General features: G+C 41.6%; 2 protein-coding genes across 4 annotated transcripts; one reads left to right on the top strand and one right to left on the bottom strand.

The window, feature by feature from the left end:
- Positions 1 to 6,462: 6,462 nt before the first annotated feature.
- On the top strand, positions 6,463 to 85,219 carry cds1 (CDP-diacylglycerol synthase (phosphatidate cytidylyltransferase) 1). Its single transcript, XM_078411097.1, has 13 exons — positions 6,463 to 6,553; positions 36,141 to 36,280; positions 45,691 to 45,787; positions 46,941 to 47,038; positions 56,136 to 56,275; positions 59,001 to 59,059; positions 64,700 to 64,782; positions 65,214 to 65,301; positions 72,930 to 72,998; positions 75,664 to 75,816; positions 77,632 to 77,751; positions 80,355 to 80,458; positions 83,624 to 85,219. Exons 1-13 carry the CDS (start codon positions 6,497 to 6,499, stop codon positions 83,739 to 83,741), a joined length of 1,326 nt encoding a protein of 441 aa, XP_078267223.1. The 5' UTR covers positions 6,463 to 6,496; the 3' UTR covers positions 83,742 to 85,219.
- Positions 85,220 to 110,991: 25,772 nt separating this feature from the next.
- wdfy3 (WD repeat and FYVE domain containing 3) lies at positions 110,992 to 382,495 on the bottom strand. Of its 3 annotated transcripts, none has more exons than XM_078402045.1 (65): positions 382,177 to 382,495; positions 339,914 to 340,124; positions 312,646 to 312,769; positions 303,735 to 303,844; positions 301,287 to 301,448; positions 297,553 to 297,745; positions 295,961 to 296,147; positions 292,319 to 292,485; positions 290,993 to 291,460; positions 284,477 to 284,575; positions 282,555 to 282,748; positions 281,741 to 282,195; positions 278,397 to 278,480; positions 274,209 to 274,386; positions 270,095 to 270,309; positions 268,596 to 268,708; positions 263,471 to 263,696; positions 262,126 to 262,229; positions 257,449 to 257,667; positions 252,617 to 252,798; positions 247,489 to 247,720; positions 243,117 to 243,277; positions 239,518 to 239,629; positions 236,474 to 236,664; positions 235,363 to 235,515; positions 233,340 to 233,413; positions 233,082 to 233,243; positions 230,331 to 230,422; positions 224,078 to 224,198; positions 223,326 to 223,543; positions 221,548 to 221,738; positions 217,238 to 217,372; positions 214,728 to 214,907; positions 211,858 to 212,091; positions 208,461 to 208,560; positions 206,891 to 207,051; positions 203,571 to 203,800; positions 200,493 to 200,602; positions 192,307 to 192,489; positions 188,593 to 188,753; positions 183,071 to 183,148; positions 180,735 to 180,965; positions 174,322 to 174,490; positions 171,201 to 171,364; positions 164,149 to 164,297; positions 162,578 to 162,698; positions 160,312 to 160,397; positions 157,463 to 157,543; positions 155,566 to 155,620; positions 155,020 to 155,139; positions 154,377 to 154,494; positions 153,726 to 153,832; positions 152,129 to 152,282; positions 149,648 to 149,739; positions 148,529 to 148,741; positions 139,295 to 139,442; positions 138,458 to 138,612; positions 136,024 to 136,182; positions 134,071 to 134,250; positions 132,651 to 132,833; positions 130,033 to 130,135; positions 127,528 to 127,860; positions 121,890 to 122,001; positions 117,719 to 117,916; positions 110,992 to 113,719 (listed from the first exon to the last, which is right to left on the bottom strand). In XM_078402045.1, exons 2-65 carry the CDS (start codon positions 340,091 to 340,093, stop codon positions 113,599 to 113,601), a joined length of 10,491 nt encoding a protein of 3,496 aa, XP_078258171.1. In that variant the 5' UTR covers positions 340,094 to 340,124; positions 382,177 to 382,495; the 3' UTR covers positions 110,992 to 113,598. The 3 variants fall into 3 exon arrangements, with proteins under 3 accessions (XP_078258171.1, XP_078258180.1, XP_078258189.1); XM_078402054.1 differs by having other exon boundaries at positions 339,914 to 340,106; XM_078402063.1 differs by lacking the exon at positions 278,397 to 278,480 and having other exon boundaries at positions 110,993 to 113,719.
- Positions 382,496 to 529,956: the final 147,461 nt, after the last annotated feature.

Here is a 529,956-nt window from a genome sequence, read left to right as displayed (position 1 = left end):
GATGCCTCGTGTTTTCAGTGTGCAAAAGTTGATTTAGTACTTGCTGCAGGAATTTATTGGATCCCTTGGGCTTATTCTCTCTACAAGAACAAAAATGATTTGGCTGTGGTGTATAAATACTTAAATTAAGGTCATAAGGTCATAACGTTCAGAATCAAAGGACGTTCTTTTAGGAAGGAGATGAGGAGAAATTTCTTTAGTCAGAGGGTGACAAATCTGTGGAATTCTTTGCCACAGGCTGTGGAGGCCGCCAGTGGATATTTTTAAGGCAGAGATAGATTATTGATTAGTACAGGTGTCAGAGGTTATGGGGAGAAGGCAGGTGACTGGAGTTAGGAGGGAGAGATAGATCAGCCATGATTGAATGGTGGAGTAGACTTGATGGGCCGAATGGCCTCATTCTACTATTCCTTATGACCTTAAATGAAGAGTAATTTCAGGTAAGTCCATTGCTCTACTAGCTCAGTGTTGTGTTATAAATGTAGGAAAAAAACCCATGATAATGCATAATGTTCATTATTATTATGGTTCTCTTTGATATATATTTCAGGCATAATTTGTACCAGGGAATATGCGAATTAGGCAAAATCACAGTTTCTCAATATTATCTGAGCATCTTGCAGCTAGACAGCAATTTAAATTATTCAGACGAACAGGGAAAATGGCATACTTTGGTTAAATCCAGCTGCAATGTGTACTTAAAAAATAGCAATATGGTCATAGATCATTCACTTCTTTTAGTCATTATCTTTGACATGTAATCCTGTGCATATGGGAGCCAGGCAGTATTTCCTTTTCTCCTGTAGTTTTAGAAGCAAACCCAAATCTCCTCATTTTAATGAACCAGGAACCTGTCATCATTTTGAATAGTTCAATTGTCCATTTTCACTTTCAGATTAGATTCTGAACATAATTTTAAGGTAGACACAAAATGCTGGAGTAACTCAGTGGGACAGGCAGCATCTCTGGAGCGAAGGAATGGGTGACATTGGTTGATAGGTTAAACGTCACCCATTCCTTCTCTCCAGAGATGCTGCCTGTCCCATTGAGTTACTCCAGGATTTTGTATCTACCTTCGACTTAAACCAGCATCTGCAGTTCTTTCCCTCACATAATTTTCTTTACATGTGTTTTTATTAAGCAATACTCATAGGGCAGCATTTATTGCCTCTGATTTTCTCCAAAGACATTAAAAAAAAACCATCTGACATAAAACTGGAATTACATAAAGACTAACTGAGTGGGAAGCAACATTAATAAATTATTTGAGTGTTTTATTTATCTTGCATTTGTAACATTTCTCTCTTTTTTTCTAATTCTAGCACAAACTATTGAACTATGTTTTGTATATCATAGTTAGATTAAGATACTTAAGAGCAGATTGTCTGGTATGCCTCATGGATTCTGTATCAAATTATTTGCATTTTTAAAATTCTATCATAAATGCTTGATGAATTTATATGATTTGCTTGAGTATTTTTGCATTATTTATATGCAAAAGAAACCTTAATTTCTGGAAATTATTCCTTCCCTAAGAATGGCAATATCCCTTAATTTTTGTTTAACATAGGTCAGGCCCAGTGGCAGCTATTATTTCTTTCTCTTGTGCCATCACTGGATTTTCGTTCTGTTCCCCCCCCCCCTTTGTCACCTAACCAGACATAACTTTTACTTGTGAATTCTATCAGCCTGGCTTTGGTGGAGCGGTAAATGGTCTATTCCTGCTTCTAAGTTTCAGCAACCTGTTTCGAGCCGAACCTCTGACAATGTGTGTAAAGAGTTTGCACATTCTCTCTGTAACTATGTGTTTGGTTGATAGGTTAACTGGTGACTATAAATTATCCCTTTGGTGGATGGGAAAAAATGGAGAGAAAGTTGATGCCATGTATCAGGGAATAGATTGCAAAAAAATTGGGGGGAGGGAGAGGGGAATGGGATTGATAGGATTGCTCTAAGAGTTAGCGTACACATACTGGGCTGAGTGGTCTCCTTCTATGTTGCAAGAAAATAGGTCTTGGCATTACTTATAATCAAAGCATGCATCACATCAAATCATATCATTTCATTTTAATATTGGTACTAACAGCGGGAGCCTCGAGTAAGAGAGTTGAGGAAGATGAAATGGCACTCGGTGGAAACAGAATGAACCTGGGCTGCCAATCGAAAATCCAAATATTAATTCCTCCTGTGACAATTCTCACTGGATATATTTAAAATTGAGCATTTAAGAGCATTAATATTGTTTAAAATTAATAAGAATAACCAAAATTCCACATTGAAAATTGAATTTTCTCCAACAGGTTCTCCAACAAGTATTTAGATTCAGCGTGAAATTTGACACAAATGATTTACTTGTTTACAACATGTCCACTTATCATTTTATCAAGTCTCTGCTTAAAAATTATGATGTATTATTAGTTTAGTTTAGAGGAAAGGACCCACTGAGTCCTCATCTACCATCCATCACCCATCCATACTGATCTATGTTATCCCACTTTCTTGACCACTCCCCACACACGAGGGTCAATTTACAGCAGCCAATTAACCTACAAACCCGCACATCTTTAGGATGTGGGAAGGTACAGGAGCACCTAAAGGAAACCTACATGGTCACAGGGAGAATGTGCAAACTGTTTTGTTCAGGAGCATTTAGGGAGCCCACAAGGAAGTTGATTTTTCAAGAATTTAAAGGGTTATAGGCCCATCCAGGGTTACGAGCGTGCGACTTCTGGGCATCTGTACATATGAACAAGCCATAACAACTGGGGATTGGGTTGAATCAAGCAGAGATGAGAGCACTGAACAGACTCACTTGCTCATTGAGTCGGTGAAGCTAGATGGCGACCACTCTTCTCGTGTCAACTCACTCTCCTGATCAGCAGTTTCTGTGATCCTCTCCAGCACATTTTATTCATTTTTGTTTATTTCTGAATGGAAAAAATTTGAGTTGCAAAATTCTCAGGAATTATACCCTTTCCTAATCTGAGGAATGCCGGTCTTGTATTTAGTTGAGCATTATGCTGGAAGTAGAAGATTCTGAAGCAACCTTCATTTACTTATTATTTCCATACAATGGGCACTTCTGTAGCTGTTATGTTTGGGACACAAAAAAGGCAATAGAGACACGGTAGATCGCACAGGAGGAGGGTAAGAAGGTATATTGGAGCAAATGTTTAGAAACAAATAGTTTTTAGAGGATGCTATGCTTCTCTCTCTAGTCCTGTAAAGAACATTGGGGTTAGATGGTGAAACAGCAGTTGTTTCTGAATTAGGCCTGAGGCCTGAATCCATCATCCTGCGTATAATCCCAAACTTAAATTTATATTAACTCTGGAATTTTTTAAAAACAGTCATTTTCGAATGATGATCATGAAAAACTAATAGACTATTGCAAAAAAGTTTATTTGGTACATAAAGGCCAATCAGGGAAAGAAATTTGCCATCCTTACCAAGGCCAAACTGCATGTGACTTCACAGCCATCAATACAGTTAATTAAATTTCTTCTGAAACAACCTGGCACCAGGATCAAGGATGATTAGGATTGGCCTGTCAGTGATATCCATATCTTGAAAAACAAATGAACAATAAAAATCCAGAGATTTAAATTGTAAATAAGTGGCAACTAAGATCTGTAGGGGGAGCTACAGTCATACATCTAGATGTGGCTTCTCTATACATAGAATCTGGGTTACTGTAACTCTGAACATCCTGCCCCCAGATCATTCTAGTGATGGCTGTAGCTGTAGCTGTAGCTGTGGGTGTGACTGTGGCTGTGGGTGTGGCTGTGGCTGTGGGTGTGGGACAAACAGAGAATCAATCGAAACAAGCTTACAAATTTGAGAAGCTTGTGGGCTTCCTAAGGTGCAATATACTGCATTTGTAGTGCTTTGGGCTTCCTTTGAAACCCTGAGATGTACAAGAAGTCTATTATTTCCTGAACATTAGTTCATGCAAGAAAACACTTATTTTCTTTCAAGGTCAATGCCATGTATCTGGGGAACTCTCACAACTCTTTATTTGAGCATGTCTGCTGTTCTTGCTGTATTTAGCTGCCACACCACGCAGAGGGCAAGCTGTTAGGGGACAGGGGGGCAATCCCTCCTTCCTTGGCTCGTGACACATGTCATTGCTTTTGATACTGTAGCTGATTGGTGCTTCGATGACTGTTAGGCAACCCCCAGAATTCCAAGAGTCCCATCAGGCTCCCTTGGAATTATTTCGGCATCTGCACATCCTGGGACAACCTGCAGTGCACTACAGTTAGGAAGTTAGGCATTTCATCATTATCTGCTGCATGCACAGCAACCGTGACATTAGAAAGGCTCAGGCTTTTCCCAAAAGTTCTTCCTTAGAAGGAGGAGGAGGTTGAGCAGCCAAATGGATAAGACGTGGACCTTCTCTTTTGGACAAGAGCATGAACTCAAGTCTCTCTTGGGTGAACGGTCCGTGAGAGTTTTTAGAGGAACCACAACCATGCAATGAAGCAGTGGTGGAGGAAATGACTTTCATGGCTGCACATGCCATTGGCATTCCATAACCAACGTTTATTAACTGAAGGCAGTCTTTCATTATATTTAGCTTTTGAGTATTTCAAGAAAATTGTTGTTGCTATAGTGGGATTTGCAGGTCTGTGAAAGTTCACTCATGACATTCCTTTTAGACTCTCTGACAGGCCAGGAAATATGTCAAGTGTATCAACATGCGTATAGATACTATCATCAAGCTTACCAGCAGAACTGCTGGGTGAACGTCCTCTGACAGACTGGCATAACCTCTTCCAGGATCCTTTAAACAAAGTGCAGCCCACTGGTGTGAAATGTCTGCTCTGTGAGACACGACCCTTTAATTTAAGCTTCTCTTCCTCTCGATCCCAACCTTTGCACTGGTGTTTAGTGCATGCAGCACAATCATTGGCGCTGGGTGTGGCGCTGAAACAATCAAATGTTTGTATAATGGAGGCTTGTACATTATTACCATAGATATATGAGCAAGAACATCTTGAACATTGACCCTAACAAAACAGTTGAATTTATGGAACCTCTCTCTCTTGCTCCCTATTTCGTGGACATTGGCACCTGGCTATGATTTCATTGAGGAAAGCTATTTAATTTATGCCCTGCTGCTGCTCCTGTGATACTTGGACCACAGAACCTTCCTCATCCTCCTCTCCACGTGGTCTGCCTCTCTAATGCCAGTGGCATGAATGAACCCTCTCAGGATGCAGTCCCTTGAAGCCGTTATCATTGAGTATAGGAATCTACTTCCAACACTGTGGTGAGGGAATGTCCTTTAATACCTGTGGCACTGATGATAAATGTACTTCCAGATGCTCACTTGTAATCAACGAGATTGGCACAAAACACAAAATTAAAACGTTGGTCCTTCAAAAGTCATTACTGCAGTTGAACACCGTGCAAGGTACAGTGTACACCGTCACCAGTTTAATACTATTTTCTCAATGCTGAAGTATAAGAATGGCCAACATCTTGCCATTGCAGGCCAACATCTCATGCAATACGACCTTAGCACTGTAGTTTCCTCGATAAGGGATTGTGTTTTATGTATGCCTTTTCCGATTGAGAAGCTGACAAAGTCAAAATCTGCATTTGCAAAGCAGATTTGCAAACAAATGCTTATATGTTGCAAGACATACAAGGAATACACAGTAAACTGATGACAATTTATCCTTGTCTTAACTTTTATTTATAATGAATGATCTCTTGCTATCCACTTTGCTGCCTTAACACTGTAAATTTCCCCGGTGGGGGCAAATAAAAGGAATATATATATGACGTCAAATGAGGTACAGCAATGAAAGATGACCTCAATGTGATCTGAAAAGCCCTGCTTTTCAAAAAGTTATTTGAAGATTTAGACAATTTCCACACTGAGATGTAATTTGCTCACTTCTGAAAGCCCTGCCTTTTAGAAGTGAGCAAATTACATCTCTTAGTGTGAAAATTATCTAAATCTTCAAATAACTTTTTAAAGAAATAAACACAGAAAAAGACAAAAAATGCCCCCATTACGTACAAGAGGGGCATGTTTTTGTTTGGTCACGAGATGCGATCATCAATTTATCAACGGCATTGAATAAGACCTCTGCTACAAACTGGGAAGAGTGAATGCTGAAAGAAGTCTCGCCGCTGCCGGGGACGCGCGCACGCGGCAAGGGCGGAGCCGGGTTACCAGGCGACTGCGTCATCACGGGGAGGATCGTGCCCGCGCCGCGCGGAGGGGCGGTTGAGAACCGAGGCCCCACGCCACGCCGTGCCGCGTGCTGCGTCTCAGGCTGGGGTCGGGCGGGCAGGCGGTTGACACCGAAGTGTCGGGGAGAGGGAAGGAGGGAGAGTCGGCGAGGGCGAGGGGGAGGAGGAGGAGGAGGAGGAGGAGGAGGCGGCGGCGGCGGCGAGGAGGAGGAGGAGGAGGAGGCGGCGGCGGCGGCGGCGGCGCACCGAGGGGCGAACCCACTCCAGGGAAAAGAGACAGCGAGCAATGACGGAACCCAGGAGGAGGAAGGCAGCGAAGGAGCCGGAGAACCTTAGCGACAAGGTAGTGTAGGATTACAAGCGTAGACTGAGATTATTGCCTGCTGTGACCAGGTATGAAACGCGATATAACGCTGGAGTTTGAAACCTGCCCAGCGTTACTGATAAAGTGAAAGTGAGAAAATGCTTTCAAAGCAAATAGTGGTGTGTAACTCCAGTGATGCACGCAATTACTGAAGCAGAAAACACCGGCATTAACAGTGTAATGTGCTTAGAGATCCCCTGTCAATACAATACTAGGCGTGCTGATTATTGAGCACACGTCTGTAAACTGGTTTAACTTGCTGAATAAGGCAACTAACCTGCTAGTTCAGTATTGTGCAACGAATTCCGCGATATAAATTAGTGTAATATCGCTGTTTGTAACTCTTGTATCATTTCAAATGCCAACGTTGACTACCGTGGACCTTTTAAAACATTTTCTAGATCAAAATGAATTATCTGTGCGGTTCTTTATGGTTCCAGGTACTCATGGCCGCTTGGTTCAAATTCATGAGATCTATTACATTTTATTTTATTTTATATTTTATTGAAAGTTGATTTCATAATAGAATTGGAAATAACTTTTTAAACGTGGAGAAAATTATCACTATAATTATCACTATCCTTTTCTCAAGTAATCCTAATCATTGGAAGTCTCTCATCATTGTATTTGAAACTTCGATTTAATTTGCATTTCTAATAAAACAAATGTTTTAAGTGATAAATCATCTCATTGTACACTGCTCATCTTCCCTGATGTGTCAGAAAAGAAACAAGCAATAAAACATAACTGAAATCCAAATGAGGGATGATATAATTTGTGATTTTAAAGATCTGGATTAGGATTGTTTTGTACTTGATTAACTTGGAGTAAGACCATCTATATTAAAACAACATGTGTTTTAATGGTTCAATGGTGCTTTATTGTCACATGTGCAAATTGCAAACGCATAGTGAAATTCTTTTCTAACAAACAGTTCAGTAGAGTATTGCCATTCCAAAGCACCCCCCCCCCCCATGAGGATATTGTACAGAAATAGTCTACTGATCCTGCATGCAAGTGTGCCAGTCCATGCTTCAGTTGTAAGCGGTGCCTAATTATTGGCAGACCCCGCTACTGTGGGCCTCTGGCTGCTCCATCTTTGGTCGACTGGCAACCGAAGTCCTCACCTCGCTCTTTAACTTTTGTTTCCTGGAAGTGCCTTCTCTGGCCTACTGTGACCTCAAAGATGCTATTGGCCAGACCTCAGTTCCCTCCTCTCCTACTGGTCTCTCTCTTCTCCCGTCACGTTCGTCATCATCGCCGGCTGCATCCTCCCAGTCTCTGGTCTTTTGGGGGGCGAGCAGCAGTGACTCCGTGGTCCAGCGGGTCCTCGTAGCGTGGGCCGGGCTTGGTGGCTGCCCCTTGCAGGCGCACGGTCCGCTGGGCCAGCTCAGCGGCTTACCCTGTAGGCCGTGGGGAACCTTCAGCCGCATTCAGAATGAGAACTTTCGCATTATACAATGACAGTATATTAAGATGTTCCATAATTAGTAAGGAAATAATCAGTAAGAGGACATTTTAATATTAGCTCTGAGCCTTTACCATTAATCCTAAGAGTTCTATTCCAATTATAAAAAAAATTCTATTGTTTATTTTAAGTGTGAAAGATAATTTAATATACCACACTTTGGGTGCATTGATGCTTGCTTTGTAGAAAATACTCACCTTGAAAACATTAGTTTAGATTAAGCTGCAGCCAGCCAGCTGCCCAGATTGGCTTACCCATCTGAGCTTGCCATTTGTGAAGATGCACAGTTAAGCAACCTTGCCCTCTGCACACGAGGTGTTTTGAGAGACGGAGAGGCTCAGTGGTGACTAACCTGTACATATCTCAGATGTTTAACAATAGTATTTAACAATTTGAATAAAAAGTATTCAATATAAAGATTGGAATCTACTAAAAAAAATTAAAATGCAATAATTTAAACACATCTTTTTTTTTACAGGATTGGCCAATCAGTCCTGGCATGAAATTGAGGGGCTGGGTGAGAAGTTCCCTTCTGTTGTACGTTAGTGCTCTGCTGAACAAGTCGGTGCACTAACATCTGGCTGCCAGCTTGTTGCAGACTTCCACATTTGGGCAGGCATGTGTGGAATTCTGCAATGTGTTAAGTAACAAATGGCAATTAGCTGTCGAGCTGTCAGTGAGATTGATTCGGTTCACTGTTGGGGTTATAAAAATGAATGGCTTGAGTGGCAGGTGTGTGAAGTTTAGCTTCTTGAAATTTATAGTTTTTAAATAAAGTGAAATGGGTAATATTAAAATTAGGCTCTTCATAGAAATAATAACTATATTGTGTCCACACGGCAAAGATATCTAACTTTGAAAATATTGATTGCTCCAATAACCACTGATAAAGTTTTGGAGATTTTCAGGAGGCAAATTTGTTTTTAAAGCAGATTCTGTCAGCTTTGTGTTTAAAATTGGTTCTGCATATGTGCCATAATTAATTGTTTTATATATTATTTGCTGTTGTGTCAGCATCACTGATTTTTGACATGCACATTGCACAAAATTTTAAATTCTGTTTTTGGCACCAAAATGAACTGATTCATCATTGGTTGGTGCTGTGTTGTTTATATCATTCAAATAGCAGCAAATATCTGTCATTAGTGCTCCTCTCATGTTGAACAACATCCGGAAGAAGCACTGAAGGGACCAAAGGCACAGAATGTTTCAGGGTAAGGCTTTGATGTCCACCAAGTAGAACCACCATTTGGTGTCCACCTGAGTAGAACCACCATTAGAGTCATACAACATGGAAACAGGCACTTCGACCCAACTTGCCCATGCTGATGAAGAGATCCCATCTATACTAGTCCCACCTAACTGCTTTTGTCTGATATGCTTTTAAACTTTTCATTTCTTTGTACCTGTCCTAATATCTTTTAAATGTTGTGATAGTGCCTGCCACATGCACCTTGTCTTGCAGCTTGTTCCATATACCCACCATCCTCAGTGTGAAAAACTTGCCTCCCTGGTTCCTACTAAATCTTTCCCCCTCTCACCTTAAACCAATGTCCTCTGGCTCTTGATTTCCCTACTCTAGGTAAAGGACAGCATTTACCCTATCTATTCCTCTCATGATCTTGTATACCTCTATAAGATCACCCCTCCTCTGCCTGCGCTCCAAGGAATAAAGTCCTAGCTTGCTTAACCTCTCCCAATAGCTCAGGGCCTCGAGTGCTGGCAACAACCTCATAAATCACCCTTTCCAGCGTAACAACATTTTTTCTGAAACCGAGTGAGCAAAGCTGAAAACAATACACCAAGTACAGCTTCACCAATGTCTTGTACAACTGTAACATAACATCCCAAATTCGATACTCAATATTCTGAATAATGAAGGCCAATGTGCTGAAAACCTTCTTGACCATCTGTGATGCTACTCTCAAGGAGCTATGTACCTGCACTCCTAGATTCCTCTGCTCTACAAAATTCCCCAGAGTCCTACTGTTTCTCACTCTCACTGAGCATTAACTAACTTGGCTGACCCCTGAAGGACATGGGTGTCAGATTGAGTTTGTAGCAGTCGTGAATGAACTGACGTAAGCAATCTTTTCCTCAGCAATCTATCCTTGGCAGATGAAAACATCTTGATATTTTGATAGAAATTGCAAATTTTTAAATTGCCCCTTTGTTGCTTTATTGTGGTAGAAGTGTAAACTCAAATTACTGAACAAAGCAGGGTGGGGGTAAATTTACTTTTGAAAAGCTGCCTGGGGTAAACAGGACGAAAAAGGTTGGGAACCCCTGCAGTGTGTAGGTAAGAGCTCTATCTTCACATACAAGACATCCTCTATTGTGTTGTGTAGCACTACAACCTTGCGAAATGGGATAGAAGGAGCAGTTCTTGTAGATCAAAACTAGCTTTCTATAAATGCTGTAGATCATCAGTAGCAGCTGAAATATACACTGCCACAATCTATATATTTATAGGCCAACATACCCCTTGCTATACTATTACTATTCTGCTGGGGGTCAACTAAGTTTATTAAGAGATCAAAGAAGAGCACACCAGGACCAATAACACGCTTAGAAATGATGAGGTGCCATCCTAATGAAGCAGTATTAAATAATAAAAAACAGCATGCAGACAGAATTTGAAGATCTCTCAACCAGTGGATCAGAGCGAGCCTCCTACCATATCTAGACTTAAACAAAAGTAGACAATTAACCAGCTGATGGGGAGAATACAACGATGTCCCCATCCTCCATCGCAGGACCAAATATGTGAATGTTGGAGTCTTTTTCCTGTGACCTCTGCTATTCATGTGATATTAAGAAACGGCTAAGGACATTGGATACAGAAATGAAATGAGACCAACAGTTTCAAGTTGTACTGAAGATTGCAATCCAGGCTTAGTTGTACCTCAAGCAAGATGCTCCAATATAGTTGCAATATTGGCCTCGACGTATAAAATTGCCCAAGTATGTCCAGTTTACAAAAAGCAAGGCAAATCCCAACTTGCTAATTACTACCCAACAAATGTATTCTCAATCATGAGCAAAGTAATGGAAGGTTTTATTAACAGCACTTTCAAGTAGCTTGAACTCAATAACCTTCTCGCCAATGCCCATTTTGAGTTTTCCTGGCTCAAGTTCTTCACTGCTCATCAATATAGATCAAAGAGCTAAATTACAAATGCAAGGGAGAGTGACTTCCTTTGATTTTATGGATTCGATGAGTGTGGCATCAAGGAATCTAAGGCGCAAGTGGTCAGTCATAATCTGTGACTTTTGGAATTTTGTTACAGTGATCATAGGTTAATCATAATAGTTCTGGGACATCATTACATTAGTTTCTCAGTACAATGCCATGGGTCCAACCAACTTCAACAGCTTCATCAAGGATTTCCTTCCATCATAAAGTCAGAAGTGATGTACTGGTTATGCAAAGTACATTTCAGTTTGCAAGTCCTCAAGTTGGGCAGTCTATGCTTGGATACTCATCAATAGCACCTCCCAAACCGGCAACATCATGAACTGATAAGTGGCAAGCAACATTCACACCACTAATATGGCAGTTAAAGGCCATCTGCAACAAGAGAGAGTCTAACCACCTAGACGCAGCAGTAGAGTTGCAGCCTTACAGCGCTTTCAGCACCAGAGACCTGGGTTCAATCCTGACTACGGGTGCTGTCTGTATGGAGTTTGTCCGTTCTTCCCGTGACCGCGTGGGTTTTCGCCAAGATTTTCGGTTTCCTCCCACACGCAAGACGTACAGGTTTGTAGGTTAATTGGCTTGGTACAAATGTAAAAATTGTCCCTAGTGTGTGTAGGGTAGTGTTAATATGCGGGGATTACTGATCAACGTGGACTCGGTGGGCCGAAGGGCCTGTTTCCGTGCTGTATCTCTAAACTAAACTAAAATCTAAACTTGATATTCATTGTCATGACTTTGGGTCACATTGCCCAGAAGCTTAACCAGACACACTGGCGGCAAGAGTGAGTCAGGGTCTGGATATGCTTTAATCAAGTGTTTTGCCTCCATTATCCACCAGACACACATTAGGAATGTGTTTGAATACTCTACGATTCCTTGGATGAGTGCAGCTCCCAACATCTCGCGAGAGGTTCAACACTACACGGGGCAAAGAAGGCTCCTTATCCTGGCATCCTAGCCACTGTCTTAAATATTCGTTATCATTGTCACTGATGCACATTAGCTGCAATATGTGCCATCCATATAATGCACTGCAGTTACTCACCAAGGCTATTCCAACAGCAACCCCCTCCCCAAACCGGCAATGTCAACCACCAAGAAGAATGAAGGCAGCAGGTGCATGGGATCACTACCACCGTCAAGTGGCATACCATTCTTATTTGGGACTGTTTCCCATGTTTTGGTGCTCTCTCTAATTACTGGAACTCCATCTCTAACAGTATTCTGGAAGAACCCTTACAAATAAATTGCAGTAGCTGAAAAATGGAATTTAAAAAAAGTAAAATTATTGGGTATGAGGCAAGGAGAATACGATTATGATACCGATGTAAACTGATTCTATCTTGAAGTAAAAGGTCATTACACAAAGGTTTTGAGTTGTCGCTGGGGTATCATTTATTTGGCAGATAAATACAACTACATATTCAGCTTTTTTTTATTATCCTGCTGTCAGATAATACTGTAGAGCTTAGTTCACACTTTTTTAGTAAAATCTAAAACAGTGAAACTGATTGATTAGTAGGACTAGATGTTACAATCCCTAAGGTTTGCACTACAATTGACTGGTGTTGTTCTTGGGGGTGACCACTAGGTGATGTTGCTACCATTCCGACACATCTTCAGTTGTGCACCTCAACGTCACTGGGTGTTTCGGCCTTTTATCACAAGACACCCTCAGTTGAGGCAGGCCCACCACAGGGTGATCAGACCCGGGCGTGTGTCTTATGGTTAGCCTCAAGATGATCACGTGGCAGCCCAGACAGTATCTTTTCTTTTCAGCCACAGCCAGTGACTGCTCCGTTCGGCGACATTTGCAAGTTATTTGATTGCCCTCCTTTGGGCCTGCCCTCTGATTCCAGCTTCCCTCAGGAGCCTTACAGTGGAACTGGCTACAAAGCCCCTGCACCCCACCTCCACTGGACGCACTCTTACACTCCAACCTCGCTCCTCTGCCTCTACTGCAAGGTTGGAATATCTCAGCCTTTTCCTTTCAAATGCTTCGTCCACAGCCTCCTCCCAGGGCACCGTCAGCTCAATGATGTAAACACGCTGACAGGAGTTGGACCAGAGGACGAGGTCTGGTCGCAGGTTGGTAGCTGCGATTTCAACTGGGAAGGAAAGCCTCTGGCCTAGGTCAACCCGCATTTCCCAGTCTCTGGCTGCGCTCAGTGGGCATGAGTTGAGAGGCGAGGTGGTAGTCTTCCGTTTCTCTCCTTCCCGGATGAACGATTGGATTTGCGGGAATGTTAGCTGGGCATTGGTAGGCATGGCGTTGGTGGTAACTCTCTTGCACTCGAGTGCAGCTGCCAAACACCTCAGCACCTGGTTGTGTCGCCAGGTGTATCTGCCTTGTGTTAGGCTGGTCTTACAACCGACCAGGATGTGCTTGAGGTTTGCTGGAACTGCACACAGGGGGCAGGCTGGATCCTCTCCCAGCCAAAGATTTAAGTTTGTGGGAGAGGGAAGGACGTCATATGTGGCTCTGATAATAAAGCTCAACATACTTGACTCCATGTGATCTTCCTCCTCTCAATGCTATCCCACCTCATCCAGCGGCCTTGCTTGGCTTGAGATATAGCTTTGGCACATCTGGCTGCTTCTTCTTGGTGGCGCACCTCCTCCACCACCAGGTGCCAACGTTCAGCTGGAATAGCCTTTTGCCAGGTAGGTTTCATTACTCCCAGGCCAAAGCCCCCTCGGCCCACTATGTCCCGGTGTCGGAGGGCAGATTTTGCGTCCTGTACCACTGCTGCTGGAGTCCATTTCTTCCCTGTTGCTAGGGTTGGAGTAACACCTCTAACTATTGGGTCCCGGGATTCTGTTAGTGTCATGTCCAGCCTTGCTTTGGCGCATTTGAATTCCTCCACCAGGCTTGAGACTGGCAGTGAGAGGGCTCCATTCCCAAAGAGTCCTATGCTGCTGAGGCATCTCAGTAGCCCAAGCCACTTCCTCACTTGTGAGTTCACAAGTCTCTCCAGCTGGTTGACATGGGATAAAGTGACCTCATAGATGGTAATTGGCCACATGAGTCAGGGCAGCAGACCGAATTGAAGGCACCAAAGCGTCAGCTTCCCTGGGAGAGCAGTGTTGTTGATTTGCTTGAGGCCACTGATTGTATCCTGCCTGAGTTGTTCCACCTGCTATGCGTCCTTGAGGTGTGCGGTGTACCATCGCCCGAGGCTTTTGACAGGCTTCTCCAGAACAGTTGGTATTGTCTCGTTGTTAATGCGGAACCTTTCATCAGTGAGCCGGCTTTTGACGATGGAACTACTACAGGACTTGCTGGGTTTAATCTCCATTCGTGCCCACTTGATGTTTTCCTGGAGTTTATCCAGCAGGTGCATGCTTTTGTTGTTATAGTGGTCATGTCATCCATGTACGCCCTGATTGGAGGAAGACGCAGTCCACTCTTCAAGCGTTCCCCTCCAACTACCCATCGTGATGCTCGAATGATTAGCTCCATTGCCATGATAAACATCAGAGGAGAAACTTGGAGAAGTTACATTTAATTCCTTCGTCTAAATTGTTAATATATATTGTAAATCGCAGGGGTCCCAGCACTGAGCTTTGCGGTACCCCATGAGTCACTGCCTGTCATTCTGAAAAGGACCCGTTAATTCCTACTCTTTGCTTCCTGTCTGCCAACCAGTTCTCTATCTGTTAATACCCTACTCCCAATACGATGTGCTCTAATTTTGCGCACTAATCTCTTGTGTGGGACCTTGTCGAAGGCTTTTTGAAAGTCCAGATACATCACATCCACTGGCTCTCCCTTATCCATTCTACTTGTTATATCCTCAATCTACTGCATCTGTGAGTTTCTTTTTTTTAACAATCAGGTTGGTTAAGATAGACTAAGCGGAGGTCTTCAGCAAATCGATCACCGAACTTGCGCTTGTTCTGTGCAGATGTCAACTTCTCTACATCGGTGAGATCAAACGCAGGCTGAACACCTTTCGTCGTTTTGCTGAACACCTCCGCTAAGTCTGTCTTAACCAACCTGATTTCCCGATGGCTCAGCACTTCAACTCCCATTCCCAATCTGACCTTTCCATCCTGGGCCTCCTCCATTGCCAGAATGAGGCCCAGCGCAAATTGGAGGAACAGCACCTCATATTTCGCTTGGGTAGTTTACACCCCAGCGGTATCAACATTGACTTCTCTAACTTCGGATAGTCCCTGCTTTCCCTCTCTTTCCAACTACATCCTATCTTTGTCCCGCCTCCTTCCCCTGACATCAGTCTGAAGAAGGGTCTCGGCCCGAAATGTCACCCATTCCTTCTCTCCAGAGATGCTGCCTGACCTGCTGAGTTACTCCAGCATTTTGTGATACCTTCGATTTAAACCAGCATCTGCAGTTTTTTTTCCTACACACTATACAGATGGATTGGACCTAATAGCTTCTAGCAATGAATGTGTGATTTTTGTTGTTGTTGTTTTTTCCATTCCTTGATTATTTTGATATTGAGGTTGGCATTTGGAATAATTTTCCATCATTCAGTAGAAACACAACCTTAAGTTGAAACATTTCAACTTGTTTAAATCTGAAATCAAATAGAATGCAACCTTTATGAACTATCTATGCTTTATCTTTTAATTATGGAGCTGCAACATTTCTAAAGTTTGAATGGCTGAATAAGAAAGTTGTTGGCAATATTGCTTGCTTTTGGCATCTATATTTGCAATCTGTGTAGGATTGCAATCAGTCTGAACAAGGGTCTCGATCCTTCTCTCCCGAGATGCTGCCTGACCCGCTGAGTTACTCCAGCATTTTGTGTCTACCTTGTATTTGCAATCTGATTGGTCATACAAAACTGAAAACTCTTGTAAATTGGATGCTTTGATATCTGAAATCATACCTTCCAATTCCTCTTGTCTGCTTTGCCCTTTTTTAGGTAATGTGATTATTTATTTGCATCTTTTGATCATTGAGATCTTATCCTAGGATGTCAGGCAAAATTATCCTGTTAATAACACACAAATTTGAAATGTTCATGGTCCTTCAGTTTAATATCAAACGCAATGTGTCTTTTCCAATTTGTCATTGTTTTGCCCGTCAAATTTTAATTCCTTCAGCTTTGTTTTGCCGCACTATTTCTCAAGTTGTGCATTGCTGTCCTTACCCATTCGATCTTCTTACTGCAGTACAATTACAGGCATTGATTGCACTAGATCTTCAACATATAATTAATCCATAATGACCCACATTTAATATAATACCTTATCATCAAACAAATTTGCAAAAGTCCTATTCTAATTTGAGTGAAAGAAGTAAAGATGTAAATCCTTGGTTTGATTATTTTATGTTGGCAAGATTTCTCATGAAATATTGCACTCAATTTTGAGAGTTTTACCTTTCTAATGATGGAAGATTCATTTAAATTTTAATTGGAGAATGATCTTGGATGAAAAGATCTGACGTCCGAGTGACTTGATGAAATCATTCTTTGTAGATTTTTGTCATTTTTTAAGGAGATGATGGGAGTTAAATTGGATAACTTTTAAAAATGGGAGTCGCAGTATGCAATGAACCTAGTTAGTTTTAACTCCATTGTTATTCCAAAGTTAGTTCGCCTGTTATTATGTTTATTCCTAGAGTGTTCATTAAATCGTTAAACTTTCTGTGCTGTTATTCAATTCTCTTTAACTTTTGGCATTTCCCCCACGTTCCCCTTCTCCCCATACTCCTGGTGGACCTGCTTATCCTTTACTGGTTTAGTTTTTTCTATAATAGTGAATATCCTTTTCTACAAGTTCTTGTCGGAGCCTGATTCAGTTCTGGTGCTGGTGTCCCTTGGAAAGGAACACTTCATAACTCAGCGGGTCAGGCAACATCTCTGGAGGACACGAATCAGTAACGTTTTTGGTTGGGACCCTTCTTCAGACTAAGTTGAGCCTGATGTATTTTGTATCTGGCCTCTAGGTTTTCCACCATGCTTGACTGGTGGACAAATGGAGATGCTGAACCAGAGACAAGTATTGTACTTGAGCATATTAATTTTAAAACATCAAAATATTTGTGTTTTTAATATTTTCTTTTGATATGTTTCAACGAATTTTAAATGCACCTATCAGATCAAAATCTGCAAAAGCAATAAGCTTTCAAAAGTTAAGTAGGACAGGGTGCCAGTGGTGCAGTACATAAGTCCTGATTGCCTCTTCACCTTACTGATCAAGTTGCCAGCTCTCTCATCTAAAAAAGCCAAGTGTGCTCAAAGGAAGTATTGCTAATGGTGAGTTGGTCTTGTGATATTTTGCATTGGAACTATATCCAGCCAATTGTGTTAAAAATGTAGAATAATTATCAAGATCCAGCCTTTGGTTGCACTAAAGACTTTGTGCTTTTTTTGCACAAGTATTAGGATTATAAATTGAATTGTATTTATTATATATATATATATTTGTGGATATTGTGTTTACAGGCCTGTTATGCGACTGCAAGTAAGAATTTCATTGTTCTGTTGGTCGTCGTGGCTATCCCTCGAGGTTGAGGATGATGGTCTACGTTCTGTTCTTTGGCATTCAGGGCAGGTAATTCCAGATGTCAGATCGGGCATTGGTTGTTGCTGCCTCTCTTTCTGTTTACTTCTCTTTTCTTCTAATTCTGTGCATCTGTTGGCTTTGAAGGTAGCTGTTCCTTTTTGGATGATGGTTGCCAGAGTTTCCTGTCCTTGGCATTGGTTTCCCAATTTTCAATGTCGATTTCACATTTCATGCTGGCTTTTAAGGCGTCTTTGAATCTCTTCTTTTGTCCGCCTCTTTTAGGTTTGCCTTCTTTAAGTTGGGAATAGAAGGCTTGCTTGGGTAGACGCTCGTCTTCCATCTGAACAACATGACCGCTCCATCTTAGTTGGTTCTTGATGACGAAGGCTTCGATGCTTGATGTTTTTGCTTCATTCAGCATGCTGATGTTGGTTCTTCTGTCTTCCCGGCTGACATTTAAGCTGCTTCGAAGACATCGTTGATAGAACTTTTCAAGTGTTTTCAGATGGCGTCGATATGCTGTCCAGGTTTCTAATGCATACAGGAGCGTTGGAATCACCACTGCTTTGTACACTAACATTTTGGTGTCTGTTCGGACGTCACGATTTTGAAAGACTCTTATTTGAAGACGTCCAAAAGCTGTTCCAGCACACTTAAGACAATGTTGGATCTCGGCATCAAGGTCGACATTGGAGGAGAGGTGACTTCCAAGGTACGGAAAGTGATCCACATTTTCCAGGGTTGTTTCACCAAGTTGAATTGACGGTTCTTTCCAATTTGTCTCAGTTGGTGACGATTGATAGATAACCTGAGTCTTCTTGGAGTTGATGGTAAATCCAAGTTTCGTGTATGCACTGTTGAGAGAGCTGCAACACAGTTGTCGTCTGCGTATTGGAACTCGATGAGGGAGCTCGTAGATGTCTTAGTCTTGGATTTGAGACGGGTAAGATTGAAAAGTCTGCCATCTATTCTGTAGATTATCGATCCCTGGGGGTAGATTGTCCTTGATGTGGATGGTTGTTGCAATGAAGATGGTGAACATTGTTGGGGCAATCACGCATCCCTTTTTCACTCGTGATCTGACTTGAAATGGCTCACACTTTTTGTTGCTGGCCATGACTGTTGCAAGCATGTCATCGTGGAGGAGTCTCAGGATTCAAATGTACTTTTCAGGACATCCATAGGTGGATAGGACGTCCCATAAGAGTTCCCTTGATACCGAGTCAAAGGCCTTAGTGAGGTTGATGAATGCCATGTACAAAGGTTGAAGTTGTTCACGACATTTTTCTTGTAGTTGACGCATTATGAAGATCATGTCGGCTGTTCCACGTGAAGGTCTAAAACCGGCTTGTGTCTCCGTAAGGATCTTCTCGGCTAAAGGCTTGAGTCGGTTGTTCACGATGCGGTCGAGGACCTTGCCTGCTGTTGCTAACAGGAAAATTCCACAATAGTTTCCGCAGTCAGATCGATCGCCTTTCCTTTTGTAGATGATAATAATTGCTGAGTCTCTAAAGTGTCCTGGTATGTTTTTATTTATCCAGGTCTTGAGAAGTTGATGCAGTTGGTAATGGTGCAGGTTACCTCCAATTTTGTAGACCTCGGCTGGTATTCCATCGAGTCCAGCTGCCTTGTTATTTTTCAAGGTTTTGATGGCTTCCTTGACTTCTTCAAGTGATGGTATTCTGCTTAGGGAGTCGTCAGCGGGCTGCTTTGGAATATTGTTGATCACATTCCTATCAAATGAGGCGGTTTGATTTAGAAGATCTTCAAAGTGCTCCCTCCATCTATTATTGATGTCAGCATTGCTCTTCAGGATGGTGGACCCATCTTTGCTTTTGAGAGGGGCTTGACTGAGTGGATGGGCCAAAAATGGCTTTAGTTGCGTTGAAAAAGCTTCGAGTGTCCTTGGCGTCTGCTAGTTGTTGGATTTCCTAAGCTTTCTCCCTCCACCATTGGTTTTGCAGGTTTCAGGTGCTCTTCTGGACTGCAGCCTTGCATTCCTGATAGCACTTCCTTTTGGTAGCCGACTGATGGTCATTTTGTGAGGTGATGAAAGCTTTTCTCTTTTCATCGATGTGTTGTTGGAGGTGTTTGTCATTATCATCGAACCAATCCTGATGTTTTTTTTACTTGAACCCAATTGTTTCCTTGCAGGAGGCGATGATAGCATTCTTCAATAGATTCCAGTGTTCTTCGACAGATGGTGGGATTTGTTGGGGCAGTTGTTCTTGAAGTTTTTGTTGAAACTTCTGTAGATGTTATGTGGCTGCAGGTAAGAATTTCATTGTACAAGAATTTCGTTGGTACAAATAATTAAACACTCGACTCTACATATGGCAGCAAACTCTGGGTCAGCGACAGGAGACATAAAAAAAAAAGCAAAATACTTTACGCATCTGTTACCTTCGATTTATTCTAAATATCAAATAGTGAGATAAAGATTTTGATAAAGTACCGGACGGAGGAAGCTAAATGAAAAATAAAAATGCATATATTGAAAATCTTAAATTAACACAGAAAATGCTGGAGACGTTAAGCTGGCCTGGCAACGTCTGAAAAGAGCAACAAAGTTAATGTTACTGGATAGAAATGTTAACAATGTTTCTCTTTACATGGCACTAACTCACCTGTTTGTGTTTCCAGCATTTTCTATTTTTACTACTTGAAGCTTGTTGAAATACATAGAAAATATTTTTGAAAATAATGGGGTGTTCGGCCATTTATGTTTGGAGTAACAATGCCCTATGTGAAGCATTTGCAGTTGCTTTAAAGCTACTGGACTGGCCAAGGCTTGGGTCAGGTTTCCCAGTCTGAAAATCAATCAATCTTATTGAAAGGTATGAGCTTTTATTATTTTTCCAAACTCCATTGAGTACAGGACAGTTTTGAGTGAATGACTTCAATCGCAGGAGTCATTCTAGTGAACCTGTGCTGCACTGTATCAATATTTCCTTGGAAGGTAGACACAAAATGCTGAAGTAACTCGGGCAACATCTCTGGGGAGAAGAATGAGTGACATTTCTGGTCGAGTTCCTTCAGCCTGATGTCAGGGGAGTGGGTGGGACAGAGATAGAATGTAGACGGAGACAGTAAGACTGGTGGGAGAACTGGGGAGGGGATGGAGAGAGAGGGAAAGCAAGGGCTATTTAAAGTTAGAAGTCAATGTTCATACCTCTGGGGTGTCAGGCACTCAAGCGGAATATGTGGTGCTGTTCCTCCAATTTGCGCTGGGCCTCACTCTGACACTGGAGGAGGCCCAGGACAAATGTCAGATTGGGAATGGGATGGGGAGTTAAAGTGCTGAGCAACCACGGTAGATCAGCTAGGTTAAGAAAGACTGAGCGGAGGTGTTCAGCGAAATGATCGCCGAGCCTGTGCTAGGTCTAGCCGATGTACAGGAGTTGACACCTGGAACAGTGGATACAGTAGATGAGGTTGGAGGAGGTGCAAGTGAACCTCTGCCTCACCTGGAAAGACTGCCGGGGTCCTTGGATGGAGTTGAGAGGGGGGGGGGGGGGGGAAGGGGAGGTAAAGGGACAGATGTTGCATCTCCTGTGGTTGCAGGGGAAAGTACCTGGGGAAGGGGTGGTTCGGATGAGAAGGGACGAGTTGACCAGGGAGTTGCGGAGGGAACGTTCTCTGCGGAAAGCAGAAAGGGGTAGAGATGTGAAGATGTGGCCAGTGGTGAGATCCCGTTGGAGGTGGCAAAAATGTTGGAAGATTATAATTCCTTGGATTTGGAGGTATCACAAAATGCTGGAGCATCAGCGGGTCAGGCAGCTTCTAAGGAGAGAAGGAATGGGTGACGTTTCGGGTCGAGACCCTTCTTCAGACAGCTGGTCCTTGGATTTGGAGATCAAAGCTGCACACAAACTCCTGCCTTAAATAATTATAGGTCGATTTCATTTTAATAGGATAGATTTGTCTCTGTACTCTGAAAGATATCTTAAGTTGTGAAAATGGTTGCCCATGAGGTTAGAATAACTCATGAGAATCGTTGGTGTTCTTTAAAGGACAAAGGAAAAATAAATATCATTTTCTGAAAGACAAGGCTGTTACTTATTTGATGCCACAGGAATCTGCAGCCATTCTCATTTTCAAATTGTCTTGTTATCTAAATCATTATAAATGTCCAGATATGCTGGTGTGAATCTTTGATATAAAAAGATTTGAAAGATTGAAAAGCCAAGTATTTTCTAAAATAAAAAAATATTTATATGTGTGTTTAAAAGGATGTTGATGTGATTTTTTTTTAAATGCAGAAAGTAAACTTTTAGGTGCTCTGAGCAATTTCAGAGTGTAATTGCTGTGTTCAACAGAATGACTCGTGGGAATGTAGGCATTCCTTGAGGAGTTTGTAAGACTATCCTACACTTACTGGAGTCTGGAAGAGTGTTTTAATCTTGTATGTTTCAAATAGACTGTTTGAGAGGGATTGACAGTGTAGCCATCAAGAAGCTCTTTATTTAGATTGGGAATCATGCCATGAGCGGACATGATAAAGAATTGCTCATCTATATCTATATTATTATATTACTAAAACTCAGATCTTGTGTGTATATATATATATATTTTTTTTTTCTGAGATTTGGTTGTGGACATGTGGACCTACAGCCAAAACGGTAAACGATAGCACCACAATTTTAGCACCACCTTAATCACCATTGTCCTGGTGACTGTTTATGATAAGTTTTATTTAAATTTGTCTTATTTTTAAGGTTGGAGAGATTTTAAAGTTTAAAAATCACCTTTTAACCCGACTTCTTAAAGGTACTCAGCGTGTGACGTCACAAGGGGGACAAGTACGACTTTAATAGCGCTTCCCGCTCCCCCAAACAAGATAGCTGCTGGCAGGAGAGCCGCCCAGGGTCAGTGGCTCCCTCTCCCCTTTCCTCTCCCCCCTCGCCCGCACCTGGCCCCGGGGGTGGGGTGGGTGAGTGGGGGTGGGGTGGAGTTGGGGGTGGGGAAGGGGGTTGGGAGTGGGGGAGGGGAGAGTGGGTGTGGAGGGAGAAGGTGGGGGGAGTAGGCGTGAGGGGAGGGGGGTAGGGGGATGGAGTGGGTCAGTGAGGGGAGGATAAGGGGGATTGAGTGGGGGGGGATGAGGGTGCTAGACCAATACTGGAGAGCCTTTGGGTCCACGGCTCGCTCTGGCTGCAGCGCTGCCGCCACGGGGCCCAGGTCAGTGACACCCTCTCCCCTTCCCTGTCCCCCCCTGTATGAGGAATGGGCCCAACGGGTCCACTTGGTCTAGTATATTACTTAAACTTTCATCTTGTATGTATGCATGTATCTTCCAGAAATACAGCCAAAACGGTACACGATAGCGCAACAGTTTTAGGGGCACCTTACTCCCCATTCGCCTGTGGTGTGCAGTATCAAGTTTCATTACATTTTAAAAGTAATTCACTTTAAAAACTTTAATAAACTTTATACTGTGAATGGGACCGGCAGCCGCGCCTGTGCAGTTGGGGGAGGGTTGCTGGGCTGGGTATCTGCGCATGCACTGTTGAGGGAGGGTTGCCGGGCCCGACACCCCGTGCCTGACCCTTCTCCCATGGTGCAGCTTGGCGGCGGAGAGAAGGTCGAAGAAGATGGCCGCCAGCTGGACGAACATGGGCAGCACCTTGCGGCTGCTCTCTTGCTGCTGGTCGCCACGATGGCCGCCTGGGGCTGGGTGATTGGCTCCCTCTCCCCTTTCCTGTTCACCACCCTCGCCTGACCACGGGGCTGTCACAACAGGAACCCAACGGGTCCACGGGTTGTTTTTGTTTGGCTGCTTTCTGCCCAACCAATTGTTCAAATGCTTTTGATTGCAACATGCGCCTTAATTTAGTTCAACAAAGAAACTGACAAGTTACTAAAGAACCTTTAGTAACAACGGGAACCCAATGGGTCCATGGGTCATCTAGTTTTGGATAAAAATGCGAATTTCTCTCAAGGACAGTGGATGTTTGAGTGGTTGAATATATCCTAAGCTGTGTATGGTGGAATTCTGAGTGCTGAGGGAATCAAGGAAACAGTTGGACAGAGTACAGGATCAGCCATGGTCTTATAGAATGGAAGAATAGCCTCGTATGGCTCACTGCTGCTTTTACTTATGTCCTTAAGAAATGATCCTTGTATGTGCTGTCCAGATGTTTAAACTTCCAGCAAGCAGTCAGAACTTATCCAGCTGCCTGCTGTCCACTTATGATGCTGGTTCTTTAGATTTCATTTTCTCCGCTACTATTTCTTCAATTCTCTGTCCATGATGGTTGATGGTTGAAGCTCTGTCCATAGCTTCCTCTGGCAACTCATTTCAGAAACAAACTACCTCTGAGTGAAAAGGTTGCCTTAAATCTCTCACCTTAAGCTTGGACTTCCAGTTTTTGTATCCTCTTAAAAGGAAAAATGGTGAACATTCAGTCAAATCCAGCTCCTGGCATCACAATGCAACTGTCCCGTTTAATGAGGAATAGTTAACAAATAGCAATAGACCTATCCCCAGAATACCATGATGTTTCAACAGTGTGATGAATAGAAATAATTAAAGACAACTGAATTAGATTGAAATAACTACATTGAAATTACTTTTACATAAATAGTGAATGGTAATTAGAAACATTAGGATTAAATAAAATTGTAATGATCTTTTTAATCCAGACCAGAGGTGATTCATTTGAATGGGTTGCACTAAATGCACAGCAGAGTGGCAGGCACAAGGTTTTGCTGGCCATTTGATGTTTAAAATTGTTTTGCTCCTGAATTTGGGAGTGTTGCAATGCTGAAACGTGGAAGTTAGAATCTAGCTGACCCACGCATTGCAGCTAGCATTATCCACAGAACTGCCAACTAGCCATCAGCAAGATCTTGCACAATAGCTGTAAAACATTTGGGGGACTGGAAACACTGGTCATTCAGATTTTATTTATTTTTCTGAATTGTATTATGAACCTGTCCTTGTTGCAAGATAATACTTTGAGTGCAATGCACTAATCAACAAACATCCTATTTTAGGGGGTTTACTAAAATGAAATAGCAGGATATACATGTTAGAGGCTATAAGATCCTTGCTATTCAGTTGGGATATGGGCTAAATAAAGCTTTTAATTGGGAGTTAATACACAACCACTTAATTAAGACTGTTCATGATGAAGAATGAAAATATTTCAGTCCATTTTTCATGTTTGATTATGTAAAGTAATGCATTTACCAAACTAAACATAGATTTTACAGTGTGCTGTAGCTTCATTTGGATAGAATGGAGGAGTTGTGGCGAGTCTGGAAGCGGATGGCTGTTGCAGACAGAGTTTATTGCATGGGCAAAAACCTCCGTGACAATCGCAACACTCAAAACTGTAGACAACCAACAAAACGTCTTCTCTAGACGGAGTTCAACACTAGACTGCTTGTCCCTCCCGCGCTAGCACACCTGGTGACATCGCTAGCCAATCCGAGGGTTCGAACTCTTCCAGCCAATCCCTATGTCCCTACATGACCCCCCCCAGAACCCTCGGTAACGTACCTAACGGGCACCCGGACCGCCCGCCCTGAACGAATATATAATTGCATGTATATTTGAATAATGTCACTAGTTCTGTTGCTCATCAATTAAAATAAAAATTAATGAAAAACTAGGAAAGCAAATATGAGAAAAAGTAGACCTACACAGGGAATGTCTGTACTTGGTGCACTGTAGGTTTAGGTTTATTGTCACGTGTTCTGAGGTACGATGAAAAACGTTTTGCAAGCTATCCTATCAAATCAGATAATACTCTATATAAGTACAATCAAGACAAACTTAAGTAAATGGGTCAAGAGGGAGGGCATTTTTGGAATTTTCAAGTACTTAATCTTATGCTACTTGTAATTATAATGTTTTTAGATTTAGATTTTAGATTTAGAGATACAGCACGGAAACAGGCCCTTCGGCCCACCGAGTCCGTGCCGCCCAGCGATCCCGGCACATTAACACTATCCTACACACACTAGGGACAATTTTTACATTTACCCAGTCAATTAACCTACATACCTGTACATCTTTGGAGTGTGGGAGGAAACCGAAGATCTCGGAGAAAACCCACGCAGGTCACGGGGAGAACGTACAAACTCCGTACAGACGGCGCCCGTAGTCGGGATCGAACCTGAGTCTCGCGCTGCATTCGCTGTAAGGCAGCAACTCTACCGCTGCGCCACTGTGCCACCTTTTCAGGGTTGGTTTGAGTTAAAAGGGGGCACCTGGAGGAAACACGTGGATACAGGGAGAACGTACAAGCTCCTCAGACAGCATCCGAGGATTGAAACTGGTCTCTGCATGTTAAATGTTCTGTGAGGCAGCAGCTCTACCTGTTGCAGGAAAGAATACATCAGAATTTATACATGCTCAATTTTATGTTGTGCCAAATAGTGTCCTAATTCCAGAGGCTGGAATTGTCACCCACTTTTATTTTTTGCCTAGTCAGCTGCACTCTATCTCGCTGGCCCTTTGTGCCTCAGTCGAGTGACATGATCTGGAGGGTGACAGGGCATCAGTTAGTGCTCTGCGTTTCCCAAATGCCCTGATTGCCTTTGACAGCAGACAATGCTGGAGGTGGGGTTCTGCCAGCTGTAAAAGTTGTCTTGATTTTAAAGTTTAAATGTCTTAACATGCAGGTACGTTTACATGTAAACTCAAAATAAATAATATAATTGTTTTTAATGAATACTTATTTAAATGTCGAGACAAGGCAAATTACTTTATTTTTAAAGAAATAAAGGCCATTGTAATGCAAGTGAATTCCAGCTCCCCCTCTGGATTTGGAGAGATACAATCTTCCAAATCCTGGGCTTCCATATTTCACAGCAATATGCAGAAATAGGATGAGTTTAAGTAGCTGAATGCAGGCACTTCCACCCAGAATGGGGATTTTACAAGGATGTTGTCAGGATGTCAGGGCCTAAGTTATAGGGAGAGGTTGGGCAGGCTAGTACTTTATTCCTTGGAGCGCAGGAGGATGAGGGGTGATCTTATAGCAGTGTAGAAGATCATGAGGGGGATAGATATGGTGAATGCACAGTCTTTTTCTCCGGGTAGGGGAATCAAGAAGGTTTAAGGTAAGGAGAAAGATTTAATAGGAACCTGAGGGGCAACTTTTTCACGCAGAGGGTGATGGTGATGGGTATATGGAATGAGCTGCTAGGGGAGGTAGTTGAGGTAGGTACTTCAACAACATTTAAAAGACATTTGGATAGATACATGGGTAGGAAAGGTTTGGGGGGATATGGGCTAAATGTAGGCAGTTGGAACTAGTATAAATGGGGCAGATTGGTCGGTGTGGGAAAGTTGGGCCGAAGGACCTGTTTCCATGCTATATGACTCTATGATACTAACTGCTGGGTGAAGACAGCAGAGTACTGCCTGTTGTCATTTTGGTGCATTGTTTTCATTTGTCAATTTGTCAGATTGCGGATGACACAAAGCTGGGTGGCAGTGTTAGCTGCGAGGAGGATGCTAGGAGGCTGCAGAGTGACTTGGATAGATTAGGCGAGTGGGCAAATGCATGGCAGATGCAATATAATGTGGATAAATGTGAGGTTATCCACTTTGGCGGCAAGAACAGGGAAGCAGAGTATTACCTGAATGGTGGCCAATTAGGAAAAGGGGAGATGCAACGTGGCCTGGGTGTCATGGTGCACCAGGCAGTGGCAAGCGTGCAGGTGCAGCAGGCAGTGAAGAAAGCGAATGGTATGTTAACATTCATAGCAAGAGGATTTGAGTATAGGAGCAGGGAGGTTCTGCTGCAGTTGTACAGGGCCTTGGTGAGACCGCACCTGGAGTATTGTGTCTCCTAACAGTTTTGGTCTCCTAATCTGAGGAAAGACATTCTAGCCTTAGAGGGAGTACAGAGAAGGTTCACCAGATTGATCCCTGGGATGGCAGGACTTTCATATGAAGAAAGACTGGATAGACTAGGCTTATACTCGCTGGAATTTAGAAGACTGAGGGGGGATCTTATAGAAACATATAAAATTCTTAAGGGGTTGGAGAGGCTAGATGCGGGAAGATTGTTCCCGATGTTGGGGAAGTCCAGAACCAGGGGTCACAGCTTAAGGATAAGGGGGAAGTCTTTTAGGACCGAGATGAGAAAACATTTCTTCACACAGAGAGTGGTGAGTCTGTGGAATTCTCTGCCACAGAAGGTAGTTGAGGCCAGTTCATTGGCTATATTTAAGAGGGAGTTAGATGTGGCCCTGGTCGCTAAAGGGATCAGGGGGTATGGAGAGAAGGCAGGTACAGGTTACTGAGCTGGATGATCAGCCATGATCATATTGAATGGCGGTGCAGGCTCGAAAGGCCGAATGGCCTACTCCTGCACCTATTTTCTATGTTTCTATGTCAACAGATTTGTAATTTATTACATTGACCGTACCCAGGTGTTGTCAGTTGATAAAGGATTCTTGAAGTATGTTACCTTATTTACAGTCAATCCTACAAATAGCTGTGAGAAATGACATTAACTTTCTTCTTACTCAGCGGGTTGGACTTCCATTAGCATTTAAAACCAAGTAAACCTAAGTAAAGAGGAGACACAAGGATCTGTAGATGCTCATCTTGTGGAAAAACTCAAGTGCTGGAGTAACTGAGTAGGTCTGGAGCATTTCTGGAGGACATGAACAGGTGATGTTTTGGGTCGGGATCCTTCATTTTGTGTCGGGACAAAGAAGGGTGCCACCCTGAAACAATGCCTATCCATGTCCTCAAGTTACTGCTTGACCTGCTCAGTTAGTCCAGAATTTGTGTTCTGAAGTTATTTAAATGTAAGTTGAAGAAAAACCACCATATTTCCCTGTAACATCTTACATAAGGACTGAAGATGTAAAGGGTCATGTTTGCAGTTGCCTCATTTTGCTCCTGCAAGAGGTCAATAATTTGTTGTTTTCATATACATATTGGTATTACCCATTCCACCGGTGGCGCCGTGATGGCCGCCTTGCCTACAGTCTGTCCTTTTCCTTTTTTTTGTTATTTTTGGTGAGTTTTTAAAGTTTGTGTTCTCTGGTTTGTTTTATGTGGGGGAGGGGGTCAGGGGAAACTTTTTTTCAATCTCTCACCTTACTGGAGATGCTATTGTTTTCCGGATAGTATCTCCAGTCACTCTGCGGCCTAACATCGTGGAGCTGGAGGCCTTGCCCAGGACTGACTTTGAGCCCCACCGCGGGGCGTGGATTTACCATTGGAGCGGATTCCTTGCCTGGGATCGACACTCCAACCGCGGCTTGCAGATTTTAACATCAGGAGCTCGCAGTCTTGGGTTGAGACCAAGGGAGCTCCAAGCTGCACGAGGTTCAACAAGCCCCGACCCTGGGTAGATCGCTGGATGCGGGGGAGCTGAGAATCTACCCCCCCCCCCCCCCCCCGATGCTGGAGCGTGATCGCCCAGACGAGGAAGGCCCGGCTACGGGAGTCAAGATCGTCCCGTCAACGGAAGGTTAGAGGCCCCTGACTGCTGGAGGACAAAGGAGGGAGAGATTGAACTTCTTTTCGCCTTCCATCACCGTGAGGAATGCGGAGGAGTCACTGTGGCGGATGTTCATGTTAAAATATATTTTGTGTGACCCGTTGGTTTTTATTGTTATGACTGTATGGCAAATGAAAATCCTCGTATTATTGTGATTATGCATAGATTTTGTTATGAATTTACTGTGGCTGTCATAGTTTTGTTTCTGTCCTTCAAAATGTCTATGTATTTAGTAGCCAGCTCCTTGTAGGTAATTCACTTTGGAAAGTTTTCCTTTTGGTGTGAGCAAGCCTCTTGCTGAATTGGCTTTGTTTATTTGTAGAATCTGCTTTTTAATAATGTTCACTTTTAAAAACTTTAAATGTAGCAATTGTTTTCTCAAAGTGCTTGGTTCATTGATAATTTAACTGCACAAAGATTAAATGGTTTCACTGGATACAACAGGTAGCCTGGAAGGATTCAGTTGCACTCTGTTATTTCACCCTATACCTTTGAGTGTGCTCAGTTTGCACATGACCCAATTTACTTAGTACCTGTACATGCGTCAGAATTCTTGACATAAAATGATATCCTTTGATGAACATTAACAGATCCCTTTATTTTGCATGAGCATCATGATTAAAATAATCCATAAATATCATTATAGAATCTACAAAAGTAATTTTACAATCTAAATCAATTAACTATGAACAAAGCACTGTGTAACAGTGTGGTACATTGGGGCACATCTGCAGCAGCAAAAGTGAAAAGTCTCCAGAATACAAGGTGCATTGTCACCTGGCCAATCATGGATCAGACTGGAATTTCAACACATGGTTTTGAGCATTTTGAAAGAAGGTTCTAGAGGCTGGGACGGAAGTTCCAATCCGCTTGTGCAGATGGTGGAATGACTGGAAAACTATAACTTGAGGAGATTAAAAACTTGAAATATACAGTGCCCTCCATAATCTTTGGGACAAAGACCCATCATTTATTTATTTGTCTCTGTACTCCACAGTTTGAGATTTGTAATTTAAAAAAAATCACGTGGTTAAAGTGCACATTGTCAGATTTTATTAAAGGTTTTTTTTCATTTAGGTTTTACCATGTAGAAATTACAGCTGCGTTTATACATAGTCCTCCCATTTCAGGGAACCATAATGTTTGGGACAGATGGCTTCACAGGCATTTGTAATTGCTCAAGTATGTTTAATTGCCTTAATGCAGGTGTAAGAGAGCTCTCGGCACCTAGTCTTTCCTCCAGTCTTTCCATCACCTTTGGAAACTTTTATTGCTGTTTATCAACATGAGGATCAAAGTTGTGCCCATGAAAGTCAAAGAAGCCATTATGAGACTGAGAAACAAGAATAAAACTGTTAGCGACATCAGCCAAACCTTAGGCTTACCAAAATCAACTGTATGGAACATCATTAAGAAGAAAGAGCACTGGTATCTGAGCTTACTAATCGCAAAGGGACTGGCAGGCCAAGGAAGACAGACGATGACAGACAAATTCTCTCTAATGATAAAGTAAAGTTCCCAAACACGTGTCCGATAGATCAGAAACACTCTTCAGGATTCAGGTGTGGATTTGTCAATGACCACTGTCCGCAGAAGGCTTCATGAACAGAAATACAGAGGCTACAGTGCAAGATGCAAACAACTGGTTAGCCGCAAAAATAGGATGGCCGGGTTACAGTTTGCCAAGTAGTACTTAAAAGAGCAACCACAGTTCTGGAAAAAAGGTCTTGTGGACAGATGAGACGAAGATTAACTTCTATCAGAGTGATGGCAAGAGCAAAGTATGGAGGAGAGAAGGATCTGCCCAAGATCCAAAGCATACCACCTCATCTGTGAAACACGGTGGTAGGGGTGTTATGACCTGGGCATGTATGGCTGCTGAAGATACTGGCTCACTTATCTTTAATGATACACCTGCTGATGGTAGTAACATAATTAATTCCGAAGTGTATAGACGCATCCTATCTGCTCAAGTTCAAACAAATGACTTAAAACTCATTGGCCAGCGGTTCATTCTACAGCAAGACAATGATTCCAACCATACTGCTAAAGCAAAAAAGGAGTTTTTCAAAGCTTAAAAAATGGTCAATTCTTGAGTGGCCAAGTCAATTACCTGATCTGAACCCAATTGAGCATGCCTTTTATAGGCTGAAGAGAAAACTGAAGGGGAGTCGGCTCCAAAAACAAGCATAAGCTAAAGATGGCTGCAATACAGGCCTGGCAGAGCATCACCAGAGAAGACACCCAGCAACTGGTGATGTTCATGAATCGCAGACTTCAAAGCGTTATTGCGTAATATGCAATAAAATACTAAACATGACTACTTTCATTTACATGACATTGCTGTGTCTCAAACATTATGGTGCCCTGAAATGGGGGGACTATGTATAAACACTACTGTAATTTTTACACGGTGAAACCAAAATGTATAAAAATGGCCTTCATTAAAATCTGACATTGTGCACTTTAACCACATGTGCCTAAAGAGAATGCTGTTGTAATTGCTCAACAGGTCTGGATTGTATTACACAATAATATTGAAATAGATTTGTTCTGATTTCTTCCTTAATCTGTGAGATATTATTACAGATTAAAACTTCTGCATTGCCTTTGTTCTGTCTACAGATTTAACAGTTCACCCAGCAAGGATCTCTGGCTCAGCTCCCTATTATGCTCCCTATTATACTCCCTAGATCAGATTCTGCTCTAATGTGTATGAAGGAACTGCAGATGCTGGTTTAAATCGAAGATAGACACAAAATGCTGGAGTAACTCACCGAGACAGGCAGCATAGAAGGAATGGGTGACGCTTCAGGTCAAGACCCTTCTTCAGACTGGAAGTCTTCTATTCAGAGATGCTGCCTGTCCTGCTGAGTTACTCCAGCATTTTGTGTCTGTCTTCTGCTCTAACTTCATCTATAAGTTTGCAGATGACGCCATTGGATCATGCACAATGATGGGTTAGAGTACAAGAAGGGGACGGCAAGCTCAGTAATGTTGGTATCAGGACAACAAGCATCCCCATGAAGTTGAAGGAGCTAGTTATTGACTTCAGGAAGTACATGTCCCAATCAGCATCAATGGTACTGAAATGGAAATGGTTTGCAGTTTCAGGTTCCCAGGTGTAGATATCACCAGGAATCTGTCTCGGACCAACCACGTTGAAGCTATGACGATTAAGTACACCAAGATCATGAAACTGCCAATTCACTATATTTCCAACAACTTTTACCAACTTCTGTAGATGCAATACAGAAAGCATACTGTTGGCTTACATCACAGCTTGATTTGGAAAACAGCTCTGCATTTCACAGACTGGACTCCCCACTGTTGACTCCATCTGCACTTCACTGCCCTGGAAAAACAGCCAACATAGTCAAGTACCTTTCCCACTGCGGTCATTCCCTCTTCTCCCTACTCCCATAGGGCAGAAGCCTGAAAACATGTACCACCGGATTCAAGAACAGCTTCACCCCCGATGTTTTAGATTTTTGAGCAGTTCTTCCATAAGCTAGGGTATTTTCTTAATTTTCCAACCTATCTTATTGTGGACATTGGACTTTTTTTTTCTCTGGACGTATTCTGCTACAATGATGAGGAATTATATTCTGCACACTGGTATTGTTCTCTTCGCACTATCTGTTGCACTTATGAATGGCTTGATTGCAAAGAGTAGGAATAAACGGGTCCTTTTCAGAATGGCAGGCAGTAACTAGTGGGGTACCGCAAGGCTCAGTGCTGGGCCCCCAGCTATTTACAATATATATTAATGATTTGGACGAGGGAATTGAATGCAACATCTCCAAGTTTGCGGATGACACGAAGCTGGGGGGCAGTGTTAGCTGTGAGGAGGCTGCAAGGTGACTTGGATAGGTTAGGTGAGTGGGCGAATGCATGGCAGATGCAGTATAATGTGAATAAATGTGAGGTTATCCAGTTTGGTGGCAAGAACAGGAAAGCAGACTATTATCTGAATGGTGGCCGATTAGGAAAAAGGGAGATGCAACGAGACCTGGATGTCGTGGTACACCAGTCATTGAAAGTAGGCATGCAGGTGCAGCAGGTAGTGAAGAAAGCGCATGGTATGTTGGCATTCATAGCAAGGGGATTTGAGTATAGGAGCAGGGAGGTTCTGCTGCAGTTGTACAGGGCATTGGTGAGAACACACCTGGAGTATTGCGTACAGTTTTGGTCTCCTAATCTGAGGAAAGACATTCTTGCCATAGAGGGAGTACAGAAAAGGTTCAACAGATTGATTCCTGGGATGGCAGGACTTTCATATGAAGAAAGACTGGATAGACTCGGCTTGTACTCGCTGGAATTTAGAAGATTGATGGGGGATCTTATAGAAACTTACAAAATTCTTAAGCGGTTGGACAGGCTAGATGCAGGAAGATTGTTCCCGATGTTGGGGAAGTCCAGAACAAGGGGTCACAGTTTAAGGATAAGGGGGAAGTCTTTTAAGACCGAGATGAGAATGTTTTTTTTCACACAGAGAGTGGTGAATCTGTGGAATTCTCTGCCACAGAAGGTAATTGAGGCCAGTTCATTGGCTATATTTAAGAGGGAGTTAGATGTGGCCCTTGTGGCTAAAGGGATCAGGGGGTATGGAGAGAAGGCAGGTACAGGATACTGAGTTGGATGATCAGCCATGATCATATTGAATGGCGGTGCAGTCTTGAAGGGCCGAATGGCCTACTCCTGCACCTATTTTCTATGTATTCATGTATTAATATGATTTAATTGGATAGCATGCAAACAGGTTTTTCACTATCATGGAGCACATGACAATAATAAACCAATGCCAATAATGCGGAAAATCATTTGCAACAAGTATGTCACTTTGTTCTGAGGTGGAAGGGTACCTTAATTTCATAAAGTCAGTGTGAATAAGGAAGAGAAGGGATTGAGGATTTTGTTGTGGATGACATTGAAATAATCAAGTGTTGTCCTCTTTTGAATTCATGACCTTTTCAGTTTGGCTGTTTACGATTCTGTATGCACTAGACTTCATAAAATACTTCCTCTGATCTTTGTGCATGTATACTTGATGCTGGGATACTCTTAGAAGACAGGGTTGTGGTGCAACTCTGTAACCGGTTGAGTTTCGCATGGGGACCTCTGTGATTGCATAGAAAATGATTTGGATGTAAATGTTGATAGGTTGATTAGTAAATTTGTAGACAACACCAAAATATGTGGACTTGTAGACAATGAGATATAGATCAACTGCAGAAATGGCAAATGAAGTTTAGTCTGAACAAGTGTGAAGTGCTGCACTTTTGGAAATCAAATGTATGGGGTAAGTATACAGTTAATGTCAAGACCTTTAACAGCATTGATGTACATAGGGACCTTGGGGTTGAAGTCCACAATTCCTGAGAGTGGCAAAACAAGTAGAGAGAGTGATAAAAAAGGTATATAGCAGGCTTGCCTTCATTGGTCAGGGCATTTAGCACAAGAGTCAGGATGTAGCATCTTTATTGGACTATGGTTTTATGGTTAGGCTGCTTTTGGAGTATTATGTCCAGTTCTGGTTGCCCCATTACATGAAGGATGTGGAGGTTTTGGAGAAGATGCAGAAGATTTTTCTCAGGAAGATCAGAGGTTGAGGGGAAACCTCATAGAAGCATATAAAAAGCCGAGAGCCGTAGATAGGGTAGATATTCAGAACCCTTTTCCCAGGGTGGAAATGTCAAGGGCTAGAGGGCACAGCTTTAAGGTGAGAGGAGAAAAGTTTAAAGGAGGTGTGTGGAGCAAATGTTTTCACACAGAGAATGGTGCCAGAGTTGGTGGTGGAGGAGATAAGATAATGGCATTTAAGTGGCTTTTAGATATGCACATGGATATGTAGAGGGTATGAAGGGATATGAATTATATGCAGGAATAGGAGATTAGTTTCAAGGCATCATATTTGGCATGGACATTGTGGGCTTGTCTGTGTGCAGTACTGTTATATTAAAAATTTAATAGTTGTTTGGGGGGCGTACAACGTAGCACACCACGTGACTGCTTGTATGATAATGCCAATGTTAATGCAAGAGTGAAAAAGTTCTTTTTCCACACCGTCCATTTTTACAATGAAGAGAGAAAGGAATAGTTTTGCTAATAATATGATGCTAGAATTGTACAGTGTGTGTTGATTGTTATTGCATTTCTAAAAAGATTTTCCTTCATCAAATGAATAGCTTTTTACTTTGGGATAGTTCAAATTGGTGGTGTTCTCTCACATACACCCGATTTACCTGAAAAAGGGTCTCGACCCGAATCGTCACCCATTCCTTCTCTCTAGAGATGTTGCCTGTCCTGAGTTACTCCAGCATTTTGTGTCTACACCTGATTTACCTTCCGATTCCATCTCTATCTGCCTACCATGTTTTAGTAATATACTATTTTTCCTTATTTATTCACTGTTTGCAATTGGACTGTCTTAATGCAGCCAAGGATACTGCTTTTGGTTTACCCAAACCATATACCCAGAATCTTGTATCCTTTCCTTCCACAATTTTTAATGCTTTCAACTTTACTTTGATTTTGAATGTTTTATTAGTCATATGCATTCATCTCAGTCTAGACTCAGTCTACCACTTCAGTTTTGAAATGCTGAACTTTATTGTCATCCTTAAATTTCATCTCTCGTCTTGACAAGCATCATTACTTACAGAGTTTACCCTCTCCTGAATTTTCTTATTGCCGAATCATCTGCTTCAGTTCTAGTAATGATGCTGCTTTGGATGCTGCACAGGATACCTTTTAATCTCGCACATAAAATATTTGTGAGTGATTCACACGAAATGTAAAGAACGTCACAGAACTAACTCCCAAGTAGTCTCCAACATTTTTAATAATTCTGAATTGATTTCCATGAACATTTTATTTCAATGGCTGAATCCTTGTGTAAAATTCTCAGTTAACTTTTTATTTTGTTTTGTGATTCAGGAGATTGATGGGGATGATGGAGCAGGTCTGGAAGTTGGTGATCCAGACGTAAAAAGCGATTTGGATATTCCTGATGTTCCGCCCTCGAATGACAGCACTCCAGAAGTATTCAATAAGGCGTTATCAGGGTTATCGTCAAGGTGACCATTTTGGTTTGTGGTGTATGAAATGTATTAATATTTAGTCAATCTACTGTCTTTTCTCCACTCTCTCTTCACAAACCATTCTATCTTGTGTAAGGTGAATATGCAATATTCAATGTTTTGTTTAGAGATTCAACATGGAAACAGGCTCTGCGGCCCACCGAGTCTGTGCCGACTGTGATCCCCGCACATTAACACTATCCTACACACACTAGGGACAATTTACAAATTTACCAAGCCAATTAACATATAAAAACCTATATGTCTTTGGAATGTGGGAGGAAACCGGAGCTCCCAGGGAAAACCCACGCAGGTCATATGGAGAACATACAAAACTCCGTACAGACAAGCACCCAAAGTCAGAATCGAATCTGGGTCTCTTACACTGTAAGGCAGCAACTCTACCGCTTCATCATCATGCCGCCCATATTTATTAACATCACCATTACAGTTATTAAAGCAAAGATATTTCTTGCAATAGAAGGAAAATTGAACAATTCACTCTCAGATATCTGTTTTCATCTCTGACAAAATTAGAAAGAGCTAGTGATTATCTCCGACAATTCCACCTGGCTGTAGCCTCCAACTTCTCTTGATGCATGATACTGCTTTGATCAGTGCTTCTGTGAATTTGGCATTTTTGCTGCTTTTTAAGTACATTGTGCTTTTTTCCATTTCCAGCATCCTATGTAAACTTTTAATGATACTTTTTATTTTAGCTTTTATTTCTTGAATGTGTCAGATATCACAGTAGCACAGCTCTTAGCATCACTGCCACACAACCACAGCATCCCATCGTAGCGGCACGGTAGCGCAGCGGTAGAGTTGCTGCTTTACAGCGAATGCAGCGCCGGAGACTCAGGTTCGATCCTGACTACGGGTGCTGCACTGTAAGGAGTTTGTACGTTCTCCCCGTGACCTGTGTGGGTTTTCTCCGAGATCTTCGGTTTCCTACCACACTCCAAAGACGTACAGGTTTGTAGGTTAATTGGCTGGGTAAATGTAAAAATTGTCCCTAGTGGGTGTAGGATAGTGTTAATGTACGGGGATCGCTGGGCGGCACGGACTTGGTGGGCCGAAAAGGCCTGTTTCCGGCTGTATATATATGATATGATATGATATGAGATCCTAAAAGGAGTTGTCTATGTGGAGTTTGTACATTCTTCATGTGAATGCTTGGGTTTCTCCAGGTACCTCAGTTTGCTTGTGCACAGGTTAAATGACCACTCTAAATTGCCCCTGTAGTGTAAGTAAGTAGTAGGGTTTGAGAGGAGCTGTAGGTGAGTGGTAGGATTTGGAATAGCTGGAAAAATCAAATTGAGTTGCCGATAGTTAGCGTGGGCTTGGTGGGCTGAAGGGCCTGTTTCTGTGCTCTGAATCTATAACTGTGACAACTAAAGTTTGGCATAACTGATCAGTCTTGTTTTACAATTCTCTGTGGTGTCTATGGATTATCCATGACTTGTCTTAATTTTATTAATTCAAAATGTAATCAAATGTGGACAAATGTAACCCAGCTTTCTGTGCATGAGCATAAAATATTTGGCTTATAAATTCATAAGATTTACTAGGGGAAACCAAGTGAAGTGGGTATAGGAACTAAAGAAAAGATTGTCTAAAGTTAAAGGTTTACAGTTGATGGCTGATGTTGAGATGATGTGGGTTTTTGATTAACAGATTGGGGCAGATGTGATCTGTACAAAAGGGATGAGGTGCACCTGACCTTCAAGGAACCATGCACCTGCACTCCTAGATCCCTCGGCTCTACAACACTCCCCAGAGGCCTACCATTCACTGTGTAGGTCCTGCCCTAGTTAGAAGTCCCAAAATGCAACACCTTACACTTCTCTGTATTAAATTCCATCAACCATTTCTCAGCCCATATGGCCAATTGATCCAGATCCTGCTGCAATCTTTCACAACCATCTTCACTATCTGCAAAACCACCCACTTTTGCATCATCAGCAAACTTGCTAATTTTGCCCAATATGTTCTCATCCAAATCATTGATGTAGATGACAACCAGTAACGGGCCCAGCACCAAACGCCGAGGCACGCCACGAGTTACAAGCCAGTCCGAGAAGCAATCTTCCACCATCACCCTCTGCTTCTTTCCATGGAGCCAATTTGCTATCCAGCCAATTTGCTATTCAGCTATCTCTCCTTGGATCCTATAGAATCTAACCTTCCAGATCAGCCTACCAGGTGGAATCTTGTCAAATGCTTTACGAGATCCATGTACACACCTACAGCTCTGCCCTCATCAACCATTTTGGTCACGTCTTCAAAAATTCAATCCGATTTGTGAGACATGACCTCCCATGTACAAAACCATGCTGACTATCCCTAATTAGCCCTTGCCCATCCAAATGCCTGTATAACCTATCCCTCCGAATACTCTCTAGTAACTTTCCAACTACAGATGTTAAGCTCACTGGCCTATAGTTCCCAGCATTTTCCCTGCAGCCCTTCTTGAAAAGAGGCACAATATTTGCCACCCTCCAGTCTTCCGGCACCTCTCCTGTATTTAAGGACAACTCGTAAATTTCAACCAGGACTCCTGGTTGAGAGGAACCAATTTCCTCTCTGGTTTCCCACAAAGTCCTCAGGTATATCTGATCAGGCCCAGGAGATTTGTCTACCTTCATACACGATAGTATCTTCAGTATATTATAGCAGGACCGTAATCATCCAGGTAAGTTGGAGGAGCAAGGGCAAATTGTGTTCAATTCAGCTAAATGAGGTCTTGCATATTTTGAGGTAAAACTAGGGCAGGACTTTTACAGTGAATAGATTTGTAGAAGCGAGCGAATTAAGAGTACACACCCGATTTCTTGAAAGTGGCATTACTGATGGACAAGTGGTGAAAAAGGAATTCAGCATGTTGGTCATCATCAATCAGGGCAACCTGATATGGGAAAGATATTCAGGTTGAAAGATTGAAAAGATGATTGATGAGAATATTGCCAGGACTCGAGGGCCTGAGTGAAAGGGAGAAGTTTGGCAGGCTTTGTTCATTGGAGCATGAGGAGTGACTTGTAAAGATGTATAAAATCATGAAGGGCATAAATAAGGTGAATAGCCACAGTCTCCTTTCCAGTGAAGGAGTCAAAACTTAGAGGGTATAGGTATAAGGAATGAGAAGAAAGATTTAAAAAGGACTTGAGAGGCAACTGTCAAACACAAGCGAATGGTGCATTTATGGAACATGCTGCTAGAGAAAGTGGTTGAGGCAGGTACAATAACAATATTTTAAAAGCTATTTGGACAGGTGCCTGGATAGGAAAGATTTGGAGGGATATGGACGAAATGCAGCCTAATGGGATTAGCTTTGATGGGCTTGGTTTGTGTGGATGGGTTTGGCCCAAAGGCCAGGCTTCATATTCTATGAATTTGCATTGAATAGATTTTCTAAAAAAGCTTTTAAATAAACAAGAATAATTGTTCATCAGGTGTGAGGACAATGGTGTTTTGTTAAACAATTATTTAGTGTATACAGTATGTTCAATGATTGCAGGAATAAAATGTTTATTATTCTCTGGTGATATCGGATGGCAGAAAACCATATCAGAAAAAAATTGGGAGAGTCTCGGATCTTTCCTTGTAATACTTGTACAAGATGTTAATGGTAATTCTTGTCATGTCTATCTAGCCTCCAGGACCCTAAAAGTTATGTACAATTATCACAGAGATTTTAAATATGTGAATTGTGGAACTGCAAGATGTGCAAATGTTGCTCTGGCTTGAGTATTTAAAACAGATTGTATGAGATGGAGTTGCACCAACATAACTGGCCAGAAGAACGCAAGATATTTAGCCTGTCAATCAGGCCTGGAGACCGCATTGCAGCAATGATGAGGATTGATTTCTGCACTTGGAATTTGCTGATGAAATCACCCTGCCTTTATTGTAGGTCATTTTCTACTGCTTCTGTTCATCTTGAGTATGATCAGTACTGCAGTGCATTGTTGTAATAGCCTATTTAAATAACTAAGTTTCAGCATGCCTCATTGGTTTTCAAGGTGATATCAATTGCTATTGTTAAACTCTAGACTTTTCCCTTGTCTATTCCAGAAAATCTGTTCACACAGTTTAAGAAATTTCTCAAGTCAGAGGAAACTTCATAACATTAGTAGGCCATTCAGCTTCTTAAAACTCCTCCGTCTCTCAACACAACTGCCTTTTACCCATATCTCTTATTACCTTCAGTTAACAAAAGATCATTCAATCTGATGTTAAATTTTAATGATCTGGCATCAATTGTCATTTGCTTGCATTTCTTAGCAATGGAAATGCATTCCTCTAGTTGTTTATGGGTTAACACAGTCCAGGTATAATTAAATGAGTCAAGATTCTTTATGCAGAATAGATGGGATGCTTCAAGGCTTTGTATAAACGAAAGATATTTGTGTTGAATGGGACAACCAAATATGGTTTAAAAGATATATTGGCATTGCCAGACAATGTTGGAGCAATACTTATTCAATAATATTGTCTGAAATATAATTTCAGGCTTGCAGCATGTTGAAGCACTTTTTTCTAGGTTTAATGCGAATTGGAATCCTTCCTTATCAGGTAGGCAGCAAAGTTCACTACTCGGTTTAGGTAATAAGTTCAGCCAAGATACAGTGCTAATCCTCTCCAGCTGTTAATATTGGAGGTAGTGCCCAAATTGGGATTTTTGAGCATCAGTAAATTTCAGAAACCATGTACGCTTATCATGCTTGCTTTCATACTCAATTGGCTTTTTAACATCCAAGCCCACATATGTATTGGGCTCACTACTCCGTTTTCATTACTTAATGTATTATTAAAGTAATATCTCCACCTATCAGTAACAGAAGACACGTTGTACTTGCTCTTCCCCTCAAGCCATCTTCAGAAAGTATGTGTTATATAATGTAGCATATAAATATGCAAGAATTGTAAAACCAGTTTGTGGAGGCAAATTCCTATGTGTTACTATTTATGGCTTGATAGTAATCGCACAGAAAAGTGTTGTACGGAGAGACAATTGCAATGCCTATATTTTTTTAATGTTGCCAGTTGAGCAGTTACAAGGCAGTTAGTTCATCTTTGATAAGGAAAATGTTATGTTCTTTGGAATGAAAGAACTCCATTTAGATAAAAGTTAGAAGCAGCAACACATTTCAAAAGTGGGATCATGCTTGATTTTCTTCTGGATTTTTTAAGCTGTATTTAACTATGTAATTGATGCTGTATATCTGAAAAATAATATTAATGGAGTGGAGGAAAAAAAATGGTTTGAATTCAGTTTGAGTAAATGTGATTTGCTATATTTTTAAAATGAGCATTAGTTATACTCTTTTTAATTGCATTACCTCTGGTGTGGTTCTTTTTCAAGAAATTGAATTTTAGGTTCTGTCTGAAAGGGTATAAAAGTTAGTACTGCAAACTTGCTGACCACAAATTCTGAAGTGAAACAACAACACTTACCAATGACCTTAACAAAAAAAGTTCAAGGATGTAATAATATCCAAGCTGAAGGCTTCCCATTTTCCAATGTTTTCTGCTGCAGGGTGTTTTTTAGTTGGTATTACGGCCACCACGTCTTTCTTATCAAGCTCTAAAGCTTCCGTTGACGTAGGATAGGTGGAATGATATTTTCTTACACGCAACCAATCAACAACAGAGATCTCCATAACGTTTGAATTAGTTAGTCATTTATTTGAAGATGCAATATAACATATTGGCATATCTCTTGTCATCGACTTGTTATTGATTAGCTTGGTAAAAATCTAATGTCCTACCGTACCCTACGTGACTTCTATGCACTGCCAGATCTTATCTCCAGCAGAGATTTCTTACTGATCGGTAAGCTCTTTAGCCGATTTATATCAGCCGCTTCTTCCGTGAACTGAAGAAATACGTCGGAGCTGGATGCTCTCTGGCTCTGCCCAGCCCATACGTAAGCATAGTATTAACCTCTTAGTCCAAAAATACGGCAGGATACAAAGTAATATAATAATGTACTAAAATAACTAATAAACGCAAAATGGCTCCTACAGTTGCATTCTTAACACCTACTGATGATGAGCAGTCCATTACATTAAACAATTCTCAATCAAATTTTGATTTTGATTAATGTTTGAAGTATTAAAATGTTAAAGATGGAAACAAACTTATTAAGCAGAGGCTGAAATATTGTTGGTTTAACTGTATAATCCCATATTTTAAGATATTGTGAAGAAAATAGGATACATAATCTTAAAATTCCATTTTATTTTTAAGCACCATTTTGTTTGCTGAGCTTGTAACTATGGCTTAGTACACTAACTAAAGCTCACCTGGACCATGCACCTCATTATAACCTCGAGTAATATTGAGTAAGATTAAAGGTTATCAGAGTTAAAGGTTATAGAAAGCAAAGGGTAATATTTAATTGATAGGAAACCTTGAGCCTCTGACTATTATTGCAGCATAAAGCTCTGAGAGATATTGAAGCTTTAGATGGGTGCGATAATTTTGATACAGTTCTACTTGATCTGATGAAAAACAGTGCAAGGTGTGGCTTTAGAATTTTTTATTGTAGGTTTAATATTGATTGTTTAAATGATGAAAGGATAGCATAGCGTGCAGAGAAATGGTCTAATTCTGCTTTGACTCAATTGAGGGAACAAGGTTATAAAGGTCAGGCGAGGATTTTGAAAAACAGTCGACTACTTGCCTGATGACTTCCTTGGGCTTACCTCTCGTATTGGGTTGAGGCTAAAAATAAAGTTCATTAGGTTTGATACAATTGTGGATGTAAGGAGAGAACTTGAAGGTTTGGAAATAAGGCAAAGAAGTAAAACCTTTGTCACATGACGATAAATACCAACATGTTGTCCAAATGTCTTCTATTCCCTTTTGTGTTTGAAAATCTCACTCTTACAAATGGGTGAAATGTTTAAGAAGTATAAGAAAATAACTGCAGATGCTGGTACAAATCGATTTATTCACAAAATGCTGGAGTAACTCAGCAGGTCAGGCAGCATCTCGGGAGAGAAGGAATGGGTGACGTTTCAGGTCGAGACCCTTCTTCAGACTGATGTCAGGGGGGCGGGACAAAGGAAGGATATAGGTGGAGACAGGAAGATAGAGGGAGATCTGGGAAGGAGGAGGGGAAGGGAGGGCCAGAGGAACTATCTAAAGTTGGAGAAGTCGATGTTCATACCACTGGGCTGCAAACTGCCCAGGCGAAATATGAGGTGCTGTTCCTCCAATTTCCGGAGGGCGTCACTATGGCACTGGAGGAGGCCCATTACACAAAGGTCAGACTGGGAATGGGAGGGGGAGTTGAAGTGCTCGGCCACCGGGAGATCAGTTTGGTTAATGCGGACCGAGCGCAGGTGTTCAGCGAAGCGCTCGCCGAGCCTGCGCTTGGTTTCGCCGATGTAAATAAGTTGACATCTAGAGCAGCGGATGCAATAGATGAGGTTGGGGGAGGTGCAGGTGAACCTTTGTCTCACCTGGAAAGGCTGTTTGGGTCCTTGGATGGAGTTGAGGGGGGAGGTAAAGGGACAGGTGTTGCATCTCGTGCGGTTGCAGGGGAAAGTGCCCAGGGTTGGGGTGGTTTGGGTAGGAAGGGACGAGTGGACCAGGGAGTTACGAAGGGAACGGTCTCTGCGGAACGCAGAGAGGGGAGGGGATGGGAAGATATGGCCAGTGGTGGGGTCCCGTTGTAAGTGACGGAAATGTTGGTGGATGATATGTTGGATCCGCTGGCTGGTGTGGTGGAAGGTGAGAACGAGGGGGATTCTGTCCTTGTTGCGAGTGGGGGGAGGGGGAGCAAGAGCGGAGCTGCGGGATGTAGAAGAGACCCTAGTAAGAGCCTCATCTATAATGGAGGAGGGGAAGCCCCGTTTCCTGAAGAACGAGGACATCTCGGAAGCCCTAGTGTGAAACACCTCATCCTGGGCGCAGATGCGGCGTAGACAGAGGAATTGGGAGTAGGGGATAGACTTTTTGCAGGGGTGGGAAGAAGTGTAGTCCAGATAGCTGTGCGAGTCAGTGGGTTTATAGTAAATTCAGAGTATTACCTGAATGGTGACCGATTAGGAGAGGGGGAGATGCAACGTGACCTGGGTGTCATGGTGCACCAGTCATTGAAGGCAAGCGTGCAGGTGCAGCAGGCAGTGAAGAAGGTGAATGGTATGTTGGCATTCATAGCAAGAAGATTTGAGTTTAGGAGCAGGGAGGTTCTACTGCAGTTGTACAGGGCATTGGTGAGACCGCACCTGGAGTATTGTGTGCAGTTTTGGTCTCCTAATCTGAGGAAAGACGTTCTTGCCTTAGAGGGAGTACAGAGAAGGTTCACCAGATTGATCCCTGGGATGGCGGGACTTTCATATGAAGATAGACTGGATAGATTAGGCTTGTACTCGCTGGAATTTAGAAGACTGAGGGGGGATCTTATAGAAACATATAAAATTTTTAAGGGGTTGGAGAGGCTAGATGTGGGAAGATTGTTCCCGATGTTGGGGGAGTCCAGAACCAGGGGTCACAGCTTAAGGATAAGGGGAAAGTCTTTTAGGACCGAGATGAGAAAACATTTCTTCACACAGAGAGTGGTGAGTCTGTGGAATTCTCTGCCACAGAAGGTAGTTGAGGCCAGTTCATTGGCTATATTTAAGAGGGAGTTAGATGTGGCCCTTGTGGCTAAAGGGATCAGGGGGTATGGAGAGAAGGCAGGTACAGGTTACTGAGCTGGATGATCAGCCATGATCATATTAAATGACGGTGCAGGCTCGAAGGGCCGAATGGCCTACTCCTGCACCTATTTTCTATGTTTCTATATAAATGTCCGTCATTAGTCTGTCTCCTGTGATGGAGATGGTGAGGTCCAGAAACGGGAGGGAGACGTCGGAGATAGTCCAGGTATATTTAAGGGCAGGATGGAAATTGGAGGTGAAGTGTATATTGGGGGTGAAATGTTTTACTGTTCTATTATCACAAAATGCGGAAGTAACTCGGCAGGTCAGGCAGCATCTCAGGAGAGAAGGAATGGGTGACGTTTCAGTCTGAAGAAGGGTCTCGACCCGAAACGTCACCCATTCCTTCTCTCCTGAGATGCTGCCTGACATGCTGAGTTACTCCAGCATTTTGTGATACCTGATTTGTACTAGCATCTGCAGTTATTTTCCAACACTACTGTTCTATTATTCTCATGTTTCCTTAGGCCTCTGTACCACAGTCTCTATTCCAATCTATTTTTGTTATGAAAATTAGTTTTTTAGTTCGATAACTTTCTTTATGAAATTATGCTTTTAACAATTTTGTTACGAGGAAGACTTTACTGCAAAGTAGAAACTTGTAAAATCTTTTTTGCAAGATTTTTTATTTTGTGAAATTAGGTCTACTTCAATTCAATTACTGATAAGTCATGATCTTGTTTTGTTTTGCAGATGGAAGAACTGGTGGATTCGAGGGATCTTGTCACTTGCCATGATTTCATTTTTCTTTCTCATCATCTACTTGGGACCCATTGTACTCATGCTTGTGGTTAGTAAATAATTTTAGAACACTTATTTTTATTTATTAGTAATATTAAATACTTTTTAATTGAAAGAAAGTGTTTGACTTGAATGGTAAAGAAACTTGCAGTAATACCTTCGTGTTTGACGTCTCAATGGGAACCCAACATGTCCGCGCCTGCGCAGTTGGGGCCCGTCGATCTAATACTTACGTGAGATGGTCGCCGGATCCGCGCATGCGCTCAAAGCACGCTGGTTGGCCGCCTGGGCTTTTGTGTTCCATCCCTAATGCTGTTGAGAAGATGGTGATGAGGTACTGTCTAGAACTGCTGCAGTCCTTCTGATGAATCTTTTGGGTGGTGGGTGCCCCATGACAGTGAAGGATACTGTCCTGGATACATTTCCAGGTTAAGATAGCGTGTGACGTAGAGGAAAATCTGCAGATGATGATATTCTCATGCACCTGCTGGCTTTGTTCTTGATGGTAAAGGCATAACGTATGAGGAGTACTGTCAGAGTAGCCTGGAAAATACCTGCAGTGTGCTTTTGTAAATAGTGCACACTGCAGCCTCTGTCAGTGGCAGAGGGAATGTATGTTTAAGGCGGTTTCTGGTCAAATCGAGCAGGGTTGACTGATTTGTGACAATGTATATCATGACATGTGGAAGGATATGACTCCAATTCTTTTGTTGTTCTTTGATGTTCATTGATTGAAGTTATAACTCGGCATCTTGATTTCACACATGGTCAAGTGTGGTCACATCTGATCCATGTTTGAACCAAGGCTTTGATGTGGTCTGGAGTTTAGTTGTCTGAGCAAATCCCTAACTGGTTATCAGTGATCAAGTGTTGGTTCATAGCATCGTTGATGACTGCTGATGACTGCTGTAAATTTCCACAAATAAATGTTTTTTCTATATTGTCAATTTGATGAATTGTCAGCTTTGAGTTCAGCACCAACTTGACAGTATAAATTCAGGAACAGTTTATTTCGGATTAACATCACTGATTTACCTTTTTTCCAACAACCTCTCCTTATTGTCTCCATAACTCCCTTGTGGAATGTTAAGGTTTTCTAAATAAAGGATATTTTTTGCAGCAATTCTAACAGCAATTACAGCAATACAAGCATGTGTTTGCTTTATTGTATTTTGGGCAGTAACATAATCTATTTTTTTCAGGTTCTCTATGTTCAAATCAAGTGTTTTCATGAGATCATCACAATTGGTTACAGAGTTTATCGTTCTTATGAATTACCGTGGTTCAGAACCTTGAGTTGGTGAGTTTGAGTTAAAACTATTTTTAATTTTAAACTGAATAGTGATGCGGGGTAAAAGGGGGGGATCTTTATTTAAACATCCTCAGGAAATGGGAAGAAAGCCTAATTTGATCAATTAACATTCAAATAATATGTATGCAGTCCAGTATGTGGATCTCTTGTATCAGTGTGCAGTACATTTCCAGGAAAAACGTTGTTCTCGTTTACTTTGGAGCTCCACTGTAGATTTGGGTAAAATCTCAGCCTTGCAATAGGAGTTGGTTTGAATAGACAAATGTAGTTATTTTGCAATCAGCAGGATTTTTTAAAATTGCAGTTTCCGTTCAAATTTTAATCCTTTCTTGGTGACCATCGATTTGCACCAATACAAAGTCCTTTTTTTGAATGGATAAATATAAAATCCTCTCCATGCAGGTGTCAGAATATGTAAAGCCATAAATCAATTTCAAGCTTTTCAAAAAAATCATCAAAAGCAAATTATGCTTTTTGATTTTAGTACTTGCATATTCTTGACTTGCTCTTGAATAAAGCTAAAAGTTGCAGGGTGATTTGAGATCATGTAGTCAGTTGGGAGGTAAAATGGCAAATGGAAGTTAATGTTGACAAATGTGAGATCATACATTTGGAGAGGTACAATGTGATAGGAAAATGCGCAATAAATGGGAGGTGTGGTGGAACAAAAAAACTTAAAAATACATGTCCACTTTACTTTTTAAAAGTAGCATAATGGTCAGTGAGGTGGTTAAGAACGGTCCCCTTTATTTGTGAAGGCATAGAATAGATAGGTAATTTTACTACTGGCAACATTGTTCGTCAATGACTGCTGGAGTACATCATTCCGTTTTGGTTGTCGCATAACAAAAGTTTTCTTTGCACCAATGAAGAGTTATGAAGACATTGCCAGCACCAAAAAAATTGCAGCAAGCGGGGAAGATGGAATAAGCTAGGTTTTCTGTGGAACAGGAGACTAAGAGGAGACTTTTTTAAACATCTTAAGAGATGCTTTCATAACAAAAATAAGAGGGACCTATTTCTTGAATAACTAAGGATTGTGGATTTAAAGTAATTATTAGAAGTATTGTAGGGGAGAGGAAATGGTTTCTGTGAGGAGGATAGTAGGAGTTTGGAACTCCCTGCTTGAGAGGCTGATAGAGGCAGAACTTGACCTGCAGAGTACAGACTCAGAGATAGAAGGTGAGGCCAGGCTGGGTAACTTTCTTTTCAAATGACACTGGTAAGATGGACCAAGCACTCTTTCAAGTTGTAAACTTTCTGTGCTTCTGTTATTTTTACAAATACAACACAGAAACAAGCTCTTCAGCCTACCTTGTCCATGCTGACGGTTCCCACAGTTGTATTTGACACAAAGCCCTCTAAACCCTTCCTGTCCATATATATGTCCAAATGTATTTTTAAAAGTCTGAATTGCATCGGCCTCTATAGCTTCCTTTGGCAGGCCATTCCAAATAAGGGTTAGCCAAAATGGTGACCCTGAAGTTCTCTTAACTTCTTCCCCTCTACCAAAATGGTTATGCCTTCCATTTTTAGATTCCTCTACCCTGGCAAAAAGACTGGTGAGCATTCACTTTATCCATGCCCCTCGTGATTCTGCCTACCTCAATAAAGTCAAACCTCAGCTTTCTATGATCCTAAGAAAAAAAGTCTCAGTTTGTCCAATATCTCAAGCCCAGGTAACATCCTTATGCACCCTTTCCGACTTAATGACATCCTTCCTGTAGCTTGGCGACTAGAATTACATATAGTATTCCCAAGTGTAGAAGTGTGGTCTTGCCAACAACTTGGAACAGCTGCATCATGATGTCCCAGCTTTTATACTCTATGAAGTCAAATGAACCAAAGTCCTTTTTATCACATTGTCCACCTGACGCTACCAGGGAACTGAACACCATTACTCCCAGATCCCCTGTTCTGCAATACTCTCCAGAGCTCTAAAATTTACTATGTAAATCCATCCCTGGGTTGACATATCAAAGTGCAACAACTCGCACTTGTCAGAAATAAATTCTATTTGCCATTCATTGACCTACCTTCCCAACTGATCCACATTCTGTTGTAAACTTGGATATCCTTCCTCACTGTCCACAGTGTCCCCAATTTTGGTTTAATCTGCAATTTACAAAGGTGTGGTGCATACCGAATTGTTTATTTGCCAGTGCTGTTTTTTATGCAGTTTATTTGTGATCTATTAACTCTAGATCTATTAACTCTAGATACTCTTTGCATAAATGATTAAAATAGAGTTCATCAATTTTATTTGGAATATTACGTTGAAGTATTTAAGTTTAAATTACCTCTTAACTGGGACCCCATTCTTACTAAACTGACCATTGAATGTTCTCAACTACTACATTAAAGGTTCTCTCTTCAAATGCTACCATCCTCTTCTTGAAATACTTCAACCTCTATTCCTATCCTTCTATGATAATTGATCTCTCTTGAACATTCTTTGGTCTTTAACATTGTTTACTACATCATTCTTTAATCCTTACCAACATTATCCAGCTGGGTTTGATTACACCCACCTAATTCTATTCTCATGAACTTAGCTGAATCCAGGGGATCACATGTAATTGATTTTCTTTCTCTGCACTAAGACTTCATCCACCATTGATTCCATCTACACTGAGAGCTCCGTCGGTAAAACAGTCAACATAATCAGATACAAAAGCGAAACGTGCTACCAGGTTCAGTAGCTATTTCTACAGTTAGAAGACAACTGAATCTCTGATAAGCGAAGGGCGTAGTCCTGATATTCCAACCTATCTCTACAGCCGTTGCACTTTTATATGGGTGTTTCCATAAATAAGGGTACCAACCAGTGACATGGGTGGCAAATTTGAAAGTTATTAAATCATAATGAAATACCACAGCATTAAAAATGAGCCTACTTATGACGCTTTTGAGCTAATTTGTGATCAAAATTGACCAAAATCTGACCAGAATTTAATATTTTCAAAATTTGAAAAATAAAACGAGAAAAAAAAATATTTACAAGACATATGGGGCACTTACTGATTTCTAAGCTTACTTACAAAATGTCGGCACCTAACCCACCACGAGGCCCGTAGTTCACATCACGGTTATTACAATTGCGGTGTTTGAATTTAAAAAAAATCGTGATGAGTACAAAAAAAACCCTGTTATAGCGCTATAAATAGCATTGACAACGTTACTTAATGGGAGGGACCACAGAATGAGACATCGCTAAAATAGGTGAGCAAACTAGATTTTTATTTCATGATTTTAAGTTCTATTCATTATTTAATATTTCAATGGAAAGCTTAAACACAAAATATAAACAATTTAAAAAAGAAACAATAAATATAAAAACGGTTACTCTACTTTTAATTCACACATTTCACACGTGACCAAATGGACACTGCTACTCACGTTCTGCTTCAAAAACTTGGGGCGTCAGAAAACCATCTTATCAGGTGATAAATGATAAAAATCATAAGTTGTAGATCAGTGCATGTTCCTTTAACATAGTGACCTCACCACTACTAACCACTCCCCATTGTCTCTTGTATAATTGTAGCTTCCCCACCTCCAGCTCGCTCTCTAGTTCCAGTGATGACCACGGACAGCTAGGGCACAACATGTGTGTAGTGAAATTAATAAACAATATCCAGTAAAAGACTCTGTGTGCAAAGGACGTCTCCTTACATGGTGTCAGAACGGTAGACTTGCGTCTCCTGTTTATCGGGTTTTTATTTTTAGCATTTGTTCGTCCCAGTTGTGTCCCATCCTTCCACTTTGCCATGGCTCCCTCGTGTCGTCGTCCGGACACGCTTGTTTTTGATGAGGACATAGTGCACCGCTGGACTGTCTTCCAGCGGGACTACGAGCACTATATAGCGATTGCCCATCCTGATGCAACTGCTGCGATAAAAGCTCACCTGCTCCTCAACCTGGCTGGTCCGGAGGCAATGGAACGCTATGCGTCGTTCGAATTCGTCCCTCCGGAGGACCGCAACGACCCGGTATGTCTCATGGCTAAGTTCACTGCCCTGTGCGATATACCCACCAATAACATTATCGAACGTTTCAACTTTTTCTCGCGGCGTCAGACTCCAGGGGAGCACGTTGACGCCTTCATTGCATCCTTAAGACATATGGCTCGGCGGTGCCGCCTTCAAACGATTACACCCGACGAGATGATCAGGGACGTCCTGGTCAACGGTCTCCTAAACTCTAAGCTGCGGGATGAGCTCCTGATGAAGCCTGACCTGTCGCTAACGGACGCCATACATGCCGCACGCATGGCCTCTGCTGTTGGCTCAGTATCTCGGCCGGCGCCCCAGGACATAAATTTCACCGGCCGCCGGCGATTGAATGACCCGCAGACCAGGGTCACCCCCTCCGCGCCCACTATGGTCACCCCTCGCAGATGCCCAAACTGCAACTTCTCGTCACACAGGTATAACGTTTGCCCAGCGCAGGGCAAAACTTGTAATTCCTGCGGGAGGCAGAACCATTTTTCTGCAGCTTGTCGTTCTCGTGGGAGACCTGTCCCTGCTCCTAGAAGGAGTCTAAACAACCTTGCGACCGATGATAGCGCAACCGGTTCCCGGTACCAACATGAGGAACTCCATGGCTCAGATACGACTTCCTCCCATGGAGACTCTATGCTGTTTTCGCTTTTGGGTGCACCTGCATTGATAACGGATCCATCCGTGCATGTTACAGTCAATGGACACTCCTTCCCTGCCAAGGTCGATACTGGGGCTTTTGCAAATGTTATGTCTGTGGGCCTCTTCGAGCAGATAAGCTCGGGGGAGAGGGTTACTCCTGACAACTCCCGCCTCCATGCCTATGGGGGAGGCGTTCTGATTGCCGTGGGAAAGGCAACGGTTATCTGTACTGTTCTGGAGACCTCTCGGCCCCTCACGTTCCTCCTGCTAGCATCCGACAACGTCACCCTGCTGGGCGCCCGTGCATGCCAGGACTTTGGTTTGGTCTCATTCCACCGCGACATCCACCTGGTGCAGGCCCCCATGGACCCCCTGATCGAGTACCCTGACCGATTTGATGACGTCCTGGGGAAGCTGCCCTGTGCCTACAAGATCGTTGTGGACCCGGGGGTCGACCCAGTGGTCAGACCGGCCCACCGTGTGTCTTTTGCCATGAAGGGCCGCGTGGAGTCCACACTACGTGGCATAGTGGACATGGGCATCCTCAAGGAGGTGAGTGCCCCCACCCAGTGGGTCTCCACCATGGTGGTCGCTGCCAAGAAGGACGCGAGCGAGATCAGGATCTGCATCAACCCCAAGGACCTGAACCTGGCTATTAAACGCCCGCACTACCCCATGCGGACGGTGGAGGACGTCGCGGCACAGGTCGGTCCAGCCACAGTTTTCTCGGTCCTGGATGCCAAGAGCTCCTTTTGGCAGATCCCGCTGGATGCACGTTCCTCCTTCCTGACCACCTTCAGCACACCGTTCGGCAGGTTCCGTTTCCTCCGCATGCCTTTTGGGATCAACTCGGCAAGCGAGGTTTTTCAGCGTACGATGGAGCAGCTGTTTGCTGGGTTGCCGTGCGCCATCATTGTGGATGACATCCTGGTGTACGGGAGGGACGTCGCTGAGCATGACCGACACCTCCGCCAAGTCCTGGACAAGGCTCGTGAGATCAACCTCAAGCTTAATCGAAGGAAGTGTCGGTTCCGCGTTGAGGAAGTCACCTACGTCGGCCACGTTTTCACGGCGGGGGGCCTGAAGCCAGACCCCGAGAAGACGGCGGCGATCACCAAAATGCCCGCTCCCACTGACGTGCCCGGCCTGCAGCGCTTCCTGGGCATGGTCAACTACTTGGGTAAGTTCATACCCGACCTCAGCGAACTGAGTGCCCCCCTGAGGGAGCTGACCAAGAAGGACAATGCCTGGGTCTGGCTCCCGCACCACCAATCGGCCTTCGTGGCCCTGAGGTCCAGACTCGCACGGACCCCCACTTTGCAGTTCTTCGACCTGAACAGGCCAATCGTCCTCACCTGCGATGCATCTCGGTTCGGCCTTGGTGCTGCCTGCCTGCAGCTCTACGACGACCGACAGCTGCCCGTCTCCTATGCCTCTCGCACAATGACCCCTGCTGAACAGCGCTACGCCCAGATAGAAAAGGAGCTCCTTGCCGTGGTGTTCGCGTGCTCCAAATTCAGAGACTACGTTCTTGGAAAAACTTTCACCATCGAAACTGACCACCAGCCGCTGGTCTCTATTTTAAACAAGCCCATCCACGCAGCCTCGTCCCGCTTGCAGCGAATGATGCTGCAGCTGCAGCGTTTCACATTCAAAATCGTGTACCGCAAAGGCAAGGAGATGTTCGTGGCAGACACTTTGTCCCGTGCCCCACTACCTTCCACTTCCCGCCATCCGTACGAATCGGCTGACCTGATGGTGTTGAACGTCAACATCGTTCCATCTTGGCAGATGCAGTCACTGGTCACACACACTGCCGCTGATCCGAACCTTCAACAGCTTGAGGGCGTCATCCGCCGTGGCTGGCCTGAACGACGGTCTTCCCTGCCGGCTGGTGCCGTGCCCTACTTCCTGGTTCGGGATGAACTGGTGCTGCACGCGGGCGTGGTGGTGAAGGGTCACAAGGTTGTGGTGCCGGCTGCGCTGCGAGATCACTACTTCCAGACTGCCCACAACGGACACCCAGGGGTGGAGGCCACGTTATCCCAGGCCCAAGCACAGTTTTACTGGCCTGGCATGGTCAAGGACATCCGCGACAGGGTCTCCGCCTGCGCTGCCTGCAACAGCCTATTACCTCATCAGCAGCGCCAGCCTCTCCTGCAGCAGCCGGCTCCCGAGTTGCCGTGGATGGCTGTTGCCGCTGATATTTTCGAGTGGCGTGGCAAACACTACCTGGTCCTGGTGGACTCCTACTCCAGCTGGTTCGAGGTGGACCTGCTGCCGTCCCTCACGTCTGCTGCCGTCATCGGGAAGCTTCGCCGCCACTTCTCTACCTTTGGTTCCCCGGCATCCCTCCAGTCCGACAACGGCAGCCAGTTTACCAGCGCGGAGTTTGCTGCTTTCGCCACCCGGTGGAACTTTCGCCACATCACCAGCAGCCCCGAGTACCCGCAAAGCAATGGACTTGCAGAGCGCGCTGTCCGCAGCGCTAAGGAACTGATGGAACGTTGCCGGCTTGACAGTTCGGACTTGTACCTTGCCCTCCTCAACCTCCGCAACATCTCCCGGGACCCCGCGCTCGGTTCCCCTGCCCAGCGCCTCATGTCCCGCACCACTAGACCCCCTATCCCCGTCTCCCAGCAATCCCTGCAACCCACGGCTCGGAGCCCTGCCGCTGTCAGGGAGCGCTTCACTGAAAAGCAGCTCATTCAGAAGCGCTCCTTTGACAAATCGTCCCGTCCCCTTCCACCTCTGTTCGCTGGCCAGGTTGTCCGGATGGAGTCCACCTCCGGTCACCACCGGCTGGCCGTGGTCGTCGGCAATGCTGACTCTCCACGGTCGTACCTGGTCAATTACGAGGGCACCGTGTATCGTCGTACCCGCCAGCACCTGATGCTGGTAAACGAGCCTGCACCGCCTCCCGCGGTCCCGTATTCACCTCCCGTCCAGTCCCCGGTGCCTGATGTGCCTCCTGCTCCGGTACATCCGCAGTCGCCCCAGCCCCCTTCCCCTCCCTCGCCTGCGCGTGTATCGCTTCCCAGTCCTCCTCCTTCCCCTGGTTCCCCAGCCTCTGTACCCGCACCCGTCCATGCTGTTCCTTCGACCGGAGGGGATGGTGCGTTGCGCACCCGCTCTGGGAGAGTGGTCAGGCCGCCTGTCCGGTACGGTGTGTACGAGTAGTCTGTGTTGTGCTGCATTCTATCTGCTCCCTGCTTGTAGTTTGAGCCTAGCGCATGAGCCGTGGTCACTTTTGTTTCCAAGAGGAAGGATGTAGATCAGTGCATGTTCCTTTAACATAGTGACCTCACCACTACTAACCACTCCCCATTGTCTCTTGTATAATTGTAGCTTCCCCACCTCCAGCTCGCTCTCTAGTTCCAGTGATGACCACGGACAGCTAGGGCACAACATGTGTGTAGTGAAATTAATAAACAATATCCAGTAAAAGACTCTGTGTGCAAAGGACGTCTCCTTACATAAGTATAATCAGAATTTGGCTTATATTGAATTATTTAATTGCAAAATAAATGTGATCGTTCTGGTTTCAATTAGCTTAAGGATTTGATTAAATCCTGCTTGAAAAATGTCACAAAAAATGGCAAGGCCAGATTTATTTATTTATTTTTGCTTTGGCTCATTATTTTAGCGAAACACCATGGTTTACACTATTTAAAATACAGGATGTGAAACAATGGGAATATTACATAAAAAAACAGGAAAATAACCTGGAAGTTTGGAGACCTTCAGTTTCACTACTAAGTGCTATATTTACGAAAACACCCATATACACTATTTAACCTTGCCTTCGGCCAGCTTCATTCAAAATTATAGTTCAATTCCACCATCATGGTTATGCCTAAGGCTACTAAGCCCTATGCTCTATATTTCCCTCCAGGTCTCTTCTCCATATCTTTCCATAACTGCTTCTTTTGGGCTCTGTAGAATGCATCTATATGACCATTGCTATTATTATCATCTGGTGTGAAATGTCAACAATATTTATTTGATAATATTCCTGTGAAGTACACTGGAAGCACATAGTTTTACCTTTCTACCAATTCTCCTGATCTCTCTCAATTTTAGATTCGTTTTCCAACAATAATAGTAGATGAACAAAAATGTTCTCCATTTAGCACTGTCATTATCAGAAATTCCACACTCTTGTCCCTGGCAACTTTCTGAAATGCATTTTGATGGTTGGAAAACTTTGTCAAACTTTTTTAAATTTTGCTCGGTCACATTAGATGGGAGAGTTTCTGCCCAAAATACACATGTTATACTATACATTGCACTAGTTTAAATTTTTTTTTAAAGATACATGAAATTATACAAAATGAAAGTTGATAATATTGCCATACTGAAAATTATCAAATGCCACTTTGATTTTTCTTTTGAGCATTTTAGTTGCAGGTCTGATGCCTATTGTAAATTCTTTCTGGCAGGTACATTCTACTATGTGTAAATTATTTCTTTTACGGGGAAACTGTTGCTGATCACTTTGGTAGTCTAGTGCGAAAGGAAGTGCCTCTTCAATTCCTAGCCCGTTATCATCGCTTCATCTCTTTTGCCATGTACCTAGCAGGTGAGTAAATGTTCAGCATGTATTTACGAACAGATTTTAGGTTTTTAATTTACTTATTTTATTGCTGGATCTGGTCCTTGTGATGCAAGTCTGAGGTGTTACCACAGTTGAAAGTTTTATTTACTTCGAATTATCCAAATGCTTGCAGTCATCTATCAACACTCAAATGACACAGGCGGAGAATATGTTGCTCATTCAAGTTTTTCACATCTAGAAGAGCAATCCATTAGTCATTTTCCTTTGTGAATCCATGTATCTCTGTAATTTTTTTTCACTCAAAAATGATTATCTACTGCCTTTCTGTTCCTATTTGCCAAGAACCTATACTAGACAATTAGACAATAGTCAAATTTGCAATAGACAATTAACAAACTTGCACATCTTTGGAATGTGTATTATAGACTGTGCAAAAATGCAACATTGTTCGGCAGCCTTTTGGTGTTTTTCATGTACATCGATTACACTATATCAAAAATGGCAATAATACACTGGATTGCTGAAATATATAGCAAGTTGCAAATACAGAGAGAATTTTGAATTGTGCTGTGCACAATAATCTTTCTTCCAATTCAATATTTTTATGCTTGAAGCAGCTCTGCTCGAAAGAATGGACATTTACATGGTTCCATGATTTAGTTGATATTCATGTTAATAACAAAGAAATCCATGGACATGGAAAGGAAAATTCATGAGGCTTTTGGTCTTTTGATAGTGACTTGTGTTAAAATACAAATAGAAGCCATGTTCCCTACTGTGTCTGTATCAGATCCTTGCTGCAGCAAAGCAGAACTAATCCTGATAGCATTTACTCCAAGATAAGTCCATGTATTTTCTCATACCATTGTTTTTATGCCGTTTTTTAAATGGATGCAATAGTATCAACTACATCCCATAGAAAATCATGTACAAATGTAATTTAAGAATAAAAATATCAGAATGCTGCTCTTGAAATGGTACATGTTAAAAGAATAGCATGTCCCTGCATTTCCAGATTATTTTAATTATGGTGTTACTAATTTGCACTATTATGTTACAGAAAAGGAAGATAATCCTTTTTGTTTGAGCATTTTGGGAATAAAAACAATTTATTCAAAACATGAATTAATTGGATAGCACTCTATTTTTATTTTATTTGATATTTTCAAAATACATAGCATTGCAACAGTGAAAATCACAACTAAGTTGCTTTGCCTATTTGTCAAAATACATATTTGGTTTAAATATGGGAACTTGGAATATGCTTATGATGTGATTACTTGTAATATTATGCAAAAATTAGAAGTTTGTTACTCAAAGTAATTGATAACAGCAAATACAATCTAGAATATGCAATTAGCATTTTCTTTGATGTAATATTTTATGCTTAATTTGCTTATTTTTGGACCAGTTCAATGATTTTGTTCAATCTTGAATTAAATCAATCAACTGAAATTAATCTACCTAGGTGTTTGGCATGTATGCATGTACATCTGATTATCAAGTAATGTATTTTTGTTTGTTTTTGTTAATATATTTAAAGATGGTATTTTGATGTAATTGATAAATTTGGTAAAAAAATTATGTCATTTGTGTTGAAATTAGTGTGCATATGTTTGTGATTGAAATGTCAATGGTACCGAAAATTTGAATTTACGCTAACCTCTCTGTGAAATTCTAAAATGGTACACTGATTTAATTTGTGATTTTACCCAATGCTGCAAATGTTTAAAAGTTTAAGACACAATACGTTTGTACATTTTCCAGAAGGTAAATGTAAGAGGAGATTGGAATAAACATTGTAAATCCATATGATCATTAAAGTGACACAAATGATAACTAATGGATTTCTTCTGAATCTCCAATCATTTCACTTTATTTGGGACACCTTTATACTTGTGTTTATTATTACCATTGGCTGTTTTAAAATGAGTTTTCAAAATACTTACAGTATTTGAACAGTATTCAAAAAGATAAATATTGTGCAGCAAGGGAGAGCTATAATTTAATTTGAAGGTAACTTTGAAGGAGAAAGTTAAATAAACTTCCAGTGTTTGATTGACCTTTTTACAATGGGCAGCTAAATGAGCCGTTTTGCTTTAGAGTTGCTTTCTGAAAGTTTATTTTTCTTCTTCCCTACCTCCTTCACTGTAAAGAATGCAGCAAGCCCCTTATGAGCACCTTCACATGAAGGCACACCTGAGAATGTAAGGAATTACAGGCATGAATTCCTGAACTGACGTGACAGTCCAGAAATAAAGATTTTAAAATACATTTACAAATTCAGTTATTTTGGTTGTATTTCTCTATGATATTTGAACATTGAATCGCTTTGCTGGAACAACAATTTGTTCCTCCATATATAATTTTTTTAAAAGATTGATTCTAGAATTTCTGGGGCAGAGAGAAGAGAGCTTTCCTAATTTTGATCAAAAATGAACACATAATCTTTCCTCCCTTAATATTCAAATGTGTGTGATACGGGAGACTGCCGTTAGTCAGCATATATTATGCTGCAGTATGTTCTGTAAGATATATGATATTGCCAAGTTATTAGTTTAAATTGGAAAACTTTCCAGTCAGCTGTCTCATCATTGTATGGCAATTGCTTATAATAACTACTAAAGTTATGGAATTTTGCAAGTTTGCAGGGAGGATGCATGAGCCAGTACATTAGAATGGCTTTCACCATAACTCATTTGTATTTTGTGTTAAGAAGGCTAATAAACTTCCTGCTGTCACTTTTCAGGCTTCTGCATGTTTGTACTGAGTTTAGTGAAGAAACATTACCGACTGCAGTTTTACATGGTGTGTATTCATATTTCCTTTGTAGTTATTAATGTAAGTGGAGAGACTTTCCACATTTCAACCAGTTTTATAAATTTCTTGCAGTAAATGATAGACCATATTTAGATTTAGTGTTTTGTGGTGTCAGATTGGTTCTGTTGCTGGACTATCAGTTCTGAATAAAATAAATGAACAAATAAATGAGACATTCAAATCTCAGTAACTGGAATTTAATTCCAGTAAGTAAGAATTAAAGGACTATTATCAGTAATGGTGGCAATTAAACTACTGGAAAGCTGGAACGGGGTACTGATTTTAAATGATCAGCCATGATCATATTGAATGGCGGTGCTGGCTCGAAGAGCCACATGGCCTACTCCTGCACCTATTTTCTATGTTCTATGTTTCTATGACCAAAGGCAATTTCTGTGACGAGCTAAAATAATGTAGCCAGGAACATTGGATCGTTTTGCTGTGAAATGTTCCTATGCTGTGGAATTTGTTGCTTGTGTTATGACGAGTTGAACCGGCACTTGGATCTGTCTTCACTAAGGAAGATACAAACAATCTCCCAGATGTTCTAATGGCCAGAGATCCTAGGGTGACGGAGGAGCTGAAGGAAATTCACATTAGGCAGGAAATGGCGTTGGGTAGACTGATGGGACTGAAGGCTGATAAATCCCCAGGGCCTGATGGTCTGCATCCCAGGGTACTTAAGGAGGTGGCTCTAGAAATCGTGGACGCATTGGTGATCATTTTCCAGTGTTCTATAGATTCAGGATCAGTTCCTGTGGATTGGAGGGTAGCTAATGTTATCCCACTTTTTAAGAAAGGAGGGAGAGAGAAAACGGGAAATTATAGACCAGTTAGTCTGACATCAGTGGTGGGAAAGACGCAATTGCGGAGCATTTGGATCGCAGTAACAGGATCATTCCGAGACAGCATGGATTTATGATGGGGAAATCATGCTTGACTAATCTTCTGGGCTTTTTTGAGGATGTAACTAGGAAAATTGACAGGGGAGAGCCGGTGGATGTAGTGTACCTTGACTTTCAGAAATCCTTCGACAAGGTCCCACATAGGAGATTAGAGGGCAAAACTAGAGCACATGGTATTTGGGGGTAGGGTACTGACATGGATAGAAAATTGGTTGGCAGACAGAAAGCAAAGAGTGGGGATAAATGGGTCCCTTTCAGAATGGCAGGCAGTGACTAGTGGGGTGCTGCAAGGCTCGGTGCTGGGACCGCAGCTATTTACAATATACATTAATGATTTGGATGAAGGGATTAAAAGTACCATTAGTAAATTTGCAGATGATATAAAGCTGGGTGGTAGTGTGAACTGTGAGGAAGATACTATGAGGTTGCAGGGTGACTTGGACAGGTTGTGTGAGTGGGCGGGTGCATGGCAGATGCAGTTTAATGTGGATAAGTGTGAGGTTATCCACTTTGGTGGTAAGAATAGGAAGGTAGATTATTATCTGAATGGTGTCAAGTTAGGAAAAGGGGGGACGTACAACGAGATCGGGGTGTCCTAGTGCATCAGTCACTGAAAGGAAGCATGCAGGTACAGCAGGCAGTGAAGAAAGTCAATGGAATGTTGGCCTTCATAACAAGAGGAATTGAGTATAGGAGCAAAGAGGTACTTTTGCAGTTGTACATGGCCTTAGTGAGACCGCACCTGGAGTACTGTGTGCAGTTTTGGTCTCCAAATTTGAGGAAGGATATTCTTGCTATTGAGGGCGTGCAGCGTAGGTTTACTAGGTTAATCCCGGAATGGCAGGACTGTCATATGTTGAAAGACTGGAGCGACTAGGCTTGTATACACTGGAATTTAGAAGGATGAGAGGGGATCTTATCGAAACATATAAGATTATTAAGGGGTTGGACACGTTAGAGGCAGGAAACATGTTCCCAATGTTGGGGGAGTCCAGAACCAGGGGCCACAGTTTAAGAATAAGGGGTAGGCCATTTAGAACGGAGATGAGGAAAAACCTTTTCAGTCAGAGAGTTGTAAATCTGTGGAATTCTCTGCCTCAGAAAGCAGTGGAGGCCAATTCTCTGAATGCATTCAAGAGAGAGCTAGATAGAGCTCTTAAGGATAGCGGAGTCAGGGGGTATGGGGAGAAGGCAGGAACGGGGTACTGATTGAGAATGATCAGCCATGATCACATTGAATGGTGGTGCTGGCTCAGGGCCGAATGGCCTTCTCCTGCACCTATTGTCTATTGTCGCCTAAATAATGTAATATTGTCTGGCTAACTGGGCTGTGCCCAGCAGACCAGAATGTCGAAATGAAAAGGTAAGGGAGGAAGCAAAAATAGCCAGTCCTGATACAAAGAGAAAGAAAACAAGTTATCTATGCCTGGCGAGTTCAATATTGCACTCTGTAACATGCCTAGATGAAAAATGAGGTGTTGTTTCTTGAAGTTGTGTTGGGCCTCAAGTAACAATGTGGGAAGCCACTGACAGAGGTATGAGTAGGTTGGGGAATTAAAGTAGCAGAGAGCCAATTGCTTAGTTACATAATTATAGGGCTACCAGAACGACAGAAGTCATAATTTTTCCAAAACAATTATCACTTGCATCTTACAATTTGATGCATCTGGCACTAAATATTTATTTAGTAAAAAGTGTGTTATAGTACCATAATTTTCAGTAGGTAGTGTGGTTCAGTATGTGTAAGTCATGTTTGTTAGATGTATTGTTTATCTATTATGATTTGTATTTTCTAGTAGAGAAAAACAGAAGTAAAGTTATCACACATTCTGCATTTTAATATATTTTCTGTAATTGTTTGGTGTGCGTAGTGAGGTTGCTTCAATAAGGAAATAAGTCAGAAATATCAGAAAGTGATTATTTTGTATGTGCTTCTTCTAGCTAATTTAATTAATTTGCTTATCTTCTCTTACTCTATTTGAATACATTTTTTCTGTTCTCCATTTTTCTGAAATTGGTACCTTGAGATTCTGAAGACTGATCTTGTGCTGTAGACTGTCAGAACTGAGTAGCTGCTGGGTCTCAGCAAAGTAAAGGGTGACGTAGATGAGTTAGATTAAGGTCTATCCTCAAAACACCTCGGGGAAATCTTTTCCTTATATCAACACTCTGTGGTGTTCGGAATGTTATAAAAACATAAAATAAAATTAACATTAATTATTAAACATAAATACAATTCTTAAATCCAAAACAAAATGCTGAATCAAAAGACAAATATTTTTCTTTACACTCCTACAATCACCAATCAAACCTATGGACGTGCAGATGCACTCGGCAAAAGAGCGGAAGAATCTCATCAAACCACTCCAATGGAGAATCCAAACATAGAGTGGAGCTGAGAAAACTATCAATGGAACTGATAGTCTTGCTCAGTAAGTTTGGGACCCCTGGATGAGAGTCTTGCAACTTAATGAAGAAAAACAATGTGCTGGAGGAACTTGGCAGGCCAGGCAGCATCTGTGGAGGAAAATGGACAGACGCTTTGGGTTGGGATCAGTCTGATGAAGGATCCCGACCTGAAATGTTTGTGTATTTTCCTATATAGATGCCTGACACACTGAATTCCTTCAACGCTTGGCAGATAGTGGAGTTTTGCGCAAATAAAATGTAATGCTATTTTTACTGAGAAATGCTCGCACTTTTTTTGTTTGTTTAAAGTTGTCATCAAAACTTAGTAAAATCGAGGCCAGGCATTTATGGTCTTCCTTGCCAAACTATTTTTACACACTGCCACTGAATTATCATGCTATCTGCTTCAGTGAAAATAGTTCTAATTCTACAACACGCGTCATTACATTGATTCTACGTTATACTTTTTCGTAACGTGAGTATCTATCCAACTGCTGACGCTCTTAACGTCTTGGGACTGTTGTCCATTACTCTTGGATTTGTGCACTATGGCCTACTTTTAACATGTGTAAACTTGCATTTAGAAATTAAATCATCTGCAATATTAGATCCTCCTCTCTCCATGAGAATTTTTTTTTAATGGCAAGTATCTCCAAATAACCGGTCACTGTGAATTGTACAATTGATTACAAACAAACAAATATATTTCAGACATTAGCAACTTTTTGCTTCATCTCTCTAAATTTCTATCTCAGTCGAACACCTTGCGTATTTTGCTGTACCTTAATCACCTTGTTAAAAGGCTACATTTTCCTCCCAAAGAATTGGTGAACCAACTTTAGAAATTTAACACTAAAGACTTAAATTTGATATTTATTGGGTCAGTTATCTATCTATCATGATTGTTTCTCCAGTGATTTTTACTTTAACCTGGATGCAGCTATCTAGATAAAACCTATGACAGTCCATGTATGTGGATGAACTGTTTTCTTAGTTTTAGATCATCTTTGTAATGCATTGAAGTGCGTTCAATATTTAATGGACTTTTATCTAATCAAAAAATGAAGGAAAACATCCTTTATTTACACGAAGAGACTAAATTAATATTCTTATTTAACATGAATAATTAAATACGGGGATAAGACCATGAAGTGCCAGCGGAGGAACTCCGCTAAGGCTATGGAAATGTAAAGAATAGGAAAATTATTTAAATGGATTTTTTTTTTGTTGTCTTGGAGAAAATAAACGTTCAGTCCCTTTTATGGGTGGTGGTAAGGCTGCAAGCTAAAGCGATTCGTATTTTGGGTTTAAAGGCATTTTTAGAGACTGGAATTTAGGCAATTAAAAATACATTTCCCCATTATGGAGTAAAAGTTGTTGCAGAAGAGGCTGGATCAAACAAATGGTTATCACGGGAGAAAGATTGGTGGAAGTAATGCAGTGATTTTAAATTGGGTTGAATGAATTTCAAATTTGAGGTCTTGATTTATACAGCTAGGAAATGAACAACATTTGGATGATCTCTTTCATAGAAGACAATGAAATGCAAAACATATTATACAGAATACTGGAACAATTCTCTTTACAGTTGAGAAAGATGTATGAGTACTATTTCAACTGGGTAATCATGATTTGTACAATGCTGGAGATGGATGTTGGTGGTTCTTACATTGAGGATATGGAATTGGAAATTCTACGTAGTTCAACAGAATATTTTACTTAATCTTGCAACTGACTGGGGAGGTAGAAGGGAATCATTGGTAAAAAGGCGAACGTTTATGACAGGCTTTGGAGGCAGATGATGGCTAACTTAGAAATCTAATCTGTTTTTCTTAAAATATATACCTTTTTCGACTAAACTATATCTAGCTGAACTTCACATGTTCACTCTCCTTTGAATATGTTGGAAACTGTCAGAGTATATGTGGAGAGAGAATTGCAATATCTCAGATTAGTTACCTTTCTTTCATCAGGAAGAACTTGTGCCATATTCAGTTTTCCATGCCCTCAATATTGTAGACTTTGGGGATGATCTCTACTTATTTCTATATCACTTTCCTTATCAAAACAAAGGGCACGTAACTTGGCTTTGAGTAAGAAACATGAAACTAAATAGAAAAATATTTTTAGTAGAGATAAATGAGTTTCTAAATTATAAATTAAAATGTTACGAGATTATGTGGTAAATTGTTGCCTTCCATGTGAATTGGGTTAAGCAATCCATTGGAAACAAATGTGATTACTAAACTGAAATATGGTTGATTAAAGGTATAATTTACAAAATAAGTAATTGTGGTTTGATTATACTTAACAGTTTGGCTGGACTCATGTAACGCTACTAATCATTGTTACTCAGTCTCATCTGGTGATCCAAAATTTATTTGAAGGCATGATTTGGTAAGTGAATTGTGTTGATTTTGTTCTTTTTGGTTTCCTGAAGAAATTATGCTATTTTTGTAGAAAACAATATTGGTTTGTGTTCAATTTTTTTTCCTTCCTGACTACCATCCATTCCTTTCACTGCACCCATCTTCCTCCCACTACCCCCGTAATTTATTGAATCATTGAATTCACCTGATCTTATGGCAGGTAAGGTTGTCTATTTTTACTGTCTTTTCCAAATAGTTCATGAAATAGTTGATTGGTTTTCAAAATGTAGCTTGAGCAATATAATAGAGGTTGTCTGGAAAATGGACATTTCCCTCTTGTGTCCTAGACCTGTTAAATAAATTGTAGAAAAATTTGCTATCGTTGATTAAATGAAAATTGTAAAGACTTTCAAGTTGCATCACATTCAATGAATTAATCCATTAAAAAATTATTTTCAGGTTTATAGTACCAATTTCAATTGTAATTTGCAATGACATAATGGCATACCTATTTGGTTTCTTCTTTGGAAGAACTCCATTAATTAAGGTAAGTTATACTTTTAATCACCCAATATAATCTGATAATTTTATGACTGCCTGATTGCATGCTCGACTAAAGTATTAGCAGAGGGTGTTATTTATGCAAGTCTACATTGTTTAACATGATTTTTGTAATCTTGGGTTGAGGATAAGGCAATATGCCTGGAAGCATTTATACTTGAAATTGTGGCTTTTTGTGATTTTACATCAAATATACAATTCAAGTTTGGCTCAAATACAAAATAAAGGCTAAAGTTCAAATCTTTCTGGAGGGCATTGATAGATATTTCAATTTAAAATATATTAAATCATGGTTAACTATTAGGTAATAAGATTAATGACCATGTTACCACTGGGGAACCATGATTTTTAATATCACTGTCAACCAAGTATATTTGTCGACATTTACCTCAAAAACAAACAGTGCTTGAATATCAAGGTATTGTGTGAACTATTATCTACCTCTTTGGTGACAGTCGGACTATGCTTGATTGGACTTTGCTGGCTTTACCTTGCACTAAACATTATTCCCTTATGTATCTATACACTGCAAATGGATCAATTGTAATCATGTATTGTCTTTCTGCTGACTGATTAGCACGCAACAAGCTTTTCACATGACAATAAACTAAGCATGCTATGGACACAGAAATATAGTTTCGCATCCTGGTGATCATACATGGTGCATTTGTAAGAACAAATTGTTTCCTATTTGCCAGGAAATTCATGTCTCAATCCCCCCACCCCACTATCTACCCAAAGGCTCCTGTCCCTGCCTGTGATTTAGTGCCAATTAAAAAAATAATGACTAACAACAGCCTAATCAACTGTGATTTAAAATAACCTATCCCACTTTCTCCCTTCCAACCTGACGAGGTTGAGCTGACCACACTCCCCCGAAGCCTTGTTGCACTCAGCTGAGTAGAATGATATGATACGATACAATAGAACTTTATTTATCCCAGGAGGGAAATTGGTCTGCCAACAGTCATAAAACACAACAAGAATACATGAAACATGAAATTAAAGTGCCGAGTGGAAAGGATTGGGGATGTGCAAAAATTGGGGGGGGGGGGGGGGGGGGGGGAGGGGAGGGGAGGGAAGAGAGAGAGTCAGTCTACTCCATGACAGAATGGGAAAGAGTTGTACAGTTTGATAGCCACAGGGGAAAAGGATCACTGCATCAAAGTGGTCAAGGAGGGGAGGATGTTCCTCAAACTGCAGAGCATCCTGGACAATACAGCTCAACCCCTCCAAGGCACACTGGTCAACCTGTGGAGTACATTCATGAATCCATATCTGCCCCCAGGATGGAGCCAGCCTACTTGATGAGCTTGTTAATCCTGTTGGCATCCACGGCCTTCACCCTGCTGCCCCAGCACACAACAGCGAAGAGGATGGCACTGGCCACCACTGATTGGTAAAATTTATTCACAAAATGCTGGAGTAACTCAGCAGGTCAGGCAGCATCTCGGGAGAGAAGGAATGGGTGACGTTTCGGGTCGAGACCCTTCTTCAGACTGACGTTTCGGGTCGAGACCCTTCTTCAGACCACACTCCCCCTTTGGACACCTGGTTCACATTCTGGTAAAACATCTGCAGCATCTTACTGCAGATTTTGAAGGAGCGGAACCTTCTCAAAAAGTACAGCCGACTCTGTCCCTTCTTGTACAGTGCCTCAGCGTTCCTGGACCAGTCCAGTTTACTGTCCAGGTGGACTCCAAGATACTTGTATTCCTTGGTATACTGCACATCCACACCATTGATGGAGCCAGGGGTGTTCCTCTCCTCCTAAAGTCCATCACTAACTCCTTAGTCTTGTCGGCGTTGAGCTGCAGATGACTCGGCTCACACCACTCAACAAAGTCATTGACTACACCTCTATTCAGCTTCCCTCCCTCACTGATGCAGGCCACAATTGTAGAGTCATCCAAAAACTTCTGCAGGTGGCAAGATTCCGAGTTGTATCTGAAGTCTGAGATGTAGATGGTGAACAGGGAGAGAACACTGTCCCCTGTGTTGCTCATTACCATGTCCGAGACACATTCTTGTAGCTTGACATACTGTGGTCGTCCAGAGGAGAACCACACTTTCTGATGTTCTGGACTCCAATTCCAGCATGATCTTGCTTCATGCTCACACTTTGGACACCTGGTTCACATTCTGGACTAATGAGTGAACCAGATGCCAGATTACCTGGATTTCTGAACAATTGGATGCCAAGATTATTCGAGTTTTACTGTAATTATTATTAGACTGTCTAACACTTTAAAATAAATGTTACTTGCCACCTACCAGTGCACACCTGAATGTTGTGAGGTTTTTGCTGCTTGCAGGCATGGCTGCCTCGTTTGCTATGTAGTGAATGAAACATAGAAATTGTGCAGTGATTGGCAAATATCCCACTTTTGACCATCGATGAAAGCAGCTGAACAGGGTCGCTCATGGGATGCTGATCTAAGAATGTTGCAGCATTGAATTGAATAAGTTTATTGGCCAAGTATGTACACATACAAGGAATTTGCCTTGGTGCTTCGCTCTCAAGTAACAACACAACAGACAGTAAACAATTAAGAATAAAACGTAAAACATGAAAACGTTAAGAATAAAACATTATAGTTTAAACATGTGAATGAAATAAAATACCAGTACAAAAGGAGGCTATGGACTTTTGGTTATTGAGTAGAACTACTGCTCATGGAAAAAAAGCTGTTTTTATGTCTGGCTGTGGCGGCTTTGACAGTCCGGAATTGCCTTCCAGAGGGAAGTGCTTAAAAGTACCCTGTGGCCAGGGTGAGAGGGGTCAGAGATGATCTTGCCCGCTCGCTTCCTGGCCCTTGCAATGTACAGTTCGTCAGTGGAGGGAAGGTTGCAGCCAACAACCTTCTCAGCTGATCGAACGATTTGCTGCAGCCTACGGATGTCATGCTTGGTGGCGGAGCCAAACCAGACCATGATGGAGAAAGTGAGTACAGACTCTATGATGGCAGTACATAATTGGACCATCATTGCCTGTGGCAGATTGTGTTTCCTTAGCTGCTGCAGGAGGTACATCCTCTGTTGGGCCTTTTTGACTGTGGAGTCGATGGTGGCCCCCCCCATTTAAGGTCCTTGGAGATGATGGTTCCAAGGAACTTAAATGACTCCACAGATGTGACTGGTGTTGTTGATAGTGGGTGGGGGAGGGGAGATGGAGCTCTCCTAAAGTCTACTATCAATTCCTGGTTCTGGAGCGAGGCTGAATGAGCAACAACTATGAAGATTTTCTTTGTAGTCAGTCATGCAGCACAGAAACGAGCCCATCAAGTCCTTGTTGACCTTCAAATATCTGTCTGAACTAATCCTATCTACCAACATTTGGTATGTAGCCTTCTATGTTTTAGCAGTTCCAATGTTAGTCTCAGTTCTTGAATGTGGTGAAAGTATCTGCCTCCACTGGCACTTCAGGTAACATGTTTCAGATTCCTATTATTGTGTGAGAAACTTCCCCCCTTACATCCCCTCTGAACCTCCTGTCTTTGGCAAATACCTATCCCCTCATTTTAGATACTCCCACCAAGGGAAAAAAGATTATTATAATATACCCATTCAATCATGCTCATAATTTGTATACCTCTATCAGTTGCCTACCCCTCCCTCAACCTCTGCCAGGAAAAGAAAACTCAACCCATCCAATCTCTGTTTATTACTAAATATTGCAAACAAGGCAATGTCCCAGTAGATCTCTGCTCCAGTGCTGTCACATCTGATAGTGTGGCAGCCAGAACTGTGCACACTATTCTATGTGTGTTGTCTAACCAATGTTTTATAAAATTGTATCATATCATCCCAATTCGTATTCTATTCCCAGTTGATGAAGCAAGCATTGCATATACCTTCACCACCCTATCTACTGTGCTGCCACTTTCAGGGATCCTTGGACTTGCACCTCTACTCATAACACTCCCTGGGGGCCTGTCATTTACTGTACATGCCCAAACCTTATTTGATCTTTCATAAAGCATGACTTCACATTTTGCAAGATCCATTCTTCTGCCCTACTCTCCAGCTGATCAATATTAGGTATAGTCAAAGGCAATCCTTCTCGCTATTGAGGACACCACAATTTGTGTGTTATCTTCAAACTTATTATTTATACCTCCTACATCGATACATTGTACATTGATGGTGCCAAGGTAGAGTTGGCTGAAAGTTTCAAGTTCCAAGGAATAAATATCACCAGCAATTTGTCTTGAACCAGCCACATCGAAGCTATGGCTATGGCCAAGAATGCACAGCAACGCCTTTACTTCAGATGACAGTTTGGCAAGTACGGCATATCCCCAACAACCCTCTCTACTACAGATGCGTCACAGCCTGGTTTAGGAACAGCTCCATCCAGCACTGCAAGAAATTGTAGAGAGTTGTGGGCGTGGCCCAGAGCACCATGCAAACCAACCTCCCTTCCATTGACTCCATCTACACTTTAGGCTCAGTACGCCCAAACCTACCTGATCTTCCGGTTGCTAAACACTTTAACTCCCCCTCCAACTCCCACACTGACCTTTCTGTCCTAGGCCTCCATTGTCATTGTCAGAGTGAGGCCCAGTGCAAATTGAAGGAACAGTACCTCATATTTTGATTGGGCAGCTTACACCCCAGCGGTATGAACATTAACTTCTCTAACTTCAAGCAATCCTTGCTTTCCCCCTTTTTTCACCCCTCCCCCTTCCCAGTTCTCTGACCAGTCTGACTGTTTCCCACTACATTTTATCTCTATTTGCTTTGTTGTTACCTTCTCCCAGCTAACAATGATCTAGTCATGTTCCTTGATCTCCATCCCATTTGCCCTGTTTTTACACCTTAAACTTCCTTATCTATGCTTCTCCCTCTCCCATGACATCAGTCTGAAGAAGGGTCTCAACCCGAAATGTCACCCATTCCTTCTCTCCAGAGATACTGTGCTGCCTGTCCTGCTGAGTCACTCCAGCATTTTGTGTGTATCTACACTTTACACTACCTCGGTAAGGCTACCAGCATAATTAAGGACCAATCTCACCCTAGTCACTCCTTCTTCTCCCCTCTCCCATCAGGCAAGAGGTACAGAAGTTTCAAAACGCATACTTCCAGATTCTGGGACAGTTTTGTCTTCGGTGCTATCTGGCAACTGAACAATCCTCTTATCAGCTAGAGTGCGGTCCTGACCTATCTACCTCATTGGAGACCTTTGAACTATATTTTATCAGACTTTACCTTGCAATAAATGTTGTACCCTTTATCCGTGCACTGTGGATGGCTTGATTGTAATCGTGTTTAGTCTTTTTGACTGGAGAGCATGCAAACAAAAGAATTTCACTGAGTCAGGCAATGAGGCTCTCCCCTGACTCAATCTGAAGAAGGGTCTCGACCCAAAACGTCACCTATTCCCATTTCTCCAGAGATGCTGCCTGACCCACTGATTTCAGCATTTTGTATCTACAGTAAAAATTAGCATCTGCAATTCCTTCCTACTAACTAAACATCGAAGTCTTCAATGCATATCACAAACATCAGGGGTTCTAGCTCTGGCATTAATTGTGCTCAACTGCTCACAGGCTTCGGAACAGAGAAAAAAACTTTCACCATCACCATTGGAACATTGAATTAGCCAATTTTAAGTGATACCCTCCTCCTATCCACTCCCCCCTCTCTTTCCTTGCCTCCCCTCTCTCATCCTGGTGCACACTTATTTCTCCCACTATGTCCCATCATTCACTTGCCCTGCTCTTTTCCCTTGCTCCATACATGTCTCCCATCCCTGTCCCTTGTTCCCCCTTTTTCTCTCCCCCCCCCCCCCCCCTTCTCCCTGTAGGTTTAGATTTCACTCCTTTTCTCTCCTGATCTGACACCCTTTCGTCCCCTATCGCTTGCCAGGCTTTGCCCACCTTTTCTTTTCCAGATTTCTCACTCCCAACCCCCGCAACTGCAGTCGGACTGAATTAAGGTTCCAATCCGAAATATCATCTGTCCATTTCCCTCCACAAATGCTGCATGACCTGCTGAATTCCTCTAGCACTAATTATTGTCGTGTGTACAGAGATACAGTGAAAAGCTTTTGTTTTTGTGCGATCCAGTCAAAAAGACTATACATGAATAAAATCAAGCCATCCATTGTGCACAGTTTAAGGTAAAGGATAAAGGGCACAACATATAGTGCAAAGATATAACATTGAAATCCTATAAAGCCCAATTAGAGAAAGTCCAACGGCTTCCAATGAGGTTGATGGGACGTCGGGATCACACTCTAGCTGATTGACGATCATTCAGTTGTCTTATAACAGCTGGGATGAAACACGTGTTATTTTAAGGATGTGGCTAATAGGATAGATAAAATGGAACCAGTGAATGTTGTCTATTTGGATTATTGGAAGGCCTTTAAGTTCCCACAGAAGAGATTGGACAACAAGTGTAGAGAACATTGAATTAGAAATAATATGCTGACGTGGTTAGAGAATTTAGTTTAGTTGGTTCAATATTGTCACGTGTACTGACATACAGTGAGAAGCTTTTTTGCTATCTAGTCAAAAAAAAGACTATACATGAGTATGATCAAGCTGTCCACAATGCAAACTTAAAGGATAAATGGTACAATGTTTAGTGCAAAGATAGAATATTGAAGTCTGATAAAGTCCAATTAAAGAAAGTTAAATGCTTCCAATGGTTCAGTTGCCTATTAACAGCTGGGAGCTCTTCCTGAATCTTGATGCATAGGTTTTCAAACTTCTGTATCTCCTGCCTGATGGGAGAGGGTAGAAGAGGGAGTGAGCAGAATGAGACTGGTTCGTGATTATGCTGGTGGCCATACTGAGGCAGCGTGAAGTGTGGATGATGGGGTCAATGAATTGGAGGCTAGTTTGTGTGATGGTCTGGGCTATGTCCACAACTGCAATTTCATGCAGTCTTGGATCGAGCTGTTCCAAACCCGGCTGCGATGCATCCAAATATGATGCTTTCCAGAGCGCATCTGTAGAAGTTAGTGAGGATTTAGTTTAGAGATACAGCGGGGAAACAAGCCTTTTGGCCTGTTCGAATCCATGCCAACCATCGATCACCCATACACTAGTTCTATGACCCGACACACTCGGGGCAATTTTACAGAAACCATTTAACCTTCAAACCTGCATATCTTTGGGAACCAGAGCACCTGGAGAAAACCCAAGTGGTCACAGGGATAAAATGTAAACCACACAGGCAGCGCCTGTAGGTCGAACCCAGGTTTCTGAGGCTATGAGGCAACAACTCTACTCTACCCCTATGCCACACTTGTGAGGGTTGTCAGAGAGATGCCAAATGTCCTAAGCTTCTCAGGAAGTAGAGGTGTGCGTGTGCTTTCTTGGCCATAGCTTCAATTTGGCTGGTCCAGGACAATTTGTTGGTGATAATTTATTCCTAGGAACTTGTTCCTTGGCACTTGTGGCCGAATATATGGCTGCAAGTGCTTCCATCCCGTCTTTGATGTTCATATCTGACTCAATAATGATTAAGGATGGGGATGCTCTTGGAGCCATGTGCCGCTCTTGGTTGTTTAATTTACAACATCATTCATAATTAGATTTGACAGGACAAAAGATTTTTTAATCTCATTCGCCTAATATCTTAATTTACTCTGCTTTACAGCTGTCTCCAAAGAAGACCTGGGAGGGTTTCATTGGTGGTTTCTTCGCAACTGTTGTGTTTGGATTTCTGGTAGGTTGAATATATTTTAATTTATGACCAGAAAGAGTTCACATAAATTCTGTAAACTTGATTTTCCCTTGACCACTAGCTTGTTTCCTTTCTTATATTAAAAAATGTCTTATTAATCAATATTTGAAGCATTAGCATTCTATCACCTGTTTAATAGTTGATTGGGAAGATCCAAGAATTGCATCAGAGAATCTCCTATGTTATCAGTTTTTCAAAATACCCGGATGACCGTAAAATATTTTATGTGGAAAAGCCCAATAAGGGTGTTCTAGTGCACCTATTAGCAGCTTTGCATGCCTATTGACTGATGTTTCGTCACTAAATGTCAGTGTATGCTTTTCACTGAGATAGTGTTGATCTGCAAACTGATCAAAATCATTACTAGAAGAATTCCAGTTTGTTCCTTGCTTTTATCTAAATGGAACTATAAACACTAATATGGATGAGCATAATACCGCTGATCATTATCATACCTATATAAAATTTGAAGAATTTATGATCATTCAGGCAGCTTTTGAATTCAGCAATTTACTTATAATCTATGCTTCCCATTTAATGATGATTCTTCAGCTCAACAGCCAAATCTGGGGGTTTCTTTATTCGGTTTTAGCAGTATAGTCTGTGTTGATTTTCTTTTGTCCCTACTTCCCTTTAGGTAAATAATGTGACTGGTATTTTTGCAAGCAAAAGAAGATTAAAGATTTAGTGATTTGACAGACAGTTTATTGCTCACCAACTCATTTTATCGTAAAAGAAAGTAGTTGTCTGATAATATTTTTGTTTTGTTTCTCTCACACAAATGCCTTTTGACTTTTTGCGACTCTGTACAAGTTTGCCACAGATTTTATTTAGGGATAAGTTTATCTCTCAAATTGATTTTTAAAAATAATTCTAAAGAGGAAATTTGAAACAATTCTTGCCAACATCTGGCTAAATGCATTTAAAATTTGAATAGAGATAGATTTGTTGCAAGGCAGTTTTACGCAAGAAGGGAGCAAAGCAGAAGAGTGTAAACTATAGGCCGGTTAGCCTGACTTCAGTGGTTGGTAAAATTTCAGTCCATTCAGAGGCGGCACGGTAGCGCAGCGGTAGAGTTGCTGCTTTATAGCGAATGCAGCGCCGGAGACTCAGGTTCGATCCTGACTACGGGCGCCGTCTGTAAGGAGTTTGTACGTTCTCCCCGTGACCTGCGTGGGTTTTCTCCGAGATCTTCGGTTTCCTCCCACACTCCAAAGACGTACAGGTATGTAGGTTCATTGACTGGGTAAATGTAAAAATTGTCCCTAGTGTGTGTAGGATAGTGTTAGTGTGCGGGGATCGCTGGGCGGTGCGGACTTGGTGGGCCGAAAAGGCCTGTTTCCGCGCTGTATCTGAAATATAAAAATATAATATAAAATAAAATAAATTATAAAGAATGAGGTTTCTGGGTACTTTGATGTTCACGATATAATTGGCCAAAGCCAATTCTGGAGGACAAAGGAGATTTACCTAGATTTTCAGAAAGCCTTTGATAAGGTGTCACATGTGAGACTGCTAAAGAAGATGAGAGCCCATGGTATCAAAGGGAAGATTCTAGTGTGGATAAGCAGGTTGGCTGGAGGCAAAGAGTGGCAAAAGTGTTTTTTTCTGGTTGACTGCAGTGACTAGCAGGGGTTGGTGCTGGGGCCGCAACTCTGCACATTATATATTAATGATTTTAGATGAGGGGGTTGAAGGTTTTGTGACAAAGTTTGCAGATGATACGAAGATAGGTGGATGAGCAGGTAGTTTAGAGAAAGGACTTGGGCAGGTTGGGAGAGTGGGCAGAGAAGTGTCAGGTGGAATACAGCATAGTAAAGTGTGGAGTCATACATTTTGGTAGTAGGAATAAAGGTGTAGACTATTTTTGAAATGGGGAGAGAATTCAAAACTCAGAGGTGCAAAGGGACTTGGGAGTGCTGGTGCAGAATCCCCAAAAAGTTCATTTGAAAGTCGAATCAGTAGTAAGGAAGGCAAATGCAATGCTTACTTTGATTTTGGGAGGACTAGAATACAAAAACGGTAATGCTGAGGCTTTATAAGGTGCTGGTCAGACTGCATTTGGAGTACTGTGAACAATATTGGGCCCCATATCTGAGGAAGGATGTGCTAGTGTTGGAGGGGGTCCAGAGGAGGTTTACGAGAATGATACCAGGAATGAGTGGGTAAACATATGATGAGCGTTTGCTGGCGCTGGACCTCTACTCACTGGAGTTTAGACGAATGAGGGGGGGACCTCATTAAAACTTTCCGAATAGTGAAAAGCTTGGATAGAGTGGATGTGGAGAAGATGTTTTCACTAGTGGGAGACTCTATGACCAGAGGCCATAGCCAGACTAAAAGGATATTCCTTTAGGAAGGAGATGAGGAGGAATTTCTTTAGTCAGATGGTGGTGAATCTGTAGAATTAATTGCCAAGTCAATGGATATTTTAAAGGCAGAGATTGATGGATTCTTGATTAGTATGAGTGTTAGGGGATATGGGGAGAAGGCAGGAGAATGGGGTTAAGGGGGAAGAGTTAGATCAGCCATGATTGAATGGCAGAGTAGACAATGGGCCGAATGGATTAATTCTGCTCCGATCACTTATGAACATGCACATTTAAAAAGATTTTGTTATTTCAAGTTCATATTTATCTTTTTCTAGTTTGCCTACGCATTATCGAACTACAATTACTTTGTCTGTCCAGTCGATTACAGCAGTGAAACCAATAGCTTCATTATTGACTGTGAGCCTTCGCTCCTATTCCACCTCCGGGAATATACACTTCCATCTTTATTACAATCTATCCTTGGATGGGTAAGATGATGTGTTTTTCTTAAACATTAGTCAAGTCAAAAGTGTTTATAGTTACATAACTGAAACAAAACAATGACATTTTTACTTGCGGCAGCACAACAGATATGTAAACATATGTATATACACACACGCATACACAAACAAATGAAATTTTACAGCTTTGCTATTAAAAAATTGCAGACTCCTTCACAACGAGGTGTAATTAAAGTACTTTTAAAAGAACTGAAGGCAAGAAATGTGGGCATTCAAGTTAAGTTTATACTGCAACTCCCTATACACTGGGATCAGCCAATCATCCCTGTCCCGCCTGCAATTGGTCCAAAACGCCGCAGCGAGACTCCTGATGGGTACCTGTGAAAGGGACCACATCACCCCGATTCTGGCCTCTCTCCACTGGCTCCCAGTACGGTACAGAATCAACTTCAAGCTCCTCTTCTTCACATACAAAGCCCTAAACGGGCTTCCCCCCCCCCCCCCCCCATATCAAAAATCTTCTAACCCACCACTCTATCTCCAGGTCCCTCAGGTCGGCCGATTTGGGGCTACTCACTATCCCGTGGTTTAGGCTTAAGCTCAAGGGTGACCGCGCTTTTGCGGTTGCAGCCCGAGACTGTGGAACAGCATCCCTCTCCCCAACAGAACTGCCCCCTCCATCGACTCCTTTTAAGTCCAGGCTCAAAACCTATTTCTACTCCCTAGCGTTTGAGGCCCTCTGAGGGGGCGCTGTGAACTGTTTATGTATGTGCTGTTATGTTTGTGTGCCATTGTATGTTCGTTTCTTAGTACCTGAACTGATGTACAGCACTTTGGTCAACGTGGGTTGTTTTTAAATGTGCTATACAAATAAAATTGACTTGACTTGACTTGACTTACATTAGTTTAATATACACAGGGTGCGATGAAATTCCTTGTTTGCATGAAGCTCATAGAGTTTACAGTATACACGATAATGATAGGTACAACAATAAATACAACAACTGCAAAAACAGCAGAATGGTGCAAAGATCATAGTGCGATCTGAAATAGTGCAAGCTAAAGTGCAATAAAGGAATAACCGTATGAGATCGAGTTGAGAGTGAGGGTACATGGCAGCATCCCCAGGAAAAGATAGTGAGAAAGAGGTGAGGAGTCTTGATATCAGTGGGGAAGATGTTCTTAAGTCCAGCTTTTAAGCACCTGTATTTTCTCCCAGAAATGAGAAGAGAGAAAAGGGAATGGCCAAGATAGCAGTCATCCTTAATGATAATACCGTCTTTTCTGATACATCCACTATGAAAATGGACCGGATGGAAGGAAGTGATGAGCTTATGAAGGATCCTGTGTAGGAAAATAACTGCAGATGCTTGTACAAATCGAAGGTATCACAAAAAGCTGGAGTAACTCAGCGGGTCAGGCAGCATCTCAGGAGAGAAGGAATGGGTGACGTTTCGGGTCAAGACCCTTCTTCAGTCTGAACCCAAAACGTCACCCATTCCTTCTCTCCTGAAATGCTGCCTGACCCGCTGAGTTACTCCAGCTTTTTATGAAGGATCCTGATCCAAATCATCACCAAATCATCTCCAGGGTGGCTGCCTGCTGAGTTAATCCAGCACTTTGTATCTTTTTTTTGTGTAAACCAACAGCTGCTGTTCCTTGTTACTATCGGATGGAGTGGGCTGTGTTCACCACTCTCTACAGTTTCAGGCAGTCGTGAAAGCAGGAACTAAAGAGGATACTTCTATTGAGCGGGAAGAAATTTTAATCGTAATCAAGATTCAAAGTTAAAAAGCATGTTGTTCTTAAAAAACCTAATTGTTCTTACCTTATTTCACACAGAAAACAGTGCACTTATTCCCATTCCAGATACACAGCATTGCTCTCTCCACATTTGCATCTTTAATAGGGCCTTTTGGAGGCTTTTTTGCTAGTGGATTTAAGAGGGCTTTCAAAATTAAAGTAAGTATTAGAATTAGATTTGTAGTTTGCTTGGCTCATGAATAATGTACATTTTACAACTAATAATTGGATGAGCAGAAGTGAAGTATCAACTGCTCAGAAGTAAAGTATCGAGTATCAACTGCTCTTTTATGTGCACAAGTCATTTACAGACACAGTGCCCTCCATAATGTTTGGGATAAAGACCCATCATTTATTTGCCTCTGTACTCCACAGTTTGAGATTTGTAATAGAAAAAGTCACATGTGGTTAAAGTGCACATTGTCAGATTTTATTAAAGGTCATTTTTATACACTTTGGTTTCACCATGTAGAAATTACAGCTGTGTTTATACATAGCCCCCCCATTTCAGGGCACCATAATGTTTGGGACACATGGCCTCACAGGCGTCTGTAATTGCTCAGGTGTGTTTAATTGCCTCCTTAATGCCGGTGCAAGAGAGGTTCTCAGCACCTAGTCTTTCCTCCACTCTTTCCATCACCTGTGGAAACTTTTATTGCTGTTTATCAACATGAGGACCAAAGTTGTGTCAAAGAAAGTCAAAGAAGCCATTATGAGACTGGGAAACAAGAATAAATCTGTTAGAGACATCAGCCACACCTTAGGCTTACCAAAATGGACTGTTTGGAACTTCATTAAGAAGAAAGAGAGCACTGGTGTGCTTACTAATCGCAAAGGGATTGGCAGGCCAAGGAAGACCTCCACAGCTGATGACAGACGAATTCTCTCTATAATAAAGAAAAATCCCCAAACACCTGTCCAACAGATCAGAAACACTTCAGGAATCAGGTGTGGATTAGTCAATGACCACTGTCCGCAGAAGACTTCATGAACAGAAATACAGAGCCTACACTGCAAGATGCAAACCACTGGTTAGCCGCAAAAATAGGATGGGCAGGTTACAGTTTGCCAAGAAGTACTTCAAAAGAGCAACCACAGTTCTGGAAAAAGGTCTTGTGGACAGATGAGAGCAAGAACAAAGTATAGAGGAGAAAAGGAATTGCCCAAGATCCAAAGCATACCACCTCATCTGTGAAACACGGCGGTGGGGGTGTTATGGCCTGGACATGTACGGCTGCTGAAGGTACTGGCTCACTTATCTTCATTGATGATACAACTGCTAATGGTAGTAGCATAATGGATTCTGAAGTGTATAGACACATCCTATCTGCTCAAGTTCAAACAAATGCCTCAAAACTCATTGGTCGGCGATTCATTCTACAGCAAGACAACGATCCCAACCACACTGCTAAAGCAACAAAGAGTTTTTCAAAGCAAAAAAAAGGTAAATTCTTGAGTGGTCAAGTCAATCACCTGATCTGAACCCAATTTGTATGCTGAAGAGAAAACTGAAGGGGACTAGCCCCCAAAACAAGCGTAAGCTAAAGATGGCTGTAATACAGGCCTGGCAGAGCATCAGCAGAGAAGACACCCAGCAACTGGTGATGTCCATGAATCGCAGATTTCAAGCAGTCATTGCATGCAAAGGATATGCATCAAAATACTAAACATGACTACTTTCATTTACTTGACATTGCTGTGTTTCAAACATTATGGTGCTCTGAAATGGGAGGACAATGTCTAAAAAACACTGCTGTATTTTCTACATGGTGAAACCAAAATGTATAAAAATGGCCTTTATTAAAATCTGACAATGTGCACTTTAACTACATGTGATTTTTTTTCTATTATACAAATCTCAAATTGTGGAGTATAGAGGCAAATAAATAAATGATTGGTCTTTGTCCTAAACATTATGGAGGGTACTGTAATTACATTGAAGATTGAAGTAATTTAGTTAACTCTGCATATTCAATTAATCAATCTGCAAAGTTTTATTATTTGGGCAGCAGTATATCTCACTTCACCAGTTCTTCATAAAGTCCAGTGTGGTGTTGATATTTTGTGGCTATCAGCAATTCAAGATTCAAGATTCAAGATAGCTTTATTTGTCATCCAATATTGGACGAAATTCAGTCACCCACAGTCCAACAATAAAAGCATTAAATAGGCATTAAAATTACACAACCCCCAAAACACACAAAAAAGAAACATCCATCAAAGAAACATCCATCACAGTGAGTCTCCTCCAGTCCTCTCCTCACTGTGATGGAAGGCCACAATGTCTTCTGGCCACCTATCCTGACTAAAATCCCTTTGGCTGGTTGTCTTTATTTTCTTATGTTTTAAAAAAAATGTATAACTGTTCATTTATTTTAAAAATGTCTTAAGTTGGGTTTGCAGATTTTAGTAATGGTGGTGTCTTAATGTGTATTGATTAACTGCAAAGTTCCAATAAACTTGCTCCTGTGATAGAATTCTGAATTAAGAGAAATAAAGGAACACTGTAGCTAGTTTGTGCACACAATTGAAAGAAGCTTTGTGCCTGTGCATTTCCCTCTTTAATCTCAACATGTTGTTTGACATGGGGGATGGTGGGGAATGCAGAGAAGGTGTTGGGTAAATAGGACAGAGGAGCATGGTCTATAAAAGTTGGTATAATTTTTTAAGAGATATACATTTTTAGACTTTACTGACAAATTTGAAAACTTAAAACATTACCTATCTCTGCCTGATAAATACAATTCTTGTATCTCCAAAAGGATTTTGCTGATACAATTCCAGGACATGGTGGGATTATGGACCGCTTTGACTGTCAATACCTCATGGCTACCTTTGTGCATGTTTATATCACCAGTTTTATCAGGTAAATCTATCTTTTCAGTCATAATGGTGTTATCTACAATAGCTAAGTGTGATAATTATGTCCTTGAACAAAAATTACTTTGGCACTTACGTTAAATTTAACCCAGTTTGATCATTTTGGCCAAGGGTTTGACTAAATGTATGACTACTCTCTTGAAGCACTTTAACAAAAGCTGTTGGGATTATCAGAATGTCAGATAGAGCAGGAGTATTGTGTGGGAAGGGAGAGATTCCTGCAGTAAAGCTGCAGGTTTAGATTCCAAATCATACTGAGAATATTTATAATTTGGAATGATCAAATTAAATTAGAATCTACCTTTTTGTTTTAGGACCATTTGTGTCCAATGCGTTTTCATTGTCTGCAGGGAAATGTGTTGTGGTTGAAAAGTCACTTGGATCCTGGAGGATTGATATAACTCAGTACAGGCAAACAAGTGGAAAAATCACTCAAAAATTCGAATACATCAAGTTTGTTCCTTGTAGGTATAATGACAGGTGATTAACAGCCATTAGATATGACCATGACCAAGTTTGATATGACCAGGTGGGAAATAAGGCAGCGTGGAACATCCCGTTAACGTTGTCCATGCTTGAGTCAGAGACACAACTTTTTCATCTCTTGTTTTTCCCTTTATTTCATTGGTGGACAATGCCTCCGCTCCAAGATATCAAATGTTAATGCCTGAAGCAATGGTACAAAACACCTTTACATTAAATAATTTATGTTTCTAATGGTCATCCATCCATGGTTTTCCTACACCAATGACTGTTAACAACTAACTAGTACCATTCACCTGTCAATATGGTACATTGATATCTAATGAAAGGGCTCCAACTTGTAATGTTAACTCTGTTTTTCTTTCTGCAGATGCCGCCTGAACTCTTGAGTGTTTCAAACATTTCTGTATTTTTTATTTCAGATTTACAACACCAATGTTTTTTTGTGTTCTCTCCCTCATCCTGATCGTGTATTGTAGCTTGGAGGTTTAATGTCTCTCAAATTCACAAGTTATAGGAGTAGAATTAGGCCATTCGGCCCATCGAGTCTACTCCACCATTCAGTCACGGCTGATCTCTGCTTCCTAATCCAATTTTCCTGCCTTCTCCCCAAAACTCATGACACCTGTTTTAATCAAGAATTTGTCTATCTCTGCCTTAAAAATATCCACTGACTTTGCCTCCACAGCCCTCTGTGACAATGAGTTTCACAGATTAACTTCCCTCTGACTAAAGAAGTTCTTCCTTACTTCCTTTTTAAAAGAGTGGCCTTTAATTCTGAGGCTATGACCTCTGGTCCTAATCGAAGGTATCACAAAATGCTGGAGTAACTCAGCAGGTCAGGCAGCATCTCAGGAGAGAAGGAATGGATGAAGTTTCGGGTCGAGACCCTTCCTCAGTCTGAAGAAGGGTCTCGACCCAAAACGTCACCCATTCCTTCTTTCCTGAGATGCTGCCTGACCTGCTGAGTTACTCCAGCATTTTGTGATATTTTCGATTTGTACCAGCATCTGCAGTTATTTTCCTACACATCTGGTCCTAGGCTCTTCCACCAGTGGAACCACCAGCAATCCTCCAGTCCTCGCCTTTCACCCTCCCCCCCAGCCTCTGCATCCGACACATCATCCTCCGACGCTTCCATCACCTCCAATGTTATTGCACCATCTGTCACATCTTCCCATCTCCTCCCCTTTCCGCCATCCGGAGAGACCACTCCTCAGCAACTCCTTGGTTCCCTTCCCACCAAATCCACTCCCTCCCCAGGTACTTTCCCCTGCACTTTCCCCTGCAACAGCAGGAGATGTAACACCACTCCCTATATCTTCTCCCTCACCTCCGTCCAGGGACTACAGTAGTCCTTCCAGATGAAACAGAAGTCACGTGCAATTCTAGCTCCTTTAAGGTGGTAATGCTGATGAGATGGTTAGAAGGTATCTGGGATTCTGGCTGTCATTATGCTGGGAAATTAATACAACAGCAGGGGCATTATGCACTAACTTTATAAAATCTACATCGGACCACAGTGACAGTGCTGTGTGCATTTCTGGTCACAGCTTGGGGATATAGTCATGCTGAAATGAATATGGAGGCAATTCACCAAGTGTTGCCTGAGATGGAGTAGGTCAGTTGCGTAAAGAGACTGGAGAAGCTCGGTCTGTTCTCCATAGAGTGGAGGAGGTTACGAGGCGACATGATTGAAATATTTAAATGAAAGAGGTATGATAGACTGCCGGAAACTTTCCCCCCATATTAGTGGGAGATAAAACTAGAGGACAAATATTTAAGGCAAGGCGGAAGAGATTTTTAGGGGATATAAGGGGGGTCCAACACCCAGAGAGTGTCAAGCACCTGAAAAACCTTAAGTACAACTGTGCAAAGAGAAAATTACCTGGGTGTCGAACGTTATAGCATTTTAGTTTTCCAATTACAGAGAGTGCAGATATTTTTAAAAAGTGTAAAGACTGCAATGAGGTAGGTTGATAAATCAGGATTACATCCAAGCTTTAGGGGGGACTATTCAGTAGTCTAATATTAGCGGAAGAGGCAGTGCATGCTTTTGTATCCGTGTACTACTGCAAAGCAGCAGTATGATGAGAAGATTATAGTGCAGTCTGAAGATGTACTAAAGTACCATAACCTCGGGGTAGATGGGGCAGAAACTATTCTTAATTCTGGCTGTCAGGACTTTCACGCTTCCGATTCTCCTCCCAAACGGTAGAAGAGAAAGAATGGTATGGCCAGAAATGCAGACATCTTTGACAATACTTTCAGCCTTTCTAATGCAACACATTGTGAAGATGGATTGGATGGAAGGAAGTGACAAGTCTGTGATGAATTGGCATGTTCACCACCCTGTGGGTTCAAGCAGTCCGGAGCAGAACAGTTAAGAGCAGGGCAGTTGCCATACCAGGCTGAGATGCATCTAGGGTGAGATGCATCCAGTCAGAATATTCTTTATAGCACATCTGTAGAAAATTAAGAGAATCCTTATGGACGTGCGGATCTTCTCGCATGTCTAAGAAGGTAAATATGCTAATGTGCTTTCTTGATCAGTGCCGAGGAACCTGAAGTTGTCAACTACCTGTGCATTTTTTGAAATCTATAATCTAATTGTAAATGTAGCAGTATCCATCTAATGTATTTTTTGTTTCATTCTGATCTTTTGCAGAGGACCAAATCCAAGTAAAGTCTTGCAGCAACTCTTAGTACTTCAACCAGAACAACAGCTTTATATCTACAACATGCTGAAATCTCATCTAGAAGAGAAAGGAGCATTTGAGCAATAAATGGACTTGCACTTGAACAACTTTCCTCCATCAGAGTGGCGAAAGCTTCCTGAAACCAAGTTGGGACACTTTAAGGTTGTTCATTACTAATCCCATTGCCCAGCACTTTGTAGTTGACACTATTTAATACTCTGAAATACTTTAATATTTCAACAGGAAAGCGGGTATTGTCGTATGATTGGCAGTCTTTTGATTTCGATATTCCATATATGTGAACTAAATTAAATATTATTTTAAATATCAGGATCCAAGGTAAACTCTTTTATTGTTAAAGGAATATTGTTGAATCTATAATCTTTGTTTTACACCAGGGTTGAACTAAAATGCATTGATGTAGATATATACTAATTTCAAGATTACATGATGCAGATATTTACACTCCCTTTTTAAGCATGAATTCTACTGTGAAGGGTGTAAATAATCTATGGGTCTGGTAATGTAACTGCATCGGATTTGTATATGAAATGGAATTGACATTGGTTAATTTTAGAATATGATTTTAATGGCTGCAAAATAGAGTATTTTTTAATCTCTAGTTTGTTCTGCTGCAAAATGTGAGGAATCTGTTATTTGTGTTTTAGAATGAGTACTGCTTTTGTATATACAAAAACGTATTAATTTGCAACATTGTGAGCTTAGTGAAGCTCTGAGGATTAACCTTGTGGTAGATGGCATGCACAAAATGTATATAATATGTAAGTATGTAAATGCAAGAAGATAACAATTTATAATCATTTATAAGCTTGAATGTCCTAAGTAATTGAAGATCAATTTAAATTTAGATTGTGCTTTAAAAATGAGGATTTTTAGTTTTATATTGCATGTATATAATGAATTATTCTGTAATGGGTGTAACCACAGGAGAAACTGTGCTTACAGGGTACATGTGTTACAGAAAGAGCTTCAGGAAAATAGTCTTATTTCTGATTTCTGAATACCCATTGGCTGCATGGAACCACAGTCACCCTATAGTGAACTGCGGAAATAATACCGATAGAACTGTTTTGCCTCTATTAAAATTTACGGCAGAATAGGCTGTGAAATTATATTTGGAGCATCATTGACTGTTTGGTTTATATACTTTAACAAGGCAATATAATTTTTCATTGATCTATCGACTGCATAATAAAAGTGCAGAATACGTTCATTGTATAATGTAAAATTCCTGTTAATTACTAATCCTGTTTGAATTATGAAGGCAACTGTTTTTCGAAAGTTCCTTTTTATAGTTTTATAGTGTTGTGTAGTGGGCCAAGTAGGCCAAAAGAACGCCACAGTTGCATCATTGCAGATTTTCTCAATTGTTTGCTTCATCTGTGTAATCTGTTGCATTTTGCAGGTTTTCTATATTGTGTGCATAGTATTAAGGTTATTACTGCAAGCAGAAATGCAAGTTTCTATCATTAAGACACTCAGCTTGGACCCAACCACTCATCTGTCTGATGAGAAACGAATGCTGTATTGCAAATCTCATGATTTCAGATCTCATTTTCAAAATAAAGAAAAAAATTATTATTTTTGTATGAGTGTGTAATTATCCAGAATAATTTAAGACATTTTCATACCACTTTTAAAAAGATTGAAACACTATAATCAGCACTTGAAGTTGCTGCTTAAGAGAGGATCTAACTGACAGTGTGCATTTCCACTAATATACATTAACAGGGGCCAGTTCACATTTAGGAACGTGGGCCATAGAACCCTGATGATTAATTAGAATCAATCTGTATTTTAATTTCGCTATTGCATTTTTTTTCTCCAATGGTTTGTCCAATGAACCATAATATTTGACTTGACTTGAATTTCTCTGTTGGAATCAGAGTTGCATAGCACAGAAACAGGCTCTTTGGACTAACTTGTGAAGTGTATCTATGGTAATCATACTTATTGATTTAGTGCTGCAACGCTATTCTAGTTTCCTATTGTTTTAAACATGAATGTATTTGCAATGATTTCTTTGCAATACATCTTTATCATCATATCATATATATACAGCCGGAAACAGGCCTTTTCGGCCCTCCAAGTCCGTGCAGCCCAGCGATCCCCGTACATTAACACTATCCTACACCCACTAGGGACAATTTTTACATTTACCCAGCCAATTAACCTACATACCTGTACGTCTTTGGAGACGTCAATTTTTTATCTTTGAAACTCCAGTTATGTCTACTTCTAGAGGCTTATGCCAACAAAACCATTTGCATTCTTCCTCATGTTAAATTTCCTAGAAACATGGAACTGCAGATGCTGGCTATCAAAATGACAAAGTGCTGGAGTAACTTAGGGAGTCAGGCAGCATTTCTGGAGAACATGGAGAGGCGACTTTTCAGGTTGGGACCCTTCACATTGATTTTGGCGGGGGGTGGGGGAGAAAGCTGGAAGAGAGGAGGGGCAGGAAAAATTGTGGCAATAGGTGGATATAGGTGAGGGGGAGGGTTAATATGCAGATGGTTGGACAAAGGCCAGAGATTAAATGACAGAAGGTGTAAGACTGAAGAATTTGAATTGTGAATTGAGAAGCAGGAGGAAGGAGAGAAATAAGTGACAGCCCATGTAGGGCACAGGAGAAGAGGGGGGGCGGGGGAGGGGGGGGAGTTTTTGGTAGTTAACTAAAATTGGAGAATTCATTGTTCATACCAATGGGTTGTAAGCTACTTAGTGGAATGAGATGCTGTTCCTCCACCTTTGTGTGTGGCCTTAATCTGGCATTGAAGGATGCCCAGGAAAGAGAGGACAGTGTGGGGGTGCGAAGAGTTAAAAAGCTTAGCAACTGGGAAATCCAGTAGGCCATAGCAGACTGAGCGCAGGTGTTCCGCGAAATGGTCGACGAGTCTACATTTACTCTCGCTGATGTACAGAAGTTAGACTGAAGAAGGGTCTCGAACCAAAACGGCACCCATTCCTGCTGTCCCGCTGAGTTATCCAGCATTTTGTGCTTGTCTTCGGTGTAAACCAGCAATTGCAGTTCCTACAATAGATAATAGGTGCAGGAATAGGCCATTCGGCTCTTCAAGCCAGCACCGCCATTCACTGTGATCATGGCTGATCATCCACAATCAGTACCCCATTCCTGCCTTCTCCTCATGTCCCTTGACTCTGCTATCTTTAGGAGCTCTATCTAACTCTCTCTTGAAAGCATCCAGAGAATTGGCCTTCACTGCCTTCTGAGGCAGAAAATTCCACAGATTCACAACTCTCTGTGTGAAAGTTTTTTCATCATCTCTGTTCTAATTAGACTACCCCTTATTCTTAAACTGTGGTCCCTGGTTCTGGACTCCCCAACATCCGGAACATGTTTTATGCCTCTAGCGTGTACAATCCCTTAATAATATGTTTCAATGAGATCCCCTCTCATCCGTCTAAATTCCAGTGTATACAAGCCCAGTCGCTCCATTCTTTCAACATATGACAGTCCCGCCATCCCGGGAATTAACCTCGTGAACCTATGCTGCACTCCCTAAATAGCAAGAATGTCCTTCCTCAAATTTGGAGACCAAAACTGCACACAATGCTCCAGGTATGGTCTCACCAGGGCCCTGTACAACTGCAGATGGACCTCTTTGCTCCTATACTCAACTCCTCTTGTTATGAAGGCCAATATGCCATTAGCTTTCTTCACTGCCTGCAGTACCTACATGTTTACTTTCAGTGACTGATGAACAAGGACACCCAGATCTCATTGCACTTCCCCTTTTCCTAACTTGACACCATTTGGATAATAATCTGCCTTCCTGTTCTTGCCACCAAAGTGGATAACCACATTTATCCATATTAAACTGTAACAGCCATGCTTCTGCCCATTTACCCAACTTGTCCAAGTGACCCTGCATCCTCATAGCATCCTCCTCACAGTTCACCACCCAGCTTTGTGTCATTTGCAAATTTGCTAATGTTACTTTTAATCCCTTCCTCTAAGTCATTAATATATATTGTAAATAGCTGCGGCCCCAGCACCGAGCCTTGCGGTACCCCACTAGTCACTGTCTGCCATTCTGAAAGGGACCTGTTAATCCCTACTCTTTGTTTCCTGTCCGCCAACCAATTTTCTATCCATGTCTGTACCCTACCTCCAATACCATGTGCTCTAATTTACCCACTAATCTCCTATGTGGGGCCTTATCAAAGGCTTTCTGAAAGTCCAGGTACACTACATCCACTGGCTCTCCCTTGTCCATTTTCCTAGTTACATTCTCAAAAAATTCCAGAAGATTAGTCAAGCAAATGTGCCACTATTTCATGTTTTATAATTGACTCCAACATCTTCCCCACCACTGATGTCAGGCTAACTGGTCTATAATTCCCTGTTTTCTCTCTCCCTCCTTTCTTAAAAAGTGGGATATACAGAAGGCAAAAGTTCACATACACCCCATCTACTGCATGTTAGAATCTCATCTACTGTATCTGTTGTTCCCGACGTGCTTCCTGTCCATCAGCCACAACAAGTGTAGACTCGACAACCATTTTGCCGAATCAGTCTGCGAAGGTCTTCTGAATCTCTTGGTTGCTGACCAAAGCACATAGTAAAGAGGCAGCCCCAATGCAGTCAATTTAGCAGAGAAAGAGTTGGCTGGCCTGGAATTCATTGAGGTGAGGTGTAGAAGTACAAAGGTAAAGCCTCTGAGGACTGACCATTCTGCATCGGAAAGGGGTTGGTTAGGCCGGGCAAGGGCTGGGGTCAGAGAGCACGGAGAGAGGTTTGGGCGAAGTATTGTTGGGGATCATGGGGATTCAGAGAGGGGGGGGGGGGGAGGTGGTACAAGAAATAGTGTCATCTGAAGAGGGAAGAACAGCAGAATTAAAATAATTAACAATTTAATTTTAATTAATCATTCTCAAAATTAAGTCCTTGTTTGCAACACACTGCCACCAACTCCTCTGCTATATCGACAACTGCATTAGGGCTGCATCCTGCACCCATGCTGAACTTGTTGATTTCATTAGCTTCACCACTAACTTCCACCCAGCCCTCAAATTCACCTGGACTATCTCTGACACCTCTCTCCCCTTTCTTGATCTGCTCCATCATGGGACAAACTATCGATTGATGTCTGCTCAGTTCACTGAACTACACTACCTCCCACCTTGCCTTTTGCAAAGACACTATCCCCTACTCTCAATTCCTGTCTCTGTCATATCTTAATATGAGGCTCTCTATACGAAGACATCCTAAGATGTAGAGGGAGGGGAGACAGCAGTGCAAGGTCTGCAAAGTTTCGGGGGGGGGGGGGGCGAAGGAAAGAAAGGAATGGGAAGGGGACAAAGAATGTGGGTGAGTGATCCATCTGAAACAACCAGGGGAAACCTCGTTCACTAAGGAATAAGGACATCTGGGTGGGAGTCCTCGGTGCAACGATTTGCCCGTTACTGGCACCTGCGGCGAGTTCACTGCTGTCATCCTGAAGCGTCGAGAGCCCTAACACTCCCTGGTGTCCACGCATTTCTCCCACCCACCGAGTCACCCTGCTCCTTTCCCCTGTTCCCCCATATTTGTGATGATTTCTCTCTTATCCCCCCCCATTCCATCCCTGTCACCACCAATATCCCTTCTTCTGTCTCAACCTTCTGCCGTTTCCTTCTAACGCACTTGTAACCTCCAGTCTTTGTCACTTACTCCACATCTACCAATGTCTCCCCTCACCTGTAACCACTTAGTCTCTCTCCCACTTCCTTTCCAGCTTTCTTTCCCCATGTCTTTAGAAGGGTCCCGATTCAAAACATCGCCTGTTAATTATTTCCACCTGCCTGACTGCCTTGAATTCCCTGCTGTCTGACCCGGGAAGTTACTCCAGCAATTCGGCTTTTGCTGATCTGCAGTTTCTGCGTCCTCGTGTTTCTCACAACTTGGATAAACTGTCCATCATCACCACGGACTAACAGCCGAAGCATTTACTTATTTATTTTTTCCAACGTTACTGAGTGCACTTCGTGCATTCACGTTAATAGCAGCATCACTGGGAATTGACCCGACAGTTTATTTTTCTTTAGGCTGAAGAAGAGTCCGAACCGAAACATCACTAATCCATGTTCTCCAGGGATGCTGCCTGAGCCGCTGAGCTGTTCCACCACTTTGTGTATTTTTGTTGTGAACCAGCACCTGCAGTTTCTTGTTTCTAGCCTTATTTTTAATATAAGGTCTGGGCATTACATCTGTTTGACTTGCTTCAATTAAACATGATGGACTTTAGGAGAAAGAGATGTCTCTCGCGTTGGAACTCGGGATCGAAGAGGACCCCATGTGTGGTCAGGTCTCACAGTCTGCCGAATCCAATGTGAGTGATGTGATTCTGGTTTTATTTTAATGTTCTTTTTGTTAGATTGAACTTTATTGCCTTCCATCACAGTGAGGAATGTGGAATCCACTGTGGTGGATGTTTATGTTAACTTTTATGTGGTTGTGTGTCTTGTTGCTTTTCACTTAGTGTGGCTGTATGGTAACTCACATTTCACCACACCTTAATTGGTATATGTGACAATAAACTGACCTTGAAACCTTAACGTGAAAATGTTGATATTCTTTTGTTTTAATCAGTTTTGTTGCGCTTTAGATTTAGAATCTGAAGTATTTTGTTTCTCAACATGAGTACTGTTTGTATTTTGGGTCCTGGTAATTTAAATAAAAATATATATTTATGTGAATGCATGTATGTGTACGTATATATTATTCTTTATTTATAGAAGTAGTTTGGAGAAGTTTCACTAAAATGATCCTGAATATGGAGGGTTTGTTTTATGAGCAAAAGTTGGGTCTGTGCTCATTAAACTTGGCTCATAGTCTCAGATTGAGAGTGAATTGAGGCAGAGCCACTTCTCTCATATGGTTGACTCATTGTAATTCCTTGCCCCAAAAAGCTGTGGAGTTGATTCCTTCAACATGTTAAAGGTGGAAGAAATTTTAATTAGTAAAGGAATTGAAGGCTATGGGGTTCGGATGGGAAAGTGGATTTAAAGGGATTTGGGTCAGCAGACTACAGGGGCTGAATGGCCTACTGCTCCGCTATCTGGCTGCGATTTTGATGTTGGCTGATCTAACTCCATTACGTAACTTTTATTACTTTCCTATTCACATATCTAACTTCTCCAAATGGCATACTTCGAGTATTTTGTATCGTCTTGTGGGTATCACCAAAAGTGGCGCAATTGCAAAAGAAATTTCTACGGCCCTGACGGAGGGAAGCAAATAAAACTGGCACTGGAGCAATGACACCGGCGAACTGGTTGACCCAGTGGCAGGAAGCAAAGGGAAGGGATTAATGGATGTGTTTGAAACTTGAGAGGCATACCAGTGTGGTTTTTCAGGGTTCAACCTTTGGTCTCTTTCTTTTTGTAATTTGTATTCATGGTTTAAATTTAAATGTAAGGGGTATGTGGTTGATAGTGGGGAAGAAAACAAAAAGACATGTGCAGAACAGTGCCATAAGCAGAGAAGTGTGAGGGACAGTGCAACAAGGCAAGGAAGAAAGCTGGAATATATAATGGAATATTATGTATGTGAAGAAACAAAGGGACTTTGGTCTGTATATCCACCAATCTTCACACAGTGCAGTAAGGGTTAATCAGCTGATTAAATTACCCATGAGATCCTGTGCTTTGTCGCTGAAAGAATAAGAGTATGGAGGTTATTCTAAACTATGCTACATATTAACTAGTCCTTGCCTTGGACACTGCTGATATTTGTAGTTGTCACATTACGGGAAAGGAGGATGTATAGGGGAGATTTGTGAGGATGTTGCCATGGCTAGGACACTAGCTATGAGGGGGGGGGGGGGGAATTAGTTGGCCCGAGTTATCTTTGGAGTCAAGGGAATACTTATCCTAAGTTATATAATTTTATGAAGGGCCTTGATGGAATAGTTAGGAATGACCCATTTTTCCCTAGCGAAGGAGTTAGACTCCCTTACATTATTAATAAATAGACGAGATGGGAGATGAGGAAAGATCTTTTCATCCACAGCATGATAAGAATCTGGAGCTCTCTGCTAGAAAGTGTGATAGTGGCAGCAATTCTCATGGCATTCCTGAGTTACTGAATGTGGACTTGAGCAACTGTGGGTTGCAGGGGTCCAGACCAAGTGTTGAAAGGTGGGATTGGGTCAACGTTTCAACCAACACAGACACAATGGTCCAAATAGCTTCTTCTGTGCCATGAATTTTCAATAATTTGGTATACAGCAAGCAGTTGTAAAGATAAAAAGTGTGTTAATCTTTTATTACAAAGGAGTTCAAGTATAAATTGACAGTAAGTTTTGATTGCACTGTACAAGGTGCTAGTGAAGGTGGGAATCAGTATATAGAAGGGTTCCAACCTGAAACCTCTCTATTCCCTTGCCAGATGCTGCCTGACCTCCTGTTCCTCCAGCACTTTGCGTTTCACTTAAGGTGTTAGTGAGGCTGCACCTTCAGTATTGTGTGTTACTTCAGTCTTCGTATCGAAGGCGGGTGGAATTTGCCCTGCATTGGAGATGGTTCAGCATAGGTTCACTAGATTTATTCCCGCATTGATAGGATTTATACAATTAAAGGGTTGGGTCAATGCTCATGGGAATTTAGAAGAATGAAATGTGATATAATTGATGCATGTGATTAACGGCGGTGAATGCTGAAATAATGCCTTCACTTGCGGGAGAATCTAGAATTGAGGTTGATAATAAAGGATCATGCATTTAACACCATGATGAAGAGCAATTTCTTCACGGAGAATTCCAAACATTCATGATCCTCAATTCCAGAGAGTTGTGGAGGTTGAATCATTAAATGTATTTAAGACTGAGGGTTAATAAAAAGTCTTGGTCAGTCGAGGTTAATAAGTTACAAGAAACAGGAAAGCCGGGCTGAGACCAAAGTTGATCATGGATAATCCTTGGTGGGGCATGGAGAGATTATGTGGTCTACTCCACTCCTGTTGCTTTTGTTCATTCATCATATTCATACCAACTTGGTTGCATTTTCCATCTGCTAGCTACTCAACTGGCTAAAGAGGTGCAAATATCTTCCCTGTCACTACCTTTTCAACCTCTTCTTAGGTGTTAAGATCACTTTTGGATCAAGCCAAAAAATCATTTCTGGAGAAAGGTTCAATATTTCCTGAGCCATAGAACCTTTAATTGTGATGCTTTTTTTTGCAATTTTTTTTTAACAATGTCTCCTTATCTCTGCTAAATGCAGATTGTGCACTAGATTAATAATTTCTCTATAAGATTTCAATATCTTCAAACCTCCAATTCCTTTAAAATAAAATTTGTTCCAGTTACTCGAGTTGAGTTATATTGGTTCTTCAACAAATTGGTCTGTAGTGGAATACAGTTGGTCCTCTAAATAATTTATTGTCATTTTTATTTCATTATTTTAGTGACAATAAATCAAGTCTTATTAATATAGGAAGCAATCACTGGAACCTTAAATCAGACATCTTTGCACCTAGAACGCACCATCCTAGAGCGGGGAGGTGGTTTCTAAGCACATTAATGCATGTACAACAAATGACAATGGTGTTTTATAATAACCATTAGAAACTTTGGTATTTTGTATACGCAAGAGTGAATACTAATGACTAGCAATCCTGGTCTCCAGCTTCATTGCTTCACAGCTAGAATTCCCGACCTTGCTTTCTTTTCAATTTGTGATGCAAGAATAAATTGGTTTGACCTATGCCCCAGACTTGCCTGAACTGCAATAAAAAGCAATGGCTTTATGGGCAATATTCTATTCTGCGATGATAAAATGGAATTGTTCAACCAATGTATAATAAAATTGCTAAATAGTACAAAGCAATGCTAAGTTTGACAAATCTGAATTCCATGCCCTTCCCTTTTACAATATTCGTGTGCGACAATATCAGTGTTGCAAGATTGTTCGGTTCAAATTTTAATCATTGCTTAAGTTTATCCACATATTTAAGTTGAAGTCCCAGCAGTAAGAGCCATGTCTGCAAGCTACTCCGATGCTAACTGTATGAGAGCTTCACCGTTTTCATTTATTTACTGGCTGTAAGTATCAGCAATGTGACTAGCATTTATTGACCATCCCTAACTGACTAAGAATGTGGCTTGCTTCCTCCCTTGAACCACCACAGAGCTTCCGATGAAAGGTTTATTGAGTAGAGTGTTCCAGGATCTAGGACTTGACAGTAATGAGAGAATAGCAATAGGATTGGTGTGCAATGTGAAGTGGGACTTGCAGGTGATGGCACTTGCATGCACCTGCAAACTCAGCCACTCTAAATGATTAACATTATGGACTTTGAGAAAGTAGTCAGAGGACTTGGTGAAATGTTTCTAAGAGGTACATACTACAGCAATGGTTCATCAGTGGAGGAGAGTTAATGTTCAGAGACTGGTCGCCAATAAAGTGGTGGCTTTGTACCAGATGATGTTGAGCTGTAATCTGCAGGAAAGTGTTCCATCATACTTCTGATGTGCCTTTGCAGATCATGAATAGTTTTGGGGTGCACTGAGTGTCTCATCTGGACTTGTTTTTGAGGGAGAAAGCTATGATTATAAAAATTATGAGAGGCATGGATAAGAAACGGTCAGAACCTTTTGCCCAGGGTAGAATTGTCAAAGATTAGAGGGCATGGCTTTTAACGTGAGAGGGGCAAAGTTTAAAGGAGATGTGTGGGAAAAGTTTTATTTTGTGGGAATGTTGATGTTTGATGTTGTGGGAATCACTGAGACATGGCTACAAGAGGACCAGGGCTGGGAGCTGAATATTCAGGGGTACACAACGTACAAAAAAAACAGGCAGGTGGGGAGAGGGGGCGGGGTAGCTCTGTTGGTAGGGAATGATATTCACTCCCTTGCAAGGAGTGACAGAATCAGGAGATGTAGAATCAGTATAGATAGAGATGAGGAATTGTAAGGGTAAAAAGACCCTAATGGGAGTCATCTACAGGCCCCCAAACAGTAGCCTCGACATAGGGTGCAAGTTGAATCAGGAGCTAAAATTGGCATGTCACAAATGTAATGCTATGGTGGTCATGGGAGATTTCAACATGCAGGTAGACTGGGAAAATCAGGTTGGTAATGGACCCCAGGAAAGAGAGTTTGTGGAGTGTCTCCGGGATGGATTCTTAGAGCAGCTTGTACTGGAGCCGACCAGGGAGAAGGCAATTCTGGATTTAGTGTTATGTGATGAGCCTGACCTAATAAGGGGACTCGAGGTAAAAGAGCCATTAGGAGGCAGTGACCACAATATGATAAGTTTTACTCTACAAATTGAGAGGGAGAAGGGAAAATCAGAGGTGTCAGCATTATAGTATAGCAAAGGGGATTACAGAGGAATGATGCAGGAGCTGGCCAAAATTGACTGGAAGGAGACCCTAGCAGGGAAGACAGTGGAACAGCAATGGCAGGTATTCCTGGGAATAATGCAGAAGTTGCAGGATCAATTTATCCCAAAGAGGAGGAAAGATTCTAAGGGGAGTAAGAGGCACCGGTGGCTGACAAGGGAAGTCAAGGACAGCATAAAAATAAAAGGGAAGAAGTATAACAGCAAAGAAGAGTGGGAAGCCAGAGGATTGGGACTCCTTTAAAGAGCAACAGAAGATAACTAAAAAGGCAATACGGGGAGAAAAGATGAGGTACAAGGGTAAACTAGCCAATAATATAAAGGAGGATAGTAAAAGCTTTTTTAGGTATGTAAAGAGGAAAAAAATAGTCAAGGCAAATGTGGGTCCCTTGAAGACAGAAGCAGGGAAATTTATTATGGGGAACAAGGAAATGGCAGACGAGTTGAACCGGTACTTTGGATCTGTCTTCATTAAGGAGGATACAAACAATCTCCCAGATGTTCTAGTGGCAAGAGATCCTAGGGTGACAGGAACTGTAGGAAATCCACATTAGGCAGGAAAAAGTTTTGGGTAGACTGATGGGACTCAAGGCTGATAAATCCCCAGGGCCTGATGGTATGCATCCCAGGGTGCTTAAGGAGGTGGCTCTAGAAATTGTGGACGCATTAGTGATTATTTTCCAATGTTCTATAGATTCCGGGTCAGTTCCTGTGGATTGGAGGGTAGCTAATGTTATCCCACTTTTTAAGAAAGGAGGGAGAGAGAAAACGGAAATTATAGACCAGTTAGTCTGACATCAGTGGTGGGGAAGATGCTGGAGTCAATTATAAAAGACGAAATTGCGGAGCATTTGGATAGCAGTAACAGGATCGTTCCGAGTCAGCATGGATTTACGAAGGGGAAATCATGCTTGACTAATCTACTGGAATTTTTTGAGGATGTAACTAGGAAAATTGACAGGGGAGAGCCGGTGGATGTGGTGTACCTCGACTTTCAGAAAGCCTTCGACAAGGTCCCACATAGGAGATTGATGGGCAAAATTAGAGCACATGGTATTGGAGGTAGGGTACTGACATGGATAAAAAGTTGGTTGACAAACATAAAGCAAAGAGTGGGGATAAATGGGTCCCTTTCAGAATGGCAGGCAGTGACTAGTGGGGTACCGCAAGGCTCGGTGTTGGGACCGCAGCTATTTACAATATACATCAATGACTTGGATGAAGGGATTAAAAGTACCATTAGCAAATTTGCAGATGATACAAAGCCGGGTGGCAGTGTGAACTGTGAGGAAGATGCTATGAGGTTGCAGGGTGACTTGGACAGGTTGTGTGAGTGGGCGGATGCTTGGCAGATGCAGTTTAATGTGGATAAGTGTGAGGTTATCCACTTTGGTGGTAAGAATAGGAAGGCAGATTATTATTTGAATGGTGTCAAGTTAGGAAAAGGGGACGTACAATGAGATCTGGGTGTCCTAGTGCATCAGTCACTGAAAGGAAGCATGCAGGTACAGCAGGCAGTGAAGAAAGCCAATGGAATATTGGCCTTCATAACAAGGGGAGTTGAGTATAGGAGCAAAGAGGTCATTCTGCAGTTGTACAGGGCCCTAGTGAGACCGCACCTGAAGTACTGTGCAGTTTTGGTCTCCAAATTTGAGGAAGGATATTCTTGCTATTGAGGGCGTGCAGCGTAGGATTACTAGGTTAATTCCCGGAATGGCGGGACTGTCATATGTTGAAAGACTGGAGCGACTAGGCTTGTATACACTGGAATTTAGAAGGATGAGAGGGGATCTTATCGAAACGTATAAGATTATTAAGGGGTTGGACACATTAGAGGCAGGAAACATGTTCCCAATGTTGGGGGAGTCCAGAACCAGGGGCCACAGTTTGAGAATAAGGGGTAGGCCATTTAGAACAGAGATGAGGAAAAACTTTTTCAGTCAGAGAGTTGTGAATCTGTGGAATTCTCTGCCTCAGAGGGCAGTGGAGGCCAATTCTCTGAATACATTCAAGAGAGAGCTAGATAGAGCTCTTAAGGATAGCGGAGTCAGGGGGTATGGGGAGAAGGCAGGAACGGGGTACTGATTGAGAATGATCAGCCATGATCACATTGAATGGCGGTGCTGGCTCGAAGGGCCGAATGGCCTACTCCTGCACCTATTGTCTATTGTCTATTGGCATTGCCAGGAATTGTAGGAGGGGCAGCAGATATGATAGTGGTGTTTAAGAGGCATTTAGATAGGCATATGGATATGCAGAGAATGGGGGGATGTGGATCACATGCAGGCAGAGGCATCATGTTTAGCATGGATATGGTGGGCCAAATGACCTGTTCCTAAGCTGTACAGTTCAATTATTTAAGGATTTGGTGAATTAAGGTGTCTTTGAATTCAAACAAAATGTTGTTTTGATTCTGGTTGATTTTAAGATTTGGTTTGCTTGGGAAACAGCAAATACAACTCCCCTGGTTCAGAAGGGAGAAAGACAGAAAGTGAGAAATGACAGGCCATTTTGTTTGACATCTGGTGGTAGACAAGAAGTCAATAATAAAACAAATAGCTGATTATTTAGAAAAGCTTAACATAATCAAACCAAAATATGTTTTAATGAATGGTAAATAATGTTTGACAAAGTTCTTTGAGGACCTAACTAGCAATAAGGGGAACCTGCAGACATATCTGAGGAAGGATGTGCTGGCTCTGGAGAGGTTCCAGAGGAGGTTTACAAGAATGATCCCATGAATAAGAAGGTTAACATATGATGTATCTATCTATAGTTTCCTAAATGTATAATCGTTATTATACCTTGCCTCATAAGAAAATGGTCTCCCTTTAATGTATATTTAGTTTTAAGAATATTGTCAATATTTCAAAAGTTTTTCTAATATTTGGATTTGGATTTGATATTAATTATCCCCAAATTTTGAACAAAACAATGATCATCAGTTGACAAAGTTTGAAAACAGTTTTGCAACCAGTGTATGTGATCACCTAAATAATTACCCCCGTTTGGTTTATTATTGTCCCGTGCACTAAAGAACACTGAAAATCTTTGTTTTACATGCTATACAATCTAATCAGATAGCATTATACATAATACAGTCAAGCCAATCTCAAATACCGTAGGTGAAGCAAAGGAAAGATAGAGTACAGAATATAGTTCTTTGCATTGTAGCGCACCAATTCTAGGGACCAAGTCCAATGTCCCCAATGGTGTAGAGGTGAACTGGATAGTGCCCTAGCTTATGGAAGGACTGATAATAGAGGGGAAGAAGATGTTTTTGAGTCTGGTAGTGGGTCTCCTCTGATGGGGGCAAGGAAAAGGAGGAATGGACATGGTGGGAAAGTTTTTTGATTACGTTGACTACTTTCCTGAGGTAGCAGCTAGGGAGTCTGGTCTGTGTGATAGACCAGTCTACATCTTTTGTCAGAGGGTAGTGCATCTGTGGAATTCTTTGCCACAGAAGTTTGTGGATGCAAAGTCAGTGAATATATTTAAGGCAGAGATAGATAGATTCTTGATTAGTACGGGTCTCGGAGGTCATGGGGGAAGGCAGGAGAATGGGGTTAGGAGGGAGAGATAGATCAGCCATGATAAAATGGCGGAGTAGACTTGATGGGCCGCATGGCCTAATTCTACTATCACTTATGATCTTATGATATCCATAACTCTGAACTTTTTTGCGGTCTTTTGTGGTAGGGCTGTTCATAAACCAAGCTGGGACGCAATCCGACACAATGCTATCGATTGTGCATTTGTAGAAGTTTCCAAGAGTAGTTGAAAATATGCCAGATGTCCACAGTCTCCCAAGGAAGTAGAGGCATTGGTGTGCTGCCTTGGCTGTCACTTCAATGTAGTTGGTCATGACAGATGGTAATATTATGCCAAGGCACTTGAAGCTCTCAACCATTTCCACTTCACCACCAATGAAGGGGATTGGGGCCTGTACTTCATGCTTCCTGAAGTCAGTAACTGGTTTCTTAATTTTGCTGCTATTGAGGGAGAGGTTGTTGTCCTGGCACTGCTACTAAATTCTCTATCTCCTTCCTGTACTCCGACTTGTCATTGTTCATGATCCAGCCCAGCACAGTGATGTCATCTGCAAACTTGTAGATGGAGTTAGAGCAGAATTTGGCCGCACAGTCGTGGGTGTATAAGTATAGTAGCATACTGAGAATGCATCCTTGTGCGGAACCGCTGTTGGGAATTATTGTGGAGGAGTTGTTGTTAGCTATCCTCGCTGATTGTTGTCTGTGCACCAGAAAGTTAAGGATCCATTCGCAGAGGAGGATGCTGACTCCTAGGTCCAGAAATTTGGATGGGATTATAATAATAATAATAATGCATTACATTTATATAGCGCTTTTCAAACACTCAAAGACGCTTTACAGGGATTACTAGAAAATAAATAGATAAATAAATAAGCGAACAGAAAAAGGAGACAGAAGGTGAGGTGACGGTCAGTGGTTGAAGGCAGTGCTGAACAGGTGAGACTTCAGTGATGTTTTGAATGTGGTGAGTGAGGAGGAGTCTCTGACGGTTTGGGGTAGTGAGTTCCAGAGGGTGGGAGCAGCGATGGAGAAAGCCCTGTCCCCCCAGGATCTGAGTTTGGTCCGGATGGGGGGGGGGGGGACAGAAGGTTGGCAGCAGCAGAACGGAGCGTGCAGGTGGGAGTGTGCCTGTGGAGGAGGTCAGTCAGGTAGGATGGGGCCAGGTTATGGAGGGCTTTGTAGGTCATGAGGAGGATTTTGTACTGGATTCTCTGGGGGATGGGGAGCCAGTGGAGCTTGTAAAGGACGGGGGTGATATGGTCACAGATCGGGGAGTGGGTGAGTAGACGGGCAGCGGAGTTTTGAATGTATTGAAGTTTACTGATGATTTTTGAGGGTGAGCCATAGTGTAAATATGAGTCTAACATAGGTCTTTTTGTTGTCTAGATGTTCCAGAGAGGAGGTTCGGGCCAGGGATAAGGTGTCTGCTATGGACCAGTTGTGGCAATAGGCAAACTGCAGTGGATCTAGGCTGTCTGGGAGGCTGGAGTTAATGTGCGCCATCCCCAGTCTTTCAGTGCATGTCATGCTATTATAATGCTTGTGCTTTAAACTTCTTGGTCACTCTTGAGATCATACTTGTGGTTATTTTTAATGATGCCATTTTAATGTACTGTCTTCCAAGACACTGGCAGAATATTTCAACTGGTGGAGACCATGCATGTACCCTGGAGATTATGCTGGTACTCTACATAATACAGCAGTTGTTTAAAATACACCACCCCTCTGGAGGCCCTGGTGAACCAAGTCTAATTAACAGCAAAGAAATCATGGCAGCGTGATGTGTCCCCCAGGATGTATAACAAGCTGCTGGCTCCAATGCACATTCGTGCCATTGTGATATCAGAGAACTTTGCTATCTACTGTAAAATAACTAAACTTGGGAAATCAGCATTTTTTGTTTTTGCAGATTGCCTTTTTTTTTTGCTCCTTCCACAGACGCATCCAAGAACTTTCTGGAACAATGTAAATAAACCTCTTCATGTGATCTCATAAAACACTGCAATGGTAATAGTGATGTCATAGATCTCTTAATGTTTTATCACCTTGAGCTTTATTTTGTTTTAAGATCACTTTTACTAAAACATACAATACCTTAACGTTGTCCTCAGTATACAGGATGTTCTCCAATCCTCATGGTATCCTAGAGAAGGTCTCTCGCAAGCTGGTGGACACCTCCATGGGCACCTGGGGATGAATGTAACCTCAGAAGAGGGGCAGGCAATTGGCTCAGATGGACCCCCAATAACCTAATGCCTGGACCTGTGTGGCCACCATGGGCTCAGACCAGATTGATGAGGCGTTCTGATGACTAATTTAATCCCTCCATGCTGGGCACCCAAATATCAGGAGCTTTTAGTTGAATTATAAACAATCGAGGAGTAGCAACCTCTCACATTCTTTATAGATCTGGAACTCCAACTGGGTTGTGATAGGTCGTTATTTGGTTCTGCTGAATGCTGGATAGTGATGAGATGTTCCTCTTGCATCCCCTCCAGCTCTAGGGTCATGGCATGATTAATGTCATTCAAGTACTTGGGGTCTTGGGCCTGAGCTGATTCTCAAGTTCTTTAGTCGCTTTTCAAGTAGACTTGGACCAAGTGAGGAGTGTCTTCTCTCCGTCTGTGCTTGGTTCAGTGTTGGAGCCTCCATTCTGCCTTGCCACCCGAGTAGAACTCATCCTGCATGATATCCAGGGACTGTTGGGTTGGACATTTTCCATTGTGGCCCAGCTCTCTGCCGTAGGTGTGTTGGAGGCAGGACACTTTAGAGGGAGCTTTAGTCAGGCTCTTCCCTGTCTTTTTAACATTGGTTGAGATACGTAGATGCAAACCGACGGAGCAAATAGGAGACAAAAGAACTAGGTGGCCAGTCTGTGCAGCACCTGTGGCGTGGGGGAGAGTGTTTCTAAGTTATGGAACTCGACTTAACTCAGGGTGAATGTGCTATGACCTGAAGAGTGTGATATCGAATCTGATGGCCATACTGCTAACCCGGGGCAGTCTGTAGTTCTCTATCATCAGCCCAAGTCTGGCAGCACAGTCCTTTGCCAGGCATCCTGCATATCTCTGAGGCACAGACTACCATTAGGAGGCTGAAGAGGAATCCATAAATGCCTGTCTTAATTAAAATTTAAGCTAATTCCATTTTGTTTAATTAGTATGATTTTTAACTGTTTATGTATTTCATATTAGATTTTTTTTTCAACATGAATTTTTAAAAGTTTGATTTTTTTAATTACCAGACATTTTAGAAATATCCAGTTCTTGATAACTCTGGTTTTAGTTGTCAGCATCACAGGCAAAGGCCAATATTTGGTCATGAGTGGCTGCTGAGTTACTTCCTTGAACTGCCACCATGATGTTGCCCGAGTGTTTCCATGGTTTACACTCCGCATCTGTGAAGGATCAGTGATATAATTGAAAGTTGGGATGGTGTTTGACCTGGAGGAATTTGTATTGTGGTAGTGCTCTCGGGTGTTTGTAACTGCTGTTTGGTGGCAAAGGTTGGAAGTGTTGCTTTAGTGACCATGGTGAATGATTGTAGTGCATTTTGTATTTGTATGACATGGCTGCCAGTATGTGTCATTAGTGGGTACAATGAACGTTTAAAGTGGTAGAAAGGAATGCCAGTCATACAGGGTGCTTTGTTCTGTATGGTGTCGTGCATTATCAGAGTTATATTCAGTGAGGCAATGGATTCTGACACTTGTCCAAGTGTCTTTTAAATGCTGTTATAGTAACCACCTCCCCTGGCAGCTCGTTCCATATACCCACTACCCTCTGAGTGAAGAAGTTGCCCCTCTGGTTCCTATTAAATCTTGACCCTTTCACCTTACATGTATCTTCTTGTTATTGATTCTCCTATCCTGGCTAAAAGACTGCATTTACTGTATTCCCCACATGATTTTATACACCTCTATTAGATCATCACTCAGCCTCTTGCACTCCAAGGATTAAATCCTATCCTGCTAAACCTCTCCCTATAGCTCAGCCCCTCAAGTCTTACTATATCCTCGTGAATCTTCTCTGCACTCTTTCCAGTTTAAAGACATCCTTCCTATAGCAGGGTGACCAAAACCAAACACAGTTAATCTCAGATAGCTCTCTGACCAAAGGTTTCAAAGGTCTGTTTATTGCCACTGTACCAATTGAGGTACAGTGAAACTCAATTTACCATACAGTCATACTAAAAAAAGCAACAGGACACACAACCACATAAAAATTAACATAAACATCCTCAACAGCGGATTCCCCACATTCCTCACTGTGATGGAAGGCAATAAAGTCTAAACTTCTTCCCTCTTTATTCTCCCGCGGTCGGGGCAGTCGAGCCATCCACAATCCACGATTGATGCTCCTGTGGCCTGGAGCTCCCATAGTGGGTCCCTAGCCAGGGACCGCGAGCTCCACGATATTAAGTCCTGCAGGCTCCCGTGGTTGGAGCACCCGAAGTCGGTCCCCAGCAAGAGGCCGCCAACTCCACGATGTTAGGCCGCAGTGCGGACGGAGATAAGTTGCGGAAAAAGTTGCATCTCCGTCAAGGTAAGAGATTTTTTAAAAATCCCCCCACCCCCCCCCCACATAAAACAAGCTGAAGAACACTAAAAAATACATTCAACATACATTTGACACATACTATAAAACAACAAAGAAGGAAGGGACGAGACAGACTATTGGCGAGACAGCCACAGGCCAGATTGTTCACATTCCTGACATGTTTGTAGTGTGTAAGAATGAACTGCAGATGCTGGTTTGAACTGAAGATAGACACAAAAAGCTGGAGTAACTCAGCGGGACAGGCAGCATCTCTGGAGAGAAGGAATGGGTGACGTTTCGGGTCGAGACCCTTGTTCAGTATTGTTGTGGGAGGAGACGTAACAGGCAGACAGAGAATGATATTGAAGGATGTGTTCAAAATTCCCTTCAAGTACAACGTCCTAACTGGCTCCTTACAACATGTGGAGGAGCACACTACATCACAAACCAGCTGCCTGCCCTGTTTATAGGAGGGGCTGTCGTTCCCACATTGGCCGTAGCTACCTCAGAACTCTTAAAGCAAGAGTAGAAGCCAGTCATAGTCTATCCAAAGGGATTGGCAGAAGAAAATTTGTTGTCATAAATGGGTAACATTCCCAATGTTAAGACCTAATTACATTTGCTAGGTTCTGTTGATCAGTGCCCGTTTGTTGCAAGACTGACACCAGATGGCCTACACAGATGCTCTAGACTGAACTCTGTCCTAGGAAGAGATAACCAAGCATGTATAAGACATTCAAGCATGTGCTGAAATACACCTGGATAAAATGAGGTTGTCAGTGACTCTTGGGATACATGAGCCATGGGCATTAGAAGTCAAGGACGGTCTAAAAACCTCCAGTCCAGACATTGGGATTACACAAGACTTCATGCTGATGGCAGTTGTTGTTCAAACTATTCTCCCCTTGGCCTCGTCAGGCATCTGGTGCCCCAGCTATGGAAGAATATGCAGTTTCCACAGATTGGTCACAACAGCAGTTATAAAGTAAATTATCCTCCATTGCAAGGGCCTATCCATTTCAGCTGCAAGGTCTTTAAAAAGAGGCAGATGAAACAAGACTCTTCCTTAATTTTAAGCATTTGTACTCAATGGATAAATTAGATTGGCTATTTTAATTTCCCCTAAATGAATCGTTCCTGATGTTGCAAAGGTAATCATTGCATTTGTGGGGATTTTACTAGAGTTCCTTAACAACGGCAGTTATTTATGAAGCCAACTTTGAATGTAGTTTTGAAAATCATGAGGTCATTGAAGGATATAACTAAGATTTTATTTTTAACTAACTGCAAGATATTAACCCAGAGATGAAATGGCACCATGAGAACTTGCAGATGACATTCTCATAAACTTGCTGCACCTATGGCACTATAACATGTAGATAATGCAACCACTGAGTGGTGGGGAAGAGTAATGACACATTAAGCATAGTACTCCATTCCCATAATTTCCCTCAGCAGGGTGGTAATGTTCAATAAGTCCTGACCTATCACACATGAATAGGACAGAAACATGCTCTTCATTTTTCCATTGTTCAGCAGGTTGGCGTTAAAGCTGATTTAACTTGGCACCAGTGTTGAGACTCAGAGCAAAATTAAACAAGCTACTGGTGGCATCTCGCAGGTCAAGCAGCACCTGTGGAAGGAAAGGAATGGTCAACTTTTCGAGCCGCTGAGTTCCAAAAGCAGCTCAAGTTTTTTCTCCAGATTCCAGCATCTGCATTCTCTTGTGCCTTGAGACTCTCACAACTTGGGGTCAATTTAATGGGCTGAGAACGTATTAAACTTTTTTTTTTGAAAATGCAAGTTTGAGGCTCAGACCTCTGCAGTTTCTCCACAGATGCCACTGACTTGAGCTAAAGCTGACTGGACTCAAATGCTGCAATAGTCTTACAATACTAGAACACAGGACAATTGTTGGTGTGACCTTTCGATCCGAAAGCAATGAATGGACAGCCCTGTTCCAGGAGTTTTTACTGTTTCAGACATCAATGGGCTCATTATTGGCCCCATTGCAACCTCTTGCAGTGTAAAGAATGTACAAGCATGGTCAGCATTAAGATTAGTATTTTGCAGATCAAGTGAAAAGATACCAATATATCACAGTATAAATCAGCATGCATTGTTGAAAATAAATGCTTCTGTAGTTAATATTATATTTTTCAGATTAATATTTCAGATTGAAGAACTGAAAACAATTGGAGATGACATGCATTTTAAGATTTGGTGGATGGAAGAGGGGGGAGAGTAAATTTCCCCTGGGTAGAAATGTCAAAGACCAGAGGGCATAGGTTTAAGGTGAGAGGGGCAAAGTTTAAAGGAGATATGCCAAGTTTTTTAACAGAGTGGTGGGTGCCTGGAACACGCTGCCAGGGTGGTATGGAGGCAGATATGACAGCGGTGTTTAAAAGGGTTTTAGATAGGGACGTGGATCACATGCAGGCCAAGATGATTAGTTTAGCCTGGCATATTCCTGTGTAAATGATAAATGATTTCTGTTCCTGTGTAAATGATAAAAATGGTGATATGACAGGGTGAAGTAGTAAGCAGATTAATGAATAATTGAAAGTAGCTGAAGTGCTGTAAATAATTTTGATTTTTTTCCCCTATATAAGTTATTTTAAAAGTTAATAGTATCCATGAACAACCTTGCAGGTTCTACATTTGTGCTTAATTCCTGTAAAGCAATGCAATTCAGACTGAGTCAATTGTTGTTTACTTTTTCTCCATTGTCACAATCAGAAGGAAAATATTTGTCCCTTCCCATATGTTACCCTATCCTCAAGTTATATTGGCACTTTTCCAGTCACGGGACACTTATACTCCTAACCATACTTGGGTGTACGTATGAAAATTTGCAAGTAACTGCACATAAACATTTGGTGTCAACTACAATCTGCTGATTGTGCCCCCTCATTGAAACACTATACTCCAGTTAATAATAAATAATCCTTTTGCTAAATTTACAATGGATATAGATACTCCACATCAATGAACATTCATTTAAAAAATATATTTAGTGAAAATAGTGAACAATTTCTATAAAAATTATCTTCAAAAATACTTCACTGTATTAAACTAAAATGCCACATTTAACTATTTTAAATGGTTATAATTAGGACACAAAAATTCTAATATACATAGGATGTTGAGAAATATTGTACATAATTGGACATTTTGCGTCTAATCAGTGATCAGTTGTAATGAATTTCATATTGTAGACTCTTCACTGTTGTCAGAGATGAAGCTGATTTTCAGCAGTGTTGTTCTATATGATTGGATATAGTGCATTCAGTGAACTTGTCCTCCAGCTTATTCTTGCCAAATTGATTCAACATTATCTTAGTTACAAGTTTTTGTTATTTGATTATTTTAGCCAATAGTTTGTACATGAGATCTATTAACTATTCACAGTGGCATTTTCTACCCCTTGCTGTTTCTCATTCTCCTCCATTCCGATTCTATTTATCAACCCTGATAATTGCCTTCATCCCTTTTTTCTACTCATGTTTTCAAAATATCTTGAGATATTTAGTGATCATCCTTGCTAAATAACTATGCCTCTGCTACTAAATTGTGGATAGAATGAGAATGTGCATTTAATTATGATAATTCTTGAACTCTTTGCTTGTACTATTTCTTAGTCATGGTCATGATCTGCACTTGACATTTCTTCTTGGATCATTTTCAATCCCTTTAACCCATCACTATCCATAAATCCATCATACATTTTGAGAAATGTTTAAACTGATTAAATAGAACGGAACTTCCCAGCATGAATAGAGCACATCCTAATAAAACAGCTCCCTCTTTCCCAATACTAGTAGTCCATAAAATAAAATCCCTGTCTCCCACACCTAGCATTCAAGTGTCTGATCGATTGTTCTCTATGCCAGTTTGTGTGTTGCTCAAATAACAGTCCAGAAATAATGACCTCTTTTGAGGTTCTTTTTAAATCTGGTCCATTGGTGCTCAAATTCCTTTGAAACCTCATTCTTGGGAACCGACAGTCATGGCAGAAGCATGTGGACTCTGGCAAATGCATCCTTTTCTATTTTCTTTCCTCTCCAGCAGCAAGGATATAATTAGCGCCAGCACCAGGAAGACTATAGTCTTTGGGATATCTTCTGGAGAAAAGAGTGCAATTCAGTTGTGTCCCTGGTGATTTAAGATTACAGCAGGGTCTAGATGAACTGGGGAAGTGGGCACAGGAATGTCAAATGGAATTTAGTTCCGACAAATGTAAAGTAATATATTTTGAGAAGCTAATCCAGGGCAGGACTTGCAGTGTAAATAGAAGGGCCCTAGATTGTTCTAGAACAGGAACCTGAAGGTACAGAATTCCCTGAAAGTAGTAACACAGGGTGGTGAGAGGATATTTGGCATTTTTCCCTCCGTTGGTCAGGGCAGAGGGCAGGAGTTGGGATGTCATGTTGCAACTGGACAAGTGGCTGGCAAGACCAAACGTGGTGGTATTGTGCACTGTTCTGGTCACCCAGCTTTAGGAAAGGTGGAGAAAAGATTCAAGTATGTTACTGGGGCAAGGGTTGAGTTATATGGATAGACAGGGACTTTTCCCTGGAGAATAAGAGTCTGAGGAGTGACCTTTAAGAATATTTTTAAATAATCAGGAAAAGATAAAATGGATGGTCACGGTCTTTTAAATCTGGAGAGCATGAATTTAAAGTGAGGTGAGGGATTTTAAAAGGGACCTAATGGGTATCCTTTATACACAGAGTAGAAGGTATATCAAATGAACTGCCAGGGAAAGCTGTAGCGATGAGCACTATTACAATGTTTAAAAGACACTGCAAAAGGTCCACCGATAGAAAAGGTTGAAAGATAAGGGCCAAATACAAGTAAATGTAATTAGCCCGGGTAGGCATACAGGGCAGTGTGGACAAAACAGCCTGTTTTCCTATTGTTACTACATTATTTTTCAATTTTCTGAATGGTTCCTGTGCTCGACATCAAAATGAAGCTGCCCATCCACCCATCTGCTTTCTGTATTATCTTGAACCAAACTCTCTAATTTTCCCATTCCACAATGCGAGGCTGGAGCTTGGAATTGGACTCCTTTTTGCAAATGTGGTTTCTGGGAATTGGTTGTCCCTACCAATTCCCACATGCTTGCTTTATATTCCTAATATAAGTGTGATTGATTATAAACCTTGTCTTAATTGCCTTCTGTAGCAGGGATGAAAATGAAATGCCAGCTTCCAGGTTTTGTTGACTTTTTTCATGAAAAGAACATTGTTTTATCAGTTTTACTCCAAAGCAGCACCCATTCCCACATACACCTCTTCAAACTTTTCTACTGCATTGAGTGCTCACAATGTGCCCTCCTTTACATCAAGCATGGACTCGGTGACTGTTTCGACAAACATATGCACATAGTCCGCCAAGGGCTGCTGGATTTCCCAGCTGCTAACTATTTTAACTCTTCCTTCTATTCTCTTAATGACCTTTTTGCCCTTGGCCGCCTCCATTCCCAGAGTCTGACAATTCTCCATCCGCTCATCAGTCGCTCCTTTTAAAAAAAAATTAATGACCTTAGCCTAAGGAAACTTCCTCCCTACCTACACCCAGCCTGAAAAAATTCAATAAGATCTCTGTTATTCTTCACTCCAGCAGCCTAGTTGATTCCAGTTTGCCCCAGGAGGCAAATCTGCTGTTTCTGGAACCAGTCCAGTAAATCTTTCCTGAACAGTCTGGAAACAATCTGTGCACACTACTCCAATAACATTTCCTTGCTTCTGTTGTAGACCAAATTACTATTTGCTTTTCTAACCTCTGATAGCTTCCAATTGTGTACATGGACACCCCTGCTATTATGCATTTAAATAGCGTAACTGCCCAATCTGTTAATTAAAAGAACACGTTGCTTTTTGCCTACGTACATTAGTGGATGATCTGCAGCTTTGCGCACCTCTTTCCATCTAACATTCTTGCATGCCTGTGCAACTGGTCTATATTGCCTTTAATTTCTTTACAACTTTGGTATCATCAGTAAACTTGGAAATGTGACATTTGATTTCCTCACCCATGTTGGCAAGTATTGTCAAACAAACCATTTATTAACAGTAATGAAAAACTGTCCCTTGCCTCCCAGGAATAAAAGATCGCCTTCACTGACAGAATGCTCTGCATCAATGCAAGAAGTAAGTCGATGCTCCATAATTCACCAGAGAGACTCTCTTCAAATTGGAAACAGTAATCTTACCTACAAGTCTTTGTATATTCAGAACTGAATGTAGAAAATGAATACCTTGTTTTCATGGTGTGAATCTTGCTTTTGGTACGATTCTTATTAGAATAGAACACATGGTACCAGACTTTTCTATTGCTTGTTTTCATAGAAATATAGCTGCTTTTATATACAAAGTGTAAAGATCAATATATTGAATCCAAGTGAGCTAGCCAATTGGATTCAAAATTGGCTTGGAGGAATGAGTTGTAGGCTAGTTATGGAGGGTTATTTTTTCTGATCGGAGGCCTGTGACCAGGTCACTGCTTGTCATTCAAATCATTAATGGAGATAATAATGTAGTTAACACTAGTAGATTTGTACATGACACATGGACTCCACAGTCAAAAAGGCCCAACAGAGGATGTACTTCCTGTGGCAACTGAAGAAACACAATCTGCCACAGGCAATGATGGTCCAATTCTATACTGCTATCATTGAGTCCGTCCTCGCCTTCTCCATCATGGCCTGGTTTGGCTCAGCCACCAAGCACGACATCCGGAGGCTGCAACGGATCGATCGCACAGCTGAGAAGGTTGTTGGCTGCAACCTTCCCCCCATTGACGAACTGTACACTGCAAAGGCCAGGAAGCGAGCGGGCAAGATCATCTCTGACCCCTCTCACCCTGGGCACAAACTCTTCGAAGCACTTCCCTCTGGAAGGCGACTCCGGACCGTCAAAGCAGCCACAGCCAGACATAAAAACAGCTTTTTTTCCACGAGTGATAGTTCTACTCAATAACCAAAGTCTGTAGTCTCTTTTTTGCTCTGGTTTATTTTCACCCACATGTTTAGACCGTAATGTTGTTTTGATGTGGTTATGCTTTATTCTTAATTGTTAACTGTATGTTTGTGTTGTCATTTGTGAGCAGAGCACCAAGGCACATTCCTTGTATATGCATACTTGGCCAATAAACGTATTCATTCATTCATTGGTGATATAGTGTACAAGGAAGAAAGGATATTTAAATTTACAACATGATCGAGATCAGTTGCCAAGGTGAACCAATGAATGGGAAATGGAATTTAACTCCCAAGTGTAAGGTGTTGCACTTTGGAATGTCAAACCAAGGCAGGACTTGCACAGTAAATTGTAGAGTCCTGGAGAATTTACAGAATAGAGATCTGGAAGTACAGGGGCATGCTTCCCTGAAAGTGGAGAATTAAGTGGACTGTAGCGAAGGTGCTATTTGGCATGCTTGCCTCCATTGGGGGTGTTGAGAACAAAAGTTGGGACATCATAATGTACAAAGGTCATTGGCAAGACTACACATGTCATTCTGGTTGCCCAGCGACAAGAAATATGATATTAAGTTGGAAAAAGTGCAGAAGAGATTGACCAGGATGACTTTTACCAGCATGCCTTCCATGTCTGAGTTATAGGGAGATGTTGGATAAAGCATTGAAGTGTACAAAGTGGGGAGTGGGCTCAGCTTCTTTTTCCTGGGATAGAGAATTTCATCTTCAGATTTAAGTGGAACCCGAGAAGCAGCTTTCTCACTGAGAGTAGTCCATATCTGGAATGAACTGCCATGGTAAGCTATGGATGCCAATATAATTACAACTTTTATAAGACATTTGGACAGATTGTGGAGAGGAAGGATTTAAAGAGCTATGTTGTCTCCTGTTGCATAGCTCTGACACTAAAACAATTGTTACTAAATACAGCGGGTGAATAAGATTCTTTTTAAACCAAATATATAATAAAAAACAAGCAATTAATTACCGACCCTTTATGTGAAACCAGTAAAAGCTGGGTTTGGTGGTAAATAGCAGGTATTTATTTAAATGGAAAAAAAGTAGTCCCAGGACTTGTTGCTATTGCATTAGTTACATATGTATTGTGTGACTGTAGCTCTTTCATTAAAGACAAATATACATTGAACATTCAGATACCACAGTTTACACCCCAATATAATGCGTCAGTCTAGCACAGGAACCACCAAAACACGGATTTCAATTCTCATATACAGTAGAAAAATCCCACTCCAGTTTAGCCTGTATCTTTTCAGATTCATTACTGTACAGATTATGGTACTTTTGGGAAGGGGTACAAATAATTGGTTAATATATTAAACACAACAAAAGTGGAAAACAATTTTTACATTTTACTGACACAAAAAGTCAGCTGTGTTAATCATGCAACAAGTAACAAAACTTGCTGAAATTAAAAATACTTTCAAAAAGAGTATAATTGCATAAATATTATACAGTTCATTTACTGCAAAGAAATGCTATTTTTAAAATGATAGAGAAATGTATATGATAAAATGATTCCTACCAGTTTTATACACAATAGCAAGGTGCAAAATTTTCTGTAACTTTTAGTATTGGTGTAGACAACTGCTGCCCTTTAGCATCAGGTTCTACCATTAAGCATAACGGTACAAATTGCACAATACATTATACAGATACGTACACATGAATGTGTTTTACAACAAGAGGAAAGGGAAAGATGAGTATGTTAGTTACACACGAATATACTTACTACAACATGGATTGCTCAAGTGCTTTCTACAGATTATATTATGTATTGATATGCCCATCACAATTTTAATAAAGGTCAATTTTAAATAAACAATTATACGAAGAGGTGATCCTTGCACTGGTAGCAGCATTTTACGCAAAAGATTTTCTGCCCACTGTATTACTGCAATAAGGGTCTTAAACAGCCAATTAATCTACAATAATGATTCTGAGACACCCTCACTTAACACATTAACAACTACCAGTAGTTGCTTCATTGCCTCAATCAATGTACTTTCAGAATATAACTGTTTACTAACAGCAATATTCTTTTGACAGCTAATATTAAATACTGAGGTCCTTTACAAATATGCTCATTGGTACTATCTTGCATTTTTATATGTTGTTTCCTTTCGAGAAATAATTACTTGGGGCAGTCTAACACTGGAGCAACACGCTAGCTGCCAAAGCCCACAATTGATGAATTGACGGATGCAATAAAATTCATTAGCAATTTTAATCAATCTAGACGCCTGGAGGCCATTTTGTAAAATTTACTTCATGGCTATTGAATGAGCTGAATGAGCTAGATTATTACAGTAATGCTTTGGAGTAATTTTAATAAATGATGATGCAAGAACCCCAAAAAGGTGGCACTTCAAATCTGCATTAAAGGTTCAGTCAACAACCAGAGCCTCCTTGTCCCTTCACTCTCACCATATTCTAGCACAGCATAAAATTGTTTTAAATTAAGACAACTCACTGTATTGATGAAAGGAAAAAATACTGTGTAAAATAATCTACTTTTGTGAACTGGTTGGATAAAGGAGAAAATAATCTCAAATTACAGTGACAGTTAAAATAAATGTAAGGGGCCTCTTCTTTGCTTCTCTTCCTTTACCACACACCCAAAGTTCTGCATTGTGGTGGTGCAGGGCTGAAAGTATTACTTGCATTCACTGGCACCACAAGTGCCCCATTGCTCCTAAAATAGTGTAGCATTAAATAAATGTTTGCTAGAATAGAGATAATGTTGTTATAGCACATCTGCGGGTAAATATTAATATTTCTATGATGTTATGAATATCAGGGAAGCTATTACTGTGGGTACAGCAGTGATTAATTTGAAACTTGTGCCCGTTTTCTTTGATACTGTGCCTATGTAGTAGAGTAAACAAATAAACCTGATATCTATACATTTTGATTCAAACAATAATTAAAATGAAAAAATACAATGCAAGGTATTAATGCAATTGAAAATAACGGTTCTGGTTAGCATTTGCACATTTTTAATCTCTTAAAATAGTTACTAAAAGATGCTAGACACACTACTATTGATTTCTAAAATCACACATTTAGTGGTTAGTAGGACATCTTGTTACAGGCATTTCAGACATTTCTCTTGTTTAAAAAGGCCATTACAACTATTTACACTATAAACAAATAGGATTCTTGCAGAGAATGTAGATTTACATCTAAAATCTGACAAGCCACTGGTTCAATGAGTAAGAGTGACATTACCAAGATGTTTGAGAGATGATTTTCGGTCCAGAACTACTCTCAGCAAATATAAGCAGAGAGAAGAGCACATTAACTGCAAGGCAAATGATCCCTTTCTATTCAGTATATTACAGTGCTTCAAGACAGTACAAATTTATGTAAACTCTTCCCACCCCACCCTCAAATTGACTTTTCCTTTTGCATAAAATCATTTGAAATAGCTGGGGGTAATAATTAATATTCTTGGCTGACCACTGATACAGTTCAGTGACCTGCTAGTTCCTGGAGCACTCATCAGCTCCTTTCTCCTGTTGCAAGTTGTAGTAACAATTTTGACAAACACGGACAGGTGAGGAGATTTTCAAACGCCTGACCTCGGATTGAAATCGACTACACCTGAAATATGAACAGAAAGTGCATCAAATGAAGTGTTGTAAACATTTAAAGATTATATTCAGAGTCCATGAAGCAACGATGCAATTTGTGTCAGATCTGGACCATATTTAAACTTGGAGATGTGAAACTCAAATACAGTATACAAACCCAACCAATTTGCTCTCAATCGCCAGGACTGACGGAAGACATCATTAGCAATGCTAGTAAGCAGGTTGTGCTTGTTTGCTTGACCATTTTAGCCTTGACCCAAACGTGGATCACATCTAAATGAACTTAAAAAAAGGAGACGTTGAAGGTATGAAGGCTCGGATAGACTGGCAAATTATACTTAAAGGGTTGATGGTGGTGATGCAATGGCAAAGATTTAAAGACCGCATGGATGAACTCCAAAAATTGTTCATCCCTGTCTGGCGAAAAAATAAAACTGGGAAGGCGGCTCAACTGTGGCAAATCAAGGGTAGTGTTAAATCCAAAGAAGAGGCATATAAATTGGCCAGAGGAAGCAGCAAACCGGAGGACTGGGAAAAATTTATAACTCAACAGAGGAGGACAATGGGGTTAATTAAGAGGGGGAAAAAAGAGCATGAAAGAAAGCTTGCGAGGAATATAAAAAATGACTGTAAAAGCTTCTTTAGATATGTAAAAAGGAAAAGATTAGTGAAGACAAATGCAGGTTCCTTACAATCAGAGATAGGTGAATTTATAATGGGAAACAAGGAAATGGCAGAACAGTTAAATGAATACTTTGGTTCTGTCTTCACAATTTCCCAGAAATACTAGGAGACTGAGGATCTAGTGGGAGTGAGGAACTGAAGGGAATCCATATTAGTCAGGATATTGTGTTAGGTAAACAGTGGGACTGAAGTCAGATAAATCCCCAGGGCCTGATGGTCTACATCCCAGAGGACTCAAGGAGGTGGCCCTAGAAATCGTGGATGCATTGGTGATTATTTTCCAATGTTCTCTGACTCTGGATCAGTTCCTGTGGACTGGAGGGTAGCTAATGTAACTCCACTTTTTAAGAAAGGAGGGAGGGAGAAAACAGGGAATTATAGACCAGTTAGCCTTACATCGGTAGTGGGGAAGATGCTTGAGTCGATTATTAAAGATGTTATAACAGCGCATTTGGAAAGCAGTGACAGGATCGGTCAAAGTCAGCATGGATTTATGAAGGGGAAATCATGCTTGACTAATCTTCTGGAATCTTTTGAGGATGTAACAAGTAGAATGGATAAGGGAGAGCCAGTGGATGTGGTGTATCTGGACTTTCAAAAAGCCTTTGACAAGGTCCCACACAAGAGATTAGAGTGCAAAATTAGAGTACATGGTATTGGGATTAGGGTATTGACAGATAGAGAACTGGTTGGCAGACAGGAAGCAAAGAGCAGGAATTAACAGGTCCTTTTCAGAATGGCAGGCAGTGACTAGCGGGGTGCCGCACGGCTCGCTGCTGGGACCCCAGTTATTTACAATATATATTAACGATTTAAACGAGGGAATTAAATGTGGCATCTCCAAGTTTGTGGATGACACAAAGCTGGGTGGCAGCATGAGCTGCGATGAGAATGCTATGAGGCTGCAGGGTGACTTGGATAGGTTGGGTGAGTGGACAGATGCAGTATAATGTTGATAAATGTGAGGTTATCCACTTTGGTGGCAAGAACAGGAAGGCAGATTATTATCTGAATGGTGTCAGATTAGGAAAGGGGGAGGTGCAACGAGACCTGGGTGTGCTTGTACATCAGTCACTGAAAGTAAACATGCAGGTACAGCAGGCAGTGAAAAAAGGTAATGGCACATTGGCCTTCATTGTGAGGATTTGAGTTTAGGAGCAAGGAGGTCCTTCTGCAGTTGTACAGGGCCATTGTGAGATCGCACCTGAAGTATTGTGTGCAATTTTGTTCTCCTAATCCGAGGAAGGATATTATTGCTATTGAGGGAGTGCAGCGTAGGTTCACCAGGTTCATTCCCGGGGTGGCGGGACTGACATACGATGAGAGAATGGGTCGACTGGGCTTGTATTAGGGGGTATGGGGAGAAGGCAGGAACGGGGTACTGATTGAGAGTGATCAGCCATGATCGCATTGAATGGCGGTGCTGGCTCGAAGGGCTGAATGGCCTACTCCTGCACCTATTGTCTATTGTCTATTGTCTATTGTCTATTGTATTCACTGGAATTTAGAAGAATGAGAGGGGATCTTATAGAAACATATAAAATTCTTAAAGGATTGGACAGGCTAGATGCAGGAAAAATGTTCCCGATGTCGGGGGAGTCCAGAACCTGGGGTCACAGTTTAAGAATAAGGGGTAGGTCATTTATAGACAATAGACAATAGGTGCAGGAGTAGGCCATTCGGCCCTTCAAGTCAGCACCGCCATTCAATGTGATCATGGCTGATCATTCTTAATCAGTACCCCGTTCCTGCCTTCTCCCCATACCCCCTGACTCCGCTATCCTTAAGAGCTCGATCTAGCTCTCTCTTGAATGCTTTCAGAGAATTAGCCTCCACTGCCTTCTGAGGCAGAGAATTCCACTGATTCACAACTCTCTGACTGAAAAGGTTTTTCCTCATCTCTGTTCTAAATGGCCTACCCCTTATTCTTAAACTGTGGCCCCTGGTTCTGGACTCCCCCAACATTGGGAACATGGTTCCTGCCTCTAACGTGTCCAACCCCTTAATAATCATACGTTTCAATAAGATCCCCTCTCATCCTTCTAAATTCCAGTGTATACAAGCCTAGTCGCTCCAGTCTTTCAACATATGACAGTCCCGCCATTCCGGGAATTAACCTAGTAAACCTACGTTGCACGCCCTCAATAGCAAGAATATCCTTCCTCAAATTTGGAGACCAAAACTGCACACAGTACTCCAGGTGTGGTCTCACTAGGGCCCTGTACAATTGCAGAAGGACCTCTTTGCTCCTATACTCAACTCCTCTTGTTATGAAGGCCAACATTCCATTGGCTTTCTTCACTGCCTGCTGTATCTGCATGCTTACTTTCAGTGACTGAAAACTTACTTTAGGACTGAGATGAGGAAAAACTTCTTCACCCACAGAGCTGTGAATCTGTGGAATTTGCTGCCACAGAAGGCGGAGGCCAATTCACTGGATGTTTTCAAGAGAGAGTTAGATTTAGCTCTTGGGGCTAAGGAATCAAAGGATGTGGGGAAAAAGCAGGAATGGGGTACTGATTTTGGATGATCAGCCATGATCATATGGAATGGCGGTGCTGGCTCGAAGGGCCAAATGGCTTACTCCTGCACCTATTTTTCTATGTTTCTAAATCCCAGAGGTGAAATGAGAGCCACTGCTCTTGCTATTAAACCATGTGGCAGAGAATCAGTCATGTAGAACAAAAACAGGTTGTGTGGCCCTATTTGTCCAAGATGCCCATCTAAGCTCGTCCCATTTCCCAGGGGCCACAGTTTTAGAATAAAGGGGAAGCCATTTAAAATTGAGGTGAGAAAAAACTTTTTCACCCAGAGAGTTGTGAATTTGTGGAATTCTCTGCCACAGAGGGCAGTGGAGGCAAAATCACTGGATGGATTTAAGAGAGTTAGATAGAGCTCTAGGGGCTAGCGAAAACAAGAGATATGGGGAGAAGGCAGGCACAGGTTATTGATTGGGGACGATCAGCCATGATCACAATGAATAGTGGTGCTGGTTCGAAGGGCCGAATGGCCTCCTCCTGCACCTATTTTCTATGTTTTCTATGTTTCTATTACCACTTAAACGTATCCTGCCTAGCACATTTCTATTAGCCTGCTTGGAGGCAAAAGATAAAGCTTTACTGTTGCGATTCTATTACAAAGTAAGCAGTAATATTATTCAAATTTCTTTCAGCAATTAAGTCAAGATCTAATATTAAGATCGAAATAAATTAAAAGTAAACTCCAGCTGAATATTACCAACAGTAAATATAACAAAAGTTTAATTGTGGATTGCACCAAAAAGAACATTCCAAATGTATATAAAACTTAATTTATGTTCTCTTACTTTTGACAGAAGAGCTGTCCACAGTTCCTGCAGTGATGCCGTCTCTCAGTCAGGGAGAAGCGCACTGAACATCCCGAGCAACAGTCGCCTCCATCATCTTTAATCCAATGATCAGCAGCTGTCCTCCCAGGTTGGTCGCTCACTGACCAGCTGAATACGCGACCTCGTGCATCACCCACCAGGATTTTACTGTGATCCCTGCAGAGGAAGGTGAAAAAAGAGACTCCAATCACATTGAATTGATACGCCCAACAGCAGACCCACCACCTGTGTTCACATCCATATTTATCTGGTCTAGATTTGCAAAATTTATCTTGCTGGTCCAGTCTCATAAATGCCTGATTTCAAACTGTGCACTGAAGAAGTCCGACCTCTAAAAACGTTGTCAGCAAACAAAGCCCTGCCTACATGTATGCTGCCTTTCAAAGTTGCATTTGTTTTAATGTCTAAATGGGAAAAAAAACTGGAAAATAAAATGATTATAATTAGCTTAATGTATACATAATTCAAAATGTTAAAAACTGAAATAATCAAAAATAAATTTGTCTTCCATTTTGCTTTGCTCCACATCTCTGTAATACCCAATGCGAATAATAGGCTTTTGTATCATATTCTAGATCCAAGAGCTAATTCCACAGTGTAAGTGTTGGGAATCTAAACAAGATGGAACTTTCTCAATGGACTATATATGGAAACGAGCAATGGAGCAAGTTAATAAATTATGTGTTTTAGGACCATCAGTTCTAACTGTACATGCATGAAAATCCTGGACATTGGTCCACTTTAACAGCTATTTAATGGTGTTTCTGCATTTACCCAGAGCAATGGTAGGATTCGGATGATTGCATTATTTTACATACCACATTGGGAAAAGTACTTTCAGATTAAAAATGTAGCATTTTAAATTCAGCACATTTCAAGATATTCCTAAAAGGTTTTCTTTTGAGTTTTCCTTGGGGCACAGGAGGCTGAGGGATGATCTTAATGAGGTTACCAAAATCAAGAGGGGGGGATAGGGTGTGTCTTTTTCCCCAGGGTATAGAGGAATAGATTGGGTAGATGCACAGAGTCTCTTGCCCAGAGTAGATTTAAGGTGAAGGGGAAAATATTTAATAGGAATCTGAGGGGTAACTTTTTCACACAAAGGATGGTGGGTGTATGGACAAGCTGCCAGAGTTGAGGCAGGGACTATCCCAAAATTTAAGAAACAGTTTGACAGGTACATGGATGGGACAGGTTTGAAAGAATGTGGACCAAACACGGGAAGGTGGGACTAGAGTAGCTGGAACATGTTGACCTGTGTAAGCAAGTTGGGCCGAGGGCCCTGTTTCCACACTGTATCACTCTATGACTATGTGTGGGATCAACAACTAGAGGGTATAGGTTTAAGGTGAGGGAGATAAGACCCGAGAAGCAACTTTTCAGAGACGGTGGTGGACACATGGAATAAGATGCCAGAGGAAGTAGTTGAGGCAGGTACAATAACAACATTCAAAAGAGATTTGTACAGGTACATGGATAGGAAAAATGTAGAGGTATATAGGTCAGCCGTGGGCAAATGGGACTAAGTTCAGGCATCTTGGTCAGCATGGACGAGATGCTCCAAAGAGCATGTTTCCACACTGTGACTCATTTTAAGACCCTTAATAATTATCAATTACAATTTGATAAAAAGCTGAAAGCTGCACGATTCAAGTGAGTTAGGAAGGGATTAATATGGCTAATGGGCTGGTTGCTTTGCTCACTTTGTCCAAAGAAACCATAACTCTCAAAAATGCTTTTAAGGATCGAGGGGCTGATATTCCCAAAAAGTGTCAGTGGCTGCACCAGGGTTTACCCATATATTACCACAGACTAGGTTTGCCATAGTAGCAGGGCCTAAGCTGCTGCCAATATCTGCCTTCGCAAACCCTTCCTGAACTCATTAGGTTTAACAAGGCTCTGCAATTTCTTCAAGCTTTCTTCAATAGTTCACAGACAGAATTCTGCCAGTCAAGTCCTTCCCTCTCAAATGTTTGGGAAAAATAAATTGCAAGGAGGAAAGCTATTATTTATTCTGAAGACAGACACAAAACACTGGGGTAACTCAGCAGGTCAGGCATGCTGGCTCCGGAGAAAAGAATAGGTGACGTTTTGGTTTGACATGATTCTTCAGAATTTATTCTTATTTTATAATTTATTCTTATTTATCTACATTAGCTTTAATGATTTATATTGGGGGTTTTTTGTGCTCATGTCTTTTAGTGCAATGTTTGGGACAAAGACATTTATTTATTTGCCTCTTTAATCCACAATTTGAGATTTGTAATTGGAAAAAAATCGCATGTGGTTAAAGAGCACATTGTCAGATTTTATTAAAGGGTATTTTTATACATTTTGGTTTCACCATGTAGATATTACAGCTGTTTATACATAGTCCCCCCATTTCAGAGCACCATAATGTTTGGGACACAAGGCTTCACAGGTGTTTGTAATTGCCCAGGGGTGTTTAAATGCCTGCTTAATGCAGGTATAAGAGAGTTCTCAGCACCTAGTCTTTCCTCCAGTCTTTCCATCACCTTTGGAAACTTTTATTGCTGTTTATCATCATGAGGACCAAAGTTGTGCCAATGAAAGTCAAAGAAGCCATTATGAGACTGAGAAACAAGAATAAAACTGTTAGAGACATCAGCCAAACCTTAGGCTTACCAAAATGGACTGTTTGGAACATCATTAAGAAGAAAGAGAGCACTGGTGTGCTTACTAATCGCAAAGGGATTGGCTCATATTCTGCTTGGGTAACTTATATCCCAACAGTATGAACATTGAATTCTCCAATTTTGATAACTACAAAACTCCCCCTTCTCTTCCCCATCCCACCCCCCCCCCTTCCATGTGCCCCACCTGGACTTGCACCTATTTTTCCCATCCCTCATTTCTGGCCTTTGTCCACAATTTGCCTACCATTGCCAGACAACCCCCCCCTCATCTGAACCAACCAATAACTGGCAGGCTGTTTCCTTGTCCCTTCATTCATCTAGCTTTCTTCCCCCCCCCCACCACAATAATCACTGAAGAAGGGTCCCAACCCGAAACATCACCTATCCATGTTCTCCACAGATACTGTCTGACCGGTTGAGATACTCCACCATTTTTGTCCTTTCTTTGTAAACCAGCATCTCTAGTTCCTTATATCCAAACTAAAAAAAGTCTCTTCTGAATTCCTCCTCTTCCACATTCTGGAATTTTCAATACCTTTCATCCTCTCCCTTCACTCAGGGAAGGCCCATTTTGGAGGATACATTTAAATCTTCTTTTTGGTCGAATAATAATGTGTTTCACCTTTTGTCCTATTTAAAAGATGGCGTAGTAAGATTTGATTACTATTTCAGCATGACAGCTTGGATAGGTTTATGTGCAATTCAGCAAATTCGACAGTCAAAACTGCAGGACTAGCATCTTTGTTTGTTAGCAATGCAGATCACCATTTTACTTCTCAAACAGATTTTAGTAAAATAAGAAAAAACCTTCAGTTACTACATTAAGTTTAGCCATAATGGGAACATATTGGTAACGCAAGAACAGTTGCACAAATGCACCAGATTTGTAAGCTACGTCAACGAGGGAGGCTGGAGGAAGAGGGTAGAAACAAAGAAATCTAAACTTCAATGTAAGCAAAGCCCAGCAAGTCAGGCCATGCTAGTGGAGGTGTAAAATCTAACCTGATATTACAGATGGATAATGTACAACATATCAGCCCGTTCTGGTACCTACAAACTGAGATACCTGAAGCCGTTGAAGTTGATGCTCAGGTATTAAGTCAGCAACATTCCCAGATGGAACACAAGGTTATTCATGTTTACGTTGGGTCTCATTTAAACAATGCAGGAGGACAAAGACAGATAAGTCTGAGTGGGAGCTGGAGTGGGTTGGGGAATTACAGAGGAAACAAAAAATAAGTTCAAGGTTGCTCTTGTGGACAGAATACAACTGGACACAGTATCTGCCTATCTGAACTTACCCAGAGTAGGTTTGGACAGTGAATCTCAATAGCCCTCCACATCTACAGAGGCTTCAGTGGCGAGAAACCCATGGGTGGTATAGATCTAAAGTCTTGCTCATGGAACATTTTGGAATACTATCTTTAAAAGATATTTCCTTTAAATAGATTCGATTCACTAACAGCACTCACTTTGAAATGCCTAATGCAGTGACTTCTGAAGGATGACAGTTGTCTTTTCGATCAAATGCAGTATGCATAGTTAACTTGCTTCGGAACACCAACTGTCGCTCCCATCTGTATCCTGGAATCAAAAAGAAAACCACTTGCATGATTTGAAAATTAAAAATAAGCTATGTATCATAGCATGGACTATGTGCTTTATTTATAATTATTAAATGAGTTGCAGATATCTACTGCAATATCTATTGCAGTACATTTACTGCACTACTGAAGATAATAAATATATAAGCAAATAACATCATTTGGCTAAGATTGTCTATAGTGGCCCTTTTAAAAATAAAAAAAAAGATCAATTTAGTCTCACACATCCCATCTTTTTTCACAAATTGTAATACCACACATTATTTCTCTTCAGGCATTGTTCAATTCCTTTTTAAGAAAAATACTGTAGAATTTACTTCCTCTACCGTCTTGTGCAATGTATTCCAAATCTCAATCTTGGTCATTGAAAAAACCTGACCAGTGCCTTGGCAAATTATTTTAACATTTGCGATACCCAGTTACTGATCCACAGGGTAGACAAAAGATCATCAAAACATTCATTCTACCTACATCTATCTATATACTAAAACTCTTGTTTGTTTGTTTGTTTGTTCCTGAACTACAACCAAAATGGTACACGATAGCGCGACAATTTTCGGCCAACCTTACTCACCGTCGTCCTTTTGGTGCTAATGGAAGAAGTTTCATTGAAATTGGTGTTATATTTTTTAAGATATTCACATTTTAAAGTTTAAATCTATCTCCTAGGGAGGGATGGGGGGGGGGGGATGGGGAGGATAGGGGGGGGTTGAGGGGGATGGAGTGGGGGGGAGGGAAGGGGGGAGAGGGGAATGGGGAGGGGAGACGGTGGGGGGGGGGGGGGGGGGGAAGGAGAGGGTGCTGCACCAATACAGGGGAGGTTTAGGCCCAACGGGTCCACTTGGTCCAGTAGGTTCTATAAAACACCCCTTCAATTACTCAGCTTCAAGGAAATCCACCCAGCGTCTTCCGCCTCTTCACATAATGCAAAACCAAGGGTAGGCGGTTTAGATTCTGCATTTTAAATGAACAAATTTGCACCAATGGAGCTCCAAATCTTTATCAGTATTTTGAGATTTTTTCACACAAAATGTTGCTGAGATTTGGAATGCATTGCTCAAGATATTGAAGGAAGCAAATTCCATCGTATTTGTTAAATAGCTGCATTTCTTAATTTATAAAATACTCCGCTCTAAGTTTCATATGATCTTCCCTCAATTCTTTAATCAATGGAAATAATTTTACTCTATGTACTTTACCAACATGAAGAGATGTTATTTCATCTTGAATAAAAAATCCAGAGTAGAGCATCCTGTATAATGTTCTGAAAAGAATGTAACCCCTGCTTCACATTTGACATTGTTTTGCTTCAATACGAGACATTTGGTCCATTACTAATTAAAAACTTCAGTGTCAGATGATGGGTAATTTTCTATTCTGGAAACCACCCCAATGATTCTTAACATAAATAGAGAAATGGTAAGGCTGGATTTGATTCAAACTTAGACTCCACTCATAAAATAACTTTCAGTTCCATTATGCTTACTGTGCTGTCATTTCTATTTCTTCCTTCAATATCACCTCATCAGCAAAGTTCTGACAATAAGGTTCAAAACATATATAAATAACATCTTTCCTTTTGTGAAACACCATATCTTGCCACAAAGGATTTATTGCATTACACTAGCGTGGGTGTACTATGTATACTGTGCAGTTAGGTAGACATTACAGAGATTGTTATGGGTTTGGCAAAGATAATTTGATCTTTAAGAATTTCGAGAAGAAAAAGCAACTCACTTAACACTCCAAATTTAAATGAGACAACAGTTAATTAAAATACTGTACTCTATGGTAGCCATAAAATAAGACCTTTTGCAAAATAGAACAGAAGGTAACGTATGAAGAAATGTGTCAAAATGTCCCCCTTTAAGCCAGTCATAAATGTTCTGATAGAAATAGTAAATCAAGAAAAATCTCAAGTTCGCCAGTAAGCAAATCAAATTACATGATTTTGTTACAGCACAGATTTATTGAACAGCTGAGATTTCCATTGAAAGATGTTAGTTTAAGTTGCCAAATAGGTTTTACTAGTTATTTTCTTTGCATTCTTACAGTAGAATTTTTTGTTGAAGTGACCTGGAACTCTTATTTTCCAAAGTTTCAGATTAATACTTCGAACCCTTGGTGAGGATGGCATTTGCTATAACACGAAACTTAACTGGACTAGATGCATAAATACCAGGACAACAAGAACAAGTCACAAGCTGTGTATCCAGCAGTAAGTGACATAATTCCATACAGCCCAAATAATAGTCCAAATTTCATGTGAGGAAGACTCTCTGTTTAGGAAGAACCATATCCACTATCCTAACATTCCTTCCATCATCAGTGCACAGTGACTGCAGTGTGAACCATTCACAAAATGTGTGGATGCTTGCCTAATGTGCAATCATTACCAAGGAGGACAACAGTTTCAGGAGCATGGGAATACCATTTGCACATATATATTCTTCGATGTCAATGGGACTAAATTCCAAAGTTCCTATCCACATGCATAATGCGATTACTTCCTCAGAGAGACTGCAGTAGTTCAAGAAGATGGCTCATCACCACTTCTCACGGTCTGTTAGGAATGGGCGAAAGTGCGGGCTTTGCTAGTGACATCAACGATTCCGAAAAGTGAATACATTACATTTAAAAAAATCAAATATTCACTATCCCAAAGGCAAAGTCCAAAAATAGTGTTCTTCTGATGTGTAATCATCAAACCTTGTATAATATAAGCAAGACAGCCTCAAGAAAGCTTGCACGTAATAAAGAGGGTGAAACCTCTTGCTTTCTAAAGTATTTGGTGTATCTGCATCTTTACTTTGTTTCTCATCATCCAACATTCATTGATTTCTCAGTATTTCTAGTGTTTTTATGTTCTTCTACTAAAGTGCAAAACCTCACGTTTTCCCACATAGGTCATTAATGCAGCCTGTCTTATCCTTTCATGAACTTGTTACACCCTTCCTAATGTTCAATTTGCACCTCACTCTGTACCATTTTTAAATATTTTATAGCAGGTATCACATCATTAGTAAGATTAACAATCAAAATTAAGAATGCACATAATGTATTTGAAAATACACGTTAGTGCCATTCATTTCATGTTTGACTACACAATTCCAAAACTGCATCATCTGCATTTTGAATATTTGCATCAACACTAATTCAAACTTTGGTACTATGTACTCTTTTATGCGGATAATATTTTATGCTTCCCACTAAGATCTGAAATAGCAAGACAAAGTATCCATTTTATAGTTTTTCACTTGGTTCACTGATAAGAATGCTAAAATAATATTGATATTTATTAGCTGAATCATACTTTGACTGTCACTGAGAAGCCTCGCTCCCCTGATTCCTGCTCTCCCTCTCCCCCCCCCAACTCCCCTTCCTTTAACCCTGGCTAATCTTGCATCAGTTTCTCCCCTCCACAACTTTTCTATCTCCGCGCTTAACTATTCACAACTCTTTATCCTTTTCAGGGTTACACTTAGTGCCCACCATAATGATTGGGAGAAAGACCCATCATTTATTTATTTGCCTCTTTAATCCACAATTTGAGATTTGTAATTGGAAAAAAATCACATGTGGTTAAAGAGCACATTGTCAGATTTTATTAAAGGGTATTTTTTATACATTTTGGTTTCACCATGTAGAAATAACCGCTGTGTTTATCCAATAGTCCCCCCAATTTCAGGGCCCCATAATGTTTGGGACACATGACTTCACAGGTGTTTATAATTGCTCAGGTGTGTTTAATTGCCTCCTTAATGCAGGTGTAAGAGAGCTCTCAGCACCTCGTCTTTCCTCCAGTCTTTCCATCACCTTTGGAAACATTTATTGCTGTTTATCAACATGAGGACCAAAGTTGTGCCAATGAAATTCAAAGAAGCCATTATGAGACTGAGAAACAAGAATAAAACTGTTAGAGACATCAGCCAAACCTTAGGCTTACCAAAATCAACCGTTTGGAACATCATTAAGAAGAGAGCACTGGTGAGCTAATTGCAAAGGGACTGGCAGGCCAAGGAAGACCTCCACAGCTGATGACAGAATTCTTTCTATATTAAGGAAAAATCCCCAAACAACTGTCCGATAGATCAGAAACAATTTTCAGGAGTTGGGTGTGGATTTGTCAATGACCACTGTCTGCAGAAGACTTCATGAACAGAAATACAGAGGCTACACTGCAAGATGCAAACACTGGTTAGCTGCAAAAATAGGATGGCCAGGTTACAGCTGCCAAAAAGTACTTAAAAGAGCAACCACGGTTCTGGAAAAAGGTCTTGTGGATAGATGAGACGAAGATGAATTTATATTAGAGTGATGGCAAGAGCAAAGTATGGAGGAGAGAAGGAACTGCCCAAGATCCAAAGCATACCACCTCATCTGTGAAACACGGTGGTGGGGGTATAATGGCTGCTGAATGTACTGGCTCACTTATCTTCATTGATGATACAACTGCTGATGGTAGTAGCATAATTAATTCTGAAGTGTACAGACACATCCCATCTACTCAAGTTCAACAAATACCTCAAAACTCATTGGCCGACGGTTCATTCTACAGCAAGCCAATGATCCCAAACATACTGCTAAAGCAACAAAGGATTTTTTCAAAGCTAAAAAATGGTCAATTTTTGAGTGGCCGTTAATCACCCAATCTGAACTCAATTGAGCATGCCTTTTATATGCTGAAGAGAAAACTGAAGAGGACTAGCCCCCAAAACAAGCATAAGCTAAAGATGGCTGCAATACAGGCCTGGCAGAGAAGATACCCAGTAACTGGTGACGTCCATGAATCGCAGACTTCAAGCAGTCATTGCATGCAAAGGATATGCAACAAAATACTAAACATGACTACTTTCATTTACATGACATTGCTGTGTCCCAAACATTATGGTGCCCTGAAATGGGAGGACTATGGGTTAACACTGCATAATTTGAACATGGTGAAACCAAAATGTATAAAAATGGCCTTTATTAAAATCTGACAACGTGCACATGATTTTTTTTCTATTACAAATCTCAAATTGTGAAGTATAGAGGCAAATAAATAAATGATGGGTCTTTGTCCCAAACATTATGGAGGGCACTGTATCGTTTCATCCGTGGCCTTGGTCTAACAATCTGCCAGTCACCCCAGTCCCCCCCGCGAACAGTCTGAAGAAACAAAGAAAATAGCTGCAGGGGTAGGCCATTCGGCCCCTCATCCAAAATCAGTACCATGTTCCTGCTTTCTCCCCATATCCCTTGAATCCATTAGCCATAAGAGCTAAGGTTCCTGACCTGAAATGTCACCTATCCACATTCTCCAGAGATGCTGCCTGACCTGCTCAGTTACTCCAGCACATTATGCCTTTCTTTGTGTTGGTAAATAATGAGATCAATTTTTTTTTAAACATTAAGACGAAAACAATAGTTTGCAAAACAAGTGGTATAGGTGAAACAGAAATTATGACTAGCAATTTAGTGAAATCAGCTTATTTTTAAATGGAGTATACTGCAAACCAGTTACCTTGTCTTAGCTGGTTATGACGTCTTATTTCATTCTGCAATGACTGGTGATGGGGTTGTTGCATATGACTTTGAACTTGAGGCTGCTGTTGAGATTGTGAATGAAGTTTATGCTGGCCTTCTGAATAATTTACAAAGACAAACCCATCTTTCTCATCCAGGCTAAGTTGATCTGCCCAACGTTTAGATTCTTCGCCTTCTACACACCAGGCTACTCGTGTGCTCTTTGTTCTGTGTGCTGTAGATCCAGATAAACTTTGCTTCGGTTTTAGATCTTGGATGCTCTGGTCCTCCAAGTCAGAATCACTGCTATCTTCATCCTGGGCATCCCCATCTAAATTACAAAAATAAATCGAACATTCAATATTGCTCTCAATGTCACTGTGGTGGAAAGAAATTAGGCACTTGCTTTCTAATTTGTCCAGCTGCATTTTTTTTTTAAGCCTTATTTCCAACGAATTAGGTTGATTGCACCTAAAATTGTAATTTACTTTCAAATACACCATTGAGCCAAAACATTACGACCACTGACAGGTGAAGTGAATAACGTTACCTGTTACAATGGCACCTGTCAAGGGATGGGATATATTAGGCAGCAAGTGAACTGTCAGTTCTTGAAAGTTGATGTGTTGGATGCAGGAGCAATGGGCAGGTGTAAAGACCTGAGCGACTTTGACAAGGGCCAAATTGTTTTGGCTAGATGACTGGGTCAAAGCATCTCTGAAACGGCAAGGCTTTTGGGGCGCTCCCGGTCAGCAGTGGTGAGTACCTACCGACAGGGGTCCGAGGAGGGACAACCCACAAACCGGCGACAGGGTGTTGGGCGCCCAAGGCTCATCGATGCGCGAGGGCAACAAAGGCTATCCCGTCTGGTCCGAACCGACAGAAGGTCTACTGTGGCACAAGTTATAGAAAAATTTAATGGTGGTCACGGGAGGAATGTGTCACAACACACAGTGCATCGCACCCTGCTGCGTATGGGGCTGCGTAGCCACAGCCCAGTCAGAGTGCCCATGATGAGCCCTGTCCACCATTGAAAGCGCCTACATTGGGCATGCGAGCGTCGGAACTGGACCTTGGAGCAGTGGAAGGTCGCCTGGTCCGATGAGTTCCGTTTTCTTTTAGATCACTTGGATGGCCGTGTACGTGTGCGCTATTTACCTGGGGAAGTGATGGCACCAGGATGCTCTGGGCAATATTCTGCTGGGAAACCCTGGGTCTGGCCATTCATGTGGACATCAATTTGACACGTGTCACCTACCTAAACATCGTTGCAGACCAGGTATACCCCTTCATGGCAATGGTATTCCCTGATGGCAGTGGCCTCTTTCAGCAGGATAATGCGCCCTGCCACACTGCACACATTGTTCGGGAATGGTTTGAGGAACATGATGAAGTGTTCAGGGTGTTGCCCTGGCCTCCAAATTCTCCAGATCTCAATCCGATTGAGCATCTGTGGGATGTGCTGGATCGACCAGTCCGATCCAGGGCGGCTCCACCTCGCAACTTACAGGACTTGAAGGATCTGCTGCTAACATTTTGGTGCCAGATACCACAGGACACCTTCAGGGGTCTTGTAGAGTCCATGCCTCGGCGGGTCGGCGCTGTTTTGGCAGCACACGGAGGACCAACAGCATGTTAAGCAGGTGGTCATAATGTTTTGGGTCATCAGTGTATATTATTACAGACTATTAGGACTCAAAACCATTTCCTCTGATTTTGGCTAATGATATCAATCCAGTAATGTTTTCCATGCAATAATTCTCCATCTTTGAACTCTGCTGGTTAATCTGGTATACAGCTTGTTGGATTCTATCAAATCTTCATAATAGGAACAGTTCTACACTGTGTAGGAAGGAAGGAACTGCAGATGCTGGTTTATACCAAAGATAGACACAAAATGCTGGAGTTACTCAGCGGGTCAGGCAGCATCTCTGGAGAAAAGGAATAGGTGATGTTTCAGATTGGAACCCTTCTTCAGACTGAAAGATAGGGGAGAAGGGGACTGGAGTTAAGGCCAGAACAAAACAGGGCCGGCAACAGATGACCTCAGGAGTCCACACTGTTCCATGGGTGTTCCAGTTTCCTCTCACATCTCCAAGATGTGTGGGTTTGTAAATGAATTGCCCTCCATAAATTACCCCTAATGTATAGGGATTGGATGAGAAAGACAGATAACATAGAACTTGTGTGAATGGGTGATCAGCAGTCAGGGTGGACTCGGTAGGCCGAAGGGCCTGTTTCCATGCTCTCTCTCTAAACTAAACTCAAAGTTATTTTACAAAACTAAAAGCAGATCAGGCTCACTATAGAATTAATAAATGTATTTTAAAGTGTTTCATAATAAATCACTCATTCAAAACAAAACATTTGTGCATAGACCAAAAACTGAGGATTCAAAGATCTCCAGAAAACTGGTATCATCAGTTTACTATACAAGTGGGAGTTGGTGTTGTGTTTATCATTTACAGGGGTATTCATAATGTATAACATTATGTACTCTCACCTATCTGTGCATTGTCAGAGGGTTCTTGCACGTTTTCTGCAAGTTTGCTGGTCTCCTCAGGAACTGGAGTTTCTGGAACCTGCAGAAACTCCATTCTCCAAAACTGAGAAAATAAGAATGTTCAGATTAACAAAATTTAATTGATAAAGATTGATAATATAAAAACAAACTGTATTAAACATTTCATTGAGATCATCATAACATTCTTGCATGCTGAGTCATAAACAGTCATTTTGCAATTTTTAATATCAAATAAATTATTAATTATCATACAACATGTACTATTTAAGTAATTTGCCAGATAAAGTGTTTACTCAAACTGTAGCCAAGCAATCTTGGAAATTAGAATCCTGGATTGATGGACCAGATTTAATGTGTTGTAAAATTATTTTGTACCAATGATTTCAATATTCCTTTTCATCAATTAATTGAAAATTGATGCTGTCAAAATGAACTTGTTTGGTATATATCCATAACTTCTATGTGCTGGAGCAACCTATAATGAATGATATCCCCCCTAGAATCTGCTGTGGAAATTAAACGACTTACACAGGTAATCAGTGAGAGAATTGTTAATATAAAGATAAATGTAAAAATCTCAAACATAAAATGGAAATCTAAATTGTATGGCAATGCTTCAGGTGCAGAAGAGGATAATGAGATTTAGGGGAGGCAAATTTAAAGAGCATGGATTCAGGGAGAAAGAAACTTCAATGGAGCAAATAGAAATTCAAAACCTCTGATTTCTCTTTGGGGACAACCTGCATATTAGACCCACAAATGCAGTTCTCAAATGTTTACTTTAACAATATCAACATGTCTCAAATTTTACACCAAGTCATATTGGAAAAAAAGTCAAATTTAAACAATTTTTTATCAGTTTAACTTTTAGAATCATAGCAAATAAAATGAACAAACATTATAGTCATAGTGAAAACAGGTCCTTCGACCCAACTTGCCACATTGACCAACATGTTCCATCTACATTAGTCCCAACTAGTGCCACCCATCGGTATCTCTCTAAACCTATCCTTTATGGTCTAAATGTTTTGTAAGTGTTGTGATAGTACCTGCGATAGTATAATATATTTCTCATTTAATTATGACAATTAAAGTTTTAACTAATTAAAAAAATATTCCCACACAATACTCCAATAGACAATAGGTGCAGGAGGAGGCCATTCCACCCTTCGAGCCAGCACCGCCATTCAATGTGATCATGGCTGATGTTTTGGAATTGCAATTAAAGAATCTTCTGGATGTTTCAAATTTAAACTTTTGTTGTAAAAGTCTATTCACAGCAACAGTAAGTGCAAACCATGTCTCAGTAAGGATAAACTATTTAAAGTTACAATTACTCACAAAAATGGCTTCTTGGTTGCAACTGAAAAATTGTTGACATTGATAATGCACCTTCTAAACAAGTGCAGATAGACAACGTTTTGTGATTTGTTCACATGAAAGAAATTGTGGATGAATGTAAAGATCAAGGTAACTTGAACAACTGATGCCATGACTGGAACTCACTTACTCAAACATTTTTTTAAAGGCTTGTATCCAGATTGTCTTTTTTTTTGTGAAAACATTTGGGGGAAGTCCAGGCCTAGGTTTGATCCATTGAGGCATTAAATGTAAAATAATTTCCATGAGACCTTAATTGGTATTTATCACTAGTTGTGAGTGCTGTTTTGGTGACAGCTGAGCCTTTGAGCAAGATTTGAACAGAGATGTAATAAACTAATTATGGTGAAAAACTTTTTAAAACTAGCACTGTATTTAGCATGCAGACGGTCACAGAGAAGATTAATGAAGTGTACATAAAATCATGAAATTATGTAAGTTTGTGAATTAGTAACAAGCAAACATCAATATATTGTCAGCACTAAAAGGGTACAGTAGATGATAGGAAGACTTGACTCAGGCAGTGTACTAAAATACAGAATCATTATGGAAAATGTGAGAGTTGGAAGAGTTCAATATATTCTTGTATTATAAACAATTTTGAATGGAAGGAATCAAAAGAGAAAATGCTGTGAACACTAGTAGATCAGGCAACAAATGTGACAAGAGAAACTATATTAACATTTCAACTCAAAGATCCTTTGTCAGAACTTCTTCCAGGTTCTGATCTTCAACGTGAAACTGTAACTCTATTGCTCTTTCTGCAGGTGCTGTCTGACCTGTCCTTCCAGCATTTTCCAATCATATTTCCGTTTCCTAGCATGTGTAGTTTTATCCCATCTGACCTCTGATGGCAACAGCTGCAGATGACCCTTACTCCATTTAAAGGTGGCAAACAAAAAACATGTGAAGAATATTCTTGACTGGGTAGATATTGCTGGCTATGGCTTTTCTCGGTGGAACGTACAAAGGGAAAAAAACATTCAAGAAATAGTAAAGGGAGAAAATGTAATGGAAGATTTGAAAGCTGAAAGGGAGGTACGGAGTGAGAAGCTGAGGTAAAGAAAAATATAAACATGCATAAGGTTATAGTAGGATAGAGTGCCCGTGGAGAACCGGGAGGTAGATAGTTCCAAATGTCATAGATGTAAAGAAACCTATGCAATTTTAAATTTAGGAGAAAAAGCATTTGAACTGAAACACAACAGATTACCTACCCTGACCACACCATCTGAATGTCCTGTGATTATAACGTTCTGTGTGTCCCATTCATTCATCTCAGATACACAGCAACATAGAATCTGCTGACTGCGTCCTGTAAACGTATTCACGTTTACCACTGGATTCCCATTGATGTTCCACACTTGAATGTATGTCCCAGCACAAGAAACAATATCTCCCTATTTAAAATTAAGTAGAATCAGAACGATTTTTACTGAAAGGGAAAATATTACAATCACATATTACAATTATTTTACTTTAAAAGCAGATCTTCAAATTCCTTTAAATAACATAAAAAGGCACAACTATTATTAATTAATCTATTCCAGAACAATTAAGGATGAACAGCCATCAATTTACCAAACATCTGCACTCTACCATTGCTATCTGGAGCTCCCGGTTGCTTGCCATTTTAATTCCTCCTCTCATTCCCACACTTGACGGTCTGTGGAGAAGCTATCACCTTCTCCACTGCCAGGATGGGGTCACGCAGCAGCTCATCTTTCACCCTTGTCGTCTACAAGCCAACGACAAGGACGCTGAATTTGAGTAAATTGTAAACCCCTCTGCCGCTTTCACTCTCCTTCTGATCTACCCTAATTGTCTCACACTCACCCTTACTTCTAACTGGCATAATTTCACCTTTTATTCTCCCTCCCCCACCCACTCCACAATCCATCAGCCACACACTCCTTGTACTGCATCCCTCCCACCAACTGTTCCCATCTTCTCACCTTACTTCCCGTATTTGGATCCATGCTTCACCTTCCCTTCCAATCAGATTCCATCGTCTGCAGCCCTTTGTTACCTCCACATAACACCTCCCAGCCTGTCACTATCTCCACCCTTCCCTCCCCCACCTAACTCCATCTGCCGATCAACGAGTCCCCACCTTCCACTTACCAGCTCTTGCTCCACCCTTCCCTCTTTATACTGACTTTCTCCCTCTTTCAGTTTTGATGAAGGATCCTAACCCAAAACTTCAACTGTTCATTTCACTCCATTGATGATGATCGATCCACAGAGTTCCTTCAGATCCCACTATATGCAGTCTCCTATATCCATGAACAATAAATGCTGGCCTTCTCAATAATACCGTATCCCAAGAAAGAATTATTAAAATTTCAGATAAAAGCATTTAAATCTTTAAAAACCCAATAAAGATCCTTTAACAATGCATGCAGATTTCAGTTATAGCAGCGTAATACTTTGAATATAAATTACAATTCTTCTAGCATTTCAAATAAATGCATTTTTATTGATTTATCTTTGCTTCTAAAAGTGAAGATATCCATTTTATAACACAATGGGAAAAGAATGCACAAAGACAGCAACTTAAATTAATCTTGAAGGTGTTGACTACTTACCACTGTTTACAATATTTTAACAAGATGGGGATAGTGTTCTAGTACTTACCGTTAATTCATTAATACACAAAGCAGACACTGGTGCCCTGTGGCCTCGCAGCTGGGTGACAAAGGACAGCTTATTCAAATCCCAAATAATACATGTTCGATCTCGTGATCCACTGACAATTATGTGATAGGCTGATGAAGCGGTTAAACAAGTGACTGCATCAGTGTGCCCGTGGAGTGCCTAAAGTAAAATTAGATATTATTGGTTTTACATTGTGTTAGAATTTGCAGCAATTTAACTGAATTAACCATTTCTCTTTCCTCAGAAATTAATCAGTCAGTTCAAAAGCTCATCAGCTTGGAATATAGACAATAGGTGCAGGAGGAGGCCATTCGGCCCTTCGAGCCAGCACCGCCATTCAACGTGATCATGGCTGATCATTCTCAATCAGTACCCCATTCCTGCCTTCTCCCCATACCCCCTGACTCCGCTATCCTTAAGAGCACTATCTAGCTCTCTCTTGAATGCATGGTACTTCTCTCTACAGATGGTGTAGCTGAATATTTTCTTAAATTTTTTACCAACAAAGGTTCACAAATTACTTGGACTTTTAAATAGTTTTTCCTTCTGTCTGCCTTTTTTGTTCCTCTGTGAAACTAATTTATATGAACCCATTTTCAAATAGAGTTTGTTGACATAAAAGTTATGTATGCACTTTGTATAAAGTCACTGAAACTATTGGTATAATTTGCGTTAATTGAGTTAGCTGATTAGAGATCGTCAACATGAAATGATACAATTATTTTGAGGTGCTGACAAATGACATATAAAAGTAGGTCGATGATACAATGGATACAAGTTTAATATAGAACATTGTCTTGTTAAGAAGAAACAAAGATTAAAAAGAAAATGCAAGTACTAGTGGCTGGTACCCTGGTCACCTTTATCCAACTATCACTTGCCAGGTTTCATTCCAGCCACCCCTCTCTTTACCAGCAATCTGAATGAATGATAATTTAATGATAATTTAATGTCACATGTACCTAGTACAGTGGAAAACTTTATTTTGCATACAACCTCGGCAGTACACAAGTGTAATCACATGTTGGCACCGACAAAGTTACAAAGGTATTTTCTATGGAGGTCTGCATACATTTACATTTGGAGTGACCCTAACTAAAGGTCTCCATGTTCTTTATCATAATATGATACAGGTCCACCACCAATTTTCGGCAACTGGTGGTCTGGCACCTCCTTTAATCTGGTCAAAATTACGAGAATGCACTTGAAATCCCCCTCGGAAGTCCCCCCGAAAATGTGGGGCCTAGGCCGGGTGAGGCAGACCATCTCAATCTCATCGAGACCGCCAAGGCCGTTTGGCAGTTCTAATTTGACCCTTGCGACCGGGGCACTGGTACTCAGGCATGGCTGAAGCCAGTTGATCTGTACCCAAGGCTGACTATCGCAGCCAACTTTGCAGGCCGGTATCTCGGCTCCCCAAGGCCGTGACCTCATTGGTCCGGCAAAACAGATAATACGGCAAGGCTCTGGAACCTAGGGAGCCAGAAAATCAATGGTGGCCCTGTACTATCAACTGGATTTTAAAGACCCACTGTGAAGCTGTTCAATTTTCCTTCAGTTTTCAGTGAGGATGAGGCAATATTGAGTGGTTGTTGATAAATACATAGAGACGATGAATACCAATCCAATTTCTGAGAAGAGAATTCATTGGGAAGCAATTTCCACTCTGCAATACTCCATCTACGACTTGAAGTAAGACATTTATGCACAATATTTTCAAAGGCAGCATAATTGTCTCTGCGTCACGTGTTAAGTCAAAAAATTGTGGGTCTTGTCTCATTCCAGAGACTAACATTCCTGTGAGTAATATTCAGCATCAGTTGCTTGTTAGAGATGCTGTCCGTTGGAAAAGATGTTAGAGATGTATAAAATACTAGTCTTTTTTTTCTATTTACCTACAGATATTTTCACTTTTCATGAACTCAAACGCACCTGTTTCAGAGTCAGAGTCTTGGCTTTTTCCTTGGAGGTACCCATTTCCCAAACGCAGATTGCAGTACTTGTTCCTCCTGTGACAACCAATTTGGGGTTTGGACAAATTGCGCAGAAAATCTGTCCCCATTCACTTAAGCATTCATACACTATGAAGGCCTATGAAAAAGAAAGAAATTATCTCACAGTCTATTGCTTTAAACATGAAACAAAGACAAATGTAAATTAAATTATTCAAATCAAATGTTTTTGCATATTAAAAGACCATTAGTACTCCAGCATTAATATAGCAGGAAGGGGAGTGCTGGAATCAGGGGAGAATTGATGGCTACATGAAGCCAAAAATGGGATTAGATGGTTGATGTTCAGCACATACTTGGTGGGCCGAAGAACCTATTTCCGTGATGTATGACTCTCTGACAAACCAAGGACAAATTGATGTGTGGTTCCATATAAATGCTGATGAAAATTCATTATGTTTTTCCTTCCTCAGTTGCTGCCTAATCTGTTGACTGTCTCCAAGGTGTTCTGTTTAACTACATAATGCAAATTCATTCTTTTAAAGAAGACACTTTTGAAAGTATGCTTATATCATTTTAACCAACAATTAATATTCCCTGTACAGGTAGTTCTCCTATAATGCATAACACAACATGGATATGAGCAAGAGATAAATTAGGGAACACTATTTGAATTACATTCGCCCAATTGATTACATAGCAATTTCAATTGGGAACTATAGAGAACCACTTGAAAGTTACTATGAAAATTGACAAGCAGAAATAAAAACCCTCTTGTATTTAAACACTGTGGGCAAAAAAACCCTGTTTACATGTCATTTCCCCAGAGTAATTAGACACCATTGTCTCTTTAGAATACAGCTGGTACTTCAACTGCGGGTGGCCACTTAAATTCACAAGCAATCGCTTCCATTCACAGTTATGCAACAATATTCAATTAAACAATGTAACATATAGCCTTCAGTATTTTTAGCTTGTCGTAAAAAAATAATTATAAAGAATATAATTATATAATTATATAAATTATATAAAAAATTTAAAAATCCTGTAGGAAAAATAACTTTAGAAAATCCTGTAGGAAAAATAACTTAGTTATTCCAAGTTTTAAGCTCTCCAGTCTCTAAACCCTATCCCCCATTGACACAATTGTGTTTTTCAATTGTGTTTATAATGCAATTTTCTATAATGTAGGGTTTCTTAGGAATGCAACTATCATGTTGTACTCTTTCTTGGGAGTTAAAAAAAAATTACTGTAAAACAGTTAAAGACAAAAAGTGCTGGAGTAACCCAGCGGGTCAGGCAGCATCTCTGAAGAATATGGTGACAGGAACCTTCAGACTGTTCAAAGAGCAGGACAGCAGCAATAATCACAGAGGGCAAACCGTGAGAAAGGGTCAGAGGGAGGAGGATAAACTATTCAAAGTAGGGAAACCTTGAGGAGGTTTTGCAGTGGAGCAGTAAAATGCAGACACAAGGAAATGCAGATGCTGGTTCACGAAAACAAACACAAAGTGCTGGAGTAACTCAGCCGGTCAGGCAGCATCTCTGGAGAACATGGATAGGCGATGTTTTGGGTCGGGACCCATCTTCAGACTGAGTCTATGCCGACCACCAATTCGCAATAGATCAGTGTAATCCCTAGTTCGCATCCAGTCCCTACACTGTGGGCAAAAAAAACCCTGTTTACATGACATTTCCCCAGAGTAATTAGACACCATTGTCTCTTTAGAATACAGCTGGCACTTCTGTATATGATGTGGGAGAAATGTGGAATTCTCTGCCACAGTAGGCAGTCAAAGCCAATTCACTGGATGTTTTCAAGAGAATTTATTGTCTATTGAGTCAGATATAGCTCTTAGGGTTAATGGAATCAAGGGATATGGGAAGAAAGCAGGAACAGGGTACTGACTTTGGATGATCAGCCATGATTATATTGAATGGCAGTGCTGGCTCGAAGGGCCGAATGGTCTACGCCTGCACCTATTTTCTATGTTTCTATGTTTAAAACTGAAGAACCCAGAGGAAACCCACGTAGTCACAGTGAGAATGTGCAAACTTGACACAGACAACGCCTGAAGTTGGGATCATACCCATATCACTGGCATTGTGAAGCAGTCTCTTCCAGTTGTGCCATTGTGTCATCTTAAAATGTAAAAATAAACTGTACAGAAATTAAGTATTGGAGTGAAAAATTAATTTTTAAAATGCATTTGATGTAAATCTGAAGTAAAAGCAGAAAATATTGGAAACACTCAGCAAGTCAGGAACTATATGTGGACTGAATTACAAAATGTTTTGGAGACGCTTTTTGAATCTGAAATGTTAATATTTGGAAAATAATAACCAAGTTTTTACTTTACTGTGGAAACTGCTTATGAGAGAGCATCAAATTTAATAAAGATCTTGACACATACCTTATCAGATTCATAATTTGCAACTCTGCAACTAAGATCTGCATATCCCCAGGCAAATGTTTTGTTCCAAACGGGAGGAATCAGGACTTTGTTTTGTTCTACTGCTAGAATGCCTTTTTCTGTAAAAATGATCTGTCCCACTGGTTCCTTAAGTTCTGGAGCGAGAGAGAGAGAGAGAGAGAGAAAAAAGCCTATTTAAACAATGCCAGCCAAGCATACTTCTGCAGACCAGTGGAGAGATTCAGCAAAGTAAATTGAAAAAAGAAAAAAACACTATAAAAAAAGATAAAGGACTCATGGTTGAAAGATGTGTAGTCATTATAAAATTTAATATTCTAATATTTAAACGCAGTCTTATTTAATTGAATAAGTTTCATTCCACTGCACCTCTTATTGAATATAACTAGAAGCAAAATGAGAGTCAATGAACAAACTGGGACCAAGACCAATTTGTAAAAGGTCTCCACCTGCTGGCACTCAAAGCCCTTTGAGCAGCAGGTTTTAGGCAGTTTTAATACAGATTTCATCACTATAAATCTCACTTAGATATTGCAGAATAAATAAAAACACCAGTACAGCAGGGGCCAAACAATCAGAAATACCAGTATATTTGCCAGGACAATGCTGGGCACTATTTTGGATAAAACAACTTAAGTAATAAGCAAAACATTTTAAGAGAAACATACATCTTGCCAAAAATGCAGAAAATGGTGATAAGTAGGAATGTGAATCACATTTATCAGTGGTCATCTTCAAATACGCTTAATCTAGAAATTCTTTCTTAATAAAAAAATCTTACAAAATATGAGGAGTTTTGAATATGCAAATAACTGGTACCTTTGACAGGTGCCAATGATGGTCTAAGATTATCCAAATGATGAAAGAAGACCTTATCCATGGCACAGCTCAGAGAGGATGGTGCAACGGATGTGTCTCCATTAATCCTGCTCCTTGTTCTTTTTGGCGGATGCGGCTTTTTAAATAACTGTTAGGAGGGAAAAGAAAGCGATTAAATACATTTTCATTTCAGTGAACTTCACTTTACATGTCCTTCTCTTTATAAAGCTTCCAGTATCAAATGTAAGATAATATCATGGCCAAGCATAACATATATCTACTGTGTTGAGAACTAGGAATGTTTTCAATAGACAATAGACAATAGACAATAGACAATAGGTGCAGGAGTAGGCCATTCAGCCCTTCGAGCCAGCACCGCCATTCAATGCGATCATGGCTGATCACTATCAATCAGTACCCCGTTCCTGCCTTCTCCCCATACCCCCTCACTCCGCTATCCTTAAGAGCTCTATCCAGCTCTCTCTTGAAAGCATCCAACGAACTGGCCTCCACTGCCTTCTGAGGCAGAGAATTCCACACCTTCACCACCCTCTGACTGAAAAAGTTCTTCCTCATCTCCGTTCTAAATGGCCTACCCCTTATTCTCAAACTGTGGCCCCTTGTTCTGGACTCCCCCAACATTGGGAACATGTTATCTGCCTCTAATGTGTCCAATCCCCTAATTATCTTATATGTTTCAATAAGATCCCCCCTCATCCTTCTAAATTCCAGTGTATACAAGCCCAATCGCTCCAGCCTTTCAACATACGACAGTCCCGCCATTCCGGGAATTAATCTAGTGAACCTACGCTGCACGCCCTCCATAGCAAGAATATCCTTCCTCAAATTTGGAGACCAAAACTGCACACAGTACTCCAGGTGCGGTCTCACCAGGGCCCGGTACAACTGTAGAAGGACCTCTTTGCTCCTATACTCAACTCCTCTTGTTACGAAGGCCAACATTCCATTGGCTTTCTTCACTGCCTGCTGAACCTGCATGCTTCCTTTCATTGACTGATGCACTAGGACACCCAGATCTCGTTGAACTCCCCCTCCTCCTAACTTGACACCATTCAGATAATAATCTGCCTTTCTATTCTTACTTCCAAAGTGAATAACCTCACACTTATCTACATTAAACTGCATCTGCCATGTATCCGCCCACTCACACAACCTGTCCAGGTCACCCTGCAGCCTTATTGCATCTTCCTCACAATTCACACTACCCCCCAACTTAGTATCATCTGCAAATTTGCTAATGGTACTTTTAATCCCTTCGTCTAAGTCATTAATGTATATCGTAAATAGCTGGGGTCCCAGCACCGAACCTTGCGGTACCCCACTGGTCACTGCCTGCCATTCCGAAAGGGACCCATTTATCCCCACTCTTTGCTTTCTGTCTGTTAACCAATTTTCTATCCATGTCAGTACCCTACCCCCAATACCATGTGCCCTAATTTTGCCCACTAATCTCCTATGTGGGACCTTGTCGAAGGCTTTCTGAAAGTCGAGGTACACCACATCCACTGACTCTCCCTTGTCAATTTTCCTAGTTACATCCTCAAAAAATTCCAGTAGATTTGTCAAGCATGATTTCCCCTTCGTAAATCCATGCTGACTCGGAACGATCCCGTTACTGCTATCCAAATGCTCAGCAATTTCGTCTTTTATAATTGACTCCAGCATTTTCCCCACCACTGATGTCAGACTAACTGGTCTATAATTACCCGTTTTCTCTCTCCCTCCTTTCTTAAAAAGTGGGATAACATTTGCTATTCTCCAATCCACAGGAACTGATCCTGAATCTATAGAACATTGAAAAATGATCTCCAATGCTTCCACTATTTCTAGAGCCACCTCCTTAAGTACTCTGGGATGCAGACCATCAGGCCCTGGGGATTTATCAGCCTTCAGTCCCATCAGTCTACCCAAAACCATTTCCTGCCTAATGTGGATTTCCTTCAGTTCCTCCATCACCCTAGGTTCTCCAGCCCCTAGAACATTTGGGAGATTGTGTGTATCTTCCTCAGTGAAGACAGATCCAAAGTAACGGTTTAACTCGTCTGCCATTTCTTTGTTCCCCATAATAAATTCCCCTGCTTCTGTCTTCAAGGGACCCACATTTGCCTTGACTATTTTTTTCCTCTTCACGTACCTAAAAAAACTTTTGCTATCCTCCTTTATATTATTGGCTAGTTTACCCTCGTACCTCATCTTTTCTCCTCGTATTGCCTTTTTAGTTAACTTTTGTTGCTCTTTAAAAGAGTCCCAATCCTCTGTCTTCCCACTCTTCTTTGCTATGTTATACTTCCTCTCCTTAATTTTTATGCTGTCCCTGACTTCCCTTGTCAGCCACAGGTGTCTCTTACTCCCCTTAGAGTCTTTCCACCTCTTTGGAATAAATTGATCCTGCAACCTCTGCATTATTCCCAGGAATACCTGCCATTGCTGTTCTACCGTCTTCCCTGCTAGGGCCTCCTTCCAATCAATTTTGGCCAGCTCCCGCCTCATGCCTCTGTAATCCCCTTTGCTATACTGCAATACCGACACTTCCGATTTTCCCTTCTGCCTTTCCATTTGCAGAGTAAAACTTATCATGTTGTGATCACTGCCTCCTAATGGCTCTTTTACCTCTAGTCCCCTTACCAGATCAGGATCATTACACAACACTAAATCCAGAATTGCCTTCTCCCTGGTAGGCTCCAGTACAAGCTGTTCTAAGAATCCATCTCGAAGGCACTCTACAAACTCTCTTTCCTGGGGTCCATTTCCAACCTGATTTTCCCAGTCTACCTGCATGTTGAAATCTCCCATAACCACCGTAGCATTACATTTTTGACACGCCAATTTTATCTCCTGATTTAACTTGCACCCTAAGTCGAGGCTACTGTTTGGGGGCCTATAGATAACTCCCATTAGGGTCTTTTTACCCTTACAATTTCTCATTTCTATCCATACTGATTCAACATCTCCTGATTCTATGTCACCCCTTGCAAGGGAATGAATATCATTCCTTACCATCAGAGCAACCCCACCCCCTCTGCCCACCTGTCTGTCTTTTCTATACGTTGTGTACCCCTGAATATTCAGTTCCCAGCCCTGGTCCTCTTGTAGCCATGTCTCAGTGATCCCTACAACATCATACTTGCCCATGACTAACTGAGCCTCAAGCTCATCCACTTTATTTTTTATACTACGCGCATTTAAGTACAACACTTTAACTTCTGTATTTACCTCCCCTCTCACATCGTTCACAATTGGCCCTGCCCTTAATTTCTTTTCCGCTCTGGAACTTCTGTTCCCATTCTTCCTAGAGTCTTTTGCAATATCTCCTGTATTCCCTTTTACCTCATCTTCATATTCACAATTTGTTAACCCCTCCCCCCCACTACTTAGTTTAAAGCCACAGGTGTCACACTAGCAAACCTGCCTGCCAGAATGTTTGTCCCCCTGCTGTTAAGATGCAACCCGTCCCTTTTGTACAAGTCACCCCTAGCCCAGAAGAGATCCCAGTGGTCCAGAAATCTAAATCCCTGCTCTCTGCACCAGTCCCTCAGCCATAATAGATCAGTAACATTTTTAATTCATCATAGAAGTCTCAACTAAAATACTTGGAAGATTTCTTAACTTTATTAAAATAGAATCAGTAATCAAATAAACCAACAATACTTTTAATAGAAATTCTTTCTTTCTTCTTAGTAAGTGGAAAATAATAATCTCACTAAAATAGAATGCAAAATTTTTCAATTGAAACATAGAACCATAGAAAATAGGTGTAGGTGGAGGCCATTCGGCCCTTTGAGCCAGCACCGCCATTCATTGTGATCATGGCTGATCGTCCCCAATCAATACCCTGTGCCTGCCTTCTCCCCATATCCCTTGATTCCACTAGCCCCTAGAGCTCTATCTAACTCTCTCTTAAATCCATCCAGTGATTTGGCTTCCACTGCCCTCTGTGGCAGAGAATTCCACAAATTCACAACTTTCTGGGTGAAAGTTTTTTCTCACCTCAGTTTTAAATGGCCTCCCCTTTATTCTAAGACTGTGGCCCCTGGTTCTGGACTCGCCCAACATTGGGAACATTTTTCCTGCAAGTTGCTTGTCCAGTCCTTTTATAATTTTATATGTTTCTATAAGATCCCCTCTCATCCTTCTAAACTCCAGTGAATACAAGCCTAGTCTTTTCAATCTTGCCTCATATGTCAGTCCCACCATCCCAGGGATCAATCTCGTATGCTCAATTGAGTATGCTCTATTCTTAAGGACCAAAAATGTGAAAAATTGTGGAATACATCTCTTCTAATTCTGAAAGTATTACAGGTATATTGTTTTGTACTGTATATATGACTTCAAGTGAAATTATTCTGTGTTATGCTGACAATATTTGTGTAGTATTAGAGAACAAATATGACTGGTCACGTGGCATTTACACACTGGAAATAGGGAAGGTAATCATGTTATTTTTTAAATATTCAACTTTGGCTTGAAGTTATTTGTTCATGTTTCTTTTCTTTTTAAATGTGAATAGCATTTAAATGTTTGAAGTCCCAAATATTTAAAGAAAAATCTTCACATATGTGATGTGGAAAGGAATGGATATGGTGAGGATATTTCCACTATTGAGAGAGTCCAGAACCAGAGGTCATAGCCTCAGAATAAAAGGATGTTCCTTTAGAAAGGAGATAAGGAGGGCGGTGAATCTGTAGAGTTCATTGACACAGAAGGCTGTGGAGGCCATCAATGGATATTTTCAAGGCAGAAATAGGTAGATTATTCATTAGTATGGGTTTCAAGGGTTATGGAGAGAAGGCAGGAAAATGGGGTTGAGAGGGAGAGATAGATCAGCCATGATTGAATGGTGTAGACTTGATAAGCCGAATGGCCTAATTCTGGTCCTAATACTTATGAACATGAATTCAACAGGACAGAATTCTGTCCCCTTTCTATCAAAGGCTGTCAATTAATTCCAGGGTTGTGCCTCGGCAGAGAGCCTTCCTATGTCTATTTGTTGCCAAAGTCTTGTTGCATCATGCTCGAAGTTTCCCATCCAGGCAAAGTGCCATTTGTATTCAGTCTAAGTAACTATGAACAGGCCGGATTTAACAGATGAGTTAGTGCTCAGCCATTGTGGTAAACACTGACTGTAATTCAGGTGAACTCCATGGAAAAAGACAAAAAATACTTGTAGTGTCAGATTCCAGTTTTTTAAAAAACTAGTATCAAGGACCTCAGCTCTTGGCTCCAAATTGGCCATGTGCAAATTATGAAGTGATGCTCACCTGGGATTCCAGTTAAGAGAAAAGATCTATAACTCAGGAAACAAGATATGATCTTGTCTTGAGAAAAAGGTAAAAGAAAACAGTAACTTGCTACTGAAATAATAGAACATGTCCCTACGTAATACAGGGACTGGTGCTGGGATCTTTGCGTGCACCATAAAGACAGGTGCTAGGATCTTTGTTGTAGTGTACTTAAATGTCTTGGGTGAGAATGTAGTTGACCTGATTAGTAAGTTTGCAAACAAGATGCAATGTGCTGGAGTTGTGGATAGCAAAGAACATTGTCTCAGGATACAAAGGGGCATAGATGATCTGGAAGGTTGAGCAGGGCAGTGGCAGATGGAATTAATCTAGATAGGCAGGATATAATGCACTTTGGGAAGTCTCAGGCAAAAGGTATAGAAGTGTGAAAACACACACCTCCAGATTAAGGGACAGTTTCTTCCCAGCTGTTATCTGGCAACTGAATCATCCTACAAAAACAAGAGAGCAGTGCTGAACTACTATCTACCTCTTTGGTGACTCTCTGACTATCCTTGATTGGACCTTGCTGGCTCTACCTTGCACTAAACGTTATCCCCTTATCATGTATCTATACACTGTAAATGGCTCAATTGTAATCATGTGTTGTCTTTCTGCTGACTGGACAGCGTGCAAAAAAAGCTTTTCACTGTACCTCTGTACTCCTGACAATAAACTAAACTGAGGTTAAACTTAAATGCTGATAAGACATATACAAGTGAATGACAGTGAATTTAACAGCGTTTATGTGGAGGGGAACCTGGGGATGCAAGCGCACAGCTCACTGAATCTGGTGATGGATGTGAACAGAGTGGTTAAGAAGACATTTGTTATGCTTGCATTCATTGACTGGAATATTGAGTGTAAGAGTTGGAAGGTCATGCTGCAGTTGTAGACCTCATTTGGAATATTGTCTAGTTCTGGTCACCACATTATAGGAAGAATGAAGTAGCAGTGGACAGAATGCAAAAGAGATTCACCAAGATGTTACCTGAAATGTAGGGCTGCGATTATTGGAAGAGATTGAATAGTCTAGATTTATTCTCATTGGAACATATGAAGGTGAATGGTGATCTTATAGAGATTTATAAAATTACTAGCCAGGCATGGACCCGTTGGGCCCAAATCTCTCCAGCGAGCCCGGCAACCCTCCGTCCAAACCTCTCCTGCGGGCCCAACAACCCTCCCCCAGCTGAAGACACACACCCACCATCCCCCCTCAACCCCCCTTAAAACACTCCCGGGGCCGGGGGCCGGTGAGGGGGGAGAGAAAAGGGGAGAGGGAGCCATTCACTCTCCAACCCCGTGCGCAGGAGAACTCTCCCCCCCCCCCCCCCATTGGCCGCCACTGCTGTCACTCGGGCGGGTCCCGTCCCCCTCCGAGCGGCAACCCTCCCTCAACTGTGCACGCGCGGATCCGGCGGCCATCTTACATAAGTATTAGATCAATGGGCCCCAATTGCGCATGCGTGGACCCGTTGGGTTCCTATTGTGACGTCAAACACGGAGGTAGCCAATCAGGACACGCCAGACTCCATGTGGGGGGGGGGGGGGGGGGAGGTGGTAGAGGCAATCAAATTTATTAAAGTTTAAAAAGTGTTTTATTAAAGTTTAAAAAGTGAAAATTAAAAAATATATAACAACCACTTGAACCGCAGGCCAATGGTGAGTAAGGTGGGCCTAAAATTGTCACACTATTGTGTACCATTTCGGCTGTACCTCGGGAACAAATACGTATATTAACAAGATGAGAGTTTTAGCAATATACTAGCGAAGAGGGCCCGTTGGGCCCATTCCCACCCCCCCCCCCATTCTCTCCTCCCCCAAGCCCAATTTTACTCTCCCCACACCCCCCCTTTCCCCAAGACCTCCCCTTTTCCCAGTATCCCCATTTCCCCCACCACCAAGCCCCCTCCGGACGACCCCTGTTGTCCCCCTCCCCAGTCCCCATTCTCAGACCCTGCCACCATTCTCTCTCCCCCAGACACACTCTTACTCTCCCCCCTTTCCCCAGCACACCCCTTTCCCCTACTCTCTCTTGCCCCCAGCACCAACAGGTCCCGGGGGGGGGGGGGGGAAGCGCATCAGTGAAAGTTCCGGGGGGGGGGGGGGGTGCGCATTAGTGAAAGGTCCGTGGGGGGGGGGGGGATAGTGGGGAGAGGGTCTCCCGGGTGTGGGAGAGAGGAGAGAAGGGGAGAGAGGAGAGGAGAGCCCATACGCACAGACGCACAGCAGCGCCACGCTGAAAGCCTTCAATAAATCAGTAGGAGGGGGGTTGCGCGAGCTTTTTGACGTCACACGCTGAAGGCAATTGAAAAAACGGCTGTTTTTTAATTTATTTTTACTAAAACCTCTGTAACTTAAAAAATACGCGACCGAATCAAATAAAAATATCATTTTCCAGCAGCATTCAGCGCGGTGATGAAGGCGGTGCAAAAATCGTGGCACTACGGTTCACCGTTTTTTCCGAAATCAGCCGAAATAACTGAGAAAAAAAAGTATTGACTTTTAAATCTCTGTAACTTAACAAATATACGACCGAATTAAATAAAAACATCATTTTCGGCAAGCGTCCAGCGGTGTGATTAAGGCGGTGCAGAAATCGTGGCGCTATGGCTTACCGTTTTCCCGAAATCAGCCGAAATCGCAGACATACACACGCTGAAAACTAAATCCGCACCACAGCGCCCCCCTTCTTTAAAACCGATAAATCAGGGGGGGCAGCACTTTAAAACCTCTGTAACTTAAAAAATATGCGACCGAATTAAATAAAAATATCATTTTCCAGCAGCTGTCCGCGTGGTGATTAAGGCTGTGCAAAATCGTGGCGCTACGGTTCACCGTTTTTGAGAAATCAGCTAAATCAAATATATATACATATATATTAACAAGATCTGACTTTTAATAAGATAGATGTACATATAGATGGGGGGCATCAATTGGATAGACAGACAGAGTACCTTTAGCCCCAGGGCAGGGGAGCATTAGAGTAGATCTGAGGGGCAAGCTTTTCCCATAGAGGGAGGTGATTATCTGGGTTGAGCTGCCAGGAGAGATGGTAGAAGTAGATACAATTACAGTGTTTAAAGATTATTTGGATAGGTACTTAGACAGGGAAGTCATAGAGGGACACAGGCCTAATGCAGGGAAATGGGATTAGCATAGACAAGCATTATGATTGTCGTGGGTAAGACGAGTCGAATTTTAGAATTAGTAGATTACAACACTTGGATGGTATTTCAGACAAGTGAAGTTTAGGGGTTAACTATACTTTGCTCCCTTGATTAGCAAGTAACTGTTATTCAGTGTTCACAGGATAGAGGAGAGATAGGAAAAAATTACACTCTTGTAGGATTATAAAAGTTCGAGCAAGATGGAGGGCTAATCCAAAAAGAGATTTCAATACAAGAAGATGACATTTTTAAACTAATATTCAACGACCGGGGAAACAGTTAATTCAACACGTGACAATGAATGTAATTATACTTGATATGGACTAGCTGCAGAATTTTAGATGAATTTATGTTTGTCGAGTCTGGATGGAAAGTATGTCAGGAAAGTGTTGGATTGGCCGAGCCTGACCGTAAACAAAGCATGGTTGAGGGTCAGGGTTCGGTGTTTAGCAATTTATTCACTGTCTAATATGTGATGGGGACAAGATTGTGCTTATACTCTCAATATACTCAACCATCCATCTTCAGTATGCTGACATGATGTAATACCAGTGCAGACCCAAAACCTCAACCACAACAGGAGGGTATTTCAGAGTAACACCAGAAAAGTTCAATTAAGATCTCATCAAGACAGAATATACATGGGAAGAAAGGAAACTCATATATACTCGTATATACCCTCATTTGGAACATAAAATCCAGTATCTTCTGAACATGTTTTCAGCACATGAGCAACGTAAAATGCAGAATACAGTGCTTACTTGTTTGGGAATCTGTCCAAAATTATTGATGAACCCAATAGTTGCGGTTTCTTTGAGAGGATCATTGATATTATAAATGTCGACCTGTCCTTCATAAAAGAGATGATGGAAAGCATTGACTGCTTCTACTGCAGGTACACCTTGTTGTTTATATCCAAAGATCAAGTCGATCCACTCGTGCAGATGTGAACTGACATAGTCACATTCCAGTGCCTGAAACAAAAGGATAAATCTAAATTACAGTATGAAATCTAATTAATCCAGTCGGGTAAAGTCTGCATATTTTAAAATATCTATAGTCATTTGTCATAACTAAAGAAAGTCAGTAAATTTAGGGAACATATTGTTATATTGTAATTTTTTAATGTGCTTGTTCCAATTGCCTATTCTTTGGATTAGGAAATTACTCACATAGGCTACAATAACTGAGGCTGTAATGGCCACGTCAATAAACAAGAGAATTCCATGCAAGATGCATTAGGTTTCCTCAAGCAAATTAATCAGAACCACTGGAGCAAAACTGATTATATAGAGAGGCTGAACAGAGCTGTTCTCCAGAACTAGAATTAGAACACCAGTTTCCTTGAATTTATATTGAAAGTAATTTCAATCAGCATCCTAGATTAAAACAGGCAAAATTACCAAACATAGCACATTGGTTGGGGACCAGTATAATGTGATAAAGAAAGCCAACATGGAATAATTTGCTCTCCATTATTTCCTTTTATTTCCTGTAATAGTATTTGACCAAAAAATGCACGTCCGTCGATTGTTTCAAAATGAGGTACAGATTTAAATGTAAACAAGATAAACCATGTAAATACTCTGAAACAAACAACTTCAGTGTGAAAACAGACACAAAAAGAAGGAGTAATTCAACGTGTCAGGCAGCATCTTTGGAGAAAAAGAATAGATGACGTTTCAGGTTGAGATCCATCTGAAGGGTCTTGACCAGAAACGTCACCTGTTCCTTTTTTCCAGAGATGCTGCCTGGTCTGCTGAGTTACTCCAGGTTTTTGTGTCTACCTTCGGTGTAAACCAGCATCTGCAGTTCCTTCCTACACACATCAGTGTGAAGTTGTATGTCCTAGATATTAAATAGAAACATCAATACTTTACCTGACGGTGAACTCTGATGAATTCTCTTGGGTCTCCTTTTGCCCATGGTGGTAGCAACACACTTCCCAATTTTGTGCCATTCTGCTTAAAACCTAGATGTGGAAAATCATAAATGTTGAGGAAATCTATTATTTGTAAATGAAAAATTCCACTACCTGCATTTACTCATATTATACAACTAGACAACCCGTGGACTCGTTGGGTCCCATTGTTACTAAGGGTTCTTTAGTAACTGAGCAGCAGGTGGAGCGGGCTGTGCGGCGGCCGGTTGCGGCCTCCACCCACCAGGCTGCCGCGGGCCAGCTTCTGCAGCTCCACCTGCAACACGGCGTTGGCAGTGTTTCTCCATGTACTCCTGGAAGCCCTGCACGCCCATGGCAGCCGCCTCAACCCGCTTGCCGCAGGCCGGGCGGTACGGCAACAAGCGGACGCGGGCACCGGGCAGTGAGGAGCGGGAGGGGAGAGGAAAGGGGCGAGGGAACCACTCACCCCGGCCCCGGGTGGCCATCGCTGCGGCCAACAGCAGGAGAGCAGCCGCAAGGCGCCGCCGCATGTTCGTCCTGCAGGCGGCCATCTTCTTTGACCTTCTCTCTGATGCCGCGCTGCACTACGGGAGGAAGGTCAGGCATGGGGCATGCCGGGACGTGCGCCGGTCCTCCCCGGCAACCCTCCCACAACTGCGCACGCGTGGATCTGGCCGCCATCTTACCATTGTGACGCCAGATGAACACGTAAGTATTAGATCAATGGGCCCCAACTGCGCAGGCGTGGCTGCCGGGGCAATTCACAGTATAAAGTTTAAAAAGTGAATAACTTTTAAAATATAACAACAATTTGAACGAAACTTTCTGCTGCACGCCGCAGGCCAATGGTGAGTAAGGTGGCCCTAAACCCGTTGCGCTATCGTGTACCGTTTTTGTTGTATTTCGGGAACATGCATACACACACACATATATATATATATATACATACATATATATACATATACACACACACACACACACATATATATATATACACACACACAGCTAAAACATTATGACCACTGCAGGCGAAGTGAATAACATTGGTTATCTTGTTACAATGGCACCTGTCAAGGGGTGGGATATATTAGGCAGCAAATGAACACTCAGTTCTTGAAGTTAATGGTTTGGATGCAGGAGAAATGGGCAGGAGTAAAGACCTGAGCTACTTTGACAAGGGCCAGAAGACTGTGTCAGAGCATCTCTGAAACGGCAAGGCTTGTGGGGTGCTCCCGGTCAGCAGTGGTGAGTACCTACCGACAGGGGTCCGAGGAGGGACAACCCACAAACCGGCGACAGGATGTTGGGGGCCCAAGGCTCATTGATGCCGGAGGGCAACGAAGGCTATCCAGTCTGGTCCGAACCGACAGAAGGTCTACTGTTGCACGTCACAGAAAATTTTAATGGTGGTCACGGGAGGAATGCGTCGCAATACACAGTGCATTGTACCCTGCTGCGTATGGGGCTGCACACGCGGACCAACAGCATATTAGGCAGGTGGTCATAATGTTTTGCCTCATCAGGTCATAATATTTTGGCTGATCGGTGCATGTACATAGATAAATGCAAGATTAGAGTTTTAGAAATATATATATATATATATATATATAGATAACAACAGAAGCATCTCTATGATCAATGGCTGCAGTATGGAGTGGTTTATAAGGACCTTCTGAAATTCAGGATATACTTGTAACGATTTACTGTCTGTTGTGAATGGAAACTCAAAGCCTGCAATCTCCATCAAAACCCTCAGCTCATTAGAACTGTCAGATTGTGGAATATTCGCTCAGGGCTCTGCTGATAGAGGTGAAACGCAGGCAATGTCAGGCATTATCAACTTGAAATCCATTGGAAAGATTTGTACTCCTTTACTATGGAACATGCTTACGTTTACACCCTAAAATACAGCCCATCATAACCAGCATGAGGCTAAAAAGATGTTGAAACTTTGTGAAAAATTAATGGGTTCTCTAACACTAATGACACTTCACAACCTTGTCCAAGATCTTATGCAACCGTACAATTTCCTTAAACAATACAACTGCTTTCTAATTATGCTGAAAGCTTACAATTATATTTGCAGTTCTAACAGAAAGAATGGCGTAACAGTCACTGAAATCAGTTAGCCTTCCTGCTAGAGTTTGGTCTCAGCAGGATCCCTCTTTCCCGGGAATAAAAACTAACTATAAAATTAAGATTAGCTGGTTATTTGGTCCTTGCTGTGTATAATAGGAACATTTTTATAAATTTCAACTGTGATGACTTCTAAAACTACTTAATTAGTACAACACCTTATTTATTCATGGTATGGTATGATTATTTATAAATGGCAAATTCATTCATTTTGCAACCTTTTTAAGAAGTTCTGCTCAGATGGACTGGAGGCTTGAAAACTCTAAAAAAGTATAGAGTTGATTAATCCTGTAATCTTTATGAACTGTTCCAACAGTCTTACCTAGATCAAAGTTGTTGGAATTTAGGAGAAACTCTGGAAGGTAAAAGAATTCTGGAATGAGTTCTTTCACATCTGCCATATTGTGTTTGGATGCTGAGTACCAGGCCTCCCGAACACTGTGAAACATTCGATCAGCTAGATCAAAATGACCACCCTGAGAGAAGAAGACACAAGTAAGAAACATGACAAAAATTCAGGAATTCAAAAGAAGTTATTCTCCCTCATTTATTGAAACCCAGATACATTCACCTAATGGTGGCAGCTTTAATTGTTACCGTAATTTTATACAGTGCTGATAACACATCACCTATATGCAGGTTTGATCTTCCTAGTTGCAATAGAGACATAGTGCACTGAAGGTTTGCCGGATTGATTCTTGGTGTGGGGGTCTGTCTAATGAGGCAACATGAAGAATATTGCCTGTGAGAAGAAAGAGGTTGTTCTCACTGAAACACACAAAATGCTCATAGAGCATGACAGGAATATGCAGATATGTTTCCCCTGTTTGGAGGGGTTGGGGTGAGAAATCTGAGTCACTGCTTCAAGATAATGGAACAGCCATTCACAACTGAGATAAGAAGAAATTTCCTCGTCCAGAGAATAATGAATCTGTAAAATGGTGGAAGTTCAATCTCCGACTACATTCAAGATTGATGGACTTTTTAGGATGTTATAAGATCCAAAAAAGTTACTAACGGAAAGTGGAACCGAGATGAAAGATCAGTCATGATCTAAAATCTTTTGAAAACCGTAGAAATTAGAGTTGTATTCTTTGCAATTTAGGTAATCTTATTGAAACATACAGGACCCTTAAGAGGCAAGGCAGGAAAGATGTCGAGATGCTTCCACTGCTAGGAGAATCTCAAATGGGGGGAACATAGTTATAAGATTAGGGGACAGTCATTTTAAACAGTGTGTATCGGAACATCTTTTCACAGAGGGCGGTGAATGTCTGGAATTCTCTACCCCAAAGCATAGTGGAGCTTGACTGTTGGAGGTGTTTAAAGAGGAAGTAAATACAATTTTGAAAGATTTGGGAATAACCGGCAAAGGAGAACAGTTATAGAAGAGATGAGGCCTGGGGCAGATCAGAGTGAATGGCGGGGAGGTTTGAAGCAGCTGTTGCCTACTCCTGCTCTTACTTTCTTATGTCCATAATGAATGGTACAGCAAACACAAATAGCTAAATAGTTTACTCCTGCTGCTATTTCTTAGGTTCTTAATTACTTGATAAATGCTTGACATTTATAGACAATGAGCCAGCACCACCATTCAATGTGATCACGGCTGATCATTCTCAATCAGTACCCCGTTCCTGCCTTCTCCCCATACCCCCTGACTCTGCTATCCTTAAGAGCTCTATCTAGCTCTCTCTTGAATGCATTCAGAGAATTGGCCTCCACTGCCTTCTGAGGCAGAGAATTCCACAGATTCACAACTCTCTGACTGAAAATGTTTTTCCTCATCTCCGTTCTAAATGGCCTACCCCTTATTCTTAAACTGTGGCCCCTGGTTCTGGACTCCCTCAACATTGGGAACATGTTTCCTGCCTCTAACGTGTCCAACCCCTTAATAATCTTAATAATCTTATAATTACCTGGAGTCGGAGAAATATTTGAGTGAATGGCTCCATTCTTACTAGATAAGAAGCTACAATCATGGCAGAAGAATAATGTGTACCATAGTGATATGCTGGTGTCTCACCTATAAACAGAATACAAATTACACACCAAATCACCAGCAAACATTGTCCATAAAATGCATCCCCATTCCATCAAATTCAAACTTACAAACCACTAGTATTTTAAAATATTTTATTTGATGACAGCAACAGATGTGGAACAGAATGCCACAGGAGATCCTTTTTCCCTGTGGCTATCAAACTGCATAACTCCTCCACCGTCTGTCGTGGGGTAGACTGGCACCCCTTCCCCCTCCCCCACCCCCACACCCACTCCCCAATCTTTGCACATCCACATTCCTGGATTTTCCACTTGTCATTTTAATTTCATGTTTCATGTATCTTGTTGTGTTTTATGACTGTTGGCAGACCAATTTCCCTCCTGGAATAAAGTTCCATTGCATCGTAGTTCATTCAATTTAATATTTATTTACTCCATATCAAAAAAGTTAAAGGAGTTAATGAAAATCTAAGTTTGACAACAAATTGAGTATTTAGACACGCACAGAAAATGTTTCACTTATATTGCATGCACATGTAATTATAATTCTATTGTGTAAAATTTACCATTTGGATCTTCCCAATCTTTATAGCGTTTCTTATACTGAGCTAACCTATCTTCAGTCTGAGCTCCCATTGGTTTAGCCAGGTTCCTGAATGTTTTGGAATTTGTAAGATCAAGTTCCTAGATGAAGAAAAGGAAATACTCATCAATAATGTTTTACATTTTTTTGTGAAGTATATTAGTTAACATTGTTTTGGTGGGCTGAATGAAAAATGAAAAAGTTTAAAACTATTCGCCAGTCTTCAATTAAACTCAATCTCACGGACTCTTTCCTTGTGCAATCTGACTCTAACCAATTGAATATTGATAAAATAATACTGGTCGATGAGGTCTGCATTTAAATTATATTCCAAAATAGACATGAAATGCTAAAACAGGGAAGTTATTTTGAAATATTTATTTCAATAATTATTTCAAAATAAGTTACTAAATTGGGGAATAATGCTTTCCCTCCAATATAGTTTATGCTCAACTAATATTGAAGTGGCCTCGAAAACCCAGCTGCATTAAATAGAACAAGTCAGAGACACCCACATATTTTAAATAAAATTAAAAATATGAAATAATTTACAGAAGCTCAAAAAGGTACAACTTATTTTACTATCATGAACAATACAGGGACAGTGATGTAAATAGCCTCCATACCTCAGAATCATAGTCTGCCAGGATCCACGGGAATACTGGATATTGCATTAAATCATTGTAGGATCTGCCAGCTAATGTGTTTAGATGCATAAGATATTGGAAGTTACTGATTTCTCCCCTCTAAATGAAAGACAAAAAAACAATGACTTTCGTACCTTTGTTGCATGCACAGATCAGCATGCATAGCAATATTTTACAGATTTGACTCAAAATATGTTGTTTAGCCTTGAAATGAGAAACTGCCTATTCTGTACATACAAATGATTATATTTGGCAAGTGATCTTTTTATTTAATAATAAAATATATTTACATACAATTATGTGAAAATATAAGACCTTCATACAAATATGATATATTTAATGTCAAATATAAATAGTATGTGTTCAATACTATCTACCTTTATAATAATAGTCCAATTAAATATTTTTTTGCATGTTTAGCTTTCGTTATATTGACATGCAGAGTAGATGGTGCAATGTAATCATTGCATTTGTTGGGCAATTTTGCAAAGATTTCTATCCTGCTACTATTTTCTTTTTACTTGCCTCCCATCTTTGTGTTACAGACTTCTCTCCAACCAATGTACTTAGCAAACCAGACCTGCGAACAAACATAAAAATGTTTACATGTAGATTTTGTTACAGAACGCGGTAGACATTGTCCAGTCCATCGTGGGTATTGACCTCCCTACCATTAAAGGGATCTATAAGAAGCACTATCTCAAATATTTAGTTCAGTTTTATGTTTTATTCTTAATGTTTTAATGTTTTATGTTTTATTCTTAACTGTTTACTGTATGTCGTGTTGTTACTTGCGAGCAAAGCTCCAAGACAAATTCCTTGTTTGTATACATACTTGGCTAAAAGAATTTATTCAATTCAATTCAATTCAATATATGAAAGACCATACCACCCTGGCCAAGCTTCCATCTTGTTACTGCCATTGGGAAGAAGCTACAGGAGACTGGGAACTATGACTTTCTCAGCTTCTTCCAAACAACCATCAGGCCACAGTGTGACCACTAATCACAACCTTGCCTCAGCATAAATCTACTAGGTACTTTGTTTTGGCTGCACTATAGACTATTATGGTTCGATTACCTTGCATTAGTGATTATTAATTTATTGTAATATGTATTATTGTATACTTACTTGTTGTGTTATTGTGTTGTAAAGTTACATCAAGCAAAAAAAATCAATGTTCTGTTCCTGGTACAGATGACAATTAAACACTCTTGAGTGTCGACTCTTTAACGTCCTTTTTTTGACATTCTAAATGATTCCTTTCCTTGGCCAAATAACATGAATTATATCGTATCCTACTCAACAGTGAGTCACAGGACTGCTCCTCTAGCGCTCAAGAAACCTTTAAGACCTCCTTACTCTGAATGTTCTCCCCCATCTTCCTGGTTACTTGCATCACCATTTATTTGTACAAGGAGTATTCCATTGGATCCCATGTCTGAAATATTACTCTTGCCTCCTGAGCAGCTTGCCGTTTTTTTGTGACTTGGGGGTGTGGTGAGGTGGAGGGTGGTAGAGGCAAGGGGAGATGTATTTGTGACAGGAAAATGATGGAGTATGTGAAAATGAAACCAAATTAAATTCTTCCGAGCTTGATGATACCATACAGCTTTATCACTATTTTTTTCAGTCCCACCAAGAAGCTACAACTGTGACTTTTTGTTTACATTTGATTAATACTGATGAATTATAAAATCTCCTTGTTTATTCTTTTTTATCCTTTTAGTAATTATGAATATTTCTTTCAGGTGTTTCCTTAATCTCTGCTTTTGTGCCATGTAAATAATTACAAGGCAAATTTCCCAGCCTCTTAAAAATGTTCTAAAGTGCTTTTAACAGCATGACACAGCACTTTTTTAGAGTATTAATGCAAACATGGCAGCACTAAGAAGTGGGATAGTTCCCCTTGCATGCTATCGCCTTAATAAATTTAAGCTGCATTTATTGTCAGCTTAAATATCGTAGCCAATATTGCTCATGGTACACTCATTATGAGGTGTCTATCTGAAGTGTCCAAGAGTACTCCAGTGACCACCTTAGTAATTATTTACATAGTGCTGTTCAATGTTAAAAAGCAAACAGAGTCATCCTCCAGTAGCAATGAGTATTTCTAAAATTTCAACGAGCTCATGAAAATTAGAGAATAGATCTATTACTTTCATATAAATGAATATTTACTGAAATCCTAACAGAGATAGATAAATTAAAAAGGCTTGCACCACCTTTTCAAGGGCAACCTGGGTCAGGCATTGATAACTTTGTTTGCAAAGCCCAAATTCCCAGAATAAACAGAAGAATTATATGTTGAAATCTGAATTATTTCTACTCCATTGATTTAAGGCATAATCTCAAAAAACATTGAAAAAGCATTCAGCAAAAAATGAAATGGTTTCCTGGCATTTTGGTAAGCTTCACTTACCCTTGTTCCACACTCGTATTGGGCCGTTGGCCAGATACAGACTCAGAACTATCAGTCAAAGAGGGAACCACACCTAAAAACCTGTAGCACAAATATTATTCAGATTGCTATTTAACTTTAATGAAAAATGTAATAGTTAAGTATTAGTCGGGATAAAGTTTACGAAAATCATAGTAAAAATAAACTATAGATAGTAATTTGTTATTACAAATTATTGCAAACATGGAACAAATTATTTAAAATGTATTATGTAAACACTTATTGTTTTCTTAATAGAAATTCAAAGCCAGTAAGTTTTTGAACCAAAAGGATTTCACGTTCTCTTTTTTTTTAACAAACATATTTTCATTTGATGGACTTTATAAATACACAAATCAAATCGTGAGCTTTGACAGAGACTGATGGTACAGCAATGAAAAGTAGCCTTCTGATTGCAAGGTTTTCTGTACCAAGACAAGGTTAAAGTTATGAAATGTTATACTTTATGCAAGAGTAAAATGAGATATCACCTTATACCTTTGGTATACTGTAAACCCTCATTTATCACGGATCATAGGGGGGGGAATGGTGTCCGTAATAACCGAATAAGGGATTATCCAGTAATAGGGCATCATTGGAAAGTGGTAGAAACAAAGAACTGCAGGTGCTGGGTGCAAAGTGCTGGAATAAAAAAGCAGGCCAGGCAACATCTCTGGTGACGTTTTGGGTCGAGACCATTCTTCAGACTCTTGGTCTGGAACTGGGCCTGGTATCCAGGTGAGTTGTGGTTCGAGGAGAGGCAAGGATCGGTGGAGTCATTGGTGTGGCCCGAGGGCGGCCGGATTGCAAGTAAAGGTCGGCGGTGGTGGCAGTGGCACGTATATCCTGGAAGTGGCCATGAAACACGTGTGGGCCAGAGGTGGCGGCAATAGGTCCAACCTGGAATCAGCCAAGGGTGGCGGTGCAGGCGCGAGACGGCAACCAGGCCTGGAAGCGGCTGGAGAGGTGGTGCGGGGTGGGGGTGGCATAGGCAGCCCAGCCTGGAAGGCAGTGTGGGTTGGGGGTAACGTCGGCGGCGAAGGCCGCTGCAAACAAAACCCGTTACAAAGAGATTAGTAATAAAGAGGGTTTACTGTACTCCATATTACCTTGTGCATTAAATAAATAAATGATGCCTGCTTACAGTAATTGGACATACAGCAAGCAGTAAAGCTAATAATCAAAAAAGTATTAATTTACTTAGTTAATAAAACTGGATAGAAGCTGTTGTATCAAGGGAAAGCAGTCTTTTATTGTACAGGTAGTTTTACAATAATGCAACAGTAGCTTTCAAAGGAAATCTTGTGTTATAGAAAATTGCATTATAACGACAATAAGCGAGTTCAGTATTTCGACTGAGCAGGCGCAGGTCATAGGTCGCAGGGGCAAAACATTCTCGCCGGCTGATCTGCTGCGTGTAAACAAACCTTCGTTTCATCCGTATTTTCCAGTTTTGCTTTGTAGAGGTAAGAAAATACTGCTTTCAAAACTGTTAATTAGGTGTGTATATGGTTAATTTGTACAAAATTACGATGATTTTGTGGGTTTTATTGCTTTATGCTTCAGTGAGTGAGCAAGATTGTTGACAGAATAACAAGCATTTTCTATTGCTCTTTGTTTTGGAGGGGGGTGGTGAATGAAATGAAATGTATGATTTCTAACTTTCAAGAGACTTCTGAATGAGTCACAGTTCATCTTTGAGGCTAGAATATTTGTCGTGGTTAAAGTTTGATGCAAGTTAAGGACAGCGTTTTCTATTTCAACCTGTTTCAGTGCTGCACCGAACGTGCTCTCTTACCCGATCGCAGACATGCTCGCTGCTTTTTGTCTGAAATATTGGAATTAACGAAAATGTTGCAGTTAATTTGCACTTCAGAATTAAGTTGGGAAGCTGGGCGATCCCATGACGCAGATATGTTTTCATTTTTACTTGTTTATTTAAAATAAATTATATTTCAGACATACTGAGTTGTTGATACCACACCTAGAGTCTGAAGACGGGTCTGGACCCGACACGCCACCTTTTCCTTTTCTTCAGAGATGTTGTCTGACCGAACTACTTCATAGTTTTGTACAAATTAACCATATATACACCTAATTAACAGTTTTGAAAGCAGTATTTTCTTACCTCTACGAAGCAAAACTGGAAAATACGGATGAAACGAAGGTTTGTTTACACGCAGATCAGCCAGCGAGAATGTTTTGCCCCTGTGACCTATGACCTGCGCATGCTCAGTCGAAATACCGAACTCGCTTATTGCATCAATGAGGAAAAAGGGGTTGGGGGTAGAGTGTTTTAGACTCTCAATAATAGTTATGTTCCCCCACAGGATTTTCAAAATATATAGGTCTTTTCAATAGCAATATGTTTAATTTTGTTACTGCAAACTAAAAATACTCAAGGCTCTATGTTACATTGTTTCATAGAGATTGTTGCACAAGTATCAATAGAAGTGATAGCTTATCAATTTCTATAGCCATTGGCGGTTAAGGTAGCAGCTGCGTTCAAGCAAACAAATTATTTTTCTTGTCTAGTTTCAAATTCAAGACAGCTTGTTTTCTGCTTGCCAATTTCCAAAATAGCTATTAAGTGGTTCTCCAGTTTCTGAACAAAACTGCATTAGAACCAATCAGCCTGCATAATGCAGATGGTGTCCTCCCATTCATCACTCATGTTATATCAAATTCATGTTATGGAAACATGCATTATAGCAGAACTACTTACAGCAAATCTAGTCTGAACCAACTTCACTAATCAAATTTTCATTTGAATTCAACCTTAACTATATAATTTTACATAGTAAATTTCGAACAAAAACATTTCTTCATACCTTTGATACACTTTATTTCGAATTCCTTTTTGGAAGGCCAAGAGATAGTTTCGTCCATCACCAGAAAAAACCTCAACTGCAATAGGCTGAAAGAGATTTGAGAGAATTAACATTAATTTGTACAGTTGTACAGACATTGGGGTGGCCACATTTGGAGTATTGTGTTCAGCTGTGGTCACCCTGTTATAACAAAGGTGTTGTTAAGCTGGAACGGATGCAGAGAAGATATACGAGGAAGTTGCCAGGACTCAAGGGGTTCAGTTCTAGGGAGAGGTTGAGCAGGCTAGGACTTTATGTCTTGGAGTGCAGGAGGATGAAGGGTGATCTTCATAAGATCATAAGTGATAGCAGCGTTAGGCCATTCGGCCCATAAAGGATCTTATAGAAACTTAAGGGATTGGACAAGCTAGATGCAGGAAAAACGTTCCCAATGTTGGGGGAGTCCAGAACCAGGGGTCACAGTTTATGAATAAGGGGTAGGCCATTTAGAACTGAGATGAGGAAAACCTTTTCAGCCAGAGAGATGTGAATCTGTGGAATTCTCTGCAGCAGAAGGCAGTGGAGGCCAATTCACTGGATGTTTTCAAGAGAGAGTTAGATATAGCTGAGGGCTAACGGAATCAAGGAATATGGGGAGAAAGCAGGAACGGGGTACTGATTTTGGATGATCATCCATGATCATATTGAATGGCGGCACTGGCATCGAAATGCCGAATGGCCTACTCCTGCACCTATTTTCTATGTTTATTCTGCCATTCAATCATGGCTGATCTATCTCTCTCTTCTAATCCCATTCTCCTGCCTCCCCATAACCTCTGACACCCGTACTAATGAAGAATCCATCTATCTCTGCCTTAAAAATATCCACTGACTTGGCCTCTACAGCCGTCTGTGGCAAAGAATTCCACAGATTCATCAACCTTTAACTAAAGAAATTCATCCTCATCGTTCTAAAAGAGAGTCCTTTAATTCTGAGGCTTTGTCCTCTAGTCCTAGACTGTCCCACGAGTGGAAACATCCTCTCTGCATCTACTCCATCCAAGCCTTTCACTATTCTGAAGGTTTCAATGAGGTCCCCCCTCATTCTTCTAAACTCCAGCAAGTACAGGCCCAGTGCGTCCAATGCTCATCATATGTTAACCTGCTCATCCATGAGATCATTCTTGTAAACCTCTGAACCCTCTCCAGAACCGGGAAATCCTTCCTCAGATATGGTGCCCAAAATTGCTCACAATATTCCAAATGCAGCCTGACTAGTGCCTTATAGAGCCTCAGCATTACATCCCTGTTTTTGTATAAAAGCCCTCTCGAAATAAATGCTAGCACTGGATTTGCTTTCTTTACTATCGATTCGACTTGCAGATTAACTTTTTGGGAATACTGCACCAGCAATTCCAAGTGCCTTTGCACCTCCAATTTCTGGATTCTCTCCCCATTTAGAAAATGATCTATGCCTTTATTCCTGCTACCAAAATGCATGACTCCACACTTTGCTACACCATATTCCATGTACCACTTCTCTGCCCACTCTCCCAACCTATCCAAATCCATTCGCAGAGTCCCTGCTTTCTCTACACTACCTGCCCTTCTACCTATTTTAGTATCATCCACAAACTTGGCCACAGAGCCTTCAATCCCCTCACCCAAATCATTAATATACAACATGAAGAGCAGCGGCCCCAACACCGAGCCCTGCGGAGCTCAGCTAGTCACTGGCAGCCAACCAGAAAAAGCCCCCTTTATTGGCACTCTTTGCCTTCTGCCATCCAGCCAACCTGGTATCCGTGCTAGTATCTGCCCTCTGATTCCATGGGCTATCATCATCTTATAGAGGTGTATAAGATCATGCGGGGAAAACATAGGGTGAATGCACAGAGCCTTTTACCCAGATTATGGCAATCAAGAACCAGAGGATACACGTTTATGGTGAGGGGAAAAGGATTTAATGGAAACCTGAGGAACTACTTTTTTTACACAAAGAATGGAGTATATATGGAACAGGCTGCAAGAGAAAGTAGTTGAGGCAGGTACTAGCACAACATTTAAAAGACATTTGGACAGGTACATGGATAGGATAGGTTTAGAAGGATTATGGGCTAAATGCAGGCAGGTGGGACTAGTATAGATGGGGCATCTTGGTCGGTTTGGGCAAGTTGGGCTGAAGGCCTGTTTTCACAAAGTATGACTCTATAAGAATAAACAGAAAATTTAATTAATAGTAGTAACCTTGATAGTTTTAACAAGATGAGTAAAATACTATCCCTACCTGCAGCAGATACCGTCTCTTATGTACTTCCTTGATGTCCTCATAGGCAAATTTACTGCAAGTCCTCTTTAGCTGACTCTGCCCTTGCCGTGCACCTCTGGGAATAATAGGCTCATGCATGCTAAAAAAAACCAGAGGAGAAATGTGCCAATACCATAATATAACTGAATTTATAAATTATAGATTTTTTTCTCCATTTAGACCTGTATTATTAAAAACTAATAACACCAGCAAATGTAACACTTCATAAATATTTTATTGTGCTGTAGATGATGATTCCTAAAAGCTTTGTTCTGTCAATTAATTTAGATTCTACTAATATTCCTCCTCAACCCCCCTTATCCTTCCTCTTCCCCTCCCTCCCTCCAGGCGAGTAAGGTGGACCTAAAATTGTTGCACTATCGTGTACTGTTTTGGCTGTAGTTCAGGAACAAACAAACGAGAGTTTTAGTATATAGATATCACTTCTAAAATCTTATTAATGGTGGTATTTTTCTTTTCCTTTCTGTAATATTCTCTCTACAGAAATTGCTATGGTCCGAAAAGTCTCCTTTACATCAATGGTGAATAACTATGTATAGACAGATAATTCTGCTATAACATGATAGTTGCTTTCATAGAATATTTGTTAAAGAAAATTGTGTGGTAGATAATTGTGTCAATGGAGGAATGGAAAAATAGCACAATTTTTCCTGCAGGATTTTCAAAAGTAAAAGTCTTTACTGGCATTAAGTTTATTTTATTACCACAAGTGAAAAATACTAAAGGCTGTGTGCTGCATTGATTAATAGAGTGTCATTGCACAAGTGTCAACAGAAGTGATTGCTTGTCAATTTCCAATAGTCACTGTGGTGAAACTGACAAGACTGTGCTCCTACTGTGGGAAAGTGACATGTAAACAATTTTTTCTTCTGACACAGATTTCTTTTCCCAAAACATTTTTTTTTGTTTGTCAATTTCCAAAGTAACTCATATGGTTCTTCTATTCAATCACAACTGCATTATAATCAATTCGGCCCACATAATGCAAATTGTCTTCCCTAATTCATCATTCATGTTACATTCAATGTGTATGACAGAAACATGCGTTACAGCAGAACTATCTGTAGTTTTATGATAAATAGAATATTGATCCTATAGTGCTCTAAATGAGCAATGACATTAAAAAAAGTAAACTTGTCAATACTCCAAGATGGTCCTGTAGTTTCCAGTAATTAAAAAATAATCTCCCAGTTACTGCAATGAAAATTCAAAACTAAATCATTAAGTTTTTTAGGGATGAGGTATAAAATGCTTTTCTGGATGAAGCAGTTATCAGTCACACATTAAAACCTTCAGGAATACTCAGGAAACACAATTCCAGCAGGCGGCACTGTGTTCAACAAGTAACCGAATTTTTATGGGAGCCACAGATGAGAAATGCTAAATAACATTACCATGTCAAAGAGAGTTAAAATGGGCATTATCCATTTGAGAGGTGTTTCCACAGTGAGGTGGATGAAACTATTTTTACGATTACTGTACAATGTTTTCACAGAAGATTGAATTAACAAACAAAGCAGAATACTCACTTTGGAGTCAGTGTCTCAATGTCACGGATTTCTCTGGTGGCAGTCATTGTGAAACCATCAATCACGTAGAAATGTTCTTTCCCAAACAAGAGGAGCCCTTCACTGGTGTCCAGCCCTTGTACTCGAGCACATCGATACATATGTTGAATCTAAAACAAACCAGAAACTTAGTCATCTAATGACATTATTGTTTGGCTCTTGATAAATGCACACTGGCAACATTGGAATATTATTGGTATACTGAAGCTTTAAAAAGTGGTATTTATCTAATCATTATGCACAATTTCCATCTTTCCACAAATTATTCCTACTTCCGGAAAGATTCCAGATTTTTCAGCACTGGCAGTAATTTACAATTAACAATATAATGCTTTACACAGATAAAATGGGAACGTTAATTTAACAAACAAAAATGTGCTTGAACAGGGTCAGGAAATCTTGGTTCTCAGGTAATGAAACAATAATATATGAATCATTGAAGCAATGTGCTGTTCCAGGCTTTTCAACTACCATTGGTAAATTTTTTAGTTCTCTGGTCGAACTATCCATCCGATTAATATGCATAAATTAATTACATACATACCATATTCAAAAGCAAACACTCGTTGTAAGCTTCAGGTGTCACATGGGAGAATATTTCCAGAGATGGAAATGGAATTTCACATGTTCCATATAACCATATTGAAAGAATGACAGCTAGTGCTACAGTGTGGCATACTTTCACTGAGAGTTCACTACAGAACCTATCCTGTTTACAACAGAAACAAAGTGAAATGTGCTAAAAATTTAAAATATGTTGATCATCGGGAAATATCTTTTTAATTTCTATTAGTTTGGACAGTATATAAGATCTTTTTGAGTGTTGTTTATATTGACCTCCTATATTTCAAGGTATCACAAAATGCTGGAGTAACTCAGCGGGTCAGGCAGCATCTCAGGAGAGAAGGAATGGATGACATTTCGGGTCGAGACCCTTCTTCAGACTGATGTCAGGTGGGGCGGGTCAAAGAAAGTTTATAGGCGGAGACAGGAAGACAGAGGGAGAACTGGGAAGGGGAGGGGAAGAGAGGGGCAGAGGAACTATCTAAAGTTGGAGAAGTCAATGTTCATACCGCTGGGCTGCAAGCTGCCCAAGCGAAATATGAGGTGCTGTTCCTCCAATTTCCGGTGGGCCTCACTATGGCACTGGAGGAGGCCCATGACAGAAAGGTCAGACTGGGAGTGGGAGTGCTCAGCCACCGGGAGATCAGGTTGGTTAAGGCAGACTGAGCGAAGGTGTTGAGCGAAACGATCGCCGAGCCTGCGTTTAATCTCACCGATGTAAAGAAGTTGACATCTAGAGCAGCGGATACAATAGATGAGGTTGGAGGAGGTGCAGGTGAACCCCTGTCTCACCTGGAAAGACTGTTTCGGTCCTTGGATGGAGTTGAAGGGGGAGGTAAAGGGACAGGTGTTGCATCCCCTGCGGTTGCAGGGGAAAGGGCCCGGGGAGGGGGTGGTTTGCGTAGGACGGGATGAGTGGACCAGGGAGTTACGGAGGGAATGGTCTCTGCGGAACGCAGAAAGGGGAGGAGATGGGAAGATGTGGCCAGTAGTGGGGTCCCTTTGGAGGTGACGGAAATGTTGGAGGATGATTTGTTGGATACGCTGGCTGATGGGGTGGAAGGTGAGGACATGGGGGATTCTGTCCTTGTTACGAATGGGGGGAGGGGGAGGAAGAGCGGAGCTGCGTGATATAGAGGAGGCCCTAGTGAGAGCCTCATCTATAATGGAAGAGGGGAAGCCCCGTTTCCTGAAGAATGAGGACATCTCTGATGCCCTAGTGAGAAACACCTCATCCCGGGCACAGATGCGGCGTAGATGGAGGAATTGGGAGTAGGGGATAGACTTTTTGCAGGAGACAGGGTGGGAAGAAGTGTGGTCCAGATAGCTGTGGGAGTCAGTGGGTTTATAGTAAATGTCCGTCACTAGTCTGTCTCCTGTGATGGAGATGGTGAGATCCAGAAACGGTAGGGAGATGTCAGAGATAGTCCAAGTGTAATTAAGAGCAGGATGGAAATTGGTAGTGAAATGTATGAAGTTAGTGAGTTCTGCATGGGTACAAGAGGTAGCACCAATGCAGTCGTCAATGTAGCGGAGGTAGAGTTCGGGGATGGGGCCGGTGAATGTCTGGAACAGGGATTGTTCAACGTACCCGACAAAGAGGCAGGCATAGCTAGGGCCCATGCGAGTGCCCATAGCTACGCCTCTGGTTTGGAGGAAGTGGGAGGAGTCAAAGGAGAAGCTGTTGAGGGTAAGAACCAGCTCTGCTAGGCAGAGGAGAGTGTTAGTAGATGGGGATTGGCTGGTTCTACGGTCGAGGAAGAAACGGAGGGCTTCGAGATCATCCTTGTGGGGGATAGAAGTGCAGTGACTGGACATCCATGATAAAGATGAGGGAGTGGAGGCCTGCAAAGTGGAAGTTATCGAAGAGACGGAGAGCATGTGAGGTGTCTTGGACGTAGGTGGGGAGGGATTTTACCAGGGGGGGATAGGATGGAGTCGAGGTAGGTGGAAATAAGTTCAGTGGGACATGAACAGGCAGAAACAATGGGTCTGCCAGGACAGTTCTGTTTATGGCTATATGAACCTATATTTCAAGGTTCATTTAGCCATTCTTTTCTTATCTTTAGCTCTAACATTTGATGATCAATTCCCTTTCACTCCCTTTAGTCAGTGCTCCCGAAACAGTCATATTTCTCTGATGGAAACTATCTGAAAGATTTATGTATTTTCCTTTCAGATGATGACTAATTTGCAGAACCCGCCCTATATGCAAGTATGCTTGTTTTCCTATCTTTACAATTCTGTTGAAGGATCACTGACCAGAATTGTTACCTCCATTTCTCTATGCACACAAGGTGGTTGATCTGCTAAGTATATCTTTCCGTTTCTAATCCAAACTCTCTGTACTTGTATGAAAAATAGTCACCTCCAGGATGTTAACGGTGGGAAACTTGACAATAATAATGCCATTAAATGTCAAGGATAAGTAATTAGGAAAAAAACTGCAGATGCTGGTTTAAATCGAAGGTAGACACAAAATGCTGGAGTAACTCAGCGGGTCGGACAGTATCTCAGGAGAGAAGGAATGGGTGATGTTTCGGGTTGAGACCCTTCCTTTAAGTGGTTGGACTCTTTATCATTGGAGATAGCCATTGCATTGAACTTCAATGGTACTTTATTGCCTCACCAACAGCCTGTCTGTCCTTTCCTTCTTTGTTGTTTGTTTGTATGTGTTAAATGTATGTTTTTAGTGTTCTTTAGCTTTTGATGTGAGGAGTTGGGGGGGTTAGGGGAACCATTTTCTAATCTCTTACCTCGACGGAGATGTAATGTTTTTCCGTATTGTATCTCCGTCCGCAATAGAGCAGTTGGCAGCCTTTGCTGGAGACTGACTTCGAGACTCCACTGCGGGAGCCTGCGGACTTTAACATCGTGGAGCTCGCAGTCTCTGGTTAGAGACCGACTTCGGGAACTCCAAGCTGCAGGAGCTTCATCCGCCCCGATGCGGGAGCTGCGACCGCTGGCTGCGACAGCTTTGATAGCCCCGACTGCAGATGGTTCGACTGCCCCGACCGCAGGAGAATAAAAGAGGAAGAAGGTTGGACTTTATTGCCTTCCATCACAGTGAGGAACGTGGGGAATCCGTTGTGGTGGATGTTTATGTTAACTTTTATGTAGTTGCGTGCCTTGGTTTTTTTTAGTATGGCTGTGTGGTAATTCGAATTTCACTGAACTTTAATTGGTACATGTGAGAAAAAACTAACCTTGAAACCTTGTCACGTGTACCGAGGGTACAGTGAAATTTGATTTGCCATACAGTCATACAAAAAAGCAACAAGTTACATAACTATAAAAAGATTAAACATAAACTTAAACAGCCACCACAGCGGCGTGTGAGAATCCTTAGGGCACACATCATAAGCGGAGACCCACAGCCATCAGTTCAATGTCCGGGCCACACACTCGCTCTTTCACCGTGATGTGACCAGAGTTGTACTGACCGCTGTCACTCTCTCTGCAGTCCCTGTTCGCCCGAAGTGTCAGAAAGCCGTCCACACTCGCATTAGACTCCGGGATATCCTCATGGAGCCATGTTCCTGCAAACACTGAGATCACTGCACTCACGGAACTCCCTCCGAGTCCTCACCAGTGCAGGTAGCACGTCTATTATGTTTTTTCGGCGACCTCACATTCCCCACTGTGATGGAAGGCAGATAACTTGTACCTTCTTTCCTCCTTTTACTTTGCAAACTTACTTTGCAACCTGTCTGCAAAGGCCTCGCGATTTGAAACACAGTCATCAGTCACAAGACTGGAAAGTTGAAGGCAGATCACCAACAATCGTTTGCAGAAGAGCAATACTGTCTTAAATATTTTGTTGCATTCCATGTGTTTAAAGCAGCAACATGTTTCCTTGTTTATAAAGGAGTCATTAAATAAAGCTTCATTCCAAAGCAGTATACAGATTGTGGTACTGCTAATAATTCATCTATTATTCAATTCAAAATGATACAAAAGGTTTTATTTTACAGACACTCATGGCGGCATGGAGGGTAATTTACACATTGACCTTGCAAGAAATGATTTGCATCTTGGATTCGACCTTCAATCAGTTAATATCATTTTTCCGCAATTAGAATTTTTTGAAATTCCCAGGTTTCTCTGTGTGTTTTATGGCAATCTACATAAAATACTCCTACATACAATTTCGAATTTTGACACAAGGTGTATTCTGGTTAATTTAACTTAGTTTAAATATGCAGTTAAAAGACAAAAACATTTATTTCAATCTTCAACAGTAGAATTTGCTAGGACCAAACTGCTGCAATTGCTTAACCCACTCTTACTCTGGGCATTTATGGTTATGAATCCTAGAATTGTTCATCCTATTCTATTACTTATCTTTGCAATCAATTCAACTACAAGGGCCTATGGAGATGATAATTAGGAAAATATTGCTAACTTCATAACCACCCTACTCACCTGTGCATGTGCTACAGGACAATTAAATGTGAGATGAAAGTGAGGGAAAGGGTGACAAATTCAGAGAATATAATGTTAAAAGTGGGGTGAAAATATTGTTACGGGTTGAGAAAAGACGGTTACATGGTGAATCATGTAGAATTATCACGGTGAGTAAATCCAGATCACGGCACAGATTTCTAACTACATTTTAAAATATCGGGCCACATCTTGACAACTGGGTCCTCCCACTTAGAAATGTCATTCTACCACTGACCCGAGACCAATATGAGAATATCCTCACTGACCCGAAGCATCCAGGATTAATGAGAGCCAGACCAGAAATCTCCCTTTGACAACCTGCAAAGTCCTCCAGCACATTTGCCAACCACAGAAGCTTCTAACTGATCTGATTTCCCTATCTACTCTTTATCCACAGCTCTACTTTACTTACTGATGTCAGAGGATGATTCCTTGATGTAATCATGGGAATCTCAACAAAACATCAGTTTCAAAGCAAATGAGCAGATTCTACCTTTGACCACATTTCAGTGCAGTCCCAGACGTTGTTTAAACTACTATCTCCATTCAGAACCACAACCTTTAGCCAGCAATAACTGTTCCAGCATATAGAATTCAAAATAAGGATTGGAACATATGATTAGGGGAGAACCTGAACTATCAGGACAGCTCTAAAAGATATTTTTCATTTGAAAACCACTTGCATGCTGCAATATTTGCATGGATTATTATACACATTGTCCTTCAAAGACACACCATTTAAAAACACATTTAAACCTCAACTAATTTGCAAAAAAATCAAGGTATTTTACAGCATTTGGATTGCAAATGAATTCAAACAAGTCGCTATCATTTGGCTGAATAGGGTTACCAACAACAGTCTGTCTGTGGAGTATAGCCAAATCACTGACAGTTCAGAATCTGTGCATGTCCAGAAATCCCAAAGTCACTTTCAGATGTAGAGTAATAATGATAAATGTTAGGAGATTCAAAATTATTACCACTGCAAAATTTAGGGTACTGCATAATCAAGGATGAGTCTCACCCCAGTCGCTCCTTTCTCCCCTCTCAAGAGGCAAGAGGTACAGAAGTGTGAAAACGCATGCCTTCAGATTCAGTGATAGTTTCTTCCAAGCTGTTATCAGGCAACTGAATCACCCTGTCACCAACTAGAGAGTGGTCTTGATCTACTATCTATCTCATTGGAGACCCTCAGACAATGTTTAATCAGATTTTACCTTGCACCAAACATTATTCCCTTTATCCTGTATTTGTACACTGTGGACGCCTTGATTATAATCACAAATCGTCCTTTTGCTTTCTGGAGAGCACTTAGTAAAACAAATTTCACTGTACCTCAGTACATGTGACAATAAACTAAACTACTAATTTAAAAAACGTTAAAGTGATTTCTTCATATCATATGGTCGAAGGAAAATTCTCTTGCAAATTTACATCACTGATATTAAACCTGTAATTTGAAATATATTTGCTCAATTATCAGTGGATCTATTTTGCTGGGGACTCAAAGGTGATCTGTAATTTGGCAGTGGTACTCTCACTTTGATCCAAATCATCTTCCATAACATTAAACAGCAGTTATATTAATCTGGAGCACACAGGATTCAAGTTTTACTCTTCAGTTACCAAACTTTCAATTTACTCAAAAAGAGACACAAAGTTTGGAGTAATTCAGGCAGTCAAGCAGCAAACCTGGAGAAAATAAATAGGCGACATTTGGGATCAGGATCTTCTTCAGACATGAAACGTCGCCTATCCATGTTCTCTGGGGATGGGGATGGGGATGGGGATGCTGAGTTACTCTGGCCTTTCTGTATTTCAATTTACTATTTAATTTTCTATTTTATCCACAACTCTGGAATATTGAGCAGCCTTTCAGACAATGTTTTTGTTATTTAAAAAAAAGGAAAATATATCTCTTCTAGCTTAACCAGTTTCATTAAAATTCAGTTAGTTCAAGCTCTTTCCCCGTAAAAAAAAAAGATAATAATGAGTTTATTTACCTTTTCTCCTTCTTCTAGTAATCGCAGCAGTGTTTGGTTATCAGTCTTCTCCTCCTCTTCCACTGAACTTGCTTCTGAAGCTTGGTCAAGGAAAGGTTCTGTGCTGTCGTCGTCTCCGCCATCAGGGGCAGAACGTGAACGCTTTAAAGGTGGCTTCACGATCCCTATACATGTTAATTTTCAAAATTAATTAAAATACACACATCTTACGAGATTGCCTCAAGAAAGAATTATACTAATTTAATTTTTTTAATTACAACCACCAAAGTGGATATAATTAGTACACTGTGGTAATAACGCTTGATTATTTCCAACACACTTAATCACCTTGCTGCATGGGGTCACTAATTTCCTAGCTACATTCAGATATTTTATCTAATTCATTTTTCCTGAAAACATTTCTGGGTCACCTTTTTGCTGCAGGTTATGACAGTAATGTATGTGAAGCTGTCCAGATTGCTATGCTCTATTATCTCATGCTGAGGATACCAACTGCATGTTTTAAAGAAGCGACTGAAATAGTGAACAGGGAATTGTACTTGATGTTATTTTATTCGCCTTCAAATCCGACAAAAGGATTTTTAACAAAAGCTGAAACTCACACAATTTAAGGGAAATTATCGACCCAGCTTGGGAAAAGGCTGAGCTGCATTGGACGTAAAAGGTTAGATACTTGCATTGGCAAATATAACGGTAATCTAGTCTGCATTGGCAGAATGCTTGCATTGGCAGAATTACTTGCATTGGCAGAATGCAATGGCATTGGAGTCTGTGTTGAGCCTGCAACCATTCATCCTATTAATCAAATACTTAGAGAGTGATGGAAGGCCACATTTCCAGCTTTGTTGATGGTACAAAGATAACCAGCCTTGCATTCAGTATCGATGAAAGTATTAATATAAGATTACTGGTTCAAATGAATAGAAAACAAAATAATAATGGCTTTCAGTAAAGGTGAAGGTAGTTAGCCATTTTAGCCCAACAAAAGATAGAAATTGTTGAAATCTAGAAGCAACAAGAGGTTTAAAAGGATTGGGGTCCTTAAATAGTGATTATTAACATCATGAGCAGAAAATAATCTGCAGGGATAATGGAATGCTGATGGACACAAGCACAACGAATCAAGTTCTACTGACCACGTTTGCAGTACTAAAGACCGTTCTGTGCAATACGCCAAAAATGTTACATAGAAACATAGAAAACAGGTGCAGGAGGAGGCCATTTGGCCCTTCGAGCCAGCACCACCATTCATTGTGATCATGGCTGATCATCTACAAACAGTAACCTGTGCCTGCCTTCTCCCCATATCCCTTGATCCCACTAGCCCCATGAGCTCTCTCTAACTTTCTTTTAAATTCATCCAGTGAACTGGCTTCCATTGCCTTCTGTGGCAGAGAATTCCACAAATTTACAACTCTCCGGGTGAAAAAGTTTCTTCTCACTTTAATTTTAAATGGCCTCCCCTTTATTCTTAGACTGTGTCCCCTGGTTCTGGACTCCCCCAACATTGGGAACATTTTTCCTGCATCTAGCTTGTCTAGTCTTTTTATAATTTTATATGTCTCTATAAGATCCCCTCTCATCCTTCTAACCTCCAAGCTTAGTCTTTCCAATCTTTCCAAATATGACAGTCCCTCCATCCCAGGGATTAACCTCGTGAACCTACATTGCACTGCCTCAATAGCAAGGACTTCCTTCCTCAAATTAGGAGACCAAAACTACCAGATGTGGTCTCACCAAGGTCCTATACAACTGCAGAAGGACGTTTTTGCTCCTGTACTCAAATCCTCTCGTTATGAAGGTCAACATGCCATTAATTTTCTTCACTGTCTCATGTAGCTGCACACTTACTTTCAGTGACTGGTGTACAAGGACACCAAGGTCTCATTGCACTTCCCCTTTACCTAATCTGACACCATTGAGATAATAATCTGCCTCCTTATTTTTGTCGCCAAAGTGGATAACCTCACATTTATCTATATTAAACTTCATCTGCCATGTATCTGTCCACTCACTCAACCTGTCCAAGTCACCCTGCAACCTCCTAACATCCTCTTCGCAGTTCACCTTGCCACCCAGCTTTGTGTCATCCACAAACTTGCTAGTGTCACTTCTAATTCCATCATCCAAATCATTAATATATATTGTAAAGAAGTCCACAATAAGGTATACTGTAGTTTCATATAAAACTTGCCGAGTAGGCGTTTTATTTCAGTGTTAGAGCTATTGGTAACAATAATCTAAATTAAAATACATTCTAGATCTCTGCATTAATAAAATATTATATACCCTGTTTAATTTATGGGGGGGATACATAGACCTTGTCTGTATCCTAAAATTTATAAGGTTAAGAGTGATCTAATAAATGTCCGTAAATTGATAAAATGATTCAATAAACTATTTCCTTTTGCAAAGGAATGCAAAATAAGGGACTATAAAATCAGAGTGTCAGCTTAAGTATGGACCTTCTTCTAACTCCACAAATGGCTGATGCTAGGTCAACTAAGTCAAAGGACTGAAATCAAAGATAATTAGTAGTTAGGCTTACAGGGTGCAATAATTTTTGGAAGCTAGCAACTGTTATTGTGAAAATCAAATCAAAATTAGATTGACAGGATATGTCATAAGATTTCACATTCCCTCTCACATAGAAGAGGGCCATTCAAACCATTTAATCTACACGAGTTCTTAGAGCCATTCTATTAATCCCATTCCCCAATTAATTTCCTTTCTGTCTGTAAGTGGGGGAACAGGATTGATGGGATTGTTTTGAGAGTTGACATTGACTGAATACCATTAACCTACTATCCACATACACGGGGATAATTTACAACACTAATGAACCTACTACCCAACATAGGATGTTGGAGGAAACCTTTGCACTCAAGGGAAACCCATGTGGTTACAGTCTAACAGAAGGCACCAACAATCTGGAGTGAAATAACTGGTGGAGCTGTGGGAAAGTAATACAAACCGTTGTGTCTTCATGCTACCCTTAAAAAGAAAATTCTGAAATTACAACATCTAAAAGATGTTAATTTACAATTACTGGAACTAGAGTCAAGATGCATATCAGTTGCTAGACAATAAAGCAGCTTTAGATAATATAAAATTATTTAACCTTTGACTCTTGCAATAGTGTCCTCTCCATGCTCTGGTTCATGGTGGGTGGTTTCACCTTCTGAACTCTCTTCGATTGTATCTGGACACATGGTTTGATTTCCAGCAGACAGGCGTATGTAATATTCTTTACTGTCATAGCTTATAGCTCTACGGTAGCGAGTAGGTTTCTGAAAAAGCAAGACACAGAGTTTGTTTCCGTGTAACACCCGATTGTCTACCTGGTCCTGAGCTTACTTATGAGATATCATGAGATAGCATATGACAAACATAAAAGCTGTTTTCAGAGGCCAGGCATGTTTATTATGTGCGCAATAGAAAATCATCTGCAAAATCACATAGCCATAACCACTATGTGTTGAAGTCTTCTTTGATAAACATGCTTTAAAAAAATATGCTTTACTTTGTGAAACGACAATCAACAATGAAGTTTAAAAGGTATGATTATGAAATTGGTAAATATGTAGCTTTTTAAAAAGAATGTTTAGATCTAAAATTTTATGTTTTTTCAGGGGCTGGATGAAGAAAAAGAGGAAGAGAGATTACCGAAATCAAATTACAGATCCACACTTAGCTTGAAACAATGTAGCTTAAATCATAAGCCCACAAAAACAGCAGTGATGTTACTTCCAGTGCTAGGGTGAGACAGCCCAAGAAAGCCTGTTAGTGTGCAGTTTCGAACAGTCTACAAAGATCTATTTTGGTGACAGGTGTAAAAGAAACAAATCCTGGCGTGAAGGGTGAATCATCAACTTGTAGCTCAAAAAATGTACCACAAGAAGCCAATCATATAGATGTGCTTTAGTGCCCATCATGCAGGTCCATTCAATGTCAATTTTCAAAGGCAAAGCAACCACTGTTCCATTGTTATTCTCCTTTACCTTTTCAGAAACTATTCTGCCATCATCAAACCAAGGCATCTCGGATACTTTAATAGTAGTGACATACTAAAATAAGGTGTTGAGAATACAGGAAACACTCATCAGATTTTCAGCACCACAAAGCAGCATTGAAGTAATTACCATTAGGTAGATTATGCATAATGTCGACACAGCAAGTAGGTGGCAGCAAAGTTTTAAATATCCCTTGAAAATTAATTAGATGACTTCAAATGTAGCAATTGACATCTACAGAGAAGTAGCTGAAAATCTAACATGTTGAGCATGAAATATTTTAAATGATGGCCCAGATAGCTTTGCTATATAAACCTCAGCTTTCACCACCTTTGCTGCCAAATTCCTTCCAGCTCTCACTTTCACGGACCATAACTGACTCATTTCCTCTTTTTTTGTTTTCTGTTTCCATCTCACAGCATAGGTCAGCAACCAACATAAAAATCCACAGATTACCTGCCATCTTGACTACACCTTTTGTTTCCTCAAATGACTTCATTCTCTTCTCAGTTCTCTGTATTTGTATATGTGTGCCGATGACAATATTTTTTCACAGTGCTTAAGATGTCTTGCTTTTTTCTTCACTGTGTTTTCCCTCCATTTTAGTTAATAGGATTGTCAACCACGCTTCTTCTCCTCCCAGCCCGAACAAGGATGTGCTTCCCCTAATCCTCATCTTTCAAATCATCAGCCTCCCCATTCAAAAGATCATCTTCCATCATCTCTGCAACCCTCAACAGCATACCATCACTAAATACATCTTCCCTTCCTCTCAGCACACTGAAGAAACTGTTCCTTCCAATCACTTCCATCTCTAGCAACAACCACTCCCCTTTACACATAGCGCACGTGTGGGTTTCTTTATGCTGGAGAAACCAAAAGTCAATTGGGTGACAATAGATAATAGACAATAGGTGCAGGAATAGGCCATTCGGCCCTTCGAGCCAGCGCCACCATTCCATGTGATCATGGCTGATCATTCTCAATCAGTACCCCATTCCTGCCTTCTTCCCATACCCCCTGACTCCACTATCCTTAAGAGCTCTATCTAGCTCTCTCTTGAATGCATTCAGAGAATTGGCCTCCACTACCTTCTGAGGCAGAGAATTCCACAGATTTACAACTCTCTGACTGAAAAAGTTTTTCTTCATCTCCGTTCTAAATGGCCTACCCCTTATTCTTAAACTGTAGCCCCTGGTTCTGGACTCCCCCAACATTGGGAACATGTTTCCTGCCTCTAACGTGTCCAACCCCTTAATAATCTTATATGTTTCGATAAAATCCCCTCTCATCCTTCTAAATTCCAGTGTATACAAGCCTAGTCACTCCAGTCTTTCAACATATGACAGTCCCGCCATTCCGGGATTTAACCTAGTAAACCGACGCTGCATGCCCTCAATAGCAAGAATATCCTTCCTCAAATTTGGAGACCAAAACTGCACACAGTACTCCAGGTGCGGTCTCACTAAGGCCCTGTACAACTGCAGAAGGACCTCTTTGCTCCTATACTCAACTCCTCTTGTTATGAAGGCCAACATCCCATTGGCTTTCTTCACTGCCTGCTGTACCTGCATGCTTCCTTTTAGTGACTGATGCACTAGGACACCCAGATCTCGTTGTATGTCCCCTTTTCCTAACTTGACACCATTCAGATAATAATCTGCCTTCCTATTCTTACGACCAAAGTGGATAACCTCACACTTATCCACATTAAACTGCATCTGCCAAGCATCCGCCTATTCACACAACCTGTCCAAGTCACCCTGCAACCTCATAGCATCTTCCTCACAGTTCACACTACCACCCAGCTTTGTATCATCTGCAAATTTGCTAATGGTACTTTTAATCCCTTCATTAATGTATATTGTAAATAGCTGCAGTCCCAGCACCGAGCCTTGCGGTACCCCACTAGTCACTGCCTGCCATTCTGAAAGGGACCCATTTATCCCCACTCTTGGCTTTCTGTCTGTCAACCAATTTTCTATCCATGTCAGTACCCTACCCCCAATACCATGTGCTCTAATTTTGCCCACTAATCTCCTATGTGGGACCTTGTCAAAGGCTTTCTGAAAGTCGAGGTACACCACATCCATCGGCTCTCCCCTGTCAATTTTCCTAGTTACATCCTCAAAAAATCCAGAAGACTAGTCAAGCATGGTTTCCCCTTTGTAAATCCACGCTGACTCGGAACGATCCTGTTACTGCTATCCAAATGCTCCGCAATTTTGTCTTTTATAATTGACTCCAGCATCTTCCCCACCAATGATGTCAGACTAACTGGTCTATAATTTCCCGTTTTCTCTCTCCCTCCTTTCTTAAAAAGTGGGATAACATTAGCTACCCTCCAATCCACAGGAACTGATCCTGAATCTATAGAACATTGGAAAATGAGCACCAATGCGTCCACAATTTCTAGAGCCACATCCTTGTTCCCTGGGATGAAGACCATCAGGCCCTGGTGATTTATCAGCCTTCAGTCCCATCAGTCTACCCAACACCATTTCCTGCTTAATGTGAATTTCCTTCAGTTTCTCCGTCACCCTAGGATCTCTGGCCACTAGAACATCTGGGAGATTGTTTGTGAAGCCGGATCCAAAGTACCGGTTCAACTCGTCTGCCATTTCCTTGTTCCCCATAATAAATTCCCCCGCTTCTGTCTTCAAGGGACCTACATTTGCCTTGACTATTTTTTTCCTCTTCACATACCTAAAAAAGCTTTTACTATCCTCCTTTATATTATTGTCTATTACCCTCGTACCTCATCTTTTCTCCCCGTATTGCCTTTTTAGTTATCTTCTGTTGCTCTTTAAAAGAGTCCCAGTCCTCTGGCTTCCCACTCTTCTTTGCTATGTTATACTTCTTCGCTTTTATTTTTATGCTGTCCTTGACTTCCCTTGTCAGCCACGGGTGCCTCTTACTCCCCTTAGAATCTTTCCTCTTCTTTGGGATAAATTGATCCTGCAACTTCTGCATTATTCCCAGAAATACCTGCCATTGCTGTACCACCGTCTTCCCAGCTAGGGCCTCCTTCCACTCAAATCTGGCCAGCTCCTGCCTCATGCCTCTGGTATCCCCTTTGCTATACTGTAATACCAACACTTCCGATTTTCCCTTCTCCCTCTCAATTTGTAGAGTAAAACTTATCATATTGTGATCACTGCCTCCTAATGGCTCTTTTACCTTGAGTTCCCTTATCAGATCAGGTTCATTACACAACACTAAATCCAGAATTGCCTTCTCCCTGGTAGGCTCCAGTACAACTGTTCTAAGAATCCATCTCAGAGGCATTCCACAAACTCCCTTTCCTGGGGTCCATTACCAACCTGATTTTCCCAGTCTACCTTCATGTTGAAATCTCGCATAACCACCGTAGCATTACATTTGCGACATGCCAATTTTAGCTCTTGATTCAACTTGCACCCTATGTCAAGACTACTGTTTGGGGACCTATAGACAACTCCCATTAGGGTCTTTTTACCCTTACAATTCCTCATTTATATCCATACTGATTCTACATCTCCTGATTCTATGTCACCCCTTGCAAGGGAGTGAATATTATTCCTTACCAACAGAGCGACCCCACCCCCTCTGCCCACCTGTCTGTCTCTTCTATACGTTGTGTACCCCTGAATATTCAGTTCACAGCCCTGGTCCTCTTGTAGCCATGTCTCTGTAATTCCCACAACATCATACTTGCCAATGTCTAACTGAGCCTCAAGCTCATCCACTTTATTTTTTATCTTCTTCCTAACTCTCTAAACTCACGTTGCAGTATCTCCTTCCTCTTCCTCCCGACGTCGTTCGTGCCCACGTGCACAACTACTTCCGGTTGATCGCCTTCCCTCGCTAGGATGTTCTGAAGCTGGTCCGTGATGTCTTGAACCCTGGCACCAGGGAGGCAACAGACCATCCTCAAGTCCCGCCTTCCGCCACAGAATCTACTGTCCGTACCTCAGACAATGGAGTCACCCACTACTATGGTTCTTCCTGACTTTGGTCTCCCCGGTCGAGTCTCCTTGCCTGGATTAGAGCCACCAACCTGTCCGCCGCTCGGACTGGAAGCGTCTTCTGCCCCGACAGCTCCCAAGAGGGTGTACCTGTTTGCAATAGGCACAGCCACCGGGGCTTCCTGTAGTCCACGTTCACTCCCCTTTGAAACGGTCTCCCACCTTTGCTCAACCTGGACCCTTGGCGTGACAGCCTCACAGTAGGTCCTGTCCAGGAAACTCTCGCATTCCCGGATGGCCCTGAGGTCATCCAGCTGTTTTTCCAACTCCCTTTCAGGAGCTGCACCTGGACACAGTTCTTGCAGGTGTAGCTCCCAGAAGCTCCAGCGTTGTCCCTACCTTCCCACATCCTGCAGGAAACACACTGCACCAACCTATCTGCCATTACTTTAGTGTCTAAAAACAAATCAAGCTCAAAAACAAGTGTAACCTCCTCGCCTCAGCCTCCTCGCCGAAGACTCGCAGCTCTACATGACCTAAATTCAGTGCAAGTTCAACCCATAATCTTCTGATGCGAGTTATCAACTGAGCTACAACTGACATCTTTAAGCACATCACTTACATAAATTCACGTACAAAAGAACTTTATTTTAACTTGGTAAAGTTTCAAGTGAGTCAATAATATTTCTGAAAGCCTTGGAAAAATAAACAAAATGTATTCTGTATAAAACTGCATGGACTCAATTTTAATAGCAAGATCATGAAAAATCAAATTGATTACTATGTATCTTGTTTTTCTATTTTCCCTTTCCTAGAATAAGCTATTGATTTAGAGAGTTAGAGATATTTATTATTCCACTGCAAAGTACAATGAGGAAAAAACACAACGATTCTTCTACATAAACACAGATTTCCATTTTATTGCCACCAATACAGCATAAGAAACTACGAAGACCACAAAAAGTATCTGCACAATTATCCATCCTGAAGGTATTTATTCTTCTTCAGACTGATGAAGGGTTTCGACCCAAAACGTCACCCATTCCTTCTCTCCTGAGATGCTGCCTGACCCGCTGAGTTACTCCAGCATTTTGTGAATAAATACCTTCGATTTGTACCAGCATCTGCAGTTATTTTCTTACATTATCCATCCTGACCTCAGCCAGAGTTTAAAAAAGTGCACATTCTTCCAAATTGTAATTTAAATATCGTAATTAGTTGATTATTTTGTCAATAAAGTATATAATCCCACAAAACTAAAATCAGTTGCAGAGCAAAGTAACTTGAATAATTTATTTTAAAAATAATATAAATATAAAAATATATTTACATAATGTGATCATATTTAGGAAATTAGGATATTTTATCAGACACTTTATTTTAATGACTTTGATGCAATACAAGACAAAAGGTTTAAACATTTTTTTGATCACTATATAAATTTCTTAATTATTCATGTCTTGAAAATAGTAAACCAAAGTAATGCACTGCATAAAACTAGATTTTCAGCGTCATGTTATCTCACACGACTTTACACACAGTTTTACATTAGCAACAGTTTCTGCAACACTTACCAGGTGACTGGTGGATTCCTGCTCGTTTTCTGGTACATAGGGATAATGTATATAAAACATGTCATTTCGCACCATCTTCTTTCTCATTCGGCAGGGACCTTCTGGCATTTCCAACATCCATTTATCAAGATGTGATCCAATTGGAGGCCCCCATAAGCCTCTCTCTCGTAATAGCTCATACTCTATCTGAGCCCATTCTTCAGTCACGTACTTGAGGACATTTTGCTGTCGCTGCAAAGTCACAAATGTAATTATTTAATTGTTAATTATTGTTGGTAGGGGGAAGCAGGAAACTAAGAGATACATGTATGTTCCAACAAACCGATGGATATCAGTATGCTAAAATATAAAATGTTAGCCCAATACCAAATAAATGTTAAAAAATGCATCTACTGCCTGCTGTGATAATCTAGATTTAACAGCATAATTTTTTTTAAATCTGAAGAATTTCAGATGATCCAAAGGTGATTGTAATGCTTAAATAACTTGGTATAAACAATTAATGTTGACTAATTCAAACAGAGCAAGTCCTAAACCAATTTAGCTGTCTGCACTACAGATATATATCAGCTGTATTTTGTAATCACAAATAAAACCTGTTGTAGCAAATTCCTTTTCTGTCATATATGATGAATGCAGTTATTAATTGTTTATGTCTCTGCCCTGTGCATTAAAATTAACAAACCAGGCTGTGATGCAACCAGTTGGTATGCTTTCTACTATACACCTGCAGAAGATTGATAGAGTATTCAACGACACACCAAAACCTCTCCATATTCTAAGGAAGTAGAGGAGTTAATGAACTTTCTTTGTGGTCTGTGATCTTCAGAGGTATGCACGTCAAGGAATCATTGACCGTCTCCACAGCTGTCTCATTGATGAAGACAGGTTAGTGGATCCCTAGCTTTCCCCTCCTGAAGTCAACAAGTGGCTCCTTAGTTTTGTTGATGTAGAGAGTACGATTATTGTTCTGGCACCGTTGAATGAGATCATCGATCTCCCTCCCTGACTCATTACAACCTGTTTCTCGTCCAACAATGATGGCAGCATTGACAAATTTATAGATGGCATTGGAACTGTGTGTGGGAATAGAATGAGTAGATCACACAGCCCCGAGATGCTCCTGCATTGACGATTATCGAGAAGAAACTTGCCAAATTGTACTGATTGTGGTCTGTTGATGAGGATGCCGAAGATCTAATTACTTCGGGGTGAGCAGAGACCCAGTTTTCAGAGTATGATGATAAGGCTTAAGAGGGGTTAATAGTGTTGAATGCCGAGCTGCAGTCAATGAACAACAGACTGGTGTTCTGTTATTGTAAAAGTGATCCAGTGTAGAGTGAAAAGTCAGCGAGATTGCATACTCTGTTGATCTGTTAATGGTAGGCGTTTGTAGTGGCCCCCAAGGATTAATTATTAGGTCATCTAGATTTTGTTTATCTCTTTGAACATTTGTAAATATGCTTAACAAAGTTGAATTATCTTTTAGAGTTGACTAAATCAAGATGATCAAAAGTTATTCCTGACATTTAGACACATTAAAAAACTATTAAACCATTAAAATAATTAAACTTTTTTAAAACTTTGGGCCTTAGCTATTATGTAGAGCCATACTTATGTGGGATCAATTATCAAGAAGGGAGAGAAGCAGAAGAGTGGAAACTATAGCCCAGTTAGCCTGACTTCAGTGGTTGGTAAGATTTTAAAGTTCAGTATAAAGGACGAGGTTTCTGAGAACTTAGAAGCACATGATAAATTAGGCCGAAGTCAGCATGGTTTTGTGAAAGGGAGATCTTGCCTGACAAACCTGTTGGAATTCTTTCAGGAAGTAAATAGCAGGATAGACAAAGGAGAGTCAGTGGGTGTGGTCTACCTGGATTTTCATAAAGCCTTTGGTTTTGGGCCCCATATCTGAGGAAGAATGTGCTGGCATTGGAGAGAGTCCAGAGGCGGTTTACAAGAATGATCCCAGGAGTGATTAAGTTAACATATGATGAGCGTTTGATGCCACTCGGCTTGTACCCATTGGGGTTTAGAAGGATGAGGGAATTGAAACTTACTGAAAAGTGAAAGGCCTGGATAGAGTGAATATGGAGAGAATGTATTGTATAATGCTTGAAGATATTGTATAATGCTGTAGCAAAATAGATTTTGATGTTTACCTATTCTGCATTATACCATACAATGATCGAGATACCATTGTTCACCAATCTTTGAATTCCAACTTGGATTAGATATGACAAACATCTAAGACTTTGAATATCAATATACAGGATAGAATCAGATAATAGAAGCACAGAGAAAAAAGTAGTAAAGGAAATAATTTTGCCCTTTACCTCCTGATATTCTTTATATTGCATATCCACCAAATCTCGCACAACAGCAATATGAGTAAACATCCACTGAGATATTTCCTAAATGAAAGAGAAATATTCATGTTTATGAGGGGAAAAAAAAGACATTTTGATAAGACCACAGAAGCAGTTCTGAAAAACTATTCTTTACAACTGGGTAAAACATTGTAGCTCAGAGTGTCTGTCCTGTGTATTTATTTCACGAGGAAGATGATGCCTTGCAGAAAAGCCAAATTATCGGACATTGAATGACTAAACTCATCCATCATCAGCATGATAATGCTATATTGTTTAGTGTATGAAATTTATGCAGGCGAATGAGCAATATGCTGGAGAGCTCCAGTGTAAATGGTTTAATATATTTATTAAAAAATGAATGAGAAAATAGATAGATTAGCAAGGTTTATGGTTCACTGAGAATGTAATTTTGGTATCCATATAATTTCGAATAAAACCACCTGTATCAGGATAAGCCTGTTTTTAAATTAAATTGAAAGATTCAACACAGAAACAGGCCCTTCGGTCCACCAAGTCTATGTTGACCATCCATCACCTGTCCGCACTAGTTCTATGTTATCTCACTTTCACAACCGCTCCTTACACACTAGGGGCAATTTTACAGATGCCAATTAACCCATAAACCTGCACATCTTTAAGATTTGGGAGGAAATTGGAGCACCTGGAGGAAACCCAGTGAGAACGTGTAAACTCCATACTCAGCACCCAAGGTCAGGATCGAATCGAGTCTCTGACACTATGAAGCAACAGCTCTACATCTACCAGCTGCACCACAATGCTGTTTATATTATAAACAGAGTAAACAAGTTGATGCCAACATAATGTAGACCAGAGACCTCCCACATACAAAACCATGCTGACGATCCCAAATCTGCCCTTGTCCGTCTAAATGCCTATATCCTATCCCTTAGAATACCCTCTGGTAACTTTCCAACTACAGATGTTAAGCTCACTGTCCTATAATTCCCAGCATTTTCCCTGCAGCTCTTCGTGAATAAAGGCACAACATTTGCCACCCTCCACCCTTCCGACACCTCTCCTGTATTTAAAGACGACTCGTAAATTTCAACCAGGGTTGCCGCAATTATCTCCTGGTTGCAGCAGCGAGAACGACCGTTGGCTGGACTTGGTGAGTCACAGGTAGAGCAGGTATAAAAAGGGTGCAAACTCAACAGTCTTTGAGTGCAGGTCGGGCAAAGCACATACCTTCAAGCTCAGAGGAAGGAAGGTTAGGAGTGAGTGTGGGGATTGGCTGAACAATTAGATTGGAAGATCGGTAAATTGGACATTTAGTTAATTTAGCATCTGGTATAAGCAAGGCTTGCTAAAGTGCCCTGTGAGAAAAGTGTGAGTCTTTGTCGAGGAGGCCACACCAAATGTTGGAGAGGGTGAGACGCAAGAAGGAAATGCCAAGCAAGCTGATTCAATGAGATGCTTGCAGGATGTTGGAGGTCAAGGACACTGCTGGTGCCTCTGACTGCTACAAGTGTGAGAAGTGTATCCAGGTACAGCTCCTGAAGGACCATGTTGGGGAACTGGAGAAGCAAGCGGATGACCTCAGGTTCGTCTGAGAAACGGAGTCATTCCTGGACGTCCTACAGTGAGATTGTTACACCGAAGGTACTGGAAGAGAGAAGGTGGGTGACGGTGAGAAATGGAAGGAAACATGGAGTGCGAAGGTCCCCGGGTGTTGTTCCTCTTGAGAACAGGTTCACTCACTTGGAAGCTGTCGGGGAAGAAGATGTTACCACACTGAGCGGCAGACAGGCTTGCGAAGCAAAAAGTGCTGTTGAGCCAAAACCAAAGAGGCCGACATCAGGCAATGCCGTGGTAGTAAGAGACTCCATTGTGAGAGGTAGGGGACAGGGGTTTCTGCGGCAACAGACGGGATTCAAGGATGGTGTGCTGCCTCCCTGGTGCCAGGATTCAGGATGTCACGGACAGAGTGCAGGAAATCCTCAAGGACGAAGGTGAACAGCCGGAAGTGGTAGTGCATGTTGGCACAAACGATGTCGGAAAGAAGGGGATGGATATTCTGCAGCGTGACTTTAGAGAGCTCGGAAAAATGCTGAAAAGCAGTTCCTCCGGGGTGGTTATCTCCGGTTTGCTTCCAGTTCCACGTGCTAGCGAGAGCAGGAACAGGGAGATACAGGACCTGAATGTGTGGCTGAGGAAATGGTGCAGGGGGCAGGGATTTAGATTCTTGGATCACTGGGATCTGTTTTGGGGTAAGGGGGAATTGTACAAAAGGGATGGATTGCACCTTAACAGATGGGGGACCAGCATTCTGGCAGGCAGGTTTGCCACTGTTTCACGGGTGGTTTTAAACTAAATAAGGGGGGGGGTTGTCAAATGGGATAGTCAAGGATGGAGTTAAAAGGAAAGAGAGTAAAGGGATAGTTAATGACCCCAGAATTAACGGGAAAGAAAGCTCACAAAGGGATAGGCGAGTATGGCCAAGTGTAATAGGGATCGATGTGCAGGGTGAGATGAGTAAGGAATTAAAAGTATTGTATATGAATGCGCGAAGTATAAGAAGTAAAGTAGATGAGCTTGAGGCTCAGTTAGAGGTTGGTAGAGATGACATTGTGGGGATTACAGAGACGTGGCTGCAGGCGGATCGGGCTTGGGAACTTAATATTCAGGGTTATACATCCTATAGAAAGGACAGGCAGGTGGGCAGAGGCAGTGGGGTAGCTCTGCTGGTGAGGGATGAAATTCAGTCCCTTGCGAGGGAGGACATAGGGACTGACGAGGTAGAGTCACTGTGAATTGAGTTGAGGAATTGTAAAGGCAAGAAGACACTAATTGGTGTTATCTACAGACCCCCAAATAGTAGCCCGGATATAGGGTGTAAAATACAGCAGGAGTTAAAACTGGCATGTAAGAAAGGTAATGCCACTGTGGTGATGGCCGATTTCAATATGCAGGTAGACTGGGAAAATCAGGTTGGTTCTGGACCCCAAGAAAGAGAGTTTGTGGAGTGCCTCTGAGATGGATTCTTAGAGCAGCTTGTAATGGTGCCTACCAGAGAAAAGGCAATTCTGGATTTAGTGGTGTCCAAAGAACCAGATTTGACGAGCACTCGAGGTAAAGGAACCGCTTGGAGGTAGTGATCGTAATATGATTAGTTTTAATCTGCAATTTGAGAACGAGAAGGTTAAATCAGAAGTGTCAGTGTTGCAGTTGAACAAGGGACTATGAAGGCATGAGAGAGGATCTGGCCAAGGTAGACTGGAAAGGGATCCTAGCAGGATGGACGGTCGAACAGCAATGGCAGGAATTTCTGGGCATAATCCGGAAGACGCAGGATCATTGCATTCCAAAAAGGAAGAAAGATTCTAAGGGGAGTAGGAGGCAACTGTGGCTGACAAGGAAAGTTAGGGATGGAATAACACTAAAAGAAAAGATGTATAACACAGCAAAGAGTAGCCGGAAGCCAGAGGATTGGGAAACTTTCATAGGACAACAGAAGGTAACAAAACGGGCAATACGGGCTGAAAAGATGAAGTATGAGGGGAAGCTGGCCAAGAATATAAAGGACATAAAAGCTTCTTTAGATATGTTAAGAGAAAAAGAGTAGCAAAGTCAAATGTGGGTCCCTTGAAGGCAGACATGGGTGAAATTATTATGGTTAACAAGGAAATGGCAGAAGAGTTGAACAGGTACTTCAGATGTCGTCACTAAGGAAGACACAAACAATCTCCCAGATGTACTGGAGGACAGAGGATCTAGGGGGGTAGAGAAACTGAAAGAAATTTGGGTAGACTAATGGGACTGAAGGATGAGAAATGCCCTGGACCTGATGGTCTGCATCCCAGGGTCCTCAGGGAGGTGGCTCTAGAAATAGTGGACGCATTGGTGATCATTTTCCAATGTTCAATAGATTCAGGATCAGTTCCTGGGGATTGGAGGATAGCAAATGTTATCCCACTTTTCAAGAAAGGAGCGAGAGAGAAAACGGGGAATTACAGACCAGTTACCCTGACCGGTGGTGGGAAAGATGCTGGAGTCAATTATTAAAGAGGTAATAACGGTGCATTTGGATAGCAGTAAAAGGATAAGTCCAAGTCAGCATGGATTTATGAAAGGGAAATCATGCTTGACTAATCTTCTGGAATTTTTTGAGAACGTGACAAGTAACATGGATGAAGGGGAGCCAGTGGATGTAGTGTATCTAGACTTCCAAAAAGCCTTTGATAAGGTCCCGCACGGGAGATTGGTGACCAAAATTAGAGCACATGGTATTGGGGGTAGGGTGTTGACATGGATAGAAAATTGGTTGGCAGACAGGAAGCAAAGAGTAGGAGTAAACGGGTCCTTTTCAGAATGGCAGGCAGTGGCGAGTGGAGTGCCATAAGGCTCGGTGTTGGGGCCACAACTGTTTACCATATATATTAATGATTTGGAAGAGGGAATTAGAAGCAACACTAGCAAGTTTGCGGATGACACAAAGCTGGGTGGCAGTGTAAACTGTGAAGAGGATGTTAGAAGGTTGCAGGGTGACCTGGACAGGTTGAGTGAGTGGGCAGATACGTGGCAGATGCAGTATAATATAGATAAATGTGAGGTTATCCACTTTGGCAGCAGAAACAAGGAGGCAGATTATTATCTCAATGGAGTTAGGTTAGGTAAGGGGGAGGTCCAGCGAGACCTGGGTGTCCTTGTACACCAGTCACTGAAAGTTGGCGTGCAGGTACGGCAGGCAGTGAAGAAAGCTAATGGAATGTTGGCTTTCATAACAAGAGGATTTCAGTATAGGAGTAAAGAGGTTCTTCTGCAGTTGTATAGGGCCCTGGTAAGACCACACTGGAGTATTGTATACAGTTTTGGTCTCCTAATTTGAGGAAGGACATCCTTGTAATTGAGGCAGTGCAGCGTAGGTTCACGAGATTGATCCCTGGGATGGCGTGACTGACATATGAGGAAAGATTGAAAAGACTAGGCTTGTATTCACTGGAGTTTAGAAGGATGAGAGGAGATCTTATAGAAACATATAAAATTATAAAAGGACTGGACAAGCTAGATACAGGAAAAATGTTCCCAATGTTGGGCGAGTCCAGAACCAGGGGCCACAGTCTTGGAATAAAGGGGAGGCCATTTAAAACTGAGGTGAGAAAAAACTTTTTCACCCAGAGAGTTGTGAATTTGTGGAATTCTCTGCCACAGAGGGCAGTGGAAGCCAAATCTGGATGGATTTAAGAGAGAGTTAGATAGAGCTCTAGGTGCTAGTGGAATCAAGGGATATGGGGAGAAAGCAGGCACGGGGTATTGATTGGGGACGATCAGCCATGATCACATTGAATGGCGGTGCTGGCTCGAAGGGCCGAATGGCCTCCTCCTGCACCTATTTTCTATGTTTCTATGTTTCCCACAACTGGCATTGTCCCACACTACACAATATTTAAATAAATTAAAATTTTCAACAAATGACACTATTTTAATTAGAGACAAGACAAATAATCAAATTTAAAAAAAAATCCAACCTGAGATGTGAGGTTATTTTTACTGATTCCACTTTCCTTTTTGTTCCGTCTGGATCCAGTCAACTTCGACAGGCCAAATCCACTGCTTACTCGTGACAGTTTAGACTGTGTCACAGGACCTATAGTTGCATCTCCTCGACTCATATATTTTTTCTCATGGGCTATCAAATAAATAAATACATTTTAGATCACCTAACGTCTTTCCAGGATTTTTTTAAACAATTTTGGCAAGCATGCAATTGTGCATTAGAATTTTTGGTCACCATGGATGTCAAATGTGGTAATGATATAGTTCTGAATAGAAACAAGATTCATTTTTGAAACTACAAAGTTAATTCAGTACCCATCCCCATTATCACAGCGAATTAAAACATTTAGTTATTATTTAAAATTACTCTTTTATAATTCATTACATGTTAATCAATTTACGCATTGTCTGGCATCATTCAGATAAAGATGATTAGTAAAAACACACCCCCTATGTTTGCACTTAGTGTGCAAGTAGTGACTGTGCATTGTTCTCTACTTCTGAGTTTTGTTTCCACTTATTTTAGTTTCAGAAGTGGAATATATAGCCTCTCCACCATCATGCCTTTAGAACATTCCATTGAGTAAGAATTTCTATCCTGATCTCTTTCCACTGGCTTCAAATACTCCAGAATAAAATTATTCTCGAAGGTCCAAATTGGCAAAGCCCAAAACTATATGTAATATGATAATTTCATTCAGGGAGTTCAGTTGTCTAGTGAAGGAACTAGAAACATTAAATCAATGAGATGTTACACAATCTAGGAGTCTGAACTTCAATGGTGGACCTAGAGAATCTAAGCATTCGATAAAATCCATGGAATGTGATGGAAATCTCTTCACTTGCCAGAGTGAGTGTTTTTTCTAACAGCAATCAAGCTACTTAACATTATCAAGGACAATGTTTCTACTTGACTGGCACAGCAACCGTAACCCTAAACATTCACCTCCTCCACTGGGAGAGTGTTACTGCAGAGTCCAGCATTAACAACATGCACTGTGGTTGCCCAACAAGGTTACTTCAACTGCATCTCAAAAACATCAACTTGTCAGCTAGAAAGATAGGCAGCATCACCATATAAATACCAGCACTGCAAGTTCCTTCCTGGGTCCAGAAAATTAAAACAAAAATTGCAGAAGCTGAAAATCTGAAATAAACCCAGAAAATGCTGGAGGGGGGAGGGGGGAAATCAGCAGCTCACAGCATCAGTGAAAAGAGAAATGGTCAACATTTCAGGTCAAAGACCTTCATCAGAACTGAGAAAGAGAGAAAGCAAATTAGTCTAAGTGGCAGAGCAGGCAGGGAGGGCAATGGATGGAACTAAGGAATTGTCTGTAATAGACTGAAATGATGTGGTCATTGAATGGACATTAATGTTCTGAAGTCAGGGTATGGTTAGGACAACTGGGATGTGCTGAGCAGGCAAGAATATACAAATGAAAGAAAAAAATAGCTGCTGGAGGAAGAATGGTAAACACAAATAGCCAGTCCTGATGAAACAGAAAGAGCAAGTTATCTGAAGTTAGAGAATTAAATACACACCAGACGCTATGTGCCCAGATGGAAAATGAGCTGTTGTTCCTTGTGCTTACATTGGGCTTCACTGTAACAATGCAGGGGACTACAGACAGCAAAGTCAGAGTAGGGATAGGATGGTGAATTCAAATGCAGACAAGGGATACTCCTGAGGACTGAGTGGAATCTCGTTGGGTATGGCAGAAATAGCAAAAGATGATCTGTCGAACGTGCAGGTAGTGGGGAGTGGGGGTGGGGAGCTGATGACCAGGGGAACTTCGCCCTGGCTCTGTTCAAGAGAAATGGTGAGAACAGAGCTGTAGAAATAGATGAGTCCAACCTGGGAAGATATTACCATTCCTTCATCATCCTCGACAATATTGCAAACCAAGGTTCAAAGCAGCAGTTTGCTGCGATCAGAAGAGGTCAATAAAATACTTGCCTGCCAAGCATTACCCATATCTCGTATAAAGGGTATGCGGTATAGTTACAGGTTTTATTTGAATAAGAATATAAAAATAGTAGCCATATTTAACAAATCACCTGCAAATGTCACGTGTAAGTTATCTGCTTAGTAGAATAGTTACTTCTGGCATACTGAAATTTATTACATTAGGAATTAAATCAATAATAAGATAAAACAGCCAAGAAGTCTTCCTCCATGATTCCTGGACCATGAAGATTAATTGAGGTTAGGGTCAGGACATGAGAGCAGTCAACCAAACATAGAGAATTAGAGGTGTCGTTTGTCCTCCTGATGACAAAGGTTTACCCTTACTGCAAACTGCTCTTGAGTTGATGTTATATACCATGATTAATGCGTAATTTAATCATGATAACCTGGAATCCCACATGATAAAAAAACTACCACCTAGGTAGTTGCATCTCCTGTGGGATAACATTTCAACCAAATTTATCACTTTCAAGATATGAAGGAAGAAAATGAGGAAAATAAATTCTATATCACATTTTATGATATAAGGAGAATTTACTTTTAAAGCTGATTAAAATCGAAACCAGTTTACTGCAATTTCAAATGCAGGTACATGAATTTGGCATAAAAACGTGATGGGGAATGGTTTACATTCCCTGAACAGCAATAGTAAACAGGAGTGGTGACCTAAAATTCTTCCTGACATTGTGACAATGTAATAGTAAAAAGCAAAATTTTAAAGACATGACACAATGGATCAAAAATCTCACAATTTCAAAAGAATTAACATATCTTTGGTCATTTTTGTTACTTATCCTCAACTAATAAAGAGATACTTCCAGTCAACTCTTACTGATATCCACACAAGATGAAAAATATGCCTAAAGGAGGATAGTCAACATAACAAATAAAAAGCTGGTTGTGTTTGGCATAACCACAGTTAATTGTTCTATTGCTAGATTTCACCAGAGATCAACAGTGACAAAGTTACCTCCTGAAAGTACCAAGTTAACCTTGATTCTTCCTCAATATCGTATGCAAGTAAAATGCATTATGCAAGGTTTTAAAGGTTCACAAAGTTACATTTGATGCATAAGCATTGTAAAAACCCAACAGTAAGGTGTTTTTATATCGAAGCGATACATTTAATCTTGGCAGAGAATGGGACAATGTACATAATGCAGAACATTTTAGCACATTTCCAAGATGAATACTGGACAACCCTCAATATATTTAACCGTTTTTTTGCATTAAACTTTCAAATATTGATATAAAGCTATTGATCTACTACATTTTTGTTCTACTGATAGCTATCAGTGGCAAGGTTTTAGAATCTCTTGCAAATATAACTGGTCAATTTCTCAATACAAAAAATCCCATGTAATTTATTTCACTGGTGGCATCAAATTCAAAATTGTTTAAGAAATGAAATGAAATTTTAAAATAAATTCACCTTTACCAACTAATAAACTTTTCATGTAATTTCAACGTTACTCAACATAAATAATTTTTGAAATTAACAGTATCTTTCTTTCACCTTGCCAATCGCACCCCAACCCATCTCCCTGAACTTCCAGCCTAATCTAAACAGCAGAAACAGATAAGTCAAAATTATTGATGCCTTTTAGTGCTATTCCCAACAATTTTTGCTGTGACAAAATAAAATTGCTTACATAAAATAAGTCATCAGTTGTCCATTTGTGACTATTTAACTTCAACATTAATTTACATCTCTCACCCATATGATTCTGCCAGCACTTTAAAGCTGCATCTTCAATGAGTGGACGAGCAGTGAACAAGTCCACCAGTCCACGCTCATTTGTAGGTAGCGTTACTTTGAAAATCTCCTCCAAAGCTTGTTTTTTGCTGACAATCAGTTCAGTCCAAACCCTATTCACAGCTTTGAGAAGAAGCTGTCGACCTAAAATTAGAAATAATAAATTTAAAATAGTTTTAAATGCAATTTAAAATTTGAAGTTTACAGAAATACAGTGCCTTTAATACAAAATCAGTTAAAATACAAGTTTGCTTCGAGTCATAGTGTGGAAACAGGTGCTTCGGCCCAATTTACTCACACCGACCAAAATGTCCCATCTACATTAGTCACTCCTGCCTGTGTTTGGCCCATCTATATACTAAAACTCTCGTTTGTTTGTTCCTGAACTCCAGCCAACATGGTACATGATAGCGTGATAATTTTAGGTCCACCTTACTCACTGTATTCCCTTTGGTGCTAATGGAAGAAGTTTCATTGAAATTAGTGTTATATTTTTTAAGTTATTCACATTTTAAAGTTTAAATCTATCTCCTAGGGAGGAAGGGGGGTATGGAGAGAGAGAGGGGGAGGGAGGAAGGGAGGGGGGAGGAGGAGGGAGGGATAAGGGGGGTTGAGGGGGATGGAGTGGAGGGAGGGGAAGGGGGGGAGGTGGAGGGAGGTGGAGGAGGGTGGGGGGAGGGAGGGAGGGGGGGATAATGGGGTTTGGGGGGAGGGCGGCGGCAGTGCTGGGAGGGGGAAAAGGGAGGGAGGGAGAGAGAGGGGAGAGGGGGAAGTGGGGGAGGAGAGGATGCTGCACCATTGCAGGAGAGGTTTGGGCCCAACGGGTCCACTTGGTCTAGTATCCCTCCAAACCTGTCCTACCCATGTCTGTCTAATTGCTTCGTAAATGTTGTGATGGTCCCTGCCTCAACAACCTCATCCGGCAGCTCGTCCCATACATCCACCACTCTTTGTGTGAAAACGTTACCCCTCTGACTCCTATATAATCTTTCCCCCTTCACCTTAAATCTATGCCCTCTGGGTTCTCGATTCCCCCACTCAGGACAAGAGACTGTGCGTCGACCCGATCGTTTCTTCTCATAATTTTATGCACGTCTATAAGATCACACCTCAGGCTCCAGCGCTCCGGGGAATTCTGGAGAGAATTCGATTTAGCTCTTAGGGCTAAAGGAATCAAGGGATATGGGGGAAAAGCAGGAACGGGGTACATATGTTAGATGATTTTCATGATAATATTGAATGGTGGTGCTGGCTCGAAGGCCGAATGGCCTATTCCTGCATCTATTTTTCTATGTTTCTATGGAATAGAGTCCCAGCCTGCTCAACCTCTCCCTAAAGCTCAAACCTGCAAGTCCTGGTAATATCCTTGTAAATCCTCTCTGCATCCTTTCCAACTTAGCAACATCTTTCCTATAACATGCACCGAACTGAACACAATACTCTACACGCAACCTCGCTCTACATTCTGGCATCACCAGAATGGAGAGAAGAGTCATCGAGCACCACAGAGGCAGCGAAGAAAGCCTCGAGATGGCTCTGGATCAGGAGAGGAGGTCCATGGGGAGGAGCGAATGCCACCTGAACCCAAGTCGTGGTCTGATCAACAGGCATGTGAGTGAGGTAAAAAAAGAGGAAAAGAGCCGAGCACTTATGCGAGGCGTACAGGGGGGGTCAATTTTTTTTTGAATATTTACACGCTAAATGACCAGTTTTAAGCCTCTTTTAGTGCATTTCAAAGTAAAAACGGATATTACAAAATAATGTAAATAAGTCACGGTATACTAATAACATTTATTATTTTTATTGACTTTCAAAATGTTTATACTTAGTGATTTGTCAATTTATTATTTTCCTTCTCCATGCCTTTTTGTTACCTTAATGGTGTGTTTGTATTTTGCTTTGGCTGCTGCTGATAACAAGTCCTTCTTGGACTGGGCTTTAGAGGTGGGGGCTGAATTTGGGGGCTTTGTAATCCCAACAACTTTTTGTTTATTTCACTACTACAGCTTTTTCCTTTTCCTTCTCTGCCTGGTATTCTTTGTATGAAGCGCACGCTTACCGAGTCTAGAGCAAATGTACGACTAGACTCGTTTACCAGCGTTTTACATGTGCTTTGTCTAGTGCATATGATAGGTTATGCATTGCAAGAGAAAGAGTCATAAGAAAACGGTCATTACAAGTCTATAAGTTTTCTTCATTTCTTTTCTTTTTTTTCCTTTCTTTTTTTCGATCCGATTTCTCCGTTGGTAAACGCGATTTTGGCAAAGTGAAAAACGCAGAAATCATGCAAAATACGCGGAAAATGGATTTTAAAAATGCGGAAATCCGCGTTTGTGCCCCTGTCACTCGATAGCGCGACAATTTGTGGACCACTTTAGTTACCTTTGTCCCGAGGACCCTTTCATCCAAGTTTCATTCAAATTGGTGATATATTTTAAAAGTTATAGATATATTAACGTTTAAAAATTACCTAAAAACCCCCCGATTTCTTGCCATGTTCCGTGTGTGACATCACAATGGGACCCGCCCGACTGATGGCCAATCGGGGGGGGGGGGGGCTCACAATGACCACTGGTGGCGGGACCCTCCAGAGTGACGTCCCACGTGGGGGGAGCGTCGCCCATTAAAAAAAAAAAAACTTTAACATTTTACTTCCATCCAGCTCGACGCCCGATTGGTTCGGGTCCCACATGGGGGAATCGCCGCCCATTTAAAAAAGAATGTCCTTCCATCCAGCTTGACGCCCGATTGGTCCAGATCCCACGTGGGGGAAGCGCCGCCATTAAAAAAAATCCTTCGATCCAGCTCGACGCCCGATTGGTCCAGGTCCCATATGAGTCAAGTCAAGTCAATTTTATTTGTATAGCACATTTAAAAACAACCCACGTTGACCAAAGTGCTGTACATCTGATTAGGTTCCAATGGAAAAAAAAATGAAACATACAGTAGCACGCAAACAGTTCACAGTGCCTCCTCAATGAGCCTCAAATGCTAGGGAGTAGAAATAGGTTTTGAGCCTGGACTTAAAGGAGTCGATGGAGGGGGCAGTTCTGATGGGGAGAGGGATGCTGTTCCACAGTCTAGGAGCTGCAACGGTAAAAGCGCGGTCACCCCTGAGCTTAAGCCTAGACCGCGGGATAGTGAGTAGCCCCAAGTCGGCCGACCTGAGGGACCTGGAGTTAGAGAGGGGGGTTAGAAGATTTTTGATGTAGGGGGGGGGGAGTGTCCATTTAGGGCTTTATACGTGAATAGGAGGAGCTTGAAGTTGATTCTGTACCGTACAGGGAGCCAGTGGAGGCCAGAATCGGGGTGATGTGGTCCCTTTTACGGGTACCCGTCAGGAATCTCGCTGCGGCGTTTTGGACCAGTTGCAGGCGGGACAGGGAAGATTGGCTGATCCCAGTGTATAGGGAGTTGCAGTAGTCTAGGCGGGAGGAAATGAAAGCGTGAATGATTTTTTCTGTGTCGTCGAATTGGAGGAAAGGTTTGATTTTAGCTATGGTTCGAAGTTGGAAGAAGCTGGCTTTTACCACAGCGTTGACTTGCTTATCAAATTTTAATGCAGAGTCAAATATCATGCCGAGGTTTTTGACATGCGGTTTGACTAGGCAGGATAGACTTCCAAGACTGCCTGTTATCAATTTGATGGAGTCGGGGTGGCCGAATAGGATGACCTCAGACTTGCTCTCATTTAATTGGAGGAAGTTCTGTGCCATCCAACATTTTATGTCCTCAAGGCAGTGTAAGAGGCTGTTTAAATTTGACTGGTTGTTGGGTTTCAGGGGGAGGTAAAGATGAGTGTCATCGGCATAGCAGTGGAAAGAAATGCCGTGCCTTTGAATGATTTGGCCAAGGGGGAGCATGTATAGAGAGAAGAGAATGGGGCCTAGGATGGAGCCTTGTGGAACTCCGCAGGAGAGGCTAGCTGGAGCAGAGGAATAACTGCCTATGTTGATGGCGAAACTCCTATCTTTGAGGTACGAAGCGAACCAGCTCAGGGCAGTGCCATCAATGCCAACCGCGTACCGGAGACGGTCAATAAGGATGGTGTGGTCCACTGTATCGAACGCTGCGCTGAGGTCGAGAAGGAGCAGGATTGCACAGTCGCCGGTGTCGATGGCGAGAAGGTCGTTGTGTACCTTCAACAACGCAGACTCTGTGCTGTGGTGGGCTCTGAAACCTGACTGGAAACTTTCCAGGATGGTGTTTTGGTGCAGGTAGGGCACTAATTGGTTTAGAATTGCCTTTTCAAGGACTTTTGACAGGAATGGCAGTTTGGAAATGGGTCTGTAGTTGCTAGGCACGGTGGGGTCTAGGTTAGGTTTTTTCAGTAGGGGCTGGACCACCGCGTGCTTGAAACTGGTTGGAACAGTGCCAGTGGCCAGAGAACTGTTGATAATAGAGAGGATGCTGGGACCGGCTATTGCAATGACATCCTTCAGAAGGGCAGTGGGGGCAGGATCAAGGGGGCAGGTTGCAGGTTTCATAGCGGAGACAAGCTTTGCAAGGGAGGATAGAGTGACGGGTTGGAAGCAGTCCAATTTAGATGAACAGATTAGTGAGACAGCTAGGTCACGGGTGGGAGGGGAAATGTTCATTCTAATGTTCTCAACTTTGTTGGTGAAAAATTTCGCGAATTCTTCGCACTTAGCAGGGGACCCAATTAAGCTGGTACTGGGGGCGGGACATATGACAGAGGTAATTGTTCTAAATAGGACCTATTTAGAACAATATGAGGGGGGGGGGGGGCACCTCTGCTCTTCCCGCTGATATAAACTGCCGTTTCCTTCCAGCTTCCTGTTACTGAGCCTGAGCCGTCCAGCTCCCGCTTGTGCTGCCGCTGCTGTTGAACCCTTAAGGGCCTGTCCCACTTAGGCGATTTTATGGCGACTGCCGGCGACTAGGCTGTCGCCGACAGTTCACTGGGGTGTCGCGGGCAAGATCGCGAGGAGTCTTCCAAAAATTGTAGTGGATCTCAGCGCGTCGCTGAGAAATCATCCGGAGTGAAATTTCTCGGTGACAGCTGGCTTGTCGGCAAGTATCGTTGCATATTGCGGGCGCTGTCGCCTGCTGTCCCCATGTTTGATAGGTTCTCTTAGATGCATTTAGAAGCACATCATATTAAAATAAGTAAAGTTATTTCAAAATACCATAAAATGCTTGTATTTAACCAATTTATTTACCGTCAGGACATTTGACAGGTAGATTGGAGGCGACAGTTTGACGGTCAGATAAGCGTGGGAATTTTCACGATGTTTATGGCCATCAGCCATTACATTTAAAGTGGGCTCCCAACCCAGATATGCAACCCAGAAACCAGATATGCATCTCCCGGACATTTTCATTGAATGCCCACACGCTTTTCACAAAAGTCCACTTAACCACTTTAAAAAATTAAAAAATTAATACAGCTATTAGTAAACTGGAAGTAAATCCAGTTTATGGCTTGTTACAGTGAAGCTTGGTTTTTAATTAACCCATACAATATGTTATAGTTCAAAACTCTCAAGTACTTACTGACTTGTCAGTGATTTCAGCAAAAATTAGGACGCCGGAGAAGCATTGACAGTGTGGGAATTTCGCGATGTTTCCGAAGACGGTGTAATCTCGACCTGACTCAGCATTGTCGTGGTCATTGTCATGGGGTAAAAGAAAATTTCAGCGATCTGCTACGACTTTGACAGTCGCCAAAAAAAACGCCTAAGTGGGACATTCCCTTTATGACAGATGTTTTTTTCATTTCCTTTGAAAAAAACGTTTTTTGATTTAAAGAAAGAATGATAAGTTTGATTTAAAGAAAAAACGATAAGTTTATTTGATTTTTTTTTCAAAACAGCACCCGCTTGGGCTGCCACTGTTGAACCGTTACAGATAAGGTTTTTCTATTTCCTTTGAAAAAATCGTGTTTTGATTTAAAGAAAGAACTATTTATTTTACAGATAAGCTATATTTGATTTAGAAAAAAACTTTTTCATTTAAAAAAAAGACGTTAAAAAACCCGTTAGTTTTACAGAGTAGATGCTTTCTAGCGGGTGAGTGTATGAACCCGGAATAAGGCGAGGAGCCAGGTGAATTCCGCAAGGGTTGTTTAATAGACTCAAAACCACTACCGTTCGCTTCAGTGGGAGACTGAAGACTAAAACCCCTGTAGGAAACCCCGTAGCAAAAAAAACCCTGTAGGAAACCCCGTAGCCTGGGCCGTCGCAGGACCTTGTCATCACAGTGCTGAGGGGTTCGATCAGTAGCCTAACCTTTGGGAGCTGCCACAGCTTTATTTTAAAAGAAATCTTTTTCATTTAGATTTTTCTCAATAAAAAAAAAAGTTTGGCTTAAATAAGAAAAAAAAGGTTTACTTTACTTTATTTTACAGAAAAGGTTTATTTGATTATTTTAAAAAGTTGTCTCATTTAAAAAAAAAGTTTAGCTTAAATAAGAAAAAAATGTATCTTAAACATTCTTTGAAAGAATACGCTCGCCGCCCAATTGGTCCGGCTCCCACATGGGGGGAGCACCGCCCATTTAAAAAAAAACCTCCTTTCATCCAGCTCGATTCCTGATTGGTCCGGGTCCCACATGGGGTGGGGGGCGTCCCCGCTCTTCCCGCTGAAATAAACTGCCGTCTCCGAGCTGCCTTTTACTGAGCCTGAGCTGTCCAGCTCCCGCTTGTTTTGCCTCTGCTGAACCGTTACCGATAAGGGGAGTGGGGGGAGGTGGATGGGGAGTGGGGGATGGTGTGGGGAGTGGGGGTGTGGAAGGGGAGGTGGGGGGAGGGGTGAGTGGGGGTGGTGGGGTTAGGGGAGGGGGTAGGGGACGGGAGGAGGGGTTAGAGAGTGGGGGAGGGCAGGGGGAGTGGGAGGGTGCCAGACCAATGCAGGAGTGGTTTGGGGGAGTTTTAATGGGGGTTGAGGGGGGGTTGGAGTGGGTGCGTGTGGGGGGGAGTGGGGGAGGGGTGGGTGCTAGACCAATGCAGAGGAGGCTTTGGGTCCACGGCTCGCTCTGGCTGCAGTGCTGGCGGTACGGGGCTGAGGGGAGTGGCTTCCTCTCCCCTTCCCTGTCCCCCCTCGCCCCCCGGGGGACTGCGAGACACACCCCGCCCGGCAACGGACTTTGTCAGTTGGAGAGGATTGCCGGACCCGCAGGATCGTCCGTTGGGGTGGGTTGCCACAGGAGAGGCCCGCAGGAGAGATTTGTACCCAACGGGCCTACCTCAGTCTAGTTACTTTTAAAATTAACTTTAGTTTAGTTTAGAGATACAGCGTGGAAACAGGCCCTTTAGCCCACCAAGCCAACAAGCGATCCCCACAAACCTGTACGTCTTTGGAGAAAATCATGCAGGTCACGGAGAGAACGGACAAACTCCGTACAGACAGCACCCGTAGTCAGGATCGAACCTGGGTCTCTGGCCATGTAAGGCAGCAACATTCTGCCACCCCATATAGCCCCTAATTCAATTCCTACTGAAATACTGAATGCTGAAATATTCTACATGCTCCAATTTCTTACAAACTGAAGCAAATTCCATATCCGTCTTCAGAGGCCAATTTTTCAACTTCTTCCTGCTACTGATTTCAGACCACCACCAGATTTCAAACCTCCTCCAATTCACAATTCAATTTAAATCTCCATTTCAGAACCTTCCTAATTTCAAATACTATTTGAATGCAGATTCCAGATTCTCTGATTTCTATTGCCAGTTTTAGCACACATCTCAAGTCGCTCTCATGCTGATTGGGAGAAGTCATTGTTGAAGCAGAGGATTTTGAAATGAGCTGATGTTTTTGAATGAATGCACTGGAAACAGGTTCTCACAAAAATAAATCAAGAATATTTCCAAGTGTTTGAATCTAATCGTCTATTTCATTGTTCCCCATTTTGAAATTAATGTGATTTTTTAGAGGAAATAACCTCTAAGTTATAAAGGAACTAAAAGTCACAAATAAAAAGGAAGAGCATATTAATCACATACATAATAGGCATGTCAGAATTATTTAATACATTGCTTTTAATTATTCTTGTGATTTTCCAACAACTAATTCTTTCAAAATTTACTTGACTATGGTAAACATAGAGCAGCAAGTGAGAAAAGGTCTGGGAAGGTCACCACCTAAAAAGTTTATTATATTTGAATATTTTAATTCCTAATTTACCTTCACTAATATCTTGGCTGTGACTTCCATCTGGTTCTAGGTCAGAAGGTATCATGATGTGCCATGTTGTCATTCTGGCTTCTGCTTCTAGACCAAACCCTTCAAGGCTACTGCAAGATTTTAAAAAAATCACAATAACAATGCAAATGCAGAAACAGTTCCTGTGAAATACATTACAATATATCCAATAATCAATATATATCACAACATTGCAAAAAGACACGTGGCCATTTCAATCATAAAAATGAACAAACCTGCAAGACCCACATAATATTTTCACCATTCATTCAATGTCAAAATTTAACCATGCCAAATTGTAACATTACAAAATGTAACACCACCCCCAAGCAGCCCTTGTCACCAAGCATACAAGCAAATTTATCAAAATCAAAATCTGATATTTCATTTAAAGTTATCATAATATTTGAGAAAGTGAAAGAATGAAAGAGAAGGTGAGCAGAACAGTACATATGAGAAGGTATTTATTCACAAAATGCTGGAGTAACTCAGCAGGTCAGGCAGCATCTCAGGAGAGAAAGAATGGGTGACGTTTCGGGTCGAGACCCTTCTTCAGACAGTACATATTAGAACATTGGCTGTTTTGCATGAGCTGTTTGAAGGTGAAGGTGACAATTAGTCACGGGAGCATTGAAATAACTGACCCCTAGAGATAACAAAAGCAAAAGAAGGCTTCAGCAGAAAAAAGTGAATGCAGGATAGATGCAGGTGATATTATAGAGAAAGAGTATTCAGCTTTGCTGGCAGGATAACATTTAATGTATTCCCCCGATAGCATTTAAGCAAGTGAGGTCAAGCCACTGCAAACTACTGCAGTCCTCATGAAGAATATTTGGTACACATTTGCAAAATTCTAATTCCGCAACAAAGGAATGATGACATAATCACAACTCGAAAAGTTGCATGACATGGAGGGGGTCTTAGAAATGGCGACATTCTCACAAGCCTGATGCCATTGCACTTTTAAATGGTTCAGGTGATGAGTTTGGAAAGATCTGCAGAAGCTCATTTGATTTGCTGCACATCATCAATGGGACCATCCATATGCACAATATCAGGTTGGCCATCAGTGCTTCATAGGATATCATAACACGTGAAATGGTGTATGGAAAAAAATAAGCCCAGAGTGTATGCACAATTTCCTGTATTGTAAATGTAAAACTTGCCATTTTACACACTGTCAAGATGACAAATGAGATTGAGTTTGATAAGACAGAGTAAGATGATGTGGAAGAGATATTCATATCTCATGGTGAAGCGCCAAAAATGATTGAAAGCTCAAGTATCAGAAGTCACAATAAGCCACGTTTCCAAGTAATATAATCTCTCTATTCTTCTTACCAAAGCGCACTACTTAATCAATTGTGTTGGAATTAATTCACCTATTCTGCAAGTATATTTGTGTGTAAATTGTGGTAATTGTACTCAGTATTGACAATCGGCCCAAATTGATGTCATCTGCAAATTTACAAATTCCAGAGTGTAAATCTTGACGCAAACAGTGAACAGCAGTATTTCCAACGATAATACTTGGGGATCATTAATACCCACCTTCTGTGGATACTCTGCTTTCTGTTCGGAAGCCACCTAGCATTGCACTTTGCTATTGACATCACATTCTGACTTTGTTCATTAGTCGATTATGAGGTAATATGAGGTGGTCCAGTTCAGTTTATTGTCATGTGTACCGAGGTACAGTGAAAAGCTTTTTGTTGCGTCAAAAGGTTTGATAAACTGCATAGATATTGGTTAGTGACTCTATAACTTACACAAGAAGTTGATATGGCAGGATTGTCAGAGGTTCTGGGGAGAAGGCAGGAGAATGGGGTTAGAGGGAGGGAGATATACATCAGCCATGATGGAATGGCGGAGTAGACTTGATGTGCGGAAGGGACTAATTCTACTCCTATCACTTCTGACCTTATGATCTTATTTAGGACTTCATATTTTATTCCATACACCATTTCACAAGTGTTATGTCATCCTAAGTAGCACAGATGGCCATCTTGATATGGTTGAACTCAAACCAGCAAATAAAAAAATCAACGTCATAGATTCAACTGCTCATGTCAAAAAAAAATGAGACATATATGTCCTATATGTACATAAATTCTAATAGTGATCTGACAATTAATCACACAGAAATCAGAAAATAATATGCAGGGCGCAGAGGTGGTGGCTATCTAAAATGAGCTGCCGCAGGTGGTGGGAGAGGCACCACTTGCGGTGTTATGTTTATAATGCACTTAGACAGGTACTTAGATAGGAAAGACAGAGGGATCCAGGAAAATATAATTAGTTTACATAGGCATCAAGGTCAACGTGGATAAAGTGGGAAGAAATGAACCATTTCTGTGCCAAATGATTCTATTATCAATTTTAATAGTTTTCAATTATTTTGAATGATGGAATCAAAACTGCATTTCAAGCTATGTCATCTGTCAAATTCTGCCTTGGATGATCTGGACCCAGGGCTCAGTGCAACACTACTAGAGTCCTATTGCTGCTCAGCTCAAGGGTGTGCAAGACCAGCAGGATCAATCTTTCCAATCCAACCCAGTTAAGTGCAGATCAGCTCAATTAAACTTTGGTCCAACATGTTTGTTGCAAAACACCAGTAAAAGATTTTGTTTAGACATACAGCACGGAAACAGGCCCTTTGGCCCACCGAGTCCGCACCGACCAGCAATCCCTGCACATTACTACGATCCTACACACACTAGGGACAATTTTACATTTATACCAAGCCAATTAACCTACAAATCTATACATCTTTGGAGTGTGGAAGGAAACCAAAGATATCGGAGAAAACCCATGCGGTCACGGGGAGAACGTACAAACTCCATACAGACAGCACACCGTAGTCAGGATCGAATCTGGGTCTCTAGCGCTGTAAGTGCTTTAAGGCAGCAACTACGACTGTGCCACTAATTAATTTCTCATCAATGATCAAAGCTTAAAGATTTTTTGCAAAATATTTGAATTAATGTTGGAGCAATATTAAATTTTTGAATTGTCATATTGCGAGTAAGCCATGAAAATTCATTTCTAAAGACATACCTTCCAGTGTAGAGGCTAAGTAAGCTGTGAGCCAGGCAGCCAATGAATTCTTGATCATGATTGCCAGGTCCTAGAATAAGAGTACGGTTTACTGTCAGGATTCTTAAAGAGTCTAAAAGGGCAACTTGCTGTGGAACAGTCTTATGCGGTCTTGATAGTTGACATAGTATGGCTCGATTAAGGCAGTGATAAATAGGATCCAGAGACAGTCCTTGGGACCTTCGTTTCGACTAGATGGAAACAAAGACCAATATCAGTGAATAAAAAATAAATATTTAAATTCCAAAACTTTCATTGCTTCATAAGCTGTTTTGCTCTAAATTATATTAGCCAATTTTTTCAGGTCTTTATGTTTGGTATTTTCTTCAGAAACATTGTAATAAATCTGCACAACAGCTTTTGATAATGTGAAGGCCAATACTACTCAGAATACTCCACTGAAAATCCTACGGCTTCCCATTGAATCACTTCATTTTTATATTCTGTACTGCCTCAAATAAACCTAGAATTCTATCAGATTTTTCTTAGAGCATTAAAGAAGAGTTACTTCCTTTAATGCCTGTTCCATCAGTTCCAATCAGTCTGAAAAAGTATCTCAACACGAAACATCGCATATTCATGTTCTTCAGAGATACTGCCTGACCTGCTGAGTTACTCCAGCACTTTGTGTGTAATTCCACAGAGCCAGACATTCTTTCATTCACACTATAATTACTGAAGTTTTAATAACCAAAATATATGATCTCACCTTAAATGACAATGAATCCCACCTGCCAATTCACTAGTTTCTCAATGTCTTTACTTTCTAAGGAAAACTAATTTTTCATCACCTGCAAATTTCAACATTATGCAAACTGGACCAATACCCAATTTTGAACATTACTTTGAACTGATACGTTGAACTGATTCGGTGCACACCCCAAGTGCACTATGGTGTAGAAATATTTTTCTTCATTTCGTATTTAGTTCTTAAACCATTCAACTTTACCTGTGTGTTACCTGCATTTCCCTCATTGATCCTTTCTATCAAAAAATGCTCAACAAGTTAGACACGATTTGTCTTTAATAAATCTATGCTAGGTTTCTCTAAACAATGCACTCCTCTCAAAGTGACAAGTAATTCTGCCCCAGCCCCAGGTTATTCTTTTTAGAACTTTCTCCATCACCAGGGTTAAATTGACTCGTCTGCAGTTACTGGATTTTTATCTTTCACGCCTTTTTTAACACAATTTTTCAGTTTTTGGGCTCTATCTCTGACCCATGAATGTTTGGAAGATGGAGCCACCATGGATTGCAGATGCTGGAATCTTGTGCAAAAAAACTGCTGGAGAAACTCAGTGAGTCAGGCAGCATCTGCAGGTTTTGGGTTGGGACCCTTCTTCAGACTGAAGCAGTTTGTTTTTTGATATTTGGAAGATATGGCCAGGGTTTCTACAATTTCCCCCCTATACCTCTCTGTTACCTAGGTGGTTCTCATCTGGATGAGGTGGTTTACCAGTTAAATTTCAGCTGGGACCTCCTTAACATTACCAATGTTAATCTCGGATCTCAATTCCATTTTCTTTTGTTCCAGCAGTAACATTCAGAGTTGAGAAGATTAAAGTAAAGTACTTATTTGGTGCTTCATCCATAAACTTCCCCTTCGGTCTCTATGTGGTTCCATTTCTCCACTTACAGCACTTTCCTTTTTTAGATGTTTGTAGGATAATTGTAAAGTTTGCTGCTAGTCTTTTCTCCTGATCTCATTTTGTCCCTTATATTTCCAGTTTTGCTTCCCCTCTGAATCTTCTGTAATCAGCCTAGTTCCCACTCACTTGAGGTGTTGAGATTATTCACCTACCAGAGGATAGCCAGCCATCGTCCTGCTCTTATCACAAATCTTTAAGTGGCTAGTCCACTTGAATTCCTGAATAATTGTGACTGGTCTGATGTTGAGACTGGAAGATTTGACTGATAACTTTGGTAAATATTAAATGTAGGGCAGCTCTCTGTAGTTGGAGGCGTAATTGGCGGGCAGTTTTGTGCGTAAATGTTACTTGTCATTTATCAGACTACCATCAAATACGATCTAGGTTGTTAATCTTCGTGAAATTTGCCAAATAATGCAAATAGTTTGAAGTGAAATTAAATCTCATTTTTAGCATTTATAAAGCACCTCTAAAACGCCGTACCACTTCAAGTTCAAGATGTTCTCATTTCCCATTGAAAGAAGAAACAAGCTTTATTTTGATTGCTGCCTCAGTCATTTAAACAGTAGGAACATTTCAGTAATAGAATAATGACAGCAGTGAAATAATTTAAGATGATTAACTTTAAATGTAGAACTGAGAAAGGAAAATAACAAATGCTGGGAATGTACAGCAATGATATCAGCTTCTGAGAGAATATTGCACAATTTGTTTGCAAAATAATGTTGAATTAAAAAGTCATAGAAATGGTGACCAAAATGCCAAATACAAAGACAAAAAATAAAATTAAAGGGAATATTCAGTACCCACGGAGAGAGAAGCAGAGTTGACTATTAACAGTTTTAATGGAAAGTTATCAACCTGAAATGTTAACTCTTTCTCTCTCCACAAGTCTGACCAGCCGAATATTTCCAGTGTTTGTTTTAATTACATATTTCAAGCATTTGGACTTTTTAAAAAATACTTTGGGAACAAATATGACAATATTTCTTTCTCATGTTAAGAGTTCAAGTATGATCCTTTCATTGGAACTCATATTTTGAAGTTGCTTTGAAACGTCTTTTCAAAACTATTAACCCTACTTCAGATTATGGGCACCATGCAATAAGCTTCATGCATTTTGTTCTTCGCTAACCTGCTTCATCTATTCTTGCACTGCAAACTGCTGGAAGTATGAGATGATACTTTGGTTTAACAGAACGAATGGAAACTAGGTAACGTTAGGACCAACAATCTATTTCCTTAACCAATGAAATTTAATGATTTAATGGTTAAACATCTGAAATCTGCTTAGACACTTGCATCAAAGGCACTCTTGCTTGAGGAGATCTTCAATATGCTCCTTGCCCACTTGCTATTGTTGCTGAATTACTTGTGGGAAAATGTGTGGTTCTATATTAATACAAAAATATAAGATTTTCTGTATGTACAGACTGATTAATGGCATGAATCTTCATTACAGTATTTTGCAAGCAAATTATGTGCTGTTATCTAATAACAGAAGTCGACAGTATCACTTGTGCATTGTCAGCATCTGTTAGTTTTCCTTTTAATTTCCACATTTAAATTAGCTTAATCCTAATGTACTGAAAAATAAAATTAATTTGAGGTTAATGGATAATATCCACTTACTTGTCCTATCAACTGAATAATGAAGTCAACAACAAGCTTGGATTCTTTGCTGAAGATGCCTTGCCAGAGTTTATCCACAAGTCGTTGTGTTAAGTAAAATACATTGTTCACTAATATACTGTAACTTCCTCCACTAGCAATGCGCAATGTCGAATCTTCACCTGAAATAGTTATGACAATACCAATAGTAATGTTAATTTGTAGAATTGACATATTAAAAAAAAGTTATTTAGCTTGTAGTGATAACAGATGCTTTAACTTTAGCATTATTTCTTGCAGATTTTAACTTAGTTGCATCAATTATTCATTAAAAAATAACAAATAATTTGTTTATAACAGTTTATTGAGAGAATTTTGCTCGTAATTACCAGATTTTATTGAATCTCCTAACTGTAAAACTACATTGTGATATGATCACAAATCGAATGCCCAGGAACGTAGGAGATTACAAAAAGTGGTGAACACTACCATCACAGGTTCTGACCTTCCCCCCCGTCAAAAAGATCTATTGGAGGCAATGCCTCAAAAAGGCAGCCAGCATCATCAAAGACCCACACACCACCCTGTTCACACTCTCATATATTTTTGTTCTATTGTTATCTATTGAGTATTGTTTTTAAAGACTTGTCATGCTGCTGCAAGTAAGAATTTCATTGTTCCATTTTGGAACATATGACAATTAAGCACTCTTGACTCTATATCATGACATTCTGGGATAAAAGCATCTGCTCCATAATAAGGACATTAACACTGCTGGATATTAACCTTTGTTCATTTTTAATCAAATGGGCACCACTTTATGTTAATTGGAAATTTCAGAACAGTGTTTGACTATAATTATCATGATGATGGAAAAAAGAATTTCTAGCAACAGTAGAATAATTACTTTGAGAGATCTTCTAAATTTGTCATTTAAATAATTTTGCAGTACCACGGAGTCATTAATGTCAAAAGCAGAGTCTGATTGTCCTAACTCACCATAAAATGAAAATCAGCTTGCTCCAAATTAAAAATTATGTATAAAGAACTACCAACTGTATTTCTTCCTAGAGTTTAAAATGATTACAAACTTCAGAAAATTGTGCAAGAACTGTTTGCTGAAAATTGTCCTTCCTATGCTGTGTGTTAATAGTTCTTTAGCTAGATGCCTAAACATGCTGTGGGAAATCATTCAATACTATTAAAAAAATCTATATAAATTAACCAATATGCTGCTAACACAGGTTAAATGAGCAACTATTTTGCTTTCAACATTTTTAAATTACATTCAGCAACAGAATCTTTGGAATCATTTAACATCAGATCCCCATGTTGGTTTTAATCTTGTTACTAACATCTATTGGTTGGAACTATTGATTCAAAACAGGAAGCTACATTTTGTTCAAGATGTAATTGGCAAACAATTACATAATTTGCCATTCTAATTTATAATATGAAAGAATCATATCAAATAGCCCAAATCACAGTAATTCATATTTTAGACTTTCACTGTGTATTTTAATTAGAACTCACAAAATTTAGAAAATTACTCCTCCACAGATTCTGGCAAAAAGAACTATACTTAACCTACCTAACAAAACATCCGCTGCCAATAAATGGTCCATTACACTGTCCAAGATGCAAGTTTGAAATTCTTTTTGCTGAGCTCGTGTTGATCTATCAGGCGATGCCTTGTAAAGAAAAAGATACCAAAAACATGATCCATTGTTATCTTGCCGAAAGACACATTCGTGTGATATAATTTTTATTTTCTAACACATGTTGCAGTCATGGCCAAGAATAAAAACATGGCACCTACTGTACAATCCTAGGTAATTGCACATTAATTGGAAAGTTAAAAAGCAATTCTAAAGTTGTGGTTGGTTAGAAACAAAAGTAATCATTCATTTTTTGATCCAATAATGCAGCCAAGCAATTTATGAAAACAAATGAAAGCTATTGATCCCAATCAGTTTCTTTCATCGCCAATGCTACCTAACCTTCTGAGCAGTTCCCGAATTTTCAGTTTTATTTCACCTGCAGTTCCATCATTTTCTTCCTGTTTATCTTTTGTGCTAGCCAAAGATTCTGTGGGTGTTTCTGAATCATAAACTGCATAGATATGTCTTAATAGTTGGCAACTGAAGCAAGCAAATAAATATAAACAACTGTTTTACTTTTATAATCTTCATGATTAAAGGGAATTTTCTTTAAAACTGATCTTTGGAAAGATCTTCAAAATAAATTTAACAATACTAATCCACTGGAGAAATTATTTGAAAAAATAACTGGATTCTGAAGCACATCATTCATGAGCAAAACTCACAGCACTAGAAATGTACTAATATGACTGAAATATGAAACACAAATTTACATTAGTTATTAAATTAAGATTAACGAGCTGCACTGAAACTTGATTTACTTGTGCATGTGTTTCTATACCAACCGAATCCTTTGGCAACCTTCCTCTCTCTCCACAACTACATAAACGTTTATGCATTCTGCAAACATACCAACTAACCTACTTAATTATTTGCCCAAATCACTTATATGTACAGTGCCCTCCATAATGTTTGGGACTAAGACCATCAATTATTTATTTGCCTCTGTACTCCACTTGAGATTTGTAATAGAAAAAAATCACATGTGGTTAAAGTGCACATTGTCAGATTTTAATTAAGGCCATTTTTATACATTTTGGTTTCACCCTGTAGAAATTACAGCAGTGTTTATACATAGTCTCCCCATTTCAGGGCACCATAATGTTTGGGACACAGCAATGTCATGTAAATGAAAGTACGCATGTTTAGTATTTTGTTGCATATCCTTTGCATGCAATGACGGCTTGAAGTCTGTGATTCATGGACATCACCAGTTACTGGGTATCTTCTCTGGCGATGCTCTGCCAGGCCTATATTGTCGCCATCTTTAGCTTATGCTTGTTTTGGGGGCTAGTCCCCTTGAGTTTTCTCTTCAGCATATAAAAGGCATGCTCAATTGGGTTCAGATTGGATGATTGACTTGGCCACTCAAGATTTGATCATTTTTTAGCTTTGAAAAACTCCTTTGTTGCTTTAGCAATATGTTTGGGATCATTGTCTTACTGTAGAATGAACCACCGGCCAATGTGTTTTGAGGCATTTGTTTGAATTTGAGCAGATAGGATGTGTCTATACACTTCAGAATTCATTATGCTACTACCATCACCAATTGTATCATCAATGAAGATAAGTGAGCCAGGCATACATGCCCAGACCATAACACCCCCACCACCGTGTTTCACAGATGAGATGGTATGCTTTGGATCTTGGGCAGTTCCTTCTCTCCTCCATAATTTGCTCTTGCCATCACTCTGATATGTTAATCTTCATCTCATCTGTCCACAAGACCTTTTCCAGAACTGTGGTTGCACTTTTAAATACTTCTTGGCAAACTGTAACCTGTCCATCCTATTTTTGCCCCTAACCAGTGGTTTGCATCTTGCAGTGTAGCCTCTGTATTTCTGTTCATTACGTCTTCTGCGGACAGTGGTCATTGACAAATCCACACCTGACTCCTGAAGAGTGTTTCTGATCTGACGGACAGGTGTTTGGGAGTTTTTCTTTACTATAGAGAGAATTCTTCTGTCATCAGTTGTGGAGGTCTTCCTTGGCCTGCCAGTCCCATTGTGATTCGTAAGCCCACCAGCGTTCTCTTTCTTCTTAGTGATGTTCCAAACAGTTGATTTTGGTAAGCCTAAGGTTTGGCTGATGTCTCTAACAATTTCATTCTTGTTTCTCAGTCTCATGATGGCTTCTTTGACTTTCATTGGCACAACTTTGGTCCACATGTTGATAAACAGCAATAAAAGTTTCCAAAGGTGATGGAAAGACTGGAGGAAAGACTGGGTGCTGAGAGCTCTCTTACACCTGTGTTAAGGAGGCAATTAAACACACCTGTGCAATTACAAATGCCTGTGAAGCCATGTGTCCCAAACATTATGGTGCCCTGAAATGGTGGGACTATGTATAGACACAACTGTAATTTTGACATGGGGAAACCAAAATGTATAAAAATACCCTTTAATAAAATCTGACAATGTGCACTTTAACCACTATGATTTTTTTTAATTACAAATCTCAAATTGTGGAGTACAGAGGCAAATAAATATATGATGGATCTTTGTCCCAAACATTATGGAGGGCACTGTATCACAAACAAGAGATCCTGGCACTGATCCTAAGAAACAACACTGGTCCCAGATCTCAGCGAATAATTCCCCTCAACAACCCTAACTTTTATGATTGCTAAATTGGCTTGGCCAATCTAATAAATCTGAGGATTCCATGTGCCTTAATCTTCTTGATCAGCCTAATATGAGAGACTTTGTTGAATACTTTACGAAAGTTCATGTATACAATGTCCACCACCACTGATCCTCATCTGTGATCTTCGTCACCTCCTCAAAAAACTCCTCAAATTGCCCCAATTATATATGTGTCATAGAGTCACAATCACGCAGCGCAGAAACAGGTTCTTCGGCCCAACTCATCCATGTCGACCAAGATGCCCCATCTAAGCTTGTTCCATTGAGCTGTATGTTGTCATTCTGTAGTTCCGTAACTTTCTGAATAAAATTGGTTTGTGTAGGATTTGTGTGAATGTGTGCTTGCTGGTTAGCTGCTCTGGTCAACTCTGCAAAAAACCTTTTAAATAACAGCATGGGACTAGTGCCAACAAGTGCCGTCCCTCAAATTAGTAAGACTTCAGAATCATATTCCCAGGTTCTTTACTCTCAAATAGGATATACTTCACCAGGAGCTCCGTTAACCTGTTTGTAGTCAAAGCTTTATACATAAATACTCAATTTTTGTCTGCACTCATTTTGAGTGAATAATTTTCACTTTAATTCAGAACATGATGAAAAGAGTGAGTTTCTTACAATTAAGAAAACAAATGGGGAAAAGGTTTATTTATACATTTATTATTTTTGATTCACGAACACTTACCTCTAAAAGCATATCTATAAGAGTAGTCTGTTTACTTGCAGGTGCAAGGCATAGATTTTCAATCACAAGGACACGCATGAAATCAAATACAAGCTTTCTGGCAGGATGATTAGTGAGGAAAGTTTTAGCCCCCACATTACAATATTCTGACTGGCTCCTGTTCATGCCAGTATCACCAGCAAATGCCTTGAATTCTTCAGCAGGAGAGCCCATTTCATCATCAAGATCACTCACCTGGATAAAGACCAGAGGAAATTTATATCATTTTACAAATGTATGCATCCCAAGCACTTTGCCTTTAAAAATTTACTGTGTCTTTGCTAATGATCACATTCACTGCAAAGTTTATATCCCTAAAGTAGTAAAATCAAAATGGCAGTTAATTATCTTAATTCTAGCGTACTCCATTTTTGTTTAACAGGATATTTATTACAATAATTACACACAGTGCATAATTATAAGCAATTAAAGTTTCACCAAACATAATCTCATTCAGATCAATGATAATTGACAAACTGGGCCACAGATACTATCTGTGAATCCAAAGAAGGAAATCTCTTCAGGATTAATTAACTAGAATGTAATCAGACATCAGGGTCCAGTGAAAAGAACGTGAGCAACCGAATGATAGTCACTGTCCCACCATTTTCTCCCACCAATTATCAAACCATTCCTAGTACTTAATTAAATGCCAATAAGTTTAAATCAAGTGAAAGAGGAGGAGGCTGTCATTATTAAAGTTCTGCTTTTGTCAAAGTACATTTTAATTTTGTTATTTTTATAATCCCTCATTCGTATGTTTTTTTCTCCCCTACATCATGCTACCAATTACAGAATAACAACTGTAATGTATCAAATGAAAACTAACAACAGGGTGGAGGTGCTTGGCATGCTTCATTGGGAAGGGTATTGAGTACAAAAATAGGGACATCATGATATAACTGTACAAGTCATTAGTGAGACCACATTTGGAGTACTGTGTACAGTTTTGGTCTTCAGGCTATAAGAACGATGTCATTAAGATGGAAAGGATGCAGAAAATATTAACCGGGATGTTTCCAACACTTGTGATGGAGGACTTGTGATGGAGGTGCTGGGCACGCTTCATTGGGAAGGGTATGAGTACAAAAATTGGGACATCATGATATAACAATACAAGTCATTTGTGAGACCACATATGGAGGACTGTGAAAAGTTCTAGTCTTCATGCAATAAGAATAGTCATTAAGTTGGAAAATATGCAGAAAAGTTTAAACGGGATGTTACCAGGATTTGACGTCTCGGGATAGGTTGAGTAGATTCGTTGGAATATAGGAGGCTGACCTTATTGCCTGTCCCAGGTTTGATCCTGGCCTCCGGCACTGTCTGTGCGGAGGTTTTCCCCGTGACCGTTTGGGTTTCCCCAAGGAACTCCGACATCATAAAGGCTTGTGGGTCAGAGATTAAATGGCCATTGTAAAGTACCCCAAGTGTGTTGGATGCATTTGGGATCTTCGGGGAGTTGATATCAATATACGATGGAGAAATGAATGGGGGAAAGATGGGATGACCCTACAGAGACTGCATGGACCAAAATGGCTCCTACTAGATTGTGAACGATACAGTGATGCAGCTGGTAGAGCTGCTGCCTCATAGCACCAGAGACTCGGGTTCCATTCTGATCTTGGCTGCTGTCTGTCTGGAGTTTGCACTTTCTCCCTGTGACCATGACTGTTTCCTCCTAGTGCTCCGGTTTCTCCCACATCTCAAAGGCATGTGGGTTTATTGATTAATTGGCCCCTGTAAATTGCCCGTAATATATAAGGAGTGGGTGAGAAAGTGAGATAACATGGGGTGGCGTGGTGACACAGCGGTACAGTTGCTGATTTACAGCCTTGGAGACCCGGGTTCAATCCTGACTACGGGTGGTTTGTATGGAGTTTGTACATTCTCCCCGTAACCGCGTGGGTTTCCTCCGAGATCTTTGGTTTCCTCCCAAACTCCAAAGACGTACAGGTTTGTAGGTTGTGTAGGAAAGAATTGCAGATGCTGGTTTAAATCGAAGGTAGACAGAAAGTGCTGGAGTAACACAGCATCTCTGGAAAGAAGGAATGGGTGACGTTTCGGGTCGAGACCCTTCTTCAGACTGATTCTCCAGAGATGTTGCCTGTCCCGCTGAACAGAGATGTTGCCTGTCCCGCTGAATTACTCCAGCATTTTGTGTCTATCAGGTTTGTAGGTTAATTGGCTTGTTATAAGTGTAAAAAAATGTCCTTAGTGTGTGTAGGATAGTGTTAATGTGTGTGGATCGCTGGTCGGTGCGGACTCGGTTGGTTGATGAGCCTGTTTCCGCGCTGTATCTCTAAACATGGAACTAGTGTGAACAGTGAACGATGGTTTTCATGGACTCAATAGTCCATGGCTGAAGGGCGTATTTCCACGCTGTATTTTTAAACGAACTATACAAAATCATAAAGTGTATGCTCAGTCTTTTTCCCACGGTAGAGGATTCTAAAACTAGATGGCATAGGTTTAATGTGAGAAGGAGAGATTTAAGAGTGACCTCAGGGGCTACTCTTTCACTCAGATATCTAGAAGGAGCTGCCTCAGGAAGCTGTGAAGCAGATACAGTTATGACCTTCATGACATTTAGATACTTATATAAATAGGAAGTATTTGGACAGATATGGCAAATCGCAGGCAAATTGGACTAGCCCAGAGTGACATCTTGGTCTGCATGGACAGGTTGGGCCAAAAGGCTACTTTCCCCAGCCCTACAGATCTACGGTTCTGTATAAAGTACTATTCTGAATGCACCAACCCATCGTTTCTTATTTTGCAGAATTTTGAAAGAAAAATTATTATTTTTCAAACAAATTAAAGACACACACCATTTCTGAATATGGCCTGATGTTAAAGGGAAAGACAGTTGCTGCAAATGCACAAAGGAATTCAGGGCTTGTCCAAAGTGGTGCTAGATCTGGAACATTATGATACAGGTAGCGGAAAAACTGCATCAAAGTAACTGGATATTCTCTAAGCCAGGAGCCTTCCTCTTCAGATTGCCAGGGCTGTAGGAAGAAATAAAAGATTTAATGCACAAGGAAAAGTAACTTTTCTTCAAAATGCATCTTTCCTATCACAATTCCCTATACATATTAAACAGCTGTAATTGGATTTTTTTTTAGATACAGATTTAAGATCTATTCAAATGGGAACTTGCTGCTTACACTTATTTTTCTGGCTAGCTCAGTTATCCATTGCAAGGGTACATACCTGTGCAAACACAAAGTATATCAGCAATGGAATAGAATTAGAAAGCAATGTATGATCAGCGTTAAAAAAATTGTGTAGGAAAATAACTGCAGATGCTGGTACAAATCGAAGCTATCACAAAATGCTGGAGTGACTCAGCAGGTCAGGCAGCATCTTGGAGAGAAGGAATGGGTGACGTTTCGGGTCGAGTCTGAAGAAGGGTCTCGACCCGAAACGTCACCCATTCCTTCTCTCCAAGATGCTGCCTGACCTGCTGAGTTATTCCAGCATTTTGTGATACCAGCGTTAAAAAATTCTGCTGCTTCAGCAGACATTCAAACTCATTTGCACTTTTGTGGCTGGTAGAGTTGAAGCAAAAGGAAATTTCAGCTAATTAATTGTTTCTGATGTGGAACCGGGATCCATTTTAATTCTTCTTCCCATTCCCACACCATCCTATCTATCCTCCATTTCCCCCTTTGCCTAACATAAAGCAAAGCAATAGCATCTCATATTCTGCCTGGGCATGTATACTGAATTCACCAATTTCAGATAATCCACTCTCCTTTCGTTCCTTGCACTCTCCTTCCAAACTATCCAGGTCCTCCCACGCATTCTCTTCATTCCAATCCCACCCGAGCCCCGTCACCCAGTTTATTTCCCATCCTGCCTACCCCACCTGCCCATCAAGGACACACTCCTCTCAATGGGTCCCCTATCCCCACTGTTCCCATTTCTTGCTTATTTGATTTCACTCTTCCTTTCTCATCAGATACCATAATCTGCAGTCCTTTACCGTCTCCACTTATCTCCGCCTACTTTCTGCTCACTCTCTTAATCTATCAACATCACTTGGTCCACCTCAAAATTTTCAAACCTATCTTTTGTCATAAGCAAACTTGGTGACCGTTCCTATAAAGTCACTGTTAGACAGTAAACAGTTAAAGCCCCAGTACCGATATACCACCCTATGAATTACAGATCAGAAAATGATCCATTTATCCCTATTTTCTGTACATTGAAGTCATCGTTTAAGTCACTATGCAGTTTGATCATTGGCTTGATAGGTTCTAAATCAACAAAATATTTAAAAGCTCATATTTACAAGGTCTTACCAATAGGCTCCAAGGATAATTTGATTTATTATGCAGCATATGATTAGCACAATGACTTTCATATGGAGCTTGTGCTCTTTTGGAATGCCAGGAAAATATATCCAAATTTACAGATATATTTGGTTATGCACAACAACTAGGAATGTTGGTTATATTTAGAGTGCATCTAGATACATGGCTGAACTGTCATTCATTTATTTTCGAAGTGTAATTAAGTTCACTGTCCCAGTGTCCTTTGAAAAGAGGATCCCTTGCTTGATTCATATTTCTGTAAATGAATGCAGGTAGACAAGTATCTTTTACATGACCAAATCGGATTTACATGGGTCGGTAGAACTTTCATATAATTTAGATTATAAGATGAATTCATTTCTGGAAAAAAAAATCATTAGAATCGAGCACATGAGCTGTAAGATAAACTTCCAAAGGTATTTGAGGAATGGTTGAAATATGGAAGCACAAATATATTTACCCGGAACCTTTAAATACATATTAAATATATATTGAAGTTGAATCTCAAATATTGATGATCTCTATTTCAAATGAAGATATGTTAGAAATTTCATCTGATCAGAGTACTGAGGAAAGCAAAACGACATCGCATGAAATGAATATGTACCTGAATCTCCTCACTTTTACATCTCAAACAACGCAACAATTTAAAGTGGACGGCGGTCTAGCTGAGACTGAATCCAATTTATTTTCAGCTGTTAGCCACTATTTTTGACTCACAGAAATAGAAAATCGAGACTAAACTTTCCTGGATAAATTATGATCATAGAATCAGAATCTTATTTCATCAACATACATCTCAGTTGGGACTATAATTAAATAGTTTTGTCTCCAAATTTCGGGTGTTTTCTGATGCAAATGGATGAAGCTTCACCTATATTTTGCATTGCAGGAAAGCTAAATCAATCAAACTAGACTGTGTAAAATCCAGTATTGCAGGATGCAAGAGGAAACCCGGCTAAAATACGAAGCAAAAAAAATAAAATCAGTGAAGCTGAATTTGGATTTCATATACTTACAAGATTGAGCATACTCCTCAGCATTCCCAACAATAACAAGGCAGACTCTGAACACACGGTGTGAATAGATGCAACCACTGTCCCACTTGAAGCAAGAACACCAAAGATAAACGACCAAATGGAATCCAGATCAAACTGCATTAAGAAAACACAGGCCCATAGATTTTGTTAATAAATGTAACTCTGGCTTTTTAAATCTATAATTAATAAATGTGAGGTGCTGCACTTTGGGAAGTTGAATGTACGGGGAAAGTGTAGTTAATGGCAAGACCATTAACAACATTGATGTACAGAAGGATCTGGGGGTCCAAGTCCATCACACACAGAAAATGGTAACACAAGTAGATAGTGGTAAAGAAGGCTTATGGTATGCTTGCCTTTGTCGATCAGGGCTTTGAGTATAACAGAAAGTCATGCTGCAGCCTTATGAAACTTTGGTTAGGACACATTTGGAGTATTGTGTGCAATTCTGGTCACCACATTACAGGGCAGAAGTGGACACTTTGGAGACGGAGCAGAAATGGTATACCACAAAGCTGCCTGGATTAGAAGGCACCGGCTACAAGGCGAGGTTGGATTAAACTTGGATTTTTTTTCTGGAGTATTGGAGGCTGAGAGGAGACCTGGTAGAAGTATTTACAATTAAGCAAGGTATAGATTGGGGAGACAGTCGGACCTTTCTCCTAGACTGGAAATGTCAACAACTACAGGACATAGTTTTAGCATCGGTGAGAGGGACAAAATTTAAAGGAGATGTGCAGGGTAAGGACATGTGTGGTGCTAGCGGTGGTGGTGGAGACAGATACGATAGAGACATTTAAAAGGTTTTCCGATACGCATGAGGATAAATGGAGGGATATGGATTACTTTCATCAGAGGAGATTAGTTTAACTTGCCACCGTGTTTGGCATGGACACTGTGGGCCGAAGGGCTTGTTCCTGTGCTTTCTGTATCTATGTGTCTCATGTTCCATGTAGTTAAAGGAAATCTTACTGCATTTATATGGGATCTTGGTGTGAATGTATATGGAGTTTTGTAGATGTATATGCAATTTTTGTGTCTCATTACCCAAGAAAAGATAACCCAGCAAATATTCTACCAATGATAGGTTTCCAGCATGAGGAAGGATTGAAAACTGCAGAGGTTATAGTTATGACGAATCAGGAAACTTACAGGGCTTGAGAGACATAGATACAGAAAGCATGAGGAGTGTTGACCAGGGATCAGTCTTAAAATAGACTGGGATAGGTTACTTTGGATTGAGATGAAGGGGTAACGAGAATTCTCTACCCCAGACATTTGGAGGTTCAATCACTTGCGTTATTTAAAGCAGAAATCAATATATTTCAGGACACAAAGGATTTGGGATAGTGCAGGAAAATGGTTTTGAGGTGGATGAGCCATGGTTTGGATGAATGGCAGAGCACGCTATAAGGACTGGATGGCCTTCTCCTGATCCAGTTTCTCAAGGTCTATGTTCTTAAAATGATTCTATTTTTTTTCATGCATTTGTATAATGCAGAGGCTGCTTAGCTCACCAGAGTCAATAATAGAGAATGTAGGAGTTTGCAGAGAATTGATAGGGTTAGTTTATTTTAAGAAACGTTAACTGCATTAACTTTTAAACTCATGTTATTTTATTACAGGGAAGAAGTTGGCTGAAGATGCTATTTTGGATACATTGGTGATGACACATGCTGGAATTCTGAAGAAAGAACAAATAGCTGTGGGTCAGTCAGCGCCTGTGGAGGAAATTGAACAGTCGACATTTTGTGGTGAGTGTGTGTGCGCGCGCGCTTATGTCTGTGTGCGCATGTTTATATGTGTGCGTGGGGAGATCGTGGTAGATGGGGCAAGAACTGGCAAACAATAGATGGATCCAGGTAAGGAGGGGCTGTTTGGTAATTGGAGTTAGATGGCGGAAGGGTGATAGCAACAGAGATGATATGTGGAGCCACCAAAAAGCAGCAGGTGATAGGATCTTGTAGGAAAAGAAGATTAAGCAAGGAACCAAATAAGGAAGGTAGGATGGGCATATGGAAACTGTAATGGTGGGAGAGAGGAAAGAAACACGGTGGCAGGGAACTGCTGAGGTGATGAGGATGTGTAAGAAGGAACTGCAGATGCTTGTTTAAACCGAAGATAGAAACAAAAAGCTGGAGTAACTCAGCGGGACAGGCAGTATCTCTGGAGAGAAGGAATGGGTGACGTTTCGGGTCGAGATCCTTCTTCAGACTGCGATGAGGATTTGCGGGTAGAACAGAAGGAGGGAGAAAGGCACAAAGGGAGGGCAGGTTCCCGAGAATTGGAGAATTCAATGTTTGTGCAGTTGGGTTGGAGACTACCCAGGCAAAATATGAGGTGCTGTTCCTCTAGTTCATATTTGGCCTCACCCTGACAGTGCAGGAGGCTGATCGAGGACAGGTCGGTGTGGGAATGGAAAAATAAATTAAAATGGTTTGTAACTGGGTGCTCCTGATGGTCATCATGTATAGAGCACAAGTGCTCAACAAAGATGTTGCTTAGTCTGCTTTTGGTCTCACTGATGTAGAGATGGCTACATTGAAAGCACCAAATGCAATGGACACAGTTTGAGGAGGTGCATGTGAACCTCTTCTTCACTTAGAATGGATATTCATATCCCCCTAGATGGAGGTGAGACAGGTAGGTAGAGACTGGTACTACATCTCCTATCGTTGCAGTGCAAAAAGCCAGGGGTGAGGAATGGATAGGGATGTGTGAGCAGTGAATCACCGAGTGCGTGGTCTCTGTGGAAAGTATAAAGAGTGGGGATAGGAAGATGGGCTTTAACCAGAGCAAGCCTTTACCGTGTGCAGCACTCGAAAATGGGAATACTTGTGCTCCAGTAATAGGTAGGATAAAGTTATGTGATTATTTTGGGTGGTTGACGGTGACAATAGTTTGTTGCGATTTTTTCCCAAGTGCGAAAAATAATGTGCCACATTACCAACCCGGCAAATAAAAGCAACACTGAAAATCAGCAACTTCCCAGTGAAAGTGTTCACTCAACTTGTACTTATCATTAAAATATTTCTGAGTTTCAGAATCTTATTCAGAAAATGCCAACTATATTTGGTAGGCCAGTATTTCTCTAATATAACAGCACCAACTGACCAATTCTAATCTGTTCTTCCCACAGAACGTGTGAAATCAACACAATAAAGCACTATGAAGCAAACAAAATTACAGATCTAACACTCCATTTATAGTAATGACATAAACAATTTATTTTTGTTCTGATATCATGTATACACCAGCAGCCCTGAAACTGTAAGCTTCTTGCTGACTCCATTTAGACTAGACCTCCGTTGCAGCTTGTTATCACATTATTTCTCCATGTGGGTTTCCAAGGTGCGAGGATTCATAAATGCTTTTCCCTAATTAATGGAAAAGGTGTCTCTCCTGGGCTTAAAGAAACCAATCAGGAAAAGGTTTATGGCAACGTTTCAGATTCTGTTAAAGACATGAGAATGTTTGTTTAGCAGCAAAACAGGCTGCTGCAAGCCTTTACTGTTGAAAATGTAACATTCAAAAATGCGAGAAATACATGTGCTCCAGTAACATGTAGCATAAAAAAATTGTGATCTAGGTCGCCTATTACAAATATCTGTTAAAATTAGGATCTGACCACTGTAGCATCAGTGAACTTGCATCATAATAAGCTATAAAAGTATCCATTCAGGTTACAAAATTAAATATCAAAAATGTTAAATACTGGGCGGCACGATGCTATAGAGGTATAGCTACTGCCTCACAGCGCCAGAGCTCGGGTTCGATCCTGACTACGTATGCTGTATGGAGTTTGTATATTCTCCCCGTGACCTGCATTGGTTTTCTCCGAGATCTTCGGTTTCCTCCCACACTCCAAAGACGTGCAGGTTTGTAGGTTAATTGGCTTGGTATAAATGTAAATTGTCCCTAGTGTGTGTAGGATAGTGGTAGTGTGCGAGGATCACTGGTCGATGCGGAGTGGGTGGGCCAAAGGGCCTGTTTCAGCGCTGTATCTCTGAACTAAACTAAATTAAACTAAACAGTACCAGCTAATTCCTTTGGATTGAAAAATAATTTGCTGCTTCGATCATTTGTCTTGTGAAATCCATCCAATTAGTCAAATAAAAGTATTTGTAGAGATTTGTGAAATCCTCATCCCATCAAGTTAGGGCAAAATAGAGTAGGTAACATATTATTCCATGTTACCCTTGAAACACATCCAAAGCATTTTAATAGTGGAAAAGACAATTATTCAAAAAGTAAACAACCAGCAGGTTAAAATCATAAGGATTACAGACCTGCAGTTTGTCTGGAAGTTCAGTAACTGGCTGCTGGAGGAAAAGGGCCATCAACAGAAAATATAGCTCGGGCACATTCGTATGTTTGGGTAGGAATGACTGCAGAATAGAGAAACCAGGGATATGACAAGCATCACGGTTTATTTCACGCACTGTTGATCTACCACCAGCAATTCTGCCAACGTTGAAACCTAAAAAACACAAAATCATAAGTTATTTTTACATTAAAATTTAGTGTAAAATGACTTTGTGTGACAAGCATGCAGTTTCTACTCAATACTACATGACAGATAATGGCAATTGGACAATTCAAATATATTATAAATAAGAGCTGTAATTTTTTTTAATCTGTGTGCAATTCTTGTCCATACCAAAGAAATATAACTAGATTTGCAATAATATCAGACGTGGCTGGTGCAATATATATTTATTTAAAAAAAATAAAAAAAATTGAGTTAATAGCTATTGGAAAGTACAAAAATGAGATACTGACTGTGGCTGTATTGTAATAAATGCAGACATTGGAGAAATGTACATAATGAGACTCATCTTGTAGATTTTTCATTCACTGTCCTACCATCATCAATCATCTTTGTCACCTCTTCAAAAAAATATCAGTCTATTTTATATGATTAAAACAATATTCTGCTGATTAAATTATTGCAAACCTACCACCATTGTACCTGGACACATTATAAACATAAAACATACTAAATCTTGACTAAAGAAGGTGTTATGTGCTAAGGTCACTTGTGTTATAATTCAATTTGTCACAACGGATTTCTAGGAAAACAGCACTTTGTTGCTTTTCGTAAATGTATAGATGCAGATAATTGTAATTGTACATTAAAATAATACTAATTGAGTAGGTTTCCATGAGTAAACGCATCACACTTCAAAGTCTTAATCATGAATGGTTAAGACACACATAATAAAACACACTGGTCAGGATATATCACTGTGCCTCCAGTGAAAATAATCTAATCAGAATGTCAGTTTGTGGATAAATCCATTTTAGATGTCCAACAAGTTATTTGTTTACTTTTAAAGGGTGCAATGGTTTTTGGTAAGGCATGCACAATCTGTTATTCTCCAGAAACGAGTTTGGGACATCAAGAATCAAACTGTCAAGTCAAAACTTTCAGGCCAGTTTTGTTATTTGGTTTTTAATAACAAGAAAGCAGTTTTATGCTTATTTTTTATTGATTTCACTACTTGTTCCAAAACCCACATGAACTGACTTCAAATTCTTAAATTGCCTTGGTGGAATTATTTGGAGAGACATTGTTCTTTCTCCCTGACTGGAAAATCTAAAATTGTAGACATGATACTAAGAATAATATCTAGGAATGAAACAATTTAAAAAACATAACATTTACCAACCCTCAAAATAACAAATGCTCTAGTCAAACCCCTGCCGATCCTCAGTCAATTGAGTACCTTCAGTGCTAAAGTCAGAATATTTTAAATCCAGAAATATTGCGACCATACAGAAAAATGGATGAGGCAGAGGACTGATGATGAACTTGTTGAGGAGTGTGTGATCCACATCTGTGTGAATTTCTCACTTTATGAACTACAAATATTTGGATTAACAATTAATAATCAAAGCTTCCAGACATCTAATCCAGTTACATAACTACTATACAGCAGTACACTACCTTTCACACATTCTGAGCAAAATTGTACACCAAATAAAATACATACTAAGCAATTCGGAAAAGCAAACGAACATTGCAGATGTACCAGCTATACTTTGCATAAGATTTCACACATACCTAATACAGTGCCAATTTTATTTGTGAGAACAGAGTCCGTCTGGTCGAGCCAACCTCCTCCAGAAAGCCCTTCTTTAAATTTGGCAAGGATCGATTGGTTGCTCAGTAGTATAACAAGAATTCTCATTGCTGCAGTGACAGTTGTGGGATGCAAGTGTTCTTCCATGAAAGTTAGAAGCCAGTCAAAACCCAAAACCTTCACCAATTCTTCACAAGCTCTATATTTTTTGAAAATGTGAGTGGATTTTAAAAGTAAAAAAGTAAAAGACAAAGTAAGCCTAAACCAATAACTTGAAAGTGCACAGAAAATGGGTAACAAGTGATTTAACTAGAATTATGCAAGGTCAACTTTACATTCTGCATTTAGAAATAAATACTAAACAATATAGAGGCTTTTCAGTCATGCACCACGGACTCATAGAAGAAAGGATGCCGCGCTGAAAACACTCTGGATTAAGTTGGTATTTACATGCGGTCAGAATGAATTATTCCTGATGTCACAGCCAGCCAATATAAATATCTGATAGGAATATTGAGGCAAATATATCATTTACACAGACACATTAAGCTAATTTGAATGTTACAAAATGACCAGAAAATATAACTGAAAGAATTTTTAATTTTTTTATTTCTCACACCACTATTCAATTCCCCCCAGAGATCTCATAATTCTAAATGTGGAATCCTGAAGGTACTGAATAAATAACTTAAAAACTACCGCAAAATGGTAACATGATTTAAGTAAAACCTACTGCAGATTAACATTGTTTTTTTCCTTTGAAGTATGCAGTAGCTTTAGCAAGACGTCCAAGAGTCTATTTCTCAGTAGAATAGTATTGGCTGATACAAGGCCACCAAAATCATCATCGACACCTGGCAAACATATAAAATAAGATTTTTCAAGACTAGACTGCAGTGCGGCCTTTTATTTAGCATTATTTTTACGTTCATAGAAGCATCAAAAGGCTGAACAACTCTTGGTTGCCTCTACAACAAATGGTAAAAAAGAAATTCAATCTCAATAAACATTAATTTGGGTGCTCACATTCAATCTCAAATACATCGCTATAAAGGAGACAGAGGAGAGCATAAGAAAATTAGCTGGTGACAGATAGAAATGCTAAAGGCATGGAGAGATTGAAGGATAAAGTTTAAAAGGCTAAACAAAGCAGGAAATGTTTGCTTCACTAGTGATGACATGATGAAGGATCACAGATTTTACAAAAGAATAGTTTACATATTGGCAATTTATCTTCGGTACAAGATTTCAAACAAATTATTGCTTCCCTCTCTCCACTCTTATCCCGAATATCAAATGCCTTATTTTGAGTCTGCGATACCTGGTTGTGGACACCAATAATATCAAATAACTCAAAAGTTTTCATGGTCTCTGGCCAGCCAACATTTTTCATCATTGTCCACCTTTTTTTCAATCCTGAACTTCCTTAGTTAATTATGGACGATTCATCCTTCTCAGAGTTTTTAGTCTCGATTGATCTCAGCAAGTTGTTCAGCAAAGTTCCATCCAGCCCATGGGATCCAAGGAGATGTGACAAGTTGAATCCAAAATTGCCTTAATGTCAAATGCAAGGTGCAATGATTTTTCAGGCTTTTATTGACCGGGAGCCGATGTCTATCACTCTGCAGGACTCAGCATCATGTCCATGTGCTTATTGTGATACATATTAATGATTTTGATTAAATGAATAAACAATGATTATGTTTGCACATAATACCAAAAATTATAGCATAGTTATCAGTGAGGAAGTATGTTATAGAGTGCTAGAAGATATAAACTGACATGCATTGTTAGCTCAGCGCAAATGAAAATTATAATTAAATTTGGAGAAATGCGAGGTACTACATTCAAAGAAGGCAAACAAGATCAGGATATATACTATGCGGTAGAATATTTAACAGTCCTAAGCAATAGAAGGATGTTGAAGATCTTGATCCATGATAGCAGAAGAACATAAATAAGATGGCTGGGAACGCATATAGGCCACATGCTTCTTATGGTCAAGGCAAAAAATGAAAGAGGGAGGAAATTGTGATGGAATGGTATAAAATACTAATTATACCAGAGCACGAAAACTGTCTACAGTTCTGGTAAATGTGATGAACAAGATCCACCCCAATTCTCTTGGCAGTGAGAACAGTAATTAGAGGTGCAATTTGAGGAGAGTTGAAGAAAATGTTTACATGTACAACATTGGGGTCTGGAACTCATTGACTTGGATCTTGGAAGGAAAAATGCTCCCACTATACCCACAGCCCTTCTTGGAAACTCCATATTTTTAACTCAAACTAGTTTTACAAAATAAGAAACTTGCCAAGTTCAATATTTATTTAATTCTAACATAGAATTTATTTATATTGCAATAAAAATGTGTATATTGGTACAACCTCTACATCATGAACAACGGATACAGTAGATTGGGTTGGAGGAGGTGCAAGTGAACCTCTGCCTAACCTGAAAGGACTGTCGGGGTCCCTGGACAGAGTTGAGGGAGGAGGTAAAGGGACAGGTGTTGCATCTCCTGCGGTTGCAGGGGAAGGTACCTGGAGAGGGGGTGGTTTGGACGGGAAGGGATGAGTTATAACCATATAACCATATAACAACTACAGCACGGAAACAGGCCCGTTCGGCCCTTCCAGTCCACGCCGACCACTCTCCCTGACCTAGTCTCATCTACCTGCACTCAGACCATAACCCTCTAATCCCCTCTTATCCATATACCTATCCAATTTACTCTTAAATAATAAAATCGAGCCAGCCTCCACCACTTCCACCGGAAGCCCATTCCATACAGCCACCACCCTCTGAGTAAAGAAGTTACCCCTCATGTTACCCCTAAACTTTTGCCCCTCAAATCTGAAGCTATGTCCCCTTGTTGGAATCTTCCCCATTCTCAAAGGGAAAAGCCTACCCACGTCAACTCTGTCCGTCCCTCTCAAAATTTAAAAAACCTCTATCAAGTCCCCCCTCAACCTTCTACGCTCCAAAGAATAAAGACCCAACCTGTTCAACCTCTCTCTGTAGCTTAAGTGCTGAAACCCAGGCAACATTCTAGTAAATCTCCTCTGTACCCTCTCCATTTTGTCGACATCTTTCCTATAATTTGGCGACCAGAACTGCACACCATACTCCAGATTCGGCCTCACCAATGCCCTGTACAATTTTAACATTACATCCCAACTTCTATACTCGATGCTCTGATTTATAAAGGCAAGCATACCAAACGCCTTCTTCACCACCCTATCCACATGAGATTCCACCTTCAGGGAACAATGCACAGTTATTCCCAGATCCCTCTGTTCCACTGCATTCCTCAATTCCCTACCATTTACCCTGTACGTCCTATTTTGATTTGTCCTACCAAAATGCAGCACCTAACACTTATCAGCATTAAACTCCATCTGCCATCTTTCAGCCCACCCTTCCAAAAGGCCCAAGTCTCTCTGTAGACTTTGAAACTCTACTTCATTACTAACTACACCACCTATCTTAGTATCATCTGCATATTTACTAATCCAATTTGCCACACCATCATCCAGATCATTAATGTAAATGACAAACAACAGTGGACCCAACACAGATCCCTGGGGCACTCCACTAGACACTGGCCTCCAACCTGACATACAATTGTTAACCATTACCCTCTGGTATCTCCCATTCAGCCATTGTTGAATCCATCTTGCAACCTCACTATTAATACCCAACGATTTAACCTTCTTAATCAACCTTCCATGTGGAACCTTGTCAAATGCCTTACTGAAGTCCATATAGACAACATCCACAGCCTTGCCCTTATCAATTTCCCTGGTAACCTCTTCAAAAAATTCAAGAAGATTAGTCAAACATGACCTTCCAGGCACAAATCCATGTTGACTGTTTCTAATCAGGCCTTGTTTGTCCAAATAATTATATATATTGTCCCTAAGTATCTTTTCCATTAATTTCCCACCACAGACGTCAAACTAATAGGTCTATAATTGCTAGGTTTACTTTTAGAACCTTTTTTAAACAAAGGCACAACATGCGCAATGCGCCAATCTTCCGGCACCATCCCCGTTTCTAATGACGTTTGAAATATTTCCGTCATAGCCCCTGCTATTTCTGCACTAACTTCCCTCAATGTCCTAGGGAATATCCTATCAGGACCTGGAGACTTATCCACTTTTATATTTTTCAAAAGTGTCCGTACCTCCTCTTCTTTAATCCTCATAATTTCCATCACTACTCTACTTGTTTCGCTTACCTCACATAATTCAATATCCTTCTCCTCGGTGAATACCGAAGAAAATAAATTGTTTAATATCTCCCCCATTTCTTCCGGCTCAGCACATAGCTGTCCACTCTGACTCTCTAATGGACCAATTTTATCCCTCACTATCCTTTTGCTATTGACATATCTGTAGACCCCCTTGGGGTTTACTTTTACATTACTTGCCAAAGCAGCCTCATATCTTTTTTTCGCTTTTCTAATTTCCTTCTTAAGATTCCTTTTACATTCTTTATATTCCTCAAGAACCTTATTTACTCCCTGCCGCTTATATTTATTGTATATCTCCCTCTTTTTCCGAACCAAGTGTCCAATTTCCCTGGAAAACCACGGCTCTTTCAAATTATTATTCTTTCCTTTCCACCGAACAGGGACATAAAGACTCTGTACTCTCAAAATTTCACCTTTAAATATCCTCCATTTCTCTATTATATCCTTTTCATAAAACAAAAAGTTCAATTTCACTCCTTTTAAATCCTTTCTCATCTCCTCAAAATTAGCCTTTCTCCAATCCAAAATCTCAACCCTTGGTCCAGATTTGACCTTCTCCATAATGATATTGAAACTAATGGCATTGTGATCACTAGACCCAAAGTGCTCCTCAACACATACCTCCGTCACCTGACCCGTCTCATTTCCTAACAGGAGGTCCAACACTGCCCCTTCTCTGGTAGGCACCTCTACGTATTGCTGCAAAAAACTATCCTGCACACATTTTACAAACTCCAAACCATCCAGCCCTTTAACAGAATGTGATTCCCAGTCTATATACGGAAAATTGAAATCACCCACAATCACTACTCTGTGCTTACTACTAATATCTGCTATCTCCTTACATATTTGCTCTTCCAATTCTCGTTCCCTATTTGGCGGTCTATAATACACCCCTATAAGTGTGCTAAACCTTTCTCATTTCTGAGTTCCACCCAAACAGCCTCCCTAATCGAGCCTTCTAGTCTGTCCTGCCAAAGCACTGCTGTGATATCCTCCCTGACAAGCAATGCCACACCCCCACCTCTTGCCCCTCCGATTCTATCACATCTGAAACAATGAAATCCTGGAATATTTAATTGCCAATCGCAACCCTCCTGCAACCATGTTTCACTAATCGCCACAACATCATACTTCCAGATGTCAATCCAGGCTCTAAGCTCATCCACCTTTCTTACAATGCTCCTAGCATTAAAATATACACATTTAAGGGACCCATCATTTCTTATTCTCAGTTTATTTCTTTTCCCTTCTTTCTCTCCTACATATTGGGTCTGAGTGTTTCCCTTTTCTGCCTCCTGCCTCGCACACTGCCTATTAGCTATCTGTGTTTGAGTCCCTCCCCCCAGGGAGGGGCTCCCCAGGGAGTTGAGGAAGGAACGATCTCTGTGGAAGGCGGAAAGGGGTGGAGATGGGAAGATGTGACTAGTGGTGGGATCCTGTTGGAGGTGGCAAAAATGTTGGAGGATTATTTGTGTATGCATCGGCTGATGGCATGAAAGGTAAGGACTAGGGGGACTTTGTCTCTGTTGCGACTATGGGGAGGGGAACCCCCGTTCCCTAAAGAATGAGGACATCTCTGATGTCCTGGTATGGAACACATCATCTTGGGCGCAGATGCGGCATAGGAGGAGGAATTGGGAGTCGGGGATAGAGTCTTTGCAGGAAGCAGGGTGGGAAGAAGTGCAGTTGAGATAGTTGTGGGAGTCAGTGTGTTTGTAATAGACGTCAGTCGATAGTCTGTGATGGAGACTGTGAGATCAAGAAAGGGGAGGGTGGTGTTGGAGATGGTCTAAGTGAACTTGAGTGCAGGATGGAAATTGGTGGTGAAGTTAATAAAGTCCATGAGTTCTGCATGGGTGCAGGGGATAGCACCGATGCAGTCGTTAATGTAATGGAGATAAAGTTTGGGAATAGGGCCAGTGTACATCTGGAACAGGGATTGTTCAATGTACCCAACAAAGAGGCAGGCATCGCATAGATTGTGAGTGCCCATAGCTATGCCTTTGATTAGGAGCTCAATATACCCTATTAAGAGGCAGGCATAACTGGGGCCAATGCAGGTTTAAACCAGCATCTGCAGTTCCTTCCTACACAGGTGACAAGACATGTCATTTATCAATTTGATGAATGTAGAATGTTGTCATCTGATTTTGTATTTCTTATAGGACAGTTATCTTATACTTTTTATGGTGATTCTGATTTCACATTCCTGTACTGTTGTGTTATTGTGGTTGATGTCAAGTGACATAGCCAAAGGTTCATTGAAAAGGTATAAGCTAGCCTCCCACTTTGGAGACCAGTAAACATTGGTACAATTGGTCAGCATGGACATGCTAGGTTGAAGACCTTTTTCTGTGCTGTATGACCCTTCTCTCTGATTTTTGAATGCTAGTCAAAAGCCACACGGTTGTGGAAACATTCTGACCCTAATTGAGAAGAACTTCAGATATTTTGTTCACGTTTATACTATCTTAACAGAGTACAGTGAAGTAGTATGATATAATTCTTAAATGAAATATCACTTTTTATCCGAGAATCTCATTTATAATAGTTGTATAAAATGCCAATGCATGAATTGCTCTCAGAACTGATGGGAATTTAAAATCAAGATTTATTTTACAGTACAATACGGAAACAGCGTACAGTCAATTGAGGACATTGGTTTAACATATGTCATCTAGCAAAGACACAAAAACAGTTAGAAAAATAAAAATATACTGCTCACCTACTTCCTTTTCCTCACTAATAGCTTCCATGGTAATAAACTTTTCACAGACTGCAAAAGTGGGTAACGTGGAGGAAAGAAACTGACCAAACCTTGGTATAAAAGAAGCAATAAATTAATAAAATAATTTGTGCGCAATACATATATCAGACATTTTTAACATTTCATTGTATTCAGAATAAAAATTCTCCATCTCTTCTAAACAGGCCTCTAAATATTTCCTTAGACTGGGAAAACAAAAATAATAATTTTCATATGATTTCCCATAGATTATTTATGGAAATGGCCGGAGAAACAGCAGATGACATTTAATCCATTCAGGTATAAGGTACTGCACTTTTAGAGGTAGAATGTAAGGGGAAAGTAGACACTTAATGGCTAGACCTAGCATTGAGGTAGAAAGGGATCTTGGGGTCCAATTCTAAAACTCACTGAAACGGGCAACACAAGTAAATAGAGTGGCGAGGAAAATTCACGGCATGCTTGCCTTCTTCGTTTGGGGAATTGGGAATAAGAGTCAGGAAGTCATGTTGCAGCTTTACTGGACTTTGGTTAAGACGCATTTGGAGTAATGTGTGGAATTCTGGTTGCCTCATTACAGGAAGGATGTGAAATCTTTGGAGAGGGAGTAGAAGAGGTTTACCAGAATGCTGCCCGGATCAGAGGGCATTAGGTTTAAAGAGTAGTGGGACAAACTTGGATTGTGTTCTCTGGAGTGTCGGAGGCTGAGGGGAGACCCGATAGAAGTTAGGTCTATCAGGTCTCCCCAGGATGGAAATTTATAAAAATTATGAGGCATAGAATGAATGAATGAATGAATTAATTAATTAATATGTTTATTGGCCAAGTATGCAGATACAAGGCATGTGCGTTGGTGCTCCGCTCACAAATTACAACACAAACATACAGTTAACAATTAAGAATAAAGCATAAACACATCAAAACAATAAGGATACACCATAAGGATACACCATTACGGTCTCAACATGTGGGTGAAAATAAACCAGAGCAAAAAAGAGACTACAGACTTTGGTTATTGAGTAGAACTATCACTCGTGGAAAAAAAGCTGTTTTTATGTCAGGCTGTGGCTGCTTTGACAGTCCTGAGTCACCTTCCAGAGGGAAGTGCTTTGAAGAGTTTGTGGCCAGGGTGAGAGGGGTCAGAGATGATCTTGCCCACTCGCTTCCTGGCCCTTGCAGTGTACAGTTCGTCAATGGGGGGGAAGGTTGCAGCCAACAACCTTCTCAGCTGTGCGAACGATCCGGTGCAGCCTCCGGATGTCATGCTTGGTGGCTGAGCCAAACCAGACCATGATGGAGAAGGTGAGGACGGACTCAATGATAGCAGTATAGAATTGGACCACCATTGCCTGTGGGCAGATTGTGTTTCTTCAGTCTTTGCAAACTCCAGTCAGTCTCTGAGTAGGTGTGAATTGCTGCTTGGGGAGGAGTGGGTGGGGACGGATCCAGTCTTTGCAAACTGGAGTCAGTCTTTGAGTATGTGTGAAGTGGTGTTTGGGGGTGGGGGGAGGGGGTCCCAGGGTTATGTTTCTGTTTCTCGAATAGGGTAGACAGTCAGTAGACTTTTCCAAAGTTGGAAATGTCAAAGATTAGAGGGCATAGCTTTAAGGTGAGAGGAGCAAAGTTTAAAGGAGATGTGCAGGGCATGATTTTTTATTTACACAGGATGGTGGACGCCTGAAACTTGCTGCCCGAAATGGTGGTGGAAGTAGATATGACAGTAGCATTTAAGATGCTTTTAGACAAACACATAGGTATGTAGGGAATGGAGGAATATGGTTCACATGCAGGCATAAAAGATTATGCAAGGACATTGTGGACCAAAGGACTTGATCCTGTACTGTACTATTCCATGTACTTGTATCCCATTTGCTACCAGGTAAAAAGATTGTCAATTGAGTAAAATAATGAATGAATAGGTATTATTGACAATACTAAAATATTAATTGTAACATTCACACTCAAACTTATTTTTGAATATCTTTAATATATTTTCAATTATGGCGACTGCATTCAGAGATGTGGCAATGTGGAAATGGATTTGCACAACATTCAATTTCATATGCAGTTCTTCAGTAAATTAAAAAAATCATGCCTGCATATGGTGAGACCTAGACAATGTTTGGGCATTGAAGTGTCAGACAACGACCATCTCCAACAAGATAGTCTAACCACCTACTCTTGGCAGGGTAGCACAGTGGTAGAGTTGCTGCCTTACACCGCTTTCGGTGCCAGGGACCCGGGTTCGATCCCGACTGTGGGTGCTGTCTATACAGAGTTTGCACGTTCTCCCCGTGACCGCGTGGGTTTCCTCCGAGATCTTCGGTTTCCTCCCACACTCCAAAGATGTACAGGTTTGTAGGTTGATTAGCTTTGTAGAAAGGTAAATTGTCCCTATTGTGTGTAGGATAGTGTCAATATGCAAGGATCGCTGGTCGGCGCGGACTCGGTGAGCCGAAGGGCCTGTTTCCACCCTGTATATCTAAACTAAACAACATTATCACTGTCAAGCCCCTTACCATCAATATCCTGAGGTCACCACTGACCAGAAATTCAACTCAACCTTGTACAAAATTGCCATGCCTTCAAGTTACTGCACATCCTGTAGCAAATGATTCACCTTCTGACACTTCAAGGCTTTCTATTAATAAAATTTTCAAAGGATATGCAGTATTTAGACAGTTCACTACAAATAAATTCATCAGTATCCTTTTTATGCCTGGACTCTACCTGAGTAGATCATTGGTATTTGGGAATCCATGCAGCAGAAGACTGAGTGCATTACTGATGGCTGCAATGGTCGACTGTGACAGAGATGAATCTTTCAGAGTAAGCAGCAGTTTTGGTATCAGCTGGAAATCCCTCATTAACCTGGCATTTCTTGAAGCTTCACTGTGAAACAAAATTAAAGTAAAAAAAATTTTGGTAATATTTTCTACAGCATGTGAACATTTATTGACAAAATACTTTGAAAAAGTTTAATAATACCTTGATTCAGTGAGAAGTTCAATAAAGTGCTCAAACAATGAGAGATGAAGTTCATACGGTGCATTAAGCCATACCTGTAAATGGGAAGATCATGCTTAACAAAACCAAATCAATTATATTGTTAAAATATTGTTTGACCGTTTTAATTAAGAAATATATATATGCCCACCACCGATTTTCTGGCATCCTTAATTCCAGAGTCTTTCTAGATTAAAGGTAGATACAAACTGCTGGAGTAACTCAGTGGGACAGGCAGCATCTCTGGAGAAATGTATAAGATTATTAAGGGGTTGGACACGTTAGAGGCAGGAAACATGTTCCCAATGTTGGGGGAGTCCAGAACAAGGGGCCACAGTTTAAGAATAATGGGTAGGCCATTTAGAACTGAGATGAGGACAAACTTTTTCAGTCAGAGAGTTGTGAATCTGTGGAATTCTCTGCCTGAGAAGGCAGTGGAGGCCAATTCTCTGAATGAATTCAAGAGAGAGCTGGATAGAGCTCTTAAAGATAGCGGAGTCAGGGGGTATGGGGAGAAGGCAGGAACGGGGTACTGATTGAGAATGATCAGCCATGATCACATTGAATGGCGGTGCTGGCTCGAAGGACCGAATGGCCTCCTCCTGCACCTATTGTCTATTGTCTATTGAAAGAATGGATGACATTTCGGGTCCAGACCAACAGAGGTCACGGCCTCCGAGGTGTCCAATGTTACCGGAACTGTCCACCGAGGACCCAATCGGCCTTGGAAGTCACCTGTGCAAACAGATCTGCTGGCTCCAGCTGGGCTGGAGTTCCAGAGCCTGGAGTCCCAGAGCCCCAGCCTCAGGAGACAAATTCGACCCCCTGAGCAGCCGCAGACGTTGACGATGGTAACGGATCTGCCAGCTCCAGCAGGGTCGATATTCCAGAGCCCCGGCCGCAGGGGGCAAATTCAACCCACTGATCGGCCGCAGAAGTTGGCAATGGGAAACGGTATCCCGGCTTATGATGGGCTGGAGTTCCAGAGGCCCGGCTGCAGGGAGAAAATTCAACAGGCCGATCGGCGCGGAAGTCCCAATGAGCTAAAGATCACCCATTTCGGGAGGGACTTCAGCCAGGAATTTCAAGTCTGCTCTCGTAATTTGGTCTGGATTAAAGGAGGTGCTGGACCACCAGTTGCTGGAAAACCAGTGGTGGACCTGTATCACCAAAAAAAGAATGGGAAGAGAAAGCTGGAAGAGAAGCAGGGACAGGACAAAATGAGTCAGTCCAGTACTTTGTGTCTTTTCTTGGTCTGCCCAGACTTCTTTTCCAGCTTTTCCCGCCTCCACTTCCTCCTCCCCCCCCAACCGAATCAAGATGAAAAAGGATCCCAGCCCGAAACATCATCAATTCATGTTTTCCAAAGTTGTTGCCTGATTCTCTGTGTTACTCCAGTACTTTGTGTCTTTTATTGTGAACCAGCACCTGCATTTACTTGTGTCTCAATATATATCACCATTTGATAGCACTGAGTTCAGAACTTTACCACTAGAATTACCGCAGAATAGATTATAGTCCCAATTATACCTTGGCTACAAAATCACCCCAAATCTAGGGAACAAAGTTATTTCATTTAACAAGTAACTGCGCCAACTTTTGAAGATACCAGTATTCCAGAGTTGCAATATGCCAAATATCATTTTATTTTGTTACAGAATGCCTGATTGCCCCATTAGAATACTCAGGGAACAAGAGTAATTGGAATTCAGCATTGTGGGGCTCAGTCAACAGGTGTCATATAAATACATTTTTACTTTGCGGGGATGCAATTACTATTGCCTCCAGAGCAGAGGAAATGTTAAAGGGAGCCTAGCATTCCAGCAGATATTGTTGCGACAATGATTTAGAGAGCAAAATAAGTATTTACTCCATTCAAATTCGGAAACTTGTCCATTTCATTCAGGATGTATTTCCTCAACGGAATACAGGAGGTGGGTCAGATTGAAATCTATGTGGTGTATTTTCTGGTTTATTGTCGCAACATATTATAATCAAGCCTTACATCAAAGTCACAAAGCAAATCCTGAAATCCATTCGAATTGGGAATGATGCTGGTCTCATGGCCACTGTCAACAGTTCCCACCAATGAAAATGTGAGATGAAGAATATGACTATTCAAAAGTGTCCTCTTCTTTTTCAGCAGCATTGCCAAGAGCTAAAATAGGAAAATAAACATTTTAATGGGAATCAGTTCCTGTGAATATGTGTAGACATTCAGCATCTATTCTCTGCGTGCATATATTAAACATTCAGACGTACAAATCTATTGAATTGCATTCTACCCAAACTTCTGAATATTTTTCTGTTCAGTACCTTTACTCTTAACGTCACTGTACATCATACAGTGTACATCATAGAATCAAACAACATGGAAACAGGTCTTTGTCTCAACTGGTTCATGCTGACCAGGTTTTATAACTGAGCTAATCCCATTTGCCTGCACTTGGCCCATATCTCTTCAAATCTTTCCTATCCATGTACCAGTCAAAAGGTCTTTTAAATGTCACCAATGTATCTGCCCCTACAGCTTCCTCTGGTAACTTGCTCGATATATGCAACACCCTCTCCATGAAGAGATTGCTCCTTGGGTCTCTTTTAAATCTTTCTTCACTCATATTAAACCATATAGCTTCCAGTTCTCGACTCCTGGGAAAAAGACTGTGACTATGCACATTTTTTAAACCTCTCATGTTTTGTATACCTCCATAAGGTTACCTCTCATTGTTCCATGTTCCAAGAAAACAGCCTCTGCAGCCTCTCCTTAAACCTCAATCCTTTGAATTCTGGTAATATCCTGGTAAATATTTTCTGCTCCCGATCCAGCTTTATGACATCCTTCTGATAGCAGGACCAGAATTACACAGAATATACCAAATGTGGTCACCAATTTATTGCACAGCTATAGTATGATGTCCCAACTCTTGTACTCAGTACCCTTAGCAATGAAGGTAAGCATGTCTTCTTGACCACTCTGTCTACCTCAACACCTGTGTCATTCAATGCTTTATTAACCACTGGTACTTTTTGAATTCAAAACAAAATACAAATTGCCTCAAATTAATCAACAGATTTAGTCTACTTGGTTTAGATGTCCATTATGATAAAGTTCTTACCTGATATCCCTTAATCCTCTCCATCTCTTTGCTGGCCAATGCATTACTTTTTACCACGCAAACAAGAGCTTTCACAGCAGCATAGAGACCTTCGACATCCGATGCCATTGCAACCAAGCCTAAAATAGCAGCTGCTCCACCAATATATTGCAACGTAGTGGCAACGGGCTTAGGCACAGAAGTTCTCACACCTGACAAAATAAAATAGGTTATTTCAAGAATATTGACCACAATACAAAAAGATAACATTTTCTTCAAATCAAGAAGTAAAGAAAAGTTGCAGATACTAAAAATCAGAAACAAAAAGAGAAGAATATTGCAGCACCCAGATCAAACATTATTCACGAGGAGTGGAACAGGTTCAGGTCAAAGCCTTTATCAGAAATGGAGTGAGAAAGCGAGTATTTGAAGCATGCTTCCAAAAAGAAACCTTTATATAAATAGTTCTGCGATAATGTGGATGGTTGTGTACATATAAAACCTCGCGTGAAGGAAATTGTGCTTTAAAGTCAATTGTGTTAAAGGGGGAAAGAGGGTTAGGGGCTAAAGAGTTTCAGATTTGCATTAACAAGGTTATTTTTCCTGCAGGATTTTCAAAACGAAGTATTTTTTATTGGCAATAATACTAAAGGCTGTATGTTACATTGTTTAATAGAGTATGGTTGCACAAGTATCAATTGAATCAATTTATTGGCAATTTCAAGGGCACGTGCAGTTAAAGTAGCAGCTGTGTTCAAGGGACAACGATGCCTGTTCACTGCAGGGAAGTTGCATAGAAACTGGTATCTCTCCCCCCCCATACTGCTTAAATTGGAGACTGTTTTTTGTGTGTCAATTTCCAAAGTATCTTTTGAGTGATTCTCTAGTTCCCAATTGAAATCACATCATAACCAATTTGGCTTATGTATGCAAATAGTATTTCCTAATGTATCTCTCACATTATATATCCAATTAATATTTTCACTATATCTCAGTATATGTGACAATAATAAACCAATACCTACAGTTTACCAATTTGTGTTATGGAAATGTGTGTTATAGCTAAACTACCTGTACTGCTTTTTAATACTTTTGATTGCAATTAATTTTAAAAATACACCTGGCAACCGATAAAAGCCAAAATGCATGGCTATGACTGATATGAAATGTAATAATATTTTAATGTACACAAATATCTTTTACGGGAGAGTGAATGTGTAGGATGACAAACACTAAAATTTGGGATAGATTAAGTTGAAAAAAGCACAATTTTATGTTATCATTAATACTTTTCCATGAAAAGGTCTTCCCAATATTGACTGGTGGAATGGCACCTCACTTTAAAGAGATCTATTTTTAATACCTGGACCATACTTTTAAAAAACAGCTCCCACTCCCACTAAGGAATCTCAATAAAGTAAGTAAGAGTTGGGAAAATGCTACATAAGGGTTGGAAGTGCAAGTTTTTCTTCCATATATTTACATGTTGTGTTAGTTGTTGGCAAAGTCAATATATTATCCCCTAACTGCTTTTAAGGTAGTGGTGATCCTTTTCATGAACTCAACAGTCCCACAACACGATTGGCAAAGGAGTTTCAGGATTTTGACATTGATGAAGGAGTGGTGATTTACTGTCATGGATAATGCACTGCCTGCATTCCATGCCTTTGCCTTTGTCGATGAGAAAGTTAATGGGTTTAGAAACTGGCCGTTGAAGTTGATATCCTGCAGATAAGTGGTTAATCAGGGTAAGATTTCAGGCAAAGTAAATGCCCTGCAGGGCAAGGGGGAACTGCTTATGTTTTCTGGATCTGGTGAAAAGACACTTTTCTTATGGTGAGGTCAGCATCAGGTACCAGTTGAAATACAGCCTAGGTTTAAATTAACTTTTAAATGTTAACAACACTTTTTCTTATGTGAGCCATGTGCAAATTGACACAGAGGAAATCAGGTTAGAGAACTTAAAAATGTGGCTAACAGTGTGGTCCAGGGAATGGGTTCAATTCACGAGGCAGTGGCACAAATACTGGGGAAAGAGGAAGCTGCCTCATTGTTGACAGGTTTCACTTGAATTGAACTAAGAGCAGTACCTTAATGAGTCAGGGGAAAGTAGTGGAAGCAGAGTGAGTGAGCAGGGAATACATAATTTCTACAACAGTTCCCAAATGTTTCCCAAAAGTAATTCCACTATTTATGAAAGGATGGCAACAAAAAAGAGGATACTATAGACCAGTCAGCTTGAAATCAGTACTGAGGAAATGCTGAAATCTATTGAGGAAGTGGCAAAAAAAGGTACTTTGAAAATAATAGTAAGGAAGAGTTTGAAAGATGAAGGTATTAGTTTTTCAGGTATTAGTTGGACAAACTTGATTGTTTTCTCTAGAATATCAGAGACTAAGGAGCAACTGATAGAAGAATGTAAAATTATGAATGGTATAGATAGGAAGACAATCAGAAGTTTTCACCCAGGGTAGAAATGGCAAAGATGAAAAGACATAGCTTTATGGTCAGAGAGAGAGAAAGAGTAAAGGTAATGTGTGGGAAAGTTTTTTTTTAAAACACAGAAAGTGGTGGGTGCCTGGAATGCACTGCCAGGGATGGTGGTGTAAGCAGATACAATAGTGTCATTTAAGAGGTGTTTAGACTGGCACGTGGATATGTAGGGGATGGAGCGATGTGGATCACATGCAGACAGAGGACATTAGTTTACCACATTATCATGTTTAGCATAGACATTGTGGGCTAAAGTACCTGTTGCTACGCTGCACTATGCTCTATAAGACTGGACAAAGTCAGTATGGATTATGAAGGTAAATCATTTTGATGACCTTGGTCTAAGGATTTTAATTCCATGCCTCATTTATGACAAGGATGGATGTTAAAACGATGGGTACTTGAAACAAGTAAAAATTCCCAACTGAGTGTAAGTTAATCATTATATTTTTGAGAAATAATATTTCTTAATAAACTAAACTTGTCACCATGAGTCAACCTGGGATTTAAAACTCTAGCACTGAGTTAACAACCAAGCAGAGCACTGCAAATCCTTGTGATTGTCACCATACCTAGGTATCCTATCAGAGCTGCTCCAATAGTTCTTGCTGGTCCATTTAAGTGGCCTGCAGCATTATGCAGCAGTTTTACTGGTGTAGCATTTTCATGAGAGGAAATGGCCATCTACAAAACACCAAAAAAAAGTTAGTAATTTAGTAGTTCCAAATGTAGCCATCTGTATTACAACCAAAAATATCAGCATGTCTAATTGCTGCAGAAAATATATACAAGCAATTTTTGCTCAACTTATTTCGTGTGCAGGTCAATTTTACTGCCTTCCTGACAGAAGGTAATTTGCAAGCAGGGTGAAAGTAAACAATGTTCCCATATTGCATCAGCCTCCCATACTTCCACAGCCTCCAACCTTAATCATTCCCCAGCCCTGCACTGCCTGCTTCTATCTCCTTCACAAAATCCACAAACAGGACTGTCCTGGCAGACCCATTGTTTTTGCCTGCTCCTGCTCCACAGAACTCATCTCCAAATATCTTGATTCCATCCCATCCCCTCTTGACCCATTCTTTCTAACCTACATCTGAGACATTTCACACCCTTCAACTCTTCAATAGCTTCAATTTCTAGGCCATCATTGCCTCATCTATACCATGGACATTCAGTCCCTTTACACATGCATCCCCACCAGAAAGGGCTCAAGGCCTTCTGACCCAATCAGCATCACTCTACTAACACTCTCCTCCACCTGGCAGAACTTGTCCTCACCTTCAACTTTACTTGTGACCCCTCCCACTTTCTTCAAGTCAAAGGTGTAGCCATCGGCACTCGCATGGGCCCTAGCTATGCCTGTCTTTTTGGTTAGTTGGAAGGGCTCAAGGCCTTCTGGTTTTTGAACAGAGATCCAATCAGTTTCACTCTAATAACAGTCTCCTCTGCTTGGTGGAACTTGTCTCCACCCTCAACCTGTCCTGCACCCCTTCCCCATTTTTCCAGTTTTTCTCGGCCCCCTCCCACCACAATCAGTTTGAAGATGGGTTCCGACCAGAAATTTTAACTATCCATGTATTCTGGAGATGTTGCCTGACCCACTGAGTTACTCCAGCACTGTCTTTTTTTGTAAATGAGCATCTGCAGTTCTTCATTTCTAATTATCCCATATCGTCTGCACATTGTTCCACAGCAAAAAAAACCTCTCCATTCTTCAAACAATTCAGTGAACACAGTAAAGCCATGATTTTAACTTTCAATGCCAAACAATAGTAAAAAAGATCATGTCAAACTTTGCCTAAATCAATCAGACACCATGCACCAAAAAAATGGATGACCAGCAACTTGATTTTGAACAGGGAGCAACGTGAAAGGGTTGGAAGGGCATCCTGATAGAATAAAGCCAGAAATGGAGATCCTCATGGTTTCATCACAAGGCTGAGAGAATCTAATAAGCCTCTAAGTGAAAATTGCAGTTTGTTTCTAGCGAATTCAAAATAGATGCAAGTGTGCCAAAATAACAAATTCTAATTCATGCTAAATGACCACCAGCTGAGGGAAACATCATATCCCATCAACACAGATCTACACAAAAAAGATCTGCAGCCTCCTGATCTTAGAATAAATATATGACACAAATGTCTATCTTTTCATTCCAAGTCTATCTATCTATCTATACATTACACAAATGCTTGGATGCAGCTTCACAAATTTGTTTGACAAATGTGCAATTAGTTCTGAAGCCCATTCATAGTAGAAGATCTAGAAATGTAAGTATGTGGTCTCACATCAGGCAATATTCTAGAATCAGATGCCCCAAGTCTTTCCTCATTGTGTATAAAATGCAAGTTGTTCCATGACTTGGAAACACCCTCTTTGGGCTTCTTGTTTCGTGCCAGCTTTCTGATACTCCAGACCAATGCCAGACATTAATAATGAAAAGGATAATTCTTGTGCAATTGGCACGTGCATCATGTTCATCTCTAACCACATATATGAAGGCCCATGGCCTGATTTCAAATGCATCCACATCAAGGATCCCAAGCAATCGGGTGATTTACATTAGAGTTGCTCCTCTCTGTAAGTGTTTGCTTGCTGTTGCCATAATTCTAACATCAAAAATTATCCTGAACAGTATCTGAAAAAAGCTCACTTGTTGCATATCCAAAAATTCTGAAAAAAATGAAAGGTAACTAACTGGAAGTACTATACCAAGTTGTGCCCTTACGATTCTTGCTATAAAAGTCTGAAAATTAAAAACAAATTCTTAACAAATCTTTCGAGCTATGTATAAAAGATTGAATTTTAGATTAAAACTAGCATCCACCAGGATTTACAACTGGAGAATCATCAGCATGCTGTGCAAAGCAGAATGATCCTATATATACATGCCTGTGGATTGCAAAATAGTTAAACAGAAGGTGCCAAGTCTCACATCTCATTCAACCATTGAACTGTATCCAGAATAGATCCCAAGTGTGTTGACCTGAGTGGCCAGTTTACAACTTGTGTGACCCAATCCAACTTAGATTAAGGGGCTAAAACCAGGTAGAGGATTTACATTTTTTAAAAATTTAATTCAATATTTTATTCAATAGACCAACTAGGCAAAGATAAGAGTTAGCTGCCATTTGCACATTATGGGATAACTATGGCAGAAAGACCTGGTATCAATCTGTCTTTCGGAACCTCAAAATTAATTGCAGCTGAGGAAATGGTGCTAGGTACAAGCAGCAGACTGGATCTATTATAGGAAGTGGGAGTGGCGCCTAACGGCTGCGGGCTCGCTGGCAGTCTGTTGTCTTTTTTCCCTTTTGGTTGTGTTGGTGTTGGGGTGGTTTTTTGTTTTTGTTTTTGGCTGTGTATGTGTGGGGGGTGTGGGGATGTGGGGTGGAAACCTTTCTTTTTTTTAGGCCGGGGTGAGGCTCGGCCGCGGGGCCATCCAACGCCCGGCGTGGCTCGGCCACGGGACTTAACATCGCCCGGGCGGCTCGACCGCGGGGCCTTCCATCGCCCGGCGTGGCTCGGCCGCGGGACTTAACATCGCCCGGGGTGGCTCGACCGCGGGGCCTTCCATCGCCTGGCGCGGCTCGGCCGCGGGACTTAACATCGCCCGGGGCGGCTCGGCTGCGGGACTTAACAGCGCCCGGGGCGGCTCGACCGCGGGGCCTTCCATCGCCCGGCGCGGCTGAGCCGCGGGACTTAATATCGCTGGTGCGGCTCGACCGCGGGGCCTTCCATCGCCCGGTGCGGCTCAGCCGCGGGGCCCTCAATCGCCCGGTACGGCCGCGGGACGTTTCAGCGCTCGGTGCGGCTCGGCCATGGGGACTTCCATCCCCTTGCGGGGGCTGTGCGGGTCGGTCGCCTCGGTAGGGGTCGAGCTGTCTGTCCGTGGGCATGGGGGTAGAGAGGGGAAGTTTTGTTGCCTTCCATCACAATGAGGGGGTGTTTGGAGTCACTGTGATGGATGTTTGTGTTGGGGTCGTGTGTCTTGTGTTCTTTTTTTCCCCTTTTTTTTGTGTTCTGTGACTGCTGGAAAATGTAATTTCGTTCGGTATCTCAGTATCGAATGACAATAAAAGAATACAATACAATACAATTATGATCCACCCCCATTGGTTTAGTTTGTGCAATGCTTTTGAAGGAAAGCCTTGGAATGATTACTGACCTGTTTGGCTATTGTCTTGCTGTCCACTTTGTTGTAATTTTTTCTAATTCTGGCAACTGTAAGTGTAGAGACAGACAGTGCATAAAGTGCAAATGATACTTTCTCTTCAGGAATCAAGCTGATGGGAGATGGAATTGTCATTTCTGGTTTTGAATCTTTACCTTTATAAAAAGGAAAAAAAAGCAAATTAATAATTCAGAAAAAAATAACTGCATGTTATATTTAAAGAAAGCAGCAATGGCAAACACGGAGCCATCAGGCATTTCTCTACAAAATATATCAGTATATGCCACTTTTCAGCACACCTGTTCAATGTCACAATGTTTGCTGTCTTTCAACGCTTACCTTGGTGGGAAAAACTATATTCAAAAACTTGGAGCAAACAAACATTTTCCATAACCGATCTCTGTGCATCTTTCATCTGACCTCTTCTTAACCCCTTCCTTTAAACTGTGGGTCTTGCTGTAGCAACATGCAGCAGCAGTTCACAAGGAAATGGGCCAACTGATGTTTCTTCATTTAACCAAAGACTTTTAAACTTCTAGTATTCATAAATCTTTACTTCCAAAACGATTAGCAACAAGCAATGTGTAGTGGATTATGTGATCTAATTTACCAAGCTTTGGTTAGCTCAGGGATGATGGCAAATGTAAAACAAAGCCTCCAGGTTAGTGATGCTAATTAATTCACCCATGAATAGAAATCAAAATGCATCTTTCTAATTCATGGACTACAGCTGCAAACATATGCTGAGCCACTAGTAAATGCAATCCAGGCGCATTTGAATTCTGCTGGTGCTTGTGCTATTCAACACTGCCCATATTTGAAATCTACCAGAAAAAAAAATTCCATGACTTCCTTAAGTTTGAGATATTAGGAAGAAATAGCAAACATTGGCAGTGTTTAAGTGGGAGAATAAAAGTAAAGGGACATAGCCATTGAGCTAAGCAGTGAATTAGTAGAGTGATGTGAGGTGGAAAACAGCAGTGTTTAACAGCAAAAGTGCATAAATTAAGAGTCAATTCAAGTGAAATTGCAGAAATCTAAATTCTGTATCTGAATGCATTTGTACAAATGGGTGTGACGTAAAAATAAGAAAGACATGGTTGCATGCTGACTACAGTTGAAGATATTTCAAAACATTTTGTATTTAAAGATGTCAAACTATAAAACGGAGTGAGCGAATAAGACTTGACAAAAGGTTAATATATGAAGCATAATTTCTCCAGAACAGGGGTAAAATCACTTCTTCCTGGGAGCTGCTGCTTGAGATCAGGGATTACTTGCTCTACGTCAGGTCTATGACATGTGAGATAGTCAATGAGGCCAATGTAATGAGGGATGTAATCCTGAGGCTCTATAAAGGCGCTGGTCAGGCCCCATTTGGAGTATTGTGAGCAATTTTGGGCACCATATTTGAGGAAGGATGTGCGAGCGGTGGAGAGGGTCCAGAGGAGGTTTACAAGAATGATCCCAGGAATGAGTGGGTTAACTTATGATGAGCATTTGACGGCATTAGGCCTGTACTCGTAGGAGTTTAGAAGAGGGGGGGAACCTCATTGAAATGTACCGAATAGTGAAAGGCTTGAATAGAGTGGATGTGGAGAGGATGTTTCGACTAGTGGGAGAGTCTAGGACTAGAGGTCATAGCCTCAGAATTAAAGGATGTTCCTTTAGGAAAATGAGAAGGAATTTATTTTGTCAGAGGGTGGTGAATCTGTGGAATTCTTTGCCACAGAAGGCTGTGGAGGCCAAGTCAATAGATATTTTTAAAGCAGATTAATATAGGTGTCAGGAGTTCTGGGGAGAAGGCAGGAGAATGGGATTAGGATGGAGAGATAGATCAGCCATGATTGAATGGCATAGACTTGATGGGCCAAATGGCCTAATTATGCTCCTATCACTTATGACCTTATGTAGTCGCAGGAAAGGCAAGGAGCCAGAGATTCCCATGAGACACTGATTGGTACATTTATTTCAAGGTGTTTTTGAGAACATGCTTAAAGCACTTCCTGTTCTGTAATCTTTTCCAATGGAGAGATTACCATCCAAGTTGAGAGCCCATTTGAAAGATTAGTACTGGGCAGGCAAACAACATTGCCTGCACTTTGGATCTTACTGAATGTGATTAGAGTGTCGAGGCGAGGGATGTTGGGCTGGGAATGGACAATAATATCGATTCATTTATTCTGCCAGTGGATTTGGGGGATTTTGTGCAGGCAGCCAAATTTAAGAAGAATTCTCTCATCCTTGAGCTGGCAACATCATATCTATTGTGCTTCTTGATAAGCAGAATCCACTCTGCAGAATAGCTCCTTAACCACCAGGGAAAGACGGATGAAGAGAAGAAGCCTTGCGATGACTCTCCCTTTGGCAGATTGCAGGAAGACCCTCTGTAGTTACCACAATCAGCTGTATCTCCTTTCCCGAAGATGGTTATGATCACATGTCTCTGTCACACTGTGTTCCTAGGTATGGGAGACAAGGATATGAATGTGTATCTGAAGATCCTCCCCAGCAATCTCCAGAATTTTAACAAGGAAATTGTCTATTCTAGAATCTTTGTTGTCTTCAGCTGCCACAACTGTCTTTTCAATTTCCTGTCTTTCATTGGAGATGGCAAGACTGCACTTGAGTGTATGCTATGGGCTAGAATCAAGGAAATATACATTGAGGACAGAACATCTTTTGGGAGGTTCTTTGGTGTCCATAAGGTCATATGGAAAAAGAATTAGGCCATTCCCATCAAGTCTACTCTGCCATTCAATCATGGCTGATCTTTGTCTCCCTCCTAACCCCATTCTCCTGCCTTCTCCCCATAACCTCTGACACCTGTACTAATCAAGAATCTATCTATCATTCCCCCCTAGCCTCTTATCTTTGAAAAGTCCTCTGTGCTTGGCTGTCATTAAGTGGGCCCAATAGAGTTTAGACCACAGTCATGAGAGTGCGACGAAATCCACTCATGTTGAGATTATTACTGAATTGATGTGCTGTTTCCACCCAACAGGAACACAAACAAAGAAAAAATCTATAAATAGCCATCCATTGTTGGTACAAAATGTGATATTCATCATAAAGAGCATAACAACATGACAGTTAGAAAATAATGATAGGCAGAATCAATATTGTTTTATGAAGAGGATTTCATATTTATCAAACTGATAAGAATTATTTTTGAGGACAAATGAGTACGACATTGAGATATTTTAATCAACTGACAAGATCAACAAAAAGTTTACTTTATAGGGGCTCAAGAGGTTTGGTATATTAGTATGGACATAGAATAAAAAAACAGTAAGAATATATGGAGGAAAGACGCAAAATGCTGTGGTAATTCAGCGGGTCAGGCAGTATCCATGGAGAATATGGATTGGTGATGTTTCGGGTCGAACTCTTCTTCATACTGATTGCAGGAGTACAGCATCCGCAGTTCCTTGTTTACACATTTTGACTGCTCTTCTGTAAAATCTCCTCGAGGTCTGCCTATTTTGACGAAGTTCTCTTCTTCTCTGACGAGAGTTCTGTGAGACCCTCTCTGACTGTTTCCCCTCTGTAGTTCCTGCTGCTCGCCTGCTCTACAGGTCCCTGCAATCATTCAGATGAATAAAAATGTCACATATCCATGTTCTCCAGGAATGCTGCCTGACCCGCCGAGTTTCTCCGGCACTTTGCATCATTCCTTAGGAAACCAGCTTCTGCAGTTCCTTGTTTCTACAAGAAAATATGGGTCATTTTCAGATTAGGTGAGTATTAGATTAAGTGGAGAACCATGGGGATTAGAAATCTTTTTTAAAAGGAAATGCTCAGCAAGCGAGCCAACATCGGTGGAAAAACAAACACTTCATATTTCAGGCCAATAACACTTTAACAGAACTGGGAAAAGTTAGAAATGAAATAAATTGATCAAAGAAGCCTTGTAGATCAAATGAATGATTCCTGTTGTTATGTTGTTAATTCTGCCAATTTTCCTAATCCAAGGATACTTACGTAATGAACATAGTTTACAGATTTAAACTTAGAATTTATTTTTATGTTCTCCATTTACTACTTGATCTTGCAGAAATGGAAAGAAGAGTTCTAATCCATTATTCTTTATAAAATTGCTGAAAATTGTTGAAGTCACAATCTGCGACTGAAAAAGGTAACACCAAAGACAAGTGTTGGAACATCGTGCTTAAAACAACGTGCCAAAAACAAAAAATAAGTGAGAAGGATTTTTCAACAGATACATAAAAAGCTGGGGTAAATCTGTTATGTCGTAACACCAACACCAATTTTAATTCTAATTAACAACCTCTTTCATATCTGCTGAAAATCCTATTTAGTTTGATTTTGAACTTCACAATTTGATGTTGAGAATGTTACTTACATGGAACACACACAGCCTGGAAGCTACCAATATAATTTGGCCCCAATTCATAAATGATACTGACGCTGGTAGCAGGTAAAACTTCCTCCAAGAAATGGGTGGGTCCAAGACGCCATATTAAAGATGAGATCTGACGCTGAGCTGGAGGTGTGCCAATGTAGCCATACACCGTACTAACAACTGGCAGATTTGTAGATCCTGATCCACCCGGTGAGCTGTGGATATAGTGAAGCTACAAACATACAAAATAAAATGGTCAATGCCAATAATCATCAGTTCTGCAAAAATCTTGTAACACTTGACTACATTTTTTTATTTTTTGTCATAATGAAGGCAGCTCCAAGTACATATGGAAAGGCAGAATCATAGATTAGCATTCAATCCTTACAACACACATTTCAAAAAATTATTTCCTCAGTTTAGATAATCTCTTCAACAGAATTGTTCCTTGTGTGGTATAGTGAAAAGCAACACTAAAAATCCTGATGCTAATTCAATGTAGTATAACTTATCCATCAATCTCACGGAGCAAGGATGTTACCAGAAGACAAAGGATACGAAGATACTAATTTCTCCAAACTATCTTTTTTTTTAAACCGAAAACTGATGCTAGTATTCATATCCTTCAGTTTTTAAATTAAAATGATGATCAGCATCTTTTCCACAATTAAATTAATAACATTGATCACAATTAATCCCATTTACACCTTAAATGCTAACAATTGCTACTGGCTTCAGGTTCTTTGGTGAAAGGCAACAGTCTAAGAATTTTATCAATCTTTTAAACAATAGAAGACTGGCACCGTAAAGTATCAAAGAAAGAAAACTGCAATTAAATATGTAATGGATTGACCTCATTCAGATTGTGAAATTAAATGAAATTTATGAATAGTTTATTCCATGTTAACATGCATTAGGCCTTATAAAACTGAACACAATCTAAATGGAATAAATATTATACCACATTGGACAAGTTTGAGGATTTTTCTGGGAATCTCACAAAGCTGCAGTTGAACCTAATGTTAAAGGGGAAGACAGCTCGAATGAGATGCAGCATCAAGGAAACCTCTCATAGTTTCCATGGATATTTTATCTTTTTTCAAATCATCTTTCTTGAAGGATCCCAAAAAGCTTGAATTGAACAATACAATACAATACAATACATCTTTATTGTCATTGTACCCAGGGGTACAACGAGATTGGGAATGCGCCTCCCATACGATGCAATAATTTAGGTAATTTAGACAGCAGCAACCCAATGAAACGAAACAGTTGTAACAGTTTTGGACAGGGTAAAGTGCAAGTTGATCTATGCGTTGTGGCCATCCGGCTCAGCAGGACCGGTTCATAGCAGCTATGGCCCTGGGGATGAAGCTGTTCCTGAGTCTGGAGGTGCGGGCATAGAAGGCCTTGTATCGTCTGCCCGATGGAAGGAGTTCGAACAGACTGTTGCAGGGGTGTGAAGAGTCTTTGTGGATGCTGGTGGCTTTTCTGAGGCATCGTGTGTTGTAGATGCCCTCCAAGTCTGGTAGCTGTGTTCCGATGGCCCTCTGAGCTCTATGGACTACCCGCTGTAGAGCTTTCCTTTCTGCCTCCGTGCAGCTGAGGTACCACACAGGGATGCCATGCGTTAGGATGCTCTCTATGGTGCAGCGGTAGAAGGTCGTCAGCAGCTGTTGGGGTAGACCAGACTTTTTCAGTGTTCTTAAGTAGAACAGTCTTTGTTGTGCCTTCTTGACCAGCGCAGCAGTGTTATTGGACCATGTTAGGTCCTCCGAAATGTGAGTGCCCAGAAACTTGAAGCTGGACACTCTCTCCACACTGTCCCCGTTGATAGACATCAGGGCATATTCCCCGTTATGTGACCTACGGAAGTTGATGATCAGCTCCTTGGTCTTGGTGGTATTTAGGGACAGGTTGTTATCCGAGCACCAGTCCGCCAGGTTCTGCACCTCCGCTCTATAGTTTGTTTCATCCCCGTTGGTGATCAGCCCGATCACCGTTGTGTCATCTGCAAACTTGACAATGGTGTTGGTGTCGAATGCAGGAACACAGTCGTATGTGAAGAGGGAGTAGAGCATGGGGCTCAGAACACAGCCCTGTGGTGTGCCGGTACTCAGGGTGATAGTGGAGGACAGGTGCGGGCCCATTCTCACTGCCTGCGGTCGTTCCAGCAGGAAGTCCAGGATCCAGTCACATAATGACGAGCTGAGGCCTAGCTGGTGGAGTTTGGTGATGAGCTTGGTGGGGATGACCGTGTTGAAGGCGGAGCTATAGTCTATGAATAGCATCCTCACGTACGTGCCCTGTCTCTCTAGGTGAGTCAGGACAGTGTGAAGAGCCAGAGAGATGGCGTCCTCTGTGGATCTATTTGCCCTGTATGCAAATTGATGTGGGTCCAGTGAGTCAGGGATGCTGGATTTGATGTGTGAGAGGACCAGCCTCTCAAAGCACTTCATGACTATCGGCGTTTGGGCAACCGGGCGGTAGTCGTTCAGGTTGGAGATCTTTGCTTTTTTCGGCACCGGAACTATGATAGCCGACTGTTCAGCACAGTCCTTCAGTACCCTTCCTTGAACTCCTTCCGGTCCTGCAGCCTTGCGTGGGTTGACCCTTTGCAGAGCGCGTTGTACCTCCTGTGTGCTCAGTTGCAAGACCTGTCCCACCGCCTTGGCTGGGGTTCTTTCACTCAAGGTGGTTTTGCCAGTTTCAAAGCGGGCAAAGAAGGTGTTTAAGCTCGTTGGTCAGTGCCATATCGCTGTGGGGGCAGGCAGGGCTGCTCTTGTAGCCAGTGATGTCCCTGACACCCTGCCACATGCTTCTGGTGTCCGTGGTGTTGAACAAATGATATCAAGCAAAAATACAAATAAATAGTCCAGCACTGTCCTCTTTTGCAAGTACTGTACACATCTTCTATATTGTGTAGTAAAATTACATCATTGCTCAGCAGAGTGGATGAACTAATTGAAAATAAAACCCAACCTTGTACATAATTTTGTGAACACATGATCTATTAAGATTAAGGATTATTAAAAGACCATTGTAGTCACTGTTGATTGCAGTCAGTTCACTTGAAAAGTAATGACTTAATTCAAAAATATGCAGGGAAAGACAGTTACAACTGACAGATTCATTGCAGATTCATTGCAGATTCAAAAAGAGCATAAGTGAAATGGAAGGACTGTATAGAAACATAGAAAATAGGTGCAGGAATAGGCCATTCGGCCCTTCAAGCCTGCACCGCCATTCAATATGATCATGGCTGATCATCCAGCTCAGTAACCTGTACCTGCCTTCTCTCCATACCTCCTGATCCCTTTAGCCACAAGGGCCACATCTAACTCCCTCTTAAATATAGCCAATGAACTGGCCTCAACTACCTTCTGTGGCAGAGAATTCCACAGACTCACCACTCTCTGTGTGAAGAAATGTTTTCTCATCTCGGTCCTAAAAGACTTCCCCCTTATCCTTAAGCTGTGACCCCTGGTTCTGGACTCCGCCAACATCGGGAACAATCTTCCCGCATCTAGCCTCTCCAACCCCTTAAGAATTTTATATGTTTCTATAAGATCCCCCCTCAGTCTTCTAAATTCCAGCGAGTACAAGCCTAGTCTATCCAGTCTTTCTTCATATGAAAGTCCCGCCATACCAGGGATCAACCTGGTGAACCTTCCCTGTACTCCCTCTAAGGCAAGAACGTCTTTCCTCAGATTAGGAGACCAAAACTGCACACAATACTCCAGGTGCGGTCTCACCAATGACCTGTACAACTGCAGTAGAACCTCCCTGCTCCTAAACTCAAATCCTCTTGCTATGAATGCCAACATACCATTCGCTTTCTTCACTGCCTGCTGCACCTGTACGCTTGCTTTCAATGACTGGTGCACCATGACACCCAGGTCACGTTGCATCTCCCCTTCTCCTAATCGGTCACCATTCAGGTAATACTCTGCTTTCCTGTTCTTGCCGCCAAAGTGGATAACCTCACATTTATCCACATTATATTGCATCTGCCATGCATTTGCCCACTCGCCTAATCTATCCAAGTCACTCTGCAGCCTCCTAGCATCCTCCTCGCAGCTAACACTGCCACCCAGCTTCGTGTCATCCGCAAATTTAGAGATGTTGCATTCAATTCCCTCGTCCAAATCATTAATATACACTGTAAATAACTAGGGTCCCAGCACTGAGCCTTGCGGTACCCCACTAGTCACTGCCTGCCATTCCGAAAAGGACCCGTTTATTCCTACTCTTTGCTTCCTGTCCGCCAACCAATTTTCTATCCAATTTTGTATACAATTAAAGCAACACTTAATGAAACAAACTGCACAAATGGATCATCACTTCATCAAAGCCTAAAATGTTCTTGTTAAAATGAAATAATGGCAATAATAGACTGTCAAGCTGGAGATAATATAAATATGATTATCTAAAAATTATGTTTCATAACAAAAACGTTTTCTTAAAGCGAATGAATCAAAATTCCAGCCCACCACCCTTCAGCTCAAATCTTTATTTAATCGTAATATTACCCCTCTTAGTTTTCATTTGAATCAACACTAGCCAAAAAAGTAATCAATTAAGAGTACCAAAAGTCTAATCTGATTACTTCAACTATGAAGTCTCCAATAACATCATAGGTTCTAGGGCCTCAGCTGAGCCATTTTTTTCATATACACTTGTCATTAGATAATTGTATGGGACGTGGAACCACCACCTTATCTAAATTAGCTTCTAAAAACAAAAGTTCTGGGAATTAACATTCACTGGTTAACCAATTGGCTTACATGATTTTGATTAGATAACGGAAATTATATCTTCACAGGGATGAACCATTTCCCACTGGGCAAAGAGCGAAGTCAAAGACTATGAATAATCATTACATAGGACAGCCTAGTTGAGGGAAACTTCAAATTACAATTCTTAAACAACACAAGGTCCTAATTTGAGGTATGATGATACACTGACTTAATTAGATTCAGAATAAAAACTAAAAATATAATGATGTCATTTTAAAAAGAAGAAAGGACCATCGAGAAAAATAATTTGATTGAAAATTACAAATGGGGTTAAATTAGTTTTACAATTTCAGAGTATTTTATTTGAACTCTTTCTCAGGACATCATACCTTAACTGTGTTAACATGCTGACCGTCCAGATATAAAGTAGCAGTGCTGTTCTTCAACATGCCTTTACTCATCACAAGCACTAGGTGATGCCACTGTCCCTCATTAATTAGTTCACTGCAGCGAAATCGAGCACAGCAAGGAAGAATCTCATAAAAGGATGACTCCTCACTGAAGTCATCAACTAAAACAAAGAGGAAAAGCAATTCAGCATGTTTCACAGGATGACATCACTCAGGTTTCTCTGAACAAACCGACATAATACTCCACCAGCACCAATACTTCATGCAGCTTAGAATCAGAGGGTCAAGTTTCTTCACACAAAGGGCGGTGGGTATATGGAGCTAGATCCAGAGGTGGTGGTAGAGGCATGTTTACAAAACATTTGGATAAGTACATGGATAGAAAGGGTTTTGAGGGATGTGGAGGGAAAGACAAGCAAATGGGATTAGCAGTTTGTTGGCACGGACAAGTTGAGCGAAAGGGCACATTGGCACTTTGAATAGCTTTATGAATTTTTTCCAAACACATTTTCAAGCTCAATAATATAATCTTGAAAAATTGCTTAAACGTCTTGCAAAGATTCACTTGCTTGAATGTACACTTACCCTCAAAGTAATAAATTACCTCTCCATAAACTAACATATAAGTGATCAGACATACATGAAGAGCAAGTGAGTGGATTATTAGAAACAAAGATCAAAACCTTAGATAAAGAGGCGGTCCCAAATCGAAGCAAATGATAGTACCATTTAAGACGCTGCAATGAATTAAAATAATATTCTACCACCTCATACCACTGGAAATCCAAACCTTTGCCAGAGAATCTAAAACATTTGACTGCAAACCAATGTCGACTACTTTTAAACACAAATGTGTTTGGATAAAAATATTGGCAGCCTCTAAGCAGATGCCCAGTTGGTGTTTACAATTAAATAAGGTATTTTTATTGAGCAATATCAAGAGGGAAATAACTTTAAAAAACCCATTAATATTCTAATGCATTACAAGTTCTGTTTTGCTAAAAAAAAGTATGACAATGGTACTGCAAAACAAGCATCTTATTTTTGTACATATCTTCCACAGGTCACAACAATTGCTGTGAAACTGCTCGTAATGCAGCTGTGAACAGAGCTCCCACATGATAGATGAGTGCAGCCCCACGCCACCCGACCATCAACCCGCAAACGCTCATTCCTGTATGTGCTGTAAATATCAGGTGTTCATAAGCTGGGGAGGACCTGTATGTATTTACTACTTGTTAGTATCACAATTGCCACTGTTGTCACATTATTAATGAATGACAGCAGTCTCAGAGCACTCTTCGATTTGACCTTCTGTTATTCTTCCAATCAAAGAAACCAGGATCATCCAATCACCAGTCATTCCCATGGCAACTATTTTATGAAATTACCAATGCCCTAAGATTATACTATACTTGTATGTCCTAGAATATGGAGAATACAGAGAAATAAGTACAAACTGCTTTTATTAGTTTTCACAATTGTAAAGATAATTGGTGTCTTTCTGCAGATAAGGAAATCAGCTGAGAAAATAAAATCAGACCAGGTGTATAAGAAGACTATTTAAATAACACTTAATGCTCCTAAAAGCAGAGTTTAGTAGTTCAAATAATTATCGTAAACCTGAGATAGATTTTTATCAGCCAAACTTATAAAAGGAAACTGTACCAATGTAGATGAATAATGTCAAATTCCAGGTCAGTTGCAATTTCACTGAAGGATAAATAAGATTCAGAGGGTTGAGATAAATAAGATTCAGAACAATGAGAAAATAAAAATCACAATAGTAGCAAATTTCAGGGAAATTCTGCTACTGCAACATGATCAGAGCTAACCTAAAACAAGTATACTACCAAATATGAACTTCTTTATTTTAATATTGAACAGCTGAATGCAATGGAATTCCAATAAATGCAATAGCAATACTCAAAATAAATTCTGCACATTCACCAGGATCAAAATTCAATATTATACCAGTTAATCATTCCATAGGAAATGTGGATTCAGAATTTGTATTGAGAACTACAGGTGAGAAAATTAGTGCTTAACAATTATATTGAAGCATATCTTATCATGCACTTGGTTCTACTAGCACATAACAAAATAAACAGGCTATTCCCAAATAGAGGTCATACACATTCTCGCACATGGGAGAGGGCTGATTGGGGATACTCTCCTTGAGGTCTATCTGCACAGGTTGACCTCAAGGGGACATTGCTAACAAAATTTCCCAACTCTCAGGATGGCAAATCTGCCTACTGTGTTTATTCTTGAACAACAAACGTAAAAATTGAAAAAAAGTGAAGTAGGCTACCAAGAGAAAAGACTATTTGGGGGTTATTTTTTTTCTTTCTTTTTTGCAGGTGTGCACATGTTTATAAATCGATTCTTTTATTTTTCTAATTTTTAATTATTTTAAACATCTTAATTTATTTTGTTTTTAAGAAACAGATTCCAAATGGTTTTGAAATGTTGTGAAGACAGCTTGTGAGCCTGAATCCTGAGAGGCTCAGTACTCCCTGGCATCTGTGAGCCAACTACCCAGCAGAAAATTGGGTCAGGATCATACTGGAAAAAACAGTGCAACTACGGGCAAATAACCGGTCACCTCAGGGCAGTGAAAGATCTGCCTGAACATCAGAAATCTGGCAGCAATTTTTGGAACATAGGTACGCATATTTAATACAGCACGCCCATCATTGCCATAAGTGATTCCCTCCTCCTCTGGAGGATACACTGCTTTGCACCCTACTGCAGCAAAATTTGAAATAAGCAAAGCAAAAAACCTCAATTAGTCTCTCGTGTTTCAACAGATTAGAGAAATCCCTAAAAATACTAATTTTGCATGTAAAGTGTTATTCCTCATAATTATTGTAAATTTCATACTTAAACTACATGTTAAAATCTCTGCATTTGATATGTCATTGTAATCACTGCTTCTGCAAACCAGTAAAAACAAAATTAAAAGCTGGAACCTTTAACTTCTTAAGTGCCCGCGAGAAACCTTCAATTTAGTTGCACTCTCAGTCTTTTTTTAGGATCAATGTGCTGCATGCTGGAGATCCCCTCAAGCTAATGCTTGATTGTTGCAACATCGGAAAAGCCAAAATCTGTGCCAGAAATCAGTAGATTTGTAAGGGCAGTATTCTTCAAGGTCAACGACACACACCACTCTTGTTAGGGCACTGCCACAAAGTCTTGGCTGCAGAATGATGTAAAGCACAGAAGGTGGCCAATTAGCCCATTAACCTACGCTGGTTCTTCGACGGAATTATCCAATTAGTACCATTCTTGTGCTCCTTCTCCAAAGGCTGCATAAACAATAAACCTTTTATTAATGCTCTTTCAAAAGTTACCATTGAGCTTGGTTCTGCATCCAAAAAGATAACACCATCCAGACTTTAACATATGCCAAAATTCATTCTTGTTTGTCTGTTGTCAATTAGATTAAACCGTTATCCTTTGGTTATTGCCAGTTCTACCAATATTTAAGCTTTCAAATTTTATTAAAATGTGTAATACCTTTATTAAATGCTCTTTCAAACCTCACTGTTCTTAGTTTCTCCATTCTCTCCACATAACTGAAATCCTGCATCCTTGATATTATTCTAATAAATCTCCTTTAATCATCCTTAATGTCTTAAACACTCCAAGGTCCAAAATTGCACTCTCCGTTGCTAAACATTGAGATGTCAATTCTGCTGACCATACATTTTCAATTCAAAGGTCAAGCAGTTACTGTCCGAGATGTCCTGCACCTCCAACTGTATTCTATTAGACCTTGTCCACAAACCTTCAGCGTTTCATTCTGAGTGTAATTGTTGCTGGAGATTTTTTAAATTATATTTATCATTATAATTGAAATGTTGAAACTTCCTTATTCCTATTCAGTGTTCTTTTACATGACAGGATATTAGATACACAACTGCTTACTTTGTTCTCACTAGCTCAAGATTACCTGGAGACTATGCCATACCAGATTTTTTAATTTTTACAACTGCCTGTGCAGAAATACACAGAATGTCTACTGATGAATAGAACTGGAACAAACCACTACATAACAATTTTGAGCCAAAGCTCGTGTTTTAAGAAAATTTAGCATTCTTTCATTGTTTATGGACATTATTTATTCCAGCAGCCATATTAAAAGTGAATCCAGAGAAGGATTGGTTAATAAAAAGAAATGCAATATTTTTAATGTTGTTATTTATGAGATAGTACTGGGCCAACTGAAGAGGCCGGAGTTATATGCAATCCATGTTAAAGATTTTGATGAAGGTACTTGGTAATAAAGAAAGGCAGTAATATAAACACAATATTTTTAAAAAAATAAGAAATGAGTAAATATTGGCATCAAGTGGAACGTTTGTGTGCTGATATATGAACCACAATAAATTCCAGATGGTGACAAATTATGTATTGGCTTTTATTGCATAGGATTCATCAGTAAGGAAGACCTGCCATAATTATATAGGATATCACTCCAGGTCAGAGTGTCTGCATTTGGTTTCTATACCCAAGGATGGACATATTTGCGAAAGATGCAGTGCAGTATAGATTGAGAGCATTAGAGTGGGATGCCAAGAAATGTTCATTAAGCAGAGATTAAATAAGTTTGGTTGAGATTGCGAATGAGAATGAAAAGATATTACTTTTCATAATATTACAGAGACATAAATTTATCTTGATAATGCCTCACAAAATATAGTTTTGGAATATTCTAAAAAAATCCATATTTATTGTGAAAAACCTTCATATTTAATCTGTTACATTCCAAACATGTTTAAACAACAAATTTAACCCCAACTCACCATAGTTTTGCAGCAATTCTTCCTTGGTAGAAACAAATAGGGACCTGTCTTTCCCAGAAAGGATTACAGCAAGGCAAATGAAATGCTGCTCAGATGAATTTGATCTCCGCACTAGGGTAAGAAGCTTAATAGAATGATTGGTCAGAGGGTTACTGAACCTCTCAATGCAAAACCAGGTTGAATAAGTAAGTCCAGATGGTGGTGGAAAGAATCGTTCACCTGAAAAAGAGTGTTTTACTTTTATTCATATAAAGAGAAAGACAGTACATATATTTTCACCATTTCTCATTGATTTATTATTCCATCAATTACATTAAAACTGAATCATTTATGTGCTGTTCTTACACTTCTGTGTTAAACTACATTTGTCTATCCACTTTACCAGGCAATCCTTCTCCTTCATAAATTTGTTGCCATCCTTATTATAAGTGTAAAACAAATCCGACTTGCTGCTTCACACATGCAATGCAACTTGCATTATTTCAGATATAGTCATTTACACTTATAAAAGATATTTTGACCTCTAAGCCTTACTTATTTTGATAGACAGACATTGCTAAAATACTTTTATAATTTGGCAAAAACAATATCTTGCAAATCCCATGACAGCAGTTCTCATGAGAAGTAAGACGAAGAAGAATCTCTGCCTGTCACCTTCTTCCAACAGATTCTATTATAAATCTGGGTGATGAGCTTATTTAAATAATGGAGACAGGCACTAACAATGATTTATCAAAGGTACTCAGCATTCAATGCATGTAGAGATGGAGTTGTTTTGTTCCAATTCAGAAAGGGAGAATGTTGTGCCAGAAATAAACCAAAAAACATCAAAAATCAAATTTAATTTTCTGAAGCTTTGCAAAGGTAAATTATCCTTGAAGGATCGATTACAGATGCCTCTGCACCATTAGATTTTCCAGAAAGTCCACAATAGTGCCACTGCTGCTCTCAGCAAATTCAGATCTTACTTAGACAACTGGAATACTTATGCTGGGATTTCTATGGTGTCCAGGGATGCTGACTTTCTATTAGAAGGAAATCTTAAAAAGATAAGGTGCTTATCACTACATATTTAGAATCTCATAATAAGCAAGCAATATTTAAAAAAAGATGAACCAAATATGAATCCTTTGCTATAATTTCACCCATGTTAAATAAAATATTCGTTTAGCTGCAGAAATAATAGAAACTTTCAATAATTTTTCATGGAGTATGCCGCTTTTTAAGTATTTAAGAATGCACAATTTGATGAATAGGCTTCAGTATTGCTAGCTGGTGTGGAAAATGAATGAATGCTGAAGGTGGAGCAACAAAATGAGCAATGGATTGCAGAATGGGAAATAGTGGAAGCATTCCTATGTTCAAGGACTTTTCTAAGAGGGCACCAGAGATAACTCAAACATGTACTCACTCAAGCCTTACACGAATATTTCCTCTAAATAAATCTGTATGATAATCAGAAATGCACAGAGATTGATGTTTCACACCCCATGAATCCCCCCCCCCCCGTGCACCATCCTCCACACCTCTCAATTAAGGATAATACAGCCTGTTATAATAATCAAAATGCGAGTGCAACTGGATATTTTCTTGGCCTTGGTATCTGAACTTGCTAAACCCTTAAAAAAGTTATCTTTGAATTATGGATGCTGCATATAACTATGCATGTGTTTTATTTACATGAACCCTAGGGGATTCTATCATAAACCTCTTAAATTGCTTTTGTCCAACTATTTAACATTCTTTCTTCATTGCCATTTCCTTGGGATTGAAGATGACTCAATTGTGCAGGTTTAGCAATGGCTGATGAGGCAAATGTAGGACTCACAGACTTTGCCACATGGTGATAAAAGATGCCTGACTAAAATGCCTGGTGGTACTTAGTATTCCATTCATTATTTACGACAAATGCCTGTGTGCCGCCAATGTAGGGACTCCATTTTGAGTAGTCATGAGCAAAAGGCTCCCAATAGTCAGTGGGGAGGTTGCATTTTTTCACCGTTGTTTTGAGGTCAGCCATGAACCTTTTCCTCGCTATCTGGTAATCTCTTCCTGTAACAGGCCTCCAAATAGAATGATTGTTTCAAGAGTCTGGTGTCAGGCATGATGATGATGATGATGATGTGGCTTGCCCAAAAGAGGTGAATGTGTGCACCACCATCCTCAATGCATGGGATGTTAGCCTGGACGAGGAAGTCTGATATTGGTATGCTTATCCTTCCAGATTTGGTGTATTGCAGTAACTGCATTGGTTGTATCTCTCCAGTGCCCTGAGTACCTGAAGCAGTGAATCTCAGAATCATGTAGACAACAGGAGTCATGGCTGCCCCAATGGACCATGAAGTTTAGTCCGAGTTTTAATAATGTTCTTCAAATGTCCTTTTCCTTAGGTAGCCAAAGGATGTACTGGTTCAGGGTAAATGATAGTGCTTTGCATCATTAATGTCTATCTGCAATGAGAGCTCATTCCTTAAATTATGGACCTTATCATTCTATGGACCCTCATTGTCAGAGGCCGCACTGCATAGCAGAGGCAGGTGAAGAGATGCCCTTTGTTTCACAAATGTTGAGTCCTCTTGTATGCTGCGGAGAATATGACAACTCTGATTTGGTACTCAGTGCCCAAACACGCAGAAGCAAAAATAGTTGTCTTTTCGCTGCTGCTCAATGCTTGAAATCACAATGACCTCTTGGATGGAGACAACCAATGTTGAACAATTTCCCATTAGTCGTGTAGATCAATTCCACTCCAGGGGAAAGCATGGTTGGTGGTGAGGTGAAATATTATGGTGAAAACAATTGAGACATATTCCAGAGCAATGGTGTAGTCTTGCTCGACACTGATTTATACAGAGATTGGCTCTGTTAGGAATGTATTAGAAACATGGCTTGCATGCCATTGTAACTTGGATGAAAGCATGAAGATATAGACACAAAATGTGCTGATGACACAAAAATAGGTGAACGCAACATAAAGTGACTTCAATGACCTGGTAAATGAAATACATTGTGAATAAATTTTTTGCCTTGGCAGAAAATATTAGAAAAAAGAAACACATTATCTGAATGATGAAAGATTGCATAACTCTGAGGTGTAGAAGGATGTGGGTGTTCTGGTGCACGATTCATGAAAGGGCAGTATCAGATACTGCAAGTAAATAAGAAAGCTAACTGAACGTGTCGGAAAGGACTGCAGATGCTAGTTTAAATCAAAGGTATGCACAAAATGCTGGAGTAACTCAGCGGGACAGGCAGCACCTCTGGAGAGAAGGAATGGGTGATGTTTCGGTTCTGAAGAAGGGTCTCGACCCGAAACGTCACCCATTTATTCTCTCCAGAGATGCTGCCTGTCCCGCTGAGTTACTCCAGCATTTTGTGTCTACCTTCCTTTAAGGCTAACTGAATGTTGTCCTGATTAGTTTAACGGCATTATTTTTGATGCAGACATTCTGGGCCGAAATGCCTATTCCTGTGCTGTGCTGTTCAGTGTTCTATGGCATAATTATGTTGCCGCTGAGGTCTCCAGGAACATCTTTTTCCAGAAGTGGGAGGTTTCGTTACGTTTATTTTTAATGAAGCTCCTCCCTGCCAATTTTTTTATTACTTCAACAGCAAATACCATCTGCTCCCAAGACCCCTGTTGTTTTCAGTTACCATATGGCCATTTCAGCTACTTGACGGTTAGCAGTGGCCGTAAAGCAGATCTGAATATGCTGCTATGGGATGGACTCGAGTGCTTATGTCACATAACTGCAGTCAAGGAAATATTCAAAGGATTCTTTTCCAACATGGAAGACAGCCTCCGACCTTGAGGTTTAAAACCCTGAAACTCCAGCATCAAAATACCTCTTGCATTTGGTCAGGTGGGTACTGAGAGTGTCAGAGAATGTGGAAAGGTTGAAATCAGGGATTGGGAATAGAACATGGACTGGACCAGTAATTCATTGCTAGAGCGGGGCTGAGAATATGGGAGGGTGAGTGGCCACCAGTCTATCCATATGTGCAGGGTGTGGGTAAAACTGGATTGCTCTGGGAAAGAAGGGGGCCGGACCCCAAGATTGCCCATTGAGAAGAGAGGCGGGAGAATTTAATGGATGGATGATTGAGGTCTGAGGAAGGATGGGAGATTGTTAGAAATTGAGGGACAGGCCTGTGCGCATGTGTGTATGTGGAATGGGAGGAGAGCGATGTATGAAATAATGGCCTGAGGGGTTAAAAGTGGTGTTGGTGGAAGGTAGGGTTAAAATACTTAATTGAGAAAGGGTTTCTATGCCTCAGCCTGTGTGTGTCTGTGTATTTATGAATGTGTGCAAAAGTAACCAGGTAAAAATGCATATGCAAGCAAGTGCTGAAAGGCATCTGTGTATGACCATTAATTTCCATGTAGCAGCAAATGCTTCCCAATTACTTTGGTCCCCTTTCCTTTGCATCAAGCCTCACTGCAAAATTGGTGTAAAAATAGCTACCTCAAGCTAAAAGGGATCACATACAAGCAACCTCTACTCCCAAATATTAAATTTGAGAGACAGACCGTCAGAGCCCTCATGTCTTACCCCAAAACCACCAGGCCAGAATATTATTGTTATATCTCAGGAAAACAAAAGCTTCATTATCAGCATCACTGCCCTATGTGGAAGCCACGATTTAAGCACAAATGCTGTGTGAATCTTATTTTACCTGCGCCAAGTCCACTTGTAACAGCTCCATCGTTTATTCCTCCTGTTGCAGTCGGAGCATGGATGGGGGCATTGTGAGGAGCCAAACTGGGCAAAAACAGACAGCTGACAAGAAAAGAAAAATCGAGCCCTTATAACTACCAAGGTAGCAAACACAATGAAAAGTGCAACACAGTTTCAACTGCAACACCTGATAATTGATTGACAGGAAATAATTGATTGACAGGAAATATAGGACTTTATGAATGTAGTTTTGCTTTAAATGACAGTTGAAATCCCAAGCAGATTAAAAGCTAATTGTCCACTGACCAAAAGTCCTTGATTTTGTTTTCAAGTAAAGCATCTGATACAGAAATAATGGGTTATAAATTAAATTGTAATTTCTAATTATGAGTTCAACTCATCATTTAACAAAACCATACAGATGCTCCCCGACTTACAATATTCCGACTTTGCGATGGTGCTAACAGCAGTGACCCGCAGCTCGCTTACGGCCACGTGATCACATGTATTCAATGCATTTCGACTTACGATATTTTCGGTTTCCGATGGGTTTCTCGGAACATAACCCCATCGTAAGTTGAGGAGCACCTGTACTGGATTCTGACCAGCCATTTTACATGGTTATATTGGATTGTACAATCCATTAATACTTCATGTGTAGGAAAGAGCTGCAGATGCTGGTTTAAATCGAAGGTAGACACAAAATACTGGATTAACTCAGCAGGACAGGCAGCATCTCTGGAGAGACCCAAAATGCTGGAGTAACTCAGTGGGACAGGCAGCAACTCTGGAGAGATACAAAATGCTGGAGTAACTCAGTGGGATAGGCAGCATCTCTGGAGATCCCATTCTCCAGAGATGCTCTCTGTCCCGCCGAGTTACTCCAGCATTTTGTGTCTACCTTCCATTAGTACTTCATGCAGAGCTCTGTGCCATGAATTCTACCAACTAATTAGCAAACAAAGTCTCACTGCAGTTTACAGTGTTTCTTTTTAATGACTGTATCATTAAACTGCACATGAAAATTATACATATACTAAAGCATCTTCAGTGGTATTAGAATTGATGTTTACTCTGAACCTATCAGCAAAGAACTGAAAAATAATTTTGTGAGATATTTGCAATTTACTTAATTATGCGCAAATTTAGCAATGTGCAGCAAGGAAATAAACTACATCAAATCTCTCATCATTAAATTTAGAATAATTCAACATATCTAATAATTTTATCCTTTTTACTTTAAGCTTCAAGTTGTACAGAATGAAAAATAATTATTTTTACTAATTCCTAATAAAGTGAAAAACCTTTTACTTATCAAGAGTAGAAATCCACCTGATACTCACCCAAAGCCTTCCAGATTTGTATCAAACTCCACAAATGCTGGGGTGACTGATGAACCATGAAGTCTAATATCATGTGGTGTTGTCATGGAGACCAAGCATTTCACCCTGGTCAGAGGCACGGTGCTCCCTTCTGCCCCTTTGAGCAAGCTTTTGCTAATCTTGTAGTGACTGTTGTCTTCATTCAAGGTGAATACATTATCAGGACCTAACCCATCCATTATGTTCCCTAGGAGGTGAGAATATTTAAACCAGTTGACAATAAATGCAGGAAGCAAGGTAAAAGACACTTGAATATAAAAAGAAATATAAAAATATATATTTTTTTCTTAGAACCAGTTTAAACATCTTGTGATCTCACATACAGTGCCCTCCATAATGTTTGGGACAAAGACCCATCATTTATTTATTTGCCTCTGTACTCCACAATTTGAGATTTGTAATAGAAAATATCACATGTGGTTAAAGTGCACATTGTCAGATTTTAATAAAGGCCATTTTTATACATTTTGGTTTCACCATGTGGAAATGACAACAGTGTTCATACATAGTCCCCCCCATTTCAGGGCACCATAATGTTTGGGACACAGCAATGTCATATAAATGAAAGTACTCATGTTTAGTATTTTGTTGCATATCCTTTGCATGCAATGACTGCTTGAAGTCTACGATTCATGGACATCACCGGTTGCTAGGTGTCTTCTCTGGTGATGCTTGCAGCCATCTTTAGCTTGTGCTTTTTTGGGGGCTAGTCCCCTTCAGTTTTCTCTTCAGCACATAAAAGGCATGCTCAATTGAGTTCAGATCGGGTGATTGACTTGGCCACTCAGGAATTGACCACTTTTTAGCTTTGAAAAACTCCTTTGTTGCTTTAGCAGTATGTTTGGGATCATTGGCTTGCTGTAGAATAAACCGCCGGCCAATGTTTTGAGGCATTTGTTTGAATTTGAGCAGATTGGATGTGTCTATACACTTCAGAATTCATTATGCTACTACCATCAGCAGTTGTATCATCAATGAAGATAAGTGAGCCAGTACCTTCAGTAGCCATGCATGCCCAGGCCACAACACCCCCACCACCGTGTTTCACAGATGAGGTGGTATGCTTTGGATCTTGGGCAGTTCCTTCTCTCCTCCATACTTTGCACTTGCCATCACTCTGATATAAGTTAATCTTCGTCTCATCTGTTCACAAGACCTTTTTCCAGAACTGCGGTTGCTCTTTTAGGTACTTCTTGGCAAACTGTAACCTGGCCATCCTATTTTTGCAGCTAACCAGTGGTTTGCATCTTGCAGTGTCGCCTCTATATTTCTGTTCATGAAGTCTTCTGTGGACAGTGGTCATTGACAAATCCACACCTGACTCATGAAGAGTGTTTCTGATCTGTCGGACAGGTGTTTGGGGTTTTTTCTTTATTCTGGAGAGAATTCTTCTGTCATCAACTCTGGAGGTCTTCCTTGGCCTGCCAGACCCTCTGCGATTAGTAAGCTCACCAGTGCTCTCTTTCTTCTTAACAGTTCCAAACAGTTCATTTTGGTAAGCCTAAGGTTTGGCTGATGTCTCTAACAGTTTTTTTTCTTGTTTCTCAGTCTCATCGTGGCTTCTTTGACTTTCATTGGCACAACTTTGGTCCTCATGTTGATAAACAGCAATTAAAGTTTCCAAAGGTGATGGAAAGACTGGAGGAAAGACTGGGTGCTGAGAGCTCCCTTATACCTGTATTAAGGAGGCAATTAAACACACCTGAGCATGACAAATGCCTGTGAAGCCATGTGTCTGAAACATGGTGCCCTGAAATGGGGGAACTATATATAAACACAGCTGTAATTTCTACATGGTGAAATCAAAATGTATAAAAATACCTTTAATAACATCTGACAATTTGCACTTTAACCACATATGATTTTTTCCTATTACAAACCTCAAATTGTGGAGTACAGAGCCAAATAAATAACTGATAGGTCTTTATCCCAAACATTATGGAGGCCACTGTATAACTGCAGAACTATTAGAATTGTCATGGCATTAAAAAGATACAGATGGGAAGTACCGTAACAAACAGGATCATAGATAATGTACTCATCAAGAAAAATGTCAGAAAAATACATTCACTGGCCTAAAAATCACGCCAAAATAACGTTAAAGTGGCTCAATATTTAAAAAATCAGCCCAATATTATTCAGCTTGCATCATTCATATTTCAGATGATTATGTACAACTTGTAATGGAATGGGATGATTAAAGGGCCTGTCCCACTTAGGCGATTTTAAGGCGACTGCCGGCGACTAGGCTGTCGCCGAATGTTCGCCGGGGTGTCGTGGGCATGATCGTGAGGAGTCTTCAATGAATCGTCGCGGAAAAAATTTCCAGATAGAAATTTCTCGGCGACAGCTGGCTTGTCGCCAGGTATCGTAGCTTATTGCGGGCACTGTCGCATGCTGTCTCCAGGTTTGCTAGGTTGTCGCAGATGCATTTAGAAGCACGTAATATTAAATGAAGAAAAGGTATTTGAAGATACCAGAAGATAGTTTTGTTTAACCAATTTATTTACCGTCGGGACATTTGACAGGTAGATTGGAGGCGACAGTTTGACGATCAGGTAAGCGTGGTAATTCCGCGATGTTTACGAAGACGGTGTAATCTCTTAGCCAGGTGCTAGTTTCACAAAAAAAGTAACTTGTATCGACCTGACCCGGCATTGTCGTGGGGTAAAAGAAAATTTTGGCGATCTGCTACGACTTTTGACAGTCGCCAGCAATCGCCTTAAAAATCACGTAACTGGGACAGGCCCTTAAGTCTTCTGCACCGAAATCTATCTCAGGATGCACTTTGGGATGCAAGGTATGTGAATAAGAACAATGATTTTTAGACTGCATCAGTTTTGCTACATTAACTCATAAATACCCTGCATCCCATACATTATTCATTTGTTGACAATACAATTTATTTATTGGAATGTAGTTTTAAAACTCGAACACTTAAACTCAATCCAAAGAAGTGTGAGGTAATTTATTTGGGGATGGCAAGGGAGTACACAATAAACAGCATTACAGTGGGAAATGCAGAGGAACAAATTGAATTAGAAATGCATGCCCACAGATCTTTAAGGTACTTTAGGTGCAAAAAAAGGTACACAAGATGTTATCCGTTGCTAGACCGGAACTTTATACTAAAATTGGGAAAACACAAGTTTGGTCATCAAAAGCCAATTTTGTGCAGTTCTGGTTGCAGCACGGAATAGATGTAAGAGCAACAGTGTTGCCACTGAGATAATTTACGATTGCAGTTTTTTTTTTACTATATCTTGAAGATACTGGGGTTTTCATGGAGCGGGGCGGGGAATTGAGATGCAGGGAGATTTACTGATATATACACAATTGGTGTGCATAGAAATTATATGATGGTGTGTATAGAAACCACTTGCATCTCTTAACAGGAAACAAGATTTATTACAGGGGTAGCTGTGTTCAGATTCACAGGGATTAATAGTAATACAACACTGAAACAGGCCATTTGGTCCAATTTGTCCATGCCGACCATGATAATCTTATAATCCAATTTGCTTGCATTTGGCCCATACCCCGCTTAACCTTTCCTATCCTATGTCTTTTAAACATTGTAACTACCTGCCTCCACTATCTACTCTGGCAGCTCATTCCATATACCCAACAGTGTGTGGTAAAATCTGCCTCTCAGATTCCCTTTAAATCCCCGTAGTTTTAGACTCTGCTACTCTGGGGAAAATCTGTGAATGTCTATCCTATCGATGTTGTTCATAATTTTATAACCCTCAATCGACTCGACTCCAGTGCAAACAGTACCTATTCAACCTCTCTTGTAATCTGACAAGTAATTTTCTATTATCACCAAGACAATTTTTATTTAATTTACTATCTCACCCTGGATACTATCTATTCTAAACTTCTGGACTAGTCTGCAATGCAAAATATTGTCAAAGGAGTTGTTAAAGTCCATGTACACAATGTCCACCATCCTGCCTCAATTTTCTTTATTACCTCCTCAAAAGACAGTCTAATTTATGAGACACAATCTCTCACAAACAAAGCCAGGCCAGCCATCCCTAATCAGTCCTTCCATTTTCAAAGTGACGATGGAATTGATCTCCACTGATTTCCGTAGTTTTCTAGGATTCACTTGATCAGGCCCCAGGGATTTATCTCCTCCTTTTTACTTTTGATATTCTCTTCCCTGCTCACTAACTTCCACATCCGTCTCAATGAACAATATAGGCAAAAAGTATTCATTTATGACCTTGCCCAAACATAGATAACCTACCATCTCTCTAGTTCACCTTTTGTTCTTCTCCTATACCTTCTTAACCAGGGAGATCTCATGTCCCCTTTATGCCCTCTTCATTTCCTTCTTAAGTGTACTCCAACAATCCTTAGACTCTCCAAACAAGTTGTCTGATCCCAGCTGTCTATACCTGACATGTGCTTTCTCCTTTATCCTGAGCCGAGTCTCAATATCGCTGGTCATCCAGGGCACCCTTAATCGAGCAGCTTTGCATTTCATTCCAACAGGTACATGCTGGCCCTAAACTCTTCCTATTTCACTTTTAAAAGCCTGTGAGTTTTAGGTTTATTACTGTCCACGTGTATCAACACTACTTGCCAGACATCTCTTTACCTGCTAATCAACCTCTCCCGATCTTGCTTTGCAAGTGGCTGTCTTTAGTCATCGAAGGTAGCCTTGCTCCTATTTTTTGATAATTATATTTAGAGGTTTGCAGGATTTTTCTTTATCCAGCACATGATAGGGGTCTGGAACGCATTCTTTAAGTGAGTGGTAGAGGGAGAAATGTTCATATCTTGATTAAATAAGGCAGAATAGAACATAACTGATTTGCAATATTTTTTCGGGAAAACAAATCATCTATTACCTATACGGTTTTGTTCCAGTACATGTGGTTGTCTTTTAAAGTCCACAGAGCAATTGCTAAAAGGCATTTAAATGTACCACACACATCTCACGATCAAATTGTTTTGAAAATTGTCATATTTCAAATAAATAACTCTGAATAAATCTGAAACCTATGAAGTTCCACATAAACCAAAGAAAAACAAGAAAAGAGATTTTACAATGTATATATACCTCACAGCATACCTCTCATATCTGCTTCACAACTTAAAGAACTTGGCTTGTGCACCCTGTACACACTAATCAGTTTCTTATCCCAGGCCCCACAATTCAATGGGTTACCAAGGCGGAGAAACTCCCTGAAAACAATCAATACAAATATAATCAATATCAATAAATAGAAACAATAAACACTTATAGTTTTCAATAAATTAAATACGGTTTCTCATCTCTTCATTCAGCAGAAAAAGTTATTGGAGATTGTCTTTACTTACAAACAATCCTGCCCATGCAAACCTTTTAAATGGTTTTGCATTGAGGCCATTACTGTAATTCAGAAATAAAGTTGAATTAAGAAAATAGGAGGTAATATATTTACTTTCACCAATATCTGAAAAATTGAATTTATGATAACAGAGTTGCTGCTGAAGTATCTAAATGTAGGAACGATAAATTTAACATAAACAAACATGAAGCAAACACTTAAATTCTTTCAAAAAGAATGATGCCACATTCTTTCATGCTCGTGATAGCCTTCACAATCAACAATGTGGTTTCTGGGACTAATACTGCTCAGCTACCAAGTCTACTTGTTATTCATTTCAATATTAAAATAACTACATATATCCTTAAAGAAAATTTCAGTTTATCTGATTAAAAACAATGCAAATGCAGACCAATATATCTGAAACTATCTACAAATGTCACTGTGGAAGAAGTAACACATGACAAAAATCAGATTTAGCAATGTGCCTTCATCCTCCAACAACAATATGCCATTGCGAGTTTGTGATCCTAGTTGTTAATTCACTATGCGGACTGGAGAAAAAGGGGTTGGAGGAGCACCCCCTTTATGGAAAGTTTATTTTTGGTCCTGTCTATCTTGCATTTCAAGTGGTGAAAGATTGGGGTAGAGGGCAAGTGCTAAGTTGAATTGAACTACATTTTACAGTGTCTCTGCAAATAATATCAATGAGGATGTCAGGGAAATGATGGCATTTTCTTTGATTCGTAAGTCCTGATCATTAGTTTGTTGCATTAGCAGTGGGTTTGATAGAGTTGGAAGATGCTGGGGGTTATAGGGGAAGTTGTTTACCTTTCAGGCAAGATTTATTTAGCCTCTGAAGTTGAAACAATGAAGCTGTAGGCAATGTGCTACAAATTAAAGCCCATTGCTAAGCTGCAAATATCATATCCGAAGGTAAACATTTGTCGAGAAACAGTTTACTTCCAATTTAACTTTTTTAAACTACATTTTGACAAATTCACAATGGATATCAAATAATTAATAAGCTTAGATTCATTTGTATTTTTTATATACAGTATGTATACTTACCTAAGGACGAAGGTAGACATAAAATGCTGGAGTAACTCAGCGGGACTGGCAGCATCTCTGGAGAGAATAGGTGACGTTTCGGGTCAAGACTTCTTCAGACTGATGCTTCCTGTCCCACTGAGTTACTCCAGCATTTTGTGTCTACCTTCGATTTAAACCAACATCTGCAGTTCTTTCCTACACTTCTTACCTAAGGACCATTGGTTCTAATGACTGTGAAGCTAATCGCTCGAACATCCTTTGAAGTGGTGGGTGTAGAGGATGGTCTTCATCAGACAGAGCTGAACTGCATCTTTGCAAAAGCCGTGCATGAAGTCCTGCATCACACATCACCTGCTGATTTCTCTCTGAGTGGATGAGTGACTGCAAAATGTTAGCCACCGCAAACTGAAGGGCTAATGCATGCTGAGAAAGACATGAAAGAGATATTTGAAATAGTTTACAAATCATCCAAACTTAGCTCCTTTTTGCCATAGACCAAGCACGCTCAAACTACTAAAGGAAGAGGATTTACAGCTGTTAATTGCAAATTATAAAAGTTTAAAAGAGAATATCACAATCAATATCCCTGACTGATCAATGATTGGAAAGTTATCCCAGTAAAGTTATGGTATGGTCCACTTTTAAAATATCCTCTTCCTTATAATATGATCTTTGCAAACACTGGAATATTTCTCAACAAAAGAACCATTTCCTATTGTTTAAAATAATTACAATTCTTACAAATTACAATAATTCCAAATTTCCACATGACATTTTACCGATATCTGACATTCAGAAATACATTCACCATCTTCCATTGACTTTTATTAAAGTTTGGCTGTTCTACAATGTATGCGCTTGACATAATTTTAAAAAATATATATATTTTACAGCGCAGTGGCAGTTAATTTAAAAATGTTATTAATTTTATCAAAATGACTGTTTAAACCTTTCTGCTTTGGGCTCAAAGGCAACAAAAGAATTCAATCTAAACTAAGCAGGATTTGTATTAGAGCTTTATTTAGAAGAAAATATCACAACCAAACCTGGACAACTTATTTGTACACTGATGTTAAATTATGCTTCGTCATGGAATTTTGGCTTTGTCAGCAGTGCCATCATTTGGATCTGTCCTTCAGCCAACAAAGAGGGAACAGAGCACTTTCCTCGGCATTACTACTCATCCTTACTTATGAGGTTGTTTACTGGGTCATGTTTCTCAATGTTGTTTGTGCAATCTTTCTGTGCTGTAAACGTTTATTACTAATTTAGTAACTACTCTTGAAAAATAAGCCAGAAAGCGCTGAAAGAATTGAGTGTAGTGAAAGCCACTGTATAAAAAGCACTTTTTTTCTCAATTAGCCATTGCACTGTGAACTCAAGATTATCATAAAATATCACTCATTCATAAGTGTTGATCTGAAGAACAGAAGACCTCCTTGCCCCCATAATATGGCAATGTCGGCAAAACATTTTGAAAAGAATGCAAGAAAGGAAGTAGTGGATCTTCAAATATACAAGTTCCCAGTTTTCACTTGCAAACCACTGCATGAACTGACAGAAATGAATAACTGGCATCAACCAATTGTATCAAATAAGATAAGGGAATTTCTAATCTGAAGTATTTTGAAGTATTTAGAGGTGCATTTTGTATTAGCTATGTTACAATGATTCAATCTTGATTTTTTTCAAAGATTAAATGCTCTAGATAGAAATTAATAGATCTAGATTGATGCACTCCATCCACTGTCCCACAATGATTGACAATTACTATTAAGAGTTTCTTTAATACAAATGTGACATTTAATAAATTGTATCTCATAATTTTGACTGCCATGGATGAAAATCAATTTACAACTTTGGACAGATATGAATGCGGGAGTAGAGCACCCACTTTCATTTGAACAATATACACCTTGCAAGTAAATTTATTATGCAGGTCAACATATTTTTGAGATGATTCGAAACAGTCAATTAACTTTTTGATGATCCAGCAGATGGCAAACTTTTGAAGTGTTTCAATATTCAATGGAGTATTTTGAAATTCTAGTAATTCAATGTAATTATTTCAATTTGAGTTTATCACAAAAGTAGTGAAATTGCTCAAAAGCCCATTATCATCAATACAATTAAGTATATTGAATGAGATTATTTAGTATTAATTTTATCCCGGAGTCAATGGAAGTACATTTTGTATAGAATATTCATGTACAGATACATATGATTAGAAGTCCACTGAAAATTAACAAATATTAAAGGTACTGATTAGGCTACACAAATAATCATAAATTTAATGTTTCCTTACCCAAAATATTCCCAATGTTTGTATTTCATTGGTTAAAAAAGGCTGAAATTATTTGTATTTTTTAATTTTTGCATATTACTTTTAATATGAATTACAAATACAGTTTTCAGATAATATGCTACAGAAGTACTCATTAGCACAAATGCAGATCACAAATGAGGAAAAGGCAGTGGAAAGGGCAGTCGGGGAATGAAAGAAATCCCAAAACTGCAGTCAAACTCCATGTCCAAAGATGGTTGCAGGCAGGAGTATGGAATGGAAGAAATTAATCTGTTTATTTAGTGGCCTCCATTGACAAGAAAAATCCATATGCAAAGACAGTTGAACATAGTTTAATTAGGATGTGTTCTTTTAAGCCAATTGCCTTTGTACTGAGGTAAGAGAGGACAAAAGTAAGTTTGCAATTTTAAACTGTGAAAAGATGCAGATATACGTATTACACTGCAGTTCTCAAAGTAGCTGTGCAACTTTTCGAAGTCTACATAATATTACCAGTGTAGATAAATGTTAAAGATTAAATACATTATTTTTTATTGTTTCTGATCATAACAGAAATAAGACTCAGGTTCCTGGTGTGAGTCTCAGCTGGTTCAGGAAGTTTTAGAACAATTTATTTCAAATGTAGGAATGTTGTACAAAGAAATGGCTCCTGAAGTGATAATCATTAAATCTTACAGCAAATTAGACAGAGAGAAAACAAAATAAAGAAGATGGGGAACAGGTGCAGTACCTAAACTGCATTTTTATTATAATGATTTTCTTTTGATTCGAGCATGGATAGCAGGTTGGCTGGATGATAGAAGGTAAAGAGTGACGATAAAGGGGGCTTTTTCTGGTTGGCTGCCAGTTGGCTGCCAGTGACTGGTGGAGTTTCGCAAGGGTCAGTTCTGGGGCCATTACTCTTCACGTTGTATATTAATGATTTGGACGAGACGTTTGAAGGCTTTGTGGACAGGTTTGCAGATGATACAAAAATAGGTGGAGGGGCAGATAGTGTAGAGAAAGCAGGGACTTTGCAGAAGGTTTTGGACAGGTTGGAAGAGTGGGCAGAGAAGCAGCGGATGCATTATAGTGTAGCAAAATGTGGAGTCATGCATTTTGGTAGTCGGAATAAAGGCGTAGACTATTTTCTAAATGGGAAGAGAATCCAGAAATCGGAGGTGCAAAGGGACTTGAGAGTACTGGTGCCGGATTCCCAAAAACTTAATCTGCAAGTCGAATCAGTAGTAAAGAAAGCAAACTCAATACTAGTATTTATTTCAAGAGGGCTTGTATACAAAAACAGGGATGTAATGCTGACGCTCTATAAGGCGCTGGTAAGGCTGTGTTTGGAATATTGTGAGCAATTTTGGGCACCATATCTGAGGAAGGATGTGCTGGCTCTGGAGAGAGTCCAGAGGAGGTTTACAAGAATGATTCCAGGAATTAGTAGGTTAACCAATGATGAGCGTTTGTAGGTATTGGGCCTGTACTCGCTGGAGTTTAGAAGAATGAGGGGGGACCTCATTGAAACATACAGAATAGTCAAAGGCTTGGATAGAGTGGATGTGGAAAGGATTTCTCCACAAGTGGGAGAGACTAGGATAAGAGGTCATAGCCTCAGAATTAAAGAACGTTCTTTTAGGAAGGAGATGAGAAATTTCTTTAGTCAGACGGTGGTGAATCTGTGGATTTCATGGGCACAGAAGGCTGTAGAGGCCAAGTCAGTAGATATTGTTAAGGCAGAGATAGATAGATTCTTGATTAGTGCAGGTGTCAGAGGTTATGGGGAGAAGGCAGGAGAATGGGGATAGGAAGGAGAGATAGATCAGCCATGAATGAATGGCGGAGTAGACTTGATAGCCGAATAGCCTAATTCTACTCCCATCACTTATGACCTTATGATATCTTCATCTTAAAGTGTTAATGAACTTGGTGTGACTGAACAGGCATATAACCCATAACATAGTGTAAACAATCAACAGTCAAAATTCTAATCTCCCAATAATAATTTCCTTTTGAATCCCATTTTATCTACCTCAAATTGTTCATTGGAGCCGACTGAAGCCAAGAGGTCTAAAGTTGCAAGTGCAGCTCCTGGATGTATTATGACTGCATCAGGAGAATGCAAGGAAGTCAGTGTGTTGAGTAGCTTTAATTCTGAGACGGATTTGGCTGGCAACACAGGTGGAGCTGAAACAGTGTGATAGCCCGGCCTACATAAGAAATAAAACCATTTTTATTACCGCATTCATTCCGCAATTACTTTAGTGCTAATAGAAATAGAAAAACATTTCTAATTTTGAGTATTTACAAGTTGCAGCTATTTTGTATGTAAATCATTCTTAAGTTAAGGTCCTGCTCTTTTCTTCATATATCCCCTTATTTTCAAGAACAAAATGTTGTTAAGTTTGCCACGATTTAATATCATGATTTTCAAAGGTTATAAACAGCTGGGTGATTAGAGCAGAGCTTCTATTTGCAGATGGCAAGCATTCAAATGTTAAAAGTCTGTCAATACCATGTCCAACGTAAACTTTGAGATAACAATCTTCTAAATACCTCAAGTAAATACTATCTAGGAACAAGCAGGAATGTTTTTCAGCACATCTAACAGAAACTTTACATCTACCTGTCATATCTTATCTTTAGTTCATATGAACATCTTGGACTGTTGTTGGATAGACATTTTTAAATAATCAATGGGCTCATGATTTAAAAGCTTCCATTTCAGGTGCATAAGGTTACAATATCAGTTACCAAATGTTTCTCATTTTGAAATGACTGAATCCAATTTTATTTTTCTGCAAATGTAAGATGGGAATAATTTATGTATTTTGAAATATCAATAAGTATCCCTTAATTGTAATTCAAATGAGAATCAGTAGGACTGAGAGAAAGTTTGAGATAAAAGGGTAGGTCATAAATTGATGCAGTTTATATCTTTTACAGGTCGAACACCGATTTTCTGGCTCTCTCCATTCCAGAGCCTTTCTGGATTATCCCTATTTTCCAGACCTACAGAGGTCATGTGATATTGAAATGTCAATACATCCCTGGCCCGTTAATGACACCCGTCCTGTGTCTCCAAAGCATCATAGAGTGCCAGAAACTTAAATAAAACAAATATAAAATGTAAACTGAATATAAATGGAATGACCTGCCAACCCATCTCTAGCTCCCATCATCTCCCCGGCCATTTAGAGCTCTGGCGTCAAACCCACGTCCGACTTGCAAAGTGTACCAGCGAGCACTTGTTCACGACAATATGACCAGCTGTTGGTGCAGGTCACATTGTAGCCCCTGGGCGTGGCGCTTTCTTCTAGCCCCACCTCCATTCCCCTCCCTCAACACCCCCTCATTCCCCTCCCCCCCACCCCCACTGCCCCCTTGTCACCCCCAACTGCCTTCTCCTCCCCCCACCACCACCGCTGCCTACTCCTTCTCCCCCACAGTCGCCGACATATTGCGCCTTGGAAGTGACAGCAGGCAGGAGGATAGGGAGCCCGACGGTGACCACGCAGGTTCTGTTGGTGGGGACATGCTAAAGAAAGCATTGTCCCTAGGGGCAACAGCGTGAGCCTCAACAACAGTGGGTGAACCAGTGAAGGAGAGCTCACTGGTGCACACCCGCGGCATCGGTGCCTAGTTTTAATGTGAAACAGCTCAGTGCTTGAGTAACTCAGCCGACTGAATCAGTCTGAGGAATTACTCCAGCACTTTTGTGTCCTCTCAGTGGGTGAAGAAGGGCTCGCTGGTGCATCTTGCGAGTCAGGTGTGGGGTCGGAAGCTGGGGCTCTTAAGCGGCCGGGGAGACGATGGGTGCCAGGATGGGTCGGCAGGTCCGTCTGGTATATCCAACATCTGTTATAAGGGGATCGTTAAAATGATGGTTTACTGCATTGTCGTTGAGAAACAGTTAGGAGAGAAGATTGAGAACATAGTTGATCCTTTCACGACGGAGTGACATGATCGGAAAGAGCGCTCGCCATTCACAAGGCCATCTGTGGCCACCCAGAGAATTTCAACTGAGCTCTCATAATTTTGTCCAGTTTATAGCTGCGTGTGGACCATCAGTGCCGGAAAATCGATGTTCAACCTGTACCTTTTTTGATGTGGAATCACTCTGACGCAAAAGTCTGAAAAATCGGAGTCAGTATATATTACATTTGGATTTCTCCTTGCAGGAAATTTTGCAAGTATGAAATTTTGAATGGACAGGGGTATCATTCTCTCCATTAGAAATAACAAATGAAAAATATGATATTGGCATGCCTGCATTATACACAACATACACAACATACACTTCTTAAAGTTTTAAATGAAAGGCGGATTTTCTCTATTTTATTCCTTGGAATCGGAAAGAGCAAAATTGTTGAGTCTTCGCTGTCAATTGCACCCCAATATTTCTCAAGGGGACACATTTCTGGGTGTAAATATATTAACAGCTTTAATACATGCTGGGTCAAAACTACCAACAAAATAACCCGAGGACTTCTGAGTGCATCTAGGGGCACACTACCTTGAAGTTTTTTTCAGTGGCAAGACCTGAGACAGCAACCTCTATGGATTAGAAAATAAATGGCAGAGGTACACCCAAAGATGTGAAAAGGGCACATTTATTTGCTAAAACAAAAAAAATGTTTAACCCCGATTCTGAAGGCAGAAATGATATTGTTGCAATGCGCCTGCTCTGCTCATTTGGTGATGACACAGGAACAGTACTACTTGACTAGAATCAGGATCTTATTTGTATTCATGCCTCAAAAGGTGTTATATCTATTTAGTGTTGACAGAACAATCACTCACAGTACTTGTAATGCAAATGTGGACTGCCTCTAAAGTATAAAAATGGGAACTTTATTTCTTAAATAAATATATTTCACTTAATTTTATTTTACTTGACCAGAAATTATTGCAATTTGTATAATGCTCTTGTATGTATTGTTCATTGTTCATTTCGAAACAGAAGTTTGGACTACCAAGTTGTTAAATAAAAAATGGATACATAAATTTCAATTAAAAAAACTAAATAAATTGACAAAGACATGTTGCTAAGCTGGACTTGTCGGATACTCCAATGACAGAGTACTAGGCTGCAAGAACATCCACCGGGTGGTGCCGTCAGCGATGGCAGCCTCGCCAACAGTCTGTCTATCTTTTCGTCTTTTTTGTTATTTTGAGTGTGTTTTTAAAAGTTTCTGTTAATGTTCTCTGGTTTGTTTTTTGTGAGGGGCGTGGGAGGGGGTTGGGGGGGAAACTTTTGTTCAATCTCTTACCTTGCCAGAGATGCGATTGTTTTCCGGATCGTATCTCCGGTCGCTCTGCTGGAGCTGGCGGTCTTGTTCGAGACTGACTTTGAGTCCCACCGCGGGGCCGTGGACTTACCATCGGAGCCTGCGATCCCTTGCCTGGGATCAACGCTCCAACTGCGGCCTGCAGGCTTCAACATCGAGGAGCTCGCAGTCTCGGGTAGAGACTGATGTCGGGAAGCTCCAAGGTCGCAAGAGGTTCGACAAGCCCCGGCATAGGGAGCTGAGATCCCCCCAATGCAGGAGCTTAATCGCCCCGATGCAGAGGGCCCGACAGCCGGCTACAGGAGCCAAGATCACCCCGACAACGGAAGGCTCGAGGTCCCCGACCACGGGAGAACAAAGAAGGGAAGAAATTGAACTTTTTTTTGTCTTCCATCAGTGAGGAATGTGGAAAAGTCATTGTGGTAGATGTGTATGTTAAAATGTATTTTGTGTGTCTTGTTACTTTTAATTGGTATGACTGCATGGTAAATCAAATTTCTCGTATGTTGACGGCTAATAAAGTATGATTAAGATTATGATGAATCAAGTCTAAAGATCTGATTCCTAACCTGAACCAAAAGTCAAACTTAGAATTCTGACATTGGAATATATCACTGTCAAATGAACATCAAATACTTGCTACAAAGTGTGCATACCATCATGTCTCACAATATAAAGTACCCGTGGACTTCTGCAGGCTGATTATCTATGTCTCATAACTTGGAAGACTGTAACATTGGTAAAAACACAACGACACTCCAAAACATTTGACGGATTCACTAAATGATCCAGCTGACAAAAGACCATCTAAACCTCTTTAGAGCAAATGCTGGAGAGCAATGAGAACTTTGGTTTTGTTTTTAATTGAACATTTTGTGGTGTATCAATAGAATGGAAACATTCCAAGGCTATTCCTAATGGGCGAGTACCTTTTTCTGGACAAAGCTGGAGTACCCCAAGGTGAGGGAAGGGAAATCTCATGTGTCAAGCAAGGCGGAATCTGTTCAGCAAAACTACAGACAAAAAAAGCAAATGCCATTGGACAAGGATTGTTAGAAATAAGCACAATGATTGTTAGTGCACTTACTATTAACATCGTTGATTAGTTCACGAATATAACATGCAAAGCAGCAGAAAAACAGCAGTTTATAGGCCAGGTGGGCAAAAAGAGGAGAAAGTTGTAAATGGTAAGGAACAAAATAAGTATCAAAATGTTGATGAGATTTATGAAAGAACTCTAAAGTTCATAAATATTTGCAGATACATTCCTGTACTAAAAGTGCATCAATCTAATTTTATTTTATTATCAATGGTTTTAAATAAAATTATTCCTGATAGCTTGATATGTAGACGAGACTTTTATTAAAAAACAAAACCATATATTTCAAAGCTCCCTCCATGGATGCTGCCTGATCTGCTGACCTGGCAGTTTGTTTTTTATTCAAGATTTCAGCATCTATAATCTCTCGTGCCTCTCTTTAAAACTAGTTTTCACTAGCTTTTCAAATGTGAACATTTGATTCATTTGTAGTAGCATATAAGGATACAAGCTGTACCAGGCCATACTAAGAGTAATTTGGAAGCTTAAATTTGCAAATCTTCCAAAACAGTATAATTATAAAATCATCATTAATAACGTACTACATTGTCACTTCACATTTGATTAAAAAAATATCAAAACAGCTCAGGTGATGGAAAGCCGAAATTTAAATGGAAGATGTTTTTTTTTGTTTTATAATAAAGAAGATATTGGCATTAAATATTAAACAAGGGAGCAGCTTCCTTCATATTTAATCATATGGAGCAATTCGCAATGGAAAAATAATTCTAATGTCCAGGATATCAAGATCATGCAAATGTTGACACTTGGTCAACAAACACCTGCAGCGAGCTCTTACAACTATGTTCATTGGCCAACCAAAAAAACTTCCATTATATTCAAGTCCAATGAATGGAACCTTCTCCGTTTGACCCACATTCCTTGCAGCATTTGGTTCCACTGTACTATGCTAGACAATTTATTTTATCCTGGACATAGGTTCTGGCGAGCATCTCCAATTGCCATCTAGAAGGTTGTAGTGATAACTGAATAGCATCCTGGACCAATTTAAAGGGCAACTAAGTATGAGTCTGGAGTAACAAATATGTCAGACTAGGTAAGAATGGCATTTTCTGAATATCAGTGATTTAAACCTGCTGAGTTTTTAAATGACAGCCATCATTACTCATAATAATCCAAAAGTAATTAATCAATGAATGAACTAAATTCACAAACATCCATGCAGAACTTTTAATTTAAGTCTCAATATTACTAACCAAGTCTTTCAATTCCCCATCCAGCAAAATTACAATGATATTACAAAATCCTAAAATCTATAGATGTGTCATTATCTTGTATCTTGAAATAATTTATCCAAAATAGATTTGAAACTGAGCGGCTTGTAACTTCTTGGTCAGCTCTACACCTCTTTACAAAAACAGAATTTTCAGAAAAATACTTCAAAAGCAATATGGCTTAAACCCAATAAGAAATGTGTATATGTATGTATGTGCACATTGCCATGGGTGTGTACGTCTAGACATGTCTGTGCTAAATATAATAATCAACTGAATTAAGAAAAGTAAAAAACAAAAATAGAATGATTACTTTCCATAAACATCTTTGTTACATCCAGATTATTGTTGAGAGGAGAAGAAAACTAAGACTAAATAAATCATTGGGCCTCTGTAATATGCACTTACTGCAAGGCGCCACAAATTTGGTAAGCAAGTGTCCTTGACAACCCTATTAAAATAAAAACTGTTTTGGGAAAGCTTTACGAATGAAATAGATAAATCCACAAACTTCATTAAAAAAAAAGCATTTTCCCCCTCAAAAAACTTTGAATAAAACTCTGCAACACAGTTTATAATTGCCTTAAGCAAAACAACGCATCTCGTAGGAAATACTTAGACGCTAAAAAAAATAAATCAACTCTTCATTATTATTCAGTTGATACAAAAATGTTTTCGGGAAGACAAATGAATTGAGAAGTGAAATGGCAGAGTTTTTAAAAATTACTTTCGCTTGTTCTAGTAAAGAACAAGTTGAGGAAAAATATGCCAGTGACTTTATTAACTTTAGTATGATTACAAGTTGAAGTTTAGTTAGAGACACATATTATTTACACTTAACTCTATTGTGGCTCAAAATGCTGGAGTAAATGCAGCATCTCTGGAGAGAAGGAATGGGTGATGTTTCAGGTCGAGACCCCTCTTCAGATTGAGTCAGGGGAAGGGGAGATACAGAGATAAGGAAGTGTAAGGTGTGAGAACGAGACACCAAAGGGGGTGGAGATCAAGGGAAATGTTGAATAGATCATTATTAGCTAGGAGAAGGTAACAACAAAGCAAATAGAGATAAAATGTAATCAGGGACAGTCAGACTGGTCAAGCTGGACAATCAGGGACAAGCCTGTGCTTTGTCTCACCGATTTCTAAAAGAGACCAAGCGCAGGCTCGGCGATCGTTTCGCTGAACACCTCCGCTCATTCTGCCAAAACCTACCTGATCTCTCGGTTGCTAAACACTAACTCCCCCTCCCATTCCCACACTGACCTCTCTGTCCTGGGCCTCCTCCACTGTCAGTGAGGCCCAGCGTAAATTGGAGGAACAGCACCTCATATTTCGCTTGGGCAGTGTACACCCCAGCGGTATATTAACTTCTCTAACTTCAAGTCACCTTTCCTTTTCCTCTCTCTCTATCCCTCCCCTTCCCAGTTCTCCGACCAGTCTGACTGTCCCTGATTACATTTTATCTGTTTGCTTTGATATTGCCTTCTCCTAGCTAACAATGATTTATTCTACATTTTCCTTGTTCTCCATCTCCTTTGATGTCTCGTCCTCACACCTTACACTTCCTTATCTCTGTATCTCCCCCTCCCCTGACTCTTAGTCTGAAGGGTCTCGCCCCGTAACATCACCCATTCCTTCTCTCCAGAGATGTTGCCTGAGTTACTCCAGCATTTTGTGTCTATCTTTGGTTGAAACCAGCATCTGCAGTTCCCTCCTACATTCCTATCCATTGTGGCACACAGGTAAATCATAATTGTGCGCTTACATCTAATTTAATTTTCACCGTGTTCTTATTAAATACCAGCATTGAAAGAATTTTAAAATAACCTAGTGTGAAAACTTGATAAAATGTAACTTTTCTGAAACTTTTGCTACAATTCTGTTATTCTTATAAAAATTAGTTTCTAATTAAAAATAGTCAAACTGACGAAATCCCTACCTGTCAAAAGAATCCGTGGTCATTTTGTAGAGGCAACAGAAAAGTTTACTACAATGTTTCAGCGTGGGACCAACTGAATCCAACAATGCATCATCTTCATGTATGTTTTGAAATGGTTGGATATTTGAAGGGTAGGAGGCTATTGAACATATTTGTCGCATATTTGAGAAGCAACCAAGCAAACGCACAGCATCTGCAAGTTTTTCATACTGAATTTCAGTTTTAAAGAAATGGGAATTAGCAGGTTCATAACGCATTGCTGCTGTCAGTGTACAAATGACAGTGTACACTAGTTCGAAGACTTGGTTTGAGTTCACCTTTTCCCATACTCCTTTGGGTTGATTAATCAAAGATCGTTCCATTGCAACTAACAGTGACGTGACATAAACAAATCCCCCAACTTTTCGGAACACTGTTCGTGTGCGGTGACTTTCTCTCAGCACAGTAAGGAGAGCCTGTGGAGATAATATGCATTTCAAGACAATGTAAATTCATGGAAATATAGAGTAGATCTATAAGGTAACGCCATTAATCTGGTTAGGATTCATAAAACAGATTTACCAAGACTTCTACAAGTTTAGAAAAATCCGTGGGATCGCATTGTTACCTACAACTATTTAAAAGTTGATATTTGCCCTGTGACAGCTTCAAGTCTCAATGGTAACTAGGGTTATTGATCAAATGTACCTGCTGTTATTTCGATTTTACACAAGATATAGAATTGAAAAGGACATTATGAAGAGTAGGTATTTTGCAGAGTTTTAAAAAATGGCAGCAATGTAAAAGTGAAATTAAAATATGAAATAATACTTACCATTAGAATATCAGTTTTGAGCTGTAGCTCTGCAGGTGGGGCTGTGTGCATCAGTCCTAATAAAGTACCCATATCATCATCACCACTAGGGGACAAAATTAACTGTTGGATAATCATCAGTGCAGGTTCTCGGCACTGGGGATACTTCACTATATTATGAACACATCGTGCTCCTCCAAACTCTCGGAAAACACCTTCAAAAACACATGGAACAAAGATCGATATTAAACCTTTTCATACCATTCCTACTATTATTCCCATTTCCACAAACATTTTTCTTCAAGTATCATTTTCAGCTACCAGCAACAATTAACAAAATGACATATTCATACATCTATAAATGGTTTGTTAGATCTCATGCTAAATAATTCTCTATGTGAAGTTCAAAATCTGAGAATTCAAAAATGTAAAGTGATCACTACCACCGCAGCCTCTTCATTTCAAAGTAGCTCTATCTTAATTTAAAACAACTGGAAAACTTTTATTTTGTTGCAAGATATTCATGGTGGGCTGATCCAGAAGATTAAGATGCATGGGTCCCATGGTGACTTTGTAGTTGGATTCAAAACTGAATGACCAATAGAGGACAGAGGTGGAAGAGTGGTGTTCTGGCTGGAGTCTATGACCAGCGGTATTTCTCAGGTATCTGTGCTTGGATTTTTGTTGTTTGTGTTATATACAAATTACTTGATTAGCCTTTAGTTTTTAGTCTACAGGCAAGTTTACTAATATATGCACAAGTACGGTAAAGTACAGGTGCAATGAACAATCTTTTCAGTTTGCAAATAACATAAAGATTGGTGGAGTTGTGGACAGTGAAGAGGAACTGTCTAAGGATATTGCGGGATATAGATCATTTACAGATATTGGCAGAGAAATGACAAATGGAGTTTTAATCTGGGCAAGAGTGAGATATTGCACTTTGAGAAGTCAAATGTAAAATAACTCCTAACAGCATGGATGTACAGAGGGATCTTGGAGTCCAAGTCCATAGCTCCCTCAAAATAGCAATGCAAGTAGATAAAGTGGTAAACGAGATTTATGGTATGCCTACCTTTATCGGTTAGGACATTGAGCATAAAAGTCAGGAAGTCACGTTGCAGCTTTATAATACTTTGGTTAGGAGACAGAGTGTTGTGTGCAGTTCTAGTCACCCCATTCCAGGAAGGATGTGGAGAGGGTGCTGAAGAGATTTATCAGGATGCTGCATGGACCAGGGAGTATTAGCTACAAGGAGACATTGGACAAACTTGGATTGTTTTCTTTGGAGCTTTGGAGACTGAGGGGAGACCTGATAAAGGTTTATAAAATTATGAGAGGTACAGATAGAGTCAGAATCTTTTTCCCCCTGGGTTGGAATGTTAAATGCTAGAGGACATAGTTGTAAAGTCAGAGGGAGAAAATTGAAAGGATATGTGCAGAGCAACCTTTTATAAACAGAGAGTGGAAGGTGTACACTCTAATTCTGACAAATCACTTTGCACTTGCACGGATAGCTAAAGTTTTGCACAACCCACGATAAGGTCTGCACAACAACACACATATGAGTCTAAACATCCATCCATCAGTGTATTTAGTGATTGTGTATGAATGTAACACACCAGGGCTTCAGTGGGTGATTCAAAGTTCCCTTGCAAATCATTTATATCTCAACTTGGGTATATTCACTGCCCAGATTAAAAGTTTAGATTTTACTTTCCCCTATCAGTTTGGGAATAACTTCATCAGAGGGACTGTGCAATTCAAGGACATTAACTGTACTTGCTGGCCTCATTAATGATGCCCATATCGAAAAATGAACATAAAGGGGAGTTAGGACCATATTCTTGGGTACAGATATATAATTCTATTGCAAAAATCTATTAAATTAAGTATTTTCTTCAAAAAACTGTTTTAGAACATTAATTAAAAGAACTAATTACCTGCATTTGTGTTTGATCCTTGCAACAACACTGTCAGGTCCTCCATTACTAATAGGGCAAGCTGATTCCGATCCTCCAATGAGCAATTTGCTTTAGAATCTGTTTTAGTAAACAAAATTCAGAGTTAAAACCAGCAAGTTCACTTCATTATTAGAGGCTCCGATAAATTCTATGGCATCACCAAATCGATACTACCAAGATACATCAATATTGAGAACAATTGGAAATATTAAATTAAAATTTATCAAAATGAATATTGATTATAGCTAAACGGGAGATAGAATATGTAATATATTTCAAGGACAACATCAAATGGAATAAAATACAATCTAACACCGCAACACATAAAATAGTAAGGACGAGTGGTGGATCAAAGGACAAGGACTTTTATATGAACGACCAACAAGACAAAAAAATTAATTCAGAGGAAGTTTTTTTAATGATGTGAGAAAATGATACTTAATATCAAAACAACTAGCAAGGGCTTTTATTGATAAATAAAAAGGAATAGGGTAATGAGGGCATGTGTGGGACCCCTAGAGAGCAAGTCTAAGGAATTAACAATGAGTTACAAGGAAATGGCATATAAGCTAAATCAATACTTGCATATATCTGATGAATTAGTTTCAAATACTATGTAGAAATTGCAATGATTATTATCAGTGTCAACAAGGTATTAGAAAAAACCCCAATAATGGTTAAAAAAAAAAGGCAGACAAGCCGCCAAGTCCTGATAGTCTGCACACAATGGTTTTAAAGGAAGCAAAAGCAGGGTTAGTGGAGCCATTGGCTGAGGTTTTAACAAAACTCATCAAATTCTGGGATGGTACCAGTAAACATAGACATAGAAAATAGGTGTAGGAGTAGGCCATTTGGTCCATATGATCATGGCTGATCGTCCAAAATCAGTACCCCGTTCGGCTTTTTCCCATATCCCTTGATCCGCTTAGCCCTGAGAACTAAATCTAACTCTCTCGAAAACATCCAGTAAATTGGCCTCCACTGCCTTCTGTGGCAGAGAATTCCACAGATTTTCAACTCTCTGGGTGAAAACATTTTTCCTCATCTCAGTCCTAAATGGCCCACCCCACATCCTTAAACTGTAACCCCTGGTTCTGGACTCCCGCAACATCGGGAACAATTTTCCTGCATCTATCCTGTCTAATCCTCTAAGCATTTTATGTTTCTATAAGATCCCCTCCCATCCGTCTAAATTCCAGCGAATACAAGTCCAGTCGACCCATTCTTTCATCATATGTCATTGGTAAAATGTGACTTCATTGTTCCAGAAGGAAGGAAAACAAAAAGTGGATAACTATAGGCAGATTCGCTCAACGTTTGATGGCAAGATTGCTGGAGTCCATAATCTAGAAGGAAATAGCTTATCTTTTATATAATGTAAATAAACAGTCAACATGATCTTATGAAAAATAAGTTATATTTGAACATTTGTTGGATTCTTTGAGGATGTAACAAGCAGAGAAGTTCTCTTCTCTACAGAAGGGAACTTAAAGATATAGTCTATATTGATATCCAGAAGCTATTGATCACATAAAAGTCTGATGCACATGATAAGACTATGTTATTGGGCAAAGTGTGTTAGCATGGACTGAATATAAGAAAATAACTGCAGATGCTGGTACAAATCAAAGGTATTTATTCACAAAATGCTGGAGTAACTCAGCAGGTCAGGCAGCATCTCAGGAGAGAAGGAATGGGCGACGTTTCAGGTCTAGACCCTTCTTCAGACCCTTCTGAAGAAGGGTCTCGACCCGAAACGTTGCCCATTCCTTCTCTCCTGAGATGTTGCCTGACCTGCTGAGTTACTCCAGCATTTTGTGAATAAATAGCATGGACTGAAGATTGGTAATCAAATAGAAAACAGTGTGGGAATAAAGGGGTCTTTATCAGGCTGGAAGGATGTTAACTTGTGAAGTACCCCAGGAGCATATCTTGGCGTTCAATTACTTATGACGCATTATAACCTGGGTGTGGGGGCGAGAAGGAGTGTGGGCATCAATAATGTGTCCACGTTTGCCAATGACACGAAAAAACACATCATTCAGTAAATTAGGATTGAATAAGTGAAAGAAAACTTGGCAAATGGAGTATTTTGTGGCAAAGTGTGAGGCTATACATCTTTTTTTAGTTTAGAGATACAACACGGAAACAGGTCCTTCGGCCCACCAGGACCGCGCGGACCAGCAATCCCCGCATATGAACCCTATCACCCACTACGGACAATTTTTACATTTACCAAGCCAATGAACCCACCTACCTGAACGTCTTTGGAGTAAATCACAACTTGATGAGAGTAATTAAAATTCCAACCATTATCCAAAAGCAGAAAATATTGCAGATGGGTGGGAAACCAGTGTAGTCGGGTAGAAGTTGGAGGGACTGATGGGAAGGTAGAGGTTAGCATCAAAAACACTCAAAAGAAGGAGAGGCAGGGAGAGGTGAAAGAATATGGTGACGCTGATGGGGTGAAGTGTGTTTATTTCAATGTACGGAGTATTGTGGAGAAAGCAGATGAACTCAGAGCCTGGATCAGTCCTTGGGACTATGATGTTATGGCAATTGCAGAAATGTGATTGCGAGAGAGACACGACTGACTATTTCCAGGGTTCCAATGGTTTAGACATGTTTGAGAGGGAGGATAAAGAGGTGTAGTTGTGCTATTAATCAGGCAAACTGTCACAGCAGCACTCAGAGAGGACATACTGAGGGTTTGTCCAATGTGTGAAGAGCTCGGAAACAAGAAAAGTGTACACACTACAATGGGATTGCACTACAGGCTTTTCAAAGAGCAAGCGAGAGACAGGAGGAACAGATATATCGACAGATTACCAAAGGATGCCAAAGCAACAGGGTTGTCTTAGTGGGGGACTTTAACTTCTCCAATATTGGCTACGGTTTGCTCAGTGCGAAAGGCTTAGATGAGACAGAATTTGAGGTGAATTCAAGAGGGTTTCTGGAAACAGTATGTAGATAGTCCAACATCAGAAAGGATGGACCTTATATTGTGAATTGAGCCTGGCCAGGTGACCAGTGTTTCAGTAGAAGAGCATTTTGGAGATAGTGATCCATAAGTTTTAAGATCGTTTTGAATAGAAAGGTGGACCTTGCGGGAAAGTACTAAATTGGAGAAAGGCAAATTACAACTTTATTAGACAGGAGCTTGGCAGGGCACACAGGAAACAATTGTTTTTGGGCAAGTCTATATCTGACACGTGGGAGTCATTTAAAGACCAGTTGATCAAAGTTCTAAAATGCGTGTGCCAATGAGGATGAGGGATAAGGATAGCAAAGTAGTGACGTAATAAATTTGGTCAAAAGCCTTAATAAATTTGGTCAAAAAGAAAAGGAAGTGCATGCAAAGTTTAAGAGGATGGAATCGGACAGATCCTTTTGAGGAATATAAAAAGAGAAAAGAAGTCAAGCAGGCAATTGGAAGAGCTTAAAGGAGCCACTTTGGTGAGTCAGATCAAAGAAAATCACAAAGCTTTCTCTACCTATATTAAAAACACGGGGTAAACCAGGGAGAAAATAGGGCTGCTCAAGAATAAAGGAGGGAATTTGCGCTTGGAGTCTGGGGATGTGGGCGAGGTGCTAAATGAGTCCACATCTGTTTTCACAAAGGACATGGAGGACTGTGAGATCAGTGTGGAGAATACAAATATGCAAGGGCATTTTGAGATGAAGGAGGAGGTGGTGTTGGGGCTCTTGAAGAGCACTACGGTGAATAAATCCTCAGGATCTGATGGGATATATCCCAGGCTATTGAAAGAGGCAAGAGAGGAGATTGTAGGAGACTTGATGGAAGATTTGTGCTTCTTCTCTAGCCACAGGCGAGGTCTCAGAGGACTGGAGAGAAGTTAATTTTGTTCCTTTATTTAAGAGGGGAATTAGAGAGAATCTAGGGAATTATAGCGTAGTGAGTCTCTCATCAGTGGTAGGGAAGCTATTGGAGAGGATTCTTCGGGATAGGATTTATTCCCATTGGAACAGAGTGGGTTAATTAGGGACAGTCAGCATAGCTTTATACACAGCAGGTCAGGTCATACTAACTTGATCCAGTTTTTTGAGGAGGTGACAATGGTGATCGATGAGAGTAGGGTGTAGGATGTTGTCTACATGGATATTAGTAAGGCTTTTGATAAAGTCCCCAAGAGTAGGCTGATCCAGAAGATTAAGATGCACGGGAATAACAATGATTCAGACTTGGCTTACTGATAGAAACAAAGGGTTATGATGGAAGGACGATTATTCAGGCTGGAGGTCCGTGACCAGTGGAGTTCCACAGGGATCTGTGCTGGGACCTCTGCTGTTTGTGATATATAGAAATGACCTCGACAAAAACAAAGTTGAGTTGGTTAGTAAGTTTGCACATGCCACCATGATTGTTAGGGTTGTGCAAGGTATTGGATTTTGGGAGGTCAGATGTAAGGGCAAAATCTCCAATTATTGCCATAACCCAAAACAGCATTGCTGTGCAGAGGGATCGGCCATAACTCCCTGAAAGAGGCAACACAAGCAGGTAGAGTGGTAAAGAAGGCATAGAGTTTGATTGCTTTTATAGAGCACGGAATTGAGTATGAGTCAGGAAATCATGATGTAGCTTTAAATGACTTCAGTTAGCCAAATTTGGAGTTCCAAACATGCAATTTCGGTCGCCCCATTACAGGACAGCTATGGAAGCTTTGTAAAGGGTGCAGAGGTGGTTTATCAGAATGATGCCTGGATTAGGGGTTATTAGCTAGAGGGAGAGTTTGAACAGACTTGGATTGTTTTCTCTGGAACATCGGATCTTGAGGGGAAATACATATAAAATTATGTGAGGCACAGATAGGGGAAACAGTCAGAACCCCTTTTCCCTTGGATGGAAAAATCAAATATTTAAAAGTGTAGCTTAAAATGAGTGGGGCAAGGTTTAAAGGAGTTGTGCGGAGCAACATTTTTTCACAGAGGGTGGCGAGTGCCTGGAACATGCTGGGGTTAGTGGTTAAGAAAGATACAATTTAGTGGCATTTAAGGGACTTTTGGATGGGTATAGGAATGGAGGGATATTGATTAAACAAAGGTAGATAAGAGATCGTCTTGGCATTATGTTCGGCACAGACAATGCGGGCCGAAGACCCTGTTCTTGTGTATCGTTCTAAGTTCTATATAAGTGATCTAGGTCTTGAGCATGGTGTGTAGGAAAATAACTGCAGATGCTGGTTCAAATCGAAGGTATCACAAAATGCTGGAGTAATTCAGCCGGTCAGGCAGCATCTCAGGAGAGATGGAATAGGTGACGTTTCGGGTCGAGATCCTTCTTCAGACTGATGTCAGGGGAGGGGACGGGACAAAGATAGGATGTAGTGGGAGACAGGAAGACAGTGGGAGAACTGGGAAGGGGAGGAGAAATGGAGGGACAGAGCTTCTTGAGCATGGATCACAAAGGTTTTCACACAGGTACAGCCAGTAGTTAGGAAGCAAATGGCATATTGCCTTTATTACAAGAGGGTTGAAGTTTAGAAAGAGGAACATATTGCTACCAATTTATAAGATAGACGTGAGCCCACATCTCGTGTACTGTCCTCTTATTTAAGAAAGGATATTCTGGTATTGAAGGTAGTCCAAACTAAATTTACTAGGTTAATTCCTGAAATGAGAGAGATGCTCTATCAGAATAGAGATCATTTTCTTTAGCCGTGAATGAGAGAGATGCTCTATCATGCACGGCTAAAGAAAATGATCTCTATTCTTTGAGATTTAGTAAAAGCTGGAGTGATCTTATTGAAACAGGATCATAACACAAGGGCATGATGTAGGTGTTGAGATGTTTGCACCAGCCAGAGAATTTCAATTGATAGGACCCAGTTACAAGATTAGGGAGCAGTTATTTAAAACTGAGTAGAACTACATCTTGTGAAAGGTGGTGAATCTGTGGAATTCATTACTCCATAGGGTTTTAGAAGCTAGATCACTGGGGGATCAAGTGGAACAGGGTAATCTCTTCCTGCTCCTATTTGCTCCTTTGTGATCTAAAACTAAAGCAACATATTTACATTTGTATGAGCACAGAACAAAATTCCAGATATACAATTTTGCAATGGGCCCAACCGTAATTTACCATTTGCCAACCTTAATGCATTTGAAAGCCATTCATAAAACAATATTATTTATAAAAGTGTCTTCACTAAAATTGCTTCACAATAATTATGCCACTAAAGCCATGAATAATGTAATATTTGAAGTAATAATGCCAAGTTTTGGCTGCCATTCAGATGCGAAAACATAGGAAGGAAAAGACCAATCAGTTCATTAAACTAATCCCGCACTCATGCTTCCAATCCTACCTCGACCATTCCAATCCGAACAAGATATACACCAAGAAAATAAATCTGACTGAATAAATAAAATAAACTGAAAATAAACCAAATCAATTGATTACCTGGCGTACAAAGGTCATCTTGATACTAGATGTTTGTTTAAACATTTGATGAATGTCGAGAAATAAGAAATTACCTGATTCATTAGAACTCTGAATAGGTTCTTTTAAATGAGCAGCGTATTTGTGCAGAAGATTCACCATCACCTCAAGTAATCCAACCTCCCGATACACATCCCTAAAAATAGGATCATGGCGTGCAAATTTCAAAAGTGTCTTCATTGCGATGATGCTACATTGGTAAGAGGTGCTGGACTTTAATAAGATGCTGACACTTATTAGTTCTTTACAAGGAATATAGTTTAAGCTGAAAATAATCAACTCCAACATTTCAAAGTACTTTGGCTGCACCTCTGGGGCTTTCGAAATCTTCTCAGCAAACTGAGAGAGAGTGTGCTGAGATTCTAGGATGAAGTAATTGGCATTATCTGCCATGTAGATGTTTGAAATGGCATCTAAGATGATTCGGGCAAGATGGCTTGTTTTCACTTTTAAAAAGGCGATCTGAAGAACAGAAAAGGCTTGGATGTTTTTTACTGTGCGACCTAGTTTAAGAAAAGGATGAGAACATTCAATGCACAATTTTAATAACTAGTCTGCAATTACAGAAAATGCATTTCATGCATTTCATGCATATCCCCAAATAATTTAAAATAAATTGAAATTAATTTAATCAAAGTAAAAACTAAACAGTATCAAACATTCACATCATTAATAACAAAAAACCTTTCAGAATTTAATTTGCTGACAAGCTTTCAAGACCAGAGTGCTACCAATTTCTTCACAACAACTGGATCCTTTTCCTATCTAGACCCCAAACTGTTTTCCAAACATGGTACAATAAACATATCAAGTTCTCTGTCTTTGGTACAGCACTTTCCTCACTAATAACACAACAATGTAAAAAAATAAGGTGAAGAGTGCCAGACTACTTGATTTAATAATATGTTCTCCATTTTACTGTAACACATTTTTCAATGCCTATTATAGAATTTAAAGATCCTTACTTAACTTTCCCCGGGTATGACTGGGTGTACTGCACTAACGTTCCTTCTAGTTTTATATTTATGGAAGTAATATAATTGATATCAAGTTGAAATGATAATTTACAAAAGTGTAGGGGCCATATTTTTTTGGTATTATACGCAAAATCATATTTAAAGATAGTACATAATTTAAAGATATTTGATCAACATTAAAATCTGATGACTAAACATTTATCTAGAGATAACATTTGTAGTAGAAATGATTATTTGCATTAAAATGGTGTGATATGTAACATTATATTGCTAACATGAATTAGATTATCATGTTACATTTTCAAAAAATAAAAAGTTGCTTCCAAGGTATTCATGATAGTTTTATTCTTTACATCAACATTAAGAATGAACTCATAGCATTACCTTTGCCAGTAGGTTGTGGTACTGCAAATCCTGGCAGAAGGAAAGGTGCTCCACTACTTATGCCTGTGGGTCTTAAATCAATGATGCCATATGTTGTCAATGCAGTCACCAAGTGTACTAAGTCCATCAATGCCTCTTTAGCATCAGGCTCTTTTGTTTGTTCCAATCTAAAAAATTGTATGCACATAACGATTAGCTGATATGTCAACCGTTCGATCTATCTGTCTGTCTGTCTGTCTGTCTGTCTGTCTGTCTGTCTGTCTGTCTGTCTGTCTGTCTGTCTATCTATCTATCTATCTATCTATATATATATATATATATATATATACTCTCATCATGTTTGTTCCCCCATTTGTTTGTCCCGTGATTCTTCATGCGGTTTTCATCCGGGAAAAACGGTACACGATAGCACCACAATTTTAGGCGCACCTTACTCACCATTGTCCTGGGGTGTGTTTAACCCGTTTCATTCAAAGTGGTCTTATATTTTTGAAATTATTGACATTTTAAAGTTTAAAAATTCGCGCTCCAACTTACCTTGCCCGTCTTCAGCATTTACGTCACAATGGGACCCACCCGCGTGACGGGAGTGGCGCCCAATGCGGGAGGGAGGCCCACGATGACCACCGGGGGCGGGACCCGCCAGAGTGACGGGGGTAGCGGCCAATGGGGGGGGCGCTGCTGAGCTGATGCTAACTTTAATAGATACGCTACCCACCTCCAACCCCCGCCAGGAGGACCAGCACTCGTCCCGGCGTGCCCCGCACCTAACCTTGCTCCCGTGGTGCAGCACGGCGGCAGTGTCCAACAAGATGGCTGTTGCCGTTGTCCGCCATTCCACAGCTCACTCTGGCAGTGGAACGGGGCCGAAGTGAGTGGCTCCATTGCACCCTCTCCCCTTCCCTGTCCCCACGGCCCCAGGGGACACTCCCTGCCCGGCAACGGATGTACTCCCCCTCCCCCGGAGGATGAACTGCGTTTTCGACGTTAGTCCGTGTGTGCACAGTTGGGGCCCTTCGATCTAATATAGATGCTCCCCGACTTAGTGGGTGAGTGGGGGGAGGAGGGGGGATGGAGTGGGTGAGTGGGGGGGAGGGTTGCCCCAGGAGAGGCCCGCAGGAGAGATTTGGACCCAACAGGTCCACATCAGTCTAGTAAAACATTAAAATTAGCTGCAAGCAAGCAAAACTGACGTTTCTACAGTTTGAAAAGTCATAATAAAGAGCAGTGCCAACTTATGCTTCGGATATAAGCAAAGGAAGATTTTGAAAACGGATGAGCATATAGGAATGTAAATTGTAGCTTAATCATTTCAATGGGACTGAATGTAAAGTCTCTAGCTTTTCAGGACATCAGCCGCTATGAGGAAGCTTCCTCCCAGAATTTTTGACTGGGGTACACACTACAGATGAAAACAGAGTTTATTGGGAGGTGACCAAACCAACAACTACCTTGGAGTTGATGGTTCAGTGTGAATTTCAGGCCAATGTCAAATGCAGTTATAACATGCCACTGATCAGTGTTTACTGCTAAATTCAACACAAGCAGCCATCCCAATGCTATAGCTTCATGCAATAGGCTAGGATTGAAAACTCCCAAATACATCCAAGTACAACAGGAGAGCATAGCTGTTCACGAGGGGATAATCTTTAACACATTTTAAGCACTAGTGGCACAGTGGCAGAGTTGCTGCCTTATAGCCCCAGATTCTATCCTGACTATATGGAGTTTGGAAGTTCTCCCTGTGAGTTTTATCCGAGTTGGTTTGCTCCCACACTCCAAAGACGTATAGGTTTGTAGGGTAATTAGCTTCTGTAAATTGTCCACAGTGTGTAGGATAGTGTTAGCGTATGGGGTGATTGCTGGTCGGCGCAGACTCAGTGGGCTGAAGTGCTGTATCTCTAAAGTCTAAAGTAAAGTCTATATTTTGATCAGGTCTACACAACTACCCAGTTGGCAAGTTGGCAACATGAAGAACTTTCCCTATTGATGATTTGACTTCAGCAAAACAAAGTGCAGAACTAATTTCTGCTAAATAGTTTCACTTTTAGTCACGAGTGTGTTTTTGGTGCAATTGCACTGCAGTTAACCGCAATGTTATAGCTTGCAAACAGTGCTTTTAAATGAAATCTAACAATGTGCTCTTGTATTATCTATGAACTTGAATCACAATTCAGTCTCCTCAAAATCTGTGTGTTTAATCTAACCATTACCATGCTTTACGGATCTGCATCGGGGTTTCAACAAACATACATCACAATAGTTCAGATTTTGCACAGATTTCTGAGAACAAATTTCTAACCAGTCTTATCTTGTCCACAAGAAAATGTGAAAATAAATTAACTATCATCTCCTCAAGGCAAACAACCATTTTCGAAAAATCTTCACAATTAAATTTAAACCCATAATTTTAATCTTATCCTCACACCTGCCACACCCAACATTCTGCTGCCAACCTAAAAACATGGAGATACATTTTATACCATATTTAAATTTAAGTGGAACCGTTGGGCCCAAACCTCTCCTGCATTGGTGCAGCACCCTCTCCTCCTCCACTCCCCCCTCCCCTCATCCTTCCCCTCCCCCTCCCCTCTCTGCCCCCTCCCTCTCCCTCCCTCCTCCCCTTCCCCCTTCCGCACTCGTTCCTCCCCTCCCCTCACCCTCCACCCCCCTCTCCCCTCCCCCCAACCCCCCTTATCCTCCCTCCTCCCCTCACCCTCCCTCGGATAGATTTAAACTTTAAAATGTGAACTAAAAATATAACACCGATTTCAATGAAACTTCTTCCTTTAGCACCGAAGGGACGACGGTGAGTAAGGTGGGCCTAAAATTGTCGCACTATCGTGTACCGTTTTGGCTGTAGTTCAGGAACAAACAAACAAACAAATGAGTTTTAGTATATACATGCTACTAGGTTTAAATCAGATATAGTACTGAATGTTCACAGTGTATAATCATTTATAGTGACCGTAAAACTAAATAGCTAACCACAACCGACAGCAATGCCCATCCAAAAATAAAAATATATACAATATATGGAAATTACTCAGCCGGTCAGGTAGCGTTTGTGGAGAAAGTGTTTACATTCCAAGTCAATGATCTGACAATTATACACACAGTACCTTCGAAGAAAAGGTCATTGATATGAAACATTAGCTACTGTTTCTGCCCTTTAGCAATGCTCCCCAGATTCCACATTAAACAGTAAAATCTCCAATCATCCACTATCAACCATTCAGAAATCCCAATGGTTTAGAATCTGACTCACCAGGAGATGTTGTTGTGCTCTTTCCGCTCACTGCCAAGCTGGTTCCCACACTCCCTTTTCAGACATCAGGGCCCTGGTTTCCACCAACCTACCCATTTACCAAGTTCCTGGTACCCACATACCCCTTTCCTTCAGCAGAATCCTGATTCCTGCCCTTCCAATCCACTCACCAGGGCCACAGTTCCTGTGCTCCCTTAAACTTTACATTTTAATTATAAGTGAATTAAAAGTGTGTTGGGTTATACACAAATAATAACATACAACAGTCCAGAAAATCTGCTAGTCCGGAACCTCGAGAGTCTCAAATGTGACTGATTATTGGAATTGATCCACAGAATTTTGCTTCTGTAACAATAAATATGCTGCACACTTACTTGAGCAGAAGATCACAGAGAAATTGGTAACCTTGGCAAGACCGAAAATCATCCAAAAGAATTTGCGAAATATCACTGGAGTCTTTAAGAAAGCAGGACAGCCCAGCAAACATTTCAACAATTTCCAGGGGTAATAGATCTTCCGATTGCTGCATATTTTGGATACACGTGGATACACATTCTTTCTCTGTATACAAAAATAGCACAATATTTACATCTTGGACAGTTGCTGGAATAGATTTCTGAATTCTGGCAACAATTGTTTTTTGAACAATTTTCTTGATAATTTCACATACGTTCTTCAATTTCTTCAATTTATCCAATTCAAATTAAAAAGCAGGATTTTTGATAAGCTATCAGAGTGTTATTATCCTATTTATGGTTGCCAATCTTTAAAAATATTAGCTCTAGTTGAACAAGCATAATTTAAAGCTAAACAACAGATTTAGTTTAGAGATGCAGCGTGAAACCAGGCCCTTCGGCCTACCAAGTCCACGCCGACTCTTGAATAACTCTTTCACTCAGTTCTTTGTTATCCCACTTTCTCATCCACTCCCTACACATTCAGAGCAATTTACAGTGGACAATTAACTATAAACCAACACGTCTTTGGAATGTGGGAGGAAACCAGAGCACCCGGAGAAAACCCACACGGAAATAGGGAGAACATACAAACTGCACACATACAGAACCAGAGGTCAGGATTGAACACATGCATGTCTCTGGTGCTGTGAGGCAGCAGCAGCTCCACCAGCTGCATCACTTTAATTTAAAAGTCAAGAGTATAAAGGAATTACCGTTAAAAAGTTACCAGGCGTTATCTGTTACGTGACAGGTGAAGAGTGCATTTGGGGACTTTTTATTAAATTAATTTATCTTTGGCCACCCTTTACAAAAATAAGGTGGGGAAATGGGATCAATGGCAAAGACCTGATGAAGGGATGATGGCAGATAAATTATATCAATCTTTTACCAAGAAAGCCTGATGATTAACATAGCCAACGAAGCCTGAAAACAAATCTCCAGTTCACATCTTAAACTGGTTGAGCCTTTTCATAGACTGTAAAGATTATAAAATCATAAGTGATAGGAGCTGAATTAGGCCATTCAGCCCACCAAGTCTACTCCGCCATTCAATCATGGCTGAGCAATCTCTCCCTCCGAACCTCATACTTCCGCCTTCTCCCCATAACCTCCAACACATGTACTAATCAAGTACCCGAACTAAAAGTAAACACTTAAAGAAAAGAAAAGTATAATGAGGTGTAATATGTATTCCAATTAATAACAAGCATCATAAACTCCACAAACGTAAAGGAGAATATTACATCGAAGGACACACTAAGGATCAAAACAGAAAGTGGACAAAGGATTACAACATGTGGCAATCAAATCAAAATGATGATATTTAAGAAAAACAGCTCCAAGAAATAGATGAAAGGTTTTGGGAATATTTAATGGATTAAATTAGTATGGTTAGCTTTAAAATGAAGCAGTATAATAGGCTCAATGAATTGCACATTGTTTTTTAACAAGTCAAATTCATCTTTGCACGTCAAAATATTAATGATAATGACATTGCAGGTACCTACCGTGAATATATTTGATAACATTGAGACTAAGTCCATGACGAGATATGGTCATTAGCACCTCTCCTGCACTCTTCCTCCAAAGAATGTTATGGGGGGGACACCAAGAGGTAATAGCACTGAATAGTAGCTGGAGATCATCTTTTTGGGCTAGTTCTTCTGCCGGTGACACGCAGTTGCAGAGTTTCACCAAGATCTATCATAAAAGTATCACAACTGTAAAGTCAAATCCCGTGACCATATTTATTTTATATGAGCAAACTTGGTAGTCTTCGTTGCTCATATATATTCCAAAAACAAACCAAGTAATGCATAAACTGATGCAAGGGCACATGAAGAATTCTGTTTTTGTAGCTTCCTTAACACATACCAAAAATCTCACAAAGTGCTTAGCACCCAATTTCTAGCATAAAGATTTGCATGAAAACACTAGAATTGCCATCTATATACTAAATCTCTCGTTTGTTTGTTCCTGAACTACAGCCAAAACGGTACATAATAGCGCAACAATTTTAGGCCCACCTTACTCACCGTCGTCCCTTTGGTGCTAATGGAAGAAGTTTCATTGAAATCGGTGTTATATTTTAAAAGTTATTCACATTTTAAAGTTTAAATCTATCTCCTAGGGAGGGAGGGGGGGGAGGGAGGGAAGGAAGGGGAGGGGGGATAAGAGGGGGGTTGAGGGGGATGGAGTGAGGAAGAGGGAGGGGGGAGAGGAAGGGAGGGTTGGGGAGAGGGAGTATCAGATCAATGGGCCCCAACTGCGCATGCGCGAATTTTTAAACTTTTAAATGTGAATATCTTTTAAAATATAACAGCGATTTCAATGAAACTTCTTCCATTAGGACCACAGGATGACAGTGAGTAAGGTGGGCCTAAAATTGCCACGCTATCGTGTACCGTTTTGGCTGTAGCTCAGGAACAAACAAACAAACGAGTTTTAGTATATAGATAGATGATATGGGGAAAGACTTCCTGCAAACTAACCTGCATTCAGGTCACTGCGTGCCTTGAACTTGCGAAAGTTGATTGGACTAGGATATTTGTGGGCAAAGGGATGCCCGGAGAGTGGGACGCTTTTAAAAGTGTGATGGTGAGAGTTCAAGGCATGCATGTTCCGAATAGAGTGAAGGGCATGGCAGCTACATGGGGTAACGAGAAGAAGGAGAAATGGCCAGGTGCAGGCAGCTGGGATCAAGTAAATTCATAGAGGAGTCTAGGGGATTGAACAATATACTTGAGAAGGACATCAGAAGGGCAAAAGGGGGGTAGAAAATAGCTCTGGCAGATAAAATTAAGGAGAATCCAAAGAGATTTTATTTGTACATTAAGGGAAAGAGGATAACTAGAGAGAGAATTACAAAAACCCAGGAGGATAGGTTTAAGGTGAGGGGCAAGATTTTATTTGAATCTAAACAACTTTTTCACTCAGAGGATGATGGGTAAATGGAAAAAGCTGCCAGAGGAGGTAGCTGAGGCAGGTAGTACAACAGCATTTAAAAGACACTTGCTCAGATACATGGATAAGAAACGTTTAAAGGGATTTGAGGAAAATGTGGGCAAATGGGATTAGCTTAGATGGGGCATCTTGGTCAGCATGGACGTTGGCCAAAGGGCCTACTTCCGGGCTGTACGACTCTGTAACTCTTGGTCTCCATGTGCGTGAGATTTAACCAACGTTTTATAAAGTTGGAGTATAACCTCACTGCTCTTTAATTAAATGCTCCGACTAATAAAGGCCAGTATCCCTTATGCCTTTTAAACCGCATTACCTATCCTTCAAGGATCTTTGGACTTGTCCACTAAAGTCCAACTGTTCCTCAGTACTGCCTAGGATCCTACCATTAACGGTGTATGCACCCTCATTAGTACTCCCAAAATACACCAGTTCATATTTACCATGATCCTTTGTCGATACCATGGAAAAGTGCACATTTAATTATCTTCCATGCAGAAATTGCCCATCTTATATCATGCCTACTCTTTCCCTGTTTATTCTTTTGCCGTCAATATATTAATAAAATGCCATTTACTATATTTCCTGTCCACCAGTAATATTTTGTGATCCTCGTTGCCTTCCTACCTTCCTGACTATATAGAGTCATAGAGTGATAGTGTGGACTGAGGCCCTTTGGCCCAACTTGCCCGCACCTGCCAACATGTCCCAGCCACACTAGTCCCACCTGTCTGCATTTGGTCCATATCCCTCCAAACCTGTCCTATCCATGTACGTATCTAACTGTTTCTTAAACGTTGGGATAGTCCCCGCCTCAACTACCTCCTCTGGCAGCTTGTTCTATACACCCACCACACATTGTGTGAAAAAGTTAACCCTCAGATTCCTTTTAAATCTTTTCCCATTCACCTTGAACCCATGTCCTCTGGTCCTCGATATCTGCCATATACTTTTTGTTTACTTTATTCAACCCTCAATATTTCTCAACTTCCAGAGTTTTTTTGTATATTAACCTTCGGTTTTGGTCCTAAGGGTAACACCTTGACCCTGAATTCTCACAACTTCTCCTTTGAATGCTTCACACTGTGCAGATATGGACACGTGAAAGTAGATGCTCCTTTTGTTAGGTCTAATTTTAATGAAACAGATCTTCCACCAATTTAATACTTGAATTACCCCAAAAATATACGTAATTATGATCAGCATCTCCAGTTCAAATCCATCTCATGACAGATATTTCAAGAAAGACTGAACATATGCTTCTAAAAAGTGTATCTAACATGGTGGCATTTTAAAATTAAGAATTGCTGTTTTTACACAATTTATAAAATTTTAAATGGAAGGAAACTATTTGCACGTTAAAAAAATATAAAAATCGATAATGTCGTTTTTGAGATATAACTGAATCACAGAATTTGTTACATTTTCTCTAATTTAGCCTTTTAGCTTTATCAAAAATTTTAATCAAAAATGTGATTTTGCTTTACATTAAAATACACTTAATTGATAAACATTGCAAAATCCATTATCTTTCAGCCTCTTGCCGCTATTTTGACACTGGCAATCAACCCATCTTCACCTGGATCCACTTATCACTTGCCAGCTCTTGCACCATCCTTCCTATCACACCCCACCCTGTCCTTCACCTCTTTATACTGGCTATCAGTCCAGATGAAGTTGTGGCAACCCAAAATGTCAACAGTCCATTTTGCTCCACAGATGCTGCGTGATCCACTGGGTTCATCCAGCAATTTGTTTTTTTGCATCAGATTCCAGCACCTGCAGTCTTGTGCGTCTCTAGTTGAGGACTGCACAGCTCACTTCACTGAATACTCAACTGAAAAGAATGATCATTACCAATAAGAAATCTGATACAGGATGAAATTGTTACAATTTCTTCTAATTCATTTACACCATTTGGATACAACAGACAAGGCCATCAATTACTGTCCACTCCCTTTGACAGTGAGCGATTTCTTAAACTGCTGCAGTCGATCTGCAGATGGAAAGTTATAAGATTTAGGACTAAGATACAAATATGGAATATGTTTCCAAGTCAAGCAGAGTGTCTTTCTTGGATGGGAACTTGTGCGTGGTGCTCCTGAGCTTCTACTATCCTTATCCTTCTTAGTGGCACTGTCACAAGTTTGGGAATTGGGGTATTTTTTTGTAGATGGTAATTATCAAGGCCAAAGTGTGGTAAAGGTGGAGTGAACTGAAAATGCCATGAATGAATCTCAGGACATTGATAAGTAGGTTCAAATATAATAGAATGCGTCACCTGTACAAATACTTTTTGCAATAGTGCCCGTCGTTCACTAAGTGGTAGCTCTGTCTGTGCTCCTCCAGGTACATCAGGCACATGAGGAAGATCAAAGAACAGGTAGAGACATTTAACCAGTGTGGAAGGTAGCGACATTGTTGTCATGTAGTCCACAGTTTTCTGTTTGGTAAAAGAAAGAAAAAAACAGGCTATTGTTATCTGCTTTGAAAGAGCATTCTGTAGCTCTGACTGCACCTTTGAGTATTACAATTTTAAATATTTTCAAATACAACTTAAGTGGTAATAGCAGCAGGAGAAAATATATTTCACAATTAAATCATAGTCAACATACATTTAATTCACTCAATGGAGTCGGTTATCCTTTAATTGTAACCTTGGGTTATCCATCGCACAAATATTCTATAAAAAGTAAAACGACCTCACCCTAGGATACCCTGTTTGAAGCAACTGTCTGTTGCTAGTTACTCATGAGAAGTAGTTTCATTTACCAAATTAAAATTTCTCCAAAAAAAACTCTTGTTAACAAAATCTGAATTTAATATTTGTTGAGATCACTACTGAAGCTACCACATATATTTCATTTGTAATACTAGCTGTTGAAATTGATGTGGGGAAAATCATTGTTAATTTGGCACATTCAGGACCCTGGTTTTCCAAACTATTGGAAATTATTTCTATTAATGCATCACACCTTTAATTCTTTTCAAAAGATGTTACAAAGTAGAATAATGAATTATCCAGTGAACCCAGCAAAATGAAAGGAAGCACATCAAATGGATAAAAGGAGCCCAGTGAGTGAAAGAGAAAAATATTGTTGGGTTGCATCACAGCTTGGCTTGAGAACAGCTGTGCAAGATGGCAAGAAACTACAGAAAGTCATAGATGTAGCTCAGTCCATCACAGAACAGAATTCCTACCATCGATTATATCCACACGTCACGCTGCTTACGATAAACAGCCAGCATAATCAAAAACTTGTCCCACTCTGGTCATTCGTTCTTCTCCCTACTCACATCCATCAGAAGATACAGAAGCTTGAAAGCATGCACCACCAGACACAAGAATAAATTATTCTCCTATGTTATCAGGCTTCTGAATAGTCCTTCCATAAGCTTGGGGACTGTCTGATTCACCTCTAACCTATTGAGGACATGGGACTTTGTCTATGGAGTGAATGCGCTACAATGCTGAGACACTACAATGTCTGCACACTATATTTTCGCCTTTGCTGTATTGATTGCACTTTTAAAAAAAGTTTAGTTTAGTTTAGAGATACAGCGCGGAAACAGGCCCTTCGACCCACCGAGTCCGCACTAACCAGCGATCCACACACATTAACACATTAGGGACAATTTTGCATTTACACCAAGCCAATTAACCTACAAATCTGTACGTCTTTGGAATGTGGGAGGAAACTGCAGATCTCGGAGAAAACCCACGCAGGTTGCGGGGAGAACGTACAAACTCCATACAGACAAGCACCCATAGTCAGGATCGAAACTGGGTCTCTGGCGCTGTGAGGCAGTAGCTCTACAGCTCCGCAACCGTGCCGCCTACTTGTGTTTGACTTGGTTGTATTCATCTGATCTGTTTAGATAGTATGCAAAATAAATCTTTTCACTGTACTCCAGTACATGTGACAATAATAAACCTAAACCAGTCCTGCCATCCTCATTACTTCCCACGGCATCTACTTCATTAAAGTGACAGAGATGCAACACCTGTCCTTTTATCTCCTTTCCCTCCATTCACCATCACATGAAAGCCTGATTTAAAAGGATCTGACCTCAGTTTGTTTTCTTGACATAACCTCAGTTTATGTTTTCTTGACAATTTCTTTGGTATTCATCCACTTCCTCCATCATTCTTTTCACATCCAAATCACTCCATTTGACCAGTTCCTGCCATTTTCTTCTTATCTGCTCCATTCCATACCTACCTATGAATCTGTTACATTTGCAATATATTCCAGAAGCTGTTGAAAACTCATGAATTGAAAGTTAAATGCTCTTTAAGCTGAATTTTTTTTTCTCTGTAGTGATGTTGGTTGTCCTGCTAAGTGCTTCCAGAATTTCTGATTTCTTGCATCTGCATTTTTTTGTCTCATGACACAAACTTGATACTCCAGTTTTTATTTTATTCGAGACTAAAACTGTAAAATTTCATAATCTAACAATAAGGTGCTTAGTGCAAGTGCAGACACAATGGGCCAAATGGTATCCTGCAACAATAGACATCCTACAAGCATCATCTTAAATAACAGCAAGCAGAAAAAGACAATGGGTTACAAGGACAGTTCTACTTTGGTGCAAAGCCAGAGAAGATGGGAAGCCAGAGAGGGTGGGAGCATGCGGACATGGGAGGAAAATATTGGAAAAGGTAGGAGGGAAAATTCAAGCCACATTGGGAAACACTTTTGACGCGATTTGTTGTGTATCAATTAACCTGTCCTGATAATGCCAATAAGTTGATTGTAGTAAGAAGCATCCATCCTCTACTTGATTCTTCACTTTGATTAACTTCCAAAAATTGGACAATGGCTCGACTGGCTGCCTCTGTTGAAAGAAAAAAAAATCATAAAAAGACCTAATTTATTACAGTATCAATAGCCAGGAATGTGTTCATGCATCACAAAATAGTGCACATTTCATATTTTGACAACAATAAATACTGAATATTCAAAATTGGTAAGCAATGCTACAATGCATCACAAATATAAGTTCTGTGAACATGCAAACTTATCCAAGAGTTTTACAATACGTAAGTGGTGTATTTGATGACACTATATGAACTTGTATTAACTGAATAGGTACATGTCACATGTCAGAAACATCCAAGTAAAGATTCAGGTAACATCCAAGTAAATTACGAAAATTAGGGGTAGGAATTGTTAAATTGATTAAGGAGCTTAGGAGAGATTATAAGAAAGCAATAGTGGGCAATACTAAATTGAACCCTGAAACACTTTATAAACCACGTTTAAGAAATCATCTGGGAAAATGCCGTCTAGTTAATGTTCAAGAAAATTGCTTCACAGATAGGAAAAGAATAAGGGAAAATATTAAATGGACACATTGCAGTTTTCCTTCTAAAGAAAGGGGATGTATTAAAAGCACCATGAAATATAAGACGACGTTAATAAAAAAAGACAAAGAATTAGCATTACTGAAAATGGAAAATGACCTTGCCCAGATAGATTGCATCCCTGGTTACGAAAAGCAGCAAAGTTGAAAAAAACAGGCAATCTTTCAATCCTTATATTAGAATACTGGATATAGTACTACAAATGAGTTCTTATCATATACCATGATTCAAGAAAAGGAAGCGCAAAGGCAAGGTTATCTAAGTTAATACATATGTTGGCAATACTTGATTGAAGCAAATTTTGTCAAAAAATAATAACTTATTTATTTGATTAGGTCATTCAGCAGATGTGTATACAAGCTTCTTGAAGGCATTCAATGAATGACCACATTAGCTTCTTAAGACGATAAAAGTTAAGAAAGAAAGATGATAGAATGACAACGAAGTTGCCACAGTGACCAAACACTGGAAGCTAATCATGGGCATTTCTGAGACCAGAATGGTTCAATTTTGAGTCCTTGCACTTAGCAATATGTGTTATTGTCTTGAAGTCAAACTGTAGGCAGCAGAATTATAATGTTTGCTGATAAGAAACTTAACCACTTAGTAGAGACAATGCTCCAAAACCAATGGTCCAAAATCAATGGAATTTCTCAAATACAAGAATTTAGATAACTTTGGCTCAAGCACGTTTTAATTCTCAGCATTTTACAAATTTGAAAAATTAGTGTTAAAGCCGAGTTATTATCCTTTCGTCATAATTCTGCCCTTCTATTTCTAATGTGCATAAGCCATGCACATGTTCATTCAATTAAAGGTCATAACGAATAGGAGTAGAATTAGGCCATTCGGCCCATCAAATCTACTCCGCCATTCAATCATGGCGGATCTATCTCTCTCTCCTAACCCCACCCTCTTGCCTTCTCCCCATAACCTCTGACATCTGTACTAATCAAGAATGTATCTATCTCTGCCTCAAAAATATCCACTGACGGCCTCCACAGCCTTCTGCTCACAATATTTCAAGGGCGGCCTTACCAGCGCCTTATAGAGCCTCAACATTACATCCCTGTTTTTGTATACAAGCCCTCTTGAAATAAATGCTAGCATTGAGTTTGTTTTCTTTACTACCAATTCGACTTGCAAATTAGCTTTTTGGGAATCCTGCACCAGCTCTCACAAGTCCTTTAGCACCTCCGAATTCTGGATTCTCACCCCAGGTAAAAAAAATCTACGCCTTTATTCCTACTACCCAAATGCATGATTCCATACTTTGCTACACTATATTCCACCTGCCACTTCTCTGGCCACTCTCCCAACCTGACCAAGTCCTTCTGCAAAGTCCCTGCTTTTTTTTACACTACCTGCCCCTCCACCTATTTTCGTATCATCCACAAACTTTGCCACAAAGCCTTCAATCCCCTCGTCCAAATCATTAATATGCAACAAGAAGAGTAGCGGCCCCAGCACCGATCCTTGCGGAACTCCATTTATTTCATTTGTATCATTTACCTCTATATAAAATATGGCAAGGTATATTAAAAATGGCAGTGAAGAACCAGAGTCAATGATGGGACTAGGAGATTGGACTGACAAACACTGATCCCATTTTTAGAAGGTGTTCTTAGCAAATTAGGCACCTGCCATTTTCAAAATCGAAACAAAAGGAAAATATTCCAAATGCTAAATTCCTTAAATAGAAATTGCTTCATTTAACCTGAAGTATCAAATGTGTTTTTTTCCTCTCTGAAGCATTTCTTGCATTTAACGATTTTGTTTTCAGAAATGAAACAGGTTGAAGTTTGTACTTAGCACAACACCCACTCGGTCGGTGTCTGTAATTCGAGTTGGGAAAGTGTTAGGAGGAATGTGAAATTGCTAAATGAATACAACTTGCATTTATTAAGCCTCTTTAATGCAGCAAAAAGTCTCAACCTGCATCACAGGGGAGAAGGGGGCAGGAGGATGAGGGGGCAAATTGGAGGAGCAGCACCTCATATTTCGCTTGGGCAGCTAACAACCCAGCGGTATGAACGTTGATTTCTTTAATTTCAGGTAACCCTCGCATTCCCTCTCTGTGCCCCCCCTCCCCCTTCTCGTCGCCGTACCTGTTCAACTGTTCGCATCCCACTATTCCTTTGTTATCACCTCTTCCCCAGCCAAAAATGGGTCATTATGGGCTCCACCCTTCCTTGGTCATCTGTTGCCGGCCCGGATTTGTTCTGGAATTTTTCTACCTCCAGTTTCCTCTACTCTCAGGGCTGAGAACGTCACCTATTCCTTTTCTCCAGAGATGCTGCCTGACCCGCTGAGTGCCTCAAGCACTGTGTGTCTAACTTTGGAATAAACCAGCATCTGCAGTTCCTTCCTACGCATTAGTACAACCCTGTGGTTCTTACATCCTTCTGTAATCTGTCTACATACCTGATCCTCTATTTCCCACTGGCTTTTGGGTGGCCTATAAATATAATCCCAGAGAGTAATTGCTCTTCCCTTATTTTTGAGCTCAAGTCAAGTCAAGTCAAGTTTATTTGTCACATACACATACACAATGTGCAGTGAAATGAAAGTGGCAATGCCTGCGGATTGTGCAAAAAAAGAATTACAGTTACAGCATATAAATTAAAGTTAATATAGAAAAGACAAAATTTAGTCCCTGGAGTTATAATAGTTAACAGTCCTGATGGCCTGTGGGAAGAAACTCTGTCTCATCCTCTCCGTTTTCACAGCGTGACAGCAGAGCGCTTGCCTGACCATTGCAGCTGGAACAGTCCGTTGCTGGGGTGGCAGGGCTCCCTCATAATCTTGCTTGCTCTCGATCTACACCCCCTGATGTATAGGTCCTGCAGGGGGGCGAGTGTAGTTCCCATGGTGCATTCTGCCGAACGCACTACTCTCTGCAGGGCCTTCCTGTCCTGGGCAGAGCTGTTCCCAAACCAGACTGCGATGTTGCCGGACAGGATGCTCTCTACAGCCCCAGAGTAGAAGCATTGAAGGATCATCAGAGACACTCTGAATTTCCTCAGCTAAGGTGGTAAAGGCGCTGCTTTGCCTTACCCACTAGCGCGGCAATGTGCGTTGTGCACACAGAGGGGTGCTAAGCCCCAGTTCCAGCAGCTTCTCAGCCAATCTGGTGGGGACTATGGTATTGAAAGCTGAACTAAAGTCAATGAACAGCATCCTCACATAGCCCCCCCTTCTGGGTGTCCAGATGAGAGAGAGCGGTGTGCAGAACCCATAATACCTCAGTAGACGTACCCACCAGTACTGCTGTGACATTCCCCCTGATTAGCAAAGCAGCTCCTCCACCTCTTTTATCACCCCTCTTCTCTCTATCTTCTCTGAAACATCGCAACTCAGGCACGTTGAGCTGACAGTCGTGTCCCTCGCAATCAAGTTTCTGTAATGGCCACAACATCAATAATTCCAAGCACTGATCCAGGCAGTAAATTCATCAGGTTTACCCACAATATCCTTGCATCGAAGTAAACACACTTCAGCCCTTCATTATCCCCATATTTATGAATCTCTCCATCCCTGTCCTTCCATTGAGACTTACTTAACATAACCTCCACTTTCTCATCAGCCCTTCCATTTGGTGACCTGCTGCTCTGTTTCCCATCCTCTTGTCATTCTAGTTTAAACCCTTCCAAGTCCTGGGTAGCCGCGAGCATGCAAGGCGGGATTATTCCGGGGAGCAGCGCGGGCCCGATTCACCCGCCAGACAACTGCGCCGCTGACCAGACCAGTAGGCCCAACTCGCCCCACAGGCCTCCCAGGGGACTGCAAAGAAGCCGGGCAGCGAGGCCTGCCTGGGCCGAAGGAGCCTCAGCAGAAGCGACGATGGGAGCCTTGGTGGCGGCAGCGGCAGCCTCAACGGCAACAGGAGCCGCGGTGGTGGGGGAGCCTTGGTGGCAACTGGAACCTCGGCAGCAACGGGAACCTCGGCGGCGGTTAGGCCTCATGATCGACCCACGATCAGCGGTCAATGAACGTGAGGGGGAGGGAGGAAGACAATGGGGACCCGGCGTGGGGGGGACCACCATGAAGGATGGTGGGAGGACAAAGGGGGACCCGGTATGGGGGGGGGGGGGGCACTCTAGTTTAGAATCCTCTGCCCAGGGGATAAGTCTGCATTTGTTTGTTTGTTTGTTCATTTGTTCCAGTGAAGTCGCTGTGCACACGGCAGCCAGACAACAGTCGTTTGTCTTTTTCTTTTTTCATGTACCTTGTGTGTTGTGAGTTGTGACTGTTGGCAGACCAATTTGAATAAAATTTTCAATAAAGTTTTATCATATCGTAGTACTAGTTGAAAATGATTGGTCCATGGCCTTACATTGATTACATAGATAATTAGAAAGTTCAAAAAGTTCCTCCCATTTCAAAAACAGGCAGATGTGATTTAGAGAGTAATAATTCAAAATAAGAGTCTCCCCTAGATAATAAATACAGTACCATTTGTTAACTTTCTGTCTAAATATTACTTTTGATAATCCACAAACGTAAAAATGCTTTACAAGTGTGGAATAAATAATGTTGTGGCCCAACTGCACAATAATAGTACATAGAGCAAGTTTAACAACTATTTGCTTTGACACTTTGTTAGTATTTGTTTGCATATTTCATCAGGCATATCTTGCAGCAACTATATGCAGAGAAAAGGGGCAACTTGACACAATATCATAAACTTACATCACTTAAAAACTGCAGCTTCTGAAGAAGAAACAAGATGTCATAAATTACCAACACAAATATCCAAATATCCATCCATCCAAATATCCGTCCGTCCGTCCATCTATCCATGGGGGGTTGAGGGGGGTGGGGTGGATTGAGGGGGGATGGTGGGTGAGGTGGGGGGAGGAGGGAGGTTGAGGGGGAATGGTCGGTGAGTGGGGGGGAGGGGAGGTGAGGGGGATGAGGGGAGGTTGAGGGGGATAAGGGGGGTTGAGGGGGGATGGAGTGGGTTGAGGGGGATGGAGTGGGTGAGGAGGGGGGTTGAGGGGGGGGTGGTGTGGGTGAGTGGAGGAGTGGGGGATAAGGGGGTTGAGGGGGATGGAGTGGGTTGAGGGGGAATGGTGGGTGAGGTGGGGGGGAGGAGGGGGGTTGAGGGGGATGGAGTGGGTGTGTGGCGGGGAGGGGAGCAGAGGGATTGAGGGGGGTGGAGTGGATGAGTGGGGGGGAAGGAGAGGAGTGGGGGATAAGGGGGGTTGAAGAGGAATGGAGTGGGTAAGTGGGGGGGAGATGATGGGGGCAGAGGGGAGATGGTGGGTAAGTGGGGGGGAGGGGAGTAGGGGGAATAAGGGGGATCGAGTGGGTGAATGGGGGGAGGGGGATAAGGGGGGTTGAGGGGGATGGATTGGGTGAGTGGGGGGAGGGGAGCGGTGGGGGAGGGGGAGGGGGGGAGTGGGTACTGAACCAATGCAGGAGAGGTTTGGGGCCAATGAGAGGGAGGGGACTGCTGAACCCACGAGCTGCCACTAACTTTAATAGACGTGCTTCCCCCCCCCCCCGCCAGGAGGACTGGCGCCCGTCCCGGCGTGCCCCGCGCCTGACCTTCCTCCCGTGGTGCGGTGCGGCGGCAGAGGGTCCAACTAGATGGCCGTCGCCGCTGTTTGCCGATGATCGCCGCCGTGCTGCAGGAGAGGCTTTAGGTCCACGGCTCGCTTTGGCTGCAACGCTGGCAGCACGGGCCGAGGTGAGTGGCTCCTTCTCTCCTCTCTGTCCCCCCTCGCCCGCCCACATCGCCGGGGGACACTCCCCGCCCAGCAACGGGCTTCGTCAGTTGGAGAGGGTTGCCAGCCCTGCAGGAAGTCTGTTGGGGGAGGGTTGCACCAGGAGAGGCCCGCAGGAGAGATTTGGCCCCAACGGGTCCACCTCAGTCTAGTAGCACTTAAATTTAACTAAACAGAGGCCTACATTATCATTTGATAGCAGGAGTCTATGACCTGGATTTCAACTTTAATATACTCAAAATATAGGCGAGACATTATTGGAGATAGTTATTTCAGGGCACAAGGAAGGATATTATCTCGTAAAGTATGACATGAATCTGAAGTATCTTCTGATTTTGAGCTAGACGATGTAATTGATAAAAATTGGGGTGCCATAGGGAATAAAGCAATATAATTTAAAGAGGACAATAGCAGAACTAATGATAGTCTGCATCAAGGAGGTGGCTCTAGAAATCGTAGACGCATTGGTGATCATTTTCCAATGTTCAATAGATTCAGGATCAGTTCCTGTGGATTGGAGGGTAGCTAATGTTATCCCACTTTTCAAAAAAGGAGCAAGAAAGAAAACGGGGAATTATAGACCAGTTAGCCTGACATCGGTGGTGGGGAAGATGCTGGAGTCAATTATTAAAGAGGTAATAACGGCGCATTTGGGTAGCAGTAAAAGGATTGGTCCAAGTCAGCATGGATTTATGAAGGGAAAATCCTGCTTGACTAATCTTCTGGAATTTTTGGAGGATGTGACAAGTAAAATGGATGAAGGAGAGCCAGTGGTTGTAGTGTATCTAGACTTTCAGAAAGCCTTTGATAAGGTCCCATACGTGAAGTTGGTGAGTAAAATTTGAGCACATGGTATTGGGGGTAGGGTATTGACATGGATAGAGAATTGGTTGGCAGACAGGAAGCAAAGTGTAGGAATAAACGGGTTATTTTCAGAATGGCAGGCAGTGGTGAGTGGAGTGCCGCAAGGCTCGTTGCTGGGGCCGCAACTATTTACAATAAATATTAATGATTTGGATGATGGAATTAGAAGTAACACTAGCAAGTTTGCAGATGACACAAAGCTGGGTGGCAGTGTGAACTGCGAAGAGGATTCCTGCAGGGTGACTTGCACAGGTTGAGTGAGTGGGGAGATGCGTGGGAGATGCAGTATAACGTAGATAAATGTGAGGTTATCCACTTTGGTGGCAAAAACAAGGAGGCCGATTATTATCTCAATGGTGTCAGATTAGGTAAAGGTGAAGTGCAACGAGACCTTGGTGTCCTTGTACACCAGTCACTGAAAGTAACCGTGCAGGTACAGCTGGCAGTGAAGCTGATGGCATGTTAGCCTTCATAACAAGAGGATTTGAGTACAGGAGCAAAGAGGCCCTTCTGCAGTTGTACAGGGCCCTGGTGAGACCACATCTGGAGTATTGTGTGCAGTTTTGGTCTCCTAATTTAAGGACGTCCTTGCTACTGGATGAATTTAATAGATAGAGCTCTGGGGGCTAGTGGAATCAAGGGATATGGGGAGAAGGCAAGCACAGGTTACTGATTGTGGATGATCACAATGAATGGCGGTGTTGGCTTGAAGGGCCAAATGGCTTCCTCCTGCACCTATTTTCTATGTTTCCATGTAACTAGAAATGGGCAAATCTGAATAGTAATTTTGCTTCAAGGGTGTAACAAACAACTGGATGCTTCACCTTCAAATTTAAAGAAGGAAATTAATGCAAGATATGTTTGGTTTACAATCCTATTGAAGTGCAAATAACTAAAAGTTTCCTTTTAATCATCATAACCAGACCTAAAATTTCCCATAAATGCAAGGCAAATTTAAAATAGGTAATCCTTCTTACTGCCTAAAATTGAAAAGTAGATTCCAGGGTCCATGGTTTCCCAGCCAAACAATATAAAAAGGCTTTTGAAGTGCCAAATGCAACTTTCCTGAAGCCTCCTGATTCAAATAAACCTGATAATTGCCACTAAGAAATTGGAAATACATAAGAATTAAGCAGGTTCATCGTTCTCAGAGAGAATAAAAACAAATATTTTCAACATCTTTCAGTCCAGACTGAAGTGGATATTTTTAAGGACTTATTTTTCCTCACACCTATTCTGTTTACAATAATCTTGTCTGCAGAATAGAGATTCTGCCCCAAACAAGGACTTAATTGAACAGGCAGCATAGTTTGAACATCAGTGTGCGAACCTATCAAACTCAAAAAAGAACTGCATTGCTTGAGCTCCAGATCTTCAAACCATAAGTTCAAGCTAGTTGAACAACTGAAAGTATCTATTTATTGTATAATACTTTAGGCAGCAGCAATATAATATACTATTTTATTGCTTTAATAATATAGTATATTAGAAATATTAATCAAGGCACAATTCCAAATTAAAGGCTAAGAATGGAATGGCTTAAAACATTGACTTCAGACAGATAATTGTGGATTGATTATTTTTGCTGCTAAATGCATTTACATAATTTAATTTGTATTCATCATCAAACACAATAAAATCTTGGTATGGTAGCTTTCAGCTGAAACATCTCTTACCTGTAGATTTGTTCGAGGCTCTTCTCCTGATTTCTGTCACCATCAAGCGTGACACCTGGGCAGCAAATTGCAAGAGATCTGAAAATTTCTCAGTCATAGTGCCAGAGGGAGCATTTCCAAATACCTGAAAGATAGAATTATGAACATATTTCATAAACATACGATCAAGCCTGTATTTTTTGTGCAATGGCTCAAAGAATGCTTTGCATAATATACTAGAGATACCTGTGGCAAGGATTTCACCGTGCTGGATTTTGATATGTGAAGCATCAGCCTGTACAAGTCCACTACCGACTTTTCAGAACCCTTGGTTCCAGAGTTTTCTGGATTGTCCGTTTTGCTAACTCAGAGGTTACGGCCTCCGAGTGGAGTCGAACTGCACCGGAACAGTACCGGAATGGTCCACCTAAGCCGCCGAGGGGCCGAGATGCCGGCCCGCAAAGTCGGCCTCGGAAATAGGCCATGGGAACAGTTCTGCCAGCTCTGGCCGAGCTGGAGTTCCAGAGTCCTGGCCGCAGGGGGAATATTGGACCCGCCAATCGGCCTGGCAAGTTGGTTATGGGAATGGATCTGCCAGCTCTGGCTGGTCTGGAGTTCCAAAGCCCCGACTGCAGGGCGCAAATACGACCCGCCGATTGGCCACGGAAGTCGTCTATGGAAACAGATTGGCCGGCTCTGGCCGAGCTGGAGTTCGAAAGCCCCAGCCACACGGGGCAAATTCAGTCCACCAATTGACTACGGAAATCCTGATGAGGTCAAGATCAGTTGCTTTACCCGAACTCAGTGCCCCATTTTCAGAGAAACATACGGGAGGGGGGGAGGAAGGGGATATCAAGTACGCTCTTGTCGTTTTGTCCAGATTAACGGAGGTGTCGGACGACCAGTTGCCGGAAAATTGGCGGGGAATTGTATTAGGAATCTCTAAACCATCAGTAGTTATGTCAATCAGGCTGAATAGCGAAGCATATTAAAATTTTAAAAAAGATTTAACATTCAAGGCATTAACAGTTTTTAAATTACAACCTGCACTCATAAAATTACTCTTCCAGGTCACAAGAGACTATTGCACCTCAATCAACATAACTTTAATTAGAAAGAAATGCTCCTAAATACCTCAAGTTGAGTGTATCTCACTGATTATTGATTGTTTACGAAACAGTCCTTACAATGTAAGAGCAAGAAATTACTGACAGCAGTAATACAGCAACTTGTGTATATTTCTGTGCTTCGGTAGAATGTTTCAGTTATGTTGGTAAAGTTGATGATTTCACTGTCATTACTATGAGTCAGATGCTCAGCTATTTATAAACTTGCTCAGGCCCCAGTCCCATGCTCCTTAAAAACCACCAAGCCTCATTTCACTCTCCTTATAAATTCAACTGCCTATTTTCTGTGCTTGCTTTGAAATGTGCTTACTTTGAAATGTGCAGACATCTGAGAATACACTGAGTAAAATTGAAATGACATGCAGCCAGAAGCTCAAGATGGCCGTTGTGGACAGAGCGCAGGTGCCCTCCAAAAACGTTGCCCAGCCTCTGCTTGGCCTCGCCTACATGCCCATACTCACCTGTCTGTCCTCACCCTTCTCCACTTCCACATTGAAGCCAAATACAAAATGGAAGAACAGTAGCTCATATTCTGCTTGAGTACCCTGCAGTCCAATGGTATGAAGATTGAACTTTCCAATTTAAGTTAATCCATTCCCTGTGTTTCTTTCCCACTCTTCTCTCTTCTACAGTTCATTTATTCCCTCCCTTCTATCAACTCCCACTCTCTTGTAACCCATGGGGTCTTTCTGGGCAAGGTGGGCCAAACGACCTGTTTTTCATGGTGTAGAGATCTATGACTATGACTCTTGAAATAAACAAAAATTCGTTCAAGGTTGAAAATAATATCTACTGGTTAAAGCAATATTGCAAAAGTGGCAATGAAACACTTGATATGCATCTCAGAGCTTTTTAATGAGTCAGTTCCTAGTTTATGTTAAAGGCTCAGATGCAAGAGTGCCAAATCTGCAGGTTATAATAAACTAGGAACTACAGCTGTATCAAAGGCAAATGAGAAATTACTAAGGCCACATCACAGATCAGCAGTACAACTGCAACAGCAATTTGATAATACAAACAAGTTCAGCACAATATATAATGAAAGCTAGGCACCTTCTGAAAGGCACTTCAGGAAACAGGTAAAAATGGAAGAGATTTCAGTTTTGGTAGCCTTGACATCTAACATGTCAAACCAATATGAAGAGCATCAATCAACCTAATACTCAATATAAAACCAAAAAGCTTTAGAGCATTAGCCTGAAAAGATTTTGATTATACAGTACTCTTAGAATTATCGCAGTTACTGTCTCTAGTTCTTGATACAAAAACCGAAGTTAAAACTAAAGTTCTGGCAACATGTAATTATGCTAAAAAAACAGGAGTTAAGAAGAATTAAAAACATTAGATTGTTCAGCCTGGCAAGGAAGCCTCTAAAACGATAATGAACAAAGGATAAATGAAAAAACCTCAAAAGAATTTTAGCTGGAATCCTACCAATTAATACTTGAATCATGCATGAACAATTAAGTGCCTGCCTATTATTCCACAATCCTCAGTGCCAACATGCAGGACAGATGGAGACAACAGACGGTGAGGTTGGAATCTTGAGGGGAAAAAACAAAGTGCTAGAAGATAGTGGGTCAGGTAGCATCGATGGAGAGAAATAGACAGACGTTTCGGGTCAGAACCCTGCTTCAACTTGAAGAAAGTCATCCTTGATCCCGAAGAAAGACCATGGTATAGACTTAGAAACGTTACAACACAAAAATAATTTATTTTGATGAAATGTTTCTACCACTTTAAAATCTTGGTTTAATTGAACTTTTTCTTTCCAAAGTCACAGACACTTCTTTTGGATTAAAATAATAGACTTGTGGCATGAACACCAGATAGCCTCTAATGTCTTAAAACTCATAATTAATCCAAGATTCTACACATGAAAATGGGGAATTATAGACCAGTTAGCCTGACATCGGCAGTGGGGAAGACGCTGGAGTCAATTATTAAAGAATTAATAACGGCGCATTTGGATAGCAGTAAAAGGATTGGTCCAAGTCAGCATGGATTTATGAAGGGGAAATCCTGCTTGACTAATCTTCTGGAATTTTTTGAGGATGTGACAAGTAAAATGGATGAAGGAGAGCCAGTGGATGTAGTGTATCTGGACTTTCAGAAAGCCTTTGATAAGGTCCCGTACAGGAGATTAGTGGGCAAAATTAGAGCACATGGTATTGGGGGTAGGGTATTGACATGGATAAAGAATTGGTTGGCAGGCAGGAAACAGAGTAGGAATAAACTTATGATTATCTCAATAATGATTATAATTATGATTATAATTATCTCAATGGTGTCAGATTAGGAAAAAGGGAAGTGCAGGAGTGGGACACGAGGTGAGCTTGGGTGTCTGAAGACACCCGATGCTGATCTCCCCACTCCCGCCTGGCGTAATAAAGACTTTACTGTTTTACTACTAACTTTGTTGCATTGTTGTCTGTCTAGAGAAAACAAACTTTAACACTGTCAATCATATGAGGAAAGATTGGAAAGGCTGGGCTTGTATTCACTGGAATTTAGAAGGATGTGAGGGGATCTTATAGTAGAATCATATAAAATTCTAAAAGGACTGGATAAGCTAGATGCAGGAAAAATGTTCCCAAGGTTGGGGGAGTCCACAACCAGGGGCCACAATCTAAGAATAAAGGGGAGGCCACTTTAAACTGAGATGATAAAAATCGTTTTCACCCACAGAGTTCTGAAGTTGTGGAATTCTCAGGCCAATTCACTGGATGAATTTAAAAGAGAGTTAGATAGAGCTCTAGGGGCTCGCAGAATCAAGGGATATGGGGAGAAGACAGGCACGGGTTACTGATTGTGGATGATCAGCCACGGTCACAATGAATGGCGGTGCTGGCACAAAGGGCCGAATGGCCTCCTCCTGCACTTATTTTCTATGTTTCTATGTTTCTAACAGGCTCAGTGGCCTGTCATTGAGCTTATTTCTTTAAAAAATTTAATTTTTTAAAGCATATGTACAAATAATAATAAACGACAAACTGGTTATAGAGTTCTTACATAGCTTCAATTTTTAAATTTTTAAAGAAAAAATAAAGATGAAAAGAGACTGAAAAAAAAAGACTATAAAGTAATAGAGACAATAGACAATAGACAATAGGTGCAGGAGTAGGCCATTCAGCCCTTCGAGCCAGCACCGCCATTCAATGCGATCATGGCTGATCACTCTCAATCAGTACCCCGTTCCTGCCTTCTCCCCATACCCCCTCACTCCGCTATCCTTAAGAGCTCTATCCAGCTCTCTCTTGAAAGCATCCAACGAACTGGCCTCCACTGCCTTCTGAGGCAGAGAATTCCACACCTTCACCACTCTGACTGAAAAAGTTCTTCCTCATCTCCGTTCTAAATGGCCTACCCCTTATTCTTAAACTGTGGCCCCTTGTTCTGGACTCCCCCAACATTGGGAACATGTTTCCTGCCTCTAATGTGTCCAATCCCCTAATTATCTTATATGTTTCAATAAGATCCCCCCTCATCCTTCTAAATTCCAGTGTATACAAGCCCAATCGCTCCAGCCTTTCAACATACGACAGTCCCGCCATTCCGAGAAAGCAAAGAAAAATGAGAATTACAAACATAAAGATTATGGGGATAGATCCGGGAGTTAATGAGTATAGTTGTACATCCAACCCTAAACTCAAGTTTTAACTTTAGTTTTGTGACAAACCCATTTACTTTTTAAAAAATTCAATAAATGGAGACCATATTTTAAAAAAATAGATCTGGTTTGTAATTTAAGGCAAACCTTATTTTTTTCCAAATGCAAGGTCTCGGTCATTTCCGTAATCCACATTTTAATTGTGGGGGTTACTGTTTTTTTCCAAAATTTAAGTATTAATTTTTTCACAGTTATTAAACTGTAGTCAAGAAAGCGTCTCTGACTTAGCGTAAAGTTTGGAATGTGTTCTGATAATCCTAAGATTATTAATTTTGGATCTAAATCCAGTTGGTTATCGATAACTTTGGAAATGATTTTTAAAATATCGATCCAAAAATTTTGCATATTTGTACAAGTCACAAAAGTGTGAGTTAAATTGGCTTCTTGAAATTGACATTTATCACAAATAGGAGAGATACTTGGGAAGATCCTGTTTAATTTTGTCTTCGAATAATGTAGTCTGTGTAATATTTTAAATTGTATTAATGAGTGTCTAGTGTTTAACGAGCATTGATGTATGTGTTGTAAACTTTCGTCCCATATGTCTTGCGTTATGGGTTGTGCCAGTTCGTCCTCCCATGCTCATCTATATGATTCTGATGACGGAATGTCGGTATCTAAAAGAGTGTTATAAATATAAGATATTAATTTATTTGTATTGTAGTGCCGGTTCAAGCATTCATCAAGAATTCCTGGGCCTCTAAATCTATATTCTTGCGTATGTGATTTTACATAATCTCTGAGTTGTAAATATCTAAAAAAATTATTAGCATGTAATCCATACTTCTGTTGTAATTCCTGAAAAGAGAGAAAAGTTCACTTATGATAGTCTCCCACCATTTTAATTCCATAACTTTTCCATTGAATTAATCCTCTATCTGAGACAGACGGTTTGAAAGAAGGGTTATTTGCAATGGGTAGGAAGAAAGATAAATTACTCAATTTTAAAGTGAGTTTTAATTGTTTCCAAATACGGATAACACTATGTATAATCGGATTTCCCATTGAGCTTATTTCTGTACAGAGATCCTTTTGCTGGCGAGAGTTATGCAGTCAAACAAAGGGGGGAAGACAACAGCTTCCATCATATCCAACAGGAGATGAGATAAGGCTACAGCATGCAGATGTTCTGTCAGCACATGGAGTTCCAATCAATGTGGGGCTCTATTGGGCAAGCTAAGCATTACCACAAACTCCACATCTCAACTCTGAGGAATCACACCGCTCTCCTCAGTCTACCCCAACACCAGTGCTCACAGGCAACCTAACCAAATCAAATCTGGGCTGATTTATTGCTGCAAGTGCACCAGCAGGAGGCAAGGACTCACATCAGTTCCCAGTAAAGCAGTGCCGTCAGCAACACTGGTATATATATTTTAGAGAGGGAGAAAAATATATTATCTATATATCTATTTACTAAAACTCTTGTTTGTTTGCTCCTGAACTACAGCCAAAAAGGTACACGATAGCACAACAATTTTAGGCCCACCTTACTCACTGTCGTCCCTTTGGTGCTAATGGAAGAAGTTTCATTGAAGTCGGTGTTATATTTTTTAGGTTATTTATTTTAAAGAGCAAACGCGATTTTCCCATGTCACGATGGGAACCCGACGAGGAATGGGCCCAACGGGTCCACTTGGTCTAAAATTCTCTGTTTGTTTGTGTGTATTGTAGCGGACACGGAGCTGTCCATCCAAGAACGAGGCAGCAGACCAAGTTTATCCAACACCACTTTAATTCACTCCCACAGAACACTCTCTCTCCACTCACTCCCTTATCTGCCGCGCATGCCAACAACCCATATTCCCCCGGGGCACCCCATGACCTCTGACGAGCCGAAGGTTGTGTACCTCGTGTGGCTCACCACCAGGGGCCGCTACATGACCCCCCCTCCCCCCCAGAGGCGCAAAAACGGACGGGCAGCCGAACGAGGCGGCCGGATCTTGTACGCACGACCCCGCGCAAAAGGGGCCTGCCCTGTAAAGACAAATTAGGTTGGACCCGAGATGGCGGACGCCCCATCCCCTCCGGCAGGCTCAGAGGGCTCCGTGGAGCCCCCGGCAGGTGTGGATCTAGGCCGTTGCGACTTCCCGGGCACTGTGGACACTCAATCCAGCGCACCCACTCCCTGCCGCCCGGCCAGCCACAGCTCGTCGGCATGCTCCACTAGAGCCAGAGGGTCTTGGAAACTCACCCCTGCGAGGAGCGGGCGAATATCATCCGGAAGCTGCTGCATCAAGGCATATTCGAATAACATGCAGGGCTGGTGGCCGTCCATGAGCGAGAGCATCTCACTCATTAGGACCGAGGGCTTCCGGTCACCCAGACCGCCCATGTTGAAAATACGGGCCGCTGGTTCCAGACGACTGAGGCCAAAAGTACGGAGTAGCAGCGCCTTGAGGCCCCCATATTTCTCGACCGCCGGTGGATTCTGCAGGTAGGGAAGTACCCGACCGGCCGTCTCTTGGTCGAGCGCGCCAACCACGTAATAGTAGCGGGTCTCGTCAGTTGTGACCCCGCGAAGATAAAACTGCACCTCGGCCTGTTGAAACCATACCCGTGGCTGGGTGGTCCAGAAAGTAGGCAGTTTCAGGGCGACTGCGTCGAGTTGGGCCTGGTCGGCAGCGATGGCGGGTTGGTTGCTGGCAGCGTCCATTCTGATCACGTCGGGGTCACCAGATGTAGCGGACACGGAGCTGTCCGTCCAAGAACGAAGCAGCAGACCAAGTTTATCCAACACCACTTTAATTCACTGCCACAGAACACTCTCTCTCCACTCACTCCCTTATCTGCCGCGCTCGCCAACAACCCATACTCCCCCAGGGCACCCCATGACCTCTGACGAGCCGAAGGTTATGTACCTCGTGTGGCTCACCACCAGGGGCCGCTACAGCATATTAATATATTTGTGCCTGGACACAGCCAAAACGGTACACGATAGCACGACAATATTTTGGCCCACCTTACTCGCCATTGTCCTGGGATTAGAATAAATGTTATATTTTTTCTAAAAATTCAGTTTTTAATCTTTCAAAATCTCTTTTTAAGATTTAAAAAATCACTTTTCTCTCTCTTTGGCCATCACCCGGGAATGACATCACAATGGGAATTCCGAGTCCGCGCCTGCGCAGTTGGGACCAGTTGCCGTCACCCGCATATGACTGGATAGACTAGGCTTGTACTCGCTGGAATTTAGAAGACTGAGGGGGGATCTTATAGAAACATATAAAATTCTTAAGGGGTTGGAGAGGCTAGATGCGGGAAGATTGTTCCCGATGTTGGGGAAGTCCAGAACTAGGGGTCGCAGCTTAAGGATAAGGGGGAAGTCTTTTAGGACCGAGATGAGAAAACATTTCTTCACACAGAGAGTGGTGAGTCTGTAGAATTCTCTGCCACAGAAGGTAGTTGAGGCCAGTTCATTGGCTATATTTAAGAGGGAGTTAGATGTGGCCCTTGTGGCTAAAGGGATCAGGGGGTATGGAGAGAAGGCAGGTACAGGTTACTGAGCTGGATGATCAGCCATGATCATATTGAATGACGGTGCAGGCTCGAAGGGCCGAATGGCCTACTCCTGCACCTATTTTCTATGTTTCTATGTTTCTATGACGTCACAATGGGAACCCAATGGCCACGCCCCCGCCTGCGCAGTTGGGACCCGTTGATATGATCAAGGCTTCAGTTCAGCTCCGGCGCCTGCGCAGTTGGGGAAGGGTTGCGATTTGTGCTCGCCCACACGCGGCCCCGGTGGAGACTCCTAGCAGGATGAAGATGGTCATCATCCCTGTCGTCTCATCGCTCACCTCTGTCTCCTCCAGCTCCCACTTCAACCGATGGCGTAATCGAGTCCCCGCTTGGCAAGTGGGGGAGTGGAGGAGGAGAGGGGGAGAGTGGGGGGGAGGGGGTATGGGGGGAGAGAGGGGGTATGGGGGGAGAGTGGGGGTGGGGGGGAGGGGAATGGGGGTGGGAGGGGAGGTGGAATGGGTGAGTAGGGGGGGAGGGGGGATGGAGTGGGTGAGTGGGGTGGAAGGAGGGGAATGGAGTGGGTGTGGGGAAGGAGGGGGGATGGAGTGGGTGAGGGGGGGGTGGAGTGAGGGGGGAGGGGGAGATGGAGTGAGGGGGAGGAGGGGATTGAGTGGGGGGTGGGCAGTGGAAGTGGGGGAGGGGAGGGTGCTACACCAATGCAGGAGACCTTTGGGCCCAATGGATGCCTGCCGCATCCTCGTGTGCGCGGTTGGGGGAGGGTTGCCATTTTAGGTTCAGCTCCGGCGCATGCGCAGTTGGAGGATGGTTGCCATTTGGTGTTCAGCTACAACGTCACGCTTGACGCCCGATTGCCCATGTGGGAGTGTGCCGACGCTCCCCGTCCTGATTTGCTCCTGCTATTCACCCCCACGTGTAGTCCATTGATTGGCTATAGCCTCACGCTCGACGCCCGATTGGCCCGGGTCCCCACGTCGGGTCAACTGATTGGCTCTGACCCGCTCGACCCCCAATTGGTCCGGGTCCCACGTGGGGGGAGCGGCATCTTCCCGCTCAAAGCAACTGCCATCGCAGTCGAGCTGACGCTGCTGCCGAATGAAGGCACAGTTTCGAGGATCTCCCAGAAAGAATTTTACCCATAAAAACCAAAAACATTCCAGATAGGATTTATTTTATTTTTTAGAAAATAACGCCATTTATTTCAAAGAACAAATGCGATTTTTCCATGTCACGATGTGAATGGGCGTTGAGGAATGGGCGTTGAGTTGGATGGTAAAAATGGCCGGCACTTCCTGTTCGCCGTCGCCGCCGATAGCCGTCACGCCCCGTCGCTCGCCGCCAATCAGCGCTGCATGCACGGGGCACAGGTAAGTGGCTTTCACCGCCAGCGGGTCTATGGATCGTTAGGGTTGCTGTGCGTGGGGTTGTTGCTCCGTGCCTCCACAGTTTGGGGCCAGTTTATGTTGTGAGATGGGGTGGGTGAGTGGGGGAGGGTTGGGGGGGGGGGGAAGTGGAGGGGAAGGGGGGGAGTGGGGGTGGGGTGAGTGAGGGGGAAAGGAAGGAGGGGTGGGGGGGAGGGGAGGGGGAGTAGGGGTGGGGAAGGGGGGAGTGGGGTGGGGGCAAGTGGAGGTGGGGGCAAGTGGGGGTGGGGGGAGGGGAGAGGGGCAGTGGGGGTGGGGGAAGGGAGTGTGGTAAAGGGGGGATGGAGTGGGTGAGTGGGGGGATAAGGGGGATTGAGTGGGGATGAGGGTGCTAGACCAATACAGGAGAGGTTTTGGGTCCAAGGCTCGCTCTGGCTGCAGTGCTGGCGCCACGGGGCCGAGGTGAGTGGCACCCTATCCCCTTCTCTGTCCCCCTTCGCCTGCCCACGGCCCCGGGAGACACTCCCCGCCCGGTCGCCCATTTTTGGAAAAGACCTCGGATCCATCTCGGCCTCTTTATTTTACATAGCATATTTATTTAATTGAGATTTATTATATTCTTTAAAAAAAGCAATTTATTTTTACAGAAGAAATGCGATTTTCCCAAGTCACAATGGAAACCCTACGAGGAATGGGCCCAACGGGTCAACTTGGTCTAGTAGATAATAAATATCTATATATAGAATGCCACAATGGTCCTATGTAGCACTGATTCCATTAGCCCCCTTTCTCCGGGAAACACAGTGATCTCAAATTGAGGTTCCAGTGTCAAATGTTAGCAGCTGCCTCTCCACTGTTGGACTCCTGAACCAATCATCTCTTTCACAACCACTTCCCACAGATGCTGCCACATACTCTTTATCTAATTTTGTTATTATACTCTAATAATTCTTTATACTTCAGATTGCACTACAATCACACTATTCTGCAAGGAGGTTTGTATTTGTCATTGTGTGTATGGTTGTATTCAACATTACTATATGTATACAATTTATTCTGAGAGCTTCATGTTAACAAGGACCATGTGTAAATGACAATAAACTAATCAGAATCTAATACAGCATAATATTTTACAGTCAGCTGTAACTTGGCCTGTGGTTTGATGGTCACAAATTCTAAAGGACAAATTCCTCGTCTACAGCATGGAAACAGGCCCTTCGGCCAAACTCATCCATCAATGAGTAGTTATTTGCTGTTGTTAACAAAAAAACTGGCATATTAACAGGTACCTGTAAAGAAGCTCAGAAGAGGAATGACCATTTCAGCTCCTTCAATCAGATCTCCACATCAAAATCATTTATCTCCTTAGATCTATTGCAATTGCAAGATTGTGCCCTTGTTCTTGGTTCTCACACCACCTTTGAGTATATTGAGCACTCTCTCAGAGCTTCTATAAGCATCTCTACTCATGAAATACAAGCTAATGTTATACAAGCTGATGTTATCTCTTCTCATAATTTAACTTTCTAATCCCAGTATAATATTCTAAATCATAGAAGAATTGATTGCGAACTGAAAGTAAATCACCACATGTGGTGAATAATGGTTCCAAAAACAAGGAAAGCACTTTTCAGCATCTCATTAATTGAACTATAGAAGAATGCAGGAAAAATTACCTTTGAATTAAACTAAATGACCTGAATTTCATAATCTGTAGTTAGTTATTCAGGTGGTACCCCTGCAGGAATTTGCTGAAAAACTAAATTTGGCTTGGCAATCCCCAGGAGTGTAGCATCAAAATACAGTTTCTGATATGCATGCTAATGACAAGTTCAAAAATTGTGTGTATGTGCGGACTTGCACAGAAATCCCAAATTTGCAAGCAATTGCATGGAAATGCTAATATTTATGACATTATTCCTCAAAATCTAAACTCATGTATTGCCTTGCTGCAGGTCTCCCAACATGGACATCTTGACAAATACACAAAGTAAATATTTATAAACATTTTGACAGGCAAAACACTGCTATACACATCAATGAATGGAATATTAGCTCCAAAAGCATGCTTTTCTTGAGGAGAAGCAATTATACAAACAGTTTGGATTAAAAGGGCACGTAGGGTGCTATTTTTGTACTACATAAATGCTACTTAACTCAGCAGTAATTAAAATATTGAAAGTACAGTAATTAAAGAGGCTGCTATTTATAGCCAATTACAGGTTTAAGAGTTTATGTAAATGTCATATTAAGACATACGCATAACATTGCAAGCTTTAAATGACCCAGAAAATCTCACTAGTTTGAGATTTGCAAAAAGCAAATCAACTCTCCTTGACAAACATTATCTTCCAAGTGTGTGAATTGTTTACCTTTGCCAACATCTTACTTATTTAGGCCATCCCAAAGTAATGAAGTAAGTGGTCATGCAATCTAAAGAATTATAGGGACCATGCTCATAGATACAAGAAAACTGACTGGTCAGCAAAACAAAAGGCATGTATCAATGGGAAAATTCCAAATGAGAGTCTGAGTGAAGAATCTGATTAGGAGATAAAGGGCATGTGGAAATATAGTGCAGTAATATACAGACATTTCTGCATTATGGATTATCCATGCAGGGAGAAGGGCTGAATAAGATTTGCTGATGTATAATACATATGAATCTTAGATACTCTAATTTATAACACTGAAGCTATGAATTATCATAAAACCACTATATATGAACCTTTGGGCAGACATTCATACAGGCCTCCATCCGAAATACAATGTTCCACTGTTTCCTTCCATGAATCCAATTCTTTATCCAGACAGCTATCTCTCCTTGGATCCCATGCTATCTAACCTTCGAAAGCAGCCTCCTTGTGGAACCTTATCAAATGCTTTGCAGAAGTCCATATAGACATTCATGGCTTTGCCATCATGAAACCTTTTGTTTATTTCTTCCTTAGAAATCTGGCATGTCTCCAATGACTCTTACAAACTTCTACAGATGCACCGTTCTACAGATGCACTGACGGGTTGCATCACAGCCTGCTTTGGAAACAACTCTGTCAAAGACCAGTCCATCACAAAGACCAGTATTCTCACCATTGACTCCATCTACACTTCAGGTTGACTCGGAAAAGGAGAAAACAGAATTAAAGATTTGCCCCATTTCTTCTTCTCCCTGCTCCCATCTTGCAAAATGCACAGAAGCTTGAAAGCATGCACCACCAAACTCAGTTTAAAAAAAACACCTCCTTCTCCTCTGTTACCTGGTTTCTGAATGGTTCTTCCATAAGCTAGGATACTGTCCAATTAACCTATACTCGATTTCCGTCCTTGGACTTTGTCACTGGAACTGCTGAGCTACAATGCTGAGAACTATCCTGCCCTCTGTATTTTTCCCTTTGCTCTTCCTTCAGTTTGACTTTGGATTTATGTAGAATATCTGTTCCGACTGGACAGCAAAGTTTTACCTCGGTGCAAGTGACAACAATAAACCTAAACATAAAACACTATATTCTAAACTTGATAGGTGAAATTTTAGAAACAGAGAAAATTGTTACAGGGCTTGACCGGGTAGTTTCAGACATGATGTTTCTCCTGGCTCAGATGTTTTAAACCAGGGGTTTCTCAAGAGGCAGTGAAGAAAGCTAATGGCATGTTGGCCTTCATGACAAGAGGAGTAAGACCACACCTGGAGTAATGTGTGCAGTTTTGGTCTCCAAATTTGAGGAAGGACATTCTTGCTATTGGGGGAGTGCAGCGAAGGTTCACTAGGTTAATTCTCGGAATGGCGGGACTGTCGTATGTTGAAAGACTGGAGCGACTGGGCTTGTATACACTGGAATTTAGAAGAATGAGAGGGGATCTTATTGAAACATATAAGATTATTAAGGGATTGGACACACTAGAGGCAGGAAACATGTTCCCAATGTTGGGGGAGTCCAGAACCAGGGGCCACAGTTTAGGAATAAGGGATAGGCCATTTAGAATGGAGATGAGGAAAAACTTTTTCAGTCAGAGAGTTGTAAATCTGTGGAATTCTCTGCCTCAGAAGGTAGTGGAGGCCAATTCTCTGGATGCTTTCAAGAGAGAGTTAGAGCTCTTAATGATAGTGGAGTCAGGGGGTATGGGGAGAGGGAAGGAACGGGGTACTGATTGTGAATGATCAGCCATGATCACATTGAATGGCGGTGCTGGCTTGAAGGGCCGAATGGCCTACTCCTGCACCTATTGTCTATAAGGGGTTGGCCATTAAGGTCCAAGATCTGAAGAAATGTTGCTCAATCATCAAGTACACGCACACTGAGAAAGCAGAGAATCTATTAACCTGTCTTCATCAATGGGTTGCAGGTAGAGAGGGTAAAGAACTTCAAGTTCCTGGCACACATATCTCTGAAGATCTGCCCTGAGCCCAGCACAATGATGCAATTCCTAAGATTGAGGAAATTCAGTATATCAACAAATACTCTCTTGAACTTCTCGTGGTGTTCAGCAGAGAGCATATTGACTTTTTGCATTACGGCTTGGTTCAGAAACTCTTACCTGGCAATAAAGGTGATTACACAAAGTGATGGACAACCCCGGTCCATCAGGGGTACTGACCTCCTCACCAAAGAAGGGAGGCGCTACCTCAAAAGGGCATCCAGCATCAAAAACTCACACCGTCCTGGCCATTGCTCTCATTTCACTCCGACCATGATGATGGTGTTGGTCTGAAAACTGTGACAACTAGTTCCAAGAATAACTTATTTGCAACAACCATCAGGCTTTGATCGTACTAAGGACTTGGGTTTCTTTTTGGCACTAGTATTGGGATTATTAATCTATCACATTTTTATTATAAATTATGTGAATTGGGTTACAGGCCTGTTAATCTGCTGCAAGTAAGAATTTAATTGTTGGTACATTTGACAATTAAACACATGACTACCTCAATAAACTCCCTCTAAGTCACCATTTCCTAGAGTTTAAGCATCCTTTATATTTTACTCTTCACAGAGACCTGAATGGCAATACATTAGATAGAGTGGTAAAGACATATAGATTCTTGCTTTTATTGCTGTGCCTCAAGTGTAAAAGTTAGTAAGTCATGTTGTAGCTATATAAAGATTTTGTTAGACCTCATTTGGATTATTGTGTGTAGTTCTGATCACTGAATTACAGGACGTATGTGCAGTCTTTAAAGACGGTGCAAAAGAGATTCACCTCTATATTGCTTGGATTATAGAATATTAAACACAAGGATAGAGTTAGACAAACATGATAAAAATAGATCATTGGATCATTGGGATCTCTTCTGTGGCAGGGATGACTTGTACAAACCGTCCTTAACTGGAGGGGGACCAACATCCTGGCGGGAAGGTTTGCTAATGCTACACGGGAGGGTTTAAACTAGATTGGCAGGGGAGTGGGATCTCGTGCAAGACAGAGGCACGTGAGAGGCTAGAAGTTGGTAGATGTTGTGTACATGGATTTCAGTAAGGCATTCGACAAGGTTCCGCATGGTAGGCTGCTCTGGAATGTTAAATCGCATGGGATTGAACGAGAGATAGCTGAATGGATAGCAAATTGGCTCCATGGAAGGAAGCAGAGGGTGATGACGGAAGATTGCTTCTCGGACTGGAGGCCTGTGTCTAGTGGTGAGTCTCAGGGTTCGGTTCTGGGCCCGTTACTGTTTGTCATCTACGTCCATGATTTGGATGAGAACATACAGGGCAAGATTAGCAAGTTTGCTGATGATACAAAAGTGAATGGTTTTGCAGATAGTGAAGATGGTTGTGAAAGATTGCAGCAGGATCTGGATCGATTGGCCAGGTGGGCGGAGGAATGGTTGATGGAATTTAATACAGAGAAGTGTGAGGTACTGCATTTTGGGACATCTAACAAGGGCAGAACCTACACAGTAAATGGGAGGCCTCTGGGGAGTGCTATAGAGCAGAGGGGTCTAGGAGTGCAAGTGCATGGTTCCTTGAAGGTCGAGTCGCAGGTAGATAAGGTGGTCAAAAAGGCATTTGGCACTTTGGCCTTCATCAGTCAGAGTATTGAGTATAGAAGTTGGGAGGTCATGTTGCAGTTGTACTCGGACTGCTCGGATGAGGGTTGTGAGGGTTAAGGGTGAGGGTTGTGAGGGTTAAGGGTGAGGGTTAAGGGTGAGTGTTAAGGGTGAGACTGCATTTTGAATATTGTATTCAGTTCTGGGCACCATGTTATAGGAAAGATATTGTCAAGCTTGAAAGGGCTCAGAAAAGATTTGAGGATGTTGCCAGGACTAGAGCGTATGAGTGATAGGGAGAGGTTGAGTCGGCTGGGTCTCTATTCCTTGGAGCGCAGGAGGATGAGGGGTGATCTTAGAGATGTACAAAACCACGAGAGTAATAGATTGTGTAGATGCACAGAGTCTCTGGCCCAGAGTAGGTGAATCGAGGACCACAGGACATAGGTTCACGGTGAAGGGGAAAAGATTTAATAGGAATCCGAGGGGTAACATTTTCACACAAAGGGTGGTGGGTGTATGAAACAAGCTGCCAGAGGAGGTAGTTGAGGCTGGGACTAATAATTAGATGGGTACATGGGTAGGATAGGTTTGGAGAGATATGGACCAAGTGCAGGCAAGTGGGACGTAGTGTAGCTGGGACATTGTTGGCCGGTGTGGGCAAGTTGGGCCAAAGGGCCTGTTTCCACACTCTATCTCTCTATGACCAGTTAACATGGTTTTGTGAAGGAGAGATCTTGCCAGACAAATCTGTTGGAATTCTTTGAGGAAGTAAATAGCAGGATAGACATAGAAGAGTCAGTGGATGTTGTTTACCTGGATTTTCAGAAGGCCTTTGAAAAGGTGCTGTACGTGAGGCTGCTAAACAAGATGAAACCCCATGGTATTAAAGAGAATGTACGAGCATGGATAGAAGATTGGCTGAAGGGCAGAAGGCAAAGAGTAGGAATAAAGAGAGCTTTTTCTGATTGACTGCCAGCGACTAGTGGTGTTCCGCAGGGGTCTGTGTTGGGGATGCTGCTCTTCACGTTGGATATCAATGATGGAATTGATGGCTTTGTGGACAGGTTTGCATATGATACAAAGATAGGTAGGTACTGTAGGGGAAGCAGGGACTTGGCAGGTTGGGAGAGTGGGCAAAGAAGTGGCAGATGGAATATAGCGTGGCAAAGTGTGTGGTCATGCACTTTAGTATAGTAGCAATAACTATTTTATAAATGGAGAGGATTCAGAAATCGGAGGTGCAAAGAGACGGGAGTGCTGGTGCAGGATTCCCAAAAGATTAATTTGCAAGTTGAATCGGTAGTGAAGAAGGCCAATGTTAGTATTTATTTCGAGAGGACTAGAATATAAAACAAGGATATAATGCTGAGGCTTTATAAGGCACTGTCAAACCACATTTGGAATATAATAATTTTGGGCCCCATATCTGAGGACAGATATGTTGGCATTGAAGCGGATTCAGGGGAGGTTTTCGAGAATGATCCTGGGGATGATTGGGTTAATGTATGATGAGTGTTTGACAGCTCTGGGCCTGTACTCCCTGAAGTTCAGAAGGATGAAACCTCATTGAAATAGTGAAAGGTCTATATAGAGTGGATGTGAGGAGGATGTTTCCACAAGTGGGAGTCTAGGACCAGAGGGCACAACTTCATAATAAAAGGGCATATATTTAGAAAGTAGATGATGAGGTCAGCGGGTTGTGAATCTGTGGAACTCATGCCACAGATGGCTGTGGAGTTCAAGTCATTGGGTATTTTTAAAGCATAGACTGACAGGTTCTTGATTAATAAGGGTGTTACCGGGTGGCGCCAGCAATGGCTGCCTCACCAACAGTCTGTCTGTCCCTTCCTTCTTTTCTTGTTTGTTTGTATGTGTTAAATGTTCTTTGTATGTGTATGTGTTTGTATGTGTTTGTATGTGTTCTTTAGCTTGTTTTATGTGGGGGGGTGAGGGGGGGTGTGGGGGGAAACTTTTTCTAATCTCTTACCTCGACAGAGATGCGATTTTTTTTCCGTATCGTATCTCCGTCCGCACTGCGGCCTAACATCGAGGCGTTGGTGGCCTTTGCTGGAGAATCATTTCGAGAGCTCCATCGCGGGTGCCTGCGGACTTTAACATCACGGAGCTTGCGATCCCTTTGCTAGGGATCGACCTCTGAGCTCTACCGCGGGAGTCTGCAGGACTTTAACATCACAGAGCTCGACTTCAACAACTCCAAGCCGTACGAGCTTTGACCGCCCCGACATGGGAGCTTCGATCGCCCCAACTGCGGATGGTACGACTGCTCTGACCGCGGGAGAATAAAAGAGGAAGCAGATTGGACTTTATTGCCTTCCATCACAGTGAGGAACATGGGGAATCTGCTGTGGTAGATATTTATGTTAACCTTTATGTAGTTGTGTGGCTTGTTGCATTTTTTTAGTGTGGCTGTATGGCAATTTGAATTTTACTGTACCTCAATTGGTACATGTGACAATAAACTGACCTTGAAACATTCAAAGGTTATGGGGAGGAGGCAGAAGGATAGGGTTGAGAGGGAAAGATAGATCAGCCATGATTGAATGGCAGAATAGACACGATGAGCTGAATGGCCTAATTCTGCTCTTTTGAACATGAAACAGATTGTTTTCTGTGCATCGGAAGTTGAGGGGTACCTGATAGAACATATAAAATTATAAGAGGCTTAGATAGGGGTAGTTAATCTTTTTACAGAGTGGAGAAGTCAAACCCCAGGTGGCTTTGCTTTAAAATGAGAGGGGAACTTTACGAGAGAAGGTTTTTTTAAAATGGCAAAAGCTTGGTACATGCTGCCAGTGGAAGTGGTGGATGCAGAATCAATAGCAACATTTAAGAGACATTTAGACATACAGAAAAACCCGAGGGGATGGAGGGTTATGGACCATTGGAAGCAGATGGGATTAGTTTAAATTGGCGTCAGGGTTGGCACAGACATCGTGGGCCAAAGGCCCAGCTCCTGTTCTATGTACTATAAAGACGCAATGTCAAATTCATGTCACCATGACAAAGATTTTATTTCTCAGCTTAGCTGAGATTATCTTTAAACTTTAAACAACTAGTATGTTCACAGAATTAATCACCACTTCCTGAAATTTACAATGAATGCATTTACTTGGTTAATAGTTTCCAAAATCCCAAGAAAATAAACATCACAGACACAAGGCAACTGAAACTTATTATGCTCTGACTTGTTTTTCTTCAAAGAACATTAACAAATTAATTTTTAATCTACAAAATGGGTACTGTAATATTTGCAATCAGACAAGAAGGCCACAGTAATTTAACAACCTACCGTCATTCAATAAGCACCATTACACCAAATACTTGTGGAGGAAAATAACTGCAGATATTGGTACAAATCCCTCCCCACCTATGTCCAAGACACCTCACATGCACTCTGTCTCCTCAATAACTTCCGGTTTTCAGGCCCCCACTCCCTCATCTTTACCATGGATGTCCAGTCACTCTACACCTCCATCCCCCACAAGGATGGTCTTGAAGCCCTCCGTTTCTTCAACCGTAGAACTAGTCAATCTCCATCTACTCTCCTCTGCCTAGCAGAGCTGGTTCTTACCCTCAACAACTTCTCCTTTGACTCCTCCCACTTCCTCCAAACCCGAGGCGTAGCTATGGGCACTCGCATGGGCCCTAGCTATGCCTGCCTCTTTGTCGGGTACGTTGAACAATCCCTGTTCCAGACGTACACTGGCCCCATCCCCGAACTCTACTTCCGCTACATTGACGACTGCATTGGTGCTACCTTTTGTACCCATGCAGAACTCACTGACCATACATGTCACCACTAATTTCCATCCTGTTCTTAAATATACTTGGACCATCTCCGACATCTCCCTACCATTTCTGGATCTCACCATTTGCATCACAGGAGACAGACTAGTGACCGACATCTACTACAACCCCACTGACTCCCACAGCTATCTGGACTACACTTCTTCCCACCCTGTCTCCTGCAAAAAGTCTATCCCCTACTCCCAATTCCTCCATCCACGCTGCATCTGCGCCCAGGATGAGGTGTTTCACTAGGGCGTCAGAGTTGTCCTCATTCTTTAGGAAACGGGGCTTCCCCTCTTCCATTATAGGTGAGGCTCTCACTAGGGCCTCCTCTATATCACGCAGCTCCGCTCTTACTCCCCCTCCCCCCATTCGTAACAAGAACAGAATCCCCCTTGTCCTCACCTTCCACCCCATCAGCCAGCGTATCCAACAAATCATCCGCCAACATTTCCTTCACCTCCAACGGGATCCCACTATTGGCCACATCTTCCCAACTCCTCCCCTTTCTGCGTTCCGCAGAGACTGTTCCCTCCGTAACGTCCTGGTCCACTCGTCCCTTCCTACCCAAACCACCCCCTCCCCAGGCACTTTCCCCTGCAACCGCAGGAGATGCAACACTTGTCCCTTTACCTCCCCCCTCGACTCCATCCAAGGACCCAGACAGTCTTTCCAGATGAGACAGAGGTTCACCTGCACCTCCTCCAACCTCATCTATTGTATCCGCTGTTCCAGTTGTCAACTTTACATCGGCGAGACCAAACGCAGGCTCGGCGATCGTTTCGCTCAACACCTTCGCTCAGTCTGCCTTAACCAACCTGATCTCCCATTGGCTGAGCACTTCAAGTCCCCCTCCCACTCCCAGTCTGACCTTTCTGTCATGGGCCTCCTCCAGTGTCATAGTGAGGCCCACAGCAAATTGGAGGAACAGCACCTCATATTTCGCTTGGGCAGCTTACAGCCCAGCGGAATGAACATTGACTTCTCTAACTTTAGATAGTTCCTCTGTCCCTCTCTTCCCTTCCCAGTTCTCCCACTGTCTTCACCTATATCCTTTCTTTGTCCCGCCCCCTGACATCAGTCTGAAGAAGGGTCTTGACCCAAAACGTCACCCATCCCTTCTCTCCAGAGATGCTGCCTGACCTGCTGAGTTACACCAGCATTTTGTGACACCAAATACTTGTGTCAGTTGAAAAAATCTCAGAACTTACTCTTTAAAATAGCACTACCAGATACTTTTTATTTACTCGTTAACAGTATTTGACCATTGTTAGATGTCCAATGTGTATTGCGCTTGAGAAAGTGATAATGAGCTGATCTCTTGAACTGTTATCCACCTGGCGAAGATATTTCCACAATGCTATCGCATGAAGTTCCTGATTTAGAATTAGCAACATATTCCCAAATAAGTAGTGCGCCTCCTAATATGCCTTGCAGATGGTAGAAAGGCTTTGTACAGTTTGGATCCAAAACATCTAGGGCGGCACAGTGGCGCAGCGGTAGAGTTGTTCCCTTACAGTACCAGAGTGGGTTCGATCCTCACTATGGGTGCTGTCTGTATGGAGTTTGTACCTTCGCCCTATGACCACATGGATTTTCTCCGGGTGCTTCGGGTTCACTGGAATTTAGAAGGATGAGAGGGGATCTAACAGAAACATATACAATTATTAAGGGCTTGGACACGCTAGATGCAGTATACATGTTCCCGATGTTGGGGGAGTCCAGAACGAGGGGCCACAGTTTAAGAATAAGGGTTCGACCATTTCGAACTAAGATGTGGAAAAACTTTTTCACCCAGAGAGTTGTGAATTTGTGGAATTCTCTGCCTCAGAAGGCAGTGGAGGCCGATTCACTGGATGCATTCACAAGAGAGTGATAGAGCTCTTAGGGCTAGCAGAATCAAGGGATATGGGGAGAAGGGGTACTCATTGTGAATGATCAGCCATGTTCACATTGAATGGCGGTGATGGCTCGAAGGGCCGAATAACCTACTCCTGCATATATTGTCTATGTATCTCTGCTCCGGTTCCCTACCACATTCCAAAGACGTGCAGATTTATAGGTTAATTGGTTTCTGTAAATTGTCCCTAGTGTGGAGGATGGAACTAGTGTACGCGTGATCGCTGGTCAGTGCAAACCCGAAGGGCCGAAAGGCCTGTTGCCACGCTGTGTCTCTAAACTAAACACTCATTATAGGATGCCAATCGGGTTTGGAATTTGCAGGCATCTGTTCCCCTTATTCTTTGTGAGGGAGGTCACGGGTTTAGAAGGTGCTTTCACAGAAGCCCACACAGACTGAGGTGACAAGCTGTATGGGTGGCATATCTGATCTGCTCTTGCAGCAGCATGAATGATAACTGCATAATGTTCAATTACATTCTCAAATCCTCAGAAAATAAGGCAGTTTCATGACATCAGCAATACTGGACAATATTCAAGCATGGGGGATAATATTCACACCACAAGAGTCCCAGACAGTGACCGTCTGTAGTAGGAAAGTTTGAATACCCTTGGATGTTAAGCATCCAATAATGAGTGTTTCAGGTCCTAACTCTACAAAGCTTTTCTACCAAATGCAAGGTACATAACGTGCCTCACTACTTGCCATGTTATGTACAAATCAATGCAGAGGGCGAAACAGCCCAGGTGATTGGTACCCTCCTACCTGTGGTCCTAAACATCCGTTCCTCATACCATCACCACAACATAGCAGAGTGTGCATTGCGTAGTTACTGACCTTAACTACTCCGACAGCACCTTTAAAACCTGCAGCCTCCACCACTGAAGCTGACAAAGGCGGCAGATGCAGTGGAGCACCACAAGCTGAGTTTACACTCCAAGTTACACAGCATCCAGACTTCAAAATATATTGTGTAGGAAGGAACTGCAGATGCTGGTTTAATAGAATATATTGCTGTTCCTTGAACATTACTGGGTCTAATTGTTCGAGGTCCCCACCAAACCACCGTATGAAAGTACCTTCACTGAAAGGACTGCAGCAGCACACCACTACCTTCACATCAGCCATTCAGGATGGGCAATAAATAGCCTATCTTGTAACATCCACATCTCTTGTATGAATATAATAAAAAATATATTGTTGGCCCAATGCAGTACTCCTGTATTCTCAGCCTTTTTATATTTCATGTGAAGTAAATCCAAATTGGTTGATGACTGGCTTACACAATGTTAGAAACCTTAAGTGGTAGCCAAGATCACCCACTCAGCACTGCTGGTAGATTTTGGTTGTAACTGCTTTAGCCTATATATTTGATACCGATATCTCGTTTCCACCATTATTAGACATTTAGTTGCTTATGACCATTCACAACATTATGACAGGACCGCAGAATTTAAAACTGATCCTTTCTTTAAAGGTCACTAAATTGCTTACTGTATCCTGTTTAGTGCATTGTATTGCACTACAATAGTCAATAGACAATAGGTGCAGGAGTAGGCCATTCGGCCCTTCGAGCCAGCACCACCATTCAATGTGATCATGGCTGATCATTCTCAATCAGTACCCCGTCCCTGCCTTCTCCCCATACCCCCTGACTTCGCTATCTTTAAGAGCTCTATCTAGCTCTCTCTTGAATGCATTCAGAGAATTGGCCTCCACTGCCTTCTGAGGCAGAGAATTCCACAGATTCACAACTCTCTGACTGAAAAAGTTTTTCCTCATCTCCGTTCTAAATAGCCTACCCCTTATTCTTAAACTGTGGCCCCTGGTTCTGGACTCCCCCAACATTTGGAACATGTTTCCTGCCTCTGACGTGTCCAACCCCTTAATAATCGTATACGTTTCGATAAGATCCCCTCTCATCCTTCTAAATTCTAGAGGATACAAGGCAGGAAACATGTTCCCAATAGTCAGCCTCAATATTTATATAATTCCTTTTCATGTGATCATTAAAAATAACACAAACCTAACAAGGAAAATAGGTGTATGCATTATCTAACTAAAATAGACCATTACTCATATCTGAATGTCGGGGGGGGGGGGGGGGGGGGGGGGGAGTGATTGGAGCCAGACTGCAGGAAGAATTGGTCAAAGCTATCCAACTTATCAAGAGGGGAAAAAGAGAAATACTGTCCTAGAACCCACAAACAATAAATCAATCATTTATAGATGTAAACTTTTGTAAGGAGAAATTATTTACTAATATTTTAAAACACCAATTAAATGCCAGTTATTTATAAGTGACACTCTTATGCAGTTTGCGTTAAATCTGTAGCAATACCAAAATCGAAATGTCCATCCTTCCTTTGTGAATCTCAGGTAATTAGTGCTCACCCTGGAGATCAAAAAAGCAAATCCCGGTTTAATTAGCATTCATTAATTCATATTTGCTCTTTGTTGGATAACAAAGAGTAATGGAAATCCTTGTGACTTTTTACTTACACAATTAGACAAACTGAAACTCAGCATAATTCAGTCCAATTATTGCTGCACTGAGATTAGCAAACTCAGATTGTTATACATAACAGATTGTTAGACCCAAGACTGACCCTCATTCTGTGCTCAGACTAAATCATGCATGTAAGGTACGGACAGCAGCTCCCTTTCCTGTTTGAATGATATTTTTAAGATCAAATTGAAAAATTACAACTTTTTAAGCAAGAGTTAGAGAGAGTAAATTGGACAAATTATTAGGCAATTATTGGGCAAATCCATATCTCGTTCGTCAGAGTTGTTTAAAGACCAAATTATCGTAGCATTTTACCAATAAGATTTTACCATTTTAACAATTTTTCCCAATAAGAGGATAAGGACAGGAAGATATGGGTAGCCTGGACGTCGAGGGCGTTTTTAAATTTGGTCAAAAAATAAACAGAAGCATATATAAAGATTAGTAAGAGGAAAATAAAGTAAATGGGGAAGAACTGAAGCAGTGAACGAGAAGGATCCATCATAGGTATTAACCTCTACATGAACAGAGGAATCTATAGAAAGCGCTGCCTACAGAAGGCAGCTAACATCAAAGATCAACACCATCCTGGCCACAATCTCATTTGACTGCTACCACTAGAAAGGTGATGCAGGAGCCTAATGAACCATCGCTTCAACGATAGCTTCTTCCCATCAATGATCAGACTTTGTTGTACAATCTTAACCACAACTCTACCTCAGCACCGAACTACTATGAACTATGCATAAGAGGTGCATTATGTATTTCTGCTTGAAATATTATGGTCTGGTTACCTCATATAACAGATAATTTATTATATTATTGCTAATTGTATATTCATGTGTTGTTTTTGTTTCATTAATGTGCCTGCAATAGCGCCAGCAAGCAAGACTTTCATCATTCATATTCCTGGAGTATACAACAATTAAATATTCATCACTCAGAAGGGCCATAAAAAGCCATCGGCATGCTGGGTAAAAGAATCCCAAATATTTTTATATTTATGTCAAAAAGGGGGTAACAAGGGAGTAGATAGGACCACTCAAAGATAAAGGGAATTTAAGCGTGGAGTCAAAGAATGTAGGAGAGGTACTAAACAAGCATTTTACCTCAGTATTCACCAAATGGAACAAGGAAGATATGGAGCATACTAAAGATCGACACAAAGTGCTGGAGTAATTCAGCGGCTCAGGGGCAGCATCTCTTGAGAAAAAGGATGGGTGATGTTTCAGGTCGGAACTCTTCTTCAGACTTATGGGGTATACTAATATGCTAGAGCAGTTTCAGATCAAGGTGATGGTGGTGTTGCATCTCTTGACAAGCATAAAGGTTGATAAGACCTGGGGGCCCAATTGAGAGCCATGCAAAGTTATTGAGAAAGGTGAGAGGAGATAGCACGGCCTTGTCAAAGATCTTTGTATCCTCTCTGTCCACAGATTAAGTTCCAGACACTGATTTAGGGATTATCCATTAAATGATGTAGTTGAACCTCTTTTCATTGGTATGGAAACTATCGGAGAGGACTTGTAGGGAAATAATACACCCACATTTGGAAGAGAACGGTACAAGAAGAGACAATCAGCATGGTTTTCTCCAAGGCAGGTCATGTCTTATCAACTTAATTGAGTTTGTTGAGGAGGTGATGAAGGTGATTGATGATGGTAGGGCATTGATGTTGTCTACATGGATTTTAGTTTGGCATTTGACAGGGTCCCAGATGGTAGCCTGATCCAGAAGAATATGAAGATGGGATCCATGGTGACTTGATAGTTTGGATTCAGATCTGGCTTACCCATTGAAGACAGAAGATAGTAGTGGAAGGGTTATTCTGGATGGGGGTCTGTGGCCAGTGGTGTTCCACAGGGATCAGTGCTAAGACCTCTGTTGTTTGTGATATATCTAAATGACTTTGATGAAGTCATGTTGCAGCTTTACAAAACTTTGAGTAGGCTATATTTGGAGAATGGTGTGCAATTCTGATTGCCTCATTGCAGGAAGGTTGTGGAGGCTTTGGGGAGGTGCAGATGAAGTTTACGAGAGGGTGAATAAACTTGGATTGCTTTCTCTGGAACGATGGAAGCTGAGGGGATACCTGATGGTAGTTTATAAAATTGCGATACATAGATAGGGTAGACAGTCAGAGCCTTTCTCACTCGAGTGGAAATGTCAAATATTAGAGGACATAAATTTAATGTACAAGAGGGGCAACATTTAAAAGAGATATATGTGGCACAAAATTGGTGGGTGCCTGGAATGCACTGCCTGGGGCGGTTGCAGTGGGAGCCGATAAGATAATGGCATTTGAGGAGGTTTTAGATGGGCACATGAATATGCAAAGAATGAGGGGGATTTGAGTTGTATCATGACCAGAAAAGTTTCGTTTAATTTGGCATCATGTCGGGATGCCTTATGAGCCGAAGGGTCTGTTCCTGGGCTGTCTTGTTTTATGTTCCGTCCTAAATGTATAGCTTGTCTGTGACAGTCATATTTCACTGAAGGCATCCATGCTTCTTTATCAAAAACAAGGATTCAAATATTGCTCCAGGTTGTGATGGAAGCTGAGGGGATACCTGATGGTTAACAGTTCAGTATAGTATAGTACTAGTTGAAGGAAAAAGGGCTTTGCCATTTTACGGTCTTATCTGACCACCAATATGGATTAAAAAGTTTGCACGGCTCGATTCAAAGGTTCCTCTCAGGGTTCTGGTGTGCCACAAGCGACAACAAAAGTGGATTCATAATTACTTTCATTGCTGATTAAAGAACCCTGCAATAACATTGACTGATTAACACAACCACTGACACCACTTCAAATATGATTAAAAAGTGAAATAATGCTGATGGTGGAAATCCAAAATATCAGTTTGGAGATTTTCAAGACCTTCTGCTTTGCTTGAATTGTTTTTGAGATTTCTGAAGACAATGAACAAACCATTTAAATTCAACACAAAATGCACTGTAAGCCAGCATCTGCAGTCCCATGTGTCTACAAAGTGCTTTGTGTTTTACTCAAGATGCCAGCATCTGCAGTTTCTTGTGTCTCCATCTAAATACAAGCTCTCTTTTGTTAAAGTTATCATGCAAGATTATTCTACAGGAAAATCTAAAAAAATATGCGACATTCAAATATGCATGTCCCAAAAAAAAAGCCAATTTCCTCAAGACATAAGAAAAAATGAAATAATTGGTAGAGGATAAATTTACAAATGCAGTCCGCGCGACAGTCATCATTAACATTAGCACACTAATTGTTGTAGAACTTAACCAAAATAACACTAATAATAAGAAAACCGCAATCAACAAATCAGCTTCCAGAATTATTCATTTATCTTTCAATTCTGACAGGTTCATATTGGTGAAGAGTCAGTTATTCTTGCCAAGAGGCTAATGTTTTCCTCATCAGATATTCAGCCACCTACTTATATTATTTGAATCCCTGTACTCACCCTGTTAAAAACCGGTAGCATCATGTATAGCTTTTCTTCCTGTTCCTTCTGAGTCATATGCCGAGGTGAATGACAGAGTTCCATGAAAAGACGACGAAGGTGCATTAGGCCAAGTGCATTATCCTGCGGACTACACTCTTCCTGCCGTGGACGGCCCATGATTCTTTTCACCATGTTCATTTTTCCGAGTTTCCTGAAAGCACGACCAATCCTGTTGAATTAGAGTTCTAATATTAATTAATGTATTTAAATATAGCACTATGTGCATAATAAACAGTTTGTCCACAGAGAATGTTTCACATTAGGTACTCTGTATTGACTTGATATTGACAATTTCCCAAAATAGATTCTTCCTTGAAAGGATTTCAGGACAATTTGGCATACGAAACAAAATCAATTTAGCTGATCATAATTTTAATTTTGTTGCAAGAATGATACACGATTCTCTGGAGTCAAATAATCACTTTAAGGACATTAAACACATCATGGAACATGAACACTACAACACAAGAACAGGCCCAATGTCGCACAATGTCTGTGCAAGTTCATCTAATCTCCTCTGCCTGCACGAGATCCATATCCCTTCATTCCCAACATTTTCATGTTCCTATCAAAATGCCTCTTATGCCTCATTCGTGTCCACCTCAACCACATGGCAACATGTGCCAGGCACCCACCACTCTGTAAAAACAATATGTGCCCCACTTAAAACTTTGCAGCTCTCATCTTAAAAATATGCACTCCAGGCTTTAACACGTTCACCCCAGGAAATAGGATCAGACTGTCTCCCCTGTCTATATCTTGCATAATTTTATATTCTATCAGGTCTACCTTCAACTTTCAATGTTACAGAGAAAACAATCCAAGTTTGTTCAACCTCTGCTTATAGGTAATACCCGCTAATCCAAACTTGTTCTGCGCTCCCTCCAAAGCCTCCATTTGCTTGGGGCAACCAGAACTGTGCACAATACTACAAATGCAGCCTAACCAAAGTCCTATAAAGCGGAAAGTTGACTTCCTGACTCTTATACTCAATGCCCCAACCAATGAGGGCAAGCACACCATATGTCCTCTTTACCCTTTTATCTACTTGTGTTACCACTTTCATATAGTTATGAACTTGGATCCCAAGATCCTTTGTACATCAATGTTATTTAGGATCTTATTATCAACTGCATACTTTCGCCTTACAATCGCCCCCGCCCCTTAAGTGCAACACCCGACGTCTACTCAGATTAAACCTCACTTGTCACCTTTCTGCCCATTTTGTAGCCGATCTATATCCCTCTGTATACTTTGCGCTCCTTAGGCAACTCTACCAATTTTGCTGTAAACTTACTAACCAATTTATTTACGTTTAGGTCCTTGTCATTTATATACATCATATACATCAGTGGTCCCAGCACAGATTCTTGCAGATCTCTATGTCACAGATCTCCAGCCAGAATAACGGTCTTCTACCACTAACTTCTGTCCACAATCAGTAACTCTTCTGCAGCCAAACGACCAAGTCACTGTGGATCAAGAAGGCTTAAGTATTGATTTTTAAAAAGCATAGGGACAGACAATAGAAGTCATGTCCAAAAAGTGTTCTGCTTCAAGATTTATAGGATATTTTTAGTAAGCATGATATTTAGTTTAGGTTGGTCACCATGTAGCACATTTTAAACTAGAAATATATTTTAAATCAAGGGGCTCGCCGTCATTCCTTAATTTCCCTACCTTACTCCATCATCCTCTCTCTCCCTAGCCCCCTCACCACTCCCCCACCCAACCTACCCACAGAAAACTTGGCTATACATTCACATGCTTCAAGAGCTACATATAGATCTGAATTTGGCTTGCATTAAAAAAATGCTATTTTTCTAAGCTACATTACATAAAAGAGAAACCAGAGCTTTAATACAGCGAGTTTAATTTGTTCCAATTTAAAAAAAATTACTCTGCAGTATAATCACAAGACCATCCCACGTCAAATGATTAATAAACAGATTGTTCACACTTTGTCATATTTGGCTCTGTTAAACTTGTAACCACATATCTACTCATCATAATAGCACCTATGTATAGAGTCATACAGCATGAAAACAAGTACTTCAGCCTACCCTTTGCCGATCATCAGACATCCATTTACACTAATCCTGTACTAATCCCATTTTATTCTCTTCCCATTTTATACTAACTCTCCCAGCCATCCACACACTTGGAGCAATTTAAAGTGATCAAAAAATCTACCAATTTACAGGTCTTACAGGGTGCAGGGGGAAACCCACATGGTGACAAGGGGAATATATAACCTCCAAACAAACATCACTGGGTGTTAGGATGAATGCAGCTTGCTAAAGCTGTGAAATATACTTGTACCTCATATCTATATTATTCCCATTTATCAGCTTTAGGTCTGTGGCCTTCAATACGTTGGCAATTCAAGTGCTTGTCATGATACTACTTCAATATTGTGAGAGTACTTGCCTCCCACACCCACTCAGGCAATGCATTCCAGATTGCAACCATGCTGTGTAAAAAATCTACGTCAGATTCCCTTTAACCTGATCACTGCCAAGTTTTTTTTTCACTATTGGCCATGACCCGAGTATACTCAGGGTGGGGGAGGGGATTAGGGGGGGGGGGGGTAGTGCGGGACTTAACAAGTTAAATCCCTTCATCCTAAACCTGCATCCTCGGGTTTTATTATGTCCATGCCATCCTATGCCCCTCAAATTTGTTATATTTCTATCAGGTACCCCCTGTTCTCCCAGCCCCCTCCACTCTAAGTAAACCCTGTCTACCTTCATAACTGAAATGCTCCATCCCTGATAACACCCTTATGAACCTCCTCTGCACACTGTCTTGAACCACCTTGTACAACCCTAACCATAACTCTACCAGCTACGGACTTTCAACTACAATGGTTGTTCTATGTACTTTGTTTTTTGCACCATCATGACCTGGTTTAGTTGGAATAAGAGTATTTATTGTATATTTAATGTTGTTGTTACACAGTACATAAAACAGAAAAGCACAGGAACAGCCCGCTCCTTTGGCCCATAATGTTCATGCCAAACATGATGCCATGTTAAACTAATATAATCTTGCTGCATGTGATCCGTATCCCTCCATTCACCAAATATCTAAACGCCTTGCCCAAACATCTCCTTTAAACTTTGCCCTTCTCACCTTAAAAATATGCGCAATATTTCTACCCTGGGAAAGAGGCTCTGATTATCTACCCATCCATGTCTCTGATAATTTTATATATTCCTATCAGGTCTTCCCTCAACTTCCAACATTCCAAAGAAAACAATCTAAGTTTCTTCAACTTTTCCTTTTAGCTAATATCCTCTAATCCAGACTGCATTTTGGTAAACTTTTTTCTGCACCCTCTCCAAATCCTCCACATCCTTCCTGTAATGGGGCACCAATAACAACATACAATATTCCAAACACAGCCGAACCAAAGTCCTATAAAGCTGCAACATGACTTCCTGACTCTTATACTCAAAGGCCTATCGACTAGGGCAAGCATACCTTGTACCTTCTTTACCACTGTTGTTGTTGTTACATCTAATGTGCTAATGTGCAAGTAAGAATTTCATTATTATGATGCATGTCTGGTGCTTATGGCAAACAAACATTTTTCAATATCTTGAATACTCCAGCTGTGACTGAACATAATGTTTTAATGTTGTCCCATAGCCTCCTTTCTCTTATATTCTATGCCCGAGATAATGAAGCCCAGTATCCCCAAGTCCTTCTTCGCACTTAGGTCTGATTTGTACACTGAGGTCTCTCTCATCTTCCATACTCCCTGTGGCCCTATCATTCATAGTGTATGTCTTAACCTTAATTTCATCTACCACTGCCCCATCCATGTTACCAACTAATTATCTTGTTGTCTACGACTACCCTTCTCAGCATCAATACGACCAATTTTTGTATTATGTCAACTTACTAATCATACCTCCTATATTCATATCCAAATCTTCAATGTACATTACAAATAGTTAGGGTCTCAGCACCAATCTATGATACAGCACTGGTCACAGACTTCCAATCATAATAACAATCCTCTACCAGCACGCACTTTCCATTCCAAGCCAATTTTGGATTCAATTTGCCTTTGCCCTTACTATATTTATAAATTGTTTTAGCATTTACCTTAATCTACTATTAATTTTTAATCCCTCTCTTTGCCCTCACCTTTTTTTAAGATTCTCCTATACTTTCTGCACTCCTGAAGGAAGCTTCCTATTCTTCCTTGTTTCCTTATCCAGCCCCCAGTGTCTCTTGACATCCGGGGTACTTTGGTCATGCTGTTCATACCTTTCAACCTTATGGGAACGTGCTGGCCCTGAATTCTCATTATTTCAGTTTTGAATGACTCCGACGTCTAATGTAGAGCTGTTTGCATCCAGCTGCTCCCAGTCTTCTTTTGCAAAGTTCTGTCTTATGATATTGAAATTAGCCTTCCCCTTCATTTCCAGCTCAGCCGTATTACGCCTTTCCACAATTACACTGAAACTTAGATTTATAGTCACTATCTCCAAAATATACTCCTACTGTCATTCGTACACTGCTACGTTCCAAGATTATGTCAAGTACTGCCTTTCACTGGCAGGTATTTGCTCAAAAAGCTCTCCTGGATGTACTTTAAAAATGCTATCCCCACTCCTCCATTCACACTATTCCCAATGGAGAAATTATTCCCACTGTGTTGCCACTTGTATAATTTATTTTTGGACAGATGACTAGAAGTCTGCAAAACACATCCATCATTTGTTTATAAATAAATGCATTGGTTCAATAAATAAAAAAATCTTTAAGTTTCCTCTTTTCAAAGGAATGCATTTGTTAAACTATCTCAACTAAATAACCCAGTGACAGGATTCATGTTAAACAAATAGCATAAGACAGTACTCAATTTTCTAAATTCTTGTAATGCTTTTTAATCTCAATTGGGGAAGTGTTTTAACATTTTGAACTAAAATGGAATTAGCAGTAACTTCTTAAACACACCATGACAACATATTAGAAGTAAAGAGAAAACTTGACAATACAAGAAACAAATACAGTAATGCCTCCAATGGTGCCTTTGTGTTAATAACTAAATGAGGCTGTCAGACAATCAAGTGCAGCTTGGTTTTAATTAAGGGAATACATTGAGATTCAAGGAGGAACTGTAACCAGTCAGAACCAGTGCAGATGCTGTAATATGTTAAATATTATCCGTGATTAGAGTCATAGAGCGATGCAGTGCAGAAACAGGCTCTTTGGCCCAACTTGCCCACACCGGCCGACGTCCCAGCTACACTAGTCCCACCTGCCAGCATTTGGTTCATATACCTCCAAACCTGTCCTATCCATGTACCTGTCTAACTGCTTCTTAAATGTTGGGATAGTCCCTGTCTCAACAACCTCCTCTGGCAGCTTGTTCCATACACCCAACACCCTTTGTGTGAAAAAGTTACCCCTCAGATTCCTATTAAATCTTTTCCCCTTCATCTTAACCCTATGTCCGCTGGTCCTCGATTCACCTACTCTGGGCAAGAGACTCTGTGCATCTACCCGATCTATTCCTCTCATGACCTTATACACCTCTGTAAGATCACCCTTCATCCTCCTGCACTCCAAGGAATAGAGTCCTAGCCTACTCAACCCTCTGTCTATAGCGCTGATTCTCTAGCCCTGGCAATATTCTCGTAAGTCTTCTCTGTACACTTTCCAGCTTGACAACATCTTTCCTATAGCTCGGTGCCCAGAACTGAACACAATACTCTAAATGTGGACTTACCAACGTCTTATATAACTGCAACATAACCTCCCAACTTCTATACTCAATACACTGGCTGATGAAGGCCAATATGCCGAAAGCCTTTTTGACGACTCGATCTACCTGCGACTCCACCTTCAGGGAACTATGCACCTGCACTCCAAGATCCCTCTGCTCTACAACACTACCCAGAGCCCTACCATTCACTGTGGAGTTCCTGCGCATGTGAGACTTCCCAAAATGCACACCTCACATTTCTCTGCATTAAATTACATCAACCATTCCTCAGCCCACTTGACCAATTGATCAAAATCCTGCTGCGATTTTTCACAACCATCTTCACTATCTGCAAAACCACCCACTTTTGTAACATCTGCAAACTTGCTAATCTTGCCGTGTTTCTTCTCATTCAAATCATTGATATAGATGACAAAAAGTAATGGGACTAGCACCGAACTCTGAGGCACACCACTAGACACAGGCCTCCAGTCCGTGAAGCAACCTTCCACCATCACCCTCTGCTTCCTTCCATGAAGCCAATTTTCTATCCATTCAGCCATCTCTCCTTGGATCCCATGCGAAAAGTATTATTCAAATAGATAACCTTCAATATACAGAGCACCTTGATCGCTAATGGCTTCAGTTTTTACAATATTTAAATTAAGTATGATATAAAAATTCAAATATATTTTATGAAAAAAAACAAAAGATTCAGGTTTGAAAGATTTACTGGTTAAATCATTTTAAAATTTGAATTGAATATACATTTTCCATGAAAACAGAAACATGGATTACAAAATGAAGTTTTCTGACTGAACAAACTAACAATCTGCAGCATTGAAGCAAATAGGACCCTATATAACATAATACAAAATTCAGATCTCTGCTGAGATCATTGGATACAATTAAAACCATGGCACTAAGCAAAGGTTACGGAGGCATTTGCAAGTGTCAGGGGAAGAAAGAATATGGGAAGTAAAAATCAACTGTAATTTGTAAAACGAACGGATTAAGGTGGATGCATGTAAGTATTTTATACAAAATGTCATGATATTAAACAGCATTCTGCTCATAAAAAGTATTAACTTACAAATAGTATGCCTTATGACATGATAAGTACCAATCCGCAAAACAAAGAAAGAAATAAAATCCACTGCTTATTCAAAAGCAGTCACCATAATGGCTCATCGGATATCGCTTGCACCACTGACAAATATAAGAAACATGTTGAAGCAGCACTGCATTGTTATTTCCCATCAGTTTCCTAAACAAATTGTTGTAATGAGGACGTTAATTGTTTTTATAAAAATTGAGTGATCAAATATACTCAGTAGCAGAACCTACTCTTATTTAGCATTTTTGAATTAAATTTGAATTTGGAAGAAATAAGTTGCAGATATTTTTGATGCAAATAAAATATCATAAATTATTGAGTATAAAAGCAAAGAAATACACAGGCAGACCTCTCATTTAAACAATCGTTGAGATTGGTCTTATGAAAATCCTAAAATGATGGATCGTCTGGCATTGCAGCATTATCCAATGGTTTAGCCTGATGCTACAATAGACAAGACAATAGGTGCAGGAGTAGGCCATTCGGCCCTTTGAGCCAGCACCACCATTCAATGTGATCATGGCTGATCATTCTCAATCAGTACCCCGTTCCTGCCTGACTCCGCTATCCTTAAGAGCTCTATCTAGCTCTCTCTTGAATGCATTCAGAGAATTAGCCTCCACTGCCTTCTGAGGCAGAGAATTCCACAGATTTACAACACTCTGACTGAAAAGGTGTTTCCTCATCTCCATTCTAAATGGCCTACCCCTTATTTTTAAACTGTGGCCCCTGGTTCTGGACTCCCCCAACATTGGGAACATGTTTTCTGCCTCTAACGTGTCCAACCCCTTAATAATCTTATATGTTTCGATAAGATCCCCTCTCATCCTTCTAAATTCCAATGTATACAAGCCTAGTCGCTCCAGTCTTTCAACATATGACAGTCCCGCCATTCCGGGAATTAACCTAGTAAACCTACGCTGCAAGGCCTCAATAGCAAGAATATCCTTCCTCAAATTTGGAGACCAAAACTGCACACAGTATTCCAGGTGCGGTCTCACTAGGGCCCTGTACAACTGCAGAAGGACCTCTTTGCTCCTCTACTCAACTCCTCTTGTTATGAAGGCCACCATTCCATTGACTTTCTTCACTGCCTGTTGTACCTGCATGCTTCCTTTCAGTGACTGATGCACTAGGACACCCAGATCTCGTTGTACGTCCCCATTTCCTAACTTGACTCCATTCAGATAATAATCTGCCTTCCTATTCTTACCACCAAAGTGGATAACCTCACACATCCACATTAAACTGTATCTGCCATGCATCCGCCCACTCACACAACCTGTCCAAGTCACCCTGCAACCTCATAGCATCTTCCTCACAGTTCACACTACCACCCAGCTTTGTATCATCTGCAAATTTGCTAATGGTACTTTTAATCCCTTCATCCAAGTCATATGATTACTAGAAAGCATGTTCAAAGAAGAGCTCACGCCAACTGACTAATGTACAATACAACCCTCAGGACTAAATTAATATTCAGTTTGACAATTTCAGAGAAACCCTTTGCCTTTCACAGATGATACTGCACTTTTGTTTCAATTTGGTATGGTTCAATTTATCTTTGTACCATTTTGCTTCAAATGCTGTTTTTTCTGATAATTGTTACCTTAACAACTGTGGTCTGCAACTTATCAAAGACATTCCCTGTTATCTCCATCTTCACCTGTTTGCAATTTGAAACAAGTTTAAAACTTTTCCGGTTCCAATAAAGGGTCTTTGGACCAAAATGTTGACTGTTTCTTCCCACATTGATCGATCCGATCACCCGTGCATTTTAGCATTCTCTTTTTTTGAACAACTTTAATTAATATTGATTTTCACTAAAACAATGATTTTCAAGGATAAACATGTAGCATTTATTTATTTTTATGTAATTTGTTATATTAATTTTATTAATGCATGGCCTTCATTTGCAAAGTTTTTTAGATTGAATTCTCCAATGTTTATCATCAATCAAATGTACAAAAAAACCCTAAAAATTCATTGGGCACCTGCATTCATCACTGACTTGGGTGGAAAAGGCTTTTGTAAATGATACTGTGACACTCTCATGTCAGAAGGAAAAAAAAGAAACACAACTTTAATTTTTATAAATTAAAAATTAAAAAATGATACAAAAGTTATTTAAAATGTAAATTACTTGATACCTACTTAAATGGCTGCCAGCTAAAGTTCATCTGAGTGAATGGATTCATTCATTCTGCACCAGGTCTAACTTGACATAAAAATAGACAATTTCACCAGCATAATTGCTGGATAATGTCAGTATTCACCGCAAACCTCTGGATTTCAACAGGAGCCCAACGTCTGTCAGGGAAATTGCCAGCAAATTCCAGGCATCTGCTTTCAGACAAAATTATCACACTTTGGAGTATTTATGCAGAAAAACAGCATCAATTCAGCATGAAATTGCTAGCATTTTCTAGCAAGTTCCAGCCTGTGCTTTAATTAACAAGAACCTGGAGGGGCAGCACAATGCCACATTTTGTAGTCATTGCATCACAATACCAGACACCTGGGTTGAATTGTGATCTTGGGTACTGTCCTTGTAGAGTTTTGAACATTCTTATTGTGATTGCATGGGTTTCCTCTGGGTGCTCCACTTTTCTCTTGCATCCCAAAGGCATGTAGGTTCATAAGTTAACAGGCCACTGTTAATTGCCCTAGTATGAGCAGTAGAATCTAGAGAGTGGGTTAGAATGTGGAGAGAATGAAAAAGGACTGTTGTAAAACAGTGTAAAATGGGTCAGCACGGACGATGGGCCAAAGGGCCAGTTTCCAAGCTGCATTATCTCCATCAGTTTACAAGGCATTCATATTTTCAGCTGAAAGAGGAATTTGGAGGATGTTGGCAGTACATGAGGGCTTGAACTACGGGGAGAGATTGGGCAGGCTCAGACTTTACTCCTTGGAGCTCAGGAGGCAAACAGGTGATCTTATTGAGGTATAGAAACATGGGTGGAATAGATATGGTGAACACAGAGAGTTATTTCTAGGGGAGGGGAATCAAGAACTAGAAGGCATAGATTTAAGGTAAGAGGGGAAAGATTTAATAGGGATCTGATAGGCAATTTCTTCACAGAGGGCAGTGGGTATGTGGAATGAACTGTCATAGAAAATAGTTGAGGCAGGTACAATGACAACATTTAAAAGACAATTGGACAGGTACATGAAGAGGAAAGGTTTCGAGGAATAGGGGCCAAAGGTAGGCAAATGAGACCAGCTTAGATGGGTTATCTTGGTTGGCATCAATGAGTTGGGCCAAAGGTCCATCCTGTACAGCTATGAACCTAGTCCAATTTTGTCTTAATAAAATTAATCATTATTCAACATGTTATAACTAAAAAGCTGATAATATATTAGGTATATTGCATTTTATAATGTGTGCTAAACAGTGTATAATTCCAAATTTACCCAATTCCATGAAACCAAATGAAATTTGATCCACCTGGACAGACTCAGACACCCCAAAATTACTGACCAGAAAATAACTCAAATTCAACCCCAAATTAGCATGAAGGAAATTTAATCTCTCTCCATCAATCCTGGCAGAAGATGTTTATCCTTTAGCAAAAACAAAATTTGATATATTCAATGAATGACTTCATTCAAAGTGGCTTTGATTTTTGAGCAAGAAATCCTGCTTGTCTGATGTTACAGAAATGTTCGCCACCCGTAAAGACTGTACGATTTTTCTCTCTAAGTAGGCCCTTCATTTATTTTAAATATACATAACACAAAGGAGTTGCCAACTACGACAGTTAGGACTTTTAAAATGGCAAGGTTTATCTTTCCCATATTGGTCTGCAATAGCCCAGTGTTCTCCCAAATTCTTTTTGACCCACACAAGCTGTGGAATAGAAATGCAGCCTCTATCATACGCTGTATCTTGCAATACTGGTAGCATTTGCACATTGTGTAGAGTTTCCAAAATGTTACTCCATATAATCCAATGACTACAAGAAGTAGTCAAAGTCTGGGTATCCTACTGCGAATGACTGACTTTCTGTTACACCAAAATTAATCCACAATGTATCAGGGACATATCAATGGCATGATAGAATACTCGCCACTGCCTGGATGACTTCAAATCCAATAACTATCAAGAAGCACAACACAATATCGGACAAAGCTGCCCAGTTGGCTGGTAACCCATCCAAAATCTCAAATAAATCATTCTCTCGACCAAGGAGCACCATGGTTGCAGTTTTCACCATCGATAAAAAGCTTACCAGTTATTAAATCAGTCTACTTTGGCAGAACTACCCAAACCCACTCACAACCTCCATCAATAAGAAGGGCATCAGGCTGCATGGGTACATCACCTGTAGATTCTATTCCTGATCACACACCTTTGACTTGGAAACATCTTACTCGTCCTTCACTGCAGGCTGTAAATACTGGAACCCCCATCTACAAAAGCACCATGAAGACAGCAGCATTTCGTCTGTAGCTCACTATGATCTTCAAGGAAAATTAGAGATGGTCAATAAACACTGGCCGTGGCAATGCCAAATATAATTTTTTGTTAAATTTATTTGCTGAAACATGACTTTTTCTTAGATATTCTCTGCGCTACATTTATTTTAGCATGCCAATTTTTATCAACCGTTTGTGTCTATCTTTGGTGTAAACCAGCATCTGCAGTTCCTTCCTATGTATTTCATTGTTGGCCAAGCTTCCTTTTATGAGAAGCTGCTGAAATCAACAGTTCAGTGTGAATGTCTAAATTTAATGGTTTTAGAACAATACATCTTGTGCTGTAGTTGACATGGAGATAAATAAATACAAGACCATTTGGCCTCTCATTCATACGGTCAAAGTTCATATTTTAATACTGTTTCATTTTCTTGCACAAATCTTATATTTCCTTGATTCGCCTAATACCCCAAAAAGTTACTTTGGGCAAATAAACTTCTTCACATCTCAATCCTCAATGGCACAACCCTTATTTTGCGATTGTGATCCCTCGGTACCAGACATTCAAGCCAGGGGAAACATCAATCTCGAATTATGTCCAGCACCAAAAGAATTTAGTAGGTTTTAATTTTGTACAAGATCAACTCACATTCTTCTGAACTCATTGAGTTTATCTCTCCAGATTTTATCACAATTTATGTTTGTTGGGAGAACGGACTGCACATAATGTTCCTAAATCAATCACACCAGGACTTTTAGATAACTGGACCAAGCTATCTCTAACTTTAGTACTCGGATCGTATTGCAATAACAGCTATCATACTGTTTATCTTCCTATCTGCTTACCGAACATGCATATCAACGTTCAGTGATTTGACGATTAGGTCCCACTCAACACCTACATCTTTTAATCTCTCACCATTTAAAAAATACTCAATTTTTCCAGCAAAGTGGATAACTTCACATTTTTTCCACATTATGTTCCATCGGTTATGTCCTCATGCATTCATTCAGCTTGCTTACATCAGCCTGAAGCTTTTCTACTTTCTTCTCACGACCCAGATAGGCAGCTTAGCATCATCAGCAAATTTAATAAGATCACACTTTGTCACCTCAACCAAATAAGTCATGCATAAATTGATCAAATTCCATGAGGTTGGATCAGACCATAAACAGCAATTAAACAAATTATACAGTTAGTTGTCACTACTTAGTGTGTTGCATATTGGAACTGTTTTATGTATACGCTGATGTGTCTTTAGATAATTAAACTTTATGGTCATGACCTAGATAAAATACCTAAATTTTAAAACCATAAAGAAATTCAATAATTCCAATGATTGTTCTATTGTTTTCCAATGTTGATCACATTACCTTGGAACTCCTGTACCTGTGATTGATTCCCCAAAAAACATTGAATACAATTCTTGTCTAGGCCGACAGCTGAGTTTCAATAAAGTTTTAAATACAGACACTCCCCGACTTACGTAAAAGTTAAGTTCCGTAGATCCTTATTTAAGTCAGATTATATACAAGTCGGAATCACCTTAAAACTAGGTAGAAACAAAGAGAGCAGATGCTGGTTAATACACAAAATGACAAAGTACTGGATCAACTCAGCAGGTCAGGCAGAATCTATGGACAATATGGATAGGTGACGGGTTTTGAGTCGTGACCCTTCTTCAGACTGATTCAGTCTGTTGAACAACTCCAGCACTTTGTGTAGTTTCACCATTGTCATTTATCTGCACCAGCGAGTCCTTCTTCAAACGACTGAAGGAGGAGGTGGTGGCAGTGAAGGGGGGAGTCGACAAAGCAACGACCAACAGGAAGAAGCAGCAGCTGGTGAGAGAGAAGGGAATTCCACGATGCCCGAGCGGGTCCTGTTGGTAGCAGTGGTCTGAAAATGGCGTTGTTAGCCAAGGGCTACAATGTGAGCCGCAACAGCTGCCACGTTAACTGGTCTTTGCGGCAGCTGGTGAAGAAGGACTCGCAGGTGCAACTTAAGGAAGATGTCGGTAACATGGGATCACGAATGCATGAGCTTTGAGATTTTGTTCTTGGAATATATGATCATCAATCCTTGTGCCTTATTGTTAGGACACAGTTAATTCATTCAGTTTCCGCTTTCACACCAGAGGAACCATCTGCACTTTGTCAAAAATCAAACTCAGACAATCCCCAATACAGCACCAATCATAAAGCAATGGAAAGAGTTACCAGTGTTCCACCCCTCGCTCCTACATCCCTGTATCTTGTACCACATTTGTAGCTTGGAATGCATCCTATAGACAGTGCAACTCACTAAGGATGTTTCAGCCAAACTAAAGCTACAACTATAAATAGTTAAAAGGATAAGGAAGATGTATAACACCATCTTTAAGACACATACCACCATGGTTTACATCTCCTCCCTCTGTATAGTCATTAAAAATGTAAACTTCTGGAACTCACTGACAGCATGCACCATGAAGTACATTTAAACCTGAAAGAGGAGTAACTAAGACAACATCCAACCATCACTTTCAAGGACATACAATAAGTGGTAAATGTCAGACTTGCCAGTAACACATTCATGCAGAGAATGGGAAAAACTATCTGCAAGGTAGACATTAAATTGCATAGCCACTGTTGATTTGAAATAGAGGAATTGTAATCACCGAAATCTTCATCACAATGCAAGAAGACTAGTACTCCAAATACAATGGACCAGATATTCCTGGATTTAGCCCACCACCTAGATTCCCCATCTGTAATTAATTTCTACAATCACCTTGGTCGGATGCAGAAAGGAAGTCCTGATGAACCTCCATTACCTGTGTAGGAAGGTACTGCAGATGCTGGTTTACACTGAAGATAGACACAAATTGCTGGGGTAACTCAGTGGGATAGACAGCATCTCTGGATAGAAGGAATGGGTGATGTTTATGGGCTAGACCCTTCTTCAGTCTGAGAGTCAGAGGAGAGGGAGACACAGAGATATGGAAGGGTAAGGTGTGAAAATGAGACAACAAAAGGGACAACCCAGCGGTATGAAGTTAGGCACAAAATGCTGGAGTAACTCAGCGGGACAGGCAACATCTCTGGAGAGGAATGGATGACTTTTCGGGTCGATATCCTTCTTCAGACTGAAGTCTGAGAAGTCTACGTCTGAAGAGAAGTCGACCCGAAACGTCACCCATTCCTTCTCTCCAGAGATGCTGCCTGTCCCGCTGAGTTACTCCAGCATTTTGTGTCTACCTTCGATTTAATCCAACATCTGTAGTTCTTTCCTACCAGCAGTATGAATATTGACTTCTCTAACTTCATGTAACCCTTGCTTTCCCTCTCTCTCCATCCCTCCCCCATCCCAGTTCTTTGACCAGTTTGACTATCTTTCTGGTTAATTTTTATATTTGTATGCTTCGTTGTCACCTTCCCCTAGCGAACAATTATCTATGTGCCTTTCTCTCCCTTGTCTCTCAATCTGAAGAAGGGTCTCGACCCGAAACGTCACCCATTCCTTCTATCCAGAGATGCTGCCTGTCACGCTGAGTTACCCCAACATTTTATGTCTAACCTCAATTACCTGGTCTTTTAGGCGACATACTGTTGAGGTCCCAATGCTAAAAGATCTAGAAAAGCCTAAGGCTCTATCAAAGCAGGGGATAAAGCTTTAGCATCTGTCAATGCTAAGGCTTCTTTGTTTTAAAAAAAAATGTCTGACATTCAGATATTTAAAAACAATTAAAAGTTAAGGAACTAATTTTAAATGTTTACTTAAAGAGATAATAAACACAAAGTGACCTATATTCTGCAGACCAAGATTCTCCAGTGAAGTGTATAGGGTCTCTGATCCTATTTGGGGAACTGGAATTAGTGACTCTGTATTTATTTGGGGCTTTCATCTGTAGAAACATTTCATCACTAATGGTTCCCTTTGGAATGATAAGATTTGGCCGTATACTTCCACAATATTTGTCCAAATAAAAAGATACATTTCATCACTGAGAAGGATCTCGACCCGAAACGTCACCCATTCCTTCTCTCCCGAGATGCTGCCTGCCTGCTGTGTTACTCTAGCATTTTGTGTCTATGTTCGATTTATACCAGCATCTGCAGTTTTTTTCCTACATACCTTCGTATCGCAAATGGTGTGTTCAAATAAAGTGCCAATTTTATACGGTCTACATAGATAATTGCACAATATTTTTTAACTAGACGATCAATCGTTTGTCCACTTCGGTCATATTTTGCTTTTGACTTGATTCAGCAGAAACAGTATAAAAACATTTAATGGATGTTAATGATATCTGAAGAGCTTTCAATTTCCCAACATAATCCCAATCTCAAAGTTATTGTTACATATTGCACATACATAGGTGCATGCCTAGTTATTTAAAAATACCTCAAACACCTTCCACGACACTTCTATGCTTTGACAATGCAGGAGGTTTTGGAAGGATTTGTGTTTTTTTTTATTTAAAAAAATTACACTTTCAGCCATTGAGCATAGGAAAATAATAAAATTGATCTGCTCATCAAAACTCCTTACTTAATGCTGTATCAGCCTAACTCACCCAATAGATGTAAATGGAATCCAACCTCGTGGAACAGTCACAATAACTAAACAGGCATGCTAAAAATTAAGTTTCAAGCAGATTAGATTAAAAAATGAGAAAATGACTAATGATGGCTTCATATTTAAAAAATGAGCATAAAAAAGTATATGAAAGTATTCCACAAACCAGCCGTCTATCATGTCTACGTGGAATCATTATTATTAAAATAGATTAGGCAGACGAATGCAACACGAGCAAGTTGACCAAACGATGTTTAAGACCCCCAACAGAAAAGAAAGAAATTAATGGAAAGATAGCCTCAGACTACAATTGGGTACAAAGATGAAGTCGCTGAGGTGAAACACGATAATGTAGATCAATAACAAAATATCGCTGAAATGAGCCTGGATAGTTGAATGTACAGATAACAGACATTCAAGCTCTAGAACGCCATGTATAAATAATGTTAGAATCAATTCATGAGTGGCAGCCCAAAAGAGGCATTCGCATTATTAAAACTGTAAATTTCAAAAAACATTTTAAAACACTGCAAAGTATTTTAAGATACTTCGCAAAATATTTCCAAATTTCTCTAAAGTAGGAATGTAAAAGGATATTGAGCAGCAAATAATAAGTGTGATGTCATATTTTACAAGTACATAGAATGAAGAACAGTACAACAAAGGAACAGGCCCTTCGACACATAATGGCTATGCTGAACATGATGCCAAGTTAAACTAACCTCTTCTGCTTGCACATAATCCATATCCCTCCATTCCCTGCATCAATGTTTACAAAGGAGTAGGAATATTGGCATGAAAGTTATCTTAAATTCGTTAAAAGTGAAATCCAAGATAGATTAAAGGAAATATTAGACCAGCAAAAGAGGCACATCCATAGCACAATGGTGCAGCTAGTAGAGTTGTTGCCCTGCTGTGCCCGGGTTCAATTCTGTCATCAGTTGATTTAAGTATGGAGTTTGCATGTTCTCCCTGTGATAGCATGGATTTCCCTCAACATCCCAAAAACATGCAGCTTGGAAGATTAATTGATCATTGTAAATTGTCCCTAGTGTGGAGGCGAGTGGTCTAATCTGGGGAAAGTTGATGAAGGTACGGGACAGATGTGAGTGACGACAAGACAGTTGACCGAAATCTAGGTCAGGAACTTAAATGCCTCAGGACATCTTGATAATCAAGCTATTTATGGCTCAGCTGGTCGTGCTGCTGTCTCTCAACAACAGGTTCGATCCTGATATCAGAAGTTGTATGTGTGGAGTTTACATGTTCTCTATGGGTTTACCCAAGGTCTCCTGGTTCCTCCCACAGGCTGTCCATGATAAACTAGACAAACCTGTTACTGGGTACAACAAAAGATAGATCCAAAATGCTGGAGTAACTAGTGGGATAACCGAAGTTTGAAGCAGGGTCTCCACCTGCAATGTCACCCATTCCTACTCTCCAGAGATACTGCCTGCCCCGCTGAGTTACTCCAGCATTTTGTGTCTACCTTCGGTTTAAACCAGTATCTGTAGGTTCTTCCTACACTGGGTACAACAATAGGAAATATATTCAAGGTATTGTGGTTCAGAACCTGTTTATATCCCCAGAAGCAAGAGATCCAGCCAAAGAAAAGCAAAGAAACAAAAAGCTTAGCAGCCTACAAAAGGGCAAGAATTATTGCAGATTGGCTAGGTCAGAAGACAAAATGAGGATGATAGATAAGTACCCAATGTGTAGCTAATGGACTCCTTCAAAGGACCATTTTTGGGCCATACTTTCACCAAATGAATGATACTTTCATTCCTTATGTGGGCCAGGAGTGTACAGGCAAGCAGACCTGGCCTGCCGCTGTTGACTGGCGACACAGGATCTGCTTGCAATGGATCGATGACCGAGGACCCGCTCGCCGCTGACCTAAGGATTGCTCGCCGTGGACTGATGATAGAGGACCTGCCCATCGCTGAAAGAGGATTGCTCACAGTGGTCAGTGGACCAGGAATCGCCCACCACAGAATGTTGGCTGGTAGGCCCGGATCGCCCATAGCAGACACCAGATTGGCTCCGAGCCACTGCCGCCGAGGAGGGACCGAGTGGACATCGAAAACGATGTGGATTGGCGAGAACGATGGGAGGGCTGCGAGAATGATGGGGTTCCTGGTGGAGGGCCACCGAGAACAATGATGGCAGGGCAGGGTGGAGAGGAAGGGAGGCCTGCTGCCATGTGTGGTGGCAGGCAGTAGATAGGACTGTTCGGTACTTTTGGCAACATTGTGTACTGCCAAGGTTGTCTGCAAAACAAACATTTCACTGTACCTGGGTATATGTGACGATGAAGTATCATTTATTCAAGATCTTGGAACACTGTGCAAAGCATTTGTCTCTGGTTTTAGAAAAGGATATTAATGCTTTGAATGTAATTCAGAGAAGCTTTACTTGGCTAATATCTGGAATGGGTGGGGTGGGGTGAGGAAAGGAAAGGTTAGACAGACTAGAATTGTGTCTATTGGTAACACAATCTGTTCATGTAATATTGTGTATTGTTCTGGTCACCCAATTACAGGAAAGATGTGGAGGCTTTGGTGGGGGGTGCAGAAGACGTTTATCAGAATGCAGCCTGATATAGCTATACGGAGATTTGGACAAACTTGGAATGTTCGCTCTGGAGCGTCAGAGGCATGGATAAGGTACACAGTCTGAACCAGAACCTTTCTCCCAGGGTGAAAATCTCCAGGACAAAAAGGCATAGCTTTTAAGTGAGAGGGGCAGTGATTTCAGGAACTAACAACTTTCTGTATGAACATAAACGCTTGCCCCGCACATTTCCTTTGTTTGACCTGAGCTGTCAAGAGGGTAAATGGAACCAGTAGGGCAGATAAAGAGAGATTTGTTGTTGATCTAGGAATATGGGGAGCGGGTGGGTAGTGGGGGGGGGGGCTAAGGGTGCAGACTAAACATTTGAGCTAAGACTTTCAGAAGTGAACTTAGGAAACTCTTCTACATGCAAGGATTTTAGAAATTAGAAACTTTTTGTTCCCCTAAACTTCATCATCTACAGTCTCTTGAATCAACATATAAATTTAATCAATCTTAAGAATGTCAATTAAAGAATGGACCTATTCCACATTTAGTGGAAAGATTCCCTCGAGCAAGCATCAAAGAATTGTTATAGACCAGCAGTTTCTCAACCTTGATGATCAACAGCAACGATCCCAGCTTAAAAGTTTCAATATGGGTCCAAGGAAGTCTATTAATAGCAAATGCAATTAAAGCCTTATGCATTGCTAAATATACAACCCTTTACTCACTTTTCCTGTTAAAAGAAACAAATTTGAGTTTTGGTTTAGATATTCAACAATATTTAAAGAAAATCCAATGCAACGCAGGGGTAGGTTGAATTTGTTGAATAGGTTTTATTAAGAAATAAGAATCACACAACTGTTTATTTGAGGCAAGTACAAAACATCCCAGGATGCACTCCAAGGATCATTTAGGAGTCAGTGGTGGACTGGATGTAATGTGATGCAGCTTTATTTAGGTGCCATGACCACTGGATGTCACCATAGTTCTGGGTGACAAATCAAAGCAAGATCTCTTTCTCATCACAAGATCGTCGTGAATGCAAGAGCAAGTATTAGAATAGGCATCGGTGTTTTACTCAGCAACCTCATTTCCCAAAGTCCCTTTAAACGCAATTTGACTAGTAAATTTATTGTACCACTGTGTAGCATGTAATATAGGGCATAATTAAATGTGCTGCGACATTAATGGGAATAATATCCAATTGCCTGGAAAATCTGCCACCATTTGCACCCTTTTGTCTTCTCCACTTATCAACCCCAGCCTTGGTTACTATCGCCAGCCTTTTCTCCTCCACACCTGGATCCGCCTATCACATGCAAACTCGTTCTCTCACCTCTTTCTACCAGCTATCTCTCCTTTACTTTTTCAGTCAGAGAGGGAGGGGGGTAGGTAGGGAGGGGGGAGGGAGGTGGTAGGGAGGGTAGGGGATGGGGGGAGGAGAGGGTGCTGCACCAATGCAGGAGAGGTTTGGACCCAACGGGTCCACTTGGTCTAGTACATAATTAAACATTCTCCAAAGAAGTTTTAGTACTGCGAGAAACACAAATCTGGAATTAGCTCTTCCTCTCTTCACATCAAACGAAAGATGAGAAGCACATTATGAGAAAGAAAAGCATTTTGGTCAAGCCTTTTAACAGCAGGTGTACCTAAACATAGGAAATAATTTTCTTGTTAAAGCACTTCTTAAAAATAACAGTTCATTCCTACAATATTTTCACTAAAATAATCCACTAACATACCAGAATATAAAAACCTTTAAATAAGTGTGATATTTTTCATTTTCTCAATCACAGTGTTTGAGTTTACATGCTGGGCCAATGCAATTGGCTTACAAATGTCAGCTTCTTAGTAAGACCAAATGGAATTTCAAGGAAGCCAAGTTTCATCTGCATTGAAAATGTATTCTATTGCACCCTTACTTTTCAATGAAATTCACTGATTTTTTTACAGCCACCAAATACCCAATTTGTCCATGCCTAACCAAGCTTTCTCCTCAAAGTTTACTAAAATTAATGTAAGTATTTCACCATGCAAGTCATGTGGATGAAGGCCTAAAATCACCCTTCATTTCTTCAGCATCAAAGAAAAAATTGGCCTGTTTATCACAATTAAGTGTACTGCCATGTCTACTTTTCTGTTGATTGAACCATTTTAGTAGTGTGGTAAATATTTTTTTTACAATGTAAATGCTGCACATTTGACACAAACAGAAAATGCTAAAGATATTCAGATTGAACCTATGAAAAGAGAAACAAGTCTAAAATTTCTAGGTCAAACATCGAGCTCAAAATAGACCATCAAAATATCTTTGCCTTTTTAAAAATTCTACCATTTTCTATTTTTGGTTCAGATTTCATAATTTATGTACTTCTATCATGAAATCTCTGCCTCCAGTATCTGCAGCATGCCTCACCTTCATGTCTTTAAATAAAACCAATAAAAATACAGCTTGTGGAAATCAAAGGGAAGAAACTTTCAGATTTCTGCTTTTAAACATATGTACATTAAATTCAAAATTTATTTTTAATCAACAGCAAGCACAGGTGCAGTTGGATCATTTAGAAACGGCTTCAATAGAAATCTTTGTGGTGAACAGTAATTCCAACAACTTTAAGCTTACTTTAGAATTGCAGGATACAATTTGCTGGAAATTGCTGGAAGAGTTGCTGTGGCTTCAGAAATAAATGGGTGTGCAAAATCTTCAAACAATTTTAATCAGAAAATGTGAAACACCCAGCAGATCAAGATCCAAGTAGTTGACTTATAACCATGCTAATAGAAACCTGGTAATGATAATTGCTCATTTGAACAATCATCTACCGATATCTGGACAATTATATTTATTTTAAGCTACATATTGACTTTTTAACAGATTAGCAAGACCATGGATAAGTGCTGTATCATAATTCAAGCAATTTCTGACCTAATCAACACCTATTAGAAGTTTAAAGAATTTTCACATCACTGAGTGATAGTTTGGAGCTCGCCAGGTCTCGGATGGACCATAATTTTAAGACATTTCGATGAGCTAGGACCTCTACTTATCTTAATTTAGAAAGTATATGTTCCATTTCTTCATGTATCCTACATTTAACTTACTTTAATTATTCATCATATTTTTAGACATGAAACATAAACAATTTAGAGACAAAGCACAAGAAAATGCTGAAAGAATACAGCCCCTCGAGTCTCCTCCAATAAGACCAATGCTGATCCCTTTGCCGCGCTGCCCTCGCAGCTGCGGCTTGCCTGCAGTCCGTTTGTCTTTTGTGCTTTTTGTTGTTTTTGTCTGAATTGTAGTTTAAATATGGTGTAGTGTTTGCGGTTGTGTGTTATGTGGGGGGGGGGGGTGGTGGGAAATGTAACATTGTCTCTCCCGAACCGAGACGCAACCTTTGTTTCTGTGTCGTGTTTCCGTTCCCGCTGCGGCCTACGACCGGCCATGCACCTGGAGCTGGCGGCCTCCGGCTGGGACCACCCGGGCTCTGGTTCGCGGCCCGGACTCACCACCTGCGGCGCTGGCTGCCTTCGGATGCTGCGGGGGCGGCTGCGACTCGTCTCCGGAGGCTCCAGCGCGGGCCGCCTGGACGTCGGAAGCCCGCAGGCCCCTGGGTGGGGGCCGACATCGGGAGCTCCGGCAGCGGCAGTGTCTTCGCCCGCCCCGAATCGCGGGGCTTGGGTCGGCCCGCCACGGACCTTTCACCGATCGGCGCGGTGCTTCAATGTCGGGAGCCGATGTGGCAACTCCAACAGCCTGACCGCCGGAGAAGACGGCAGGGGAAGAGAAAGGACATTCTGGCCTTCCATCACAGTGAGGTGACTGGAGGAGACTCACTGTAATGGATGTTTCTTTTGTTTGGTGTTAATTTATGTTTGTATGTGTTATTGCATTTTTATTGATTATTCTTATTGGTCTTATTGTTGAACTGCGGGTAATTTTTCATTTCACTACACATTTATGTGTATGTGACAAATAAATGACTATTGACGGTCATGTTAACCCTTAAAATTGGGCATTTTTATAAAGTACGTAATCACAAAATTAGTTTCATCATCGATAACAGCTATCCCTAATTGGACCCATAAAGCTGAATGAGCGAGAGTGGTGTTACCATTTTTACCCTTATGAGAACCTCTGCAGTCAACCTTATTTGAAGGGTCAGAAAGCTGTTGCACATCGCAGCTCACTACCCATCTGATTCTCAACGCAACATTCAGCTCTACGCATGGGGCCAGAACCTTGTTGCCATCTTGCCAATAATTTTATTCTCAGGCCCATTGCCAGGATTACTGATAGCCCAATTAGACAGCTGAAGGTTCACATTCACCTCACAAATAATTTCAATATACCATATGCTTTCTTTATTGGCCCTAGTACCTACAAACTTTCTTTCTGCCTCTCATGAATGAACACACAAGTACTTCCATATATTAATAATGAGATCCTTAAAAATATTTTTAAATTACTTTTCTATTATTCCTACAAAGTAGAGAGGTTCATGTTTTTCTACATTATACTCCACCTGTCACTTTCCTGGCTGCTTGCTTTATGTCTATCTTCATATTTTCCTCATGTTCAATTTTCTTTGCACACTTTGAAACATCAGCAAACTCTGAAAACTTTAAGCCAATATAATATTGATACTGACAAAGACCTGTAGAAGCTTAACACAAAGGACAATTGTTAAGCTGATGCTGGTCCTTGAAAGCTGACGTGCTCAGCTGTACACCCGTACTTTTTGTTTGTAACCCTGTATTAGAATCTGCTTTGTTACAATTTCCAACCAAAACATTTAAACATTATCATAGTTGAATCAAGTCTCCCATTTGCAGCTATTCACATCCTGAGAATTCAAGTTAGAATGTGCAAGAAAATTGCAAACATTGAAATTAAATGGAGGGGGGATGGTTGGGAAAAAGTAGGAACGACATGTTTCTAGGTTCCCCTCACCCATCCAGAATCGCAACAATGGGATTGGGTCGAACCAAACAGTGCTGGGAACACTGGGCAGACTCGCTCACTGGATCAGCGTGGCCGGCTGGCGGCTGTTCTTTCCTGCCTGCTTATCCTCCTGCACAGCTGTTTCTGTGATCCTTTCCCACACTTTGATTCTGATCATTTCTGAGTTCGGAACAGTTCAAGTTACAAACTTCTCTTGAATGGAACCCTGTTTTAGCCTGGGTACTGCCTGTAATGAGAGGGCTAAATAAGGATTTTTAAAGAACAAGAATACAATATAATAGGAGCTGGAGCAGGCCATCAGGCACTTGAAGCCTGCTTTGCCATTTTATATGTTCATGGCTGTTCGATGCTGGCCTCAACTCCTCTTCTGTGCCATATCTTCATCCCTCTGCTACTCGATCCATCAAATATTTATCCACTTCCATAGGGTCAAATAGCACAAAAACAGGCCTTCGAGGCCAACTCATCCATGCTGACCAATATGCCTCAGCTAACCTAGTTCTATTTGTCCTGTTTTTGGCCCATATCCCTCTAAACCTTTCATATCCATGTACCCATCCAAATGTCTTTTTAAGGTTGTTATTGTACCTGCCTCAATTAGTTCCTGCCCAGACTGGAAATGTTACTCATTCATGTTCTCCAGAGATGTTGCCTAACCCGCTAAGTTACTCCAGCACTTTGAGTCTTTTTACCCCCCAAGAACTTCCTTGGGCAGCTTGTTCCATATATCCTCCATCCTCTGTGAGAAAAAGCTACATCTTGGGTTCCTATTAAATCTTTCCTCCCTCATCTTAAACCTATGCCCTCAAGTTCCAGATTCCCCTACCTTGGGAAAAAGACTATGCATTCACCCTATCCATTATAAATGCTTCTAATGAGCCAGCTCTCACCACTCACCAGGGCAGAGAATTCCAGAGATTCACCAGACTCTGTGAAAGGCAATTTCCAATTTCTTATAGTATGTTCTCTTAGTCAAAACTCTCCCACTCGTGAAAACATCTCAACATGTACCCTTCCAAGGATCTTTTTACATGGTTACTTCTCATTGTTCGAAACTGGGAACAATAGAAGCCCAAATGATTTTGTCTCTCTTGGTAGGACAATCTTTTCATGCCAAGAATTAGCCTGGTGAATCTCCTTCATACCACTTCAATAATACTATATTTTTCTTCAGTTAAGGAGTCCAAAACTGTTCAGTTTTCCAGGCATGGCCCCACCATCATCCTGTACAGTTGTAACATTTTCCAATTTTTAAATTCCAATTCCTTTACAATAAAACCCCAAATATTATTTGCCTTCTTAATTATTTGTTGGAGCTGACTGCCAACTTGCTGCTATGTCCCCTCTTTCAAGGCTCTCCCACTCATGATCTGTGCAACAGGGCACCTAGATCCCTCTCTACTTGCAATCTCTCTCCAAAGTGCATGACCTCACCCTACCCCTTGAGGGATCAAACATCTTTTGGAGGAGAAAGAAGAAAGGATAGTTGGAAGCCAAGCATAAAAGGCCAATCACCTGCATAAAAGGCCAATCACCTGGGTCAACAGAACACCAAGTTGCAGCTTATGTGTATAACCATGGTGTAAGGGCTCAAATTCAGCGTAGCCATGTGGGTTTTATTGCAGGGGTGTTAAAAAGGTGTAAAAGCTCCAACTCGATTATGTTGCCAGGACATCCTGTTTATGGCTAAGGGTATCCTTTGATATGGGCAACTGGCTTTAAGGCTTTGATGGTTAGCCATCCTTTGAAGTGTTAAGAAGAACAACTTGCCATATGGACTGCCCTCTGTTCCCAAGAAAGAAGAGGTCATGATGGACACAACGGACACGGAGGTCCCGAAAGAGACAAAGATTTATAGGACATTGTAAAACTTGCCATATAAGGTAGCAACAGGAAATGTACTGACACATGTATTTCGGGTATAAATATGTGTAATTGTTAGCATTCGGGGAGAGAGACTACACTAGCTTCCTAAGCGTTTCTAAACGCTTCGGTTTCTAGACTCTCTCCCACCTGGGTGAGTAGAATAAAGAGGTTAAACGAATTCGGTTGTCTGCCTGTATTTTCTAATAGGCCACAGACTACAACATTTGGCATAGTCGGCAGGATCTCTTTGGCACCGTCAACCACGAACGACTAAGCGGCATCGGTGGCTGAAACACGTCCGCAGGGGACAGAGTGCACTTCTCGACCGTTGTTCGAGACCCCGGACGTTGACGTTTTTCAGACACTGAAGTCCCTCGTTTGGGGTTGATTCCGTGTTCAACTGAGATTCACAGACGAACCGATAAGGAAAAGGATAAGGATAAGGTTCCGGATTTGGAAGGTAAGGGGCGGTCACTCTTGTCATTGTCTTGGTCTGGGTGCAATTAATATTTATTGGTAATATTTATTGGTAGTATTTATTGATAACATATTTTCGGATAATTGGCAATCAGACATATGGGACAGTCTTTGGATAAGAGTGATGGCGGTGCCCCGGTACAACACATGTGTTATTTATTTATTTGCTTCGTTAATGAAAAGATTCGGAAACGAGGCCTTGCCAGTAGGAGGTACATGGAATGTAGAGACTATCAAAGAGGGGGTGCAGAAGTGCCATCAGGAGTCGAGGGAGCGAAGTTGGAGGGAAAATGAAGGTGTATGATCTAAGACTTGACCGTGCTACCCGAGCTCGAGGTGAATTTTAAACCGGTACCAAAGGGATATATCCCGCACAACAACAAAAGTCAGAATCCGAACCACTGGAGTATATAGCAGCTTTATTAGGTAATCAGGAGTCCAGGGTGACGAGGAACCCTGGACGTGTCCGATCCCCACAGCCCCACAGGCAGATCCACCGGCTGCGGTGGTGCCAGTCCCGGTTCTACCCCCCGATAATGAGACAGCATCAGGGAATATGGATAGGTCCCAGACAAAGGGTTAAGTTGCGCCACGAGTAAGAATCCGCACGATCGGCGCTAGAGATTGAGGATGCTGCCCACCCTCGCCTTTTTCAGTACACCTCATGCTGCCCAGCAGGCTGAATTATTTGCCCTCACGCAGGCCTGCCACCTTTGCGTTGACCAATGTGCTAGTATTTACACCGACTCACGATATGCCTTTGGGGTTGCACATGATTTTGGTAACCTGTGGCAGCACAGGGGCTTTTTGACTGCAGCAGGCACTCCTATTAAAAATGTCCTGTTTTTCCGAAATCTACTAGCGAGTTTAACACTCCCGAAAAACCTTGGCTGTCATTAAATGTAATTCGCATACATCTGTCAAGGATCCCATTTCTTTCGGGAATGCATTGGCTGACACATTGGCATGCACAGAGGCCCTGACCCCTACCATTTTAGTTTCTTCAGGCGAACAACAGCAGTTTTCTGCAACTACCGCAATGCCCAGTGTTTCGGAATTCTGCCAGCTTCAGGGGGACGCCCCCGAGGCTGAGAGACACCAGTGGAGCCAGGATGGGTGTTCCCCTTGCGAATCTGACTTGCTTTGGGTTACTGCCTCTGGCAGTTTGTGTCCCTAACGCGCTTTTACCTGTTTTGTTGTATTATGTGCACTCTCTTACCTATGCTGGTAAGAGGGGAATGTTGGATGTAATAAATGCTACATGGTATCACCCCAAAATACATTGGGGTTTACAAATTGATTTTATTGAATTGCCACGTGTACATAGTTATAAGTATTGCTTAGTTATTGTTGATGTGTTTAGCTGATGGATTGATTTTGCCATTGATGTTGCTATTTAGCTATTGTTACTCCTGCTATTAGGGGAAGTGCACTCAAGAATTATATGGTATTGTGGTCAATCTGTATTTACTCCATGACATTTATGTAAAGACGATCAGATGATGTGCAGAGGAGACAAAGGCACAATACCCTGGAAGGCAGAAGGAATAGGACCCTGCTCAGGATAGTTTAATGGTTTAATAAGACCAGAGCTAAACAATTGAGAGACCAAGCCTATTGGGTTGTACCCTGTGGACATGCTTTGTACCAGCTTAATTTCCAATGCCTGACAGATGAATTTAGTTTTCCATGTAAGAAGCAGCAGCCGTATCAGGGTCGATGTAGACGAACTCGAGGGTTACATCAGTCGTCCCTACGAGAGGAGATGAGGGGAAGAATAGACTGGGAAAAATTGGAGGTTACATGGGAATTTTGTTTTTGTCTTTCAGTCCAGGTATTTTTAAATTCATGTTACAAGTTGACAAAGCTTTTAATCAGGCGTAGCAACGTCATGGTGAACTATTTTATGGATAACACCTTTCCTTACTCCTATTCCGTGCACACTTTACTATTGACTTATTTACTGCCTAGTATTGAGAGCGATAACCATTTGCTCGGAGGGTGAGCTGGTGCTTTAGAACACCAGGTCTGCCCGGTTCTTTTTGAATCACTCACAGAGCCCTGGCTCCAATAATTGGTGTACGGATTATGATAACCGACCAGATGACTGTGGATTTCAATGTTTTAATGGGTGGTCCTTGAGACCCTATCTTAATCAAACACAGGAGAATTGGCCCCGGATACAAGTTAATTCTCCTCATGACTCTCCAGAAACACCAATAAATACAACTTGTTTCTGTAGAATGGGATCTAGACCAAATGAAGTTGGTCTGTCTGTGGGATTCAGCACATGCACCCATATCAGTACTGCAGTTCCCCCAAGACCTCTTAATGGGACTTACTTAAAATGTGGGAGCTGAGCATATGTCTGGTTACCAGGACTTTCGCCACGGTATGATCAGGGATCTTATGAGACCTGGACAGGGTGCTGTTATCTAGCTTTTGTGATCCCACCTTTACAAATCAAAAATCATCCTCTGCAGCATCCAGAGTGGAGCTCTAATCGAGCTGTATTGGAGTTTGAGGGGTTTTGGTGGCTAATATTCCCGAGATGGGGAACCGCTCGGGCGGGAACTGAAATTTGAAACTTAGCTAGTGCCCTGGAACAATTAGCAAATTGTACCGCTGATGGACTGTCCGAGACTCAGGAACAAATAGGCCAGTTAACAACTGAAATGGTGGCCCTGCGTCTTGTCGCTCTCCAGAATCGTATGGCTCTAGATTTCCTGCTAGCCAAGAGAGGGGGTACCTGTGCTATGATAGGGCAAGAATGTTGTACATTTGTACCAGATGTATCCTCTAATATCACCAATATCGCGGGGCATGTGAAGGAGGTTATAGAAAGAGCATTTAGCGTTTGAGCCCTCTGAGGGGGTGCTGTGAACTGTTTATGTATGTGCTGTTATGTTTGTGTGCCATTGTATGTTTGTTCTTAGTACCTGAACTGATGTACAGCGCTTTGGTCAATGTGGGTTGTTTTTAGATGTGTTATACAAATAAAATTGACTTGACTTGACTAAGAAAATAGGGGCAGATTTAGCCCAAGATCGAATTAATGCTTCAGGATGGGATTGGTTTGGCTTAGGATATGTGTGGGGGCCGATTCTCCATTATGGCAGTATCATTGCGTTAATTGTTGTGATTCTGTTAATCTGTTATTGTTTCGGTCCATGTATATGCCAAATATTTGTCAATCAACCACTTTAAAAGACTGTGATTATAGTAGAATCAAAGAGGGGATGTAAGGGCTCAAATTCAGCGTAGCCATGTGGGTTTTATTGCAGGGGTGTTAAAAAGGTGTAAAAGCTCCAGCTCGATTATGTTGCCAGGACATCCTGTTTATGGCTAAGGGTATCCTTTGATATGGGCAACTGGCTTTAAGGCTTTGATGGTTAGCCATCCTTTGAAGTGTTAAGAAGAACAACTTGCCATATGGACTGCCCTCTGTTCCCAAGAAAGAAGAGGTCATGATGGACACAACGGACACGGAGGTCCCGAAAGAGACAAAGATTTATAGGACATTGTAAAACTTGCCATATAAGGTAGCAACAGGAAATGTACTGACACATGTATTTCGGGTATAAATATGTGTAATTGTTAGCATTCGGGGAGAGAGACTACACCAGCTTCCTAAGCGTTTCTAAACGCTTCGGTTTCTAGACTCTCTCCCACCTGGGTGAGTAGAATAAAGAGGTTAAACGAATTCGGTTGTCTGCCTGTTTTTTCTATTAGGCCACAGACTACAACAATGGTACTATATTTTTGTTACTGCATTTTTGGAGTCTGAGTAATAAAGGCATTTGGACATCATACTCAAACCTAGCCTACAAATAAAAGTTTCATCAGAAAATATATTACATTCTCATGTTCCTTATCTGCAGGTTTAAGATTTTGTGAAATCAGCCTCAAACCCTTTCTAGGTGAAGCATCCCAGATCCCAACAAATCTCTGAACAAATAAAATGGTTTATGGTCAATTACCTTCCTCTTTTATTGGCCAGAAACAAAGTGCACCATTTCACCATATTCATCAGATTCTGCTGTATTTACCCCAGTCTGTAGAGCAAAACTATTTTTTAAAAGTTTGCATGTCATATCATTTAAAAATAAAACAATTACAGAACAAATCGTTTAAAGTTCATAAGGAACTGTCTCTTGTGGTATAAACCCGACCTATTTGACCAAGCTATAAACCACCTATTTTTTTTTCTCCTCATATGGTTGGAGTCAAATGTTGTTGAGACATTCGACATAAAACTAACATAAATGCAAGTGTTTTTGTTATGACAGATAAGTTGCACTTTTATAATGCCTTTTATCCACAAGTTTCACTGCTTCACAGAGCATCAATAATTTCCACCTGGTGCAACACCTGAATAACAAGGGAACAACATCCCAAGATGCTTCATGAGAATGCTAACAAACAAAGCTGACACCAAGCCACACTAATTATTATGGAATTATGGAGATGGTAAAGTTTTCCAATCAAAAAGTTGATGGAATACATTTAAAGGATGAAAAAGATGGAGAACTGTTGACACACAAATTGAAACCAATAAAAGACTGAAGGCAAATTAGTTTGCTACGCTATTCAAGAAGATCACGTCTGATCTTTTACCTCAGCAACACTCTTACAAACCTCATAACCCGCAATTCCTTTAACATCGTACACCAGGTGGGGCTGTCAGCGATGGCAGCCTCGCCAACAGTTTGTCTTTTCGTCTTTTTTGTTATTTTTAGTGTGTTTTAAAAGTATGTGTTAATACAATATATCTTTATTGTCATTGTACCCAGGGGTACAACGAGATTGGGAATGCGCCTCCCATACGATGCAATAATTTAAGTAATTTAGACAACAGCAACCCAACGAAACGAAACAATTGTGACAGTTTTAGACAGAGTAAAGTGCAAGTTGATCTATGCGTTGTGGCCATCCGGCTCAGCAGGACCGGTTCATAGCAGCTATGGCCCTGGGGATGAAGCTGTTCCTGAGTCTGGAGGTGCGGGCGTAGAAGGCCTTGTATCGTCTGCCCGATGGAAGGAGTTCGAACAGACTGTTGCAGGGGTGTGAAGAGTCTTTGTGGATGCTGGTGGCTTTTCTGAGGCATCGTGTGTTGTAGATGCCCTCCAAGTCTGGTAGCTGTGTTCCGATGGCCCTCTGAGCTCTATGGACTACCCGCTGTAGAGCTTTCCTTTCTGCCTCCGTGCAGCTGAGGTACCACACAGGGATGCCATGCGTTAGGATGCTCTCTATGGTGCAGCGGTAGAAGGTCGTCAGCAGCTGTTGGGGTAGACCAGACTTTTTCAGTGTTCTTAAGTAGAACAGTCTTTGTTGTGCCTTCTTGACCAACGCAGCAGTGTTATTGGACCATGTTAGGTCCTCCGAAATGTGAGTGCCCAGAAACTTGAAGCTGGACACTCTCTCCACACTGTCCCCGTTGATAGAGATCGGGGCATATTCCCCTTTATGTGACCTGCGGAAGTTGATGATCAGCTGCTTGGTCTTGGTGGTATTTAGGGACAGGTTGTTATCCGAGCACCAGTCCGCCAGGTTCTTCACCTCCGCTCTATAGTTTGTTTCATCTCCGTTGGTGATAAGCCCGATCACCGTTGTGTCGTCTGCAAACTTGACAATGGTGTTGGTGTCGAATGCAGGAACACAGTCGTGTGTGAAGAGGGAGTAGAGCATGGGGCTCAGAACACAGCCCTGTGGTGTGCCGGTACTCAGGGTGATAGTGGAGGACAGGTGCGGGCCCATTCTCACTGCCTGCGGTCGTTCCAGCAGGAAGTCCAGGATCCAGTCACATAATGACGAGCTGAGGCCTAGCTGGTGGAGTTTGGTGATGAGCTTGGTGGGGATGACCGTGTTGAAGGCGGAGCTATAGTCTATGAATAGCATCCTCACGTACGTGCCCTGTCTCTCTAGGTGAGTCAGGACAGTGTGAAGAGCCAGAGAGATGGCGTCCTCTGTGGATCTATTTGCCCTGTATGCAAATTGATGTGGGTCCAGTGAGTCAGGGATGCTGGATTTGATGTGTGAGAGGACCAGCCTCTCAAAGCACTTCATGACTATCGGCGTTAGGGCAACCGAGCAGTAGTCGTTCAGGTTGGAGATCTTTGCTTTTTTTCGGCACCGGAACTATGATAGCCGACTTCAGGCACTTGGGGACCGTAGCCAGAGATGATGACAGGTTAAAGATCCTGGTGAATACCTCAGCCAGCTGTTCAGCACAGTCCTTGTTTTATGTGGGGGGTGGGGGAGGTGGTCGGGGGAAACTTTTTTCAGTCTTTTACCTTGCCGGAGTTGCAATTGTTTCCCGGATCGTATCTCCAGTCGCTCTGCGGCCCAACGTCATGGAGTTGGCAGCCTTGCTCGAGGCTGACTTTCAGCCCCACCACTGGGCCGCGGACTTACCATCAGAGCCTGCGATCCCTTGCCTGGGATCGACGTTCCAACCGCGGCCTGCGGACTTCAACAATGAGGAGCACGCAGTCTCGGGTAGAGACATGTTGGGAAGCTCCAAAGTCGCAGAAAGTTCGATTAGCCCCGACTTGGGATCCGATCGCCCGGCACGGGGAGCTGAGATCCACCCCCAATGCGGGATTTTGATCGCCCTGAATGCGGAGGGCTCGACCGCCTGCTGCGGGAGCAAAGATCACCCCGACAATGGAAGGTTCGAGTACGCTGACCACAGGAGAACAAAGAAGAGAAGAAGATTGAACTTTTTTTGCCTTCCATCAGTGAAGAATGTGGGGGAGTCGCTGTGGTGGATGTTCATGTTAAAAATTCATTTGGGTGTCATGTTGTTCTGTATTGGTATGACTGTATGGCAAATCAAATTGCTCGTATGTTGCAAAACATACTTGGCTAATAAAGTATTATTATGATTATGATACAAGAAGCTATTGATCTGTCATGAATAGACTCAACTCCATAAGCCCTCTTGGGTATAAATCGTCTTCTAATCTCTATCCTGAATAATCAACCCTTTAATTTTTTTAACATGAATCTTGTAGAAGAAACATCAGCCCGACATCTACCCGTCAAGACCTGAAGTATTTTATACATTTTCAATAAAATCACCTTTCATTCTTTTAAAATCTGGAGAATCTGGCTTAATCTTACCTCATATGAGCATTTCGATTCAGTATTAATCTGATAAACCTTTTGCTGCATTCCTATCACAAGCATAATCTTAGTTAGGAGCTTCAGACTGTAACAAAATATTCCCACTTGTGACACTTAATTGCCATGAATATTTTATCACTGGCCTCCTGATAGGCCTCCATGCTACCCATCAGTAGTCCCCTGCTCTTCTACTCAATAAAGGCCAATATACTGTGTATGAAGGAACTGCAGATGCTGGTTTACATTGAAGATACACACAATGCTGGTGTAACTCAGCAGGTCAGGCAGCATATCTGGAGAAAAGGAATAGGTGACGTTTCGGGACTAGACCCTTCTTCAGGCTGAGATCCAGGGGAGAGGGAAACCAGAATATGAAGATATCTTCCAGGGATCGAATGGGATCCCACCACAAAGAACAAATGAATGAAAGGTCTGTAAAAAGACAAATCAAAACCTGCCAGATTGATTAGTAAGGGTGTGGGGGTTATGGGGAGGAGGCAGGAGAATAGGATTAAGAGGGGAAGATAGATCAGCCACGATTGAATGGCGGTAGATTTGATCGGCCTAATGGCCTAATTTTGCTCCTATCACATGAACTTATGCACGATGATCATGATTATGACTTATGCACGAGCCCACAATGATCCATTGTTAGTTGTGGAGAAGATAACAGGTGACTTGGATGAAAGGATTAAAAGTACCATTAGCAAATTTGCAGATGATACAAAGCTGGGTGGTAGTGTGAACTGTGAGGAAGATGCTATGTGGTTGCAGGGTGACTTGGACAGGTTGTGTGAGTGGGCGGATGCATGGCAGATGCAGTTTAATGTGGATAAGTGTGAGGTTATCCACTTAGGTGGTAAGAATAGGAAGGCAGAGATTATCTGAATGGTGTCAAGTTAGGAACAGGGGACGTACAACGAGATCTGGGTGTCCTAGTGCATCAGTCACTGAAAGGAAGCATGCAGGTACAGCAGGCAGTGAAGAAAGCCAATGGAATGGTGGCCTTCATAACAAGAGGAGTTGAGTATAGGAGCAACGAGGTCCTTCTGCAGTTGTACAGGGCCCTAGTGAGACCGCACCTGAAGTACAGTGTGCAGTTTTGGTCTCCAAATTTGAGGAAGGATATTCTTGCTATTGACGGCGTGCAGCTTAGGTTTACTAGGTTAATTCCCGGAATGGCGGGACTATCATATGTTGAAAGACTGCAGCGACTAGGCTTGTATACACTGGAATTTAAAGGATGAGAGGAGATCTTATCGATACGTATAAGATTATTAAGGGGTTGGACACGTTAGAGGCAGGAAACATGTTCCCAATGTTGGGGGAGTCCAGAACATGGGGCCACAGTTTAAAAATAAGGGGTAGGCCATTTGGAACTGAGATGAGGAAAACCTTTTTCAGTCAGAGAGTTGTGAATCTGTGGAATTCTCTGCCTCAGAAGGCAGTGGAGGCCAATTCTCTGAATGCATTCAAGAGAGAGCTGGATAGAGCTCTTAAGGATAGCGGAGTCAGGGGTTATGGGGAGAAGGCAGGAACGGGGTACTGATTGAGAATGATCAGCCATGATCACATTGAATGGCGGTGCTAGCTCGAAGGGCCGAATGGCCTCCTCCTGCACCTATTGTCTATTGAAACTAAGCAGGTCGACAGTGAAACTAATAGGACAATTAGGGATCGGGAAAGGATGGAGAGAGAGAGACGGAATGATCGGTTACTTCAAGTTAGAGAAATCAATATCCATACTGCTGGGTTGTCAGCTGCCCAATCGAAATACGAGGTGCTGTCCCTTAAATTTGTGTTTGGCCTCACTCTGACTGTGGAGGAGGCCCAGGCCAGAAAGGACAGTATGGGAATGGGAAGGGGAATTAAAGTGTTTGGCAACGGGGAGATCACGTCGAATGCGAGAAGGTCCGCGAGTTACTCCAGAAGTTTGTTTTCCCATAGTGCCAGTCTTGCTCCCCCTCCCCCCAGTCACAACAGGGACAGTCCCCATAGTCCTCACCTTTCACCCCATCAGTCGCCGCATACAGTACATAATCTTATGACATTTCGCCACTTCCAATGGGATCCCACCACGAATCACATCTTCCCATTTCCACCCCTTTCCACTTTCCACGGAGACTGTTCCCTTCACAACTCCCTGGTTAAGTCATCCCTTCCTAGCCAAACCACCCCTCCCCAGGTATTTCCCCCCGCAACTGCAGGAGATTCCCTATACTTCCGCCCTCGACTCTGTCCAAGGACCTTAACAGTCCTTTCAGGTGAGGCAGAGCTTCACTTGCATTTCCTCCAACCTCATCTTCTGTATCCACTGTTCTAGGTGTGGACTCCTATATATAAGCGAGCCAAATGCAGACTGGGCGATCATTTTGCTGAACACCTTTGCTCAGTGATGTCAAATGCAAATTGGAGAAAAAGCACCTCATATTTCGCTTGGGAAGCTTACAACCCAGTGGAATGAATAGTGATTTCTCTAACTTCAGGTAACCTTTGTATTTCCTGTCTCAATGTCCCTCCCCCACCCTAGTTGTCCCACTAGTTTCACTATTGTCCTACTTAGTTTCACTGCTTCACTCGTTAGTTTCACTTGTCATCACCTTCTCTGCAGCCAACAATGGACCATTATAGACAATAGGTGCAGGAGGAGGCCATTCGGCCCTTTGAGCCAGCACCGCCATTCAATGTGATCATGGCTGATAATTCTCAATAAGTACCCCGTTCCTGCCTTCTCCCCATACCCCCTGACTCCGCTATCCTTAAGAGTTCTATCTAGCTCTCTCTTGAATGCATTCCGAGAATTGGCCTCCACTGCCTTCTGAGGCAGAGAATTCCACAGATTCACAATTCTCTGACTGAAAAAGTTTTTCCTCATCTCAGTTCTAAATGGCCTACCCCTTATTCTTAAACTGTGGCCCCTTGTTCTGGACTCCCCCAACATTGGGAACATGCCTCTAACGTGTCCAACCCCTTAATAGTCTTATATGTTTCGATAAGATTTCCTCTCATCCATTGTGGGCTCTAACTTTCCTTGATCATCAATGCTGACTTTCTTTCGTCCAAGGCCAATATACTGTTTGCCTTCCAGATTGCTTACTTGCCTGTACATTAACTTTATGATTTTTGTCTAAGTACCTTGGTGCCTTTAAACCCTAATACCTTTCAATCGCTCACCATTTGGAAATATATGTTTATTTTTTCAATTCCAAATTGAATTACATTTTGCACTTTATAATTGATCTGCCATTCTTATCATTCATCTAATCTGAAATGTTTCTGCATCCTCCTCGCAGCTCACACTGTCATCTAGCTCTTTATCAGCAGCAAACTTGAATATTTTATTTTTAATCTCATCCAAATCATTACAATAGATTGTGAACAGCTGAGTGCCAACATCTATCCTGCAGTACCCACCGGTTACAACCAAAAAAAGCTATCAATTAATCTCCCTCGTGTTCTGTCCATTAACCAGTCTTCTGTCCATGGCAACATAATTTGTCCAAATTCCATGCACTCTAATTTTGTTTAATAATTTAGTGCATGGCACCTTATCAAAAGCCCCCTGAAAGCACCATGTAATCTGCTGTATCTTTATCATTCTGTGATTCCCTTGAAATATTCCAAAAGATGTGTCAGTGTATAAAAATAAATTAACTGACTCTCTGACCAAAAGGTACACCTATTGATCTGAGACCCCAGCCATCCGAGCAGTTACTGCTGGTATAGCAAAGTAAATCAGAGATTCACAGGTAAGTACAACTTGAGGTAGCTCAGCTAATTCAACAAATTCTCCTACAGAAACTTATAACCAAAATTACTAAATTATTCTAAAGGTTCTGCTCTTGAATGAAACGAGTCTTACGATGGTGGATGTGGAATTGTTGTTTCCTCTTTTGCAAAAACCTTGAAACAGAAGGTTGTTGATAAAAATAAGCAGTCACCCGTTTAATTTCTTTTTCTGAAGGCATGAATCTCATCTCCAACACGAGACAGAACAGGCCAGATATTTGATAGCTTAGGGGGTGAATATTACTCGGGTGGAAGAGATGTGGAATTAAGGTTACAATGCTTATTAAATTGTGGAGCCAAGTGGCCTACTCCAGCTAATTTGTATACTCAAATCAGTCAATGCACTGCTTTACTGGTACTGCTTTAGACAGAAAGAGACAGTGATCTGATATTTGTTGAGTTGACGTTGTAAGAAATAAAGTTCTTTAAAAAATTAGAACTCCAAGCTAATTTTTCAAGAAATATATCATAATTTTCACTAATTCGACACACTGATAAAAGTGGAAAAAAGGCCGGCAACATGAATTTAGGTATCTTGGTAGCTAATTAAAGGGCAGGAATTTATGGTTTGTAATCTCTGAATTACTTGAGGAGCCACGTGCCATGAAGAAATTGCAGGAGAGGCCAGACGAATTTGTGCCTAAAGGAAATACAAGGTTGGTGACAGGGATGAGGAAGGGCGGTACAGTACAATATAGAAGAAAAACCAAAGCAGTTCAGAAAACAAAAGGATATGGTATATTCAGGCAAAGGTAAGTGGGAGGAACGCGAGGTTAAAATACATCGCTGTTAATGCAAAGCTTCTGTTTAGTCGGGCAGATGAGCAGAGAATGGGGAGAATAAAACAGGGCTAGTATAAATGAGACAGCTGTGGTCGGTGTGGACTCAATGAGCTGAAGGGCTTTTTTCCCCTGCTAACTTGGTTTGAGTGATTTTTGAGCTAGTGTACAGATAGCCTTAATAGAGAATAGACCAAGTTGGGCCCAAACTTCTCCTGCATTGGTGCAGCACCCTCTCCTCTCCTCCCCCCCTCTCTCCCTCCCCGACCCCTCCCACTCCATCTCCCTCAACCCCCCTTATCCTCCCTCCTCCATCCCTGCCCCCCTCCTCCTGCTTCCCTAGGAGATAGATTTAAACTTTAAAACGTGAATAACTTTAAAAATATAACCGATTTCAATTAAATGTCTTCCATTAGCAGCAAAGGGACGACAGTGAGTAAGGTGGGCCGAAAATTGTCACGCTATCGTGTACCATTTTGGCTGTAGTTCAGGAACAAACAAACAAACAAATGAGAGTTTTAGTATATAGAAAGAAGATGGGCAGTGGATGTAATGTTAGTGAATGTAGCTGGACAAGAGGCTAGAAGCTGTGGTTCAGGTTTATTATTATTGTGACCTGTACCGAGATATGGTGAAATGCTTTTTTTTGCATAACCAATCAAATCTGATTAATACTATACGTGAACACAGTCACACCAAACTCAAGAACATTAGGTAGACTAAAGGGAAAGATGAAAAGTATAGCACATTTACTTCTCTGCAATGTAGTGTTACATTTCCCAGAGAAACTCCAATGTCCACAATAAGATAGAGGAGGATCTGACTGTACCTGAGCTTATGGAAAGACTATTCAGTAGCCTAATAACAGAGGGAAAGAAGCTGTTCCCGAGTATGGTGGTAGATACTTTCAAGCTCCTGTATCTTCTGCCTGACGGGAGCGGGGAAAAAAGGAAAGAAGAGGTGGGAAAGGTCTTTGATTATGTTGGCTGCTTTCCTGAGGCAGTGTGGTATAGATGGAGTCAATCATGGAGAGTCTGGTTTGTGTGATGGACTGGATTTCATCCAAAACTCTCTACAATTTCTTGCTGTCTTGGGCAAAGCTGTTCCCAAAACTGGCTGTGATGCAACACAACAGTGTGCTTTCTTTCGTGCATCTACAGAGGTGTGTTAAGAGTCATTGGAGACATGTCGAATTTCATCTGTCTCAGAAGGATGTAGAGGTGTTGGTGTGCCTTCATAGCTGTTGTGCCTTCATAGCTGTTGTTTCGATGCAGTAGGTTTCATGACAGATCATTGTTAATATTTATGCCAAGGAGTCTGAAGCTCTCAACCATTTCCACTTCAGCATAATTGATGCTGATGGACATTTTGGACATGGTGACCATAACTAAAGCTAATTATGGAAATGGATAAGAATGGACTAGAAACTAACGACCTGAATTGGGAGAAGGCCAATTTCAATACCATAAATCAGGACCTGGCAACAGTAGAGTAGGAGAGCTATTTGAAAGCAAGTCTACATACAATAAGTGGGAGCAATTTAAAAGCAAAATAGCGAGCGTGCAAGACCAATGTGTCACTTGAGAGTGAAAGGTACAGACAAACACACCAAAAAATTCTGGATGTGAATAGATATGGAGGGAGGGAGAACTGAAAATATGAGAGGCACAACAAGCACATAGGAAGGGTAAGAGGGTACTTAAAACAATTTAGAAGGACAAATAGATGGCATAATATATCATTGGCCGACAAGATTAAGGAAAATCTCAATGTGTATCAAGGGAAAAGCCTAATAGGAGAAGACTAGGATCAAAATGGGACCAAAGGAGCAATTTGTGTATGGAGCCCGAGGACGTGAAGAGACCTTAAATGAAGACTTCTCATCTGTATTCAATAAAGAGGACATTGTGGTCAGATATCTATACCGGAATACATTTCATTTTCGACTGCAAGCAATCATTACCAATATCAAAAACAAAATTTAAGAATAAAAAAATATTTTCCAAGTGAGAAGAAATAAGTATGAAATTTTCACTCTGAAACTTTCCATCATTTTAGTCTCTATCCTGACATTCATCTCTTTAATAACATGTCAACTGCCTGGTTGTGAAACTTTTAAGTCTTCCAACATCACACAAAGTATCAACTGGAGTCATCTGCAGCATTCTCCCATAGAAATTTGCAATAACAAGTTGCACAGCAAAGCTCATTTATTTTTGTGGCTTCAAAGGGTAACCTTTCAGTTATGTTGCATCAAATTACAATATTCTCATGCTAAAGCATCTGTAATTACTGGACTGATCCTCGATCTACCATTTTCTTCTCTCATGACAATTCAAACTCAAATTAAGATTCTTAGAGCAACGCCAACACAATCAATGCTGCCCCAAACAAGAGCTTAACTAATAATATTGCACTCAGCACCGGCTGACACAAGTTGAAGGGATAAAATCTGAGATGATCATCAAGTTTTATATAACAATAAACCAATTGATATAATTGCAGTCTTCTGCACAATGACAAAGGAACAATACAATATTTAAACTGAAATGTTACAAGAGATTCATTTACAACACCTCTGACGCTTAAGTTCTCCAATTTACAATGGATGTTTGTCAACATTCCTTTTGCCACACCATTGCCTTTTTCAAAAACCACATTCATTTTGCGCAATACTAACCCAAAACATGTTTTTTTTTAAACTCAGAAGTGATTATGAAATGTTTTTCTACCCAACACGACACGAAAGACGTTTAACATTCATAACTTCTGATAGCAGCATTTTTGGCTGCTATTGGGAGTTTCCTGATGGCTCAGAAAATGCAATAAATCATTCAACTTCGTACCAGGCAAACTTGCTTCCAAAGAAAATAAGTTGTTTCACTGAAGCAACTTTTCCTGTGAAACAACGTCAATGTCCAATTAAGGAACTGGAAGAATTTTAGCCAAAAGGCACGTGAACAATTACTACAAGAATTTCATGATCTTTTTCTTACATCACAAGGTTCATAATGTCAGAGATGCAGTTAAATTTGTTCATCGACATAAAATTGTGAGCCTCGCAAATGAAACTAAGGATTCCCATTGTGTTGACATGCCCTTCATGACGACATATTAAGAGTGGATTTAAGGAAGTATAAAAATGGCTATGGGAAATGCAACAAATTGGAACAACATGGATTTACATCTGATACACTGGAAATCTAATCTAAACTAAAGGCATATGTACTCGTGTCCAGTAGCATCTTATGGAGAGAGAAAAATAGCTAACATTTTGGGTCAATGACCTCTCATCAGAACTGACATTTGACAAGCTATTCAGTTACCATTTAATTCACAAATCTTTCACTGCTATATTAAATCAAGTGATGCTTTGTCATACCAGAATGCTGTATCAATCCCAGATACAATATGCAGATACAATAGAAATTATTAATAATTTTGCAAATAATGAAAAAACATTTGCTTTATAATTTATGTAATTCAGCTAGCTATCTGATCGTATGGAACAAAGAAAATCAAATAATTGATACTAAGATGTACCAAAACCTAATTTATGACAGGTAAGTCTGTTATCTATCGACTCAAATCCAGAATGGCCAACATCTGCAATTTCAGAGAACAGAAAACGTTGGAAACACTCAGGAGATCAGGCAACATCTGCGATGACAGAAGTAGAATCTCCACAGATACATACCCTTCCTTCTTTTCTATTTTTATTTCAGATTTCCAGCATCAGCAATTGATTTGTTTTTCAATTACTACCTCGCAGTTTCATACTTAGCGTTCATGAACGACCACTATCCTACAGAAAGGCAGATAATCTTTACGCTACCCTTCAAAACCACAATAGTGTTAGAAATATCGAATCAATTAGAAACAGCAACTCCTTAAGCAAACTGGTCCAATTTAACCGCATTGATTTGAAGCCTACTTCGAGTTGCAATAAGCCCATCGATCAATTGCAAACGGAGATTCCGTGAAATCAGTAATAGACGATGAAGTTACTGCCATTCTCTCTCACCCACTACCCTCGCCCCCCAAACAACCATATAAAAAGCAACATTCCCAGTCGCAGGGTATATCGTTAAATCCGAGTAGTGTGCGTTTCTACTTATGGCCTTTTGCAAAACAAAAAGCGAATTATATCTAGTGAAGTGACGACGAAATGAAAGCGGCCTAAACCCGAGGGAAATCCAGAAACAAGGATCAACGATGAAGAGGAGGAGAAGAAGGAGGAGGGTCTCGTCGTGGCTGCCTTCGCACCCCCACGACTCCTCGCAGCCCGGGGTCGCGGGGGGACGCGCCCCTCTCCCCCGGGCGGGGGCCGTGAGCCGCCTCCTTCTCCTCCCAGCCGGGGGCCGTTAGCCTCCCGACCGCCCGGGGGCCGTGAGGAGAGGCCGTTATAGCCTCCCGACCGCCCGTGAGGAGCCGCCGCCGCCGCCGCTCCCCTCCCCGGGGGCCGTTAGCCTCCCGACCGCCCGTGGGCCGTGAGGGGGGGCCGTTAGCCTCCCAACCGCCCGTGAGGATGAGCCGCCGCCGCTCCGCTCCCGTCCCCTCCCCTCCCCTCCCCTCCCCGGGGGCCGTTAGCCTCCCGACCGACTCCTTCCAAACCCCACTCCACTGCCGGAAACCGGCCCGCCGGATATAGGCAGAAATTCATCAGGAGTGGGGAATGAAACATAAATAAACTCCCAAATAACCTCGCTCCGGCTTCAAACCGGCGGCGCACCGCCGCGTCGTGCGTTTTAGATATATATATATATATGTAAAAATGCGCCCGTTATTTATTTTTAGGGAGAGGGGAAGGAAAACATTTTAAACAAACTCACCGAGGGAATAAAAAGGTGTCGAGCGGACGAAGGAGAGATGAAGGTTGGTTGGTTGGTTGGTGCTTGTCCTCTCCCCTCCTCCCTTGTTGAAATCTACCCTAGGCTGGGAAGTGCTGCAGGACGATGGCGTCGGGGGATGCCAGAGTGGGAAGAGTTTTGTTGGCGTTGTTGCTGCTGCTGCTTCTTCCGCCGCCGTTGCCCTTTTTCTTGGTGGCCATTTTTCACCCGAGACTGAACCAAACGAGTCTCCGAGTCCCGAGGAGGAGGAACATCATCGCCGGCGCTCCCTCCCTCCCTGGCTGGCTGGCTCGCAGTACCCGGGAGCGGCCCACAGCTCCTCCTCCGGCGGCGACCGCGCACTGCAAGGAGAGGCCGCCACCACCGACATCGCCGCCGCCGCCGCCGCCGCGTCTCCCAACGCCCCGGCGCCACCACCGCCATCTGCTGGCCTTTGGGAATCTCCACCCATCCCACGGGAAAGGCAAGTGAGGCGGTCGATGGGCGAAGCGGCCATCGGACTATTTCGAGGGGGGAGGGGGGGGGAAGAAAGAAAAGAGGAAATTGCAATTTTGCGCAAGTTCCAGGTCTGAAAGAAGTTACTATGGCAACGTTTAAGAATCATTCAGGCAGGTCCACGGATAGTTGTAGGAAGGAACTGCAGACAGACACAAAATGCTGGAGTAACTCAGCGAGACAGGTAGCATCTCTGGAGAGAATGAATGGGTGGCGTTTTGGATGGAGACCCTTCTTCATACCTTCTACATGGATAGGACAGGTAAGAGGCAGGCAGGTGGGACTCGTGTAGCTGGGGTGGGGACATGTTGGTCGGTGTGGGCAAGTTGTGCTGAAGGGCCTGTTTCCACGCTGAATTTCTTCATGACTCTTAAGTCATTGACTTCAAATTGCAGAATGCTGGAATCTCGAGCAAGAAAACAAAGTCCTGGAAGAAGCCAGGCAGCATATGTGGAGGGTGTGCAAGAGGACGACGTTTTGGGTCGGGACACTTCTTTTAGACTCAAGATGTTGAGTTTTGTTCACTTAGTTTTACATTCGACTTTAAAGTTTCTCCCTGGTGATGGATTCAGATTAGTTTAAGAAAATAACTGCAGATGCTGGTACAAATCGAAGGTATTTATTCACAAAATGCTGGAGTAACTCAGCAGGTCAGGCAGCTTCTTGGGAGAGAAGGAATGGGTGACGTTTCGGGTCGAGACCCTTCTTCAGACTGATGTCAGGGGGACGAGACAAAGGAAGGATATAGGTGGAGACAGGAAGATAGAGGGAGATCTGGAAGGAGGAGGGGAAGAGAGGGACAGAGGAACTATCTAAAGTTGGAGAAGTCGATGTTCATACCACTGGGCTGCAAACTACCCAGGCGAAATATGAGGTGCTGTTCCTCCAATTTCCGGTGGGCCTCACTATGGCACTGGAGGAGGCCCATGACAGAAAGGTCAGACTGGGAATGGGAGGGGGAGTTGAAGTGCTCGGCCACCGGGAGACCAGTTTGGCCAACGTGGACCGAGCGCAGGTGTTGAGCGAAGTGATCGCCGAGCCTGCGCTTGGTTTCACCGATGTAAATAAGTTGACATCTGGAGCAGCGGATGCAATAGATGAGGTTGGAGGAGGTGCAGGTGAACCTTTGTCTCACCTGGAAAGACTGTTTGGGTCCTTGGATGGAGTTGAGGGGGGAGGTAAAGGGACAGGTGTTGCATTCCTGCGGTTGCATGGGGAACGTGCCCGGGGATGGGGTGGTTTGGGTAGGAAGGGACGAATGGACCAGGGAGTTACGGAGGGAACGGTCTCTGCGGAACACAGAGAGGGGAGGGGATGGGAAGATATGGCCAGTGGTGGGGTCCTGTTGTAGGTGATGGAAATGTTGGCGGATGATTTGTTGGATCCGCTGGCTGGTGGGGTGGAAGGTGAGAACGAGGGGGATTCTGTCCTTGTTGCGAGTGGGGGAGGGGGAGCAAGAGCGGAGCTGCGGGATGTAGAAGAGACCCTAGTGAGAGCCTCATCTATAATGGAAGAGGGGAAGCCCCGTTTCCTGAAGAATGAGGACATCTCTGACGCCCTAGTGTGAAACACCTCATCCTGGGCGCAGATGCGGTGTAGACTGAGGAATTGGGAGTTGGGGTTAGACTTTTTGCAGTGGACCGGGTGGGAAGAAGTGTAGTCCAGATAGCTGTGTGAGTCAGTGAGTTTATAGTAGATGTCAGTCACTAGTCTGTCTCCTGTGATAGAGATGGTGAGGTCCAGAAACGGGAGGGTGATGTCGGAGATAGTCCAGGTATATTTAAGGGCAGGATGGAAATTGAAAGTGAAGTGTATGAAGTCAAAATTCAGATTAGTTGCACCATCGTATTTTGTGTCTTAAAAGCAAGAATGGAAATAAAATGTATACTCCCTATTCATTGTTTGTATTTGAGGGTTAGGGTTCTTCCGTTACTGGACTTTGTTGAGAGGGAGAGTGGTAGATACCACTCAAAATAAGTGAAGGGATATTACTCCAGAGGGTCACATGAACGGCAAGTGAGATTACTTTAAAGTTAGGATATGATATTACTGCTTTGTATATATTATAATTCAGTTTTGTATATATATTCTTATTCTGAATAAAGTTTATTTTTGAAATAAAAGTATTTATGATGTAAAGGTAGGTAAATAGTAATTTGACTAGGGTGTACGATTTACAAAATCAACACTTGTGTTATGGGAGTTGTATCTATTTGCTCCTATGGGTATTTGTCAATAATTTTTCACCGTTAATGAAAATCCAATGTCTCCATTCAAATTTATTTTTTTCTACATTCAGTAGGACTTTATTGCTATGTATTTTGTGGGTTATTCACCAATCATTTATCAATTTTGTCAATAAATTGATATTCCATGTATTAGATGTTCCTTCAGGCCATTGTCAGGACTAAGAAACAAGAACTGATTCAATAGCATTTACAATGAGAAAGCTTCTCAATAGATCATGCTATTTTAACATGACGGGCAAAATCATTTAAAGAATTGCATTTAAAGAATCAGATACACTGCATAAAAATCGTTTTGAATAACATGGAGATATTAATGAATTACCTTAAACCTGGCAGTGGACACAGCAAAGTCCCGGTTTGAGCATAATTTGTTTCATAGATTAATTCATTTGAGCTCAAGCTAAGTTGTCACGGGATCTTGAATTACTTCAATTGTGATTAGTTCTTGGGATTGCTGGTCATTTTTCTAAATAGAAATATAAGTATTTTTTCAATTAACATATCAAATCACATTTGACATCAATTCACTTTCCATTTACTTTGTTATTAAGGAAGTTATACAAACTTTTGTATTATCCCCAAGAAGTAAATTGTTGTTTTGAGGTTTCCCAAAATGAGAAATGGCTATACAGTAAGTACAGACCTACACAAGAGAAACAGCAGATTATTCTTGTATATATTTAATCATTTTTCATAATGCACATATTGCTGACAAGGCCTTGAGGGTGGTAGTGAGCAAACTGCTTGAAGTGCTGCAGGCTTGACGAAGGTGTTTCAGAATAAAATTGGATCGGGAGACTTGGGATTTAGATCTAACAATGATGAAAGAGCAACACTGTTAGCGTTAAGTTGGAATGGTGTGTGAATTGGTGAAGAATGCAAAGGTGCTGTTGTTCTTGTGTGCCAATCAATGGCTGAACAGTGGCACAGCTAGCAATACCAAAGACCTGGGTTCAATTCTGACCTCAGATGCATTCTCCCTGTGTTGGATGAGTGTGAATGGGCGAACTCACTGAGCTGAAGGACATATTTCCATGCTATAACAATGCTCCGAAGGAAAATAAATGCATGCATTCAAGAAGTAGCTGAAAGAGGAAAAAATGTACTGCTGGAGGTGCCCATGGTTGGCAAAATAACTATAAACCTGAGGTCCCTACACAAACAATATTTGGCCACAGGCTTTGGCCAATCCCACAGTATGTCAGCATCCACATAATGGAGAGCAACCGGTGCATCCTGAAAAGTCAGACCAGGTAGATGAGCATCCTGCCCCAGGAGTGATGTTATCTAGTGAAAGCTCAAACAGAGGTTATGTTCTGTGGTGGGGGGAGGAGAAAGTGTATTGCCAGAAGTAAACATTGTAATGTTATCCAAAGCACTTGGGGTGGATTGGAGCACGAGTGGTGTATGCAAAATGTTAGACTCTGTGATTGTGCCTTCTGAAATTGCCTCTCTTGTAGTTTTAATCTTTGCCTCTACATTCTTAATTGGCTAATAATATTTCTTCCTTCCATGTGGCCCCAGCATATATTGCTATCTATAACAAAACTCAGCTTCTATATTGCCTTAATAGGTATATGCAAAGAGGCCTGCAGCAAGTGAAACGAAAAGATGCTTCAGTGGATAATAAATGTCAATCATGTCAGTGAGAGAGAGAAAACGAAAACAGCTGCCTGTAAAGGTAAGTGCTACTTTGGCAGACAGAGCTTCTGACAATGTGGGCTTTCATCAGGAGGATGAAGGAGCAGATCACAAACGATTGAAATAGTGGAACCAGGGTGAAACATTTGAATCACATAATAAAACAAATGCATTTGAAGTGGATTAATTTAGCAGTGATCCTGCAGCTTGGGTAATGTTCAATTCTTCAAGACTTTGAATTGCTTGGGATTCAGCTACTTGTCAAAATAAATAGCATTAAATATATTCTCTGCTTCTGCTCAGACTGGAGGCAAAATACATATTGTTTGTCGATCTGTTTTCTTCTCAGCAGCACAATGATTAATCTATTGGGCGGGATTAGTTTGTTCATTGAGCACCCATGGGTAATAACTATTGTTTCCCTTTCATACATTTATCAAAGGATTTGATAAATGTTAACACTAGGCCAATTAGGATACAAAAGAAGTGTAGGAAGGAATTGCAGATGCTGGTTTATAGCGAAGATAGACACAAAATGCTGGAAGAACTCGGGTCAGGTAGCATTTCTGGAGAAAAATAGGCGACTTTTGGGTCGGAACCTTTCTTCAGACTGAAAGTAAGGAGGGTGCGTGAATAAACTGGAGGCAAGAAAAAGGCCAGAACAAAATCAGGGCTGGCAACAGATGACCTCAAGAAGGGTGGAGCACATAATGGCCCATTGTTGGCTGGAGAAGGTGATACAAATGGAGGAATACAAGGATGTGAACAGTGAAACTGGTAGGACAAGTGAGGGGAAGGGGGGGGGGGGGGGGGGAGGTGAAATGCAGGAGTACTTGAAATCAGATAAATTATTGTTCATACCACTGAGTTGCAAGCTGCCCATGTGAAGCAAGAAGTGCTGTTCCTCCAATTTGCATGTGGCCTCACTGACACTGGAGGCAGCCCAGGGAAGAAAGGTCACTTTGGGAATGGGAGACAAAATGATTGGCAACTGGGAGATTGCGTAGGCCTAGGTAAACTGAGCGCCAATGTTCAGTGACACAATCGGCAAGTCTGTTCATGGTGTCATCGATATATAGGAGCCCACACCAGGAACACTAGATACATTAGATGAGTTTGGAGGAAGTGCAAGTAAACCTCTACTTCGCCTAAAAGGATTGTAGAGGTCCTTGGATGGAGTCGAGAAGGTATGTCCGGTATTGCATCTCCTACAGTACCCGGGGAGGGGGTGGTTTGGGCGCGAAGGGATGTGAGCCAGGGAGTTATGGAGCATACGGGCTCCGCGGAAAACAGAAAGGGGTGGAGATGGGAAGATGTGACTAGTGGTGGGATCCTGTTGGAGGTGATGAATTTAAGAGGATGATATGTTGTATGCAACAGCTGATGGGGTGAAAGTTGATGACTAGGGGGACTCTGTCCATGTTGTGACTGGGGGTGGGGGAGCAAGAGTGGAACTATGGGATACAGGAGACATATGCAGGGGCCTCATCTATGATAGAAAGGGCAACACAAAGAATGAGGACATTTCAGATGTCCTCGTATGGAATACCTTATCTTGGGAGCAGTTGTAGCAGAGATGGAGGAATTGGGAAATAGAGTCTTTGCAAGAGATAGGGTAGGAAGAAATGTGGTCTAGATAACTATGGGAGTCAGTTGATTTGTAATAGACATCAATCTATCTTCTGTGATGGAGACAGTGAGATCAAGAAAGGGGAGGAGGTGTCCAAGATAGTATAGGTGAATTTGAGGGTAGGGTGGAAGTTAGTGATGAAGTGAATAAAGTCGACAAGTTATGCTTGGGTGCAGGAGGTGACCCCAATGCAGTCATCAATGTGGCAGAGATTGAGTTGGAAGATGGGGGCAGTGGATGTCTGGAATAGAGACTGTGTTGTCCATGCCAACAAAAAGGCATGTGGGTGTCCATGTCTACACCTTTGACATGGAAGAAGTGGGAGTCGTCGAAGGGGAAGTTGTTAATGGTGATTCTGTTCCTGCAGATTTGCTTTTCCAATTTTCCTTTATATTGTTATTTGCTTTTGTGGGTTATTCACAAATCATTTATCATTTTTTGTCAATAAATTATGATGTTCTTTCGGGTCATCGTCAGGACTAAAAAAACAAGAACTGATTCAACAGCACTTATAATGAGAAAGCTTCTCCACAGATTATGTTATTTTAACATGACTTGGGCGAAATCATTTAAAGAATTGTATAATCAGATACACTGCATTAAAAACTTGAATATGGAAATATGAATGAATGAAATTAAACCTAGTGAACACAGAGCCAGGTCCCATTTTGAGCACAACTTGTATTGTTGATTAATTTGTTTGCTCTTAAGCCAAATTGTCACAGGATCTTGAATTAATTCAACTGTAATTGTTCTGCTTCCTGGTCACTTTTCCATACAGAAATTAAGCATTTTCTTTCTAATCATTTTATCAAATCACATTTGACACCAATTCACTTTTCAGTTACTTTCTGTTAATAAGGTCAACAACACTTGTATTATCCCAAGAAATATTTGTTTTGTGGTTTATCAAAAGGAGTAATAGCTATAGATTAACAACAGACCTTCATGGGAGAAATAACAGCAGATTATTCTTGTATATATTTAATCATTTTTCATAATGCACATGTTGCTGACAAGGCCTTGAAGTTGGTAGTGAACAAGCTACTGGACATATTCAAGAGAGTTAGATATAGCTCTTAGGGCCAACAGAATCAAGGGGTATGGGGAGAAAGCAGGAACAGAGTACTGATTTTGGATGGTCAGCCATGATCATATTGAATGGCAGTGTTGGCTCGAAAGACCAAATGGCCTTCTCCTATTTTCTATGTTTCTACTTGAAATGCTGCAGGTCTGGTGAAGATATTTCAGAATGAAATTGGATAGAGGGGTTTAGGACGGATCCAGCAAAGAAGAAGGAACAGCAATGACAGCTTTAAATCGGGATGGTGTGTGAATTGGTGAGGAATGTGAGCTATTGTTCTTGTGTGCTAATTAATGGCTGTACAGTGGCACAGCTAGCAATGCCAAAGACCTGGGTTAAATTCTGACTACAGGTGCATTCTCCCTGTGACTGTAGATTTCCTCCCACATTCCAAAGATGTTCATGTTGGTAGTTTAATTGGCTGCTGGCAATTGTCCCTAGTGTTCTGGGAGAAGTTGATGAGAATGTAGTGGAAAATTTTAAAAGAATTAATGTTGGATGAGTGTGAACGGGTGGACTCGCTAAACTGAAGGACATGTTTTCATGCTATAACAATGCTCTGAAGGGGAAAAAAATGTCTGCATTCAAGGACATCTGAAGGAAAAAGGGGACTGCTGCCTATGCCCAAGGGGCTGCTGGCAGGATGGCCATAAACCTGGGGTTCCAACACGAGCAAGGCTTTGACCAATCCTCACAGTATCTACATGGTGGAGAGCAACCGGTGCATCCTGAAAAGTCAGGCCAGGTAGCCGAGCATCTTACCCCAGGTGTGATGTTATCTGGTGAAGGCTCAAGCACAATCTTCATTGTATACTCCTCTCAGAGACCAATATATATTTCTTGTTTGAATTCATCTTATATTTCCTTTTCAAGTTGCAGGCCAAGATATCATGTGATAGTTGTTATTGTCCTCGCTAATAATGTCTAAATGGAAAAGCAACACCACCCACGTAACAATATTCAACTTATGACTAGGATGCGATAAGTCTCACCCTTTAACAAAAACTTGGAGAAATGCCAAGTTATTCATTACTTGACAAGCTAGATCATAGGAAATCCTACGTCTAAGGAAATAAACAATGTAATGGATTGCTTCCATCGATCCTAAGCACTGATTTTGCTGGATGGACTGGAAGTTAATGTTACTGATGAAATGTAAAGATTTAGCTCTCAGACTCAAAATGTAAAGATTTAGCTCTCAGACTCGCTGCTCAGGGTCGAATATACCCATATTTCAGGAAGGTTTCCTTCAACATAATGCTGCAATTTGGATGGTCCAAATCAAATCAAATGGTTGAAAAAAATGTATAACCTCCTAAGCAGTGTCCTGAGATTTTATCAGTTGTCAAAGCTGTCAAGTATTTTGTTTCTGTAAAGATATTGAGAAGTATTAATTAAAAACAAAAAAATAACTTGAAAAACTTAAATTTAAAGTAAACCTAATTGAAAACATGAGATACAAGGAACTGCAGATGCTGGTGTGCAAAAAGCTGGGAGAGAAAAGGGGCAGTGCAAAGCCTGGTGAGTGATCGGTGCATACAGGTGAAGAAGGGGAGCTGTTTATTCACAAAATGCTGGAGTAACTCAGCAGGTCAGGCAGCATCTCGGGAGAGAAGGAATGGGTGACGTTTCGGGTCGAGACCCTTCTCCAGCATTTTGTGAAAAATGCTGCCTGACCTGCTGAGTTACTCCAGCATTTTGTGAAAAATGCTGCCTGACCTGCTGAGTTACTCCAGCATTTTGTGAAAAATGTTGCCTGACCTGCTGAGTTACTCCAGCATTTTGTGAAATTCCTTCTCTCCCGAGATGCTGCCTGACCTGCTGAGTTACTCCAGCATTTTGTGAATAAATCGATTTGTACCAGCATCTGCAGTTATTTTCTTATACTAAGGGAAGCTGTTGATGGGCAGATGGTTGGACAAAGGCCAGAAATCAAAAGGTGAGAGATAAGGATAGAAGAAGTGAAAATTGTGAAGCCAGAGAAAAGAATATGTGGAAGGGGAGGGGGAAACGGGAGGAATGGGTGCAAGTCCAGGTAGGGAACAAGGAAAGGGGATGGTGGGGTGTGGTGGGGAGAAGAACAGAGTGTTGTTGGTAGATGAGTTACCCAAAATTGGAGAATTCAATTGGAGATCTGCTCCCTCTGCAACTCATTGACTCACTCATCCCTTCCCACCCAAACCACCCCACCCCCATCTCCCTGCAATCACAGGAAATGCAACTCCTGTCCCTGTACCTCCTCCTTTACATCCATCCTAGGACCCCCAGCAGTTCTTCCAGATGAGACAGAGATTCACATGCAGCTCCTCTAACCCCATCTACCGCATTCTTTGTTCCCATTGTGGCCTCTTTTATGATGGTGAGACCAAGCATAGACTGAGCAACCGTTTAGCTGAACACGTGTGTGTCAAGGTCTGCTGGATCTTCCAGTTGCTAACCATTTTAACATATTTCCACTCCAATTCTGACCTTTCTGTCTTGGGCCCTGTCATTGCCAGAGTGAGGCCGCATGAAAGCTGGAGAAATAGTACCTCCTATTTTGCTTGGATAGTTTACAGCACAATGGAATGAATATTGAATTCTCCAATTTTAGATAACTAAGCAACAAACCAATTCCCTTCTCCCCTTCTCCTCCTGTGCCCCACCTGGACTCTCACCCATTCCTCCTCCAGCTATATTCCTTCCTCTGGCTTCACAATTTGAACAACTTCTATTCTTATCTCACATCTTGTGTTTTCATTTCTGGCCTTGTCCAAAACTCTGCCTATCAAAACCCTCCTCAACTATATCCACCTATCACTTGCCAGGCTTTGTCCTGCCGCTCCTCTCTTCCAGCTTTCATCCCCAAACCATAATTAATCTGAAGGATCCCAACTTGAAACATCGCCTATCCATGTTTTCCAGAAATTCTGCCTGACCCACTGAGTTACTCTAGAACTTTGTGTCTTTTAATTGAAAGCATATTTGCTATTTCTTGTGCAGCTGATCCTTTCAATTTGAATGAATGGGCTTTCTGTTCCTCTGGCAAGTTTAACCTGATGCAGGTTCGGCAGTCTGACTTTCCAGGGTAACTGGTGGGGAATTCAGCAAGTTTGTGCTTTGCTGCTGGACATCCATGTTTGCATAGGTGTTGAGAAATTTACAGAAGAATAATCTTCATAAAACTTTAACAGTATTAACCAGCTGGATGGTGTACTACTGTAAATAAAATTAACAGAGTTATTATACTCTTTCTGTGAAGCATAAGAAATTGCAACCTATTAAGATTTTGCAGACATACCATTGGGATACATGCAATTTCATTTCTAAATGGTTTTATGTCTACTATTTCTTGCCTGCTGTTGTCGTGTCATTTTATACTTCACACTTTTCTTAAATTCAAAAGCTTTCCTTCGTTGTATCAAATGAAACTTTCAACAGATCCTACAGATTTATCACTATAAACTTCAGAAGGAATTCATGTAATTCTATAGTCTTTCTGGACGACACTACCGCAGTTGGATGAATTATGGATAATGATGAGTTAGCGTGTAGGAGGGAGATCAATCGTCTGAATGAATGGTGCCAGAACAACAACCTTGCTCTCAACGTTAGTAAAACCAAGGAATTGATTGTTAACTTCAGAAGAGGAAGGCCAAGGATCCACAAACCGGTCTTCATCGGTGATTCGGTGGTGGAGAGAATCAACAACTTCAAGTTCCTGGGCATGCATATCTCTGAAGATCTGTCCTGGACCCAACACATTGATATAATCAGAAAGATAGCCAATTAATGCCTTTACTTCCTTAGGGGATTTTTTTGGTTGGTTGCCAGTGATTAGTGGTGTTCAGCAGGGTTCAGCATCAGGGCCGTGATGCTATAGAACATGATGCCATGTTAAACAGATCTCATCTGCCTGCATATGATCCATATCCCTCTTTTCCTTGTACTCTCATGTGTCCATCTAAAACCCTCAAACACCACGATCATATCTGCCTCCACCATCACCCCTAGCAGTGCATTTCAGGACCCCCACCACACTATGTAGATAACTTGCTGCTGCATATCTCTATTAAACTTTCTCCCTCTCACCTTATAGCTATGTCTTCTAGTGTTGGACATTCCCACCCAGGGAAAAAGGCTCTGACCGTATACCCTATCCATGTCAAGCATATTTTATTTACTTCTATCAAGTCTCCCCTCAACCTCCAACATTCCAGAGAAAACAATCTGTCTATCTAACCTCTCCCTGTAGCTGAAATCCTCTAATCCAGGCAGCATTCTGGTAAACCTCCACTGCACTCTCACCAAAGCCTCTCCATCTTGTAATGGGGCGACCAGAACTGCACATAATTCTCCAAATGCAGCCTAACCAAAGTCAATCCTATAGAGCTGCATCATGACTTCCTGACTGTTATATTCAATGCCCCTAGCAATGATGACAAGCATGCCATATGCCTTTACCACCATATCTACTTGTGCTTCATCTTCAGAGAGCTATGAACTTGGACTCCAAGGGTCCTACTAAGGGTCTTGCCATTAATTATATACTTTCCACTTGCATTCAAACTCTCAAAGTGCAGGTTAAACGCCTTACCAAAATCCATGTGCACAACATCCACCACCCTACTTTCATCAAGCTCCTTGACACCTCCTCAAAAAACATCAAATTGGTGATTCACAACCTGCCACTTCCAAAGCCATGCTGGCTATCCCTAATTTTGCATTAATTATTAGCCCATTTCATATCAAATATCCAAAAACTATGATCTGCCCACACAATGGGGAAAACAAAACAGTGTCACCCAATTCAGTTACTAACATCACATTATTTGAGGATAGAATAGAAACAGAGTCTCCAAGTAATTGTGTGCAATACATCCTGGTGCTATAGCAGAGGTCAAATGCAATGCCAGTTTGCTAGAAGGCTAGGTCACACAACAGTTCTGCAGCAGATAAGGATTTTGATATGATGGGTTACAAAAGGAGACTGCTAAAGTATTTGGTGTATGAGGAAGCCTAGTAAAAATGCTATTAAATGTTAAGGAGAAACCCAGCACAATGTGGAATGGGGCTTTAAACAGAGATTAGAAGTTATCCTTTCCAATCTGAAAATGGCAGCTAACTTGATTTGCACACATTTAGATGCAACCATGATGCCGTGTCTGATGGCTGATGTTGCAACTACAAATTGTAGCCCAACCAAAAGCTGGAATGAAAATTCAGAATGGAATCATGCAAGATCAGTTATGGAAGTTCAGACGACTGCAGTCAAGCTTGTGACCAACAGTGCTCACCCCAGAATGACAATGTGGCAATCCAGGGAGAAGTCATGCTGCACAAACCATGATCTTTATGTCGACAATCAGGAGGAAAAAAATGCCCTTATAATTTTCTATTACAGCCAACCAGCTGGAGTAACGCAGAACGAGGATAGGTGACATTGAAGAAGGGTCCCGTGTAAAGAAAGGCCCTGACACAAAATGTCACTATCCATCTTATTCAGAGAAGCTGCCTTATCTGCTGAATTACTCCAGCACTGTGTCCAGTTTAGACAGTTGCTGCCCACAATGATCCAGCAGTCCATAGGTAATCCTCAAGATTCAAGAGAGAGTTAGATTTAGCTCAGGGCTAAAGGAATCAAGGAATATGGGGAAAAAGCAGGAACAGGGTACTGATTTTAGATGATCAGCCATGATCATGTTGAATGGCTCAAAGGGCCGAATGGGCTACTCCTGTACCTATTTTTCTATGTTTCTATAACCTCAAAATTAAAGGAAGGAGATAAGGAGGAATTTCTTTAGTCTGAGGGTGGTGAATCTGTGGAATTCTATGCCACAGAAGGCTGTGGAGGCCGTCAGTGGATATATTTAAGGCAGTGATAGATTCTTGATTAGTACAGGTGCCAGAGGTTATGGGGAGAAGGCAGGAGAATAGGTTTAGGAGGGAGAGATAGATCAGCCATGATTGAATGGCGGAGTAGACTTGATGGGCAGAATTGCCTAATTCTGCTCCTATCACATGATGTTATAATCCTCCTATGTTCCAAAGAGCATCATTAAAGAACCTCTTCACTCTTTCTCTCAAAATCAGCAGCCATGGGAATACAGAAATATTTTAGTTAACTACTCCATTATAACATGAGCTTCAGTAGCTTCCCCCAAGGTCAGCAAATTGTTACAAATCTACTACAAAGATATTACAAATATCCCCAGCTGTAATATAAAAACCAAAATACATGGAAATGTATTGTCTTAATCTCCTTCACGTCTGTGGACATTATGGTCCTTGTTCTGTGCTGTAGCAATCCTTGTAAATGGAAGAAAATTGCATGTTCAGTTATAATTACTCGAGAGAAGTGAGGTAACTTACACAATATCCTTTGCTGTGAATTAAATAGGGCAATTACTTCATGGATACTGGCTATTCTGACCTGTTGTATGACCTTCTCATTTTCTTCCTCCCTCTTTCTACAGCTTGTTATATTCAGGGCCATCTTCTTCTAGTTTTTCTCCACTCCCAGAGGAATACTACTTGTAAGGATCTTAGCGCATATTGGTTTGTGCAGAAATCTTGAAACTGGTGAAAATTCTTCCAGTGTTCCCTGTAGACCTTTACAAATTTAAACTACGTATAAGATTATTAAGGGGTTGGACACGTTAGAGGCAGGAAACATGTTCCCAATGTTGGGGGAGTCCAGAACAAGGGGCCACAGTTTAAGAATAAGGGGTAGGCCATTTAGAACTGAGATGAGGAAAAACTTTTTCAGTCAGAGAGTTGTGAATCTGTGGAATTCTCTGCCTCAGAAGGCAGTGGAGGCCAATTCTCTGAATGCATTCAAGAGAGAGCTGGATAGAGCTCTTAAGGATAGCAGAGTCAGGGGGTATGGGGAGAAGGCAGGAACGAGGTACTGATTGAGAATGATCAGCCATGATCACATTGAATGGCGGTGCTGGCTCGAAGGGCCGAATGGCCGCCTCCTGCACCTATTGTCTATTGTCCAAGACAAGTGTAAATTGTATTATAACATCAAGAACATTTTTTTAAACTGATAATAGGTCAATGGACTCTGTTAATAGAACTTGTGTTGGGGAAGGGGGTCCTTCCTGCTGTTGAAACAAGGGCATTGAGTTCAAAATACAAATGTAATTAACAAATTAATGCAACATCATAAACTAAAAGCGTGGATTAACAATTCAGAGACCAGTGTTCAAATGCACTGATGCTAACAGTAGAATCATTTTTTTCAAAAATTGGGTAAATCAAAAACATAATGCAGTGCACCTCAATTACATGTTAAAGGTATAATTAAATACAAGATGTATCTTGACAAAAATAATCCTGCAAATGCATTTGAATTTTATAGAATTATGCTGACTCATTTTTCCCTCATCTGCGGATAGCCAATGTTATATTTAAGCATCCAATTCCTTTTTAGTACCAAACATGTCTTTCAAGCAACAAGACACAGCATTGGTTAAAGCAAGTACTTTTTGTTGTATATGTAACTACAAGAATACCTTTAAGTAAACAGTGTACTACGTGGAATAACTTTGATATGTTGTACCAGACACTGCAGATTAGTTTGCAAATGGGTGCCTTCATTATTGGTGTTAACTTTATCCAATACCAGTAAGTGTATTCACAGCAATATCTAAGAAACCTATGGACACTACGTTGACATAGACTGAATGCAGATGGCATTTTTTCCCCACAGGTTTGGGGAATCAAGAACTAGAGGGCATATGTTTAAGGTGAGATAGGATAGATTTAATAGGAGCCTGAGGGGCAACATTTTCCACAGAGCGTGGCTAATATAAAGTGAGCTGCCAGAGAAGCTAGTTGAAACAGGTACAAGAACACTTAAAAGACATTTGGACAGGTAAACAGATAAGAAAGCTTTAGATAGATAATTGGACTAGCACAGATGAGTGTATTGGTTGGCATGGACGAGTTGGGCCAAATGGCCTGTTTTATGCTGTATGACTATGTCTGGTGAAGAGATTGAACTTGTGGGAATCAAAGAAAGATCTAGAACTAGTTTCCCCAGGGTAGGAGCAAAGTGGAAGGAACCTCTGATTCAGCCATTCACTGTGCGTGTGGACCACGTGTCGTCATTCTTTATGGTGATCTGTATCATTAAAATCCTGGAAAATATACTTATTCTTTGCAGTCTTCTCAGCTGAGAAGACTGTAAAGAATAAAGTAAGATTAATGCAGATGATAGGGTAGTTGAAATGAGCCTTCAGCAAATCCGCCAATGCTGCAAACTATGGACATCTCTTACAAAGAATACTGTAAACACTGGAAGGGGCATTTCAATGAAGCACAGGTGGTGAGAGAATGCAACCAAAGCATATTTGTGGTGGATCTGATAATGAAGAGTGCATGCAGATTTTTTCACAGTATTGAGATGGCATGAGAGAATGTGAGGAATTTTCATTCACGTAATGAGTGAGCTACAAGCAAAGAATAGGCCCACTATTTGTCAGGAAAAGAAGATACACTAATTAGCCACTTGCCTGCTATCAATGTCACTGAACTGTGGTGTGTCACTTTCAGACAAATGGCGACATTGAAAACAGACAAACCGCTGGAGGAACTCAGCAGGTCAAACAGTACCTGTGGAGACAAAGGGATGGTTGATGTCTTAGCTCAAGCCCTGATGCAGGTCCCAACATGAAATGTTGGCCATCCTTACCTCCACCAATGCTGCTTGACCCACTGAATTCATCCAGCAACTTGGGTTTTTTTGTCCAAATTTCAGCGTATGCAGTGTCTTGTGTAACAAGTGCTCATACCTCATTCAAGTCACATTACTCACCAAACTCCACACTGAAGACCATGTACTCAGAGACAATCTACTTGTGGAGCTCTCAGTTCATGCACCTAAGTACCACTAGTTGAACCAGCTGACTTCAATTAAATGGTAACTGATTGTAACTGGCTTCTCGATTAAGGAAAACCTAACCCTCCCCAGGTTACTAATTTTCCACCTCAACAGAAAGCTAAAGCTGTACAGCAGAATATTTAGGAAATGCGAGCAACTGGAACTATTTGTTAATGACAAGGGCTCAAAAGAGCAGGTTTTGATAAACACGGAGTAATGCTATGTGGTTATGGAGATTCCAAAATCATCAAGCCAGTTCAAAATCACACAAAGTAATTTGTCAAAGTTTGTTTTAAATCACAAGGTAAAGCATAGAGCAACACAAATTATGTCAACTGAAAACAAAGCTGAACCTGTCATTATCGGCGATTTTATGTCAAAGGGAGGATCTGAAAGGGTTTCTAGGTGATTGATAATAGACAATAGACAATAGGTGCAGGAGTAGGCCATTCAGCCCTTCGAGCCAGCACCGCCATTCAATGCGATCATGGCTGATCACTCTCAATCAGTACCCCGTTCCTGCCTTCTCCCCATACCCCCTCACTCCGCTATCCTTAAGAGCTCTATCCAGCTCTCTCTTGAAAGCATCCAACGAACTGGCCTCCACTGCCTTCTGAGGCAGAGAATTCCACACCTTCACCACTCTCTGACTGAAAACGTTCTTCCTCATCTCCGTTCTAAATGGCCTATCCCTTATTCTTAAACTGTGGCCCCTTGTTCTGGACTCCCCCAACATTGGGAACATGTTTCCTGCCTCTAATGTGTCCAATCCCCTAATTATCTTATATGTTTCAATGATCCCCCCTCATCCTTCTAAATTCCAGTGTATACAAGCCTAATTGCTCCAGCCTTTCAACATATGACAGTCCCGCCATTCCGGGAATCAACCTAGTGAACCTACGCTGCACGCCCTCAATAACAAGAATATCCTTCCTCAAATTTGGAGACCAAAACTGCACACAGTACTCCAGGTGCGGTCTCACCAGGGCCCGGTACAACTGTAGAAGGACCTCTCTGCTCCTATACTCAGCTCCTCTTGTTACGAAGGCCAACATTCCATTGGCTTTCTTCACTGCCTGCTGTACCTGCATGCTTCCTTTCAGTGACTGATGCACTAGGACACCCAGATCTCGTTGAACATCCCCTCTTCCTAACTTGACACCATTCAGATAATAATCTGCCTTTCTATTCTTACTTCCAAAGTGAATAACCTCACACTTATCTACATTAAACTGCATTTGCCATGTATCCGCCCACTCACACAACCTGTCCAAGTCACCCTGCAGCCTTATTGCATCTTCCTCACAATTCACACTACCCCCCAGCTTAGTATCATCTGCAAATTTGCTAATGGTACTTTTATTGATATTAACAAGGCAGATGGAGTGACTGTTTTCAACATATATGTCTCATTATAATTATAATATGTTTTTCACATCTCCAGTGTATGTCTACTAGGATAGTACAGATTCATATCATGTAATTTTCCCTCAGATATTTCCCTCTGATGTTTAAAGGCTTGCTCCATTGATCCAGTTTTGGCTATTATAAACAGTTGCCGATTATACGGTGGCACAGCGGTAGAGTTGCTACCATACAACGCTTGCAGCACCAGAGACCTGGGTTCGATCCCAACTACTGGTGCTGTCTGTATGGAGTATGTATGTTCTCCCCGTGACTGAGTGGGTTCCAGCATGATTTTCAAAACAAAATGTATTTTTAATAGCCATAGGTTTATGTTTGTTATCGCAAGCTAAAAACTCTAACTCTTAAAAAGTTTACAAAATCATGAGAAGAACAGATCGAGTAAAGGTAGACTCTTTTGTCCAGATGAGGGGAATAGAGAACCAGAGGACATAGGGTTTAGGATAAGGGGTAAGATTTAATGGGAACTATTGTGATACAACAAAGTAGTCCTTGCAATATCACAACATATTTTATTTCATAAATATATTTTATTTTATAAGACAAGGGGGATGATGTGATATTGCAAGGACTACTTTGTTGTATCACAACAGGAACCTGAGGTAAGTTGAGAACCAAGCTGCGGGAGGAGGAAGTTGAAGCAGGTACTATAGCAACATTTAAGAAACATTTAGACAAGTACATAGTTTTAGGATAGGTTTAAAGGGATGTGGGCCAACCGCAGGCGGATGGAGAATGTTGATCGGCATAGGCAAGTTGGGCCGAAGGGCCTATTTCCACGCTGCATGACTCTATGGCTATTGTGTATTTTAAAGCGCCCACATTACCAACCGGATTTTCCCTCGTTACTGGAGACACAAGGAATTGCAGATCCTGGAATCTTGCGCAAAACGCACGTAGCAATTGCCAATGCGCTGCGAATGAGCATCAAAACTGCAGATGCTGGATATCTGAAATAACACGAGGGAATGCTGGAAACAGGCAGCCACTGGCGAAATATATGGAATATTAATTCTGTTTCTCATTCCACGGATGCAGCTTAACCCGCTGATTGTTTGTGCCATGTTCTGTTTTTATTGCAGGTTCCGCTGCTCCAGCTCCCACGGAAACTCCGACTCGCGTCCCAGCGACCAAGGGTCGGCAGCGGCAGCGTCAGCAACAGCAACAGCGCCGTCTGAGTCAGGACGCAAAAACGATTGCCCCCCCCCCCCTATTTCTTTCTTTTATGGAGATCATCTGATCGATCGCTGCGGCTGAACAACCGAATATGAGTGAAATTCAATTTCCATATTTAATTAGGCATAAAAATTCTTAACATCGGAGATTCTTCCAATTAAGTTTTCACTTTCCATTCAGCGTGAAGAGACGCTGTCTGTCCTTCCCCTCTGTAGATGCTGCCTGAGTCAGTCCAGCAATTTGTGTTTTGCTCAACACTCCAGCATCTGCAGTTTCGTGTATCTCCGCGTTTATTGTTTGAGTTTCTCTTGGCATGGAATGGGCTATGCGTTGAGTGGATAATCTGCGCCAGTCTTCAGTGAAATTTGTCTGGAATAGGTTAGAGGATATGGCCCAAATGTGGGCAATGGGAGTAGCTTAGAATGGGCATCTTGGTCGTCATGGACGAGTTGGCCCAGAGGGGCTGTTTCCATGCTGGATGACCATGACTAATCACTTCCTACATCGTAAATGAAGGCCAGCTTCACGATGCGCCGCTTCAAATCTGTGTGTGTGTGCAATTGTTGCCCTGTACACCTGTCGGCGTTGGGCTCCCCGCGAAACATTATCTGCAGCCCAGTCGCCGTTCGCACCGCACTGCGTGACTCAAATACCACCGCATCCAGCCCAGCCACATGCAGGTCCAGCGGCAGTGATTCCAAACATCATCTGCCCAGACGGCTTTGAATTTCACCAAAACAAAAGTGCATCATTCACGTTGCATAATTGATTGAAATCGAAGTGATCGTGGCACAGCAGAAATCTTGACAATTTGGCTCCCGAAACCCGTAATTTTTAATTGTATTAAATATCCGATTACTCGCTTGAGAGAAATAATTAAAGTTTGTTCAACCCGAAGCACAAATACAGCAGTTGTAAAGTCTGTACAACAGAGGGCTCTGCAGGATAACAATTTACCTGAAATGTATCATCTCTATTTAATAAAGATATCTAATTTTATTGATGAATTCTCGGTGGGAAAGGTTTTGTGAGCTATTGAAGCCGAAAGAATTTTAAAGTCAAATGACTATTAATTTTAAGTGGTGTAACTTCCATTGTTTAACATCACCGTTCAAGGGTGGAAACTTCGCTGTGGTTTATGAAGTGCCTTTCATTTCTTTCTAATCTGTAAAATCCTTTAAATACAGGTAGTTTAAAGCTAGTGCAAGATGAATGCCAAAAAAATTATATTACTGCAAGGAATAGGAGTGCAGATCTATTTTGATCAATGTGGGATGCATTTTTGGTAATTGAATATACTAGTAGTATAGGAGCCATTTGTGTTATTAGCTATTTTAGCATATTATATTATTTTGTATCCTGTTGTATTATTTTTGGACATTTGGGGGTTGTTGTGAGATGAATACTAGGCTTAAGTATATGGACTGGGAGGAGCCTGGGGAGGAGTCAGAATATGAGTATAATTTAGAATTCACTGACACATTAGAGGCAGATAACATGTTCCCAATGTTGGGGGAGTCCAGAACAAGGGGCCACAGTTTAAGAATAAGGGGTAGGCCATTTAGAACGGAGATGAGGAAGAACTTTTTCAGTCAGAGGGTGGTGAAGGTGTGGAATTCTCTGCCTCAGAAGGCAGTGGAGGCCGGTTTGTTGGATGCTTTCAAGAGAGAGCTGGATAGAGCTCTTAAGGATAGCGGAGTGAGGGGGTATGGGGAGAAGGCAGGAACGGGGTACTGATTGAGAGTGATCAGCCATGATCGCATTGAATGGCGGTGCTGGCTCGAAGGGCTAAATGGCCTACTCCTGCACCTATTGTCTATTGTCTATTGTCTATTGACATAATGCTTCAGACACGAAAGAGCGAGGGGAGATACTAAGTTCTTATCAAAAGTTATACGATGGGAGATATATTAATCTGTTTGTATTTTCCGTGTTCTTGTTTTATGTCTGTATGAAACTTTGCAAATCTTCAAGGTACAACAGAAGTCTTTATTACAGTAACTCAATGCTGGCAGCAAGACAACTAAAATGGCTGTAACTACACAATTTGACTGCACACTCCACACTGTGTACAGCCAAGATAACTATGTACAAAACATCTCCCTTTGTCCTGTGCAGTGCCACCTGCTGCATGGGAGGAGCAACGGGTTCTCCCACCCCACACAGTCCATCAAACATCACACTCCCCCTTTCCAGTTTGAACGTCTCTATTCCTGAATGAGTCGCCTTGGGGGAGTACCACGATTGCAACCTGTCGATCGACGAAGGACCACAGGCAGATCGGCGGGGAGTTCGTCTGGTGGAACCTCGTGAAGCCAGGGGAGGGGCAAATCAGGCACTCCAGTGTCCACATGATTCGACACCGGGGTGTCGGACTGCTTGGTTCTGGTCAGGCTCTGCACAGTCTTCACTGGAGGAACGCGGCTTCTTAATTGGTCATCATGCTGTCGGCACTGTCCTTCTTGTCCTTGGATGGTGTACATTTTGGTTCCAATGTGAGCCATGATCCTGCCAGCGTGCCATTTGTTTCACTTAGTCGTATAATTGTAATATACGTAGTCGCCACAGATGCACACCTTGCTGCAAGGTTTCTGAACGACAATTATGGGTGTGGCCCATTCTGAATGGTTCACATGGGTGATAATTCCCATTTCTTCAAGACGGCAGAGTTCCTTGTCGACGGCGTTCATCCGACTGAACGGAACTGGTATTGGTTTGAAGAACTTAGGGACGGCATCGTCTTTGAGTATGAGTCGTGCCTTTATCTTTGTGCAATGCCCGAGTCCAGTTGCAAAAACGGCTGGAAACTGGCCAAGAACCTTCTGCAGGTTATCTGGCACTTGCTGACCATGTTACAGTCTGTGGTGGTTGACAATGCCATAGTTGATCCTTCGTAGATCAAGGCTTCATGTCACGCTTGAAAGCACGGATCCAGTCGATGGCGCACAGGGATGTAACTTCTTTGCCAACGACGATCAGCGGCAACATCTGTGTCATACCATTACAGGAAACGGCGACAGTGCATTTGCCTTTCGTGGGAATGGCCTGTCATCCGTATCCGAAAAGGCAGATGTTGGCCGGTTTCAGTTTCGGCGATCCGATCCTCTCCCAGATGTCCTGACCCACTAGCGACACAGCCGCACCAGTGTCCAGCTGGAACTGTAGATCGACGTTCAAGACCCGCAGCGAAATCCTCGGATTGTCGGTGATTGTGGGCACACCGAGCACTTCAATAGAAATGGTCTCTGTGATTTGGTCGACCGTGTTCTTTCTCCGTTTTCCTGCAGATTGACACACTGCCTGGAGATGACCTTTTCGGTAACAGGCATAACAAACGGACTCGATGTACGGGCACTCACGGTGATGATGAGCAGTCGAGCCGCACCAGTAGCAGGGTTTCGATCCACCCCCCACAGGGGGACGACTCTTCTGAAACTGTCCCTCCTTCTCCGGATTTGCTCTGGGTCGATCAAATGGTTTCTGGCATTGTGGACGAGTCTGATGAACAGTATGCACCTCTTGAGGGAGCTTCGGCGCTGTATCACCGGCCATTTTGTGCAGTTCTTTACTTAGCAGCTCGGCCATCTTAGCACACTGCAGCACATTCTTCAATGAGGCGTCCGATTCCTTGAGAATCGCCTGCTGGATGAATGCGTGCCTGCAGCCCAGGACCAGTCTATCCCGCAATGCATTGTCTTGGCACTTTTCGCAGTCCTAGCTGTCAAAGTTGATACAATGCTGCAAAAGGAATTACAGTTTCAACTGGACAAATCCATCTTCTGGACCAATAGCACAATGATGCTTAAATACATCAATAACGAAACCAAATGCTTTCAAACATTGTAGGAAACAGAATCTCTTTTATAAGGGATGCTACTGATGTATCACAATGGAGATATGTTGGCACGAAGAGAATCCTGCACATGAACCATCTAGAGGACTAACAGCAGACCACTTTTTAAGCTGTAAAAGATTTAAACATCAGACGCAGATGAAGACAGGTATAATGGATCAAAGGACCAGAATTTCTCTGTAAATCTGTCAGAGAATGGCCAAAACATCACTTAGAATCTGCAATTTCTACTAATGATCCAGAAATTAAGCAAGACATTGTTCTGAGTGTCATTGTCAAGGATCCATTGGACCCCACAAATTATTTGATTACTTATTTTTCATCATGGAGGAAGCTGAAGACTGCCATAGCTTGGTTTCTTAAAATAAAGACAATGCTCTTGCAGCGGACTCGAAAGAGAAAGAGATTTGTGAGGTTGAAGCAGTTTTAAATGATCGACCCATCACCAACAGTTCTGATGATCCAATGGAACTGGAAGCGCTTACACCAAACCATCTTCTTCAGTTGAAAGGCAAGCCTACACTATCACCTGGACTATTTGTGAAGGAAGATTTAAACATCAGACGCAGATGAAGACAGGTATAATATATGGCAGATCCCTTTTGGAAACGGTGGATACGAGAATATTTGCCTTTGATCCAGGAATGACAACGGTGGTCAAAGATGAAAAGAAGCTTTGCTACAGTTGACATTGTTCTGGTGGTCGATTTCAAGATTCAAGATAGCTTTATTTGTCATCCAATATTGGACGAAATTCAGTCACCCACAGTCCAACAATAAAAGCATTAAATAGGCATTAAAATTACACAACCCCAAAAACACACAAAAAAGAAACATCCATCAAAGAAACATCCATCACAGTGAGTCTCCTCCAGTCCTCTCCTCACTGTGATGGAAGGCCACAATGTCTTTCCCTTCTCCTGCTGTCCTCTCCCGCGGCCAGGTTGTTGTGGTTGGAGGCCGCGCCGGACGGTCCACAGCGGGCCGAGCCTAAGGCGAGTCGCAGCCGCTCCCGCAGCCTCCGAAGACGGCCGGCGATAAGTCCGATCCGGGGCGGGCGAACACGCTGCTGCTGCCGCTGTTGCTGTTGCTGCACATAGGGGCGGTCGTGGCTCCCGACATTGAAGCCCCCGCCCAGCAGAGAAACATCCCGCGGCATATTTTAGGCCGCGCCGGACGGTGAAATGTCCGTGCCCCAAGCCCCGCGATCCGGGGCGGGCGAACCCGCTGCCGCTGCCGGAGCTCCCGATGTCGGCATCCACGCGGCCCGAGCCTAAGGCGAGTCGCAGCTGCTCCCGCAGCCTCCGAGGACGGCCGGCTCCGGTGATGGTAAGTCCAATCCGCGGGCTCTGCGAACCAGAGCCCTGGAGGCCGCCGGCTCCAGGAGTTGGGCCGATGGTAGGCCGCAGCAGAAACGGAGACAACACCCAGAAAACAAAGGTCGGGTCTCCGTTCGGAAGGGACACATATTTACAATTTTTACAGTTCCCCCCCTCCCCCCCACATACACACACACAGTACACAAACACAAAAACACGACATCACAACTACAATTAAGACAAAAAAACAACAAAAACACAAAGACAAATGGACCGCAGGTAAGCCGCAGCTGCTATGGCAGCGCCGCCATTTTGCCCCACGTAGCTCCTGGCTAATGGGCAGAATATTGGAGACTATACCAGATGCACAAAGTTTTGTGCATACAGTTCGACTTCAGACTAAGAGCAACATCTTGGAAAGACCGATTACGAAGATATGTCAGCTCCTAGAAGCTGATACCTGAGTACAGCAAAGACTGGTGGCCTTGAAGATTGAAGAATCACTATAGTTGATTAGATGCCAATATATAATGCATGCTTTTTTGATTATGTATGAACTTTTAATGGCTCCTTTTAATGTTTATTAGTAATTGTTTCGTTATATACTTTGAAAAATTAGGGGCCGGTGTGTAGGAGCCATTTGTGTTAGCTGTTTTAGCTTATTATATTATTTTGTATTTTGGATACTTGGGTTTGTTGTGAGATGAATACTAGACTTGTGTATATGGACTGGGTGGAGCCAGGGGAGGAGTCCGAATACGAGTACAATTTAGAATTCACTGACGTAATGCTTCAGACACGAAGTAGCGAGGGGAGATACTAAGTACTTATCAAAAGTTATACGACGGGACATATACTAATCTGTTTGTATTACTACGTCAATAAACGACTAACTAAATTGAAATGTCGTGAAGATCTCTCTGTTGTTGTTTTGCATCATGAAATATCGCTCCATTCCTTCATCCCGCGGTAAGCTTAAGGACTTTATTGGGAAGGGCTAAGTTGCCGCTATAAGTAGAATGAGCTATTTTAGTTGGTGTAGGTATGTAGCTAACATGATGCAAGACTAGCAGAAGTGATATACTATTTGCTGAAAATATAAAGGAAAATACATTTAATTGCATATACCTTTTGTGAATTAACTTAATACAAATTGATTCATAACCAGAAACATTGGCAAGAGACTGGGGGGGGATTAAGTTTGATTCTAGCATTAATATTTTTTCATTTCGGGAACAGATGAAAAAGTAATGAAATTCATTAACAATGCAGAGTCTTCATTTAAGTTCAATGCTGTAACATGAAATGTTGAGATTCAGCAGAGATTAAATTAAGTATGTGATTTTGGATCATTTAAATTGCACAATTTTCCGAAGGTTTCTCTTGAGGTCAAGAGAATTTTGTATTCTTTGTTCGATGTAGGATTGTATACTGACTTGTTTATTCATGACTGGCTGTTCATGCCGTGCCAATATTCCAATAATATCTGACTCAGATTTAATTACTTTTTTTCCTTGAGAATTGGGAGTAATTAAAATGGGAACCAAAAGTACATGTGGAGATTTGGTCATGTTCACGAAGAGACCATAGGCATCCTGTCCTAGCTTATATGCAGAGTGTTGAGAACATTAGTGGATGGTGTAAGTGGGTGGGATAACCCACAATACTTATCTATGGGCACATCAGTCTTTTTTGGCTGTCCCTCTGGATCGAGGATTATTTGCATCCACTTTAGTTTCATGCATTCTGAGGTAGCTAATGTGAGAATGCGAGGCTCTTCCACAGATGTGTTAGGAGGTTGATAAGGCAGGTGGTAGTTTGTGAGATGGGGGTGCTACTTCCACTGATTACTGTCAGGGCTTTTTCTTTGGGTGGAAAGATTAGAGGGCATTGCCTTGAGCTGAGAGGGATAAAGTTTATAGGAGATGTGGAGCAAGTTTTTATACAAAGAGTATTGAGTGCCTGAGTTGGTGGTGGAAGCTGATATGATAGTGGCATTTAAGTGGCTTTTACATAGGTGCATGTAGTTGCAGTCCTTGTCATCAAGTCACACATTGGTCTCCCGATTATCCTTCTAACATCTCACTCTACCTATCCTCATACCTATCCTTTAAAATGTTTGTTATCCACTGATCTTAATGCATACCCTGATTTACTAGATATGGCTTCCTTTGCTAGTATTTGCAACAAGCAATTTTTTGTATTTTCTACTTTCTTTCCTGTTCATGTTTGAACATGCTTTGACATGCTTTAATATCTTTGACATTATCATTTTCCATCCACATATATTTCCCAACTCTATTTCTTGAATATCTTTATGCTCCTTCACCTAAACCCAGCAAATGGTTTTCCTGAAGATAGACACAAAAGCTAGAGTAACTCAACTGGTCAGACAGCATCTCTGGAGAAAAGGAATAGGTGACGTTTCGGGTTGAGACCCTTTTTCAGACTGAGAGTCAGGGGAAAGGGAAACGAGAGATATAGACCATGATATAGAGAGATATAGAACAAATGAATGAAAGATATGGAAAAAAGTAACGATAATAAAGGCAATAGGCCATTGTTAGCTGCAGCCTAGGTGAAAATGAGTTACAGACAATGAGTGAACAAGACAGCTTTGAAGCTAGTACAACGACTTGGGTGGGGGAGGGACAGTGCCTAACCTGAAAGACTGTCGGGGTCTCTGGACAGTCGAGGGAGGAGGTATAGGGACATGTGTTGCATCTCCTGGGGAAGGTACCTGGTATGGGGATCGTTTGGGTGGAAAGGGGTGAGTTAACCAGGGAGTTGCAGAGGGAATGGTCTCTGCAGAATGCGGAAAGGGGTGGAGATGGGACGATGTGACTAGTGGTGGGATCCTGTTTGATGTGGCAAAAATGTCAGAGGATTATGTGTTGTATGCGATTGCTGATGGGCTGAAAGGTAAGGACTTGGGGGACACTGTCGATAGCTGATGAGGTGAAAGGTAAGGAATAAGGGAACTCTGAACCCCCCCTCCCCAGTTGGAACAGGGGGAGGGGAAAAAACAGTTGGTTTAAACCACCATCTGCAGTTCCTTCCTCCACAAAAGCTTATCCTGACTGTTTCCAATTATAACTGTTCATTAACGGCCTGGGTCACTGTAAAGATATCTCTTTCTTCCCTTGCACAACCCCCCAACCCATTAAGTAATTTACGACTATCTCTGTAAATCAAATTCATAGAGTCATACAGTGCTGAATCAGGCCCTTTGGTCCATCTTGCCCATAAGATGCCCCCATCTCCAGTAGTCCCACATGCTCGTATTTGGCCCATGTACCTCTAAACTTTTCCTATCCCATTCTCTAGCCTTTGGGGTTATTTGTCATTATTTTTGAAGTTGTCAAATGACCATGCCTAACCCCGTAAACATTTAAGCCCTTGTTCAGCAAGATTTTATTTGACGCATAGCTAATGATCCATTTTGGCATCTATAAAATTAATATTTTCATATTCACCAAGCTGTCTAGAGAAATAGTTTCAAGGGTAATTTAACTAAACCCTCCCTTCTCAATACTAGTCTTGAACCCATTTCTTTTGACAGCATAATGATTACAAAATATATATATTTTTAAAAATTGGGCTAAATTAAGTAATATTCCAAAATTAATTCCTTGAGTAAGGGGTCACATCACTTGATCACAGAATTTCTAATTCTATTTGTGCTCCTGTTTCTCAACCCAGCAATAGATTATCCTAACAGTTTCCAATTATAAATGTTCAATGACTTCCTGGGTCTCTGTAACTATTAACAATTGAGGTGGACTAATAAATTGTCTATTCTGCACACCTCTGAGGAGAGAGAAAAAAAATCAAATTCCGGACAAATTTGCATGTGATGCACATTTAACAGTCTAACATCTACAAATGATATTGAGGAGGAGATAAGACTTTTCTTTGCCTTCCATCACAGTGAGGGTGTGCCTGGAGCAATCACTGTGATGGCTGTTTGTGTTTAAATTGTAATTGTGTGTCTTGTGTTCTTTATTGTTTACTGCCGGACCCTGACGTGAGAGGACGCTGGCGCTATTTGTTCGTCGCTTCTCCGTCAGGACAAATCTTTTGTTCGTTTGTTTGTTTTTATGTCTTGACTGTTTTGTAAAGCGTCTTTGAGCATTTTGAAAAGCGCTATATAAAATATATGTTTATTATTATTATATCTTCTGAATCTTTTCTGTGACAAAATGGTCAAAAAAATGTAAAACATGACAAGAATCTGGCATTTTGCATGCAAATGTTGTTTAAAATGTTGTTTAAACTTGTTTACAGCAAAACTTTCAAACGGTTATTAAGCTGGATATTTGGCTTTTTTAATCATTTCATTAATGATTCAAAATCAGTGCACATTTGCACATTGTTTAGAATGAATTTAGCTGATTTATTTTTGGATTCCTCACAAGACAATGGAAAATCATAATCAGTGGAGAAATAATATAAACAATCTCAAGAATTCCTCCTCACAACTTGATCGAAACATGCTGTCACTAAATCTGACAGCATACTGTCACTAAATCTGTCTCTATGATTGTACTAGCCTCTTGACAATAAATTTAGAAATAGGTGAATGAGGGGCTCATGTTATGATGGGAGGAGGAAATAGAGATGGTTTTTTATGTATAATGTGTGTATCATTCTGTGTGTATTTTTATAAGCTCCAATATTAAGATTAAATTGAACAGCGGGAGCTTTAGGTAGAAATAAAATCCAGCTGTCTTGTGCACAGAATCCTACATTTTATACCAACATAACCTAAATAAAATGATGGAGTAGGCTGACAATATAATAAAATTAATGCTGTTATGACGCCTTTTGGAATGCTCGAGGCAATTCTAATTTTATAAACTCAAGTCCATGCAAATTTGACAATTAAACATCTGACATTAGAATTGCTTTACCTTTCTCCAGGAGGATTCTTTATTGTCTTGAAGCTGATATTCCTACTGCTCATGTAACAGATTTCATTTCTAGAGTGTGTCTCTTTGATTTGCTGCAATTTGCACTGCTAATGCCATTCTGTAGACTGTAAATAAAATGTGTTTCACCAGAGGTTGCAATAGATTTTCATTTTGTAATGCCTGGTATATAAGTTCGGGCAAGATCTTTGGAAATCCCAGTAGATTTTGTTCATACTTTCAATTCATAAAGAAGATCATCCAAACAGTGTAGAATTTTAACTATAACTGTGTGTGAGGATTGATGGGGATAAGGCTGTGCAAAAAGAGAGCTTCCTAACCAGACAAATGCTCAGGATGAAATCTTAATTTTTTTCGAAGGATGGATTCTTTGATACAAATAACTCACGATATAAATGTAAATGTAGAATGGATTTTGCTATTAAAGTACTATCATCCCACATTAAAAGCCTATGGTCTACTCCCAGATTATCACACAGGAGGTTATGATGGAGAGCTATTTAGTCAATATTCATTCAACATTATTCTGTCCGTTGTTCTATTTAGTTAGAGGGCCAACCTAACAGCAGGATCAGGCAAATCTGCCTAAACAGAAGTACAAATTCTTTTTTTAAAAGGAGAATAAAATGAAATAAGCAGCTTTTTTTAATCCCTCCACTTTGATCCTGAAATACATTTTTTTTGGAAGAGAACAGAGTTTAATGATGTATAAAACTGTGCTTACCAGGAAACTGTAAAATATGCCTCAATTATCCATTGACTCACAGAGGGAGGAATTGAGCTTTTGCAAGGAGGATTAAAACCCAGTTGTGGAAACAAGTGGAAAGACCATTGAGGAATAATGGTAATTTGAATCAGGGGTAAACTCTCAAAACAAATTTAAATTATGTTTCAAAAGGGAGAGAAAGACCCAAGAGGGCCAAAAAGAAAGATAATAGGAGAACACTTTTTTCCTGAATCAAGATACATAGAAAATTCTGCATTATGCCTTGAAGATTGGGTGACATGTTTTGATTCTTTCTAAGGGATTGGGAGAAACACATGACACCATTCAATGTTAAAACATTTGGTGGTATGAAGTTCACATGTGAAAAGCAGGCTCTTCCATGCTGGTGAAAAGAAAATTTAAAAAACTGCAGATCCTGGAAATATGAAATGGTAACAAAATGCTGTAAACACTCAGCAGGCATACAGCATGTGTAGGAAGGAACTGCATATGCTGGTTTAAACCAGATAGACACAAAAAGCTGGAGTAACTCAGCGGAACAGGTAGCATATCTGGAGCGAAGGAATGGGTGAAGTTTCAGTTTGAGACCCTTCTTCAGACTAGTCAAGGAAAAGAGAAATGAGAGATTTGGACGATGATATAGAGAGATAAATAACAATGAATAATAGATATGCCGAAAACCTCATCTACTGTATCCGTTGTTCAAGATGTGGACTCTTTTCCATCGGCGATACCAAACGTAGACTGGGCGATCATTTCGCGGAACACCTTCGCTCAGTCCGCCTGAACACACCTGATCTCCCAGTTGCTAAACACTTTCATTCTCCTTCCCATTCCCACACTGACCTTTCTGTCCTAGGTCTCCTCCATTGTCGGAGTGAGTGCAGGAACAGCCTCTCATATTTCACTTGGGCAGCTTACAGCCCAGTGGTATGAATATTGATTTCTCTAACTTCAAGTAACCCCGACATTCCCTCTCCCTCTACTCCTCCCCCACCCAAGTCGCACCAGCTTTTTGTTTTCGCCCAACAAACAGCAAACAATGGCCTCTTTCCTTTTTCATTGTTACTTTTTTGCATATCTTTCTTTCATTGTTCTTTATCTCTCTATATTATTGTCTATATCTCTTGTTTCCTTTTTCCCTGACTAGTCTGAAGAAGGGTCTTGACTCGAAACGTCACCCATTCCTTCTCTCTAGAGATGCTGCCTGTCCAGCTGCCTTACTCCAGCTTTTTGTGTCTATCTTCAGCAGTCAGATAGCATCTCTTGAAAGAAAAGCAGGTAATTTCCAGGTTCTCGATCCTTCATCGGAACTGGGCAAGAGAGAGCAAGTTAGTTTTAAAAAGCAGACAAGGTGTGGGAGGGATGTATGGAATAAAGGGAATACCTCTGAAAGGGCACAACCAAATTCACTATACTATCTAATCCCCCTATTAATATAGGCTGTCTTGCTGGGTGTGTGCTGCAGCCATGCTATCAGCAATACATAACACAAAATATGAAATACATAACAAAAAAGTACAAAACACAGCAATACATAACATAATATGATGTTTTAATCTACAAATTAAGAGGGAGAAGGGAAAATCGGAAGTGTCAGTATTACAGTACAGCAAAGGGGATTATAGAAGCATGAGGGCCAGATTTGACTGGAAGGAGGCCCTAGCAGGGAAGATGGTGGAACAGTAATGGCAGGTATTCCAGGGAATAATGCAGAAGTTGCAGGATCAATTCATCCCAAAGAGGAGGAAAGATTCTAAGGGGAGTAAGAGGCACCCGTGGCTGACAAGGGAAGTCAAGGATAGCATAAAAATAAAGGAGAATAAGTATAACATAGCAAAGAAGAGCGGGAAGCCAGAGGATTGGGACTCTTTTAAAGAGCAACAGAAGATAACTAAAAAGGCAATACGGGGAGAAAAGATGAGGTACGAAGGTAAGCTGGTCAATAACATAAAGGAGGATAGTAAAAGCTTCTTTAGGTATGTGAAGAGGAAAAAAATAGTTAAGGCAAATGTGGGTCCCTTGAAGACAGAAGCAGGGGAATTTATTACGGGGAAAAAGGAAATGGCAGACGAGTTGAACTGGTACTTTGGATCTGTCTTCACTAAGGAAGATACAAACAATCTCCCAGATGTTCTAGTGGCCAGAGATCCTAGGGTGACGGAGGAACTGAAGGAAATTCACATTAGGCAGGAAATGGTGTAGGGTAGACTGATGGGACTGAAGGCTGATAAAGCCTGATGGTCTGCATCCCAGGGTACTTAAGGAGGTGGCTCTAGAAATCATGGACAATGCATTGGTGATCATTTTCCAATGTTCTATAGATTCAGGATCAGTTCCTGTGGATTGGAGAGTAGCTAATGTTATCCCACTTTTTAAGAAAGGAGGGAGAGAGAAAACGGGAAATTATAGACCAGTTAGTCTGACATCAGTGGTGGGGAAGATGCTGGAGTCAATTATAAAAGACGAAATTGCGGAGCATTTGGATAGCAGTAACAGGATCGTTCCGAGTCAACATGGATTTACGAAGGGGAAATCATGCTTGACTAATCTTCTGGAATTTTCTGAGGATGTAACAAGGAAAATGGACAGGGGAGAGCCGGTGGATGTACTGTACCTCGACTTTCAGAAAGCCTTCGACGAGGTCCCACATAGGAGATTAGTGGGCAAAATTAGAGCACATGGTATTGGGGGTTGGGTACTGACATGGATAGAAAATTGGTTGGCAGACAGAAAGCAAAGAGTAGGGATAAATGGGTCCCTTTCAGAAGGCAGGCAGTGACTAGTGGGGTACCGCAAGGCTCGGTGCCGGGACCGCAGTTATTTACAATATACATTAATGACTTGGTTAAAGGGATTAAAAATACCATTAGCAAATTTGCAGATGACACAAAGCTGGGTGCAGTGTGAACTGTGAGGAAGATGCTATGAGGTTGCAGGGTGACTTGGACAGGGTGTGTGAGTGGGCGGATGCATGGCAGATGCAGTTTAATGTGGATAAGTGTGAGGTTATCCACTTTGGTGGTAAGAATAGGAAGGCAGATTATTATCTGAATGGTGTCAAGTTAGAAAAAGGGGACGTACAACAAGATCTGGGTGTCCTAGTGCACCAGTCACTGAAAGGAAGCATGCAGGTACAGCAGGCAGTGAAGAAAGCCAATGGAATGTTGGCCTTCATAACGAGGAGTTGAGTATAGGAGCAAAGAGGTCCTTCTGCAGTTGTACATGGCCCTAGTGAGACAGCACCTGGAATACTGTGAGCAGTTTTGGTCTCCAAATTTGAGGAAGGATATTTTTGCTATTGAGGGCATGCTGTGTAGGTTTACTAGGTTAATTCCCGGACTGTCGTATGTTGAAAGACTGGAGTGACTAGGCTTGTATACACTGGAATTTGGAAGGATGAGAGGAGATCTTATCGAAAAGTATAAGATTATTAAGGGGTTGGACACGTTAGGGACAGGAAACATGTTCCCATTGTCGGGGGAGTCCAGAACAAGGGGCCACAGTTTAAGAATAAGGGGTAGGCCATTTAGAACTGAGATGAGGAAAAACTTTTTCAGTCAGAGAGTTGTGAATCTGTGGAATTCTCTGCCTCAGAAGGCAGTGGAGGCCAATTCTCGGAATGCATTCAAGAGAGAGCTAGATAGAACTCTTAACGATAGCGGAGTCAGGGGGTATGGGGAGAAGGCAGGAACGGGGTACTGATTGAGAATGATCAGCCATGATCACATTGAATGGCGGTGCTGGCTCGAAGGGCCGAATGGCCTCCTCCTGCACCTATTGTCTATAATGGTCCATTGTTGGCTGCAGAGAAGGTGATGACAAGTGAAACTAACGAGTAAAGCAGTGAAACTAAGTAGGACAATAGTGAAACTAGTGGGACAACTAGGGTGGGGGAGGGACATCGAGACAGGAAATACAAAGGTTACCTGAAGTTAGAGAAATCACTATTCATTCCACTGGGTTGTAAGCTTCCCAAGCGAAATATGAGGTGCTTTTTCTCCAATTTGCATTTGACATCACTGAGCAAAGGTGTTCAGCAAAACGATCGCCCAGTCTGCGTTTGGCTCGCTTATATATAGGAGTCCACACCTAGAACAGTGGATACAGAAGATGAGGTTGGAGGAAATGCAAGTGAAGCTCTGCCTCACCTGAAAGGACTGTTAAGGTCCTTGGACAGAGTCGAGGGCGGAAGTATCGGGAATCTCCTGCAGTTGCGGGGGAAAATACTGGTCTTAACAGTGCCCGGTGCGGCTTGGCCGCGGGGCCTTCCATCGCCCGGTGCGGCTTGTCCGCGTGGCCTAATATCGCCCGGCGCGGCTCGGCCGCGGGACTTTTCATCGCTGGTGCGGCTCGGCCGCTGGACTTAACATCGCCCGGTGGCTTGGCCGCGGGGCCTTCAATCGCCCGGTGCGGCTCGACCGTGGGACCTAACATCGCCCGGCGCGGCTCTGCCGCGGGACTTAGCTGCGCACGGCTCGGCCGCGGGGCCTTCCATCGCCCGGTGCAGCTCGGTCGCGGGGCCTTCCATCGCCCGGCTCGGCCACGAGACGTTTCAGCGCCCGGTGCGACTCGGCCGCAGGGATTTCCATCCCCTTGCGGGGACTGTGCGGGTCGGTCGGGGACGAGCTGTCTGTCCGTGGGCGTGAGGGGAAGAGAGTGGAAGTTTTGTTGCCTCCATCACAGTGAGGGGGTGTTTGGAGTCACTGTGATGGATGTTTGTGTTGGGGTCATGTGTCTTGTGTTCTTTTTCTTTTTTGTGTGACTGCTATGTAGTTTCGTTCGGTACCTTGGTACCGAATGACAAATAAAGCTCTGTTGAACTGTTGAACTGGTTTGAAGGGCCGAATGTCCTACGCCTGCACCTATTGTCTATTGTCTATTGTCTAAAAAAGTGGGCTCCAATTGTCACTTTAAGTCTAATAACAAGGAACTGCAGATGCTGGTTTATACCAAGGAAAGGTACAAAATGCGGGAGTAACTCATTGGGTCAGCCAACAGTCTGAAGAAGGGTCTCGACCCGAACGTCAACCTATACCTTCCATCTAGAGATGCTGCTTGTCCCGCTGAGTTACCCCAGCATTTTGTGTCTAGCATCGCTATAGAACATTTTAGATCCGGACCCAAAACCTCACCTATCAATGGTCTTTAGAGATGCTGCCTGACTCGCTGAGTTACTCCAGCATTTTATTCTCTTTTTTTGTCACTTTAAGATCAATTATAATCAGATGGTCTCATACCATCTGAGATATTCCATGTTTACCTATTTTTCCCCCATCATCTCTGTTGTTGACAACTAATTTTCTTTCTCAGTTTCCCAGTTCTGAGAGTGGATTGAGAGAGCTGAAATGTAGTGGATATTATCTGAAATGTCAACTGTTCTTCTTCCGCAGATCTTACCTGACCTGCTAAGTGTTTCAAGCATTTTCTGCTTTAATTTCCTCCATTCTGACCATGTTTGTGTTCAAAGTCACTTGCAGAAAGGAGGTAATCTGGTGAGTCACAGTATTTGTGGAAATGTTTGTAGATCTGCAAAGCTGAGGAAAAGTTGACGGTTAACCAGTATTCAGCAGAGGAGTGGCACAGTGATGTAGCTGGTACAGCTGCTGCCTCACAATGCCAGAGACCCAGGTTCGATCCTGACCTTGGATGCTGTCTGTATAGAGTTCCCATGTTCTCCCTGTGGCTCTTTGGGTTTCCTCCGGGTGGTCAGGTTTCTACCCACATCCCAAAGACGTGTGTGTGTTAATTGGCCTCTGTAAACTGCCCTGAGATGTAGGGAGTGGATGAAAAAGTGGAAATAACAGAGAACTCGTGTGAACAGGTGGTCAGCGTGAGCTGAAGAGCCTGTTTCCATGCTGCATCTTTCAATCAATCAATCCATCCATCCATCCATCCATCCATCCATCCATCCATCCATCCATCCATCCATCCATCCATCCATCCATCCATCCATCCATCCATCCATCCATCCATCAATTATAACCAGATTAAGAAGGGTCTCGACCCAAAACATCACCCATTCCTTCTCTCCTGAGATGCTGCCTGACCTGCTGAGTTACTCCAGCATTTTGTGAATAAATACCAGATTAACTATGATCCAACTGAGTGATGAAATGGGAGCAGGATACTGAATAGTCGCCTCCTGCTTCCATGTTCCTTTCTTCAATTCCAGTGGGAATGCATTGCCGCTTCCAGTAATGTCTGAAGTAGTGAACCAGCACAAGAATGACATATCGTGGAAATGAAACTCACAAAACTGGATAAGGAAACTCTGGGAATCCAGGGTGAATTAAGTATAAATACTAAGAGATAAAAGAGACACTTATGGAATTTGTCCATCACATGAAGAACGAAAAAACTGCCCGATACTTGACAGATATGTTTTTCGGAAAGTACTAGGTGAGCTGGAAACGCAGTAACTAACGTATTTTATTAATTTCCATTAAAGTATTTAAATTCAAAGAAAGAAACATAACCTTAATATTTCTAAAGCATTTACAGTGAATGAAAAACACTTGAGGCAACTATATTTTTGCAACAGACAATTTAACAGACTTAAGCCCTAATTTACTTGAAATGTAACCGAGAATCACCTGGGGAAAATGAATATTAATCTATTGAATAATCAGATTATCAAACGCCTAAAGGATTTTATTCTAATCATATAGAGTAACCATAGGTGGTCCTTCTTGTTAGGAATTCTGTCAGTTCCTGGCAGTCATTAATTCTTTCTATCCCAATACCACATGAAATAATAAGTATAGCTGAAAAATAATAATACCAGATAAAAATAATAAAAATAATACCAGATTGATCCCTGGGATGGCAGGACTTTCATATGAAGAAAGACTGGATAATCTAGGCTTATACTCGCTGGAATTTAGAAGACTGAGGGGGGATCTTATTGAAACATATAAAATTCTTAAGGGGTTGGAGAGGCTAGATGCGGGAAGATTGTTCCCGATGTTGGGGAAGTCCAGAACCAGGGGTCACAGCTTAAGGATAAGGGGGAAGTCTTTTAGGACCGAGATGAGAAAACATTTCTTCACACAGAGAGTGTTGAGTCTGTGGAATTATCTGCCACAGAAAGTAGTTGAGGCCAGTTCATTGGCTATATTTAAGAGGGAGTTAGATGTGGTCCTTATGGCTAGAGGGATCAGGGGGTATGGAGAGAAGGCAGGTACAGGTTACTGAGCTGGATGATCAGCCATGATCATATTGAATGGCGGTGCAGGCTCGAAGGGCCGAATGGCCTACTCCTGCACCTATTTTCTATGTTTCTATGTTTCTATAAGGTAAGATAGCCATGAGTCCGGGTGAAGCCTCAAGGGCATATGTGGACTATAAAAATTTCAATGGAAGTTATTACAGTTAAAAATAGATTCAAACCTTTTTTTTGCAAACTTTTTCAACGTAAGAAGGTTTTGTTATGAAAAAAGGATTACCAATTCAAAATCTTCTGCTCATTGGTATCTTAGTTATTGCTCCAAAACAATGTAGAAATTGCTACAAAATTGCAATATAGAAATTAAACGTAAAAGAGAGTACAATTTTAATATAATGCCATAATTGGAAATTTGATCAGGCTGGGAATTGATGACTAAGTGGATCTCATTTAATTTTCCTTGTGCATTTCGCTTAGAACAATAACCTGGAAATTGGATCACATTGCACTTGTTTATTCAGTGCTGCACAATCTAGCAGTGGTATGAATATTGATTTCTCTAACTTCAAGTAACCCTTGCATCCCCTCTCTCTCCCTACCTCCTCAACCTAATTGTCGTACTAGTTTCACTGCTGTCCTGCTGAGTTTCATTGTTTGTATCACTCATTATCACCTTCCTCATGGCCAACAATGGATAACTGTGGGCTCCACAATGATTGATCATCATTGCTTTTTGTAAGAAAATAACTGCAGATGCTGGTACAAATTGAAGGTATTTATTCACAAAATTCTGGAGTAACTCAGCAGGTCAGGCAGCATCTCAGGAGAGAAGGAATGGGTGACGTTTTGGGTCGAGATCCTTCTTCAGACTGATGTAGAAGGATATAGGTGCAGACAGGAAGATAGAGGGAGAACTGGGAAGGGGGAGGGGAAGAGAGGGACAGAGGAACTATCTAAAGTTGGAGAAGTCAATGTTCATACCGCTGGGCTGCAAGCTGCCCAAGTGAAATATGAGGTGCTGTTCCTCCAATTTCCGGTGGGTCTCACTATGGCACTGGAGGAGGCCCATGACAGAAAGGTCAGACTGGGAGTGGGAGGGGAAGTTGAAGTGCTCAGCCACTGGGAAATCAGGTTGGTTAAGGCGGACTGAGCGAAGGTGTTGAGCAAAACGATCGCCGAGCCTGCGTTTGGTAGCGAAACGATCGCCGAGCCTGCGTTTGGTAGCGAAACCCGAATCATTGCTTTTTGCATATCTTTCATTCATTTGATCTATGTACCTTCTATATGGCTCGTTTCCCTCTCCCCTGACTCCCAGTCTGAAGAAGGTCTTGACCCAAAATGTCTCCTATTCCTTTTCTCCAGAGATGCTGCCTGACCCACTGAGTTACTCCAGCTTTTTGTGTCTAATTTTGATTTTTCCTGGGATGGATTGCCTGGTAATCACTCCCAGGCAATTGTGCATAAATTGCACTTCAGTTGCGATCCATATTAAACAACTGATCTTTTCCTGGGTTCAAATGCATGCTGACTTAACATTAATATTGTACAGCAGATATCAGCTAGGGGAATCTAAACGATGCATAGAATCCCTTCACATCATATTTCATATTTATTTTATTTCATATTTATTTCATATTTCATATTTCATATACAGCGCGGAAACAGGCCTTTTCGGCCCACCAAGTCCGCACCGTCCAGCGATCCCCGCACATTAACACTATCCTACACACACTAGGGACAATTTTTTTACATTTACCCAGTCAATTAACCTACATACCTGTACGTCTTTGGACCATGCTGTTGAACCACGCAGCATCTAACACATCAATGAATGATTTCCTAATTCTATAACATAAAAGGCTTGCTGGTAAATATTTGTGTTTTCTGGGGTCATCATTCCTGACACAACAATGAACTCTGCATAAAACAGACTTCCCTACAGATCCGCTGCAGAATGCCAGATGTTGAACCTTTTAGGCTGCTGTTCAATGGCGGCTAGTCAGTAGTAAAGCCACAGTGGTTATGAATAATATGTTTGTTGCATTGGCATTCACCGTGAAAAGAAATTTAAATAGAGTTGAATATTCAAGTTCATGTAATGTTGATTTTGCTCAGCATCATCATTTTGGGCACTGCAATCAAGCTCACACCATTGAAATTCTGTTTTGCAAACCCTGGCTGGTGCTTCGTGACTGTGTGCATGGGATGATGTGGAAGATAATCAGCACAGCCAAATCTTCCTGGTGGGTATGTGACATAATAATCATACTTGTGGAATTCAGTTATCCAGCACTTGATGCAGGTGGACAGCTTGATGCCAGGTTTGTTAAACTGACTAACAAATGGCTTCAAATCATTCACATCTTCAAAGTTGTTATTACGCAGATACAAACAGATATATAAAATGCTCCAAGTGCCTATCTATCAAAAATAGATAGGCAACAATTTTTGCTCTATCTATGAATATATAGTGCTCCACAGGCATTAGTGATTTACTTGACATCTGGTCTACCTACATTCGATTAGCTTTCTTTATCTCTGTAGTATAACTCTGACCAACTGGGCCTGCAGCTACAATCAACTGAATGGCTTTCTCTGGCACATGGTCAGCAATTGTCCTCCTCTAGCCTGCTTTGTGATTTACTCCACCCATCCGCTAACCCCTCCCACTCCTGGGATGCTTCACTATGAGTATTTTACGCATCCATTTATCAGCTTTTAGCAGTCCAGGAACAATAAACGCTTGAAATATGTGAGTGTTTCTTCCATTTATCTGTTACAGTCCACTAGTGGAAAAATAATTTTATTCTGCTTTTTCTTTTCGCAGTAGAATGCAAAAATGGCTGTGACAGCAAATGATTTAGGTTTAAATATAGATATACTCAAGTCCTTCAAAACCATCACCCAATTCCCCTGGCAGAACTCAAAGTTACAAGTGACCGTGGGCTTTAGAGCTAATGATAGTAGTGATGGAGGAGAGAGGTTTGTACTCAGTGACATCTTCCCTCAGAGCATAAGTGGCACTTAAATGGCAATAATAGCAAGAGACACGTTGTCTGGACTATTTTATTCCCCAAGGATGAATTCTTGTGTTAGTGGCAGCTGTAGTCCCCAGATGTGGTAGTTTGTTTATCAGGATTAATGGAAAAGAAAGAGGAAATTGATGATGGAATGGTGCGGAGCATGCATTACTGTATGTGAGATACCAGTCTGTGACAGGTTACAGCTTGTTAGTTTATTGTTTATTCCCACCTACTCCTTCTTTGTTTCTCCTCCAAATGATTGCCAGTGATAAAATCACATCTAATTCAGAAAAATTAAATGTTTCTCTATTGATTGCCTTTCAGTGCCTTTTTACCTCCACATCCCTAACGATTGGACGAGCCTTTGAAATAAAGGTCTGGATCCCATCTTTGACCCCTTTAAAAGTTCATCTATTTGCCAACTTACATAATGAAACCTAACTACACCAACTTGTAAGGTCTGGCTGACACCAGAATCTCAAGATTTTAGGACACGACACCAATTTCAAGATTTTAGAACTCTTCACCAATTTTGTGCTTTTAAAAAGCAAAAATATTATATTTCCTTGTCTTTAATTTAAAATAACCTAAAGATTTTGGATATTTTCTCCTTAAAGTCAGTGTCAAAAGTTTCAGTGCGGATGGAAATTGACCCCATCCAATCTATATCTATTTATTTATAAACTAGATTTATTTTCTCCACTGAATGAATGATATGTTGTCACATATGAGTGAAATGTAAAGTTTATGTGTAAATTATGGTGGAATGAAGTAGGTTGCTGAATATATTCAGAATGAGGTTCGTAAAAATCGTTTTGTCCCTTGCCATTGTCAGTAATCTTCCATGTTACAATAGACAATAGATGCAGGAGTAGGCCATTCGGCCCTTCGAGCCAGCACCGCCATTCAATGTGATCATGGCCGATCATTCTCAATCAGTACCCCGTTCCTGCCTTATCCCCTGACTCCGCTATCCTTAAGAGCTCTATCTAGCTCTCTCTTGAATGCATTCAGAGATTTGGCCTCCACTGCCTTCTGAGAATTGGCCTCCACTGCCTTCGTTACCTTCTTTAATGAGGTAGAAAAGGGAGAAGCAATTGTACTGAGGAAATTCCGACTGCTTAGTAGAAGAATGAGGAGGATTGGTAATAATTTGAATAAGTTCTGATTTGCAAAAGAAGCATCCCATCAACTTTGCAGGATCCTGTAACCAGAAATCTCCAACAATGACACCAAGGTGTGTACTACCAAAAAAGGAGCTGTCAGCCTGAAGAAGAGTTCTGACCCAAAATGTCACCTACCCATGTCTGGAGAAGGGTCCTGACCTGAAATGTCACCTACCCGTGTTCACCAGAAATAGTGCCTGACCTGTTCATTTACTCCAACACTTTCTGTATTTTTTGTAAACGAGTATCTGCAGTTCCTTGTTTCTTATCACAGACATGTCATGCTGCACTTTAATGCAATCTACTTGGCAAATAACTTTGTACTGAGCCAATTGTTTAGCCAAGTATAAGTGTATGGATGACATCCTTGTTCTTTGTAGATTGCTCACAGTGAAATTTAAAGTAGAAAAAATGAAGACCATTTAAGCACATCTATATACAAAAACTCTCATTTGTTTTTGTTTGTTTGTTCCTGAACTACAGCCAAAATGGTACACGATAGCGCAGCAATTTTAGGCCCACCTTACTCACCGTCGTCCCTTTAGTGCTAATGGAAGAAGCTTCATTGAAATCGGTGTTATATTTTTAGTTATTCACATTTTAAAGTTTAAATCTATCTACTAGGGAGGGAGGAGGGAGGTGGAGGGAAGGGGGTGGAGGGATGGGGGGAGGGGGGGAGGGAGGGGGGAGGAGGGAGGATAAGAGGGGTTGAGGGGGATGGAGGGGGAGGGGGGGAGAGAGAGGTGGCTGGAAGGGGAGGGAGGGGGAGTGGGAGGGAAGGGGGAGGGGGGAGAGGGGGAGAAGGAGGAGAGGGGGGGGGGGGGGGGGGAGGAGAGGGTGCTGCACCAATGCAGGAGAGATTTGGGCCCAATGGGTCCACTTGGTCTAGTTGCAGATAAAATTCCACTGTCGAGGTACATTTTGTTGGATCTGGGTATTGCTAGCAGGACCAGCATGAATTGCCTATTCATTATTTCATTCTTTCTTGTTTAATTTGATGTAAAACGCAATAGGTCAATGGTGTTTTATTGTCACGTGTGCACTGCACAGTGAAATTAATTTTGTAAAGCTCTCACATGCATGAATAGACATAATTTGGTGCCATTTACAAAAAGTCCAAAGTTCAGCCCATGCTCTCGATGTACTTCAGTGGCTCCCGATCCAGGTAAGCCCCAGGCTGCTGCAGGGCCTCCTCCGTCGCCCTCGACTGGCTTGACCCATGAACCAACTTCCCTCTCCTCGTTCGACCACCTTTGTGTCCCAGGGGCACCAAACTCCAAGAGCACATTTGGTTCAGGCTTCTGTTAACTAAGCTGATCAGAGAATCACTTTGCAGTTGTATTTTATGGACCTTTTAAAATGATTACACTTTAATTTTTGTTTGAAGTACAGTAAAATATAATAGTTGAAGTAAACCATTTCAATATTTTGTCTCCTAAATAGAATTTGTTTTACGATGGACAATAGACAATAGGTACAGGAGTAGACCATTCGGCCCTTTGAGTCAGCACCGCCATTCACTGTGATCATGACTGGTCACTGCCCCGTTCCTGCCTTCTCCCCATATCCCTTGACTCTGCTATCTTTAAGAGCTCTATCTAACTTGCTTTTGAAAGCATCCATAGAATCAGCCTCCACTGCCTCCTGAGGCAGAGAATTCCACAGATTCACAACTCTCTGGGTGAAAAAGGTTTTCCTCATCTCCATTCTAAATGGCCTACCCCTTATTCTTAAACTGTGGCCCCTGATTCTGGACTCCCCCAACATCGGTAACAAGTTTCCTGCCTCTAGCATGTCCAATCCCTTAATAATCTTATATGTTTCAATAAGATCCCCTCTCATCCTTCTAAATTCCAGTGTATACAAGCCCAGTCGCTCCATTCTTTCAACATATGACAGTCCAGCCATCCTGGGAATTAACCTTGTGAACTTACGTTGCACTCCCTCAATAGCAAGAACATCCTTCCTCAAATTTGGAGACCAAAACTGCACACAGTACTCCAGGTGCGGTCTCACCAGGGCCCTGTACAACTGCAGAAGGACCTCTTGGCTCCTATACTCAACTCCCCTTGTTATGAAGGCCAACATGCCATTAGGTTTCTTCACTGCCTGCTGTACCTGCATGCTTACTTTCAGTGACTGATGTACAAGGACACCCAGATCTTGTTGTACTTCCCCTTTTCCTAACAACACCATTCGGATAATAATCTGTCTTCCTGTTCTTGCCACCAAAGTGGAAAACCTCACATTTTTCCACAATAAACTGCATCTGCCATGTATCTGCCAATTTACACAACCAGTCCAAGTCACATGCATCCTCATAGTATCTTCCTCACAGTTCACATTGCCACCCAGCTTTGTATCATCTGCAAATTTGTTAATGTTACTTTTAATCCCTTCATCTAAATCATTAACGTATATTATAAATAGTTGCAGTCCCAGCAACGATCCTTGTGGTACTCCACTAGTCACTGCCTGCCATTCTGAAAGGGACCCATTAATCCCTACTCTTTGTTTCCTGTCTGCCATCCAATTTTCTATCCATATTAGTACCCTATCCCCAATACCATGTGTTCTAATTTTGCCCACTCATCTCCTATGTGGGACCTTATCAAAGACTTTCTGAAAGTCCAGGTACACTACATCCACTGGCTCTCCCTTGTCCATTTTCCTAGTGACATCCTCAAAAAATTCCAGAAGATTAATCAAGCATGATTTCCCCTTCGTAAATCCATGCTGACTCAGAACGATCCTGTTACTGCTATCCAAATGTGCCGCTATTTCATCTTTTATAATTGACTCCAGCATCTTCCCCACCACTGATGTCAGGCTAACTGGTCTATAATTCCCTGCTTTCTCGCTCCATCCTTTCTTAAAAAGTGGGGTAACATTAGCTACTCTGCAATCCACAGGAACTGATCCTAAATCTGTAGAACATTGGAAAATGATCACCAATGCATCCACGATTTCTAGAGCCACCTCCTTAAGAACCCTGGGATGCAGACCATCAGGCCCTGGGGATTTATCATCCTTCAGTCTCATCAGTCTACCGAACACAATTTCCTGCCTATTGTGAATTTCCTTCAGTTCCTCCAGCACCCTAGGTCCTCTGGCCACTAGTGCATCTGGGAGATTTTTTGTGTTTTTCTTAGTGAAGACAGATCCAAAGTACCTGTTCAACTCGCCTGCCATTTCCTTGTTCCCCATAATTAATGCACCTGTTTCTGCTTCAAGGGACCCACATTTGTCTTAACTATTTTTTTCCTTTTCACATACCTAAAGAAGCTTTTAATATCCTCCTTTATATTCTAGGCCAGCTTACCATCACACCTCATCTTTTCTCCATGTATTGCCTTTTTAGTTATCTTCTGTTGCTCTTTAAAAGTTACCCAATCCTCTGGCTTCCTGCTCAACTTTACTATGTTATATTTCTTCTCTTTTATTTTTATATTGTCCTTGATATCCCTTGTCAGCCATGGTTGCCTCTTACACTCCTTAGAATCTTTCTTCCCCTTTGGAATGAACTGATCCTGCACCTTCTGTATTATTCGCAGAAATACCTGCCATTGTTGTTCCACTGTCATCCCTGCTAGGGCCTCTTTCCAGTCATCTTTGGCCAGCTCTTCCCTCATGCCTCCATAGTCCCCTTTACTCAACTGTAATACCGACACTTCCGACTGTCCCTTCTCCCTCTCAAATTGTAGATTACTTATCATATTATGAAAACATATTATAAAATATTAAGAAAACTTACCATATTATGGTCACTGCTTCCCAATGACTCCTTTACCTTGAGTTCCCTTATCAAATCTGGTTCATTACACAACACTTAAATCCAGAATTGCCTTCTCCCTGGTGGGCTCCAGTACAAGCTGCTCTAAGAATCCATCTCGGAGGCACTCCACAAACTCCCTTTCCTGGGGTCCAGTACCAATCTGATTTTCCCATTCTACCGGCATGTTGAAATCTCCCATAACCACCGTCGCATTGTCTTTGCTACATGCCAATTTTAACTCGTGATTCAACTTGCACCCTACATCCAGGCTACTGTTTGGGGGCCTGTAGATAACTCCCATTAGGGTCTTTTTACCCTTACAATACCTCAGTTCTATCCATACTGACTCTACATCTCCTGATTCTCTGTAACCCCTCGCAAGGGACCGAATTTCATTCCTTACCAACAGAGCTACCCCACCCCCTCTGCCCACCTGTCTGTCTTTTCAATAGGACGTATACCCCTGAATATTCAGTTCCCAGCCCCAGTCCTCATGCAGCCATGTCTCTGTAATTCCCACGAAATCAAACTTGTCAATCTCTAACTGAGCCTCAAGCTCATCCACTTTATTTCTTATACTTCGCGCATTCACATACAACACTTTAACTTCGGTATTCATTTCCCCTCTCACTATTGCCCCTGACCTTACTCTCTTATCCCTTCTCGAACTTTCCTTCCCATTAATTCGGGAGTCGTTTATAACTTTTCCTGTACTCACTTAGAATAGAATAGTTCCTTTATTGTCATTGTAACATGAGCCATGTACAACGAAATTGTAAAATGTCAGCCAGTCAGTGCACCATTCAAACATTTCTAAAAGCTAACGATACATACAAGGTAAAATATTTTAAAAAAGATAAACAACTAAAATAAATATCATGAAAATAGCACGCATAAACACCCAACCCTACATCCTTCTGTCGATTTCACAGTCTCTTATTATGTATCGCCCCTGCGTTCCTTGGCGGCTACATTTAGTGCCTTTATAGCAGTGGGGTAAAAACTATTTTTAAGTCTGTTTGTCCTTGTCCTTGTAGATCTGTACCGTCTGCCTGACGGTAACAGTTCAAACAGGGAGTGTCCGGGGTGGGAAATGTCCTTTATAATACTCTGGGATTTTTTGATGCAGCGGGAACTGTGTAAGTCCTCCAAGGTAAGTAGAGGGCAGCCGACAATCCTCTGGGCGTTGTCAATGGCCCTCTGGAGCGCTTTCCTCTGAGCCGCTGTGCAGCTGGTGTACCATACGCATACACAGTATGTTAGGATGCTCTCAATGTAGCACCGATAAAAGGACAACAGCAGTCTCTGAGTGATGTTATTCTTCCTGAGCACCCTCAGGAAGTGCAGTCTCTGCTGGACCTTTTTCAGCAGCGCAGAGGTGTTCACGCTCCACGTCAGGTCCTCCTCAATATGGATTCCCAGGAAGCGGAAATCCGCCACCCTCTCCACACAGTCCCCTCTGATAGTTAATGGTACCATGTCCGTTTTATTCTTTCTGAAGTCTATTATTATTTCCTTTGTCTTTAAGGTGTTGAGGAGCAGGTTATTTTCTCCACACCACACTGTCAGCTGCTCCGCCTCATCCCGGTAGGCGTACTCGTCCCCCCCGGTGATGAGTCCCACCACCGTAGTGTCATCCGCAAATTTGACAATGGTGTTGCTGTGGTGGGCGGGGGTGCAGTCATGTGTATAGATGGTGTAGAGCAGGGGGCTCAGCACGCAGCCCTGTGGAGAGCCTGTACTGAGGCTGAGGGCCGTGGATGTGTGATGGCCCACTCTGACTCTCTGGCTGCGAGCTGACAGGAAGCTATTTATCCACATGCAGGTGGAGTGTGGAAGTCCCAAGTCCCCCAGTTTGTCCACCAGTTTATGGGGAAGGATTGTATTAAAGGCAGAGCTGTAGTCCACAAAGAGCATCCGCACGTAGCTCCCCGGCTGCTCCAGGTGGAACAGTGCAGCATGGAGGGCTGTGGCTATAGCGTCCCCTTTAACTCCATCTTTATACTCCCCCCCCCTCCCCCCCCCCCCCCCCCCCCCGCTATTTAGTTTAAACTCAGATGTGTATGGAGAAGCTTTGAAAGGCTGGTTGTGGACCCCAACCTATTAAGCAGCCTTGATCCACTATAGTTCGCTTACTGCCACAACAGGTCCATGGCAGATGCCGTCTCTTGGGCCCTACACATATCCCTGGTGACACCTTGATAAGAAAGACATCTATGTCAGATTCCTATTCATAGACTGCAGTTCTGCTTTCAATATCATTCTCCTAACCAAGTTCTTCTCCAAACCCGCGGAAGTTGGCGAGTTCTGCAACTGGATCCTTGACTTCCTGACTAACAGACACAGTTGGGCAGCACGGTGACGCAGCAGTAGAATTTCTGCCTTACAGCACCAGAATCCCGGATCTAATCATGATTACAGATGCTGTCTGTACAGAGTTTGTACGTTCCTGCTGTGACTGAATGGGTTTTCTCTGTGTACTCCAAAGACATACAGATTTGTAGGTTAATTTGGCTTTGGTAAAAATTGTAAATTGTCCCAAGTCTTTGAGTATATGAAAAGCGCTATATAAATAAAATACATTATTATTATTATTATTATTAAGTGTGCAGTACACTTACTGTTAGTGTATCGGATGATTGCTGGTTGGTGCAGACTTGGTGGGCTGAAGAGCCTGTTTCCATGCTGTGTATCTAAAGTCTAAAGCCCATAAGGAAGCATTCGTAAGTTCATAGGAGCAGAATAAGGCATTTCATCCCATCGAGTCTACTGCGCCATTGAATCATGACTGATCTATCTTTCCCTCTCAACTCCATTGTCCTGGCTTCTCCCCATTACCCCTGACACCCGTAATAATCAAGAACCTGTCGATCACCGCTTTAAAAATACCAAATGATTTGGCCTCCACAGGGGTCTGTGGCAACGAATCCCACAAATTCCAGTCCCTCTGGCTAAAGAAATTCCTCCTCATTTCCTTTCTAAAGGTGCCACCTTTTATTCTGAGGATGTGCCCTCTGGTCCGAGACTCTCCCACGAGTGGAAACATCTTCGCTACATCTCCGAATTTGGCTGGATTGAGCAAGGGAGGGCATTCGATTAGTATATTGTTGCAATTGTTTCAGTGACATCATCTGACATTGTATTTACTGAGTGATGCAAAGCCACCAATATCCTAAATTGTTGTAACTCTATCTTATTAATATATTTGTCCTTCCCTCTGGGGTGTCACATTGCAAAACACCACTGCACATTGGAAATCTTTACTCTGACGTAAACCTACCAGTGCCCATTGGATACAGTTATGGGACTTGCCAATTTTAATTTAATTGAATGGGTCCTCTAATGGGCAATTGTTTCACGCTTTTAAATTGTATTTAGTATAATTCGTGCGTGCAAGATTCACTGATGTCAGTATGAGAGCGTTCAAAGCACTGGTTGGAAAAAAACCTGTTTGATTTTATAGTTGTGAGAAAAACAACAATATATAAGGTTTTTATACTTGAAAATATTTGAAATATTAACAATGTCCTCAGCATAAGTAAAGAATTGCCAATTAGTCGCCCATTCTCATAGTAGTCACCCGATAACCAAGGTAATTGTAGAGAACGGTAAACCAAACTAATCCCCGCGTTTGTTTATCAGTTTATTTTGCATTTCACCCCCCCAAAGGAACGAAACAAAATGAAAATCGACTCAGTACTAAGTGCCAGAAGGAAAATTTGTTCTATGGTGATGGTGGTGGTGGTGGTGGTGGTGAGAGGAGGCTTTAGTTACACTGTAGAGGACGCTAAGTTTTCCAGACGGGAGACAGGATGCGTTAACCCTTTGCTGGCTAGAGAAATCGACTCTCACATTAACAACCAAACTCTTGAGGGTTGGTGTGAGTGAGGTTGGGGTGCTGGGGTGTTGTGGGCAGCCACCAGAATGTGTCAACGGTGTTAATTAACTGATGCAATCAGATTTGGACAAACAAAGGGATTTGTTATAAATGAAGTGCTTATGCCCTGTGGCAGAGAAACTGTAACGCTTAAAAAAGGAACCGATCAAACCTCGCCAGAGGCAACACCCAGGGGAGTGCGCGCCTATTTGTTTTCGATATTGTCACATTTATAAATGTACGGCACAATTTGTTTCTGGGCTCTGATTCTGAGCAAGGCACCATTCCATCAGAACTGAGAGAAACTCTCCTCCCGGGATTACTGGCAACAGCTGCCTCTGAAAGCACAGCTAATTCCAGTAAGTACGGTTTTGTTTATTCTTTAAAAGTGTAAACCTTGGTGTTTTACCCCATAACAAATGTACCATAGAATAGATAGAATTGAAAAAAATAGTCTCTTATAACCTCCGCAATCAATGAATGTATTTGTTCCAGTTTGTCTTGCAGGATTTACTACTTTGAGAGTGACAGGTTAGAAATGATTCCATTATTTCAAAGTGAATGGACCGGGCGTCTTCCACTGAGAACTGCTGCACGGCAGGTGGCATTCCGTGTTCAGATCTGGTGAATGGGTGGAGTTGTAACTCTGTTAATATACTGGCCCAGTGGGTAAATGGGTCAATGGGCAAAGTTTGCTCCTACTGGCGACAGCTCCTGGAGGGCCACGGACACGTTTGTAGACGTAGAGATGCTGGAATGTGAAATGCAGTAAATAATCCCTTTCAAATACAGAAGCGAATCTACTCGAGGATTGCGCCACCGTGTTAAACACTGCATGGGAGTTGTTCGTGTCGCCTCGGCGGACTGACTCATTGTATCCGTGTGGTGCAATGTGGGTGGATTCCCTCGCAGCGTCACACTACACCCCCCCCCCCTCGATGTGGATTAGAAACAAGTACCAGGCGAGAGGAATCGAGAAGCAGAGGGCAGAGGTTTAAGGCGACGGGGGAAAGGTTTTATAGGAATCTGAGGGGTAACTTTTTCACGCAAAAGGGTGGTGGGTGTATGGAATGAGCTGCCGGAGAAGGTAGTTGAGGCAGGGACTATCGTGACGTTTAAGAAACATTTAGACAGGTACATGAATAGGACAGGTTAGGAGGGATATGGGCAAAACACAGGCAGGTAGGACTAGTTGTAGATGGGACATGTTGGTCGGTGTGGGCAAGTTGGGCCAAAGGGCCTGTTTCCACACTGTATGACCCTATGAGCAGTTGTTCCAAATGATCTCAAATTACTCCTGCCTTCACCCTAACAAAAAGGAAATGGTGCTTCTGATTGGATTGTGTGAGATTGACTTGTACTAAATTTCTAGGTTTTGCTTATACCCAGGCTTCAAATAAGCCCAGGATGTGCAGTGTGTATCTTTTAAAATGTGCAATATATATATATATTTACCTATCTTTGGTAAATCTCTGATAATCCACTATCTGACAATTCGTAAACCCAATGGTTCGTCATCTGCCTCACCTGGACCCATGTTCACCCAAAGAATTGTGAATCTGTGGAATTCTCTGCCACAGATGGCAGTGGTGGCCAATTCACTGGATGTTTTCATGAGAGAGTTAGATATAGCTCTTAGGGCTAACGGAATCAAGGGGTATGGGGAGAAAGCAGGAACGGGGTATTGATTTTGGATGATCAGCCATGATCATATTGAATGGCGGTGCTGGCTAGAAGGGCCAAATGGCCTATTTCTGCAACTATTTTCTATGTTTCTATGTTCCTATTCTCCTTTAAGCTTGCATTGGTTTATCCGCTGCTCTCCATTGAAACCTGCCGGTTCCTCGTGCTCCCTTATAACTTACTGGGTTCACTAGAAAATGTATTGTTCTATTGTATAACATCTTAAAACGAAGAGTGGTGGAAAGTATTAACAGAATAACATCCAATGGTCTGCAAAAGTTACAAGGAGCCCAATAACCCCAACTTTAGGGTCTATTTAGGGTCAGGGGTGCATCCAACCTACCCTGTATCTTCACCCTCTCCCACCAGTACTGCCTGCGTTAATGGAGAGCTAAGTTATCGCAAAGCAAGGAAGAGGAAAGATTAACTGTAACACAAAAATGGAAAGATATCACCTTGTCTTCATAAAAGAGAATTTTCCCAAACTGTAGCCATTTAAGTTTTGACTGATGAATCTAGTTAGCGGGGCACTGAGGGGCAATGAATGAAGTTGAGGGTTAGTGTTTTCTATTTGTACTTCTGGAATGTGGATTAAAATCTTGCAAAGAGTAAGTGAGTAAAAGTCTCTACAATAAGATCTTTCTAAGGATCACAATCCCATTCTTTTCAGGCAAGTCAAATAAGTGCTCCTAATTTGTAAAATTTATAGAGTCATAGATTACGGAAAGAGGCCCTTCGGTCCAACTTGCCAATGCCAACCAAGTAAGCCCATCTAGACGTGTCCTACCTGCCTTGTTTGGCCTATATCCCTCTAAACATATTCTGTCCATATACCTGTCCAAATATCTTCAAGTTGATTGTAGATCCCAGTCTTAGCGTGACTACAGTGCGAAGTAGAAAGATGCTGCCCAATTTTCAGGCTATTCCACTTTCTAATCCATCATGGAATTCGGTGTTAAGAATGTGAATTATTTCGCAAGTCACTTCTTCAAATATCCAGTCTAATAGCTTTCTCCATGGACTGCCTTGTGTTATTTAAAATTCCTCAGGTTAGAAAGTATAGGCGTTGCATTAATCTGTTAGGACGAGAGATGCACTGCCCAGGTACTTCCCCTGCAACCGCAGGAAATGTAATACCTGTTCTTATACCTCCTCCCTCGCATCCATCCAGGGACCCCAGCAGTTCTTCCAGGTAAGTCAGATGTTCATGTGCACCTCCTTTAACCTCATCTACTGCATCCGGTGTTCCTGGTGATGCCTCCTGTACATCAGCAAGGGCAAGTGTAGACTCGACAACTGTTTCAAAGAACACTTGCGTTCGGTCTGCCAAGGACTACTGAATCTCGCAGTTGCTAACGATTTTAACTCCCTTCCCATTCCTATACTCCACTTTCTGTCCTGAGCTTCTGACAGTGCTAGAGTGAGGTCACATTCACCAGTAGAACAGCAACTCGTATTCTGCTTGAATAGTCAACAAGGACGCCTCCTATGAGGCCGTCGGGGAAGCCGGGTGGTGGAGCCCCGCCGGATCGGAGCTGGACCCTCGCGGGTCCACGAGCCTCGTGCGTCAGCGGAGCCCGCGGCGGGGGCCTCGGTCAGGAGGAGATCGGTGGGTGCGGCAGTCGATGAGGGTGTCGGTCGGGGTTGGCGGTCAAGGGCGTGCCACCAGAAACAATGGAGGGTCCGACGTTGGGGGACTGCTGTTAGGGAGGGTGGGGGCGGCGAACAAGGGTGAACCAGGCATGGGATACATTGTAACTTTGTAAACGCCCTTCATGTGGCGACGATTGAATACCGTGTGTCTGCAAGCAAAGAAGTTCACTGTGACTTGTCACATGAAGTATTCGGTTCAATTCCAATCGTATGAATATTAAATTCTCCCAATTTGAGGTAACTAACCTACAACCCACACTCACCCTCCACTTCTCACCCTTTCCATTCCCCACTTCTCACCTTTCCTTCGCCCCCACCCCCCCTCCTCTTCCCTATGCCCCACCTGGATGCACACCCATTTGCCTCAACACCCTCCCCTTCCAGCTATATTCCTTCCTCTGGCTTCTTAATTCGCACCTACCCTTATCGCACACCTTTTGTTTTTTCATCTCTGGCCAATGTCCTATAATCTATAATCATCCTCCTCCCCCCCATCACCTCCCCTGTTACTCTCCAGGCTTTGCCCTGCCCCTCCTCTCTTCCAGCCTCCCCCCCTCCCTCCCATCACCACAATCAGTCCGAAGAAGGGTCCTGTCCCGAACTATCACTTATGCATGTTCTCTAGAGATGCTAGGTTACTCCAGCACTTTGTGTCCTTTTTTTCTAAACCAGCATCTGCTGCAATTCCTTGTTTCATTCTTCTTTATGTCTTTGTTTATCCTCTCTGTCAGACGTTCAACATGGAGAGTTAATCCCCGCTCTGAACACAAAGCAGAAGAATGAATGTGTCATGTTTATTGTCCCTTGTTCACTCACCATTTTGTCATCTTTACGATTATAGAAAGACGTTAACTGTGTTTGGAAACATATTTACGATGACATTTTTTATTGGAAAGCTTGTCAGTTCTTATCATTACCTGCTATACTAATTTAATTTAAAATTAATTAGCTTTCTTGACTAGTTCCAAATGTTATTTACTTGCTTATTTATTATTTAGTTTAAAGATACGGCACAGAAACAGGCCCTTCGGCCCACAGAGTCCATGCCAACGTCATTCACGTTAGTTCTATGTTATCCCACTTTCCCTGCACATTTGGGGCAATTTACAAAGGCCAATTAATCTACAAACCCACATGTGTTTGGGATGTGTGAGGAAACCGGAGCACCCGGAGGGAACCCATGGATACCGAGAGAAAGTGCAAACTCCACACCTGGAGGCAGCACCTGGATCAAACCTGGGTCTCTGGTGCTGTGAGGCAGCGGTTCCACCAGCTGCACCACTGTGCTGCCCATTGTCTTCTGTACTGCTTTTAAATTTATACCCTTTGTCATTTCTTTGTTGACCAAATCAGTGCTTTTGTTCTGCAAGTTATTTTTAATTGCTGCAAGTTTAATTTTGTTACTGCAATCTAAAAATAATAAAGGCTGTATGTTCTACGGTCTAATTGAATATCATTGCATGAGTGTCACTAGAAGAGTATTTCAAAATATGATTCAGCATTTTTCCTCCATGCGCTTGCTTCTCACAGCATTGCAAAGTCTAGAGGAAGGGTCCTGACCCGAAACAAATCCAATCCATGTTCTCCAGAGATAGAAACATAGAAAATAGGTGGCGGAGGAGGCCATTTGGCCCTTCGAGCCAGCACCGCCTTTCTTTGTGATCATGGCTGATCATCTACAATCAGTAACCTATGCCTGCCTTCTCCCCATATCCCTTGATTCCACTAGCCCCGAGAGCTCTATCTAACTCTCTTTTAAATTCATCCAGTAAATTTGCCTCCACTGCCTTCTGTTGCAGAGAATTCCATACATTCACAGCTCTGTGGGTGAAAAAGGCTATTCTCACCTCAGTTTTAATTGGCCTCTCCTTTATTCTTAGATTGTCCCCTGGTTCTGGACTCCCCCAACATTAGGAACATTTTTCCTGCAACTAGCTTGTCCAGTCCTTTTATGATTTTATACGTCTCTATAAGATCCCCACTCATCCTTCTAAACTCCAGTGAATACAAGCCTAGTCTTTCCAATCTTTTCTCATATGACAGTCCCTCCATCCCAGGGATTATCCTCGTGAACCTACGCTGCACTGCCTCAATAGCAAGGACGTCCTTCCTCAAATTAGGAGACCAAAACAACACACAATATTTCAGATGTGGTCTCACCAGGGCCCCATACAACTGCAGAAGGACTTCTTTGCTCCTGTACTCAAATCCTCTCGTTATGAATATCATATGTCATTAGCTTTCTTCACTGCCTGCTGTACCTGCATGCTTACTTTCAGTGACTGGTGTACAAGGACACCAAGGTCTCATTGCACTTCCCCTTTACCTAATCTGACACCATTGAGATAATAATCTGCCTCCTTATTTTTGCCACCAAAGTGGATAACCTCACATTTATCCACATTATACTGCATCTGCCATGCATCTGCCCACTCACTCAACCTGTCCAGGTCACCCTGCAACCTCCTAACATCCTCTTCGCAGTTCACACTGCCACCCAACTTTGTGTCATCTGCAAACTTGCTAGTGTTACTTCTAATTCCATCATCCAAATTAATATATTTTGTAAATAGTTGCGGCCCCAGCACCGAGCCTTGCGGCACTCCATTCTCCACTGCCTGCTTTTCTGAAAAGGACCCGTTTATTCCTACTCTTTGCTTCCTGTCTGCCAACTAATTCTCTATCCATGTCATTACCCTACCCCCAATACCATGTGCTCTAATTTTGCTCACCAATCTCCCGTGTGGTACCTTATCAAATGCTTTCTGAAAGTTTAGATACACTACATCCACTGGCTCACCTTCATCCATTTTACTTGTCACATCCTCAAAAAATTCCAGACGATTAGTCAAGCAGGATTTACCCTTCATAAATCCATGCTGACTTGGACCAATCCTTTTACCGCTATCCAAATGCACCGTTATTACTTCTTTAATAATTGACTCCAGCATCTTCCCCACCACCAATATCAGGCTAACTGGTCTATAATTCCCTGTTTTCTCTCTCGCTCCTTTCTTGAAAAGTGGGATAACATTAGCTACCCTCCAATCCACAGGAACTGATCCGGAATCTATTGAACATTGGAAAATGATCACCAATGCGTCCACGATTTCTTGAGCCACCTCCTTGAGTACCCTGGGATGCAGACCATCAGGCCCTGGGGATTTATCAGCCTTCAGTCCCATCAGTCTACCCAATACTATTTCTCGCCTAATGCAAATTTCTTTCAGTTCTTCTGTCACCCTTGATCCTCTGTCCACTAGTACATCTGGGAGATTGTTTGTGTCTTCCTTAGTGAAGACAGATCCGAAGTACCTGTTCAACTCTTCCGCCATTTCCCTGTTACCCATAATAATGTCACCCGTTTCTTCCTTCAAGGGACCCACATTTGTCTTTACTAATCTTTTTCTCTTAGCATACCTAAATAAACTTTTACTGTCCTTCTTTATATTCTTGGCCAGCTTCGCTTCGTACCTCATCTTTTCAGCCTGTATTGCTCTTTTTGCTCTCTTCTGTTGTTCTTTGAAAGTTGCCCACTCCTCTGGCTTCCCACTTCTCTTTGCTATCTTAAACATCTTTTCTTTTCACTTTATTCCATCTCTAACTTCCCTTGTCAGCCACGGTTTCCTCTTACTCCCCTTAGAATCTTTCTTCCTCTTTGGAATGAAATGTTTCTGCATCTTCTGGATTATGCCTAGAAATTCCTGCCATTGCTGTTCCACTGTCATTCCTGCTGGGATCCCTTTCCATTCGACCTTGGCCAGCTCTTCTCTCATGCCTTCATAGTCCCCTGATCTTCTGTTATATCAGCATTTTGTGATTTTTTTTAGCATTGTTAAGTTTACTTTTATTTGTCAATTTAAACCACAATCTTCTTAAGTTTGACATTTCTCATGATTTAGTCACTGAACTTAAATGACAGATCCATGGAAGAATTTACAATAATAGCGTTGTGTGCATAAATCATCATTTAGGGATTTGTTTTAATCCAGTGAAATACTGTAGTTAACCTTGTTTTGGATGGTCTTCGATCTATTTATGCATTCTAACATCACAGTTTGTTCGCACTCACAGTTCAGCTGTTTGTCCTCAGAATTTATTTGATTTACAGAACATTGTAATTACTTTATTAGCCAAGTATGTAAAACCATACAAGGAATTTGATTTGCCATACAGTCATACCAAAAAAGCAACAAGACACACAACATATACTCATAACAACAGAAGTGGGGGCCGCTTGGCTTATTGTGTCCATGCCGCCTTTACAGGAGCAATTCAATTAGCTTCATTGCATCTCTTGTCCTGAAATCTATCCTCTGTCACTCGGTGGCACAGTGCTGGTAGAGCTGCTGCCTCATGGTGCCGGACACCCGGATTCTACCCTGACCTTGCTTGTTGTCCGCGTAGAGTTTGCACGTTTTTCCTGTGACCATGAGGGTTTCTTTCAGGTGCTCTGATTTCCTTCCACATCCTAAAGATGTGTGGGTCAGTAGGTTATTTGGCCGCTGTAAGTTCCCCCTCATGTGTAAGTTAGAGGCGAAATCTGGAGGGAGGGAGGGAGGGAGGGAATAAAATAGAATTTGTGTAAGATTGGTGTAATTAGTGTAGGATTGATTGGACCAAAGTGCCTGTTTCTATTATCTATCTTGCCATGATTCTATTACACATGCCCATCAACTCCACTATGATTTTTTTTCTTTAACCTTCACTTTGGGATTTTTTACAGTAGTCAATTAATCTACGAGCACATTTTTAGAATGTGGGACAAAACCCAGCTGGTCTGGAGAGAATATCCATACTCTGCAAAGGTAGCATCTTAAATCAGAATCAAGCCTGGTTTCCATGCTATTCAACTTGCAGTTGTAATTTGAAAATGCACGTGGTACTGCTATAATGCAACAGTTGCATTGCTGAGAAACCTAGGGTTGTAGAAAATTGTTATAAAACCAATCGTGCCAATGGGGAAAAGGAAGTAAGGGGCTAGAGAGTTTCTGATTCACTGTAAGAAAGTTATTTCTCCCATAAGATTTTCAAAAATAAAGCTCTTTTTAATAACTACACATTTATCTTTGTACTGCAAGGTAAAAATACTAAAGGCTGTGTATTACATTGTTTAATAGAGTATCATTGCACAAGTGTTAATAAAAGTGATTGCTTGTCAATTTTAATGCTGCCTTCGGTGAGCTTTTTCCTTGACTTTTTCTTTTCCCAGGATGGCTTTTTATCGACGTCAATTTCCAAAGTAATTTTAAGCGGTTCACTTGTTCCTGATAGAAATTACGATATAATCAATTTAAGCTGCGTAATAAAAATAGTGTACCCTAATTCATCAATCGCATTATATCTAAATCATGACATAAGGACACGTATCACAGCAAAATTTCCTGTAACTTTATGTACACTAAGTGCAATTTTTTTTTCTTTATTTGGCAATGTCTGTTATTACTGGAAAAAAAGTAGGAGTTTTACAGGTCATTACTGAGATTTGGTGAGCAAGAATTCAAAGAAATATGCAAAAAAATTGGGCATCATATCTGAGGAAGGATGTGCTGGCTCTGGAGAGAGCCCAGAGGAGGTTTATAAAAATGATTCCAGGTTAACATATGATGAGCATTTGACGGCACTGGGCCTATATTTGCTGAAGTATAGAAGAAGGTGGGGGGACCTCATTGAAACAAACAGAATAGTGAAAGGCTTGGATAGAGTGGATGTGGAGACTATATTTCCACTAGTGGGAGAGTCTAGGACTAGAGGTCATAGCCTCCGAATTAAAGGATGTTCTTTTAGGAAGATGAGGAGGAATTTCTTTGGTCAGAGGGTGGTGAATCTGTGGAATTCTTTGCCACAGAAGGCTGAGGAGGCAGTCAGTAGATATATTTAAGGCAGATAGATTCTTGATTAATACGCGTGTCAGAGGTTATGGGAGAAGGCAGGAGAATGGGGTTAGGAAAGATAGATCAGCCATGAGTGAATGGTGCAGTAGACTTGATGGGCCGAATTGCCTAATTCAGCTCCTATCACCTTATGAAAATATAATGGAATAGATTAACACCAGCATTTGATATTCTTACCGGTGGTAGTTTTTTGGTCTGAAAACAGTTATTTTTTGCCAGCAGCAGATTTAACAGCAGCATCTCTTCCACATAACTATTACTGTTAATTTAGTCTGCCAGTCAAAGATAACTAAAATATTCTATGACAAAGGAAAGACGGACTATAGATGGCAGCATGAGGGAACAAAACTAATGTTTTGAACTAATTACTTGCAGCTGATATGTCAAAGATCCCTTCGATCCCTTACATCCCTTGAGGGCAGAAATAGCTCAGGATGTAGGAAATATACTAATAAAAATGCTGCACCATCCTTCACGGATTGTGGACGAATTTTGTATTGTTCATTTTGGATCAGGCAACCAACATCAGTAAAGTTTGTGTTACAAAATGAGCACAAAGCATCGGAAGAATTTCAGTTTCAGCACAAATGCATCAAATATGCTTCTCTATTGGAACACATCTAGCCAGGTTGTTCTGCAGTAACCCACAGGACCTGAAGCTCGGTTGCTCTGCAGTAACCCACAGGACCTGGAGAGCATCAGCCTCCTGATTCCTGATTCCTACTCCAATCACGTATGACCTTATAGAATGGGGTTAGGAGGGAGAGATAGATCAGCCATGATTGAATGGCGGAGTAGACATGATGGGCCGAATGGCCTAATTCTACTCCTATCACTTCTGATTCCACGGCTACATTCGCAGGTAAACCTCGGATAGCATTCTTCCTCAAGGTTTCAATTCTCTGCTCTTTCCCAGCGTTACGATTGCTTTCATCACTTATAGAAGAGAGTAGAATAGAGTCAAACAACATGGAAACAGGCCCTTCAACACAACTTGCCCAAGATGTCCCGTTCGCACTGGTGGCATGTACCCACAATGTGCCCATATACCTCTAAACCATTCCCATCCCTGTACCTGTCCAAATGTCTTCTAAATATTGTTGAATCTATGACCAAAATACCGACCGGATACCTGAGCAGATGGAATATACAATAGAATTCCAAAAGAAATGAGAGACAAATTTGGTTTTATTATTGTTAACATTTTGAGTAGTTGTATGCACCTTAACTGTTCCAAAAGCTTGGAATCTACGAGATCTATCTCTGTATTCAAAACATTTTAAAAAATCGCAGTAGAATGCAAGCCTTTGTGGTAGACCAGCAGAAAGTGGCCAATGCAATTTGATTATATGGTAGCAACGAAAGCATACTGGCAAGAAATGCAAGTTGCTGATTCAACTGCTGTATGAAGTTGCTGTATGAACTGAGAAATCATGCCACATTTGTACCACAATTCCAACTAAGACAAAAGTTTAGGGGTAACATGAGGGGTAACTTCTTTACTCAGAGGGTGGTGGCTGTATGGAATGAGCTTCCGGTGGAAGTAGTGGAGGCAGGCTCGATTTTATTATTTAAGAGTAAATTGGATAGGTATATGGATGGGAGGGGATTGGAGGGTTATGGTCTGAGAGCAGGTAAATGAGACTAGGTCAGAGAAAGTGGTCGGCGTGGACTGGTAGGGCCGAACGGGCCTGTTTCCGTGCTGTAATTGTTATATGGTTATATGGTTATATGACTCATTTATTGTCTTTCGTCTCCGGGACAACCACGGTGGCGCAGCGGTAGAGTTGCTGCCTTACAGCGAGTGCAGCGCCGGAGACCCTGGTTCGATCCCGACTACAGGTGCTGTCTGTACGGAGTTTGTACTTTCTCCCCGTGACCTGCGTGGGTTTTCTCCGAGATCTTCGGTTTCCTCCCACACTCCAAAAACGTACGTCAATTGGCTTGGTAAATGTAAAAATTGTCCTTAGTGGGTATAGGATAGTGTTAATGTGCGGGGATTGTTGGTCGGCGCGGACTCGGTGGGCCGAAAGGGCCTGTTTCCTCACTGTATCTCTAAACTAAACAATAAGGCACACTGTCTATTGTTTTTAATTCTGGATTACTTCATTTTTCTTCTGTCTATTAAATTTCTTTGTGTTTTACAAAATAATATTTTGTTATATTAAGGTAGCTTGGTTGAAAATACTGGATAATTCAAACTTTTTTCAAGCAAGATGATGTTTGGAAAGAAATTGATGTTCGAGAGAGCTTTAGCTAACTGTGGTATTCAGTTCATTTTAATAAACAGGTTTTGAAAGAAGTTTGGTGGAAAGTTCATCTGATTGTACATTTTGCTAATTGAACAAAAGAGTGGTGCCAAGTATGCAAGAGATGGGTTTACTAAACAAATGGATTATGGACTGACAGATTTTAATGAGGATAAATGTAAATTGATGCATATTAGAATACAGCAGGTGACAGATTAGTTTACATTATGAAGGGTATTATTAGCAATGATGAAAAAGAATTGCATTGATGCTGATTAATAAACATTCATGAAAATTTCCAATTAATATTAAGCTGATATCATCAAAAAAAGTCAAACATGAACCTAAATCAAAATAGGCCTATAAATCCTACATGGATTAATGGTAACATGCAACCAAAATAATTTGCATGAAATTGTGTTATTTAATTTGGCATACAAGGTTATTAAATATATGTGTGAAATGGTATTGCTGCTATTTTAACTATGGTTTTAGAATGGCCAATTTAATGTTGAAGAAAGATAAGTATATCGAGGAGGTGGTCAGAAAGAGTGACAGGACTAATAGAGAAATATGCTTGGCAAACAACTAAAGGGAAAGTAACTTCATGTCTCAATCCCGCACAATAGATGTCATAACAAGACAGCTATGGAACTTACATAATTTACATAACCTAACTTCATATTCTTAGATAATGTCAATTCAATTGCAGGCTCTGGTAATTCTCAATCAATGATTGTACATTCATCATGTTAATTTAATGGGCTAAGTGTAAGCTCCAATACTCCAAATAGGAAATGATGTTTACATCATGTGAAGTTGTTTGCGATTTCATCAATCAATGCTAAGGAGTGAAAAATTATGATTGCACATCCAGGGTTCATCATATGCAATCTCTGCAATCATTATGCCCAGTTGATAGGAATGAGTTACAGAATTGACTCTGTATTTCTTTAATTTTTCATGGATACATTTTTCATTTTGGAACATACCAAATTTATTTTTCCAAATACTCTAGATTTGTGATGCAATTGCTCTGCCTTGCATCTTGACTCTGCATAATAGGTGTGGTCATGGTGTGACTACAGTACAGCACAGCACAGCGTGTTGATTACTTTCTCTTGGCTGAGAGAGGTTAAAGAACCTAAACCAAGAACAGAAAATGTTGGGTATTCAGTGGTCAGACAACATTTCTGGAGAGAAAACACAAAGATAATCTTTCAAATTAATGACCTATCACTAAAATCTATCTCTGGCCATCTTGGTCTGGTGCCAAATGACTTTGTCAATCGTTAGATATTTTCTTGAAACTTTAAGAACCTTTTCAATTTGATTATTGACAATATCAACACAATACACTGGTAATGTTCCCTTCCTAGTCTTTGTACTTCATCAAATATCAGCTGTGTTTGCTCTGTCCTTGTTAAGCCCAAATAATATACAAGTTTTTGAGCTCTGTCCTTCAATTTCCATGGTTTCCAAATGTGTTACATTGATTACAAGCTGCACCTACCCCTGAATTTAGCATTGGGGCATCCCAATTACTGATATCGGATATGCTGAAAATGCCAGACATTTAAGAGTCCTGTGCATGTGTACTTAAATACGGAATTTCAAGCTTATTATGAATAGTTAATCCTTTAATCCTTTAATCTGTTTGCCATATATTTTCTAGAAGTTGATCTTGCTAAAATATTCTAGTATTTACTCGAGTACTTTGCTTTCAGATTCTACACCAAGATAGACCTTGTAGACACATGGGCCCATTGATTTCAGCGGGAACTTGGGGGATGTTGGGGGAAAAGGGAAAAACAAATAACGGACAGCCGGAAGAACAAACAGCCCTTGAGTCTTAATCTGTTTATTCCCTCCACGGATGCTCCCTGACCCACTGAGTTCCTCCAGCACTTTGGTTTTTGCTTAAGATTCTATTTGTGTTTCCAAAATTAATATTTGTATTTTATTTGTGTTTTTAATTTCTTGTGTTATAAGTGTTTTAGTTAATCTTTTGTGTTTCAAAAGATAGTAAATTTTTTAACAAAAAAAATTTGAGTTACATTTTGGTGACATTCAGAAATATATCAGGGTTTGGTGCATTGCTGAATTTCATAGGCTTGCAATAGATTTCTCCATGTGTGTCTCAAGGTTGAGTTACATTCAAGACCTTATTGCTGATTTCTGGGGCGTTTTTGATCAGCAATATATCCACTCTGTAATTAGATTAGGTATTTTCCATGGACCACTGATTTCAGGTGGCAGACCTCTGCCAGTGAAATATGGGTTAATCTTTCCCCTGATGTTATAATTCCAATCGCCATCTATTGTTTTCTGGCCTTCAGCCAATTCCTTCACTGCTCCTAAGATTTTTCCCAAATCCCTCAACGCACCAGATAACTCAATCAATTGATATTTGTTCTTTGAGAATGGAAACCAAAATCACTTTTTATTTGGTGTGTGATCAAATGTAACCTGTTGCTCTACTGCACCACAACAAAAAGGAAACAGAAGTTAAATTGTTGTTCTGTTTTAACTATAAATATGGAGATCGGGACAGAATCATTTCATTAATTGGTTAACAACATGAATAAAACTGCTTGCTTAAATGGGTGAAAACATTTAAATTGTTCATTGGAACATAGACCCAATTTTTACCTAATTTTATTGAAGAAACTAAACGTTTGTCAGTTATTTCTGTATTGCAGCTTGCAAGAGGGTAGAGATTGGAGAATCTCATTTGATCCAAAACTAACTTGCTGATAAGAATGGATTAATTCCTGAAATCATGTTGGCGGTACGAATTAATTAATGTCCTTACAAATTTCCCATGTTTTGTTTTCTATAATCCTATACAACATGCTGTTTGTGAGTACTAAGATCTTTAAAGGACATGTTAAACCAAAGCAAACATACTGCTCTGTGAAGAATTGCAAACTTTTACCCCACAGTGCTATGGATGTTCAGTCAATGGGTTCCTGCAAATTCAAGATTGAGTAGATATATGAATATCAAGGAAGATCATTTTAGTAAGCAAACAAAGTATCGAACCAGCTATGATCTTGATGGCAGAGCAGCCTGCTCTTTTACTCCTGCTTTTATTTCTTATTTTTGAATGAAACTCTATTTAGACCATGATATTTAACCCAAACTATTGAAGCAACTCATAGGACTTGCTTTCAAAGTAATGGCAGCTCAAAGTATGTGGGAAGCTGAACCCTCTGTGGAGGTAATTTTTTGCATTATACATATTTCCATAGGCAAGAATGTCTATCCCAATACGTTGTTGTCACAAACAGGTGAGATTTTATTTCACTAATTTAATTTTGGTAGGTCAGGTGATAAACATTCCAATATAATCTTCATGCTGGAGCTGTCATAAAATCTATCAAAAGTTGCTGGGCAATGCAGAAGGCTTAACTATAATTTATTAAAAAAGATAGAAAGAAGACATTTGCTTTGAAATTAAAATGTTAAAACAGCATGAAATTTCTCACTTGCGTCTTTACAACGGAGTGCAGGTAGCTTTTATTTTACAGACACCAGGTACGCACTTGGGAAAAATTCCAAAGCCACATTATGCATCTATCAGCACCTAGTTGCAAACTTTTGGCTGCTGTTTTTAAATGAGCCATGTAACAAATGCCGACACAGACATGCAGAGGAGGTGGGAGGGGAGAGAGCAAACCTCAGATTCGCAGAGACCTAGAGATATTGTGGATGGTGTCAACTGGAAAGAGAGGTGGTAACCATTGAGACTGGATTGAGTTGAGAGTAAAGTTCACATCCAGGAACAACACCCCATGTAACATGGAGCAACATGGGAAGAGGAAGCATGATTTTATCAGAAATGTGACTGTGTGACCTCTACAACCTACACTTGTTCCTGACCTCTATAGGAGAACTCTGATAACCTGCAATCCAACTTTTGGGAAATGCTGATGGTTCAGTGCTGGCTCACCTGGTGATGTTTGCAGTGTACACTCACCTGGGTCCCTGTATCCCCGCTTCCTGAACACTCCTTGGGTCCCGGTTTCTGTTGATTACTGGGACCATGATTCCAACAATCCCTGTCCCCTTGCCAGGGCTGCAGTTCAAGTGCATCCTGGGGTTTCACTCTACTGCCTTCAGCTCCAACACTTTCATCAATGAGGCATTAGCAATAGAGTCATAGAGTTATGCAACGAGGAAACAGGCTCTTCGGCCTAACTTGTCTGCAGGGACTAACATGTTCAATCTACACTAGTCCCACCTGCCTGCATTTGGCCTATATCCCTCTAAACATGTTGTATCCATGTACTTGTCTAAATGTTTCTGAAACATTGTGATAGTACCAGCAACTTGTTCTCCCTCCCCAACACGTTCTGACAACCAGGGAATGTTGCCCCTACCTTCCCCACACTCACTACACCCTGAGAGCGAGACAGTGACAACCCCACTCCTCAGCACTCATTGAGAGCCAGATAGTAAGAACACTCACTCCCACCATATGCTAACAGTCAGAGAGTGGTGACAGCTGCCTCCCTCCTGGTCCAAACACTCACACTCCCCCATCTGCACCCCCCAACAGACATTGACACACACGTTCTTCGTGAGTCAACCATGACACAGGTTCTCTTCACTAATTTGCTTTTTTTTCTCATTGACCAAGGTCACCTGTCACTGAAGAAGGAAGGGGGTACTCTCTCTGATCACAACACTGAATGATTTTGAGTACAATGTTCTCCTCTTCATGGACATCAGGATAGATGAATCCTAGATTTGGTGAAGTAGGCACAAAATCTTCATGGTATGCAATTACTTTATGATTGTTACATAGTCATTGAGTCATACAGCATGGAAAGACGCTGTTCTGCCCAACTCATCCATGGTGACCAAGACATCTATGCGTGAAGCGCGGGTGATAGGTAAGATCAGCTTACATCGCATGACTTTCCATCAATAATCAAGTCAGATTTGATTAGACAATGGTCAGTTCTATTTGCGTTTCCTCAGAGAAGGAAGAACATTCAGGCTTCGGCTGATAATTGGCAAGTTATATTCACATTTCATAGGTGCATGTATTATCTATGTTGAACTTGACTTCCTCTTGATATTCAACAGCATTACTATTGCTTTATTTCCTTACCATCAACTTGTATGAAGCCATCATTTAGCAGAAAATTAAACAAACAGCAATGTCCAAATTGGTGTTGGTGCATTTTCTCTTGTGAATATAACTGTCTCAGTGTTCTAGAGTGGCATTTATAAAGCCCGCAATTGTTATATGGATCCGCAACATCATTCACAAAACGTAAAAATCACTTTGAAGAAACCAGTCCGAATGCTTTGTAAATTATTTGCTATTTTGTTCACGCAAGGGAGAAGTGAGCCATAAAAAACAAGGAAAAGATTAAAGATGAAACAAAAATGGATTCTGACATTGCAAAATATATCACAACATTATTTATATTGTTAGAGAAACTTGAATGGAGCTATCTTAAATAGCATTGTAACTGTCTTGAGACACATTCAATAGAAATGAGTTTGTAGACAAAAGAATAAAGAATAAATCAGCAGTCTACTTTGCACACTTGACTAATCTCAAAACAAAGGATATATTGTAGAATCGTTCCATATATTTCCTGTCCCCCCTCCCCTCCATCATCTCTTTTAAACAGTAACATGCAAAGTTTTCCAAACTAATGGGACAGTTTCCAAATTCAAGATACTATATTTAGCTCTTTCAATGTTCTCATTCACTTTCTTAAACCATTGGAATCAAGCTCATCCTGGGAGTTTGCTGCTATTTAGTGCCATGTTTTACAAAGCTTTTGTTCATGTATTACATTAAATCTGGCAAGTCTCTGTTCCATCAGAGACTAGAGTTTGGCTTTCAATCCCATTATCCCATCCAAGCTCATCTCCAAACTCGTGGAACTTGGAGTCAGCAGTCGCCTCTGCAACTGGATCCTCGGCTTCCTGACCAACAAACCACAATCAGTGAGGATAGGTGACAAATCATCCTCTATGATAATCCTCAACACTGGTGTCCCACGAGTTCTCAGCCCCCTTCTAGTACACCCACGACTCTGCAGCCAAATACAAATACAACTCAATTAACAAATTTACACATGACACCACCGTAGTGGATATCAAATAATGAAGAGATGGAGTACAGGAAAGAGATTGAGAACCTAATAACTTGGTGCAAAGACAACAATCTTTCCCTCAATGTCAGCAAACCGAAAGTAAATGTGATCAACTTCAGGAAGTGAAGCGTTACACATACATACATTGATGCCGCTAAATAAAAGTGGTTGAAAGCTTTAAGTTCCTCTGAATAAATATTACCATTAAGTGTTTCTAAATGACTCAAGTTGCTTCTGACCATTTTCCTTATGCAATTAACAAAAGTGTTAAATTTGATATGGAGGTTTCATATTTCTTTGTACTCGCCTTTTGCAGATCTTACTTTCACTATCCTTTGTTTCTTTTACTTTCCTGTAAAAGTCAGCACTTGTATTTGTCTCTTTGGGCATTTTTTTCCTTTTAGTTAAAGCCCTTAATCATGTATCTATACACTGTAAATGAATCGATTGTAATCATGTATTGTCTTACGGCTGACTGGTTAGCACGCACCAAAAAGCTTTTCACTGTGCCTTGGTACACATGACAATAAACTAAACTGAATCTGAAACTGTCTATTTGTTTTAATTTTTGTAAATAAATTTGGTGAGTTAATTTGACGTCCAAATCCAGTGGGTTGATAATACCACACTGAAGAGTCAGTTTTGAAGAAAATAAGTACAACACTCGGGATAGTCCATAATTGTGTAAATGGGGAAGCATCAACCCAGTTCAGATTCAAGAGAGGACGGCACAGTGGCACAGCGGCTCAGCGGCAGAGTTGCTGCCTTACAGCACCAGAGATCCAGGTTCGATCCTGACTACGGGTGCTGTCTGTATGGGTTTTTTAACATTCTCCCTGTAACCATGAGGGTTTTCTCTGGGTGCTCCGGTTCCCTCAAACACTCCAAAAATGTGCAGGTTTGTAGGTTAATTGGGTTCAATAAAATTGTAAATTGTCTCTAGTGTGTAGAATAGTGCTAGTTTATGCGGTGATCACTGGTCGGTGCAGACTCAGTGGGCTGAAGGGTTTGTTTCTGTGCTGTATCTCTCAAGTTTGAAGTCTAAAGAGTCAAGAATGTTTTATTGTCATATATCTTGATACGGAACAATGAATTTCTTACTTGCAGCAGCACAACCGATATGTAAACATAGTACTCAGTGGACACCATACTAAACCACAAAAAATGTTCAATGTATAAAAACAAACATAAACAGTATAATCCAAAGACAAAAACAAACCCCCAAGTCCCGAGTGCAATCAAGGCAGTTCATAGTTTTGGGTTTAGTTGGAGTTTGTAATGTTTAATAGCCTGTCCAATAAACTGAGTTGATGATCAAATTTGGCCCAAATAATACATATATGGCTGTTAGATAACAGGAATAAATGCTCCCTCTCAGATAATATTAATATTTCAATTCTCAGCTCATTTATACAAAAAATGCCATGAGGTTGAGATTCCTAAGTAAGATGGATATTCCTTTTTCAGAGTTGTCACCATAGGTCATATCAAACTACTATCATTTATTTGCATGGATGAATACATTCACTGGAGATAGCAATTGTGAACGTGTATGGTAATCACACAAGGTGTTGGAGTAACACAGTGGGTCAGGCAGCATGTCTGGAGAACATAGATAAGTGACGTTTCGGGTCAGAATCTTTCTTCAGACTGATTGAACAGAGGGAGGGAGAAAGCTGGGAGGGGCAGGATTAAGCCTGGCAAGCAATAGGTTGATACAGGAGAGGGGGGATTTTGAGAGGCAGATGGCGGACAAAGACCAGAATTGAAAAGACAGAAGTCGAGAAACAAAAGGATCTAAGAATTGTAAATTGTGAAGCGAGAGGCAGGTATGTAGGTGGATGGGGAGGGGTCAGAGAAGCCCAAATGAAATTGAGCGCAGGGTGGGTGTTAATGGTCAAGTTAATTAAATCAGCGAGTTGTGCGTGGGTGCAGAAGGCAATCCCAGTGCAGTCGTCGATGTAACAGAATTATTATTAGTTTGTCCAAACACCACCCTTCACATGTAATTGACAGGACTATATCAATCCAGTTAATCTGACTTTTTAAAGAAAATGTAATTCAATATTGATATTACATCTGAAAGGATGAATAAATGAATGAATGGTAGTTTATTGCCACATGTACCAGTGAAATGCTTTGTTTTGCATACAACTAGGTAGTGCACGAGTGTCACCACATATCTGCTACCAGTAAGGCTACAAAAGGACCGAGCAGACCTACCCCACCACTCCCCCCCCCCCCTCCCCCCACCATGCCCTTGCCGGTTCCCCCTTTGTTCTCAGCATTTAAACGTTGCAATAGTACCTGGCTCAACTACCTCCTCTGGCAGCTCATCCCATACACCCACTGCCCTTTGTGTGAAAAAGTTACCCCTCAGGTTCCCATAAGATTTATCCATCCTCATTTTAAACCTATGTTCTTCTGGTTCTCGATTCCCCTACACTGGGCAAGAGACTCTGTGCATTTACCTGATCTATTCCTCTCATGATTTTGTGGTGAAGATTAATTTATAAAAACTACAAAACCAAGAATTTTTGAAATAGAAAATGTGAAAAATGTGCGTGTGGTCTGTCACAGTCAGTTAGTCACTTATTGAAAGTGAATGAGAAGTTAGTATTGGAATATAAACATTAATCATAATGCAGCTTTTGTAAGGTTTCAGATTATCTTTTTTCTCCCTCACCCCAAGGCTTTGAGCTGGTGTCAGACCTTTTGTGGCTTTGCTGCACCACATTGACTAATGGCTCATTTCTGCCAATATTTTGGTTTGCTACTTTGATTGATATGCTGATTAAAATGCTTGGCTTCAGTATTTTTTAAATGGGAATGAATACAGAATCTTATCAAAGAAATGACAAAAATACAAACCTGATATTAATTATTGTAGACTACCTGGAATATTATTTGCAATTTTAGTTACATAATGTTTAGTGAAATATTGCTGCGAAAATGAATAACATTAATCTGAGCTTTAGAAAAAACCTGGGTTACCTGGGTCAAGGTGCTTCTCTTGACTAGGAAAAACATTGTGGGCCAAAGGGCCCATTCCTGTGCAGTACTGTACATCGAGTCCGCGCCGACTGGCAATCACCTGTACACTAGTTCTATCCTACACTAGGAATAGTTTACAGAAACCAATTAACTTACCAACTTGCACGTTTTTGGGATGTGGGCGGAAACCGGGGCATCCGGAGAAAACTCATGCAGTCACAGGGAGGACATACTCATTAATGGTGTCTTTCCTAGAGCAGGGTGACCAAAACTGAACACAATCTTCCAAATGTGGCCTCACCAACATCTTGTACAACTGTAACATAATGTCCCAAACTTATGTACTCATTTCCGTGACTGATGAAGGCTAATGTGCCAAAAGCTGCCTTCACCACCCTATCTAATTGTGACACCACTTTCAGGAAACTAGTGCTCCTGGATTCCTCTATTTCATTGATCCTGCAATGGATCAGGTAAGAACCTCATTAATTAACATTTAAACAGGCCTTAACTTTAAGATTATTAAGTCCTTCACTACTTGGTTTTTATGTACTACAGAAGTTTGCATAACATATATCAAGGAAGCCATGTACAACCTTGCTGTTAACAACATAGGTCCACATACTATAATGCTGCCCAAAAATAGCCGCCTCGGTCATGGGCCAGGATTGGAAAAGAGATAAATCATATAATTGCACAATTTCCACACATGCATATTTTGCAAGTGCCATTGGACTGGTAACAGGAGTGGGAACCCTATTCAATTCTTCTCAGTTCTCTCCTGATCCTTGTGGCAAATGTGGCGTTAGCATCTTTACCCTGGCTCAAGGCAGACATGAAGTTGAACCTTGGACCTTCACAACTGTATGGTTCAGCTGTAAAAGCTTTTACCACCGATCATTGTTCCAGTAAATGACCGATCTACATATGGAACGAGCTCCATCAAAAATTGTTTGAGACAAAAAATAATTTAATTGATCACCATAGAGGTGGATAATTTACAGCTTATAGTCTGTAGTAAGGGAAAGCCAGAAATTATTCACCATAGCCATCATTTGTTTGGGAGTGCATGTTTTTAGGTACATCTCTACACTAATGGATATATTGTTGTGTTGACACTTAATCCTGAGATGGAGTAAGATATGGCTCCTACTTGGCCTGTATGATCTCCTTTTGCTCCCACTCAGCAAATCACCACTCGATGGCCTTCCCCTTTAGAACTTGCTTGTGAACATAAAGTCAGCATGGAGCCAACTAAACGTAGGAAGCAACTGCAGATGCTGGTTTAAACCGAAGATAGACACAATAAGCTGGATTAACTCATCGGGACAGACAGCATCTCTGGAGAAAAGGAATACAGTTGGTAACGTTTCGGGTCGAGATCCTTCTTTAGGCCTCAACCCAAAACGTTATCTATTCCTTTTCTCCAGAGATGCTGTCTCCCCGTTGAGTTACTCCAGCATTTTGCGTCTAAACTTGAACAGGGCCCAACCCTGAGCAGCTATGGAGAACTGATGGACAGTTGCTGCCCATCAGGTGTAATTTGTATAACAAATTGAAGACCAATTTAGGCAGTCAAATGGCCTCTCCTTTCTGGTCTGAACATTTCTAAATTTTATTTGGATATAGGACATCCAAAAGCACTTCTCATTATTTTGACTTTCTAAACAAAATGATTCAAATATTTGATTTCTCATGTATAGAAAAAGAGTGGTGAATTCATACCCAAAGTTTGATAACACAATTATTGCCAAAACGTGTTTCTCCATATTTTCAAGCAATTTCCCTGAAAGTACTGCAGTTGCAGGCTTCAGATTGGGGTCTGTCATGTAGGCAAACTATCATATCATATCATATATCTACAGCCGGAAACAGGCCTTTTCGGCCCTCCAAGTCCGTGCCGCCCAGTGATCCCCGTACATTAACACTATCCTACACCCACTAGGGACAATTTTTACATTTACCCAGCCAATTAACCTACATACCTGTACATCTTTGGAGTGTGGGAGGAAACCGAAGATCTCGGAGAAAACCCACGCAGGTCACGGGGAGAACGTACAAACTCCTTACAGTGCAGCACCCGTAGTCAGGATCGAACCTGAGTCTCCGGCGCTGCATTCGCTGTAAAGCAGCAACTCTACCGCTGCGCTACCATCTAAACTGCATGGGTCAGTTATAAATGCATTTATCAATGTTTAATCAGTGGTAAATTCCAGTAAGTGATAGAGCTGCCTTATAATCAAAACAGCAGGCTGTTTGTAACAGTGTAAGTATTATGGGCATCCCACTTAGTAAATATGATCTACAAGGGGACATAACCCTGGCAGGCCCAACATTGGTGAATATGAGAGTCAACCTCCAAGAATACACATTAGATTGTGATTGATTCAAATCTGCACAACACTGATTGTCTGAATGACCTAAAGTGTGAATCAACAACCAGTAGATTGGAAGGCTTCCAATATTACCAATAAACAATTTCCAAATAAGAGAGAGGCGATGATTGTACAGGATGTTTTGGAGAAATCTTTGGAGGTATATGGTTCTGCTAATATCTAAGAGTACATGTCTAAAAATAAGTTATGTAAACTTGTGGAAATGGTAAGTAAAAGTTTATGGGCACCAATGCAGATGTTTGATCTGCTTGTAAATTTACTTTAAAAAGTTTTATTTCATGAAATCCCCACATTGTTTTTGTGGGACATCGTTGTGACCGTTTTAATTTATTAATTGGTACTGCCAGATTTGTGTTCATCACCCTTGGTGCCCTTGAAGTTGGAGTAGGTGATGAGAGAGTGGCGATTATATGCCAGCAATATCACAGTTTTCATGAAGCCTGTGGGCTGCTTTAGTGGTTTTCATCAGTCCCTTCAAGTTGGAATTCTGGATCATTTTCAAACAATTTTCAAGTCAAGTCATATGAAGTTGGTTGTCATATGCACTAGAAAACCTTGATTGTAGCAGAATTTAGTCACATAGACTGACAAACACACAAAAACAAACATTATATATAAATTACATATCAAATTCAGCAAGACAGAAAAATGAAAAAGAACTGCAAAGATATAAGACATTGGTGCAAAACACAATTAGAAACCAAAACAAGTTCATGTCAGTGCAAGAGCTGGTCCATAGTGTTCTGTTTTTGAGGGAGGATTAGGGTTGTGCGAGTTAAGATAAGAGCCTGATAGTTGTATGAAAGTAGCTGTTCCTGAACCTGTTGGAGTGCAACCTCAGGCTCCTGTACCTTCTGCCCAATGGTAGCAATAAGAAGAGGGCATGGACCGGATGGCGGGGAGTCTTGATGATAGATGCCACCTTCTTGAGACTGTGCTTCATCTAGATGGTTTTAATGGTGGGGAGGGCTTTACCTGTGATGGACTGAACATATTGCACTAATGCCGTACTAGGCCATAATGCAGCCAGTCAGATTACTTTCCACAGTACATCTGTAGACATGTGTAAATGACATGTGGAATATCTTTAAACTTCCATGAAAGTGGAGGCTCAGACCCGCCTTGTGCTGGTCCAGGACAGGTCAGCTGAGATGTGCAAGTTGCAGGAGTAGGCCATTTGGCCCTTTGGTGCTGGCTCGAAGGGCCAAAAGGTCTACTCCTGCTCCTATTTTCTCGTTTCTATGTTTCTATGTTAATGCCCAGGAATTTGAAGCTGCTGAACTCTCCACCTCTGATCAACAATGAACATTGGGGTGTGGTCTTCGACTTCTCTTCTTGAAGTCAATGATTAGTTGCTTGGTCTTGTTGACATTGAGTGAGAGGTTGATGTTATGCACCACTCACTGAGGTGCTCTATCTCTCTTCTACGCTGATGCATTATCACTTGTGATTCAGCCAACCACAGTGGTGTCGTCAGCAAAGATGATCTAGAAATGGTAGCAGAAACTTCACTTCTATATTAAAATAATGCTTGCTATAATTGCAGACAGCCACTATTGCTGTTTAAAAAAGCCCCGCTGAATTCACCAGTGGCTCAGTGTGCCTTCCCAATGCTATTATCATGTTTGTTTTGTTAAAGGGTGCAATGATGTCAACTTGAGGCCCGTATGGCAAATGCTGCAGTGAACCTTTTTGGTATATTTAAATCATCTAAAAACATCACATCCATGCAACTGCTTACTGTTTTAGCACTTAATATCAATGCAGTTAATATATATCACAAAAAGTATTGGAATGTGCAGACTGATAACTTTTTTTAGATATTTCTCAATAAATAATGCAGAAACTATACAGTACACACTAAAGCAAATGGCAATGAGAAAGTAGCGTTCAAATCTATGCAACATTGTGTTTACAAAATCTTTTGGCAACTGGATGCATCGCCCTTCCAGTAGCAAAGACATTAGCACAAACTCCTCCTTGGGATTGATCGTCACCAATTCAACGTTTCTCATTGATTGAAATGTAATTCTTAATGCTATGCTGAGGGGAAATTGGATAAGGAATCTCTGAGCATGCATTTTTTTAATGGCAAGCTATTTGTCCAGCAGGAGGAGATATTGAGCAGGGGACAGCTTCATCCCCATCGGGAGCTAAATCAACTGCGTCAAAGTTGAGGACATGCTCTTTCAGAAATTATTTTGTGAGCTTCTAATTCATTAAGTTGCATGATAGCAAGCAAGCCATGATTCTAAATAGCAGGTCTACCACAGGACCCACTCTCTCGTGGACTGGAGACAAGCAAGGCTGCATTGTCACTCAACTTCTTCACCTTCCTGCTGCGAAAAGAAATTAAAATGAGGACAAAGTCATAGTGAGTTAACAGTTGAACATTGCAACTTTGTAGTTTAACAACAATATCCTCCTTGGGAATGATCGTAACCAATTCAACGTTTAAGAATAAGGGGTAGGTCATTTAGAACGGAGATGAGGAAAAACCTTTTCAGTCAGAGAGTTGTAAATCTGTGGAATTCACTGCCTCAAAAGGCAGTGGAGGTCAATTCTCTGAATGCATTCAAGAGAGAACTAGATAGAGCTCTTAAGGATAGCGGAGTCAAGGGGTATGGGGAGAAGGCAGGAACGGGGTACTTACTGATTGAGAATCATCAGCCGTGATCACATTGAATGGTGGTGCTGGCTCGAAGGGCCGAATGGCCTACTCCTGCACCTATTGTCTATTGTCTATTGTCTATCTGTTGATCAAATATAAAACTTGACCATATAATTTTACAGACTGATAGATATTTGGTATATTTTTAGGAAATTCCATGTCACGAATGATGCAATGAGTAGCATAGTTTATGAAAAGAATTAAATGAAGAAGCATTATTCTGTCTGATTCATTCAAATGGTATTCTTATTCATTACAATTCAGTGAAATATCAGATTAGATTTGGTTGCCAACAAGTAATGTGTTGGATTGGAAAGATAGTCCAGAAAATACTTTGTGATTAATTATAACTTTTAAACAGTTGCTGCTGTTCTTCATTAAATTCTAAAAGCTGATCAGTGTACAAGCAATTCTGCTGTAATGTAATAGTTGTGTTCCTAAGAAACCTCAGTATTATAGAAAATCACATTACTTTATAAAGACAATTGAGTCAGTGGGGAATGGGGTTAGGGGCTAGAGAGTTTCAGACTCGCAATACAAAGTTATTTTTCCCGCTAGGTTTTCGAAAATAAAGGTCTTTTCAAACGTAACATTTATTTTTGCTACTGCAAGTTAAAAAAAAGCAAAAATACTGTGCTACATTGTTTAATAGAGTATTATTGCACAAATGTCAATAGAAGCAAATGATTAACTATTTCAATAGCTACTGGTGATCAAATTAGCAACTGTGTTCTTAGGAGACAATGGTGTTTGATCATGGGTAAGTTATATGGAAACAGGGTTTTTCCCCTATACTGTACTGTTTAAATCCAAGGCAGCTATTTTCTGCTTGTCAATTTCTAATGTAAATATGAATATCAATTATAAAAGACGAAATTGCTGAGCATTTGGATAGCAGTAACGGGATCGTTCCGAGTCAGCATGGATTTACGAAGGGGAAATCATGCTTGACAAATCTACTGGAATTTTTTGAGGATGTAACTAGGAAAATTGACAAGGGAGAGTCAGTGGATGTGGTGTACCTCGACTTTCAGAAAGCCTTCGACAAGGTCCCACATAGGAGATTAGTGGGCAAAATTAGGGCACATGGTATTGGGGGTAGGGTACTGACATGGATAGAAAATTGGTTAACAGACAGAAAGCAAAGAGTGGGGATAAATGGGTCCCTTTCGGAATGGCAGGCAGTGACCAGTGGGGTACCGCAAGGTTCGGTGCTGGGACCCCAGCTATTTACGATATACATTAATGACTTAGACGAAGGGATTAAAAGTACCATTAGCAAATTTGCAGATGATACTAAGTTGGGGGGTAGTGTGAATTGTGAGGAAGATGCAATAAGGCTGCAGGGTGACCTGGACAGGTTGTGTGAGTGGGCGGATACATGGCAGATGCAGTTTAATGTAGATAAGTGTGAGGTTATTCACTTTGGAAGTAAGAATAGAAAGGCAGATTATTATCTGAATGGTGTCAAGTTAGGAGGAGGGGGAGTTCAACGAGATCTGGGTGTCCTAGTGCATCAGTCAATGAAAGGAAGCATGCAGGTTCAGCAGGCAGTGAAGAAAGCCAATGGAATGTTGGCCTTCGTAACAAGAGGAGTTGAGTATAGGAGCAAAGAGGTCCTTCTACAGTTGTACCGGGCCCTGGTGAGACCGCACCTGGAGTACTGTGTGCAGTTTTGGTCTCCAAATTTGAGGAAGGATATTCTTGCTATGGAGGGCGTGCAGCGTAGGTTCACTAGATTAATTCCCGGAATGGCGGGACTGTCGTATGTTGAAAGGCTGGAGCGATTGGGCTTGTATACACTGGAATTTAGAAGGATGAGGGGGGATCTTATTGAAACATATAAGATAATTAGGGGATTGGACACATTAGAGGCAGATAACATGTTCCCAATGTTGGGGGAGTCCAGAACAAGGGGCCACAGTTTGAGAATAAGGGGTAGGCCATTTAGAACGGAGATGAGGAAGAACTTTTTCAGTCAGAGGGTGGTGAAGGTGTGGAATTCTCTGCCTCAGAAGTCAGTGGAGGCCAGTTCGTTGGATGCTTTCAAGAGAGAGCTGGATAGAGCTCTTAAGGATAGCGGAGTGAGGGGGTATGGGGAGAAGGCAGGAACGGGGTACTGATTGATAGTGATCAGCCATGATCGCATTGAATGGCGGTGCTGGCTCGAAGGGCTGAATGGCCTACTCCTGCACCTATTGTCTATTGTCTATTGTCTATTGAATCTGTTCTTTAGTTCCCGATTGAAAATTGCATTGTAACTATTTTGGCCTGCATAATGCAAATTTGTTCCCAAATTCACCGCTTGCGTTATATCCAATTTATGTTCAGGTAATACCTGTTTGAATACTGGAGGTGCTATAAATTATGAACAGATTGTATTTTAATCTGAATTAACCATTTTTGGATTCAGGTGTACAATTCACAATTTGGTGAGGGTACCAGACCAACCTTGTCTCCAAACTCCTGGAACTTGGTGTTATGGTGTCATGATAACAACCTTTTCCTCAATGTCAACAAAACTAGCTTCCTGAAAAGTCATTGACTTCAGGAAGCTCAGTGGTGGGCATGTCCCGGTGCTGAAGTAGAGATGGTCGAGAGTTTCTAGTTCCTGGGCTTAAATATCACCAATAATTTGTCCCATTCCAATCACATTGATGCCAAGGCCAAGGAAGCACACTCATGCCTCTACTTTCCCAGACTACTATGGAAATTCAACGTCTCCAAAGCCCTTGCAAATTTCTACAGAGGCACTGTAGAAAGCACCCTATAGGAATGCAACACAAACTTGGTTTGGCATCTGCTCTGTCCAAGACCGCAAGAAATTGCAAGACCACAATAAAAGAACGGTGGATGCAGCCTAGTCCCAAACACTAACCAGTGTCCCCTCTGCATACCTCCCATTCAATCCATGTACACTTTAAGTTGCCTGTTGAAGGCAGCCAGCATAATCAAGGACCTCTTTAACCCTGATCTTCCCCTCTTCTCCCCCTGCCATTAGGCAGAAGATACAAAGGCATGAAAGTGCATCCCACCAGATTCAGAAAAGATTTCTTCCCATTATTATCAGACTTTCTGAAAACAATGTCAGAACATCTATCTGTTGAATCCCATTTTGCGCGACGCTTGTTATGTAGAAAACTGAAACAATTCAAGCAAATAAAATTATTTTGTTTTTCATAATCATGACATGTGGATGCTGTGACAGGAATAGAAATGACCAACCATCTCTGATCACCTGAAACATCCATGTTGATAGATCTGAAGTCGCAACGGAAAGGTATGGCAGATTTCCCTCCTAGGTTTCCTATATAAAAAATCAAGTCACCAAGATTTTATTTTAATCTAGTGAGTAGCATCATAGTCACCATTTCAGAGAAAAGATTTTTTAAATTGTTTAATTGCTTGAATTAGATTCCCTACTTCCAATAGCCAGGCACTTGAATATAAATTCAGTAATTTAACCATGCCAATATTTCCCATATTTTTCGATTAATTCTTCAGATGAAATCATATACTCTGAGAAATCTTTGAACTAAACAAAAGTTATTTGATCGACTCCGAATTCTCTTGGCTAACATTAGTTATGTTAGCCAAGGTGACTCTGAAACCACGAACACAGGTACCTGCAACACCCACTGCAGTAAACTGTTACAGTGAATGGAGTTTAAGAGCTGCTCATTTTAAATACTTGTTCACAGGATTTACCCAAACATTTTTGATACGGGTTTGTTATTGCACCTATACTGAGATGCCGTGACAATCTTTGTTTGACATTTTGATTGGGCAAATTATGCCAAACATGAATACAATCAAACCGTATGCATGTACAATAGATAGTGCAGAGAAAATAAAACATGCAGAATATATAATAACCACTATAGAGAAAGTGCAGATGTAAAAGAAAGTGCAAGGTCTGCAACAAGGTAGATAGGGAGATCAGGGCTACATGCTGAGCTTGTGAGAGGTCCGGTCAGTGATCTGATAACAGCAGGGAAACTGCCGTTGCTGAATCTGATGGAATGTCCTTTAAAGCTTTTGTGTTTTCTGCCCATTGGGAGAGAGGAAGATACCAAGGTGTTGGTGGCCCTTGATTATGTTGGCTGCTTTCGCAAGGGAGTGTGAAACGTAGATGGAATCGATGGTGGAAAGGCTGGTTTGTATGAAGGACTATTCTGCAGCCACAAAGCTTTGCGATTTCTTGCAATCTTGTGGAAATTGTGATGCATCGTGAAAGGATGTTTTTTTTAAGGTGCTTTTGTCGAAGTTGGTAAGAGTAATGCCAAATCTCCTTGGGCTTCTGAGGAAGTCGAGACATTGGTGTGCCTTCTTGGCCGAAGTAAAAATGTGGTTTGACCAGGACAAATTGTAGGTGAATTTTCACCCAGGAACGTGAAGGTGTCAATCATTTTCACTTCAGCATCATTGATTCAGATCGGAGTGTACACCACCCTGCTTCCAGAAGTCAATGACTAGCCCCTTCACTTTGATGACATCGAGGGAGAGATTGTTGTCTTGACACCATGTTATTAAGCTCTCTCTCTCTCTCTCTATTTCCTGTACTCCATCTTATCATTGCTATTGTGTCATCTGCAAACTTGGAAAATGAAGTTAGAGCAAAATTTGGCCTTACAGCTTTATATTTTGCCACACATCCTATAGGGAGCATAATAAGGGACTGAGTTCATATCCTTGCAGGGCATTGGTGTTGAGAATCTTGTTGCCTCTCATTAACTCATAAACTGAGCCTTCAAAGTTCATGATTTCTGTTGTATTACATTACATTTAAATGTGGCAAAGCATCAATGAGAATGTTCCAATGGAAGTGAATGAGCTAGATAGTATTTGACATTGACATAGTACTTTACATAGCAGTATGTGCACATTTTACACCTCGTGCTGTCTCGCCAAGGCCAACAGCATAATCAAGGATGAGCCACACCCTGGTCACTCCCTCTTCTCCCCTCTCCCACCAGGCAAGAGGTACAGAAGTGTGAAAACGCACACCTCCAGATTTAGGAACAATTTTTTCATAGCTGTTGTCAGGCAACTAAACCATCCTATCACTATCTGGAGAGCTGTCCTGAGTTACTAGTCACCACATTGGAGACCCTTGGACTGTCTTTGATTGGACTTTACTGGACTTTATCTTGCACTAAACGTTATTCACGTTATTCCATTTATCATGTATCTGTACACTGTGGAAGGCTCATTTGTAATCATGTATTGTCTTTCCGCTGACTGGTTAGCATGCAACAAAAGCATTTCACTGTACCTCAGTACACATGACAATTAACTAAACTAACCTAAACTAAACTAAACTAAACTAAGCACTAAACCCAAGTCCTACCTGTGGTTACATCTCCACTTCTTTCCCTACCCCATCGCTTATCCCATGCTAGTCCTGTGGTAACACTAACCACATGTGGTTTAATGGGTTCTTGAAAGTCCAAGAAATATAATGAAAATTAAGTGGACATCTAGCCTTAGACAGTACCCACTGAGGGCCTACCTCTGGATTAATGGGCTTTGGAGAGCCTGGGCAGTTAAAGATCTATTCACATTTTGTAATATCTCTGATGAACAGAAACATTTTGTTTTATTTCAATTTTATAAAATGGGAATTACAACATTTCCCACACTCTCTCCATCCGCCATTCAATCTTTAGATCCTGGGTCTTCTGCTGGATGTCTGTCTTCAAGTGCCTGTAACCTTGTTTCTCTTGAGGCAAAATGGAGCCTCATCAAAATCAAAATAATGAAAAGAGAAAATCAGGAATGCCCTAAATTTGCAGCTAATGAGATCCAGGCTACTCTTGTCAAACCAGTCCCGGTGCTTTGCAGCACATCCAGAGACTGATCACAGAGGCAGGGACCAATGTGCTTAGATATGCAGTCATCACCAGGGCAGGTGTGGTTAGGTGCTTGGCCAGAGCTGGGTACTGTAGACACAGTTCATGGTACTTCACAGACCCGCTGGCTAGTCGGCATTGTTGTTCTGATACAGCTCCTGTTAAAACTATAAACAGGATGCTGAGAATTATAGTTGTGACAGGAATGTTTCAATATTGCCCATCATTGTTTGAAACGATTTGCTTACAACTTCATAGTGCCATTGTGAGGCCCACCGGAAATTGGAGGAACAGCACCTCATATTTTGCTTGGGCAGCTTGCAGCCCAACGGTATGAACATTTACTTCTCCAACTTTAGATAGTTCCTCTGTCCCTCTCTTCCCCTCCCCCTTCCCAGTTCTCCCTCTATCGTCCTCTCCACCTATATCCTTCCTTTGTCCCGCCCCCCTGACATCAGTCTGAAGAAGGGTCTCGACCCGAAACGTCACCCATTCCATTTCTTCTGAGATGCTGCCTGACCTGCTGAGTTACTCCAGCATTTTGTGAAATAAATACCTTTGATTTGTACCAGCATCTGCAGTTATTTTCTTACACTGCTTACAACTTCAATATAGCTTTAATGTATAATAACCCTAATTAGGCAATAGTTATACTGAAAAAGTACAGTTGTTATTGAAATGGCATTTTTCCAGTTTGTTAACATGCCTTGACTACAGTTTTATTGACCTGGAATTTCCTGTGCATTAACACTTAGACAAACGGGTACTTTGGAAACAAACCACTTACATGGCTTAAAAGATTTTGAGTTTCTGCTTAAATTGTTCATGTAACTGCCAGGAGTCCAATTATCATTGATGTTCAAACTCTACATCTAAAGGATTTTTCCCCTTAAAAAATGACACCAACTTTTCTCTTAATATCGCAACCAGAAATGTAGACACAATCGAGACAAAGCCATTCCAATATTGTTTTATTGGAATGCTTTGCACATTTTTTTGGCAATTTATTGCAACAGACACTTGCTCTGCATTTCCATTTTATTTTAATGTCAATTATTGGCGCATTAATAAGTTCCCATAACTAATGAAAAGTTTCCCTGCTGAGTGTTCCTGAGCTTGCTGTGCTTCTATTGCAGAATAATGGTTGATAAAATACATCTCTTGATGCTCCTCAACACATCATCAGTGATGTAACCTGGGGTCATTGGATGTTTCGGGTCTTTCAACATCAGACAGCCTCACCCAGGCGACCCAGCCGTGGTTGATCAGACCACGTGTTCAGGTGGCATTCGCTCCTCCCCATGGACCTCCTCTCCTGATCCAGAGCCATCTCGAGGCTTTCTCCGCTGCCTCTGTGGTGTTCTTGATGGCTCTTCTCCTCTCCATTCCGGTGATGCCCAGTGCACTCAAGGCCTTGTGGAGCGATTGCCCTGCAAAATCTCTGCAGCCAACCTCGATGTTAAATAATTAAACTGTGCCTTTTGTACGTAAGATCTTTCATGGTGTGGTCTGAGATTATCTTTGGTATCTGATTTTGAAAGATCAATATCATGCCTTTCTTAATCATGTTGGTGGCAACATCTTTCCCTCCCCCTACACAATAAGAGGTGACTGGTTCAGACATCGGGTAGTTTATGAGTTGAACTCGGTGTGAAGTTTCCTGTTGGCACGCGCCTGTTCTGTTCTAGCTGTGTGGACATGGCAGGGTGGTTGAGGTAGGACAGTCACAGGACATGAGTTTTCATTTTCGGGTGGTGAGCCTTTCTAAATGGCTGGCACATAACACTGGTGCAAAGTCTGCTGGAAATATCAAATTAATGCACTGTTCAATTCTGTGTAAGCTGACTGCTCAAAAATTTGTGGTACCATGTAGGAATTCTGACTTGTGTAGATAAAGATTGTAAGTAATTTAAAAACATGGGGGCAATTAAATGGAAGATTTGTGCATAATGCAAGTTTTACAGGACTATCGCCACTAAAATGCTGCAAAAAGCCATGCTTTAATGCTTGAATTGCTCTCTCGATAGAGATCAAAGTCAAGTTCACTCTCAGCTTCCTTGCCACAAGATCATTCCAGGCAACTATAGAAAATCGAAGAGCTTTCCTTTGGCTCCTTACACAAGTGCACTCCCTAAACACAACAGCTGAGCGGCAAAGCATAAATTGTAAGAAAATAACTGCAGATGCTGGTACAAATCGAAGGTATTTATTCACAAAATGCTGGAGTAACTCAGCAGGCCAGGCAGCATCTCAGGAGAGAAGGAATGGGCGACGTTTCGGGTCGAGACCCTTCTTCAGACAAAGCATAAAGGCAAAGCATAAAGAGTCATGTAAGTAGCAGATTTGTTGTGGGAAATGTCATTGCTTTACTGAAAACACAATTCCATTGCCTGCACCAGTCAGGGATCATAGAAACATAGAAAATAGGTGCAGGAGTAGGCCATTCGGCCCTTCGAGCCTGCACCGCCATTCAATATGATCATGGCTGATCATCCAACTCAGTATCCCGTACCTGCTTCTCTCCATACCCCGAAGTCACTGCATGACTTTGCAAAGAGAGTACGAGAGCTGGCACCAGAGGAAGAAAAACAAGAAAACTTGGATCCCAAGGGTTATGATGCAGATCATGCCAAGCAGCAGGAGTAGACGAAGAAAGTTTATCTCTGCTCAGCATTGCCTTAGATCAGAGATGAGGAGAAGAAGGCATTGGCTACAAGATATAAGGGACTCTGAGAGAAAGACCTCAAAGTGAGCTGATAAAATTATAGGTCTCCAGGGCAAACTTGTTCTAGACTCCACAATGCCAACAACAGAGTACACCTATAACCAGGTATAAGACTTCAAATAACATTAGTCTCGTGCATTGTTTTCCTCCTGCACAGCTTGTGAGACATCAGTGAAGGAAATGGTGATCCGGTTACTGAAATGGCTTGCTACAGCTGATGGACTGCAGCTCATCGTGACTTTTTTTTGTGAAAATGTGAAGTTTATTTGCACATTTTATTCTTGGTTAAAGTGAGTTTCCTGGCAGCCCATACTCAGAACCTCTCTCCTGGCACTTATCTCTCGGATGAGATTATCGAGGAGTCTTTCACTGAATCTGGGTGCTTTCTCCCTTTTCCCCAGCAGCCTCTCTTCCCTCCAAGGCAGCCACTACATGAGTCCGAGGCTTGCTGTCTTTCTCAGATTGGTGTGCAGCAAATGGTCTGAAGTTGTGCTAAATTGAGTGAGGTTCCTTTGGAAACTGTGCAGTTCAGCATAGTTCTCTTGCTAAGCGGCCCTTTTACAATTTTTTTCTTTGCAGGGGACACGGACCTAGTCATCGGCACAAATGCCTTGGCACACTAAACAACAGATGCTATCCTCGGTTTACGGCATGTTATACAAACTACTGAGGAAGACGGCACTTTGTGCTCTTTACAACAACATGCACCCATCAATGCTAGACTGAATCTGCACTGGTGTGCAACTGAGGCTCACACTCATCTCGAAGATAGACACAAAATGTTGGAGTAACTCAGTATGACAGGCAGCATCTCTGGAGAGAAGGAATGGGTGACGTTTCGAGTCGATACCCTTCTTCAGGCTGAAAAAGGGTCTCGACCAGCATCTGCAGTTCTTTCCCTCACACTAGTCCCAATTGCTACCACCCCTGCATGTTTTGGTGAATGGTAGCTTCTGATGTCCTTGCAGTAGATGGCATAGCTCTGCATCTTCTTTCATAATATCTGTGGGTGATCTCATTATCATGCAGGGTCTTCATCTTTAATGTGTGAACCTATTAATATCCTTGCAGCATGATAGAAAACATGACACACTTTGCTTCTAATGAACCTAAGAGTTGGTCAGGCATTACTATCATGCCATAGTTAATCAGCTGCGAGAGTTTAATTGGATAAATAAAACTGCTTCAGCACACCTGCCAAAACAAGGCCACTTTCCATCTTGTAAGATGCTCATCCCAGCAACGGGATACAGAAAATCCCTTCTCTTTGGATACCAATAGATTGGATTACCAATGTTAAATCCATGCATATTGTTAATAAATGTGGATAGAATTAAACATTTAAGATAAAGATCAATAGGTGGAAAAAACAGAGATCAACCAAAATATTTGCCAGTGGCATTTTTAAATATCACGAAGTTGGGGCTAAGTGCTGATTTCCCACAGGCACAAGCTATTGAAGTTTATTTCCCGTGTATCCATCGTGATCAAGAGAATAATTTTTTCATACTATGTACAGAACGCAGGGGCAAAATTAGACATGATGGGTAAATGCCAATGGATAACTAATCCATGCCCACCGATGGTACTGCAGCCAACATTTGATGTTGCTTTGCTTTCCAATTATTTAGTTGTGCAGCCCAAGCAAATCTGCAAGCGTTGGCAGATGCTCAGTGTCATGACTGCTGATCGCTTGTGACCTAGACACAGAGTGCTGGAGTAACTCAGCGCATCGGGCAGCATCCCTAGAGAAGGTGAAGTTTCAGCTTGGGACCCTTTTTCAGTCTGAATGTAGGTGAAGGGGGGGAGGGGAGGGGGGGGGGGGGGGAGGGGGGAAGGCTGATAGAGAGGAAGGGCAGCTCTCTTCCAGCTTTCTCCCACTTGCTGCAATCAGTTTGGAGAAGGGTCCAGACCCGAAATGTCACCTATCCATGTTCTCTAAAGATGCCGCCTTACCCACTAAGTTACTCCAGCACTTTGTGCCTTTTTTTGTAAACTAGCATCTGAAATCCCTTGTTTCTAGCAACTAAACCTAACTTTGATTGTTCATACTTCATACTGTTCATACTGTCAGTCTTAAGAAGGGTCTTGACCCGAAAAGTCACCCATTCCTTCTCTCCAGAGATGCTGCCTGTCCCGCTGAGTTACTCCAGCATCTTGTGCCTGTTTGCCCTGCTTCCAGGAGAGGTGCATTTAGCTGGAGCAGGTTCTGACAAGTGTTGTGCAAGTGGAAACGGTAAAGAATGGCACAATGGAGGAAAAGGTGGGCTCTGAAATGGAGGTAGGATGGAGAGATATCTTGTATCCAGAAAGGTCCGGGAACATTTGGGGTATAAGATCACAAGAGAGTGGGAGAAGAGAGTAACCAGGCGACACCAATCACACACCGATCAGCTGCAAAATCCACTTCTTCCAATTTGCACACATTGCCATAAATTCAACCAGAGCAGTAAGATTACCCAAACAGATTGCTCAGCATTCACTGTACTGCAATGTGTGGCCAGCATCCTCAATGATGGAGATTGCAGGTAGGTGAGCAATGAGCATGTGTGGAATTCAGCAGTGGATGTGTGTGTTCAGTTCCACAATTGGTGCCATGTGCCATCTGAAGATGCATTCACTCATCTTATCCTCTCGTGAGATCACATCGAAGATAAACATTTAAAATAATGCTCAGCAAGTAGGAAGAACAAAGATCAGCCAAAATATTTGTCACAAGATGGTTCACCGGGCATTTTTGCAATTCAGAAAGTTGGGGCAAAAGTGCTTAATTCAGAAGTTCCTGTAAGCGCAAGCTAATTAAGTTTATTGATCTCACCATCTCCATCACAGGAGAGAGACTATTGATGACATCTGTTATAAACGACTTCCACAGCTATCTAGACTACACTTCTTCCCACCCTGCCATCTGCAAAGACTCTACCCCCTCCTCCCAATTCCTCCTTCTAAGCCGCATCTGCGCCCAAGATGAGGTGTTCCATACCAGGACATCCAAGATGTCCTCATTCTTTAGGGAATAGGGGTTCCCCTCTTCCATCGTAGATGAGGCCCTCACACGAGTCTCCTACGCAGAGAAATGAAGGAGAAGATACACTCTTCACATCTGGGCATTGAAGGCTGCCTATGATGAGCACGCAAATGCCTATTCTGGCCTGGCATGAGCAGCGACATCAAGCAATATATCACCACATGTGATGTGTGTCGCACCTATGAGGTATGCCAGCTAAAGGAGTCACTCATGAGTCGTGAGCTACCGACTAGACCATGGGAGAAACTCGGCACAGATCTCTTCTCATGGGACAGGAAAGAGGATCTCGTCACCGTCGACTACCATAGCAACTTCTTTGAGGTAGACCGGCTGAGAGACACGGGCAGTCCTCCCGTAATCCACAAGCTGAAAGCTCACTTCGCGAGGTAAGGCAGCCCAACACAAGTTGTGAGCGACAAAGGACAGCAATTCACGTTGATCGCATTCCGCCAGTTCGCGAGAGCAAGGGATTTTGAGCAACCCCTCATACAAGGAAGGAAGGGTTGGGAGAAAGCCGTCGTTACAGTTTGATGAGCGATCATATGCGGTTCAGACCCCGTCTGGCATCTACCATCGCAATCGGGTACATCTCCGCAAGACCAGCGAGAACCCACCAAACGAGCTGGTCACAAGTCAACACGCGAAGCAAGGTCATAACATCAATGACTGGAGCGCATCTACAACCACAACTAGCGCGATGCAGGCGGTGGAACAACAGCCAGCGACTACTGAAGGAAAAGCATCTACAGAAGAAAAAACGTCTACAGGGCGACCTGAAAATAAGGACATAGATAATGGACAAGTAAGTGACGCGGACAAACCAGTGAAAACCCACTCAGGGCGAACTGTGAGGATGCCAAAGTATCTCAGAGACTTTGTTGCAAATTGATTTGTCATGTTTGATGGTGCATATTTTATAAATGATAAGTTCATGGTAAAGAAGTTCATAGTTGTCATAGTAATGACATTTTTTTTTCTTTATAACATTTGCGGTATATCTGACAGTTTTTCTCTTTTGAAAAAAGGGGGGATGTTGTGACATATGCATATTCATGAGATGTGTGCTAATGTAATGGAATGGTGTGCACGACTTAATAAAGTCCACACATGTGCATGCGCGTGCATGGTAGTTCTCCTTGGAATCGTGTCTTCAAACAATCAGGTAAGCTGAGAATGCATCTATTGTGGCTGTACGTTATGGTATGCAAAATAAAACTTGCATGATGTTACAGCATTTCAACAAACTATGCTTTCATAGAATTCTTGCTGTGGTGCTTGGACATCAACCCAGGGTTCTCTTTCATTCTCCCATCCTTGTCATTTTTACAATACCCTTGCTGTTGCCTATAAGCTGGCCAGCCTGGACCTCTGCTGCTCAAATTGAGATGATGCAGTCCAAATAGAAGATTCCAGGCGGCATTTCTAGAGAAAAGGCTGAAAAAGGGGTTCTGATCTGAAATGTCACCTATTCCTAAAACGTCACCTATTCCTTTTCTCCAGAGAAAAGGGGAACTTGCTGCTTGATCCAATGAGTTACTCCAGCATTTTGTATCCATCTTTGGGATTAACTAGCATCTGCATTTCCTTCCTACACTAAGGATTCCAGGCTCAGGATTCCTTGAGACAGTGCACCAAGTCCATGTGGTCTTTTGGCCACTCAATGTTTGCTGCCGGATGGCTGAAATGCAGCTGTCATTACATAGACTGAAGGTACATGGCTGCAACCAGGAAACTGGGGACTAATTTGGGTGGTGAATCTGTGGAATTATTTGCCGCAGGAGGCTGTGGACGCCAAGTCAGTGGATATTTTTAAGGCAGAGAGAGATAGATTCTTGATTAGTACAGGTGTCAGAGGTTATGGGGAGAAGGCAGGAGAATGGGGTTAGGAGGGAGAGATAGATCTGCCATGATTGAATGGCGGAGTAGATTTGATGGGCTGAATGGCCTAATTCTACTCCTATCACTTATAACCTTATGACCTTATGATGCATGTGTTGTGTTCCCTATATTTTACATAATCTAAACACTGAGAAAGTGGAATAGCTATGATTTGTCTTGTAAGAGAAAGCTCATGAACCAATCTACAGGTAATTGGAGAAGACTGCAAGCTTGACAGTGATCTCCTTTATTTCCAGTTGCAGCCTGGAAGAAGCCAGTTGTGACGCTTTAGTTGGCAAGGTTACCATGATAGCCGGTTGTGACACTTTAGTTGGCAAGGTTACCATGACAGCCAGTTGTAAAGCAGTCTTGCCCCTCTTTGGAGTTTCAGTTGTGCCTTCATCGGTGGCACATTTCAGCGAGGCCATCTTTTTAAAGCATAGGCATTTGTTGCATTGCTCCGCAGAAAATTTGAGGTAGGGAATTTCTCTCTGTACACATGGGTTTACAGTTTACAGTTTAGTTAAGTTTATTGTCACGTGTACCGAGGTACAGTGAAAAGCTTTTGTTGCGTGCTATTCAGTCAGTGAAAAGACGATACATGATTACAATTGAGCCATTTACAGTATATAGATACATGATAAGGGAATAACATTTATTGTAAGGTAAAGACAGCAAAGTCCAATCAAGGATAGATCGAGGTCAGCAATGAGGTAGATAAATAGTTCAGGACTACTCTCTGGTTGTGGTAGGATGATTCAGTTGCCTGATAACAGCGTGTGCGTTTTCACACTTCTATTATACCTTTTGCCTAATGAGAGAGGGGAGAAGAGGGAGTGGCCAGGGTGCGACTCATCCTTGATTATGCTGCTGGCCTTGCTGAGGCAGCGTGAGGTATAAATGGAGTCAATGGAAGGGAGGTTGGTTTGTGTGATGGTCTGGGCTGGTTGGGAAGTCATCTTAGGGCAACATGTAATGAATAGAATTTGTGACATTTGTCTCTGTGCATTGTTAATGCTCCGCTCAACAAGTCCCAACAAGTCCCAATCTTTTTGTAAACTTTTAAGAACAGTTTTGTGGATATTTTGATGCAAAACTGCGGAAGTTACCTTGGCCTGAACAAATATGTGAAAGAGGAATTAAAAAAATTATCTGTTCTTCTCTGGAATTCTCTGCCACAGAGGGCAGTGGAGGCCAATTCACTGGATGAATTTAAAAGAGAATTAGATAGAGCTCTAGGGGCTAGTGGAATCAAGGGATATGGGGAGAAGGCAGGCACAGGTTACTGATTGTAGATGATCAGCCATGATCACAATGAATGGCGGTGCTGGCCCGAAGGGCCAAATGGCTCCTCCTGCACCTATTTTCTATGTTTCTATGTTTCTAATATGGAAATCACTGGTAATGCCAGCATTTAATGGTCATCCTTATTTGACCCAGAACAAAAGAAGCAAGTAATTGACCTGACTGATGGGGTGGTCCAGACCAGGTTTCCTTCCCTGAAAGACATTGGGGAACTTGTTGGGCTTTCAACAGTTCTATGATTACCATCATTGAAACTAGTTTTCGCAGTTACCAAAGTGAAATTAAACTTGTCATCAAATTAAACCCTAATTTAACTGCCATGCTACTCTACCACTTAGATACTTTGAAATAAATTGATGATGCATGAACCATGATAATGTAATTAATTTGATGCAATTGTTTAATGATTGTTTTTTATCCAAATGCAGGAAATAGGAAGTGAATGGAATTGTAATCCTCTTTAGCACACTAGTCTATGCTGAAGAATAAATGTTTAACAACAAGCCATTTCTTTGAGATATAAATGTCATTCAGGATTCAGATTGGTGGGTCATTTGGTCATTAAAAAGGTGAACTATACCACCAAGAACAGCTAACATCCATAAAATTGTCTTCATCACAGTTTCATGTCAACAGTTTAATTCTTACTAATAAGGAATGAAAATGGATGGAGTTGATAATAAACGTGAAGTGCCCGTAATATTTAATAGACCTGCAAATAAAAATTTAATTTGACATTCAGCAGGCTACATGGTTTCAACACAGTACAGTTTGAGAGAATAATTACATATTCTGGAGAATCGCTGCCCGCATGCTCCTCTAAAACAATTGACTGCTAAATTTTGAATGGGAGGTGTTCACTCTTCCAGGTTTCTGGGAAAGTGGCAAATTTCCTGTAACATCAGTGAGTAATGAGAACAGTTGAAGAACTTCAGAGTCATACACCACAGAGACAGGCTCTTTGGCCCACTATGTCTGCACTGACTATCAAACCCTAATTGTGTGCTAATCCCATCATTTCCTCTCCCACCTCCCTTGTCTCCCGCCCATTGTCAGCCACCTGTCAGCCACCCACCCCACACCAGGGACAATTTACAGTAGCCAATTGACATTGTGTCTTTGGCATGCAGGAGGAAATTGGATAGAATGATGGGGGTGGTGTTTGGGGGACTCTGGGAAGAAATATATGGTAATGGCGAGAATATGCAAAGTGCACATAGATAGCAGTCCAGGTCAGGTTTTAGAGAGGAGAATTTAAAAAGGGATCCAACAGAGAATAAAGTAAGGACAGAGACAAAAAGCTGGAGTAACTCAGCGGGACAGGCAGCATCTCTGGAGAGAAGGAATGGGTGATGTTTCAGGTCGATATTTGGTCCATATCCCTCCAAACGTGTCCTATCCATGTACCTGTCTGTTTCTTAAATGTTGGGATAGTCCCTGCCTCAATTATTTCCTCTGGCAGCTTGTTCCATACATCCACCATCCTTTGTGTGAAAAGGTTACCCCTCAGATTCTTATTAATTCTCTTCCCCTTCACCTTAAACCTATGTCCTCTGGTCGTCGATTCATCTACTCTGGGCAAGAGACTCTGTGCATCTCTACCCGATCTATTCCTCTCATGATTTTATACACCTCTATAATATCACCCCTCATCCTCCTGCGCTCTAGGGCATAGAGTCCCTGCCTACTCAACCTCTGCCTATAGCTCACACCCTCTACTCCTGGCAACATCCTCGTAAATCTTCTCTGTACCCTTTCATAAGGTCATAAGGAATAGTAGAATTAGGCCATTCGGCCCATCAAGTCTACTACACCATTCAATCCTGGCTGATCTATCTCTCCCTCCTAACCCCATTCCCCTGTCTTCTCCCCATAACCTCTGACACCTGTACTAATCAAGAATCTATCTATCTCTGCCTTAAAAATATCCACTGACTTGACTTCCACAGGTTTCTGTGGCAAATCATTCCACAGATGCACCACCCTCTGACTAAAGAAGTCAGCTTGACAAAATCAAGGTTCATTGCAGGTCTGGGTGAGTGAGCTGCAGGAGAGTCTGAACAAGGGGCCCGGCCTGGAAGTCACCTATCCATGTTCTCCAGAGATGCTGCCTGACCCGCTGAGTTACTCCAGCACTTTGTGCCCTTTCAGCTCAGGTTTGAGGCCAGGTCCCTAGAGCTGTGAGGCAGGAATGCTTACCAATATTATGAATATTTTGAATATTTTACAACCAGAACCATGCAGTAAAATGCAGCTTGTCTAACCTCTAGTATTTGAGATACTTGAGAATGTCTGTTCCTCAATAAAATATCTTGTTCTGTTCCCATGATGTTATTGAAATTTAATATTTTGTAATAAAAACAGAAAAAAGTTTTAAAATTCAACTGTATGTTTAGTTTTGGTTAGTTTAAAGATACAGCATGGAAGCAAGCAGGCCCTTCCGCCCATGGACTTCGCTCTGACTAGTGATCCCTGCACACTAACATTTTCCTACATACTAGTGACAATTTACAATTTTATCAAAGCCAATTAACCTGCAAACATGTACATCTTTGGAGTATGGAGGAAACCGGACCTCAACATTACCGGGAGAATCTACAAACTCCATACAGCCAGCCCCCTTAGTCAGGATCAAACTTGGGTCTCTGATGCTGCAAAGCAGCAACTTTACTGCTGTGCCACCGTGCTACAAATATAGAAACATAGAAAATAGGTGCTGGAGGAGGCCATTTGGCTCTTCGAGCCAGAACCGCATGAGATAGCATCGTTGGAGAAGTTAACAGGCCAATGACCTGTCAGCTCTGCGGCAACCTTGGCAGTTTGGTTTTCTGAAGTATTGTTAATGATGCTCTGAGACCCATTGAAACCATCAGGACCTTTTGTGGAGACAACTGATAAGTGAGAGCAATTAACATCAAATAAGATTTTAATTTTTTGTATTATTCCAAATAAGGCATTTGCATTTTTCTTTACCCTGTATAATGATTGAGTTGAACAAAGTATGTTAAGGGCAGAACAGAATGAGCTAATTTTCCCTATATTTTAATAATCTGGCATACAAGTGCAATTTTGAGGTTGACAGGTGGTCTAAAGCTCAATTACATCAAATGACGAGGAGGAAATTAGTGGAGCTAATCAAAGCAACATAGATTAGTGAATTGGGAACACAGATGGCAGATAGATTTGAACTCATAAATCAGAAGTGTTGTCTTATTTTGATGGGAAGAATGAAAATATGCAGTATATACTGATACATTTTCAGGGGTAAATCTGGAGCAAAAAGGCATGCACAAATCTTTTGAAGATGGCGAGAGAAGTTTAAAAGACAGCTGGAAATGCACACGCAATCCTGGATTTTAACAAGTAAAAAGATAAAATAATTGCCAATTTAAAGTAACTCAAGCAAAGACATTTAATCAATCAAATCTTTATAAAACACCATTCGTCTCCAGTGGGGCATTGTGTCTAATCCTGGATCTCACACTTTAGGAAGGGTACCTAATACCTTGCAGACGGCACCGGGTAGATGGAATGATATCCGGGACAAACAGCTTCAATTTTGTGGACATTAGGCCAGACCAGCTCTCCCTAGTATGGAAAGTGTATCTGGAGATGCATAACAGTTATATTGAAAACCTTGAATGGTCATAAAGTAAGAAAAACAAATTTTCTATGATATAAGTCATGAAATTAAGGTGAAAGTACCAGGGAAGACATGGGGGTGGGGGTGGGGGTGGGGGAGGGGAGATGCAATGAGTTGTTCTTGTTCTGGAGATGATCATTAAAATATGGAGGAAGTACATTTAGCAATAACTTTTAAATAATGACAATTTGGAGAGAATAAAACTGGATTGAATTAGCGTAAGATCAGTGTAAACGTGTGGTTTGGTGGTCAGCGTGGATCTTGTGAGCCAAAGAGCCTGTTTCAACGCTGTATCTTTCTCTCTACCATACTCTGAATGTAAATGCATTGGGAAGAAACATTTTGTTCTGTGGGAAACTAATGGACCTGTTGCTGTATTTCCAAAGCTTGAATTTTGCTTGGCTTACAAATAATTTGTGGAGAGCTGAAACTAATGGGGTCCTAATGTTTAGTTTCACTTATTTCCAATCAAATTCAGTGACAGAGATTAGAAGATTGAATATTAAGTGTCCGAGGTTGCTGGTGATTAAAAGTTTTGTGGGACAAAGAAACTATGAAAATGACGCACAGGGACTGCAGAAAGAAATGTGCTCAGTAAGTAAGAAGAATGGAAGATTCAAGATTCAAGATTCAAGATTCAATTTAATTGTCACATGTGCCAATTAAGGTACAGTGAAATTTGAGTTACCATAAAGCCATACTAAGTAAAAAACAACAAGACACACAGCCACATAAAATGAAATTTAACATAAACATCCACCTTAGCAGAATCCACCTTCCTCACTGTGATGGAAGGTAATAAAGTTCAATCACTTCCTCTTTGTTCTCCCACGGTGGGGCTGTGAACCATCCGCAGTCGCCGCTGCCGACGATCCGATGACCGAGCCCTCACGTCGGGATAATCAAAACCCCGGCATCGGGACAGTTGATAAACGTTCTCCGCGGCATGGAGCTGCCGAATCGGCCTCTTCTTACCAGAGACCGTGGGGCTTCACGGTGTTAAAGTCCACAGGCACCACGGTTGGAGCTCTTCACAGACAATCCTCGGCAAAGGATCGCAGCTCTCGATGTTAAAGTCCGCGCAGCGCCCGCAGGTGAAGCGCCGGGCCGGTCTCCAGGAAAGACCGCACCACTCCACCATGTTAGGCCGCAGTGGAGATACGATACAGAGAAAAATCGCATCTCCGTCGAGGTAAGAGATTGAAAAAAGGTTTCCCCCAATTCCCCCCCCCCCCCCCCCCCCCACAACCACCCACATAAAACAAACTAAGAAACACTAAAACATACTTTAACACATACTTAAAATATAAAAGATAGTAAAAAGGACAGACAGACTGTTGGCAAGGCAGCCAGTGCTGGTGGTGCCACCCATGAATTATAATGCGTGAAAATTAGGTTCCTTAGTAAAAATAGAAAGTAAATTTATTTTATAAGGCGAGAAACAGAATACTTATATTCTTTTGTCCATGCATACAAAATAAAATATTAACATGTAAGTACAGCAAACAATGAGAGCAGTAAATGTGTTTAGTCTCTCTAGGAAGGAAATTTCAATGTAAAATTTTACTGGATTACACAATTCTTACATAAGGCTCTACCGGTTTCTGAACTCCACCATATGTATTTGTGTTTTGCAAATTGAATTTGAACTATCTTCAAGGCAAGTTAGTTTTGGTCACCCTTCCATGATTGCTTCCCGAAACGTCACCCATTCCTTCTCTATAGAGATGCTGCCTGTCCCGCTGAGTTACTCCAGCTTTTTGTGTCTATCTATGATTGCTTATCTGTCTGGATTAAGCAGGGATTTTAGATTATTCCCCCAGATTATTTTGAGGCTTTTGGGAAGAATCTTACTGGCCCCAGAAATGGCCTAAATTGCTCTATTCTGGCTCTTTGTTTATGTCATTGCACTGAGAAATTCATTAAGGTATCTTCGGCTACAGGGCCCATTTTCTAAATCCTATGAAACAGAACTCTTTCTAGCAGAAGTATAAATTCATAAAATAATTTCTCATCTCCAATGTAAATAATTCAGTGATATATATCTTGGTGCTAATGTTTTGGCACTGCTTTTACCTGAATATTTGAAGATACTTTGCTATTGTTTAAAAAAAAAAACAACTCAAAAACGAAGTTACGCACTTTGAACAAGAAACATCTGTTTTCAGTCTTTACACAAATTTTGTGGAAACGTGCGCTGTGGCATTCTTGAGGCCAGGGGGGGTCAGTTTAGTGGTGCATTCCTGGCAGGGTCAGAAATTGGGGGGAGGAGGAGGAAATGTGAAGGAGAATCTAGGTTGAGATCCTGTTATCCAGTTTTACTGGTGTCTTGGGATGAGGGAATTAAAAAAAGCACTTGAACAGCTGGTTTTAGTTAGACAATTGTTCACGGAATATTGGCTACAGAATGTGTGGAAGACTGAAACTAACCCACTGTAAAATCTTTGGTCTCCAGATCGGATGCTTGCTAAGGCTCCAGTCTAGTTCAGCACCATCTACCTAAACACCACCACACCTTGCCCATTTGTTCTATGGACTTGACTGGCACACTTGGCTGCCCAGAACATTTAAAACTGTGACTGTGGGATTTCAGATTGTGTCATGTTTGTCATGGTGGTGGGATCTGTGCAAGAACCACTCAGGCATCCATCAAGGTTGTAGATGTTATATTCATCTTGGCCAGAGTAGGTGAATCGAGGTTGTAGATGTTTTATCCATCACAGTCACACAGTTCATAAAAGATCTAAAAAGCCATGAAAGCACCAGCAGAGCCTGGAGTGTTTTAATCATTTTGTCACCTATTGCTAATTGCCTAGGATGGCACGGTGGCGTGGTGGTAGAGTTGCTGCCTTACAGTGCCAGGGACCAGGGTTAGATCCTGACCGTGGGTGCTGTCTGTATGGAGTTTGTATGTTCTCCCAGTGAATGGCAGGTATGGGAGGTGGTGCTGGAGTGGTTTTGTTGAGTAACTGCAGTATATTTTCTAGCTGAAAATGGAACAGCTAGGTTGTGCTAGTTTTGGAGGGAGTGAATATTTGCTGGCAGATTGGGATCCAATCCAGCAGGCTGATTTGTCTTGTGTCAAGTTCTCAAGTATTCCTCCAGGCAAGTGGAAACTATTCAAGCACTCTCCTGACCTTGTCGATAGTGGGATGGTTTGGGAGGAGTCAGGCAGTGAATCATAATAATTATGTTTGCTTGATGTTGATTCCTCTACCATTATATATCTCAATATGATAGTTCCGGGGCTGTCATCATGTAACATGATTATAAGAATTGCTCTGATCATTGGAAATAAATGTGCAAGTTTGTTTTTTGGATGCATTGGGTTATGGATTAAAAAACAATCATGGCAACATGGGAGAATTGGCATTTACCTAAATAACTTGAAGGGAAGAGTTACAATTATACGTCCAAATCATGACCTCACAACATTGCAAGTGATTTAAAATCAAAGGACTACGCAAAGATTTTTACAACCAAGTACATATTTATTAAAATGTAGTCTCGGTTGTACTGTTGAAAACAAAGCAGCCGATTTGTGTGCATTTGAATTCAAAAAGATAATTTAAATTACCATTTAACTATTTATTCTCCCCCTAAATCTGTTGATAGAGGGATAAATATTAGCTAGTGTATTGAGAGTGAACTTGCTTTTCAAAATTTGGATCAGATTGAGTATAAATTGGAACTGGGACTTCTATGGTATCATTGTTACAAAAACTGTGACCCCTTGAACCCTGCCTTGCAGTTGGTGTAGGGCCAGGTTAGAATGCTTATGGATATCCATTGTGTGAGAATGGTGGTGCCCAGAAATTAAAACAATAAATTTAATGCATGAGGAACAAGGTAACCAGGCGAGATCTTGTTAGAAATTGAGTTGGTTCATTAATCTCTCTGAGTGTAGGAAATCTGCCATGGGTACGACGCCTAGCCCTTGTGGGTCAAGTTCCCCAATGAAAGATCAGTGACCCAATACTTCAAAGAACTAGTATATTTTCCTCCAGCATTTTTATTATTTTCTTTGCATCCTCATTGCTTTTTAATGATTATATACACAGACTCTTAAAAGTCTTTGTATCTTCTTTGTTTCTCACTCTTCATCATCTATGAAGTACTTTGTTCTATACGTTTTAGAACCAAAGTGCATGTCCATGTATTTAAACCTATTTGCCACAATATTGTCCAAAAAACTGAACATAATATTACCTTTTAGGATTTTTATGTTTCCATCTACATTACCTGCGGTGCTACCTACTAATGTGACATTTGGCATAGCTTGATTAAAAAAACTTCATTGGGCATGAACAACCTTCACAAATCCAGTCTGCCTTCTCTGACCGTGAGTATGTTTAAGGTGTTTAATAAGTCTGGACTTAATTATTGTCTCAAAACATTTCCTGACAGCAGACATTACTTTGTTATCAACTTTAACAGTTTTTTTCCCCCTTACCTCTCTTAAATAGTGGATTGATTAATAAAAAGATCCAATTTGAAAGACCAGTTCATGAATGGAATGAAATTTGGAAGATTATAGTCAAGATATCCACCATGTTGTTCATTTAAACCCTCGGATTGAAGCCAATTGGTCCTGCAAGTTTACTACTCACTGATGCTATTTACCTCATCAATGTTATGTAATTTTAGTGACTTCTTGTTTCTGATTCAATGTTAGTTGCCTTGAGATGTCTGGTATACTGCACTCTCTCTGATCTGCTGCAGGCCTGCTGATTCCTGACCTTCATACACATCCTGACTATGAATTTTCAAATGACCTACATTGTGCACAGCAGAGAAGGATTAAGTGACGGATAAAGAAAGGCAAAATAGAACATGAGTATGGAACAGGCAAGGAACATAATGCATAATGTAGGAGCTTTTTCAGGTATGCAAAAAAGGAAAAGACTAGCAAGGGTCTGACTGACAGAGGCATGAGAGTGGGGAATCTGGAAAAGACAGAGGAATTAAACATTTACATTGCATTTGTTTTCACTGAAGCACACAAAACCTGTAGAGTGTCAAGGATCTAGCCAGAATCAGCAACTGAAGGAACTAAATATTCATTAAAAAAATAGTATTAGAGAGGATGCTGTGCTTGAAAGGTGATAAATGCGCTCAGACGTCATAATCTACTAGACCAAGTGGATCCGTTGGGCCCAAACCTCTCCTACATTGGTGCAGCACCCTCTCCTCCCCCACTTCCCCTCTCCTCTCCTCCCCTCCACTCCCCCTCCTTCCCTCTCCCCCTCCCCTCCCCCTTCCCCTCCCCCTCCCCTCCCCCCCTCCCTCCACCTGCTCTCTCCACCCCCCCTTCGCCTCCCATCCCCTCCCCCTTCCCCTGTCCCCACTCCATCCCCCTCAACCCCCTTTATCCCTCCCTTCCTCCCTCCCCCCTCCTCTTTCCCTCCCTCCCTAGGAGATAGATTTAAACTTTAAATTGTGAATAACTTTTAAAATATAACACTGATTTCAATTAAACTTCTTCCATTAGCACCAAAGGGACGGCGATGAGTAAGGTGGGCCTAAAATTGTCACGCTATCGTGTACCGTTTTGGGTGTAGTTCAGGAACAAACAAACAAACAAACAAGAGTTTTAGTATATAGATGAATCAGATTCAAAAAAGCATGGCTCTAAAGATAATGGATGCACTGATTAACATCTTCCAAATTTCTGTGAGTTCTAGAATCATTCCTGTGGATATTATGACCACAAATGTCATCACAAAAGTGGAGAGAGGAAACAGGAAACTACCAATCTGAATGCTTAACATAGCAATAAGAAAAATACTGGAATCAACATGGAAGGTTGTAATAATAGACACATTGATAAAAATAATGATTGAGTGGAGTTTTCACGGCCTGATAAAGGAAAATTCATCCGTTGATGTTCTTTCAGGATGTTACAAGTAGAATAGATAAGGGTGAGCTGGTAGATGTGGTGTACTTGGATTTCCACAAATACCTTACGACAAGGTCCCATACAGGAGAATGGTTAACAAAGTTAGATCAGGTAATATTGGTGGTAATATACTGATATGGATTGAAAATGAGTTATTGGGCGGAAAGCAGTGTGGGAATGAACAGATGTCCCTCAGGTTGGCAGCTGTGTCTAGCGGGGGAGCCATAGGGTTCACTTCTTGACCCCGACTTATTCATGATTCTTGTCAACAATTTGGTTAAGGGGATGAAATACATTTTTTCTAAATTTGATGATGATATTAAACCAAGTGGGAATGTGAATATGGAGGAAGATGTAAAGAGGCTTCAAGATGATATGAACAAGTTCAAGAGTCAAAAGTGTTAAAAGTGTTTAATTGTCATATGTGCAATTAACAGAACAATGAAATTCTTACATGCAGTATATTGTAAGCACAATACACACCGATAAATATAATAATACAATTCAATAAATTAATAGCCGTAATCCAGGTACAAAAGTCCATAGACGTAGTTCATAGAAGTTCATAGTTGCTGAGGTTAGTGTTGTATCATGTTCAGGAGCCTGATGGTTGCTTGGAAAAAAACTATTCTTGAATCTGCTGGTCACGGTTTTCTGGCTGCCGTAACAACTTCTCGATGGTAGGAGTGAAATGAGAGCGTGGCCAGGGTGGTGTGAGTCTATGATGATATTGGCTGCTGTTTTGAGGCTGTGCCTCCTCTAGATTACTCCGATGATGGGGAGCTCTGTACCTGTGATGGGCCAGCCAGTGTCTACCACTCCCTGTCATCTCTTTTGTCCTGGGCATTCCAGTTGCCGAACCAGGTCCTGTGCTGTCCGGGCATTTTGCTCTCTATGATGCATCGGCATAGGTTCAAGAGAGTATTTGGTGATATCCCAAATCTCCTCAATCTTCTGAGGAATTTGAAGCATTGAAGAGCTTTCTTTGTGATTGCATCAATGTGCTGGACCCAGGACAGATCTTTAGAGAGTGTACGCCCATGAACTTGAAGCTGTTGACTCTCTCCACCTCTGTCCTGTGAATGAAGACAAATTTGTGGATCCTTGGCTTTTCCATCCTGGCATCAGCAATCAACTCCTTGGTCTTGCTGGTGTTGAGCACAAGATTGTTGCTCTGGCATCATTTAATCAGCTTTTTAATCTTTCTCAGTCTCAAAGTTGAGAGACTGGATGAAACCATGATAAATTAAATACAACATGGATGAATCCAGGTGTATACAAGACAGAAAAGCAGTGTATTTGTTAAATGGCGAATTATGATATTGAAAGGGACCTGGATGTGCTTGTGCACAAGTCACTAAAAGTTAATGAAAGAGGCAGCAAGTGATTAGCTGGGCAAATGATTTGTTAGCCTTTATTATGAAAGTAAGGATGTCTTATTGTTATTTTATAAAGCCTTGGTGAGGTAACCTCAAGAATGCTGTGCACAATCTTGGTTTCTTAACCTGAGAAAATATGTTCTTGGCATTGGGGGCATGCAGCAAAGATTTATTAGACTGGTTCCAAGGATGGCAGGTTTGCTGTCTGAGGAGAGACCGATTTGACTGCATTCTTTAGGTTTAAGTTTATTATAGCACCGAGGTACAATAAAAAGCTTTGCTCTGCATGCTATCCAAACAGATCAAATATACCATACATAGATCAAATCAGTTCAAACTCAGGTACTGTAGATAGAGTAAAGGGGAAACATATAAAATTCTTAAGGGATTGGACAGGCTAGATGCAAGAAAAATGACGCCGATGTTGGGGGAGTCCAGAACCTGGGGTCACCATTTAAGAATAAGGCCATTTAGGACTGAGATGAGGAAAATCTTTTTCAGCCAGAGAGGTGTGAATCTGTAGAATTCTCTGCCACAGAAGGCAGTGGAGGCCAATTCACTGGATGTATTCAAGAAAGAGTTAGATATACAGTAGCTCTTAGGGCTAACGGAATCAAGGGATATGGGGAGAAATCAGAAATGGTACTGACTCTGGATGATCATTCTCTGCTCTGCCAGGAATTCCCAAGATTTAGTGCCAATTTAGCATTTTTTTCACGGAGGCCTTAACCACATCCTTGAATCTTTTTGTTTACCTGTGTTTACATGGAATAGAGTTTTAGTTTTAGGAAGGAAAACATCCAAAAACTATCAGAAAGAACAGGGAAAAGAAGGAATGACTGGGTGGCATGTCTTTGATTATATTGACTAATTTTCCAAGGCAGCGTTGTGTGGATGGAGTCAATGGGGGGAGGTTTGGTCTGTGTGATGGACTGGGTTCCATTTACAACTCTCTGCAATTTCTTGTGGAATTTTACTATTTAAAAATGATTTTACCGATACAGCGTGGAAACAGGACCTTTGACCCACTAAGTCCGCACCGACAAACAATCACCCCGTAAACCAGTTTTATCCTACACATGAGGTACAATTTATAGAAGCCAATTAACCTACAAACCTGTACGTTTTTGGAATATGGGAGGAAACCGGAGCACCCAGAGAAAACACATGCAGTTCACAGGTAGAACGTGCAAATGCTGTACAGACAGCATCCGTAGTCAGGATTGAACCTGGGTCTTTGGCACTGGAAGACAGCAACTATACCACTGCACCACTGTGCAGCCCTAGTGAGCATTTAATGCCTGTTTTGATCACAATGTGGTTACTTTAACCTGTTGAAGATCAATGGAGGGAGCTGCTCAGATTTTATTTGAAATTGTTTTGGAAGATATTTTTATACAATGGTTGAATACCCACATGCGCCTTGATAGGTGCAGCTGTTTTGACCATATGTGGTCCAGTGCCAGCTGCTGTTGTCTGCAGTACTAGCTGAGGCCATTTATTGTGAAATGTGCAGAATTAGATTTGTAACAGTGACTGACACATCAACAATTCTCACTGTAAGTTGTTCTGCAGAGGTAGTTTAACCAAGTGATACTGGCAAGAGTTCACTTACTTCAGCTTTCACTAGTATTTATATTGGTTGGCTTTAAGTTCGTAGAAACTCTGGACTTGTAGGTAAATCTGTTTTAAATTCATTCCTTATATTTAGTTTACATTTTTCACATATGGAGAAGTTATTCAAGTATTTTGATGCATGACATTATGAAGAAAAAACAGGGAAATTGTAGAACTGTGGTTCTGCATTTTTGATTAAATGGGTGTTTAGAGTAAGAACTGGAGGGATATATTGCCTTTGTTATATGTCGGAGAATAGTAATTCCTTTTGAAATAAAAGTACATTTATTTTCACATTAAGGTTATGGTCAATTCACTGCTATCCTTGAAGTAAGCTCTCTGGAGATCTAACAATATGTTTAATAGGATCTTCCCCTTTCCCGCTGTCAACGGTTGTCAGGCATAGTTCAATAGGCATCCATCAACTGTGACTGGAAAAAGCCTGGGTAACCATCCATTCACATTATAGAATTCCTGCAGCAATATATCAAGCAAAATGGACGATTTTTAATTACACATTTTAAGCTTTTTATAAAGTTCTAAATAAAGATTGGAACAATCGATGGATAGTTTTAAGGTGGAGATTGATAGATTCTTGATTAGTATGGGTGTCAGGGGTCCTGGGGAGAAGGCAGGGAGAATGAGGTTGAGAAGGAAAGATAAATCAACCATGATTGAATGGTGGAGTAGACTCAATGGGCCGAATGGCCAAATTCTGCTCCTACAACTTATGAACTTATGTATGAGTTATCAGGCTAACTTAGACTGGAACATCTTGGTTGGCATGGATTAGTTGGGCCGATGGGCCTGTTTCCATACTGTATTACTCTATGACTATGTAGACTATGACTCTAACTTAAAATTGATATATCTATAATATCTATAATACCATCCTTTAAAAAAGCTTATATTTCTAAAATGGAATTAAATGCACTTGCTTTTGATTTTTTTAACCTGAATGGAACCAAATATTGTAAAACGAGTACATTCTGCACCTGCGTTAGGTTTAGATGTTTAGCAGATTTGAACAAAGGCTGATTTCATAAATTTTGAAATAGTTATGCCCAAGTATTATAATGCATATACTTAAAATAATTTCACTGAAGATTGAGGCTTAGTAATTCTTTGGCAATGGGAAAGGCACAATATATGTACAATGCATTTTTTTGTAACAAAGTGCTAGATTTAGCTCCAGAAAGTCAAAGATTTCTTGCACAATCAAAAATGCTCTGAATGTTTACTGTGCCTCACGTTCTCTCCAGAGGTTATTATATCAAGAATCATGATCATTTGGTTTGGATTGGAATGTTAATGACAAAATACCGTAAATGGAGGCTTTGAGGTTCAGATGGGATAATGGGATTAGTGGAAGGTGGGTTGGGGGGAACTTCAAAAAGTAACCTCCAAACTTAAAGGACAGCCACTATTTTTAAAGAAGGAACCAAAAAAGATTGATGCGGGCAGAGCAATAGACGACCCTCTCGACTACACTTCTTCCCAGCCTGCTTCTTGCAAAGACTTCATCCCCTACTCCCAATTCCTCTGTCTACGCCACATCTGCGCCAAAGATGAGGTGTTCCATACAAGAACATCCGAGATGTCCTCATTCTTTATGGAACGGGGGTTACCCTCTCTCATCATAGATGAGGCCCTCACTCATGTCTCCTCGGTACCCTGTAGCTCTGCCCTTGCTCCCCCTCCCCCTAGTCACAACAGACACAGTTCCCCTAGTCCTTATCTTCCACCTCATCAGCCGTCGCATACGACACATAATCCTTCGATATTTCCGTCACCTCCAACGGGATCCCACCACTAGCCACATTTTCCCACCTCCACCCCTTTTCACCTTCCACAGAGACTGCTCCCTCTGCAACTCCCCGGTTAACTCATCCCTTTCCAACCAAACCACCCCCTCCCCAGGTACCTTCCCCTGCAACCGCAGAAGATGCAACACCTGTCGCTATACCTCCTCCCTCAACTCTGTCCAGGGACCCCGACAGTCCTTTCAGGCTAGGCAGAGGTTCACTTGCACCTCTTCCAACCTCATCTACTGTATCCATTGTTCAAGATGTGGACTCTTATACATCGGCGAGACCAAATGCATTCTGGGCGATCGTTTCGCGGAACACCTTCGCTCAGCCCATGTGAACCAAACTGATCTCCTGGTTGCTAGACACTTTAATTCTTCCCCTTCCTACACAGACCTTTCTGTCCTCGGTCTCCTCGATCGTCAGAGTGAGGCTCAACGCAAATTGGAGGAACAGCATCACACATTTTGCTTGGGCAGCTTACAGCCCAGTGGCATGAATCTTGATTTATCTCACTTCAGGTAGCCCCGACATTCACTCTCTCACCATCCCTCCCCCACCGAAGTCGCACTAGCTTCTCATTTCCACCCTTACAAACAGCTTACAATGGCCTGCATCCTTTATCATCATAACTTTTTGCATTTCTTTCATTCATTGTTCTTTATCTCTCCACATCACCGTCTATATCTCTCGTTTCCCTTATCCCTAACCAGTCTGAAGAAGGGTCTTGACCCGACGCGTCATCCATTCATTCTCTCCAGAGATGCTGTCTGTCCCGCTGAGTTACTCCTGTTTTTTTGTGCCTAAGCTGTAGACGTTATCCATATGGACTTCAGCAAAACATTTGATAAGGTTCCGCATGTTCGGCTGCTCTGGAAGGTTAGATTGCATGGGATCTAGGAAGACCTCGCCGACTGGATAGAGAATTTGCTTCACGGAGGGGTGCCAAATGTGAGCAGGTGGGATGAGAGCTCTAGATGGGGAAGCTCGCCTCAGATAAATCGCCGATTTAAGGTTCTGATTCCACAGCAAAATGAGCTTCTAAATTCTCTGCATGCGGAAGCAATGTTGTTGATTTGAAAGACGTCAATGTGATGTGACATGCTGAAAATTCATTGTATGAAACACCTTTTGGATAATTGCTGCACCAGTGATTAGTAAATGTATGCCATCGCAATGACAGTATGATTAATACTCTAGTATCGCAGCGATGTAATCTTCTGACTTTATGGCTTCCAACATTAAAAAAAAGAATAATATGTTAATGGAGGCATTACTCTGGAATGGTTGTTTGCAATAGACATTTGCAATATAGAAGTTGTTTCCGGCTTACTTTAGTCCGTTCCTTTAGGTGCTATTCAGGCCCAATATATTTATTTAATAAATTACAGGCGCTGTAATTTATGTGGGTGCTGTCTGTATAGAGTTTGTACGTTCTTGCCGTAACTGCATGGGTTTTCTCCGGGAGCTCTGGTTTCCTCCCACACTCCAAAGACATATAGGTTTTTAGGTTCATTGGCCTGGTAAAATTGTAAATTGTCCCTAGTATGTGTAGGATAGCGTTAGTGTGCTGCTCGGCGTGGACTCGGTGGGCCTACGGGCCTGTTTCCGCGCTGTATCTCTAAACTAAATAAAGCTAAATTAAGCCCCCAATCTTCAAAGGATTCTGGATATTAGATTTGTGCCTTTGCATTTCATCCCCTGCCTTAAGGAAGGTTGTAACCAGCAATTCCATCCAGACTACCCTTTGCTCCCAGTCGTGTTTCCTGCGTCGTCAGCAAAACTGCCTCCTCATTTTGGTCGTGCTATATTTTTGTGAGAATACTGCCAATTAAACATCTGCTATGGATTTGCCTGCACCATTCCAACAGTTTAACTAGTTTGTCATGGCAATTTACAGCTGATTCCCCAGATTATTGATTTTCTTGCTGCACATGTTTATGGGCACCTCCAGCAAGCAATAAATTGAAGAGTTAATAAGCATGCTTGACAACTGTGAATGAAATGAAACAATATTCAGTTGCCAAGCAATACCACTGCAGTGTAAACTGATGCCAGTGTGGAAATTTTTCTACTAGCTGTAGAGTTTCGAGATAATAGAAACAGGCCTTTCATCCCAAATCCACATCGACTACATCCATTCACACTACTTGTATGTTATCTCACTTTCTCATCCACTCCCCACACATTAGAGGCCAATTAAAAACATAGAAAATAGCAGGAGGAGGCCATTCGGCCCTTCGAGCCAGCACCACCATTCATCGTGATCATGGCTGATCGTCCCCAATCAATAACCCGTGCCTGCCTTCTCCCCATATCCCTTGATTCCTCTAGCCCCAAGAGCTCTATCTAACTCTCTCTTAAATCCATCCAGTGATTTGGCTTCCACTGCCCTCTGTGGCAGAGAATTCCACAAATTCACAACTCTCTGGGTGAAAAAGTTCCTTCCCACCTCAGTTTTAAATGGCCTCCCCTTTATTCTAAGACTGTGGTCCCTGGTTCTGGACTCGCCCAACATTGGGAACATTTTTCCTGCATCTAGCTTGTCCAGTCCTTTTATAATTTTATATGTTTCTATAAGATCCCCTCTCATCCTTCTAAACTCCAGTGAATACAAGCCTAGTCTTTTCAATCTTTCCTCATATGTCAGTCTCGCCATCCCAGGGATCAATCTCGTGAACCTACGCTGCACTGCCTTAATTACAAGGATGTCCTTCCTCAAATTAGGTGACCAAAACTGTACACAATACTCCAGATGTGGTCTTACCAGGGCCCTATACAACTGCAGACGAACCTCTTTACACCTATACTGAAATCCTCTTGTTATGAAGGCCAACATTCCATTAGCTTTCTTCACTGCCTGCTGTACCTGCACGCCAACTTTCAGTGACTGGTGTACAAGGACACCCAGGTCTCACTGGACCTCCCCCTTACCTAATCTAACTCCATTGAGATAATAATCTGCCTCCTTGTTTCTGCCGCCAAAGTGGATAACCTCACATTTATCTATATTATACTGCATCTGCCACGCATCTGCCCACTCACTCAACCTGTCCAGGTCACCCTGCAACCTCCTAACATCCTCTTCACAGTTTACACTGCCACCCAGCTTTGTGTCATCCGCAAACTTGCTAGTGTTGCTTCTTATTCCCTCTTCCAAATCATTGATATATATGGTAAACAGTTGCGGCCCCAACACCGAGCCTTGCGGCACTCCACTCGCCACTGCCTGCCATTCTGAAAAGGACCCATTTACTTCTACTCTTTGCTTCCTGTCTGCCAACCAATTTTCTATCCATGTCAACACCCTACCCCCAATACCATGTGCTCTAATTTTAGTCACCAATCTCCCGTGCGGGACCTTATCAAAGGTTTTCTGAAAGTCTAGATACACTACATCCACTGGCTCCCCTTCATCCATTTTACTTGTCACGTCCTCAAAAAATTCCAGAAGATTAGTCAAGCATGATTTCCCTTTCATAAATCCATGCTGACTTGGATTTATCCTTTTACTGCTATCTAAATGCACCTTTATTACCTCTTTAATAATTGACTCCAGCATCTTTCCCACAATCCACAGGAACTGATACGGAATCTATTGAAGATTGGAAAATGATCACCAATGCGTCCACTATTTCCAGAGCCACCTCCCTGAGGACCCTGGGATGCAGACCATCAGGCCAGGGGATTTATCATCCTTCAGTCCCATTAGTCTATCCAAAACTATTTCTCGCCTAATGAAAATTTCTTTCAGTTCCTCTACCCTCCGAGATCTTCTGTCCTCCAGTACATCTGGGAGATTATTTGTGTCTTCCTTAGTGAAGACAGATCCGAAGTACCTGTTCAACTCTTCTGCCATTTCCTTGCTACCCATAATAATTTCACCCGTGTCTGCCTTCAAGGGACTGCATATTTGACTTTGCTACTCTTTTTCTCTTAACATATCTAAAGAAGCTTTTACTGTCCTTCTTTATATTCTTGGCCAGCTTCCCCTCATACTTCATCTTTTCAACCCGTATTGCCCGTTTTGTTACCTTCTGTTGTCCTATGAAAGTTTCCCAATCTTCTGGCTTCCGGCTACTCTTTGCTGTGTTATACATCTTTTCTTTTAGTTTTATTCCATCCCTAACTTCCCTTGTCAGCCACGGTTGCCTCCTACTCCACTTAGAATCTTTCTTCCTTTTTGGAATAAAATGATCCTGCATCTCCCGGATTATGCCCAGAAATTCCTGCCATTGCTGTTCCCACCGTCAATCCTGCTCGGATCCCTTTCCAGTCTACCTTGGCCAGCTCCTCTCTCATGCCTTCATAGTCCCCTTTGTTCAACTGCAACACAGACACTTCCGATTTAACCTTCTCCTTCACAAATTGCAGATTAAAACTAATCATATTATGATCACTACCTCCAAGTAGTTCCTTTACCTCGAGTTCTCTTATGAAATCTGGTTCATTGGACAACACTAAATCCAGAATTGCCTTTTCTCTGCTAGGCTCCATTACAAGCTGCTCTAAGAATCCATCTCGGAGGCACTCTACAAACTCTCTTTCTTGGGGTCCAGAACCAACCTGATTTTCCCAGTCTACCTGCATATTGAAATCGCCCATCACCACAGTGGCATTACTTTTCTTACATGCCAGTTTTAACTCCTGCTGTATCTTACACCCTATATCCGGGCTACTATTTGGGGGTCTGTAGATAACACCAATTAGTGTCTTCTTGCCTTTACAATTCCTCAACTCAATCCACAGTGACTCTACCTCGTCAGTCCCTATGTCCTCCCTCGCAAGGGACTGAATTTCATCCCTCACCAGCAGAGCTACCCCACTGCCTCTGCCCACCTGCCTGTCCTTTCTATAGGATGTATAACCCTGAATATTAAGTTCCCAGGCCCGATCCTCCTGCAGCCACGTCTCTGTAATCCCCACAATATCATATCTACCAACCTCTAACTGAGCCTCAAGCTCATCTACTTTACTTCTTATTCTTCGCACATTCATATGCAGTACTTTTAATTCCTTACTCATCTCACCCTTCACATCGATCCCTATGACACTTGGCCATACTCTCCTATCCCTTTGTGAGTTTTCTTTCCTGTTAATTCTGGGGTCATTAACTATCACTTTACTCTTACACATTAACCTACAAACCCACAAATCTTTCAGATGTGGGAGGAAACTGGAGCACCCAGAGGAAACCCACACAGTCTCAGGGAGAATGTACAAACTTCACACAGACGGCACTCGAGATCAGGATCAAACCCGGATCCCCGGCTGTGAGACAACAGCTCTCACAGTGACCACAAAACTTTCAGCAATGTTTCTTTTGAACAGTATTCCTCCGTTTCTTCAAGATTACCCCAATTCTTCCCTGGGTTATGGCAGGGTCTGCTCCTAAGAACTGTGCATAACAAAAAACAGTTCGTAACCCGGAAATGCGTTTGTGAACGTAGTTCCCAGATGGCCGAAGATTCTTGCAACCCCGCGGCAGTCAGCAAGTCTACCCTGCTCGTCTCCTAAACACGCGCTCGTATGTGGCTGCACATAAGTCGGGCGTTCGTGAGTTGGAGAAGACCTATGATATCATGCCTTCTCATTTTGCACACAACAAAATTGCTCATCTGTTACATTTTTCAGGAATATCAGAAGATCTTTCATTTTTCAGAAGATAAACACAAAATGATGAAGTAAATTAACGCAGCATCTCTGGAGAGAAGGAATGGGTGACGTTTCGGGTCGAGACCCTTCTTCATCTGTGTTCTTAATTTTTGCTTTCCTTTATTAACATTATTTGTAGTGTCTTGCTTGTGCATTCTCTCTCGTTGTTACTGAAAACAGCTCTTAGAGTAACCCTTTATCAGTTAATTGAGAGTGTAGGATAGAGCTCTCACCAAACATTTGACTCGAGGCCAAATACTGGGTCTGTGCCCTGAACATTTGGTAATGTGCTCAAACCAATTAGGAACATTTCAAAAATCAATCAGAGGAGCTCAACTTGAGGCATTTAGGAACATTTATTTCTAATTAAAGATTCAATAATTCAACTCAATTCAATGTCATGTGAGGTGGCAGGCCTGGTTCACTGCTGGGAGAAGATAAGACAGTTCGATTCATTTTTTATAAGTTTGTCAGCGTCAGAAACGTGGCAACTCTTTGTGTACTGCCGAGGTGAGGTCTTATATAGACAATAGACAATAGGTGCAGGAGGAGGCCATTCGGCCCTTCGAGCCAGCACCGCCATTCAATGTGATCATGGCTGATCATTCTCAATCAGTACCCCGTTCCTGCCTTCGCCCCATACCCCCTGACTCCGCTATCATTAAGAGCTCTATCTAGCTCTTTCTTGAATTTATTCAGAGAATTGGCCTCCACTGCCTTCTGAGGCAGAGAATTCCACAGATTCACAACCCTCTGACTGAAAAGGTTTTGCCTCATCTCCGTTCTAAATGGCCTACCCCTTATTCTTAAATTGTGGCCCCTTGTTCTGGACTCCCCCAGCATTGGGAAACATGTTTCCTGCCTGTAACGTGTCCAACCCCTTAATAATCTTATATGTTTCAATAAGATCTTCTGTACGATTTTACCAGATTGTATGCAAAAACAAAGAATTTCACTGTACCTAGGTGCATGTGGCAATAAAGTATTATTGGTGAGGTACGGGCTGGTGCTGCTGCTCCTTAGGAACAAGAAGTATGTGGATGCACCAGATATATTGCCACCTCACCCACGACAGTTGTTTCAAATATACACTTTGTTCATAAATTTGCAATATAGATTACAATATGCATTGCCATCTGCCATCATTTGCAGTTCAAAGCAGAACATTCCATTTACTTACAAGATTTATATTGCAATATGCATGACATCCCTTTCTTTTTCACATAATTTTCCTGACCAAACAATCCAGGAGATTTTGCACGGGATTCAGCTCCCAGTACATAATAACGCGAAAGTGTAGCCTTTCTCCAAAAGAGCTGTACCAAACCTTAGTGCATCCCTCAGCTCCCAGTCAGGATCCTTCGATTGTCCCAGTCTGGAACATTGTAGTTGAAGACAAGACGGCTCCCTATACTGGAAGACCATCAAGTTTTGAGCTGATCGAGGGGTGTCTTTCGCTGAGTTGATAATCTTAAAGCAACAACTTATGTTTGCCTCAGCCTGTTTCTCTGCAGCTGGGACCAGTGCCGGATTGACATAGTAGCAAAAGTAGCATTTGCTACGGGCTCCGCACTTTCGAGGACCCCAGGCTCCACGCGCCACTCCCCAACCACCATGGTTTGAATGTGTTGGCAGGGCTGCGCGGACCAAAGGGCAGCCGCACGTAACCGCCCAACCGCCAACCCCGAGACACAAGGTGTGGTGGTGGTCAGCGAGGTCTTGAAATCCCAGGTTTGGATGTGTGGGTTTGGGCTGACTCGGTGTGGAATTTGGCAGAAATGCCGTGGGGGAAAAGCTCAGCGGGTCAGAAAGAAAAACAGAGTTAATGTCTCGAGTTGGCGCCAGCCGTCATTCCCAAATCGCTTTAAGTCGGATGGTGGCGCATTGTGACTCCTTATGTAAAGGTCGGAAGGTGGTTTCTAAAGTACAAGTGGGGATTTGCATTACTTTATAAAAAAAATTTACAAGTCATAATTCCCACAAATTGTTTTCCCACATCTTGTCAAATTCTTAAGGCAGCACGTTGAAGTTCCTCGTATGTTGCAAAACATACTTGGCTAATAAAGTTTTATTGTGATTGTGATTGTGACATTTTTGCAGAATAGTGAAGGTGGAATTTGCAATATCAATCAGATAGTCATAATACTTTGCATCGTATCAGTAATTATTAAAAAATCAGTAATTTTCTGTTATATAATTGCATTTTATTTAAATTGGATTTTAAGAAAGTATTGGCAACTTTTTTAGCCTAGACATTCTTTCACCATACTGCACCATTTTTTTGTTTATCTTATGTTGAAACTTTATTAAAAATTTGGTCACTGAATGTGATTGAACACCTTGTGTGTTGGTGTTGGACGTTCAAATTTTTGTCATAAGATATGTATATTTGTGAAGCCACTGGGCAGTTACAGTAACACTTGATATCACTTGTACAAGATTATTCTGCACATGCAGACCAAGATGTTGACATCAGAGACTGCAGTCACTGGAATTTGGAACAACAAAAAACAAATTGCTGGAGGGACTCAGCAGGTCTAGCAGCATCTGTGGAGGGAAAGAGATAGTTCACCTTTTTGGTCAAGACACAGAATGTGGCCTGGAATGGAGGACTTTAGTTATAGGGAGAGATTAGATAGTCTGAATTTGAGTTCCTTGGAGCAAAGGGAGCTGAGGAGGTGACCTGATATTATCACATAAGATTATGAGAGGCATGCAGAGAATAGAATAGTAAATTCCATTGACTGTCTGTCCATTGACATCTCTAACTTTAGATAGTTCCTCTGTCCATTGACTTCTCTAATCTTTAGATAGTTCCTCTGTCCCTCTCTTCCCCTCCCCCTTCCCAGTTCTCCCACTGCCTTCCTGTCTCCACCTATATCCTTTCTTTGTCCCGCCCCCCCTGACATCAGTCTGAAGAAGGGTCTCGACCCAAAAGGTCACCCATTCCTTCTCTCCAAGATGCTACCTGACCTGCTGAGTTACTCCAGCATTTTGTGATACCTTCGTAGAATAGTAAAAATCCTTTTCTCACAACTTGCCTATTCAAGTGTCTGTGTAAACATAATGTTTGAATCTGATTCTTCGACTTCCTTTGGCAGTGGTCCACATATCAACCTTCTCTGTGCAAAGAAAATTCCTCATCCCATTTAATACTTCTTCCTCTCGCCTTAAACCAAAGCCCTCTGGTTTTTGATGCCTCGACCATTGGAAAAAGATTCTGAATATTTACCCTATCTATCCTACTTTTATATACCTTATCAGGTCATCCCTCAGTCTCCTGTACCTAGAAACCAGCCTAGCCTCTCCCCATAACTATAGTCCACCAATCTGGTGAATGCCCTCTGCTCTCTCTCTCTTTTACAGCACATTGTAATGAGGAGAACTAATGTATTTAAGGAAACAGAACTGGACATTCAATAGCATCACCTGCAATTTCCAGGGTAAGATTATCTGAACAACTGTGTATGAACAGTTGTCATGCACGAGTAAGTGAATGTTATAAAACAGAAACAATAAATTAAAATCAAAAGGTGTGATGGTAAAAATGTCTGCCTTCTCATTCATTTTTTATAATGGCAGCACTCTCGTCTTTGGATCACAATTCAAAGTCCTTTCCTGCACTTAATCTGAGCTCTCTTTAGAATGGTCTCTGCCAGAAATAATGAGCAAGGATTTGAAGTAACCAGCTAACTATTGGCATCTGACCTTTATCACACTCGCCTGCTGGTTTACTAACATTTTATGAGATTTTACTCTGGAAATTAGTGCAGGGATCTCAGACCCAAGACGTGGTAACACCATCTGTTTATTTTCAGTTAATTTACATTAAGCTTGTTAATTCCTGCATTAGTGTTTCTTAGCTTATTTCATTGCCTTTCTGCATTTATTCCTTGGCACAAATACCAGTCTGTTTTTACAATTGTCTTCAGAACGTATGTCTGTGCAGTAAACCATGAATTACATGTTGCCTTTTGGTTTTAAAGCACGGAATGTAATTAGAAGCATACACTTTTTGGGTCCTGTCAACAATCTGACAATAGCACAAGGGTTGATTTTATTTTATTTCACTCTGCTGATGCAGTTGTTGCCGCCTCTAATCTGTGAGCTGTGTGAACAGCTGTTAGCAGTTGCCTAATATGCCATCATCTGTTGCAACAGCAGCAGCGTGCTGGAATTAATGATAAGATTGCAATTCTTAACTAAACTTGATATCAGGGAGATCTGTGAAGGTGTCGACTTGTACATTTCCTTCTTGCAGCCTGGGTCACATTGTCAATTTTGCTCAGGAATCCAGTGCTGAGGCCTTTGGTGGGAAGGAATATATTTCAGGGTAACCAATTTCATTGCCCAAAAATTAATTTCCTGGCAATGCAGCTAAGGACACTGTACACCTGTGTCCGAACATAAAGCATTTGAAATGGAAGCAGGTGTAGGCCCTTCAGCTCCTGCGCTCGGCCAGTCGCTGAGATCATGGCTGCTCTTTGGCTTGATTTCCTTGAATCTATCAGTCTCTGTCCTAAATATACTCAGTGACTAAGTCTCCACAGGCCTCTTGGATAATGGTTATCAATGATTCACTAACCTGCATGTGAATACATTTAGTTTAGTCTAGTTTAGTTTAGAGATACAACGCAGAAACAAGCCCTTCAGCCCACCGAGTCTGCACCGACCAGTGACTCCCATGCTAATTTACAATTTTACAGAAGCCAATTAACCTGCATACCTGAGATAGACACAAAATGCTGGAGCAACTCAGCGGGACAGGCAGCATCCCTGGAGAGAAGGAATGGGACTCCAGAAATTCTGCCTGTCCTGTTGAGTTACTCCAGCATTTTGTGTTTATCTTTGGTTTGAACCAGCAACTGCAGTTCCTTCCTGCACAACCTACAAACCTATACGCCTTGGAGTGTGGGAGGAAACTAGAGCATCCAGAGAAAACTCATACAGGTCACGGGGAGAAGGTAGAAACTCCGTGCCGACAGCACCGGTAGTCGGGATCAAACCTGGTCTCTAGTGCTGTAAGGCAGCAACTCTACCGCTGTGCCACCCTGTCACCCAGACCTCCTCATTTCTGCTCATGCCTGCCATGATCGGCTGACTCTTTACTTTACGATTGTGCCCCCTATTTCCAGACACCCTGCCCTGAGGAAACATTAACTTGTATCTATCCTGTCAAGTCCTCTCAGAATATGATGTTTCAATATTGCCTTTCATTTTCCTAAACGAGAGTGTATTGATCCAGTCTGCTTAATCTCTTCTCATTACATCAAACTCACCATCCCATGAATCAGCATGCACGTCATTCTCATTTCGACTTTGGTTAGGCTACATTTGAAACATTGTGTGCAGTTCTGCTTGCCCCATGACGGGAAGGATGTGGAGGCTTTGGAGAGGCTGCAAAAGAGGTTTACAAGATTGCTGCCAGGATTAGAGGATAGGAGCTAAAAGGAGATGTTTTCTAAATTTGGATTGTTTTGGCTGGAGCAATGGAGGCTGAGAGGACACCTGATAGAAGTATATAAAATTATGAAAGGCACACTAAGGGTAGACAGTCAGAATACTAGAGGGCATAGCTTTAAAGTTAGAAGGGTGAAGTTTAAAGAAGAAGTGCGGAGCAAGTTGTTTAACACGGAGTCAGAGACCAGTGGGTGCCTGGATTACGGTGGTGGTGCAAGGATATGACAGTGGTATTTAAGAGGCTTTTCGGTAGGTGCAGGAATATTCTGGCTATGCAGGGATACGGTTCACATGCAGGCAGAGGAAATTGGTTTACTTCAGACAGACATTGTGGGCCAAAGGACCTGTTTGTGTGCTGTACTCTCCCATGTTTTATCTTCATTAAATGTATATCTTTGCTTGGGTAAGAGGACCAAACCTGTACATAATATTCCAGATGCAAGCTTCTCAATTGTAATCTAACAATAAAGACCAACACATGATTTGCCTTCCTGATTGATTGTATACTTGCATGTTAACTTGCAGTGATTTGTGTGCAGTGATACCTGGTCTCTGTGAACACCTACATCTTTGAATTTCTGACCATTTAAAAATATTTTGGGTTTCCATTTTCTTCTAAGTCTTGGTAGAAGGAGATACGATAGTGCTGTTTATTAGGTTATTTGACATGCAGTTGAAATGGAAGCAGGAATGGGTTTTGTAGCTCCTGTGCCTGCTCAGTCATTCAGTGAGATCATGGCTAACTTTTCTACATTATATTCCATATACAATGTCCTCTTCCATTGACTTAATCTGCCTACACCCAAAGCCACTATGTCCTCCTCACAACCCATATTGCCATCTGGCCTTGTATCATTATAAACGATCCCCTCATTTCTCCAGCACATGCTCTGCTGCAAAATCTCCCACCCACCCTGAAAAAATAACTTTTTAATCCGTCTTACCGCTTTCAGTTCATTAACCAGTCTTCACTCTGGAGCAGTATTTAACTCCAATACTGTGGGTTGTAATGTTATTAATAATCTCTTGTGTGATATCCCATTAGAGACATTCTGAAAGTCCAAAAGCAACACAATGGCTGCTTCGCCCTTATATATTCTGCATACTACAACTTCAAAAATGTCAAATAGATTAATCAAAAATGTTGTCCCTTTTATAAATCTATCATAATTCTTCCCAGATATTATTATTACATAAGAATGACATAGTTTAGTGGTTCGTGTGATCATAATTCATCCTGACCTGTTCTGTACTTTCTATGCTACCACTGGGCATTTTATCCAAACAAAACCCTGAACTCAACTAAAAAAGCAACAGAGCAGCACAGTGGTGTGTGCAGTTTTGGTCTCCAAATTTGAGGAACGATATTCTTGCTATTGAGAGCGTGCAGCGTAGGTTCACTAGGTTAATTCCCGGAATGGCGGGACTGTCGTATGTTGAAAGGCTGGAGCAATTAGGCTTGTATACACTGGAATTTAGAAGGATGAGGGGGGATCTTATTGAAACATATAAGATAATTAGGGGATTGGACACATTAGAGGCAGGAAACATGTTCCCAATGTTGGGGGAGTCCAGAACAAGGGGCCACAGTTTAAGAATAAGGGGTAGGCCATTTAGAACGGAGATGAGGAAGAACTTTTTCAGTCAGAGAGTGGTGAAGGTGTGGAATTCTCTGCCTCAGAAGGCAGTGGAGGCCAGTTCGTTGGATGCTTTCAAGGGAGAGCTGGATAGAGCTCTTAAGGATAGCGGAGTGAGGGGGTATGGGGAGAAGGCAGGAACGGGGTACTGATTGAGAGTGATCAGCCATGATCGCATTGAATGGCGGTGCTGGCTCGAATGGCTGAATGGCCTACTCCTGCACCTATTGTCTATTGTCTATTGTAGCTGGTTTAGCTGCTGCCTCACAACCCAGATTCCCGGGTTCAATCCTGACCTCGGGTACAGTCCTCCGGGTTTCCTCCGGCTACTCCGATTTCTTTCCACATCCTGAAGACGTGTGGGTTTGTAGTTTAATTGGCCTCTGTAAATTGTCACCAGCATGTAGTTAGTGGATGAAAAGTGGGCTAGCATAGAACTAGTGTGAACATGTGATCAATGGATGGTGGGCTGATGGGCCTGATTCCATGCTGTGTATCTCTAAACTAAACTAAACTAAATTATTACCACTTAATTAGGATTGGATTCCAACAGTTTCCTTCAGCCATTGTTCCCTGATTCCTCACTTCCTTCTTTGTCTCCAACATACATTCCAGGGAGATCAATAGAATTAATCTCAGAAGGAGACTACAATGTTCCACTGCTACTATATGGCAAGTTTAGCACTTCCTGCCGTGACTGAATATCTACATTTTGTTCTTTCCCCTTTTTGACTTTAGTACAACTGGTTATCACTGCATAATTGTGAATTTCACGCAGTTCCTTTACAGATCAAAATACCCAAGGCCTGAAGGCAGGAACAGCGCCAAATGTGCCATCTTTGATCACCAACGGTCTGTCGGATAAACAGTTCTTGAATTTTAAAGAGCATGTTTTTCCTCCTTTATTCATTCATTAAATGCCAATTATATCTAATTAGATGTTTTTAAGTGTTATATTTTTTTAGCAGAATTAATTAACCTGCCAAATTGTATTAATATAAAACACATACTGTACTTTACGATAATAGGACTAACTTTCCAATTAATCCAATTTTTCTATCAAATATAATTAAGATAATTTATTTTAATAACTTATTCTTTTTAAATAACTCTCAGTTTTGCAAATAGAGTGAACACATTTCTATGGATTTTAAAGAAGACAAAAAATCTTATTTATTTCCTCCATTCTGTGCATTGACCTGTTACATGGTCAAAGGTTAGGTCAAAGAATAAGGAATATCATTAAAAAAACTGGTTTTGTATTTAAATTGCCGCATGTTAAAGTAATATGTGAGTTGGTCTTTTTATTTTACATATATTCCAGTACACATTGCTTTTTTCATGTTTTAAGAATCAGAACAACTAGAATAGGAAGGAACAGCTTTTCACAGCGATGAATGTGATGATTATGATTAAAAAGAAAGTATTAAATGTCTTAGCATGCACATAAATGGGTTCATCCACATGGTGTGATGTGATATATCACAGGCTGCAATGGGACGTATGGGAGGACATTGCTGGGGTTCTGGCAGTGATACTGATATCCTTGCTGCCCACTGGTGTGCTTCCAGATGACTGGAAGACGGCAAATGTGGGGCACCTTTATTCAAAAATGGCAGAAGGGCGGCATGGTGATGTAGTGGTAGAGTCGCTCCCTTACAGCGCCAGAGACCCGGGTTCGATCCTGACCACGGGTGCTTCTCTGTACAGAGTTTGTACGCTTTCACTGAGACCTGTGTTGGGTTTCCACAAATGTTCCGGTTTTCTCTCATTCTCCGAAAACATACTGATTTGTAGGTTAATTGGCTTGGTAAAATTGTAAATCGCCTCTAGTGTGTGCAGGATAGTATTAATTTGCAGGGATCGCTGGTCAGCATGGACTAGATGGGCCAAAAGGTCTGTTTCCGCACTATATCTCTAAACTAAAGTAAACCAGAGATAAGCCAGGTATTTATTTGACAATAATATAACATTGACTGGAAAATTATACTAGAATATTCTGAGGGATAGAATTAATCTACAATTGGCAAGCCCTGTGTTGCTTGGGGATAGTCAGCATGGTTTGATTGGTGGGTGACTACTTTAGTAGATTTCTGACTAATTTTATAGATTTTAACGTAGAGGTAATATAATATCTTTGATGGCAGTGCAATTGATGTAGTCTGCATGAACTTTACATGGGTTTTTGACAAGTTCTCATATAGAAGGTTGGTCCATGAGATCCAAGGCAAGTTGGCAAAATGGACTCTAAATTGGCTGCAGAATAATATTGATCAGCTGGCAAGTTGGGCAGTGTGATAGCAAATTGAATTTAATCCTGATAAATTCAAGTTGATCCATTTTAGGTGTCTAATAGGTGTAGGACATATAGTATGAATAGGTGGGCATTAGGGAGTATTGAGAAGAAAAGAACCTTGGTGTGCAAGTCCACATATCCTTGAAGGTGGCAGCACGTGTGGTGAAGAAGGCACAAGGATGCTTGGCTTTATCTCTTAGGGTGTAAGTTCTTGTATAAGGCTGGAAGTTCTTGTTACAACTTTATCAAACTTTGGTTGGACCACAGATTGAATATTGTGTGCGGATCTGGTTGCCACACTACAGGAAGGATGTAGTTGCACTGGAGAGGGTCCAGAGGAGATTCTGTATGGGGCTTGTCTAGGATGGAACATTTCAGTTGTGAGGAGAGACTAGTTTGGCTGTAGACACAAAATGCTAGAGTAACTCAGCGGGACAGGCAGCATCTGCTCTCTCCAGAGATGCTGCCTGTCCTGCTGATTTACTCCAGCATTTTATGTCTACATTCGATTTAAACCAGCATCTGCAGTTCTTTCCTACAAACTACTAGTTTAGCTGTGTTCGTTTCCTTGAAGCAAAGGAGGCTGATGGGGGAACCTGACCAAGGTAGAGAAACAATTAGGAGAGGCATAGATGGAGTATAATTCATTAACTTCCCCATGGCAGCCGTGTCTCAGACATAGGTAAGGTAAAGAGTAAGATGTAGAGGGGAATGGAAAAATGTGATCATCCTGAGGGTGGTTGCATTCTGCACCACATCACTGAAAGATTGTGAAGGCAGGTATTCTCACATTTACCTGCTTGAGCCAACTTGAATGGCTAAGCCATAGTAGGCTTAGTGCTGATGAATGATATAGATAGGCAATTGATGCTCAGCGCAGACAAGATGGGCCGAAGGGCCTGTTTCTTAGCTGCGTCACTCTGTCCCTAAGATAGAACAAGTTATGTGACATTCACTAAACTGTTCCAATATTATCTCACCGTGAACTAAAACTGAATAAAACAAATGTTGCAATACTTATAAAAAATAGCATTCATAAGCATTATGTCTCACCTTCGACACCTATCAACGGATGAATACAAGTACTTTGGGATCAACACAGTGACAAAGCAGAGTGAAGTGCTGCCTTGTTCCATTTGTTGGAAAAGACAGCATGTCAGAACAATAATGTAGCACATAAAAAGTAAATGAATATCAAATCATGACATGTGACACATAAAGGCAAGGCTGCACAAGGTTTATTGTTAGCAGGTTTGTTCAGCACACGCCTCGTTCTGTAAGTTAATGTGATTCTTTTCACTGGTGGAAGAAATCTGTGATTTAATGATGTATGTGCTTTATCCTTTATTGTTTTTGTGATGTCTGTATTTTTGAAGTCAACATTTATTTAGAAGTTAAAAGAATGGATATTACATTCATAGCTTTTTTTCTCATGTTACCTTCAAGGCTGTAAACTGATCCAGATAAATGAGGTCCTTGAATACGAACCATATGGTCTCTTCTATTTATTCCCATCTGCTGTTACTATCACCTACGAAATTCTGACTGCTCTTAAATATAGTTTATTGACCAAAGCAGAAGCTAACAAAAGTGTCAACTGATTTTGTACAGTGAACAGTTACGTTGTTTCATGAAATTGATTTAAATATTGGGTTACATTTCAGAACAAAGTTGCTGAACAATGGCCTACAATTTGCTTGACACTCGTATCATAGTACTGATGCATCAATAATCCACGCTATTATTTTAATGCAGATGTTTGATACATTGCTCGTGTTACTATAGCATTACACTCATTAAAGTTCATGGAACTTAATCAGCTTAATCCCCAAAACAGGTATTGCAGTTTGATATGTGGCACATTCTGAAAACACCGTCTCGCCCTGTGGCTTTCCAGTCAAATATACTGAATGATATAATATTATATCATTGACAAAGACTAACTTAATCACCACAGTATTGGACTTGGACATTACAGTTTAAGTGCTCTTTTCAATAGTGTAATATGCTTATATAAAGTTAAAGATTGATGGAGTTGTGCAGCACAGAAACAGGTCCTTCGGCCAACCATGGCCATGCAGATTTTCTACATTAATACCATCTATCCAATTAGGTCAGTATGCTTCTTTGCCTGCCCCTTTTAAGTGTCTGTTGAAATAACTCTTAAATGTGGGGAGAGTATGTGATTTCAGCACCTCCTCGGGCAATGCCTTCAACCACTCTTTATGTAAAAAAAAGATTTTCTCATCACGTCCCTTTAAAACTTCTTCCTATCACCTTAAACCTTTGCCCTCTTGCTTTTAGACATAGACATAGACATAGACATAGACATAGACATAGACATAGACATAGACATAGACATAGACATAGACATAGACATATTTTGATTCTTTTATTATGGTAAATGGATTTTAATGATCTATCTATTCTTGCCTCTTATAATTTTATACACCTCATTCAGTTTTCCCCTCAGCCAGAAAAATAAACCCAACCTATCTAATCTCTCTCCTTAATTTAGGTCCTTCAATCCAGGCTACATTCCGGTGACACAAGAAACTACAGATGCTGGAATCATGAGCAAAATACAGTGCTGGAGTAACTCAATGCGCCAGGCAACATCTATGGAGAGAATAGACAGATGACGCTTCGCGTTGGGACCCTTCAATTTGAAGTGTTGCCTATTCATCCCTTCCACAGATGCTGCCTGACCCATTGAGTTACTTCAGCACTTCATGTTCTGCTAAACATTCAGGTGAATCTCCTCTGCACTATCTCCTGTGCTAGCATATACACCCTAAAATGTAGCAATGAGAATATTTCATGTGACGGCTACTCATTGCTTTGTAAAGTTCCAACATAATGCCCCATCTTTTATTCTCTATGCCTCGATTGTGACGACAAGCATGCCATATGCCTTCTTCATCACAGTATTATGTGTTGTACCGCTGTCAGGGAAATGTCACTTTGCACCCAAGGTTCCTCTGTTCATCAGCATTCTTTACCGTCCATGCATTCACTCTATGTCTTACCACTATTTGACTGAGCACTGCGCGTCACCTTGCACTGGTCAGAATTAAATTCCATCTGCCAGCATTCTGCCTGCTTTCCATCTGACCTAATGATCCTGCTGTAGCTTTAGACAACTTTTGACACTATTCACAACACTAAGTTTCAACACCCACAAACAATCACCAGCTTCTGTGTCAGCTGCAAATACAATGAAACAATCTGACACTGAAAATTAATGTTATCTCATTTCTTAGCTCTTGGTTTTCCAGAGATTTAAAGAAAAATGAATTTTTAAAAATACTGTACCTTTCCAGTTATTTTACTTTCTTTTTAAAAAATCCAATCATTGTCTAGTTTAGTTTAGTTTAGAGATACAGCATCGAAACAGGCCCTTCGGCCCACCAAGTCTGCGCCGACCAGCGATCCCTGCACATTAATACTACCCCACACAGACTAGGGACAATTTTACATTGATATCAAGCTAATGAAATTACAAACCTGTATGTCTTGGCGTATGGGTGGAAACCAAAGATCATGGGAAAACATCAACATTTCAGAATGGGTCGTCTGTTAATGCCTGGATAACTTGCAGCTCACAAGGAAGTCTGCACCGTCCAACAGGTTCCGTATTTAATTTAAATTTATTTGGTTGTGTGTGGGTAAGTCTCCTTCAAGGAACAAGAGGCAGTGGCAAATAGTGTGTCACTTTCTTCATTGGAGAAGTATTGATATCTATGTGCAACGTGACTGATGAGCTTCCTGAGCATCATCAGCGAAAACAGGGGAGTACACAGTGGCAACAATAAACTGAAAGGGTTTTGCATACATTGGCCATTAATTTTCAGGTTTACTGCCACTTTTTTATCCTCTGTTGGCAAAAGGTATTTACAGTACTTTAGCTGAGAATAACTTCCCAAAGACTTTGTCTGTCTTCACTCTCACTTCTGCGCTGTTGTCTATTAGAAACATAGAAACATAGGTGCAGGAGTAGGCCATTCGAGCCAGCACCGCCCTTCAATATGATAATGGCTGATCATCTAAAATCAGTACCCCATTCCTGCTTTTTCCCCATATCCCTTGAGTCCTTTAGCCCTAAGAGCTAAATCTAACTCTCTCTTGAAGCTAGGATATGTGACGAAGACCAGACCTAATATGAGGATGTGGCCACACTGGCGGAAAGTAGATCAGCATGGAACTATATCATCAAAGAGGCTTTGTGATTCATTGACATATTAATCACCAATGGCCAAAGAGGCTCAATGTGTTGATAGTGAAGTCTACAATTAAAAATGGAAATTTCAAAGACGTGACTTCAGACCCATATACATCTTTACAGCAAATACCAAGAGTGACTTAAATCTCTAGTAAGACAGCAGATAGCTAAATATAGATTTTGCTTGGAATAGAGCTACAGTTGAATTGTCTTTTACTGAGAATCAAAACATTTCAATTGGAGTGAGACGCACAAAGCAAGCTTCCAATACTTTCTTTCCTTTTTTCCGTCTCCCCTCCGCCTTCCCCTCCAGCTCCCCATCAGGCAGTTTTGTTCTCACCCCAACTTGGTTTCAACCCCCTATCACCCACAAACGTTTCTCACAGGTTCCCCTATCCTCTTCCTCATCTGGATCCTGCATCTTTCTCTGCCTTCATCCTCACTATTCTCCGGGCTCCATCTGCCATCGTTCCTCATTCCACTTAGGTCCACCTATCATTCACCCCCTCAACCCTTCTCTCATTCATACTGGCTATCTTCTCCTGTATTCTTAGTCCTGGCGTAGGATCTGACTCTGAAACATTGACTATTCCATTTCCTCCACACATGCAGTTCGACCTGTTAAGTTCCTCCACTGTACTTTGTTTCTTGTGCCAGGTTCCAGCATCAGCAGTCTCTTAGGTCTTCACTTCTGGTGTAGAAGTGGTCAGTTTTTTCTGGTCAGTTTTAGTGGTTTATTATCGCATTCTACCTTTAAGTTGTTGTGGCAGGACTATTGCCAAGAATTAGATCACACCTGTTTCTTCAGCAATGTGTGAGGCAAAATAGATTTTAACCAGAGTGAACATGTTAGCAAACTGGGCACTGTCCTTTCACTAACTACTGACCAAAATTGAATCTCCCAGTTTGGTAGAATGACTTTAGTGTAACAGCTTTAATAAAGAATGAGCACAATTCTTGAGATCATCAATGAGACAGATATTAAAGGGAATTCATTCTGACATGGAAATGTTGCTGTAGCAGCATTTCTTCATTTTGCAAAGTTGATGATATTTGTAATTCTTTGTTATTTTGTCACCAATGATCACAGCCTCAGTTCAACATGTTTACCATTCGGCCACAGTGACTATCTTGCATGGCGTGGATCAGCTCCTGGAAAAGGATTTCATCAGGGTAGACAATTGCATGGGGATGGTGGGGATGGGGGGTTGGAGTAGGGGGTTGGCCCTGTGTGAAGATCACCATATTCCTCTGCTTCAAGCTTTCCCTCACCTCCATGTGCTGCTGGTCTGTAGTTGACAAGTGGAGGAATACCTTGAGGCCCATTGACCTTCTTTGTGTAACAATGATTAAAAAAAAAATCTGAGCTTTTCATGTAACTCATGCTGGGAACAATCAAGTATGAACAGTTCTCTTTTCCAGGAAAAATAATGATTTGCCACTTCTGCAGATCTTTTCAACTATATTAATGTTTACTAATTTGTGAATATGTGTGGGTTCATGTAGGGTGGAGGTGGTGATGGTGAGGGGCAAACTTGGCATTACCACAGCATGCAACAAAGTTGCAGGACATGTGAATGGAACCAGCAACATTCTATAATTATTATATCAATATAAAATGTAATTTTCCCTATTGATCTCACCTGGATTAAACCTGGAACACTAAGACCACACATGCATAATGTACAGCTAAAATTGAAATATTATTGTGGGGGAATTGTTTTCAATGTACATCATCAAAGGGTTAGAAGGTACTGTATGTTTGGAAAGCAGCTGTTTTCTTCCCAATTCCTTAATCTTGTCAGCACTTACGCTTTTTACAATCCTGAATCGGAATGGGGCCTGTCTCCACCATCCTGCCTCTACCATCGGCTGCTGTGGAGATTTACAGGCCCTGAGGATCTGAGAACTTGAGTTTATTAATTTACATTCTAGACAAAGAAAGGCATCTTCCACTGCCTGCAGTGCGATGGTATAAAACCATGCTTATTGCCTCACGCAGTGATTTTGATTCTGTTTCAATTTATCAGCTGTAGATTAGTGTTTTCTTCTGTTTTTGGGTGTAAGATGTGAAACACGGATCGAGAACTTCTTTGGATATTTAAAAATAGTTTTTGTAATTTCATTGTTAGCTTCATTTTCTTGCGAATGCACTGGTTATGAGGTGTTATTCCAAACGCAAATGTATTTTAATAAAACAAATACTGAGTCTTTCCAAAGCTTGAATGCAAAAGATTGTAAATGAAATGTAAATTGTTCAAATGTGTTTACAAAAATGTATGATTGAATATATTCCCAACAGGACTGAATATATTCCGAGTAGGAAAGGCCCCAGAGAGTTAGATTCTGCAGGACATCTCCTGATATATCTGTTGTAACTTCAGTGGAAAATCCATGAACAGAAATGTTTTATCTACATCCCTTGGGTTTCTGCAAATCTTCTTCTGAAGCTATGGGTTAGTTGGATACAATCTTGACATATTTCAAAGTGCTTGGCCTCTGAGGTTGCACAGGTGAAGCATCATCAGTATTCTGCAGCTATATTTATCTGTGCTTTGGATAACCTTGGATCTGGCATGTAGTTGCCATAGCTTGAGCAGCATCCCATTGGATCTGAAGATTAGCTCTACTCCTGTGGGAGGTTTGATGGAGGTAGCATGCAGCATTGCAACAAGAATGATTGAGAAAAGTGTTGGGGCAATGACTTGGCTTTTTTGATGCCGTTCTTCATTAAGAAGGACACTGTTAGAGTCATAGAGTCATTGAGCATGGAAACAGGCCCTTCAGCCCAGCTTTCCCATGCCGACCACGGTGTGCCATCTACACTTAGTCCCACCTGCCCCCATTTGGCCCACATTCATATTCCAGAAATTGCAGAGAATTGTGGTCGCAGCCTAGACCATCACACAAACCAACCTCCCTTCCATTGACTCCATTTATACTTCACGCTGCCTCAGCAAGGACAGCAGCATAATCAAGGATGAGTCGTACCCTGGCCACTCCCTGTTCTCCCCTCCCCCATCGGGCAAAAGGTAAAGAAGTGTGAAAACGCACAACTCCAGATTCGGGGACAATTTTTCCCACCTGTTATCAGGCAACTGAACCATCCTACCAACAACTAAAGATCAGTCCTGAACTACTGTCTACCTCTTTGGAGACCCTCGAACCATCTCTGATCAGACTTTACTGGATTTTATCGTGCACAAAACGTTATTCACGTTATTCCCTTTATCATGTATCTGTACACTGTGGATGGTTCATTTATAATCATCTATTGTCTTTCCGCTGACTGGTTAGCATGCAACAAAAGCTTTTCACTGAACTACTAAACTAAACTCAACTCATATCCCTCTAAACCTTTCCTATCCATGTACCTGTCCAAATGTCTTTTAAATGTTGTTATAGTCTCTATCAACTACTTCCTCTATCAGTTCATTTCATAGACTCACCACGCTCTGTGTAAAAAAAGCTGCCTCTCAGATTTCTATTAAATCTTTCTCCTCTCATCTTAAACCTATGTCCTCTGGTTCTTGATTCCCTGATTCTGGGCAAAAGATTCTGTGCATCTAACCTGTCTATTCCCCTTGTGCACCTCTATAAAATCACCTCTCTTGCTCCTCCACTCCAAAGAATATGTCCCAGCCTGTCCCAACCTCTCCCTTTAGCTCAGGCCCTCAAGTCCTGGCAACATCCTCAACACTGTTGTAGCCCCTTTAGCAACATCACAACTTGAATGCTGCATTGGAGCAAACAAAAGATGGGGATGAATATCTGTGGGCAGCTGAGTTTGCAGATGTTTTTCCACGCTCTCATCCAATTGATGGAATAAATATTTCTCACCCTGAGGATGCGAATTTGGTCATTTGACCTCTCACACCATTACATCTAGGTGCTTGGGGCATAACCCGCCCTCCACACTGATCTGGCCTGATCATTCTTTCAGTATCATTGAGCATATTCCTTATGGCTAGAGTAACCCCCCTCCTCCCCTCCTTTACTAAAATAACTGCACAGACTACAGTTGCATTTGTTACACAACTCTCAAAATGTTCCCTGAGGAAAAGAGACATCAACGGAGCAGTGAAGTACCTTGACCAGATGACAGCCGCTTAAACATTCAAGGTTTCAAGGTCAGTTTATTGTCACAAGTACCAATTAAGATACAATGAAATTTGAGTTACCATACAGCCATACTAAGTGAAAAGCAACAAGACACACAGCACATCAAATAAAATGTAACATAAACATCCACAACAGTGGCTCCCCGCATTCCTCATTGTGATTGAAGGTAATAAAGTCCAATGTTCTCCCTCTTTATTCTTCTGCGGCCGGAGCTGTCGAACTATCCACAGTCAGGGCCATCGAAGCTCCCGCAGACAGCAATCCAAAGCCCTCTCGTCGTGCAGATAGAAACTCCCTCATCGGGACGGTTGAAACTCTCCATGGCTTGGAGCTCCCGAATCGGTTTCTAACCAGGGACCACGGGGCTCCACGATGTTAAAGTCCACAGGCCCACGGTTTGAGCTCTCCACAGTCGATCCCCGGCAAAGGGTTTGTAAGCTCCACGAAGGTAAGTCTGCACCACGCCCGCGGTTGAAGCGTCGGGTCGGTCTCCAGAAACGGCCGTGCCACTCCACGATCTTAGGCCGCAGCGGGGGATGGAGATACGATACCGAAAAAAATCGCATCTCTGTCGAGGTGAGAGATTGAAAGATATGAACCAATAGACAATAGACAATAGGTGCAGGAGGAGGCCATTCGGCCCTTCGAGCCAGCACCGCCATTCAATGTGATCATGGACGTATCAGAACATCACAAGAGTTCAGGTTGATATGTAGACCCGGGGACTACTATTCATGGTTAACTTGCTCCAATTCAACCTGATGTAGGCAGTGCATGAAATTCATGTTGCCCATTCAATATAGTGATTACAGCATGGAAATACTGTAGTGCTAATTGCACTGGTGATGACATTGGTGGGTCATCACAGAACCCACATTTGTGAGTTCAAGGTAGATGAAGCTACTGTGTATTTCTTAAACCTCGTCTGCCCTTTTCACGACTGCATCAGGTGGTGGAGATTAATGTGAAGATGATTGCTTCTTGCCAGATGGGAGACAGTGCAAAAGTACACAAAGCGCTGGAGAAACCTGGCATGATCCCTGGAGAACATGGATTGGTTCCATTCCCTGTGCCCCACCTGGACTCCTACCTATTTCTACCCTCATTTCACCTCACTGACCCCACCACTTTCTGGTCAAGGCCTTTCTTCAGACTGATTGTAGGAGGGGGAGAAGAAAGCTGGAAAAGGGGAGAGACAGGGCAAAATGTGGCAGGTCAGCATAGGTGAGGGGGCGGGGGGGGGGGAGGGGAGGAGGGTGGGGGGGGGAGGGGATGAGGGTGGGGGGGAAGGGGAAGGGGAGGAGGGTGGGGGGAAGGGGAGGAGGGTGGGGGGGAGGGGAGGAGGGTGGGGGGGAGGGGAGGAGGGTGGGGGGGAGGGGAGGAGGGTGGGGGGGGAGGGGGGAGGGGAGGAGGGTGGGGGGGGAGGGGGGAGGGGAGGAGGGTGGGGGGGAGGGGAGGAGGGTGGGGGGGAAGGGGAAGGGGAGGAGGGTGGGGGGGAGGGGAGGAGGGTGGGGAGGAGGGTGGGGAGGAGGGTGGGGGGGAGGGGAGGAGGGTGGGGGGGAGGGGAGGAGGGTGGGGGGGAGGGGAGGAGGGTGGGGGGAGGGGAGGAGGGTGGGGGGGAGAGGAGGAGGGTGGGGGGGAGGGGTGGAGGGTGGGGGGGGAGGGGAGGAGGGTGGGGGGGGAGGGGAGGAGGGTGGGGGGGGAGGGGAGGAGGGTGGGGGGGAGGGGAGGAGGGTGGGGGGGAGGGGAGGAGGGTGGGGGGGAGGGGAGGAGGGTGGGGGGGAGGGGAGGAGGGTGGGGGGGAGGGGAGGAGGGTGGGGGGGGGGTTGACAGACATTTGGTTGGCACAAAGGCCAGGGATAAGAAAGGAAGTAAGGTGTGAGATAGGTTTGAGAAGTTGTGGATTGTAAAGCTAACTTTTGAAACGTTGTTGATGCCAGAAACATGGCAAATCATTGTGTACTGCCTAGCTCAAGTCTGCTGTATGATTTTACTGGATTGTATGCAAAACAAAAATCACTCTACCTAGATACATGTGACAATAAAGTATCATTGAATCATTGAATTGAATCATTGAATCGTTGAGCTTTTGGACGACAAATTGGAAATTTGAGAGATTCAGCAATCACAGGAAACTAGGAAACCAGTTAGCTGTAGTGATTTGATTCAGTAATATTTTAAAAATCATGCTCAGAGGATTAGAAAGTTTACCATCGTTCAAGAATCAGTGCATCCAACTTCAAAATCCATCTTTTGTTGACTTCATTGTTCAATTCATCACACCCTCATTTTTAACTAGCAAGAGTTGTACAGACCCTGCACTTGCAGTGACCACAGGGTTTACACCAATACCTTATAGCTTGCACACACTACTAACTATTCAATCATAACAGCTATATCTCTCAAACAAATTGAAAGACAATCACTCACACTCTCTGGCAAGCCAGCAAGTGTATAATCAGTGAAAGATGGAGTCAAGTAAAAGCAAATACCTCCTTGCATATCCCAATGTTAGCAGAAGAGGTGGTGCTAGCCATTATTGGAATCATCATGTCCGTTGACAAGACCAGGGCAGCAGCATGATTGAACCATTAAAAGGTTGTGTACATATGAATTATATCTCTCCATACCCTGCATATTCATGTGCCTATCTAAACACCTCTTAAATATCTCTGCATATCTCTGAAGATCTATCCTGAACCCAGCTCATTGATGCAAACATAAACAAAGCCCATAATTAGAAGGTTGAGGAGATTTGGTATGTCAGCGAATTCTCTCTTGATCTTCTACAGGTGTACAATAGAGAGCACATTGATTGCTTATATCACGGCCTAGTTCGGCAACTCAAATGCCAAGGAATTACAAAAAGTGGTGAACACTGCCCGGTCCATCACGGGTGCTGACTTCCCCACCACCAAAGAGATTTATAGGAGGCACTGCCTCAAAAAGGTAGCATCATCAGTGAACCCACGCCATCACAGACACGATCTCAGTTCACTCCTGCCATCGGGAAGAAGGTATAGGAGTCTGAATCTGAAACATCCAGGTTCAGGAACAGCTTCTTCCCAACAACCATCAGGCTATTGAACACTACAAACTCCAACTAAACTTCGAAAAACAAACTGCCATGGTTACACTAGGGACTTTGGGCTTTTTGTTTTACACTTTATTGTGAATTTTTTATTTACTTTACTTTACTTTGCATTACTTTGCTTTACTTTACTGTACTTTACTTTAGAGAAGCAGGGTAAAAACAGGCCCTTCAGCCCACTGAGTCCACGCCGACCAGCGATCACCCCTTACGCCAGCACTATTCAACACACTGGGACACTTTACAACTTTTACAGAAGCCAACTAACCCACAAACCTGTACATCTCTGGAGTGTGGGAGGAAACTGGAACACCTGGAGAAAACCCACATGGTCACAGGGAGAATGTACAAACTCCATACAGATGGCACCCGTAATCAGGTTCGAACCCAAGTGTCTGCCACTGTAAGGTAGCAACTCTACCCCTGCATCACTGTGCTGCCCTTTATTGAAAGTCTGTTTTTTGTTTGTTTATTATATTATCTATTGAGCACTGTGTTTACCTATTGTGCTGCTGCAAGTAAGAATTTCATTGTTCCGTTTCTGGACGTATGACAGTAGAACAATCTTGTGTCTTGCGTCTTGTCTATCGTATCAGCTACCACCACCACCACTAGCAGCACGTTCCAGGCATCCACCACTCTCTGTGTTAAAAAAAACTTGCTCTGCACATCTCCTTTAAACTTTCCCCCTTGGATCTTATTCCAGTATTTGACATTTCTAACCTGGAACAAAAATTCTGACGGTCTCTCCTATCTCAGCCTTTCAGAATTTTATTAACTTCCATCAGATGTATTTAGAGCTGCATTTTCCTCATGTCATTGGCAAGTTGGCAGGCTACGGTTTTTCCCAGGCCACATGATTCCTCTGGCACCTGGTTGCATTTTCTCTTCTTGAGTAAGCAAAGAGGGATTTTTATCAGTTATTCAACACACTTGACTGAGCTTCCTCTGCGCTGCAGTACAGTAACGTGGGCAGGCTGCTGTGATTAAAGCTTTTCATTTGTTTCAATCCCTGCCTGGCCAGGAAACTGTTCACTTCTCTTTTGAAGGTTTGAAGCTAATCATTGTGGTTGTGTGAACATGTTCCATATCCATGGGTCATTTAAGTAACAGGAATGCTTCATAACACCTAATCTAACTTTTCCCTTGTACACACCACTCATGGACCTCCCTAACCTAGCTGCATGACGTTAGGTGTGGTAGGGGAGAGAGAAAGTCGGGCTAGGCTGGGTTGAGACAGATGCATTACTTTTTGAAAACCTGGGAGGAAAGGGTTTCTGCTAACCCTGCAGAATTTGATCGCTGGACTTGGAAAATTACTTTGAGATGCAGGTAGGTTGTTAAATGATATACTGCGACCGTTGGTAGTGGGCCACTGCTGGGAAACAGAGAAGGCCGTGGCGAGAGAGGTTCCCATTTGCCTGTTTTTGGAGCCATATTCCTGTAAACCTTTCTTGGTCATGTATCTGTTCAAATGTTTTCCCCTGCAGAGAGTAGTGCGTTCGGCAGAATGCACCATGGGAACTACACTCGTCCCCCTGCAGGACCTATACATCAGGAGGTGCAGATCCAGAGCAAGCAAGATCATAAGGGACCCCTGCCACCCCAGTAACGGACTGTTCCAGATGCTACGATCAGGCAAACGCCTCCGCTGTCACGCTGTGAAAACGGAGAGGATGAGACGGAGTTTCTTCCCACAGGCCATCAGGACTGTCAACTTTTATAACTCCAGACTTTTATAACTAAATTTTTGTCTACACTATAGTAACTTATTAACTTTATTTATAAGCTGTAACTGTAATTCTTTTTTGTGCACAATCCGCAGGCATTGCCACTTTCATTTCACTGCACATCGTGTATGTGTATGTGACAAATAAATTTGACTTGACTTGACTCCCTCTACTACTCCTGCTCAACTTGGCCTGCCTGCAATTGAAGCATTTGGGCGATAGTGGTGCAGTGATAGAGTTGCTGCCATACAGTGCCAGAGACCCAGGTTCGATCCTGACTACAGGTGCTGTCTACACAGAGTTTGTATGTTCTCCACGTGACCATGTGGGATTTTCCCGGGTGCTTCGGATTCTTCCCACACTCCAAAAATGTACTGGTTTGTATTTTAATTGGCTTTGGTAAAGATTGAAAATTGTCTCTAGTATGTAGGATAGTGCTAGTGTGTGGGGATCGCTGGTCGGCGTGGACTCGGTGGGTTGAAGGGCCTGTTTCCACGCTGTGTCTCTGAACTAAACTAAACTAAACAGCACTTATCTACTTCCTTCAGCGACAAGGGTTTCCAGGTCCCGAGGCAATCAGTATCCGCAGCTAAAAATATGAAATGTAGGTAAAGTACATCACTTCAGTGAAGTATCTGCTTTCTCAGAGCTGGGTTTTTTTTCTCCACACTCTTAAACCAGGGGTGGCAGGTTCAAGGTGGTTTGTGCAAGTGTCAGTGTACTCAAAGTGCGTCATAGGTTTCTCAATGATATCTGGCCATCTTTCTGGATAGATTTCAATTGTTGAGTGCCAACTTGGCTGTAACTCCATGCACATCTAGTTTTTTTGTGTAATTGTTCACAAGCTTGACTCATGTACCAATCCCACTCCAAGTAGCACATAACCTAGACTGGCAGTCTGGTATGTTCAAAGGAAATCTTCAGTGTCAAAGGTGTTTCTCTTATCTTGCAAGTTCAAGGTGGGTTCGGTTTGCATTCATGATTTTTAAAAAACACATTAGTCATGCATTCATATCATATCATATATATACAGCCGGAAACAGGCCTTTTCGGCCCACCAAGTCCGTGCCGCCCAGCGATCCCCGTACATTAACACTATCCTACACCCACTAGGGACAATTTTTTTTTTACATTTACCCAGCCAATTAACCTACATACCTGTACGTCTTTGGAGTGTGGGAGGAAACCGAAGATCTCGGAGAAAACCCACGCAGGTCACGGGGAGAACGTACAAACTCCTTACAGTGCAGCACCCGTAGTCAGGATCGAACCTGAGTCTCCGGCGCTGCATTCGCTGTAAAGCAGCAACTCTACCGCTGCGCTACCGTGCCGCCCAATTACGAATTACCTCACCCACTTTTAGTGGTTAAAATTTCCTACAATATTTCTGTATGGATCTAATCTACTCTCTTTATTTCTTCAAACATCTCTCTCAGATTGTCCGACTCTCTATATATTGCTGAACAAAATAGATTGAGCTTTTTGGGATGAACTGTACGTTTTAAAATGGGAATCAATCTTAAAATCATATTCCATACCTTTTCTAAAACCTCAGTAGCACCATTATGTGATGAAACCAAACCATATTGGGTTCTGGGGTAAAATGAAATGTTTGAAAGAGTTAGTCCTCTCAAAGTATTTTGCTATTAAATACTCTTTGAAGGTTGGTGGTGTCATTACCCAGAGAAGTATAGCAGTCAGTTCCTTGAGCGGAAGATAGACACAATGCTGGAGCAACTCAGCGGGACAGGCGGCATCACTGGATCGAAGGAATGGGTGATGTTTCGGGTTGAATCTGAAGAAGGGTCTTGACCCGAAACTCGGTGGGCCAAAGGGCCTGTTTCCATGTTAGCTATCTAAGGTCTAAAGTCTGGAGTCTAATCTCCAGAATATCTGAAGGTTGTAAGATAAATCCTGCAGAATCAGTGATCTTCACACACTTGTGATCCCCACACATCTGTACTCACCTGGGCTGGAAGCAGAAGGCCATCTGCACCCTGGCATTGGAGGGTGATCTGGACATCCAGTGTAGGCCTGAGACCCTGTCACTGGAATACGGTGACCGCCAGTGGCAGATGTCAAGGCCATCTGCAAGCTCTACATTATGACAAAGCTGGAAGCCTAAATAGCTTTTAAATGTCTTTTACATTCAAAGCTATTAAAATTGTTTCAATAAAGTTAATTAAATCATCTAGGAATAATAAAAAACATTAAGCCAAATTAAGATAATCAAATATAAATGATTTGCATCCAATTTTCCTTCCTAATCACCCATCTTAAAATCTTCATTAAATTCAATGAGATATCAGAGCCCACACCAAGGTTGATCTGGCACCAGGTGTGAAAGGCTGTGGTTGTATTCCACTGGGGGAATCACAGCCAGACTGGACCTTGTCATGTGGAGTCTGCAGCAGGACGTTGACAGATGCACTGTCAGCTGTAACTCAGTGAGTCCCAGACTCTCAGCACTGACCCCTTTGGGTCAGCCGGCCACAGCCAGTAACCTTCAGTCTAGTGCTTATCTCAGTGAATTGTTCCATTATGACCTGCTGCGCGGCAAGAATCCAACAAATTTCAAACTCGATATTATTTTTCATATATTTTTTCATATTTTCATATTTCAGATACAGCGCGGAAACAGGCCTTTTCGGCCCACCAAGTCCGCGCCGCACAGCGATCCCCGCACATTAACACACACTAGGGACAATTTTTTACATTTACCCAGTCAATTAACCTACATACCTGTACGTCTTTGGAGTGTGGGAGGAAACCGAAGATCTCGGAGAAAACCCACGCAAGTCACGGGGAGAACGTACAAACTCCTTACAGTACAGCACCCGTAGTCAGGATCGAACCTGAGTCTCCGGCGCTGCATTCGCTGTAAGGCAGCAACTCTACCGTTGTGCCACCGTACAACCGGGGATATCTAGAGGCTCTACACATTGTTGAAACAAATCTTGGTGAATTTTAGTTTTACTATTCTCTTTAAACATTGGTGCTAAATATCGATGTCTGTTTTCCATTCTTCATAATTTTGTGATCACCAATACCTTTTTTTTTTCTTTGCTGACTATTTCTCAATGCATCTGCTTACCAAAACCCACTGCCACTGAATGGAACTAATGGCAATTTTATTCCTCAAAGAAGCATCTTTCCTTCTAATCGAGGGAGTAAGTTTCAAAAAGTTGTAATCAGGGGCCGCTTCATGAATAACTGCTTCTGTGAGCTATGTTATAATAAATATATAACTTGATTCCTTTATTATCTTATTTTTGGTTCAATTTGCTTCTTTTGTGTTTGGCAAAATAGTGGATTTTCAGTTATTGAAAGATCTTGAATCAAGAAATACATTAACTTTCAGTCTTGATAAAACTTGAAATTAGTAATGCTAACCTCTGCATATTCAACATCAGAAAAGCATAATTAAGTTTACCACTATCTTCCAGATCACTATTCCTCCACCACTGACCAATGCAAACACCAAAAACAATTTGTCTGTAGTGGCATCGTGTAAGACACAATAGTCTGGAGTAACTCAGTGGGTCAGGCAGCATCTCTGGAGAAAAAAAATAGATGATGTTTCGGTTCAAGACCTCTTCAGCATCTGCAGTTCCTCCCTACACATAGCATCTTGTAACCTCCATGCAGCAGTCTTAGAGCATGTACCTGACAACATTTACTCTGATGGATATTTATAGTTGTCAGAGAGTTTTATTGGTGACAAAGTGATTTTTCCAAGCAGGCCAGTGGAGTTAAAAAAAAAATTTTATGACTGGAAATTCAAAAAAACTAAGCTCAAAGCGTATATGACGCCCAATATTATAGTAATTTCCTATCCTCAAGGGTATTATTGGATCAGTTACATAATAATTGAACCATAGCTAAAAAATATCTTTGTAGTAGCACCATAACATAATGGTTTGCGGTAATATTTCCTTTTGAAACAATAAGGGTTCATCATTTTTAAAAAGTTGTCCTTTTGTAGAATGTCTTCCAGTTTGGACAAGTGACAGCTGCCTCATGGAAGGCCATGGTTTAGGATTTCAGACTTGCTGAAGTTTGCAGTTGGAGTATTCGATGCAGTGGAGAAGTAGATGAAGATATGTGGGAAAGTGGGAGCATGCCACAAAAAACAGCATTGATCAAAATCTGTCTGAGTCGGCACTTCCGTCATTAGAGTTAAAGCCACTACATCATCAGAGGTAGGTTGTTGCTACTTCTTTCATCACTTTGTGCTTGTTCTTTCATTTGGGCATTCCAATGCATCAAGCTAGATCCTGCAGAATCAGTGAGCTCATGAAAACTGTCGGATAATCACATTTCTGCTTTAAGCAACTAACTTCGTTCCATATAAAAATGGAAATGATAAATAAAACCAGAAAATGCTGGGATTATATTAAGGTCTTCAACATGAATCATCAATTTTGTATCTCTCTTCATAAACGTGACCTGGCTGGTTAAAAATTGGTAGTATTTTCTGTGTTTCAATGCAGATGTCAATAAGTACTCTTGGCAATGAAACAGTATAGGCTGAGCATTTAGAAATTGATGCATTTTAAATCAGATTGTTATTTCAGATTTCTAATAAAACTTCTGTGGAAGTTCCTTTCAAATTGCCACAAGTTACTTAGTTTGCGGATTGAATAATGGAGCTAACCTGATTGTTTTTTGTTTGGAAACATTTTTCTCAACTGTTCTGCAGAATATTTATTTAGAGCTGCCTAGAATGCATCTAGAAAGAGGCACAATATTTGTTTAAGTGGTATTAATGCAGGAAATGATGGCTGACAGCTGTTGTAATTGCACACAGAAGTAACCTGCTTTCATTTACATTGATGAATTAAGAACTTAAATTTGATGGGCCGAAAATAGGAAACTGTCGCGACTTTGTGGGCTCTGTTGGCATTCTGGTGCAGTTTTGATATTGAACTGTTGTAGAGATCCACGCGTCATGTAAACACTCTGTGTAATCATTAACCAAATACAGCCCCCGTCGCTCACCCACACGTGCCCGAGTTCAAATCCCAACTGCCAAACCTTTGTTCTCCTGGCACATGACGGCCCATCCCCCTGACCGCGTGATTGTTCGGCCCAGATCACGCCCGGTCCACGCGAGAGTTCGAGCCCGACAAACGAAGGTTCGATACCAAAGTGGCTCGGCCCGCCACATGACCCCCCACCCCAGAACCAGAGTAATGAAGGCGGTTTGGCTGATGAGTGAGGCGGCCTGATCGCGTGTAAGCGTCTCCTGTGTTCAGGGTCGCAGCTGGCAGAGTTGATGGCGGGTACGGTTGTGACGGTGGACGCACTCTGCGGCTGGGTTGTGCCACCTGCACTGGTTGGTCAATGTCTAAGTGTGCCGGCTTAAGACGGTCTACGGAGACAGTCTCGTGCCTGCCGCCCATGTCTATGACAAAAGTCGTGGTGCCGTTTTGCAGTGCCTCAAAGGTTCCCTCGTAAGGCCTTTGCAGTGGCGTATGGTGGGAATCGCGGCAAAGGAAGACCTACTGGCAGTCCTGGAGGGTGGGTGGGACGTACATGGTGGTGAGTCCGTGGCGGGACATTGGGACTGGAGATTGCATGCCAACTTCTCACGGAGGCGCGTCAGCATGGTCGTGGGCGGTTATTGATGTCCACTTGCCACCGGGATGAAATCCCCTGGGACCGTAAGCGCGGCGCCGTACACCAGCTCGGCCGAGGAAGTTGCCAGATCCTCCTTTGGGGCAGTACGGATTCCCAGCAGTACCCACGGCAACTCCTCCACCCAGTGCCTTTAAGGATGCCTTCAGGTGACGGTGAAATCGCTCCACTTGGTTGTTTGCTTGCGGGTGGTAGGGCGTAGTGTGGTGCAGCTGAGTGCCAAATAGCCGGGCCATTGCTGACCACAACTTGGAGGTGAACTGCGCACCTCTGTCGGAGGAGATGGCCACCGGCACACCAAAGCGGGCGATCCAGTGGGCAGTGAGGGCACGTGCACACGTCGCAGTGGAGGTATCCGAGAGTGGGACGGCTTCCAGCCATCTCGTGAATCGGTCCACAATGGTGAAAAGGTGGGTGACACCTCTGGATGGGGGCAGCGGTCCCACTATGTCGACGTGGATGTGGTTGAAACGCCGGTGTGGCAGGGCGAAATTCTGCAGTGACGCCTTGTTGTGTCGTTGAATCTTTGAGGTTTAACAGGGGATGCACGCCCTGGCCCAGTTGCCGAGTTGTTTGCACAACCCCTGCCACATGAACTTGGCTGCCATCAGTGCCATTGTTGCCCGGATGGAAGGGTGAGCCAAACCATGAACCATGTCGAAAATCCGTCGGCGCCAGGCTGCAGGGATGATGGGTCTTGGCTGTCCGGTAGACACGTCGCAGAGGAGCATGGTGTCAGCGGGCCCGAATCGCACATCCTCCAACAACAGGCCTGAGATGGCGGTGTGGTAGGCGAGCATCTCCTCATCCTCTCGCTGGGCGGCCGCCACGGCCGTTTAGTCGACACCTGGGGCAAAAGCGTGGATGGCATTGATGGCAGTGCGGGACAACGCATCTGCGACCTGGTTGCACTTGCCTGCGATGTGCTGGACACAAGTCATGTACTCAGAGAAGTAGGCTAAGTGACGCTGCTGCTGGGATAACCAGGGATCAGACACCTTGGCAAAGGCAAACGTGAGTGGCTTGTGGTCAGTGAAAGCTGTGAATTCCCTGCCCTCGAGGAAGTAGTGGAAATGCTGGATGGCCAGGTAGAGTGCGAGGAGCTCCCGGTCGAAAGCGCTGGATTTATGCTCGGCGGGTCTCAGGTGACGACTGAAAAAGGCGAGGGGCTGCCAGCTGCCATTGATCAGTTGTTCCAGCACTCCGCCCACGGCTCTGCCAGATGCGTCAACCGTGAGAGCTGTTGGCGCGTTGGCCCGCGGATGCACCAACATCGTCACTTTTGCCAGCGCCTCTTTGGCGTTGTTGAACGCGGACGTGGCTGCATCATCCCAAACAATCTCTTTCGGCTTGTTGGCCAGGGCCTTGAACAGCGGTTGCAAGATCCAGGCGGATGCTGGCACAAAATGGTGGTAGAAATTGACAATGCCGACAAACTCTTGGAGGCCCTTCACCGTAGAGGGTTTGGGAAACTTGCAAATGGCCTCAACCTTGGTCGGGAGCGGGACCGCACCATGCTGGTTGATGTGGTGGTCGAGGAAGCTGATGGAAGGGAGGCCAAACTGACTCTTGGCAAGGTTGATGGCCAGGTCATGCTCATTAAGCCGCTGGCAGAGCAGCCGGAGGTGTGCGCGGTGTTCCTGGCGAGAGCGGCTGCAGCAGGAAGTGTGCGCGGTGTTCCTGGTGAGAGCAGCTGGCGACGAGGATGTCGTCGAGGTAGATGAATACGAAGTCCAGCCCACGGCCCATCGTGTCCATGAGCTGTTGGAACGCCTGGGCGCGGCGTACCTGAGGCCGAAAGGCGTCTGTAGGAACTCAAAGAGCCTGAACGGGGTGATGAGAGCCGTCTTGGGGATGTTGTCCGGGTGGACCGGAATCTGATGGTAGCCATGCACCAGGTCGATTTTGGAAAAAACCTTGGCACCTTCCAGATTATCCGTGAAGTCCTGGATGTGAGAGACAGGGTAGCGGTCGGCCATTGTGACGTCGTTGAGACGGTGGTAGTCCCCACAGGGTCTCTAGCCCCCAGACTCTTTGGGGACCATGTGAAGCAGGGACGCCCACGGGCTGTCTGAACGGCGCACTATGCCCATTTCCTCCATCTTGCGGAACTCGTCTTTGGCCAGTTGGAGCTTGTCGGCGGGGGGTGGGGGGGGGGGAGGGGGGAAGGGGGCAGCCTGCGTGCGCGTGGCGATCTGGTGGTGGGGATATGTGCTTCACCCCATGCTTGGGGCTGGTCGTTGTGAACTGGGGCGTTATGATGTCGGGGAAATTGGCCAAGATCCTGGCGTACTCGTCAGAGAAGGTCACCGAGCCGAGATGTAGCGCAGTAAATTCGGCGTGGAGCATGGCGATCGACTCAAACTTCTCAGAATTGACGAGACGTTGTCCCTTCACGTCGACCACTAGGGACTGCGTCCGGAGGAAATCGGCGCGCAGCAGCGGTTGGGAGACATCGGCGATAATAAGGGGGCACTTGAAGTGACAGGAGTTGAAAATGAGCGGTATTGTGCGGACCCTGTACGTCTTGATGTTGCTGCAGTTGGCGGCGGCCAGAGAAGGCTCCCTCATTCCGGAACGAGTGTCAGCCCCCGACACTGACCTTTGCTCCCGTGTCCACGAGAAAACGCTGCCCCGAATGACGATCCCAGGTGTAGAGGAGGCGATGCTTCTGGCCAGCTGCAGTAGCATTTACTGGCGGCTGGCCGAGGTGTTTCCTGTAATGCGTGCACGTTGGTCGGCATCGGCGGGCTGCGGAACCCCATGTTTGGTGGTAGTAGCACCATTCGCCCTTGCCGGCGTTGCTTGTGGCCGGCTTCACTGCCGAGCCTTTGATGGAGGCTGGGCCCGGCCGCTTGACCTGCCGAGGCACCGCCGCCACCCGGCTGATGGTGGCGCCACCCTGCTGTTTCACCTGCCACAGCACGTCCGCACTGGCTGCCAGCCGTCAGGGGTCGGTGAAATCGTCGTCTGCGAGGAGCAGGCGAATATCATGGCATCTTCTCGAGGAAAACCTGTTCGAACAGGAGGCAGGTCTTGTGTCCGTCCATCAAGGTGAGCATTTCATCCATAAGCGTGGATGGTTTGTGGCCGCCTAGGTCCTCCATGTGCAGGAGTCTGGCTGTCCTGTCGCCGTGGCTGAGATCGAAAGTGCGCACGAGGAGCGCTTTGAGGCCCTCGTACTTACCGTCAGCTGGTGGCTGGCGAAGGTAATCGATTATGCGCCCGGCGGTGTCCTGGTCCAGCGCACTGACCACATAGTAGTATTTGGAGGCATCGGTGGTGATCTGGTGGATGTGGAATTGGGCTTCAGTCAGTTGAAACCACATGTGAGGCTGTGATGTCCAGAAAGCGGGCAGTTTGATCGAAACTGCATGCTGCTGGTCTGGGTTGTCGGCTGCAGACATGATACAATCCAAAATAAGCCATTTTGGATCGTCGGCGTCACCACTGCAGAGGTCCGCACGTTGTGTAACACTCTGTTTAATCATTAACTGAATAAAGCCCCCATCGCTCACTCGCCCGTGCCCGAGTTCGAATTCCTACCAAATCCTTTGTTCTCCTGGCACACCACGGCCCCCCCCCCCCCCCCCGACCGTGTGATTGGTCGGCCCAGATCACGCCCGGTCCACGCGAGAGTTCGAGCCCGACAAACGACGGTTTGATACCAGAGTGGCTCGGCCCGCCACATTGTTTTCTTTTTTTTGGTAGTTAGGCTGAGGCAAAACAGGCGTTGTATTACTGTTGTCACTTCAGTTTCAGTCTGCAAAGCTCATTTTGATTTCTTTAGGTTCTCTTTCTGCAGATGTCTGAATTGATGTAGTGACTTCCAGGTCTGAACTGAATTCATAACAGCCCTGTCCCTCAACTGGGAGGAAATCAATCCCCGCTGCCTGTAACATGAAAGGCTGTGAGTGAGCCATGCATTGTGTAGATTACCCAGTACCGAGGTTACTACCTAATGTCATATTTTGTCAACACGTTGTAAAGCAAAGAAATGAGACCTGGGGGAGAGGCTAACTTGAGACATGACCGGTTTTATTATTCTACAGAAATAATATTCCTCAATCTACACGTTGAAGGACAACAAAGAAGTAGTGCTCCTTTACCTTATGTTAAGGATAGAGTGCGTGGTGGACCGAACCAACTAGTTTAAGAAATTCATTTCACAGCAGTGAAGTTTCAAGTGGCACCAAACTGACTGGGGAAGGGCAATCAGTAGAGGAAGTTCAGAAATTAGGAATGCAGATGTAAGTGAGCAGAATAAGTCAGAAGAACCCAATACAGAGAAGTGTGTAGTTCTACGCATGGATAACTAGGAAAAATGGGTAGCAACGCTTCTGAGTGACACTGGTGCCGAAAGATGTATTCATGTATGGGGTGGTGTCAAAACATAGAACTGAGAATTTGCTCTTTCCTCTTTACTCTGTGATAGTTGATGCCCTGTTTATGTGGATTAGTTGACCTCAGCTGAAGCGTACACACATCCTGTAGTAACTCCGTCGGTCAGGCAGCATCTCTGGAGAACATGGATAAGTGACGTTTCAGGACCCCCTTCTTCAGTCTGATTGTGGGGGAGGGGCGGGGAGGGGGGAGAAAGCTGGAAGAGGGGAGAGGCAGGTCAAAGCGTGACAAGTAATAGGTGAACACAGGCAAGATGGTTTTTGATGGGCATATAGTTGGACAAAGGGTAGAGATGAAAAATAGGTGTGGGTTAAAAGGATTGAAGAGTTGCAAATTGTGAAGCCAGGGAAAGGAATGTAGGTGGAAGGGAGGGGTAGGGGGAGGGAGATATATGTGTGAGTCCATGTGGGGCACAGGGTAATGGGGTGTAGAGGGAGTAAGAGGAGGGGATTGTGGGGGGGTTGATATAGGTCACCTAAAATTGGAGAATTCATTCATACTGTTGGGTTGCAAACTACCCAAGAGGAATATAAGATGCTGTTCCTCCAGAATCCATGTGGCTTCTTTCATAAGCTCATAAGTGATAGGAGCAGAATTAGGCCATTCGGCCCATCATGACTACTCTGCTATTCAATTATGGCTGATCTATCTTTCCCTCTTAACCCTATTCTCCTGCCTTCTCCACATAACTCCTGACACCCGCACTAATAAAGAATCTATCTATCTCTGCTATAACAATGTCCATTGACTTGGCCTCCGCAGCCTTCTGTGGCAATGAATTTTACAGATTCACCATCCTCTGACTAAACAAATTCCTCCTCATCTTCTTCCTCAAGAAATGTCCTTTTATTCTGAGGCTATGACTTCTGGTCCTGGATTCTCCCACTAGTGGAAACATCCTCTCCACTCTATCCAGCCTTTCACTGTTCGGTAAGTTTCAAGGAGGTCCCCCCGCATCCTTCTAAACTCCAGTGAGTAGAAGCCCAGCGCCATTAAACGCCTATCAAATGTTAACCCACTCATTCCTGGGATCATTCTCGCAAACCTCCTCTGGGCCCCCTCCAATGCCAGCACACCCTTCCTCAGATATGGGACCCAAAATTGCTCACAATACTCCAAATGCTGTCTGACCAGCACCTTGTAAAGCCTCAGCATTATCTCCCTGTTTTTGTATTCGAGTCCTCTCAAAATAAATGCTAGCATTGTGTTCACCTTCCTTCCTACCAATTCAACTTGCAAATTAACTTGTTGGGAACATTGGGGACTTTCTGGTAATGGGGGTGGCCCAGGACAGAAAAGTCAACGTGGGAATGGGAGTTTAACCGGTTAGCAACTGGAAGATCCAATTGGCCTTGACAAGTGCAAATGTTCAGTCAAACGGGCGCCGAAACTATGCTTAGTCTCATCAATGTCCAGGTGAAGTTGGCTCTTCATTGCAAGTTTGTATATCGGAATGTAAATGCTGAGTGTAGATAATGGTTAGCAAAAGCATTGACCTTGTCTCTCACAGGCACCTGGGCAGACACATAGGGCTGATATATCAGGTCCTTAATCTATTCATCAGCACATGTTGCAGCAATCAAGAGTCACAAGGTAAGTGGCCTGTGTGATCACAAATGCATACCAATATTAATTCCATTGTTCCAGTGAAAGGTATGCTACTACTTATTTTGAAGTTGTTGCTTGGTTACACATTTATACTTCTAACTGTTATTACAATTTGACGGCTTTGAATTGTGGAGAATGTTCCCCAGAAATAAATGAACACAATTACTGCATTGATTTAGTTACCAAATGAAGAAAACCAAAGTTGTATGAAAATTGTCCTCCTTAAAAGTAGAAAGACTACACGTGACAAATTTTCATATGGAAGTAGAAAATGTTTGAAATTTCAGCAGCCGGGTAACATCTGTGGAAAGGGAAAGAGCATTAGTGTTTCTGGTTGAAAACCATGCATCAAAAGTGGGAGAGACCAAACAAATTATACATAATTTATGAAAGACAGTGAAAAGAGAAAGTCTGTGCAAATCGAGACAATAGTGTAACAAGTCCATGGTAGAACAAAACGTGGTCCATACTATTCCTTTCTGAAATTAGGTTAGGGTTAAGTGGGTCAATTCAAGAATCGGGAAAGAGTGCAGAGAAGATTTGTGAGAACATTGCCAGGACTTAAGGGCCTAATCTAGAGGGAGAGGTTGGGCAGGCTAGGACTTTATTCCTTGGAGTGCAGGAGGCTGAGTGGTAATCTTACAGAAGTGTATAAGATCATGAGGTTGAATAGATAGGGTGAATGCACATAGGTTTTCCCCCCAGGGTAGGTGAATCAAGAACCAGAGGATCTAGGGTTTAACTTGAGTGGGGAAAGATTTAATAAAAACCTGAGGGGCATTTTTTTTCACACAGAGGGTGGTGGATATATGGAATGAGCTGCCAGTGGAGGAAGCTGAGGCAGGTACTATACCAACATTTAAAAGACATTTGGACAGGTCCATGGATAGGAAGGGTTTAGAGGGATATGGGTCAAACCTAGGTAGGTGAAATAAGGTAGATGGGGGCATATTGGTCAGCATGGACAAGTTGGGCCGAGGATCCTGTTTCCTTGCTGTTGACTCTAATTTATTTGTTTGTTGACATTACAACAAACTTGGGCTCAAGGTGGGGAATGAGGTGAGAGGAGTGAAGTGTGAATGCCCCTTCCTGAAAGACTAAGCTGATTCCCACATCCTGATCTGGGATCTTTGAAGCTTTCATTTAGAGGCTTTGAACATTTATGTAAATTTCTGCATTTTGCTATTTTTGATATGTTGCCTGTCCCGGTTGCACAAACCAATCTCTCTTCTATTGACTCCATTTATACCTCACGATGCCTTGCCTAATCAAAAACGAGGCGCACCCTGGCCACTCCCTCTTCTCTCCTCTCCCAGGCAAAGAGTGGGAATAAATGGGTCCCTTTCAGAATGGCAGGCAGTAACTAGTGGGGTACCGCAAGGTTCGGTGCTGGGACCGCAGCTATTTACAATGACTTGGATGAAGGGATTAAAAGTAACATTAGCAAATTTGCAGATGACACAAAGCTGGGTGACAGTGTGAACTGTGAGGAAGATGCTATGAGGTTGCAGGGTGACTTGGACAGGTTGTGTGAGTGGGCGGATGCATGGCAGATGCAGTTTAATATGGATAATTGTGAGGTTATCCACTTTGGTGGTAAGAATAGGAAGGCAGATTATTATCTAAATAGTGTCAAGTTAGGAAAAGGGGACGTACAATGAGATCTGGGTGTCCTAGTGCATCCAGTCACTGAAAGGAAGCATGCAGGTACAGCAGGCAGTGAAGAAAGCCAATGGAATGTTGGCCTTCATAACAAGAGGAGTTAAGTATAGGAGCAAAGAGGTCCTTCTGCAGTTGTACAGGGCCCTGGTGAGACCGCACCTGGAGTACTGTGTGCAGTTTTGGTCTCCAAATTTGAGGAAGGATATTCTTGCTATTGAGGGCGTGCAGCGTAGGTTTACTAGGTTAATTCCCGGAATGGCAGGACTGTCGTATGTTGAAAGACTGGAGCGACTAGGCTTGTATACACTGGAATTTACAAGGATGAGAGGGGATCTTATTGAAACATATAAGATTATTAAGGGGTTGGACATTTTAGAGGTAGGAAATATGTTCCCAATGTTGAGTGAGTCCAGAACCAACGGCCACAGTTTAAGAATAAGGGGTAGGTCATTTAGAACGGAGATGAGGAAAAACCTTTTCAGTCAGAGAGTTGTAAACCTGTGGAATTCTCTGCCTCAGAAGGCGGTGAAGGCCAATTCTCTGAGTACTTTCTAGAGAGAGCTAGATAGAGCTCTTAAGGATAGGGGAGTCAGGGGGTATGGGAAGAAGGCAGGAACGGGGTACTGATTGCCGCTCCCTCTGAGGGAGCAACATTAAATCAGTGCCTCCAAGTCACGCAGCGAGCCACAATCCACTCAAACTGCCCAAACCCGCGAGAATTCATCCAATCCACAAAAAACAGTCCGAAACCGAACCATTCCCCGACACCAAACGCAGGTTCCCCATTGACAGTCCGGCTCAATTCCCCGTGGCAGCCGGCAAACCGAGCTGCACTCTGCTGTCCTGGAGGGCATATTTAGTTGGGTGGGTGGGCGGGAAACTGCCGGGCCCCCCGATTCCTTTCCCCTCCCCAGAACCCACAGACTAAGGCAGCATCCCCGGCAAACCTGCACACGATGCCGGTGGAGCCCGGGGTTGAAACGGGTGAGCCCGGGTCACAAGAGAGGGAGACGCTGGCCACTAGGGGGCAGAGCCGCCCCAATGGGAACATGGTGTGCAGCCGGCGCCACCATTACCGAGAGAGCTGCCCTTGATGTCTCCAGTGCCACCATACACATGGAGCAGGTGCTGGCCGCACTCGCCCTCACTGCGATCGCCACCCAATGTAAGGGCGCAATGTATTTACTTCCCATAGTCTGCAGAGATCCCCACTTGTACTTTAGAAACCACCTTCCGACCTTTACACAAAGAGCCACAATGCTCCACCGTCCGACTTAAAGCGATTTGGGAATGACAACCGGTCGCCAACTCGAGACATTAACTCTGTTTCTCTTTCTGACCCGCTGAGCTTTTCCCCGCGGCATTTCTGCTAAACTCCACACTGAGTCAGCCCAAACCCACACATCCAAACCTGGGATTTCAAGACCTCGCTGACCACCACCACACCTTGTGCGACCTCTGGGAGCCCCCAATGGAGGTCGCGCAGCAACCCGCCTCCCGGCCCGGGCGGCCGCCACCAGCGGAGCGGGGTGGTGACGCGCCAGCTGCCCATTGGTCCGTGCAGCCCCGCCAACACATTCAAACTACAGCAGTTGGGGAGCGTCACCCGCAACACAGCGTCCGTGCAGATTTCAAACATTTAGGGGCCCTCAAAAGCACGGGGCCCGTAGCAAATGGTACTTTTGCTACAATATTAATCCGCCCTGACTGCACTCCTGTTTGTGGGAACCGTTGTGGTCCTGCGTGCAGTACAGTTAGTCAGAGGTATACCAGAAATAGCTGGTTGCCAGGGCAAAACCAGCTGATTTTATTGGGAGGTCGGGGTTAATTCTAATGCAAGCAATTTATTTGTTATTAACTTTGTGGAAGAGGCTTCCACAGGGAATGAAAGCCAACACAATGATCACAATCGCATTCCTTCTTATCGGTGCTTCTCAAACCAATTTGTGAATATGTTTGGCACTATTTGTTCTATAAATTGGGCAGCACAATAGTGGGTGCCACACGACAACATGCCAGAATTCTGAAGATGGGCACAAAATGCTGAAATAACTCAGCGGGTCAGGCAGCATCTACGGAGAAAAGGAATAGGTAACGTTTCAGGTTGAGATCCTTCTTCAGACCGAGAGTCAGAGGAGTCAGACTGATTCTCAGATTGAAGAAGGGTCTTGACTTGAAACGTCACCTATTCCTTTTCTCCCCAGAGCTGCTGCCCGACCCGCTGAGTTACTACAGTATTATGTGTCTATCTTTGGTAAACCAGCATCTGCAGTTCCTTCCTACACATGCCAGAATTCTGTACGGTAGGCAGTGGTGCTTCTCCAATGATAAAATGGGCTACCTGTACCATCTGCTGATCACACACACAGAGCCTACTGTATAGCAGGAAGGACGATCTTAAATGGGATCCTTAGGAAATTCCAGGGTGGGTGGCAGATACAATGAGTAATATAAAGAAAAGGAGGGACTGTTGGAAAGAAGTGTGACAATGACCCTCCTTGCTTAGAATTCAGATTATATTTTAAACTCAAATTCCTATCTGGGAATGAGTGCTTTGGTAGAACGGAGAGCTCAGGCTTTTACCTGGCAAGCTGGCGGCCAGCTACAATTCAACACCTGTGTATCCACCCAATGCATGGAAAAGAAGGAGGATAGGCCATTTGGCCCCTCATGCCAACTCTGCTGTTCAATCAATGGTGACAATGTTGTGACATGCCCATACCCAATAGGACAGCTTTCATGATATCCCCTATAGTCATTCCCTCAATACCTGACCAGGTTGCCAGCTTTCCATAAATAGTTTCCACTCAATGCCCAAGCAATGAAGGCAAACGTGCCATGCACTTTCTTTACCATCCCATTTACATGTGTTGCCATTTTGAGGGGGTGGTGGACCTGCACCCCAAGATCCTTTTGTACATTAATGCTTTGAAGGGTCACTGATTTGCTGGTGCCCTATGTTTGAATTATGACCATCTCACTGCCATCTGTGAGTGGCTGATTGGACAGTGAGGTGCGTTCATTACAC

This window comes from Rhinoraja longicauda, chromosome 1, assembly GCF_053455715.1.
Source record: "Rhinoraja longicauda isolate Sanriku21f chromosome 1, sRhiLon1.1, whole genome shotgun sequence".
In the NCBI taxonomy this organism is placed as follows: Eukaryota; Metazoa; Chordata; class Chondrichthyes; order Rajiformes; family Arhynchobatidae; genus Rhinoraja; species Rhinoraja longicauda.
Note: the sequence above shows the minus strand (reverse complement) of the source record. Positions and strands in the feature narration are given on the sequence as shown.

Excerpts from the sequence above, each read along its gene's own strand:
- cds1 (XM_078411097.1), top strand. The coding sequence starts at position 6,497 with ATGACGGAACCCAGGAGGAGGAAGGCAGCGAAGGAGCCGGAGAACCTT. Across the intron at positions 47,039-56,135 it reads TGGTTCAGAACCTTGAGTTG|GTACATTCTACTATGTGTAA; the intron begins GTGAGTTTGAGT and ends TCTTTCTGGCAG. Across the intron at positions 56,276-59,000 it reads TTTTGCCATGTACCTAGCAG|GCTTCTGCATGTTTGTACTG; the intron begins GTGAGTAAATGT and ends GTCACTTTTCAG.
- wdfy3 (XM_078402045.1), bottom strand. The coding sequence starts at position 340,093 with ATGAACATGGTGAAAAGAATCATGGGCCGTCCACGGCAGGAAGAGTGT. Across the intron at positions 157,544-160,311 it reads CGAAATAAAGTGTATCAAAG|GTTTTTAGGTGTGGTTCCCT; the intron begins GTATGAAGAAAT and ends TTTGTGCTACAG. Across the intron at positions 155,140-155,565 it reads CTGTAACACAAAGATGGGAG|AGGGGAGAAATCAGTAACTT; the intron begins GCAAGTAAAAAG and ends TCTTTCATTTAG.